At 36.2% G+C, this 576716-nt stretch overlaps 2 protein-coding genes and 1 non-coding gene across 3 annotated transcripts; all 3 read right to left on the reverse strand.

Moving 5' to 3' along the window:
- Positions 1-18917: 18917 nt before the first annotated feature.
- On the reverse strand, positions 18918-321849 carry Agmo (alkylglycerol monooxygenase). The gene is made up of 13 exons (XM_027419743.2): positions 321724-321849; positions 318488-318618; positions 308925-309076; positions 213693-213796; positions 200306-200401; positions 174759-174825; positions 171241-171306; positions 171069-171148; positions 167654-167788; positions 165932-166048; positions 158725-158807; positions 158130-158235; positions 18918-19215 (listed from the first exon to the last, which is right to left on the reverse strand). Exons 1-13 carry the CDS (start codon positions 321847-321849, stop codon positions 19141-19143), a joined length of 1338 nt encoding a protein of 445 aa, XP_027275544.1. The 3' UTR covers positions 18918-19140.
- Positions 321850-359772: 37923 nt separating this feature from the next.
- On the reverse strand, positions 359773-421896 carry Meox2 (mesenchyme homeobox 2). Its single transcript, XM_027419744.2, has 3 exons — positions 421383-421896; positions 372394-372566; positions 359773-359997 (listed from the first exon to the last, which is right to left on the reverse strand). Exons 1-3 carry the CDS (start codon positions 421894-421896, stop codon positions 359773-359775), a joined length of 912 nt encoding a protein of 303 aa, XP_027275545.1.
- A 96758-nt stretch (positions 421897-518654) lies between these two features.
- Positions 518655-518758, reverse strand: LOC113836236. The gene has a single exon (XR_003486224.1). It is a non-coding gene; the product is annotated as a U6 spliceosomal RNA (small nuclear RNA).
- Positions 518759-576716: the final 57958 nt, after the last annotated feature.

Genomic DNA, 576716 nt, shown 5'->3' on the forward strand with positions numbered 1-576716 from the left:
GGATTTCATAGTTCCTGCTTACTAAACTCAGAACACAAGCTAGGTGATCCCATGGAAGTAGTTTTACATATTGTAGTTCATATTGTTAAGCACATTTTAATCAGTCAGAAAACTGCAGCCTGTAGAAATATTTCCTGTGGAAGAAATATTCATTTAATCCTCCTAGTCCATAAATCTGAATAAATTTAAAACATCCTATAATTTGTATTAAAGAATTTAATTTTTTCAGGAACTATTTGCTCATTGGGAATAAAAGGAATTGAAAGAGTATATCTCTTTGGAAAAAAGAGGAAAGAATAATAGAGTCAAAGAAAGGGAGGAAAAAATGAAAGGAAGACAAGGAGAAGGGAGGCAAGGAGAGGAGGAGAAAAGAAAAAAATCTAAAGAAGGAAAGAAGTAGCATTGAGGAGAAAAGGATAGAAAGAGGGAGGGATGGAGACAAGGTAGGCAGGGTATTTAAATAAATTACTTCAGTAATTTATTTACTTATTATTAAGTAAATGCTTTCTTTATAAGCACATTTTCTGCTAATTTGAGGTTAGAATTCAAAGTAAACTGGAAATCTATTGTTAAAAACTTGCTCTAGGATATAATGGTCACTGTCTCTATAAGGATAAAATTCATATAATACATTTCCTTTGTATAGATATTAAAGTATTTTTATCTGCTGTGACCAGGCAAGGCATCATCTTTACTGTGATTATTCGGTGTTTCATTTCATTTATATATTAGTTTTAACTAATCTTACTAGCCCCTCCTTTAGAAAAATATAAGCTAACTGTATGATACATTTAAAAGTCTAAGGTAATTATTTTTGTGTGTAATTGTACTTGTGTGCATGACATAGTCATTAAACACATTGGATCTTGGTTTCACTTTAATTTTATTGTGTTTTACTGAGAAGCTACCTACAACTATTTCTCCTGTCGGTAAATGAATGAAACCACAGACTCCTGTGTATACTCAACATCTTCTACAGTGTGTACTTCGATCACCTAGTCTCTGTAGAAACTATATAAGCAATTCTTTAGTGAATGAGTTCAGTGAGGTGCAGTTTAGACCTGCTCACCAGTATCCTAAGGAAGCCTTATTCTTCATGAATGCCAGGAATGAGCTGTGAGGAATAAAGGAAAATGGTGTGCCTAGAATTTAATACAAGTAACTAGCTGTAAAGATACTTTGCCTTTTTTTTTAACATTGTAGACAAATCCCAGTTCACTAATGTTCTGAACCGAAGGTGAACAGTGCAAATGGCAATCTATAAAGCCTTTCTTTTCTATGAGAGTAAGGTTAACAGAATTTCATTACCCCAGTGTATAAGAGACTTATTAAATTGACCCAGAATCAAAATTAGTTGTGCAGGTCCCAAAAGTTCATGGTAGATTTTTTCTTTTTGTCCATACTTCCGAGTGTAGTTCAGGTCCATTTTGGTTTTGGAAATTCTGTGCACTTTATTTTAAATAGCCTCATCCATGAGCTGTGCTCTGTGCAGCAAGGCCAGACCCATGGTTCTATAGCCCACATGCATTTGACACATATATGAATACAACTCTCTACTCTCTAACTTTTGGAATTGGCTCCCTTTATTACAAAAGTCAACTCTAAGGCTGGTTATTGTTTCACTAATATTCTGCTGGTAAGATGCCACTGTGCAAAGCTTTCTTCATGAGTTCCAGAAAGCATTTGGCTCCAGACAACACAAAGGATCCTTGCAAGCATTTTTGGTCAGTTTTGATTGAATGCAGATTTGAGGATTGTTTTGCAAACCACATTATTCCTTCAAATGTTTCTTCAGTAGTAGCATATTACTTTCTAATGATAATCATTTGCATTTCCAGGGCCCCGTTGGTCCCTGATGTTTCATAATGCATTTACCCCCATCTTCATTGTGCTTCCTTCTGGGCTGACAAGAGGCTTGCAGCTCCTGGTCTTTCACATGGCCACCCTAACAAGTGGCTGCACAGGGAGACACTCATGTAAGCCACCCACTTAAAGCTTTTAAAAGTGTGACTTGCAAAGCACATTTCCCATACTCACAGAAGGAACAGATCCTAAAACAGGGCCTCAATTCTATTTCATTGCCATTATGATTGTCTTTAATATGCGTGCTAGGATTCTCATGCCTCTTATATAATGCAAAAGGTAAACTGAAGGTTAGGCAGTTCAGTTCGGTTCCAAACAGCGCCCAGTTTTTCTTTTCATTGTCTGCCGCATCCACCCCCTCATGCTTCCTCCAGTCCTCTTCTGGTGGTCCACCAAGCTCTCTGCAGATGTTTCTCCCACACAGTGGAAACATTCCCTAATGGATCTGGGCACTTCCCGGTTTTGCTCATAAGGGAAAAGGAAAAGTTGAAGACAAAGAATGAATATCTGGATTGGTCAAATTTCCTTTTGAGCCTTTTTAAAGTGTTGAAATAGAGAAGAAAAATTAATTTAGACCTATTCACCTTTCCCACACTGCTAGCTATGTAAGCCATTTGTAAAATGATTTTCTTTTTAAGTGTGGAAAGAGTAAATAAATAAATAAGTGAGCTAATGCAATCTTCCAGAAATTCAAGGTAGCAGTATCACATTAGATAAGTTTACATAACTGTATATACTTTTTTAACTTTTGAATAGATTATGATTGCTTCACTTACTTGAGAAATCAGAGTGTATATCATTTATTCTATGAAAAGCTTAAGTATTGGGTCTTAAACTGTCAAACATTTCTATAAGAATTTGATTTTTCCTGTTTGCACATTTTATTCTGAAAATATAGAACCTGCAACAGCTTCCCCTGATGTCTATCTCCTCTCTATAGAGCCCTCCGCTGCTTTCTTTCTTGACATTTGGATTTTAGGCAACATTTTAATTTTTAAATACTAAAATTTCTTTTGTCACAGTAGTTATAAAACTATTCTGTTTTTGGAAATTAATGTGTCAATATTTATGGTTAAAAATAAAGTTTATAAAAGTTAAAATTTCTTCATTTGTAGAAACTTCTGTTTTCCCAGTTTCTCTAGGGAGAAGGAAGGAAATTGGGGGAAGGAAGTTTGGGGAAGAACAAGAGATTCATATTGTTGTGTTCTGGGGATATGGCCTTTGTTTCTCTTCACTCTGTGAGTTTTACCTCTTATGAAGCAGGAGGGAAGATGTAGGGACATGTTTGTTGTGCACCTCTGATATCATACTGCCTCTGCCTTGTCTTGATCTGGCAATGGTTAAAGTTAAGGGCTTATTAGGTCTGCCCATGGTTCTCTCCATCCTCATCTGCAACACCTTCATTGCCAACATCTTCTGCTGATACCAAGTGTGGCCTCTCATAGTTCTGATTCCTGCTAAGGATGTTTTCAGTCCTCCTGAGTAAAGTTACTTCCTGGATGAAGCTAGTGGCCATATGGGTGGCAGATAGGACAATCAGAAGTCTTCTGAGAAAAACAAACTTCAATGAATGACAGATCATGACTGCACCAGGCTTGGAAAGGAAAAGGCCATCTGCTCTGCCTGTGGGCAGCTTCACATTACCCTGCTCCCTACAGAAATGTCATTATTTCAACTTCTATACTCTCACATCTACATAGACTTCTGTGAGAGTATTCAAGTATCTTAGTGCTCATTGTAGATCATTTCTGTCACTCATGGCTTCTACAATTTAGAATTAGCTGACAATTGCTATCTTAAAAGTCAGTCAATACTGAGATAGTTACCATTTTTCCTTGGGTTATGGACATAGTTTTGAGCAAAGAGAGCATTAATGTTTATTAATCTTCTTTCATTACATGAGATGTTGGGAAAATATTTCAAGAAAGCTATCAGTTTTTGATCTCAGAAAATCTTTATGAATAACACAGATCACATGCACACACAAAACACAAGTGAACTCAAATCATATTAGCTTTGCAACAGAAAAATAAAAAAAAAAGCAAAGAGGGAATTCTCCTTGGAAATTCTCTCTCTCTCTCTCTCTCTCTCTCTCTCTCTCTCTCTCTCTGTGTGTGTGTGTGTGTGTGTGTGTGTGTGTGTGTGTGTGTGTGTGTGTGTGTGTGTGTGTGTGTGTGTGTGTGTGAATTTTCAGTGAGAAAAAACATAACTTCATTTGTTTAAAATTTGTTGTCAGGGAACCAAATGAATAAACCATTTTCAAACCTGAAGATACTTTTCATATATATTGACAGCAGCAACCATTTGAAAATGACTTAGGAAAACAGCTTTTATTTTATGAAAATTTTAAAGCCTCTCTTCCATTAGAAAACTGGACAAAGTAAGTATGTCAACATCACTGTGGACGAATGCAAAGCAGTCAACAAATGTGCAGGGAGAACATACCCCCCCCATCAGCAGTAGTCCTGCACTTCCCTCTTTCCATTCCACCTAGAGCCTCTGGGGGATGCAGAAATGGGGTTATAAATTTCAATTATCACAGGTCTTCTTCCAGTGGGTACAGTTGGTGTCACTTCCTTTCCTGGTATGTATGGGTCCAGTGTTCTCTTCAGGTGAGTGCAATTGACTTTGATACTCTGATGGGTTTCAAGTTGGGTGCAGGCAGGTCTGAGGTACTTGATATCCAGGTCCAGTGAAGAGCACAGAGGTCCAGACCAGGATGATGAAACACATAGAAACAGCTGACCTGAACATCCAGGAACTCTTGCTCTCCAGTCTGATAGCTGGAATACTAGCATGGGACTGATCCAGACCCCAGGAACATGGGTTTCTGTGAGGAAACCTCAGAAATTTATTGGACCTCCTGTAGAAGCCCAGTATTTATCCCTAGCATGGGTGTGGACTTTGGGAGCCTATTCCATATAGAGGAATACTCCCTGAGCCAACACATATGGGAGTAGGCCCAGGCCCTATCCCAAAGGATACAAAAGACTCTGATGACACTCTATAGAAGGCCTCACCATCCAGGGGGAGCAGAAAAGATATGTGACAGATAAGGTTTTAGTTGGGGGGTGTAGGGGAGGATTGGTGGGAGAAGGGAACTGGGATTGTCATGTAAAACAATCCTGTTTCTAATTCAAATAAAAAAAAAGTTGGAAAAAAGACTGTGTAAATTAAGTGGATTCACTGGTAAAATAAAAACCACACTCTTTCAAAAAAAATAAATAAATTTCAATTATCAAGATGACCTAACTAAGTCCCCTTTTTATAGATGATCTTGGCCTCTTATATGTCCTAGGAGAGACAGTATCCATACCAAAATTTTCTTGTTGCATTTTTTATGCCAATAGGTTTTGTTTCTGAAAATATGTACACATACTTTCAGTAAAACATTGTTTACAACTCATATTTAATGGTAAAATAAAATTTGAATGTGTCCTGATATAGTAAGCAATTTCCTTTTGTGTCCCAAGACCTTCCCTGCTTCTACATGGTGCTACTTACAACCATATGGAGCAGATGACCTGAATTTCCTGAGTTGCTTGTGAAGTCTGTGTTCCCAAGCTTTGCAAAAACTACATATGAACTGGGTTGATGTTTATTCATTTGTAATAGCAGAGGAAATGCTCATTGAGGAATTTTCCTGAGCAATTTTACTCTACAAAAGAATAAAAATGCAATACAGCACTAGTAAGTAAAAACATGATGGCTCAAATGAGCATGTGGAAAGAAATGCAACAAACTTCAATAAAACACTTTTAATCTAACCATACTACACAGAACAGAGTAAAAGAAATGGAAACAACAAAATAAGATACACAGAACAACACAGGAAGGATGTCAAACATTAAATTAGAATGAGAGTGTTCAGGAGGTGTGGCTGTAGATGACAACTATTAAAGAGGAGGACTGGAGAGAACAAGAAGATCAAGTCAGGGGAGGAATATAGGAGAGCAAGAAAAGAGATATGATAATAGAGGGAGACGTTAGAGGTTTAAAGAGAAATCTGGCACTAGGGAAATGTCTAGAGATCTAGAAGGTTGACTTCAACTAACAATCTAAGCAATATCAGAGACACTACCTTAAAAGCCCCTCTCCCATAATGAGATTGACTACTACTTTATATGCCATCCTTGAGAGAGCCTTTATCCAGTGGCTGATGGAAGCAGAAGCAAACACCCACAGCTAAACACTGAACTGAACTCTGGAATCCAGTTGCAGAGAGGGAGGAGTGATGAACAAAGGGGTGAAGACCAGGCTGGAAAAATCCACAGAAACAGCTGACCTGAACAAGGGGTTACTCATAAACCCCAGACTGATAGCTGGGAAACCAGTATAGGAAGGTTCCAGACTCCCTGAATGAGGATGTCAGTTTGGAGGTCTGGTAAATATATGGGGTTTCTGGTAGTGGATAAGTATTTATCCCTAGTACACAAATGGACTTTGGGAGCTTTCTCCACATTGAGGTATATTCTCTCAGCCTAGACACACTGGGGAGGGTCTAGGCCCTGCTCCAAATGATATGACAGACTTTGAAGATCCCCTGTGGAGGACCTCGCCCTCCCTAGGGAGCAGAAAGGAGATTGGATGGGGCTCAGTGGGGGTCAGGGGAGAAAGGAAGGAGGGGAGGGAGAAGGAACTGGGGCTGATATGTAAAAGAAGCTTTTTTGAATTTAAAAACAAACAAACAAATAAATAAATAAATAAATAAATAAATAAATAAATAAATAAGAAAGGGATGCACAACTGAAAAGATTTGTGGTTTGTAAATAGTGCTTCGATAATGAATTGGAGAAAGGACATTAAAAATATTCGCTTTATAATTTTCTAATTCTCTTATCTTCTTTTCTAAGCTTGACCCCTTAACTGATAATAATGAGAAGTTATAAACTTCACTAATTTATTACTGATATAACAAATTATAGAAAGTGCTAGTGTGTGTGTGAGTGTGTGTGAGTGTGTGTGTGTGTGTGTGTGTGTGGTGTGTGTGTGTGTGTGTGTGTGTGTGTGTGTGTGTGTGTGTGTGTGTGTGTGTGTGCCCTCATTCCTATCTTGGTGGATGTGCTCCTGCATATGGATGTGCAGGCACAAGGAAGCTCAGTTCCTTCCTCAATCATGCTCCATGTCAATTTTTGAGACAAAGTTCTCAAAAAACCTAGAGCTTGCAAATTCAGCCAAACAGGATTGACTAGTGAGCTCCAAGAAACCTCTGTGGTCACTGAGTCCTCAGTGCTGTGGTCACAGACAGACACTGCTTGTAGTCCGTGGTGACATGGGTGTAGGGTAGAATCAAACTCAGGTATGCATGCTTGCATTACAAACTCTTTAGCAAATGAAACAGCTGACTAAATGCAATTTCTTTACATCATGAAAGCAATTGAGATGAACTGATCATTGCAAAGTCAGAAATGCAAACAGCCATGGACATGATTGGCTGGGGATCATTTTTTTTTTTTTTTGCCCTTTGAAGATCTGAAAACAGTGGACTATCATAATTTTATATGAAGGCACGCTGTCATTATTTACATTATTTTCTATGCTTTCAGTGTAAAGTATGTTCCTAACTTATCAGGAAAGTCTAAATACAGCCCTGCATTCATTTCCGTCAACCAAATGAAACTCATCTTGGAGAAAGTCAGTTATTTTCTGTATGTGTTTCAATTTCAATGATTTATTTGAGGATACCTTATTTGAAATAGGTTGAAAGTGACATCAGATGTTTTGTTGAAACTATTAAACAAAATTTGTGCTTTGTAGGAATATTGTTGTGGCAAATCAGGCAATTTTAGACCAGGCTCAATGGGGCATGGTGTTTTATTAAATATCTGGGGCTAATTGAGCCTGTTTCTTTCCAAGGCTCAAATTCATGTATTTTTTTTTTAGTGTAAATGATTCTACAGGGAACTATTGATTTAGACAGATATGAGAAACTGCTCTTCTTTTAAGAGAGAGATAAGGTCTCAGAAGCAACTGGTGTTTTGATGTTCCTCCAAACAGAGGAACACCAACTCAGTCAGACACCACTGTGTAACTTCATCACCAAATTACTCAAAACAGTCTTCAGTCACTTGTCTTATCATTAAGATATACAAAATCAATCTTTAAGCAAATAGAATGGATTACATAAAGTTGATCAATGTTGGAAAACATTGTGGTGTGTGTGTGTGTGTGTGTGTGTGTGTGTGTGTGTGTGTGTGTGTGTGAAGGTCAGAGGACAACTTTGGGGACAAAGTTACCATTTTTCAGTGTGGAATGTATGTTCAAACTCAGGTCATCAGGTAGGGCTTGCAGAGCAAATGCTTTTACACACTGAGGTATCTCATTAGATATAGATCAATTTTTGTCAGTTACTAAAGGTTGTAAAATATTTCTTATATTTATCAAATTGGTATCTCCGGAATATAAGTAAATCTAATCTACATCCACTTCTAGAACATCAAAATAGAAGGCCTGGTCAGTGATGGGGAGTGTGGAGGAATGCTAACATATAGAATGATCATCTAGACTGCTGATCAAACAGGAAAGTGCATTTATTTAACTAAAATCTATTGATTGCTTGTACAACAGTTGGCATAAAATTGTTTCCCAACTTGTTTTCCAAAAATAAAAATGTATAATCATATGTTTAAAACAAAATTAAGAAAACCTTCATGCTGATTGTACTAAATTATGGTCACACTTAAGATAGCTAGGGAATGGATAGAAGTTTGTGATATAAAGACTAGTCCAAATAGTCAGAGATTTTATGCCTGCTTCCATTTTGGGTCAGTTCAAGTATATTTAACAAATTTATCAAGTAGTTTGCTTTAACATCTTATTAGAGCTTCAATAAACCCAACTGCTAGAAATTTTTGGCCTTAAAGATGTTAGTTCCTTTTCAGTGTCTAGTGTAGAGTTATGTATTTAAATTATTATATAAAGAATTTGTTGGGATTTTAATGGGGATTGCATTGAATCTGCAGATTGAATTTGATAAGAGGGCCATTTTTACTATGTTAATCCTAATGATTTACAAGCGTGGGAAATATTTCAATCATTGTCTTACATCTTCTATAATTTCTTTCTTCAAAGACTTGAAGTTCTTGTCATACAGGGCTTTCCTGTGCTTGGTTAGAGTTACACCAAGATATTTTATTATTGATTCTCTGACTGCTTTCTCAGCCCATATATATATATATATATATATATATATATATATATATATATATCAAAGGATGTATTATCCAGTTGAATTTAAAACCCAAATCTTACGTTTGTTTTTTATTCAAATATGTTCAGTGTTTTCCTGTTTACATAGGGACAGATAGCTATTTCTATTATTTGTAATTTTTTGCCTTCAATATGAAAAAAATCAGTAGCCGCTTGAAGACCACAAAAATTTTGTCAGTGTTCACTCATGTTTGTGGAAGAATTTCCAATAGTCTCGATTAAGAACCAACATAGTGTATCAGACTCCAAATAAACATTCCACCACTGAGAGGGGAGATGCATTCTTGTATATAACTATTATTTAAACTATACATTGTTCAATACTGAATGCTTGCTTAGCATGTGCAAGGCTCTATTACAATCTCCAACAGCAAAATTTCTTTAATACCTCACACACTACTAAATGTGATGTCTGACAGAAAATATGCTGTTTCCTTGTTTAGTATCATTTTAACAAGTATGTCTCTAGATAACTTACTATTATGTGTGTGTGTAAGGTATTTTGGGTTATGAATATTATATATATAATATATATTATATATATATATATATATAGTATATCTGTATACTAATAATCATACATCTCAAAATGAATATATTGCTAGTTTCCTAATGTAGAAAAAGTATTGTTTTTCAACATTCTGTAATCATCAGATTTTGTATTCATCTCACCACCATCAAAAATGTCTGGTCTTCTCAATTAAACTTTTGATTGACACAGTAGTGTTAGATATTTGATGTGATAAAATCTTAAAAATGGCTCTGGTTCACTGGGGTCCTGTGGTCTTTGGAATTCTGATTTGGAGCTCGGACGTCCATTGTTAATGCTCCAATTTCTGTTTGTGCACTCAGAGTCTATGACGCTTAAATAAGTGAAACAAACCTAGATAGTATTTCAGCCTGAATACAATTCCATCCTGTGTGCATAAGCTCCTCAAGTTGCTTGTGCTAAATAATCTCCTATAGACATGATTGTCTTAAAGAAAACACAGACTCAAGCACACAAGATCTCTCTGACACTACATTCTGGACTGCTTATATAAAGGCTCAATACTTGATTGTGGAGATAGCTTAGCAATATATTGTTCTGAAACTTAATGTAGGGTTATTTTAATTCAAATGAATGTGCTTCTTGACTCATCCATTTCTTTCTATTTGCTGTGACCACAGATATGGCTAACCTCTCCTCATCCTGTGAATCACATTGATTGATATACATTCAATCAAGCTGCATATTTAACTTAACATTTTCATGGAAGATTTCAATACTTAGTTTACTCTCTGCATTTTTAATTTTAAGAAACTAACCAATGAAAACTGGCAGCTTGTTAATTTTTTAATCTTATAGACTGATTCAAATGCCATCAATGGTTCTTAAAGTGCCACTTGGCTGCCAGGTGTCATTGTTGAAATGCCCCTTAATAAATCCTACCTAGGACTAATTAGCCATGCTTAGACACTGATTGTCATGACATCTATTATTTTCCTTGTGAGCTGAACTTCATGCTAGGTTCTAATTCTAACTGGGAAGTGCAAGATGCATTTTGCCCAGACTAGATGCAAAATGAACAGAAACCATCATAATGAAAATCTTTTATAATTATATGTTATGTATGTGCGAAAGTTAGAAGATTCTTCACTGAATCTCTCACATTAATGAAAGAGAATATGCCAGAAACTGAAAATACTAAACAGAGTTTACAAAAGCTAAAGCAATATGTTCTAACATTTCTATCAATGACACTTAATTGAAATGAAGACTATAAACAGAAGCAGGTGCTATGGTCATATTTCTTGACCATGTGCCCTTCTCTACTCCATTGCTTGTCACTCTTCATCTTCCTGAAACTTCCGCTGCTATTAAACTTTCTGCATTAATTTCTTTTTAAAAGGTCATGTAAAATAATTCTATGTTAAAATGTGTGTGACATCTACATATTTATAAAGGTATTCAATGATGCCTTCCATAATTGCTTAATTACCATCACCTAATTATCGTAGTTAAGCTCTTTACTATACCAGCAGTACTGCTTTATACCATGGTATTATGGCTTAGAATATTTTTTTTCTGCCTTCCTGTCATACTGGGAATAGAATGTAGTACCTTGTACATTCTAAGAAGACAAGATCTCTCTGACACTACATTCTGGACTGCTTATATAAAGGCTCAATACTTGATTGTGGAGATAGCTTAGCAATATATTGTTCTGAAACTTAATGTAGGGTTATTTTAATTCAAATGAATGGTCTCATCATCCATTTACATTTCTAGAAAGATCTACATAAGGGATAGAGATGTGACTTAGTGATAGAGCACTTCCCTAGCATGATAGAGTCCCAGTATTTGACCCCTAGTGCTGATGTGGCTAAAAGAAAAAGGAAAGCACATATAATTATTGTGTAAAAATATAACTACTTTCTCTTGTGCAAGTATTAATAATATAAATATATGCTGTATCTAACTTTATGCTTATTGATAGTAAAATGCCAAAATATGTTAAAGGAATGTGCTTACAAACATGAATTCCAGATGTCAGCAGTAGTTGGAGAGGATGGGCTAAATGACATGATATCAATGGAATTTAAAGATACCTAACACAGAAGAAAGAACCAAGTTTTTCATTTTTTTTTGTTGTTTTTTTGAGACAGGGTTTCTCTGTGGCTTTGGAGGCTGTCCTGGAACTAGCTCTTGTAGACCAGGCTGGTCTCGAACTCACAGAGATCCGCCAGCCTCTGCCTCCTGAGTGCTGGGATTAAAGGCATGCGTCAACACCATCCAGCTTCCAAGTTATTCATTTTTATTTGTTTGTTTTAATCAATTATATTTTATAATTTCATTTTGTTTGCATTTTTATTGAAATTACTTTTTATATAATACATTCTTATTTTGGTTTCCCCTTTCCACAACCCCTTTATATCCTTCCCGCCTCCCACTGACCATGCTGTGCCTTCATTTCCTCTCCCTTTAGGAAAAAACCAAAAAGTATAAACAAATCAGAATAATTTTTAAAAGGTACGTACACACATATATTAAATCACAAATTCAGAAAACTTATAAAAAGCAAACTACTAATAAGACAAGAAAAATGCCCAAATAAAGCAATATGAGACAAAAAAATCTACAAATTACCATTGAGCTGATTTTGTGTTGGCCATCTACTTCTGAACATGGTTAAAATATTCAGGGAGACTCAACTGCAGAACACTAATTTGTTTAATTGCAAACAGATTCAAATTAGACATAAACTTCTTCCTTAAGGATGACAGAACATGTCTACTTCCCCTTCTCAGCAACAGGTCCCCATCTAACACAGACTTGTGCAGGTCCCATTAATACAGCCACAGTCTCTGTGAGGTCATGTGTGTGTCAATCTTACTGTATCTGGATGACACTATTTCCTTGGAAACATCCATCACCTCTGGGTCTTACAATCTTTCTCCTTCCTCTTTAGCATCACTTCCTGGGCCATGACAATAGTGCTTTGATGAAAACATCCCATTTATTATTGAGTTCTCCAAATCTCTGTCTCTCTGGATGTTGTCCAGATGTAGGTCTCTATGTTAGTTCCCATGTGCAACAAGAGGAAGCCTGTCTAGTGATGACTGATTAAGGCATTGCTCTATGGTGATAGCAGAATATTGATAGAAGTCATTTTATTTTTATGTTTCTTTAGCAGAAGCGTGGTACTTTGTTTTCTCCTAGGTCCATAGCCTATCTAGTGTGAGGTTTGGGGCCTTCTGAGAAGTATCAGACATGGGTTTCAGTTCATGGAGTAGGGCTTAAATACTGATAGAGAAGGGATGCTTACTATAACAATGGCATTTTGTTTTGAGAATAATTCTTTCTGATCATGTGTTTTGTGAGAAGAGAGGCTAAATTGCTATGCTGTTGAAAACAAAGAAGGACAGATTGAGATTTTAAAAATATATACTCTGATCATGGATACAATGTTGTCAGTTTCTTTCCTTGGAGGCAAGGTTAGTGATGTCTTTGCTTCCTTAGAGTTGATGAGAATCATGACATAAAAATTACTTTAAGATTCTGGAAGCCAAGGTGCTTTGTATGCTTTTCATCTTATATGTGGTTTTGAGAAAATGGGGAGTAGGAATGAAAAAAGCAGCTTGGATTCTGGGTATTGCCATTCTGCTTATTAGACTATATCACCTTAGATACAAATGCATACTGATGATACAGAATCCCTCTCAGTATTTCTACTGTAGATTCATCATTAAACAGTTAAACTATATGTTACATTAGATCCAGCAAGATTTTGAAAAATATAATGAATAGTAATATAACCTAGGAATGCCAATTGTAAAGAGGGCTCAGTCAGTTTAGTGACTAGTTGAACCTCTAAATGCAATTAGAGTCAAATATCTGAAATGAGATTAGGTGATATTTTACAAAGTATGATTATAAGTGAACTAATGCAAAGAAAATGAATGAAAAATTCTATCAATAAAAGACATACCAAGAAGAGAGGTGAACACTTTTTTTTTGCCTATGACAAGCTTATCAATAAAACTCGTACATCACTAATTGTCCAGCTTCTATTTTTGTGTCCACATGACAGAAGCAAGGATATTCTGGATAGAAGAGCCTCAATTAAGAAAATGTCTTCAGCATAAACTGTCATTGGTGTTTTGGATTTTAGCCATTCTGACAGGAGTAAGATGAGATCTCAGAGTTGTTGTGATTTGCATTTCCCTTATGGATAAGGATGTTGAGCACTTTCTTATGTGTCTTTCAGCCATTTAATATTCCTCTATTGAGAATTCTCTATTTAGTTCTGAACCCCACTTTTTATTGGATTATTTGGTGTTTTGGAAACTAGCTTCTTGAGTTCTTTGTAAATTTTGGAGATCAGCCCTCTGTCAGATGTGGGTTTGTTGAGAAAGGGGAACACTCCTCCACTGCTAGTGGGAGTGCCAACTACTACAGCCAGGTTGGAAATCAGTATGGCAATTCCTCAGGAAAATGGGAAAGAGTCTACCACAAGATCCAGCAATTCCACTCTTAGGCATATACCCAAAAGAAGCACATCCATACAACAAGGATATCTGTTCAACCATGTTCATAGCAGCATTGTTTGTAATAGCAAGAACCTGAAAGCAACCTAGGTGCCCCTCCACTAAACAATGAATAGAGAATATGTGGTATATTTACACAATGGGGTACTACTCAGGGAAAAAAATGGGTTCTTGAAATTTGCCATCAAATGGATGGAACTAGAAGAAACCATTCTGAGCGAGATAAACCAGTCACAAAAAGACAAACATGGTATGCACTCACTCATATATGTATTTTAGACATTGAGCAAAGGATTACCAGCCTACAATCCACACCACCAGAGAAGCTAGGAAACAAGGGGAACTCTAAGAGAGATACACATGGTCCCCTGGAGAAGGGAAAAGGACAAGATCTCCTGAGCAAATGGGAGCATGGGGGAGGGGAGAGGGACCTAGCAGAATGAGAAGGGGGAAGACGGGAGGTGAGGAGGACATGAGGGAGCAGGAAGGTTGAGTCAGGGGAAGACTAGAGGAGAACAAGATAAGAGATACCATCAGAGAGGGATCCAGTATAGGTTTAAAGAGAAATCAGGCACTAGGGAAATGTCTGGACAGCCAGAAGGATGACACCAACTAACAATATAAGCAACAGAGTAGAGGCTACCTTAAATGCCCTCCCCTGATAATTATATTGATGTCTAAATTATATGCCATCCTAGAGCCTTCATCCAGCAGCTGATGGAAGTAGAAGACATACACAACTAACCACTGAACTGAACAGGAATTCAGTTGCAGAGAGTGAGGAGTTTTTGGGAGTTCGGAGTCTCCGCCCTGTAAGCTTATGCTCTCTCTCTCAAGACGTATTAAAGCTTTACTGCAGAAGGATCCTGATTGTGTCCCCGCGCGTCGTTTTTGCTGGCGAGACGGTTAGCGCGGGATATCTGGTGCCGAAACCAAGAACGACACAGGACACTCGGATACTTCTGCAGTAAAGCTTTAATGCATCTTGAGAGAGAGAGAGCATCAGCTTACAGAGCGGAGACTCCGAACTCCCAAAAACCCCTCCCTTATATAGGCTGGCAACCGCCGCCTCAGACTGTTACTCTCTGACTGGCTGAAGCTCGTCGGACCATATGACATCAGCTGATCGGACCATATGACGTCATGGGAGGGGCGGAGACCAAGGGCTGGAAAGTTACAAAGTTACCTAGTGCGCATGCGCACTAGCTTGTAACGGCTCCTAACAAGGAGTGATGAACAAAGTTGTGAAAACCAGACTGGTGAAACTCACAGAACACCTGACCTGAACAAGGGGAAGCTCTTGATCCCCAGAGTGATAGCTGGGAAACCAGCATGGAACTGAGCCAGACCCCATGAATGTGGGTATCAGTGAGGAGGCTTAGGAAATCTATGGGGCCTCTTGTAGTAGATCAGTGCTTATCCCTTGCATAGGAATGGACTTTTGGAGCCCATTCCACTTAGAGGGATACTCCCTGAGCCTAGACACACAGGGGAGGGCCTAGGCCTTATCCCAAAGGTTATGACAGACTCTGAAGACACCCCCATGGAAGGACTCGCCCTCCCTGGGGAGCAGAAAGGGTATAGGATTGGTAGGGCATTAGTGGGGGCCAGGGAAGGAGGGGAGGGAGAGGGAACTGGGATTGACAGTTTCTTGTTTCTAATTTAAATAAAAATTTGAAAAAAGAAAATGTCTTCATCAGATTATCTGTGCAGACGATTCTGTGGCATTTTCTTGATTGATAATTGCTATAGTAAGCCATAGACCACTGTGAACAGTGTTACCACTTGGCAGCCTATGCTGTCTTATATAAGATACAGGCTAAATAAGTCCTGAGGAGAAAACCAGTGAGCAGCATTGTTCTATGATCTGCTTCAGCTCCAACCTTGCTTCTCTTCAATAATGGACTGTTACCTGGAAGAGTAATTTGAAATAAAACCTTTCTTCCCCAAGTTATTTCTGGTTATGGTATTTGTGACAGAAATAGAAACCTAATTAGACACCAATCTTACAAGGGTTAAAAACCCAGGACTCACATACCACCTAAACTACTACAGAATAATTCTCCTTCAAATATTTTTTTTAAAAAAATAGAAGCATCAAATTGAAAAGTAATAGCATAGTCTGCACTTGAAGTTCTGAATCTATAATCCTGGAGTTTTGCTCTGAATATCTTATAGCAGGAAATGGAGGAGTGTTAAAATCTTTGATGTTAGAATCTAGAGAATTAAAAAAAAATGGAATACCAACTGTGTCCCCTAATGGCCTTGGGTAGTGATTTACCTCCCCCAGAGTTCTGAAAAACAGTTTTGCAGTACCTGTTTCTGCAATAATTTACAAGTTCAAATAAATATCTCTAATAGAGTTCTGCACTATAAACAAATTCACATTTTGGCCCTATTGGTAAATAAGCAGGACTGAGTGTACACATGATTATTGTGAAGGCACTGCGAACCTCTCCATCACAAATAGGTAATTCACAAGCCCTATTTTTAGTGCTATTCTACTGAGGAAGAAAAGTGGGGACAATTAAAATCTTTCCAGTAAAGAGCCAGCATAAATTACATGGAATCATTCAAGATCAATTTACGATATTACTAAGAGCTGAATGATCTGTCATCATGAATTAGTGCTCGCCAGAGAAAATAGGACTGGAAAATTAGCAAGGTTGAAGGTGAGAAAATGTCCTGTCTCGTGCACAGAGGCCCTAGGTGCATCTCCTATCTGGGAAACTACATCCATATTCAAAGACTTGGAAATTTGTGACTTGAAAATTATCCAAGTTATAATGAAAAACATTAAGGTAGAAAAGAGAAAACAAATACATATGAGTTTGCTCAAGGAAACCTGAATTACACATGAGTTATTTTCATGATTAAACACATTTTAAACTACCCAAATATATTCATATACAGTCACGTATTCTCCCATCATAAAACTATTCTGATATGCTAAATAAATATTTGAGAATCAGTAAAGATTCTCTTTTCTTTCCATTTCTGAATGGTGTAACTTATAGTATAGAAATTCTTGGGAATATATAATATGAACCCCAAGGTGTTTCAGAGAGTGCTCACCTGTGCATGCAAAATTGATTTCATCTTTAGTAAGTAGTAAAGTTATATGCTTGCCAAGAAAAGTAATAAGTGACACACTGGAACACAAATGTCACACAATTTCAATTTTATGTGTAACCTAGAAATGATGAACAGAGAGCAGAATTGTGGCTATTAGGCTTCAATGTGGGTCTTTTAACAATGGGGAAATGATTGGCTTAAAACTGCAGTTGGACAAGAGGCGTGGACTCTGTGAAGTCCTGAGGTCTACTGAGAGCATGATAAATATGGTTGATAACAATATGCTATATTTTAAAAGTTGTGAGATAGTATACTTTAAGTGTTCTCAAAAAATGATGAATATGTGTGATATAACATGTTAATTGGTTTAATTTAGCCATGCCACTGTGAACATACTGTATTGTGTATCATAATTGTGTATGACTTTATTTATGAGCTAAATAAATTAATGGAAAAAAAGAAGGGACTTTGAGAGCCCATGCCACGTGAAGTTATGCTCTCATCCGGGACAAATGGGGGAGGGCCTAGGCCTGGCCCAGGATGATGTTGTGGAATTTGGGGAGCCCCCATGGAGGGCTCTACCCTCTATGGGGAGTGGAGGAGGGAAGGGGATGGTGGGGGATTGGGTGGGAGGGGGAGAGGGAGAAGGGATTTACATGTGAAATTATAATTTATAAAAATTAAATAAAAAATTAAATAAAAAAAGAATTTGGTGATACATAAAAGTTTCAAGCCAGCAGAGGGCTCCCTCCTGCAAGGTAGGTCTATACCTGTGAAGTCCAGCAATGCCTATTAATGAGGCACCAAAGTCGGATTTAATAATTGTTATTGACCTCAGAATTTGCTCAAATCCTGTGTGTAATTAAGAAGTATAAAAATTGAATGAAGCAAAGCCAAACCCACTTCTGACGCTTGAGATATAATTGTTAATATTTCCATCATGCAAAGTTAATTTTCTTCTGCTGTTGCAGCTTGAAAGGCAAATTGCTTCCGCTCTGCCCCATGAGTAGACACAGATTCCTACAGCCTACTCTCTGACAGCTCCTTAAAAATTGAGGCTAAACAACTATAGTCAGTCTTCTTAATTCAGTGATGCATGTTAGTGAAGAGTAATGAAAGTCATGATGAAGATTAGCATTTCTGACTTGGGCTGTTAAAATTGTCGCATAAATTGTCTGAAAAATATTGAAGGAAAGGAACAATTTTTATTTTTAAAGACTTTTTTCAATCTTTTTCTGAACTTCATTCTTATCTTTGTCAGTTCTTTCCAAATGGAACATATAACAGACTTGTAATATTTCAATAACCAGTATACATATACCACATTTGGTACTTCTGTTCAGACACTTTTATTAACATTATTATGACAATTGAAATAGCATGAATTATAAGGTACTCCTCAAGCTGTTGAAACAAGTTGGCCCAATATTTTACAAGTATGTATTATAAACTGACATGTTGAACAAACTAATTATTCCCAATTCTAATCATTTTCATCACATTGAATTATTTTTATGTATTTTGAGATAGATCATTTGTTTACAAAGGAAAATGCAAGCTCACATAGACTCCAATACATTTTAAAGACTACAGAGGTATATTTAAGTATAGTTCTAGCAAACGTTCAAGAAAAGTTGTCAAACCAAGCAAGACAAATGTAATTTTCCTTCTGTTAAATGTTTTCAGCCCACCCTTTCCTTTTTATAGTCATTACCACAGAGAAGAAAAGCAAATAGAGCCTCAATGTATATGAAATAACTTGGCTTTTAGTGAGACAAGACAGCATAATTCACTTTAATTTTGGCAGGAAAATGAATGTGAGAAGCATAGATAAATAAGTAATTTGAATTTTCATTATCTAAGTAGCTTCTGTAAGAAGTATGTAAGATAATGATCTTGATGTATCAGTAAAGTGTCATGGACAATGGACAGGAATGAGAGACCGCTTTATAGTGAGTAGGTTTATTTCCAAGAGCCAGTGGTGAGTCGTTTCATGCTTCTGAATCCCCAAAAAGCAATGCAAACAGAAAAGAAAATCTGAAAGAAAAAAAAAAAAAACAAACGTGAGTCCAAGCTTTTGTTCCACCGAGTTAAATTATTTTCCTGGAATAAAACAAATAATTTTACACAGTCAAATTTCCTAAACAAATTTTAGCAAGTAGCTCAATGATAGGATTCAGTTAACTTAACATAAAGCATACTATGTGAATATAAAAAGGAGAGAAAGAAGTTTATTTTTGTTGTTCTTACATATATATATATATATATATATTATATATATATATATATATATGCTATTATTTAAAGACATGGCACTATATAAACTAGATTCTGAACAAAATAGAACAAGTTTCTTCTACATTTATGAGTACCAAATGCTGGATGTTCTATGTAGATGATGTCATTTCTTCTATAGTTTAGGAGGCTTAGGAATAGGAGAAGTGAAAACATTGTTGAAGAATCATTTTCCTGTAAGGTATGCATTTTATCTAACAATAATGAAATCCAAAAAAAACTGTGACTAACTTGTCTTCTCTATATTTTTATCTCACTATGTACAAATATGCAGCTACAAAATTCTCCTTAAAGTTGGATATTTATAAATACACACACACACACACACACACACACACACATATATATATATATATATATATATATATATATATATATATACACTTTGGGGTAGTTTGAGTTTAATTTCTTGCTTTTGGATAACACTAGATACTCATAATAAATCAACAAAAATCAAACACATGGTATTATTGCTTTTTAGTGTATTTAGCAATAAGAAGCACATAGCAATTCCCAAATTCCCAGCAGGAATAATGGTTGTAGCATTTTCTGTTTGAATAATACAAATACTATGTCCCATAATTCATCTGCCTGTGCACAGGTTATGCGTTATGTGCTTTCAGGATTCTCCTATGTGAATGCTTCCCCTTGTTCTTTTCATTAAGCACTGGGGCTGTTTTCCTGATGATGAACATTAGATGATGATGAAATGGTAAAGTTATTGTAAAAAGTTTGTAATAAGCCAGATTGATTGTGATAACTATGTGGGTCTCCTACCTACAGCATGTCTCTCTATAAGTATGTATGAACTGTGTCAATTTCCTCTGCAAACTACAATAATGCTAGCAGTTACTTCTCCCCAGGAAGACATTTACTATTTCTGGAATATGCAAAGAAATATACAATGGAAAAAGACTTAAGCACTAAAATGTAAGCATAAGAGTATGCATAGGTGAGGTACTGGGGTAAAGCCAAAGACATCAACTGTCATCAGCCATTAAATTACCCCAAATACCTTTGATATCAGGATACAAAAAATTAAACAACAGCTTGTGAACAACAATAAAATATTAATCAAAACAGCTTTTCTGAACATTGGTGCTTAGATGTGATACATTGTTCAATTTTACTTAAACCTCCTGGTGGTTTCTACATGATCATTAGTCTGAATGACAGCTAGTCATGTAGGTTTGTTCCCCTTACTCTATACATTCCTTTCAGCCTATCACATCCACAAAATAAAAAAAATGAAAATAAAAACCAGTATTTATATTGAAGCCGAAGGAAAGAATAATATTAACATATTGGGTTGCCTCAGAAGTCAAGCACAATGTATTTAATGGCTGGTTTTCATTTTGTTTCTCTTGACTGTAACTCAAGAGAAATGACTTCATGAGATTTTTCACGGTGGTGCCAGGTAAAACAACACCAGGGCTGGAAGAAAATTATGAACACTACTATACTTCAGTAGCTAGTTCATTTGGCTTCTGAAGATGAGTTGATGTGGACAGTATAGCTGGGAATACAGTTCCCCAAGAGGATCAGACATTATGTCTATAATATCAGTAAATATTTTACTGTAATTCAGTATCTTTACCAAACAACTAGTACATGCTGTTAGAATCTGAAATAGATGTGTCAGTAAAGGATTTTGGTAGGTTTGAAAGTGATGTCTAAGATTGCAAGGATTTTCTACATGGATGTGGACTGTGGTGAGTAATTTCCATGAAACCTCAAAAAAATTGATACAAAATTTCATGTGTTATAATTCTTTTTTCCTAGTGCCCAAGTGTTAATGGTCCCCTTTAGACTTCATATACTTCTATCTAGCTCTTCAGTAATACTGAACACAGTTCAGTGAAAATGTTAAAAATTATAGGATATGACTTGGTTCTTTTTTTCTCTTATTTTTATGCATTGTATATATCAACCACAGTTCCCCTTCCCTCCCCTCCTCCTGCTCCCCCAACTCCCCCCACCCCACCCTCCATCAACTCCCCAGAAGGCCTCCCATGGGATCTCAACAAAGCCTAGCACATCAAGTTGAGGCAGGACCAAGGCCCTCCTCCTTGTATCAAGGGTGAAAAAAAACATTACACCATAGGTAATGGGTTCCATGAAGCCAGTGTATGCACTAGAGTTAGATCCTGGTCCCACTGCCAGGGGCCCCAAAATCAGACTGAGTCACACAATGTCACCCACATGTAGAGTCCATGAGCTCCCACATACTCAAGTCAGCTGTCTCTGTGGATTTCCCCATTGTGATCTTGATGCCACCTGTTTATATCATCCCTTCTCCTTCTCTTCAGTTGGACTCCTGGAGCTCAGCCCGCGATTGGCTGTGGATCTCTGCACCAAATGACTGGGCAAGTTTGCACTCCCACCAACAGTGGAGGTATGTTTCCCTTCCTTCACATCCTCTCTAACATAGCTGTCATCAGTATTTTAGATCTTAGCCATTCTGACAGGTATAAGATGGTATCTCAGAGTTGTTTTGATTTGCATTTCCCTGTTGACACAGGATGTTGAGCAATTGTTTAACTGTCAATCATCCATTTGAGAGAGTCTTCTGTTGTGAATTCTGTGTAGATCTCTACTCCATATTTTATTGGATTATTTGATAGTTACCACATACCAAAATTAAATCAAGTCCAGATAAGCAGTTTAAATAGACCTATACTCCCTACAATCAATAAAAGTCTGGAATCCCCAAACACCAAGGGTAGGATGATTTCTGCTCAGAACTCTACCAGGATTTCATAGAAGAACTAATACCAATACTCCACAAATCATTCCACACAGTAGAAACTGTTTAACAATAACCACACAAACAGAATTACAGACCAATCTCCCTCATGAACATTGATTCAAGAATACTCAATAAAATACTGGCAAACTGAATCCAAGAACACATCAAAAAGTCATCCATCATTATCAAATAGGCTTCATCCTCACCCAGAGACACAAGGATGACACAACATATGAAAACCCTTTCCTCCAGCCACCTGAGTTCTGCCGCCATGTTAGAGCCCGCAAATAACATACAGAGACTTATGTTAGATACAATGCTGCTGTCCAAATGACTAGGATTTCTCATTTTCTAGCTCTGCCCTAAGTATCAACCATAACCATTAATCTATATATTTTATAAGGACTTATAAAGGACACCACACATGTTCATCCTCTCTTCCTCTTGATCACATGGCAACTCTTCCTTACTACATTTCCCAGAATCCTCCTTCTCTCCTATTCCCTCCAATATTGCTTTGCCATTGGCCAACAGTGCTTTATTTATCAAGCAACAAGACAAACATAGACACAGAAGGACTTCCCCCATCAAAACAGAAAGAACATTGTCAAACATTTTTATGAGCCTACATTTATCCTCATATCCAAACCACACAAACAGAATTACAGACCAATCTCCCTCATGAACATTGATTCAACAATACTCAATAAAATACTGGCAAACTGAATCCAAGAACACATCAAAAAGTCATCCATCATTATCAAATAGGCTTCATCCTCACCCAGAGACACAAGGATGACACAACATATGAAAACCTGTCAATGTAACCAACTATATAAACAAACTGAAAGAAAAACACATGATCATCTCATTAGATGATGAAAGAGGCTTTGACAAGATTCAAAGCCATTCTTGGAGAGATCAGGGATTCAAAGAACTTACCTAAACATAATAATGCAAATATACAGCAAACCAACATCCAGTATGAAATTAAATGGAGAGAAATAAACAATTCTACTAAAATCTGGAGCAAGACAAGGCTGCCCACTCTCCATATCTATTCAATATAGTACTCAAAGTTGTATCTATAACTTTGTTCCTAATTCACCATGATGGGAAGCCTTTCTACCTTTGAAACCTGATCCTTTTGATTCATGTTGACCTCCTACTTAACAAAGTCCAAGTATTTCTTGTTTCCTCTGTTTCCTACCCACCACAAATGCAGTCAGCACCCTACAGAGGAAGCATCCTACAGAGGAACAGGGTTCACATTGTTAATTTTGTCTGTTTGGGTATCTATGGACTAACCTCGAAAGAGACAACAACCTATCAACTTTCAGGTTTCCTACAGTGATGCTTGGACTAGGGAAGCTCTTGGTGTCCTTACCAGACATGATGTCTGATTCGTACATGTCTTGGAAGAGTAATCTACTTTGTGGATGAAGCAGTAGGCACTCAAAATATGTTAATGTATGATCACTAAATCATCTCAAGAGTGTCAATAGCTGGGGTTAGGGTTTACATTTGCAGTGGTCACCAGAAAGCACCATTGTATGTACATCTCTGGAGGCAGCTGGATGAGATGAGCATCTCATCCAGAGATAAGTGAGGTTTTTTGTTTTATTTTATACGAGTAACAATCTGGATTTGCAGTTTTTAAATCCAATAATTTCTATGCTTTTAAGATGTTTTCACAATCAGCATTTTGAGGATGAAAATTAGAGTTCTTAAACATAATGAAATATATATTGACAAAGGGTCACAGATATGAGCTAAAATGACTACATCTTTCTAAAACTATGGGTGGCATTTCTTTGTTAGAACTATTAAAGTAGAGGAAAATGAATTATTATATTCTGAACATATGTGTATGGATATATTGTATTACTATATATAACATAATAAATTCAATTAGGTTACATGCATAATTTAATATGTAAAATTATTTAGCATACAATTCATATAACCACTTGATTATTGATATCGATTCTGTCAAAATTTTTCTCCTCTTCAATTTTGTTTGATTTTTCATTAAGCTATTCTTTTTGCATTTCCATAGTTATTGACATGAAATATGTCTCATTTGATAATAGCTCATTAACATATTACTCAATCCAATGCAACAAAGGAAGCTTCATTCTTCTTTAAGGGTAATGATAAAGTGAATGCATATTGTAGCATTTTTGCACTTATTCTTATATGTTTCTCTAATATTAAGATATGTTTCCAGATATATACAAAGTCAATACACCCTCATTCTATTGTAGGTCTGGCCAAGTCCCATGATTTTAACAGCTGGATGCAAAATATGAAACAGAGGAAGTTCATTCTCAGTGTCAAGCCCTCCCTGTGCTAACACATCATTAGCAGTCCTTGTCTTTAGGCTATTTCCTTGACTTCCCAGGGACTTCAACTCTAATGCCTGAACTTTGCCCTATACAGATGCTCTCTCTATTTCTTCCACCTCATTCTAGAAAGCTCATCATTTGGCAGGTGGCTAATCTGAGCACCTAATCCCTATTAAACACCAGTGGGAACTATTGCCCCCACCCAGTTAAATCTGTTACAGAGGCCTTGTTGAAAACGGCTCAAATATGAGCAAGCCAGGATTCTAACTTACTGGAGGGAGAATCATGCAAGCAGGGGTAATTTCGTGCAAATGACATGCCCTATGACTGCAAATCCCTAAATCACAAGCCAAGTGAGCTGACTTCTTATATGCCACTGTGCATATTAATCTTTCTGGCTTGGATACATGACCAGGGAATTCAAATAGACCTGATGCCCAAGAGAAGGAAACATCCCGTTGAATAGTGGGCCATTGCAATTACAGATGGTGAGCAGACTACCGTCTTTATAGAGGTGTTACAAAGACTTTTCATAACATTTAACTTTGATATAAATTTGCAGGTGAAACAGGTGCTTTAAAATTACTTGAAATATTCATAGAATAAAGAATGTCTATGGGGTAACTAGACTTTTGAGTTTGTTGGCTTTGAGTCTCAAAAGTTTGTTTGCAAAGATATTGAAATAAAAACACTTACTGTGCTGTATCTCATTTAATTTTCTGCCTACTGATAAAATCATAGAATGCTTTATATAGCCCTAAAGCACTAATAAGTGCCTTGACAGGCATATCAACTGCATAATGACAACTATTTATCCTACCTGAACAAGGAAAGAATCTTAATTATTGAAATATGAAATGACAATTTGTAAATTTTATTTTGCTTTTATTTTATTTTACTACAACAAAATGTATGTAATTCTGAAAGATTAAAGAAAATGTAGAATTCTGTAATAATTTTCTAGTACTATGATGAGCACATATATTCTGATACCTTATACACAAGACCTAAACAGAATATGATATTTTTGTGTAAAATTTCTTCCTTTTTCATCCAAGTATTAATAGGTATTATTTTAAAACATTAAAAGAACATTAAATATTACTTTCTAGGTTGGAGAGATGGCTCAGCACTTAAGAACACCGGTTGTCACACAGATTATCTGGTGGTCAGTTTTCAGCATCAATATGGCTACTCACAGTAACTTGTAATTATGATTCTAGAGGAACCAATGACCTCTTCTGACTTTCATGGGCACCACAGACACAAGTGGTGCAAATATATACATGCAGGCAAAAAACACACATACACATAAAATAAAAATCATCTACAAATTTTAAAAGACTGTTTCTCTGATGTCAATAAAGATTGGGGAAAAAAGCTGGTAACTGGCTATTGTAAGGAAAGCCAACTATTATGAACAAGAATTGCTTTATTGGTAGCATGAAAAGTATCTAAACTCTTTGAAATTATCTGGAGAAAATTAAGCTAACACTTTTAATTTCATGCTTTCAGGTTTTTCAAAATGGCTTTTGAGAGATGTAGAGATAAGGGCTCAAACAAATATTGAACTTGAATTGCTGTAAAGCACCACCATTTCCTATCAATGCAAGGGACAAAGAGTCAAACACAGAACAGGAGTGAACCCAGAAGGTCCTTAAAAATCAAAATATCAGAAATTGATGAGGGAGTGATAGGTTATATTTTCTTGTAGTTTTCCATGAATCTATTTCATAAGTGTCTGCTCAAAAGAATTTAAGAGATTATATTTTTGCCTATAGTGTAGTCTATAGATGGCCAAAATATTGACTCACACAGAAGACAGTAATCAAAGTACAGAGAAACTGTTTCCAGTTACTATAGTAATACTGAGACACTCATGTGTGTATTCCTAAATAATATTTCAAAATAAAAAAACTATATTTAATATGAGGTCTTAGCAAAATTTACCATTATTTACATTTAAAATGAACTTTTTGTACTACACACAAAAATGAATTAAAATTCTTGGCTTTGAAAAAGCAACAGGTTTCTACACATGTGTAAATGAGAATTGTTTGGAAAGAATAAATTTCAGTCCTTAAATATCTACTGATATTAGTTTTAAGTAAGAAAATCCAGTAAATACTAATGTCTAAATTAAATAAAATACAACTTTGGGATGATATTTATAGCATCAGAATTCATCTTTTTAAAGCTTTTAGCTGACTTATATAGAGTGAAAACTCAGATATTTTACTATTTCATACTAAGTTGGGGCAAAGGAAACAGAAAGTTGAAAAGGTATTAACTTGACTGACACAAGTGTCATATCACCTATGAAAATCAATTTAGCACTCACCTCATAATTTATTATCATGTGCAATCAAAATTCACTTCTCAAAGTCTAGACCATATGAGAATATATGCATCTCTTTCTACGCTATTTGTGAACCAGTCTGCAGTCTATCCAGTCCAGATTTAAATTATCACACAAACACTTGAGAATGACAAAATTTCTTGATAAGATTAGGAATGGATCACTTAGAGTTCTATGAGGCCTACCTAGATTTCAGAGAGTATGTATGAAGACAGTTGGCCTGAATTAGCTACTGTTCATGCAAACTCATCTGGTTGGAATTGTATAAACCATAATTAGCATAAAATGAAAATACATGTTACATTTCTCAAAAACATCTGTGGAGTTTTCTTCATTGAATTAAATGTTTGCATCAATTGTCTTTATTGATAGGGAACATTTTTAGGAATACTAACATTAACAAGCTTTGTTTTCAGAGTACAATAATCTGCTCAGACAATGGATAAAATTACTTTCCTATACGCAATGGTGATGCTCCAATATAGAATGTTTTTCTCTATAGACTCTAAACATTTTGGTACATTCTTAGTGTCCAAGCTTCCTTTATTTTTTGGTCTTTGTTTTTTTTTTTTTCTGTTTAGATGTCTCTTATTTGAAGTTGAAAGAGAAATTAAAGAAAATGCAGTCACTTGGCTGAGGAATATTGTAGGAAATAAGATCTTTTTATGAGCCGGGCATTGGTGGCACAATCCTTTAATGGCAGCACTCGGGAGGCAGAGGCAGGCAGATCTCTGAGAGTTCAAGGCCAGCCTGTTCTCCAGAGTGAGTTCGAGGATAGGCTCCAAAGCTACACAGAGAAACCCTGTCTCGAAAAAACCAAAAAAAAAACATCTTTTTATGAGATTCTTTATACTAGCCATCTCCTTGTACTTAACATTGATCATTGATCACCACACTCTTCTTTGCATCCATGTGAGAAGGAACAGAACAAAACAAAGATGTGACAAATTCATAACCATGATCAACTCGTAGCCTTTAAAAAGTTGGAAATAAAACCAGAGTATAAAAAATGAAAAGCTCTTGATGAATATTACCAGTTTAAGTCTGTGCTGAAACTTTTAGGGCATTAAAAATACTGATGTGTAAAATATTCTAAATACCTTGATATTATGACCTAACAGTGAATGAACTGTAACTGATCTATTTTTGTTCAGTGAATTCAAAATTTCAATATTACAATTTCAAATTTTATTGTATTACAGATGTGTATAGTAATGGTATCAAACCAAAGCCTTCATAAATACAAAGGGAACCCTACCCCTCAACTATACACCATAGCTACTCAAATTTCTTTTGTACTTCTCTATTTCTACATAAATGCTTTATTTATAGTTATAAATAAAAATCTCTTTGATTACCTTTGGCATAAAAGTCCCTGCCTCATATCCAGTGTGTTTGAAACTGAAACTTTTGAGTAAAATTTTGCTGGACACTAGTTCTTCCATGTCCTTAACAAATGAACTCTAGTGAATAGATGCATGACAACTCATCTAAGATTTAAAGTATCTTACATTTATAACTTATTTCCAACTGGTGAAATTATGACATTTCTACTCTTAAACAAAGCTGTGTTTCAATAAAATTTATAAAGAAAAATCAATCAGGCACGATCTTCTAATAAAATTCAATTTATATGATTAAGGAGTAGCAAGAGAACCCTCTCAGAAACTTATCATTGAGCAAGCTGATGTTCGGTGCATCCAGGAGCAAGAGCCAAGAATATCTGATGTGGCTAAAAATTTCAGCTTTTGTCCAATACTCCATCTGCAAGAACATGTGTTTACAAATGCAGAATGACATTCAACATTGCTTATCAAGACATTTAGTGTGTAACCAAAAATTCCTTTGTATTTGTATACTGCTTGGGAAATAATAACAAAAAGTCTCATAAGATATGTTCAATATTTTAGGAGAAAATGATGTGCTTACAAACATATTAGTGCTATATTGTGTTAAAAATAAGACAGTCTATCTTGAGAGCTTTTAAAAGAATCTTGCATATTGTTTTTGCTTGCGTCATTGGGATGATTAGATTCTCAGTAAATGTGAGCCTCCAGCATAGTCTAATAGCAAGCCAACAGCCCACATATGGTTCGCAGCTTGAGAGATTTCTTAGAGTTCTACCAGTGATGGGACTGCCCAAACAGTTTTCTGCGAATGTCCTCAGACATAAACTGCATCCTACTAAGCCAGTCGAGCCAGAACCAGACCCAAGGGTACACAGAACTGTGGCTGATGGCTAATAATGACAACTTCCTAAGGAAGCCACAGCTGCTTTCCTGAGAGACACTCCAGATGCCTGAACTTGCCCTTGCTTTCTATTTGGACTACTTGTTCTGGCAACAGTTCCAATAAAGAAAGAGGCAGGCAGCAGGCACCCAGCTGTTTTCAATAAGTTTGGCAATATAGGTCCTTATGGCATAGGCACTGCAGACCTCCAAAGTGAATATTTTAGCTTTGAAGTTTTAAACAAGGTATTATGCTATACCAAGGCACAAATATCCTCTGTTCCAAGTGATGATAATGGTAAGAACAACTCAACTATGAAAGCAAATATATTACTAAAGAATCTATCATGAGCTGAAGAAAAGATGCAGGATCTCTACAAATTGATGATACATTTGTGTGTGTGTGTGTGTGTGTGTGTGTGTGTGTGTGTGTGTGTGTGTGTTAATTTCAGGGTCAAAACACACATTTCAGATTTTTCTGAAAGGATCTTCAATAACATAATGAAATATCTGCATCAAACATCCTATAGTAATTAGACAATTCAACAGTAGAAATGTTTCTTGAAATATTCATTAACAATTGTAATACAAAGCAGTAAGCAAAATGGAGGTAATTCTGAGAAAAGTAAGCATGATAGAATGATAAATTATCAGAATAGAAAACTGATAATAGAATTATGAAATACAGGGGCCTGACTTGAAGGAAATGATAGATGAAGAATAGGAGCAAAACTAGTATGAAGTATGCCCTTACCTCATCTCTACTACATTGTCAACAAGAGATGGCAAGGCAAATGTATCTTTGAAAAACTGTTAAAAGCTTCAATATAGAGTCAATGTAAAATAAACTAATATTTTAAGTCTCAACTAATAAATCCTAGATTTCAAGCTTATTTTATTTAAATACTCATATTACTCCATTAATTCATTAACTATTTAGTGTTAAATGTGTAATACAAAGAAAAAAAACAGCATGGCATTTACTTCAATTATGAATGGATGTGCAAAATATTATGTGGACTCAAAACTCATTAGATAATATTTGTTTATCAGTAATCCCTCCACCAAATTCCATTCTGTTTCAGGCCTATTCCTGCTGACTTGGGTATGAAATAAGAGAAATATAGTCCTTAATTCCATAGAACTTAGAATTATCAGATTTTTGTGAACTTATCTCCTATAGCCATGAAGATGTTATGTGTACCTTTCTAAGTTTTAGTTAAAAGTTTATTCACAATATTACCATTAAATAAAAAAACATTTAAAATGTTTTGTTAAAATTTGCTAAATCATGGAATTATATCTTCTTTTGTACCTTTTTGAAAAATTAATTCTATCCTCCATAATTATTTTATAGGAGTTTATATGAGTAAGGAAATTTCTTTCTTGTTTTAGTAGGCAGAGAGTTGCCTATGCAAATCACAATTCAGTACCAGTGTTCCAACTTTGGGCACAGATAAATATTTGAATCACATTTTTCTGTTGAGTAAGATATTTAATGATACTATACTTTGGTGTCTACATCTGAAGACAAAAAATAATCACAGAAATGACTTGGAAATATTGATTGAAATTATGTGCAAGAAGAGTTATTGCAGTTTTAGTTGTGCATCTATTACAAACAAGATTTATTGGTTTCAGGCTATACTACAATGTTATCATTGCCATTGTTATATAACTGTTAACTTAGTCTTAACAGTTTCTTTAACTCTGTTCTGAAAATAGTAACAGATCATTTTCCATTGTTGATAACTTTATTTTGATTTTTATTTTATAATTCACCCATGGAGAAATATTTTTTGCATAGAGTAAGTATGTACAAATGCAAATTATAACATCCACTTCTTTCTTCTAAAAGGCGTCCCTCACTCATTGTCTTTGAAATCACAAGTAGGGAGTATAAAAAGGTTTAACAGCTCCAAAATTTGGGGTTCTAGAAAACCACTGCCTGAGAGCCCCGAAATCTGAGTCATTATTTTTGTCACAAAAATGTCTAAATCATTCCACTTTCTCACAAATAGACAAAGAGTTTGCTACCCAGTATGATAAAGTCAGAAAGTTCTCAGGATCATCCCCAGAAATAATTACATTTGCAAGAAAAAGAGTGCAGAGAAATAGTGTTGCCCAAATTATTGGCACAACAATGTTGCTGAATAAACAGAAAAGTCATGAAAAGAGCCTTGTATAAAGCATTTTGCACACATTTTGCAGAATGTAGAGACTAGAAAAGAAAAGTTATTGTTAAGTTCCCCCATCTCAGATGACAAGGTTTGTAATCTCCGTGGCCATAGTGGTCTCTGGCATTCAGTTGTCTGAAACTTAACAAAGTCATGGCACAATCAGGTCATCTTCAAATAATAATATAGTGGATATTCCAAAATGACTGGCAGTAATGTAATGACAGTGATTTTTGTGAGGACTCTGCAGAGGTACAGTGATGGGAATACAAAGGGAACTGCAGTGGTAAAGACTTTAAGGCTTTGCAGATGACAATTTCAAATGTAAACAGTTTGTTTATTCCTATAATTAAAAAATTACAATAAATATTCTTGCCTTGTTACAAAATGACAACCTACAAATCATCACTTAGCTTAGCTTTAATGTAGTCCAAAATTCATTATTGTTGCTTCGTTTTCTTTTTGTAGAGGGATTGAATTTGGGGAGAGGATAAATGGAGCCAGAGATGAGAGAGTGAGGCAGGGTTCTTAGGATTCCTAAAATAATTATGGTGTTTTAAAGATTAGTGGAAAATGTATGAAACATTTGCTGCAAGCTAAATTACACTTTAGGCCAACATGAACTTTCATAAAATATGTACGAGGTATAGATGCATCTAAAAGAGCTGTGAAAATGTAATGATGGTGCATCCTACAGATATTGAGACCATGCCCTTGACTTTGTACTAAGTGGACTAAGTAGAAATTAGTGGGATCTCCTAGTTCAGTCTATTATGCTAGCATGTAGAACAGAAGGAGTCCAGAAGTAAAACTACCTAGAAAGTCTTTTAGACAGTCCTTATATAATACAAATGGTTTTGTGAATACACTCCACCTACACTAATTTTCTTATACATATGAGTTGAAAACAATTGTGAGAGACTGAAGAAAGTCATGAAGGAAAATTGCTATGTAAAAGTCTGGAAATTCAAACAAATCCTACCTGAAGCAGGTAAGCTCCAGAGCATCAGAAGAAAGAAATATTCGTGATATGCTCTATCAGACTTCTAAGTCATGAGGTTCTTGGTATGTACTGGACTAGTATATATTTAATGTATTTAACTGTCTTATAAAGGTCAGCTAAGTAGGATCTACCTGAAAGTTAAATTCCAAATTCTGGGATTACATTAACTATACAGCAACATCACTCCCCTAATCTGCATATACAGAAAAATATTCAGCTTGGGTTATTTGACATAAAAATCTTTTTTGAGAATGGTATTTTAACTGCCCTTAGCTTTTGTATCTGTTGCTATTTCAAGCTGCATCTTCGACAGAAATCATACTATAAGACTCAAAGGAAGCCAAAGATTCATTGCAAACATTCAAATGAATGCAGTCAATATAAATTATCTCCCAACAAATGTGATATATCAAGAATCTCTGCTAAAAATATGGTTGGGCAATTATATTTAAACACTTTTTCTTTACCAAGTTATGATCCTCAGCAGTAAATCAGTCCACCACAGAATGCTTACTTCACCAGTTCTGCTTGTTAGGAAGCAAAAACCCTAGAGAACTTCACAGAACTCTGGAATGAGAAGAATGACCCTAAACAATTTCACATGTATGAATATTGATGAAATTTTAACATGATGGAATCAAGGAATAATCTATGTTCCAAACTGAAAAAAGAACCCACATTCAGAACTGTTCTTTGTCTTTCTCATTTTTTCCTTCTCCTTCTTTCATTTTTTCCCTTTGCTCTGGCCAAGTGAGTTACAACTTCCCAAATGACCCGAAGCCTCAGCCCATCTTGGGTTGCCGACCGGAATTCTCTCACATGGCTCTGGTGGCCAGGTCAGTTGGCATGATATTAGTACATTTAATTTTCAAAATACATACAGTTGGAACAGATGTATTTTTATAGGGATTACAAGATACAACTCAGGAATAAAGAGACCTGGGCAATGTTGGAATACAACACAGTTAGTGGTCAGTCTGTGAGACTAATGCCTGTTGATAATCATAGCTTGTCTTTGTGAAAAGAAGTTTATAATATAGTGCGCATAGTGTGCATAGCATTATGGAGTCTATCAAAGCTACCAAAAGTTGAAGCAGTACAGCAGCAGCTAGAGATCTTTATGTAAATTAACCCCACAACATGGAAAAGATTAACTTGAGGGTTTTAGGAATTTGGAACTCAGAATGCTGAGGATGTGGGTTTAATTGAAACACTGTATTATGACAATCAGTTTTTCTCTGGAGACAATTTTTAAAGGTGCATACAAATTCGTAATTGAGCATTGACATATTACATCATGGTGTTATGTCCTAAACAAGCCCTATCTGTTTTGTTCTACTTATTTCACCAAATAGCACTGGATATCCTTAGATTCCTCTAGAGCAAGCAGTCTGAATAAATGAGCAGCATAGTGAGGTGAGCCAGTAACTTCTCCAACGAAGCCTGGCCTCAATGGCTCACATGTACACAAAACTCTTCTCCTGGAAAAATGTTCCTGGGTTTTCAACATAAATCAGGGGCAGCACATAATACAATCATACTCTAGTGCATTTAAAAGCTGGAAAATGTTCTAACTAAGACATTGTTCCTTCCAGCAAACCTTCAGGCCAAATAGCAATCAGAAAGAATTCATGGCTTATGTTTAAATCCCTCTTGGTTAAGGCCTAGCAAGGGGTTTCCTGGCTTCCTGGGGAATTTCCAAAGGGGGTTAGGAAACAACACTTTCTCACCACCAGGAGTGCACACAATTTCCTTTTCTTTCCCTTTTGGTAAAACAGACATATCATAACATAGTAGTGATTGATAATAAATGTTAAAAAGCCTTGTTGTTCACTTTGTAACAATTGACTTAAATGTTTATGGTCAAGAACAACCACATCTTTTGAATGCAATCTCACGTGTGTCTACCCATAATTTTAGGATTAATAAGATTGAGGAATTTGAGGAATGGCTGGTGGTTACCTAAATGCAGAGGAAGAAACACCTTATAGGCAATTAAACATCTTGTTAAGAGCCTCACCAGGTATGTCCAAACCACAGCTTATATGCAGCCAAGAAGATATATAAATTAATCCCAACCAAAGTATGAAGAATTATCGGGGTATTCTGTGTGTGATTTTTAAAAGTATTTATTTTGCCTTTGGTAATTTGACTCCATAGCTGTGGAGCATAGACTCTGTAGTTGTTATCTCCTGTCCTAATGTCAACAGAAAATTCATACAAATTTTCTAAGCAAAAAAGTTAAACTAATTTATCTAGAAAATTATTTAATTCATTATGTAATTTGACCAAATAGAATTTTTACTGTTGTATATAATCTTAGGGCATCGAAATTTTTGTACTGACATATAAATATTAGTTTTTCAAAATCCCAAGTACCTTTTTTTGTGGTTTAGTCAAATCTTTCTGCTGTCTATCAAACTCACCATTTTGTCTAATATAAAATGTAAGGCAATAAATGGTTCAGATTACATATCAGAACTGAAGATGGAGATCAGTAGATGGACACATTTCAACTGACTATGCATTCTGTTCCTAAGTATGTACACCACAGTGTCAAGCCTGGAGATGAGTTGACACTTAAAACTAGGTGAGATTATAAATTTGAGGATGGCCAGAGAAAAATGGAAACACTAAGATCCTGCTGTGAAAAGGAGAAATCAATGTGTATGCATCCTTACGAAGTTTAACTGTCTTTATAATGTTTTAGCAATGGGAAATATATAGTTCCTCTTATCAGAGTAGGACTTACTGTAAAGTTATAAGATGCATGTAAAGAACTGTCCACCAACGTGAAACAAGAATGCCTCCAGGAGGAATGTAAAGCTAGAGCAGGAGTTTTGAGGTTGCAACTGAATTATATGTGGCTTTGCATCTGTGAGAGTAGGATAGCTGGAAATCTGCCTGTAAGTGGGCCAACAATCAAAATGAAAGAGGCTCTGACAGGGAAAATTGAAAAGAAAAATGTTTCAGCAAGCATATTCAACACTCTGAAATTAACATAAATTGAGTTTTTCACAAGGCTGATGGGGACCCAAGCGCTGGAAATGTAAGTGACACAGAGATGCTTTCATGGGCCAGTGAGAAGCCCAGGCATGTAACAATCTCAACTGAGCCTGGGCTCACAATGAAATATCAAATGCCTATATCATGTGTACCAGCATGATAATGCATGTGGGTACACACTTGTGTACGTGTGCACGTGCACACACACACACACACACACACACACACACACACGCACACGCACGAAGACATGCACATGCACGTGCCAATGCACAAGCATATACAAACACCTGAGAGACAGTGACAGATACAGAGAAAGAGACTCAGAGCGATAGGATATCACAGAGGAGATGGCAATACATTTAATGAGGAGAATTCTTATCAAAAATATTAAAAAGTGATGAGTTTGAAAAAGTAAGGTAAGATTTTTTAAAAAGCTCTTCATAAGATTTATATTTATTGCAAATTGTGTGTGTGTGTGTGTGTGTGTGTGTGTGTGTGTGTGTGTGTGTGTGTGTGAATGTCAGTGTAGGAACCATTAGAGCCATCCTGGATGGGTGCTAGGAACAAAAGTGTCATCCTTTTTAAGAGCATTAGAAGCTCCTAACTGAAAAAATTATTTCACCAATCCCAAATTATAAAAAGTTCTAAAGACAATTAAGCAATAATAGAATTAAGGAGAAACATACAGGAACTGTGAAAATAGTAGATAAATCTAAGAGAAAACCAAATAAAAATATCCCAAAGCAAAATGTACTTATTGAAATTAAAATGTAGTAAGCTGAGAAAAACAAATGCTTGTGATGAAAAAATCCCAAATCCACAAAGAGTAAAAGAAGAAAAATATGCAGCACAGATAGAGATATGGAAGACAAAGTGAGAAATACAATGTATACAACAAAGCTCAAGAAAGAATGAGAGGAAGAACAAGAGAAGGCATGAGAAGGGCCTGGTAGTGCCAATATCTCAAACATTAAGAGACAATACAGACAAGCTTCAATCAGCTACAAGGAATCCAAGGACAACTAAAAAAGTACAAGTTAGATGTCTCAATGAGACTGCAGAAGATTTAATGCAAGGAGCTAAATTAAAATGGAATCCAGGAAGCAAGGGACATATTATGTTAGAAAAAAATAAAAGCATATGTCTGATTGTTGATCAAATTATTTTTTCTTTTTTCCATTTAAATTAAAACACGCTTGTTTTACATGTCAATTCCAGTTCCCTCTCCCTTCCCTCCTCCCCTCCCCCCATTCCATTCCCTTTCTGCTCCCAATGGAGGGTGAGGCCTTCCATAGGAGATCTTAAAAGTCTGTCATATCATTTGGACCAGGGCCTAGACCCTATCCCATGTGTCTAGGCTGTGAGAATATCCTTGTATGGGAAGTGAGCTCTTAAAGTCCATTCTTGTACTAGGGTAAGTACTGATCTACTACCAGAGGCCCCATAGACTGCCCAAACCTCCAAACTGACATGCAAGTTCAGGGGCTCTGGAATAGTCCTATGCTTGTTTCCCAGCTATTATTCTAGGGTCCATGAGCTCCTCCTTGATTGCATGAACTGATATGTGGAACAATTCACATTGAATTCAGTTCTACACATCACATGGGCTTGAACAACTAATGCAAAGTTTTGAATGCAGTTACAATAATCAAGAGAGGGGCATAGAAGGAGAAAGAGGGGGAGGATTTGGAAAAGAAACTAAGAGATTAAGAGCTTTGTTTCAAGATTCACAATGGTTAGGTGATCCCGAGATTAGTCAGAATTAGAATAGCATGGCCTGTGGTGCTAGAATATTGCATTTAGACATGTGCTGGCACAGATAATGATTCACATGACTAGGTATTAATATTAAATATAATTTAATTCAGGGACAAGTCATTTACAGAAGAAACAGATGGATGCCACAGGTTCCCACTCTAAGAATCCCCACAGGCTGCTCTATTGTGATGCATCTGGAAGCAAGAGAAAGTGCTGAGGTCTGGGACCACAGATCTAGTCCTACCTCCCATCATGTCTGAGTCCGCACCTCTGACCACACCCAAACAGGCTTGTTCAGTGCTACAGGTGTGGGCATTGGTTATATCTAACTACATAGACTCATATGGAGTGTGTTCATAAGAAGCTCTTCCCCTGGTGTCTTGGTAATCTACTATTAGCTTTAGAAAGAAGCGAGATAGAATTTTGGCTATTTCTTGACTACAAAACCTATCTTGCCTGTTACACAATGCTCTTAATACACAGCTCTGTTCCCCTCCAACTCACTGACATTAGGAATCACTGTCTGCCTATGTGGGCTTCAGTGTTGTCAACTTTGGGAAACAACTTACCTTCTAAGTTCCTTTATATATTTAATCTCTGCTTGTTCTACATTTCCAGAGTTTTAGAATTTTATTTCTGTTATTGCATTTACTTAATATTTTCTCCTATAATGGCCCTGTGTTGCTTATAGATCTATTGAAAGAGATGGAATATATCACATTCATGATATCTCTAATTAAAATATTTAACATACTGTCTTATATTTATTGAAGGGAACAATGCCAGTACATGTCATTTTAGAGATAGTTAATTTTGATTAGATTTTCAAATTCTATCAATAGAACATAAATCAAATTTTAAAAAATATTTACAATAGGATAAGACTGAGACTAAAAAAACACAAGGCTACAAATGTCTATTGGTTGGCATCAACATATGCTAATAATATTATTATGTATAGTTTCAGTATTTATACCCACAATAAACTTAATTTTGGGTGTCAAGAGATATGTGCAGTAATAATGCAATAGTGTGCAATGGCATCAATGGCATCGTAACAGAGTGAAATCTGCAAAAACATTCACTATGTGTGAGAAACTAGAAAAGACAAATTTGAGATGACTGCTAAACCACACAATAAGAATGCTTGACCAGGAAGGTCATAATTTAGAGGTCACCCTGGGCTACACAACAAAACCTAATTTCATGCAAAACAAACAGAAACTGCACTGGATGCTGATGCTCCTAAATTAGAAGAGGGAGGCAAACTGTATAAACATCCTTCCTCTGAATATGTATGCTTCCTTGGTATCATGCCAATGAAAAATTCAGAAGAAACATTTGAGTCCTATTTGGCTCCTGGATATTGAGGACATGTGTATCAGATCAGAGTTACAGGGTGATTTCCGTGTATCTAATCCAGTCCCCCTGGCAGTCATGCCCAGTTTTCAATTGCTTGAGCCAGAACTGAATTCTTGTAAGTTATCTATCTAAACGAGAATCTGGCTGATAATACTGACTACTACAGAGGTACTTTCCATGAAATAACAACGTTACCTATTCTTAGTCACAGGACTGGAGGGAAAGTGATATGATTTAAATCACAAACCCTTGTTGTTTTCTATCCAAAATTCTTTACTTTCCTTGCCAACAGAAAATATTGTCCCCAATATAATGTCCCACCACCACCACCAAAAAAAATCTAGTATGGTGTTGGTTTTATAGTGGTGAGCTTAGATGTTTTCATTCTTGTTATAGTGTTCAGTCAGCTCCCTGGCCTTTGTTTGCCAGCTCAATGAAGGTGAGTTGGAAAATCCCTTGTGAAAAGAGAGGAAACAGATGAAAAATTTTGTTGCAAAACTATGCATCCATTAAAGTAAATTTAATCATTCCCCTCCTCTAGAGGGAAACTAAAAAGAAGAAACTGCTTACTTCTTTTCTGGGGTGCATTGTCTAGCAGGTGATGTCATATTACATCAGCATGCAGTTCAACTAATTTTATAGCATTCTTGTCAGATTCTCAATGTTGTATTTAGTGACATTTTCACTTTCAAAATATATTAAATTTAATATTAAAGGAAAACAGGTACTTGCAGAATTATCTTGTAATTAGTTACTTGGTTAGGAATGTAAAACTTCTAATTAATTTTCTTGATTTTCCATTATAATATTTTGATCTGAAATACTGTCAGTGGAGGAAAAAAAGAATATCCAAGATATGAATTGGTCACTCAACTACTTTTTATTGAAAAGTTTATTGAAAATCATTAGAAAGAAGAGTGTTCTGTTCTCAGACCATGTTCTGAGGTGATAACTTTTAGCAACTGTATGATATGGGTATATAGGGAAATAGAATTATGTGATTACTAATGAATTGACATGATCTTAATTAGGTTACAGACACCTGAAATGTAGCCTTAATTATTGATGTAATTAAAGAAGAATAAATATGGTGTGATGAACACTATATCTTTCACATGACAAATAAATTGTGTGTTCTCTGTATTTCTACAATGAGTAAATCTGAAGAGACACAAAATAATTGTTTTCAAATGTAAAAGTCCTTTGTCAGTATCATTTCTGGATTGGGTATAGGAATGCCCTTGGATATCAGAGTTTATGAAACTCATAACCCTTGCATAAAAAGGATGACATTTACATGCAACCCACTCATTTATTCTAGAACTTTAAATCAATTATGGGTCATATAGATTAAACAATAAAGTACAAAGCATATCTAAAAGTAGAAACAGCTGACCTGAATAAGGGGGAGCTCATGGAACAGAGACTGATAGCTGGGAAGCCAACATAGGACTGGTCAAGACCCCCTGAAAGTGGGTGTCAATGAGGAGGCTTCCGTAATGGGATCTCTGGTAGTGGATCAATATTTATCCCTAGAATACAAATAGACTTTTGGAGACCACTCCACATAGAGGGATACTCTCTAAGCCTAGACACATGGTGCGGCGGGGGGGGGGTTCTAGACCCTGCTCTAAATGACAGACTTTGAAGATCCCCCATGGAAGTTCTTACCCTCTCTGGGGAGCAGAAAGGGGATGGGATAGGGAGTTAGTGGGAAAGGGGGAGGAGGGGAGGAAAAGGGAGCTTGGACTGACATGTAAAACAAAATTGTTTCTAATTTAAATAAAAATTAGGAAAAATGTATTACACACTATTATTTAGGAAATGATGAGAAAAAGTATGCATATGTCAGAGTTAGATGTAATGGTTTTCTGAATATTTGGATCCTATGTTGGTTGAAACCTCAGAATTTACACATACAGATAGCTAACTTCATTTATATTTTAGAATGTATATGACTGTCTAAAATATTTCTGAACATGGGAATTCATGAGTGATTAGAAATGTATTCTTTAATATTTATTTGTAAATAAAAATAACTTTCTCTTACATGTTTATGGAAATATAACCACCTTTCTCTTACATGCTCACAGAAACTTAATAGTATGTGAGTATTTTAATTCTGCTCAAACAACTTCATTAAATATAGTATGCCAGCACTGCCTATGGCCTCTCAAAATATTAATTCCATGCACATGCAGATGCATCAGGGTGCATGTGTAACAAGTTTTTCAGTACTCGGGAAGCAATACTTACGTATATTTAATTTTCTATTTAAGGAAAAACCCATTCAAGATTTTTGAACACTGTTAAAATAGAACTGTAATATAGTAACTGCAAAAAAAATGTGTTCACATAAATTTTAAATGAGTGACCAAAAAGTACTTAAAGGCAAATGTTGAAATTCAGTTTTCAAAAGGACATATAGCATGTAAGGAAATTCAATGTAAATAGTACTGCCATTTCTTTTTTTGCCAGGGGTTCAAGAAAGGATTTCTCTGTGGCTTTGGAGGCTGTCATGGAACTCAATCTTGTAGACCAGGTGGTCTTGAACTCTCACAGATCCACCTGCCTCTGCCTCCCGAGTGCTGTTTAAGGCGTGAGCCATCACTGCCCAGCAGTACTGCCATTTCTAATTTGATCATTACTATTATTCAGTGTAATATGCAATATCTAGCAGAAGCTATCATATATAAATTTATTCAGTTATGAGATCAGTGATACAATCATATTATTCTTAAATACTTTACCTTTGAAAATATAACTTTTGTAAAGGAATATTCTCATATAGCTACAAGAATGACATTTTGTTTGTTAAAGATATTTTCAATGAGGTAACCAGACAAAGTTGGAGTTTGCTCAAAAGAGAATATGAAAAATGTACACACTTCTAGAATATTAAAACCAATGTCCAAAGAGAGGGAATACTTTGCCTTGGTCAGAAGCATGTATGTATGGCTAGAACAATTAATTTTCCACATCTATGTATAAGAATGATGTTACTGAATTCCTGGAGCTTGGCTTGGTGCTTGGTTGTGGATCGCTACATCTGATCCTTTCAATTACTAGATGAAAGCTCTATAGGACAGTCGGGGTTGCCAGTCTGATTACAGAAGGCCAGTTCATGCACTCTCTCCACTATTGCTAGGAGTCTTAGCTAGGGTCATCCTTGTGGATTCCTGGGGATTTTCCCTTGTACCAGGTTTCTCCCTAACACTATAGTGCCTTTGTCTATCATAATATCTCTTTCATTGCTCTCACAATCAAAGATAGAGGACAGAATATATGAGCAAAGGAGGTCAAGATCATGAAGGGAAATCTACAGAGAGCTGAACCAAGCTCCTGAGAAATCATGAACTATAGACCAACAGCTGTTAGGCCTCCATGGGACCAATTTAGTCCCTCTCCACGGAGAAGACAGTTGTGTAGCTTGGCAAATCTGAGGAGCCCCTATCAGTAGGACCAGGATCTATTCCTGGTGCATGAGCTAGCTTGTAGGAGCCCATTGCCTATAGTAGGATGTCATGCTCAGCCATAATGCAGTTTGAAGATCCTTGGTCCTGCCTCAAATTAATGTGGCAGGCTTTGTTGACTCCCCATGGGAGGCTTTATCCTTTGGGAGGAGTGGATGGATGTAGGATGTAGGGGAGGGGGTAGGATGAAAGGTGGGAGGGTGAACTATGGTTGGAATATAAAATAAATCAAAACAAACAAATAAATAAATAAAAAGAATAATGTTACATTGTTTTAGAGACATGCGATTTTGGGGTTTCAGATTAGTATACATAGAATTAAACACAATTAGTCTAGCAGATATTTCCCCTGTTATTTTCACAGAAGCATATTTTTTTCTTATAGCTTGACTAATACATTCTCGCATTCATTTAAAATGTTTTATATTGAAGATTACATGTTTTATCACAGTAATAGCATTTCTAGATTTGAATTACTTTTATCTATGAGATTAATTTATTCCTACCCTGTGTCAAGATAAATAATAGATATAAAAATATTTGATTTTATGTCACCAGCATCACTGAGAGATGATCAAATGCATCACTATCAAACGTGAATGGAGAATGAAATCACATAGAATATTATTTTCATTACCCTTTGATAGATTGTGGGGGCCCATAATAATCACTCCATTCCATTTCAACATAATATCAAAGTTCACACCTATTACTGCTCCTTCAAGGTCCAAGCAAACATATTGGGTGTAAGGTGTGACTATTGTATGTCTTACATTGACAACAGCATGTCTGACCTAAGAAGTGAATGCAACAGGATGTTTGGCCTAAGATATGATCACTTCATGTCCTACCTAAATAACAGAATACTTAACTCAAAATATAGTTACTTGATGTTTCTGGTGTTAAAGAGATAATTGCTGTTGGTTCTTTGTATATTGGTAAGGAAGTCATTTGCCTTCTCTCTCTCTTTTGATGGGGGTATAAAAAGACTTTGAACAATAAACATGATTATTATATCTCCTGTCTCTTTCCTATTCATTTCCTACTCTTTCCAAGTGCAGACCAGACAGATTAGCCAGTGGGACCAGAAAGAAGCCCCTAAACATGGGTTACTAAATAGATAACACTCATTGCATCAGATAGTTGTTTCTAAGTAATAAGAACAGACATACCTAAGTGAAACAGAGATGCTTCCTAAGAAATTCCTGTGAACATTGCTATTCTCAGATTTCTGAGGGAGTTCTATGAATTAGGTAAAGGAATAGACTATCTGCAGAGCCACCTGAGCTAGCAAATCCCTGGCTTTTGATAAGAGACTTAAGGAACAGAATGAATGATTGTGTGTCCCCTGTCTTAGCCTTTCCCACAGTCAAATTTTTAAAAGTTAAAGCCAAAGGAGGTCTGAGTATGCAATCTTAAGAAATGAAGTTAGTGCCCAGAAGCAAGAGCTTGCCTCTCTTTACCTCCTTCAGCTCTCAACAATCTAAAGTTACCTAACCCACTGTCTGACTCAAAGCATACTCTCAATATGTAATTTGTGAAAGAAAGAACGAATGAATAGGTCATCTCTACTTTGATTATGATGTGTGCTTTTTCACTGTGTATCCCACATGTGTGAATACAGCCAATATCTTGCTTTATTTAACTAAGTCCTGGTTATCCTCAGACCCCAAACAGCAATTGTATAATATGTATCAGATAAGATTTTCCAATACCTTATCATACCTGGTCTGGAAAATGTTTGAAAAGCAAAACTTTCAGGTCCATGTTACTCTTCCGGTTACTTCCTAACGTGCTTTTACTCTAATTATCAGAGTGGGTCCACTGGTAAGTTTACACTGAATATTAGCAGATGATTCACAGCAAGGAAACTGGCTTTGCTTTTGATACCAGTAACTATAAGATGATGAACCATGTCACACTTCTGGAACATGACCTTCATTTTTTTATATTAGTGTTAGAAAAAATCAGATTACTCATTGACCCACAACAAATCATGATGGCTCCTGATGGCACACTAAATAATTCCACAATATTAGTCTTCATGCAGTTTTAGGGGAGACACTTTGAGATATTGATCACCACAGATATAACTCACTTTGAAAGTCATCTTGTGAAGAATAGCATATCCATGAAAAATAACCTATCATAACTTCACCAGAGAAAAGAAAATACAGCATCCCTCATTGTATACATGTCAGAAAACTACCATGTAGTAGAGCAGAGGTGTGAATGCATAATAATAGGGGAAAGTATTAACACTGGAGTAATCACATGAAGAACTGGACAAATATAAATCCTTTCTTTATTTCCTAGGACCACCTTAGCTCTGTCCCATCAGGTTCTTCTAATGTGGGAAATAAATCGTGTTTCTTTCCACAGGAAATTAAAATCCACACTTTTCCAACAGACAACAATGTGTAGTCACTGGTAATCAAGAAATGCATTTTAAATCTATGTGTAGCTGCTTGAAACACATGTGGTCAAATCCTGAGTTGAAGACTTCCCAAATGTTGAGGAAAGACTTCCTGATGAGTTTGAATAGCTGCTATGTTCCTAAAGGAAAGGTGATTAAAAATAATTCAATAGAAGTGGAGGAAGGATTCTGGAAGAAGGCAAAACAATAGAAAGAGACATGATAATGAAGAGACAGGGGGAGATAGAAGAAAGGAGTTTGGAACAGCAGCACTGACAGGGTCAAATAAAATATTCAGGGAGTGAAAGCAGAAAGCTGGATTACTAAGTATGGTGCCCAGTCACCTACTGGAAATTCTTGTAGGATATAGAAGGACATGAAAATGAGTAGAAGAGGAGGACAGAGTCAAGATGACAAAGGAAAATAAGGGCACCAAGTGATATAAGTGATCAATTACAAATATCTGGCATTTATTCATATTTTGGCATGGTAATTACCTACCAAAGCTGAAATTACAGTATTCCTCTGTGATTCACCATAATAGACTTAGCCAGGTGCATTATCTGTGAACATTCACTTTTAGGAAAAAAATTAAGACAGTCATGGATCTGGATGCTCATTTAAGAAACATGAATAAGTGAAAGCCCTCCCAGTGATATTTATGCAGTGGTCCAATCAAAATTGCATAAATTACTGAATTCAGTTGCCAGGAGAAAGGGGTTAAATTTAATACTGCTAGACAGCTAAGCAGCTGCTTTTATGATTTAAAGAAACACAAGCTGAACCCTTGCTGTCAGCTCAGTGATATATGACTTGTTATGGGATGTTTCCAACCTTCACTTCCATATGGCCGCCTACACATTAGGTAATGCTCCCTGCCTCCAGTGCAACCAACTTTCCAGAGAACATCTGTGTCCCATTCCTGCCCTATTAGCTGCAACAATGCCTCCTGTGAGTACAAGTGATTCATAGGACAGCATCCTTCTCTTCAGGATCAAATTAGGAATCTCATTGATAATTTTATTATGTTTACACCAAAGATAATATATGTAAGCATGGTGCTAGTTCAGTCCATAAATTTTCTTCACATACTGTTGATAACCACAGACAATGCAGACAATACATTTAAAATTAATCTAATGGTTGAAGATTATATATATATATATATATAATATATATATATATAATATATGATAGACAGATAGAGATGTATGGAGGTAATATGTATGTATGTATGTGCCATTCCTAACTGGATGCATTTTTTGTCTTACTTTTTTCCTAGTGCTCTGTTTAGGAATATTTCTTCATCTACACATGCCCTTATCCCTACTAAAGTGACAGTCTTCTGAAAAGTGGGATCTTTTGCTAGGGGACAAATATCACTATTAACATCACACACAAAACAAAGCAACCTGTACCCTTTTAATATTTAAAATCTCAGAAATAGTAGTGCTTATTGGGTATTGAATATACAATTAAAGATACTTATTATTTGAAGTTTAAGGTATTTTGCTACCCAGTGGGTCAAGCCTCTCATCTTGTAATAAGGCATTTATTACACAAGAATCTGAAATGTGCTAGATAATATAGGAACATTTTCTGTTCACACTTGATACTTTGAGACTGGATATTCCACTGTCACTTTTACAATAACCAATAGTAATTATATGCAAACCGTATTCCTATTGTACTTCATTAAACCCTACTTAATATTTTAACCTGCAAAATTTGCAGAAGTCCAGCATGTGAAGTTGCTGAGTCTACTTAGGTACAAATGGACTTCATAACAATTTTACTCTCCCCATTAGAAAATCCTGATGATGAAGAAAAATAAAAAGGAGAAAGAGATTTGACAATCAAAGCAAATATGGAGCTGACCACCGAGTCTGAAGAATTACCTGTCAGGATGGGTTGGAAAAACAAAGTGTTCATTCTCACCTCTGTATAACAGAAAACAAAGCATTTGCACAATATTCTTGGGGTGGTATATTAAACTCATAATGAAATTCTTGAAGTTTATTGAAAAAATATGCTCTGGTAAAAATCTGTATGTAAATTTTCAAGCCTGAGTTGAGGCAATCACAAAGGCTTTACCTGCAAGTCTCACAGGCAAGTTACCTTCCTTACAGAGGATCTGGGATGCAGCCAACACGTGGCATGAAAGACAAGGTCTCCTCTTACCCCATGATGTGCAGGGCCCTTTAACATATTTAAATTGCTGATCTAGGCAGCTTCCTTCCTGAAGCTCATTTTCTGAGGTTTGGGCAGAAGAAACCTGTTCATAGTGCCAGCAAGGTGATCTTTGGAAACACTCCAGCTCTGACTCCACACCAATGCTGCTTACTCTGAGCTCTTTCTTTGCATCATGCCAAGCCAACCTTGTGTCTGTGATGATCTACTCTAGTCTTGACCAAAGAGATGTTGGAGGCAGGAAGTGAAGAGTAGAGCCTTAATCCCCAAATAATCCCATGCATGAGGCAGAGGCTGGTGAATTTTTATCAATAGGAAGCCTTTGTTGTTTACATAGTGAATTTCTGGACAGTCCAGCTACTGGAGACCCTGTCTCCAGTAAAACCAACAATAATAAAACAAATAATAACAGCAAAAGAGAAAAGAAGACATCTAAACTCCATCTTTCATTTGTTTAACATTCAAACCCCTAAATAAGATAATCATAATCGGGGTGATTCTGCTTCTCTATACCTGCATCAGTAATCCCAGTGATAAGTCAGTTTATACTCAGTTTGTCCTCAACATGCCTTACAAATCTGAGGCATAAATCATATTGACATCTGCTAGATCATGGGATTCCTTTAAACAAAGCCGATATCTTGCATTATGTTTTGAGGTAGCCCTTTGTTCAGAGAAAACTATCCTCTTAAATGACATAGCATATGCACAAGTTAGTGTCAGTTTTTGGTCAACATTTTTTTTCATAGTAAACATCACCAATCATTTGACAGGCATCTTCCATTAAGTCAAGCTCTTTCTAGTGGAGTTGGTCAGATTGGAATTTAGTTCTCTTAGGCATTCCTAAATAATCTGAAACAATGATGTCTCCTGCCTTGCAAGTTTAGGTGATTTTTTCCCATACCTATTTCTCCTCTTTATACCACACTTCATGCCATATGAAAGTGATTAGAAGCTATGTAACTTCTTGGCTCAAGTACAAGGTGATGAAGTGCCCAAAGAAGCACCAATCTCACAATCAAAAGCAATGCAGTGACATTCCAAATGATATTGCAGAAAATATAATATTTTAAAATATTCATTTTTATCATCTTATGCCCCCAGTGTCACATTTGTGATATAATGGCATCACCCACCGACCAATCTTTTTTCTAGTTTTCCTTTGTTGTTTTCTTTATTTGAGATTGAGTCTTATGTATCCACATCTGTCCTAGAACTTGCTATATAGACATGAGCTGTGCCTGTCCTTACCTAATGGGTGCTAAATTTAAATACAGCAATAAGTTCAGCGAAGCTGAGAGAGCATGAATGTTAATGGCTTTGTATTTTCTTTAATTTTAAAAAATTAACTGATTTCTTAAAACTTCTTCAGCCTGCAGAATGTCCACTTCTGTTTTCCTCAGCTATCCAATAGGTCTATTCAATGAACTCTCCCTTGCCAGATAATGAACTTTGGGGAGTATGCTGGCTATGTCTGGCTCTTATCTAGGTTCCATGGGAACTAACTCAGCTCTTAATGCTTCTATACCTGTCACTTAAGCAATTGGACCATTGCCTCCAAACCTTAAGATATAGTTTCTTAGCATACAGTCAAGCAAACATATAGCTGTGGCTGGCACCATAGATATATTCACTTACCCAATAATATATATATATATATATATATATATTATATATATATATATTATATATTCTTAATTTATATATAAATCCCCATACCCTCACCCTCACATCCTCCGAAGCCCCACTGACCCCTCTAACCCATCCCTACCCACTCTCCAAATACAGTGAGTCCTTCCATTGGGGATCATTAAAGTCTGTCACATCATTTGGGTCCAGGCCTAGGCCCTCTTTCGTGTATTTGGGCTGCAATAGTATCCCTCCATACAAAATGAGCTCCTAATTTCCATTTTTGCACTAGGGATAAAAACTGGCTCTACTATTAGAGGTCCCATAGACTTCCCAGGCCTCTTTGCTGTCACCCACATTTAGAGGGCTTGCTTCAGTCCAATGCTGGTTCCCCAGCTTTACAACTAGGGTCTTTGTGCTCTCATTAGGTCAGGTCAACTTTTTTCTGTGGTTTCTTCAGCACAGTTATGGCTCCTTTGTTCATCCCTCCTCCCTCTCTACAAGAAGGATTCCAGGACTATGGCTCAGTGTTTACTTGTGGGTACCTGAGGCTCTCACCTAGACTCTGTGAGTTGATCAATTCAAGAGTTCTGCAATATGCCCTGCTCTATAGTCTATGCACATTTGTAAAAGTGATCCTCAATCTATTGCAACTGCTTGTAAAATGTGCATTCTCTTTGAGTCTTTTCTAAAAGAAAATACCAAGATGGTACTCTATTCCTCAAAATTTTACAAAATTGCTGGACTCTGCAAATGTGGAAAGAATGTTTGTTCCTCACACAAACAGGGGGATAAATAACTAAAACAAAATTGACTTTCTTTGTCCTCGCCAGTGAGTAACCACCATAAATCAATCACCTTTGAATTTAGCAAGACTCCTTTATCTACATACACACTAGTGAGTATGTTTCATTTGGATTGTTACAATTAAATATCAACTTTGTAATTCACAGATAACTAGAACAAGTATTGGAGATGGGTGGTTTCTTTAGTGGAGCCTTGAGCAAAGTGAAGTTATTTTGTTTTGTTTTCCTAGAGACTAATTTAATCTTTTTCTTGGAACATAGGCCCAAAAGGGGAAATCGTGATTGGGATTACAATAATCACCAATACCATACACCACTCGGGACATGCAATTGGAATATCAGGAAACCACACCTACTGGCTTTTTGTCAATTTATGTGTCTTTTCTTAGAAGGAAATAATTCCCTTTGTAAAGCAGTTAAAACAACATTTTCATAGAGCAACTTAGTCAACAAGACAATAGTTGTGAGCATGGTAGATACAGTTTTTCCACTCATAGGTTCTGGATTTTAGCTACTGCTTCTGAAGCTATTTCTTGTTGTTGGAAACTCCACTCATAAAATCTCACCAACATGACAACCTAAACATGAGATGAATATGGGTAGAAACATGCCAGAGTGGATGGAGTGAGGCAAGACCAGGAGCTCTGGTGCTCCACAAAGAATTGCAGGTGCCTAAGCAATGCTGAAATCTGGAGAAATAGTTTTCCACAGGGAAGCACATAATCAAGCAATTATCTGATACCAGATGGTCAGCCCAGAAAGAACACATACAAGTAATATAACATTTACTGAGCAGGTTATACTTAGAATATATGTATCTATAACCATGTAAATAATGTAGAAAGAGGCCATGCATTTGAAAGACAGTAAGGAGGAGTCTACGTGAGGGTTCAGAGACAGGAACAAAAAAGGGAAACAATATTATAATTATACTGTGATCTCAAAAAATAATAAAAATGATTGGATTATTTTTAAAACACAGAAGGACTCTGGCTATTTTTTTTCTTATCAACACAGTGTCATTAAGCTTAAACCTCACTTGTAACTTAGAAATCCCTGAAGTCTAATTTGCTACCAATTCTGTCTGTACATATTCACACCAGACAGTGTCGAGACAACAAATTGTAGCTTCCAGAAGAAAAGGCTGAAATCCAGAACCTGTGGGTGGTAAATTATGCCTATGCTGGGTAGTCTTTCTTCTGCAGAGGGTCAGGCATGTCTCAGAGTCTTCAAAGACCTTACAACCAGAACAGATGAAAGCAACATGAGGGAAAAGGAGAAGCCTGGGGAAACTATCGTATTCACATTTCCCTCTGTTCTTTTCATTGTTAATAACCAAAAGTCTAGATAGTATTAGAGTCTAAGTACAGGTCTGTGCTAGTATCAATCTAATACTTACATGTGGTTTGTGCTATGGGGTTAAGTGCATCTCTCAAAGGGTATAATGATAGAGGATTGGCAGCAGTGTGATGAAGAGATTACAGAAACTTAAAGCAGGACATCTTCAGATCAGTAAATAGACGGCACTTGGAAGGGAATAAGGTGATTTTTGTGGATCCCTAAGTCAGGTTTTGAGAATGAACATTAAAAGATCCTGAGCCCAATGTCCAGTTCACTCTAGGTTCCTATTTTGCAATGTGATTTCTCTCTGCTGTGTGTGCTTTTATCTCCGTGATATATTGCAGATGACATTTTCACAGGAGGCCAGCTCATATCTATGCTATACTATCTATCTGATATAAATTGCTGTTAAACAAGCCTCTTAACTTTATAAAGTTAATAGCCTTTGACATATTATTGTATTCATGGAAAAATGGATACTATACAGTTCAACTAGACAAAGATTGTTCTTCCCTTTTATATCACAAAACATGTAGATTATTTCCACAAAATAACACAGAATTTAAGTTTTTTGTGAAATTAGAGTTCAAGACACCCAGACAAAAGCTAGGATGAGGATTCCCATAGCAGGTATAAAATATCTATCATTGCCTTTTAAATAAGTTAGACACATACACACGTATTTTTAAGAGACATATATACAGACAAACAGTATCATTGGTCCCCTTGGTTTAGCAAACCTAGACGGGCTTTGTTCCTGAACATAAACACTAGAATCCTGTCTAATTTCCCTTTCTTGTGGTATTCATTTGAAAATATGTAATTGTATTCTTTTACTTTGTCATTTTGAAGTAATTTCCTCTCCTTTGCTTTCCCAGGGACTTGAGAAACATGTTTATAAAGGTGGACCTTAAGAAAGTAGGGTGTTCCATGTCATAATGGCCTTGGGAAAGAAGCCTGGTGACCACTAGGGACAATTAGCAAACAGCAGTGTAGTCCCTTAGGGGAAACTGCCTTTTTAAAGACATCTCCCATGAACTCATTCCATGTTGAAATCTTTCTCCCATTGCTTCAGTCGAGCTGAGCTCTATTTGCTCTTTGCTACTAGTATTCTTGACCAATATTAATCATTTGAAAATTACTTGTTAATTTTAAAACAAATATCATGACCATTTCACCTCAACATTTCAACATACATACAAAAACACTTTCACATTAGTCTTTTTTACTCTTTCAGTTTTTAGTAAAATATTTTAATGTTAGAGATACATTATAAAATACAAAGACAAAAATGCTACTTAAATTGATATCTATAAAAATAAAGGAAATTTAAAGTTCTGTTTTTCAAAAATAGAAAGTAAAATTACGTAACTTGAAAAAAATGAATTTTTATTCTCTTACTCTGAATATGTAAACTTATTTATACAAAAGCCTTAGACATTTGTATGGTAATTAGACTTGAAATACAAAAATACAGGGCAAATATATCATAGAAAACTCTCCTTTAGCAATGTGTACCTTTATCACTGATAGTCTCCATTTGAAACAGTATGAATATGCATGTTTATTAATCTACATAATTACTTTTCTTTGAACTGCCTATGTATACCACATGGCCTAAGGTTTGTGGCATTCCTCCTCATTGGAGTCTGAGTACTGGGGTTGTGGGCATGTGGCATCATGCCTGATGCACAATCTCTTTTTGATGTGACTGTCATTACTTTCAATTTTCATATGAGGACTCAGTTACTCCAGAACCTCAGAGCCACACAGGTAATTAGCACATATCTGAGCCTTAAGTCCAGGAAGTGTGAATCTCTATCTACATGCTGAACATGTGTCTCCAAATAAAGTCTGTCAGAAGCTGTGGACACTGTTCAAATGGACATAACAACAACAGAATGTTTGACAGTCTCCCTGAGGAAGGGATGAAATGCAGAATTTGTTAAAAAATTAAAGGTTTTGTTTAAGTCAGGTCCTCAAAGTGACATCTATATTAGGAAAATTTAATGACAAGATAAAACTATCAACTATCTGTTTACAAATTCCATCTAAGACAGGTAATCTGGATGATTCTGTAATGGAATGTGAATCAATTTTCGTGGTCCAGAGTCTCCACAGATAAAATTCATGTTAAAGTTGACAACAGACTAAGGATGCCACTTACCTATTCACAGCATATAGGTGAGGTTAGGCATCTTCCATTATCCAGTTATGTATGGGGTTGTGTATGTTGGATTCTAAACTTGACTAGACTATGTAAAAATTGGATAATTTTTGCTTGTGTATTTAATCATTCATCTATTTTAATGTAATTTTTCCAAAAAAGCATGTTCTTGTTTTGTCATTTGTTGTTGTCCTAATTTATAGTGAAATAATAAATGTTGCCATTGACAGAAAGTTGAAAAAATGAAACAAAATTTCTCATAAGAGAACAAAGTGACAATAAAGGATGGTTTATTTATTTATTTAATTTTTTGAGACAGGGTTTCTCTGTGGCTTTGGGGGCTGTCCTGGAACTAGCTCTTGTAGACCAGGCTGGCCTCAAACTAACAGATATCTGCCTGCCTCTGCCACCTGAGTCCTGGGATTAAAGGCATGCACTATGACTGCCCAGCTTATTTTTTTGAAGGAAGGTTTAATTTAATAAACATCTATTTTTTGACATCTGCCTAACCATTTTCTTCACTATTTCTCCCAATGATTAATTTTTTGAGAGTTTCACACGTAAGCAGTATATTTACATTATTTTTATCCCTCTTCCTGCCTCTCTAACTCTTCCCATGTACCCCCACTCCCTCTCAGTTTCGTCTCTCTTATTCTTTAAACATTGTTTATACACAGACACACGCACACAGACACACACGCAGACACACACACATACACACACACACACCCTACTGACTTCCTTTAATGTTGTTCATACCTACATGTGCTTAAAAAAGTAACAAGGGATGTGACATTTATTTAAACATGCATTTTTATAAATAATGATATCCTTTTAATATAAATACATTCTATCCCTTATTACCTCAAAAAAATAAATCAATGTACTTATACTAAAGAAAATTTAAATGCAATTAAGCATCTGCATTTTATCTGCATTCTGTCTTTACTGGGCAGTTTTCACCTGGAAAGCATTAAGAGGTATAAAGGCTAATTAGACTAGTTATAACATATTTTTCTACCTCAGCTGCTTTGTAAAATGTGGCTGTTTTTAATGCGTGGTCCAGTGTAGCTTAATTTTGCTGTGTATCCAAGGATTACCAGAAACATCTGAGCCTCTTGCCTTTACTTCCAATGTGAAATTTCAGGAATATAATTCTGGTTTATACTTTTCAGATGACCTAACTGAGGCACTGTGTATGCTAGGTAAGTTTTGGAACAACTGGGCTATGTACACGGCCTGTGACTTGGCTATTATGACACATTTTTTCACTTTTGCTGATGCTCTTGGTTAAGCACTCAGAAGAAAACAGCAAAATATTTTATACTGAAGACTAACCTAATTTAACCTTTTAAATTTTCAAAAATCAAATAAAAGCAATTCTACGTGCAATATAAATATCATCTTTAATACTTATACCATATTCATAGTCTAAATGGCTTTTTAAAGATTTATTGATTTATTATGTATACAACCTTCTATCTGCATATTGCCTGCACACCAGAAGAGGGCATAGGATCTCATTTTAGATGGCTGTGAACCACCATGTGGTTAGTGGGAATTGAACTCAGGACCTCTGGAAGAGCAGCTAATTCTCTTAACCTGGAAGCTATCTCTCCAGCCTAATAATCTACTTTTCTAATAGATATACTGGCATTACATACTTTTAAATTTTAACTCAAATGATCATTTGCAAGGGATTTGTAAGATTAACGCTATTACAAAAAAAGCTACACAAAGACAGTCTGATGACATTTTAAGTAGACACAGGTACATGGCAAAATATTGTTAAGTCAAACCATCCATGTCATTTTTCACTAGGAAAGAAAATGGAGCAATTCCTTTAAGCTATCTGATCAGAAAGTATGGAAAACAGAATTTATAATATGTATTTCCATGTTTCCACATAGTGAACATGTTTTCATCCACTATGTCAGTTGGGCCTAGATTGATTACTATGTAGATTACATGGTGCAGTAAGGTGAACTCTCTTTCATGAATCAACCATTTCTCATTAGGAAAGGTAAATTCCTAGAAATGTGTGGTACTTTTGAATTGACTTTTCTTAAAATAGCAGAAAAAAATGAGAGGAGGATGTTCATAGGGTTTTATAGCCTAGACTAAAAGATTTTGAACTAAATCTGTATTGCCAGAGAACTGTTTGGCATTGGAGACTTTCAAGTGGTGTAATAGTTTCCAGTTATTGAACTCCATTTAAGATCAAAGGTGAGGCTTAATCAGTAATTTTCTTATTCTTCTTGGAAAAGCTATTTTAACAACATTGGATTATTTTATTTTGTGTATGTATGTGTTGTATATGTGTGTAAAGGATAATGTAGAACATGTAGTCGTGAGTACTCTCCTGTCACTATGTCTTTGATACCCTGGTATAATGTATTCATTTACTGTAAAAGTATTGTGATCAGCTGGACTCCTAGCCCTAACACCATGCCTTCCTATCATGATGGATAGTGTCTTCTTAAAATGTTCATTCAATTGATAGTTCTCAAAATCTCTTAGAGGTTGAATGTGGAATGTCTCCCATTGTGTCATATGATTGAATACTTGGTTTGCAGATGATTTGGAGGTAGTGTACAACATTCAGGAATTAGAGCCTGAGTAACACAAATGGGTTATGGGAACTGAGCCTTTTAGGGTTCTAAACAGGGCCTGCTTTTCATCTATCTCTCACTTTGTAGTCCGGTCATATATAATCTTCCACTACCAAGGGGCCAACACAGTCCACCTTAGCTATGATGAAATGTACTTTCTGAAACCCAAAAACCATATCAATCATTATTCCATTCACTTGTCTCATTCAGGTATCTCAGTCTTAGCAACTAGCAAAGTAAGTAATATAATTCCTAGATGAGCCATTGCTTTAGTTCTAGAGAATAAAGCAAAGAGTTAAATTGATCAGTGAGCAACTGAATCATAAACCACATCATATGAAAAAGTTAAGAGTATGTACAGTTAATCAATAAGAGGTTTTTCTAAGGATATAAACATTTAAACAATTACTACTTTCTCAATTATAGGCAAGGCCTTCTGGGAAAATATGACAAATATAAAGTAGACGTGAATAGCACTCATAAAATATTTATGTGATAATTATTTATCCACATTAGTACAGTGAAATGAAATAATTGATTGATCTAAAGGAAGTAAATGTTATTAACGAAGCATAATGTAGATGCTGCTACAAGTTTACCAACTATGTAAACTTAAAATATAGAACAGATTTTGACGAGAAAACCACTGGAGGGAGCATGGGCAGAAACAGCTGAGAAGAATTTCTTATGTAACTTTGAAAAGCTAGTCTTTATTTGGTACAAATAGTTGAATAGACATTAGGACAGAAAATGTCTTTAGTGCCGATGATGAGTAAATGTTAGTTCTCAAGTGATTTCATTTGAAGTGCTCCTCACTAGATCAAAATCATAAGGAAAATGAGCACTTGAAATTTAATCCTCACAAATTATCTTTTTAAGGATGAGCAGAAAGTGTTTATCAATACTGCTTTGATCTCTGAAGCAACTCCTACATCACTATCCTCTATCCCATCATCTAGGGCAATGGTTCTCAACCCATGTGTTAAACGACCCTTTCGTGGGAGTCGCATATCAGATATCCTGCATTCAGATACTTATATTAAGATTCAAAAAAGTAGCAAAATTGCAGTTATGAAGTGGAAATGAAGATGTTTTTGTGGTTGGGGTCATCACAACATGAGGAACCATATGAAAGGGTCACAGCATTAGGAAAGCTGAGAACCACTACTCTAAAGATAGAGAAGAGCATTTTTCCAAAACAGAATTCATCAAGTCTCATTACATAGAAATCTTATGAGCTTGACTTTTCCCCAGATCACAGAGCAGAAAGTTAAGTCAGACAAGAGCTACCTTCGTCTTGTTTTGGAACTTGGTGTAATCTCTGCTTTTCAGCTGTTGGACTGTGACATAGAGTCATAGACCGGGTCTATGCCATTTGACTCTAAACTGAGATGAGTGTAGAGACATAGCTGGAGACTTTCAGGGAGAGAAGTTACACTGTGCTCAAAACGTGCCAATCAAGCTTCAAAGTACATTTTAAGTAATTTAAGTAATAATATGAGATAATTTAGTTAATTAGTCAAATGAGAAGATGTTCAAAGCTCCAAGAAACATGGTCTGTATGTGTTTTTAAAGCATGCACATTTTTAAGTAAAAATAATCATCTTTTCTGCTAAATCCCCAGTTCATCCATGTTTGCCTTCTATTAACTTCTCTATTTACAGTTCTGACCACAGCTTGATGATTTCAGTCCCCACAAGAGAGTCCTCTTTCTTAGCTCTGATATTCTCTTTGTATGGAATACTTAGCTTCCAAATCTCTACCCATTAAATCAGAAATCAAACCAACTCTTTTGAATCTTTTGCAACTTTCTAAACTGAAAGTAATTGCCCTTCCTCTTTCTTTCTAAAACATTTTGCTTAGAAATGCCAACCAATCCTATATTAGAAGAGATAAGGAGTTCTGTAATAAGGGAAAGTAAGATACATATTTATTCAAATATTCATCAATACACAGATGGAGTGGTATAAAATACATAAAGTAAAAGGGATTAATATCTCCAATTGTCCATTTTCTATTAAGTTGAGTATTAGAATCAGGAAAATATCTGTTCTATAATATACTTAAAAATTTTTAAAGAATTTAATGCAAGGAGGGTACCTTAATTGAGAAAATGCTTCCCCAGGTACATTTTCTTAAATAGTGATTGGTGAAGGAGGACCCAGTCCATTGTGGATGGTGCCATCCCTGAGCTGTTGGCCCTGGGTTCTATAGGAAAGCAGGCTGATCAAGCCAGGCAAGGCAAGCCAGTAAGCAGCTCGACTCCATGACCTCAGCATCAGTTTTCAAGTTCCTGCCTTGTTTGAGGTTTTGTCCTGACTTCCTTTGGTAATGAACAGCAATATAAACATGTGTAAGCCAAATAACTCTTTCTTCCATGATTTCATATACATATTTCTGTGTATATATATATATATATATATATATATATATATATATATAGGTATATTCTTATAATATTTTAAGCAACTCAAAAACATTTCCATTATTTGAAGAAATTGTGAATGCAACAATGATTGAGGTCAAACCTTCTTTCTTAATAAGTCACCAAAGACACAATAAAGTTTACAGTTATTAAACTAGAGGTTCTCAGTCTGTGGGCCATGGCATCTTTAGCAAACCTCTTTTTCCAATATTTACATCGTGATTCATAATAGTTCCAACATTGCAGTTATGAAGTAGCAACAAAAACAACTCAATCATTTAGGATCACTACTATATGGGGAACTGTATTAATGGGTTACAATATTAATGATGTTAAAAACCACTGCAGTAAAGCAATGAAAACATAACAAATTTTAATTGGTTTATTTTAATAAAAATAATCATGTATTCTAATTCCAGACCATGCATATTTTAAAGAATGAAAACTTGAACAGAAAATTCACCATGAACTAACTCCAGAAACTAAAACTCATATATATATATATATATATATATATATATATATATATATATGATGATATTGTAGGACACATCCCACCAAGAATATTTTGCTTTGACTCCCATGTTAAAGGGACCTCCCATACAACTAGTTTTCTCTTTTACCAGATTGAGAATATCTCACAGTCTGTTGCTGTTTGTTTTTATATTTTTCTACCTTAATGTGTGGGAATCAAGACTATATCCTATCACAGTCCTGTTTGACAACGAGTAACTTTTAAAATAGAGCCTTCCCTACATGTTTGAATGAAAGAGAGCCTTGCTTTAGAGCCTTCTAAATTAGTCCTCAATTCCTAATTAGCTCAACAATGAATGAAATCATATTCAAGCTTCCATTTTTCTTTTGATTCTTCCTCAAATTTGCAAGAAGACAGTCAGTTAAAACAAATCACTACCATACCATATTATGGTGTGATGTGCACCATAAAAATCCCAAACCTAGAATCACAAACTCGTGAATCAGAAAGAAGGGTTTCATAAATATGTCTTGATCACCCAGAATTCTGATCATTTTCTATAGTAAAAGAAGAGAAAATACCACTATAATCACCTATAACAATTTAACCACTTTCATTTTCTAGCTAATTATGAATATTTTTAACTCTGAAGGTCAGGGCTAATTTCTCAGTATAGAAATAACCTGAATGCCATTTTTTCTTCCTAGGATTACACAAAATCCAGAGCTTAAAAGAATGATGGAGGAAGAGAAGGGAATCCCCAAAGCACTAAATAATAGCTCTGCATCATGTATATCATCATCCCTAGACAATCAGAAACTACATAAATGTTTCCATTGTTCATTTCCTTCATTGCACATACAATGAAACTGTCCACAATGATTAAGTGATGTCTTGCCACAGAAAAGAAAAGCATTTTCCTAGAATGCATCACTTCTTCATTTCTTTAAAAAAGTTTATTAAATGCTTCATCTGTTTCATCACAAACCTTCACTTACTAAAGATACAGAAATCATGCAGTAATTCAAACTGCATTTTTGTGGATTAAGTTTTATGCCAAAATGATTACATATTTCAGCAATAGATCTCCAAGGATTCTAGTTTTACAAAATAGCTTCCAGTGGTAAAATGGATAAGTATTTGCAAACTGAATAAGCTGCATTAGGTACTAAATAGACAGAGTACATTTTCTCTGTGATAATTTGTTAATTAAATGGCTCCCAGGATGATGTCTTAGATACTTACATTTTGGGAATACAAATTTGTTCAAATCTTGTACCACACACATTTTAATGAGGTAGATTTTTTAAATGCCAGTGAAGTTAATCAACAATAGTTAAAAGAAATTTAGATGTGCTTCAAAATTTATTATAATTTTCAGCAGAAGAGTCACTAAAGCTTTCAAGTTTATTTATAATATATTAACATGCAAATATATATATATATATACATGTATATATGTATACATATGAATGTATATGAGAGAAAATACAGTAGCTAGTTAGCTCTAAGGAACTTTCTCCTTACTCCCCAACACGCAAGTACTGGTGTTTCTAACATACAGAAACATAATGGCTTTTTATGTGGATATTGGTAAACTACAATTCGGTCCTGATGACTGTGCAGTAAACTTTACCCTTGAGCCACCTCTCCCCCAGCCCTTGTAAAAATTATAAAATAAAAAAGTCACATATCACCAATAAATGAAAATTGAAATAATCATTCTAGAAGAAAGTTTATGAAAATGATTCAAAAACACCTAAAAAATAAATAAGATGTGTATGCCATGGCTCAACACTAGTATGTTGTTAAATATATAGGCTAAAAAAAGAATATTTAACGTATGATGTCATTAATTAGAACACTGTACTTTACTGAACAAATTCATGAACAGTTTAGATGTTCAATAATTCAGATGAATGTACATTATAGTGTTTAATAGATATAACATTAATCAACACAATACATATAACTATATGTCTATAGTGACAAAATATTTTCAAGTTGAAATGATCAATTGAAAATGATGTGATAAGTATACTATTGCCATTTATTTAAAAAGCCTATACACAAATATAAAATATTTGAAGATCAAAGATCCCAGTGTTGCCTGCTATTGCAACTGCTGAAAAGAACTTTAGGTAAATTTTATTTTTCTTTTGGGTTTGTTGTTGTTGTTGTTGTTTTGCTTTTTGTTTTTTGGGAGTATTTTTTGGTTTTTCAAGATGAAGTTTCTCTGTATTATATTGGAGCCTGTCCTGGAATTCACTCTGTAGACCAGGCTGGCTTCTGTCTCCTGAGTGCTGGGATTTAAGGCATGTGCCACCAATGCCTGGCCTCTTTGTTACTTTTATACATGTAGTGAAAACAATTATCTTACAGTAAAATTATATTTTGAAAGTTGAGAATAACTAGAAAAATATTTCTGAATCTTTCTTTTTGAATAACCACTGTTTATTAAAATGCTTTGTTTATTTTAATTGTTCAATTTGCATTTTGGCCATATTAACCAGAATGTTTTTTTGTCTTATTTGACAGATGTTTGCAAAGGTTTGTTTCAAAGTATTGCAAAATGAATATGTAGAATAGATTAGGGATATGAGTGTTGACAAGGAATTTCAATTTGAATGGCAATTTTATTAGTTCCTCCACCACAAAGGCAGTATAGGTAGATGAGGAGAATGCTGGAGAAAGGATGCAGAGAAAACGCACCACAGTGTAACGCCATGTAGCCACTGAAGGAGTAACATTCTGAAGCATTACGGGTAAGCCACAGCCTCATGGCAATACATAATTTAATTAAAAATGTGTTAATAATTAAGACAGAGCTAACAAGTAAGAAGCCTGAGTCATTGGCCAAACAGTTTATAATTAATATAAGCCTCCATGTGTTTATTTGGGACTAAATAGCCATGAGACCAGGGAGAAGAGAAACTTCCATCATCAGCATATTGTCTTATAGTTATTTGTGAACCAAAATGGAGCATATAATTTGTAGAAGTTGTAGGTAAATATGAATGAACAGGTAGGCATTTTCATAATTCAGTTCTGTAGTGCTCATGAATCTTGAAATGAGTAAATTTTAGAGCTACTGAAGACTTTAAGTGACAGCTTAAAAATTCTGTCTCTATAAAGACAATGGCTGGAAAGTATTAGAATGGTCACTTGTTCTCCCTTTTCTTTTAGAACTTTCCATTTTTTGAGAACAGGAACACATCTGTATGATTCCTAGAGGGCTTAATATAACAGACAAGTGCTGACTAAATTGGAAAATTACTAATTGTTGAAAACTAATCTTTTCAATAGTAAAAAGAAATATTTAAAGGTGCTAATAACATTAGCATTAATAAAGACATTAAACAATGAAAGATTACAAAATTATAATTTGACCACCATTCCCTAGGCAAACCAAGAGTAGAAATGTTCTGCAAGAAAGAATTAATATTTAGCTGTGTTAAAAATATTCAGAGTCATTTTGTAAAGATCTACTAATGATCAAAAATTCATCAATTAGAAAGTTACTGCTGAATTCAATAACAATGCCAACAAAAAAATGATAAGTTGAATAAAGCAATGTGATTAGGATCAAGATTGATGACCCAGAAATAGACTATTCTAGAATGTAGTACTGGTAGAAGCAGAATAGCAAAAAAAAAAATAGAAAATAGAGGGCATGCTTTTTAATTCATGCATTCTTGTTTAGTATTAGAATATCTGTTGAAAGGCACAATTTTATTAGGAATATTTAATATTATGTCACTGTTTTCCTACTGGCCCTTATATTTTGTATAGAAAACAATGAGAATTTTAGTCAAGATAAAGGATAGTTTAAAAGATAATTTTGAAGCCTTATGTAGAAAGTAATCTTTAACTACACAGAACGTGAACGAGAAAGGCTTAGGGTATTGTAAGGAATGGATATTTATACAAAGAGTTACACAGCTAAGAAGGTAGCAGGATGTGAGAGATAAAATATATCTATTTTCCAACATTTCCTAAACCAATACTCATGTCTAGGAGGAGACAGGATCCTCCTTTCTCTCCAAACATTTTTCCCAGATGTGAAATCAGGAAGGAATTATGACCTAATATCATAGGCTTAATGATCCTAAAATGCAGCCTGAGAACTTTAGGCTTGCAAAATTTTCTCTTAGGAAAATGGCCAAAGGCAGATTTTAAATCTCATCTTAGAAAACAGCTTTTGATAAATCAGCTTTTACAAGGTTGCATCTGTCAGTATTTATTCAAGGCTAGTGGACACAAGATTATAACCCACTCATGGGTTTGTCCTCAATCTTTTAGTAATTGTCCTTGAAGTCTTGAACAATTTAATATAATTGTGCTGTTACCACAATTTGTAAAATTATTAACAAAGCCCAATATCCATATTTGTTGGCTGACCTAAAGTAATCTAGGTGGTCCCTGGAGAATAACATTCATGAAGTCTTATTAAAAACCATCATAATCTAATAATTTATTTGAATGATAAAGTAAGTTGTAAAAAGTCATGTATTCATTATCCCACTGTGGAAACATCCTTAAATCATTCAAAACGTATCTAGGCTTTCTTTTTTAGAGAAAGCAAACTCATATACATGGATGATTAATCAAAAAAGTATTAAAGTGTGTATAATTATGAAAATTAATGTTCTGTTTTATACCAGGGGGAACTAAAGTCCAGTAGTATTCAAGTATTGTTCAGCATGTCTGATGCTTTGGTAGTATATTCCAGTAAGTAGAAGACTCAGGAGGAAATGAGAATAAACAGATATCTCTCTCTCTCTCTCTCTCTCTCTCACTCTTTCTCTATCTCTCGGTCTTTCTCTCTCTCTCATGTGCATATGTGCACCTGTGCACAAGTTTCTCCCTCTTTCACGTAAAAACACTTACTCCCTCTGCACATACACATACACAAATACATACACATACAAGTGCAGAGATAACCATTTATAAATAATTGACATTACCATATGAATTAAAAGGTAAGTTCAAGCAGATGCAGCACAGGCATTTTGGTTATGTGCTAAATTAAATCTGAATATTCTATCATGAAATTGTTTCTGAGTATTTGTTAACACATATACTTTTGTATTTTCATCATATCTATATTGCTTTCATATATTAATGTTTGCCAACTCAATTAGAATATTAAGTTCTCCAAATGTTACCATTGTTCCTTTCTTAAATACATCCCATTGCTGTTTTCATTTGACATGTCCTTACTAAAGTTCATTCTTCTTTGCCCAAAGATGACATTCAGAAGTAGATGACTGGCAGAGCATAAACCAACTGAATTTTCTCACAGGGATTTGGCATTTTGAATTTGATCAGAGGCTATAAGTTTGTACCCAACAAGTTTAATTAGGAAAATAAAAGTTAGCCAGGGTTACTAAAACTAAAGGAATTTGGTGCAGGGGATCTTACAAGTGTGATGAAAAGGGCTGAGAATCAGATTTGGGGCAATCTTGCTGCAGAAGGTAGTCACTGTCCCTTGGAGGGAGGGTGGTCAACACTACTCAGGAGCAAAAAAAACAAGTCCTTTATTTAACAAAACTCAGGCAGATAATAATTACAATGTATACCCTAGCTACATTTTAGCCCCAACTAAACATTGAGTTTAATGTCCCATCCAACTTATACAATTTACAAATGATTCATGATAAGGGGCACAACATGTATGTAGAGCTGTATCAGATATTCTTCCCAGTGGACTTCTAATAACAGCCAAGTAGAATATAGCATTTGCATAGATGTCAGGAAATTGGGTCTCAGAGGTCAGGAAAAGAAGTGCTGGCTAGCACAGCTCTGCCTACAACTTTACGCATCATTGATGCAAATCACTAAGCATAATTGCAAGGTACATGGGTGCATGCTATTATGACATTAAGACTAATTCAAAATGTTTTATCCCTATAGTCTGTATTTCAGTCATTAACTCTCATATTATAATGAAATTTTCCAATCAAAGGCCTTATTTGGACATGCAGTATTTTTTTCCTTATAATGTTGATGTCTCTATCTTCAGGCTTTTTCAGAGAAATGTTACTAAGATCTTAATAGAAAGCATAGCTTTCTATTAAAGTTATGTGTTCTTTATCCCACTAAAGAAAGAGATTTAAGTCATTTCATTTCTGGCTTCATAGAAGAAGCCATCATGGTAGAAAGACTCAGTGGAAAGGAACTATGGGAAGACTTCAGCGAAGAAACAGGTCTTACTCCTATGTCTTCTGAGGAACTGAAAGTTGCTGACAACTGTGTAAGAGGAAACAGATTTCTTCCCATCAATCTTCAGATGACTGTTACTACTAACATTTCTGAGGACCAAGCAAACAATTTTTGGACTCTCGACTATTAAAACTGTCAAAAATAGTATATTATGGTATGTTGTCAGACATTTGATGATACTCTAAGGCAATGAGCAGATAACATATCTAAATAGTTCCTGTTAATAATGGGCTTAAATGACAGCTTGTGTTCAGAAGGAAGCTCATTTGAAGAAGAGGGTAGTGGGTCTACTGAAAACCCCAAGGGGGTATAGTGGAATATTCTATGGAAAGGAAGGAGTGTGCATCTGCCACAGAATGAACAGCCATGGAGTAATAGAAGGAGAAGACAGAGGTCATTCCAACCTATTAGACACATTACAGTCTTCCAAATTTGAGAAAACCAGAACAAGCATGTTTTGGGCAACGAAGGTACAACAATCTTAAAATAGCCCCATATGAAAAATAATGATGAAGATAAGCTGAAGGAAGTAAAAGTAGGACCTGACAGAAACGATCACAATCTCAGACAGAGAGTATGGTGGTTTAGAAGAGAATAAATAATGGTGTGAGGTAGGAAGTGGTTGGTTTTGGGTTGGATTCTGCAGATACATTCTAAGGGCCTTCCAGACAAACAGCATATAAATGCAAGACAGAGAATACTTGAAGTGACTACAACATTTTGAGTAGGTATAATGAGGTGTGAGGAAACTCCTAGTGAACAGGTTTTATATGTTGATTTTTTTCAGTGAGTGTAATGAAGACTGACTATATCAAAGGCAAGAGACACTTGAAACACACATTAGAGTTGATGGGCAAGTCTCATTAGTACAGTAGTGCCAGTATATCAGGGGTCAGCCTTCTGCTTTCTACAGCTGTGAACCTGGATTACTTTCTAAAATACTGAGACAAAAGGATAGCATAAACTAAGCTTACAAATACTTCAAAATTGAGGATAAGAAGAAAGTAGTAACAGCCTTAATAAAAGTTGAGGCCAAAGAGACAGAAAGGAATCAAGAATCTGGGACTGTCAAGTAAAAAAAAAAATATTCATAAAAATAGGACAGAATCCCCAGTGAAATACAGGTCAAGATAAAATAAATGGCAGTCACTGGTTCTGTTGAATCATTAATATATTCAGAAGAGTGGATACAAAACAACCAAGATATTCTGCTGAAACAGTTCATGGGTCATGGGATGAACTAAAGATTATTATTCATTGATGTTATTTATTTCCAGATGAAATAACCATATAGAAAAAGAGAGTGTGAAAAAGAGAGAATTTTAGGAATGTCATTATTATATAGACAAGAAGGGATGGTCTTTTATTCAGATCAAGGATCTCATAAGAATAAAGGAAGTTCATTTCTCAGAACAGAAGCAGAGTTGATATAAGTGGATATTGATATTTGTAGGTCATAGTTTAATCAAGGTTTATTCTTATTTAAAACATTATTTTATTTTACATACCAGCCCTAGTACCCCTCCCACTCCTTCTGCCACCATTGTCTGCCACCATTCATACCCCCTATCCACTCCTCATAGGTGGTAACACCTTCCTTGGGGTGTCAACTAAGTTTTGTATTCCAAATTGAGAGAGAACCAACACTTCCACGCTGCATCAAGGCTGATCAACATATCCCACCATGTTGAATGGACTCCAAAAGGCCAGTTTATACCCCAGGAATAGGTACTCTTGCCACTGCCAGGGCCCCACAACAGATCAAGAAACATAACTGTCACACACATTCAGTGGGTCTAGTTTGGTTCTCTGCAGGTTCCCCAGCTATCAATCCCTAGTCCTTGAGCTCAAATAGCTCAGGTCAGTTGTCTCTGTGGTTTTCCACATTGTGGTCTTGACTCGCCTTCTTCATATGATCCTTCCTTGCTCTCTTCAACTGAACTTCATGAGCTCAGCCCAGTACTTGGCTGTGGGTCACTGCATCTGCTTCCATGAGTCATTGGATATAGATTCTTATTTGTCTTTCTGGGTCTGAGTTAACTAACTGAGGATGTTTTATTCTAGTTCCAACAATTTGCCTACAAATTTCAAGATGTGTGACAACTTCTCAGAATATAGGAAAAAAATCTACTTCAAGACCCAGAAAAAACACTCTTAGACATATGATCAAAGGTTTTCAACCATATCATTTGCACAACTATGTTCATAACAGCATTATTTCTAATAGTCAGAAAGTGAAAGCAACCTAGATGCCCCTCAACCAATAATGAATAAAGAAAATGTGGTACATTTGTACAATGGAATATTACTCAGTGTTAAAAAACAAAGGATTTTTTTTCTTAATTGCTTGAATTTTTCCATTTAACAGTAAATACATCTATCAGCTAAAAATAAGTTAAAAAATAAGAATTTTCATAATGTAAAACAAAGCCTGGAATAATTGGGAACATAACAACAGACACCGAGGAAATACAGAGAATCATCAGGTCATACTCTGAAAACATGTACTTCACATAATTGGAAAATTTAAAGGAAATGGTCAGTTTTCTGGATAGGTATCACTTACCAAAATTAAATCAAGAACACATAAACCATTTAATAGACTGATAAATTTTAATGAAAAAGAAGACTCCCAACCAAAAAAAAAATGCCCAGGTCAGATGGTTTCAGTCCAGAATTCTAACAGAAATTAGAAGTAGAGCTAATACCAATACTCCTCAAATTGTTCCACACAATAAAGCAAAAGGGTTATTGCCAAACTCTTTTTATGAGGTTACAGTTACCTCAGTACCCAAACTACACAAAGATACAACTAGGAAAGAAAACTACAGACTAATCTCCCTCATGAACATTGATGCAAAAATTCTCACAAAAATACTGGGAGATCTCTAAGAATACATCAGGAAATTCAAACACCATGATCAAGTAGGCTTTATCCTAGAGATGTGGGGATGTTCCAATATATGAAAATCTGTCAATGTAATCCATCATATAAACAAACTGAAAAAAAAACCACAAGATTATCTCACTAGGTGCTGAAAAAGCCTTCGACAAAATTGAACACCTCTTCATGGTAAAGGTTTTGGAGATATCAGGGATAAGAGGAACATGCATAAACATAATAAAGGCAATATGAGCAAGCCAACAGCCAACATCAAACTAAATGGAGCGAAACTCAATGTGATTCTTCTAAAATCAGGAACAGGACAAGGATGTCCACTCTCTCCATACCTATTCAATTTTGTATTTGAAGTTCTAGTTAAATAAAAAACAGACAACAAAAGTATATCAAGGGGATACAAATTAGAAAAGAAGAAGTCAAACTTACAATATTTGGAGATGATAAGACAGTTTACATAAGTGACCCCTAAAACTCCACCCAGGAATTCCTACTGAGAAACATGACTCTTCATGATAGCCACAAACAACATAAAATATCTTGGCATTGCTTTCGTAAATACTCTATATCGTGCCAGGATGGAGTCTATGCTCTGCATCACCTTTGACACTTGTGCTTCTCTCTCACTCTAATCCTATCACATCATCCCCTCTCAGCTACATGCTGAGCACACTGAAGGATTTCAAGCCATGCCCAGCCTTCTACTTTTGACACACAAGATACTTCCTTTACCTACACCATATATCATTTCATAATTCTTTCATATACATTATTGGCAAGATCCCTTAATTCCTTGCTTTTAAAAAATTGCTAATATGTGAAAGTAACTCAAGTTTTCCTAATTCCAAAGACAGGTGACTGACCAACTCATCAACCTTAATGAAATCTGGCTACAACCATATGCATGTTTCCATTCATACCACTCCACATGGCTAATCTTAACTTTAGTAAGTAATTAATACATATTATGACCAACATGTTTTTGTTGCAAATATAATAAAAAAAAACAGCAAGCCAAGAATGGATTCTAGGTACGTAACATTTACCAATCTCTGAGGCACCACATATTTGTATTCTTCATTTAAAGAGAAATATTAGGGTTGATGATTTATCTCAAATGACAGACTGCGAAACCCTAAGTTCAATCTTAGCATGATATAAATAAGCTTGGTTACTGATACATGCAATCCCAGCACTAGCTCAATGGAGGCAGGAGGATCAGGAGTGCAAGGTCTCCCTGGGCTACACAGCCTTTTTGAGGCCATTCTGAGAACCATGTGAACTCTCACAAAACCCAAAATCTTTGTACTAGAAAACAACCATACTAAGAACTGCAAGTTTATTACATTCCATTCAAATTCAGAAAAAAATATGAAGAATTTTCTCAATGTAATACTAAAGAATCACTGTATTCAGAGAAAAAGTGCATTGATACAAGACAGAATAGGAAAAATGAACACTGTTTAAGTATCTGCTATCCAAGAGTTTCCCATAGAAACAATAAAGATTTACATAAATAAATAATTAATAGACTATCTGACTGTGTTCCTCAGGTTCTTCCATGAGAATCTCTTAATTTTTATTTCTAAGATTTCATGGTTTTAAAGCCCCTGAACATATAAATGAGTAACATTATATAAAGGGACCAGATTGTATTTAGGAATATACACATATATACATGTTTGCATGTCATCACAATTAATAACAAATGAAACCACAAATTTGAAAGAGAGAAAAAGGGAGTATATGTAAAGGTTAAGAGAGATAGAATGGGAGGGAGAAATAATATAATAATAATGTGACCTCAAAAATAAAAGAAAAAATAATTAAACAAATTACCTTTTAACCATATTTTTGTTTGGCTTGGTTTTAATATGAATTGTACTTTTAAAAGAATTCTTCAAACCACAATGTTATTAATTTTTGAAGTAAAAACAAATAAGAATCCAAACATACTATCAACATACTATTATTTCTTATGACATCAAATATGATAAATATGAGCTGGATGGTTAAGAATGATTTTATCCAGCATAGGATGCTTTTCTTTGGTGGACTATTGTATAATTCCCATGTAAGTGTATGGGTGGTTGTTTATTATGCATATGCTATAATAAATTATTGATAATATACAAAATAAAAGTTGGTTATAATAATGCACACATGCTAATCCCTCTATGATATTTTTGAAATGAATTAATAAATTTAAATTATATTAATTTCCTTGTTGAATATATAAATAACATAATTTTATAGTTGTCTAAGTCAACAGAGTCTTTAAAATTTTTGCCTAGAGAGTATAAAAGCAATTTCCTTAAGGCATACCAATCAATAAGCAATTCATTACAAGAAGAAGAACAGAGTTAAAGAATGTTATATTTTACTTATAAATGAAATTTACCTAAAATGTTATAATATTAAAGGTGATTAAAAGCAAAGGTGGAGGGGAGGGGAGGACAGAAGAAAGTATTCATTGGCTTCTCTATCTAAATGAAATCATATGCTTTCCCATTACACTGGAATACTCCTGTGTACAACTGTTGTGGGCAATGGGGATTACCACCCACTTAAAAATTCAAGCTGAAACATAAAGCTGCTGTTTAGCACCACACCCAGTCACATACCCCAAACAGATTTGTTTTATGGAGTCTTCCTTTGTAGTTAACCAAAACTGTATTTAAATAATCTGCTTAGCATAATGTGAAAACTCAGAATAATAAAGTAAAAACACATGATTCCCAGATCTTCAAGAGATTTGTAATATTCCCCACCAGATGATCATCTTACCACAGTCTCCCTGCACTATCCATACAAATTACTAGTACTGAGCTGCCTACTTAGTTTATAACTGGGTAAAGTTTGCAATATCATCATCAGATATAAACCAGCATGTTTCTGCTTTAGTATTTCTTCCAATTACAAAGTAGGAAACAAGAAATGAGCTTTTGAACTGTGTGCAGTGTGTAACACCAAAGAAGTTTTGTTTTTTTGTTTTTTTTTCTATTTAGCAGGTTTGGATTTTTAGGTTACTTCTCTTTGCCTCTCATCTCATCTCCTCTCATATGGCTATTCCCATCTTGTTTTTTTCTTTTGACTTTTGTACTTATTCATTGTGCTAGAGAGAGAGAGAGAGAGAGAGAGAGAGAGAGAGAGAGAGAGAGAGAGAGAGAGAGAGGATATCAGGAAGCTGAATGTAGTGACATGAGTCCTTAATCCCAGTGCTCAGAAGGCAGAAAGAGGTAGATCTTGATCAGTTATAGGCTGGCTTTGTCAATGTTGAGCTCCAGGCCTGCCAGAGCAACCCAAAGAAACAACCAAAAAAGAAAACCACAAAACAAAACAAATAAATAATAAAAGGTATTATAGGATTATATCCATTTTCCCAAAAGTGCATATAAAACACCCATTAGTGCAAAGAATCCTTATAATTGGTGTTTATTCTTTTAAAATAATAATTAAATGCTTCTGGGAATACTCAAAATATTCTTTATATTTATCTATCAATATCCAGGAAAAACAAAAAAAGTCATGCAGAAGGTTTCCTGAGACAATAGAGAATTACTGTATAAGGTACATCTGTATTGCAGATGTGGGACAGCAAGCAAGGTAGCAGATGACCACATTCAAACAGTAACTTAAAACTATTTGAAAACAGCATTGTGCTTCTTGTAATGATACATCACACTGACTCACCTGACCAAGTGCAATAAGGCTGATGATTAACAATGAAGTGTAATATTTGCCATTTCTGCTTGTACTTAAATTATACCTTTAATTAACCTTAAAGAGCCATTATTTTGAAAGAGTCCTTCTTGAGGTATTTGGAAATTAAAGCTTTACAATGCAGAAACCTGTCTTCTATTGGTGATCCATTTATCTATCGATCTGGGTTATTGGTACAGTTTCTATTTCTATTCATCCCACTATTTGTCATTTTCAGACTCTCTTCAAGTATCTCATTTTCGGAAAGGTATCCTAGAGATGTTTATAAAGCAGACACAAATTTTAATATAGAAGTTTTGCGTGCATTTTTATGAACACATTCTCGTCATTGATACAAAAGCAAAATTTACCTGTATGGGGAACATTTGTTTACAAAAAATTATAAAATTTCATACAAGCCAGTAAACAAGAGAAATTCAGATGAAAACAGAAAACATGTAGGGAAGTGAAGTATCTACTAATCCCACTAGTCCCAAGATAACTCAATCAGTAGGGAACATTCAAAAAATGTTAATTTTCTATTTAGTACATTAATATAACTCAACAATCATCATGACTTTCAGTAAAACTGCTACTTAGTAGTGGGCAGGATAAATGATAAAGGTACTTTCTTGGACTTCTGAGTGAAATTGTCCCACTGGAATATTTGCTTTGTTTCAGTGAATTTCATGAGTTAAGCTATGTCTCATCAAGAAAATAATTCTTTGGATACCAGACGAAATAGTGAAAAACTGGCAACTTTTATTTCTTTGATCTAGTCATTATTTTATTACTTGGAAAATACTTGTTTCTAGTTATTTCTCATCTTTTTCTTGGAGAAAGATACAATAGGTAATGAAAATGAAGCCTGTTTGCCACACTGAAATGTATTCCATACTTTGTTCAAAATATTTTTGAGAATCAAGGGAAAAGTGAGTCTCTAAGTATTAAATAGCATTAAATGCCAGGCAACAAAATGACCATATTTACTTGCTATAAACATTTCATTGAAAATGTCTCATATTTAATACAATAATTTGTTTATGTGGAGTACAATTATTCAGAGACAACTTTATAGTTTTTTCTTATAATACTACAGAACATTAGAGTCCATTGCAATGATGGCTTTGTTAATAGTTCCTTGTGGTAATCTATTCTCAAAGAAGAGGACATAGTGTTGGTAGTAAAAATTGGAAAATTAAAATGGGTGCACATTTTTATGCAAAGATTTTGACACTTAAAAGCCATGATTGCATTAATGGCAAAGAATAATGGAATAGAAATTTGAATTTTCATACTTTCTTCCACGGAATACTACAGCACTATATATTATAAGTATTTCCACCTCTAAGAAATATAACAAATTAACTTTTATGCAGTCTAATTAGTGCCAGAGACAGTGAAATATAATAAACTAAATTCAGTCCATTAAAATTTATTTTAATTTTTCATACCGTATCAAATACCCATGCCAATGCCATTTCACTTATTGACTGAATTATTAATATGGATGCCAAGCTAGGTCTGTATTTTCATAAAGAACTAACATGTTTTTTCTTCACAGAAACATAGATGTAATTATAGTTAGTGGTATTTTTACTTCTGGGTTTTAATTGACAACAAGAGACAAACAAATATACCTTTTCAATGGTCTGTTATTGTTTCTATATGACAAAATGACAAAAAATCATTCTAAGTTTGTAAAAGATCTATTTCCTTACATGTGTAATATAATATATATGGGGATGCTTTTTATATATCTTAAATAACTGATTAATAATTTGAGTCTGTTTTCTTTTAAAATCAAACTTCCTTCAGTCTTTTATGCCATTCCTGCTTCTTCTTCAATGCATTTAGTCAATAATATAAAGTTTAAATACCCTTTCTTATTAATGAAACAACTGGTGTCTACAAGCTATCATTAATATTTCAAAAATAGAGGATCTTGTGTCTATGCACTCTGTATAGTCCCTAAACTGTGAGATACTTGACTGGAAGTACCTAAAATTATACTAATTCAGTTATTCTTAAATAATAACAAGTATAATGATTATAAGAATAATAAATGTTATGATTTAAAGTAAGGTTAAAGACCAAAAAAACCATAGGAATAAAGTTATATTGAACTAAATGACTAAGAGCAAGATAACCTAATATTTCTACTGGTTTTATCAATAACTGTCTCCTTTTTGGATTCCAATCTGGCTCCTCTATTCCAATATTATATCTTCTTCAACAAAAAATGGAATGGCTTCTTGGCATATTAGCCTTGTTTTTGAATATAAGTAAGACTATAAACATTAGTTAGACCTATTGTCACAAACCTGTAACCCAAGCTACTTGGGTGGGAGAGGTGGGTGGCTGAGAAATGAGGATTATGAACTGAAGACCTGCCTGGGCTACAGATCAAGTACAACACCAGTGTGAGAAACTCAGCCAGATGCTATTTGAAAACAAAAATATTAAAGTGTTTGGGAAAATGTAGCTAAATTATTGAGTTCTTTTCTATCATGAAAGGGGCTGTAAGCTCAAGTCCAGTACCAGTAACTAAATAAGTAAATAATTAGCTCAGATTTCTATCTGGCTCTGCTATTCAGTTTATGTTCCAGACAGATCAGTCAAAGGCTAAGAATGTTAATGCTTCATTTTTAAAAATGAGATTTGTTTAATTAATTTGAGATGGGTGAGAACTTGTCATTAATATATAGACACCTAAGAATATTTACATGAAAATATCAGAATTTTTGCAGATAATTCCATGGACTTCTCAAGTTTCTAAGCCAATATCTATGAATCTGGTGAGTACATTAACTCAACTGAAGTAACTTCAGATAAGCTAGATTGGATTCATTATAGAAACTTATCAATTACAATTTGAGTAGAAAACAATGCCTCCCCAAGAACACCTAGATCATTAAATTAAATTATTGATATTTTGAGTCAAATAAGTACTTGTGTACCTATGGCAGATAACTTTGAGTTGCTGTGGAAATCTTGCCTCTTAAGACTGTTAAAAACTAGGTTTCTCATGGCCAGTCTCTAAGAGTATTTTTTTAAAAATTAAAAATCAATTTTGGCTATATTCATATTTTATACACAGAAATATAATGCCTCATTAAATATACCTGCTAAACTTTAAATTTTTTTTGTTCTATACTTTAACATTGATAGTGTAGAACTGCATAGTAATCAGCGTGACTTGATAACTTTTATGTGTTGAGCTATGGTTGTTCTTCTGGAGGTATTTATCATAAAAGACACAGAGAACTGGCATCCATGACAATTTTGTACATGTTTTGAAAATAATTTACATGTTAAAGGAATATAAGCATTTACCCTTAAGATTACAGATCTTTATACATCTTCTAATTTCATAAATATGTTGACATAAATTTTGATCTTTAGTTTCATTTTTACTATTTCTAGCATCATTTTTATAGTTCTTTAAACCAAACCATAAACTGTGTTGAAGTAAAAGATGATAAGAACTATATAGACCTTGAAGAAGAAAAGCAAACTCCTCCACATAGAGAAGAAAGAATGAATCCATCTTTATACACAGAAGAGTTTAAAAGAACTTTCTTAGGGCCTCCAACAGTTTTGGCAAGTATCACACAAGTCTCCTCCAAATTCTAAGACTGGGAGCTGTTCCAAAATTCTGGTAGTCACAGAGCATCTGAGTGTGTTGTTGTTCTACTACCTGACAGCTTTGGCTCTGTTTGCAGAATTTTTATTCATTCTTTGTTCCCTTTTTAGTGAAAATACTTTTTCCTCACATAATAAATATTGGTCACAGATTGACCTATCTTTACTTCTCCCAGTTACTCTCTACCTCCCCTCCCATTCAGATTCACCCCATTTCAATATCTCATTAGAAAACAAACAGATTCCTAAGAGATAATACTAAAATAAAATATGATCTAATAACATGACACAAAGATTGATGAATTAATATTGAAATAGGACAAAACAAACAAACAAAAAAATAAAAAATGAAGAGCCCAAGAGAAGGCACAAGAAGCAGACCCACTTGTTCACCCATTCAGAAACGCCATAAAAACACTAAATTGGAGGGCATAATATATATATAGAAAAGAGATATAGTATAAAAACACAATATAAACAAATATATAACATATAAACAACAAAAATAATCAGAAAAAACTTAAGAAATGAAAAGCCCCAATATGACATTATAAGACAAGGAATATCCAACGATGTCCTTGAGTTTATTTTCTGTTGGCCATCTAAATCTATGGATGTGTTCTACCCTTATGAGTAGTTTGATTCCCCAGTAAATTTTCATTTGCAAGTGGATATCAATTGGAGATTGCTTTGAGGTTTAGGGATGTGGGCTGTGGCTACTCTTTTCAGCTCTATGACACCATCTGGTGCAGAATCATGAAGGTTCTCTGACCCAGGTTCCAGAAAATCCCTGGTCTGGAGCCCCTACACAGACCAAGAATGGTTCTGCCCAAAGCCCCAACACAGTAAAAGAAACATGCTTTGAATTTGGAACCCTAGCCACCAAAAGAGACAACTTACCCCTAAGCCTAGAGCTAGGGAAAAACACCCAACTCTGAAACTAGCACCAAAAGAACATTCTTGGCCTCTATTTTAGGGACATGTAAAAGAAATTTGCCTAGGCCCTAGAATTGGAACCAGAAATGCAAAGAGAACCATAGAAAGAAATGTAGTTTGGTGCTGGGATCAGAGCCATCTCTGCCCCTGACTCAGACCTAGCCAATCCCTGAGCTATGAAAACTGACTTAGCCGGCTCAGCCTGCTAGGGATTCCACTAGACTGGGAATTCCTGTCACTTAATGGAGGCAGCCAATCACCATCCAGAGGACTTGGGATTCTCCTTGACCCAGGGCAACCAAGGAGCTCAGTCCAGGCTTGAGCCAATCACAAGTCTGCAGCCCTCCCACCTGCTTGACTACCATATAATCCCCCCTTTCTTTGCTGCTCCAGGTCTCTCATGCTCCACTCCTGTCACTGTTGCCTCTGATTGGGACCAACTGAGGAACCCAAGTTAACTTGTAAATAGAATGTTTGGTTTTGCATTGGAGTCAGTCTCATGGTGGTGATTCAGGTTTCCGATGTCTGATTTAAAAGATCTATGCATGCAACCTGAGTCTCTCAGTTCATACGTGAACCAATCTTGTGGCATATATCAATACAATATTCCATTTCTTTTAGATTTTTCATTTGGTGTAATGTTTTTTATTTTTATTGTTTTGTTTATTTATTTTTTTAGACAGGTTTTATCTGTGTGGTCCCGACTGTCCTATAACTCACTTTGCAGATCAGCTGGGCCTCTAACTCAGAGATCTGCCTGCCTCTGCCTTCCTTAGTGATGAGATTAAAGGCATATGCTATCACAGCCCAGAAGTACAGTTTTTTTTAAAGTATATCCCTATGAACCTCTGATTTTCCTTAGTTTATTATCTCATTGAAGTTTATCAAAGAACCAACTCTTTGTTTCAATTTAATTGATTTAAGCAATTAGTTTGATAACTTTTTGCCATCTACAACTTTTAGTGGTGATTTCTACTTTTGTTCTAGAGCTTTAGAAGTGCTATTAGCCTTCCAATATGAGATCTCTCCAGTTTCTTTATGTAGGCACTTAGTGTTATGAACTTGACTCTTAGAAAAGCATTCATTGTATATGATAGTTTGGGTATGTTGTGTATTCACTTTCGGTAAATTGTAGAAAGTTTTTGATTTCTTTTTAATTTCTGTATTTACAGGTTTTTCTTTTATGAAATTAGAAACAAACTTGTTATACATATCAAACCCAGTTCTCTCTCCCTCCCCTCCTCCCTTGCCCCCTACTGGCTCCATATCTCACCCCCTTTCAGCTCCCCAGAGAGGGTTAGGCCTTACATGGAGGATCTGCAAGTCTATAATACCATTTAGAGAAAGACATAGACCCTCCCCCATGTGTTTAGGTTGAGAGAGTATCCCTCTATGTGGAATGTGCTCCCAAAGTCAATTCTTGTACTAGGGATAAATACTGATCCATGAACAGAGGCCCCATAAATTAACAAGAACTCCAAATTGCCATCCATGTTCAGGGGATATGGAAAAGTCCTATGCTGGTTTCCCAGCTATCAGTCTCGGGTCCATGAGCTCCCCATTGTTCTGGGAGGCTATTTCTTTGGGTCTCTCCAGCCTGGGCTTGACCCCTATGCTCATCACTCCTTCCTCTCTTCAACTGGATTTCAGGAGTTCATCTCAGTGTTTAGCTGTAGGTGTATGATTCTGCTTCCACCAGCTACTGGATGAAAGCTCTAGGATGTCATATATGATAATCATCAATCTCATTATTAGGGAAGGGCATTTAAGGTAGCCTCTCCACTATTGCTTAGTTTGTTAATTTAAGTCATCCTTTGTAGACCTCTGGACATTTCCCCAGTGCCAGATTTCTATTTAAACCTATAATGGCTTCCTCTATTATGGTATCTCTTTTCTTGCTCTCCTCTATTCTTCCCCTGACTCAGTTTTCCTATTCCCCCATGTCCTCCTCACCCCTTCCTCTTTCCCCTTCTCTTTCTCATAATTTCCTCTCTCCTCCCCCATGCTCCCAATTATCCCAGGAGATCTTGTCCTTTTCCTCTTCTCCAGGGGACTATGTATATCTCCCTAAGGATCCTCCATGTTTCCTAGCTTCTCTGTCAGTGTGGATTATAGGGTGGTAATCCTTGCTCTATGTCTACAATATGTAGACATAGATGTATGAGTGAGTACATACCATGTTTGTCTTTTTTTTTGACTGGGTTACCTCAATCAGGATGGTTTTCTTCTAGCTGCATCCATTTGCCTGTGAATTTCAAGATTCCATTGTTTTTTCCTCTGAGTAGTACTCTATTTTGTAAATGTACCAAATTTTGTCCATCCATTCTTTGGTGAGTGGGAATCTAGGATGCTTCCATATACTGGCTACTACAAATAATGCCACTATGGACATAGTTGAACATATGCTCTTGTTGCATAAATGTGCATCCTTTGGGTATATGCCTAAGAGTGGAATTAGTGGATCTTGTGGTGAATTGATTGCCATTTTCTTGAGGAAACACCAAGTTGGCACTCCCTCCAGCAACTGAGGAGTGTTCCGCTTTTTTCACATCCTCTCCAATATAAACTGTCTTTGGTGTTTTTGATTTTAGCCATTCTGACAAGAGAAAGATGATATCTCAGAGGTGTTTTGATTTGCATTTCCCTGATGGCTAATCATGTTGAGCACTTCCTTATGTGTCTTTAAGCCATTTTAGATTCCTGTATTGAGAATTCTCTATTTAGTTCTGTACCCCACTTTTTAATTGGATTAGTTGGTATTTTGGTGACTAGCTTATTGAGTTCTTTGAATATTTTGGAAACCAGCCCTCTGTTAGATGTGTGGTGGTGGAATATCTTTTTCCATGCTGTGGGCTGGAGTTTTGTCTTGTTGACTATGTCCTTTGCCTTACAGAAGCTTCTCAGTTTCAGGAAGTCCCATTTATTAATCATTGATCTCAGTGCCTGTGCTACTGGTGTTATGTTCAGGAAGCAGTCTCTTGTACCAATTCATTTGAGGGTATGGACTCCTTTCTTTTCTAAGAGTTTCAGTGTAGCTGGATATATTTTGAGGTCTTTAATACATTTGGACTTAAGTTTTCTGCATGGTGATTGATATGGATCTATCTGCAGTCTTATACACACCAGCATCTAGTTATGGCAGCACTATTTGTTGAAGATACTTTCTTTTTTCCATTGTATAATTTTAGCTTCTTTGTCAAAAGTCAGGTGTTTCTAGGAGTGTGTGTTGTGTCCATATCACAGTTTTCAATTCGATTCCATTGGTCTACCTGTCTATTTTTATGCCAATACCAAGCTGTTTTCAGGACTATAGCTCTATATTAGTGCTTGAATTAGTGCTAGGGATGGTGATATCTCTGTAAGCTTCTTTATTGTACAGGATTATTTTGGCTATCCTGGATCTTTTGTTTTTCCCTCTGAATTTGAGTATTGTTCTTTCAATGTCTGTGAAGAATTGTGCTGGTGTTTTGATTGCATTGAATCTGGAGCTTGCTTTTGGCAAGATTGCCATCTTTACTATGTTGATCCTACCATCCAAGAACATGGGAGATCTTTCAATTTTCTGGTATCTTCTTTAATTTCTTTCTTTAAAGACTCAAAATTCTTATTATACAGGTCTTTCACTTTTCTGGTTAGCGTTACCTCAAGGTATTTTATGTTGTTTGTGGCAATTGTAAAGTATGAGGTTTCTGTGATTTCTTTCTGTATATAGTATGGATTCTAATTTTTTTTTAGTTAATCTTCTATCCTGCCCCTTAGCAGAAGATGTTTATCAGCTCTAAGATTTCCCAGGTAGAATTTCTCAGGTGACTTATATAAACTATTATATCATCTGGAAATAGTGGAAGATTGACTTTTTCTTTTACAATTTGTCTCCCCTTGATCTCCTTTTGTTGTCTTATTGCTGTAGCTTCAAGTACAATATTAAAGAGGTATGGAGAGAGTGGACAGCCTTGTCTTGTTCCTGATTTTAGAGAAAATACATTGAGTTTCTCTCCATTTAGTTTGATGTTAAAAGCATAGTGCTTTTATTATGTCTAGGTATGTTCCTGTTATCCCTGATCTCTCCAAGACCTTTATCATGCAGGGGTGTTGGATATTCCCAAAGGCTTTTTCAGCATCTAGAAGATGATCATGTAGTTTTTCTTTTTCAGTTTCTTTATATGGTGGATTACACTGATGGATTTTCATATGTTGAACCACCCCTGCATTCCTAGGATGAAGCTTACTTGATTATAGTGGATGATTTTTCTTATGTGTTTTGGATTCGATTTGCCAGTAATTTGTTGAGTATTTATCCATCAATGTTCATGAGGGATATTGGTCTGTAGTTCTCTTTTTTAGTTGTGTCTTTGTGTGGCTTGGGGACCAATTTTATTGAAGTCTCATAAAAAGAGTTGGGCCAATGTTTATTCTGTTTCTATTGTGTGGATTATTTGAGTGGATTTTGGTATTAGCTGTTCTTTGAATTTCTGGTAGAATTCTGCGCTGAAGCAATCTGTTTTGTTTTTCCTGTTTGGGAGACTTTTGATGACTGCTTATATTTCATTATGGGTTATAGGTTTATTTAAATTTTTATCTGTTCTTGATTTAATTTTAGTAATTGATATAATCCAGAAAATTGACCATTTCCTTTAAATTTTCAAATGTTGTGGAGTACGGGTTTTGAAAGTATGACCTCATGATTCTCTGGATTTCTTCAGTTTCCGTTGTTAGTCCCCCTTTTTATTTCTGATTTTGTTAATTTGCATGTTCACTCTCTGCCTTTTAGTAAGTTTGGATAAAGGTTTGTCTTTCTTGTTGATTTTCTCAAAGAAACAACACTTTGTTTCAGTGGTTCTTTGTATTGTTTTCCTAGATTCTACTTCATTGATTTTAGCCCTCAAATTCACATTTCCTAGCATCTAATCTTCTTGAGTGAGTTTTCTTCTTTTTGTTCTAGAGGTTTTCAGTTGTGCTGTTAATTCTCTAGAGTGACTCTTCTCCAGTCTCTTCATGTGGGCACTCAGTGCTATAAACTTTCCTATTAGCAATGTTTCAATATGTCCCATGAGTTTGGGTATGCTGTGTCTTCATTCTCGCACATTTATTTATTTATTTATTTATTTATTTATTTATTTATTTTTTCCTTATCCCAGAAATGGTGCAATTGTGTGTTTTACAATTTCCATGAGATTGTAGGTTTTCTTCAATTTTGTTGTTGTTGAATTCTAACTTTAAAGCATGTTGGTCTGATAAGATACTGGGGGTTATTTCTATTTTGTTTGTACCTGTTGATGTTTGCTATGTTACCAAGTATTTGGTTGATTTTAGAGAAGGTTCTATGTGGCACTTAGAAACAGGTATATTCTCTCATGTTTGGACGGAATGTTCTATAGATGTCTGTCAACCCCAATTGAGTCAAAACTTCTAGTAGTTGTTTTGTTTCTTTGTTAAGGTTCTCTCTGGTGGTCCAGTCTAGTGGTGAGAGTGGGGTGTTAAAGTCTCCCACTATCAGTGTGTGAGGTTTTATGAAAGATTTGTGTTTTAGTAATGATTCTTTTACGAATGTGGATGCCTTCGTATTTGGGGAATAGATGTTTAGAATTGCGACTTCATTTTGATGGATTTCTCCTGTGATGTATGTGAAATGAGGCCTTCCTCTCTTTTGATTGATTTTAGGTTAAATTCTAATTTGTTAGATACTAAGAATGCTACACTCGCTTGTTTCGTGGGTCCATTTGGTTAGAAAATCATGTCCCAACCATTAACTTTGAAGTGCCATCTGTCTGTGATGGGGAGGTGTGATTCTCATATCTAGCAGAAGGATGCATTCTGTCTTCATATCCATTCTGTTAGCCTGTGTCTTTTTATAGGCTACATAAGACCACTAATCTTGAGGGATATTAATGACCATTGATTGTTCATTCTTGACTGTGTTGGATTTGCTGTTGTTGATGGTATTGTGTGTGGATTTCCAGCCCTTTTTTTCTTTTGGCTGTTGGTAAAGTGGGATTATCTATTGCTTGTTTTTATAGGTATAGTTAACTTCCTTGAGTTGGAGTTTTTCTTCCAGAACTTTCTGTAGGGCTGGAGTAGTAGGTGTGTATTGTTTAAATCTTGTTTTGTCATGGAATATCTAGTTTTCTTCATCTATAGTGATTGAAAGCTTTGCTGAGTATAGTAGTCTTGGCTGGTAACCGTAGTCTCTTATGATTGGTAGAATATCTATCCAGGACCTTCTGGCTTTCAGAGTTTCCATGGAGAATTCAGGTGTAATTCTGATAGGTTTGTCCTGTATGTTACTTCGATATTTTCCTTTGCTTATCTTAACATTTTTTCTGTATTCTGTTTGTTTGGGGGTTTTGATTATTATGTGGAAAAGAGACTTTTTGTGGTCCACTCAATTTGGGTTTCTGTAAGCTTCTTGTACTTTTATTGGCATGTCTTTCTTTAGGTTGGGAAAGTTTTCTGCTATGATTTTGTTGAATATGTTTTTTGTACTTTTGTGATAGATATCTTCACCTTCTCCTATGCAATTTGTTCTTAGGTTTGGTCTTTTCAATTTGTCCCATATTTCCTAGATATTTTGTGTTAGGAATTTGTTGGACTTAAGATTTTCTTTTGGTGATGAATCTATTTCTCCTAGTTCATCTCCATTGCTTGTGATTCTCTCTTCCATCTCTTTTATTCTGTTGGTTGTGTATGAATCTATAGCTCATGATGACTTACCCAGCTGTTCTATGTCCAGCATTCCCTCAATTTTTGTTTACTTTATTATCTGTATTTCAGTTTTCAGGTCTTGAACTGTTTACTCAATCTGTTTTAATGTTTTTTCTTGGTTTTCCTTGCTTTCTTTAAGAGATTTGTTTATTTCTTGTATTTTTCTTTTGGTTAGTTTATTCTTTTATTTCTTTAAGGTATTTTCTCATGTCCTCTTTGAGGGCCTCTATCATTTTCATGAAGTTGTTTTTAACATCATTCTCTTCTGCTTCATCTGTGTTGTGATGTTCAGGTCTTGCTGGTGTAGAATCCCTAGACTTTGGCAGTGTCATAATGGTATAATGGTTTTTCTGTTGTTGAATGTGTTTTATATTGTGTTTTTCCAATCCCTTCCTGCAGTGAGTGCATATGGAGTTTCTTTATCTCCTGGTGAGTGTGAGTCCAAGGTTCTCTTTCCCTGTGTGCAAGCAGGTCCTATACTCTGATGGCTCTCCTCTTCCTGTGAGTGTAAGTGGGACTAATACTGGCAGACCCTGAATGGGCTCTTCCACAGGGATGGCTTCCCCTGTGTGTAGGCCTCAAGCCTCAGATGTCTCTGAGCAGGGTACCAGAAGGGAGCCAGAAACAGGCCCAAGCTTCTATTAACATGTTGTTCATTCAATAGAGAGTTATTAAGTTTTCATGAGTTTGTAATGTTTCTGTTGTTATTCATATCTGGTTTTTATCTGTGGTGGTCAATGTATAATTTCAATTTTCTCATATCTGTTGTGACTTGCTCTTTTGTTTGAGTATGTGGTTACTTTTGAAGAAACTTCCCTGTGGTGTTAAGTAAAATATGTAGTCTTTTATGTTTGGTTGAAATGTTCAATAACATCTATTAGGTCCATTTGGTTTGTAACATTATTGAGCTCCAGAATTTCTCTGCTTAGTTTTTATCTGAATGACTTGTCTATTGGCAAAAGCAGGCTATTAAATTTGCTCACTATTAGTGTGTGAAGGTCATTAATTGATTTCACCTGTAGTAGAGTTTCTTTTACATTCTTGACTACCCTTGTGTTAGGTGCATTCAATGTTAGGAATTGCAACCTTTTCTTGGTTTATTTTTCTTTGATGAGCATATACTGGGCTCCCCTATCTCTTCTGATTAGTTTTAGTTTTCTATTCATTTATCAGATATTTAAAAAGTTATATCAGCTTGCTACATAGGTCTATTTGCTTATATCTTTTATTCCATCCTTTTACTTGGAGATGATGGTATCCTTGACACTAAGTATCCTTGACACTAAGTATCCTTGACACTAAGTATCCTTGACATATCCAAGGTATGACAACATACCTTGACAAGGTATGTTGTTTCTTGGATGAAAGAGAAGAGTAGATCATATTTGTACATCCATTCTGATATATATATATATATATATATATATATATATATATATATATATATGGTCTGGATTTGCAGATGAATATTGCTTAAACTTGCTTTTATCATGGAGTGACTTATTTTTTTTCCATCTACTGTGACTGAGAGTTTTGCTGTTTATATAGTCTGGGCTAACATCTGTAGACTTTTAGAAACGATTGTTCAAGCCCTTCTGACTTTTAGAGTCTCCATTAAGAAGTCATGTGTTATTCTATTAGTTCCTCCTTCATAGGTTACTTGCTCCTATGCCCTTGAGGTTTTAAATGTTCTTTCTTTGTTCTGTTTGTTTAGTTCTTTGATTTTTTATGTTTCAAAGGGATTTTATTTTCTGCTCCTGTCTAGTCCATGTTCTGTATGCTTCTTATGCATTGATAGGCTATAATTTTCTTGAAAATATTTTCTGTGCCTTTGACTGGGTTTCTTCTTCCTCTGTGCTGCTTGTTATTATATTTGATCTTTTAATTGTGCCTCAGACTTCATGAATGTTTTCTGCCAGTATTATTTTTTTGCATTTAACATTTTCTTTGACCAAGGTATACATTTTTCTACCATGTCTTCGACACCTGAGATTCTCTCTTCCATCTCTTGTATTCTATGGTGAATCTTGCCTCTGTAGTTACTGTTCAAGTTCCTAAATTTTCATTTTCTTATTTCCTTATGTTTGAATTTTCTTTTTTGATTGTATTTCCACTTTAAGGTTTTGAACTGTTTTATTCATTTCCTTGTACTCTTTATGTTTTCATAGCTGACTGATTTAAAGATATTATTAATTTCCTCTTTAAGGACTTCTGTCATATTTTTAAAGACTATTTTAAGGTCTTTGTTTTGTGTTTTAGCTATGTTGAAATATTAGGAGCCGACTGTGGTAAGACTTCTTGGCTCCAATAGAGACATATTGCCCAGCCTGTTATTGATTCTGTTTTTATATTTCCATGTATGCATCTGAGTTTGGGAAGATTATACTTCTGTAATCAGGTGCTAATATTTGGTTTTGTCTTGGTTGGATGGATATTTTGTTCATTATTTTCTGTTGCCCTTTTTCATTCCTAGGAAATAGTTGTGGGTGTCAGTTTCCAGGTAGGAAACTCTATGAGAAATCTGACTGTTGTAACTGGGGATTCTGAATACAATTTGTTTCTAGGTATTGAAAGACGATCACAATGCAGCTTAATCTTTTGTTTTTAATGTGCAATGATTTCAGTCTCAAAATGTAAATGAGGCAGTCTATGCAGCTATGTGTCACAGACTTCTAATTTTTGAGGTACTCTTCAACCTCCAGAGTCTCAAAGAGCAATTCAAATACTCCAATATTGTGAGAAACTGAACATTTTCCTCTCACTACCACATGCCTCCTGGTGCTCTTTAATCTTATTTCCTCTATAGTTTCTTTTTGTTCTGAGACAGGGTTTCTCTGTGGCTTTGGAGGCTGTCCTGAAACTGGCTCTTGTAGACCAGGCTGGTCTTGAACTCACAGAGATCTGCCTGCCTCTGCCTCCCGAAGGCTGGGATTAAAGGCGTGCGCCACCAATGCCCGGCTTTCTCTATAGTTTCTTTTAGTTGGTGTTGACCCACTAGTTTCTTATTTATAAAACATTGTAATACATTGTAATACTCTGTATTGTATGTATAAATATATTACAAAATATTTAATAATGCACTATGCTTTGTGACTCCTTTAATATTTTATTTCAAAATGCAAAAGTACTTTTCATAATTTAAACCATGAAAATATTTGTTTCCGTATTTTGTCTGATGCCAACCAATGAGGAATTACAGTTGTTATTTTTAATAATATTTTAGGGCTGGAGGGATAGCTCAGCCATTAAGGGCTAGGCTCACAACCAAAATATTTTACTGTTAGGTATTTATCGAGTCACACAACAGCAACAAAAAAAATGCATGGACTTTACTTTTGATGGAATACTTAGAGCCTAAAGCATATAAGGTAATGTAGAAATGAATTATTCTTATTATCTGTGCTGGGCTTAAGGCAATAAATAGTTAGATATGACAATGTGACAAAGAATTTAAACTTCACAATTACCATAGGCCATTTTGTTTTAGAATTCTGTATAGATACTTTGAAAATATGGAAAAAGGAGAATCCATTCCTCATGTAAAATATATTGTTTTATAGAAGAAAATTAAATATTTCTTAGACATCTTAAGAGTATTGTACCATTGTATACAAGAACTACAATTGTGGAAACAATTAATATAAATATAACAATATAATTAAAAAATACAAGGCACTCTTTTGAGGAGCTATTTTCAGCACTGTTAATTCTTTTACTTGTTGATACTATTTTAAGTATCCCCTCTCTTTTACCTAACATTATCAATTCTAAAGAGAAATCCCATCTAACTCATTAGTGTCTTGCTAAATAGCCTTCCTTCAGGATCTTTAGCTCACTCTGGCAGCTCAAATACACATATAAATCATTGAGTTTTAACTTGTAAAAACACATAGGAGCTGGTTCAGGAGATTGAAGTAGATGGTGATGGAAGATAGTACATAGTCAAGGGGATAAAAAGAGGGACAGACAAGAATGAGGAACACCCTACTCAGAATGTTCCTTCCTTTCCATATTCTTATTATGCCTCTTGTGCCCCTATATTAGAGCCCTTTGTGTCCTTAATTCTCTGAGATGGTCTTTTGAGGTGAATACTTCTGTCTTTCTCAGATGATAGCTTTTGTGTAAATCTATTTCCCCTTCCCAAGAAGTAGTTTGTGAATGACTTTAATACTGGGCTGCATTCCAGGAACATGAGTAAGAGAGAAACTGTATTTCTGATAGTAAACATTTAAAAGCCTAAATATTAATCAGTAAGTGATACATTGGTGCCTCATACATTTATGTATACATATATATATATATATATATATATATATGTATGTATATATATACATATATATATATATCTTATATAAGTGATCATTAAATAAGTTGAGTTTTTCAGAATTACAAAGTTTTAGTAAGTAAGATTGTATAATCACCAACTTTAACCTCTCAATATCATAGGGACCATTTTATACGACACCTAAAAGGATTACAGTTCATTTTAGCTAATATCAGAGATGGAATTTCTCCCCAAGATGCATTTTTATATCCAATTCTCCTTATTACATAAGCTCTATCATTTATTTGAAATCATGTAAAGAGATTGGGAACATGGGGAGGATGATAGACAAGGTGGCTGATCTCACATGTCTAACAAATGAATTTTCTAGCATGTAGGCATGTGATAGTAACTTCTTCACAGCACCCTTGGTGGAGGACCAGGTCCTCTCACTGCCCCATTTGTATATTGTTACTCTAACTCTGTGTTCTTATTAAATGATAAATAGCATTTCCCTTTTCATTTCTTTGTTGATTCTTTTTGGGGGGTGAGTGGGGGGATTGGAGACAGGGTTTGCTGTGGCTTTGGAGGCTGTTTTAGAACTAGTTCTTGTAGACCATTCTGGTCTCGAACTCACACAGACCCACCTGCCTCTGCCTACCGAGTGCCTGGATAAAGGTGTGCACCTTTATTGATTTTTGTGATTTTTAGATAATACCTTAAGTTCTTCTTCAAAGAAGAAGCATAATAACAGGAATAGAACACACCATCAAAGTACATTGTTGATTTATACCTATGTTAGATACCCTATAAGTATGACTTCTGTATGAGTCCCCTCTATTGAAAAACAATGTGTAGGAATACTCAGAAATTCTTTTGAGAATTTGCAAGTTAGTAAACAGGAAGAATAAACAACTTATCACACAAACAAGTAACACATCTACAAATCCAGGTAAACTAAGACTTGTCATCAGGTCTAAAAGAGGCCCAAAATAGTGTTTCATTGTCTGAATCCCATTTTTACATTGCTATGGAGTTCCTAAAACTACACACCAACTGATTTTTCTCTCTATTGTTTCTTTAAGAGGATCTAGAATGAGTCACAATTTTTACAGAATATATTATCTCATTGGATTTATGTCTGATGGGAGTGAATAAGTCACAGATTTTACAGACTACATTATCTCATGTGATTCATGTCTAATGGGAGTCATGGGTATCTTCCTTTGGCTTATTACTCAGAGAGGGTCTGTGCTCACACATATACCTACACACACACTATCAGTAATTATTCACTATATAATTGCTGAACTAATCAGCATTGATCCAGGTTAACTTATCACATCTAGTCTATTTTAAGAACCCCTAGAATTATAACATTAAAGATCAGCCATACTGACACAGGGCTGTAAAGAATGTACAGCAATGAAAACAGAAAATATTTGTAATGTTTATAAGGAACAAGCATATATAAACCACTGGAGGTACTACATTTTACTAATGTAATTATTGGCATTATGGAACATAGTTTCCAATGGCCTTTTATCTCAAATCAAATATCTTAATAGAAATAGGGCTGTAACCAATACAGTGAGTTAAATTTCTACCATTGAATGATTTAGGAATGCACTTTAACCCTGCATTTCAAAGAAAAGTTTTACCTACTTCTTGATTTAAAGCAAGGTAAATTACAAACAAGTTAGGTTTGCATTTGTCCATGAAATCAAGGATAAGAAAATTCTGAGAAGAGACTATAACCACCCTATTTCCCTCCCCAGACACCTTTATTGTGTGAAGATGTCAAAAGTTTATAAATAATTATGAAAGTACTTATTTTAAGTACTTTTACAGAAACCTATTGTTATAAATGGAAATATAATATTCACTTTAAAAGGCTGACAGAGTAGTAAGGAAGTTAATGCCAGTGAATAAGCTTTGTCTAAAGAACAAATTATGTATATTAAACTATGAGGGAGGTGTTATGATTTGTTCCCTATTGTTTCTGGGTTGATGCTGATTGCTATGTTCAAAGAAAGTATTTCAGTCCATTGGTAAAAGAACATCCCTTGAAAGGCAATGCCTTCAGGATGGTAAGTTGTAGGGACCCCATAATTATGCTTTCTAGGGGCTGGCTACAAGTGTGGGAGGGTATGGTCAGCGTGACATAGGGAAGGTTGAGGGGCGCACACGTGGGCTATCCTTCTTCCATTTCATCTTTGGCTTGCTGTACTAACTCCTGCCCTTCCACCTGGCTAGGTTGCTCTATATGTAAGGCTTTTCCCTAATAAATACCCTTATATTTTTACCTGACTCCGTAATTTTCACTTGACTTGGTATTTTTCCACATTTGTAAGTCAACAAAATATGGAGATGTGTTTTAATGGAAGATTGGAGTGAATTCATTAAGTGAGGCATAAGAAGTTCTGTCTTTTGGAAAATTAATATTTAGATTTTAGCATATATACTATTAATTGTAAACATAGACTACAAAAATGTATAGACTATTGCTGACAAACAAAATGCTATTTAATTTCCTTACAATTTTATTAATGAGATAAACATGTAATTGGTTTAGTGGCTGCTACGTTTTGCTCAATCATCTAACCCTCTAGCTCTGCTTTCTCCCCTCTTCAGGACTTCTCTTTATACCAGTCAAATATTCACCAACGCTGATCTCTTTCAGTACCTCTTTCATGTCATTTTGTTTTTCTTTATTGTCCTATTCACTTTTTGAAATAGCATGCTCTATAGCCCCAACTGTCCTCAAGACAGGGACACAATCCTCCTGCTCCTGCTAGCATTATAGGCGTGCACCACTATGCCCAAACTCTTTTGACTTTTTCTATTATTAAACCTGTCAATTATTTCTGGTTATAGTCTATAGCATTTTATTGTGTTAAAATATAAATGCCTCACCGTTTTTTGTACTCTCTAATTCATCATCTTTCTTATTCCCATAGAATTATTTTTATTTTCCCAAATACATATACCATCTTTGACTTTATAACTTCCCTTGAAATGTCACCCAAGCCTCCCATTTCGAAATATTGGTTCACAGGTTATTTCATTTTGAAACTGATCTCTGGTACCTTTTTTATTGCAACCCAAAACGGTTAGGTTGTTTTTCAAATGACAATTTTTTAATTTACTTTAATTTATGGATACACAATGCCAATGTTTGCTTCTTGTGACTTACATTCCCAAATCATTATCCTAATACTTTGTGAATTGTCATATTTATACAGTAAACAGAAGACCATAGTACAGCATGACATGGGCTAGCAGCATAGCATAATATGTAATGTAATGTAATAAAACATAACATAAAACAAACAGTCTTTATATATTAGTAGGAATTGAGCCCTGGGCCTTGTGCATGCTATATTGGCATACTGACAGTCTTTACATTACATGTTTAATGAAAGTGAAAAGCCTGCCTGGAGAATCCAAGTCTGTTTGCTTCCTTTTGTATTGTCTTATGACAACTCTCAGGACACACTGATAAGGGAATGATAGGTATAGTTTTCCTTCAGTTCTTATTTCCAAAAAGATTCTGACTTTCATGTTATTTGATATTATGTGCTATTTGATCCACTGCGTTATATTGCTGAGCTCTGCCTCAACACCAAATCTAGTACAAAAGGCTGATGTTTTCTTCTCACAAGAACATCTATTAAGAACTTAATGCTGCCCCCAAAATTCCACAGATTAAAGGTGAAATATACCGGCAGGTCCTTCATTCTTTCAGACATGATCCTGATGGGGAGGTACCAGGGGATGATAAAGAAGATAGGAGAGAGAAAAGCTGAGGTTGGAAATTCTTGTACAACCCATGTCTTATTTCATTCAAGCATCTTGAGACGTGCAGTGCCTTATACACTATTTTCAGAAAGAAAATGGAACAGAGTGAGCACAATTTACCACACAAGGGGACAGAGTCATCAGGACACCAATCAGTGTTGAACAAGGAAGCACAGGGTATCTCAAAAGCATTACAGATCAAGCACACAGCAGCCTTCTTGGGAATGATAACTCTAGTCTCTTCAAGGGGAAATATCAAGTTCCTAAGAACCGAAAAATTTACTCCTTCAAGTCAAAGGTCCTGGACACAGACTGAATTTGCCAAATCAACTTCTGAGCAAGGTCAGAGAGCTAGGCCCCTTTGTTCTTTTATCATGGCCTCTCAACCAGCTCTCAACAAAAGGCACGTCTTCAACTTGCGTTTTTCCACTTATTTAACAAATGATAACACGTAAGGGAGAGAAGATATAGGTAAATAACAACATAAAGAAGGAAACTGGATTAATCTTTGAGTGATTGACTGTGAAAAATGGAATTTAGAAGGAAAACAGGCAGTTTTACTTATGCAGGATATTTGATCACACCGTGACACTCCAAGACTGTGTTAATAAAATTGACCTTGGATCAGGGTGTGGAGCCAGTGACTAGGAGATGGATAGAGACACACACAGGAAATAGTAGGGAGTGATGTAGAGATTTGTGGGATTTTTGGTCTGAGACAAAAATTTTGTTTTGGTGAAGAAACAGGCTAGCTGGGTTTTCACTAAAAAGAAAAAGGAAGGTCAGGTGGTCGTTCCTCTGCCACCTCTTTGATCTATCAAGTTTCCACCAAATTATCTGACTGCAGAGTCTTTTTTGATAATGGAGCAAGTTAGATAAAAATCAACATTTTACCTTGACAGAGAAGAATGGAGGAAATAGAGACAGAAGTAGCACAGGGTGATGATGAACATTCAAAAGCATGTTTAGTATTTGGGCTGAGCCATTGGAAGTCCTCAGTATTTGACACAGAGACACCATATAGGTAAATACAGAAATGTCAGAAAAAATATAAAAACAAACAACAACAACAAAAAACCCCAGCACATTACAGGCAACAAGGGAAAGGCTGAGTATAATGTTGCTAATGCTAATGTAGCCAAAGTTCATAAAAGGCAACATGGTTAGGTGTCTTCACCAGCAAAATCCAAACCAAATTGATGACTTCCCAGCATAGCAGCTATATAACATAAATTTATCGTATTGGTTTCATCATCTTCAGTGTTTTACACCAGTGGTTGTCATGAAAGTTACTTAACATTAACTGAGAAAAACTTGAAAATTTCCAAGAAAATATATTTACTATAGCTATATTAAAGTTTCTATGAGAAAATCAAAGAAAGAGTTTACAGGAGAAAGAAAACCTGATTTTTTTCTGATTAACATTATTGTCCTGTAACAGTCACACAGCATTTAAATATGAATAGTACAGAGCATGACCTCATCTGATGAATGGAAGAAGATGTTTTCTACCATTACATGGTAGAAACTTCTGGAGGAAATTAGAAAATCATAAAGGTGCAGATGACATTCTGTAACATAGCTCAGCTAAAAGAAAAAAAATACAGAAATTATGGGACTGAAGTCTGAAGCCAAAAAGCAGCAGACACTTTTCGTCGGTTACAGAACCATTTTCCAGTGATCTATCTCTACTTTAGATAATAATGTTGTGTTTTAACCAGTTGAATCTCTCTCTCTCTCTCTCTCTCTCTCTCTCTCTCTCTCTCTCTCTCTCTCTCTCTCTCAATTTCCCACTGGAAAACAGAGAATAATGGTTTCTTATGTTTGAGAAACTGTATATTTAAAATCTTTCCCATATTAATATTGTGTCAATGATTCCATGTGTTTGGCTGAAAGTGCCATTGATAATAATCTGAAAGTATATGGTGACTTTGTTCAAAAATAAAATATTTTGTAATATCTGAGCACCATGAGAAAAAATCAGACAAGCCGTTCTCAAATGCTGTGTACAATGGCATGAGTTGCTGTTTATGAATCATTTGTACAGAGCAATAAATAAGCAAATGTATAGAAATGCAATGACCTGGATGACCAATATTTAGCCACAGGATGACCCATGAAACTTACAAATTCCGAGAACTGTAATACAATGTCATGTAAAAACAGATAAATAAAGTCATATTCAACACATAAAGCCTAGATTGTACTAAAATTTTAGTAACACAGTTAACACTTTAACACGTTCTAACACTTTCCTAGAGAAATGAGCTCAGGGGTATTATAGAACTGTATAGGGCCATGAATGTCAGGATGGGAACCTACATAATTTCTCACATATCAAGAGGGAGTGAATGTTGGAGAACAAACTATAGACAGAATCCCTGACCTTTTTCTATAGTGGTGTGTTTAATTAAAGACTTTGCATGAACTTTGTTAAACTTATTATAGTTATATGTTTTCTGTGTAGCTATTATTTCGTCTTGTAATAGCTATTAAGATATAACCTAGATTAAGTTATCAAGTCAAATAATTCTATTTCACTCAGGATTTATTGATATATTATATGTTGTCTGTGGAATTAACAAAACTTCCTTGAAAAGAAATAGTTCATCTCAAGAGAAATGTGATTTTAATTTACAAGGTTATACATCAAAAATAAAAAAAGCTAGACAGTAACTGTTTTTGAAAGTCATGCTAGTTATGGAATTTTATAGGATATGAAAGCTCTGTAATAAAGTAGGTGTGGAGAGAAAGGGTGTAGCATATTTTTTTCCAGATTTCCTTGTTTCATGATGTATTATTTTGTTCCAATTCCAGGACTCAATAAAAAGAAACTTTGGAATGTAAAAGAGATTGGATATTTAAAAGTTATTTAAAAATTAAAATCTCTTGAAATGTCACTAAAATATAGAAATGAAAGTGAGCAGTATGAGTGTTCTCCTTAGACTGTTCTGCGGACCAAGGACTGTCTCCTGTATACTGACTGCTTCTAACAGGAGGTCTATCCCCACTCTCCCACTTCAGTGTAACCACCAGGAAGAGAAGCCTCTGTTGTGTGGTTTTCTCTACACATCTCCCACTAGCCCCTGAATGGTGTCTTGTGTTTAAGAGTATGCTATTAGACTATTGATACATGACCAATCAGCTAGGGTTGATCTTCAGAAAGATTAGATAGATAAATTCTATAGTTGTCACTCTCATATTAAAATAGGCAAATTATCCACATTTGTTTAGCTAGTACAATTCCCCCTTCCCCATGAAGTTGGTAGCATGAATTGTCCTAATCTGAGATCGTATTTATGAATCCTGGGCTAAGATTCAAAGAAAAGTAGAAGTTCAAGAAAAGTAAACAGTGTTGTCTACTGTCCATCACTTATATTTTGACAAGCAAGTATTTGAAAAAAAAAAGAATCTCATCATGATGACTTCCAAGTTCTTGCATTATCCTATAGGCTCTCCTCAGAGAAATCACAGAATCAGATTCTTCCTTGCCATTGAAGTAATGACAGATCTAGCCAATGGTATAAATACAAGATGCTCTGATAATGTGTAACTTTTTAAAAATGAATTCATCCTGAGGAATTTGCTGATGGAAGCAGAAGCAGAGATTCATAGCTAAGCACTGAGCCAAACTCCTGGAATCCAGTTGTAGAGAGGGAGGAGTGATGAACAAAGTCGTCAGGACCATGCTGGGGAAACCCACAGAAACAGATGACTTAAGCAAGTGGGAACTCGTGGACCCCAGACTGACATCTGGGAAACCTGCATAAGACAGAACTAGGCCCCAGAATTCAGGTGGGAGTTGAGGGGGCTTGGGCAGTTTATGTGGCCACTTCCATGGAACCAGTGTTTATCCTTAGAACATGAACTGGCTTTTCAGAGCCCATTCCCTATGGAGGAATACTCTCTAAACCTAGATACAGAAGGTAGGGCCTTGGTCCTGCCCCAAATGATGGGACAGACTTAGATGATCCCCATGTGAGGTCTCACCCTCTCTGAGGGGTGGATAGGGGTTGGAATGGAGATGGTCAGGGGAATGGGTGAATGGGAGGGGAAAGAAATGGGGATTGGTATATAAAATGAGATTGGATTTAATTTAAATAATTAATAAAATAATACAGATGAACAAATATGAAAGATCCCAAAAGATGAAAAGCCTCAGGGACAATCAGTGAAGAAGCAGCAGACACTAGCCATGCAGAAAATGCAGCTCAAAGGCAGAGTCACCAAACACTTACATCTCACAAATTAAGCTAAAGACAGCAACATGGAAACAGATAGAAATGTGCATAAGTAATGTTTCAAAATATTTTTAAAAGAAGAGCAAAACACCAAGAAAATTCAGAACTACACATTCAACTTAATGAGGATCCGTGCCCTGAAGTTGATCTAAATATCAGTATTTCAGTATTCTGTGCATCATCTTCTAAAAGCCTAACTTAAGATAGCTAGATAGATTAATGTCTAAGTTTGCATGCTTGGCATCAACCAAGGAAAAGAATAGAGAAAAATCAGAGAGTAGGAGAAGGGATTGTGAACATCTGGGGTGGTTGCTTTTCTGTGAACAGGAAAAAGGTCATATCCCACCCAATGAGAAGGAATGACCTTCTGAAAAATGTAAGTGATCTTGTTTGACCTGTGATACGAGCATGAAGGTGACCTCTGTTGCTGACCTGCAATGTGTGTTTCTTGTTAGAAAAAGTGAGAGAACTGTTTTCTGCCATAAAAGAATGTGAGGGACAGAAAGGTGCTGAAAAGCAGAGAAAGAGAGGAGAGAAGTAGAGAGTTTCTGGAAGCTGTGGAAAAATGGAATGTTGAATTGGCCATGCCCTGAAAATATTAGGTAGAAAAGCAATACAAGAAGAGTGTGAGCTCACTTCACCAGGCAGGCATACACAGAGAGTTCTGTAATAGTTATCTGTGATGATAATTATTGCTTTACCAACCTATTTATAGTTAAGTAACATTCAGCTGATTGAATAAGTCAATATAGATTTTTTTCTAACAGCTCAAAGTATTAGACTTCAAACTCTAGATTACTAATTATGTTAATTTGACTTTCAGTGTTTTAATAAACAAATGATAATATTAAGTGGATGCCCTTGCTCAAAGTTTGACAGGCTCCCTGAACACTTTCCAAAGTAAGTGGGCTTTCTTCGCCAATTAACTGAAAATTCCCTATAATACTGAATAAATGACAGAAAACTGTGCATGCCTTCACCTACAGTAACTCGTAACATTCATTTCATCTTTTAAAGGCTTGTTCATTATTTTTTTTTGCTTAGCTCCTTCTGTCTTCAGTTCCCTGTGGTCATCACAGAGACCTATTATTTGAGTTAAGACTCCACTCAGAGAACAGCTATGGAAGGGAAGAGTCCTGCTTCATACAGTTCATGCTCACAGGCAGAAACTGTGAATACATTTTCAAATCTACTGGCTAAGAAAAACTAAGTCATTGGAGTGTTTGATTTTGTTATTGGGAAACAGTCGTAACATCAGAGGGTTTGTAGTATCCATTTTCTTATGGAAACACAAGGGAGATTTACAGATGAAGTTTTTCCAGGTATTTGAGATTTTCAGGTTATTACATATTAAAAGTCTTATTTTTTTCAATTCTTGGTAATGTGTCAAATATTCTGATTATGTATTTCAAATGTCTATGCTTGAAAATTTACAGGACCATGACTTTTTATAGTGCCATGAAATCAAAAGACAAAATTGTTTTTAAGAAGCTGCCTTCACGAGTGGAGGCAACAGTTATTGGAGTTGTTTCAATAGAACTGGAAATTGATAGGCCTCCTCTGACCCTACTGCCCAAATATTCTCATAAAACATGAAGCACTGTTTTTTAATTGCACAAAACATTTAATAGAAGTAAAGCATAGCCCACGACTTAGTTAAGATTTCATAGGGAAGAACTGCAGATCACAATTTCTTCTTGCATACCTTCTCTCTGAGATTTCATCCTTCATGTTTTGCTTCTTTGCTTTCTGGTTGGTTGATTTGTTGTTTTGTTGGTTGTTTAGGTGGCAGGCTGGTTTTAAGGCAAGGTCTCACTATGTTGCCCTAGGTACCATAGGGCTGGCTATGCAGACCAGGGTTATTTCAAATTATCAGAGATCCACCTGCTTCTGCCTTCCAAGTGTTGGAAATAAAGGTGTGAACCACCATTCCGAGTGAGACACTTAGCAGCCAATAATTAAATTCCAATTTAATATTAAGAATGTGGAATGTTCTTGAAATACAACAATAAAATAAGTCGTAATGATGATTTAGTGACTTGAAGCTGCACCAGAGCCCACCCATCATATCTCAATGCTTTGTCTGCCATGTCTTTCCTTTTAACTTTCTTTTTTTGCTATCATGCTCCTCTCTGCAAGAAGGAAGACAGGGGTATACAGAAAGTAACCCTTTTGTAAACTCTGGTTTAAAAATATTCTAGGACAGGGAACAAAAATAATTATTTTAAATTATTTTAAAATAATTTAAAACATGGTTTGAAGATTATCTGAATATTCTTCAATATTTTATCTTTTGTTGGTATGTAAAATGAGTATTAACACTGTGAGCATTAGACTAAAATAATTTCTGTATGGGCACAGACTAAGTGTGCATGGCAAAACCATGCTGAGTCAATTCCTTTTCACCTGATAAATGAGTGATGGTCACTTTGTAAACATTGTGATTTTTAGGTATTTGTTTTGACTCATGTGGTTACCTAAAATAAATCTCAATTAGATTTCCAATTATACAATAAAGAAGTCACATCAAAACTACAAATGATACACACACTCCCACATGTACTTGATTGGGAACACACAATCTAGAATTATGAATGATGACCTACATTTGCTTTCAGACAATGTATTGTTGCTTTAAAGTACATCAGCAATTAAGTTTTCTACTGTGTCAGTATGAATAAAGTCACACAGAAGATTCTGAATTATTGTTAGATTTTAATACCTTCCTGTAGAAGAAATGTTTTAGGTATCAGGTATCATGGGTAAATTGCATTATAAGTAAGTGGATAGGTTAAAGGATGGCATCAAATTTTAAAGGTTGTTTTCATTTTCTAATTCAACATAATAATAAATTAAGTACCTTAGATTTCTAGAAATTCATGCATTATAAATATTTAAATATGGATAAAATAACCATTATGATAAAACAAGAAAAGCATGTTTTTTCTTCAAAGAAAGTTTAAAAGTGATTTCAGTACCACCTAAAAATATATTCTGAAATCCTATTGTAATTACCACTTCTACCTTGCTGTGTTGCTTTTTACATCATGTTGAACTGAGATCGATTCAAAACTTTTGATATAAACTGACATTGACTTCATAAAATATCAACTTTTGACAATTTTAGGAGCCTTTTCTTACTCAGTACCAATAAATGGGAGGGTTTTAAATTTCAATGGTTGAAAGGAAGTCAGACTTCAGTTATTTGAATCCAGGGTAACTTCATTCATGGATCAAAAAGGACCTCGTGGGGCTTGCAAAATCTTTATTATTTTCAAGCTGCATGAAATAGTTTGGTAGAATGCTGGGTAACAGGAAATATGTTCTGTGATCACCTGGGCTCTTCCAGCTGTGAGACAGTCACTCAGACTTAAAGTTTTTCCCAAGTTCTTTTTCCCTGCACCCCAAATTAACTTACAATATGACTGCATTTTTTAAATTACAAAATATAGAAATTTTCCTTAACTAGCTAAAAAGATTAATATGACTTATAATACTACTTAAGATTGTAAATTCTGCACATGGTTCAATTTTAATGATTCAATTATCACAATTGCATGTACTATTTTAAATTACACTAATTCTTATAGAGTTAAGAGCATGGATCTAAAGTAAGATTTTTACTTTACTATGCTAAGTAACCCACATTAGAAGTCTATAAATTAATTTATACATCAAGCATACAAAATATTATTAAACATGTTATGTTATTCATAACAAATTAAATGAACTCTTTATATAAAATATTTGACCATTTTTAAATTCCAAAGTAAAACTCACAGTGAATGTGGTAAGTTTTAAGATTAAAACTTGTGTCTGATGAAATTTTCTCCAAATAAAACAATGATGATATGATACTAAGAGATAATATATATTTTGAAAACTAATGCTTATGAATTTCTATTGTTGTTAATACAACAATTAATCCAGTAATGAGGAGTTTTCTATTTTATCCTATATTATTGTCAAGTCACCTGGCTTTTAACTGCCTTCTGAAAAATAAAGTCATAATTTATATTCCATCAAGACAGCATCCTGCAGGGCTTTAAAATGTGGAAATTCTTGTTTGACATGACTTGTCTTCAAGCCAAGCCCATTTATTTGGAAGAAACCTGAATTGCACATTTTATTACATGGGAAAAGTTAAAAAAAAAGACCTACACCTTCATTTCAAAGTACAATTCAAAATGTTTAATATAAAAATGCCAATAGTGACAATGATGGATTAAGAATGATTTTATTTAACTGGGCAGATCGATTTAAAGTCTAAAATAGTATGACTTTAACTGACTGCTTTAAAGCTAATGCGGAATCTCCGAAATAAATCACTAAAGTAAACTAGGCTTTTAAAATGACACCTATGAGTAAAAGATAATATAATTGCCATTCATAATTGTATCAAAGTGAAATACCCAGAAAATTCCCCAAAATGATGTTTTTTATAATACCTATAAACATATCTGCAAATATAAGCCTAACACCTCTATGTTCATTTATTTCCTGATCTCCTACCTTGTGACTGGGATTCAGATATCACAAGTGCAATTAACACACAAATGCCAGTCAATGAACTTAGTATCTATGCCTTCAAATTTATCAAAGATTATGATCTGACCAGTCCAGAAAATTAAGATACCAAACAAAACTTCTCCCTCCTTTGTCTCCTACCTTTGACCAATCAGTGGTGTGCTTTGGATTTTCACTCTCTTTTGTCAGTCTCAATTCTTTGTAAAGTCTAATCTTTCAATACAATCCAGCTTTATTCCCACTGCCATCATACCTAGCGTTTCATCCAATCTCAACTGGCTTGGTTATCTTTACTCACTTTTCCTCTTCAGCTCTCCAGCCATCACCATTAACTTCATGTTATATTTCTTAAAAGTGATAATATATCCATGTGAATTCTACATTTAAATAATTTTATTGTCCTCCTAGCTGCAAGAGGAACAAATTCTGTTTATCCTATGTGAACACCACTTGGAAATGTCACCCAGAACTCATCACACATGCACCACAACTTTAAACCATGCACAACTCTATCTAGGAATCACCACGAATTTGCTTATATATGTTTCTCCCATTTAAAATATGTTCCTGTCTACTTCTTCTGCTTACTTCATTCCAATACTTCCTTTGTAAGCCTTTGATTGTATCTCTCTTTGCAGGATTTTTCAAATGCAAGTCTGAAGGTTTCTCCTCTACTAGGATGGTATTATCTTACTATCTATCTGCATCATGGCAATTTCCAGGAATCATGAGAACTGCCCACTCACTTATTAATCTTTTTACTAGAAACTTCTTGTGAACAAAATCCATGATTTCAAATCCCCTTTCATCAAGAAATTCTGAATAATATCTCAAATTTTTAAGCAAGTGTGATCCAACCAACTCTTCAGTAAATAAAGTGCTTTGAATATTCACCTGTCATCCTTTTGTTATCATAGACTTTACAATAAAAAAAATAAGAACTAAGAAAATACACATCAGAGCATACAAAGGGCTTTACACTTAATTTTTATGGTTTGGAGATAAATTTTTACAGATGTTGGATGTTAATTCAAACACATTCAGTCAACATACAGTAAAATTGAGATTCCCTCTGAATTAAGTTTGACATTAAAAAAAGCACTGATATCTGCCAAGACAAATGAAGGAGGTTTCCTTCCTGTCACAACCTGAAAGCTCATTACTTCTTCCTATCAAGCAGCTTTGCAATTAATCTCCTTGAATTCAGTAATTCTCCTTGAATTCCCCAGGTAATGGGCAAAAATCAGTCCATAAAATGATTATATCAAACAAATTTATTTCTTCAGCAAAAGTAACCTAGAGCAGTTCTTTGCCAAATATTTCTTTAGAATACATGGTACATGGTAGAAAGAAAAATCCTACAAAAATGTCAATTGGAAAATGTCTTAATTTCTAATTTTTATTATACATATATATTAATTAAAATCAAATTATATAACTTTACTCTTCCCTTTCCTCCATAGGTATTGTTATTTTTCACAGTATGTTACAAACCTAAAATTTAAAACTGATGGAACCAAAAGAAAAAATGGAAAGAAAAAATACATACACACACACACACACACACACACACACACACACACACACATACACACACACGTAATTTGCAAACAGACTTGAAAAAATCAAGATGTGGATGGGAAGGTAGAAAGGAGGAAAGGTAAGCAAATAAATGTGGAAATCATACTTTTGTTTTAAAATATACTTCGGTTTCAAATATACTTTAGTAGACAGCAAGAAATTATCAAATTGAGTACAGAAACCAATAAAATAGGAACAAAGAGAACAATAAAAAAAATCAATGAAGCAAAGAATTGGTTCTTGGAAAAGAATCAACAAGACAATCAAACCCTAATCCAAACAAACTAAAAGAAAGAGAGAAAATATCAAAATTAATAAGTTCAGAAATGAAAAGAATGACGTAAAAACAGATACCAATGAAATCCAGAGAATCATAAGGACATGTTTTAGAAAATTGTCCTCTATCAAACTGGTAAATCTTAAAGAAATTATTAATTTTCTGAATAGGTATCTCTTACCAAAGTTAAATCAAGATGAGGAAAATAATTTAAATAGGTCTACAGCCTCTAGCAAAATAGATTATTAAAACTCTTTCAACCAGAAAAAGCTCATATCCAGAAGGCCTTTTCACAGAATTCTACCGGACTTTTAAAGAAGAATTAACACCAATACTCTTCAAATTATTCTACAAAATAGAAACAGAAGAAGATTTCCCAGATCATTTTTGAGGCCTTAGTTACCCTGCAACTCAAAACACTTAAAGACTCAAGAAAAAAAATAGATTTACAGACCAATTTCCCTTATAAACATAGATGCAGGAATACTCAATAAAATACTCGCAAACAAAATCCAAGAACACATCAAAAAGATAATTTGCCATGATTTGCTTTATCACAGAGATGCAGGGATGGTTGAACATTTGAAAATAAGTCAATGTAATCCATCATATAAATAAATTGAAAAGAAACAAAAGCATAAACAAAACAAAAACTCCACATGATCATCGCATGAGAAGCCCCCCCACAAAAACCATCTTTGCCAAATTAAATATTCCTTCATGATAAAATTCCTAGAGAGACTGGGTATTTTTTAACTAATTTTCTGCTGTTCTACTTTATCATAAAAAAAACTCAGGAGCCACATGCTGGAATGAAAACCTGCCAGCTCAGAGAGGCAGAGAAAACACCCAGCTCCTTCCTCCTCCATCATCATCCCAGGAAGAAAGCTTTTTTCTACACCTTCTCAAACAAAACTCCCCCACCTTGATGTCTCTCCCTTCTTCATCCTGTATGTATGTGTGTTTGTGTGTGTGTGTGTGTGTGTGTGTGTGTGTGTGTGTGTGTGTGTGTGTGCCCTACTGACTTCCTATTTCTCTCTGTTTTCTTTTCTGTCAGTTGGTTGCTTACTTGACTCTTATTCTAAGATTGATTTTATTTAATCCATTTTACAATATTTTGTTTACAAAATAGCTGTAAACAAGACTAACTCAAAAAATCAATAGCCTTCCACTATGAAATGAAAAATAGTCTGAGAAAGAAATGAAAAAATCAACACAATTTCACAATAGCCTCAACTCATATAAAAGATTTTAGAGTAACTCTAAGCAAGCAAGTGAAAGGCTTGTATGATATAAACTTCAAGTTTATATTGAAGAGAGAAATTGAAGAAGACATCAGAAGATGGAAAGGTCCATGCTCATGGATCAGGGGGACTAACATGGTAAAAATGGGCATCCTACAAAACCAACTTAGAAATTAGAAAAAAATCCCTTCACATTTACAACAAAATCTTTATTGGCCTTAAAAGTACAATTCTCAACTACATATGGGAAAACAAAAATCCCATGATATCTACAATAATCATGAATAATAAATAACGTTTGGATGTTCCACGATTCTTGATTTCAAGCTGTAATACAGAGCTATACTAATAAAAACCACATGGTATTGGCATAACAACAGACACAATGATCAATGGAATCAAACTGAAAGCCCAGACATAAACCCCCACACACAGGGACACTGGGTTTTTGATAAAGAAACAAGAAATACACACTGGAAAAGATCTTTAACAAATAGTGATGGTCAAATGGAATGTCTAAATGTGGAAGAATGCAAATAGTCCCATATTTATCACCCTGTGTAAAACTTAAGTCCAAGTGGATCATAGACCTCAAAATAAAACCAACACACTGAACCTGATAGAAGATAAAATGGGGGATATTATTGAATATATTGGTACAGAGATGTTCTTAGTTCAGGCTTCTGTAATGCTAAGTACACTGTCAACTGTACACAGCAACAATCTATAGAATGGGAAACTGTTTTGCCAATTCCACATCTACTGGAGAACTAATACCCAAAATAAATAAGGAACTCAAAAATCTCAATATTAAAAAACAAATAATCCTATTAAAAATGGGGAAACAGAGAATACTCATAAGAAGAGTCCCAAATGGCTGAGAAACCCATAAAGAAATGTACAACACTTACTTAGCCTAAGGGAATACAAATAAAAATAACTCTGAGATTCTATCTTGGGTTTGACAATAATGCAAATAACAAATCATGCTGAAAAATATATTCAGTAAGGGGAACACTCCCACATTGCTGGTGGAAGGGCAAACTTGTATAAACACTATGGAAATCAAAACGCTCTTTGGGAGGCAAGTACGGGACTAATCCAGCCCCCTGATCATGGATGCCAATGGGGAGGCCCATGCACTCCTGGGAGTCTCTGGAGGTGGACTGGAGTTTTGCCCTGGTGTGTGTGGGGGACTTTGAGAGCCCATCCCACTTGAAGGGATGCACTCTGTCTCTGAACACATGGGGAGGAACCTAGGCCCAGCACAGGAAGATTTGGTGGACTTGGTGGACCCCCGGTTGGGGGCCCTAACCTGCCTGGGGAGTGGTGGGTGGATGGGGTGGGGGATAGGTTGGAGGTGGGGGAGAAGGAATGGGGGTGAGGGGAGGGAGAGGGAGAGGGGAATTACATGTGAAACAAGCCTGTTCCCGGACTTGAATTAAGAAGAAGAAGAAGAAGAAGAAGAAGAAGAAGAAGAAGAAGAAGAAGAAGAAGAAGAAGAAGAAGAAGAAGAAGAAGAAGAAGAAGAAGAAGAAGAAGAAGAAGAAAAATTGAGAGTTCTCAGAAAACTGGAAATCAATGTATCTTAAGACACAGCTATACCAGTTTTGGTACCCAAGGGAAACTCCATCATTGCCAGGGACACTGGTTCAACCATGTTTGTTGTAGTATTACTAATATAAGCCAGAAACTGGAAAGAATCTATATGTCCATCAACAGAAAAAAAAAGTATTAAAAAATGTGATAAATTGACACAATGCTGTATTACTTGCCATTAAAAGAAAACTGACATCATGAAATTTGCAGAATTTGCTGATAAATTGAAGAAACTAGACAAAAATCACCCTAAGTGAGGTAATCCAGATCCAGAAAGCAGAGTTTTATTCACTTATAAGGGGATGCTAACCATTAAGTAAACGATAACCAAGTTGCAGTTCATAGACCCAGAGTGGATACATAAAGTGGAGGATTCTAGTGGGGAAAATGGGATCTCCCCTGGCAGGGAAAAATGAAATAGAATTTGCAGGGAGACTGGAGGAAGGTGGCATAGCAACAAATTGATCGGTTGTGGCTGTGGATAAAGAGACTTTTGGGAGAGACCTCTGGAATTGTGGGAACAATTGGGAGGGGTGTAGAAACAGTATAGTGGAAACCTAGTATAAAATATGCTAGAGCAATGGTGGCACAAATCGTGAGGGAGTAGCCAGCCAATGTCTGATTTGACTCAAGGCTCCCTCCAGAAGAAGAAACTAATATCCAACACTGCTTCAGTAACCAAGAACCAGAGATTAGATAGCCCAAAGACCTAGGGTAAAACCAAGCACCTCAATAAATAAATGAAATTATTCTTTATCATATTCTGGTATACTCATAGATCAGTGCCTCTTCCAGTCATCAGCAGAGCATCAGAGAGGCTGCCTCAGTCAGAAGATGGGAAGGGTTGCAGAAACCCACAGCCAGACATGTGGGGAACGTGTCTAAATTGGAAGTCTTCAAATCCTTCCCATCAAAGTTCAGGGAATCCTGAAGGAGAGGAGGTGTAAAAAGTGTAAGATCCAGAGCTAATTAAGGACACCAGGAGTACAAGCCTCTCAGAATCAACTGAGTAAGGTACATCTAAGCTCACAGAGCCTGATGAAGCAAGTAGGCTCCTATATGGGTCCATACCAGGTTCTCTGTGTATACATTATAGCTAGTAGCTTAGTATTTATATAGGACTCAACTGTGAGAACAAGTGGGTCTCTGACTCTGTTGTCTGCTCTTGGGACTCTTGTTCTTCTGTTGGATTGTCCAGTCTAACTTAGATATGGTAGCTTTTGCTTCATCTCATATTTTATTTTCTTATGTTTGGTAGTTATTCTTTACTAAAGAGAGACAGAAGGATGATGGGGAATATCCTTCTGTATATAAGGCAGGTAGCATATGCAGGGTGACCAGATGAAGAGAATGCTGGGGAGAGGAGGGAGAGAGGGGCTTCCAGAAAGAGATGCCATGTAGTGTCAGAAGGAGTAACATGCCGGGGCATTACTGGATAAACCAAGAGCACATGTGATACTTAGATTAATAGAGATAGGTTAATAATTGAGAGATCTAGCCATATAGAAGCCCTAGTCATTGACCAAACAGTTTATAAATTATTATAAGTCTCTGTGTGTTTATTTGGTGCTAATCAACTGTGGGACCTGATGGAACAGAAAAATTTCAACAAGAGAGTGGATCAGGAGAGGAAGGTAATGGGGAAGGAACTGAGAGGAGTGGATGCCTCAGCCGTTAAAACTAGGCTCACAACCAAAAGTATTAGAGGAGAAACTATAATTAGGATTTGCTATAATTAGGATTTGTTGTATGAGAAAATAATCCATTTTCAATGTAAGAAAAACATTTTAAAGAAATAAATAAAAATTGTTACCTACTAGAGAGAAAACTAGCTTCATAGTTAGTGGAAGTAAGAAGTATAAATTATCTTGATGTTGTCTTAACAGGCTGTCAAATTAAAACTGTATACAACTATATTACTTTAGCGTCAAAAAATCTTTGCAATAAAAAAAGCACCCTGTGCTGTCTGGAAGAAAAGATTCCCTCATCTTGCTGAGTCTCCAGATTCCAGTCCCAGGCTCTTTAGTGCTCACTGCCAGTCCTCTGGATTAGCAGCTGCCATAAGCAAACATACAGCCTTAAAGCTGAGGAACTTGGCCCACTTTGAATAGATCAAGTTTGGTTTTAATTTAGAGAATAATTTCATTTAGCAGTGTTATTTAAACAAATGTAACAGCTCTCATAAGCACTTAATGCCATGAATGATCAAAGCCACAGCTATTTAGCTTCTATTTGCTAAAAATGCCAAGATAATATTTTTAGCAAAAATTTCCATTCCATTCTTAGCTACAACCGTGGAGGAAGAGAGCCAGCAAGACAGAGAGAGAGAGAGAGAGAGAGAGAGAGAGAGAGAGAGAGAGAGAAATTTTCTATCACTTTGGCAGAACTAAGCATATTTGCTTACATCTTGGAAAAATTTGTCTTTTGCCTTCAAATTAACATATAAGTATTCAAATTATTCAATATAAGAATTCAAAGTATTCAAATTAACATATCAGTATTCAAAATACTGTTAAAAATTAATGAAATAAAGGTGCCCTTTATTTTCTTACTATCATATTAAGTTACATCATCTTATATTATAGGTTATGCATATTTACAATAGATCTTTAGCATACAGGAAATGTGGACATAGCATTGTCCTTATTATCATATTCTTAGCATTTGCATTCTTTGTAAAAGAAGATAGAATTTCAATTCTTAATTATTTTTTATTTAAATTAAGAAAATCTTATTTTACATACCAATCCCAGTTCCCTCTCTCTCCCATTGTTTCATCCCCCTGACCAATCCCCAACCCACCCACCTGTCCACTCCTCATGGAAAGTGAGGACTCTCATAGGGGATCATCAATGTCTGTCCCATCATTTGCGGTACGACCTGTGTATCCCATGCCCCCCTGTATCTAGGCGAGACAGTATCCCTCCATAGGGAATGGACTCCAAAATCCCATTCATGCACTAACAATAAATACTGGTTTCACTGACAGAGGCTCCATAGACGGCCCAGGGCCTGCAATTGACACTCACATTCAGGGGTCCTGAAACAGTCTTATTCTGGTTCCCTAGCTGTCAGTCTTGGGTCCAGGAGCTCTCACTTGCTTAGGTTTCTATAGGTTTCCCAACCATGGTGTTGACTCTTTGCTCATCACGCCTCCTTCTCTACCACCGGATTCCAGGAGTTCAGCTCAGTGCTTAGCAGTGAATCTCTGCTTCTGCTTCCATTAGCTACTGGATGAAGCTTCTATGATGACATTTAAGGTAGTCATCAATCTCATTATAGGGGAAGAGCATTTAAGGTAGCCTCTCTATGTTGAGATTCTTAATTGGGGTCATCCTTGTGGATATATGAGGATTTCCCTAGTGATAGATTTCCCGTGAAGCCTATAAGGCCTCCCTCTATTAAGGTATCTCTTTCCTTGTTGTCATTCTCTGTTCTTCCTGCAACTCGACCTTTCTGATCCCTCATGTTCTCCTCTCCCCTCTCCTTTCCTGCTCATCTTTCTCCCCCTGCATGTCTGTGCTCCCAATTTGCTCAGGAGATCTTGTCCCTTTCCCTTTCCCTTTCCATGTATATCTCTCTTAGGGTCCTCCTTGTTTCCTAGCTTGCCAGGATTGTGAATTGTAGGCTGATTATCTTTTGGTCTATGTCAAATATCCACTTATGTGTGAGTACATACCATGTTTGTCTTTCTGTGTCTGGGTTGCCTCACTCAGTATGGTTTCTTCTGGTTCATCCACTTGCTTGTGAATTTCAAGATTTCATTGTTTTTTTCACTGAGTAGTAATTCGTTGTGTAAATGTACCACATTTTTATTATCCATTCTTCAGTTGAGGGGTATCTAGATTGCTTCCAGGTTCTGGCTATTACAAATAATTCTTCTATGAATATAGTTGAACAGATGTCCTTGTGGTATGAATGTGCATCTTTGGACATATGCCTAGGAGTTTACTTACTGGATCTTGAGGTAGAGTGATTCCCATTTTCCTGAGAAACCACCATACTGATTTCCAAAGTGGCTACAAATTTTGCATTCCCACCAGCATTTGGGGAGTGTTCCCCTTTGTCTACAACATCTCCAGCATAAATTGTAATTGGTGTTTTTGATTTTAGCCATTCTGACAGGAGTAAGATGTTATCTCATAGTTGTTTTGCTTTGGATTTCACTGATGGCTAAGGATGTTGAATACTTTCTTAGGTGCCTTTCAGCCATTTGAGACTCTTCTATTGAGAATTCTCTATTTAGATATGTACTCCATTTTTTAATTGGATTATTTGGTGTTTTGGTGACTAACATCTTAAGTTCTTTATATATTTTGGAAATCAGCCATTTGTCAGATGTGGGGTTGGTGTAGATGTTTTCCCATTGTGCAGGCTGCTATTTTGTCTTGTTGACTGTGTCTTTTACCTTACAGAAGCTTTTCTGTTTCAGGAGGTCCCATTTATTAATTGTATATCTCAGTGTCTGTGCTACTTTTGTTACATTCTGGAAGTGGTCTCCTGTACCAATTCATTCAAGGATACTTCCTACTTTCTTGTCTGTGGGTTTCAGTGTGGCTGAATTTATGTTTACGTGATCTTTAGTAAGTCAAGATATGTTACTAACCCATCAACGCTGTTATGAATTATAAGCTTAACAGCTTAACAGGAGAGTATGAATTATTTTATAGTTGTGGTCTGTTATCTACAGTGGCTTTCACTGTTCTAAATTTAAAGTATTGACTCTCCTGTCTCCTTCTTTAACCTTTCCCAGTGTTGTGATTACAGGAAACACAGGCATTCTATGAAAATCCCTTTAGCTGATGAACACCTTATTCATCTACAAATTTAAATTCTACTTGACTTGTTATATAGAAAGTTCCACAAGTTCTAGTTCTTACAAGTTCTATTTATTAAAGAATGGTTATGCTTGGAGGCCATTATTCTGTCTTCCACAATATGCAAGACAACTGCTAATAAGAGCAAAACCAAAAATGGGTTTCTGGATTATTAAGTGCACTAAAGCCCTACCAAGAGGATAATAGAAAGAAAAATCCAAGAGAGAATGAAAAGTCATAAACTACAAAAACTACTTTAGGGAAAAGAGCGACTTTGATCTGGGATCCATTGACCTACCTTCCTTTTCAATTCTCTAACTGAGATGAAAGAGAAAATCCAAGAAAAATGATGCAGTGATTTATAGAAAGTCCTTTCATGGTGAATCTGATCTATATAATGATCTTATACAACCATTTATGTTTTTCTGCAGACAGTTACTTAGGCCCTGAACAACTCTGCAAGAAAAAATGTCACCAAGAAATTATACTTATAAGCCAGGCTTTGATCAGATTTGTCACCAGTCTGGCTATTTCTCAGGTGGTCTGAATCCTAGGTGGGCTAAATCTTCCAGATGCTGACCAACAGTATACAAACACCCTCTGGATGAAATCACTCTCATTCTATACTTTAAAGAATCACCATAACTTTTAAAAGTCAGTGGCAAACATAAAGTAAAAACTCTTCATGTTTACAGAAAAGTAGAACACTTTCTGACAGCAGAGATCAGATACTACAATGTGTAAGTTATCTGATGTTTTCAAAGATGATTCTGAATCATACTTAGGGAACTAAAACATACATTTCAGCGAACAAAATACTAGAAAGTAATATATGTTGAACTGAAAGAGCTTTGAGGAATAAAAGTTATAAAAACAAAAATATCTGGGAACAATTAGTTGAATTTGAGATCAGATTATGGTACCAGGCTAGACAATAAAGCAAAGGTATGCAAAGAGTTAACACAGCGATTAAAGAATAAGAGAGAGAGACTATACACATGGAGTCTTACTTTTGTCTGCTCCTAACAGTGCAGCCTCGTGAAAAGAATGAGCAAGTTTTATTAGCAGCTATGTCTGCATTGTTAATGTCCAAAGGATTTAAGGTTCCATAAAACAGTGAATTTGTTTCAGTACTGAAGGTGCTTAATAAACTGGAACAGAAGAGAGAAGAGATGGAGTGACATCATAGTAAATGAAACAATATCCACAAACAAAATGTATATTGTTCAGTAAGCACATAAAACCATTAAGAGAAATATTCAACACTTGTAAATGTCCATTTTATACTCCTAATACAACTAAACTTTTAAAAATGAAATGTCTTGTTACACTTTAAATAAAATTTCAACCCTCAAAATTTAAAGTGTATTCTCTTTATATTTACATTAATATAATTTTATTTATTTACTGGTATGTAGCCTGTGAAGCATTTCTTACTTTAGTTCTAAAATTGTATTACAATGTATCATAAAACATACACACAAGAATGAGTAAAGTGATAGATCCATTAGTTGGATAGGTTCTAGCTCTTCAAAGTCCTACCTCTACAATAACAAACACATTTCAATACCGATTTATGAGGTTATTAACTCACATGACAGAAGACACACAGAAGAGTTATAATTAAAGATATGAATGATAAGGTAAGAAAATAATTCTGAATTATCCAGGCTGATCTAATCTAACAAACTGAGTTCAAGAAAATGGGGAAATCTTTTTGGCTTAAGGAAGCAGAAGAAAAAAAATGGAATAAAATGGAAAAATGAGAACAATTTAAGAGTGGGAATGTTTTTTCTGTCCTATTGCTTACTTCTTAGCAGGGGGAAGCAAAGTACTATTTGGAGGGGGCCTTTGGGCAATAACAGCTGACAACCAGAAAAGAACCTTCAGTCCTACAACCACAGGGAAGAGTCTGCCAACAGCCTCAATGAACTTAAAGTCAACTTTTATTTTGCCTTTGTGAACCCTTGTATAGAGAAACCACTGAGCTGAGCCTAGAAAGTTAGTAAGTTTGTGATGATTTGTTATGTAGCTATGTAATACAAATGTATAGAGCAACTGGAGTACAGTGAAACCAGGGGTAGATGTTTATGCACACTTAACTCTGAGCTCTTTAGAATCCATGACAAATATAAAAGTATGACCTTGCCAGGCATTGGTAGAGCATGCCTTTAATCCCAGCACTTGGGAGCAAGAGGCAGGCTGATTTCTGTGAGTTTGAGGGTAGCCTGGTCTACAGAATGAGTTCCAGGAAAGCTCCAAAACAATATGAAGAAACCCTGTCTCAAAAAACAAAACAAAGAAGCAAACAATGATTTTGCCATATACCAGATATGAGTTATACAAATGAGTGAGTTATTCAATTGCATAAGAGCAAATGTAACCTGTCATTAGATTGGAAGAAACAATATATATATATATATATATATATATATATATATATATATCCATATCTGTAAACTGTTCTTCACAAGGCTTTATTATTTCCTTATTGTATACTAATTTTATTATCATTGATCATTTCAATAAATATCAAACAATTGTCCTCTCTGTTATCAGAAATTTCACTTATCTAGAGGAATAAGTGCTTTCCAATTCATCTTTCAGTAAGCATAACTTTTGAGACATAATACTAGGTATAACAGCACCAGGACAACCTGCAGTTACCAATGTCAGGCAGAGTTCAATTCCATTGAAGAAAACATATATCATTTTAATAGTAGCCAACAGAAATGTATATCCAACTTCATCTGTTACTATGCATCTTGGGAAGGGAGTGTCCAAAGAGAAAGCAACATATAAAACCAGTCAATCAATGCTTTTACTTCAACAGGGAAATGAATGAATGTGCAAGTTTAGCTCCAATGATGTACATAAGCCCACTGACATCTAGTCAGCTTTTCCACTTTCCTCTTCCCAGATCATTATTTCCCAGCCTACAATCACAACTCCTGATACAAGGCAGGCATTGATCTACTTCTACAGAAGAAGCATATCAAAGCTGGCCTATGAACTATTCAATATTTAAAACAGAAGCTGAGGAAGATACATAAGCAACTGATTCAGAGAAAACTTCTTATGTAAGCTGAGGCAAAGAAAGATTTAGTGGTTAATACTCAATGTCAAATTGTCTGGATTCTAAATACCTTCTGATATAAACCTATGGGCATATGTTATTGGTATGTTTCCAGGTAAGTTAATTGAGAGGGTAAGATTCACCCTAATGTTAAGTGTCATCATTTCATGGTAAAGACAGTAAGAAGGGAAAATAGAGAGGCAACTGGACATCAGCATACTTCTCTCTCTGATTCTTGATTGCAGGGTCAATGTAAAGAGGTTCTTGCTCTACATTCCTGCTTCCAGGCATTCTCCATCATAACACTAGATCAAACTATCAGTTAAAATGATTTATTTCCTCTGTAGATTGTTTTTGTCATGGAAATACAAAATGACTATTGCAAAAGGTATTCCCCCTCCTGTCAATATGATAGACACATGAAAATTTAGTTATGTAAATAAATGAAACTATCTTAATAAAGTAGGTACATTTTCATTACTAAGGTCTTTAGTAGGCTAGTGTGCATAGTAACCAAAGTCTAATGCTAGACAATGTAATTTTAAGGAAAAATTCCCAGAGAAAAAGCATAAAGTATGTTTCTGTGTAACTGAATAAACCAGCTCACCTATATTAACTATGTGATATGAAGTAACATAAAGTTAAATCATGTGAATATTTTAGAGTTTGTAGAAGACAGCATCTCTGTTTGATGAAGATATTCTAGGTGCCTGTCAATAAAACAAAATTGTCTTCTTGCATAATCATATTCACCTACTTGTTTCCCATTGATGGTAGAATGGACACAGGGAATGCATTAAGCACATCACAGTTGCCATGACCAAAGTACACGTATTTTAAGTGACTTTATATTTATATGTCAGTCTTCAAGTAAGTCTTCCTTGTGATTCCAACTCCTAAGTAGAGTCTAGACATTTAAGTTAATGAATCTGCTCATTAAGTCATACAAATCTGGGAACTATTCTAGCATATGGAAGTGTATAGTAATTTGAATATTCTTCCCTTAGCTTAAAATTATTTGGAGTAGGAACCACAGAGATATTCTATATGTAAGGAATGAATTTATGACCCAGAAAATTCAATTCCATATTCCCCATATAGCATAAAAGCTTATTTAACTATAGTCTTACAAATGACTTTTGTCTCCATGAAACCAGATGCTTATATTTAGTGTTGGAACATAAAAATAAATGCAGACTAGAATAAATCATAATAGAGTAATCCTGCTTTCTTTATTAAATCAGTAGTGGGGATAGGCAAAAGAAGTTCAGATTACTCTCACATTACTGGGTACAATATTACCTTGTAATAAGAGAAGGTTCTCAACCTATTGGTTTGTTTAAGCTTTTGTATCATTTTAAACACCTAATAAGTCTCCTTATAAGCTTGATTGCAATGAACATGAACACATTACTATTTACCTACTAATAATAAAACATCCCTTAAGAAGTTCATTCCTCTATTATTTTCCAAACCCAGAAGTTATTGAATACATGTATCTAGGATAGCAAGTATAAGGGAAATTGTCTTCAAATGTAGGCCACAGAAGTATTCAATGGATAGCAGAATCAGTCATTTCACTGGAAGTGATTTAGAAAGCTTTCTGCTCCTTTGTGAAATATAGAAATCACCATGTCCTGAAAAGATTAATTACGTGAATTCCATTGTAAATGAAAGTTGATCACTTTTCCAACTGAAGAGGAGGATTTCAGGTATAGTATTATTATTCAAAGTGATACTATTTAAAAACAAACCAGCAAGAAGACAATGTCTTAAGTGACCTTGAAATCAATTCTATGGTCAAGATAAGTTAACAATCATGAGACAATGAATTTAAAAGAAAATGTTCATATATTCACACATGAATCTTGACTTCATAAAAATGAAATTCAGAATATACTGACAAATTAAACTAATTCTTCATATCTTAAAAATGTATCTTATTAACATTATGTAAAGGGCATACTCCCGAATAAACTGAAGTAAATTTTAGCCACAGCATGGTTTAATCAAAATCTATTTAGATATTAGTGGCAGAATTACTTTCTATCCTAACTAAAACATGTTCATCGCCACTAGCTAGGAAATGAAAGCAAAGCTTATGTGCTTCAACTGCTGAATATAAATGGAAATCTACATATACACAATGGAATCCTACTCCAATGTAATGAAAAGTGAAATTTTCAGGTTTAGTTTGTGGAACTAGGTGTTATATTGACTGAGGTAACCCAGACCCAGAGAGGCAAATACCTCAAAATGTCTCTCATCAGTTGTCCATAGCACTGACTCTTTAGATGTGTGAGTCTAGAAACTGTAGAAACTGCAAAAACTAGGAAAGTAACAGAAAACTTTTGGAGATCCAGAAATGGAGGTCCAGAGAGGGAGACCTAGTTGTTCACAGGTTTTGTGAAGGGGTAACCGAGAAAACCATATATATGGTAGAGGGCTTTTCAGGGAAATGGGAAGGGTGGACAATACAGAGGGAAGAGAAGGGAAGGAGGAATAAAAACCACAAAGAAGTCAAGAGAATCATATTATTTTAGGTTTACCTAAAATTAATTATGTTAAAGTTATACCAGAGCAGTGATCTTAATTTCTTAGTTGTCATTCATGCATGTTCATATTGCAGCTTCATAATTGATAAAGAATAAAAAGGGAAATTACATATACACTCAGAAATTGTTCTAGATGAATGGCTTGATTATTTATAGAATTAAGCTGTTTCCTTTTTTATGAATATAGGAAAGTAAACTGAAATCCCTTATTAAATGAGCTGATATAGAACACACTTGTATTGTGTTTGCAATTAAATGTGTAGATACATACAAGCTTGCTATAAACCAGAAGTTGCCTATCTAAATTTTGCCATTTTCACCGTTTTAGCCATGGGCATCATGTTTAATCTCCATTGACTCAAATGGCATTAATTGCTATATTTGGGTTGTATAGCTTTTTTGCTTTAATTTTCAAAATAGTTGCAAGAATTGTAGGGTAGCTATGCTAGAAGACTCTATTACAAGTTACCAACTCACTCTGTTCTCACAATACACAGAAAAGGACAAACATCTATGGAATATTATATGAGAATTATTTTACAACTTCTTCCTAGTTGCTTTATAATTCTGAGTTTGTAATTCTAAAATCCATCTTTATTTTTCCTGGTTGAGTGGGTCCTAAAACACAAATGTTACTTGTGGAACCTCTTCCATTCTTCATCTAAATTACTCATATAAGTTTCTTTAAAAAATCGCTGTTCAAAGAAGAGATGACAGACTGTCCATGGGATGACTACATCTTGTGCTCTAAACAACACCCAGTCCCAAATGTACATTGCACCAAATTTTCAAACTGGGATGTTTCCTAAGAACAAGAATGAGAATCTGGTGGCAAACGTTTGGGAAGACAACATCATTTCCCAGCAAGTGGTGGCACATCCAAAACTAATAAAAACTAGAGGCCCTGATGATTTGATTTTGAGGGGAGAGAGGACAGAAGGCAATGGGAAGATATGTTAACAGTTAACATTCATGAAAAGGCTATTGACTCATAGATTTGTATTTTATAGTACAAGAGGGAAATATTTCTAAAAGAAACCATCACTGTTACACTGACAAGACATATACACAATAAGGATCTTTAGTAGATCATCTTTAGTAGAGAAAAAAGACAGGGATGCTGAGATGTTTTAATGATACTCCATCTCCACTATAACTTGAACTCCAGAAGATTTCACATATGCAAGTAGAGAGTAATCACTATTCCTCATAGACTAGTAGTAAATCACCTGTTCTTTTCTACTTTGACTTGACAACAGAACCACTTTTGAATGTTCTAGATGTTGAGGTGCCTTGTGGAAAATTAATGTTCTGTTTAACAATGTATTGTTTCTACTGTTTTTTCTGTATTAAAAATAAGTAAAAGATTATTACACAATCCCTATCTGCTTTTCTCCAATTTTCCATTGCTTAAGCTTGGTAGAATATACATAGATTTATGTGATACACACTGATAGGGTTGGGAAAGCACAGAGTGTAGAGGATCTTACCAAGGTCCATAGCTTCCAATTTGAACATATGAGACACTTAACCATTTCGTCTTAATGGAAATGGAGCTATTATTGAAATGCCTCTTAAATTGTCTGGGAGGATATTTCTAGGAAGGTTCATGTGAAGAGGGACCACCCATTTTGAATATGGACTCCACCATCCCAGTGATTGAAATATATATCATAATTAATACATAGGTAACTTGCTAGGAGAGGTCACTCAGTGGGTAATACCCTTGCCACACAAGCATGATGAGCTGACTTCAAATTTCCAGAACCACTGTAAAGACATGTGTGACTGTGCATGTCTGTAATCTCAGTGTTCCTCAGTGAGATGAGACACAGAATAAGGACCCCTGAAGGTTTATGGGCCAGATAGCCTGGCTCATGCAGCAGTGTACTGTACATAAGGGGTAAGGTAAGGAATGACACTAGATGTTGTCCTCTGATACCACATTTTGCCATGGTGCATTCATGCCTGCGTTGACATGAAGGAATACACATACACACTTTGTCCACACTGTGTACATGTTACAAACACATACAGATGAGAGAAATGGGCAGGGAGACACACAGGACAAATTTAGGCACAAATGTATTTAAAGAAACAGGTTCTAATAATGGAAATGTTCATAATCAACAGAATTTCCCGGACTTCCAGCATAGGCAATAAGCAAACATGTAAGTATAAAATGTTCTTGTTTTTCACAGTATAAATATATAAAGAAAAAGATGTTTTGTTTAATGAATAGCTTTCTCAAATAGATATAGACAACTCTAGGACATATTCCATTAATGAGAAACAAACTGATTTTGAGCATTTGATTTTGCTTATATAATGTATTTACTGTTTTGTTTTAATTTTCAATTCTCTGATATTGAAGAATCGGAAGAAAGCAGTTGTAGTTGTGAAAATAATTAGCATGGGGGAAATCATTGTCATTCTTTCCAGGGGGTAACAGGACAAAAAGGACAAGGAGAATGTATACAATGCAAGGTCTCCAAAATTAGAAATGAAGGGCATCTTTAAAATGTCAAACTTCTTATCGTGCTTCGTTTGTTTCCTTGAATCAATCTCCAACTTCATGGTGCACAAAATTGTTGAAGCATCCAGGTAGGCATGCAAAGCATTCTTAGGCTCCTTGAAGATAACAAATCTAGTGATGCTGTACCCCACAATGGTTGTGTCTCAGAATTTGCCAGAGTAATGGCTAAGTGATGTGAGAACCTCCAAACTTGAACAACTGTATAGTTGGTAACAAGGACAGAGAAAAAAATGACCCAGGGTGATTCATGATTATCCACTCTGCTTAAAACTGAGAGATTATCACAACAAATATGAGAAGCTGCAAGGATGTTTCTTTTTTTTTCCAACTTTTTTTATTTGAATTAGAAACAGGATTGTTTTACATGACAATCCGAGTTCCCTTCTCCCACCTGTCCTCCCCTACCCCCCCCAACTAAAACCTTATCTGTCACATATCTTTTCGGCTCCCCCTGGATGGTGAGGCCTCCCATAGGGTGTCATCAGAGTCTTTCGTATCCTTTGGATAAGGCCTAGGCCCACCCCCGTGTGTGTCTTGGCTCAGGGAGTATTCCTCTATATGGGTTTCTTTAAGTTAATGTAACAGCAGACAAGTGTCTGGAGAAGAAATATGTCTGTTAAGAGTTTAGGAACATTAAAACTCAAAGTTGTTACAGACATATGTATTTTAAAAATATTATTTCCCCAACATGGAATTTCATATTAAAGCTAAGTTTATATAATTATTTGTGTAACTAAAACCAGCTTCTCTGCATTATTATTATGATTAATTTATACTATGCCCTAACTATAGTGATGACACTTCGGGTATTAATATACAATTGTATTACTAAGCTATATAATTGGGAGTCTGGAATTACATTTTGTTTACTTATTGATTTATCTATTCATTGATTAATTTATTTATCTTGAAGCCAGAGTCTCCCTGTCTCCCTTGAAATGTTGATCTTACGCCTGTACCTCTTGAGTGCTGGGATTACAGGTGCATTCCATCAGACTCAGCCTGGAATTACTTATTAACCTTTTAACTTTTTCTATTATCTCCTAAAATTGCTGGCTCAAGGAGTCTTGTCTCTGCCCCCAGAGTGTGGGGGACATTTCACAACTTTGTCCTTACCTTTAAATCTTTAATGGGGTGTTAAAACTCTCTGTTCAAAATAAAATATGTTGCATTTGTCAGGGAGAAGCAAGCATCATGAATATGAATATAGCAAACTAAGACTGGGCAAAGCCAAGGATTCTGTCTGATACATTGTGTTTTTCAGTTCACTGCAGTCACTACCACCACTCCATATACACAATAAAAGTTTAAACCAGCTGGGCAAGCAGTAGAAGTGAGGTAGAATAAAACTGGCCAAGTAGCTGTGCTTTGGGGTGCTGAGGCAGGCCGTGTTTTCTCTGTATCATTTTTCTCTCTCTTCGCCTGGCACATTGAAGTTCTCTGAACTTTTTGGTTAATGGCCTGCCATCTTGGGTTAATCCTATATTTAATTCTATAGCTATTTCATAGAACGTTTCCATTGGCGTTTGGCTTTTTGATGTTTGAATGTCCTGTATTTTCCAATTTCTGTTGGGTTTTTGTTGTTGTTTTTTGTTTTCTTTTTTGTTCTTTTAATTTTTTTAAGATTGGATTTCTTTGGGTAGCCTATGATCTCACTCTGTAGACCAGGCTAGCCTCAAACTCAGAGGTCTACCTGCCTCTGTCTCCTGAGTCTATCATTACAGGTGTGAACCACCACAACCCAGCTCTGATCTCTCTTTCATTGGCTGGCTTTAACCCAGTATGAACAGAGGACACAATGTTTGACCTTCATCCTTCTCCTTGTTCCCTGATGCCAGGCGCTGTCCTCTAATGACACTTTGAATGCTACTTATAACACATTCTAAACAGCAGGAAACTTTAATTTAAAAATCATTTCCCTGATATAGAACAACCATAATTGTAAAATTTGAATTAAAATAACTATTAAATCTTACTCTACTTTTACCCCTTGAAAATATATGCTCAATATATAATAAAGCCTTCATGGAGATGATTAAGCAGATATTCAAATATATACATTTTAAAGTTTCAATGTTACTATTATCTGGAAGGTATAAGATACTAGAAGACTGCATTCATTATATCTAATAAACTTTTCAAAGATGTATTAATTACATAAATTACATATTATGTATATTAGCAATTACATTCATATTATGTGTAAAACTGTGTATGTATTTTGCATGTAAAAACCAATATGTAGTTTATATGTAGTAAGTGAATCAGTAACAGGCTTTGAGTAAGTTAGATGAAAATTCACCCTGTAAAGCTTATGACAATTATTCCTTAAGCTAGCCTTTCTTACAAAGTGCAACTGCAAGCCAGTCTACTAAACACTAAAACATTTCACACAGTACTTGAAATGGTACAGTTCAACAGGACGCTGGAAAATACTTAAATATATCTAAAAGCAAACAACAACAACAGCAACAAAATCCATTGAAATGAATAAACGAACAACCATTCCAAACTGTGGAAGAAGCCAGGAAGATGTGCAATGCAGAAAGCAGAGCCTAAAAGTGTAGGGCCCACTCTCCTTCCTCTGCATTTTTACTAGGCTATTCTTTTCCTCAGAGAGAGCTCTTTTTTTAAAACTATTTATCTGTTTGCTTGTTTGTTTGTTTCTTTGTTTGTGGGGAGTATGTGCCAAGACAAATGTGAAGGTAAGAGGATGGTCTGCCTGAGCTGGTTCTCTCCTTACACCATCTCACTCGGGACAAACTTCAGGTCATCAGAAGCATACTGACCCTCTGGACCACCTCACCATCTCCTACACAGTTAGTTTGTAATTCAAACTTCATATTATTCAGATGCTAATATGTTTTTCAGAAGTTACATTACTGTTTTTGAACAATTGAAATAGAAGTTAATTTTTAACATCTTAGCTTGATCATCCCACAAACTTCATGTCCCAGTGAAGAAAGAAAGAGAAAAAAAGACATCACAAGAATAAAAACTTTAATGGATGAATATCCATTGCAGTAATTAAAGCCAAATTCTGTAACTCAAGTGAAATAATATATAGTATTCATGGTGTAAACAAAAGTCAAATTGTGGACACGGTTTTTACTGTGGCAGTTCTTGTCTCACAAAGAAAATATGTAACTTAATGTATGGTGTCCTCCAGATACAAATTGTATTCGTAAGATAACAGAAGGGTTTGGGGAAAACACAAAGACCTACAGTCAATCTTCAACCACTAGATGGCACCCAGGCATCTATGGCAAACTCACCTTATGTGAATGGGCTTTGATGACACATAAAAACATTGCAAATTGAAAGGGAGGGCTGTATAGATACTTGCTAGACTGCCATATCTTAACAGAATGTAAATTACTTAAAATTAGGTGAAACCTGTTCCCAAGAAGGTCCTCTTTCCTGAACACAGATTCCCTTTCACACAAAAGCCACATTCCTCTTTTTTTTCCCCATGTTATCCTCATTCTACTTCTAAAGGGCCTCTCTACGCCATTCAGTATTTCCTTTTTAGTCATTACAGACTCCTTGCTCTTACTATTTGGTAAACATACTCACCATATGACCCATTCGTTATGGTGATGATGACATATAGTGACTACATGTGGATAAGGGGATTTTGCTGGAAAGTGTAGCCTTCTTTTCAACAGACAAAACCCTCTGGTATCCCTACAGGATCATAGACCTTCTACCATGCAAAAGTCTGAATTCAGAAAAGAATATTACATGCAGGTTTTTTTGTCCATTAAAATTCTGCAAAGTAAAGCAATCATAGAACAAAACTTCCCCAGCACAAAATAAACGTAGTGAGGGCTAAGAAAACAGAAATTTATTCTTCTGTGCAATCAGTAACTGAACTGGTCATGCCTCTGGGAGTTATCTTAGAAAGGATGAAAAACTAGAGATGAGATCAAGTTGACAGAGCTTTCATAAACAAATGGAGATTGCATATTTCCAAATACAAGGGGTTTTGCTATTGTAGTCTTAATATAAGTGTTTTAATTGTGTTGGTCAATACTGAGAGTTGATAACAGACATTATTTATAACTATGTAGATAGGGAGAAGAATCCGCATTGTTCCCTGAGAACACAGACCAGCCTTTGAATTTAAGAATGAAGGTAGTTATCTGCCTAGGATATGCATCAGAACTCTGTTCTGTGTTCTCATCTTGCCATGTGTGCTGGGACAATTATTTTTACATTTGTGAAACTTCCATTTTTTTCTCTTTAACATTTAGAATAATGGAGGACCTTTGAATCTTTGGTCAGCCACCTGACATACTACAACCTGAATAGAGAAAGATGAGTGGGGGGCGGGGTGGAATGGCTGGGTTTAGGTTGAGGCTCAGATCCATTTGTGGAGCACCATCCATGTATCACCCACTAATTAAGCCTGTACTGTACATTTATAAACAACTGTCCATTCAGATAGGCTGGCGTATAATGAGGATAGAGATTAGAGAATGGACTATTATACTTCATGCTACAGGAAACAAGTGACAGACTATGGGGAGATTTTCCTGGGGGGTTGCACACGGCAGGAAGCTGGTTCATTTGTATGAAAGTACGAGGAAACGATCTCCCACATATACAGAGTAAACAAAGGGAATAGGACTCTGTAGAAAAGGGGCATACAGGGATGAATTAGATAACAACCCAGGTCCGAAGAGTGCCCCAGAGAAGTTTATTGTCTAATGTGAGCACACAGAGACAGCCTTTGAAAATTTTAAGTGAGATAATTTACTCTTTATTTCATAATAACCAATTAAGTTTCCCTTTAAAAATACATTTTTTAATTTTGTCTTTCCCTGCACACATGTGTGTATGTGCATGTGTGTGTGTGTGTGTGTGTGTGTGTGTGTGTGTGTGTGTGTGTGTGTGTAGTGTGCACACAGATGAAAAAGCCAGATAAGTATATGCAGTGTCTTCATCTTTCAGTCTCCACCTTCTTGTATGGAGTGAGAACCTGCCACTGAGCAGGAAGCTTGCTCTATGGCCTAGGCTGGCTATTCAGAGAACTCTTGGGAGTTTTCTATTTGTTCCCCCAACAATGAAGTTCAGTCATGTATAACCATGGCTAACTTGTTAAATGGGTGTTCAGGATTTAAACTGTTGGTAAAAACAGATATTTTAAACTTAAAGAAAAATCTGGAAAGATGATAGTATTTTGTTTTGTTTTGTTTTGTTTTCTTTCTCCTCTGATAAATAGTGTCCCTGAAGTATACAAGTCTCAGGAACCTGATTGATGGGAAAAAAATGGCTCCTAGAATTAAAACAACAGAAAGAAAATGCAAGCATTTCTATGTGATCAGAGAGGAATGACTTAGAGGTTATTGGTACAGTGTTATGTAGTGAAATTTATTGAAGCTTTAGGTATCCTTTAATGACATACTACACATGATCTCCATATTGCTTTACTCCTTCATTATCATACTTAATACTATACTCGTCAGGTATGGTTGCCTCACTGAAAAGAAATAGAGGCATGATTAAGATCATACTTTAAGGAGTGACAGGCTGAGAATTCAGTCCTTTCTGTAAGAATTCTGGGAAGCCAAGGGACGTCAATACCATGTGCTCATCTTTCTTTGTCCAGTTACATACAGGGCAGACCTGCAGCTGTATCGAATTAACAGATATCAGCATGGTGTATCAGGTGAGAGGACTGAAAAATATACAATTCACAGAGATTTTGCTCAAATAAATTATGGTCAAGCAGAAGGAAAAAATAATTAACTGCTATTTAGCTCTGTCTTAGTTACCTGTTGCTATGACAAATATCTGAGTTAATACCAAAAGGAAGGCATAACAACACTGGGGAGGGAGGATTCACTTTGGCTCAGGATTTCAGTCAAAGTTAACTGGCTTTGGGACTGAGATAAGACAGAGTATCATAGACATAGCATGTGATAAAATCCCCTACCTCCCAGCAGATGAGCAGCAAGAAGACATATGTATGCAAGCACACAGGGGGCAAAGGCATATCCCCAGCAACTGCTTTCTCCAGTAAGTCTTGCCTCCTAATACTTTATGCAGCATGAAGTTGCATGTGGGCTAGCACATTGGTAAAGTCATTATCTTCATGATGCAGTGACCAATTGGATTGCATTGAGCAATCCAATTACTGGATAGTAAGGAGCCCTTAAACAGGCGCCTTTGTGAGAGGGACACTTTATAAATGCATATAATTTATGATACTACAGGTTATATCACAAGTTGGTATAGAATGATTTTGAATATTTTTGAGTTTACTATTTTTGAACATTGCATTATTCACTTTGGAGGGACCAAAGAAACCTGGATTATCTCAAAATGATTTAGAAGTAACCCAATGCAAATTTATTTTAACACTATGAAGGTAGAATCTTGAACATATAATTGTGTCCCTATCATGTGGAATCATTGTAAATATTAGATATCTTTATCTTTGCTGGATGAGGAAAATCTTGAACAACTTTCCTGTTTGCAATAATTAACTTTATGTCAGTTAAATCCCAACCCTATACTTACCCTGGCTGTTCCTATTTTAATGATTGTTTCATTATAAAAATAGAGATGATTACTTAATACAACGTAAGTGTGCAGAAAACAATATTTCACACATTATGTGTGTTGTCATTTCTACATCTGAGTTACTTGAATGTTTTGAGTATTTTATATAAACCATTCTCTTTCAAATTCTGACCTTTGTACTATTTGGGTATATATACAAGCCTTCTATTTCATTTGTTTAAAAGCTGCACAATATTTTTCCTGAGAAAATACACATCTGCAATATAGATCATTCTCCAGTGCAATTAACACAGGATTGTATTAATTTTAGTTGTTACTGCAGTAACTAGCATGGAAAGAATGTAAACAAGCAATGGGCCCTTAAAAGTGGTGGCCCCTAGTTCCTTAAATAATACATGTTCTTACTAAAAAAAAAAAAAAAAAATGAATGTGGCAAGGTTTACCAGAATATGTTATCAAAGTGAAAATACACTTAACTTTATATTAACAGAGGAAGACAATGAAAACATTATATTTCCAGATTCCCCTTCTCTTCCAGATGTTACAAATAAAACATCAATGTCTTATATTTTGACACTCTCCAAGCATGTGACAGTAACGGGGGAGTGTACTTTATGGTATGTTTTTAAATTTTTCCTTCTTAATTTGAGATCTCTCTGGCAATAGAAGCTCTTCATGGATGCAAGGAAAAGCTTATAGTCCAAACATATAACCAGAAAATTGAACTGCAATATACTTTACCCTAACATCCTGCACTAATATGCTGGTACAGCTGACAAAACTTAAAAAGCTTGGTGATATTTATTTCAGAGCACCACTTTGTAGTCTGAAATTGAAACTCATTCCAACAGGTGTCAAAACTCAACAACAATCCACTTTCAAAGTAAAATGCACATTACCCAGTGGAATTCTACAGAGAAGACAGCTCTACTGGTCTCCACTAAAGGGCTTCTTCTTCACCATTCACTAAGAAAAGTGCAGTTGACTGATGTACTAAATGAATTAAGAAAATTCACTTCTGACCTAACAAGCATTAGAGTTCACTTCCTAAATGAGAAATAAAATAAAACATGCCATCCTGTAACAAAAACAAACATCTCATGATGATGCTTTATCATGTTATCAAGGGACTTAGGGTCTTCATGGCTCCTTTGAACTTGGCAGTAAATTTCAATGTACTTGGCCTGTTGGTGTTAAATACAGCCCTGACAAGTGCTAATGTATACTTACTGCATTATTTGATACTGTGTATAGAGATGTACTAAAACAATAAAAATGTAAAAAGGACATTTTTGTTATTAGTTCAAACACATAGTGAAAGTGATGAAAGAAAGTCATCATTTTATAATGTGCCTGGTAAAGTATGAATTCTGTAGTATTAAAATAGCTTGCATTATTTTATAAGAACTTAGATACCCAAACAAAGCTTCTCATGTTGACTGCAAAAATATCTGAAAAATAATAAAATAATTTTTCTTGGTCATTGATTGTGCAGAATTTTCAAATTCCTATGGTACTTATTCCCAAAATGTTTTCTTCCAGTAATGTCAATATGTTAAGTGTTCAAATTGGGTTTAAATTTTTATTTTCCAATAGCAGATTGTTACTGAATACAAGTAAGCAAAATATGTGTGTAGGAAATAAACTACCAGATAAAGGAGTAAAATTCCTAAAAACCAAAGGGATTTTAATAAGCATTGTCTCCCCAGATAATACAAAAGTAAGGGCCACAAAAATTATACTTTCCTACTACTTTCCATCTGTAAAGAAGTATCAATCAAAGACATTCAAAACAATAAAGCAAAGGAGGTAAGGGCACAAAAGAAGGATGTGCACAGCAAATATGAAACTGTAAACATCATTTGAAAATGACACTGAAATACACAATTTTAAAACATTCTGAAGTCTTTAACAATTATAGGAAATGGTCGAAACCACTTACACATTGACTCATTTTTAAGCACTATCCGCATGTTCTCTTATTTATTTATAATCACCATAAAGTGTTTTCAAGTAGTCATATCTTTATAGCATTAAAAAATCATCACCTCATTCTATTCTCTTATGATTATCAAAGTGACTGAACCATGGGTCATTAGAAACTTAACAATCTGTTGCAACTTCAATGTCTTACTTTTCCCTCAGGGCAACGGATTATTCCTCCATCATAATATGTTAGTTAATACCAAAGGCTTTGCCCGACTTCAAAGGAGAGATATTAAAGGCTCACTTTCCACTACAAGGCAGGTGTATTTTTATTAGCTTTCTCTTTCAAAATTACTATGACTTCACCCACAGATATCCCGCCAACAACCATTATTGAAAGCCGTAATATAATTGCTAAGTTACGTTCAAAATCTGAAGCTAAAATACAATGTCACTTGAAGCTCTCAGTGACTGACTGAAACCAAGCGTTCCATCATTAAAACTGAATTAACAACACACAGTGCCACATTTTCCATGTACTACATTAGAAACAACAGAAGTGAAAAACCTACCTATAAATTAAAAGATTCTTCTATTTATTCAAATTTGTGAAAGTAAGAGATGCCATGCACCAGAATTAAATGTCTGTTTAGATTTAAGTAGGAAGAGATGCTAACTTTCTGCTGTAACTTTGAACAATTAGTGACAAAGGGAAACTCACCTTCCTATCACTTGGTGAGGCATTTTCTTCTCTAATTGTTTGATTTAGCAGAAATCAACAAATGCTAAGTGTTCCAGTTTTAAAACCAGTTTTATGATGAAGTGATGTTGGCTCAGGTTTCTAGTGGGTCCAGATTGGATTTCTTGTCTCTGATAGCATGGCATATGAAATCCATGCACTCAGATATTGTTCAAGTTCAGGAAGGTTGTTTTGGAAACACATCAAAATACAATAAGACATTCATTCATGTTGATCAAAGCATGTATTGGCTGCACATTCGTTCTACTCCCCATTTCTCCTAATTAGGTTCTACTCATTTTGTTATTTGGTGATCTAAGTGGAAATATTTTTTCTGTCATAGTGGTATGCAGAGCTATTATAATTACTTTTTTAGAAAGGTCGATGATTTTTTTATTTGGCTTCAGTGATTTTACGGTGCCTAGATTCCACCGGAAAATATTTAGTCACTAGCTTACTTGGACAGAAATCCATCACCTGGAATAGAAATCATGGTAAGTTCGCCAGCATCTTTGTGCAGACAGTCCTGGAAATATACACTAGGAGAAGTCTTTGCCAAATGACTTGTGTCTGGCCAGCACTACCTCTGAATATTCTCTGCATACCAGCTAATGTTAAGATTTATTATAACATATATATCTTGTGTATCTAGAATTTAAATAATACAGTAGCAACACATACTAGAAGCATTATCTATCTTCATTTGTGATTCTACTAGATAATCACAATATTATGATTTCTTACTAAAATGGAATAGTCATCTTTAAGTTATTTTAAGAATATCATGTTTAAAAGACATAAAATAATTCAAATTATTTCACAAACCTTTAGAGAAATTAGTATAATGTTTACATATGTACCAGAATGAGAAAATGCATAATAAATGAAATACATGGGAGAGTAGGGACCTTTTTAAAAATGTACAATTTTCTTCTTAAAGTTTTTCTCCACTATAGGAAGCTAAGTCAACTACTAGTCTCTCTACTTATTTCAAATGTTCATTGTATTCATTTGGAAAGTAAACAGTTAATAAACAAACAGATTCCATAGAGCATTCACACTTCCAATTCCATGATAGCAATTATGATAGCAAATGGAATTTATCATACTCATGCAGGGCTGGAAGGCTATGTTCTCACTGTAGATATATGTACACCCAGTTCTTTTCTTTATTTAGAAATTCTCAGTGCCAACTGAATCAAGACAGCCATGCTATTTTAAGGTTTATTTGTTTTCTTTAAATTTGGCGGACACTGTTCTTTCCTATAAAATCGGTTGACTCAATATGGAAAAAAAACATACACCATTAACTTTCAACATGTTATCCCTTAACTTGGAGTCCTCAGACCAGTCCTAATGATTCATGTAGGAAGATGGCTGGAACATAAAAATATTCATGGAATTGTATCCCAAGCTAATTACTTGGGGGATAACTCAATTTTCATTTAAACACATGACATTGACTGGATCAATGACATTGTTTGAATAACAGGACATTGGCTGTTACACAAACCAAGTATTTGTACTTTTCTTTGTGTCCTTTGGTACATGCATTAAGTCATTGAGTAAATTGTGTTACTTTCAATGTATGCATCATTTTTAAGTATTGTATTGTAACATATGATTTGAACAGAATTTATTTAATAATTGTTTATCTGATCCTACACATATTTCAACAAACTAAGATGCGCTAGATTTTATTTACATCTTAGACTGTAGAGCAATTCTTTTACAAACCATATAAACAAAGCCATTTGACACCTGGCTCTTTAAAGTTCACGAACTTCCTCATCTAAAAACATGTGTGGGTTTGTCAAACATTCCAGTGCCCTCCCTAAGGGGACTGAAACATATGTAGCTGTGTATATCATGGTGTCATATGCCAACAAGTTTCCTTAAAGAAAATTACTGTGTCCTTTTATTAGGGCAGCAAACTATCACATCTCTGAAACTGTGAGATACAAAACTAGAGCTTCTCAAGGAAGAAAGTTAGAGCGTGGACTTTCTGAATTTTGTATGAAACATGTTCACTCTTCCTAAATGCTTCCCACACAAAACAATATGGACTCAAATAATAATGCTGGAAGTACGCAAGAGAGGAGACATCAAGCCAAGAATTGCATTTCAATAGGGTAGATTTCATAAGCTATATAATTTAATCTCCATCAGGGTAGGCAAGGAGACAGACATCACAGAGGGTTGCAGGCATTAAGAGATGATTGCTCATAGAGCAGGCTGTGTCTGGTGGCTTAGAGCAGCTCATTGAGATACTCAATGAAATCCATGTTACTCAGCTACTCTTCTCAATCTCATGCAGGATCTTTCCAGCTGAGCCAAAGATCTTGGAAAAGGAGAGTAGTGGAAATACTGATGAAAGCCTCTACTACCTGCAACACATGTGCAGTGTTTCCCTGGAGAAGAGCTTTTATACTTCTGCAACGGGGGGGTAGGGTGGGGGGTGGGGTGGGGTGGGAGAGGCAATTACAACCTGCCTGCTCAGAAGCTTAATGCTTGACAGCCATAAGTTTGCAAAAAGCCAACAGCTGTAGCAGCAGGAGCAGCAGCAGCAACAGCCCTGAAGGGGCAAAATCTCTTTAACAGTCTTCCCCACCTGTCTGAGTGCAGCATGTCAGAGGCAGGAGTCATGCCAGCTGTTTCTCACATCTACCAGAGCGCCAACCCCTTTGACCATGGCCAGATAAATCAAGCCACCTGGATAACACCTTCCCAACTTTGAACTGCAAGAGGAAGCTTCTCTCTAGTGGATTCTAAGTCCCAGCAATTAACTGGAGGAGGCAATTCAAAACTTTAAGGCAGACATAGAGGATCTGGGCTTATAATTAAGCAGTGACTGGTTGTGTTGAATGGACTTTGTTGGGGGGGAAAGACAAATGGAAAAGACTGTTTTCAGTAGTGCCTTAGAAAATACTTTCATGTATATAGAGAAAGATTATTTTATTTTTGTTTTGTTACCATTTAGAGACAGTTTATGATGGCAAGTTCATATTTACATAGTGATCTTTATTACTGAGTTAGAACACATTTGTAATAAAATTAATCACTTTCAGCATACAACTCTGTGTCTTTTATATATGTACCATGTTTTGTAAGCACCTACTCTACCATTAAATAGACACTTCTATCTCAAAAATACAGAGATGCAGAGGCCTGGCTGGTGGGTGAGCTGCCGTTTCAGATCTGTAGAATGGTTCTCAGCTTTGTAAAGGATGCAATCACCTGGAGAGATTGTGTCTGTAGACTCTGAGTGTGGGAATGATCACATCATGACTGGTGAATTAGTTTTGGATCTCTGATAAAATATCAGAATGAATCAACTTAAACATAGAAAGAATTGGTTGCTTTTAGCCTGTGTTTTTAACATGCTCTGCCTACGGTTGACACATTCTGCTGCTTTTGAATGTATGGCAAAGTAGACCATCCAGCTGAAGGGCTGATGGAAGATCAGTTATTTACTATATGGAAGCCAGTAAGCAAAAGATTGGAGGAGACGGCAGTCCAGATATCCCTTTCAAGGGCATGCCTCCAGGATGAGACTTTCTTCTATTGGATCTCCCTCATAAATATGATACCATTTCCCAGTTTTATCACAACTTATGGAACAAGTCTTCAACACCTGAAATATTGGCAGATTTCAAATTCAATTCAATGCAACTGTAGTGGCCACTCTGAGAAGCTGAGGAGACTTCCCTCTTCAACAGACAGTACTTTGTCATAATGGCACATATCGCCTTGCATTGTCAAATGTCAGAATTGGCATACCCATGGACAAATTAATGGCAGTAAAGATAAGTGAATGGAATGTATTTCTTTTCACTGCTACATGATAATGCTTTCAAAAATCTAATAAAAGCCATTACTCCTTCGTTTCTTTGAATCATTAACTTGATCTGTTACTCTATATAGATATCAGTCCATTTCCACGTGAACAGCAGTACTCATCCACTTCTACTTAATATTCTACATAATGATGCTGTATGGCACACAAACCATGGTAACATCACTGGGTAGAGGAATGTTATGAAAATAAAAATATTTTATATTCATGCTTCAAGATATCCCCCAAAGATTTGATTCTGTGTATCTAATTACAAGCATCTATATTCTACAAAGCTATTCTCTACTGAAATCAACATAGTATTTTTTAATGTTTTTAATATCTCTACTACACTAGATGATCACAAAACTTTCGGGAGATATTAAAAACAACTAGCCTGCCAACCACACACACACTTTCATATTACTTTTTTATTTTTAAGGGAAGTTTCTTAGGCAAAAATTTCTTCAAAAGTTCTTTGCTTCAATACTCCTTAATTTGAACATGTTTATTTAATATCAATGTAGACTTTTTAAAAGCAGGTTTCATAAACAATTATGAATGAAAATACCAAGCAATTGCTACATACATAAATTACTCAGCTAAGGTAAGGGCCTAAATTTGTAGCCTTTAAGTTACAGGACACTAGAAAGAGACTATATCTAACAAGCACATGAATGGACACAAGTTTGATGAAAGAAAGCCCAATGACTGTTAAGACTTTAGATTTCTTTATATGTTTCAAGATTTTGGCAACTTCAAATGTCCAGCTAGTAGATAATGAAAGCCACAATTGGATAAACTAATAAAGCTTTTGCAGTATGACTTATAAGTACTATTCATTGTATATTATCTCACTAATGCATGCCAGCAATTATGTGATATCTTAATAGCTTAAATCAGTTTCTACTTATTTAATCATTAGTTATTTATTTATTCACTACTCTTTCCCTCTGAATGTTACCTAGAATTCAGTGTACAAATAAACAAATAAATGAACTTAAAATTAATTAAGGTTACTGCTGAAGTTATTTTATCTTTATGCACTTGTAGTTACGGCAGAAAAAACACCCCAAAGTATCTCCTGTCTGTCTAGGGTTATCAGTTTTTATGGATGTCTCACAAATGTATATCTCCAGTTACACTGCTATCATTTCCAGACCTACAGTAAAAAAAAAAAAAAAGCAATTGGCTACACGTGTCTGGATTTCAATGGAGATAACAGAACAAGGTTTATAAAACTTGCTGTCAACAGCATTTAGAAGACATTTAAAGTCACGGGGCTGGGAAAATTGTTTCCAATGAGTTAAGAGAGGATAACACAGGATTAAAACAAAGCCATGAAGCACTGTGAGGGTTGAAGGTTAGATAGCAAACTGACTGCAGTGGCTGAGAAGCAATAGTCAGAAAATAATAGAACCTGCTAAAGCTCATTGCTTTGGAGAATAACTAAAGGAGAAAGGAGAGCAAGATCAATGCTGTTTCTCTCTGATGCCTTCCAAACCTGTCTGCCTAAGTGTGGACAGGATCCAGATCCAAATGCTATCCAGCTTCAGTGCTGATGGCTTCCTCGTCATGTTCCCAGCCCCTCTAGCGTCCCTCTTCCTTGCCATCAAGCAGAGGTTGGTTTGACAGGGCAGGCAGCCTCACTGGATTATTCCTCAAGAAAATTTCTCAGAATTTTATTTGTTCTATGAACAAAAGATTTACATTTTAGCTTTTAAAAAGTAGAACATTTTTTCAGTATTTAGAAAAGAAATCTTCATTTGTTTTAGTCTGTTAATCAAGATAGACATGACATTTAATCTCTATATAAGAATGCAGCATGTTTATAAAATCATGGACTAAAAAGGGACCTGACTTCTCGTCTTATAAATGTCTGACCTTTGGTAAGATAATTACCTCTCCAGGTCCCAGTTTCCTCATTTAAGAAGTGTGCTTGACAGCAAGCACAAGCCTTTGCAAGTATGTGAAACCAGAATGGAATAAATGATATGTTCTTTCCTTTGGGTATTGATGAATACAAATGGAATTGGAGATGGGTTAATAACTGATAATTTATTAGGGGATATACTCACACAAGGGAACAAGTGACCAGGTTGGCACTCTGAGCAGGTCGGACCCAGAAAGCTTCCCAGTGCTGGCTCAGCCTAGAGAGAGACTGCATACTGGCTCCCCTAGCTCTTATACATCCTGCTACGTACCTGTGACACTGTACCTGTAATCAGGTTCTCCCCCTACATTTGGGTGCTTTAGATTTCTATATCTCATGTTCTGCATGTTATGTTTCCATATACTCACCTTAGAACCCAAACAGATATGATATCTAGCTAGCATGAAAGGCACCTCATACAACTGTGTTAATGTGTATCTTGCAACTCACTGTTGGAAATGATAAATTATATTTACTAATACCATACAGCAATATATGTTTGAATTAGTTACTTTTCAAAAACAGGCTACTCTTGTAGTTTCTGTGGTCATTGAAAAAAAGATAAGAGAAGAACAATTTATTTAGGTTTAAGTTTCAGAGGTCTCCACTCATCAGTCAGAGGAGGCAGTTAGGCCAGGGAAAAAAGCATCGAGTTGAGATATGACAAATTATATGATTTATAGTAGCCACTGTCATTTACTGAAAGAGTAAAGAACATATATATATATATATATATATATATATATATATATATATGTTTCCTGAGTTTAAGTTATTTTATACAATGATAATACAGCAATGGTATCTCTGGTCTTAAAACAGGACAAATAATTTCAGATCTAGATATTGTTAAGAGAGTAAAAATGAGAAAGTATTCTTCCATAGGGAATGGGCTCCAAACACCAGAGTCATGCACTAGAAATAAATACTGGTTTCACTGCCAGAGGCCCCATAGACTGCCCAGGTCCCTCAACCGGCACCCACATTCATGTTCCCAGGCTGTGAGCCTGGGGTCTGTGAGCTCCTACTTGTTCAGATCAGCTGTTTCTGTGGGTTTCCCAACATGATCTTGACCCCTTTGCTCATTGCTCTACCCTCTATACAACTGGATTCCAGGAGTTCAGCTCAGTGCTTAGCTATAAATCTCTGTTTCTGCTTCCATCAGCTACTTGATGAAGGCTCTATGATGGTATATAAGGTAGTCATCAATCTCATTATAGAAGGCCATTTAAGGTAGCCTCTCCTCTATTGCTTAGCTTCTTTGTTGAAGTCATCCTTGTGGATCCCTGTAAATATCCCTACTGCCAGGTTTCTCCTTAACCCCATAATGCCTGTCTATATCAAGATATCTCTTTCCTTGCTCTCCTTCTCTGTCTTCCCCCAATTCAAACTTCCTGACCTCTCATATTATCCTCCACTCTTCCCTTCTTCCCTACTCTTTCTCTGATTTTCCTGCCCCCTCCTCCCATGTTCCCAATTTACTCAGGAGATCTTGTACATTTCCATTTCTTAGGGTGTCCCTGTATGTCCCTCTTACTCTCCTCTTTGTTTACTAGATTCTCTGGGTTTGTGAATTGTAGGCTTGTTATCTTTGCTCTATGTCTAATATTTATATATGAGTGAGTACATACCATGTTTGTCTTTCTGTGTCTGGGTTACCTCACTCAGGAGGGTTTCTTCTTGTTCCACCCATTTGCCTGTAAATTTGGGTATATGTACCCCATTTTCTTTTTCCATTCTTCAGTTCAGGGGCATGTAGGTTACTTCCATGTTCTGGTTATTACAATTAATGCTGCTATGGGTTATTTGGTGTTTTGGTGTCTAGTTTCTTGATTTCTTTATATATTTTGGAAATCAGCCCTCTTTTCAGATGTGGGATTGGTGAAGATCTTTTCTCATTCTGTAGGCTACTGTTTTGTCTTGTTTCTGTGTCCTTTGACATACAGAAGCCTCTCAGTTTCAGGGGGTCCCATTTATTAATTGTTGATCTCAGTGTCTATGCTAATGGTGTTATATTTGTCTGAAATTTTAACTTCATTATTATTTCTATAGGTTTTATGTTCATATTTAAACATAGTTTTATGTTCATGAGATTGTGTTTTCTTGAGATGCAAAGAATGGATTATGAAAAATGAGACAAATTTTCTGAAATTCCTCAGATTCTGAATCTGTGCTTCCATCCTAGATTGAGTACTCTGTGAAGCTGCTTCTGTATCTTACTGCGATCACCCTTAAGTTGTCTGATGTGTCTTGGTCCTCTTTCCTTTCTCTGCTTGTTCCTTCTTTATAAAGCTACTTTGATTATGGTATTAAAAAGTACATTCAATAAAATATGCTTCAATCTTAAAACTCACCAATGGCATCCTGAATATGTTTCTCATCCATACACATTTTTTTCTGGATTAAATTTTGGTTAGCTTTTCTAATTTCATCCTTTGCCTGTCTTTTATTCTCACTTAATGCTATAGATAAATAACACCTGTCTCAATTCCTGACTCTGTTAGTTATTTTACCTCTTCCAATATTGAAATGAAGCTACATGGTTTGGATGCCTTCTCTCATGTCTTTATGTTGTGAAGAAATCATGGCAAACATGCTTACCACACAAATATCACCTTGGAAAGTTCATTACAATGGTTTGTTTATGCTCCCTTTGTGTTCTCATTCACAGAATGCTGTGCACCATTTTAACATAGCATTTTTAAACCCTATTACAATGACTACCTGATACTTAAAGATTGGTATGATGTCAAACTTTTTTCTCCTTACTCTCTTAATTGATTCCTGGTACTGATGTTATTATTCTCATCTTCATGAATAGTAACGTAGCAACTGTTTGAACTTACACTATTTAATTTTTACTATTTAACATTGCCATAAAAGCATGCATAAATGCTAAGTATTTACCTAGTAAGGCTAAGCTATTTACTAAAATATTCAATATAATACATTCAACAACTCCAAGGAGTCCCTTTCTTTTTCTCCAGAAGACTTAAAACTTAACAATATTCACAATATGGCAAATATTAAAGTCTGAACCCAAATTAGGTTTGTATGAATCCTGCCTTTCTGTTCATATACACTATGATAATGATTTCCTCACAAAACTAATAGTGAATAGGTATTCTTTGAGTCCATGAATGATGTGGATCTACATAGTCCAAATAAATGATATGCACATCATATATGGGTGCTTCAATAATAGTAAGATAACTAACTCTTCCTAAATGTTCTAGTATAATAATTCCTTTTAAACAAAGGGATAATCATTTAAGCATTTGATAATCCTAAATGATCATTTTGTTTCTAATAGAGAGAAAAATACCCTATTTCGAAAAACCAAAAAAAAGAAAGAAAAATATTGTTTTATGATAGGTTTGCATAAAAAGGTCTTACATTCAGATACATTTTAGAATCCAATGGAAGGATTCTTTGCCATACAAATGCTGTTCTGAAAACAGACACCTCAAACTGGATATACTGTATATTAGTTTTCAATCAACAATGTAAACAATATAATAGAAATATGGCATAGACTCTACATTAAGATAAACCAAACTACTTTTGCTAAGCCAGATGTAATCACTCAAATTCCCACTGGGAAAGAGGTAACCAACTATTTGGTCTAGGTTCCAAGTATTTTATTGAGTAAATAACTTTGTCTTTGTATACTCATTTTTCCCTAACACCTATTTCCAGCATTTAAACATTACAGTGTTTCAAGTATGCTGAGTTTAAGATTCAAATGTAAACAGGACTTGTTTTAATTTTCTGTCCTTAGGCTATTGAGTAAAACACATCACCCAAAAATAAGTAAATAAATAGAAATACATGGCGAACAAACTAGCAATTTAATAGTAGACATGATAACAATGTAAAAAGGTTATTCAACATTGAAATCTAAAATATGTTGACTGTATACAACATATGCTTTTAGAATTTTATTTTAGTGTTGATTTTTAGTCTGAAACCAGTCATCTGGTTTGAAACACACCTTCTTATCTTTTGAAAATCAGATCCGCTGATTTATACTGAGTGCTTCATGTTTAGCTGTACATATTTTAAGAATTTTATTTCTTGTGCATCCCTAGGAAAATTACTTGTAGATGTAAGGATTTGTGTGAAGTGAAGATGTCAATTGTTAAACAGCTCAGCTGATGAGAAAGCACAGGAGCAGGTAGTTCTCCCTGTATTTACACATCAGGTTTTAATTGGCTTCTTTAAACTATGACAGGAATTCTTCTCATTCATTTCCATGACTTAAAACCACAGGAGTGTATAATCTCAATTTCTATATTTTGCATTTTACATTAAAGTTATATGGCCTGAAAGAATTAAAACCCTGCCTAACGTAAGATTTCTCCAGTCATAACTCCTCTATAACTCATTGCTGACCTGAGAACGTATAGGCTCTCAGAGTGGACAGACCTGAGAATATTTTTAAGAAGCTACTCTCCAAAACACCAAACAATCCAAATAAAAAGTGGGGTACAGAACTAAATAGACAATTTTCAATAGAGGAATCTAAAAAGGCTGAAAGACACATAAGAAAGTGTTCAGCATCCTTAGCCATCAGGGAAATGCAAATCAAAACAACTCTGAGATACCATCTTACTCCTGTCAGAATGGCCAAAATCAAAAACACCAATGACAGTTCATGCTGGAGAGGATGGGGAGAAAGGGGAACACTTCTCCACTGATGGTGGGAGTGCCAACTTGTACAGCCACTTTGGAAATCAGTATGGTGACTCCTCAAGAAAATGGGAATCAGTCTACCACAAGATCCAGCAATTCCACTCCTAGGCATATACCCAAAACAAGCACATTCATACAATAAGGACATCTGTTCAACGATGTTCATAGCAGCACATTTTGTAATAGCCAGAAACTGGAAGCAGCCTAGATGCCCCTCAACTGAAGAATGGAAAGAGAAAATGTGATACATTTAGACAATGGAGTACTAATTAGTGGGAAAAAAATGGAATCTTGAAATTTGCAGGAAAACGGATGGAACTAGAAGAAACCATTCTGAGCTAAGTAACAATCGCAAAAAGACAAACATGGTATGTACTCACACATATATGGATTTTAGACATAGAGTAAAGGATTACCAGCCTACAATCCACACTGCCAAAGAAGCTTATAAACAAGGAGGACCCTAAGAGAAAGTCCCCTGGAGAAGGAGAAAGGCTCAAGATATGCTGAGCAATGTCAGAGCACGGGAAGATGGGGGAGGGAGCTAGGAGAATAAGAAGGGGAGAAGAGGAGGGATGCAGAGGACATGAGGGAGCAGAAAGATTGAGTCACGGGATGAATAGATGATAACAAAAATGGAAATATCATAATAGAGTGAGACATTTTTGGTTTACAGAAAATCTGGCACTAGGGAAATGTCTGGAGATCTACAAAGATGACACCAGCTAACAATGTAAGCAACAGAGGAGAGGCTACCTTAAATGCCCTACCCTGATAATGAGATTGATGACTAACTTATATGCCATCCTATAGCCTTCATCCAGCAGCTGGTGGAAGTAGAAGCAGACACCCACAACTGAACTGAACTGAAACCCAGATTCAGAGAAGGACCAGTGAAGAGCACAGGGGTCCAGACCAGACTGGTGAAACCCACAGAAACAGCTGAACTGAAACATTAGGGAACTCTTGCTCCCTAGAATGATAGCTAGAATACCAGCATGGGACTGATCCAGACACCAGGAACATGGGTTTCTGTGAGGAAATCTCGGAAATCAACGGGACCTCCTGTAGAAATTCAGTACTTATCCCTAGCATAGGTGAGGACTTTGGGAGTCCATTCCATATAGTGGAATACTCCCTAAGCCAACATACACAGGGGTGGGCCTAGGCCCTATCCCAAAGGATACAATAGACACCGATGACACTTTATGGAAGGCCTCATCATCCAGGGAAAGCAGAAAGGATATGTGATAGATAGGGTTTTAGTTGGGGGGATGGTTGTAGGGGAGGATGGGTGGGCGAAGGGAACTGGGATTGTCATGTAAATCAATCCTGTTTCTAATTCAAATAAAAAAGTTGAAAAAAGCATTTCATATCCAATACTATCTTATTTTACCTAATATTCTCTGATTTCACTAAAATTTTTTATAAATAGAAGACATTTTGTGGCCTTATAACATCACTAACACAACGAATTTATAATCTGTAGTCAAACATAAAAAGGCAATAACCAAAGAAACCTCATAAAACAATGGAATTTTCCAATAATTATTGTATCTTTCTTGTGCTTAAAAGGTTCACCTCATATATGACTATATATCCATATGAGTTTCTGCCCAGTCCGTATATTTCTTCTGTACTCTATAGCAAAATGAAAAACAGTAGTTCCCAGGGATCAACATTTGGAGAAAGAATAGCAAGACTGTTGATTTTGAAAAGAAAAATCAAATACATTTATGTTTCAAATTTTCAAGAAAATAGCATTCAGCCAGGTTTTTTAAAACCCTATAATCTAACATTTTTAGTTCATTCAATATTTAAAACAGAAAACTTAATTTTGTACAGATATTATGTACTTAAGGACTTTATTTGGCTTATGATTTCAGAGGCACATTTCTGCCTTTACCTTTGAGGGGTGAGTCGCTAAATCAGCCTACTGTCATCATAGCCTTGATGTAACCAGATTGGGCCTGTCTTTGCCTCAGAAGTAGTTACTTTATGCCTTTATGCTTGGAAAGTTATGTTCACATATGGGTGGAGGGGGAATGATGTACATATAATATATGAGAAGAGGTTCTAAAAATACATTAAAATTTAAATAAAAAAGAAATAAAGTTCCTGCATGTATTTTGAGCTCTAAAAATATTTTCTTGATGTAAATTGTTGTGGTCTATGTCTTTTCTCACTTTCAAATGTATCAGGATGGGTTGTACCAGTAACAGGGTTCATCTGAAGTAAAAGGAATGTAGAAACCCTTTTAATTTAATTCAAGCGGGGAAGCTTAGCTTAGTTTAACATTTTTTTTTTCCTCCCAAGTGCATCCTAATGAGCCACCTCTGCCTCCAAAAGACACCTGAACTTGCTCAGCTCTGTCCCTTCTGTGAAGAATCTTCTACAAACATACTGATAGGGAACAAAGTTCTAAGAAATGTGACTTAGACTATTCCTGGGCAGACAGAGGCAAGTTAAATTGAATTGACTGGCAGGACCAAAGCCAATGTTCAAGGAGTTGAAAGGGAGATATTTCCAGGAAAGAAAGAAAAATATATTGAGAATCAGGGCTAAGAGACTACTAACCCTGTCACTAGGTCTGTTCAGAGAGTATGCAAGAATGAGTATCTCAGTCCAATCTCCAGAATCATCTCCACCCCCTGAAAATATGGAACATCTTATGAGGGAATGCAATGTGAATAGAAACACAATAGGAAATGTTAGGCAAAATGAATCATTGTGAGAGTACCCTATGGATATATGGATAGACTGTTGTATATAGTCAAATGCCAATTTTTTAGGACTACTTTTTATTGGGGTTGGGTTAGAGATAAACAAAGGTAGATGTCACCTTTACAGGTTCTTTTGGAAGTAGTAAAAGAAACCTGAGATACAAGTGTCATTTAGGGTAAAAGAAAGATGTTAAAAGTAAATAGAAATAATAAGCAAAATTATAGATATATGCCTTTGGTTGCCATTCCTAAAGGCACATGAACAATAATTTACGTTTACTGCATGTGCTTTCTGCATGCTTATCTTTAACTCATGGCAATAAGATTCTCTCAAAGTTTTGCTACAAAATTTTGTTATTTAAACCAAAGAAATTTGCTTCAGTGTTCCACTATCTAATATTGTAGTATTCTCCCAATTGTAAATGTGTTCCAGCCTTGTTATCTATAATCTCAATCCTTTCCTCTGACTTGAGACCCCATGAGCTCTGTCATTGCCACTAAGGAAGCTTCCCAAAATGTGAGTTTAAAGCAAGAAAACTTGTTTTCCTTCATCTACTTTGATTTTTCAGTTATTTGGATTAACTTTCAAGGTAGCAAAAGACATGATTGTAGTAGATACACAAAGGCTAAATTTTCCAAAGATACAGGATCAATATCATTTCAGTTATATCTTTCATGTTCTCTTATACAGTAATATAGAAAATGACATAGCCAACTCCCCCACACACTGCTTTCTGAGGCTCTGGAATTATATTCTTCCCGAATTATATAAATGGGAAGCAAAACAACCTTGATCTTTTCAAAAGGCTGTTTAATTTATTTTGTTTTTGAGCTTATGATATAGTAACATTTCTCCCTAACCTTTCCTCTCTCCAAGCTGTCCCATATACCCCTCTCCAATCTCCTTCAAATTTATGACCGCTTTTTTCATTAATTATTTCATGAATATACATATAACATAGATGTTTCTAAACATACACTGTTAAGTCCATATATTGTTCCTTTTATATATATTTTCAGATCTCAGAGTTTGGCACTAGACAACTAATTTATCTGCCCTTCCGTGGATGCTGCTCTAATTACCAGCTTCACTCAATTGCCTACAGTTCCTTGTTTAGGGTTGAGGCTTAATGAACTTTTCCTCATCTAATTTGTCATGTCTTCTCATGTTGTCCTTTGTGCAGCTCAAGTTTGGTCTGTCATGTTAGTGCAACTTTATGGGTGCAATATTACTAATATTACTAGGAGACACAATCTCACCACAAATTCCCTGATCCTCTAGCTCTATAATCTTTCTCCCCCCTTCCCTCTTCTACAAAGTTACTTGAGCCTTCAGTGAAAGATAGTTTTGTAGATGTCTTCATCTTTGCAAGATCAAACCTGCTTGAAAAGAAAGAAACCAGGCATTGTGCTGGAAACCTAGTTAACTGCTAAGTGCTAGAGAACTCATGGTTGTTGGAGAAGAACCTCCAACCACTAATTTACTAAGCAGGCATATTCCCTGACACTCTATAAGAATTTCTCTTTTGTTTTTAATTTTGTTTTTTTGTCTTTTTTTTTTTGAGACAGGGTTTCTCTATGTAGCCCTGTAATTCACTTTGAAGACCAGGCTGACTTCAAACTCACAGAGGTCTGCCTGCTTCTGCACCCTGAATGCTGAGATTAAAGGCGTAGGCCACCATGCCCGGCTAAAATTGTTCTTTTTGTTTGTTTGTTGGTTTTCGAGACAGGGTTTCTCTATGTAGCTTTGGAGCCTATCATGGCACTTGCTTTGGAGACCAGGCTGGCCTCGAACTCACAGAGATCCGCCTGCCTCTGCCTCCCGAGTGCTGGGATTAAAGGCATGCACCACCAATGCCTGGCATAATATTGTTCTTATAACCACAAATAAGGATAACATTCACCCCTCATCAAGAAAATATGTTTCTTAAACAGAAGACCTTTATTCCTTTTTAATTATACATCTAGCAAGGAATCTTATATACAAAAATAGTATTAGAAAGTTCCTCATTTTCTTGATTTCATGGTTGTTGAAAGATAGAATTAAGGGGCTTTTCTATCTGCAGTAAATACTAATATCAGTGTATCTAGAATCTGAGTCCAGTTTTTTTTATATCTCAGAGTAACTTAAATATTGGTTTGTCAGAGATAAACAGGGAAAGATATATTAACTTATTGTGCTGTGTGTATATATCAGGTCCCCAACAATGAGTCACCAGTATTGGATCTTAATGTGAAATTCAACTTGCATAAGATGCAGCCACTATAAAAGACTCTGAAAATTGTATAGAACTATCAATATTAACTGTCTACAATTACCAATGCATTGAGATTCTGAAAAGTCTATAAAGAAGGACATACGGAAAAAATTTACCAGTGGAGTTGGGAGTTTCAATCAGCTACTCTACATCAGCAACTGCCTTTTTCTGAATTACACATCCAAAAGCTATTGGATAATATTGTTGCCTCAACTGCTGGAAGCTACCTCAGAACTGAGAGTCAGAAATAACAGATTTCTGGCCTTAGACTTTATAACCTCTCTTGCCATCCACCAATAGGCCTGCTATTAATAAGTTTTGGGGTTTCATACCAAATAGATTTTGTTCTAGATCTCAACCTCTTCAATAAATGATATATGGAATCTGTTTCAAGGAGTGGACAAGTTGGTCAAGATTTTCTTGCTGTAACTGTCTGAACAAGTAAATTCTAGAATAACTTTTAAGATTGCATGTATCTTTTTTCTCTTATCTATAGGAAGCTTGGCACATTGATGACATGATGAACATATGTGTATATTGAAAATCATAAAGGAAGCATTATTTTCGAAGAACCAACTTTGTTCTTATTGTTATCAGCATGTGCCACTTTACTCTGGAACTGGTTAGGCACAATGTGCCCTTTATCCTACTTTATCTCAGTGTGGCATGCTTCAGAAATTCATACAACTTCATTACCTACCAAACTTCTGTTTAGAAATCAAACTGATCGTGGGCAATTTCTGCACATACAGAGTGATGGGAGTTGTCCTTATTGGTTGATGAATAAAACACTGTGGCCAATGAGGGAAGATACGCAGGAGTAGGATGAGGAGAATTCTGGGAAAGTTAGGCAGAAAGGACTCACCAGCAGAGTTGCCATGGGGACCCGAAGTTCTCCAGTAAGCCAAGACCACGTAGAAATGCATAGATTAATAGAAATGGGTTAATAACTAAAGCAGAGCCAGTCAATAAGAAGCCTTAACCATTTGGCCAACAGTTTTATAGTTAATACAAATCCCTATGTGTTCATTTGGGGGGTCAAGGGTAGCAGGACCTGCCAGGCCAGAAAACTCCACAACAAAAGTTTTCAAAAGAAACTAAATGGAAACTTATCCCTGTAGTTTTAAAATAAGCAGATAGTACAAGAGGGGGCATAGTACTACACATCTCAATCACTATGTGGACAGAAATGCAGTAGTTTAAGGAGTCATCGCAGGTGATGGATGTTTTCGTTTATGGAGTTGGATAGACAGCTAGGCATTTAAGAGCACTTGGCAGAACTTGGGAATTCAGTTCCCAGCACCACATCAGATGGTTCACAACCTCCTGTAAGCCCAGCTCTAGGGGACCCAGTGTTCTAGTGTAGCTTCTGCAGATGTGAAGCAGACATACATATGGACATTGAGGCCCCCACAATATACAAATAGAAACATGTAATTTGTTTCCATCTTGACTATAAAAGGCGTATCAAGGAACTAAATATCTGCACTGAGTGGTGTGATTGGATTGCAAAGGGGGTAGATAACGTTTCTTGATATCTTCACTTGATAAAACTGTTTTCTTAGACAGTGTGAGAAATAAAATTAAACTTTTAGTAAGTATGTATCTCACATACCAGAGGAAAGGAAAGGCCATGATGGTTACCAAAGTTTAAATTAAATGTTATTGTATATGCATGTACGTATGTGTCTGCATGTATAACTATGAAGTATTAAAAGGAAATGTTCACTGCATATCAACAGCTCTTCACTATGATGTAGCAGCATATTAATTAAATAATGGGAAAGGCCCAAATCACATGTAAATTAACATCCACAAGTAAATAAAGTGTTCTGTTAATCAACATTATTTTAGAGAGTAGACTCTGATTCCCATTAATCTTGAATGTTTTCACTTGTCAAGTCATTACCATGGCTGAAGAGATAAATGCATCTCCCACTTTCGCTTCCAGCAAGCATACCCCTATTCAGCTGTCTAACCTTGGGGTACAACCTCTTGAGGAAAACGCAGATCCAGTACAGATCTTCACTATCCTCATTATGAATGAAATAAACATACAATTCTAATTTAACTTCACTTTCAAAGGCACACAAGATTGTCTCTCAACATGTCTTGCCTATTAAAAAAATTTTTATGATGGTAAATAAACCCTGGAAAATTCCTCCTCAGATTTTACCACCCGAAAATGCAGCTGTTGGCCGCCACTACCACGGCCTCACAGCTCTAAACTCACGTGCAAACCTCATCAAGGGCAGACATTTCTAATTGATTCCAGAAGGATTTCTTTTGCTTAGATCAGGGGGCAGAGGAAGAATAATGAGCAGCTTTTCAGAGGGAACTGGGGTTAGATTGTTGAGCAGAGAGGGGTGGGGGCTTTTAAAATCCTGGGCTTGGACTGAAATGCGTCGCAATTTTACGGTCCATTGGCCAGAGCATCTGGAATGAGGAATTCTGGCCTTGTGGTTAATGATGGTGCAACTAGTTTACAGACCATGGAGAGGGGAAACTAGCCTTTGCCATGTCTTCATAGAAACCAATGGATGTTCTGCTAAATATCCTGTGCCTTCTCCTTGTGGGAGGATTCCCTTCTGATCTCGGGTCTGGAACAAGAAATCCTGCCCATCATGAACCACACCTATTTTCATCATTTTAAAAGTACATAAAAAAGTGAACCACACATTAGAACATGCATGTGTTTAATTTCATGTGTGTTGACAACGCTTTCTATCACAAGTTTGCGTTTGCTTTATTTAAGGTCTTCTTGAGAATGTATGGAGAGTGTTGGATGCTCAGGTCATAAATCACAGCACAAAGCCAGGCACACTCAGGAGAGGAGGCATGCTATGAGGCTCTTTGTTATTTCAAATCAGGGACAGGTGATTATGTGGGAAAAGGTGTGTGGGAAGGCATTCCTTTTTCAATGCCAAGAAGAAAACCAGGAGTGATATGGAAATAATTTGTGTGGAGAAAATGATGTTTACTTTAAGCTGTGGTTAGGAATTCACCTTGCTGTCCTGACAGACTACACCCAAGAGAAGCCAGGTAGTAGCATGGCCAGGAAAAATGCAGAGATGTTAAGTCTGAAGGCTGGAAAGCACAGAGCTAGACTTCAGGCATGCCTCTCTATTTTTATCCAAACAATATAATTAATAGGGGTTGTATCCATTTGAGAAGTTACTCAAAATTCCAAAGTTTGTGATGTTAAACTAAATTCAACATGTTTGCCCTTGGCAGGGGATCGTTTCCTGTTTTCAAACAAAAGGAAAACAAAATGAAACAAAAAGACAAAATGAAATGAAACAACTAAATACTAAGCTAAAATAAAAATAAATACATTTAAGCTGATTTTAAAGTCTAAAACAGTGTGTTCCTAGATGCTAAAGTTTCCTTCTAACATCTGTAATCTGATCATAACAGTATTTTTATCAGAAATAGTAGATCTGTGCTAGTTAATATATATATTAATTATATATATTAGTCAATGTGGGAAAGTTTTAGGTAGTAAAATATCTTGGAACATAAGGTGCAAAAGCAATATTACTTAATGGATTCTAGTGCTGAGACATTTCAAAGAACAATGGTGGAGGAAGGGCTGGGCAGGTAAAAATACACATTATACCCCATTCTCCATCTAGAAGCCAAGATACTTCAGCTTACTATGTCTCAAAAGTCAGCTTCAAACTAGTTGTGGTCCTCCTGCCTCACACTTTCTAAATGCTAGGCTGATAGGCTTCTGGTTGTGTCTTACTAATGTACAGAAAGCTATCCTGCATGGCTATTTCCTTGACTGTGACATCAATGCTGGGAAATGCCACATGAAGCCTAATGTATCATGGGGCCATTTACAATTTACTATGTCAAAGCTAGTGTATTCTTCTTTTGTAAGCAGAGAAATACAATACTTCAGTGCAGTTTTATATTATTTATCTGGTGATTCCTTCATGGTTAGAAAGGGTGGCTACTAACACATGAAATAGCCAATGTTAATATAAATAGCTCCTAGAATCACGTTTGATGGATTATCCTCATCTGTGTCTTGGTCTGCTGTGTGCACTTGTGAACCTGCATATGGTGGTCTGATGTAGACATCAAGGCCTTCCTCTATGGCTGTCTACATTATTTTCTGAGATGGTCTCTTCATGGATTCAGGAGCTCTCTGGTTTGGCTGGATTTGTTGACCAAGAGCTTCAGGGATCCTCCTATTTCCGTTTCTCCAGCAATGGGTTATTAATGTGTACTAGCTTTCCTAGCTCTTAATGTGGGTAGTGGGATCTGAACTCAGGTCCTCATGTTCACATAGCTAGACTGTCAAACACTGAGACATCTTTCCAGCTCAAGGAAGATATTTTGAGTAAATGTAAGAAAGGTTTCATGTTATGATCACACAGAGAACTTCTTTAAACCAAAAACAAGATAACAAAACAGAAAATGGTGTAAAAGGCATGAAAATAACATAAAACAAAGCCTAATGCTAGACAGGAAATACAAAAACCAATAAACATGAATTACTGAGTTCCTCGGTACTAAGCAAAAATTATAATTATGAATAAGTAAGAGACCTTTAATATTCTAGATAGATAATGAGTAAAAAGTCAGAAAATTATAATTTGAGTGAGAAAATTTATGATGTAATAGTGTTGAATTTTACAAGTAATTTGGAAAACAATAATTCCATACCTACCTATGTAATCCAGGGAGATATTTATGAGCCAGAAAAACCTAAAAAGAAGCACTAGCATATATGTGTCTTGATATACACCCATGAGGAGATTTTTAATAATAAAGATGAATAAATTTCAGAATGATACATTTTAATAAATTATTTTCATTGGAATATAGGTCAAGAAACAACAAAAAATATGATAAAATTTTGTTGTTACCAAAATTTTTAAATAATAAGGGTTGGAACCTGGTTTAATCTCATTAGGCACAGGTGATTGAAGATCTCAAGCACAAGAAAAGGGATGAATTCATCAGGTTGTTCTCTGAACTCACTATGTGAATATGATGCTACAAATAATTTACTTACCTTATAAGATTACATCATTTTTCTGGACAGGGTATACACTATTTTATCTTCTAAAAATAATTTGATATTTATCAAATGCTACAAAAGTCTAAAATTGTAATAATATGTAAAGGAAAACATCAAGTAATTTGTTGTAATTGTTACTTACACATGTAAATTTTTCTCTAAAATAATATATTTATATGATATTCATTATTATGCATACATAATGATATTTTTAAAAGCTGAAGTTATAAATATATTGCATGTTGGCAAATTTCCTATACATTGCTGTATACAAGTCAGTTGTTCAAAGTTACTTAATAGCAGAGACATTTATATCTTTTTTTTAGCTATAACCATTTTATTCCCTTTTTCCATTTTTTTATTTAAATTAGAAACAAGATTGTTTTTACATGTCAATCCCAGTTCCTTCTCCCTCCCCCACTCCCCTGCCCCCCACTAACACCCTACCTATCCCATACCCTTTCTGCTCCCCAAAGACGGAGAGGCCTTCCATGGGGTGGGGGGGCTTCAGAGTCTGCCATATCCTTTGGAATAAGGCCTAGGCCCTTCCCTGTGTGTCTAGGCACAGGGAGTATCCTTCTATGTGGAATGGGGTTCCAAAATCCATTCCTATGTAAAATTTATAGTTACTAAAATATTTAAAGTCTGGATGATACCAAAATAAACAAGATACAACCGCATTCACTATGAATATTCATAAATAAAACAAGGCAGTGGTGGAGAGTCTACCTTTGATGCCCTTCCCTTGTAAAGAGATTGATGACTACCTTAATTGCCATTCATAGAGCCTTCACCCAGTAGCTAATAGAAGCAGAAAGAGGCATCCACAGCTAAACACTGAGCCATACTCCTGGAATCTAGTTTCAGAGAGGGAGGAGGAATGAACAAAGGAGCCAGGAAGGTGCTAGAGAAACCTGCAGAATCAGTGGACCTGCCCTAGTGAGAGCATGGAGACCAGCATTGGACCGAAACTGAATCCAAGACCTGTTAATGTGGGTGCCAGTTAGGAGGCCAGGACAGTCTATGGGACCTCTAACAGTGGAGCCATTTTTTTTCACTATGGAGGGATTCCACTGCAGCCCAGATAGGGGAAGGAGGGCCTGGGCCCTCCACCAAATGATGTCACAGACTTTGATGATCTCCCATGGAGAATGGGTCAAAGGGTCAAAGGGTCGGGGATGGGTTCATGGGAGGATGGGAGGGCAAGGAAAAGGGGGGATTGATATGTAAATAAGAGTGATTCCAAAATCAATTAAGAAATGAAAAAAAGGCAAAATGTGTATCCTGATGAAAGTTGGCTGCAACATCATTCTTACATGTATAATAAATAGACCTGAAGTTGTAATGATTTAAATTGGCTGGATGTAAACACACTAGTCTAACTTCAGCAACTATAGGTAGCCTTAATCATCATTGTGGTATGTTCCCACCCAGGTGACAAGTATGATGGAGGAGGTCCTTCTGTATGTATGTTTCTCTTATTGGTTGATGAATGAAACACTGATCAGCAAATAGCCAGACAGGAAGTATAGGTGAGGATATGAGAAGAGGAGAATTCTGGGGAAGGGAGGCAGCAAAGAGGGGCCTCAAAGAGACACCATGTGACTGCCAAAAGAGTAACAGGTCTGGGCATTCTCCGGTAAGCCAAGACCACATGAAAATACATTAGCAGTTATGGGTCAATAATTAAGAGAGAGCTAACCTGTAGAAGCCCTAGCCTTCAGCCAAGAGTTTAGTAATTAATATGTATCTGTGTGCTTATTTGGTGCTGAAGGGCAGCGGGACCTACAGGACAGAAACCTCAATCTTCACAAGTAGATTTTTTTTCATGCTCAAACTTTCATGTGTGTCTCTTTACAATTGATTCCATGGCCCTTCCAAACAACAAAAATCAGGGTTTCCATCACCCTTTGAATAATAAATATTTCCGTAGTGATTTCTTTGATGACAAAGAAACTCAGCTTCATAGAATGTTGAAGGTTCAGCTTTCATATGACCTGGCCCTGTAAACTGGACAGTGAGAAACCATGGTAAATAATAGTGTCCCCTAGGTTCCCCTTGGGCTCCCATTGTGCCCATTCTGTTAATCTGACCCTGTGATGTTAATGCAGTCTGGCAGAAATCTCAGTAGAAGCAGCAGAGCCACCTAAACAAGAGTATGTGGAAAATAATTCTTCATTTTGTTTGAGGCCATTAAGTTTTGGATTAGTTTGTTACATAGTAACAGCAGGATATGTCCAATTTTACTATATTAAGATATACAGAGGTAATAAAAATACTTTAAAAATGTATGAATGCATGAGACTGCTCACTGCTCAGGCTTCTGATAATGTGTATTTTTTTTCAAATACTTGGGTAACAAGAATTCTGAGGATGCATTCCTTCCAATGTAAAACAAATACATATTGAATTCAGTCTTCTATTTAGTTAAAAAATGCCATCAATATGTTCACCTCAGTTTTGTTGAGTGTCATTTAATGGCAGGTGCTGTCAGTACAAATTCAGTATTTACTAAATAAATGAATAGTGAACAGTTTTTCCTGCTGCTGTGAGGGTTGTCTTCCATTTCTTCACATATCATAAACACAGGGCAATATACATATTTTTGGTCAATATTTCATCAAAAGAACTAAAATTGTTGATCAAAACTATAATGACAAAAAAATTGATAAGAAAGTATGATGCTGAGATCTGAATCAGAAAACAAGTAGCTTGTTTCCTAAAGAGTGAATGAAATGAACAATAATGGTGGTGTGCATGGAGTTTCAGACAGAACAATTAATCAAGGGGCTAATTTTTTCCCTAAGGATTCTCTCTGTGAATATACAAATGATTTCTCATGCTTCACACCAAGTTCTTTCCCAAAATCCTTAGGAATTCTCGTGCTATTCTCACTAGCTCAGCAGGAACTTCCAAAGTCCCCAGCAAGTATTTATTTTGCACAATATATTCTGATCATAGTTTTCCCCAAGCTCCTCTCAGATCCTCCCCCACTTCATTGCCCATCCAAATCCCCACCCCTTCTTTCTGTCTCTCATTAGAATGACATGAAATTTTTAGGAACAAGATACAATCCTTGGAACTGCAGAGAGTAGCTACAGATAATGGACTACAGGGAACAGATAGACCTCATTAGGAAAGGGATATTAGGGCCTGAAATGGGAAAAAAACAGTGGGGATGGGATGGAGATAGGGGATTGTGGGAAGGAATACAGGAAGAAATATCTAGTTACATCTAGTTGAGTTGTTAGCCAAGAGGCCTTACGGAAAACCCCAAACTATCCAGGCTATTGCCAAGACTATATGTTGCCTTACACAAACTGACAACAAGGCCTCATTGTTGATCACCTACACAATATGTCATTGGGTATGGAGACATGGAGCTGGTAACTACATAGAATCATCTTCCTATTTTTTAGTGTCTTTGATACAGAAATTTACTCTGCTTGCTTTCAGAGAAACATAAACACCAAGCCTACCTTAAACCCTTAATTTAAAATATGTACTGCCTGCAAGATATACCAAGGAAATGGTGGCATAAAGATTGTAGGAGTAACCAACTAATAACTTATTTGACTTAAGGCCCAGTCCAGAAGATGCAACTCATACTAGACACTGTAAAAGCAGATCATGTTGGTCTAAGGAAGGAAGGAAGGAAGGAAGGAAGGAAGGAAGGAAGGAAAACTTAGAAAGAAAGGAAGAGAGAAATGTAGTGATAAAATGACTCCTAATGACTTTCTGCTATACTCAGATCACTGTCTTATTCAGCCATTATAGGAGAAGCTTCCTCCTGCCACAGATTCAGCAAATATAGGGACCTATAGCCATACATTATGCAGAAAGTGTCACTATTAGGAGGTGTGATTTGTTGGAGTGAGTAGGTCTAGCCTTGTAGGATGAAGTGTGTCACTCTGGGGAAGGGATTTAAGGTTTCCTATGCTCAGGATACTCTCTAGTCTTCATTTGGCTTCCTGTTGCCTGGAAGATGTAGGACTCACAGCTACTGTTTCCTGCACACTGCCATACTCCTGCCATAATGATAATGAACTGAATTTCTGTAACTGCAAGCAAGCCACTCCAATTAAATGTTTTTGCTTAATAAGAGTAATCATTTTTTGGTGTCTCTTCACGGCAACACCAACCCTAACTGAGACAATGACAAAAACATTTATGCCCAATGGCACATTTACATCAATGATATAGAAGCACTGAAAAACTAAGAGAAGAAAATTGTAAGAACAAGAGGACAAGGAGAGCTCCTTAAACATAGTTTCTTCTCACTGTGCTAGTTAATTATTTGTAAGTTTGGCACAACAGAGAAATTTGGGAAGAGGAACCTTAAATGAGACAGTACCTCCATCAGGCTTTGTGTAGGCAAGTTTATAGGATATTTTCTTGATTAGTGACTGATGTGAGTCACCACATCACACAGAAAGCCAGAGCCACCCCTGGTCAGATGTTCCTGAAAATAGGTCTAGCAAGCCATTTGGACAAGCCAGTAAGCAGCATTCCTGCACAGTCTCCACTTGAATTTCTGCCTTGAGTTCCTGCACTGACTTCCCTCAGAAATGGAGTGTGACCTGAGGGTTGTAAACTGAAATAAAACCTTCCATCTCCAAGTTGATTTTGATCTTTGTGTGTTACCACAGCAATGGAAATTAGAGTAGACAGGAAGTTGCACTCAGGACATCATAACAATATGTTCACTTAAACAAGAATTACATAATGTAACACCAATCATCATTCCAGCATTGAAGAGAGAATTTCACAAGGTTCCACCCTTAAATCATATGATACAGGCAATTAATGGATGCTTAGAGAGGGAGAATCAGCCTTATAATAGGTTATCTAATCCCAAATGGTCAACCTTAAACATATTTAAACATAAGTAATATTAAATATACTCAACAAGTTGCTTTATATATACACTTGAATACATACATATATATATAATGTATATGTAACAATAATAATAAGTGAAGTTGGGGTAGGAGCTGTGAGTGTAGCTGGAAGCATATTGATTTTAGAATGAAATAACTATTACCATGAAAACCTTTAGGGTCTGGAATTTGACTAACACAGTGAAGCAGCATAAGCAGATGAGTATTCAAAATAGAGAAGAGTCACAAGACTCTAAGCTGATGTTAACCAATATACGCAGCTCATTTATAAGAGAAAATGATTTAATGGCTTCCCAGGGGTTGAGCTTAACAATAGCGTCAAAGTAAAGCGATGAGCACGCTGTGTACTTGTAGCTAATTCATACCGAGTCATTCAACTTAAATTCAAACTAGATAGAATTACAAAGCCTTTTTACTAAATGTCTGTGCTGCTTTGGGGAGACAAAAAATAATTTCATTAAAATTTTAACAGGTTTCAAAACTTAAGTTCTAAGAGATAAAAATTTGAAGCACAATTTGAAATGTATAATTAATGATCATTGTTAGCTATCAATTGCCAACTCTCGATAGATGAATAAAAGACATAGAAAAAGTAAAGGTGACTTTAAGAAAATAAACATGGCTTCCAATGGATCCAGGGAATGATACTATTTGAAAACAGTTATGGTGTTTCAAAAGACCATTCTAGGCTCAGTCTCTCTCTCTCTCTCTCTCTCTCTCTCTCTCTCTCTCTCTCTCTCTCTCTGTCTGTCTTTCTGATGCAAATCAGTATACACAACTCAAATCTCCTTCCCCAGCACCTTCCTTGTCTTCACCATGCTCCCTACCATGGCAATGATGAACTAAACTTCTGACACTCTAACAAGCCCCAAGTTAAATGTTTTACTTTGTTAAGAGTTGCTTGGTCATGGTTTCTCTTCACAGCAATAGAACATTTTTTTTAAATACCCTTTAACCCATGAAAGCTTGCACAGAAACCTACTAAGTGAACTCTGATCAAAGAAGACTTGCACAATTTTAACAATTTGCAATTTAATGGCTTCATTTTAATAATAGTAATTTAGCAATAATATTATTATTAATGGTAACCAAAGAATACTTAAATGGATTCTAGGTCATTGTCTTTCAATGTCTTATTTTTATACATTACATGTATTAGTTTTTAATTTCTCTAATAAAATACCTGACGCTGGGCAACTTTGTATGAAGGTGTTTTCTTAACTCACAGTCTTAGATACTAAAAAACTCATTGCCAGCATCAATTCAACCTTTGTTATGACCTGATCAAAGATGACATTACAGTACTAGGAGCACATGTCAGATGGAGAAATCACATCCAACAAAGTGCCAAGAGACAGGCAAGGGGCCAGGGTTGTTATTTGATGACTATACTCTCACAAAACCTACCTGACCAGTCACAAGAGTGAACATTGTCTCCTGTAAGAAAATATACTGACCTTCATTAGGTCCCATATCTTAAAGTTTCACCACTTCCCAGTCTTACTACATTGACAACCAAACCAACAATGCATGCAAAATGCAATAAACACATCCTTTGCTGTGCATAGAGTTATGACACCATTTGGTAGCATTCACAGTCAATGTCCCCTTGAAGTACTGGCCAAGACAGGCAGGTGCATATTCTTGAAAGACTAGCTAAGCACCATGAACACTTATGCCATGATTCCTTCCTCTGTTCAATAAGTCAAATTTAGAATTAAATTATAAGAAATAATTTGCAATTAGAATACATTTTTGCTGTATTGTTTCTCAACAGAAACCCATGAGATATTTGAGTATTGCTCTAAATTAATGCAAGAAAAATTTTCTTTTTTCTTTTCTCTCTCTCTCTCTCTCTCTCTCTCTCTCTCTCTCTCTCTCTCTCTCTGTTGGTTTTTGAGACAGGTATTCTCTGTGTAGCTTTGAAGCCTATCCTGGCAATAGCTCTGGAGACCTGGCTGTCCTTGAACTCAAAGAGGTCTGCCTGCCTCTGCTTCCCGTGTGCTGGGATTAAAGGCGTGGGCCACCAACGCCCAGATTGTTTTTGCTTTTTTTGAGACAGGTTTCTTTGTGTCTCTCTGGCTGTCCTGGAACTAGCTCTGTACTAGACCAGGTTGTCCTCAAACTCACAAGGATCTGCCTCCCTCGTGCTAGGATTAAAGGCATGCATCACCATTGCCTCACTATAAAATTTTTCATAATTATCTTGAAAAATGGAGTAGAGTTACTTTAGTTTGTATCTTTATGGATTCTCTTATACTTTGCTATTTACATTCTAATAAGTGATTTTTCCCTTAATTTTCTGTGTTGCTACTTTGAAATTATTTTAAATTGTAGTGCAGGTTGGTTTGAAACTTGTAACCCATTTCAAAATATCCTCTAGTACCGACATGCCCCACACCCTATAAATTTATTATTACAAAAATGCATTGTTTACTTTATGCAGTGTTAGGACAAAATACCTGAGACAAAAGAAAAGTTCAGAAAGGAAGGGTTTGGAGCACACATAATGACTCAGATGCTAAGAGCCGATCCTTTCTAGTACTTGGCTTTGATTCCCACCATCTGCTTAGAGTGGCTGACAGTATCAGGTAGGTTCAGTCCTGAGCAATCCTAAGACCTCCTCTGGAATCTAAGCATATTTCTACGCATGTGGTGCTTCACATGCAACATTCAGGTACCATCAAAATACATATAGAAAATTTTTATATCATAAAAGAAAGGAAGGGTTAATTTTGGTTCACAGTTTGGAGGTAGTATCTATTCTGACAGTGCAAGCTTGATGGCAAGGGTGTGAGACAACTGGTAACATTGCATCCACGGTCAGGAAGCAAAGAGAGAGAAATGCTGACACTCAGCTCCCTTTCTCAGTTTGATTGACTCCACACAGCCAGTCTAGGAAACAATGTTTCCAACACTCAAAGGACACCTGTCTACTCTAATAAGCCCAATTTGGAAACTCCCTCAAAGATGTACCCAGATGGTGACTCTAAATCCCATCCAGCTGACAAAATTAGCCATAGCAAAAAGGATAAAAACACATTCTGGGTTGGTGTGAAAGTCAAATGGAAAACTTTGGTGAGTACATGTAGTTAGAACATACACCTCTTTTAAAACCCTTTTAAAGGTGAGTACCCTGGGCCTGAAGTCTCATGTGAGTAAGAGTGTCAGCCAAGGGACCTAGGATTTTAGTTGTACTTCATTTCTCTCTTTCCTATCCTAACATAAGGCTGTACTTGACTTGTGGCTCTTGAGGTAAAGCACCAATGAATTATTTCTGGGTTCTGTGTATTCATATAAGTAACTAAGCTTCCAACAACTATAATAACATTGAACATTTACTGAGCATTTACTAGCTATTAATTATTATGACAAACATCATATGTACTATTTTCTCATGTAATCATCAATATTTAGTAGATAATAACTATTACATCTTTCTTTAACAGGTGAGAATGATAAGGCCAAATATTTAAGTGACCAAATAACCATCCAATAATTCACGCTTAAGAGGAAGAGTAGAGGAGAAGAAATGGAGGAGCAGATATATTGAGTTGGGGGAAGAATAGAGGAGAGAGAGCAGGATGAGAGATACCATATCAGAGGGAGCCACTATAGGTCCGAGAAGAGATCTGGAACTTGGAAGATCTCCAGAGACCTATAAGGATGACACGATCTGACAGTCTGGGCAGTGGAGGAGAGGATGGCCTAGAAACCCTTCCCCTAGAATGAGATTGATGAATACTCTCTATGCTATTCTAGAGTCCTCATCCAGTGGCTGATGAGAGCAGAGACAGACATCCACAGAAATACACTGAGCTGAAATCTGGAACTCAGTTGAAGAGAGGGAGGAATGAAGAACGAAGGGGTCTGTACCTGGTTGGAGAAACCCACAGAAACAGTTGGCCTGAAAAAGGGAAAGCATATCGACCCCAGATGCTCTTTGGGAGGACAGTACAGGACTAATCCAGCCCCCTGATCATGGATGCCAATGGGGAGGCCCCTGCACTCCTGGGAGCCTCTGGAGGTGGACTGGCGTTTTGCCCTGGTGGGTGGGAGGGACTTCGAGAGCCCATCCCACTTGAAGGGATTCGCTCTGTCTCTGAACACATGGGGAGGGGCCTAGGCCCAGCACAGGAAGATTTGGTGGACTTGGTGGAGCCCTGGTTGGGGGCCCTACCCTGCCTGGGGAGTGGCGGGTGGATGGGGTGGGGGGTAGGTTGGAGGTGGGAGAGAAGTAATGGGGGTGGGGGGAGGGAGAGGGAGAGGGAAAGTACATGTGAAAATATTAATAATTTAATAAAAAAATGCAAAAAAAGAAGTTGTCAAGATAGGAATCAAATCCAAGCAATCAGACCTCAAATCTTAACCAGCAACTTCAGTGTCTTAACTAATAACTAAGCATATCATCACTGTAGCCCATCAGTCTCAAAGGGAGAACACAATGCTCTTTCCCTTACTATCCCATCTTAACCTCCAATAGAATGTGTTTTATAATCATATAACCCAATGTAAGAAACAATGCTTACATAAAGAACTATTTGCCTACAGAGCACTTAAAATTAGCTTCCACAATATACATGACAGTAGGTATACAAGAATGACTTTAATATTTCTTGCTGGATATATCCCTTATTTAGAATGTGAAAATTCTATCTCATTAATTTTAGGGTTTTCCCATCATATATGTCTGCATTTCAATGAGAAGGTTAATTTATGCTTCTAGATTATAATATGTATAAAACACTCTTACACAATATGTAAAAATGTGAGCTTCAATACCACTTAAATGTAAGGTGTGTATCTAAGGTTGTGCAAAGTGGATGAAGTTCTTAGTGAATGTGTGTTGGGTGACATGAAAGATGCCCTGTCAGAGACCCCCAGTGGCTCAGACTCATGGACATAATAAGGCCTTCCCTGGGTTAGGATCACAGTAATGGCAAAGCCTAGATTTTACAAGTATGTGATTTTACAAACAGCTGACCTTTTGCTAAAACCAGCATTTGCAGAAACTATCAACCCCAGCTGCCTTATCCAGGATGACGATGACCTGAACTTGTCTCCTACAAAGGACTCCCTAACTATATTAGCTAGCCTATTTTCTCCTCATTCATCTGCACACATTAAACCTTTCTCCTCTGTCAGCAATGGATAATAAATGTGCCAAGTTTCCAGGCTGGTGGTTTATCTCCATCAGAGTACATTATACACCTTACAAAAACTTTTCTGTGTGTCTCTCCTTTCTTTATTCACTTATTGCCACATTCAGGCCAAGTTCAAAGCTGTGCAGATTATGACACCCGATTTTGATAACCAAAATGTAATGCTTCACTATTGAAATTCATATTATTTAAAAATACAAAATATATTCTGAGGGCTCAAAAACTTTAGAGGTACTAAAGAAAATCAATTTTATAAGGAATTATCCTTTTCTGCCTTCTAGCCAAAGATTAAGCTTGCTTTTCCACAATAAACTATGAGTTATGCTCTCCTTTGTTTTCTCAAGTATATTAAAACACTCAATAAAATGCATTAACTCACATATTTGAAAGCTTGTACTGCCTGTGTTTATAGAGCTACAGACATCATAGTATTGTATACTTCACAACATTTATAATTTTGAGACTGATCCATATATATCCTAATTTGTTCCCTGGTTTTAGATTGTAGATACTGATGTTATGAGTGTGATGTAGTTGCTAAACAGTCACCTTTGAGTGTGATTAGATGGTTTTCGGTTTGGAACCATTACTAGTGATGATACCAAGAGTTCCATTACATATATGTAAATACATGCATGTGAACAAATCATCCCTATAGTATAAATTCACGTCCATGAAATGCTTGGTAAAAAGTGGGTATGTCTTTGGAATGGCAAACTACTTTCAAACAAACTTATCAAACTTAGAATCACTACAAAGTAGGTCTTTATATATTAGCTTATATGGTAGCTAATTTTGGTTTTCCACCTTTGGAAAGAGGGAGACCCAATTAAAGAAATACCACCATGTCTGTTAGGCAGTCTCCTAACTGATGTAAGAGGGCTTAGCTCCATGCGGGTTCTGGGAATTGTGATACATAAGAGAGGTAGCTGAGTAAATCTCAGGAAGAAACATCACTGCATGGCTTCTGATTTCTGCCTTAGGACTGCCTCAGCTCCTGCCCTAACTTCCCACAGTGGTGAACAGTTATCTAGAAACATAAAATGAACCAAACTCTTCTCCGCACAGTCACAACAACAGAAAACAAACTAATATTCTTTATCTTTAAGAAAAGGAATGTTAGCATTTATGGTTCCACTTAAATAAGCTTCCATGCTGCATATTCTCATAATATTGATACATTGTTCGGGAACAAAACTGAAAAACTTAAAAAAAAAACTCTAATAAACACAAGGCATGAGTAAAAGTTTTTAGCCATTTCCTGAGTGATAAAGCAATAGATACCCAAAATATTCTGAGGAATCTTTGGAAGAACAATCTTAATTACCAGATATCATATCAAAAACATATCATAAATTTCAACAATATCATTGACTCTTAATTTTCGTTTACATGTAATTATTTCTGTTATGGGTTATTTTCAAGTACTTCATATGCTTTCATTTTCAAAGCTTTCTTTAGAAGAATTAAATGGCAGTATTCGTCTTGTAAAGTCATAGTTACCACTAATTTTTTGAGGATCTACAATATACCCTGATTTTCTTCAAAATGCTCTGCAGTGTATTTTACCCAATCTCTATGATTTAATGATATCAACCAAAATTTTGAGATAAGAACACCATGGTACAGCAACATGAACTATCTGAAAGTTATAAAAATAATAGAAAAACCTTAACTACAAATACTGGTCACAAATTCAGTAGAGAGAAATCATCATTGAATGAGTGAATTAAATAGTTCAGCTACCTACACCAAATGTCTTACCTCAAATACAAATGATAAAGATGGAACAAGAGGCTTTAAGTGGCCAAATCTGAACAGGGTTAGGAACATCAGGCAACGGAATGTTTCTACAATAGCTGCCTTGGGTCTGAAATAACATGAATTAATATCTATTAGCTTTATGTAAGTATCCAGGTGTCCATGTGCTTATGATATAATTAACATAGCAATAACATTTAATTTTCATTTTCAGAAATGGTAAAGTGTTTTAACATAGTTGAATGGTATGTCTCTGAAGTACTTTGAAGGTAACCTTAAAATAAGAAACAAAATGTATCTATTAAGGAAAAACATTTTTGTCAACTTATTGTTTAATTAAAGCAGTGATAAGCCATGGGGAAACAAAAATAGACACCTAAAATACTAGGCATATAAAGTTCTCCTTAGTAGCCCAATGTCTTTTGATGGCTTAGGAGGAGAAAACTGATACAGTTAACTCATTTAAAACAATGGTATTCAACACTAAGGTTTTTTAAACTAAAATATTAATGTCTATTTTACATTGGTATTTTGTAGTAGGGTAGAAATTTCCACTTTTGAATGAAATAAAAAATAAGAAAAGAAATTCATGCCTTGCCTTTGATCTAGAAGGAAACCAATTGATGTCAAGGTCAGGATAATGAAGAAGACTCTCAGAAATAGAGTGACTTGAGATAGTGCCTGTCAAACAAACACAGAGATCAGTGGACCCTTTGGAGGGTGTATGAGGATGTAGCAGTGCCATGGAAATATCCTGCCCTTTTCAATACCCCATAAGTTATTCCCTGTACAAAGGTGGCGAATATGCAGGAATATTTGCTTTGTCTAGTCCCATGTAGTAACCTTATCAGACACTTCAGGAGGAAACAGGTAATTACATCATGACCCTCTGATAAAACTGTTATTTTTACTTTTCGTCTGTAAAATTTTGACTTTTGTAATTAGGTGAAGCATGGGAGTCCCCAAACATGGATAAGTAATTCCCATTTGAGAAATAAATATTACATTCTAGTACATATTTTCAACATGTACAACTCATCCTAGTTTGAAATCCAAATTTTCTTTATAAAGGATTGGGTTTGTCAGTATTTTATTGAGAATTACTGCATCTATGTTCCTAACAAAAATTAGTTTGTAATTCCCTTTCTTTGTGTCTGAGTCTTTATGTGGTTTGGCTTTCTAGGTAGCTATGGCTTTATAAAATGAATTGGACAATGTTCCTTCTGTTTCTATTTGAATAATTTGAGGAGTATTGACATTAATTCTTGTTTGAAATTTGGGTAGAACTCTGTTATAAAACTGTCTGGCCCTGGGCTTTTGTTGTTGTTGTGGTAGAAGAGTTTTAATGATGGTTTTTATTTCCCTAATGGTTGTAGAGTCATATAAATTGTTTATCTAATCTTGATTTAAAGTTGGTAGTGGAAACTATGGAGAAAATTGTTTATTTCTTTTAGATTTTCCAATTTACTTGAGTACATATTTTTAAAATTATGTTATGATTCTCTGTATTTCCTGGTGTCTGTTGTTATAGCCCCATTTCATTTCTGGTTTTTATTAATTTAAATATTTTCTTTTTATCTTTTAGTGACTTTGGAGTAGGATTGTCTATCTCATTGATTTTCTCAAAGGACAAACTCTTCCTTTCACTGAATTTCTTCATTATTCTCTTTGTGCTGTTTTATTGATTATAACACTCAAGTTGATATTTTCTTGATGTTTGTTCTTCTAGGGTATACTCATTTCTTTTTGTTCTAGAGGTTTTAGGTTTGCTATTAGTTTGCTAATATGAGATCTCTCCAATTTTTTAAATGGTTGCACAGCATTTATTTCTATGAACTCTCTTCTTAGCACTGCATTCATTTTGTTCCCTAGGTTTTGGAATGTTGTGCATTCATTTTCATTGAATTATCAAATGTGTTTCTTTCTTTATGTTGATCCATTTTTCAGTCATGAGAGTGCTGTTTAGCTTACATAAGTTTGCAAGCTTTCTGTTATTTGGAGACTGTTCAATGAGGTGCTAAGAAGAAGGTATATTCTTTTGTGGTTGAGTGGAATATTGTATAAATATCTGCTTAGTTCATTTGTTTATAATGTCAATTAGCTCCAACTTTTTGTCTGTTTAGTATTTTTGGTGACCTTCCTATTGGTGAGAGTGGGGTACTGAAGTCTTCCACTCTCAGTGTGTGAGGATCAATATGTGATTTAACTTATAGTAGTGTTTTTGTTTTAAAGTGGGTGCCCTTGTGTTTTGAAGGGGGATGTCCTTCTGTATGTATATATGTTTCTTTTATTGGTTGATAAATAAAACACTGACTGATCAGTGGCCAGGCAGGAAGTAGATATTGGGTTACAAGATAAGGAGGATTCTGGGGAGAGGAAGGATAGAGAAGCCAAGTGAGAGAGATGTCATGCTGCTGACGGAGTAAAATGCAGGATTACAGATAAGACACAGTTTTGTAGCAATGCACAGTTTAATAGAATTGGGTTAATAATTAAGAGAAATCTAGGCAAAAAGAGCCTGACTCATCAGACAAACAGTTTCTATTTAATAAAATCTCTGAGTGTTTATTTGGGGCAGATAGGCTGAGGGACCAGGCAGAATTTAGAAACTGTGTCTTCATTGTTTGAGTCATAAATGTTAAGAAATGAAATGTCATCTTCATGGAGTTTTCCTTTGATGAATATGCAGTGGCCTTCCCATCTCTTTTGATTAATTTTGGTTGGAAGCGTATTTTGTTAGATATTAAAATGAATAGAATACACCAGCTTGCTTCTTAGGTCCATTTGCTTGGAATATCTTTCTTCAAATTTTACCCTGATGTAATGACTATGTTTGATTTTGAAGTATGTTTCTTATATGCAGCAAAAGGATGGGTGAGTCCTGTTTTTTCCATTCTGTTAATCTGTGTATTTTTATTGAGAAATTAATGTCATTATTGTTGAAAGATATCATGAACCATAATTGTTATATTTTATTGTTGTTGTTGTTGGTGGTGGTGGTGGTGGTGATGATGGAGTGTGTGTGTGTGTGTGTGTGTGTGTGTGTGTGTGTGAGAGAGAGAGAGAGAGAGAGAGAGAGAGAGAGAGAGAGAGAGACAGAGAGACAGAGAGACAGAGAGACAGAGAGACAGAGAGACAGAGACAGATTATATGTATTTCCCTTCTTTTTGTTTTGTTAAAGTGAGATTATTTATTTCCCTCTGTTTTAGTGCATGTAATTAACCTCCTTGCTTTGTATTTTTCCTTCTAGCACCTTCTGTAGAGCTGGATTTGTAGACAGATATTTTTTAAGATTGACATTATCATGGAATATCTGAGTTCCTCCATTTATAGTGACTGAAACTATTGCTGGGTATAATAATCTGTGATGCATCTGTAGTCTCTTAGAGACTTCTGCACATCTGTCTCATATGTTGAACTGTCCCACCCTCGGGGTCATTCAGCAGGGACACTGAGGGAGTAAGAATGAAGGGGCAAGAGACTTGAGAGATGGAAACAAGACAGTATTCTGATCAAGTATTGTTTATTAGACACATCAGTAGGGCTTAAGTAGAGTGAAATTGTCAGTAGGGAGGAAGGCTATTGTCCCATAAGGCAGGATGTGTTGCAAGGAGATAAGTCTGTGGCTTGGGCTCTATCGACTGTAGACATGGACATGTGCTTTACAAGAAGATAATCAGGTGTGAAGACCCAGAAACTTAACTGGGTGTTAATTCCTAAAATAGTAGAAGAAGGTATAAGATGGTGTTTATTATGGTATCTTCATTCAGGGTCCTCTACAGGACCCCTTTATTTTTATAAAATATGTAAGAAGGCTATAGTTTAGGGCTGTCCTTGAGGGGACTCTGCCTATATTAGGTCAGTGGGATCAATGGGCTTATGAGTGTGCGATAGTCTTACCCGTTTTTGGACAATGCATGATGACCATTCCTGTCTTAGGGGGCTACCAGGGTCAGACACTCTCAGCCCTCCCTCTATCCAGCCCAGCTCACCAAGGAAAGAATGAACCGTATGATTTCACAAATACACAGTTCACAGTTGTCTCCCATTTTGGCCAAGTCGAGCCGATGTTAATGCACCTCTGTAGGCTGCATTTTGATAGCATCTACCTGATTCTTAATTAAATTCATCAATTTATTAAAGAGAAAATGTCTTAGCAATAGAAGAATTAATAAGCCGAACAAGAAGCCTAACAAGGGAAGAAGATAGGGCAGCAATCCACTCAAAGCACTTCAGACTGTTGGTAAAAAAGCTCTCTATGATATTTTTCAAGTTCCTCTTTATATTTCTTGATCGAATCTTGAACAATGCCCTGTTTATTGGTATAGAAGCAGCATTTTTCCTGTAAAGTCAAGCAAATGCATCCCTTGTCTGCAGTGAGTAAATGTGGATACCTTTGTATTTGGTATATAGATTTTCAGAATTGAGACTTCATCTTGACAGATATTTCCTATGACAACTATGAAATGACCTTCTTTATCTTCTTTGATTGATTTTAGTTTGAAGTCTAGTTTGTTAGATATTAGGATAGCTACATCAGCTTGTTTCTTACGTCCATTTAATTGGAAAATATTTGCCTAGTTGAGGAGTATTGCATGGATGTAGAAGGATGGATTCTGTCTTTATATCTTCTCTTTTAGCTTGTGTCTTATTATCAGTGAATTAAGATGATTGACATTAAGAGATATTAATGATTCCAAATTTTCTGAGAAATCACCATACTGACTTCCACAGTGGCTGTACAAGTTATCACTCCCACCAGAAATGGTGTAGTGCTCCCCTTTCTCCACATCCTTGTCAGCATAAACTGTCATTGATGTTTTTGTTCTTAGCCTTTCTGATTGGTGTCAGAGTATAGGTATCCTACAGTTGACCCTGCTGGGTTTCCATTCATTAAATATATTGAATGCATTTTCCTAGCATAATTTCACTGGCTAATTTGGAAATATGCAAATAAATGCTCTACTCAGTCTTGCATAGTCACACCTAAAGTTCTTTGTATGCCAGTATTTAAAGCTAAAGTGGCTGGTAGCCATCATGGCTCATGCAGAAGTCTGAGCACTAAGAGAATAGCTAAGAAAGTATGGCTCCTGATGGATGGAACACTGAGGAGGCAACGATCTTTGTGATGAAATATTATTTATGATTTATTAAAGCTTGCCTGAGGAATCAGAAATCAAAGCCTGCTTCAAGCTATAGAGATCAGGAGGGGGTGTTAAACCTCTTTAATACCAGGACTCACGAAATATGTGATGGATTTCTGAGTCCAAGAGCATCCTGGGATACCGGAGATTGAATCAGAGATAACACTTTAATCTCAAGATTCTAGAGGTATAAAAAGGAGAGGCATTTAGTCCGAGAATTATTCTCTAGACATGTTGAGTAGAACATAGCAGTCTGGGTGAATTTGAGGAGCAGTGAATTTGGGAGCAGTTTGAGGATTGCCCCTTTGGTCTGAGCATAGGCAGTTGTAAGAGCTAGTGGCTGGATGGTTTGCTTTTCTGAGCTTCAGCTTGGACGCCAGTATCTGTCTCTGTGTCTTTTATTTATCATGTTACCATCCCAAAGGTGTACTTATGTGAGTCAACAAGCTCACCTGGACAGGAATCTCTGTCATAAAGCCAATGAATTGTGTTCACCACATTCAAGAGCCCATTTCAAATAGAATTCTATATTCATAATTTAGTTTCTAAATTATGTCAACCCTATAGAACTGTTCTAGTGAAATACTCTATTGCTATATAAATATTTAATTATGTGGAGTTTAGATAATTGAGTTATTAACAATAACCAGCAGGACTAGCTCTCAACACGTTATTTATTTCAACTAATCATGTGATTTTCAGAAGTGTTTAAGATATCTTAGTTTCAAGCAGGGATCATGGGGGCTCACTGAGACTGAAGAGGCAATCATAGAGCATTGTATGTGGCTGTGGTAGGTCCACTACATATCTTTTGTGGATGTGTAGCTTGGTGTTCTTGTGGGACTCAATCATGGGAGCAGAGCCTACCTTTGACTCTTTTGACTCTTTTTGGGACCCTTTTCCTCCTACAGAGTTGCTTCATAAGGCATTAATATGAGGCTTTGTCCTTCCCTTTATTGTAACTTGTTATCCTGTGTTAGGCTTATATCCCTGGGAGACCTGCTTTTTTCTGAAGAGAAATAGAGGAGGGGATCTGGGGGAGACAAAAAATGGAGGTGCTGGAAAGAATGGAAGGAGGGCATACTCTGTTCATTGTTCAGGATGTAATATACAAAAATAATAAATAAAACATATTTAATAAGACATCTTAGTTTTGTGTAAATTTTATCTGTGCATACAAACATAAATTTTACTTAGTATTTTGAGTATATTAATTTTAACACTGATGATTTGATCTGCAGTTGTAATTCATGCTTTGTCCTGATTTTTCTTTTCCTTCTTGGATGATTTTGTGTTAGGTTTGTTAACTGTCAGTTTATAATTGTTGGAGTATCATATCCAGACTTAAATTTACATATTAGCTGGAGGTAACTAACATTTTTGTTAGGTACCTGACCTCTGATCTAAGACCAACTTACAATTTATTCTTAATTGGACTTTATCCAGACTAATGTTACTATAAGCTTCCATCCAGTCTCATTCAAGGACCAGATAGTTAAAATTCTCAAAAAAAAGATAACCCTGAAAATATATGTGCAAGTAACTTTAAATGGACTCAAGAGGGTATATTTCAGAATACATGTATATACATACATAAATGCATGCATACACACACATACAATAACAATTAATGAAAAAAAGTCATGAATTTGATATATAGTTTTGGAGGAAAGAAAGGGAATAGAAAATTATTGTGATTAAATTACAATATCAAAAATAAATCAAAAGAAAAACTTCTCAGGAATCCTTTTTTTCCTACATCCACAAAGCTAAGTGGAGGGCTCCAAATCTTCCTTTCAATACTTATTCTTTATTAGTGTTTTGACCTTGTTTTCTAGAAAATGTTTTAAATTTTAATTTGGAGTCAACCCATCTGTGTTATCTGACTGGGGCCAACCCACTGCCTTGTCTCATCAACCCATAAGCAACTGCAATTGCCATAGCCCCAAGTAAGCTACACCTACTTGGCTACTTCCTATAGTCTTTCTACTCTTAATTTAGTTTCCTTATGACTTTTATCCACCTTTTTATCTACCTGTTTTGGACTCTTATACCTTTATGAAAAATAAATGAGTCAATGAAACAAAGCAAATTTTAAAAATATTTAATCACTTTTACAGTTTGCAATCCATTTTTCCATGGTTCTTGTTACTTTTGTTTTCTTAAGAACACAGCCAGTATAAATAATACTCAATAGTAGAACATGTCCATTCCTCAACTATCTATACCTTAGTGAACTAATGTTTGTTTCCACATATTGGCTATTATGTACATCTTAGAGGGAAAATATAAAAGCTGTAAACCTTGTGATGAAAATTCTCTAAACTCAATCTATCATGTAATTGTCTAAATATATTAGGTATCTTGAAATTGATAGAAAATATGCTGTTCTAAACATGATTAACTTGAAGTTTCTTATTTCAATTACAAAAATATATGACACATAATTTCTTATTTACCACTTAGTTAAGAATTAGTTTGCTTACATTTAATAGTCTTGAGTAAATTAACCTGCCTTTTTAAAATGTGTGGTATTTCCCCAAAGTGAAAGGAATTATGAAGAAAAATAGGGCATCATCACAATGGTAGAATGTACTTTAATTAAAAAAAAAACTTGATGGATTATTTTTCACATACTATATTAAAATTAATTTTACCTACCTCTGTGCTGGCAAAGGTCTCTTCATAAAATATCAACATCACTGCAAACTGCAGTACGGTGTACATCTTTAATAGCTGGGATGCTGCTGATGACAAGGGGACTTCCTGTCCTGTGACCTAGGTAGACAAGAAAGACACTTTCCTTACTCTGTGTCGTGGCCCATTTCTTGGGCCAAAATTCACAATATGGGAAATGATCAATCACAGCAAAAAGAGTTTTTCATCTTTGCTCCAGAAGGACTCTGACATTCATTTCCTTGGCTAGAAAATTGTCTGAATATTAGGAAACTTGCTTCTTGATAGAGAATATTATGCATTCCAATTATGATTTAGTCTGCCTTAAGTAGAAACATAATAGGTGCTTCACATGTGTTATCAATGATTGCAATAGCCAAGAAGAATATAGTAGAATAAATTAGAACCTCTCATATCTGAAAATACGTCCAGCAACATATGAAGAAAATGAAGGCAGATGATTCTGGGCACATTATGATTCAACAACAATAGGTATTTTATTAAAGCAAATTAAATAAACTATTAAGATTTCCAGAAGTACTATGCTATACTTTTCTTTGAATAAAGTAGATGTAGGAAGTCATATAATTAAAGAGTATTCACAATGACTATTCTGTTAACAAAAAGTAAGAAAATAAAATCCTCCTTCCTAGGTGTTCTACAGCAGAAATAATCAAAATATTTGTCACTTCTATTATGATGACTAACAATAACTAATTATGGACATAAAATATATGTGGGAAATTTAAGATATTCAAAAACAATAAAATATTATTCAGAAAAAAATATTCTTTAAGACATCACATGATTTTTTATCTAAAATACCATATTGTAAATGAAGGTCAACTCTTCCTATTGTTTCTGTACTTGTATTTGTGACCTTTATTTGATAATGAAACATATTGTAAATAATGAAGCATTGAATAGAAATTGTATTTTTCTCCAAGAAGAGAATTTCAAATTTAAATTAATAATTTCTTGGTTTCATAAGCCAGATGTCAGTGACACATTTCTTCAATCCCAGCACTCAGGAGGCAGAGGCAGGCAGATCTCTGAGTTACAGACCAGCCTAGTCTACAGAGGGAGTTCCAGGACAGTCAAGCCTACACAGAAACATTCTTTCTCAAAAAACAAACAGCAGTAAAAAAAAAATAATTTCTTAGTTTTTGTTCTAAATTTCCATATTTCTTTTTCTTTTTTTCTTTTTCAATTTATCTATATACTTAAGATTTCTAAAAAAAAGATTTCTATTCTGATATTAAGTAAATTCAACCATGTTTGGTCAAAGTGATTTCAATGTCTTGGTGTAACTTTATAACTTTTGTTTAGGGAACTTCATTTTGTTACACATGAAATTAAGAATAGGCCTGATTTCTAAAGCTCTTTCAGCTCTCAAGTTTTGGTACTGTGTGTGGAAGCCAAATGCACCTTTGTAACTCACCAGATGAGACTCTTGGTTATGGGTTTGAAAGAATCTGAAAATAGTTTCAATTGCTCTACTTCCCAAATTATACTCCTTGTAATGAAGCAATGCCAACCGAGGCAATGCCTTTCTTAACCCACCTCCATGGCGTTATATCTTCATTAATCTATTTGTTTACATCTGCCTAAGGTAGCATCATTTTACAGTTTCACATGAAGACAGCACACATGTAGACTGGCTGCATATCTAGCCTCACTACTTCCTCTGCCATAAATTCTGCTTACCTCTGGAATTTCTTCACTCAGGCCAAGTCTTGGTTTACCTGGACCCCATCCTGGTCCTTTAAATAGGACAGAAAACTTATGAAAGAATCCAGGTGTGTCCCAGAATGTATTCCATATATGGAGCAAATGGTGAAACTTGGAAAAACAAAAGAATATATTCATATATATGTATATGCATATGTATATATATAGTTTATTTTAAGTATGACAAGCATAAAAGATAGTATTAAATATAGTTAATTATATGCATTATTATTTTGTCCAGTGTAATTTACATATTTTAAATGTTCATCATGCATGAAAAGACAGATAATATATTGAAATGTAATCACATTCTGTATTTTAATTAATTCTATATATCCTATATATCTTTAATGTGTTATAAACATCTTTGAAGTTAAATGAAATTATAATTTTAAAAAAGATTGCAATTGGTTACAAAAACATCAAAGTAGAGTAAAAAAGTTATGAGGCTGCATCAAATAAAATTACCTAACTTGTGTGAAAGCCATAACCTTGTTTATTGATTCCTTTTATAACATTTTACTAGATGGATATTACAGTGGAACATCGAGATATCCTAAGATTGCTACTCTATTCAAATATTTTTTTTTCAAGACAGGGTTTCTCTGTGTAGCTTTGGAGCCTATCCTGGCACTCACTCTGGAGACCAGGCTATACTCAAACTCACAGAGATCCACCTGCCCCCGCCTCCGGAGTGCTGGGATTAAAGGCATGAGCCACTAACACCAGGCTATTCAAATATTTTTCAAACAATGATTCATTGTGTTACTAATTTGATTAACAAAAGATATTCACAAACATTTCAGATTGTAGAGTTCCAAGTATTAAATAACTCATATTTTGTCTGTAAAAAAAAAAAGGAGACTTTTACAATAAGCGTTAGAACAGGAGTATATATTCTTTAAATAGCATTCATTTGACACACACAGAAGTTAAGAAAACATGCCCACATATAAGTGCTCAATAAATTTTAACTATAGGAAATTTCACACAAGTGCCCATAATGCACCACACGATTAAACATATTCATACCATTTGGGCATCAGCTTCAGAGTCTAACTGTGAGGTTTTTTTCTAAGTACAAAAATGCATTAAAAGAAAGAAAAGCTTTTGCTCTCAGAATTTGTCATCATGCTGGTATTTTAGCAGTCCCTGGATGAATTTAAATTGCTAGGTTTAGAAAAATGGATGTTGTAATTACTTGAAATATTCCAAAAGCAACCTGAGGTATTATAAGGCTTAATGGAGAAGTTTCTGAGGACAAGGTTAGTGTTAGTTGGAAGCTTGGGGGCATTTTCAATACTAGTAATACAAAACATTTATATGTTTAGAACTTCTAACACACATTAAAATACTAAATCATTTTGTTATTCTGCAAATGGACTTCAATTTATATCCACAAGTCTGGATACTACCCATGAACAACATATCATAATAGCTTAATGACATTTTTCCAATTTATTAGGTTTCTAATCCCCTGGAACTTTGGGTCTTCCAAAAGACAGCAGAGTGGTCTACCCCTAAAATTGGCAAACAAAATCCTGTGTCTAGCAGGGAAAATTCCAAGTTCTTTTGCTGGTAATAAAGCGTAGATAAGTCATTAGCTCTATGCTTGTGAAGTAACTGAAAATAAGAATCTTGTGTGTTATAAACTCATTACCATAAATTGCTTATCTGACATATCTGACTAAAATGAGCACATAGGGAAATAAACCTGAGGCCCACACATGACAACTACCATGCTGAAGAAAACATTTTAAATGTAGACATCTGGAGGGTAAATACATGAATCAAATGTTCAGTGGCTTAAAAATTGCTCATTCTCTCACATTGGCACTTAGTCAATTCCTATTCATTCATCTAACTATGTGTGGAGTGCTTACAGTATCCATTCCCTGATCTTTTCTCATGTATTAACCTTCTTACTTCCAAAAGTGTTATGCATTAATAATATTGACATCACTTATGATTTAGTAAATATAGTTCAGCAGTGCTGCTGAATAGAATCTGTACTTTCTGAAGATGGTCACATGAGTCATCCTGGCGTCGTGTTTTGAAAGTTCTGTGCTAGAGAAATGTTGGGTAGGGGACATTTACATTTCTCTGTATTTACTCACATTAAGGAAAAAATCTACCTGGAGTTAATTTTCTAAATTGGTGATAATTTCATAGAGCTGGTTGTAAAGATCTGAACATATTTATTATGTGTCTCCTGAGAGACACATCCTGTTATGAGTACATCTTGGGGTAGAGATGGAAAGAGAAGTGCCAAGTGGTAAAAAAGAAATATATGATACACACACACACACACACACACACACACACACACCAGCAATTTTTTTCAACTTTGGATACATTTAGCCATAACTAGTGTGTGAAGCCACAGTCAGCTAAGTAGGTTTAAATGAGTTAAGGGAGCCCGGGTCTTAGTTTGCTAGGGTAAATTTGCAGCTGACAATTGAATCTGGAATTATTTAAACTCTGAACCTATGTTTCCCATGGTAGAAAAAGGAAATAAAAGAATACTACTTCTTCATAAAGTACTGCTGACAGTGAATGAACTGTTTTGTGTTTGCAGGTATTTCCCATAGAAGAGACTTAACAGATGTCCATAATTTCTTTAGTATCAATGTTCTGTGCAGACTTAAGTAGGTTTGCAAAGCAGGCCTAACAGGATTTGCTACTTCCGGGACATTCCAGCCAACCCAGTGCACAAAACTGTCACTGCTGACTGTCACATATTTTAGAGCATTCTTATCTTTTCCTCATTTGTGATTCCTTAACCCCAGGAGCTTTTGTGGTATTCTGATGTTGACACATGGGAACTTTGCTGACATTCTTCATTTCTCTACTGCCAACCACTAAGGCCAGTGAACAAGCAATACCACATGTCTAACAGAAAATTGGTCTACTCCACCAAGTCTTAGCAGGAAAGGTAATATGTGGACCTCACTGATGGGTAATGCTCCTTGACACCCACTTCTAACACAAGAATGGCAAATGCCTCATGTTGAATTTCTAAACAGAGGTTGAGGGCTTGAAGCAAATATTTTTCTTACTGTGGGATCAGCCTTAATTACATGTTGCACCACTGTTGCTGAATACATGAATATATTTCAGGTCTATTCTGAGAAAGAACATGTTTTTCAAAGAGCCGCTTTTTTGCATTTGATATTAGACACATTTAAAAATTCTTATAATGAGTTTTAATAGATTGTGCCTATCTGAGTTAAGTATCACTTGACTGCTAAAAGTTATTTCAAATTCTTTTATATGTAAAACATTTTTTCATAGCAATGTAATGTGTTTCTACCTACAACAACCTTTTTCCTCTTAAACATAAGATTTGTGAAATTTTATGCACCCAGAAAGACAAGGATGAATGAATTACCTGAACTTTGAATGGCTCAAATGTATCAATGGGATGCGTTAGACCATATATAACCTGTTCGTTCTCTGCTTCAAATGTCCCTGGAAGATAAACATTATAATCTGATTGTTGATTTTCTATGATTTTCACAGCAGCTAATTTCAGTATTTTGATAGTTGTACATTTTACTTACCAAAAATTCTATCCCAAATAATAAGAGTGCCAGCATAGTTTTTGTCTATACAGTAACGATTTCTGCCTGTGAGACAAATATTAAAAGCAAGTTTTCAAATACATGAAAGTGGGCTTTTGAAACATTTATTTCTATTGTTTTTAAAACATACAAGAAATTCAAGCAATAAGGTGGTTCTTAAGATATATTCTTCCAACCCTGACACAAATAACCATAAGCAACTGAGGAAAATTGGGAGTGACAGAGGGGATCTTGCCCACAGAAGTCCACAACATCTGGTTGTTCAGTGCCAAACAGTCAACTTTGAAAACATACATACAAGTAACATTATAAAGACAGACAGGTCATATTAACGAATAGACATACACATATCATATATTGTAGAGAACCATGGAGTTGTCCTGGCCCAGCTGCCTTGAGAGGCATATGCCATAGGTTTTTCAGGTTAGAGTCCATGACTCCTAGAACACAATATGCCTTCCAGTGCCTGAGACAGTGATGCACCAGTCAGTGAAGCATTCAGGCTGCTTTGTGTTTCTCTGTATGTTTGCTTAGGAACTCAGGGAAGCATGGAAGCTTGAGAGTACAATTGGTGTTCTGTATTAATCTAGTGTAGCCTGTATGGCTTGCAAACTTCACTATATTCTGGCAACTACAACCGTATTGATCCTGGCAAATGCAATTATATTCTGTTTCTGATGAAGGCATAAAAGTCTGACTGCTCTCAAAGAAAGTGTCATTTGTAAGTGCCTATGCTTACTTACAGGGCCAAGGTCACCTCATATGGTCATGAGGAATTACACTAGGCTGGTTGGAAGGGCCACAACACAACTGAGGCTTATACATATAACATATGTCAAATATATATAGAAACAATAATAATTAGTGAAGAAAGAGATCATTAATCTGAAGGGGAATGGGAAGGAGTATATGGCAGGGTTTGAAGGGAGGAAAGGGAAGGGAGAAATGTAACTATAATATTAAAAATTTTTTAAATGTCAGATTTTATTTATAGTCTCATTTTAATTATTTTCTAGTTAACTTTATTAAAGAGATAAAGGTTTTATTAATTTATACACATTTCCAATGTTTTAGTTAAATGTCTAGGTATAGTCACATAAACGGCTTTGTAAAACTAATGAAAAATTGAACAATCACATTGTTTTCAGGAAAGTAAAAAGGAAGTGAGATGGAAATATATGTGTTTGGGGTTTCAGCAATGGTGCAGCTGTTAAGAGCATTGCTGTTCTTACCGAGGACTGAGTTTCAATCCACAGCACCATGGTGGCTCACGGCCATCGGCCAGTACAATTCCGGTTATATGATACCCTCTTCTGTCCTCTGAGGGGACTGTGTGCATGTCATATACAGGTACATATGCAGGCAAAGCATCCATGCACACAAAATTATAATAATAAAAATAGAGTTTTGGAAAGGAAATATCTGTCTTTGCTTTTATTTTGTTTTTGATGTTATTTTTAGTCTTGTTCTCTGCTGATGTTTCAGAAAGAAAATTAGAACAATATTTAGTATTTTAATAATTAAAAAGCATAATTAAAAATTAAATTAGCCTTGGAATTGCAACTTTTAGTTATATGTTAATTTTCTTGCTCCAAATAACAATTTAAACTTAATGTAAGTAACTGGCAACTTTTTAAAATGTGTTTTAAAACTTAAATAGCATAATACTATAAATGTTACCAAATCTGAAGGAAAAGAGTTTTAATGTACTAAACCATGTATCTGTATTCATGTACACACTTTCTGAGCATGGAAGCATGAGAATGGAGACGAAAGTTTGCATGATCTGAACATGTCTCTCTACTATTAAGAGCACATTGCTCCTAAAGGGATTGTTGGCAGTGGCTGAAGCCATGACTGTTCATAACAATCAGAGGAGGGTACAAACAAAGCAGGATTGATCAGAGACTCTGTTACGCACTCTACAATGCCCAGGGCAGCTTTCACCAAAGTCTTGGTCTTAAGTACGGGCTGCTGATGCTGACTAGGTCTGCCTGAGGTATGAGGAATTAGGAAGGTGAGGTAAAGAAGAAGAAATGAGTAGCTGTTTGTCTTTCAGTGTGGACTCCTCTTTCCTGATTTTTTGTTTGTTTGTTTGTTTATGTGAAGGAATCCACAAGAATCTTACACCCCGTGCTAACTGTTCCCAGGGGGGATGGAGTGCTGAATTTGAAGAGCTTGACCTATCCTCTCCCAATCTGCCATTGCCCCAGCCAGGGAGAAAGGGGCAGGTTCCCCTTGAGAAGACTCAGATGTAGTTTTAGTTGTCTAAAAGTGACTGGGAAGGCAGACGCTTCGGACAGCAAATGCACAGCATTCATCCCTTTGCCCCGTGCTCTTAGCATTATGCCCTGAGATGTATTCTTGCCAGTGTATAGGGAAGTAGCCTGGACAACCTCACCCTTACATGGGTCTCCATACATCAAGTGTCTATTATATATTCATTTACTCTGTAGCTTATACACATTCCAAATTTACTTTTATTTTCATATCATAAATAATGCACATTCTTAGTGGTTTCTGTGTTGCCCAGATAAAACACATTTTGCTTTTCACTACAATTGGTGCCTCTCTGCCTTAGGCACTAGCAACACAACATTGAATCTTCACATCAGGCCATTGCACATGTGCTGAATTAGGTAATGAACTTAACCAGAAGAAAATATTGGTTGTTAGGTTTTCTTTAAACCCAGTATGTATTTTTTAAGTATTTAGAAAAAGCTTGTTTCAATTTTGTGGTTGTTGCTGCTTGATTTTGTGATTGGCTTTTCCTGTTTTATTTCCTTTGGTATACATATTTAAAAAAATAAAAGTATCTTTCAAATCCTAATATCTTTCAAGACTAACATTTTCGGTATAGACATAGCAGATCCCCAGCACTGTGTCAGAGTTTCCTATAGAGAGCTCTTTCAAGATGTGAACATTCCTATCTAGTTGTTTGGTTCACTTCCTAGCTGTAACTAGTTAAGATGGGAAGCAGTTGAGAAAGATTACTTCCACTGGCCCGTGCCTTGAAGCCAAGGCGTCTCTGAATACAAAAAGGGAAAGAATACTTATTGATGGAATGTAGGATAATTGTACAAGGTATAATTTTACTAAGTAGCAGAGAAATGACACTGCATTTTTTCCTTTTTATTAGAAAGAAAATTATTATACATGTCAATCCCTGGTCCCTCTCCCTCTCCTCCTCCCCTGCCCCCCCCCAACTAACGCCCTACCTATCTCATACCCTTTCTGCTCCCCAGGGAGGGTGAGGCCTTCCAAAGGGGGTCTTCAACCTCTGTCATATTCTTTGGGATAGGGCCTAGGCCAACCCCTTTGTGTCTAGGCTAAGGGAGTATCCCTCCATGTGGGATGGGCTCCTAAAGCCCATTCCTATGATAGCGATAAGTACTGATGCATTACAAGAGGCCCCATAGATTTCCAAGGTCTCCTCACTGATATCCACATTCAGAGGGTCTGGTTTTTTAAAGAAACGAGGAAGGAAAAGGCCTTACCATGATGAACCCTGTGATGGCTAGGAGTGTTAAGAATCAGTTCCAAGGGACCAAGGCTTCTGATGACCTGTTTACAACAAAAGAGAGAACCACACACAGAGTTATTCCTGAATATTCTATGTATTGCACAAACACATGACACCTGAAACAGAGATGAGGTACTGAAAGCGTCAAACCTCTTTACAGTTCAGTGCCTATGTCTCTAAAATAAAAATAACAGTGATATAAAAACAATTTAAGCCTAAACTTCTAAATGGGACTGTGTCTTGCATTCACTGTGGTTGATGGGAAAAGCAGTCACTGTCAATCATGATATTGCTACAAAGTGGCAACATGTCAGTGGCACATGGGAAGAACAGGATGGTGGACTTCTGAGCCTGAACTGAATATGACACAACAACAAAATGTAACAGGGGATTATTTTAATACTAAATTGAGACAAACAACCATAAACATTATCTTGTAGGTAATGAGAGGTTTAGAAGATAAAAACCATTTTATTTAGAGTGCTAATGGCATTTGGTATGAAAATGTAACTTTAGCAAAGTGTAACTGATAAGATCTAGACTTTGCTTGAGAATATTTTAGCGATGAAAATAGAAAGAAAAATAGAATGATTGACAGAAATGAATCAAAATCTCTGAGTTTATTAGAAGCAACACACACAAATAGATGGCTCCTCCTGCTTTTATGAATTCTTGAGAAATGGAGGTAAAATTTACAGGAAAGAATTTATAGTCTATCAGTATATGTTTATTAAGCCAGTTGAAAGTATTAACAAATGCCCAATCTGAAAAATATTTCCATTTATTCATTTATTTTACTTTTAGCTGTGCATATTTGTGTAGGTTAGTCTGATTTGTGTCTAAGTGCCATGCCCAAAATGGTCAGAAGAGAGTGTTGGATTGCCTGGAGCTGTAATGACAGGAAGTTTTCAGCTACCAGACCAGGGTGTTGGGAACCAAATTCAAGTATCTGCATGTTAACCACAGGGCCAGATTTCTAGACATAGAAACATACTTCTTAATTAAAATTCTTCCTCCACTAGGATATGTTTTGCTTTATTTTATTAATAATCACAGATTTTCAGTTGTTCTGTAGATATAAGAAGCTGCGGTGGCCCACACTGTTCTCAACTTTCGGTTTTACATATCCTCCTGAAATTGAAGCTGTAACCTCATTGACCAATACCCTCCATCACATAGGCACCCACATGGTCTCCCTATTGTCCATTATTTACAGGCCTGAATATGGGAGTCCTTGCCTCCAATGATGCTATTAACTTAGGATTTCTCAGTTTCTGTCAGAAATGGACAAATGTTTGCATGCAAAAGAATGTGAATTTTTACATGTCATGCGCTAATTTTGATTTTTCTCAATTCCTCCATCCCTTTCCTTGTTTCTTCCCTCTCTCCTCTCTTCAGCCCTTTACTTTGCATGAGATTATTTGATGGGAAAGGTGTTTTATTGGGAGTTACAACAGTGCTGTTGCTGGGTGTGAATGGAGTTACAATGGTGTTGTTTTTGGGTATGAATGGACTTTCAATGGTGTTGTACTTGTGTATAAGTGGAGTTACAATGGGGATGTGCTTCAGTGTGAATTGACTTACAATTGTGCTGTCTTTGGGTGTGAACGAACTTACCATATTGGTGTCCTTGTGTGTGAATGAACTTAAGATTGTACTGTCCCTGGGTATAAATGGGGTGACCATATTGCTGTCATTGAGTAATAATGGAGTTACAATGGTGCAGGGCTTCAGTGTGAATGGACTTAGAAGGGTGCTATCCTTGGGTGTGAATGGAGTTACAATGATACTGTCCTTCAGTGTGAATTGACTTAAAATGATGCCGTCTTTGGGTAGAAATGGAGTTACAATGGTGCTGTCCTTGGGTGTTAATGGAGTTACAATGGACTGTTCTTGGTTGTGAATGTACTTACAAGGGTGCCTGTTTTGGTGTGAATGGAGTCACAATGGTGCTGTCCTTGGGTGTTAATGGAATCACAATGGTGCTGTCTTTGGGTGTGAATGGAATCACAATGGTGCTGTCCTTGAGTATGAATGGAGTTACAATGGTGCTGTGGTTGGGTGTGAATAGTGTTACAATGGTACTGTCCTTGTGCATAAATGGAATTACAATGGTATTGTTATTGGGTGTGAATAGAATTACAATAGTCAATTTTCAATGGGTCTGAAAACCCATCTGATTTTTACAGGTATGTTACTGAGAATTGACAGAAGCACTAGAGTCTAGCCCCTCCTCTTCTTCCCTTGTCATCTCCTTCCTGACCTCCTTCTTTTTATTATTCCTTCCTATTTTTCCTTTCTTCCATCTGTCCTACCTACCTGTCCATTTATATTTCTGTCTTTTTTATATTTTTCTGGCCTGGAGTGGGGCTTGGGTGTCCTATTAACCTATTGTCTGGTTATTTCTAGAAGAAATGTATTTTTTTAGAAGAAATGTATTTTAATCTTTGAATCCAACCTTGTTTCCCTATTAGAAGGAAGGAATTCTTGTACATTTTTTTAAAAATTAATTTTGGCACTTTTCATGTACCCTGTCTTTTATTTGTTAGAATATAGTCCTATGAAATAAAGAATTAAACTATTGTCTCACAAGTATAGTGTTAATCACTGGGTTTTATTACTTACAAAGAATTACTACATCAATGTCTACTGGTGGAAAACTGTGTGCACAGATTCCTGGTCATGGCAGAAGGATGAGAGAGTGGGCTCTTCAGCATTGAGAATGCTACAAACTGATGCTTTTTGTCTGCTTTTTTTTTTTTTCCTCTGGCAGAGAACCAGATGGGAAAGGAAAAAGCCATTTTATCCATTTGTCTCTCTGGTGCCTAACATTTGTTACAAAAACAAACAAGAAGAGGGTGGAGGGGACTGCACTAAGCGGCTTCTGCTGACCAGATGCTTTTCTGAGCTTTAGCCCTGGCATGTGTGCAACCGGATCCAAAGCCACCCGAATGAGTGACTTCAGATGACTGGAGTCTGGGCTGCACAGTGTATTTTTTTTTTTGTCAAGTTCTTTTCCTTAGAGAAACCTGCTCCTCTAGGCTGAAACATTGTGATATCAATACTGAAAGCTCCTTTTTTAATTTTTTAAGTAAAAGCTAAGTACAACACAGTCATCCACAGTTAAATTCCCTGCTGTTGTGCTTGTGAGTACCGTGAAGATGAGGGAGACCACCACTGGGCAGACGATTCATCACTCAGACAACCCGGTTAGAAGCTCCCATGTAAAAAGCCCTCTGATTCAAAGTCATGGAGAATTCATTAATATTTAATAAGAGCTGAGCGTAACGATTTAATTATCGCCCACTTTTGCAAATTCAGCCATTTAGCAATTCCACCACATCTAGCTGGGACTCACTTCCTAAAAACATGTTTGTGACTCTGGGAAAAAAATAGGACCTAGTCTACATTTTATAAAATGTTGTCTCAATTTATTAGATTTAAATGAGTTATCTGAAAACACAGAATGTTACAATGATAGGTGTTAAATATAGTGTAGATCAATATTCTATCATAAAAAACCATGAAAATGTGAAATTCTGGGGGCTAAATCACTACTCTAAATTTTAAAAGCTAAAGAAAAGCCTTGAGATCTTTCTAATTTCACTTGAAGAATGTTTCTATTTTCTATCTTATCTCTTTTAAACACATATAGAATGAATTTCCATCAAGTAAAATGAATTTCAGCCTATAAACTCTAATAGGAAGGGACATCTAATTTCTTGACTACATAGGACTGAAAATAATTCCACTTATTTATAAAGGATTCCACATCTGTAAAGGCTTTGGCATCACTTGTGCTTCCTAGGTCATTGAAGCAATGTGCTTGGTCTTGTAATATCTCGCTTTGTACTTTATGATCTGAGCAACATGGGTGCCCGGGAAAACCGTGGAAATGCTAGGAAACTCAGAAATACCTCGAAGTTTTGTTTAAAATTTTATTATTATTTTCTGGGGAAGAAATACTTTTTTATCTTAGGCTGAAAGGGAAATATAAATTTTCAAATTTTAATAACAGTGTTCCACACATAAGCAGAGATGACTACTGGTTACACTTATGCCCTTCCTATTTGTATTGTGTTGTTAGATTCCACATCATTAAAATGTGGGTGGGAATTTCTTTCCCAGACTTCAAAATAAAAAACTTAAACATTTTTGCTTAGTCTTGAAATCATTAATTCTTCTACCAAGACCATTGCATAGGTAATTTTCATTTGCAGCATAAGAAATTATAAATGTGTATTTAGCAAAAATTAAGATTTTTGTGATAGTGAATTCCATGATAAATTACAGGTCAGACTTTGTCCATCAGAAGTACTTTGGGTCATTTGCTCAGCTAGCCACAGGCTCCTTGCACTAGCAGTCACAGGATCCTTTCAGGCTCCTTGTTCTAACAGTTACAGGCCCCTTACTGCTCACTGCATAGTCCATATTAAGAGTGTTAGACAGTCTTGTATATAAACAAGTGAGCAAGACCCAGGAGATGTTGTCATTATCCCTGCATGGCATTTCCTTTTATTAAAAACATTTTAAGTTCTTAATTTCGCATTTGGAGTTCTGGAAACAAAGCACAAAACCACATACATGAGATGTTCACACCGACTGAGCTATTGTCATAGCATGTGTCATCAAAAATATAATGATGCCAAAGGAGAGACCCCATCCAAAGACCTCATAAGACCTGAGATAATCAGAATCCAAACTGCCTATAAGCTTTCCTGGGAGGGATTTCACCGTTCTTTCTTCTAACTTACCTTTAACCTACTTCTCTTCCATGCCTGTTGGACTCTAGCCCTTCTTGAATATCTGATACCTTCTTTACTCAAACCACTGATTTTTTCAAATGAGAATTTTGATCACCCTCCCCAAAATTTGGAAACATGTTGTGAAATAATTCTTGTGTCCCTTTGTTCTATGGCTAAATTACTTACATTAAATCCCTCATACTATATTCCTTACCCTTCTTGTTTCTTACAGCATATACAGAACTTCACAAACAACATGATTACTCAGCAAGATCGTATTTAGAAAATCAATGTTGCTTTCCATTCTCACATCCTTAGGCCTTCATAGGGATGATTTGCTTACCCTGGTGAAGTAATTTTTTGTTTTTTTTTTTTTTTTTCCTTTTTTATCACAACTCCAGGAAGAGCTGCTGACCTCCAGTGGATAGAGGGTTTAGTCATGATAGTCTAACTTTACATGGCAATGGGCAGGATAAAAATAAGTGAATGTGGAAATTCACTTATTAGCGCTGAGCTTGAATCTGCTGCCACATGAAGACAGATACCTCCTCCCCTGTGGGCCCTTTCAGGTCAAATGCCTTGGCCATTACAGTAATAGCCAAAATGAAGGTGAGGTGGAGCAATTTACAGAGCAATATAAGGCAGAGAATGGGCTAAGTAAGTTCAGATGGTCATTGGGAGGTGGACGCTTTTAATAAGTATTGAATTCTTAGAATACAGGTTTGAGACAAACACAGAAAAGTGAATTCCTATCTCATCTGGTAATTTGTAAGTAATTTCTAGAAAATCTTACATTCAACTTACCCTAGAGTCTCAATCAATATCTTCAAAGATTGACAAGCCTCCTATTTTGTCTAAGTGATCAGTCTGGAATGATTTTACTGTGACAAAATAAAATGCAAGTAAGTCCACTAATTAAATGCCTACCACTAGCTGATCATGTTTCCCATTTTCTGACTGTTGTTCATAACCTGAAAGACATTGCCTTTTCCAATTCAAACCAAAAAGTCACTTGGAGTAGGAACTTTGTTTAAAAAATTTCTATTCTTAATAATTGTCCTATTTTAAATTATTTCATAAGCAGGTAACTTATTCTGTTCTATATTGTTATGAATGATTTCCAAATATTCTTCAGAAATGATGACTGGATTCTATATTTGTTGTTCAGTAAGAAGTAAAAAAGTTGTTAACATGCACTGGACAGTGGTGCCATATACATTTAATCCCAGCACTTGGGAAGCCTAGGCAGGTGGATCTCTGTGAGTTCAAGGCTACTCTGGTCTACAAAGCGAGTAGTACAGACAGAGCTACACAGAGTGACACTGTCTGGAAAAACAAAGCAAAAGGCTATTAACATGCTGAAACTGGAAAGCATCACTTAGAACAAAAACATTCAGTTAATTTATTACAAATTAGTGTATTTGCATTAATCAGACATTTGCCTTTTCTTGCCTCAGCCCAGTGAGAAGATACAATATCATAATACTTTCTAAATATTAAAGCAAAAATGCATATTTCTACTTTGTTATCTCATTTTAGAAGAATACCATATAATATTCCCATCTTTCAGGTTTTATATCTGCAAATGGCTCTGAAAATACTAAAATATAGACTTGAAAATCCATAGGGATATTTATAATCACTTTTTAGAAAGAATTCATAAGCCTACGGCTAATTTTAAAGTTATTTCCAAAATGAGAGATGGTTTAAAATGATCTTCCTTCCAATGTGAGAAGAAAAACATCTAATTGGGGAAATGTGTTCTAAGATGCATGTGCTTTTGGAGAATTCTACTTATAAAACTGACTACGCAGCAATATGATGGATCCTGGGGAGCGACTGCCTTGAACACACAGACATCTCCATCACAGGAGCTATGCAGCACTCAGGTGGATACGGCTTAGTGTGGTGACATGGACTGTAACTGCTCAAGACTTACAGCATCATTCATGATTGATGAACCAGAGACCCAGATCACTGTGGGTCTCCTCGTTCCAATGCATCCAGTATGAGAGGAATACTATGACAGTCCCTTGTGCATTTATCATCTGTCATTTATCACCATTACATTTCTTTTGGCAAAGAAATATACACCTTAAGTGTAACTTTAAATGGAAAACTTTCTCAGGTAAAACAGTGGCAAGATTCCATGGAGCTCAAACAGCCAAACTAAATGAGCTAACAATTACAATGGAGTGAGGTTTTTCTTCCTAGCCAATTTAAAACCACTCTCTTCCCCTTGCTATTCACCATCTTCTTCATCTCTTTCCTTCCCCTTCCCTTTTGATTATTAATTATAGTCAGCAATCCATGCATGACTGATTAATCTATACATTTGTTCATATAAATGCATATAATATCTACAAATATTTTTATAATTGTATATATTACTTTATCATTTTGAAACATGAATGGTAATAAATATTTCTGTCACCTTTGAACACTGATATTTATTTCAATGTACTGATTGAAAATGTGACGAAAATGTTTTGAATGTACATGCTTATGTTTTATGTTTCCCTTTATTAAATGCATATCTCATGTATTAATATTAATTATATTCTCAAATACCAAATGATTACTACTTTGAGCACTAAGCTACCAGTAAGCACTTTCTATGCACACTATAATCAAACATTAAAAACTTATCAGAATCTTACATTTAAAGTGATTTTTATATTTAACTGAGCAAGACCTATCTTAGCATCCATGTATTTTATTTCTCGTAAGTTGCTAAGAAAATCACAGGATGTTAGAGATAAAATGAAATAAACCTATGTGGGAATTTCTCAAGTGAAGTTGGTTTACATGACTAACTTTCAGTAGAAAGTTAAAATTGTGAGAAAAATATTAACGAAATTTTAAAAACAATAAAATGTTTTCTCATTCTTTTGAGACTGATAAGAAATCGTTTATCTTTTTAAATGACTACTACATATTTGATTGATTTAAATTTACAATCATATGGAAGTAATAGTAGGTACAAGCATTATCGAGTAAGAAGTAAACTGAGTTCTTATCCAGATCTCAAGGTGAAAAAATTCGTAGTAAAGATGCATGTTCTAAAACAGCCACACTAATTGATTGAGAAGTTTTTGTTCACTGACTTCTTCATTGGCCAGGAGGCCATCAGCATACATGCTGTACTTCTTTCATATAGGGAGCTTGTTCTAAGATTTCTTGAGAGGGCACGGACTTGAAAAAAGGAAATTACAGTGTAGTATCTGGGAATTTAATGATTTATTTCAAATGAGAGACGACATAAAATGTTAAGGAACATTTTAGAAGTGTGCATTATTATCAGTAATATTTTAGCAATGCTTATTTAGAATTTTAGGAAAAAAAGCTGAAAAATTCTTTAACCACATACATCGACATATTGAAAAGACAGTTGTTTTGAACTGGCTGATTTTTAATTCTCATTGCTTCCTTTGTCAAGAACTTAATAGGTTTGAGCATTTGTCAAGAACTTAATAGGTTTGAGCATTTGTAGATTATTTTATGTTGCTGACACTCTGGTGAAGAAATGTAAAAACAAAACTTTAATTGCATCCTCCACTAGTTTTGCTACATTAATTCAAGACAACACACTCCAGTATTTAGACAGATGGTGGTGGCAGCCATATTAGCTCCAATCTCTCTACAGGGAAGCAGGAGAAAGCAGAGCTCCTAGGATATGTCCTGTCTGCCCACTTTTACACTTTGAAATCCTGGACAAATGCTGATTTATTTGTGGCCAGATGTTTTCCTATCTGATTCGGCAATTTCCTACACCAGAAGGCATGTAGTATGAAAGTAGCTGACTTTCTACACCAAGGAGTGAAAAAACAATATTTATAGTTTGGAAATAAAACAATCGTTAAGAATAAAGAAGGTTGTGATCATAAAGCTCTTCATAGGGAGTATATTTCTGATGGATCTGTAACATAGCACTAAAGACTTAAAGTCTTGGTTTGAACAAAGACCGGCGTTAGACAATGTTTATATAGTAAAGAAGTTTTAAAAGACTGGGTTTATAATAAATTTTCTGGGAGGCTGATTTTTGTCACTTTTGATTACAAGAGTCTTCTACAAGAAGACACAGTAAGCACAATGATTCCATTTATTTAATTTGTTCTAACTTACATTTTAAATAACTTTTTAAAGAAAAATAATGCAAGAAATTGCTAAACATGTTCCTTCAAGGAGAGATGGATTCCTAGTGATTTTGTTTTAATATTTATTTTCAAATGAAATATAACTACATTTTTTTTTCATTTCCTTTCCTCCCTCTAACTCCTCCAATGTACCCATCCCTACTTCTTTCTCTAACTTAAATTTGCAGATTCTTTTTCTTTACCATGACTTAATTGTAATACCTATTTATTACCAGGGGAAAACAGGAATCATTCATAAATATAACCACATTAACCCTATAAAAGTCCATTCTTAAGTAGCAACACCTTATAATATCCTTTTGCCAATTGGTGTATCCAGTGACAACATGAGGCTCAATGTTATAAATAATGTGATGCTAACCCTAAAAGTAAGTGCTTTAAATACTGATAAATTGAGTAGTCTATATGAGAAATCCACTCCAAGATCTAGAGAGATGGCTCAGCAGTGAAGTGCATCTCCTGCTCTTAGAGATCCAGGGTTCTGTTTCTAGCACCCACACAGCAGCTCACAACCATGTATAACTCCAGGTTCAGAAGTTCTGAGTACCTCTTCTGCTCTCTGCAGCTAATAGGCACATGCATGGTTCATATACTGACCTGCAGGTAAAACATTAAATATATATAATTTTAAAACTCCGAAAAGTCCTGTAATTATGGTGTATGCATTTGAGTATTCTAAAACTCCTTCTATTTTGACAGACTGAGTCATATGAGTCTCCAATTAGGCTTCCTTTCTCAAAAGTTAAATCTCCTTTCTGTTATTCATTATTAATATGTTTGTTTAAAATATTTATACATACAAATCTTCTATTTAAAGTCTAAGATTTCTTAGAGAGAGAGAGAGAGAGAGAGAGAGAGAGAGAGAGAGAGAGAGTTGGGATAATCTTTTTGTACACTGTGTGAAGATCTGTCTCTGTTTTATCTTATCTGCCTAAGACACCTTCTGACTGGGCTTAATAGAGAGCTGAACTGTAGGAGAAACTGCTGCCCAGCCTACCCTAGCTGCAGTTGCCCTATCCCAGGTGCCCAGGCCAACCTGCATGAGCATGCATGGCAGGAACTTCCTCCCTGAGCCAAGCCTACCTGTATACCTAGAGACTGCTGACAAAGAGACACATGACTGGAGACACCAATGAGAAAAGGACAATGCAGCAGAGTCAGCCACCTCAGCAAATAGGACTTTGGGAGGGGGTATAAAGGCAGGCCTAATTTCTATAATAAAGGAATTTGCAGCCAGCTCTGCTACTTTGAATCCGAGTGCCTAATTTGCTGTGCTGCAACTTCTCACACCCTCCCCCAAGGGGTGTCTAGCAGGTTCACCTGTAACACTGAATGGCCAACAGCTAGGCAGAGAGGATATGCATGATTTCCTGGCAGAAATAGGAACTATCAATAAAACCTGAGGCACAGAAGATTTGCCAGCTAGACAAAGAGAAAATTGGATACATTGTACTGAGGAGGGGTAATGAGCCACATGGCAGAGTGTAGATGATATAAATGGGTTAATTTAGGTTTTAAGAGCTAGTTGGGAAGAAACATAAGCGAAGACCAATTTTTCATACTTAATAAGAAGTCTCCATGTCATTTCTTTGGGAGCTGGTGTTCCAAAAAAAAAAAAAAAAAAAAAAAAAAAAAAAAAAGACTGACAACAAGAAAGACCAGACTTAAGTCAAATATAAATTTTCAATCAGTAGATTAGAACCTATGAGAACTAATATTAAATTTTTTACCCTGTCCATTCACATCGTTTTCCTTCCAAAGACAAGCCATCTTGCTAAACACCATCCTTTTTTCCTGGAACTCTTGGAAAGCCAAGAGTTCATTCTATATAGACAAGATTATAAAAAATCTACTGTAAATAATGCCTTTGCTCCTTTAACTGAAACTTGTTGGCTATTTTTGAGTTCCTCTCTGTCTACTATTTTATACAGAGACCTAACCAGATCATTATTTTGCTTACTGTGTAAGCTGCCAGATGAGTAATGGCCAAAAATTCATTTCACAAGACAGCTGCAGTTACTGTACATAAATCATAAGATACGAATATTCTTAGCTTTAAAAGAGATGCTGTTGCCTAACAGAGACTGATGAATATAAATTCTTTTCTTCTGAGAATTGTATATGTGCAATTAATATGTAAACGTGCTTTTATCAAACACCATGAACTGAATTCAATCCTGGAATTTGTAAGGCAGTAGAGACAACGAGCTCCTAAAAGTTTCCTTCAGACCAGCATGAGTACCGTGGTACATGTGTCCTCAGCCACTCCCACACAAACATAAATACATGTAAAACTTTGTCATTGTTGTTTGCTATCATGAGTTTCCTAGCCAGTGTGAGCCTCACTGCTGTCTTAACATGGATAAGAGAAGGAAGAGTTTGCAATTGTAGGAAAAAATAATATTGTTGTGTAACCAAAAACACAGTACAAATTAACATAAGGTGGAAAGAGTTAATGTCTATTTGGAAGGAAATCTCAAGTGTATAATGAATGTTTTAGAGGGAAAAGATGAACTAGTAACCATCAAATTAGAGTAACAGACATATCTTGAGGTAGGTTCTTGTAAACTGAGGCATGCAAAGACATAAAATCATGTACATAAACTTCAGGGGAAAATCAAAGTTTATATGAGGCTTTGAATCACAGCTCTACTGCTAACTAGCTGAAACCACATTAGGTTCCTGACCTACCAGGTCATTGTTTTTCTTAAAGAGGAAGTCTTCCAGATGAATAATGATCAAAAACTCATCTTGAAGAACAACTGTGGTTGTAAGACCCCTGGAAGCTCAGGCCTCCAGGATATCAGCCCAGGACTGCAGTCACCCCAATCACCAGGTGGAGTGGAAATTGTGATGCAAACTGCACGAGGCTTTATTATAGTTGTTTAATGAGCTAACACCATGTTAGCTCAGGTCTTTCATCCACCCACCATGGCAGATGGCTAGGAAAGACAGCTCGAAATGTCTGCATAGAGATCTTATAGGGTGGTGTAAGGGGAGTGTCTAGGGGTACACACAGGCTCAGGATTGGTGTGGCACCAGGCTTAGAGTGTTTGCCCTGTGTTGATTGGTCAACTGGTTGTTATGGCCCATAGGCCCTCCGAGGGTAGATGCTATGTTCTGTGTGCCATTGCTGTGTGTTTGTCTGTAAAGCACACCCAGAGCTGTAAAGCATAGCACCACCAGCTAACTTCTGATTGGTTCCTTGCCACAAGGCAGGCATCTGCCCTCCTAGTGACCAAGACAAGGTCAGGCAAGCATGTGTTAGGCTGTTATGGCTGCTGAAATGCGGATCTGGTCCATCCATTGCCCCATTTTTTTTTTTTTTTGAAATTCCAATCATGGAATTGCTGTCTCTCTCGTATCCCCATCAGGGAGTGAGAGATATTGGCATCCCCATGCAAGGGAGTCCCTTCTGACTTAACATTTCAACCAGGGAAAATGGGTAAGGTATTCATTCCCATGCTACTTCCTGCTGACTTTGGGACAAAGTTAGGGATCCAAGAATGCTGAAATGCTAGTCAAAAGTAAAAATGGGAATTTAGGCAATGGGGATTCCATCAGGAGCTTCTGGTTGGAAGACTCTGTTGCAGAGACAGAGGCTGTCCATATCAGCTGGACTGGTTCACATCCACAGCAAGTCCAGGGTTCGAAATCTACTTAGGAAGAGCCTGTAGTCAGCAACTGATATACTCAGATGTGTCTGCCAGAAGCAGAAACCTGTTTAAGACATGTTTAAACTGGGGACAGATGTTAAAACTTATTTACTGAAGCCCACGGTGCAGAAAAGGCAGATATCTGGATATCTGTTCAAACAGTAGGAACATATTTATAACTTTGAGTCCTATCAAAAATACAGATTTGGTCTAGAAGCGTGTACATTTTTCTTCTGTCCAGAGAGCCAGGTATGGATTGGACAGAGGTATCTTTGGCCTGATGAAAAGCCCTTTAAGTTTATACCTAGATGACAACCAAAATAAACTTAAAAACCTTGAGCTTGTGACTGAACAGTAAATAGGTAGTCATTACTTTATCAGCTAACATGCTGACTATCATCTTGTGGATCTAGCTGCTTGCTTAAACTTAATCATTTTTAAGCAAAGCCTGACAATGTAAAGTTCTTATTTTATAAAAGCTGCTAATCTATTATAACTATATACTATTACTTACATGTAACATACACTGTCTTCATGTCCAGTAGCAATGCTATATTGTGATGATGCCTATCTCATGGTGAAAAGACTGGTGATTTGCAAGAAGTAAAGAAAAACTCAAGACCATAGTCATAACCGCAAATGACCATTGGGAAATCTATAATGCTATGGAAACCAAAGAAAGTCACATAGTTTACATCATGTAAATGACATCATATATCTGTAATTTTTCTTTATTCAAGGGACCTAGGGCAAATCAAATAATACTGGTGAGAGAGAGAGAGAGAGATAGATAGTGATAAAATATATCTTAATGATATTCTGCTGTGCTTATAGGTCAGTGCCTTGTTCAACCATCATTGGAGAAACTTTATTCTGCATCAGATGGGAACACATATTAGAAAGCCACAGGCCCTGGCATTAACCCACACACCTGTGAACACCTGATTTTTGACAAACAATCCAAATTTATATGATGGAACAAAGAGAACATCTCCAACAAACGGTGCTGGCATAACTGGATGCTGGCATGTAGATGACTGGAGATAGACCCATGCCCATCGTCATGCACAAAACTTAAGTCAAAATGGATCAAAGACCTCAACATAAATCTAGCAACACTGAACCTATTAGAAGACAAGTGGGAAATACCCTTGAATTAATTGATACAGGAGACTGCTTCCTGAAAATTACACCAGTAGCAGAGACACAGAGATCAACAATTGATAAATGGGACCTCCTGAAACTGAGAAGCTTCTGTAAGGCAAAGGACACAGTCAACAAGAAAAAATGGCAGCTCACAGACTGGGAAAAGATATTAATCAATCCCACCTCTGACAGAGGGCTGATATCCAAAATATGCAAAGAACTCAAGAAGTTAGTCTCCAAAACACCAATTAATCCAATTAAAAAGTGGGGTACAGAACTAAATAGACAATTCTCAATAGAGGAATCTAAAATGACTGAAAGAAACAGAAGAAAGTGTTCAACATCCTTAGCCATCAGGGAAATGCAAATCAAAACAACTATGAGATACTATCTTACTCCTTTAGGAATGGCCAAAATCAAAAACACCAATGACAGTTTATGCTGGAGAAGAACACTTCTCCACTGCTGGTGGGAGTGCCAACTTGTACAGCCACTTTGGAAATCAGTATGGCAACTCCTCAAGAAAATGGCAACCAGTCTACCAAAAGATCCAGCAATTCCTCCCATTAGGCATATTCCCCAAAGAAACACATTCATACAACAAGGACACATATATGTTCAAAGATGTTCATAGAAGCACTATTTGTAATAGCAAAAAACTGGAAGCAGCCTAGATACCCCTCAACAGAAGAATGGATAGAGAAAATGTGGTACATTTACACAATGGAGTACTACTCAGAGGGGGGAAAAAAACAAACAAAAAAAAGAAAAAATACAATGGAATCTTGAAATTTTCAGGAAAATGGATGGATCTAGAAGAAACCATTCTGAGCGAAGTAACCCAATCACAAAAAGACAAACATGGTATAGGCAGATTTTAGACATAGAGTACAAGATTACCAGCCTATAATCCACACTGCCAGGGAAGCTAGTAAACAAGGAGGACCCAAAGAGAGACATACATGGTCCCCTGGAGAAAGGGAAAGGGTCAAGATATGCTGAGCAAAGTGGGAGAAAGGGAAGAGGGGGGAGAGAGCTAGGAGAATGAGAAGGGGGGAATAGGAGGGATGCAGAAGACATGAGGGAGCAGAAGTTTTGAGTCAGGGGAAGATTAGAAGATAACAAGAATGGAGATACCATAATAGAGGGAGAAATCAGGCACTAAGGATATGTCTGGGGATCTACAAAAATGACACCAGCTAACAATCTAAGCAATGGAGGAGAGGCTACCTTAAATGCCCTCCCCTGATAATGAGATTGATGACTGACTTATATAACACCCAATAGCCCTCATCTAGCAGTTGGTGGAAGTAGAAGCAGACACCCAAAACTAATCAGGGAACTGAACTGGAATCCAGATGCAGATGAGTGAAGAGCAAGGGGTCCAGACCAGGCTGGTGAAACCTATATAAACAGCTGACCTGAAACATCGGGGAACACTTGCTCCCCAGATTGATAGCTGGGATACCAGCATGAGACTAATCCAGACACCGGGAACATGGGTTTCAGTGAGGAAATCTCAGAAATCTACCGGACCTCCTGTAGAAGTTCAGTACTTATCCCTAGCATAGGTGTGTACTTTGGGAGCCCATTCCACATAGAGGAATAAGCCCTGAGCCAAGACACATGGGGATGGGCCTAGGGCCTATCCTAAAGGATACGATAGACTCTGATGACACCCTATGGAAGGCCTCACCATCCAACAGGAGCAGAATGGATATATGATATTTAAGGTTTTAGTTGGGGGGGGGGCAGGTGGTAGGGAGGATGGGAGGAAGAAGGGAACTGGATTGTCATGTAAAACAATTTTGTTTCTAATTCAAATTTAAAAATCTGGCAAAAATGAAAAAAAAATAAAAGTTTAGTAGATGCTAAAAAAACAATAATTGTGTTATATTTAAAAATAAAAGAAAGCCACAGGCCAATGCTATTGTATACAGAAAGAATCTGGAACACAGGGCTCTAAATGGAATGTCTCCATCATATCGTTCTCCTCAGATCTCAGGGAACCCTGAGAAAAATGAGCCAAAAAGGATGTAAGAGCCAGCGGGGATAGAGGAATCCAAGAAAACAAGGGCCTCTAAATTATCATTGGCAAGCTCATATGAGCTCACAGAGACAGCAGCAGCATGGACAGGGCTTGCAAGTGTTTCCACTAGGTCCTTGGTGCTAATATTGTGACTTCCAGGATTTATGGGATTACTGAGGATGCCATGGTGTGGGTCTCTCACTTTTGTGCCCTTTCTTGGGCTCTTTTCCTTTTGTTAGTCTGTCTTGTCCAACTTCTAAGTGATCATTTTTGTTTTATCTGATTATATTTTATTTTGTTGAATTAAAAAAATGAATGAATGAATAGATGAGTGAATGAATTCTTAGGCACTTGAGTAACGGTTACCAACAGAATGGTCATTTAAATCTGTTGGGAGAAAGGGAACCAGTGTTCTCCAAAGGACTAAACTGGGGTATATCAGCAACTCCAAAGCAAGTCTCATTTTCAGGAATAGATGACTAACATATTTGTGTAGTTTTATTTGGGTTAGTTTGGTGTTTTATTCTGTTTTGTTTCTTTTTGGGTTATGTATGTCATTTTCTACGTTTTGTGCATTTTCTTGTGTTGGGTTTTTGGTTGTTACTTGAAAAAACTTTAAATGTAAATGATTAGGGAGGAGAAAAGGGTCTATAAGGACTTGGGAAAGTGGAAGAATATGCTCAAAGCACATTTAAACTAAAAAACTTGTTTTTACATAATAACAAACACAAAAATATTAATAAAAACAAAACACTTAACTATCTAATGGTGTGTTTTTAACATTCATACTGTGAAATAAAGTTCTATTACACAGTTTAGCAAAATATTCCATAATTTTCCTCCATGTATCATCTCAAGGCAAATCAATGTTTGACTGTGAATGAAAAGTATTTGCTGAATAATTTATTGATTGAAATTTTCTTTCTCCCACACAAAGAACAAAGTACCTGCTCCAAAAGCTTGTGGTAAACACGTTTTTCCACAATTATGACTTTAAATTCACATTGCAAATATCTAATTTGTTTCAGGAAGTTAGTTGAGGGTGGGAAGAGAGGGGGACAACAATGCATATTTCCAGTGTGCTGGTGTCTTAATTACATAATAAGATTTGAAGAATACAATAATACTTCCATACTTGCATGAAAATGAAATATGATGAGGTGGGGAGAGAGATCAATCAACTCCTCTGTTGGTTGCATCCTTAAAAGCCAGGTGACCTCATCACCACCTCTGCTTCTCTCTCACAGTGTTTTGCCTGTGTAACATTTGTAACTACTTCTTTGTATCTTCTAGTGTATGCAGCAGCCTTGATTCTGTTATCTGGCCAGCTACAAACTCAGTCATTGTGGTTTCTGACTTATATAGTTCAATCCTGTAGCTATCTTATATTTTAGTCTATTGACAATTCCTCTTGGTGTCTAAGCTAATATAGTCCCAGAAGAAAACTTCTCATTGGCACCATCAGCAACAGTGGGACAGGGAGCAGAAACACCACTCTGTTACAGTTGTCTTAAAGGCTAACTTAGGCAAAGCTACTTCCTTCCAGTCTAGGCAATAGGCTATATGGCCTGGGTGGATGTCTAATATTCAGTTGGGCTGATCAGTCACCTAGCTAAGGGACCACCACTCAGGAGTGCAGAATATATATAAACTATAAACTCCTTAGATTCTTCTATTAATGACTGAGTAATTGTTAAGACTTCTTTACCTCTACTTGATTGGTGTGTGTGTGTGTGTGTGTGTGTGTGTGTGTGTGTGTGTGTGTGTGTGTGTGTGTGTGTGATAATGAATCCTTGGACCTTAGTAATGAACACATCTACCTACCTCAGATTTAAATTGACACATCATCTTAAGAAATACTTAGGAGACAGGAGGGATACTTATCCCTTTAATGAGATGGTGATGTACTTTTCTCCTTCCCAGAAACCCCCACCTCACCCCGTACAGTCCCTTACAGAGCCCCAGCCTTGCAACATTGTAAATCTGCCAGCTATTCTGGATTATACCAAAAAGCAAAGGTCTTCCTTTTCTTCTCTTTTCTAAACATATTTTCCTTAGCACTTGGGCCCTCTCATTCTTTCTATAAAGCCCGAACTCCCACCCATTTTGCCATCTGCTTATTTGTGTGCCATGTGCCTGCTTGCTAATCCCTATGCCTAAATAAAAATGTATAACTTTCTTCCTCATCTTCTGCTCTCTCCTCTGAGAAGCTGTAAAGATGTAGGGCTTGATTATCCTGGGTTTTTTAAAATTCTGATGAAATTTTCCTCAGGTTTTCTTCTCCACACCTTCTTAAATTTTTTTATTAGTAAGACTAAGAACTCAAAGAAAGGACCCAAAAGTCCCCATAAGAATTCTGTAGTAATGCCTGAAGCACCCTTCATAGAGACTATAGTGGTTTGAAAGAAAATGGCCCCTAAAGGAAATGGCACTATTAGGAGTTTGAAATAGGTGTGGTCTTGTTGGATGAAGTGTGTCACTGTGGGCTTTGAGGTCTCATATATGCTCAAGCCACGTCCATTGAGTCAGTTCACTTCCTGCTGCATGCAAGTGAAGTTGTAGGAAACGCTGCTACTTCTCCAGCATCATGTCTGCCTGCACTCCACCATGTTGCATAATGATGATAATGGACTAAATCCCTGAAAATGTAAGTCACCCCCACACGCAATTAATTTTTTTTTCCTTTATAAGAATTGCCATGTTGATGATATCTCTTTACAGCCATAAAAACCCTAAGGCAGAGACCTTTACTCAGATGTAGCCAGGATAATTGACATCACTCCAGAAAAGAACTTCAAAGCAAGCCATTATGAAGCAGAGGTGGGATTTATTAGGATGTGATTTTAACATAGATTTAGGTATGAGGTTAATGGAAAGAGAGGTACAGAGAAATGATAACTTGTTCATAAATTTAGACATAGGCTTCTCAGGAGGAAAAAAAGGAGAGTGTGAGCAGTGAGTTTAGGAACCTCTTGGGCAAACCTTTAGAACATTAATACAGGAATAGCACGAACCATGCAGCCCTGTTCTTGCCACTTCAGTCTTAGTGAGCCCATTTGAGCCCATTTAGTCTATACAGTGAACCCATTCTTCTGGTGTCCTTTATCCCCTGACTCCAACACTTTTTCCTGCCTCTCTCTTGTGGGGTTCCCAGAGCTCTAACAGCAGGTCCCTGGAAGAGACCTCCAATTTAGACTTTCTTTTAGCATAATGTTTAGCTGTGCATCTCTTCCTACCTGCTTCCAGAAGAAGCTTCCCATTTGGTTGCTGTTATCCATAGGTTCAGTGATGGGGGAACTCCTTCTGTTTGTCTTATTGGTTGGTAAATAAAGCACTATTGGCCAATAGGGAAGCAAGTTAGGCAGGACTAGGAGAGAAGTAGGGTTCTGGAAAATATAGGAAAGGGAAAGGGTGGCCATATGATCCCAGGAAGAGAGGACGCATAAGGCCAGTGTCTTCACTAAGATAAGTTTTTATAAAAATATGTAGATTAGTAGTTATGTTTGATAATTAAGACTGAGCTAGCAAATAAGAAAGCCTAGTCATTGGCCAGAAGCATTGTAACTAATATAAGACTCTGTGTGTAATTTGTGGGCCCTAAAGTGGCAGCAGAACCCAGGCAGCTTGCGGAAAGAGTTATGGTTACAGTTCAGTAATTTTCTCTGGGACAAAAGATCCCAGAACCTCTCCAGAGTTACCTTCCATACTCAACTCAAAGCTGACATGATAAAGAAACTTACTGGTACATACTAATTTAGAAAAGATAGCAAGCCTCTTCAGACAGAATTAAAATAATACTCAAAAGAAGTTTGAGTATATATAACAATAAATATATGAGAAAATAAACTTTTGGAGACATGTACCAGATTACTTGGTTTTGTTGATTTCCTTAAAAGAAAATTGGCATGTTAATTATACAATAAATATAATATTTGGATATTTACACTATGTGAATAATTAATGTACTTAGAAGCTATAAAGAAAATTATAATCAGAGTACTATGCCAGAATGCAAATTTGGGGGGATTACAACATATCATCCTTGTGCACTTCACCAAATTCAGCAAATAACAGTAATGTCCAAAAGGTCAGAAAGGATTTTAATCAAAATCTTCATTTGGAAGGATAAGAACTATGCACTTCAGCCTATCTTGCATTATTAACAAGAGCCTTAAATACACAGAGGAGAGGGGGTATAGGGGACAAAGGACATGCTTAGTTAAACATTAACAGTCTGCCTAATCATTCTATCAATCCTCATTTTGCAAGGTAGCCTCAGATAATCTTCATATTGTCCTGGGACAAGCTGCTTCCCATCAGATAATTGTCCTGCTGACCCCTGCTTGGAAGAAAGGATTCAATGTGCAGTGTCTGTCTGAGAAGCCTTTTTGTTTTCTAGAATCCAGAGTAAACTGTAGAACAAATGGAGAATTTCAAGCCTTTTCCCAAGGTTCTGGAAGGCAGCATTTAGGAGCCTGTGGTAAAAATGCTTTAGTACTCTTCCCTTTGTGCTTTCCATTTTGAAGAATGAGGTAGATTGAGTAGTACCAGTTTTTACAGACTTGGGGTTGTTTAATACAACTCTGTACAGAGGCAATCGGGAGTCTAATCTACAGTAAAGCGAGTACATACAAAACGAAAATGCCTTGCTTTTATTCTGATTTTAGTTTCCAGGCACACTTGAGGACTCCAGCTTTTTGAGCAAAAGCAGTTTCTAAGTGAGTCCTAAAGAATTATAATGCTATAAGTTCCCTACATAAATGATAAATGACATTTATGCTGCAAGAGCCAAAGTTAATCTGGAAGACCCACCTGAGTACCTGCCAGAGTAAAAGGTGACTTCCTGGAATGCTGGGAGTTGTGGTTCTTAGGAAATAAAAAGCCACATGATTTTACTTCCCTAAACAAGTTTGTTTGATGCATCTGCATTTGATATTCTTGATCACATGAAGGCAGGAGATATGTAGGCAGGATATACATCACGATGTATGTTTGTCCCTATTTGGACCTGATGGGAAGTGCAAAGATTTACAGTTTTTTTTTCTTTTTTTTTCTTTTTTTAGCCTTTGCAAAAGGTGATAGGTGGTCATCACCTGGGAATCCACAGGTGAACCTGGCCATAGATCTTTTTACCCGGCCAATATTTAATTAAAGATTGCTTTAAATTTTACTCACAATTGTGAAACTGGTTTTTCCCTCTTGAATATCAGGACATGGCTGGAGATTGTCTCCCAAGATAAGGGTAACTACTACTGTTTGTTTGTTTTCTACTCTTGAAGATGCCTGTAACCCCAGTTTTTAGGGTGTGAAACACATTCTCACCTTGAGAAGCACATTTGCACATATACTGTCCATGGAGACAAGCATGCATATACACATACTACATAAAAATAATTTTTATGTCACTACTAGAACAACTATCACTCAGCAGTTGCTTTGCTCTGTTTATTAAATCTGGATTTATTAATTTAATTTGATTTTGCTTATTGCATCAGTGGAGGATATCCAATAACTGGGGATCCAATACTCATCACTTCTTTTCAGGACAGGTAATAAGACCACCTAATGTATACAACTGTTGGAGTAAACATGTGTGTGCATAGAGCATTGGCTCCACTGATGGGGATCCATAAGTGGGTCTTCACCTAAACCACATACCATATGCCTAAGTGACAGAAATGTAAGGATATTGTTGACCTAAAGGTAAAAGTTGAAACTCTAAAAGTGTCAAAGGAAATCTGAGCAGAACATGTTTCATGGTTTGTGATAATAAAAGTGACTAAAGGAGAAAAATTAACAAAACAATACACACCACCTTAGCCAAGAAGTCAAGTAGAATTAACATTCTTCAGTGGTTTCAGTTTAATATTACAAAACTCATCAAACCATGACAACAATCTTCAATAGCACACCATTAAATTGATTGTGTATAGCATTCCTCTTCTCAAGCATGGTAGCAGATTATAATAAACCAGATTTATTCAGGTTATTACCACTGTGATGATACAGCTAAACCCAGTAATACTTAATACCTTAGAAATGGGCATGTATAGCTATGAAATTTAAAACTTGTATTTGAAAATGTTCTTGTGCTGTATTCATGCATTTACAGAAAAAGAACACACCAAGGTTGTGATGCCAACACCTGAGGTCAATAAGAATTAAACAAATCTTTAGACATTACAAACTCAGCAACAGCTGGGTATGGTGTGCACACCTCTAACCCAGAACTCTGGAGGCAGAGGCAGGTGGATTTCTGGGAGTTCCAGTCCAGCCTGGTTTACAAAGTGAGTTACATTGAAAGCTGTGTAAAGTGAAACCTTGTATTCCCTGAAAACAAAAAGAAAAAAGAAAAAGTAACAGAACAGACTGGCAAAGCAAGCAGAGGATTTTTGGAATATTCAGAAAGGAGATTGGATTAAGATACTCCTGTTTCTTGGCTAACAGAATTCACAGTTAAGCAATAACAAAAATCAAGCTTGATTCTGGATATATATATATATATATTATTATATATATATATATATATATATATTCTTTTTCATATTTTAATTTTCTTTTTATCCCTCCATTTTTTATTTGAATTAGAAACAAGGTTGTTTTACATGTCAATCCCAGTTCCCTCTCCCTACCCTCCTCTTCCCCCCCAACTAACACCCTACCTATCCCATACCCTTTCTGCCTCCCAGGGAGAGTGAGGCCTTCCATAGGGGGGGGTCTTCAGAGTCTGTCATATTCTTTGGGATAGGGCTTAGGCCCACCCCTGTGTGTCTAGGCTGCAGGAGTATCCCTCTAAGTAGGATGGGCTCACAAAGTCCATTCCTATGCTAGAGATAAGTACTGATCTACTACAAGTTGCCCCATAGATTTCTGAGGTCTCCTCACTGGCACCCACGTTCATGGGGTCTGGATCAGTCCCATGCTGGTTTCCCAGCTATCAGTCTGGGGAACAAGAGCTATCTCCCTTGTTCAGGTCAGCTGTTTCTGTGGGTTTCACCAGGCTGATCTGGACCACTTTGCTCATCACTCCTCCCTCTGTGCAACTAGATTTCAGTTCAGGTCAGTGTTTAGCTCTGAGTGTCTGATTCTACTTCCATCAGCTGCTGGATGAGGGCTATAGGATGGCATATAAGTTAGTCATCAATCTCATTATCAGGAGATGGCATTTAAGGTAGCCTCTCCTCTGTTGCTTAGATCGTTAGCTGGTGTCATCCTTGTAGATCTCCAGACATTTCCCTAGTGCCCGATTTCTCTTTACAACTATAATGGCTCCCTCTATTATGGTTTCTCTTATTTTGCTCTCCTCTACACTTTTTTTTCTTTCCTCACATCATTGGAGGTATTGTTTTGAAGGAAGTGAATTTTTCCCTTTCAGAAAAAACAGTGTCTCCTTAACCAGCTTCCCTCTTTTTTAAGAACTGGACTTCAAGGAAGGTAGAGAAGAAAACTTCTGTTTGTGAATGGACCAAGCCACCTGCCAACACTGGAGTGCCTGCAGTTCTCACAAGGTATCTTTGAATAGAGTCACGCTTTATGATGCTACATATTAGGGTGTGCAAGAAACTTGGGGGAATTTAGCAAGAAGTTTTTAAGTCTTAATATGCACACTTTGCTAGACAGAAACCAATAATGTAGTTTCTACCTCTAATATATGGTAACATTTAAGAACATTTAATGAGATTTATTGAAAGAGAGAGAGAGAGAGAGAGAGAGAGAGAGAGAGAGAGAGAGAGAGAGAGAGAGAGATTTCTGTGTATTTCCCTTGTGTCCAGGGCTCGGGTGGAAGTATGCTGACAACTTGCTTGAATAGGTTATCTTCTACAATGTAGGTCTTGGTAATCAACCCCAAATTGTCTGACTTGGGGATACAGACTACTACCTTAACTTTTAATTGACAGAGTAGAACAAGCACATTTTGAAAATATAGTCTCTTAACTTAAAACTCCTTGGAGTCTCGAGAGATATCTAAGTGATTACAAGTACTTATTATTCCTGCAGAGGACTGGCATTCAGTTCCCAGAAGCCAAATGATGGCAAACAACTGTCTGTAACTCCCTGGACACTTATTTTTACCACCACAGACACTTCATGCATGGTTAACATACATACATACATACATACATACATACATACATACATACATACATACACACATACATACATACACACACACACACACACACACACACATACACACACAGACACAATTAAATACATAAAAATTTAAATGCCAAAAATAACATTAAAATTCCCCCACCTGATGTCTATTCAATTTGTCTCTCTCCAGAAACCACCAATGTGATCAGCCTTTTTAGTTTTATCCTGAATCATTCTCTTACTTTTACATAAATGAAAATATGTTGTCTAAATTTCTAGGCTGTGGAAATTTTCAGAAATGGATTCACAGATTTTAAGGAAACTCAAACAATAAGTTTATTAAATGAAGACTTTGCTCTCATGCAAAGTCTGAGACAACTCTGCTTGCTTAAGTTCCTACAAACGAATGACATGCTGCATGTATGAAGGGCTCTAACATACTGCTATTCAATTGGACCTTTAAATAATCCACAGGCTTCTGGTCAGCATGTTTCTTCTGAGAAAGCACATGAACCTTGGCTCAAGGATCTCTTGGAGCATCTGTTCCTTACGCATCATCTTTCCATATCCTAACTAATACTGGACCTGACACAAGGCATGACCTCAGGCAGAGCCTCTGTAAAAATGCTACTCTCCTTTAACCCCTCCAAGTAAATCAACATGATACTTCCCTTTACTGATTTAAATAAATTTGGTCTTTGACCTCTAGAGTCAGAAATGGCCTCGACAACTCTTTCAGATGGCTGCAGTATGAGCTTGTTTGATGTATGTCAACTATCATAAAACAAATAGTATTTCATGACAGATCTTCAAATAATACACATATGTTCAAAGTCAGGGTAATGGTGTTTCTATCTGAAGCATGTCAGCTGTGTGAAATACTGCAGACAATGAGATGAAGCTATTCTATGCCAAGATTTGGTGTCTGGTGCAGCTGTGCCTGCTGATATGGTGCACTGCACTGCACCAGCTATCAATATGTTCACTGTTGGAACTTCAAAAGGCTACCAGTAAATGCAAATGCTTTAAAGATTCCCCCTGTGCATAAGGCAATTTTTCTGGCTCTATGGTATTTTTATATTTAACAGCAAAATGAAGACAAATCGTTTATAATCTAGATGGTTGCTTAATATTGTATCTGCAATCAGTCAAGACAAAAGATCTGAAATTTTCTGGAACTGGAAAGTTCTGTATTGCTTTCTAGAGAAAACAAATTATAACCTAACCGTATATTGAACAAGTTTAAACAAAAAAAACTCTCTAATAAAAATAAGATTGCTAAGAATATTTTCTTAATTTCTGTAAATGCTACACATTTTTCAAGTGATCTTCACATACACACTTCTATCTCTAAATTGAAATAGATTTCATCATCTCTTGTTTAGTAATGTTTAATGAACTGTAATGCAGCGTGATATTGTAGCAAACAATATTAAAAATGTTTTGGTACTTAATAGTTCAAAAATTATTTTATTTAATTGGGACCAACTGGCTTCATTGCATCTTATAAATTTTGCAATATATATTCAGAATAAAAGGAATAAAAATGAACAGATGTTTCTCTTTAAAAAAGGCAGACTTAAGATTTTTCTTACACTATAAATCAGCTCCTGGTACATTTCTAGGACATTGCTTGAGGCTGTTTTAGTATAAGAATTTTAGCACACACACAAACACACACTCACCCTTACCTCTGTGTGGATCCAAAATTGGTATAGGAGATTGAATTGAATATGAACAGCAAACACTGGAGGTGGTATGAAGAGGGCCAACGGAGAGTAGAAAACCTTATATAGAAAAAACAAAAAAAAACTCTACATCACGTTACAATCATGAGTCCTCAAGAGAAGCTTTGTTAATGTTCCTTTAGCAAATATAATTTTCCATGTTTTACTCTGCAATATTAATTTTTCACATAGTGATGGAGTTGCAAATACTAATCTTCTATTTGGAATTTAGTGTTTTATAATTAAAATATCACATGCTGTGTGTTATTTCCTTACTATGAAAATATTAGGTGTGTTTCCTGGAAGTAAAGTGGTGGCTTATAATGCCCAAGTACTTACTCTATCAAAGCACAATTTTAATGTACATGCCTTTGTACCTAGACCACTCCCAAATGCTCAGATATTGTCTGGCATTTTCCAATAATAAAATGCAATCATAATAAAAGAAAGTATGTGGCATAATGAAAGAGTAGAATGAGAATGTGGTTTCCATTTTAATGTTTATATGATTGATTAAAGGTAAAATATCTCTTAAATTTTTATCAAAGTTATTAAGGTAGGAAGTGTACTGTGAGCATAGTAGAAGCAGGTCTTAAGGAACCACATTTCCTAAGAGATGAAAATGTCCATGCCATGGAAAACCACCTTTCTGTTAAGCCACGGAACTGCTTAGAATTGACTAGTAAGTGTGATTTATCCCTATTAGCAGTTATATGTGATCAGAATAGTTTCCTTGAAAGAAAACTGAAGAAATAAATAGGTATCACAAGAATCTCACTTCTCCCTTATATTTCTGATCCTAAAATGCAGCATATTTTCAAAATATTTCTTCCAATAGCTACAATTTAATTGCTGAATTATTATAAAGCTTTTGTTCTCAATCAGACAGTAATATGAAAGATATTTAGTAATAGGTTTTCATGGGAAATTAGACACTTATATAAATTATTATTCATGTTTCTAAATTTAATTCACCTAAAATATAACTTTTCATCATTGCAAGCAGGATCAGTTTTATTATTTTCAATAGATAAAGAAGCAATAGGTCAAATTAGTAAACAGTAAGGAATACAGATTTCTTACTCAAGAACTCATGGTCTCACTATAGACTTAATTGTGAAGGCTAAAAAAAGTTTTACCCTTCCAGTTTCCTCAAATTAATAGTACAGAACAAAAGTTAGAAATCTAGCCATTCAATTAGTTGCAAATATTCTATAGTGTCATATGATGTGGATTACATGTGCTTTATAAATAAAGCATTGTTAAAAAAGGAAATAGGGAGCTCCCTGCACCCCAAATCTGCTAGCACCCCACTCTTCCATTCTGCCGACCCACTCAGGAACTAGTGAGGAGACTACCAGGAGAGTCAAGACCTTCCAGAGTTGTGGACATTGAATTCCTGGTCCCCAGACACCACTGGGTCACAAGAGGAGATAGAGAGACCCCGCCTGCACCCACTAAAAGAAGATATGGGGAGAAGACAGAATAAGATTTCATCCAACAACAGAAAGACCAATATGACATCACTAGAATCTAGGGACTCCACTCCAGCAAGATCTGAAAAGCCCAACACAGAGCATGAAGAAGAGATGGACCTCAAAAATTATCTCAGCAAGATGATAGAGACCTTTAAAGAGGAAACAAGAAAATCCCCTAAAGAAATAGAAGAAAAAGCAAACAAAAAATTAAACAAAATGGAGGAAAAGACAAACCAAAAAATTCAAGAAATAAATAAATTTCTTAAAGAATCTAAAGAAAGCTAAGAAAAAAACATCCAAACAAGTGAAGGAAGCTTTTGAAGCAGTTCAAAGCATGAAAGCTGAAATAGCCACAATAAAGAAAACATAGAATGAGACCATGCTGCAAATGGAAATGCTGGATAAACCATCAGGAACTAAAGATGTAAGCATAACCAATAGAATTCAAGAGATGAAAGAGAGAATCTCAACTACTGAAGACTTGCTAGAGGATATACATTCATCAACCAAAGAAAACCTCAAGTCCAACAAATCCCTAACACAAAATATCCAGGAAATATGGGACACCGTAAACAGACCAAACCTAAGAATAATAGGTGTAAAAGAAGGTGAAGAAACACTGCTCAAAGGTACAGAAAACATACTCAACAAAATCATAGAAGAAAACTTCCCCAACCTACAGAAGGATATGCCTATGAAAGTACAAGAAGCTTACAGGACACCAAACAGACTGGACCACAAAAAGAAGTCCCCCTGACACATAATAATCAACACACCAAATCTACAGAATAAACAGAAAATATTAAGAGCAGCAAAGGAAAAAGGCCAAGTAACATATAAAGGCAAACCAATCAGAATCACACCCGAATTCTCAATGGAAACTCTGAAAGCCAGAAGGTCTTGGATAGACACCCTACAAGCACTAAGGGAGCATGGATGTCAACCCAGACTACTGTACCCAGCAAAACTTTCAATCACTATAGATGGAGAAAACAAGATATTCCACGAAAAAAACAGATTTAAACAATACATATCCACAAATCCAGCACTACAGAAGGCTCTGGAAGGAAAACTCCAACCCAACGAACATAACTACACTCACAGAAACACTGGCAATAGATAATCTAATTTTACCAAACACAAAAAGAAACAGGAGGGCGAATTCCACACGCAATGACACCACCAACATTAAATCCAAAACAAAGAAGAACCAATGAACAATGGACATTAATATCCCTAAATGTCAATGGTCTTAACTTACCCATAAAAAGATAAAGGCTAACAGAATGGATACGAAGACAGAATCCATCCTTCTGCTGTTTACAAGAAACACACCTAAACTTCAAAGACAGGTGATACCTCAGAGTAAAAGGATGGGAAAAATTTTTCCAATCAAATGGGCTCAAGAAACAAGCTGGGGTAGCAATCCTAATCTCTAACAAATTAGACTTTAAACTGAAAGCAATCAAAAGAGATGAAGAAGGACATTTCATATTCATCACAGGAAAAGTCCATCAAGATGAAGTCTCAATCCTGAACATCTATGCCCCTAATACGAAAGCACCCACATTTGTAAAAGAAACATTACTAAAGCTAAAACAACAAATAAAACCACACACACTTATAGTAGGAGACTTCAACACCCCCCTTACACCACTGGACAGAACCACTAGACAGAAACTTAACAAAGAAACAAAGGATCTGACAGAAGTTATGACACAACTGGGTTTAACAGATATCTATAGAACATTCCATCCAAACACAAAAGAATATACCTTCTTCTCAGTGCCACATGGAACCTTCTCAAAAACTGGCCACATATTTGGCAGCAAAGCAAACCTCCACAGTTACAAAAGAATTGAAATAACCTCCTATATCTTATCAGACCACCATGCATTAAAGCTAGAATTCAACAGCAATACGAATTGCAGAAAACCTACATTAGCATGGAAAATGAAAAACACCCAATTGCACCATTCCTGGGTTGAAGAAGAAATAAAAAAAGAAATTAAAGGCTTCCTAGAAATTAATGAGAATGTAGACACAACATACCCGAACTTATGGGACACCCTGAAAGCAGTGCTAAGAGGGAAGTTCATAGCTCTAAGTGCCCACATGAAGAAACGGGAGGAGAGTCACATTAGAGAATTGACAGAACAACTGAAAGCTATAGAGCAAAAAGAAGCAAACACACCAAGGAGGAGTAGACGCCAGGAAATAATCAACCTGAGAGCCGAAATCAACAAAGTAGGAACTAGGAAAATAGTACAAAGAATCAATGAAACAAAGAGTTGGTTCTACCAGAAGATCAATAAGATAGACAAACCTCTAGCCAAACTAACCCAAAGGCATAGAGAGAGCATGCTAATTAACAAAATCAGAAATGAAAAGGGGGATATAACAACGGACACTGAGGAAATCCAGAGAATCTTTAGGTCATATTTGAAAACCTGTATTCCACAAAATTGGAAAATCTAAAGGAAATGAACAGCTTTCTGGATAAATACCACTTACCAAAATTAAATCAAGATCGGATAAACAGTTTAAATATACCTATAACCCCTAATGAGATAGAAGCAGTCATCAAAAGCCTCCCAACCAAAAAAAGCCCAGGGCCAGATGGCTTCACTGCAGAATTCTACCAGAAATTCAAACAAGAGGTAATTCTAGTACTCCTCAAATTGTTCTGCACAATAGAAGATAATGCCAAACTCTTTCTACTTCTATGAGGCTACAATCACTTTGATATCCAAGCCACACAAAGATATAACTAATAAAGAGAACTACAGACCAATATCCCTCATGAACATCGATGCTAAAATACTCAATAAAATATTGGCCAACCGAATCCAACAACATATCAGAAAAATCATCCACCATGATCAATTAGGCTTCATCCCAGGGATGCAAGGATGGTTCAACATACGAAAATCCATCAATGTAATCCACCACATAAACAAACTGAAAAAGAAAAACCACATGATCATCTCACTAGACGCTGAAAAAGCCTTTGACAAAATCCAACATCCCTTCATGATAAAGATCTTAGAGAGAACAGGAATAACAGGAACATATCTAAACATGATAAACACAATATACACCAAACTAATAGCCAACATCAAACTAAATGGAGAGAAACTCAAAGCGTTTCCTCTAAAATCAGGAACAAGACAAGACTGTCCACTCTCTCCATATCTCTTCAATATTGTACTTGAAGTTCTGGCTATAGCAATAAGACAAGAAAGGGGGATCAAAGGGATAGAAATTGGAAAGGATGAAGTCAAACTTTCACTATTTGCAGAAGACATGATAGTCTACATTAGTGACCCGAAAAACTCTACCAGGGAACTCCTATGGCTGATAAACACCTTCAGCAAGGTAGCAGGATACAAAATTAACTCAAAAAATCAGTAGCCCTATTATATACAGATGATAAATCCAATGAGAAAGAAATCAGGGAAACAACACCTTTCACAATATCCACAAGCAACATAAAATATCTTGGGGTAACACTAACCAAAAAAGTGAAAGACCTGTACAATAAGAACTTTGAGACTTTAAAGAAAGAAATTAAAGAAGATACCAGAAAATGGAAAGATCTCCCATGCTCTTGGATAGGTAGAATTAACATAGTAAAAATGGCAATCCTGCCAAAAGCAATCTACAGATTCAATGCAATCCCCATCAAAATCCCAACACAGTTTTTCACAGACATTGAAAGAAGAATACTCAACTTTATATGGAAAAATAAAAAGCCCAGGATAGCCAAAACAACTCTTTACAATAAAGGATCTTCTGGAGGCATCACTATCCCCGACTTCAAGCTCTACTATAGAGTCATAGTTCTGAATATAGCTTGGTATTGGCACAAAAATAGACAGATAGACCAATGGAATCGAATTGAGAATCCTGACATTGACCCACGCACCTATGAATACCTTATTTTTGACAAAGGTGCTAAATCTATACAATGGAAAAAAGATAGCATCTTCAACAAATGGTTCTGGTACAATTGGATTCCGACATGCAGAAAATTGCAGATAGATCCATACCTGTCACCATGCACAAAACTTAAGTGCAAATGGATCAAAGATCTCAGCATAAATCCAGCCACACTGAATCTTCTAGAAGAGAAAATGGGAATTACCCTTGAACAAATTGGCACAGGAGATCGCTTCCTGAACATTACACCAGTAGCACAGACACTGAGGTCTGCAATTAATAAATGGGATCTCCCGAAACTGAGAAGCTTCTGCAAGGCAAAGGAAACAGTCAGTAGGACAAAACGACCACCCACAGAATGGGAAAAGATCTTCACCGATCCCACATCTGACAGAGGACTGATTTCCAAAATATATAAGGAGCTCAAGAAGCTAGCCACCAAAACACCAAACAATGAAATTAAAAAGTGGGGTGCAGAACTAACTAGAGAATTCTCAACAGATAAATCTGAAATGGCTGAAAGACACTTAAGAAAGTGCTCAAAATCATTGGCCATCAGAGAAATGCAACTCAAAACAACTCTGAGATACCACCTCACGCCTGTCAGAATGGCTAAAATAAAAAATACCAATGACAATCTATGCTGGAGAGGATGCAGAGAAAAGGAACACTCTTCAATTGCTGGTGGGAGGGAGAACTTATAAGACCACTCTGGAAATCAGTATGGCGGTTGCTCAGAAAAATGGGAATCAGTCTACCTCAAGAATCCAGCCATTCCTATCTTGGGTATATACCCAAATAGTGCATGTTCATACAACAAGGACATATGTTCAACCATGTTCATAGCAGCATTGTTTGTAATAGCCAGAACCTGGAAGCAACCTAGATGCCCCTCAACTGAAGAATGGATTGAGAAAATGTGGTACATTTATACAATGGAGTACTACTCAGCAGAAAAAAGCAATGGAATCTTGAAATTCGCAGGCAAATGGATGGAACTAGAGGAAACCATCCTGAGTGAGGTAACCAGTCACAAAAAGACAAACATGGTATGTACTCACTGATATATGAATTTTAGACATAGAGCAAAGGATTACCAGCCTATAATGCTCCTCACCAAAGAAACTAGGAAACATGAAGGACTCTAAGGGATAAATGGTCCTCAGGAATGGAAGTGGCATGAACTCCTGAACTAATTGGGGGCATGAGGGAAAGGGGGGAAGGAGCTGCTACAATAAGAGCAATAGAAGAGGAGTAGAGGAGAGGAAATGGAGGGGCAGAAATATTGAGTTGGGGGAAGAATAGAGGAAAGAGAGCAGGATGAGAGATACCATATCAGAGGGAGCCACTATAGGTCAGAGAAGAGATCTGGAACCAGGGAGATCTCCAGAGACCTACAAGGATGGTACGATCTGACAATCCAGGCAGTGGTGGAGAGGATAACCTAAAAGCCCTTCCCCTAAAATGAGATTGATGTCTTCTCTTTATGCCATCCTAGAGCCCTCTAGGCACCAGTGGCTGATGGAAGCAGAGACAGACATACACAGATATACACTGAGCCAAAATCGGGAATTTAGTTGAAGAGAGTGAGGAATGAAGAAAGAAGGGGTCTGTACCAGGTTGGAGAAACCCACAGGAACAGTTGGCATGAACAAGGGAGAGCACATGGACCCCAGATGCTGTCTGGGAGGCCAGTACAAGACTGATCCAGACCCCTGAACATGGATGTCAATAAGGAGGCCTCTGCACTTCAGGGAGCCTCTGATGGTGCATTAGTATATCTCCCTGGTGCAAGAACGGACTTTGAGAGCCCATCCCATGTGAAGGATTACCCTCTGGCCCTGGACATATGGGGAAGGGCCCAGGACCAGCACAGGAAGATTTGGTGGACTTTGCAGAGCCCCCATTGAGGGCCCTACCCTGCCTGGGGAGTGGTGGGTGGATGGGGTAGGGGGTGGACAGGGGGTGGGGGAGGAGGATTGGGGATGAAGGGAGGGAGAGGGAGAAGGGACTTGAAACAAGTTTGTTCCCTAACTAGAACTAATAATTCAATTAAAAAAGAAATAAATATTCTAAATGCTCAGTAAATAACATTTTGTAGGGAACATCCCGAGGCACTGTGGAATCCACCTAGGAGGATCAGCCCATTCAAAATCTGCCAGCATCTTTAGTCCCTTCTCCACAAATGGGAGGAGGTAAATGTGGGACTGTTTCCAGTCTACCTTGCTGTGCCATGCTTGAGCCTCCTGAAGCTTGGGGCCTATGCACAGAAAAACCCATCCTGGCAGAACATCCCATTCAGAGTCTGCCAACATCTTGGTACTAGTCCCATCTCCACCCATGGGAAGAGGAGAGTCATTGGAGTATTGGACTTGCTTAGATCCAGAAGAAGAGAACAACAGATGCATAACTACCAGGAAAGGAAGAGATCCCACCTGCACCCACTAGAAGAAGGGTTGTGAAAACAACCATCTAAAAACAGAAAAATCAATATGACACCACCAGAGTTTACTGACTCTACACCAGCAAGACCTGAACATACCAATGCAGAAGAAGCAGAAGACAATGATCTTAAAAACAACGTCATGAAAATGATAGAGACCCTCAAAGGGGATATGAGAAAATCCCTTAAGAAATGGAAGTAAAAACAAACCATAAAATACCAGAAATCAATGAATCTCCTAAGGGAAGTCCAAAAAACCCAAAACAATTAAATAGATGAAGGAAATAGTTTATACAGTCTAAGACCTGAAAACTGAAATAGAGACAATAAAGTAAACACAAATTGAGGGAATGCTGGAAATAGAAAAGCAGGATAAGTAATCAGAAACTATAGATGCAGGCATAACCAACAGAATACAAGAAATGAAAGAAAGAATCTCAGGGACTGAACATACACTAGGATAAATAAATTCATTGACCAAAGAAGGTCATAAGTCCAACGAATTCCTAACACAAAACATCCAGGAAATATGAGACACCATGAAAAAGCTAAACCTAAGAATAATAGGTAAGAAGAAGACAAAGAAGCTCAGCTCAAGTTGCAGAAAACATATTCAACAAATCATAGAAGAAAAGTTTCGAAACCTAAAGAAAGACATGCCAATTAAAGTACAAGAAGTACAGAACACCAAATAAAGTGGACCAGAAAAAATGTTCCATCAGCACATAATAATAAAAAACCAAATAATACAGAATAAAGAAAAATATTAACAGCAGCTAGGGAAAAAGGCCAAGTAACATATAAAGGTAAAACTATCAGAATCACACCTGATAAATCGTCTATCATGATCAAGTAGGCTGCATCTCAGTGATGAAGGGATGGATCAACATACAAAAATCCATCAATATAATCCACCATATAAAAAACTGAAAAAGAAAAATGACATTATCAAATCACTGGATGTTGAAAAGCCTTTAACGAAATGCAACACCCCTTCATGACAAAGGTCTTGGAGAGATCAGGGATAACAGAAACAAACCTACACATAACAAAAGCATTATACAGCAAACCGGCAGCTAACATCAAACTAAATGGAGAGAAACTCAATGTGAGTCCTCTAAAATCAGGAACAAGACAAGGCTGTCCACTCTTTCCATATCTCTTCAATATTGTACTTGAAGTTCTGGCTATAGCAATAAGACAAGAAAAGGGGATCAATGGGATACAAATTGGAAAGGAGGAAGTCAAACTTTTACTATTTTCAGATGATAGGATAGTTTACAAAAGTCACCCAAAAAATTCTACCAGGAAACTCCTACAGCTGACAAACACCTACAGCAAAATGTCACGATACAACATTAACTCAAAAAAAAAAAAATCAGTAGCCCTACTATATACAGAGGATAAATGGGCTGAGAAAGAAATCAGAAAAACATCACCCCTATTCAATTGCCAAAAACAATATAAAATTCCTTGGTTAACACTCACCAAACAAGTGAAAGACCTGTATAACAAGAACTTTGAGTCTTTAAAGAAAGAAATTAAAGAAGACACCAGATAATAGAAAGATCTTCCATGCTCTTGGATAGGTAGCATCAACATAGTAAAAATGTCAATCTTGCCAAAAGCAAACTACAGATTCAATGCAATCCCCATCAAAATCCAGCACAATTCTTCACAGACATTGAAAGAACAATACTCAGCTTTATATGGTAAAACAAAAGACCCAGGATAATCAAAACAACCATGTACAATAGAGGAACTTCCAGAGACATCACCATCCCTGACTTCAAACAGTATTATAGAGGCATAGACCTGAAAACAGCTTGGTATTGGCACAAAAATAGGCAGGTAGGCCAATAAAATCATAGTGATAATCCTGATATGGACCCAAACACCTAAGAACACCTGATTTTTGACAAAGAAGCTAAAAGTATACAATGGAAAAAAGAAATCATCTTCAACAAATGGTGCTGGCATAACTGGATGCTCGCATGTAGACTACAGATAGATACATACCTATTACCATGCAAAAAATTTAAGTCCAAATGGATCAAAGACCTCCACATATATCCAGCCACACTGAACCTCTTAGAAGAGAAAGTGGTAAATACCCTTGAACAAATTGATACAGGAAACTTCTTCCTGCACATAACACCACTAGCACAGACACTGAGATCAACAATTAATAAATGGGACCTCCTGAAACTGAGAAGCTTCTGTAAGGCAAAGTATACAGTTAACAAGACAAAAAGGCAACCCACAGAATGGGAAAAGATATTCACCAATCCCACATCTGACAAAGGTCTAATCTCCAAAATTTACAGAAAACTCAAGAAGCTACTCTCCAAAACTCCAAATAATTCAATTAAAAAGTGGGGTATGGAATAAAATAGAGAATTCTCTATAGAGAAGTCCAAAATGGCTGATAGACACATAAAGTGCTCAACATCCTTAGCCATCAGGGAAATGAAAAGCAAAACAACTCTGAGATACCATTTTGCTTCTGTCAGAATGGCTAAAATCAAAAACACCAATGACATTTTATGCTGGAGAGGATGTGGAGAAATGGGAACACTTCTCCACTGCCAACTTGTACAGCCACTCAGGAAAATGGGAATCACTCTGCCACAAGATCTACCAATTCCACTGTTAGGCACATACCCAAAAGACACATATTCTTTCAATAAGGAAATCTGTTCAACTATGTTCATAACGGCATTATTTGCAACAGCCAGAAGCTGGAAGCAACCTAGTTACCCCTCAACTGAAGAATGGATAGAAAAACTGTGGTACATTTACACAATGGAGTACCACTGAGTGGAAAAAATAAACAAAAGGCAAATGAATGGACCTAGAAGAAACCATCCTGAGTGAGGTAATCTGTCACAGAAAGACAAACATGGTATGTACTCAGTCATATATGGATTTTAGATATGGATCAAGGAATTGGTAGCCTACTATCCCCACATCCAGAGAGGCTGGCAAACAGGGATTACCCTAAGAGAGACATGCATAGTATCCTGGAGAAGAGGATTGGGATAGGATCTCCTGAACTGATTGTGAACATGAGGGGAGGGGAGAGGTATCTGGGAGAAATAGAGGGGTGAAATGGAAGAGAGAGGAGGAAATTGGGGAGCAGGAAGTTTGAGTAGTGGGAGAATAGAGGAGAGCAGGCTGATCAATATAACAGAGGGAGCCATTATAGATTTGAGGAGAGACCTGGCACTATGGAGATCTAAAAGATCTAAAAGGATAACACCAACTTGCAATCTAAGCAATAATGGAGAGGCTTCCTTAAGAGCCCTTCCCGGATAATGAGATTGATGTATACCTTATATTCCATCCTAGAACCTTCATCCAGTGACTAATTAAAGCAGAGGCAGACACCCACAGCTACACTCTGAACTGAACTCCTTCATTCCAGTTCCAAAGCGGCAGGAGTGAAGAGCAAAGGGATCAAGGCAGATCGGGTGAAACCCACAGAAACAGCTGATCTGAACAAGGGGGAACTCATGGACCCCAGACTAATGGCTTGGAGGCCAGCATCATACTGATCCATACCCCCTGAATGTGGGTGTCAGTGAGGAGGCCTCAGCAATATATGGGACCTTTGGTAGTAGGCCAGTATTTATCCCTGGCGCATCAATGGACTTTGGCAACCTACTCCACATGCAGGGATGCTCAATCAGCCTGGACACATTTGGGGGGGCCTAGGCCCTTCCTTGGATGATATTACAGATTTTGGGGAACCTCAATGGAGGGCCTTACCCTCCCTGGGTAACAGAGGGGAGATGAGGTGGTCGTTGGTGGGGAGGGTGGGGAGGAAGGGAGGAAGAGGGAGCTGGGATTGACGTGGGAGGAAGGCTTTCTTCTAATTTAAATAAATTTAAAAAAAAAAAGAACTGGTTAGGAACAAGACTAAGCTAAGGCTGTGCCTTTACAATTAAAAAAAAAAGGTAAATTTGAGCAAAGAAACAGGAATAATGTGATGGAAAAATTTGGACACTGGTTGTTTTCTTTATCAAACCCCAAAACAAGAGCCTAGAAAACCATATAGTGCAATTATTCTCCAAGACCTTAATGGTAACACCACTCTGGAGGTACTGAGATACTGCTATTTAGCCTCTGGAACTCTGAAACAATATACTTGTGTTGTTGTTTTAAGCAACAGTTCATAGTATTTTGCTCCAGCAACCTGGATATGGAATATGTTAACCTAGGAGTCTCTGCTATGATACAGTTAAGGGAAGGATCTTTTAAGATATTCTAATTAACTGTATCATTACAGGCTTACAGGTCTTCTTTGCCAATTCTGCTATTTAGGTTAGTATCCAAACCGAATATTTTCTTTCAATTAAAAGGCATCTGGTTAAAATTTTAACTTTCCAGTTATCAGCTGTATAATAAACTTCATGAAACTTCAGTCTCTGGAAAACATTTGACATAAAATACTATGAACTTATTAACAAAGTTCAAATTATATGAAACTTAAGAATGATCATTAAAGGTGATGAAGACTTGCAATATAGATACAAAAATCAATTGTATAGGTGCCCGGTTAAATAAATTCATCTATACTCTCCTCTTCTACATACATGCATAGAAATATAGATGAATTCATCTATAGTCTCCTTTAGCATCTCTGATATATAAGAATAGTTAATCCCATCATTTTAGAATTAGAATTACTATACTTCCTATACATTACAGTTTCTATGAACATATCTCTTGTCCACAGAGTATGTAAATGGTATGAAATAACTACACAGAAATACATGAGCAAAACCAATCTCTAAAATAAGTTCAGGTAGTCCACAGGTTTAGATATTTCAAATGCAGAGTGTGGCATAGCAATGGAGAGGTTCCCCTTTGTCTAGGGCACCTCATGGCATATGTCAAAAGCATGCATGCTGTGATACTTAGTGATCACCTTTTCAAACCAAAGGCCAGAGGAAGCAGCTAAGGCCCAATAACTCCTCCATGGACGTATCTCCAACTGACATAAACAATAAAGGCTTTCAAGCCAGATCTCAAAAGTGACCAGTCTCCTAAATACTTGGCCTTAGGAGAACAAGTCTAGTAACATGTGAAGTTTCATAGTAATTTTTGGAGACTTTTGAAAAATGGAAGTTTTGTAATTAAAAAAAATATAATGCATGTAAAATATTTCTATCTGAATATATTAGAACTAAACCCCATTGTATATATGTCTTCCTTTTGGTTAAGATTATTTCTGAAAGATAATAATAATGGACAGGTACTTTCTTAGATTGCTGTATGTCTTGGGTATTTTCACACCAAACAAAATTTACATCTGGAAAGAATGTTTGTTTCTTACTTGTGTGGGCTTCCAAAGATAAAGGAGCCATTTGGAAGAAAAAGAAGTACCTAAAACACACCTTCCAATAATTTAACAGGAGAAAGCAGAAACACTTGAGATTTCAAAAACAAGTATTTTCACATTTATTCAATTTCCCCAACTTACCCAAGAACTATATGGCTGCAAAACAGACTGTCTCAGTGCTGTGCTTAAGTTATAGTCTTCAGAGCTGTGGTGTGCTTGGTGTGCAGCCCAAATAATATTAATCTCTGAAAAACACATGGTTTAAAACAAATTATGAGAATGAGAGGAGAGGAGCTTCAATTCAGGCATGTGCTTTGCTCTGATAAGAGCATATGGAAAGCCTGGAATATCTCAGAAAAGGGTAACCAACCAAATCATAATTAAAATGAGGTTCCTTGAAGCATTTTTTGGAACCACATAGTATACAAATAATAAGTAAATAGAAATTGAAGCATAACTAATAACACACACACTGTTTGTGACACAATTATATACCACCAATGAAATGACATGACATCCAAACTTTATGCTTTACTAGCATTTACAATATCACAAATCAAAAAAAGCTAATGTGTGGTATTGTAACAAAATAATAAATGGAGAGTGATGAGTTTTCAGTTTGTGATAACGTATTTCTAATTAAAGAGAAATTCTCCAATGGGAGAAATTGGTTTATAATGAAATATTATACCATATTATTTTCTGATGGCCTTTGAGATGTTTTAAAAGCTGTCTTTTGGAATAAGGAAACCATGCAATGTTTGATGCTGATCTTTACGATTATACTTTTATTCACATGCAAGTCATTGTACATGATTCTTCTCATAACTTACCAAGATGTCCACCAATTCACACAATGTTCTGACAGGGAATGTCATTCTGTATATGTTTTTATTATTGGTTGATGAATAAAACAGTTTGGCCTGTAGAGGCAGGAAGATAGGTGGGGCAAGGACAGGAGGAGAATTTTGGGAAAAGAAAGACAGAGAGAAGACCCACAAGGAGACTCCATGTAGTCAACCGAGGAGTAACAGGTCCAGGAATTCTCCAGTAAGCCAAGACCATGTGAAAATACATGGATTCATAGTTATGGGTTAAAGATTAAGACAAAGCTAGCCAATAAGAAGCCCTATCCATCGGCCAACAGTTTAATAATTAATGCTTCTGTGTGCTTATTGAGGGCTGGAGGATGACAGGACCTGGCTGGAAAAAACCTCCACCTACAATGTTCAAATTTTCTCAAAACATAGAAGCAAGTTGAGACTGTTTGTCACATCAAGAGGTACTGAAGTCACCCTCACAAGGCCTGCTGCCATTTCAAGCAGGAAAAGCATTTTCATTAACCATTGTCCAATAAATACTGAAATCATGATTATTGTTTTACTCATTTAATCACTTCTAGTAAACACACTGTCCCCAAGAAGTTTGAGAATTGTTTTGCACGAATGATCAGTAATTCATCACAAGGTCATTTAAAACTGCACAGACACAGTATTTGGAACCATTTGAAACTGGTTAGGGCCCCACATTCTAGCTTATTTATTACATACATAGCAACATAGAGGAGATTTGCAATGGCGATTTCTTTGTGTCTTCAAATGTGTGTGGTCTTTGTTTAAGATATAATAAATTTAACAAATTCCCTAAGTTTTGTAAACTGTTTACCAACTGAGCCCTTGAAATAATCTAAACACCATTTTCTCCTTAGGCAACTCAAGATGAACATTTTAGAATATGGTACTTATAATAACCCTTGATGAAAAATAGACATGTCCCTTTTGACTTTCCAATATTTGATTCCAAATATTGATCTTAACACAACCAGAATATGGGTTCAAAAAGTCTGGCCTTGCTTCCCTGTAATCTACACAGAAGTAATTGTGAAACAGAGTCCATGAAGGTGGAGGTTAAAGACCTGTGTCTGTAGTTGTTTTGAAAGCATCACTTCCCATCACAAACTGTGTAACAGGAGCTGAAGATCGATGAAACACAGCTGCATAAACAGCATGCAGTAACAAGATCCCACTGGCTCACCTATGTCCCTTTCCAGGGATGGAAAAGAATCAGAGAAATTGGATTTTTTGCATGGCCTATAGTTAGCTTTCTGGAAGTAAATTATTTTCAACCATGGTTACAAAAATATGTTTTTCAGAAAATGATTTCAATAATTCTTATGAGAATGGAATAAGGAAAAAATAATTTTTGTTTACCTTCCTTAATGCTTGATTTGGTAAATTGCTTGCTCTAATAAATGAAAGAAAATATTAAGGAAGAAAAAATGATATTATTTAGGAAAGTGGTTTTATATGGAAAGATTTAATAAAATTATACTTTCCATTCAATAGGTATATTATTTTCCTATAAGCAAATTGTAGACTTTATGCTCACATAACATTTTATTAGACTTTTGCAATGGCATAATTAGAAATAATTATGCTTATTTACAGTGCCAAAATGTACATTTGTATGAATATATTTGTTTAATATGTAGCCAAAATTTCTACTCATTTAGCTGAACTCTAATGTAATATGTGTGCTATATTACTGGCTTTGTTCATTTTAAACAATTTTAATAAATTCATAAATTTCAGATCATGCAGGGATACCTCGATAGTTCAGAGCACTTGCTGCTCTTTCAGAGGACCCAGGTTTCCTCATCACCCACACTGAGGCTCACGAGTGCTTGTTACTCTAGTTCCTGGGGATCTAATGTACTGTTCTGACCTCTTGGAGTACCTGCTTGAACATGGTGCAACACACACACACACACACACACACACACACACACACACACACACACACACCACGCAAGAAAGAACTCTTCATAAAATGCATACAATGCATTAAAACCTCTCATTTTTAATATACAATGCTTGGCAATCAAGTACAGCTTTATAATTACTATTGATAAAGATAAAATTCCCATTCTGTATTTTTCCATCCACCTTGATTATTGAGATAGACACATTCTAAAATGGCTCTTGACTCATATTATAAAATTAAGAAATTTGATAGCATGATGGAATGAACCTTTCTGGATCCTGAGAGAGAAGCCTTTCAGCATGTGTGTCTTGGCTGTCTACCGCCAGCAAGGCTCTGTTGATTCCAATCCATGGATGGTCATGCCTTTGGTGATCCTTCCTTTTAAATCAGTGGAGTTAAGTGACTCCTTTCTAGGAAAAAGGATTTTGGCCAAGGTGATGGATGGGATGTCACTTTGGTACTTAAAAAGAGTAGTTGTGTCTCAAGTACTCTTTCATATACTCACATCCCAGCCACGTGATTGGAACTCTGCTTTGCTGAGTTATATCTTAAAGATAATTGGGAGAAGCACTTCACTAACAAGCTAACAAGGGCTAAGCTTGTTACTGCATACACCAGCCAGCAATCATGCAAGGGTGTTTGGATGGAACATTGTGTTGTTGAGACCCTGGATATACTACAGACTACCTGCCATGAGTTGAACAGCTTAACAGCAAATAAACCCAATGAGCTTGGGCTGGTGTGGTTCATAATAGCCACAGGCTGATTTCTGTCTCTCTGAAATCATCTGACAATAGATTGTTATTAATTTAAGCCACTAATTATATATAGAAGTATATAATTAAGGTAGCCAGTGACTCACTGAGACTCTTAAGTTTTTCTGCTTCAAGGATGTCAGATAAATAGAACCCAGCAGTACTCGAATTATGAAGTTTGGATTTTTCATTCAACATAAAGTAATAGATAGACTGCCCCTCTTTCTATGTTTATAATTATTTGGTCTTTTTACTGCTGAGTTGTATTCATAAGTAAGAATACTTACTGTTTTATTTCGCTCATGTAGTTTTTCCATTTGAAATGCATATCAGTTATTTTCAGTGTGTAATGTAAATAAAGCTTCTGTCAAGATTTTCTATTTTCAAATGCATTATTTACCTTCATTAAACACAGGAATAGTCTTCATTATGATATTTTAATGTACATATGTAATGTGTTTGGATTATATTTGTCCATTACTCTCTCAGTATTTCTGCTAGAACTTGTGCTGATCATTTTTCTCTTTCTAACTAGTCCCCATTCTACTCTCATGTCAGTGAGTGTGTGTGTGTGTGTGTGTGTAAATCTTGTATGTATGTGGAAAGTCAGTGAAATATTATCCTGTGTCTTAGTTACTGTTCTATTGCTGTGATGACATGAGCCACCATGACCACAGCAACTCATAAAAGAAAGTATTAACTGGGTATTCTAGTTTCAGAGCTGATTCCTTGACCATCATGGTGAGTGTAGCATGGCAGTGGACAGGAAGACAGATAGGCAAAACTGTTTCTGGGGAAGTTAACAGAGAACTCACATTTTCTCTGCAAGTTGGAAGCAGAGAGAGAGAGAACAAGAATGGGCATGGCATAAAGCTGACTCCTCATGGCATGCCTTCTCCAAAATGGCAAACCTCCTAATCCTTCCCCCAAAAAGTTTTAACAACTAATGAACAAGATTTTAAGTATATGAAACTATGGGGAGCATTGTCACTCAAACTATTATTGCATGTTAACAACCTTTCAGAAATATTTAGTCTACTGTCCAGGGATGACCAAGGAGGAAAGATCTATGTATGGTGTGAGGTACATTCCCTGCCTAGAATCCTGGCATTTTAGATGTGAAGAGTGTGAACTGAATACTAGCAAGCTTGTATTAATCAATTGCTCTGTGTTCTTAATTTAGGTGTATTCTGTACTGTTCGCTCAAGCTTCTCCCATAGTGACTTGCCTGACTGGGTGGACTTGGAATTGTAACCCAAATGAACATTTCTCCTTTGACTTGCTTTGGTCAGGATACTTTATCATAGCAATAGGAAATTAAACTAAGACAAGCAGTATAGAAAGGTTTCGTTTTAAAAAGAAATGTTTCCACCTGTAGTAAATTAGTTGATTTAATCACCTATTCTTTAATTCTTTCTGTGTGTGCATGTCAAAGACCGAGAGAGTATTCTCTATGTGTGTTCTCTACATGTGGTATATGCTGATATTTGTGTGTATATATGTGTGTGTTGTTATGAGTGCATATATATGTATGTGCCGGTGGAAGTCAGAGGTTGACACCAATACAGAAAACCGATATGTTCTCTATGGGAGCCTTGGCTATATGAAACTTAAATTCTTTTTCATAAAGAAAAAAATCAAAAAATATACAAGATGTAACTTGTAGATTTTTTAGAAATCAAGCATTTACTGGTAGCAAGTTGTAAGGAAAAACAATTTAAACATTTCCACAAATGGAAAAAGATAATATAGGATTTTTATTCAGTTCTTGAATAAAAGTCCAAATATCTAAATTATATTGGCAATAATATCACCAATAATTACAGTATTTATTTGTGTTATATATGAAAATATTATGAATTTTTGCATTTTAGTGTTCTAAGCCAAGGGGTGATGGGACATATTGTAATTCAGGCACTTGGAAAGTGGAAGCAGAATTCCAAAACAAGTCAATGTTCATAAGAAGGTAAAGCTTGGCCAGGTGTTGGTGGTGCACGCCTTTAATCCCAGCACTTGGGAGGCAGAGGCAGGCGGATCTCTGTGAGTTCGTGGCCAGCCTTGTCTCCAGAGCAAGTGCCAGGGTAGGCTCTAAAGCTACACAGAGAAACTCTGTCTCAAAAAACCAAAAGAAGAAGAAGAAGAAGAAGAAGAAGAAGAAGAAGAAGAAGAAGAAGAAGAAGAAGAAGAAGAAGAAAAAGAAGAAAAAGGAAAAAGAAGGTAAAGCTTGGTCTGGGCTTCATGAAATGTAGTATCAATGAAACAAAAATTTCAAACAAAATAACAAATAATTAAATTTTATATTGAAAGTGCTTGATAAAGCTAAGAATTAAAACTATAGTGTAATAATATTTGTTGCCAGCAGACTTCTCTACCCTACAACAGCAGGACCTCAACATTCCAATGCAGCTAAGGCACAAGAAAACAATGTTAAAAATAGCCTTATGAAGATGACAGAGTTCCTTAAACAGTAAATGGAAAAAAATCCCTTAAGAAGGAGCTGCTACAATAAGAGCAAGAGAAGAGGAGAAGAGGAGAGGAAATGGAGGGGCAGAAACATTGAGTTGGGGGAAGAATAGAGGAAAGAGAGCAAGATGAGAGATACGATATCAGAGGGAGCCACTGTAGGCCCGAGAAGGGATCAGGAACCAGGGAGATCTCCAGAGACCTACAAGGATGACACGATCTGACAATCCAGGCAATGGTGGAGAGGATAACCTAAAAACCCTCCCCCTAAAATGAGATTGATGACTTCTCTTTATGCCATCCTAGAGCCCTCACCCAGTGGCTGATGGAAACAGAGACAGACATCCACAGATATACAATGAGCCGAAATCGGGAATTTAGATGCAGAGAGGGAGGAATGAAGAACAAAGGGGTCTGTACTAGGATGGAGAAACCCACAGGAACTGTTGGCCTGAACAAGGGAGAGCACATCGACCCCAGATGCTGTCCAGGAGGCCTGTACAAGACTGATCCAGACCCCTGAACATGAATGTCAATAAGGAGGCCTCTGTACTTCAGGGAGCCTCTGGTAGTGGATTAGTATTTTTTCCTGGTGCAAGAAGGGACTTTGAGAGCCCATCCCATACGAAGCGTTACACTCTGGCCCTGGACACATTGGGAAGGGCCCAGGATCAGCATAGGAAGACTTGGTGGACTTTGCAGAGCCCCCGTTGAGGGCCCTACCCTGCCTGGGGAGTGGTGGGTGGATGGGGTGGGGGGTGGGCTGGGGGTGGGGGAGGAAGTTTGGGGGTGAGGGGAGGGAGAGGGAGAAGGGACTTGAAATAAGCTTGTTCCCTAACTAGAACTAATAAAATAAAATAAAATTAAAAAAAAAAGAAAATGGAGTAAAAGACATCCAAAATGGAGGAAATAAATACATTTCTCAAGGGATGTCAAGAAAATCAAGAAAAAAAACATTAACAGACACAAAACTGTTAAAGACTTGAAAATGAAAATAGAAACAATAAAGAAAACACAAACTGAGGGAATTCTCGAGATGGAAATTCTGGATAAGAGAACAGGAACTACAGTTGTAGGCATCACAACAGAGTAGACATGATGAAAGAGAGAATTGCAGCTGTTGACAATACAATAGAGGAAATAGGTTCATTTATCAAAGAAAATATTAAACCTAAACAATTCCTAAAACAAAACATACAGAAAATTTGGACACCATGACAAGACCAAAACTAAGAATAATATGGATAGAAGGAAAAGAATCCCTCCTCAAAGTCACAGAAAATCAGAGAAGAAAATTTTCCTACCTAAGGGACATACCTCTACAGATACAAGAAGCTTACAAAACACAAAATAGACTGGGCCAGAAAAAAAATCCTCCCCTTGCCACATAATAATGAAAACACTAAACATACAATATAAAGAAAGAATATTAAGAGCTGCAAATGAAAATCCCAAGTAATATACTTTATTTGTATCAGAACACATATAAATACCTATCAGAATAACACCTTACTTCTCAATGAAGGCTCTAAAAGGCCCACATTTCCATACTGAGGAAGTATAGATACGCCATGTGCTGATAGCTACACCTTTGGGCTTAGTAGAAAAATAATGTGCTGTTCTCAGAGATTATTTTTAAAGCCAGACTATGCTTTACAGGTATCTGCATGCCTGCATACCCTTGGTAGAATTTTCAACCAGAATATCCTGGCCACTTAGTAACCAAGGTCATTGTAAAAGTCATTCCATTGTATAATTTATTATCAGGTTATTATAAGAATTAAATATAAATACTGTTATGAATGTGTCATTCCAATCAATTAACTCTCTTCTTTTTCTTAGCTGTGCCATTCCTCCTTTGTATCCCTCTGCTCACAATTATCCTGTGGTTTTATATTGACCAAGAGATTTCTGCCCATTCAGTATACAGCTATAGGGCTCCAGATAAGGAATTCTGATATTAATTTTGAAACTGAAGACAAAAATGCTCTTGCTGCCTTAAAAGAGAGTATGTTGTTGAAACTGAAACACCACTGAGTGATATGACCACTAGAATGTCAAGAAATGCAACAGTTTAGAAAAGAGACAATTTTGGTTAAATGGATTATTTGACTTCTCAAAATTTTGATAAATCAGCCCTCCATGTAGAAAGCAATTTTCTGTAAATGCTGGCAGAAATTGAAATAAATGATATCAGTACTACATTTCAAATAATTATGAATTAGATGAATTTTTATCTTTTCAAGGTCACCTATTCACTTAATAAAAAATCTCATGCATTTGGGTCTAGATCAAATTAGTAACATCAGTGTCCTAAGGTGGACTTCAGTATGGGGCAGTGGTTTTCTTGTTCACCAAAAGCATATTCCAAGGGATCACTGTGCTTTGCAAAGAAAGTAGGCATTTCTCCTACGTGGTAATGGTATGCATAAGAACTTGAACATGCTAAATTATGGAGCAGAATTTATGGAGAAGAAGTTTCATCCTGTGAACAGAGTAAACTAGGATTGGCAAGTGCTGCCATACACTCCTAAGCAGTATGCTTTACTGTGGTGAGGAACAATAAACTTCTACTACATTAAGCTTAGAAAAAATATTTATATAATTTATACCTTCAACTACAGAAGTCAAAAACAAATAACCTCAAAGTTTAAATGGTGTGTAACACGCAGAAGTAGCCATGTGAGTAAGGCAATAAAGGCCTATTAGGAAAAGACAGATAGCTAGAGAAGTAACAGAAAACCTAGGTAAAACTCGATTCCTGCTCAGTGAGCTTTCTAAGCAGATAAAGATTGCTTTGTGAGCAGCCACAAAACATATTGGTCTCTCTTTGCCACTAATAAGGACGTCTAACTGGTCTGACAATTTGTCTTTGTATATGGAAATTGGTTTTTAGTACTTTAGAGCAAATGACACTAGTTTTTTACATTAGAAATTTCAGTGTTACTGAATTTGCAGAGAGTAAGGCTGTATCCACCAAAGGAACCAGATTGAATCACACCTGAAAGTCTTAAACTGGGTATTTCAGTTTTCCTCTGTTGTACCCATTAAACACAAATGCATAGCTGGCTTAGAGGAAAGGTTATCAGTGGGGGTTAGGCCATGATACAATTGGAAAAAGAGTGTTGTGGGACTCTGTTCATTGAAATAGTTGTTCACAAAGATACTTCTATGATTATTCTATTAGGAGTGACTCATATTTCACTCCTACTAAACTCTCTGCCATTGTTACTACTTATCATTCAGACCCAGATACTTGGTGCTCCACTCTCACTTTCCTATAGGAATCTCCACCATCAGCCCCATCAGAAATATTCACTAAGAGACATCTGCATGCAGAGACTCATACTCAAACTCATTACAAAGGGTCAAAAGTTTCTTCACAGAGCTATTCTAGAAAGACAATAATGTGTTCAATATTTTTTAAATGTAAACTTGAAATAAAATAAGAAGAGCCACGTTTCATGGCACATAAATATAATATAAACATATGTAACTTCTTCTCATTCATATACGCACCATTCTCTGGCCTTTTGAACACCATAGTCCCTGCTATTGTCCCTTGTCTTTGTGCCACCTATTAACACATTTTTCATCTCTACTGTTTTCTTAAGGAAACTCCCTTTTAGTTCTCCCCAGCAAGAATGAGTAAGTAATCCTTAATATTCTTAAGCAAGCAAGACTCTAACTTTGCAAGTGCTCTTGTAGATTGAATCTACCAGTATTTTATGTTTGTGGATATGAATAAACTAAATTTGTCTAACTTTGTATGATTATATGAATACAAATATGGTTGTCTTTCTATAGTAGACTACATGTAGTACATGTTCTTCTTTATACATATATTTATTCATAAAATTGGTTCACCTGAGCCATCAGTACCCAGATCACAATATTTGATTTATTGTTATGTATACTTTCACTGACAAAATCAATTCTCTTCTTGATTTTTCTTGTTCTTGATGCTGATCCATTATCTTCTAAACCATAATTCCCTTGACCCTCCTTTTCATTAGCCTTTTATCTTAAACATCAGAGAAGGGCAGACGAATTACTTTCTCACCTCCCACTATCACTGGATATCATTGCTGATGCCATTTGCATCACCTCAAAGTCATTATCAGTTTTCTCTAGCCAAACTGAAGCCTGAATTTGAGATGTGATTCTATTTGAACTTCTCAAAACACTGGAGTCTGATTCTACTTTACATGGCTTTTCATTTGGCTTCAGCAGTACCACTTATTCCTGGTCATCTTCTTTTGCTCCAAATGTGCCACTTCAAATTCCTTCCTTTGTTCTAACCAACCCTCAAGAATCCAACCTTTATGTGTGATTGAAAAGTTTGAACATGATTTTAATATAGAAAATCAGGATGTAAAAAGAATAGCCATGGATGATGAGAAAAAATTCACAATGACATTTTTAAGAAGTGTATTCCCTATAATGGTGATGGAGACGTGACTGTATAGTGAAAATATTTAAAACACTGTAGAAAGAAATGATAGAGATATTTTGAAATGGTAATTCTCATTCATGTACTGCTATAATTTACATTAGAAAATTTTACACTAGAAAATTTAGGTATACTCCTAAAAGCACTATAAAAATTAGATGCAATCTGCAAAATCCAAATGCCATTCTTTATAGAAGTAGAAAAAATCTGAAAATACATTTGGTAATACAAAAGATTCTGGATAGCTAAAGCAAGCCAAAGAACACACAAAGAATTAGTAATCAGATAGCTAATTTCAAAATACACTATGAAGGGACAATGCTACTATTGGCACAGAACAGACATGTGGAAATAGAAGAGTGGCCTATTCCTAAACTTATGCAGCCATAATCACCTTTTTAAGTATAAAATATTTTTTATTTAAATTAAAAACAATCTTATTTTACATACCAATCCGAGTTCCTTCTCCCTCCTCTCCTCCCATGCCTCCCACAAACCCACCATCCCACCCCTCATCCACTGCCCAGGGAGGGTGAGACCTCCAATGGGTGATCATCAAAGGCTATCACATCATTTGGGGCAGGGTCTAGGTGCTGCCCCATGTATCTAGGATGAGAGAGTATCCCAATAGGGGAGAGGGAGGAAGGAAGGAGGGAGGGGTGGAAAAAATCACCTTGATTTTTTTAATTATTAAAAATTTGCATGGGTGATAAGATAGTCCTTCAACAAACAGGGACAATTGGTTATTGATGTGTAGAATAATAAAATTATATCCCTCTCAGCATATTAGAAAATCAACTCCAAATTAGTCAAAGATCTTAACATAAGTTCCAAAATTCTAAAACTGTTAAAAGGAAAACTGGAAAAAGTCTTTAAGATACAGGTATTAGCTAAAAGAGGTCTGCCATATGACCCAGTTATACCACTCCTTGGTATTTGCACAAAAGCCACCATGTCCATATATCTTTTATGCATGCACAGCATCTTTTGCTAGCTGTATTCAGAAACACTTTATGAAACCAGTGTAAGTACTTAGCAACAAAGGAATGGGTAAAGAAATGTTACGTGTGTATACAATGGAAAGTTTTCCCCATAAAGAAGAACAAAGTTATGCCAATCACACGAAAATAGTTTCAACTGGAGATAATCATGATGGTATTGAGCCAGTCTCAGGAAGACAAATATTATATATTGGTTTCTCATATACAGTGAGTAGACTTTCAATAGCGACATGAAACCATGTCTCTATGAGTTGAAAGTAGGAGAAAATTAAAGAAAGAAAGGGGGCTAATGGGAGGGGGGAACAGTGTGAGTAGATGTATGTGGAAGGAAATTTTCTCAACATAATATACATACTTGTATGAAAATGTAATTATTTTACATGATCAAAAGAGACTATGGTCACAGAAAACAACTAAAGTTTCCTAAAATATCCAAACTGGAAATAAAGAAATGGTTAGAATACACAGGTATGTCCATGTGTTTCTTATGTTGTGATCTGTATTTGTCTCCAAATCTAAAGAAGTGTCATGCCCCTCATGTGTCCCTTCCTTCCTCCTGACTTCTCCACCAGTATGTTGCATGATTCTACTAAGAACCAATCATCATCTTATCCTCTGCACACACATGTGCTTGCACACACACACACACACACACACACACACACACACACACACACACACACACACACATACGTGCACAGAATCAGTAGGAGAGCAATTATGGACATGGGTGTAACAGGAAAAATAAAAGCCCAGAGACAGATACTGGGATTCAAGCATCAAAGTGAAGATCAGAAAATCAAAGCAGCCAAGCCACTAGCTCTTACCCCTACCTTAGCCTAAGAGGACTGTCTTGTCCTCAACACAACTGCAAACTAAATCCCACATGGAATCCTTTGCTTTTTACTTTTATACCTCTCAAATCCTGGTATTAAAGGCATGGGAACCCAAGTACTGATATCTCCTTTGTGGGAGTGGTTTCTCTTTTAGACTGGATCAGTTTCGTGTAGATCAGAGTGGCCTTGAACTAACAGAGATACAACTGCCTGTCTCCTGAGTCCTGAGATTAAAGGTGTCTACCACCACCACCCAGCTTCCGTAGCTAACTAGTGTAACTGGCTTTACATTCTGATACTTCAGGTAATCTTTATTAAATCATAAATAATGTATCACTACACATGGGTATTTCCCCAAGAGTACCATTTTGCATTTAAAAATAATTTAAAACCAAGTGTTAGAAACATTATATTAAAATAATTAACATCAGAAACCTTTAGTTTAAAAGTGATAGTGCAGACACTCTAAAGACAGCTTTGTGCTTAAGATCACATTCTCCTCTTGCTGAGGACTTGAGTTCAGTTCCTAGCACCCATGTTGGGAAAATCACAACTGCCAGTAGCTCTATTTCCAAAGAATTTGAGGCCGTCTGCTGGTCTCTGTGGACATCTGCTCTCATATGTTTGTACACACATGCACACAGACACATAATTATAAATAATAAAAATATTTTAAAGTGATATTACATTAAATAAGAGCCAAAAGGTGTCGGGTATAGACAACTTTGATATATAATTATGTTAAATCTGTGTCTCACATAGAATAGTCTACTACCAGTGAGCTGTCTTTCTTTGTCATCAGAACTGCATAATACACAATATGGCTATGAGAATTGATAAATCTATTAGTATATAATATTATGACCTAGTATAAGCAGAAATAACAACTATACTAGTTTGTCCTGTGATTAATATTTTCCTCTCTGTGATAAATTTTATGAACCACTGTCAAATGAAGCGATTTTCTCTACTGAGTCCAGTTTTGATTCTGTGTACCATATAGAATAGAGAAACTAACCAAATTTACATTTTTTTCTGTTAGGCAAGATAACATGTGCATGTAAAACAGGAAATGTACACATTTCTACATGCAATTCACTTATTTCCAAACATTGTGTCACAAGGAATTAGACTGTAGTAAATACATCCATGATAAAAAAAAAAACTGTGTGTGTGTGTGTGTGTGTGTGTGTGTGTGTGTGTGTGTGTGTTTTCATGGCCAAATGGACTCAAAGTAATTTCAGTGCAAATTCCTGTTTAGTAACTTCCTACAAAAATACTTGGTGGCAATCTTCCTTCCTTTCTTCCTTTTGGTTGGATAATGCCCCATTTGTTCTTTTAGGAGTGTTCTTATTTTCATGTGTTCTGGGCTGTCTAAAGGAAAGATTGATGTATGGTGTCAGTGTTAGGAAGTGCAAACTGTTCAGACTCCCTACCCTCCATGTCCTCGCCCTCTTGCTCAGCAGGATATCACAGACTTCAGCAGCCAAAATTCAGAAGGGAAATTCTTTAATAGCAATAAGTGCTGCCAATGAAACCTTCCCCAAATGCTCAAAACTCTTAGTGGTTAGATGTTAAGGTACCAGATGGCAAGACTATTGGGAATACATTCATGTGTGAGCTGAATAGTGCTAGCCAATGCTAAAAGAGATTCAGGATTCAAAATTTCCTCTATCATTAAACTTTTCACCAGAATGTCATCCCCATGGTAGCCTGTGAAAGTCTGCATCTATTTAACTACACTCTGACCCTCTTCTTCCAGACATAAGAGCTTAGTGATCAATTGCATTAATAACAGCAATTGTCAGTGTGCATTATAGAAGTGATTTCCACAGCGTAACGTGTTCCAGCTATACCTTCACCCCTATTGAGAGTATAGTAATAAGAATGAACACTTAGCACTGCAAGGAAAATAGAAGGAATTTATATAGAATGACATAAAGCAGGTGTTTAGGAACCACTGATCTCCATAGTTAGGGAAAGTGCTATTGCAGAGTTTAACCATTTAGAGAGTTTGTGGTCATGGAGAAAACACATGCTATCTGCTTTGTTTTGCTCCTTTTTCTTTTCTTTTTTAAAAGGGAAGATAGCATGTAATTGAGGCTCGACTCCTACATTTGGTTAATATTTCTGTTTCTACCTACCAAGTGATAGAATGCCTACTCCTTTGAATGACTGATTACCATGCTTTCTATGAGTTAAGGAACTGCTTTTTTATGAAGAATAGTGTGATTGCATTCACAATATTGAAAAATTGTAGCACATGGATTTTCTTTTTTCTTTTAATTTCAGTGTAATACAAGATTACCCACTCATTGCTTCAGACTAAAAATGTAGAGAAAAGCAAAGCCAAATGAAATGAATGGGGTGGAAATTTGACTCATCACTTTCCTCTCACCTGTCCTATGTTATCTTGTGACCTAATCTTTTGACAGATCAAACATGGACTCTTATGAAGTGAATGTATATATGACCCAAAATTATTTCTAGGATCTCACCTTCTAATATAAAGGTATTGGGTGAGGAGCACTTTTGAGGAGTAGCCAGTGGAAAATAGAGAAATAATTATGTGATTAGGAAATGGTTTTAGTGACTTTATACAAAAAAAAAAAAAAAAAAAAAACAGAGCCCAGAGAAATCTTTCAGCCATTCTTCTATGTGTGACAGCATTGTCAGTGGTCCTGGCTCCACTTAGCTGATATTGAAATTTTGACAGCTTGATTTGGACTTCCCATGAAAACTTTCTACTTCACATTAAGGAAAGCATCAGTGTGTACAAATAGCACAAAAAGACAGATAGTTTACAAATTTCAAATAAAATATTCAAACATAAATATTCAAGTTGATTCTATCAAGAATTGAATGATTTTTCTAATGCTCTTGAATGTTTATTCTTCAGGTGTAAAGAGAACATGAAAATAGCCATCTGAAAATGTAAACAGTTACAGCTAGCAACTTGCACTTACTCCCATTTATAGTGAAGTATCAAAAAACAAAAGCATAGATTAATCATGAAGATTCCTCATAGGGTGATGCAGCTGAAGAGAACTAATATGTTCTTGCTCATGTTAAAAGTATTGATGTTCAAGATGGGGGATTAACAAACCTATGTATGTAATGAAAAATATTTACCTCGATTTGCCTTATTTAACACATCTACATATTGAGATTAACTCAACTGACAGCTTGTTAGTTTGGTTTTGAAATTTGAAAATCCATTTTGCTTACTATAATATTTTTCTGTGTACTATTAGGAACTGTTATTAATGAATAAAATTAAATCTACAAACTATAATCGATTTACTAATAGTCTATTTAGAAGAGAGAACATGAGATTCATTCACTTCTAACATCAAATAAACAAGAACTACTTAAATATTTTCTTAAAAGGCCCTTTCTAAAATTATAAAACAAATGAATTTCTGCTTAATCATTTTTTAAGTTGAAATTTCCAATTATTCTGTGAATAATCACAGAATTCTATTCTTTAAAACCTTGGAATTTCAACATACCATAAATACTCTTTACTTTGTCTTGTTAACCACATTCTTTTTATTTAAATTCTTTAATTACTACTCATAATTACATATCCATCCTCCCCATTCCCTTGCCCTCCAATCCTCCTATGTTATCCTCCATCCCCTCCCCAACCCATCCTCCAACTCCTCCCCAGGGATAGTAAGGCCCTCCACCAGGGACCTTCAAAGTCTGTCATATCATTTAGGGGGAGGGCCTAGGCCCTCCTTGCTGTATCTGGGCTGCAATAGTGTCCCTCTACAGGGAATGGGCTCCCAAAGTCCATTTGTGCTCTAGGGTTAAAGACTGGCTCCACTGTTAGAGGTCCCATAGACTGCCTTGGCCTCCTAGCTGGCATCCACATTCACAGGACTTGCTTGGTTCGGTTCAACAATGTTTCCCCAGCTTTATGACTAGAGTCTCCATGCTCTCACTAGGTCAGGTCAACTGTTTCTGCGGATTTCTGCAGCATCGTCTTGGTTCATTTGCTCATCCCTCCTCCCTTTCCACAACTGGGTTCCAGGAGTATGTATGGTTCAGTGCTTAGCTGTGGGTGCCTGCTTCTGCTTAGAACAGCTACAGGATGAAGGCTCTAGGAGTGGTATCCAAGTTAGACATCAACCTCATTATAGGGGAAGGGCATCAATGGCATCTTCTCCACCACTGTTTGGATTCTTAGTTGGGGTCTCCCCTATGGGTACCCTAACATTTCCCCTGTGCCAGACCTCTATCCATACCTCGACTGTCTCCCTCTATCAAGGCATCTCCTTTCTTGCTCTCCTCTATTCCTCCCCTGTCTCAGTCTTCTTGCTCTCCTCCCCTCTCCCCTTCTTCCCTTCCCATCTCCTTCCAGTCCACCCCCCTGTGTGCTTCCACTTTGTTCAGGGGTTCTTATCCTCCTAGCCTTCTTCTAGGGACTATGAAATCTTCTCTTGGGGGTCCTCCTTGTTTCCTAGCTCCTCTGGCAGTGTGGATTATAGACTGGTAATCCTTTGCTCTATTTCTAAAAATCATATAGGAGTGAGTACATACGATGTTTATCTTTTTATGACTGGATTACCTCACTTAGGATGGTTTCTTCTAGTTCCATCCATTTGCTTTCGAATTTCAAGATTTCATTGTTTTTTTTTTTTTTCTGCTGAGGAGTACTTCATTATTTTTTATTTTACTGTAAAACTATGCTGGTATTCTCTAACTTTAAAGAAACTATTTATTTACAATGTTTTAAGGAAAACCTAAATTATAGAACAATATTTATATGACTAATGATATGAATCTCAGTCTAGCTCAAATGCTATGCAATCCGAACACAAATAGTCCTATATACATATACATGTTGCATAGAGTATGTTTGTGACTATTGTGGATGGATATAGAATTTGGTTTATGGATATGTGTAGCAGCAAAGTGTTGCTCTAGCGATAAAATGGTATTAATATTAATAAGTTTCCTTAGATTGACTAAAAAGTATATTACCAGGTCTACAACTGCCTTTCACAGAATCAACCTTTGTGGTCAAGTCTTACTTTTATCTGAGAAATATGGCTAGAAATGAAAACTTAACAAGAAAAATAAATGAATAATTTTAGGTAATACTAAGTATGCAAAAATAAATTTATAATTTAAATAATAGAAACACTGTACACAAAAAATCATATACATATGTAATTGTGGCAATTCTCTTCCCTTCTCCTTTCTGTACTGCGATTACAAGAATAACCCACTGCACTCAGCCAGTAGAAGATATTCAAAACAAATATTCTCCAGAATTTTACTTGTTTCATATTCTTCATTAAAGCAAGGGATTATGTAGACATATGTATATATATATTTATATTTTCAGATTACCAATCTAAATTTGTTTTAAAATTATTTTTTCTTTTGTGATATTACCTTATAATTATAACATTCCCCCTTCCCAATGAAACATAATTAATTACAAAATTATTTTCATTTTATATTTTTTGTATTTATTTGTGTGTGTGTGTGTGTGTGTGTGTGTGTGTTTGTAGGTCTTTGTGTAAGTATGTGTGTGTGTGTGCTTGTGCACAGTTCATGGGTAGATATCAGAAGGAGGTTATATGTACCTTCTGCCATCTAAGATTCAACAAGAACATGCTATTTTGAATAAAAAAAAAGCAACTATGCGAGCTCTAATCTTCCTGAATTATAAGCTGCTGATTTCTACATAAAAATCTTGTTTCTTGTGACTTTTCTTGGGCTTCTTCTATTTGTTTGTTTTGTCTAATTCCAGTTCTTAGTTTGACTTTATCTTGTTATATTTTATGTTATTATTATCCATTATAAAGGTCTGTTTTCTGATGGTAGACAGAAAGGAGATATATGTGGATGGAAGAGGATGTGGGGAGTAACAGTAAGGCATAGTGAAACAAGAACTATGTAAGAATTTATCATGTGAGAATAACAACTATTTTCTATAAGAAGACTATTATTATAGTCCAAAACCACTGAGACGTTGTCTACTAACTAGTATAAAGAACAAGATCGAAATCCACATTATCTGTTTTATTGAGGCTTGGGACACTTTTCTTTAAAGTGTGGTTGATAAATTAAGATCAACATCTTTGGACATTATTTTTTCAATCTACTAAAAATAATCATTTGAGACTGGCAGGTGGCTAGTTGGTACCAAGCCTGCTGCCTGAGTTCAATCCCAGGTCCACATGGTAGAAGGAGAGGAGCAACTTCTGTAAGATACCCTCTGGGTGGTAAGGGAAAGTAGGGGAGGCCTGGCTCATGTGATTTCAGAGAGAAATCCCAACTGTCCCAAGAGTTGGACTGGAGGCCATCCATGTCATTCTGGTAAAGAAATGGCTGCATTCGGTCTATGTCCTGAGAATTTATGTGAGGTTAAATTTAAAGCTAGTAAATTAATTTGTTTGGTGGAGAAAAATTCAAGATTGGAAAGAATTCAAGCCAAGGTATGGTTACTACTTTCTGTACTTACTCAGGATTACTTCAAAAAAGCTGAGAATAGATATAAAACCTGAGAAGACTGATGAGAAGAGTAAGAAGAGCAAGGTTAAAGCAGTGGTCAGGAGGGAGTTTGAAAAAGAGGTTGCAATTTTTAAAGGGAACTCTATACTGAGACAGGAAGAGTTCCAAGAGACAAAAATCTCACCCACCAAAGACTCCAACTTGTGAAAAATGAAGATGTATTTAAAAGGAGAGTGTCTTAAATGAAAATGCAGCTGAAGATGTTCACTGCTCAGAAATCATCATCTAAGGAAATACCTGCCCAAGAAATATCAGAAGGCAAACAGAAACAGAAACAACCATTCTGTCAGCAGGGACAAATTCCATCCTGAGCCAGCAGCAAATCTTGGTAGTGCTATCCATATGAGAATGGTTTTAGAAGCATGCACAATGTATAACTGAGGGGTTATGAATTCTTTCTACACAGTTTCAGAGAGCACTAAGGCTAGAGAATGCTAGTCATGGTCATAGGCTCTGCAAGTAAGCTATTGCATGAAGCTCTGACAATAAGGCCTTATGGGTAGTGGACAATCTGGAATTTTTGATGACAGGGCTCTGGGATGTCTGTTCAGATAAGATACTGATATAAAGTGGAATCAACCCAAGAGAGAGAGAGAGAATACATCCTGCATAAGAAGCAGAGGTTTGAGTTGCAGAGCTATCTCGGCCCTTTGGTGCCCAGATGATTCTATAAGAGTCCCAGATGCCAAATCTTGAGTATTCCCTGAAGGGTATTGGTCTTGCATTGGTCTGAACTTTCCTTGAGATGTTTCATATTCCACCCTTTGGGAATAAAAGTGGTTACTCTTTGAAATCATATATTAAAACAAGGACATTTCTTTTAAACCGTACGTGGTCCACAGTTAAAACATTGCCTGAGTATCAGGACAAACTCTGCCCTCATTCTTTGAAACACTGTCAGAACTGTTAAAAACTATGAAGCCCTTTGAAATTTGTCTAAGTGCATTTCATCTTGAGATGGTCATAATCAGGTGGCACAAGTAGTGGATGATTATGTCTTAAAATGATGAGTTTCAATGTCAAGTTAATGAGTGAACTTTTGATGGTCTATATTGATTGACAGTATGATAAACTCTAGAAAAACCAAGGATATAAGACTATGGGCATGACTGTGAGGGACCATAAAGTGTAATTTATTTGAGGTGGGAAGAGCCACCTTAGTTCTGACTAGCACCTTTCAGTAAGACGGGGTCACGGTTTGAATAAAAAGGAGAAATTGATCTCAGCAAGAAGTTTCTTCAGCCCAGAGTTTTGTCACAGCAATGCAGTGAATCTCTGAAATTGCAGAATTGAAAGACGCTATTCTCCATTTGCTTCGATTTCTCCTTTCCATCTTCAACTTCCCTTCTTGTTTGTCCTTCCTTTCTTCCCATGGTCTTTCCCTCCTTCCTTCCATCCTCTTTATCCTTCCTTCTATCCTCTGTATCCTTCCCTTTCCTCTCCCTTGCCTTTCATTTCTTGTTTCAATAACCTCTTTGGACTCGGCTCCCTGTGTAACCTGTAAATTGCTGACCTTATATTCTTAAAGAAAATTTAATAAGATATTTTAATTTGTAAAAAAAAGGAAAATTAAAAATAATTACTCCTTAGTCTTTAATAAGAATTTTTTAACATTCATAATGCACGATATTTCAAGTACTTACTTTTACTTATAGTCTCTTTTTTAATATTTATTTTTATGTTACATATGTGACTGTTCATCTTTGTGCGTAAATCTATGTGAACCATGTGCATTCATGTGACTGTAGAAGGAAGAAGATACTAGAGTTCTTGAAAATGAAATTATGCAGGTGGTGGGAAACGATGCTGGAATTTACGCATGAGCAGCAAGTGTTCTTAACCACTGAGCTACCTCTCTGGTCCTTATTTATACTCTTAAGATCTGTTAGGATCATATTTTTCTTTATGAAAGGAAGTAGAATTTCTTTCAAAAGTTTATACAAGTGCATTACATAGATGGAACTTAGCACCCCTTTGCACAAATGTTTTTTGCTTAGGTATAGGCTAGATCCCATTTGGCATGATGCAATCAAGCTATTGCTTTTAGTAGCACTAGCTATATTCTATATGAGTATGTTAGGGTATATGCATGCATGTGTGTGTGTGTGTGTGTGTGTGTGTGTGTGTGTGTGGTTATTCTAAACAACTAGAAAATGGAGCACAAAATGGAAGAAAAAACTTTAATAGAAGAAGGAAGGGAGGAATGAATGAAGAACATGCAAAGAAGTGAGATAATAAAACACAATTAAATATTAACAAAATACTAAATACTGTGGAGTAGTTATTGATATGGTTATAGTGTCACTAAAATGAAATTTCTTAATTCTTAACTTTAATTTCAAATGCATATTAATATTTTGCTTAAGTTCATAGTATTCATACCTTAATATGTATCTAAAGTAAATATTGAGCTGTGTAATCTTTCTTTTTATGTAAATAGTACTATTAGAATGTTACTTATTTTTATTCTTTTATTCTCCAAGGTATTTAAAACTGGTGGTTCTAAAAGACCAGATATCTGGGGCCATTACTTCTTACATTTCCTTTCTTTATAAAACCACTATAATACATTCCTATGAGACTCAAGATCTGTGCTTATCTCCTTGTTCACTTCATTTCAGTATTTGAGATAGCTGGATACTGTCAAGATTTCACATAGGAACATAGAGCCAGAGGAAATGTTCAATTTACACAAGATATATGACCATCTGATAATAAATCTGCACTAACCCAAAAAGGAATCACTTTTCACATGGTCATGACATGTCTTCCAGGGGAGCCACAATTTGTGGTAAACTTAGTTGGTGTATACCTGCCATATGTAGATCACATGTTTACAGCAGCCTTTCACCTATTTAGCTGGAAAATTTCAGCTAACTGCTTTCTTGGTTGGAAAAATACTTAATAAGTTATCACCATCAAATTAGTTTGATTCAAAAAGTATTTTTTGTAATCCTCTGTTTGAATGCATTGTATTCAACTTACATGAAAGTTAAAACATATGGACAGAAGACCCATTATACAGAGTTAAAATAACAAGTGTTAGAAAATAATCAAACTTGTATCTAAAGGATCTTGGATCAAGCAATGGACTCTTCAAAATAATACAAAAGCTTAGGTAAAAGAAAAAGGAAACATATAAAACTTTCTCAAAACTGAAATCCTTAGTTTATAAAATGTCATTGTGAAGTATTAAAAATACATTTCACACAACAGAGCAAAATGTGCATTGTGAAGGACATATATACAACTGTATTCATACATTATTTTAGTCAGCATGATATCCTGAAAGAGCAGTGAGGAAAGTGGTTGTAGGCTTCAATGGAGTTTTAACAACATGACACGCAGTATTCAGACATTCTATAAAGAATTTCAATATACCATTGAAAAATCCAAGTTTCTATTCCCAGCCCATCAATTTCCCATTATAGAACCTGACATATTATTTACTTATTTATTACACATTTCAAATTCACTGTTTTCTGGAGTCTACCTCCCAGTGTTCATATAGCTGTGATCAATGCAAATGCTCCTTTCAGAGAACCATATTACTCATTAAGCAAACAAAGATTTGTATCCAAATTTCAGTGAAGAGTTAACCTGGGTTAAACTCAGGCTTCATAATTTTTTAAAACTTGATAAATTTTATACAAAATTACTATCAAAATTGTGTTTCTTATAATATATTGTGAAGGAACTTGTTGTGCATTTACCATTTTCTCTAGCAATATTTCCCCAGGTGAAGTATATAATTACTATTCATTGAAATCATGATCAATTATTTTTAAATATCCTGGAAATGTTGGGGGGTAATAGTAAGAATATTTATTTTGGTTGGTTAACACACTCAGTGAGTACCATTCGTACTTCTAAATGTATACACAATTTCTAGGATATCAGAAACTGATACATACTTATATGGTAAATAATGTCATTAGTATGTGGACTTCAACTCTCAAGCATGGCAATCATATTTTATTCAGAAGACAGAAGTCTGATTAACAAATTATACCTGCATGAAGTACTACTTTAGCCTCTTCTCAAGCTAGTGTGTCAGTGAGGCCTTTGTAATACTTCCATCTTATCATATACAGGAGCCTCTAATGATGACTTAAAGCTGTTGTTCCAGTCATAAGTTGAAGTTAAATGTAGGTTGAATAAATGAATAAATGAATAAATGAAAGTTATTCAGACACTGAAAGTGATGTCAAATACCTCTGTCGCTTTCTTTCTTACCTACTATAAAGCATCGCTTGATTTACCAAAATAGCTGCATATATTTTTTCCCACTTGTTAGCTTTTAACCACATGCTGGCACTCAAGAGCTCTATCTTCCCTTCAGTGAGTTAAGCCAAATACAACCATAGTCCAAAAAAGACATCCTGTCCCTCCTTTGACAGTCAGAGTCTCCTCTTGCAGTGCCAAAGAAAAACAAGGCAAATATTTGCAAAAAAAAAAAATGTCTTGAAGGAAAACAAAACAAAAAAGAAGAAAGAAAGGGAAAAAAATCCACAGCAAATAAGATCATGCTCGCTCAAGGGAAAGTGAGAGGAGAATATAAAAGATATTGGAATTTCAATTTGGGAAACAGTAATTCATAATATGCAGGGGTATTTTTAGACAGCACTGACAGTTTGCAAGAGGTTGGGAGTGGTGTGACTTGCTTTCATAGGAAAGGAATGGTCTTGCCTGGGGATTTCATTGGCAGATAGCACAGCTTAAAAATGCACAGGGAATGTCTTTCTTCTAGACTAGCAAGTATAATATTTTCTCTTCTCCTTTTATGATAGCAATCAGTTACATACAAGAGAAAGGATTTCTTGCTGTTCTCATTACTTCATCTCATGTTTGCTAGCCATTACATGCTCCACATAATAGCTTGGTTTTATGGTTCTCCATAGATTGCCTTCACATACCTTGCTATCTTTCCATTGTTTAAAAAAATGAATATCCAAAGGTATCTGTGAATTCCCTAAGAATTTTTAAAACTTCTAAATACCAGGGGCAAGTCTAAATCCAGAAGAAACTCACCTTTCCTATGACATGCTATTGCTGCTAATAAATAAGTTAGCACAACTTCACATTTTTCAAATTTTCAGTTTACACTTTGGTGATCTTTTTTTTTTTTTTACCGTATATCAGATTAAAGCGCACATTATCGATATTTGTAATTTGAAAGAGATAAGTATCAGCAATTTTACACGGTTCAGGCTTATATCTTAAGAATTTCTGTGAAGTATGTAATTATTCTCATACATAAATATCATGTTAATATGATATGACAAAAAACTACTGTTTGTTTTTTTTCTTTAGTTCTAACACTTAAAGCTATGCTGTCTTTACAATCCATGTTTTGACTGACATAATTAAGTCACTTCTCATTAAATTATCCAATGAACTATTCTGAATGAGATTATTTGCTTTTACTTTATCCTGGACAAGTCAGTTAAGTTGCTTTTAAAGGATTATTTTATGCAAAGGCAGTTTCAGGGATTCAGCGTAGAAAAGGTGTTTGTAGGCAGGACTTCCATAGTATTCTCAGATGACCAACAGGCCATTTTGCGAGCTGGAGCATACAGCAGAGTTTAGCATTCTCATTTCCTGTCCTCTCCCCAGGGGAAGCATAGATATCATAAAAGGTCCTGGAATGAACTTCTCTGAATCTCAGAATAATTTTTTTTTTTACTTCTTTTCCCAAGGAAAACTAATAGCATGATTTTCATTTATTAACATGTTTATTTCTAGTTCCTTCCTAGAAGCATTTTAAAATGTAGATTCCAAAAAGTACGATCCACTATGGAATTTTTCAGATAAATTCCAGAGTTCCTCATGTGCACTCCCACTCATCCCTGTCTCCCACCCTACCTGTAACTTCCTGATTTTATGTCTCCATACATATATCTCGCCACACATATCTCCCCACCCATCCTCAGTGTTTATTGTTCCTTATAATGGCTTCTCAGCTACTTTCAGAGTCTGCGTACCTTCTGTCACATACCCTTATTTACATATATGAAAACATAAATTATTAGAATATGCGTATGAGAAAGAATATGCATTTTTTATCTTTCTGAAGCCAGGTGGCCTCATTGAGTGTAATACTTTCAAGAACCATTCATTTGCTACACAGTTGATTTTTTGTTTTTGTTTGTTTGTTTGTTTGGTTGGTTGGTTGGTTGGTTGGTTGGTTTTTGGTTTTTCAAGACAGGGCTTCTCTGTATAGCTTTGGAGCTTATCCAATGCCCGGCTACAAATTTGAATTTTAATACTATATAGAATTCCATTGTGCACCTATGACATGTTTTTATACATTTGTTGATCAACATCTCAGCTGACCTTTATTTTATAAAATAAAAACATTTTCAGCCACATTAGAAACAACATACAGCACAATACATAAACTTAAGTAGTTTTACTCAGGTATTTTTTTTAAAAAATGTTATGTTTAAATAAAGTTATGTTTAACTGTGGCATATGTGTGACTCAGTTTAAATCAGGAGAGAAAAATGATCTTCTCTCAGGAGAGAAAGATTAATATACCCCAGCTAAATCATTAAGCTACATGAACAATGACTTTTTAGATGCAGATACCCTATTTTATATTCTGTCAAATGGGTAACATGCTTTCTAATACAAGTTTCTTAACCTATTTTAATTTATACCATCATTAATAGATAGGGCTTCTTATTTGCAATGCATTTATTTACTGACCAAATAATTATTCATTCATGAATAATACCTAGTGAATGCTTATTACAAATATAGTAAGTTCACTCAGCTTATTTATAGGTCTGGAGATGCCAATGGTGTATTTTAAAGCAGTTACTGGATCCATTTCACATGTTCTTCTGGTTTTGTTCTTATTGCCACAATGAAGATTGAACCCCACCCACATATATACTAGGAAAGTGTTCTACCAGTATATTACATCCTCAAAACAAACATGCATGCTTTTGTAATACAAACTATACTAATTGAGACATTAGACTTTCAACTCCAGTTAAAATGACATAAAAGAAAGGACAGAATAAATACAGATATTAATTTTAACATGCAAATAGAAAAGAAGATAGGACATATAAAAACAGAATTCTGGGTAAGTTATGACACTGAAAATTCCTTTGATTTCTGGATTAAATTGAAATAAATAACATAGATATTAATAAAATAAAAATAAATCATGATGGTTATATAAATTCCTTGCAGAATTACAGTCAGGAATGTTCTAATATTTCATGTATCAATATTTATTATAGGGTTACTGTGTGACTCACTCAGGTTTGAAGAAGACACTGCAACTGTGCATACTATTGAACCATGGATTGCTCAGTAAAAGGGGAGTCTCCAGTAGGAAGATGTGTCAACACGCAAAATGCCTTTATATAAATGTGTTTTTAGAAATTTCTGCCACCCAGTTAACTGTGTCTGCATTATAATTCTGGATAGTTTTTGTATTGATATTTTGTAGATTTTGTATTTGTATTGGAAATAATAAGAACTATTAGTATATTAGGAGGCAGAATTGTTTGAATGTTTACCTGGAAGTGGTAGAGATAAATCTATAGTAAATCTAAGTATTTTTATTTTTAGGATGTCTACACCCCTGTTTCTATAGTAGTTGAACCAACTACACTTCCACAAATACTGGAAAGGGTGTGACTTTCCTAACGCCCTTGTCATCATTTGCTCACCTGATAGTTATTCCTAATGAGATGAGATGGAGTATCAAATTAGTCTTATTTTGCATTTTATCCCACAATAGGAAAATGAAATTGTGAAACTTGCAGTAAACCTATAGGATGTGGAAAATATTTTAGTAAGGGAGGCATCTCAGGCTCAGTAAAGCAAATGCAACAAATGCTCACTCACAGACAGACCCTGGCTTTCAAAGTTTAAATGTATGTATTTAAGCAGAAATATGTTATGATAAATCTTTCCACCAAAAGCCACCCGAGCCCTACCGCTATGTGGGTGCTTTCTGCCAGACGCCCAAGTTAGGGCCCCAAATAATACACAGAGACTTCTAATAGGTACAAATGATGTTAGACCAAAAACTAGGATTTTTCATCTGTTTGCTCAGTCTTAATTATCATAAATCTATATATTTTATATGGCTTATTTAGGATGCCTTCCATTGGCATCCTCATCCCGGGATCACATGGTGACTCTGGAGGAAGAGAGAAGGAGCCCATTTCCTTCTTGCCCTGCTATGTCACTTGCTGAAGATCACCACTTCTTTACTACATTTCCCAGAATTCTCCTTGACTCCTAGTCCCAACTAACTTGCTGCCTCATTGGTCAAACAGTACTTTATTTATCATCCAATAAGAAAAACACATACACAGAAGCACTTCCCCCATCAGAAATACATATGGAGGAGACCAGAAACTTAGAAAGGGATGCATGGAACATAAAAATAGAGGCTTTGAAGTAGAGTCATAAGGAAGGAAACCAACCATGGGATATGATAGTGTAACAGTGATTCCTGGTGTGTAGGAGACATATAGAAAGTGTGGGAATTTGGGGTGAGGATGACTGGGAAATAATTACAGCTGGATTGAATGTATAGATTTTCATTTAAAAATTTCCTTCACACTATGCTTACATAGTATTTATATTACATTGAATATTAAAAATAAAATATTTACAAAACTAAATAAATGAATAGCCCATACTTGACTTTGTCCATGAAAAAAAATAGTCTTCATTGCCCCCATATTTTCAAGAAACACCTGCAAATAAAGTCTGTAGAGGGGTTACTAGCATTCATTCTGAACATTACAACTTTGTCTTTAACAACCCTTGACAGCAGCAACATCCATAATATGTAAGGACAGGCATAAAATGCTTTAGTAAATCACAGATGGGAATGGAGACCCTATTTTACTCAAGCTTTAACTTGTCAATATAGGAGTAGTGTGGTTTTACACACACACACACACACACACACACACACACACACACACACACACACATATATATATATATATATATATATATATATATATATATTTTCCTCCTGCAGAAATTCTAGCTGCTGATCACCCTAGAACAAAGGTGTCTCTTGGAATTTTGGGGTAACAATTCAGGCTTTTAGAATTCATTTTTCTTGCCAAGAAAAAGAAAATTAGAGTATTCTCAGCACCAGAAAAGCTCACATATTTGTGTATGCATTTACTTCAAAAAGCATGATTCAAATTCCCAGGACTCCTACAAAAAACAAAGATGATCTGTTACAATCATACTTGACAAAGAGTGAGAGATCCAGTATCATGATGGGTGAATATTACAATCACTGAAATAAATAAAATAAGACTTTTCTTTCACATGTGTATCACAAATGTTTCAAGGAATCCATAATACTTTCATAACCATTAAAACACTTAGAGAGTTAAGACTGAAAAATACTATGATGGATACAGATGAATCCTATTGCGAAAATGTAAAATATTACTAAAAATTAACACAAAAAATGGATGGTACTACAACTGTATTTTAGTTATAGAACCTATCAGAAATATAGTTTCTTTATAATTGCACCCTACTTCACTCAGTTATATATCCTATACCTTTTGAGACCAAGCAATTATCAACAGGGATATATTGTAAAAGCTTTGTAAAGGAAGATTATTATTCCCTAAATCATTATTTCTTTTATAAAACAGAGGGTTTCAATTTTGTGAAAATTCAGATATCTTTTTGTATGATTCTTTGATTAGATTTACGTCAAATTCGTTACTGTGCTGGAAAGTTCATTTTATTGTCACAGGCATTGATCTTTCTATAATGTAAGAAAATCTCTACCAATTAAAAATTTCATTAATATCCACACTAGACAAAGCATCAACTCAGATGGAACAATATTTATGACTCTGCAATTAGCATGACTATTGTACTCTGATGATGAAATTTATTTCAAACAGGTAGGCAATATGGCCCATACATTCTAAATTTGAATGCATTTTTGGTTCATTAACTCCAAAATGCCATATAACTAATAAAACTCTTTGTCACTACAAAAGTCTGATATATGATTTGTCAAAATGTCTTATATGAAAATTTAACATATCCAGTCAATATATCGAGACAAACATTGTTTTACAAATGAGTTCATGCAAAGTAGTGAGAGAAATAAAATCAATTAAGTAATTATTCCTGTCTCAGCTGAAAGAATCTTTTCCCTGCTTAAGGCAGGCTCCTGAGAGGGCAGGAGAACTCAGCAGGCTTAAACTGCATGATGTCATAAGCCATCAGCCTTTCTGAGCAAGACTGTTCACATAGAGCACTGCTATACATTTGATAGATTTGACTGTGGTGATATCTTGCTTGTACAAATAAAGCCTGTCTGAATGTAAGAGAATGGAGCTTGCCACTAGCTAACCATAGATTTCTGGAAATTCTGTACAGACTGACAGGAAGTGAGGTAGCTGGATGGAAACAGATTATAAGCAGGGATAAACAGAAACTTACTCTCCCTACTGCTTAGATGCTAAGTAGGTAATATGTGCCATGGCTTGCTTCTTCTCTATGATCACTCAACATTTCTCTCAATATCTCACTCTGGGTTTTTATTAGTTAGACCAATTAATTACTCCATTTACATTTTGGCACCCAATGTGGGGCCAAATATAATAGTCAAAATTTCTTAGTTAGATTTTCTAGATATACAAAAATATATTTCAAATGGATAGGTATTCTTCAAAATCATTCAAAGACCTACAGAATATGGAATTTAAAGTGGCCTATTATGTTTTTTTTTCATGAAAATGAGACACAACTGCTCCTGGCAAAATCAATTACATGAGAGAGGAAGATGGGCATTGAAGAAACTCACTATGGAGTTGGCCTTTGACATGACAAGATTTGCCATTTTAGCAAGAAACTGCTCTTTCCTGGAGTGTTTTACTATGTGCTATATAAACTGGACATGCAGAACCCACAGGAAACTGACTGCTAAACTTGCCAAAACAAAATAGATCAGTCCTTCAGGGTTCCTGTTTTATGAAAGTGTCTGACAGACATTCGGACACAGAGAATAATGACTGACAAACTGCCAATACAGGTGTGACAGTTTCAATATTCCTGCTTCACTGAGAAGTCTGACAGATACTCTAGGCTTATACTCTAAATATGGATGCTCCAAATGTTACAAGAACCTTGGGTGACTGTCCTGGCAGCATGATGTCTCTGTCAATTCTAGAGTTTATATATTGTCCTTCTGAGGTCTTTGATGGAGTGGAAGATAGAAAGTTATGGTTATGGTTTTCCTTAGTTATGATAAAAGATAAGTTACATATAAAACTATAGACTCACAAGATTTGGTACATGATAGAATATTTTCTTTAAATTTTGCCAATGTTAGTGGACTAAATATTGTTATTATAGTTCTTTCTTGATAACTGTTTTGTTATATATAATTTTACTATGCTACAGCTAAGACATTCTTTTTTATTTGGACAGAAAAGATGAGATGATGGGGATGTCCCTCTGTATGTTCTTAATATATGTTTCTCTTATTGATTAAATAATAAAACACTGATTGGCCAGTAGCCAGTCAGGAAGTATAGCTGAGGCTACAAGATGAGGAGAAGTCTGGGGAGAGAATCCACCAGAAAGATGCCATGAAGCTACCAGGAAGACAGGGTGTTGAGAATTCTCCAGTAAAGTATGAACATGTAGAAATACATAGATTAATAGTTATGGGTTAATAATTAAAAGAGAGATAGCTTGTAAGAAGCCTAAGCCACAGGCTAACAGTTTATAATTAATATATGCCTCTGTGTTTTTATTTGGGACTAAATGGTTATGGGACCAGAAATCAGTCTACACTGGACTGTCTAGAAGTTTGCATGCATGTGTGTGTGGACAGGATAAATATATGCAGAAGAGCACAGAGACAAGAGAGGGCATTAGATCAGCTGGAGCTGATTATAAGGGCCATGAGACTCTTGACATGGGTATTAGGAACAGAACTGGAGTACTCTGGAAGGGCAGTCAGTATTCTTATCTGTTCCACCTCTACAGCATTTACTTTTACTTTTTACTTTTAAGAGAATATATGACAAATGATTTTTGGTTGTGTTTTAGGTTACTACTAGATAGAGATTCAAGAAAAAAGTAAGACTGCTTCCTTTACCTCTTGTTGTTTTACTGTGTAAGCCAATGCACCTAGATAGCTATATGAGATGAGACAATACAGTAACCTTTTGGGAGAACACAGGGCAATATCAAAATATGTCCTGTTTTATGAAATAGTCATGTGATGAGATGTGTTTATGGTTTATGAAACCTTGCCTGAGGATTCAGAAAGCAAAGTCAGCCACATGCCATAGAATCTAGGCACACACCTTTAATCCCAGAAGCCAGAAGCTAAGAGGTGGTGGTACATGCCTTTAATCCTAGGACTCAGAGTTAGATGGATCTCTGTGAGTCCAAGGCCACCCAGATCTACACAAGATTGACCCAGATCTAAAGAGAACAGCTCACACAAAAATTATTTCAGCACCTAGGATTAAATGCCTTTAATCCCACCATTAGGGAGGTATACAAGACAGGAGCATGATCAGTATCAGGAATTCATTTTGTAGCCACATTGAGAATAGGAATGCCCCAGCCCTGTTAGAGGCAAGAGTTTTCTGGTAGCTTGGCTGCTTTGCTTCCCTGATCTTCAGCTTCAACCTTAATATCTGACTCTGGGACACATATTTTTTGTGTTACTCACCATGCATAAAGATATTCATTCTACCTTTAGGCAAAGCTACCTGGTCCCTTGCCACAGATGAAATAGTTATTTGGATATTAATTTTTTAAATATTAACCATAATCTAATGTTTAAATTATAGATTTTGGCTAACTTTTAGTCAAATTAGTCTTCAGTCTGTCTCCACTTATTAAAGAAAAGAAACTATCAGTTTATACACAAACCCAAGTGAAGGAGTTAGTTAGAAGGCAGGGGTAATTATTATGAGTGAATAGAAGTGTTAATGTCAAAGGAAGAATGACGGTTTTCAAACTTGTCCTGGAACTCTTGTGACCATTTTCAACATCTTGCTAAGGCAGAAGGAAGGCCTCTAAGCTGTGCCTGCCTAGAAAAATCTCTTCCCTAAGACAGAATTAAGGTGAGTACGTTGCCAGGACTTCGTAAACATGCAAGCACAGTTCAGTCTGTGGTGCCATGAGAAACTCTTAACTAGTGTCTTCCAACAATTCTTTGGTACCTGCCAAGGAGATTACTTCACATTTATACTAGTTTACTTCAGCACGATATACATAATTCTGGTCACATAAAGAAGATCTTGCTCACAAATCCTCCAGCCAATGCTAAAATGAATGGACATTGTTTGAGTTTACATATACACTGCCAGCCATAAATCCAGTCACACTGAATCTTCTAGAAGAGAAAATGGGAGATACCCTTGAACGAATAGGCACAGGAGACCGCTTCCTGAACATTACACCAGTAGCACAGACATTGAGATCTTCAATTAATAAATGAGACCTCCTGAAACTGAGAAGCTTCTGTAAGGCAAAGGACATAGTCAGTAAGACAAAAACGACAGCCCACAGAATGGGAAAAGATCTTCACCAACCCCACATCGGACAGAGGGCTGATTTCCAAAATATACAATGAACTCAAGAAGCTAGCCACCAAAACATCAAGCAATGAAATTAAAAAGTGGGGTGCAGAACTAAATATATAATTCTTAACAGAGGAATCTGAAATGGCTGAAAGACATTTAAGAAAGTGCTCAAAATTCTTGGCCATCAGAGAAATGCAACTCAAAACAACTCTGAGATACCACCTCACACCTGTCAGAATGGCTAAAATCAAAAATACCAATGACAATCTATGCTGGAGAGGATGTGGAGAAAAAGGAACACTCCTCCATTGCTGGTGGGAGTGCAAACTTGTAAGACCACTTTGGAAATCAGTATGGCAGTTGCTCAGAAAAGTGGGAATCAGTCTACCTCAAGAGCCAGCAATTTCTTTCTTGGGCATATACCAAAATAATGTACGTTCATACAATAAGGAGATATGTTCAACTATGTTCATAGCAGCATTGTTTGTAATAGCCAGAACCTGGAAGCAATCTAGATGCCCCTCAACTGAAGAATGGATAGAGAAAATGTGGTACATTTTTAAAATGGAGTACTACTCAGCAGAAAAAAACAATGGAATCTTGAAATTCACAGGCAAATGGTTGGAACTAGAAGAAACCATCCTGAGTGAGATAACCCAGACATAGAAAGACAAACATGGTATGTACTCACTCATATATGAATTTTAGACACAGAGCAAAGGATTACCAGCCTACAATCCTCTTTACCAAAGAAATTAGGAAACATGAAGTACTCTAGGGGATAAATGCATGGACCCCAAGAATGGGAAGGAGCAGGAACTCCTGAGTTATTTGGGAGCATGAGGGGAGGGGAGGGGGAGCTGCCAGAATGAGAGCAGGAGAAGAGGAGAGGAGAGGAGAGGAGGAAATGGAGGAGCAGAAATATTGAGTTGGGCGAAAAATAGAGGAGAGCAGGATGAGAGATAGCATATTAGAGGGAGCCATTATAGGTCTGAGGAGAGATCTGGCACTAGGGAGACTTCCATAGATCTACAGTTATGACATGAACTGACATTCCAGGCAATAGTGGAGAGGTTAACCTAAACACCCTTCCCCTAAAGAACCAAGGGGTCAGAACCAGGTTGGAGAAACCCACGGAAACAGCTAGCTGGCCTGAACAAGGGGGAACACATCCACCCCAGATGCTGTCTGGGAGGCCAGTACAGGACTGATCCGGACCCCTGAACATGGATGTCAGTGAGGAGGCCTCTGCACTTGAGGAGGCCGCTGGAATTGGGTTAGTATGTTTCGCTGGCGTAAGAAAAGACTTTGAGAGCCCATCCCACAAGGGATGCACTCTTGCCCTGCATACATGGGTAAGGTCCTAGGCCCAGCCCAGGATGATGTGGTGGACTTTGCGGAGCCCCCGTTGAGGGCCCTGGGGTGTGGAGTGTGGATGTGGAGGGCAGTAGTTGGGGTTGTGTAGGAGGGGTGAGGGGAGGGAGAGGGAGAAGGGATTGACATGTGAAACTAGCTTGTTCCTATTTTGAACTAATAAAAAAATAATTTAAAAAAAGAAGAGTAAGAACTATACACAAGTCCCAAATCAATAATGCAACTTCTTGATAGGTATTAGATAAAATCACTTTAATAGAAAAAATAACTCGATGCCCTGTAATTTGGTATGTATGTATACATATAAGTTAAAAGACCCACAAAACACTACTGAAAAATAGTAAAAGAATAACAGCAGTGTTCTATCTTCATAAGCACAGCATACATATCATTGGTAGTTTGACACATCACTAGGCTCACATTGCTTTATGACTTTTTCCCTCTATACCTACAAAAAGTAGTATAGGGAATGTTCTGCTTTTATGAAGAAATTTATTGAAGTTATATGATCCACAAAAGTCTTCAATTGTGTTTTGTAATAAAGTCACTTCATGCTCCCAATGTTGTCAACCGTAGTTATATCTACCAGTGTGAGCCACACTCTCCAAGACAAAGATATGGAATTATTGGACCACCTTATGCTACTCTGCTCTGATTTCATTTCTAAACTATATTGTTATATGGCCACACAAATTTGTTAGATCTCTATAATATTCAATTTTTTGATGGAAATTTGTCAACATCCCATCCCCTCATTAAATGATGACTCACTATATAGAACAAAAGCAAATGTGATCTATCTGGAAAATTGAAGGCTCTGAATGAGATTTACACAGCTGTCTAATAGGACATGCTGCACAAGAAAGACTTTCTGACTTCCTATCTTACAAATCTATGTAAAAGCCCACTGTGGCTGCAATTGCCTGTAACTCCAGCTCTGGGTCCAGAAACAGGTCAATACCATGGACTATCTGGCCCAATAGCCAAGTGAGAATTTTTAGCTCTGGGATCACAAAGACTCAAAAACAGTGATAGAAAAGGGTTCAGAAAGACACCTAAAATCAAACTCTCACATACACATGCACATACATAGGGAAGTGCATACTCCAAGAATAAAGGAAGATGATATAGCTGTTTACCACACAAACTTGACATATTAATTAATGTCCCATGAAAGAGAAGCAATTTTATATTAGACAAACACATATTAATATTCAAGATACTATAGTTTACAATATAAATTATCTTTCCCTTTAATCTAAAGAAGTAGGCTTGGTAACATGACATTTTTATCCTCTGATTTTTAGCAAAAATGTGCATCTTGACTACTGTGAAAAATTCATCATAAGATAGATTTATAGTTTCTGAAATACATATGGATAAAAATATTGATATTTTCATCTATTTAATCACTTCAAAACTTTGTTTTGAAACAACAAATGAGTTTGCAAGATTCCATTATAAGTAGGAAATACAACAATGGAAAAAAATAACCCAGCTTTCATTCACAGTTACAGCATTTTCAATTATCCTATTATCTATTCTTCAGGCACTAAGGGTGATAGTAATATAGCAGTGAAGAGAGAAAACTGGTCATACTTACTGAGTATATACATACATATATGTTTATATGTAATGGGTAGAACTCAAAGGAAAAATGTTTAATCAAATAGAAAACTGTCTTTTTTATTCTTAGGATCTATTTCCCAAGAATTGGGATGAAAAGGTGGGTGTAAGGCACAGCTCTATACAAGTGCTGGAAAGGCTTCTGAGAAGGCATATTTGCACTAAGACCATGTTGCATACACTACACATGGGAGCCCCAGCTGAGAGAAGAAGAGAGATCACTTTGCAAATGTAAATCTCTCTATAAGACAAGTGAGGGGCTTCTGAACCCAGCACAATCAGAGAAGGACATGGTATGAATACCATAGGATTATTTCCAAGCATAGCTACCCTGGCATGGCAGCTGATGTCACCATTGCCAGTGCCATTTTACAGTTATGGAAAGGCTAAGAAAGGTTGAAGGCCTCTCACAGAGTGTCATACATGAAAACAAAAAATGGAATTGTGCAAACTACCCAGGTTTGGGTCTCTATTCTGCCACTGTCACATTGAATTTTCTGCACTGCAGTTTCCTCTTTTTTTTTTTTTTTGGTGGACAAAAGACAGCACCCACAGTGAAATACACACACACACACACACACACACACACACACACACACACACACACACAGACGAATGATAAAGTCAGTTCCAGCAAATGCATCTGTCTGTGCTCCTGGTTTACGCTCATTAGTCTGTCCTTTAATATGGAACCAGTAGTTGATATTGTAGCAAGGAAGTGAAAAAGATCTCACTGGTCAGGAATGACTGAAAATAGGAAGAAAATAATAATTAGCAGTAGGACTTGATTTGATTCCTAAGTACTACAACAATAGCATCCTAAATATGGATTTTATACTCCCACAGTAATGCTACATTTTAAAATATGTAACAAAGAGTACAGAATATAAATCCTGTTCAATGGGATACTCTCAGAGATTCTACATGGAAAGTACAGTTATATATTCTTATATGCCTGAAATATGTTGAACTTACAGTGCCCTCTCTCATTGCACAGGGTCATGTGGAACATATTGAACAATGAATGGTTACATTTAGATTATTAAAGTACCAATTACAAGGGCTTGCAGAAAAGCTTGGCCAGACAAATGAAACTTAATTCATTGAAAAGACAGCTACGATGGCCACTACAGCATTTGGCCTGACAAGGTGATTAATGAATATTTTCTAATTTAGATATCAGAAATTCTTAATTAAGCTTGCTTCAGTTTACGAAATCATTATATTCATCCTTTCACAAAACACTGAGCCAAAAACCTTTTAAATACATACAAAAGGACTAAAACTTTGCAATGCTGCATGGAAATTTAATAATCGTAGGATTCCTAAAAATATTTACACCCCAACACTGTGTCTATAATGACTCTTCCAGACAAATAGAAAATCCAGAATTTTACACAGGCTATTTTCACCATATTAAATAACAAGTATCTGTATTTTTTAGGTATTATCTCTGAGACAGTTGTGTGATTTGTTAAATAAACATACATTTGAAATCATTAAGCTTTATTCATAATTCTATTCATAAGTGTTATAGTTTTAAGAAAATGTAAAGATGAAAATCTGTAGTTCTTTTATAAGAGTTTTATACATGCTTGCTTGGGGCAAAATAGTCCTTTTCAACCTATTATGTTCTTGAGATGCTGGGTATGGGATTTACCCCACCCATGACCCTTGAAGCTCACACCACCCTCCCATACAAACTCAACTTCCCCTTTGACCTCAGGAGACCCAGCAGTCTGTTTCTCATTTGTAACTCTTCCTTTACCAAACTTAACAGGATTTTCTAACAAATCTATTTCTTCTACCCACTGAAGGAACAAGATGGGAAATTTATTAAAGTCTGATCTGCTTCTGGAAAGCATACGGGATGAGCTAGAAAGGATAGTAAAGTTAAGTGTTGTATCCATTTACTAATCTAACGCAATTATAGTAAATTAAAAAATAGAGTGTCAGCTCTTACATCCTTTGTAAGTGTCATGTAAGTGGCAATGTTATGTGAGGATTTTTTTTTCTTAGTTTTGCCCTTAGTGATGATAGTAACAGACATTGGAAAGAAATGAGTGCATCAAGAAAATATTTCCTACATATTTCAAGAATTATTCATCTTATATCAGCAATTTCACCATAGGGAAATGAAGTAAAATCAATTGTATAATTGTATATACATGTATAATAAAAACCATGCATTTAATATACACATATGAATACACATGCATGTCTATTCACAAAAGCCATACATGTTTTTCCATTTTATACTTGGTGATAAGATGATTTAGAGAAGCACTTACTTTTAAAATTGATGTCAATTGCTGGTTAAATTTGATTTCCTTGTCAGATGGTGGTTTGAAAATATCTATGAGTTGGGAGAAAATATATATGGAGGATGATTTTGCTCTTCAAGCTTTTACAGCATTGTGAACTGAGGAATAAAATGTATTCAGAGTCTGCTCTGAGAAGCAAGTCAATACATATTTTCACTATGCATTTTTAAGAAATTAAGTGTCCCATGCATTTCTAGCAAATCAATGCTCTATTTTCCCCTCAATTTATTTGCATATAAACAAAAACATACTTTAAAAGTAAACTTCTCAGTTGAGATTGTTGGAAATGTTCCTTTGCATATTATGCAGTGTGGGTTTTTTAGCTTATCTGATAGATGACAACTGAATAAAATCATAATTTTGACTGAAATCTTACATCAAATTTACACTATCAACCGATGGATGTAGTGAGACAAATTTATATGCAAAGTAAGATTTCATTTAACTGTCAATTTTATTTTTGATACAAGAACTTTAAATTTATTGCTTATTATTTATTTGCAAATGTCTGTTTGGGGTTGAGTAGTACACATCTGTGCAGGTGCATGCAGAGAACAGAAGAGGGCATTAGGCCCCCTGGAGCTGGAGTTATGGATGGATGGATGTGATCTGCTTGGTGTAGGTGCTGTACACTGAACTTGGATCCTCACTCTTAACCACTGAGCTATTGAAATGAGACCTTTTAGGAGCTGTCTGTTAATAACCATTTTAAACTCTGTACTATGTTTATCAACAAATTTATTTGGAAACCTCATATGGAAATATAGATTTTATTATTGTTATTATTATTATTATTATTATTATTATTAATGCCCAAATCTAGCAGCACATATCTTTTCATGGTATAAGACATTTATATCATTATATAAGCTGCAGAATTTTAGGGAAGTTGGTTAAAAACTAATCCATCCCTAAAGCAAGGCATAATTCAGCACAAGCTTGTACATAAAATTAAACAATGACAAAATGAACAAATTACTTCTTTTAGTTTTCAGACTAACTAGCTAGGAATCATAATCCCACTAGTGTCAGCTGCATGGTGAGTCACTATGGAAACTTGCATGATCAATTGAGCCCATTATAGTTCAAGATGCGTGATGGGTTAATGTAAAACAGTAGAAAAAAAGGGGGTAGTACAAGACTGTCTGAGAACACTGACAAAAATTTGGGATTGACTAGAGATAACATATTGTACTACCACAAAGTGCCTATGAGATTAATAATGGAATACAAAATCTAATAATGGAGATAGAGGGGAAGGGAAGAAACAGGAACTCTCTTCCCAAAACAAGTGAATGTTAAAAGTCTTGGAGATAATGGGAAAGAACAATAAAATATACAGAATGCAAAGTAGAGGCTCCTATCTCAGGAGGTTGTGGTCAAGAAAAGACTTACTGATGCTTGTCATGCCTGAGTCACATCTGAAAAGGCATAAAATCCAGAGAAAGCCAAGGCATTGTATAATGCCATTCAAAAGCAACTGACTTAGGTAATAGGACCAAAGAACCAAGATGTGATGGAAATGACAATTTAGGGTAAAAAAAAAAAAGCAGAATGGGTTAATAACAGAGAAAATGCAGACAACATGGAGAAGAATTGAATTGGAGACTCAGTCATGAAGTGGAAAGTCGATCTTAAAAAAAAATATGGTGGCATGTTGAGAATAAACAAAATGATAATAGGAAAATACATGGTGGAGTCTAAATAGTCACACATAACCAGAAGAGATATCGAAGGTGTTGGAAATAAAATATTCATAGAACCAAGCTCAGGAGGAAGGAATGGCCAAGAGAGCGGGACATGCTATTAAATAAATAATCAGGTACTGTAATTTTAGTATTCTCTGTGCTATTGATGATAAGGACTTATGAATTTTTAAATACTATGAAACAATAGGTTAAATCTCTTCCTACAGTATCCAACTTTGAGAATTAATAACTAGAACCTTAAATTATAGATTCAAAATTAAATATCATTTTATAGTTTTATTAAGTCAAAGATGCAAAAACATCTAGAATATTCGGTCCTGTAACCTAAGTGGAGTTTCTCTCATAAAACTTTAGGCAATTTTAGAACAATTAAGGCCTTGGCTACATATTTCTTATTGTTAGTGTTTTTGAATTTTAACTCTGAAGGGGATCAATCTACAGAAACAAAATATTAATATGTCTATGTTTATACAGTTTAAAGGTAGAGTAATTCTAAAACATTAACTATTATATTATTTCTCAAAATACCCATAAACATAAATATTAGTTTCAAATGATTTCCTTTTTTGTAAGGGTGTGAATACTTAACACATTTGTTTCTCTATTGTGAGCTTATAAGTGTTTTCTGTATAGCAAACATATTTCTCATTTTAGACATGAACATTTTTCATAATAACCATAGTCTTCTGGGACAGTCAACTTTTTCTGAGTAAAAATTAACTGCTCATAGAGATGTCTTTGCTGTCTGGATTTAGTGATACATTGTTGTGCCAGCGCAGTTAAATGAGCACATTTTCCTAAGTGGTTATTTGTGCCTCTAGAATCCTGTGCACATAAATCAGGACTGTACACTATTGTCATCATTATCTTTTCCCCATTTCCTCCAGAATTGATTCATAATGACATCACATACTGGTACTGCCTCAAAACTCTACAAGATTGAGTTGACTTGGGAAGTACCATGGCCATTGAAAGACAGGTAGTGTTCAGAAATGCAGAACTATAAACTTAATATTTATTGGATGCATGGTGCATCCAGCCATCAGCAGGCACATTAGAACTACCAAGAATGTGAAACATACTGATATTGGTCTAAAGGAACTACTTATGAGCACCTTCCATTCGCTTCATTATAAGAATGATGTCATTGTCCAGGATGCTCCCTTCCACTTTAATTATCAGTGAATAATATCATGATTGCCATGGGTCAGCAATGCTTGGCAGGGCATGGAAGAGAGTCTGAATTCTTGAACATTGCTTAGTAGCTCAAATTGTAACCGAAGTTTACTCCAACAATAAAGCACCATTGTTTCATAGACAATCTTCAGTTTGTGATTAATGAGGTGATGGATGAGTAACATATGACTGTTTTCAGGTTCATTCCAGCATTTTTCTTAACATCAGCCTGAGCCAGAACTGTCAGTGCTTATGACACGATGACCAGATAAAGTTTCACCTGTGAGTGGGGCTCTTGACTACAATTTACATTTTCCAAAACATCCAAGAAGCACTGCTCTTATGTAAAGCCAATTTTTTTTCTTTTTGCTTCCTTGCAAAAGCTTAAAAACAAATGGGGTTGTAAATCTCCGAGGAGGAAAAATAGAAGTTTGCTTTGCACTCTTGGCTCTCTTAGAAGTAAATGCAGGCTGATTAACAGAATGACAGTGTTGCCCAGAGGCTGAACATGAAAAGGGGAAAACATGTAATATTAAGAAGAATTCCCCCAAAAGGGGGATGAGTCTGAGTGGCAGTCATTCAAAATCCTGAAATCTATGATCTTTAATGAATAACCTTCAAATGATGTATTGAGATCTATCAGCTCACCTCATGCTTTAAACTCCTTGAGGTTAACGACTATGTCTTGTCAAATCTAGAAGCCATACAGTACTTAATACTGAGTGTTGTGGGGGTCCTTGTCATCTGTCTTGGTGAGCTTAAGGCTCAGCAATAGTCAGCATCCCTATATTCTCATACTCTGATAGATTTTCTCATTAGTTCACCAAGAAAGGAAATTCAGAGTATATCTGAAATATGTATTTAAAATTATGAGTAGACACATACTTCCTAAAAGGAATGGTCTGCAGTTAAAATCAGTTGTACATAATTACCAAATTACTTTAAGCCATTTCTGCATATGTGAAGTGAAAACATAGCATTATACACAGGAGATCCTTTCCAGCACTCTGGAATGCTCTGGGATCACAGTATTTTAGAACGAAAAGAAACCCCAAATGTCAGAAAGATTCAATACTGGGATTATGTATAACAAAATAAAATGCATAGCTTGAGTGAGAAAGGTCACATTGTTCCATAAATTATAGAAAAAATACCACATCACACTTGATTTAATCATTATTTTTATGGGCCTGAAGAAATTTCTCAAACACCAATGCCAAGGCAAAAATAGAAGAAAGAGTTTATTTTGGGTTTAATGCTAATAGAGAGTTACCAGCCATAATTGTAGAAATAGCAGATGCTAGACATGGCAGCTGGAGCTGGGAGCTGAGACTTCATATCTCTAACTGCAAGCAGGAAAACTAACAGCAAATAGAGTGAGACTTTTGAAACCTCAAACTCTGTGGCCACTGATACACTTCTCCCATGATGGACACACCTCCAAACCCTTCCCAAAAATGTTCAACAACTGGAAACTGAGACTTATTGAGAATATCTCTCTCACTTAAACCATCAGAGCATACATGTGTGCACACATACAGACAAACAGGGTATATCAAGAATCTCTAAATAGTGTGGTGTTATGGCAAAGCAGGGGGAATGTGAGGTCCAGGTTGTCCAGGACAGGATGAGTCTCTGTCTTGAAAAGAAAATATTATGGTTCTTAACTCAAATTTATGTTTTATATTGTTTGATTTTTTAATCTTATTTGAGTTTTTCCTAGTGATAGACATACTTGTAGCCTAAAAGTTAGAAAGTTATTTAAAATTCATGATTTAAAAGAAAATTGAAGTAACAAACCCAGAAAAGGAAATAATTGAATGACATACATATCCTTGTGGAATATGAGCCACATATATGATCAACATGCCTAAAATGTCATAGTGCAGCACAATATTTTTATTTCTAAAGTTTTAAATAATAAAGTGACATCTACACATAATTGTTTTTCTAGATAAGATCTACACATATGTATCCTTTTAGTTCAGGTCTGAGAGGCTTAATGTTCAGCTCTAGTGTAAAAGTGATTTCAAACAATCAGACCAGAGAATGTAATAATTAGGTCAAATAAAATTGGAAGCATAGTGATGAAAACACTTCATGTGGTGGAGACACATACTGAAGTACAAATACAGTTTCACTTCCTGACCCTGTTGTAGTGTTGTAGATTAGCTTCCCAGTCAAGAATGCTTGATGGCAGAGAAAGTAGAATGCATGAAGGGAAGGCTATGGGGTCCAAGGTGACGTGTTCCAAAGAAAAAAAACTACAATTTCAAAGTTTGCATGAGGCCACATTAATCCACATATGGATTATATCATTCTTAAAATTTTGCTACAAATATTGAAGTATAACTTTGGTGAGAAAATCAGCCTCTGAAGATATTCTTTGCATGGGCTTCATGCATATTATATAAGAAATTTAGTTGGGCAGGATGTGCTTTAGGTGGAGGTAGGTCTTTTACCTTGTTTGTGAAATTAGTGTCGCTACAGCATTGTATATTCAATTATATTCATTTGAAAATGAGAAGAATGTTACAAATTCAGGTTGTGCATCTTTGTTCTTCCTTTCTCTTTCCATTTGGAAGGCTTTTCTCTTTAGCAGTGTGGTAGACTGAGGTTGTCGTGTTTGCTTCTTTCAGGCTCTGAGACTGCTCCAAAAGGCTATGCTGGACTTTGAGACATTTGAAATGAATTTCTAAATATTGTGAAAACTGAGACAGCATGTTGCATGTCAGATAGTTTAATTCAGACCTCTGGGGTTGTTTAACATTACTATTCTGCCAGTTTTATGCATGAAGGTAAAAAGACAGAGAGAGCAATCTGCTTTTGAACTGGCATTGAAGTTATAGCCTTCTGAGTCTAGTTACAAGTTCCTTCGATCAGTATCTACTTCTTACCAGAGAACACTGCTAAATTCTTCAGTGACTTGAAGGTGTATTTTTCTTCAAATCACATCAGTTGGACTTCATCAAAGTAAGTATTTAAGTATATACAAGAAAATTATTATTCTATCACTGATTACTCATTTAAAAATGCTTGTTTCTCAAACAAGTGTATTTTCAAAATGTTTCATTTGCCAAGTTCAGAAAATCATACCACTGAAGGGCAACAATGACAGCACATATAGCAAGGTATATAATTGAAGGACCTTTAGTGACCAGAAGGCTGAATAAAAAAACTGGAAGGGATACAGATTATGGATTGTTCCCAATAGATACCAACACATTGTTGCTTCAATCTATGGTTAAAATTGATATTTTGGATAAAATAGCATGAAAGCATCATATATTTACCAGGGGAAGTTTACAAACATAACTATCAAATTTGAAATAAAACTGAACTAGTTCATCAAGGCTTCCTAATACTTCTGGGAATATAGTATCCAAGATGCCATCAAACTCCAAATACATCATGGCCCCATATTCACTGAGCTGATAGTGCTAAGTCTATAATTTTCCATAATTCAAAGTTGCTACCATTAATTGTTTCAAGAAAATAGTTTTGGTGGTTTAAATGAAAGGTCCCTCATAAGCTCAGATATTTAAGTTCACACTCTTGGGGGAAGTCATGAGACCTTCCTGTGGTGTAGCCTCGCTGGAGGGAGTACATCACTTGGGATAGTCTTTGAGAATTTGCCACTTCCAATGCACCCTTTCTGCTTACTGTGTGGACAGACTTGTTACTTACCACCACACCTTCCACACCATGATAAATTCTCTGCCTGGAACCATGTGCAAAAGTGGACTTTCCTTCTATAAGTTGATTCTGGTCATGGTTTTAATCACAACAACAACAAAAAATAAGTAATGCAGCTATATTGCTTTCATATTTTCTACTCAAAAGTTATGCTTTGCTTCTAATTTTATATTTTTCCAAACCCTCCCCAGATCTTCCTGGGCCTGCTCCTCAAGTAGATTAGACCTGACCAGGCAGGAAGGCCCATGCTGAGTCTGGCCACACATCACCCTTGGCATGCTCTCTGTCCTCTGCTTGAATGAGAAGAATACCAGGAGAGGCCAGACCATCCAGAGTTGCAGACACTGAAGTCTTAGCCCACATACACTACCGGGAGACTAGAAAAGAAGGAGAAACCCAACCTGCACCCACTCGAAGAAGGGATGACGACAGTATAAGAACCACTCAACAACAGAAAGACCAATATGACACCACCAGAATCTAGGGACTCCACACTGGCAAGAACTGAAAAGCCTAACGCACAGGAAAAAGAGACAGATCACTAAAAACTGTCTTATGAAGATGATAGAGACCCAAATTACTTGTTGAAACATTATTTTCATATAAAAAACAATATACCATAAACAAAATTGTCAATATCAAATGGAATAACCATGGTTAATTTAACAGACCAGATTGAAATTAACTCTGGCTTAATTTGGTACCAGCCTGCAAACAATTTCAGTTGTAAGTGTGAGAGATTGGATCCTTTCATGGTTCTCTTGCTCAGATTAAAAATACACAACTTTTGGAGACATCTTTCATTCTCATGGTTCATCCAGTTATTTGTACATCTGGTTCCCTCATAAACATAGTTCTAGCTTTTTAAAAAATATTTAATTTCTGTATGACATATTTTGATCATAATCATTCCCCTATATCAAGTGCTCCCAGGAGCTACACACCTTTCTATCCACTCGACTTAGTATTTTTTCTTTATTTATTTATTTTTCTTTCAAAAACAAGGAAAGAAAACAGCAATAGCAACAACAAAGAAAACCAATAAAACAGAAAAAACAAAAAGCAAAATAAAACCACACACACACACACACACACACACACACACACACACACACATGCAGAGTGTGTTTTCTGCCAGCCAAGGACCCCTGGGCATGTTGTCTTCCCTGGAGTGTAGCTGATATATGCAGTGACACTCCATGGGAGAAAATGGATAGCTCTTGCTTTCATTTCAACAATATAAGCATAGAAAATTAAACAAAAAAAGGGCAATAATGATGATGATGACGATGATGATGATGATGATGATGATGAGAAAAGAAATCAAATGCAGGCACCTAATTCCTTCTGCAATTTGCGTTAGGGCCTAGAGAAAATTACTTAATCCCATTAGCCTTTAATTGCCTTGTTTCTAACATGAGGCAAATTTGGTAATCTCAAACAAGAGAGACCACATGGCTCATGTACCACTGAAAACACATTGAAATGCTTAGCTGCTTTTTTCCCTTCCAAGTGCACTCACTGTGGATCAGACCGTAAAATGATCACTGAAACAAATCAGCCAATATACTGTACAGAGAGCAGCTCAGCACACGCACAGAGTGTGCCTGTGCCTTTCTTGTCTGCTGACAGACATCAGGCCTTGTCACTACTACACTCAATGGGGTGCAAAATCCTGTGGAATTTGCTGAACTGAACAGGATACCACATACAATGATGGGAACCCCAGATACAAGCCAAGTCATGTTGTCATCAATGATAGAGTTCCTGTTCTCACTCCAGAGCCAGCCATAGAGTCTGTTTATTATATTCAAGGTAAGACTATTCCGATCAGGTCAGATCTTCAGCAATTATTTTGACTTGGTCAAGGCTTTCCTTTTTTATATTCAAGTTTGTGATTTTTCAATATAAATAATCCAGATCAGTCCCCATCCCTAGGAGTAGCTAGTCAACACAAAACAAACCCCATGGCTTTAAGTTTGTGGTTTTTTGTTTTCTTGCTTTCTTTCATTTGGGGATTTTTTTTTTGATCTAACTAGTTTTCATCTGTTTGTTTATATTTAGTGTGTGTTGAGAGACAAGAGAAAAAGACACCAAAAGAGAAAAAGAACATAAAGTTTAGGGCAGTGTAGAGGATCTGGGAAAAACATGGTCAAAATATTTTGTATGAAAAAGCAAGTAAAAGCGTATGAATAGTACACATGAATAAATAACCCAGATTTTTCCTAAATTTAATGACATAACTAGTAATCTGTCCCACTGTTCATCTCTGTAGGTACTAAGAACATAATTATATGTCATAACTTTTGTGACTTTTGTGGTAAACTAAGTCAATAACCACATTGTTGGTGATATTCTCAAAGCAGATGAAGAACAGTTTATGCACAATTTCCATTAGTATTTATGTAAGTAGTTATAGAGGACTTAGGTGCTGTTTAGAACTGAAAGCTAACAAAAGAATTTAATCAGTCTGAAAAGGAATGGTCATCCTCAAATAGCATAGGCTTTTATGTTTGAAATAACAAGAGACAGCAATGAATAAAGTACTATAGGTAAGACTTTAAAAGAGAGGCAGTCAATAAGAGCATGAGACAGAAACAGACCTGAGACACCCACAAGTGACAATGAAATCACCTAAAAATCATAGATTCCTAGAGCTGGGAAGACATGAGCTAGAAAACAAAGAAAAAGATACTTGACTGACTCTGAGATTAACACCTATAATGGCAGGGCAGGTACTAGGGTGTGCAAGCTTTCTTTCAATCCCACAGACACAGCTTCAGGACCTCTAAACATTTCCACAGAGCACAAATGGCTCAAATGTGAAGGAGGCCAGTGTCCTCATGGAGAGATATGCAAGGACAAGAAAGATACGGTCAGGCTACCCCTTGAAAGCATATTTTAGAAAGAGTCATTTAAATACATGGGTCTTCTTTCAAGTACAGTACTGTCTACCAAAGCCGAAGGCCTGCCGCATCTCTGAACTATCCTAATTGCTAGGATTATAAAGCTAAAGATTCATAAACCCTGTCCTTCAGCATTCCCTCTCTAAAAGGAGACAAGGGACAAATTGTTGGATGAACTTTGGGGAATAAATAATAAGATCTTAGTAAAAAGGCCGAGGAGTTTCAGTAAAAGCTAGATTATGAAGGATAACACCCTGCTGAGGTTTTAAATCATTTTGACAGGAAAGGCCAATAAATGACTTAAAGCAAAATGACAACATGAACAGTTTTGCTTTGAAAAAAAATGTTATGGCTTTTTAATGTCAATAGTGAGTAGACAATGAGATCAATAATTGCAAGGTGACTAAGTGAGAAGCACTTTGACGGCTCAAGAACACATTGAGCCTGAAATAAAAGGCATGAACTTGTCTGAGCCCACACTTGTTTACAAGACAGAAATATTAGTCTCAATCTGCATTTATAAAGTGATTAAAATACCTATGTGCAGTTAAGAATTAATCACGGTTACCAAGATTCTTTAGGTTATTTGCGAATGTATATTCTTTAAACAGCATATCATTAACCTGGATATATAAGAGAAGGTATTTTCTGAGTCAACATAATTGCTGAAGATTCCTGAATACAGATATATTCTATTAAAGGTATTGTCTACTTCAGGTTTCTTTGATTAACTGACATTAATAAACAGATGACTATAATTTTCTATGGTTTGGGATGCAATTGCAAGTGAGTGTCCTTCTGTGTTCATCCTGAAAGAATGGAAGAGAGCACTCTGAACACAAAAAGCAGAGGCAAATAATACAACTATGTCATGGAAGATATTCTAGCATTTGAACAACTATGCAACAACTAAACATCATAATGTCATATTCAGCATACAGGTGGCTCTTATGATTGTCCTAATTTTATCTGGCATTCTCCTTTCTGAATATGTAACAAATAAAATACTTCCCCAAATTACCTGGCATCTTTGTTTGAATGCAGAAAACATCATCATTGGTATTTTCCTCATCCTTCCATTTCACACTAATTTTATTGTTTGCATCTTTAAGTCTATTTTTTAAATGTCCGACATATTTTGTTTTTTTTTTTAAATAAAACAATTGGACAACGTATCAGATGTCATTACAGGAATCTTGTCCAATTGGTCGAAGCAGAAATCAAGCATCTTACAGAGTTCAAATGAAAGCCAGGAAATTCTCCCAGTGATAGTTTCATGGACATCACGGCACAGCTATATGACATGGGTATATGTTGCCACATCACAGAAATCTAGCTCTGAAGAAAGTTACAGCCATATTTTAGTTTTTGCCTGCTAACTCAAAGGAAATGATGTTATATACAAGAAAAAAGAAGCTGATGGTGGTGGCACACGCCTTTCATCCCAGCACACAGGAGGCAGAGGCAAGTGGATCTCTGTGAGTTTGAGACCACCGTGATCTTCAAGAGCCAGGTCCAGGACAGCCTCCAAAGCCACAGAGAATCCCTGCCTCAAAACAAAACAAAAACAAAGAAAGTAAAGAATAAAGAAAACACAGGAAAGAGTATGGCATACTTAGTCACAGTGAAAACAGCTGGTAGTTCTTAATGTTGCAATCCCATGTCATCCCCAGTTCCTAACAATGGGAAGGTCTGAAAAGGTATAGAATCTTCATCAGCAGGAAAGGCTTCTGAGAATGCTTTAAGGGTGACATAATTGTTGGGTGTTGCCATTCAGGCCCTGAAACTCTGGCAAAGCTACTAAGGCTTAGTCTGTAGAAGTGCTAGACAGCTCTGAAAATTCCAATCGTTTTTAAAAAATACACATTATTTATATCACAATAAAATATATAAAATAAAAATCTCAATCTATGAGCCAATAATACTTGCAATGTATATAAACAAAGAGGAAGTATATAGAAGAAATAAATGAATGTATATTAAAATAGGGAGACAGTCTATCAATAACTAATGAAGAGTAGCAGAAAAAATAGTTAGCAAGAATAGCAAAATTATGTCACTTACATTTTTCTGAAGTTTAGGGTGCAGCAACATAATGAAATTATGTTCTTTCTAGTGGTTCTGCTTTTTTAAGGGCTCAACAAAGTAACGTAAACCCAATTTAAGACAAGCCCAAACACCAAAATAGCAGAATAAGTTTTCTGAATACAGTGTGAGATATCTAGCAATTATAAATGAAAATTTAACTTGAAGACTCTTAGGTGTTTAGGAATTTAGCAATATACTTAAAAATAACAAATTGATCAAGGAAGTCTCAGTAGAGGTAGCATATTATAATAGTATGTTGACAAAGTTGTGCTTTTACAGTAATTTACAGTTTTAGGGAACATACTAGTAAAACAGAGTTCTGAAAATAATGCATTATAGAAAATACTATCAGATAAAACAGAGCTATTGCCAAGGTCTTTTCCTAAACAAAGGTATCTATTTATATATCCTCTAAAAATTATGCTACAAAAGCCCTATAGAAAACCCAAAATGAATAAAAAATACATCATCATGCATACTTAATTTAAGTACCCTCTTCCACACTTGGGAAAGGCATGAAGTAGTATGCACCATAAGAATATGTTTGCATTAAGTTCAGAAGTGCAGATTTAGTCTTCTGCATTCATATATAATTCTGGTCCCATCAAAGGATGATGACAGGTGGAGATGAGGAAAAAATCTTCTTACATACGAGGGAAGCTGTGTATGGTTTTTTGAACCATAGCTGCATACAGTATCCACATAATAATATGTATCCATTAAGTACTGCAACTTAATATTTGAAATATTAATGTCCCCAATAAAGATCATGCTAAGACTTAAATACTGTTCAAAGAGAACAAATGTTTTATCTTATCTCACAACAGAAATTTAGTTAAGGGGGTGCTGCAGAAGCATAGAAACTCAAGTGTCTTTAAGAAACTCTTCTGATAACACTGAAGAAAAGGTTACAAAAGTCTAAGAGATCCCTAAGTATGGCAAAGAAAAAATATAGAAACTCAGAGTGGAGAAAAGCCATGATGTCACATGTTGAAAACTGGAATGAAGGACCACTTTGTTAAAGTGGTGTTTTCTTGCCAGGTGTATGCAGGCATCAATGATCAAGAACTTCTAAAATTTGGTGGGGATAGAGAAGTAGATGAGATAGGGTAGGAGATCATATGATATGAGTTTGGGGAGATGGTGAGCTAACTATCTGCTTTAACTTTTAGTTAAGGGAAAATTAAAAATGTAAAAGAGGGATGCAGAAGAGTCAAGGCCAGTATTGTGAGCCCAGAGGATGGAAACCAAACTCATGAAATGAAAGGACTTCTATTTGCAGCACTGAGCTGTTTGAACCATCATCAATTTTATCTTGTTCAGACAAGGTCTCAGGGGTGGTTGGTGCTTTGTTGGCAGGGAACCCTGCTCAGTTTTAACAAATACACATTGTAAGTCACTCCAAAAGAATAGCAGATATTTCTCCCACTGTGGTGAGGGGTATGTGAGAAGTTGGAGCCTGATGGAGATTGATGGCAGCCTTGAAGGAAAATGTGGATGACAAATGACTAGCTTCACACTCAGCCTGTTGTCCTCTTGATCATTGCCAGGGTTACACTACTCCTTTTTTCTAGTCTTGGGACCATGGCAGAGTGATCACTGTTTACCAACAAGGCTCCTGTGTCAGTTAAACATACTTGTTTTCTTGTAAGACCTCTCCTTTCGAGGTTAGAAATACTTTCATATAGGTACAGGGGCATGACCTCAAGATTTTACTAAATGAAGTTCAATTCTACCTTATTAATCTTTACAGCTGTATTTTTTTTTGAGGTTGCATACTTTTTTCATCAGCAGCAATGAGTTCTGTATTTACAGGAAGACTGCTATCCCATGTTTACAGTAGATGAAACACAACAGTTCTTTTTGGTGTTTAAACTATTGTCCAAGCTCTCTGGTCTCCAGGGGGAGAATATCAACAGATATCTACAGACATTCAAGATACAATTTGGATTTAAAAGACAAAAATATTTTTCATAAGGTATGAAGTGGCTATGCCCTGGTTTTATAAAACATACTCCTTCTTGCTTAAATAAGCTAGTGATGATGTGATAATCTAGAAAGCTGAAATAAAGAGATTTTGCTTGACAGCTTAAAATATTCAAAGGACTCTTGAGTTTTTGGAAGCTATCATATATATATATATATATATATATATATAATATATATATATATATGTGTGTGTGTGTGTCTAAAACTTAAATGAAAAAATAAAAAATGAAAATGTAGACAGATTGACAAAATACAATAGTTAAAAAGAAATATTAACTTAATGAACCAAAAACTACATTACAAAAAGCAATAATTAAGCCTGGCATTGGTGCCACATGCATTTAATCCCAGCACTCAGGAAGCAGAGGCAGGCAGATCTCTGTGAGTTCGAGGCCAGCCTGGTCTCCAGACCAAGTGCCAGGATAGGCTCCAAAGCTACACAAAGAAACCCTGCCTCAAAAAACAAAAAAAAAGACAAAAAGAAAAAAATAATTGAAATACATTCTACATTATAATCATGGCTTTTATTGATATGACAAAATATTAATAATTTTACTTTAGATTTGTGGAAAAAGTAAATCTTCATATTTTACTTGTTTCTCTAGCAAAGTCCTGATAGCCTCAACCTAAGTATGTCCATCACAGTGAAAAAGATTGACAAATTTATTCTTCTTTGCCTAACATATTTTCCCCAATTTTCTAAATCACATGACACATGGAAATGACAGAAGAAATTTCTTCCTTTTTTTTTGGATTTCAATACAAGGTTTCTCTGGGTAGCCCTGCTGTCCTGAAACATGCTCTGTAGACCAGGCTGGCATGGATCCTCCTGCCTCTGCCTCCTAAGTGCTGAGATTAAAGGTGTGCACCAATACTACAGGCTTGACAAAGAATATCTGAGATCATTCCTATTGTTATTCTGTTTCCACAACAATCGCCAGGTATCTCCTGGAACACTCTATTTCTCTCAGTCTCTTTTAATGGGGTTATTAAATAACATTTTACTTCAGTAGATGAAGAAAAAATAAAGATAAATAAAACTTATTATATCTATCATCTCAAAATCTCTTCTAACTTATTATAAAGGTTTTTAAATAAACACATTCTATATTCTGACCAGAAAACAAAAGCAAGATGAAAACCATAATCAATAACAATAAATAATCAAAATTAAATGGAATATTATATGTGCAAAGAAAAACAATTATTGAAAACATAAATTATAGTAGGAGTATAAGATCAGTGACAGACTAGAACAATAATGAGAGGCAAAGATATGAACACGCGCATGAATATTGTACTCAAGCATTAGTATCATTCTATATTATCATGTTTAAATTGTGGGATAAAGAATATATTAAAGAATATTGGATGATGCATATGACATGGTAAGGAAATATCAATATTTCAATATCATCTGCTTAATAATTTCATTGTCTAATCAACTACACAGTGTTTCTTTTTATATGTTATATTCCCTCTGTGCAAATAAATTATCTATAATTTATATAGAAAATGCCTGATGGCTGAATACATAGATGATAGATGTTAACTCATTTTTAAAATAAGAAGAATCATCCTGGATTGTTGTCCAGCTTAATCTAGCAATTGCTTTTTGTTTGCAGAATTATGTCTGCCAGGACATGATAAGACCCCTTCAGTGTATTGATGGTTAGGACCTTGGTATATTGGGAGAGTGAGATAAAATTCAATCCACAAGACAGGAAGTACATGTCTTTTATTTTTAATTTGTTCCTTTCTCATATATTATATCCTAACCACAGTTTCCCCTCCCTCCTTTCCTTCTTGTTCCTCTCCCCATTTCTCACCTCTCCCCAGAACCACTCCTCCTCTCACTTTGTAACAGGCCAGGCCTCCCAGAGATATCAACCAAACATGGCATACCAAGTTATAATAAGCCTTGGGACATCCCTCACATTAAAGGTGGAAGAGGCAGACCAGTAGGAGGGAAACAGGTTCCAAACGCAGGCATAATTAGAGACAGGCCCACTCCTTATTTCATAATAGACATATATTTGGGCACTTAATGTGTAAATGTATGCTTAAAATTACAAACTGCACAAATGCACCACAGCCCTTGTCTTATGAAAAAGAACATCAACCAAGCATGCATTCGTGCAGTATTTTTAAACAGTTATTTCTTAATCCTCTTTTTTATTAGAAAGAAAATTATTTTACATGTCAATCCCAGGTCCCTCTCCCTCCCTTCCACCCCTGCTCCCCCCAAATAATGCGATACAAGGAACATATTTTAGCCAGCACTCTCAAAACCAGTTCACCTTGTGCTTTGACCAAACAAAAGTAGTGCATAATTTTGAAATATTCCACTCCTGGAAAACCTGCTTACCTTGTACATTAGCAAAGTTAGAATTCTAGTTTGTTATGCTAATGTGTTTTTAACAATATTCGATTTGCAATGAACATCTAGAGCTGGTAGTTTATTGCCAAACAAACAATGTGTTTATGCTTTTCTTTACTAAAAGGCAATGGAGTTTTATATATACTTTATTGTTTTTGCAATATTTAAAGACTATGTTAAGCTAATAATTTTGAAAAGGAACATTCTGACATTCTCTAATTAGTTATAACATATATCATATACCTTATTTCATCATTTATTTGACAAAGCTTGATAAATTACTTCTCCTTGATTAAGCTTCAAATGTTATTAAGAACCACAGCAGATTTCATTTTAGGCCACAAAGAACATAATAATGCCAAACATAAAATAAGAAATTATTAAATATTTCATGATCATTAGATTCAGTTCTCAAAAACTGTTCAGATTCACTTACTAATATGGGCAGAAGAAAAATATCTGTGACATGCCCTGTTAGTAATAGATATGAAAAGACATCTAATTCTGCCATTATATATATAACAAAGATAAACTGAACTAAGCTTCTCTTTACGTAAAAGATAAATGAAAAATGGCACCATTAAAAACTATATTCATTAAAATTTATGATTTCTATTCAAACACAGTCATTTGAAAGAGAAAGCAACAGAGCCAGCCTTGCTTTCAAAGGTTGGTAAATATACAGATATTTGCAAATTGGATCCCATGTCTTCAAATTATGATCTCTGATGCAGGAAAGATTCAGTCTTTAGTTTTTGCTGATGAGTTTTGAATTTAAGAGAGGCTCTTAAGCATATTCAGCATAAATAAGGGAAATATTACTTTCATAACATCCATAAAGTAACAATTAAGTAGTTAGTGCTTATTCTAAGGCATAGAATCAAGGAGAACCCTTTAAAGACAGGGAAGGAATGTGTAAATGGCTTCATGAAAATTTTTAACTGTGAATTTTTTTTGAATACAGAAGAAAAAGACTTAACACTGTTATTAGTAACAGTTGAAAGCAATCAGGAGCTGAGGCTGCGCCTAAGAGTCTTGGCTATTGTTATATTATTGCAGAGTCCCATAGGCAATCTTCACATGTACAGTACATCCTGCATCTTTTGATTCTTTTGTCTGCCCTCCAACCTGCTCAGCCAGAAACCTTCAGCCAACAGAGATTTATGGAGCTCCCACTAACAGGGTCAGCCCTGTTTTATCATCAGAGGGCTTCTTCATAAAAATAATAACATCCATCTACTGCTCTGTTGGGCCGATTCTCTTGGCGTCAACATTTTGTGTTTATCTTAACAACCAGTGCATAGTCAAAGCCCCCAGCTGAAACCCCATCAATTCAAGAAGGCACAGTAGCCCAGATTTCTGTGACTTGTCAAGCCGTGTCATCTAAGCTAATGGATAGGTCTTAGTGTTTTTACACTTGAAAAGATCAATAGAGTTTGCATATTGAGATAATAATGAGTTTTCAAAGAAGAGTTTACAACAGAACCCAAAACTGTTTTAATAGAAAATCATGAGTTAAGATGTTACAAATATATACATTTTAAAAGGCAAAAGTACATTTTAGAACTTACCATTCTCCAAAAATGTATGGATGTGAACTGAAATATTTAATTTAAGGAGATTTAGCAGCTTGTTACAAAAACAAACGTCTTCCATGGGTTACTTTTACACATTAGGGTTACACAGTAACAGACTCCTGAGTTACAATCATTACATAGTTTTTTCCAATAGGCAAAGAACACTCAATTTTAACATTTAGCATTTAGAATATTTCATAAATCAATTAAATGATTGTTCCTGAAAGTTTGATCATTTGTTTAAATCATTCACTTAGCTTTCTGGTAGTATAAATTTATAAGACTTTTACAAAATGTTTTGGGATTTCCTTTTGCAATGGAATGTTCACAAAAAATCCAAAGCAATGCTCAATATTTTATTGTAATTGCATAAAGTAGTTCTTTCACAAAGGTTGTTCTAAACAACCCTGTTCCCCTGTGCTGTGATGAGAGAGGCTTTTCATGGGTCTTTGGCCAAAAGATTTTTTTTTCTAGAGTTAATACTCCCACTCTTCTTCCTTAAGTGTCTTGGGATTTTTAACATCCGCAACACAGACAGGAACTTGGTTTTATGCCTCAAATGCCTCAAGAAAAGAATGGATCTTTTTTCATCTAATGATCTGCAGTGCAATTACTAATGAAAAAGTAATATTGTGTGCCATAAACTGCAATCTTCAAGGAACATTTTAGTAATAGACAATTCTAAATGCACAGAGCATAAGGAATTTGAATCAAGTAAGGAGGAAAATCAATGCGAGAAAATAAAAAGTACTCCCACTATTTCATATATAAAAGGTACTTAGGGGAATAAATGAAATGCCTATTGTCTGCCTTAGAATCTGTGCCTCTCAGAAACCCATGGTTTAAAGCAAACCGTGCTAAGTAATCAACTGTTACAAACTGCCAGGACAGTTAGTAATCACCTATATTGCAGAAGCTACTTACAAATACTAGATTCATGCAAGAATGAACATTTTAGTAACAATATCTCCAGCATCAGGATGTTAGGCTAAGCTAAAGCATGAAGGTGATTCTGTGTAACTTAGAGTCTATAAACATGAACACTCTAGCCTACCACACTTAGAAGTAAATGAGATTAAATTCAGACATTGCCTCATTCATTCCTCATTCTTTGAATTAAGAGAGATGTATTATAAACTTACTGTCTGTACAGTCCCTGAAGAAATAGTGACAATGGAGGATATATCCCAAAGAGACCTCGGAGGTGGGAAGAACAAAATGTGAACAAGTAAGCAGGTATCCAGGCTAATATATAAAAAGCTATTTAAATCATACCGGATGTTACACCACAGCAGTCCCTGACAGAGTCCTTGACTCTCAGTGATCTTAATATGCTTGCTGAACTTCTCTTACAATGATAATTATGCTATTTGTTCTCCATTAGGTATGAGACTGGAAATAATCGACTTTATTAAAGTTTCTCTCAGTAGACAATTAAATTAAGAAACAGTCCTGATTATGTGACAACACAAAGTTCATAATGTCCTGTGGGCTTCAACATATTAACTCATTCAATTCACTTCATCATACTAGTGGCAGATGATGAATGACTGTATCATACAGAAAGCTGAACAACACTGCCCCAGATGCAACCCCCAAAGGCAGCATGAGTTATCATATGGGACATTTTAAGGAAATGGTTTAACTGGCTGATGGAAAATTCACACTTTCGCATCTGTAAGGACCATGGAGCATATCAAACGAAATAGAGAAAACAGTGGAGATAATTGTTACCTGGGCCATTTTAAATTCTCCATGGACATACGCTACATAGGTCTTCAGAGAGGAAGTAAACTGCCACCTTACTGGCTATATGTGTGATGAAAGAGGTATTGAACTCAACTAATTTCAATTATTTTTTTCTATCTAACATGTTATGGATATTTTGATTGCAGTTTGACACTCCTGACACTGACAATAAAGTTAAACCTTGAATCAAGATTTAACTTGATTCAGAGAAAGCAGCTAGCTGACCCTAATTAAACAGAAAGAAGCCAGGAATTTGGATAGAGGAGGAGAGGGCGAGACTAGATTTTGGCCTTTTCATCATGAGGAAGAGACACATCTCTTGCAGTGTTTTCGACCTAACAGCAAAGTCAGCTGGTTGCTTCTTGGCTTCTCTGATCTAGGAAGATTTTACCCTCACATCTGACTTCTGAGTGATTGTTAAACAAAAAGATAGTGACTTAGTTTAAACTTACATATCTCTGCCTTGGGGCTGTGACACTGGAAGGCCCTTCAGGCTGTAACCTAAATGGCTGTTAGGGCTCTAACTGATAGGCTATGAAGCCACAGATGGTAATTAAAATATCAGTAGATACATTTGCAGCTGCTAAGCTGACAGAAAAACTACAATAATGTAGTTTCACCCACCATGAACATGTATAAGAGCAATGTTAACAGTGATATTAGGATCAATAGGTTATAAATGTAGATGGTTTCCAATATTCCAAAGTAATTTCCCAGAAATGTTTGCTTGATACTCATTGCAACTCTGTAAATACAGTAAAATGTATGTTTATTTGTAAAGTCGACTTATCTTTTGGATATAACACAGCTAAAAGTGATTATCAAAGCTGTTCAATTTTATATTTTAAATCCTACATCATATACAGAGATTTTTATTCTTGGTTGAATATAAGACTGTATTGTTCCACTTGGCTATGAAGATGAATTAATTAAAAATTATGACAAGACATTGCCATGTCTTTTTCATGCTCTATACAAAAAGTAATGATAACAAATTTTCACTAAACACGAAAAAGTTCTTCCCTTCAAGAGAACAATGGAGTTAAAGAAAAGAAAATAGTGGAATCAAATAGTGGGATTTCCAATTTTCGTCTTAAGGTTTCTCAAGGTGCTGTAGTTACACAAGACAGACGCCACTGAACTTATGAACTCAATGGCTTTTATTTTTATTTATTTGTTTTTATTTTATTTATTATTATTTCTCTGGTTGCTGTGACAAAGTACCTGACAAAGGAACATAAAGGGGAAGGTTTTGTGTTGGCTTCCATCTTAAAAGGCACCTGTGGCGGGATCATGGTGGAGATATTATGGCTGCCTAAGTATGAAACACTGGTTGTATTACATCCTCAGTCAGAATGTGGGAGGTAGACAGGAAGTGGGAGAAAAAGATAAAACTTCAGGGACTACCACCTCTTCTTTCAGAGCTCTTCTACTTCCTGTACATTCAAAATACACAAAACAGCTGCATTATCTAGGAAGCAGCCATTTATACACGGTTGTGGTTTCTTGTATGAAATTGCTCCTGATAGGCTCATATGTGTGCATGCTTTTTCCAACGTAGAATTGTTTGGAATGATTAGAAGGCATGACTTTGTTGGAGTAGGTGTGGACTATTGGAGGAGGTCTGTCAGTGGGAGTGGATTTGGGGGTTTCAAAAGCCCACACCAGGCCTAGTCTCTCTATCTCTCTGTGTCTCTGTCTCTGCCTCTCTCTCTCCCTGTGTGTCTCTTTCAGTCTCTCTGTCTCTGTCTTTCTTTCTGTCTCTGTGTCTCCGTCTCTGCCTCCCTCAACCTGTGAGTCTCTGTCTCTGTGTCTGTCTCTGTGTCTGTGTCTCTGTCTGTGTCTCTGTCTCTCTCTGGTCTCTGTCTCTGTCTCTGTCTCTCCTCTCTCTCTCTCTCTCTCTCTCTCTCTCTCTCTCTGTGTGTGTGTGTGTGTGTGTGTGTGTGTGTGTGTGTGTCTGTCTGTCTGTCTGTCTGTCTCTCTCTCTCTCTTTCTCTTTCTCCTTACCTACTGTGGAGCAGGATGTAGCTCTCAGCTACTTCTCCAGAACCAGAACCATGCTAGCCCATGTGCCACCATGTTTGCCATCATGATGATAAACTGAAGCTGTAAGGAAGCCCTGATAAATGTTTCCCTTTTTAATGATTAATTTAGTTATGGTGTTTCCTCACAGCAACAGAAAACTAAGACAGAGACATTTCATACACAAACTGCAGCATTATATAGTTGGTTCCCATAGATTCATAACTATCTCATAGTGAAAAAATAAAGGCATTTGACCTAAATTTAAAAGTCCCTAGAGTCTTTAAAGGTCCCCAAGCAATCTTTACATGTGCATACCATAGTCTCTCCTGGAACTCAATCTCAGTGGTAGGTACCTATTATTAAAAGGTTTCACATTTCCAATTTAGAGTAGCTTAGAGTAAATATTCTCATTCCAAATGGGACAAATGGAAGCTTAGAAAGAAAAGGGTAGACCAAAGAAACACTGCACCAAAGCAGAGAAAATGAAAAATCCTGTAGCTCCATATTTCACACCAGAAACTAGAGGTGGGATCATCTGGGTATCAGTGAATCTGTGGAAAATTCTCCAGTTCTACTGCAATATATACAGTTTCTCTCCTGGGTCAACTCCATTCTGTGGCTGCAGTTTTCCTCAGAGCTCCTCCTGTAGTCTTGGCATAAAATTCTGGAATCTATATATATTGCAACTCAGGCTCCATATTTCCAGTTTCAGGTATTGACCATTCAGAACCGCTTTGTTGAGAATCTGACTATATGGTACATTGTCTGTCATTAGAAAGGTTCCATGGTCCACTCACTCTTGCATCTTTTGTGCATGCAAACTAGTGCCAAGTGAATGGTGCTGCTAAGCTTTTCTGCCACCTGAAGATGAATTCTGGCCCCTTTCTATCACCAGTGTGCCTGGACCTTGGTAGCTGAATCTGGGAAAATACTTCAAAGAGAGTTGCCTTTAAACAATGGTCTCAGTTCAGACTCTCTTCATGTAAATGAATTGGTATTTCACAAGCTGCCTTTGATGGGTGATGTCTGTCCCTTTTTCCTTTTTGTTCTTGTGTAATTTGAGAGAAGAGGGACTCTATTTTATGGTTCCAATCAATTTCTTTAAAAATTACAGCTTCTTCCTCCAAACTCACTGCTTTTGCAACTTCAAAATTTTGAATGCTGTCTTAGTTAGGTTTCTTTTTCTGTGAAGAGACACAATGACCATAGCAAGTCTTATAAAGGAAAAACATTTAATGGGGGTGGCTTACATTTTCAGAGGTCCAGTCCATTATTGTCATGGTGTGGCATGGGGACATGCAGGCAAACCTAGAGAAGGAGCTGAGTTCCCTACACCTTCACTTTCAGGCAACAGGAAGTGGTCTGAGACAATGGGTGGTATCTTGAGCATATATTAGACCTCAAAGCCTACCTCCACAGTAATACACTTCCTTCAGCAAGACCACATCTTTGCCAACACGGCCATACCTTCTAACAGTATCACACCTTTTGGGGGTCATTTTCTTTCAAACCACCACATTCCACTCCCTGGCCCCTAAAGCTTGTAGGTCATATCATAATGCAAACATGCATTCAGTCCAACTTCAAAAGTTCCCATAGTCAACCACAGTCTCGACAATGTTTTAAAGTACAAAGTCTCTTCTGAGATTCATGCATTCTCTTAACTGTAATCCCTTGTAAAAATCCAAATCAGACAGCAGACCACATACTTCCAACACATAATGGTACAGGATATACACTGACATTCTAAAATATTGGACCAGGAACATAGTAAGGAAACACTGAATCAAAAATGATACTAAAAACTAGCTGGGCAAACTCCATATTCTTCATCTCCATGTCTAATGTCAAAGAACTCTTCAGATCTCCACCACCTTTCAGCTGTGTTGACTGCAACACAGTTCTTTCTCTTGGTCTGGTTCGACTCCCTGTTAGGAGCTTTCCTAGGCAGGTATCCGACAGCTATGGCATCTCCAAAATCTTGAGATCTCAAAGACAATCCAGGTTTTAACTTCACAGTTTCATGCAATAGTGTCTCTAGGCCTCCACAAAGGGACACCCCTGACAATGCCTTGCCTCAGCAGCTTGCCTTGGTGACAGAAGCAAATTCCTTAGCCCATTTCTCCCATCCTTCACTCTACAGCTGGAACCATGTGGCTGAATCTGCCAAGGTCTGCAGTTTGCTGTGGATGGAACATGATCCCCTAAAAATTACTTCTTCACCAGCTTTCTGTTTTCCATGGTTTCCTTTACTGCCTAAATTTGGTTGGTCTGAAACTTGCTCTGTGGATCAGACTATCCTCAAACTCAGAGATCCACCAGCCCCTGCCTTCCCAGTGCTGGAATTAAAGGTGTGTACCACCATAACTGGCTCTGAGCTTTTCTCTAACTTTTTTTCACAAAGATGGAAACTTAGCTGGCTGGGATCTTGTACTGAGGTCACCACTCCCTTTATTCCATTTCTTAACCTGTTTATCTCCTTCAAATCATGACTTAACTCCATTACACTTTCTGATGTTGTGCTGCCTTGAAATCATATTCCAAGCAAATAAATCTAGTAAATATTTTATAAGTTAAATATGTATTCACTCAACATTTTTCTGAAAGTTTTAAAAATAATTTTTATAAAATATATTTTGATCATATTTCCATTCCCACCACTCTTCTCAGACTCTCCCTCGGTGCCCACCCAACATCATGTTCTTTTTTTACCTGAAAAACTAACAAAGTAAAACAAAAAGAAACAGAAAAGCACATATAGAAAACCATGGAGTGTATTTGTATGAGCTAACTATGTCTGGGCATGGGGCCTATGCTGTATTGTGATTGATATACCCAGAGCTACTCCATTCAGGACAATGGATTATTCTTTTACAAGATGGTATCAATTGAAAACTACTTCTTTCCTAGGAATAAGACTTTGTGCCCATTTCCCCATTTCCATGCAGGGATTTTGCCTGTTGTGAACTTGTACAGGTCTTGTAAATGCCATCACAGTCTCTGTGAGTTCATACTATTGTTGTGTCTGAAAAATGCTGTTTCCTTGGAGTCATTCACTACTTCTGGCCCATACAAACTTTTTGCTTTCTCTTCTGTGTAGATTCCAGAGCCTTATTCAGCCTCACCTAGTTATTCATGACACAGTTGCAGCTGGATTACTGCCAGAATATAACATGAATGGACTCTGACTCAGTTCAAAAATAGAGTCCTTGTTCCCTTATGAAAACACATGAGTTGAGCCTCCATTGTCTAACTCTGGTCCTCCAAGTACCTACCAGATGTCCTATTAAGTTCCACTGACAACAATCAAAGCCTTCTGAATGCTTTAACTCTGACTTCTTTCATATTCTTTATGTAAGCCTGTTTCAAAATCCTAACAACATTATGATCAGGTTTAGAACAGAAGCTGTCTAATTACTGCTACAATTTTTTTGTGTTTGTTACTTAATGGAGGAAGAGTTTATTTGGGCGCACACACACACAAACACACACACACACACACACACACACACACACACACACACACACACACACACACACACACACACTTCCTGATGGCAGGGAAGGGGATGTCACAGAACAGGCAGCACCAGTAAGGAAGCATAGTAGACAGGAAGTGGGTTAAGCTATCAAACCTCAAATCCCATCCCTAGCCATCCACATCCTCTAGTAAGATTCTTTGTCTTAAAGGTTCCATGGCCTATCAACACAATGCCACCAACTGAAGTCTAAGTGTTCCAAACACAAGCGTCTATGGGGGCATTCCCCAGTTGCTCTTAGCAGCAAGCATCCATGTTCTCAACATTATATTACAGCCACTTCCTGCTGCAGCATTCTGTCCTCAGCAGCTGCTCTGAAATACATGTGATACATTCCAAGCAGGAACAGGAGAGAATATGTGTGCAATCTAATGTTGAGCCTCAAGAATGCATTTGACACCTGATACAGGCATACAGGCCATCAGGAATAATTGTGCTTAAAAATAAAATATTTTTTATTATATACTTATTGTTTTCCAGTTACTAAAATTGTTAGGACTAAGTCTTTTCAAGTTGTTCCAGATCGTCTAATAAACAGAACTAATGGATATGTCTTCTGTCAGAGGGTGCCCTTACATGCACTTACATGAGATGTAAGTGCACCAGCCACAAAGAGAGTCAGTGGTTTCTAATTGAGAATGGATACCTGGTGGTCTCAGGACACGATTTCTTTAGTTTCCTATATAAGGGATACTTTTATAAAACAAACTTTGACTACATAATTTCATATTTTCCACTAAGTACTGGATACAGAAATTGGGCAAAAACTATTTTAATAAAAATGCAATGCCCATATATTTAAAGTTTAAATAATTAAGACATATACATAGAGAAGAGGCCTTTCCCTCAGTCTACATGCTCTTGAATGGGTTTGAGCATACTTGTTTCTAACTTTTGTTGGTTCTATCTTGCTCAAAGTTTTACATTGGTAAATACTTCTTATCATTCCCTTCTTATTATCTCTTTAGTCAACCACCAGCTCCATAAGGGCATGGACCTTTAGCAGAAATTATCACTGCTTCACAAATAGCAGTAAATAGGCAATATGTAAAGCTGCATTAAGGGAAGGATGGAAGTCCAGAGAAAAGAAGGAAGGGGAGGAAGGAGGGAAAGTAAGGAAGTGAAGGAAAGAGGAAGAGAAAGGAAGGGACAGAAAGAAGAATGGATAGGAAGAAAGCAAGTGAAGGAGAAGGGAGAAGAAGGAAGGAAGGTGGAGAAGGAAGGGGAAGGAAAGGATGAAGGAAGAGAAGGATAAGAAGGAAAGAAAGAAGGGAAGGATGGGAGAGGGAAGGGGAAGAAGGGAAGAACTAGCAGGAAGCAAAGAAGGTAAGGAAGAGGAAAGAAAAGGTGGGAAGGAAGGGGAAGGAAGAAAGCAGGAAAGGAGGGGGATGGAAAAGTTCCGCAATTATATCCCTACCCTGCTGCTTCCCTCTCTGTCTTCCCCCGCCTGGTACTTTTACACCAGTTCCTCTGCTCTCTTCATTTTTGGCTTGCCCCGTTTCAGAGCTCTTCAATCTTCTTGCACTATGAAATGTTCTGGGAATCTTACAAGTGTTTGTTACCTAATGTACAATAAGCATTTTTCCAATCATTTTCATTAGAGACTAAATCTCTAAGAAGTGATTTTCCAAATTCCATGTATATAATTCTAAAATAATACATTAAGAAATTGCTAGATTATTCTAATAAAAGGTTTCTATTAGTCTGACTTGTTTGTGTTTTATATCATTTCAAATGTACTTAAATGTTGAAAAATATAGGGATAAATATTTAATTTTTATATTGACTGCACTTTTACTTTATTTTGTTTTTCTCCAATTGTTTTACTATTATCTCTATCTCTACATCTCTCTCTGTCTCTGTCTCTCTCTCTCTCTCTCTCTCTCTCTCTCACACACACACACCCACACACAGACAAACACATATATACACACATATCCCAATATCTTCTGCTCACTGCTCATATGATAACTTGGACATATCATGTCTTCTTAACCCCTAAACCCTTAGCATTTGTTCCCTAAACTGAAGCTATTGAGTTACCCAATTCCAGTAAAATTTTCAAAATTAGGATCTGATTTAGCAATCATTTATATATAATATGCTTTTCATATTTTCTCTTCAGCACTAAACTGGAGCTTCAACATGAGCACATTCTGTGGAGTTACATATCTTTTAGATCTGTCAAGGTATGCCGTGCCAAGTGGAAACTATTTGTCTCCTAATAGTATGGCTGAGACACAGAACAATAGGTTTCAGTAACTATCCTCGACCTCAATTGGTTTCATAGTGAAGGCCCATTAAGGAAAGGCATAAGGATTTCTGGATATTTGAGAACAGCTATTCACAGGCTATGGCATATGTTAAAACAGAATGCATTACCAGATCTAGTATATTACAGATGATTATATTCATGCTACAATTAAAGTAATTACTTCACTTTAAAATTAATGCATGCTAAATATGTTTAATGACTAAAATTAAAAAGAGCAATTATGGTATAAATTCATGAAATTATGTTGTAGTGTGTTTATACTAATTATCACTTGTCAGCTGGAATAGCTGAACACTTTGATGTCTGGCAAAGTTGCTTCTCCATATAGCAGTGATTCTCAGCCTATTGGTCATAACTCCTTTGAGGGTTGAATGACCCTTTCACTCTATCATATATCAGATATCCTGATATCAGATATTCACATTATGATTCATAACTGAAACAAAATTACAGTTATGAAATAACAATAAAATAATTGTATGGTTGGGGGTTATCACATCAGGAACTCTATTAAAGGGTCACAGCATTAGGGAGGTTGAGAACTACTGCCATATAGCAAAGGTGTTACTGACCCAAGGACCCATAGGAGAAATATACTATGTTTGAGTGCTTATGGCTTATGCACTTAAGAGAGAAGATGTCTTTATCCATGGAGTGATTATACAAACTTTTAGTATCAGAAAGCACACAATGCCTCAGAATCCTGTTTTGTAACACTTGCTAAGTCTAGGACCTAGGGAAATTTACTGTGTCAGTATTATCTGAAGTGTTACTTCAGGCTCACTTGTTTTAGCTTGTAACACTGGGGATAATGTGTTATCCTACAAACAAAAATAAACATGTCTGTCACTGGTGTGTTTGCTGATCCATCATCAGTTTACAGAGTTTTGCCTGATGACTTGATTTTTAAAATTCCATCTCCTTAAATCCCAGACCCCAGAGATACTAGTTGCTTCCTTAGAGTTAAAAATTTGCTCTCCTTTATTCAAATGCACTTAGAATTTGGCATGCTTCCAAGTAGTACCCTACCTCTTGATGTTGCTGCAGCAGTGTATTTCTGAGCTAACTCAATCCATGTGTTCTGATTCATTTATTCTCATGTCATCAAAATTTTTTGCATAGAATTGCATAGATGCCCAAATATCTTACCAGACTCATGCATACACCATTTCCCCTTAACAGAGAAGAGGATAGGGTTTATGAGCCCTACAAAGTGGTAAAAAAGTGGTTTTAATTTTAAATTCCTACAGCTCATGGCATCCCACATCCCTGTATTTAAGCAAGTCTGTTCGTGTACCCATAACAAAATATCACAGGTTTGAAGTTTTTAGACAGAATGCATTTATTTCATACTGCTCTACGAGTAAGCAGTCAAAAATCAGGGAGATGGCAGATCTACTTGATGATGAGACATTTTTCCTTGGCTTGTAGACCTTTCCTCATTCACTGTTTGGCTTTCTTTGATGGACTGGGATGTAGAAGAGACACCAGTACCTTTTTCTGACTTCTTTTTTATATAAGGGCACTAATGACATCAAAAGACTATGATTGCCAATTTTCTCTCAAAGATCACACCCAGATATCTCCTTACTGGAGATCACACATTTGTCATTTCAATTTTTATGGGGAGGCATAAAGATTTATAATATAATAAATAAAAATCATTGAAAGTACACTAAATAGGCTATATAATCGGATATGGCATTGCACAGTGTGGAAAGTTACAAACAGGATCTCCTGGCCATAGTCATGGGAAAACTTTAACTTCTGTTTGATCAGTTGGACTATCATTGTGAGTTGTAAAAACAGAAAAAAAGAAGCAAATGGCAAGGCAGAACTGAGATGTCCCTGATAAACTGGCCACTAACTTTGCAACTGAATAAATAGCTGCTTTTATACATCAGCCTAGAAGGGCATGTTCAAAAGAAGTTAATGTTTCACTTCAACAAAAAGACAAATCACTACATCAAATACCAATATTTCCTTCAGAGCAAAGGGCAGGGATGCTTAAGGTCTATTATGAAGGACATGGTTTCAGGGGTTGGAGAGATGCCACAGTGATTAAGAGTATTGGCTTCTCTTTCACAAGTCACAGCTCCTACATGTCAGCTTATAACCTTCTGTAAATCTAATCTAAGCAGATCCAAAACTCTCTTCTAACCACTGCTTATACCCTAGGCACACAGGTGGTACACATATGTGCATGCAGAAAAAAATACTCATGCTCATAAAATAGAAATAAATAAATTGAAAGACGTGGGTTCAGTAAGTCTGGGGTTATTTACATGTATGTAACCAACTATATACTTAGTCAACTTCACTGTGTTTTCATGTTGATTTGTGGCAATGGAAGCTATGGGAATCATTTGAGAATACTAAAATCCTTCCTACTTAAATGGCCACATGGAGCATGGGCAAAGAGATAGTTGATAAAATATAAATGATACAAAGTTAGTGGATAGAGGTGTTTGATGGTTATATGCCTATATACTGTGAAATTCTGTTAGCTTTATTTGACAGAATGAAAATATGTAAACTACCCTTTACCCATGCATTGTAAGCAATCCTGTCCACCACATTGGTTCATCAAATTTGTCTTTATTGGCATTGTGATTTTGGTCAGTTGTGAATTTTCTGTCTGGGTTGGCTAAATATTGGTACACATTTATCCTGGAATACTATTCAAACAGTAGCTGAAGCATGGAATGAGGTTAGAAAGTTTGGCTTCTATCACCCAATCCTCCTGTATAGATCACTTGTTTGTAGTCCTCTTAAAACCTGAGGCATTTCATTAAATCACGTTCTCCATAGCTGTGTATGTATTCCTCTGTCTCCAAACTTGTCTGTGTGATGTGCTATTCTCAGTCAACTCTCTCTATCTTGAAGCTTTGAAAATATCAAATGAGAAGTTGCTAAGATGCTCTTTAGAGGCAGTAAGGTAGGAGTGGCCTCAAAGTTAGAGGCCTAGAGTCTTAACATTAGTTATTTCTCTATTGGAATTATTTCTAGTTGTTTAGCTTTAAATTGTTTTTGAAATAATTTTACACATTTTATTCTGACTCCAATCCTATTAGTCCTATTAGCAGCTCAGAAAGAGTGAGGCAAAGAGGTCAGGTATCTTAAATGCATTCTGTGATACAGTTAAGTTTGAGACATGATAGATTCTAAGATCTTGAACTATAATGATATTTTTTAGATTATTCCCTAACCTAATTACCTCTTGTTTTCCATAATAATGATACCCTATTTTATAAATTGTTACTAATATCCAAAATGCTGCTGAGAAATATATTTTCAATGTTAAAGAATTATACATATTTCATTTAAATGTCATCAAGAAACATCTGCTGTCTTTATAAGTGAAATGTGACCCTAAAATCATGGCAGGAAAGCCTCCTTTTTGGAGGCTTTTTGGGCCTCCTTGCTTTGACAGCTCCAGTTGTGTGGGAAGGAATGCACACTTAGTCACAGTAAATCTCCAGCTCCCATAAGAACACAATTATTAGATTGTTTTAAAACTATTGATTTATCATGGAAAGGAAACACAAAGAGACAGAGTACATAAGAGAAACACAGACAAACTATGGGAACTGAAACAGTAATAATAATGCCTTAAACTCTCTTGACATGAGTTCCCAAGTTTTTCTGCCACTATTTTCTTAAGAACAAATGCAATCTTAACAGAAAATCAGCACAACCCTTCTGACGGAGCCCTGGTTTGTATGCAAAGGAAAAGACATGGAGTGCCTCTGCTTGGTGTTTCTCCTGCTTCTGCTGCTGTAACTTCCATAACGGGCCATGCCCTACAAATGGAGCCCAAAACATCTTTCCCTGAGGAAGGATGCTTCTGTCAAGTATTTTGACAAAGAAACTAGAAAACAGAGTAACACACTATCAAAACTGAATGGATTAAAAATTCAACACTGACAAATGTTTTGATTATACCTCTACAAATTTCTTACAGAGCAAAGCTTGGAAGTTGACATTTAAGGCTTTAGAAGCTATACTATGAGCATATTGAGAGACAAGAGCATTAACTGGGAGAAATATATATATATATATACATATATATATATATATATATATACATATATATATATATATATATATATATATATAGGCATCATTTTGAGTTAAATTAACATATACAAAAGCTTATATACTATTCATAAGGCCATCAAAATGTATAACACATTTACTATTACTGAAAAGAAATAAGCAAAACTTTTCAAAGGAAATATTTCAGATATGTTAGTATTCATTGGAAAAATTTTCATGAAAAACAAGTATGATGGTGGCCATATATTCCATGTATTCCATAAAAGAATAGCTTACAGAATGTCTCCTTTTTAAAAATTCTGATGTTTGATTCTGAAAACTGATGAATGACTTTTGGAGGCTGTTCTGTCTGTTTATACTGTTTACTTCATTTGTATACATGAAGTAAAGAATGACTTTCCATGCTTATGTTTCTACAGTTTGTTACAGATGAAAAATACTTTTGTTTGTATTCACAGAATAAAGGAGGTAAGAAGAATACAAACCATGTTTGTATAAGGTATTATAGCATCTCTCCAGTCAATTGCAAAATTAAACTCACTGATGCACTGACCAAATCAAAACAATGTGCTTTATTTTTCTCAAGAAAATCCCCAGCCCAAATAGCAATTTGGCTTCCTATTCCTTTGCTTAGAAAGTACATTTTCATTTACCACAAGTGTCTAACTTAATCAAAGATACAAACACAGAAAGGGTGTCTGGTTCTTGTTTCATTGTGTTTCAGAATGTAAATGAGAAGCAGTGAGAATGTACTTTCTGAAGACATCCATTGTATATATTCCCAGCAGTGTTTATGAATTTCAAACATTTTAGCTGTAGCTAGTATAAAAGAAATATTTTATTATTTAAATATGAAAGATGTCTGAAAAATAAAAAAAAAATATTTCATTCTTTAAAGGTTCAAGGTTGCACCAGTCAAAGTGTATAGAGTAGAAAATATGAGTGCATGGAGTCACAAAATTCCACCATTCCTATGCTTAAAAGTAAATAACACTTAAATCATAATCATTACTAAGTGACCACCCAGGAAGTGCTAGACAAAAGCTACATGATAACATAAATGTATCTTTCTTATTGGAGGTGAGTTTGAAATCACTGTTCATAAAGCTGTTACCACAGTACAACTTGTCTAAGAAAGAGTGAACATGACAATGACAACAGAGTTTTACAGTGTTTCTTAGGTCACCTCTTCATGTGTTTTCTCTTTATCATGTACAATTAAACATAGTTTTGATGAAAACTCTCACGCCTACATGTACATGAAAAATGTAAGCTATGTGACCACTAGTCTGATAAACCAGATATGCCACAACTCTTGACTCAAATAATCTAGAGTCTGTCCTCACCTGACAGGTTGGCAAACATTGAAGTTTAGTGATGTCATTTATTTTGGAGCATTACTAACAAAATGGCAGTCCTTGCTTAGCTGTGTATGGTACATCTGTCTTGTACTTTCTCTTCCCAAGGCTCAGAAATCATGGAGGAAGAGGAGAAAAAGTTTTCAAGAGCTAGAGGCAGAGGATGATGGCAATGAAATAGAATATTTTAGATACAACAAGACGATTGTTATACCATATACAAGACTTGTGAAAACTCAACCCAGACAAACTCAGCATGCAGGGAAGAGGTAATCATGAACCTTCATGCCTACCTTCCAAGTTTTTGGTAACTGATAGCTGATGAAAGGAATATTGAGTTTTCTTTAAGGATATGGCCACATGTTGGTTGACCATGCTCTCCAGTGTGTAGCTACACATACACAACAAATATAAGAGACAGATCTCTTAGAAGTAGTCTGAAAATGATTCCCAGTGTATATTCTTCATTGAAAAATCAAGATATTAAAGCATACCTCTCTTACAGAATTTTTGTAAAGTGGGAATTTGATTCCTTATAAGTTTGAACATATTTTATTGGAGAAAAGTCATTGGCTTTTAAAATAAACAGGAGCAAGGCTGTTCATGAAGACAAGGACAGACACACACACATATGAGTGTGCTAAGGATGATGAACTTTCTTACAGTTCTCACTTTGGTTTTAAATGTATCTGGGTGAGCAAGAAACAAAGTTAGAGTTTTTTTTAAGTCAATCCCTAGAAATCATGCATAAACCATTTGGAATTGAATCACATGTTATTCGAATACCAGTAAAGTCTTAATCTTGGTGATCTTATATAAATCGTTCTGAGTGTTTATCCTAAGTGGCGGATATTCAAATGACAAAACAAACAATTCATCTAAAATTTTCATAAGTGTTCTTGCTGTGTGAGTTTCTTAAAGTGAATACATAACCACACTGAAGCCACTAAGGACTCTGTGTCTCACTAGGACTGAAGAGACTCTTCAAATGCAGTCCTTGGAGTCAAATGTTTATTATTACAATGCTTATTTTATTTTGAAATGATTAGTGTGTCTATATAGTCTATATATGTGCTTATGTTTCTTATTTTTACATGATACTGTTTAACATGTCTGTACAGATAGCTATGTTACAGTAGTTAAAAGAAAATAAATCTTAATTAGCTTTATCAACTTACCAGATTTCTACATCAAAAAGGAAAGTGTTTTGTGATGATGTTCACCAATATGGACAATCGTAATCCCCTTATTTTGAAAATTTTATAAACTGAAGGTGTTTCTTCCACACCATTTCACATAAATGAAACCAATATTTCTGACAAAATAGCTGGCTCCTGGGTTCAGATCACAAATACATACTATGAAATAAGGCCACTTATGCCGGATGAAATTGAAAAGCTTATCAATCACTATTCTGGTCATATCTGGTAAAGATGTGTGAACTTGCATCAGTGAAATGGCTATGATATCTTTAAAACAGAAGGTATACTTAAGATATTCAATAAAATTGCATTTCAAAAGCTAAACACGCTCATAAATTATCTTGTATAAGATCAATTCTTTGTTGAAAGTTAATGCACAAATAGAACATCTAAACATTTGCTCCATTTTCTAGAAATAAGCTAGCAAGGTAATGATAAATTCTTTAATTAGTACATGCAGGCAAAATAACAGACTCAGAAAATTGTTGTTTTTTTAAGCTCAAAGGTAGCATGAATTAGGAACTATTTGCCACTTGGTGCTGCTATCTTTACACTGAGAGTAAACATATGCATTAGTAAAGCAGTGACCAACCTAATACCAAGCATGATACAATGCATACAAGTTGGTAGCACCAAATTGAAAGTATTTTTGTCCTCCCTGAATATGGTAGCTAGTTTTACATCAACTGAAGATAAGCTCAAGTCTTTTGGAAGGGAAACTTCAATTTGGAAAATACTCCCACCAGATTTCACTGTGGCAAAGAGTGCCACCCATTTTTTTTCTTTACATTAATGATTGCTATGAGAGGGCTCAATTCTGGGCAAGTGGTTTTGGGGGCATAAAAAAATAAATACACAAAAAAACAGGCTGAACAAGCCAGGGCAGCAGGCTAGTAAGCATCCTTTCTGCGTCCAGGTTTCTTCCCTGCTTGAGTTCCTGCTTTAACTTCCCTTGATGAAGATCAGTTACCTGAAGTGTAAGCTGAAATCAATAGGTTCCTCCGCAAGCTGCTTTTGTTACATTACTTCATCACATCAATAGAAATCCCAACTAAGACACTATTCCTCAAGATCCAGTTGGAACTTAGTCAGTTTGCTCAAAACAATTATAACTTCCATGAAATAGCATTATGAAAGAAAACAAAGATTAATGGTGTTGTGATAACTAAGTCAACCAAATGTGAACACAGACAGGTCTTCAACTGAATCATGAAGAAATGCTTTAACAGACAAATGGCTGAAAGATTTTAAAGATTTTTAAAAATGTTGTTTAGATTTAATTATAAATGATATATATGAATTATTATATATAATGTAATAAATATGTATATTATGACCATATATATATATATGGTCATAATAAATAAAAACATTTTGGCCTTGTTTTGATTCTACTTTGCAACTGTCAGTAAAAGTTTTGATGTGAGTGCAAAATAAAACGATAATTTGAAAGTAGATGGAATTTAGTTCTTGTTGTCTGCCACCCATGCATTACTTTTCTCTTTGTTGAGTCTCTCGTCCACTTAACCTCTTTGGGCATACATTTTTCCACCAACAATATGACAGATTCAAACTAAATGATAGCTTAATGGTCTATTGTCAACATTCTATAATCCTATGATTCAAGTTCATTTTTCTCTTCTCTTTAAAACAGCTTGATCATTTGCATTATTTCAGACTAAACTGCTACTATTTCTTTATCTCTAATTGTGCCTTCTGTTTCATCCAATTCACCTCACTCCACTCCAATCAGACACACACACACACACACACACACACACACACACACACACACACACACACTGAAAACCTGGAAGAGTACAAAGACAGAAGGGTAGGAAGTAATTTATAATCATATGAACTTCCCCTGTCACTTCAAAAAGAAAGAGAATTTATAATAAACAATGAACTTCTTAAAATTATCCAAGCAGTGGTGTTCACCACTCAAGGTCAGCTCCCGGGAGAGTCACTGAGGATTTTGAGGGTCTGCCTAACATTTACCCCCTGTGTTGCTTCTGCATACAGTTGACTCTTCTCTCCTGAATTCTGTAAAGGTTACTCCTGCATACTCCAGAGAAAATCTGTTAGGAACATAAGATAAACTGCAGAAAAAGACTTCAGCATGTCAGGTGAAGTGAAAAACAATGCCTTATGTAGGTATTGGGGAACTATATAGGGAAAATATGGAAGACAGATCAGGCAAATACATGTCATGAGACAGAGAAATGTCCTCTGTTTAAAGTTAATCAGTAATTGACACTGGATTTAATCTCTGAAGGCTTGTGTTCTATGGAAGCTTTAGCCTGTGTTAGGTTACTGACTGTGCTAATGGTACAAGGTTCACATTTAAGGGCAGAGAAAGTCAGTGATGATTTACATGCCGTTGATTAGTCTGCCAGTGCCAATGCATAAGGACTGTGACTGTCCATGTCATCATTGGAATTACATTTATACTTAGACTAACAAAACATGTCACAGCAAGTCTCATGGAGCATCTATAAGCCATTCTCTCCTCTCAACTTTTAAATTCATTCCCTTCATTTCTCAGTAAAGACAGTGAGCTAAGTGAGCTAAGAGTTTCAGGGCTGACATTAAGAACTGCTGTGAAGCCTCAAGTCACATAATAGTCACAGCCACATTAGTGAAGACATCTTCTAGACAAAACACAAGAGTGAAGAAGGTAAATTACTTTTGTATTTGGTTTTTTGAGACAGTCATGTTTCTCAAGCTGGTCTAAAGATCCCTATAAAGCTGAGGGTGACTGATTTCCCCACTTCTGTCTTTCAAGTGCTGGGGTTATGGGCGTTCATCCTCATACCATACAATTCAATTATAAATAAATATCTTTAATGATTATGTATCACAAGTATTATATTTGAATATCATTACAACCCACTTAAAATGACAATGGGGCTACTATTGTTTCTTTCTGCAATAGTTAAGAGGAAGTGAAACACATTTCCTGTTTCAATTTTTAAAAATCAGTGTTGATGAAAATATTACCTTTCCTTTATGAAAATTAGAACATACTTATTTCCATTTTTTCAATTGTGTAGACTGAATGTGTGGTTGAAAACTTGTCTTCATTTGTTCCTGAAGAGACTAGGGTAGTTATCCTCTCATGCAGGTTAAAGCCCTCTAGTCTTTTAAGTCAAAATTTATGCATGCCAGTAGATAGACTGAAGGCCTAATAGGGGACACACTTCTAAAGGCAATTCTGATTTTCTGAGTCAGCACGTGACAAACCTCAGTTTCAATAAAATCAATTCTAATGTAAGCACCATATTGTGTCCTTCTGTCTTCAACTGCATGCATCAGAATTTATAACTGGAATGTTTGCAAAGATAAATGAGAGGAGGGAAGTGAGTGACATTTCTCTCCTAAGTGCATTTGATATATACTGTTCCTGACCACTCTGATAGCTTCCACAGCACTTACTTTGTGCTAAGAAAGCAGGCTTTAATCTGTGAAGATGAATCTCAGCCTCAAAACCCCCACTGCTTTTAATGGGGGTGACATAACTCCATGCCACAATAGACTTAGGAACAGGACCCCTGAGTGTCCAATTATTTTAAGTGCTTTTCCTATTCCCTGTCACTCAGCTGATCACAGTGGATTTATGTGGCAGAAACACTGCTCTGCCACAAACTTCCAGAGGAATCATTCCATAAGTCAAATAAGTGGATGATGCCTTAAAAATTAAGTGTTTCCTCAACGTTTAAATAGATAACAGCACTTTCTAAAAACTGCATTTTTTTGATACAAGTTTATTACTTAGACAGGGTTTAAAAGAAAAAAAAAAGCCCTGGCAAGGAAATCTTTTCCTTTTCTAGTAAAATGAAAAAGAAGAGGAAGAAAGGGAGTCGGGGCTTAGAGAAACATCCTGTTCAGAGTCCCAGAAGAATATCTTGAATATGGGACTGGAGAAGTGATCATTTTCCAATATTGTCTAAATAAACCAGCAATGGTCAATGCAATATTCATCAACTTCAGAAAGGAGTATTGAAGATTTTGTGTTGTCTGTACTCATTCTGCCTCCTGACTCAAAGTGCTTTTCTAGAATTCTTTTCTGCTCCAAAATCTCAATTTTATAATCACTTCTAATTCCACAATTATTAGATATGAATTTAACCCAGTTCCCCAAGTTTCATCTAAAAACCCGGGTGTATCTAAAATCCCAATCAAATTACCTATTACTTACTGACTATATTTTTGTCATGTAGTCATGGGAGATTGCCTATTTAGAATGGGAAAAATAAAAGTAATTTGTTTTCTTGTTCATGCCAACACTCAAGATTTATGAGCAATAGAGGTATAATGAAGTTCTAGGAAGACATAGATCTGGTACCAACCTAGCATAATGCAAAGCCTATATATTCCTGCCTGGATGAAATGAGTAATCAGTGCACCAGTGTGCACCAGCATCTCCGTCTGCCCATTTCTGCAGCTAAAACTACTTAATTCCTGCCATGTTAGATCAAGAAGAAGATACTCACCCTAGATCTTCCTCACCCTTCATTCCAATTAGTTTCATATGGTATTAAAATAAATAAAAATATCATTAGACATTGAATTCGGCAAATACATTATAAGAATTATTATGTTTTATTTCGGAGGACAAAGGAAAATGAGAAGTATATGATAAATGTGACTGCTTCCATAACCATGAACTGATATATTTTCATATAGTTGTAAATTTGAAGCAACTTGGAGAATTTCTAATCTCTTCACAATGTTTGAAATTTTTTTCTTCTCTAAATTGTGAATATCACAGCCAATCTAGGAAGTCCAAATAGACTATATTTTTGTTTTTAAGTGAAAAGGTAAAACAAAAATTGCAATCAGATGAGCCATTTGATTATCTTTAAAGGTAATAGCTTCAACATGATCCAAAATTCAGTATTTTAAAGTGAAACATTCTCCTACATACTTGGAAAATTGCCCAAGTCTAGACTATCACAATGACAAACATAGACGGAGACAGGAAAATACAATTTTGGATCTTAAAGATAAAAACTGTTTAAGAAGATTATCCATTTATATTTGAACTATAATTTATTAGACTCCTATTAGCATTCAAATGTGAATTAACAAAATTTATGGGGAAACATACCTTGAGCTCAACAAACTGCATTTTTCTCAGAACATGCAGAGATGCAAAGATGTGACAGGAATTGAGTATGAACTGTGTTCCAGGAACTACATGTAAATGGTATCAATTGTCTGTCTTTTTGCAAGTAGAGACTTGCTGATCTTTTTGCTTTTCTTTTGTGTATTGATTTGTTCTTTACCAAGAAAAAACAGTAGTTAAATACTTGTCTGAGCTTCTGTTTCAGAGGAAGAAGCTGGATAAAACAGACACTGTATCAGCAGGGTCTCATCTTTCCTCTCTGACCATTTGGTGTTGACATTGCTATCATCAGCAGCACCCTTTGCATTCTGTTCTTTGATAGAGAACCATGTTTATTTATAAGAAGCTTGGCTTTCTCTCTGTTTTTGTTCTATGTGTTAATTTGTTATTTATTTTTATATTTGTTCTTCAATAAAAATGAAAGAAAACTAATCAAATAGTTCCTCTTGCAATAATTGTTTCCATGTACCTGAAAACCATATATTATCATGAACATTACCACAGAAAATAGGAATGAGTACATTAGATAAAAATGGAAGAAAAATAAAAACATAACTAGATCTCATAAAGGATGAAATACAAACACACAAACTCACATACATTCTAAAGACAACAAGATCTCCAGTGCCCTACAGCTGGGTGTGATCCTGCACACTGCACACCGTTTTGCTCAAAGTCAACAGAAAACAACTTCCCACCAAAGGAACAGCTAGGAATTATCATGGTTACATGCACTGAGTAATTAATTAGCTAAGTAAAATAAAATGAATTCCGTTTCTATTATATCTATTAAAATTGTGGTCAATAGCAAGAGAGGAGAGAGAAACAGACAGAGACAGAGAATTTAACATACACAAGGAAATGTGAACCAGGGATTTTATGGACAGCAAAACTGACTTCCAAGAAAAAAAGCAAGGATATTTCCTTATCACCATACAGGATGAATCCAGAAATTATGTTCTCAGTGTAATCAACTAGAAATCAAGATTTTGAAAGCTCAAAATGGGTTGACTATGGACTGGTCATCAGTGTTAATCTTGCAAATGGGAAGTGAGCACAAAAGCTGCCTCTCCTCAGGTGGAAAAAGTATACAAAACAAAACAAAACAAAAAAATACATCATTAATGAAGGGACTTGAGGAATCTGGTCCCATAAGTCAAATTTGAATCTTATCAAGTATGCAGATTCCACAAGAATTCATAAGAATGGCAGAGAGCAGAGAAGAATATCAAGCTATTCCACACGGTGGAGTCCATCAGTATAAAACAGAAGGCCATATGTGTGTAAAGGAGAGCAACAATTCCATCAATTTTTAAAAAGTACAAGAAACCAGGTGTTGATGGTATATATCTTTATTCTCAGCACTCACTTGGTAGGCAGAGGCAAGTGGATCTCTGTGAGTTTGAGTCCAGCCTGATCCATACAGCCATTTCCAGGACAGCCAGGACTGTTACACAGAGAAACCCTGTCTCGAAAAACCAATATATATATATATATATATATATATATATATATATATATAAAAATGGAATTGCATAAAAGATTATTTTGAGTGTATAATAACAATTGTAATTAAATAACTTTTTTTACGTTTGTATTAAACACAATTCAGAAAATGAAACTTATATGACAAGTAGAAATTAGAACACTAACAAGGTAGCTGATATTCAACAGCTATTAAACTTTTTTAATTCATCAGTTGGATCAATCATTAGCTATTACAGTAAACTATTTGCAGACTAAACAAACAACTTTTCAAATGTCTGGGCTTTGCTTCTCACTACCTAGATAGAAATAGATTTAGAATGGAAGTGGGGAACAGGCCATGGGGTGATAGCTGTTTGGATAGATGTTGACATCCAAACACCAATAACTGACAAAATAAATGCTTAAAATGGGATAATAAGGGAATTTTTTAAACAAGAGCAGAGAAAAAAGTCACCTGATTATGTTAAAATAACAATAGATATTTTCTAGATAGAAAATTATCAAAGTGACACAAAACAATGCAGACAAGCAGTGCCTCTGAAAAGTGACCAGAAGAGGGTACTTGAAATGAATTTTAACAATTTATAATGTTTGTGTAGAGACTGAAATTCATGTAAAGTCAAATAGCTAGCAAAGTCTGTGCAGACGTCAATCTTGGCAGAGCTGCTTTGTAATCCCTGTTCTGTCTGGGAGCAGTGAAAGCTTGATTTATACTCAGCTGCAAGAATCAAAAATCCAAGCTTTCAACTGTAGGGCAACTTCCTTCTTTCTTTGGAAGATTAGAAACTAGTATATGAGTGTGTGTGTGTGTGTGTGTGTGTGTGTGTGTGTGTGTGTGTGTGTGTGTGTGTGTGTGTGTGTTTCTTTGTTTTTCATAAACAATGAATCTATTGTAATGTATTTGGGGTAGTGTTTGCTCCTTGCAATAAATGTCCTCATTCATCTGCCTACCATGTTCTACCAGGAAGTAAGTGATAAACACATGCAGGAACCTAAGCAAGTGGACTGACTGGACAAAGAGATAAGAATTCAGTAACAAGCTGAACTCAGCTCAGTGCACAAGAGAGAGATGCACATGCCAACAATGTTACAAACAATGGTGCAAAGCACAGGACTCCACTAGTGCCTTTCCAGACACACAGCCACAGATTCCATGGGTTCTTGCCCTCATGATTTTTTTCGGACTGAGTTACTCTGATTTTTCTTCATTTTAATTTTTCAGAGAAAAAAATAAGTATTTTGGAAATTTCTCTTTGCTATATGAGTAATAAAATAATAAAATATACCTTAATATACTCCATTCACGTTAATAAAAAATAAATCTAAGTAGTGCATACTGAACAACTTAGCTTCTCACTTAAGAGCATTGACTACTCTTCCAGAGGATCTAGGTTTGATTCCCAGTACCCACATGGCAGCTCACAACTGTCTGTAACTACTTTTCCAGGGAATTTGGTATCCTCTCTCTCTGTGTGTCTGTCTCTGTCTCTCTCTGTCTCTCTCTGTCTCTCTCTGTCTCTCTCTGTCTCTCTCTGTCTCTCTCTGTCTCTGTCTCTGTCTCTCTCTCTGTCTCTCTCTCTCTCTCTCTCTCTCTCTCTCTCTCTCTCTCACACACACACACACACACACAGGCAAAACACCAATGCATATAAAATAAAAATAAATAAATCTTTTTAAAGGTATTTAAAAGCAACTTAGCTCCTTTTAAAGATATTTTAAACAAAAAGCTTAGTCAGCTGCTAAATATTATATGACAATGGCTTTTGCATGAACTTCAGAAGTTCTGTGTTTACCTACCATTTATAATGATAGAATGCAAACATGTCTAGCACAAATTACTTGTTTAAAAGTATTATTACTGTTGTTCTTGTTTAGATGTTTTGAATACCTCACATTTTCAGTAATGTTTCAATGAATGGTTTGTTGAGTCTGTGGACTCAGTTTAAAGGCAGAGAGAAGGCAGGGGAGGCTGGAGGAAAAACAGGGGAGATGAGGGGGTAGAGGGGAGAGGAAGACCTCATGCCATTTGTTACAACATGGTTCAAAGAGAAAGAATTATTTCTAAATTAAATAAACCAAAGCAGAAATAGAAAATGTAGTATATTCTGTGATTCCTAGAGGTTGTAGAATGACAAAAATGGGGAGATCCACAAGGATGGAGGTAAATGTGTCTGTGCTGTAGACCTAGCATAGAATCTCCTGACCATAGGTAAAAGAATCATTTATTGACTTGGAATTTGCAAAGAGAGAAGACCTCTAATGTTCTCACTGCCCAGAAAGCAACTTTGTGAGGTAATGAATAGATTTAGTAGCTTGACTGTGATAACCATGTCACAAAATATATTGATTGAATAATGTGTGCTCTACATTTTGAAAAAATAAGGTTTTATTGGCTGAACATCACAAGATTCAGTTTTCTTTTAATTAATATAAACATAGAGCAAATGCACATGAACACATACAGAACAGAAAAAGTTTGGACACAGCTTACTTTGATTTGTAGTTTTAAAAGCTATGCCAAGATGAATTTCTGTACATTTAAAACATAGGGAAGAGGGGGAAAGAAGAAAAGGACAGGGAAGAGGGAGTCAGAGAAAGACAGGAAGACAAAGGAGGAGGAGGGTTTTGAAATGAAGATGCTTTGAAGCAGTTCAGCCACTCACACAAATGCTGAAGATTCAGGATGACTTAGTTAATGCTCTTTAAATTTATCAACTACTTGAGTTGTCTTCCAAAGAAAAGCTCTGAGCCTTGGCTTAAATCACAGAAGAGGCATGTAGTTTCCTTTTCAATGGAGGAGTATAGATTACAAGTGTAAGTATACACAATGCAGCTAGCATTGAGGGGTTGTCAAATATCAACACTTAGTAAAGTGTTCCCTTCTTACTAGTTCAGGGTCCTACCTAAATGGATTTTCATGGTGTTTAGATTTTTGAATAATGTTACAATACATACCAGGGAGATGGATATATTAGAATATAAACCAGGGAGAGGAATGCTTAGAGAACCTACGGTGCTCAACATATGCCACAACATCTGTGAGATCATTTTTGATTTCCATTCTTCCCCCTGTTTTCCATTCTTTCATACCCACCCCTACACTGTGCTGTGAATTGGTCTTTTCATGTACTTTATTCTTTTCTAATTTTTTTACTCAGTTGTACAATGACTTTAATTTTAATTTTTTTTATTTCCAGAAATCCTATTTTTCCATTCCATTTTTTTTCTTGGTTTTTTTGAGACAGGGTTTCTCTGTGGCTTTGGAGGCTGTCCTGGAATTAGTTCTTATAGACCAGGCTGGTCTCGAACTCACAGAGATCCACCTACCTCTGCCTCCCGAGTGCTGGTATTAAAGGCGTGCGCCACCAACGCCCGGCCCATTCCAAAATTTTAATGTTCTTTTAAATTATTTTTCTATCTAAATAAGATTTTTTCTTTAAATGAATTAAATGCCACCCTGTTTCTGCTATTTAGTTGTCCAGGTTATTCTTTTTGTTTGTTTGTTTTTTCTGGGTGTCGAACACAATTGCTTACTTCCTTGTGTACCAGATTTACTTTGATGTTTGTTCACAATTTCTATTGAAAACTGATTGAAACATCTATGACCACAGCCAAAATATGTCTAAAATGGAGTCCCCGAATCATGCTTGCTTTTTCTTCATTGTTAGGAAAGGCTCTGAAGTTGAGCTGGTATGATTCATAGGTCACATTAACCAATGAACACTATGTCTTTGTGGGTTTGGGAATAGTCATTATCTCCCTGCTCCATCCAAAGTACTAATTATTTCATATCTATAACCAAACATGTGATCAATACATTTAATCTGATAGCACCTGGAGAGAGCTATGATAATTTGCAAATAAAACTGAGATTAAGAGAAATTAAGTAATTGCTTAATTTTAAATGATGGATTCAGAATTTGAAATCTTGATTATCTAACTTCAATTTATCATTTGTTCCTCCCCATCTAAAAGGCTTAGAAAGGAAGCTAAGGACTTCAATGGGATTATATGATCCAGTGACAGTACATCCGTATCTTCATTGCAAGAACTATGATAATGTCATAAAGAAAAGAAAAATTTTGTATAAGTAATGCTAATATTATATTTTATATGGGTAACTAAATGGTCCCTTCAGTCCAACATCACTGACTGAATCCTTGTGACTTTTCCAGAGATTTATTATCCTTCTGGTGGATTGTACACCTTTTTTCCCTAAACTATGTCTTTGTTCAGCTCAGTTAAGGGAAGGATCTGTGAACAGTGTCACAGGCTTGTAATCCGAGAGTTTCATTGGCATAAATTTCAGACCAACCTAGGCTACATAGTCTGGGCTACAGAGTGAGAGTTGGCCTGCAAATAAAAATACAAATCTAAACAACAAAACTAACAAAAGAAGAAAGAAAGAAGTACAATTATGGTAAGACTAGGAGAGTTCCAGACAAGGGATTGTTCACCCAGCATTGGGTTATTTCTCTGCAGCTCCTTGATGTCTTCATTCCTTCTCCCATCTCCATTAGTGAGAGCACATAAACTGAGGTAGTCCTCCTTCTTATGGGCACACTTGCAGAAAACAATGAGTCACTGGTGTAACTTTGAAACCCTCTTTAAATATCTTTCCATCTGCTTATGCTTCTGGGACTTCAGGTATAGGGACAATATCTGAATTGAGATGGGCATAGGGACAATCCTTCATCCTCACCTAACTCTTTATTGAGTTTCACTGACAACTCTCTCATTATTAAAGACTTCCTACTAAATTCACTCTGAATCAACTTCCTATGACCAAGCCAAATATATTTTTACTTTGGCCATCGTGTTTCTCCCCAGGACTTTGTGAGCGTTAAGAAAATACAAAACCCAATGGTTCTTTTCTTCTCCCTAATGCAGTTGTAGACTGGAGCTCAGCCAAAGAAGTGTCAACTTCAAATCCCAAGGCTCTTTAAAATCCCAGGGATTAGGATGTGCTTTGTTGTCAGTTCCACAGAACAATGTTTTAGCTTCCAGAAAGCATGCAAGGCATAGTAACTAAGTAGAAAATAAGAGAATGTTCTGCTGCATACACCGTGAAATTCAGAACAATGACTCTATCTCAACCTGGAACATTCACTTATGATGCTTAATAACATTCTATGGCAAATTACTTGTGTGTGTGTGTGTGTGTGTGTGTGTGTGTGTGTGTGTGTGTGTGTGTTTTTACTTTTTATTTTTCATGGAGTCTTAGTATTTAGTCTCAAGTGGCCTGAGATCCTTATATTCTTGCCTCAGCCTCCTGACTACTGGAGTAACAAGTATGTAGGCAATGTCCAGCCTTTGTCTTGCTTTGCAGTTTAGAATTTTATCTTTATTCATCCTTAAGACAATTAACAAGTGTACTACTCTATAATGACATTATTCAGAACAACTTCTAAACATTGAAGACATGTGCTATTTTTCTATGAATTTCTGAAAATATCCAGCAAAGACCTTCAACGCTCTATGAAAAGCAGCCTGCATAACATAGAGTAGCATTGTTCCTGTTAAGGCTGAGCTCAGTTTCAGATAAATGATCAAATTACATAAAATTTCTAGTTACACTAAGAGAATAGCTTCAGCAACTATTTTACAACATGGGAAGTATAGTTAACAACAATATTGTATTTTGAAATTCAATGAGGTTTTACTGTTTCCACTACAATGATGTTAAGTTTGTATGCTTATTAAATCATATCACACATTGGATATACATTTCAAAATACCATATTATAGAAATAAATGTATATAAATAATACATTTTATATTAACTAAATATTTTTTTAAACTGAGAAAATCATTTTTATACTTTTTAAATAATAATAATAAATATTACGCATTTTAAGCTGCAGCAACAATATAAAATGTATCATTTATATACATTTATTTCTATAATATGGTATTTTGGAATTCCTGATTATAGATAATAAAGTTTATTGGAAATAATGCTATAGCAATACTAATTCATATATTAAAGACTATACAGGAAGATTTTCTATTTTTAATTTCTATTTAATTTAATTTAGTTTACAATCAACTTTGAAGTAATTTTATGAATACACTTATTTTTAATTCACTGTTATGTAGGATAAAAGAGATGAAAAATTGTCAATTACTTTGAAAAATCTTGTTAAGTCAGATTACAATTGATAGCTGAGTTCTGTGTTTACTATTTACAACTTCCTGGCTAAAGACACAGGTACTGTATGACATGTCTTTTTTTAAAGCATAACCCTACACATCTGTTGAGCACACATCTGGACATGTGGCCGGACTCATCATTTCCTTCTGTATATCCAGAAACTGTCAGCCATTTCAAAGGGGAGAACGGAAAAAGTTACATCCTTTTTCTGTCCAAGTTTTATAAACTTTTTTTTTTTTTTACCTTTGCCCCCAGGATATCATCAAATGTAAAAATAAGCAGTCTGAATTCTTTAGCTGCAGAGAAAGCCAGCAGGAGGCGGGGGGAGGGGGGGTTTGGCGGGTGTGGGCTGTAGGAATGTCAGCTTGCCCAGGGTGAGGGGGAGCCTTCTCAGGAAGGCTCAAACACAGGCCCTCTATGCAGCAAACATCGTTTTGTAAACAGAAAAGAAATACAATTTGAGTACAGAAAGTAGGTAGATTGAATCACAGAGACCTGCAGTTTCAAAGTAAAGATGTCACATTTCATAACATTTTCAACTCACTCAGAAAATGTAACTTCAAATAAACACCTAAAGTTATCTCAAAATAGATTATGTCAAATGATAGAAGCAAGAATTTGGAATATTATAATCATAAGGAGAATGAACCTTAGAACAACTGTCTTGTGAATTTTTAAATGCATCAAAATAAGAGTTACTAATGAATCCAAGAAAGCAACCCAGTGACACAGATTTATTTACATATATGGTTATGAGGAATAAGGAATCATTTAACATACATAATAGTGAATTAAATAATCTTGAATCATTTCAGATATATACAAATAAGAAAATACAATCAAAAGGAAATGAGTGGATTTAGCTACATAGGTGCTAGCTATCATCATGGAACAGAGCAGAGTTCGTGGAACATTTGAACAATTACTATTGTTTACGTGGATATGCTAAAACAGAATAGCAAAACTAAAAGGGAATACTAAACTTCTGTCATTATATATATGACATAAATTTCATATATGTATATGTATATGTATATATATATGACAGCCTTTTGCATACAAGTGACAGAAACATATTCAGTTGATATTTGTGGAAATATCAACTTCTGTTTGTTCCATCATTTTGGTACCTTCAGTATAATCAATTATATAAAACTAGATATTAAAATTATATACTTAAGCCGGGCAGTGGTGGCGCATGCCTTTAATCCCAGCACTTGGGAGACAGAGGCAGGTGGATCTCTGTGAGTTTGAGACAAGCCTGGTCTACAAGAGCTAGTTCTATGACAGCCGCCAGAGCCACAGACAAACCCTGTCTCGAATCCCCCCCAAAAAATTATATACTTAATAGAAGTGAAATAAGCCACACACTAAAATATATGATCATTTTGACATAAGATTGAATACTTTAGTGGTCTATTGATTTTTTTATTTTCTGTATTGGGGGGTCCTTGAACACATTTAGGTCTTCAACCTCTTTTCTAAAATACGGCCTTTCATTTATTCCATACACATTGAATTACATATAATTATATAAGCTATAATTATGTAAACTATATCACATACACACTCACATGTCAACTCCATGTCAGAACATCTGTGGACATTCTAATTTGCCGCATTTGTATCGCTTATGAACTTGTTTTGACAAAAATATTCACATCTGTCTAAGCAATTAGCCTCTCATACACTTTCAGGGAAACAAGACAAAGTAGAAAGTTAGGTAACACTGGGAAAGAGTAAATAAATCTATTAGACAAATAATTTTCTAAGACAGTAGTCCTGAGCTCTTTTGATATGACAGGTTAAAAAAATTAGAAAACCTGGGCAACGCCTGGCTCAAGGTTTCAGTGATAAAAGTCAATCCACCTACCTTGAGCACAGGAGTTCAATCCAGGGCCCACATAACTAAGTAGAAGACAGATTCCTGCATGTTGGACTTTGACATTCTCGTGATTACTGTAGTACGTACACATACACACACACACACACACACACACACACACACACACACACACACACACACACACATGCAATGCAATAAAAACTTTTTTGTAGTAAGATAACACAATCATCTTAAAGTCACAAAATGGCTTTTTAAAAACCCCATTGGGAGGGGCCTGGGGAGACGGCTGGCATGTGCTGCTCTTGTATAGTATCTGATTTTGGTTCCCAGACACACATGGTGGCTCACAAGGCCCTGGTATTCACATTCTTTAGGATCTGACTAACATTTCTCCCTCTGACTGTATCAGGTATGCAGCTGATACACATACCTACATGCAGACACTCATGCATAAACAGTATAAAAGTAAGTCTTAATATATAGAGTCCTATTGTTAAGTATGGATTTGATATAATTACATTACTTATAAAAATGTTGTTTTATAAGTTAAGGTAGTAAAAGAATAAGGTGACATTAGTTGATATATTAGATACAGATTTTTCTTTTTTTGAGAAAAGTCTTATTACTGGAAATTCCTTTTGTAGGTTCTGGGGATATAGTTACATTTTAATGAACTTTGAAGTTATTTAATTATACAAAGATCTATCATCTAAGATTTATTTATCACCCCATTATCTTTCTATGCTCTATCATCTATTTACCCAACATCTCTACTTGATATCAGCAAAATCTCAAGAAGCATATATTCATGTATCTTTTATCTATTTATAATTTTAGATATACATTATTGTGAAGTCTCCCAAAATTGCTAAAATGTTTCTTCCCCACCTGTCAAGAATTTCCAATAATTAGTTAGTATTACTTTTTATTTATAGTATAGTTTTGTTTATACAGGAAAATAACTGGCTAGTTTGCAATAGCAAAAATTATAACTAAGTCTGTATCCTACCTGTAGAAACCTCCATTAAGTGGTTCTGTTTATAGGCCATGGATTGCTATTCTAAAACTTTCAAAGTAATCATATAATGAAGCTGGTACATAAAACAATTAGCTAGTAAGTGTCATAGTCTAACTTTTATCTGACTACAGTCTGACTACAGGACTATGTAGAGGCTGCAGTCCTATTTTATCTATTCTGATTGCTATTTTAAAACTTTCAAAGTAATCATATAATGAAGCTGGTACATAAAACAATTAGCTAACAAGTGTCATAGTCTAACTTTTATCTGACTACAGTCTGACTATACAGGAGTATGTAGAGACTGCATTCCTATTTTGTCTATTCTAATATTGCTTAACTATAAATTGCCAAATAATTTTATGTTTTAGCTGAATCAATAAATTTTCATTTTATATTCTCCTAAAATACCTGGGAACTTAAATACATGTATCAACATTATCCAAATTATACCAGATAGATGTTGAAATAGTATAAGCTGCATTTGGAGATGATTTTAATATGTTTTATTAAGTCTAAGGAATTAAGTCGCCATGCCTCACAGGTCTGGGACCAGCAACCCAAGATTGATCAGAGAGCTGAGGTCTGTATTGTCAGGATTTTGTACATGAGCTTTGAGTGGTGAGGAAGTGCATTAATGCTGTTTCAGTTTGTTATCTTGTCAGAGATATTTTGATAGAAATCAGCACTTTGTTTTCTAAGATCAAAGACGAAAATGTATAACACTTAAAAATTGTAGTAGGAACTTAATAAAGTTAGTTAATTGTTAATATTTATAATGGTAACACATTTTCAATATGGAAAGATATGGATTGGTGCTGACAAATAATTAACATATTAACTGGATGAACTAGAACCTGTCTGGCATACTTTAGAATATTAAAGTGACAGGAGAACATCTTGTTGCCTACAATCATTTTTCTTACATTTCACATTTTTAAATTTATTTTTATTTATTTTTACTTATCATAAAATACTTGTAAATAAATAAATGATACGACATATGATTGAATAAGTTTTAACATGTTTGTTTATAGTGATTACCATTTACTGACAAGCATTGGGGAAGCATAGAATACATATTTCTCTAAATTCCTTATGGTGAGATTTTCTAGATTCCTAGATATACATTCTGAAATATCACAGTCATTAAAATATGTCAGATGTTTAATATCCAAGTCGCATGCATTGTTGCCCAAGGCACTCTTGATTCTGTTATGGGTATGCTTTATTTACATCAAGCTTAGCTTTATTTATATCCATTCTCACTAAGTATTCATTGATGTCTTTTCTTCACCAAATTGCATTTATTCTTTTTCTCAGTTTTCCTTTTGGCACTATTTTCTTCAAAAAGCAAACTGTGATAGCAAAAATCAATTTGATTTGCCTGCATAGCCATTTCTGTTTTATGTTAAAGTATATGCCTGCCCATATTATTTCATGTTTAAAAATTTTTAAATTTGAAATCTTTGCTGTTAAGATGATTGAGCCATTACTGACTCTGCACAAACTTTGTTGTCTTCTTCCTATTCACTTGGCTATATGCTGCCTGTGAAATTCTTTCTTTGAGAGAGTTCCTGTGTAACATCATTGCTGTGGTAGAGACCATCAAAGTCTGCCTAAGACTGGTTTCCCACAGTTGCTTCTATATTTCTCACAAAAATGCAAGTTCCCTATTAGTGAACTGGAGTACTTCTGGAGTAGGATCCCTATAGATTTAATACCACCTGCACATTGTCTGTGCCTCTCTGAGCTGCTGTTTGCCTGTGTTTCACTTGCAGTGTAAGGGTTATTACAGGGTATGATTCTTCTGCAGTGTGTCAAACAGCTAAAATCTTGGAGCTGGCATTTAAGATCAGTTTCTGAAATTTCTGTTTTCAGTATCTGAGAATGTGCAGAGGCAAAAGTATATAATCAATGAGTACAAATGCCACTGAATTTTTGAGGTTATATGTGAAATTAAAAGATACAATTTACCCGTTAGTGTGAGGGAACACCATATCTACTCTTCAACATCTTTTTCAAGCAATTTTCTTTGTTCTGGAAAAAACTTTTAAGCTCTATTTTAAAAAAGCATTTGAACAACATAATAATTAAGTTGAAAAGGAAGCAAAATAAAAAAACTCAGAAATCAGGCAAAATAAACAAATCCCAGTAGACACATCCCCTAAATTATTCAATATTTTTAAATAACTAATTTCTAAACACAAAGCATTTTAAGAAAAAAAGGTGAGTTTGAGAGAATAAAGAAAATTTTAAATTATATAATTTTCATTTGAAAAAAGACAATATATAAAGCCAACATTATAATTGTATCGACTACAGCTCACAACTATTGATCTGGAATGACATTGGTGTTATCTATCAGATAAATGCAAACCCAAAGGGTATTCTGGTAACAGATTTTGCTGCCCATGTGTCTATGATGAGATCAGAAAGATTCATTTTCCTATGGATATATTGAGTTAAAGACATAGATATTTAAGTAAAATAAAGTCTACTACATTAAAAAAAAGAAACTCAAATGTATGTACCATGTATTCACAAGTAATATAATTTCATGAAATTGTGTGTATTGTAGTTTGTAGCATAAATTTTAAATTCATGGCAAATTGATGTCATAAGTTTCAAATCCAGTAAGCCACACACCATATTTTCTCTAAGAAAAAATCTACAATTGTAATAATGTACCCTACCCCATTCTGTAATGTCTTATATCTTTTGAAAGTGAAGTCAGTGTGGTTGCAGACAATTTTTATAGATTGATAAGGAATGCTCCTTTTACGAGGTAACATTTGATCACACAATGAAATCTTTCTAAGAGTGTGAGCCCTAGGATTCTGGGGAAACCGAAGCACACACAGGAGAGGCAAAAGTGAAAAGGCCCTGAATCAGAAGGACATGTGACTAGGTCAATGACATGCATCATCATTTTACCTGAAGTCAACTAAAAGAATAAACCTTACAAGAGATATGGGACGTCTGAAGTGGGGTACTGATCAGTTCTAGAATTCACTGCATTCAATTACACTTTCCCTCTCATTTTAACTGATTGTTGTCACCTATATTCCATAGCAGAACAATCAAGTATATGTGGCATCAAGAAGTGACCTTTTAGCTCAACCTGTGTTGAGCTAAAATGAGAGTGAGATATGTGATCTTAATAGTTATGGGAAAAACTAATACATGAAAGAATAGATGCATCAGTGAAGTTTGTAACAGAAGGAAACCAGTTCTAAGTATAGGGGCTCATCCAACATAATGGATTAATATGCTACTGAGTTGTGAGAAAAACAATGAACCTTTCATCCCTTAAATTTATATGCTATAATTACAAGGAAAGTACTGAACACAGGAAATGTGTACTGAGGAGTGGGGCTCCTGTGGGGATTAACTGGTTTGAGGGGCAGTGTGAACCATGCACTAGAAAATCCCTGTTCTGGGCTGGAGAGATGGCTCAGAGATTAGGAGCACTGGCTGCTCTTCCAGAGGTCCTGAGTTCAATTCCCAGCAACCACATGGTGGCTCACAACCATCCGTTATGAGATCTGGTGCCCTCTTCTGGTGTGCAGATACACATGGAAGCAGAATGTTGTATACTTAATAAATAAATAAAATCTTTTTTTTAAAAAAAAATCCCTGTTCTTCTGTAAGCAGGGTTGAGTGTGCCATTCCAATGTGAATGTGGAAGACCAGAACACCAGGTGCAGTGGAAGCTCAGATAATGAGGTTTCAGAAGATAACAAAGACTCTGGAGAATTGGACTTACAGATTATCTGAATTGTACTTTGACTTCATTCTGCTTACGTTCTGAGAACTGACTGAGGCTGAAGTCACTAGTAATGGTTGACCCATTAGTCAGAGGACATCTCACGACAGAATAGCAGTCAGGCTCTACCATGGCTACTGCCTACTGCTCTCCTGTAAGTCTACAGTGAGAGAAATACATGAAACAAAGATATTTTAAGTTGTAAAGTCTGGCCAGAAAGGATTTGTAGTTTATAGATCCAGAAAGGGAAAGTTTGAAAAAGACCACAATTGTTAAAGAGATTAGTGTCTTACAGAGATAGGAAAAGCCCTGAGGACAAGATCTTGAAGCCTATGGACATGCAAATGCATGGACAAGGAGATAATGCAAAGTGGGAATGAATGCTGCTGACCGGGTTCCTTGCTCAGAAACAACACCCTGGGAAGCATTCCCTGGTTCAGCACACAAGGCCCAGGGCAGGTGTAGTCTGAGACCAGACTTCTCTGCAGAATTTTCTGTAAGATACACATTCATGTTACCATTACCCGCAGTAAGATATGATAAAGGACAGGCACCGTGGAAACTTTATTCTTCTTTTCTAAAGCAGCAAATACTAATCTGTAATACCTTTTGGTTTATTTTGAAACAGGGTCTCACTTTGTAAGCCAGGCTAGCCCAGAATTATTTATGTAGTCAGTGTTGTGCTGAAATCTGAACCCCCCAAATCACCAAGAGACACATTCCAATGCAAAAGCAAAAAAGTCTTTATTGTTTAACGAGCTAACCTCATTAGCTCCAGACCTTCATCCATTCATCGTGGTGGGTGCCTGGAGAAGGACCCAGAGAAGCTACAAGGTGGAGAATATTTTGGAGTGAGCAAGGCGAGAGTGTGTAGGGGTACACAGCAGTCTTAGGATTGGGGCACTTCGGGGGTTGGACAACCTGTCTTGTGTTAATTGATCAAATGGTTGTTATAGCCTACAGGCCCTCCCAAGGTGGTTGCTATGCTCTGCACATCACTGTTACACACTTGTCCATAAAGCACACACCCAGAGCCATAAATCATAGCACCACCAGCTAGCTTCTGATTGGTTCCTTGCCACGAGGATGATATCTGACCTCCTAGTGACTAGGGCAGGCCCAACAAGATCATGCAAGCACATGCTGAGTCTTTTTTGCAGCCTGTCAAAGCGGCTGAAGCAGGGGCCTGATCCTGCAACAGGAAAGGCTCTGAACACCTGGACATACTCCTGTCTCAGGCTTCCATGTGAAAGAGTAGGAGTTAGACTTCCCAGTGCACAGATATGGAGCTGGCCATGGCTGGGTAGGGCCATTTTCCTTCTTCCTCACCCTTCCTCACCCTTCTAACTTGAGACAAAAGCCTGGAGACTGAAAACAAGGGGTTTGTAGATAATTCTGCCAGCAGCAGGCCCCCTGCTGATAGGCTGACTCAAAGAGTTCAAGACCTGATCAGGACCTGTTACATAACAATTGGGGGTTAATCAAATTTACTCCCTTCAAACTGACCAACCCCAAATTAGGGGAGGAACAACACCCTTTTGAGGCTTTAATGTCCATATCTCAGAAGAGCATGGAGATTTTGGATTGCTGAATATTTTCTCTGTTTGGCATAGGGTCTTTTTCTCTGTGTGCCTTCTGCAAGTCTTCATTTCCTCATTCCAATAAACATCTCCAACTGCTCAGTATGTGGTGTTTGAGATTTCTCCACTGCTACCTAAAACACTGGATAATTTTCCTGTCTTTTAATTCTTTAACTGGTAGGAAAAAGAAAAAAGAACAAAAACGCAATCAAAACTCCCAGGCTGTATCGCTGGGATCACAGGGCTCCGGGCAGCACTCCACTGAAGTCTTTGTTCCCTTATCCTACCAGTGCAGTCAGGAGAGCTCACAGAGCACAAACATGGTCTGGTTACCTAATGGAGTCCAGAGTTTGCATTTAAGGGTTATTCCATTTTAACATTTTGAATTTCCTTCTAAAGCCATCAAAGAAATCTATAGAGGTGCTCGAGCAACATTCATTTTATCCTGGATGTCAATAATTAGTAATAATTGTGTTGTTATGTAGGGAAAAAATGTAAAGAACTGTATTTCCTCAAAATAAGTTTTCTGACACAGAGATTTCTTAAAAAATCAATGTTTTGAAAATAAATGTTTTTACCTAAAACAACACTGTCCTCAAAACAGAGGAAAATGCTGCCCACATGTGAGACAAGTGAATGGCAATCTAGCAAAGCAGAACACCAGCAGTGATTTCGCTTACTAAAGGAATAATTTTAGTGTTTATGACAACAAAATTCCCTTCTATAAGTTTTGTTTCTTCATATTTAACATGTTAATATACAGGGAATACATTATCATATTATCTTACTGAAAATAGTGAAAGGATACTAACTACACAAGTAGGAAAATCATAGCTTTTTCTTTTCTTTCTGTATTTTAAGATGACATTTAAATGTTGAAACATTTTTCAGTTAAAGTTGAGCTAAATAACTACTCAGTTTGGAATTACAAGTTTTCATATTGTAAGATTTTCTTACTGATATATATATATGTCAGTATATATATATATAATATTATATTATATATATTTCAAGATCCTTAACACTATTTTAATATTTTTATTACTATTTGTGTATGAACTTTAAAATCAACTATCACAATGATGGTTGACATGTTTAACTACATAATTTATTTTTTCCTACTAGCTTTCCATTATGAACCACACTTTTGAATTTGTGATTAGGTTTCAGGGCCTGAAGGTTTTGAATGTTTTTCCAGAATGCTTTCAATTCCTTTAATGCCTGCCTCTACCACTGGATTCAGTGTAAATTTTTCCAATAGAAAGCATACTTTCAAAGTGCCTTGATTCCACATTTTAATTAATTTTAAGAATTTTATCACTCTTAACTAAGGGTATTCACAAAAAACATATTTTAAATTTTTATATTTGGCAATATTTTGGGTTTTTCGTTCAGCTTCAAGGATTAATTTCAAAGATTTATCAAATAAGAACACTATACACACACACACACACACACACACACACACACACACACACACATATATATATATATATCTCAGTGGAATATTAGAAGGTTTCTGAAACTGAATGACTCAGTATTTTTACAGCAGTATTTATTACACAGAACATAAGGGAAATGTACTTATTCACCACTATGCTTCTTCTAAGAGGAAAACTAGTGCTTTGCAGTCAAATACAAACAGTTTACTACATTTTTATTCTTAACCATATGTGATTTGGGAGTATTCTCTTATATTTACAGTAAGTAAATTATGTCAGAATCTGACTAATTTTCAAAGATACTGGACATTACTTACAATATTTATTTTTTAACTTGTATATTTACTTCAGATTGTTCCAATTAATTAACATTCATACTTTGATTAAATGCATGAGTTTAAAATGCTAGTATATATATTATATATATATTATATATATACATATGTGGTATGTATATATATAGTTCAGTTTACACAAAACATGCAAACACACACATGGTTCAGTAGCCTTAAGCACGGCACTGAACTATGTTCTTCCTATTCCATCATCTTTGTTTAGAAAGAAAGTTTGGTCTACTGTATTGCTGCACATCACACAGTTATTCACCCTGATCTCATGTCTCATATTACCATTTCTCATCTACTTTTTTTATTATTCCAGGTTGTTCCTTTTTCTTCCTTCCTCTTCCTTCCTCTTCCTTCCCTCAGCCCAAATAGCCCCTGAAATCCTCAGTGGTGCACTTCACTTTTTTTTTAAATTGGCACCTTCCTGCACTAACTTAAGAACTTTGGCATGTCTTATTGCTCCCCTGAATCCACTTGCTCTGTTCTCCCACACAATCCTCAATGCTCACCCATCCCTACAAATAACAGACCCAACACTTTCCAACTTTTTCCATGTCTTTTTTTCCATAACAAAGCCTTTATTTGGACTATGCAGTTATGAATCCCTAATGCAAATTCAGTGAACCAGCACAGAGAAAAGACTTTGTATGAGATGAGGTTTTGTGAAGCTATGACAGTACTGAAGAGCAATATGGTCAGTGCTTAGCTGATTGCATTTTCATTTGTGATGTGGAAGCCCTGCCAAGAAAAAGAATCGTGCTGACTATGATGGCAGATGTTCCCTAGAATTTTATGCTGCTTTAGAACTCTCCAGAATGACCTGTGATGATTGGGATGTGAAGTTTGATATTATGCATAATTGCCTACAGTTTAACAATGGATAGAAACCATTGCATTGCTTTTTAAGCAATGCACAAGCTATCATTTTCTAAAGGTATTACAATTATCATAATGACGAAACTGTATCTGCAATAATTTTAATTTTAATGCCTGTAGATTGCATGTGCTGAAATTTCAAGTTAGTCTCCATTACCAATCTTTACATGCTACAAGATGTATTATTCTATTGATTTGCTTATTCATTCAATAATTATTTATGAAATGCCATTTACATACTAAACACATTTCATCATCATTGACAAAAATATATCATTTGTAACTTACCATGGGCCATGCGGTGGAACCAGTAATAGCCAAAGTCAACTCCTAAGAAAGTTAAATACCATGTCCACTGAGAATCCCAAGGCAAATCCAAAAGTCTGTAGTTCTCCCATATATAAATATAGCTGGTCACTTCAAGGCTCCTAAAGAACAGACTGGCAAATAAAATTCACAGAGATAGTTATAACATATTCTATATCCATGATCATGCTAATATAGTCTAAATTATATTCAGTATGGTTACATTCATATATAAAATGGCATCTGTCACCATTCCACTGTGCTTCTTCTTGCTTTGTCTGGTTTTCCTACACCAGCATGAACACTACCCCCTGATTGTTCTTTAATTTCCTAGAAATATGGGTACCAGTTATTTGCACTCTCCATTTCCAGAAATTTGGGAGACTTTTCTCTTTTTTGTGTCTCTTAAAACATTTTTTATGGAACATTTCATAATAATAAATCTTGCTAAACAGCACCTTAATTCCTGTTATTGTCATTTCTAAGTTTTAATGAAGAACACAGCAAGAATGGCTGACAACAGGAGACTGAAAGGTTGAAAATTATATGTGGAATGATTCCTAAGGAGCCTGAATGCTGCTTGCTGTCATTGAATACGATAATCCATAAATCTGTACTAGTCTGTACTAGTCTAAAGTGGCTCTTTCTACCTTCTTCTCTGTCCTCTCTTTTTATATCCATCTTGCTCAAATCCTACTTTTACTGTGAAGTTACACTTTAGGCACACATCTTGGATAAGACATATAAGAAACATTTGGTAGGACTTTCAGAATATTAGGAAATAATTTTCTGCCAGAAATGGGGTATATAAATCTACTCAAAATAAACAAGTTAAAACAACATAGAAACAGAGCTAGAGAGATGCTTTAGTTGTTAAGAACACTTCATTTTCATGCAGGGGACCTTAATTCAGTTGGCTTACAACCTCCTGTGATATTCCTGCTTGAGGGAATGTGAAACCCTCTTCTGGCCTCTGGAGGCACCACCCACACATTTACATTACAAGCACACACACACACACACACACACACACACACACACACACACACACACACCTGCGTGAATATAAAAATGTAAATGAAATACTTTCTAAAGTCTAAAATCTGTAGTTTTACCCATTTTATCAAGTCTCTATAAATTTTTGTTTCAAAACTTTCAAAACCATATTTACTTTAATTTTATACACTATATTTCATTTTGAATTATCTGTGATAAAACTTAAGATCACATTCAAGAAAATTATTCAACACTTAATAAATTTTGGCTATATTTACTTTTTATTCTATATTTGTTTGTAAAATATTAAAAGAGTTGATCATTCCAAATTATAAAGATGCAGTTATGAACAACTAGCAAATCTCTTGCTCAAAATTATGAAAAATATTTAAATTTTTTAGTTTGAGGTAAATTTAAAGAAGTATCAAAGATAATTTTATTATCAAAATCCCCTCCACTTTAACAGTATTTCTTTTGAAATGGAGTTTCCATGAATTAGAGTGTTATGGTATTAAAAAAATATGTTATGGTGTTATTTGCAGAACATGAATTTAAAGTTTACTCTTTTTTTCCCAACTTTTTTTATTTGAATTAGAAACAGGATTGTTTTACATGACAATCCCAGTTCCCTTCTCCCTCCTGTCCTCCCCCTACCACACCCCTAACTAAAACCCTACCTATCACATATCTTTTCTGCTCCCCCTGGATGGTGAGGCCTTCCATAGGGTGTCATCAGTGTCTATTGTATCCTTTGGGATAAGGCCTAGGCCCACCCCTGTGGTGTGTCTTGGCTCAGGGAGTATTCCTCTATATGGAATGGACTCCCAAAGTCCACACCTATGCTAGGGATAAGCACTGAACTTCTACAGGAGGTCCTGTAGATTTCTGAGGTTTCCTCACAGAAACCCATGTTCCTGGGGTCTGGATCAGTCCCATACTGGTATTCCAGCTATCAGTCTGGGGAGCAAGAGTTCCCCGATGTTCAGGTCAGCTGTTTCTGTGGGTTTCACCAGCCTGGTCTGGAACCCCGTGCTCTTCACTGCATCTGGGTTCCATTTCAGTTCTGTGATTAGTGTGGATGTCTGCTTCTACTTCTACCAGCTGCTGGATACTCACTCATATGCGGATTTTAGACATAGAGTAAGGATTACCAGCCTACAATCCACACTGCCAAAGAAGCTAATAAACAAGGAGGACCCTAAGAAAAACATACATGGTCCCCTGGAGAAGGGGAGAGGTTCCAGATCTGCTGAGCAAATTGGGAGCACGGGAAGAGGGGGAGGGAGCTAGGAGAATGAGAAGGGGAGAAGAAGAGAGATGCAGAGGACATGAGGGAGCAGAAAGTATGAGTCAGGGGAAGAATACACAATAACAAGAATGGAGATATCATAATAGAGGGAGATATTTTTGGTTTACAGAGAAATCAGGCACTAGGGAACTGTCTGGAGATCTACAAAGATGACACCAGCTAACTATCTCAGCAATGGAGGAGAGGCTACCTTAAATGCCCTCCCCTGATTATGAGATTGATGACTGATTTATATGCCATCCTATAGCCATCATCCAGCAGCTGGAGGAAGTAAAGTTTACTCTTTAACCATGCTATTGTTACAATTATGAATTCACATATTTAAAACCCTCTCATACCCTTTCACTATCTCACTATTAGTATTTAATATAGAGAGTAAAATACTAGAATAGTTCATTGTAATATTAATATAACCAACTCATAATATCCTTTGGTTGTCATTTTATAAAGGACAACAGTCAGCATATATTATTATTCAATTTCCAATTTGAGATAGCATGGCTGCAAGTTTTGTTCATGAGATTCAGTCTTTAGCCCAAAAGGATTCTCATCTTTTATTTTCATACCAATACCAATTTGAGGTATATTCTTGATTCATCTGAATCTCTAGCCTAAGTGAATGGCAGGTCTTCCATGGTTCCTATTCTTAGAGCAAAGTTGCTGCAGTCAGGGTCAGGAATTTGAACTGTGAAGACTCCTAGGGTTGCCTAGATGCCCAAGAATGGCTGGTTTGAGACGAATAGAAAAGTATTGCTGTATGTCAGTCTGGGATATTGAAAGATGAATATCCTCATTGGTAACAAAGGCCATAAGCCCTGGTATTTCAGAGGCATGGAGAATTGGAAGTGTCTAACCTAATTTTTAAACCTTTACCAAGGATATCCATCAAGAAAGGGTATAAAACAAGTTTTAATTTAAAGATACTCAGCGTGGAGGGTAACTTGCATGTTTAGACCAAGCTCCCTTTTAGGATGAAGCGCTGAACAAAGTATTTTTATGGTCCGAGTTATTAAGTTCTGTAACAGTGAGATTTTAACCATGGCACTGCTGCCACTTTGGGCCAGATGACTCTGTTAGGAAAGATGTCCTAGATCCTAACAAACTGTAGAAAACACCCTGCTGTCTCTTGAGATTCATCAGTGCCACTCCCCTCATCGTCTGTAACAACCAACTCTGTCTCCAGGAACTGCCAAATATTTCATGATGAGCCAATGTGTCACAAGTTGCTAACCACTGACTTAAAGAACTAGAAAGAAAAATTAAAGCAAAGAAATTCAACGGAAGTTTATCATAGGGAAGGATTGTTAGGCAAGCTTTGTTACAAGATATCAAATTAGATTTAACTACATATGTACCAGTCATTTGCTAACTCTATACTGGGAACTCTCTCAGTCTCAGGTTAAGCACGGGGTGCAAGGGCATATTGTTGAACATGGGCTATAATCATCTGACTCATAAGTCTACTATGTTCTTAAAGCTTTTGCTATCTTCTTAGTTGGAGACAAGTGAGACAAGATTAAGACAGTCTATACCTCAAAGAGACACTGTAAAACTTTTATTTGTGAAACCCAGAGAGCCCGCTGACTGAAATGAAGTGCTGCTCATTTCCTGTACGTGTGTCGGGTATTAAACAGACATCTATTCTATTACTCTGTCAAGGGGGTTATGAGGGCAGACACAAATCGAGATAAAATATGCTTAGTACACTGTGTCAGACCTTTCCCTTTTTCTCAATTTAGCAAGAGGCCAGACTTTCTTCAAGGTAAAGAGGACAGGGAAGTATGAGATTTTTGTTCCCTGCTTTCTCTCAGCAAGGGGAACATGATCTTGTTCCACTATACATGTGAAAGAACTCAGTGCCCACAACTAAAACAATTTGCTCAGGTCATACAGCTGGGAAATGATTATCAAATTCTGGAAAGCCCTTGATGGCAGGAAATAGCACCTACGTTTGCAAAATTGTTCCCACCAGATCCGGAATCATAAACCAGAGCTCCTTCCTTTTTCTGTTCCCAGTTCCTCCACCCTCATCCCCAAAGCCCTGGAGTATGACTCTGTGTTCTGGAATTTTAACCTGACCTCTCTAAACTCCCTTCACTGGGGAGAGAAATACATAACTTGAATGCATAGATGTAAGGCTCTCACTTAATCAATGATGGGAATGGTAAGAAACACAGGGTCTTACTTACACATACTCATCCTCTTCCACATGGAGTGTGGATGTGAAATCAAGGAAATGATCTCAATATCAGGAGACATTAGGACATGCTGTGCAGTGATCAGTCTGCAAAAAGGCTTTTGATTGTCCTCAGAAATGTTGACGAACTCAATCCACCTCAAAAAGTGACTTTTTCACATTAGGAATGTGTAATAAAATTTGGGCCAGGATAAAAAGGGTGAAGTAATACATACAGGTTTGTCTGGCAACTTCTACAAGTAAATTGCCCCATGGCGTCACACAAATACAAATAAAGGCACACACAAAGGCGTGCTCTCTCTCTCTCTCTCTCTCTCTCTCTCTCTCTCTCTCTCTCTCTCTCTCTCTCTGTCTCTCTCTCTCATACTTATTCTCTCTCATACTTAAAATATATTTGAGTGTTAGACTTAAATTTCTTTCTGAGAAATTGACTACATATTTATTTCAAAACCTCCCATAACTGACCTCAGATCTTGGACTGTCTGTCTGGAAAGCTTCTGCCACTTTTGCTCCATCTAGTGGAATATTGACTTTTCAATAATTCAGCAATAAGATAAATGATACAACTTCTACTTTCTATAAACAGTCACAACCTTTTCTTCCACTTCTTACTGAAAAATTGCATTACATTTATAACATAATTGTCTCATTTCTTAAAACAACCATTAAACTCTAAATACATTTGTTCCTTTCTTTACAATAAAATGTGCTACTGTATTGAAAGTATGGAAGTCCTGCCTGGGAACACATGAAGCTATATTTATTGCAGAAGGTAATGTCATCTAAGTAACAGATTTTTTTTATTCCCTAGCCCACCATAAGGACTTGAAATATTTTTAAAAGTTTAATTTTTTTCTTAATTTTTTTATGAACTGATTTTTTTCTTCCAGAATGAAAAATCCCATTGCAGGCATAGCCAGTAATTCTTTGTACTTATGGTTGAACATTACAGAACTACTGTCATAGTAAAAGCTGGTCATGACCTCTAAGAATTGAGTGGAGTGTCCTCAACTTATTTGAAAATTTACCTACTTAAATTATCCCTTGCACCTATTGCAATTTGATTTATAATATGTTTCAACAGAATAAATGAACCCCTAAAAACAAACATACTATAGATATTTATATCAGGAATAAAGCTTCTCTGGGGAGAATGCAGTTGAGGAAACAATAACTCAGGGAGGAAGTAACAAATCGAGGTCAGGATTACTAATGAAGGATTGATTGGAAATCAAGTTCTGCTTAAACAAGCAGGGGAGATACGATTATTTTTCACCCATTAAAGTGTAAGTTAGTAGTGCAGCATTTTGAAAATCATGCTTTGAAAAAGTAGATTTGACACACCTTTCATTCAATTGAGTTTAATTTTTATAGTTACATATGCCAATAATTGGCAGAAAATAATTTGTCTGTAAAATATATCTTGTTCCTTATGATCAATAGAAACATCTTTTTACTACTCCAGTCCTGAGTTCTGGTTAGGAGACTGAATATAACATTTCAAAAGAGCAAATAAATGAATGGCTCAGAATCTGTTGTGAGGCGGATGGACTTTTATTATGTATGAGGGCCCACCCAACAGGCTTGTAAACAAGATACATTGCTGTCTATAGTTAATATTTTCTCGTACATAAGAGAAAGGTGTGGCACATGACTTTCCTATAGATACAGTAAGCAAGCTATTACTTTTAAAGAGACTTAAAAGTATATGCAATCATAATATCAGGTTTGTCAAGTAAAATGTCTTCCTCAAAGTCTCCAGACAACACTTCCATTGCAAGAATGCAGAACTGGAAAGAGGCGCTTGCTATTTTCTCTATTTTGTTAGGAGCTATCTAACATCATTATTATCTGAAGCACAATTCTCCACTAGCATATTAACTAATGGTATAATATTGTTTTTCTTGCAATTACATACTTTAAGGATGTGGCAAGCCCCTGGTGCTAGTACTGAAAATGAACTGGATTCCTTGGAGAGGCAAGGAACCACGCCATGTTAATCTAACCCTCAGTTGCTAATGACTTGCACAGGGATCCATTTGAATGCTGCAGCTTCAACTGAAATACTAGTTGAAGTTAATGTCAGGTCGCTTTTCAATGTTTTCTTTTCCTTTCTTCTTTCTTTGTTTCTTTTTTCTTTCTCTTTCTTTCCTTCTTTCTTTGTTTTGTTGTTTTTTTCCCTAATTTCGGTGAAGAGACAGAGTTGAGCGAATCTCGAGAACCATGTTTCCTTTTCTGTTTATACTTTCATTTCAAAGTAGTAGTGAAATAAAAGAACATACATTTAAATATACTGTACAGTTTTTTTTTTACTGGGATTTTTCATATAATCTGAATTGAAAACTGAGAAACTTTTGAAAAATGTTTGTTTTGAATGGTGATTATTTTATAATTTAGTAGTTTTTTAAACCCACAAGAAAAAAAGACAAGCAGTTGTTATTGTAATTAAAATATAATTATTATATTTAAATTAAAATATAATAACACATATAGTTGCAGAAGATCACTATATAAGATTAAGTTAATAACGTTGTTGTACATTTCCTCAAAAAGAACCAGAATTAAAAACTTTTGGAAGATTTATCTTAAAGGGTCTTAAAAATAGTGAGTGAAGGAAGAGAAATTCACGTTGTATTTTTGTAGGGCTTTGCTTTACATACTGATTACTGCTGTGTTCTAAATTTCTCTATCTCTCTGTCTCTGTCTTTGTCTCTCTCTTTCTTTCTCTCCTTACCTCCCTCTCTGCTCTTCCCTTACAGTAACCCCCTTTCACTCCATACCTTCATTTCCATTCTATTTCCAAATAAATTGTGTGTGTGTGTGTGTGTGTGTGTGTGTGTGTGTGTACACACGCACACGCACGTGTGCATGCTCCTTTGCATGAGCTCACAAGAGAGACAGAGACAGAGAGACACACAGAAAGAGTACATGTATGTGTCTCTGCTTTTTGAGGAATGATTTTGTAAAAGGGTATATTTGGAATCTTGCTTCATTGTTCTAACTTAGTTATTGATGGGAGGAAATGCTGTACTGAGAAGTGTATGTGTCCAGGAGTTACATGTTAGAAGGGGACAATCTGACTTTACTTATAAGCAACATCAAACTTAAAAAAAGAAAAGCAATAATCAAGGATTAATTCAATGTGATGTCTTTCTAAACTCTTGAATAACAAAGCAATAAGTACAAAAATGTTCCTTTCCAAGTCAGTAAGGTACATGACCCACCTGTACAGACCGCTTCTCAGTTAATAAATGATTTTCACAGTGAAAAGAATAATTGATTTCCAAGAACATTTAGCACATTATGCTTTCAGAATGAGCTGCAGAAACCAACTGAATTTGCTTCAATAAAGAACAGCCTGGTCTACAAGAGCTAGTTCCAGGACAGCCTCCAAAGCCACAGAGAAACCCTATCTCGAAAAACCAAAAAAAAAAAAAAAAAAAAAAAAAAAAAAAAAAAAAAAAAAAAAAAGAAGAAGAAGAAGAAGAAATCTATATCTAAATCTATATCTGAGAGTATATATACATGGAAGGGGTGCGTGCTCATTTCTGAAGCATGAATCCACGTAATAAAGGAATTCATCAATAATTATAGTTTTTATTTAGGCAATATCAGACTTACTCATAGGAATAATCTTATGTTAATTCTGACAACAGTGTCTGACTACATCTTGTAGTTACTCAACTCGTTATTTTATGACTATAAACCTAATGACCCAATTTACTCAAATTTACACATTGATGTATACTTTTAAAATTTACTTTGTACTAAAACATATTATTAAATTATATTGCTATTGTACCTCCTCTCAGACATATTTCAGGTTTAATGTCATTTTTTTAAAATTCCACCTTCATTTCCCACTGTGTGGTTCCAAGACACATTCCACAGTGATAAGCTCAGACTATAACTGAAGCTCCACAATCATTAAGAGGAAGCAGTGGTAGGAGGTTATACAGAGCACACTCTTCCCCAGTTCAAAACTAAGCTCCCAGGGGACTTTTATTTTGGCCCTGGTTTCTTTGGTTAATTCATATACACAAAAAGTACCTCTTGTCCATCTTTTGGGTTTTCTTCCTGTGCCTCTGAATTCACTATAATGTAGACCATTTATTGATTGTTTGGCCTCTTATTTGTTCAGTTTTATCATTAGCATGAATGACACTACAAAGGAAATTATTTTAGAGCCCTTGTTATGTACCAGACATCACTCAAGGAGTATAAACTAAAACTGACATGAACAAGACTATTGATTTCAAGGTGCATGAAAGTTAAAGAGTGTTATCATAAAGAGAACAACCTTAAATCCTGGGATGATTGTGTGTTTGGAGTGAGCATAAGAGTCAGACCATGGAGCAGAGGTGACCAAATCAAGAGTCACCAACAGATGAGTTTTGCTGGTTATATCCATGCTTAAACCTGAAAAGGAAACTGGAAGAAGGCACATGGATGGCTTTCCAATCCCAACAAAGTGCCTCAGAGTTGTGTCATGACAAGATAAAGATGACAAAAGATAGAGAGACCAAAAGAGACAGAGAAACTAAAGCTTGTGTGTTTCAGGAATGACACTTTACTTCATGTCCTGGGAAATATGGGAGTACAAAAGGGCTTCCTCATGTTCCCTTGATTCATATATTTGGGTACCAGTGGAAAAGACTTGAATCAAAAGTAAGAAAGATTTGTCATCATTCACATAATCATGTAATATTCATTGAGAAACATCTGAGGCCTAGGGAGATATCTGTGGAAATGTGGTTAGAACAAAACATACTTTCCAACTAAAAACTCAAGGCAAGGTTTACAGTATGGCAGGGGAAGGAGTCACTTTGGGTAAAAACTATAAGATATGAGGGAAACAGTAATTAAGACTAGCAATGCTTAGGTGAAAAGTCAGTGCTAAAAGAAAAAAAATTGAAGAATAACAGATCCCAAGTTGTTTAGTGATTTATAGAAAAATATGTTAAGTGTCCACACGATTTCCCCTCTGCTTTATACTTGTAGAGTTGTGGATCTTCATTCATTGTTATAAACCACGTGACTCACCTTGGAAGCCGAGACACAACACCAGCTGACATGGATGTAAGAATATCATCGAGGCGACCAGGTGGCTTCCCCTTGAGAATCCAACTGATGACTAGTTCAAGCAGAATCAAGGATATGAAAAATGGAGTTGCCTAGAAAGGAGATTTCATGGAAGAGATGCTATTTTGTTCAATATGAAATCCTCCAAATTTTCTGATCCTCTGATAGCGTTGTGGGAGGGCTACACCAGCAAGAGATGGTCTACATTTATACAACATTTTCAAAGGAATGAGCAGGGAAATTTAGTTATTTTAGATATACACTAAAAACATGTTCAAAACATACCATGTAATTTTCAAATGAAATAAAAGCATAAAAACAACTGCCACTATTATGCCAGGAAAACAATTAAAATCAGGAAGGAGATGCTCCAAGTTCAAGAAAATACATTTAAAATTAGTCAAGCTTGTTAAGAGCATATCTTCTGTCCATAAGCAAGTTAGAGTCACTCTAAGGGAACTCCTTAAAAATACCCTCAGTTAGAGTTTTAAAAAATTAGAGTTTCTAGAACTACTTCTGATGATGACATGAAAGTAGTAGGAACAAAACACACATTTATCTGAAGCTTTGGAGGCTGTCCTGGAACTAGCAACTTGCTCTTGTAGACCAGGCTGATCTCGAACTCACAGAGATCCTCCTGCCTCTGCCTCTAGAGTGCTGGGATTAAAGGCGTGTGCCACCACTGCCCAGCACTAAATTCTTATGATTGTATCACCATCAAGGTTTCATACATTCAGTTTTGATTTTTGTGCTTTTGTAGAAATAAGTACTCAGCTATTTACCAATGCATATTGGACTGTCTGATATTGTAATCTATATATAATAATTCCTGAAGACAGGAATGGCACATTTTCCTTCACTGAACAAAAGTGGCACTATCAATTGTCAAAAGTAATATGGGCTTCACTCATTTGGAAAGTAATAATGAGTCTAAGGTTTTATAAACTGAACTCCATAGAACACATTCTGTGATGTCATGTTTTCCCTAATTCTGGTCTGAACTAGTAAGTGTTGTAGGAACAACTTTCATAGGGCGGGGAGCATCAGTGTTCAGGTTCTAATTCTGCATATTTCCACTTCCAGTCATAGCCAAGCAACAGAAGTGAAAAATGCCTCAAAGGCTCCACGCACCTACGAACACCTTATTTTTGACAAAGGTGCTAAATCCATACAATGGAAAAAAGATAGCATCTTCAACAAATGGTGCTGGCACAATTGGATTCGAACATGCAGAAAATTGCAGATAGATCCATACTTGTCACCATGCACGAAACTTAAGTGCAAATGGATCAAAGATCTCTCCATAAACCCAGCCACACTGAATCTTTTAGAAGAGAAAGTGGGAACAACCCTTGAACAAATTGGCACAGGAGAACGATTCCTGAACATCACGCCAGAAGCACAGACACTGAGGTCTGCAATTAATAAATGGGACCTCTTGAAACTGAGAAGCTTCTGTAAGGCAAAGGACACAGTCAGTAAGACAAAACGACCACCCACAGAATGGGAAAAAATCTTCACCAGCCCCACATCTGACAGAGGACTGATTTCCAAAATATACAAGGAGCTCAAGAAGCTAGCCACCAAAACACCATACAATGAAATTAAAAAGTGGGGTGCAGAACTAAACAGAGATTTTTCAACAGAGGAATCTGAAATGGCTGAAAGACACTTAAGAAAGTGCTCAAAATCCTTGGCCATCAGAGAAATGCAACTCAAAACAACTCTGAGATACCACCTCACACCTGTCAGAATGGCTAAAATCAAAAATACCAATGACAACCTATGCTGGAGAGGTTGTGGAGAAGAAGGAACACTCCTCCATTGCTGGTGGGAGTGTGAACTTGTAAGACCACTTTGGAAATCAGTATGGCGGTTGCTCAGAAAAATGGGAATCAATCTACCTCAAGATCCAGCCATTCCTCTCTTGGGTATATACCCAAATACTGCTTGTCCATACAACAAGGACATATGTTCAACCATGTTCATAGCAGCATTGTTTGTAATAGCCAGAACCTGGAAACAACCTAGATGCCCCTCAACTGAAGAATGGAAAGAGAAAATGTGGTACATTTATACAATGGAGTACTACTCAGCAGAAAAAAGCAATGGAATCTTGAAATTCGCAGGCAAATGGATGGAACTAGAAGAAACCATCCTGAGTGAGGTAACCCAATCACAAAAAGACAAACATGAGTCCTCATCCAGTGGCTGATGAGAGCAGAGACAGACATCCACAGAAATACACTGAGCTGAAATCTGGAACTCAGTTGAAGAGAGGGAGGAATGAAGAACGAAGGGGTCTGTACCTGGTTGGAGAAACCCACAGAACAGTTGGCCTGAAAAAGGGAAAGCATATCGACCCCAGATGCTCTTTGGGAGGACAGTACAGGACTAATCCAGCCCCCTGATCATGGATGCCAATGGGGAGGCCCCTGCACTCCTTGGAGCCTCTGGAGGTGGACTGGCGATTTTGTCCTGGTGGGTGGGAGGGACTTCGAGAGCCCATCCCACTTGAAGGGATTCGCTCTGTCTCTGAACACATGGGGAGGGGCCTAGGCCCAGCACAGGAAGATTTGGTGGACTTGGTGGAGCCCTGGTTGGGGGCCCTACCCTGCCTGGGGATGGGGTGGGGGGTAGGTTGGAGGTGGGGGAGAAGGAATGAGGGTGGGGGGAGGGAGAGGGAGAGGGAAAGTACATGTGAAAATATTAATAATTTAATAAAAAAAAAAGAAAAAAAATGGTTCAATTTCAAACTTAAGATGTTAGAATTATACTGGGCCAAGCTGTGTATCCTTCATTCTGTGGAAGTACTCTACCAAATTAAAGAGGAAATACCTTCCTGAAGGTGGTGGAGAAGGTAGAAATTTTAAAACAAAATTATTACAATGATTACTGATGTAGTAGTATAACTGCTTACTATTGCTTTCCAACAGTTAAATTTGTGTTGTCACCATACCCAGAAATACCTTGAATTTTTTTCTCATATTCTAGAGTGATGTATAAGGGGATTTACAGACAAAGATATAGATATTTATAATTCTCTTTAAGAAACATACTTTTGTTTCATGACTGTAAGAAATTGGAGTTTTATGAGGCTGCAATAATTTGAAGTAGGAAATTAAACAAAACCACAGGATATTTTGGGTTTACATTGCAAGAAAGGGGCAAAAGAACCTTTTTCAAGAGAGCCTCACCTTTTTAACGTAATCAGGCACCTCTTCGACAGTTTGGAAGGTAGATTCACTGGGCTTCATCATGTAAAACATCATTCGAACACCCTGGGAAACTGAAACATTGTCTTGGGATCCTGGGCTCTTCATTTCTGTCCCTGTCTGATTCCCAGCTGGAGATATTCGTGATTCCGATAAGCCAAATACTGAAGAAAGAAATGAAGCTGTGCAGCACAGAGCAAGTCTTGTCAAACAAAAGCAAGGCACAAAGCTCCACAGGGACTTCAGCCAACAGCAGAGTTTGTGTGCACAGGCACGGAACACTAGCAACAAGAGCAAGTTCAGAGTTCAGTGGCTGACTTCCCAGGAAGCAGAAATAAGGAAAGCAGGAAGACTCAGAGAAACAGGCACACAGTGTAGTTTGCCTATAGCTTAAGTAATTTGTCAACAACAAAAAGAAAAATAAATAAAGCACTTCCAATTGTGCCTGAGAAAATGAAAGGAGAAAAACAAACAAACCAGTTTTATAACACAGGTGAAAGTTCACTGTGATAAAGTGGTAGAAGTCCGAAAGTCAGATTGCAGGAGCAAAGTGATATTCCTCCTAAACTGCACAACTTGTTTGAATTTGTTGTTTCTTCACAGAATCCTGTCTTTGAAGCAACAGAGAGTGTGAGTAATTATTAGTTGATGTCCCTAAGATGCAGAGCCTGGCTTCTTACTGCTTATGTATTTCTAATCTCACTCACACGATGTTTTCAATGTTTTGCAAGCAAATTTAGAGCCACTAGGTTTCATTTCAAAGTAAACCCACAATATAATTGTTTGAAATGCAGATAATTCTCATTACAGATTAAAAAGAAAAAAAAACATAAAGGCATTCTCATGTAACAAAAGGGTTTTTATTTTTGACTCTTATGTGTTTATGAAATTACAAATGTGATACATGACAGGATGAAACTCCATGTAACTTAAGAATAAGCAAAGTATAAAATGGCTACAGCCCTCCATCTGTTAATGTAGACACTCTACAATTGACATCAAAGGGAAACCTCCCCTCTCGGTGGGAAGAGGGAAGAGCTGGCTACTCCCTGCTTCTCTTATCTTCTCTTCTCTTATTCTTACCCCAATATTTGACTCCTGTTTTCTTTGTTTTGTTTTTGTTTTTTGTTTTCTGTTTGTTGGTTTGTTTTTTCAAGGCAGGGTTTCTCTGTGTATCTTTGGAGCCTATCCTGGCACTCGTTCTGGAGACCAGGCTGGCCTCGAACTCACAGACATCCACCTGCCTCTGCCTCCCAAGTGCTGGGATTAAAGGCTTGCACCAGCAACGCACAGCTTGACTCCTGTTTCTTTCTTTCTTTTTTTTTTTTATGACGATGAAGATGAAGATTAACCAGATTAAAGATTTATCTAGTATCCAAATTTTGGGGCATGAATTCACAAGATAGCCACTTGCCCAAAGTTTGCAGTCACTGGCACACATTGCAGCTTCATGCGGGAGTCGCCATGTTGCCTACTGGCTTTTCCTTTTCTTGCCCAAGCCCTCTGAGCAAGTCTGGGGTTTTCCTGTTGCAGCCTCTCTAGAGCAGTCTCAACAATCTCCAAACTTCACAGGTGTTGGGGCTCCCAGTGTCACTGTATTTAGCACCTCCCCAGTAGCAGTCAGTTCTGTCTTTAGGAAGCTGTGTGCTCTCACTTCCCACCTGCTTTTGCACATTCCCCTGTGTCCACCTTTCAGACGGCTGGCTCTTTGGCTCCTTTTCCTTCTGGGTTTAGAGCTTCCACTGGACCCCCTCCTCAGGCTGCTGTCACACTAGGGTAGCTATCTCAACACCCTGATGGGGGATGTCCTTCTGTATGCTGTGAATATGTTTCTCTTATTGGTTGATGAATAAAGCTGTTTTGGCCAATGGACAGGCAGAATTTAGCCAGGCAGGAGATCCAAACAATGACACAGAGAGAACACTGGCAGATTCAGGGAGACTTGATGTAGCTACCAGGAAGATAGGACACCTGAGCATTCTGTGGTAATCCAAGACCACAAGGAGATACATGGATTCATAGAAATGGGTTAATAATTAAGAGAGAGGTAACCAATAGGAAGCCTGAGCAAAAGACCAAACAGTTTTATAATTAATATAAGCCTCTGTGTGTTTATTTGAGACTAAATGGCTGTGGAACTGGGTGGGACAGAAACTTCCATCAACAACACTCACTTGGGAAACCTCCACATACTCTCAGCTCACAACTATGTGTCAGCAGCAGCAGCTTTCCTCACCAAGATTGTGTACTGCCTGTGTTCTCTGCCCAGACATGCTACATAATGACAACCAGCCTTACACTTCACTCTCATTATCAGCAGACTTGGTGTGACAACTTGGAATTCTTAAAGGGGGAGATTTGTTTTAAACAAAAAAAAAAAAGAAAAGAGAGTTTCTTCCCATTTAAAAAAAATGGGAAATGATCTCCTTTGGGATAGGGCCTAGACCCACCCCCGTGTGTCTTGGCTCAGGGAGTTTTCCTCTATATGGACTGGGCTCCCAAAGTCCACACCTATGCTAGGGATAAATACTCAGCTTCTACAGGAGGTCCCATAGATTTCTGAAGTTTCCTCACAGAAACCCATGTTCCTGGGGTCTGGATCAGTCCCATGCTGGTATTCCAGCTATCAGACTGGGAAGCAAGAGTTCCCAGATGTTCAGGTCAGCTGTTTCTGTGTGTTTCAGGAGCCTGATCTGAACCTCTGTGCTCTTCACTGGTCCTTCTCTGCATCTGGGTTCCAGTTCAGATCGGTGATTAGTTATGGGTGTCTGTTTCTACTTCCACCAGCTGCTAGATGAAGGCATATAAATCAGTCATCAATTTCATAATCAGGGGAGGACATTTAAGGTAGCCTCTCCTCCTTTGCTGGTGTCATCTTTGTAGATCTCCAGACAGTTCCCTAGTGCCTGATTTCTCTGTAAACCAAAAATGTCTCCCTCTATTATGATATCTCCATTCTTGTTATCATCTATTCTTCCCTGACTCATACTTTCTGCTCCCTCATGTCCTCGGCATCCCTCTTCTTCTCCCCTTCTCATTCTCCTACTCCCTCCCCCCTCTTCCCGTGCTCCCAATTTGCTCAGCATATCTTGCACCTCTCCCCTTCTCCAGGGAACCATGTATGTCTCTCTTACGGACCTCCTTGTTTATTAACTTCTTTGGCAGTGTGGATTGTAGGCTGGTAATCCTTACTCTATGTCTAAAATCCATATATGAGTGAGTACATATCATGTTTGTCTTTTTGCGATTGGGTTACCTCGCTTAGAATGGTTTCTACTAGATCCATGCATTTTCCTGCAAATTTCAAGATTCCATTGTTATTTTCCGCTGAGTAATACTCCATTGTATAAATGTACCACATTTTCTCTATCCATTCTTCGGTTGAGGGGCATCTAGGCTGCTTCCAGTTTCTGGCTATTACAAATAGTGCTGCTATGAACATTGTTGAACATATGTCCTTGTTGTATGAATGTGCTTCTTTTGGGTATATGCCTAAGAGTGGAATTGCTGGGTGGGAGAAGGGAATTGGGATTGTCATGTAAAACAACCCTGTTTCTAATTCAAATAAAAAAAGTTGGGAAAAAATGGGAAATGAGATCATGATGGAGGGAGTATGTCTCTACATGAATCCATAATGGATGGTTTGAAAATGGAACAATTAAATGAGAGGATAATTAACTTAGCTTGAATTTATGTAATATCAATTATATCATTATTGGTTTAGTAATTCTTGTTTTATCCCTAAAATGTAGGTTGATGTCAGTACCAACCACAAAATTTACTGATAATATACAGGCTTTAGAAAAGGTTACTAAATAAAATAGTGCAATTTTGACTGATAAGTTACATGTTGCAGAAAAACTTATTCAAATAGATGATAGAGATATTCATACACAGAAGAATTTAAAGAAGAACCACTCTCACCATTACATTATGAAATTAAATAGGAACAGCCCAAGGTTATAAAGAAAAAACTCAAACTTCCTTTATCCTGTAACCATATTGAAATAATTTCCAAATGACAGGTATCCCCAGTGACATAGTAGAGCTCATGGGGATCCTGTGGAAATGTGGCTTTGAGGAGATTTAAGGAAGTGATAGTCTCATATGGTATGCATTAACCTTTTGTAAGGGAGATGTTAAATTCATAGGTGACTAGTAACAGAATTATCCCACAAGATTGGGAAAACTTGGTTACAGCACTATTGGAACCTGGTCCACAATTACAGTGGAAGACCTGGTAGAAAGATGAGACTAGGGACATTGAACAATGAAATAGGTCTAGGTGTATTGTAATGTCCTCAGACCAACTTCTCAGAGAGGGCAATTATGCTGATGTATGAAGATAGTCTATGTATATGAACACACCTTGACTCTAAGCCATATAGCAGCTTTGAATGATTGGGACAGAGTAGCAGCTTAGAATGGTTAGGACAGAGTTGAAGAATTCAGAAAGAGAACCAAGTCATTTATGAAAGTTATACAGGGCCCAAAAGAAATGTTCATCGATTAAAAAAAAAAGATTAACATAAGCTATAAGTAGAAGGATAGCAAATGGAGGAGTGGACTGGGAGTAGAATGGAAGGGAGGCAGTGAGGGTGGGGAGAGAAAGCTGTGGTTGAAATGTAAAATGAAATTTAAAAGAATAAATAACTTTAAAGAAAACAAGAATACCGAATCCAGAAGCGACACAAATAATAACCGAGTCTTTGTATTTAAAAATGCTAATTCACAATACAAAGGGGTAATTAGGCCTTTAAAGGCAAGATCAATACCCATAGAGGAATGGATGTGAGAAAAAGTTAATATTGAATCTCATAACCATGATGATGCTTGGATAATAGAGGTGATGTCCAGAGGCTTGAAGAAAAATCAAAATTGTCAGATGTTTTAACTTTTTCAAACAAGGTCACCTAAAAAGGGATTGCAGAGTATCCTAGAAACATTTTTTTTCTAGGAATAATACAGAAGGCCTTCTGTCATATGTAGAGGGTACAGCCAAGGCCCATATTGGATCAATGTATACAGATCAACAAGGGACACAAAAGGTAACCCTTTGCTATTGGGAAATACCTTGGAAGGCCTCATGCAGACTTGCATGTCAAATTTGTTTGAATAATTATCTGTCATCATGGGAGAAACTCCTCCCAAGAGCAATTAAAGGACCTAATGCCTATTGTAAAAAAAATTGTTCTAGAAAATAGAACAGCTTTAGAACATAAAACAAAAATTTAAGGAGAAGCCACAAAGCAAATTCTTTGACAAACTTCTACAAATGATCAAAGACCAAAGTTAAAAATACAAGTAAATGACATTGTAATTGAAATAATCACGGAACCCCAAATTGGCATCTTCAGAGGCAAATATTTTGCTTTTAGGGATTGGAACTTTATCTCTGATAAAACAAAGCACAAAATGGGTCAAATGTATAGGGCCAGAAGGACAGAGAGGAAAATTAAAGGTATATGTGGATAACATAGCAAAGAATTTACAAAGATGTAATTTATTACAGCAATGGAATACCAGAATAATATTCCTTCAATCCCAGAAACAAACCATAATATATTTTGGAGAAAAATAGTAAAAGGTATTATAAAGAATAGTCACCAACCATTCAGGTGTACATAAGCAGGGTACTACAGCTGATGATCTTTCACAGGTACCAATGGTTATCTGACAAGTCTGTATGGGAGGAACAATGACCTTTGACATGATAAAAATTATAGTCCTTAAAAGATATGGTATAGGAGTAGATAAATGTTCAACATATTGAAGAATTGACCAGTCCTTGGAATTATCCTATTTTATTATTAAAAAGAAATCTGAAAAATGGTTGATGTTAACAGATTTGAGTCAAAAATAAGGTGATTCAGCCAATGGGATGTCTACAGCTTTGAATTCCCCTGCCTTCTCTATTACCTAAAGGGTGATCTATTACAGTGCTTGATTCAAAAAACTGTTTCTTCATTATACCTTTACAAGAAAAAGACAGAGAAAAATTTGCCTTCATGGTGCCTACTTATAATAATTCTCAGCTTAGCAAAACATATCAGTGGAAAGTTCTCAGACAAAAATGTTAAACAGTTCCATCCTGTGCCAATATTTTTAACAACAGCCATTGGAAATAATTTTTAAATGTTTTCCTCAATCTATAATTTACCAGTATTAGATGATATCTTACTAGCCGATTTGAATGTACATATCTTAGTAAAAATGTCTGAAGAAGTAAAGAAAATTTTGCCTTGTTGGGGATCACAAATTGTTTCTGAAAAAATTCAAAGGGAGATTCTATTAATTACCTAGGATATAAGACAGGCTTACAAATTAAATCAACCACAGAAAGTACAAATCAGGAGAGATCAATTATAAACTTAACAATTTTCAAAAAATGCTTGGAGACATTAATTGGCTATGGCCCATAATTGGATTAGCAACTCAAGAACTAAGCAATTAATTTCAAACATTACAAAGTGGCAAGGATTCAAATAGTCCAAGAGAATTGTCATCTGAGGCTGACAGAGAGTTGTCTTTGGTAGAAAAGAAGTTACAGGTTGCACATGTGGATCATTTGGATTCAGCTTAATTGTATTCTAGTTGATTTACCTTTTATGCATTCTCATGCAGGAATTCTAATTTATAGAGAAGATAATATCTTAGAATGTGTATTTTTACCAAACAAAGAGAGTACAAAATTAAAGACCTATGTAGAAAAGGTTTCTAAGTTGACTATGAAAGGGAAATTAAGGCTTCATAATTTATCAGGAATAGATTCAACAGAAATTGTGCTAACTTTTATTAATGATGAAATTTCTTCATTTATGCACAGAAATGAACATTGGCGAAGAGGTCCCAGTAAGTTTTTTTTGGAGAGATTAGCAACAAGTATTCAAAAAGCAAGAGAATTCAGTTTATAGAGAGAAATAATTGGATCTTTACTCACACTGTATGGGGAACACAAATTTCTGGAGCCCCTACATTCTATACTGATGCATATAAATCAGGGAATTTAACTGTCATATCTCAAAGTCCTTGTGTTCAAAATTTGGAAGTATATGCAATGCTCATCATTATTAGATTTTCCAGAACTTCTTTACTGTCTCTCAATATGTTGAAGGGGTTGTTTTTACATATTTAAATTGCTGAAATCATTCCAGATGATTCAGAAATAACTTTGTTATCTGGTTATAGAAAAAAGCAGAAATAGAAATCATCTCTTGCATATAACACATATCAGATCCTATATAGATTCATTAGTCTTCTAGCATAAAATACTGATGAAATTAATAAACTACTAGTAAGAAATATGCTAGAAGAATTAAAATTTAATAACAAACAACATATTAGTAAGAAGGGTGTACGAAAGATTTTTCCATCACTTGACAACAAGCCAAATTATAAAGAAATGTCCTATTTGTTATTTTTATAACCAAAATCCACTACTAGCAGGAAGTAACCCAAAAGCAACTGAGAGAAGTTAAATTTGGAAAATGCATGTGCTTCATTTTCCTGCATTTGGAAAATTAAAATGTGCATACTCTACCATTGACACCTATTCAGGACTTGAATAGCAACTGCTTTGGGTTCTAAAAAGGCTAATTCTGTAATTACTCATTTATTAGAAGTCATGGTCACCATGGGAATACCTGTACAAATTTAGACTCACAATGCTCCTGCATATGTCTCTAGTGAAATGAAAAAGTCTATTTGCATATTAAAACATACAGCATATTATAGGTATACCATACAATCCTATAGGACAAGCAATTATAGAAAGATCTAATTGAATTCTTCTAAAAGATATGCTTAATAAACACAAAGGGTAATGAATATCTGCAGAGAGACATTGCACAATGCTTCATTGAGGAAACATTAGATAATAGAAAAGAACTGCTAAATTAAACCAGCCTGTATACATTTGTACCTAATATAAGTCTCTGTGCATTAATTGGGGCCGTAACTCAGTGGGCAGAACTCAGGCGGCTGGTGGAGACCACCCATGTGGTGGTAGGGCTTGGGCAGCTTTTGGCAGAAAGATTTATCATAACAGTGGTGTCTTTTCACAGTAATAAAAAATTGGACTAAGATGGACTTTATGTCAGCTGTGTTTCCAGAGGGATAGGAGTTAATATGACAGGGGAGCATGGTAGCAGGTAGCAGAGACATGGTGGCACACCCAAGAACTCACAGTTTGGACCACAAGCCTGAAGCAGATAGGGTGAAGTGGATATGGTACAAGGCTTTAATCTCAAATTCTGTCTCCAGTGCCATGCCATACTTTCTGCAGCAAGGCTGCATAACTTCAATATGCATCAATAGCACAACTAAGTAGGGGACAAGTATTAATTTAAACTTCAAGAGACCCTCCTGCCTCTGTCTCTTCAGTGTAAAATCTATTTTATGATATTGATATAAGCATTTGATGAGCAAAGAATAAAAAACAGACTTTTGAAACTAAAAATTATTAGCAGAGACTAACATAAGCATTAAATTGTGGTGCATAATCAACAAGAATATGCATTCTTCCTAGTTTTGTATTGACACAATAATATAAACTGAGCTTATTTTTAACTCCTACCAAAACTCTGAGTATGCTTTTTATAGTTCCTGCTACAAGTGTATATTACATTAGCAGCTTCTTGTTAAGACAACTATAAAAATCTCAAGAAATTTTGAATCAAATGAGATACAAAAGAAGATGACTTTTACAGAATTCATTGATTTCCAGGACTAATCACTAAATTTAAAAAATGTTTCAAAGGAAGGCAGAGGAAGCTGAATACTATGAACTCTGAAAATGGAGACGTTTGGATGAGTCCTGTCCACAGGGCTTATGAGTTCTTAAAATAGGAAGGTCTGTTTTCTAGATTTTACTGAGGCAACCCTGGCATAGAATCCTGCCTGCCTGGAAAAACTCCATTGTCCTGATGTACAAAGCAGAACCAAGGAACTGTCTCTTGGAGTGATGTGGCCACATAAAGACATACATGGCTCTGGTTTAGTTTTTTTTTTTTTCCCTCAATAAAAGTTTGTGCTTAAGGTAGCCTCTCTGTTGCTTAGATTGTTATTTGATGTGCCCTCTCCTGATAATGAGATTGATGACTGACTTATATGCCATCCTATAGCCATCATCCAGCAGTTGGTGGAAGTAGAAGCAGACACCCACAGCTAATCACTGAAGCGAACTGGAATCCAGTTGCAGAGGTGGAGGAGTGATGAGAAAAGGGATCCAGACCAGGCTGGTGAAACACACAGAAACAGCTGAGCTGAACAATGGGGAGCTCTTGGCCCCCAGACTGGGAAACCAGCATGGGACAGATCCAGCCCCCAGGAATGTGGGTGTCACTGAGGAGACATCAGAAATCCATGGGACCTCCTGTAGTAGATCAGTGCTTATCCCTAGTATAGGTGTGGAATTTGGGAGTCCATTCCACATAGAGGGATACTCCCTGAGCCAAGACACATGTGGGTAGGCTGAGGCCCTATCCCAAAGGATACAACAGACTCTGAAGACCCCATATGGAAGGCCTCAACATCCCTGGAGAGCAGAAAGGTTATGTGATAGGTAGGGTTTTAGTTGGGGGGGGGTTGTTGGAGAGGAGGGGAGGGAAAGGGAACTGGGATTGACATGTAAAACAAACTTGCTTCTAGTTCATATAAAGAAATGGAAAAAAAAAGTTTGTGCTTCCTTGAGTTGGTCCCCTACACGGAATTTTGCAATGGTTTGCATAACTATTGATTGAAAATGTATTGTTTGTTCATTCGCTTTTTTTTTTATAGTAAGGTATAACTCTCTGGGGTTTAGGAAGTCAGTAAAATGTACCTAAAACAACAATAAACAAAATTCTAAAATAGTTTTCTTCAATGTTGATATTAAAGGTCCTTGCCCAGGTCTTAACAAGAATAATGAAGTTTAAAAATTATGTGTCAAGTTATGCCACACTTTTCTCAGAATGAGAAACTCTTCTATGCATGCTTTTCATGATGGGTTGTTTGCTGTAAAGGTTATTATTAAGTGTAAGAAATATTGAACCTCCACATATGAACTGTAGCCATTTCTAACTTACGGTGGAAAAGTAAATTAAATGTCACCTTATTGACTCTAACAGTAACTTACAAAAATGTGTAAATAAAGATAAAAAAATGAGCCTCAGTCAAATGCAATGGCAGAACCAACAGAAGGACCTTGAACCAAGGAATAAAACTCTTGGGAAGGATCTAGAGGTATAGCATGAGCACATGTGCATTCATGAGGCTATGTGAGTTCATATGAAGTATGTGACTTAAAATCCTGGAGCAAGTTCTAGCTTCTGTCTTGTTAGAGCCAAGTTGGTATCATCTTTCAATGTAAGAGAAATTAGAAAATGCTTAAGAGAGTAAAATTATGAAGGAAAGATGAATAATAGTCTTTGGCAAGTGAACTCTGCGGAATTAGGCAGATTAAAAGCATATGTAAGGAGATAGATCTAGAAGTCTGCTAGGATGGGTTGAAGAGAGTCAAGAGTACAAACAGGGAAAGGATATGTAGGCTACATCAATAGTTTAAGGTGTGAAATATTCAGATACTAGTGACTGTGGAAAAAGGACAAGGAGCTATTAAAATGGAAGATTGAGTGTGTGTTAAGAGCATATTAAAATATTTAATTTTTGCAAAATTCCAGCTCTTTATTCTCCAAGAACAAGGTCACATTTGATGAGAAACTGAAATGATACATTTTGGAAGGTGATAAATTTCATATTAGAAATATTAAGGTTTAGTGATTAACAAAGGGGCCAAGACCAGGCTGGTGAAACCCACAGAAATAGCTGACCTGAACAATGGGGGGCTCATGGTCTCCAGACTGATGGCTGGGAAACTAGCATAGGACTGATCCAGACCCCATGAAAGTGAGTGTCAGTGAGGAGGACTCAGAAATCTATGGTGCCTCTTGTAGTAGATCAGTACTTATCCCTAGCATAGGATTGGATTTTGGGAGCCCACTCCACATAGAGGGATACTCCCTCAGCCTAGACACATGGAAGAGGGTCTAGCCCCTATCCCAAAGGATATGACAGATTCTGAAGATCCCTTATGGAAGGCTTCACCCTCCCTGGGGAGCAGAAAGTGTATGTGATAGGTAGGTTGAGGGAACTGTTGGGGAGGAGGGTAGGGAGAGGGAACTGGGATTGATATGTAAAACAAACTTGTTTCTAATTTAAATAAAAGAAATGGGAAAAAATGAAGATTTGAAGGCTGGAGATACCGTTCAGTGGTATAATTCTGACCTAATATATAAGGTGTAGTTTTATTCCTAGCCCTGAGCATAGAAATAAATTCTAAGTTTTGCAAGAAAAATAAATGAAAAATTGATTTTGTGGAAATCAGAAACTTAATATGACACATGATAATGATAATGATCAAACTGACCAAGTTATACAGGTGGGATAGGTCAGAAGGAAAAACTGTGAGGTAACAGGTGACCTTGATTAAGTAGGCTGAAGCATAGTGGATCCGGGAGGAATGGCCCAGAGACCAAAAACTTGATACAATTTAGCACGGTTTCAAAAAATGATGATTATTGTATTAAGTGTAGACACAGTTACAAAACTGTCAAAGAAACATGAGAGCCTTAGAAGGCCAGGGGATCAGCTACTGAAAGAACATTGGTAAATAAAAATGAGGACAATGGAAATCATCCTTAGCTGGTTTAGAGATTAGAGCCTGGCTCTGAATACCACATAACTACTGAAAAAACAAAAGCACTTAGTGGAGACTGTTATTAGTGCAAATATTGTTAACTAGGCATTTCTCTAGTTTATATCCACAGCCACTTTATTTATGCTGAGTAGTGAGTTATGAACTATCAGATATCCACCATAACTATAACACAAAGAGAGTTTCATAGCTTTAGCACAAAATAGTGGTTCTTCCCCTATTTGACCTTCCCTCCTTTCTTCACTGCTGGCAAGGGCATTTTACTACTGCTATTGTCTTGCAGTTTTGTCTGTTTTATTGTTGGAGTCACAATATGCACTCTTTAAGACTGGCTTGAGTTACCTATGAATATGAAATTGAAGTCCTCATGTTATTTTTTTCTTGATTTAATAGCTCATTCATTTTTTTAATATTGTGTAAGTCTCCATGGCATTACTGTGCCAAAGAATAGTTGCTAAAAATTCATATTTGGTTTAAAATAAAGTTGTCAAATGCCTAAGATAATGATCTTTCTGCCTTTTTAAAAGGCAGTTTAGTTTTCTAAGAAATGGTAAAATTAAAAAAAACTTCTATTATTTACTTCTTACCCACAGTTAATTAAAGTTGTTTCTTATTTCTGCTACATTTGAATATTACTTAATTAGAGTTTAATTATTCTAAGAGGGATTCAGTAGAATTTCATTGTTACTGTAATGATCAGTCCCTCAGTGGCAGATGAGGCCTAGAAAATTTCCATTTACTTATTTAAAATTTCTATTCTATGTCTTCTTTGGCCATGTCTCTGAAGGTTGTGTTCATATTCTCTGTCTATAATTCAAATTTAGCTATTAAATTTTATGAGTTATTTATAGACTTTGATGCAGTGTCAGTACTTGTTATTCAACCTGTCTCCAACCCCAGCCCTCTCCCACTCCCCTGATTCTCTACTGCTGCACATCTTTGAAATCAGCCTTTTAAAATTCCACCTGTGAATGAGACCAATCGCAAACCATGGTTTTGTGTTTGGCATATTTCGCCTGAATGAGTGTCTCCTAGACCCCTTTTCCTTTCAAAAGGACAACATTTCATTATTTTTCCATGATGTAAATATACCATATTTCTATGTATTCATTCACCAATAAACTCACTTTGTTGAGTATTTTAGTGAACATAAATATACTCCTTTAATTGAAACTATGGGTCTTTCTTTGAATTTTTTTCAGGGAAAAGTAAATAAGCATGAGAATGAAAAACTGGTGTACAAAATTACAGAAACTTTTTGAAACCAGACTTCAAAAGAAATTACAAAAACTATGACCAAGGATTCTGAAACCAAAACTTGATTTCAAGTTCCATTAAAAAGTCATAGCATTAAAATGCAATGCTGCTGGCACAAAAAAAACAGGCATGTACATCAGTAAAACAAAACAGAAAATTCAGATGTTTGAGTTGATGGAATTAAGGACACCCAATTCTTGAAAAATATGTCAAAAATACACACTAGAAAGAAGACTAGTACCTTCAATAAATGATGTGAAGAAAAAACAGGATATCTACACATACACAGGGAGGGATAAATAGCAATAAAGATCTTTTCAATTATTAAAGAAACCTGTACAAGCTACTTCACACACACACACAGACACACACACACACACACAGACACATACATACACACACACACACACACACACACACACACACACACACACACACACACACCTTAAATGGAGTTACTTTATAATAGGGTGACAATGCTCCAACCAGACACCATAAACTAACAAAAATGGCAGTACAGGGATTTAACTATCTCCTAAACTTGTCAACAAGTAAGCCCCAAAGATCCCACATATTAAAGGTTATTCACAATTCTCATGACCACCTACCAGAACTTGACAGTAATACCCTCTCACAAGACACCACACACTTGATAACAGAACAAGGAGAAATCAATTTTGTTGTAATCTAGAAGTGTCATCTTTCCTTACCAGCTGTTTGTAGTGGTGAAAAGGGTTATGCATGCTGATAGAGAAGAAAAGCAATCATCAGTTTTACCCACCTACAAACAAGGTGAGCTGCAATAATAACTGGTGAGGCAAGAAACATCCAACACAAAAAATAGTGGCACAAATGTCATTGGAGGAACCAACCAATTTCTGACTGAATTTAAAGCCACTTCACAAGAACCCATACCTGGCACCAATACATGAGCCAAGATCTTGGCTAGACAAATTATAGGCTCTATGGGAGAACCTACCACTATTATTCTACTCTAAGACATCCTATTAAACCAACATCTAGTGACTTATCCTTACACCTATTGGTTAGTGAATCTCTCAACGCATCAGAGAATCTCCCTTTTTCTTTTTTTTTCTTTTTCTTTTTCTTTTATTAATTCAAGTGAAACAAGCTTGTTTCACATGTAAGTCCCTTCTCCCTCTCCCTCCCCTCACCCCCATCCATCCTCCCCCAACCCCAAACTACCCTCACCCCATCCACACACCACTCCCCAGGCAGGGTAGGCCCCTCAACGGGGCTCTGCAAAGTCCACCAAATCTTCCTGTGCTGGGCCTGGGCCCTTCCCCATATGTCCAGGGCCAGAGTGTAACCCTTCATGTCAGATGGGCTCTCAAAGTCCCTTCTTACACCAGGGAAAAATACTAATCCACTACCAGAGGCTTCCTGGAGTGCAGAGGCCTCCTTATTGACATCCATGTTCAGGGGTCTGGATCAGTCTTGTACTGGCCTCCCAGACATCATCTGGGGTCGATATGCTCTCCCTTGTTCAGGCCAGCTGTTCCTGTGGGTTTCTCCAACCTGGTGCAGACTCCTTCAATCTTCTTTACTCCCTCTCTTCAACTAAATTCCAGATTTCAGCTCAGTGTATGTCTATGGATGTCTGTCTCTGCTTCCATCAGCTACTGGATGAGGGCTCTAGGATGGCATAAAGAGTAGTCATCACTCTCATTTTAGAGGAAGGGTTTTTGGGTTGTGCTCTCCACCATGGCCTGGATTGTCAGATTGTGTCATCCTTGTAGGTCTCTGGAGATCTCCCTAGTTCCAGATCTCTTCTCGGACCTATAATGGCTCCCTATAATATGGTATCTCTCATCCTACTCTCTCTCTCTTCTATTCTTCCCCAACTAAGTTTTTCTGCTCCTCCATTTCCTCTCCTCTACTCCTCTTCTCTTCCTCTTATTGTGGCAGCACCCTCTCCCCTACCCTCATGCTCGCAATTAACTCAGTAGTTCATGCCACTTCCCATTCCTGGGGTCCATTTATCCCTTAGAGCCCTTTATGTATCGTAGTTTCTTTGGTGAAGAGGATTATAGGCTGGCAATCCTTTGCAGAACTAAATAGAGAATTCTCAAATGAGAAATCTGAAATGGCTGAAAGACATTTAAGAAAGTGGTCAAAATCCTTAGCCATCAGAGAAATGCAACTCAAAACAACTCTGAGATAACACCTCACACCTGTCAGAATGGTTAAAATCAAAAATACCAAAGACAATCTCTGCTGGAAAGGATGTGGAGAAAAAGGAACGCTCCTCCATTGCTGGTGGGAGTGTGAACTTGTAAGACAACTCTGGAAATCAGTATGGTGGTTGCTCAGAAAAATGGGAATCAGTCTACCTCAAGATCCAGCCATTCCTCTCTTGGGTATATACCCAAATAATGCATGTTCATACAACAAAGACATATGTTCAACCATGTTCAGAGAAGCTCCCTTTTATAGTAGATATTGACTAACAATGAAACCAACAACAGGTCGATGAGCTCTCCCTTATTCATGTCAGCTGTTTCTGTGGATTTCCCCAGCCTGGTCTTGACTCCTTTGTTCATCAATCCTCCTTGTCTGCAACTGGATTCCCAGGTGTTCAGTTCAGTGTTTACCTGTGGATGTCTGCTTTTGTTTCCATCAGCTTCTGCATGAAGGCTCTAGGATGGCATATAAGGTAGTCATCAAGCTCATCATGGGAGAAGGGCATTTGAGGTAGCCTCTCCACTATTGCTTAGATATTTAGTTGGCATCATCCTTGTAGATCTCCAGACATTTCCCTAGTGCCAGATTTCTCTTTAAACGCATAATGGCTCAATCTATTATGGTATCTTTTATCTTGCTCTCCTCTATTATTCCCCTGACTCAACCTTTCTGCTCCCTCATATCCTCCTCTCTCCCCTTCTTCTCCCATTCCCTTTCTCCTAGCTTTGTCTCCCCTCCCCCAAAGCTCCCAAATTTGTTCAGGAGATCTTGTCCCTTTCTTCTTCTCTGGAGGACTATGTATTTCTCTCTTAGGGTCCTTCTAGTTTTCTAGCTTCTCTGGCAGTGTGGATTGTAGGCTGGTAATCCTTTGCTCTATATCTAAAATTCATATATGACTGGGTACATACCATGTTTTATTTTAAGAATATTGTTTAGAACTACCCTTGTTGGGTGGATAATGTTGCTCCCACAATTCATAATCTTTTAACCAAAATCTAAGTTCTAGTTAAAGGATGCCTCTCTGTTAGTTATAGGCCATTGAGACTCCAGGTTCTTCCAAAACAACACAAGGTGTTTCTACTGATCTTTGTCATTCCCCTGTACTAGACAATAAAACCTTATTCTGGTTTTCTTTCTGTTACTGTGATAAAAGGTCTCTGACAAAAAGCAACTTAGGGAAAGACTATATTTGTTTCACTCTATATATTATAGTTTATTATTGAGGGAAATATGGCTAGGAACTCAAGTGAAAAATTGAAGCAGCTACCTTGACAGAATAATGCTTGGTGGCTTGTTCACAGACAAAGCTTATACTCAGCTTTCTTATGCAATTCCAGACTATCTACCTAAGGATCATATGTCCACAGTGGGGTTGGCTTTCCTATATCAATCAACAACCAAGACAACAACCTATAGATGTGTCCACAGGTCATTAGATCTAGTAATTGCTTGTCCTGTATATTGTTATTACTCTCTTTTCAAGGAAGTTGTCTTCCTACTGCAAGAAATGTAATGAAGAACTCCACAGACATACCCAGAGGTTTAATTCTTAGGTGACAATAAGTACTGTCAAGCAATTAAGACTAACCATCAACTTGTTCTTCACCAAGTTGAGTAAGGCCCTCTTACTTGATATTCTCTCACATTTAAGATCTTATTGAAAGTTCCATAGGTAAGTATCTGTATTTAGGTTTGCATCATTTCAATGAACTAAATATAATCTTCAATGTAAAAACTTGTTTCTGTACAACTACATGATGTAACTTGAAGCTAGTCTATTCACTCATTTCTGGCATTCTGTACCCTTGATTTTAAACACAAGGTAGTTAATTCAAAATGATTATGCAATGGGCCAAATTAAACCACAGTTGAAATTGATCTTAAACAAGGGTATCTTCTTGCTACAGATGTTGAAAACCAAAGAGGTTTACTGAAAATATCAGAACAGTAGAAACTGGAGAGTACATAGCAACATTTTGTATTTTAACTCAACTTTTTCCTAACCTTAGCGACACTCTTCAAAGTAACATTCTAAATCTCTTATTTTGAGGGCACCAGAAAAATAAGATGAATTAAAGATAAAAATAATGCATTCACGAATCAGACAGAATAGTTATTGTGATATTAGGTTTGTGAATTTGAAGCTCTAAAACCATAAATTCTGATCCTGTCTTCATAGAAATGAAAATTTCAATCATTGTAGGGAGCCGTTCCTGCATTCTCCATTACAATGATGGTGCCTGCAGGCACCAAATGTAAATTATTTCACAGGCGCTGGGTAATTTCCATTCCTTTGATCTCTGCCTATCCCGTGGCTCATTTGGCCTGAGGAGCTGAAGCCATTCATAGGGTAACACGTCCCAGGCGGCCGCGGCCAGCCTTTATTAAGGAACGGGATTCTTGGGCCGGGGTCTCCGCTCTGGTAAGCTTATGCTCTCCCACTCTCAAGATGCATTAAAGCTTTCCTGCAGAAGGATCCGAGTGTCCTGTGTGTTGTTCTTACCGGCGAGAACATATAGCGCGCGGGACAAATCATAAAACTCATTTGAATGTTAATAATGTCATGACTAGTCCTAAGCACATTACATTGAAAAAGAAATTGTAGACCTAATGTGACACCACCAACCCACATTGAAAATCTCAAAGACCTCCCTGCAGAAGGTTGGTAGTCCAAGTCCCAGAATTCAAAAGAAAAAGTCTTGAGAGTCTGATTCCCAAGGACAACAGCAGCAAAAATAGTCAGTCCTGAATACATACATGTCTCATACACAGACTGAGCAAGTTGTTTTTATATGTTTAGGAGTGTGTGTGTGTGTGTGTGTGTGTGTGTGTGTGTGTTGTGCACAAGTAATTTAAAAGACCATTAATTTCAAAGGAAAAAAAGGAGAAGGAATGGGAGAGCTTCAAGGGAGGAAAGAGAGGGAGACGGTGATATAATTATAATATCAAAAGATAAAATAACTTAAAAAATTATGAGCTTCAAAAGAGCCATGAAGCATTCCCTTTCTGCTCTGCATAGTCCAATTGTCCGAGGCCCCTTGGATGGTTCCCCAGGTTTAACAGACAGGCCTTCCTCACTTATTCACAACCAGCATGACAATCTTCTCTGGAAATATTCTCACATGCACATCAATAGAGCCAGCTCTCCAGGAATCTTTCAATCTAGTCAAGCTGACATACAAGTTTAAGAATCCTAGAAACATCCTTACAGTGCCAATATTTGCAAAAACCACATTGTGAAACAGTCACAATGTCAGCTTGCAGATCAAATAAATTGTGTCCTATATATACAATAGCATATTAATTAACCATAAAGCTGATGAGACACTGGTGCATAGTGCAATAAAAATGGTCCCTTAAAATACTGTATTAATTGAATGAGGCCAGATACAGAAATCATCTACATGTGATTTCATCCACATGATGAAAAACAAGGAAATTCATAGGCACAGAAGCAAGAATGATTATCTCTAAGGTATAGTACAGTAAATAGAGAAGGAAAATATGTTCACAAATGCTTAGTATGTATCTGTATCTTTTCTTAAAAAATATAAGCAAAATAAAGAACAATTGAAAGTGCTTTGTTTTTCAAATAGACTAATATTGAACTTCAAATAGCCCATTCTCTTTAGAAATTTTTTGAAGATGTATTTGTTTTTATTTTATTTTAATTTTTGCCTAAACACACATTTATGTGTGTGCAGTTTGTGGCCTGCAGTATTCACAGAGGCCAGAAGATAAAGATGGAGCTTTGGAACTGGAGTTGAAAAGGGTTGTGAGTTACCACATGGGTACTGAGAACTGAACTAATCCTCTGCAAAAGCTCCAACTGCCTTAACCTCAGAGCGATCTTCCCAAACTCCCAAAACTCTTGATTTAACTAAGAGTTTTCTAAAAGAAACTTAAATTATTTGTGGAGTAAGATATAAAATTTACCAGTCATCCTATAGTAAACTGTGTCTTTATCAGAGTAGCAAGAGCAAAGACGAAATTCGATGAACCTATAGGATAATAACTGAACTATCAATTTTCAGCCATAAGGAGACCAGGCAGGTTAGGTTAGAGGCAGTCTAGTTTTAGGAGGACATCTTATGCATTTATCAGGATAGTAATGGTCTAGTTAAATAGGACATAATACAGAAAGTTCTAAGGAATTTGTATGGGATTTATTTAAGTTAGAGGATTTCTGTATTTTTCCATGTAAAGATGTGTCCCATAACAGGATGAGTGTTAGGACACACTACCTTTATATGTCTGGACCTGGCTTTAGATCTGCTGTCACAGGCAGCCTCTGTGAGCACGGTGTGAGTGCTTTACCACCTGTTAACATTCATATGAACCAGAGCTGTGGTGAAAGTCTAAAACATACAGCTGGCCACGGTGGATGTGAACTCTTCCAAGTTCACAGACAAGAACAATTCCAACAATAAAGTGGAAATGTCACTTTGCATATGTGAGGTAGAACTTCTAAACCTCATTTTTAAATTTTCAGTGTAATTTTCCAATTACACTAAAAACCTAAGGCTCCTGAAACATCACTGTTTGCTAGAAACATATGTCTATTAGCAAGAAACTTTAGAGAAAAAACATTGCTATCGCAATTCTAAGATTGATAAAATATTTCAGTAATACTTGAAAACTAAATTACTGGAGACAGTTTTCAGTTGTTTACAAGGTTTAGTTTAATTTTTAATTATTTCTATATGGAATGTAATATTGGATGCTTTTTAAGTCTCAGTATATTTATTTAATTATTTTCACCATATTTCAATCACTTTTATGAAAAAAGAATAATTATAAATTAGTTCTGGACCATATATGAAGTGATAGTAAATAAAAGTGATTAATTAGATTGCTTAGAATCTGATTATTTTTAGAAAAAATATAGTTTTTATCTACTTTATACAAAAATGCATTCCTTTTCTCATTAATGTACAGAAACTATACTAGAAATCAAACACAGTATCTGTTTTAACTAAAGAATAAACAACTTAAAGGCAAAATGATCTATTTTGCTTGAGGTTTTAGCCCTCTCAGGTCATTGATTTTGGTGTCACTGCTTCTGGACCATTGGGAAAATTTGTGACCAGGGTATGAAATCTGTGGCAGAGACTCCTCACACAACAGCAATTGGAAGCAGAGAGTTGTTGTGGAATGTCTTGGGGAACATGTAGAAACATACCCCCAGTAACACATCCATTCTCATAGGCCAATCTACTCAATTTTCTCCACCTCCAACAATAAGTGCCTTCTTCTGGGGACCAAGAATTTAAAACAAGATTCCCTGTGGGACATTTCATGTTGAAATTATAAAGGCATCTTAGATGAATAAACTTAAAGAATGAGTGAGAAGAACGGGAAGTTGAAAGTCTTTTCACTATGGGATTCCACAAGGGTTTTGGCAGAAGAGTCATGTGGCCAATGTCGATAATGAGTTTCTTTAATGAATCATAATCACTTTCAGAAAAGTGGTGAAAGATATTAAGAGCCAGTTCAGAATTCAGTTCTGTCACTTAGATTGCTTCTCCCACTGGAGGTCTGACTCTCCACAGCTCCCTCACACAACTATGCAAAGACCTTCTACAGGCAGCTTCTCCCAGAAGAGATGAAGGTCTGAGAGACTTCAACAGCTGTTGTATTTCAGACAACAATCTCCATAAGCATGGTGGGGGTTTTGTTGTTTGTTTCTTTATTGATTTATGCTTTGGTATCCTGACTAATTTGATCTAAAAGGAATGAGAAGGCTGAGAAACCATTCTTACAAGTCACACTCTGTTTTGGTTCTATCTCCCAAGGGCAGGAAGAGGCCTTTGACACTGCTGGTTTATCTGCTAGAAGTGCAGGCCCAATAAGGACATTTGCTCTAATCCTTTCCCTGAGGTAACATCTCTCCTCATGGCTTGATAACCGCATCACACAGCATTGTCCTCTTGGAGAATAATTGACATCCCAGTGTCTGTTGTGTGGTCTCAGCAGACTTTCTCCTGATTCCGTAGAAGGCCAATGACTCCAATGAGTCCCATCCTGTGAAATTAGTTAATATTCCCAAAATTTTCCCCTTTGCGCCTCTATGAAATAGGACAGGTCTATATAGGTTTCTGAATTACACTGATCCAGGGAATAGTCATACCCCTGTAAGATTCCTTTTCTTATACAATGCTTTTTTTCTTCTTTTTTTTACATCAGATTTATGCATTTTCTTCTATTTTCCTATTGTCAGTTCATTCCAGTGAACTTTCTCACAGAAGAATCAAAACTTCCTTTCACTCCCTATGCAGCAGGGAAGAAAAAAATAAAGCTTAATGAATTGCTAGCAGAATGTTCATGAGATGCACAAAAAGAAAAAAAAAGTGCTTGGAGCAGTCTCTAATGCAAGAGCAAATTTATAATCCATGTGCCATGTGGACTAAAAGAATACCACGCCAATATGTGAGGCTTTAATGAAGGACAGGAGATAACTGAGGTTGAGACATTAATACTTTATGCTAATTTAAGTAGAAAGAAGGTGAAATAATTTTCCTATAAAAATTCATTGACATGTTAGGCCTTTAGTTATAATGCATCATACCAAAAGAATCTTGATACAAAAATAATTTACATGATTAGTAGAAAATTTACTGATGTGAAATACACATATGACTGGATTTTGTGTTATATAGAGATGCCTAAAGCTGTGACGAAAAACATATGCATGAGAGTTTGCCATGAAAGAATGCTGTCTTGAAGCTGGTTGTAGTTGAGCACATCTGTAAACTTAGTGTTCTTACTGTGAGATGGGAAGGAGAGACAGTCAAGGGCCAGGAGTCTGTGGGCTAGCAACTGTGTTATACATAATGGCTCAGAAAAAACCATGCATATATAGGCACTAATCATACATATACAACATTTTTTTTCAAATTATCAATATGTGGACACAAAGTTATATACAAATGTTTTATGAAATGTTTGACTATAAAAGGGAAACACTCTTATGAAGCAATTTCTATAGAAGGAACATGTAAGTCTGGAAATATCTGACATTACAAAAATGAGATTTGTATGCACTTCATAAAAATAGCTAATAAGAAAGGTGAGCTATGATTCATTTCATAACCAGGTAGTAGGAATTTAAGCATGCTAGTGGTTAGAAAGAGAAGTTAAAAGAAAAAATATTTGTAAATGTGTGGATAAATAACTTCAAATCCAGCCTGGAGTTTCTTTACACTTTTTGGCTCAAAAATGGGGTCAGTTATTTTTTAAAAAGGAGGGGAGGGAAAGAGGCAAAGAAGGGAGAAAGGAAATGAAAAGTATAAATGGAAAATATATGGAATAAAATAGGGCCTTTTATTGTTAAGGATTTTGTATATCTAGTGAAACAAAAGTATGAATCGAATGAGTTGTGCTTTAGTGACTTCCTGAGCTCTCTATTAACACCATACCTTTTCTTTTCATGATTTCTCTACTTAAGGAAACAGGTGGGTGTTTCTCTCATAGACCCCCACTCACTCTTGGGAATACCTTGCTTAAAAGAGACAAGGAAGAAAATGAGAAGGAAAGGATGGGGGCAAAGGGAACAAAAGAAAATGGGAAATTTGTATCCGCATTTCCTGTTTCTCATTTTGAGGAGGAAAATGATTATTTGCAATAGATTTTTCTAAAGGCAAGAGTTAGAAACAGAAAAAAAATAGAGAGATTGTGAGTCAATGTCTACACCCTTCTCATTTCAACCTCTGTTTAGGCTACAGTATATGCTGTTGGTAATTTGTTATTGGAAAAATTGTTCTATTCCATATATGCCACACTGTCAAGGTCATGGAGGATTTGAACAGATACTGCCGTGTACAAACTCATGCATACACATTTTCACCAGGCTTCCTTTCCTAGGTCAATATGGAATGGAGTCAAGTCTAAAAGTCATAATATCTAATTCAAGGAACTGTTTGTGAGTTAAAAGATAAAGTTGCCCAGGCTGTGGTGGTGCCCACCTTTAATTCCAGCACTTAAGAGGCAGAGACAAACAAATCATTGTGAGTTCAAGGCCAGCATGGCCTACAGGTTAAGTTCCTGGGCAGCTAGTGCTACATGGGGAAACCTTCTTTGGAAAAACAAAACAAATCAAAACAAAAAGCAAAAAGCAAAGGAATAAAAGGATAAAATTATATAGATGTAAAACAGACTAAACAATAATGTTTATATACTCATATGTATATATATATATTTGTATGTGTGTGAGAGAGATTGATTTGTTACATATTAGTTGCAGAAAATTATTAAAATAAAGTCATCAAAATGAACAAAATAAATCAAAGGAAAATAAAATAATTGCAAGTCTTCATCACACAGTAAGGTAGGTCATTTTTTTCTAGTGATTTTAAATGTGGTTTAAAATTAAGTAAAAGGAAAATTCTAATAAGAAGGTTGAAGCACAGGTTCAACCACAAAGACACACTGGTTACAACTGTTAGGTTATACATATGTATTGTTTGCTTCAAACTAACTTTAAAGCATCTGAGGTCCCCCCCTGCCCCCACACCAAAAGAGATCTGAAATCTGTGGCCTTACCTGGACTAAGCCAGCACCTCAACATTCTGTTACTAATGTATTTAGCAATTACTCTGTTTTCATATTTTTTGTTTTGTTTTCATTTTATTTTTTCAGACTTTTTTATTTGAATTAGAAACAGGATTGTTTCACATGACAATCCCAGTTCCCTTCTCCCTCCCTTCCTCCCCTACAATGCCCCCATCTAAAACCTACCTATCACATATCCTTTCTGCTCCCCCCTGGATGGTGAGGCCCTCCATAGGGTGTCATCAGAGTCTATCATATCCTTTGGGATAGGGCCTAGGCCCACCCCTGTGTATCTTGGTTCAGGGAGTATTCCTCTAAATGGAATGGGCTCCCAAAGACCACACCTATGCTAGGGATAAGTACTGACTACTACAGGAGGTCCTGTAGATTTTCAAGGTTTCCTCAATGAAACCCATGATCCTGGGGTCTGGATCAGTCCCATGCTGGTATTCCAGCTATCAGTCTGGGGAGCAAGAGTTCCCCGATGTTCAGGTCAGGTGTTTCTGTGGCTTTCATCAGCCTGGTCTAGACCCCTTTACTCTACACTCGTCCTTCTCTGCATCTGGGTTCCAGGTCAGTTCAGTGATAAGTAGTGGGTGTCTGCTTCTACTTCCACCAGCTGCTGATGAGGGCTATCGGGTGGCATATAAGTCAGTCATCAATCTCATTATCTAGGGAGGGCATTTAAGGTAGATTGTTAGCTGGTGTCATCTTTGTAGATCTCCAGACATTTCCCTAGTGCCTGATTTCTCTGTAAACCAAAAATGTCTCCCTCTATTATGGTATCTCCATTCTTGTTATCATCTATTCTTCCTCTGACTCAAACTTTCTGCTCCCTCATGTCCTCTGCATCCCTCCTCTTCTCCCCTTCTCATTCTCCTACCTCCCTCACCCCTCTTCCCTTGCTCCCAATTTGCTCAGTGGAACTTGACCCTTTCCCCTTCTCCAGGAGACCATGTATGACTCTCTTTGTGTCCTCCTTGTTTAGTAGCTTCCCTGGCAGTGTGGATTATAGGCTGGTAAATCTTTTACTCTATGTCTAAAATCTGCTTATGAGTGAGGACATACCATGTTTGTCTTTTTGTGATTGGGTTACCTTGATCCATCCATTTTCCTGCAAATTTTAAGATTCCATTGTTGTTGTTGTTGTTTTCCCGCTGACTAGTACTCCATTTTGTAAATGTACCACAGTTTCTCTATCCATTCTTCAGTTGAGGGGCATCTAGGCTGCTTCCAATTTCAGTCTATTACAAATAATGCTGCTATGAACATAGTTGAACAGATGTACTTGTTGTATGAATGTGCTTCTTTTGGGTATATGCCTAAGAGTGGAATTGCTGGATAGTATCTTATATTTTGTCTCTCAATTAATTAGATGGAGAGGATCTACATTGTTGGTGTTGTACAGACACAAAGCCTTCATATCCACTTATGTGAATATGGATAATAGGAAACCAAAAGGGACAGAGGGTGAATTTGTCAATGGAACCTGACTGAATCCTTCCTTTTGATCAGTTATTTCCAGTTTAGATCATGTGATGTGAATAGAGATGATATTTCATTAGGAACTAGAAATAGGGAGACACTGAAGGGAATGTTTAATATGGACCTACTGATGACGATGAAGGTAAAGTATTTTTAAATTTTTATACTAAACCTATAGCTTTGAGGCAGTATTTAGGCATGGTATTACCTCCTTAAGTCCAGGAGAAGAACCATATTAAAAATCAGATTACATATTGTCTTTTCTAAAGCTACTCTGATATGTGAAAAAGCCTGCTCCTTTCAAGGAAGCCCCTGAATCATCCATTTATGTAGAAGTGTGGGTAAATTGTTTCTATTTTATATGGATTGAAAACCAGATCCTGGGGAATCTGATTTCTAAGAAGTCATTCTGACATTTTTTCTTTCCATGAGAAGATATAAAACATAAATTAATAACACAGTTAAATGATAAGTAAGTGAAGCAACATATATAACACACCATTAAGTTCCCTAGACAGATAACCATATAACATGATCTTGGTGGGAGAAAAGTCCTATGACATCATAGAAGTTGTCATCTATGTATGGGTATTGTGCATAATGCATCACAGGACGTCTGATAGAATTTTATGCTTTAAAGCCATGTTAGTTAAAAAATGCATTATAGGGTTTTGGTACAGAATAACTCACTATAAACATACATGATAGACTCAATTTGCTCTCAAAATTAAGTTGCTTCTTTTACAAGGGCACAGAGGATTGGAGACTCATAAGTAAGACAGGAAGCTATTGAAGAGAGTCATAAAAAATGTGATAAAGATACTGAAGTATAGCTTTTCAGGGTTGGTGTCTTCTGGAAAGAAATGTGGAAGGACTCAGTTTTCTTTAAGGAGCTGGCCACTGGGAGTTTGGCCATGATGCAATGAATATATGGGCAACACAAATTAGACTTGGTGTATTTTTTTTTTTGAGGGGAAGGGAAGACCTGGAAAGAATGGGAAGGGAGTGTGATTAGGGTACATACCTGTAATTTCCAAATTGTTAAAAAATATTATGCTAGGGAACAATGTAAAGATGCACTAAAATAATTTAAAATCCCATATTTCTAAGTGATATTACCAGACCATCTATTTAACATATTTACTCTGTGCAATTAGCATATTGCAACTTCTCCCCTGGAATTCATAGAAAACTTGCAGAATTTAAAGGGAATAAATTTCAAGATGCAAAGCAATGTTTGTAATCATAGGAAAACATTATAGCCAAATGCTACATATAGTCTAGTATGAAATAGGAAAACTGTTTTAGATGGCACACACAAACACATAAAGCTCTAGAATGCAAGTTTTCACTACTTAGATATATTCCTAGTCTATGGCATCCTATATTAACCTATATTATAGTCATTGATACACAGAGTGAGCTGGGCTTGCATGTTTAATTAAAATATTTTACACTATTTACTTATTATGCTGGTTTGGAAAATATCAGATTATCTTGGTGTGAGAAGCCTGTAGTGATGGGTGTCTAATGAGGTTTGTATTTTAATGAAATTATGCTTTGTTTTTATGAAATGAAGTGAGACATGAGCAAGAAACTGATTTTTCCTTTCTCTGTGCTGTTGTTTCTATCTGGTTTCTATGATGCTGTTTGGGCCTGATGTTGGAAGGGGATGAAGCTTGAAATCCATATAAAATGTGCTGAGACTAAGACTTTTCTTGTACTTAATTATGAATTACTAAGGGATATATTTTGAAGAAAACATGTTTTTATGGCTACAGAAAAAAAAGAACCAACCAAGTTGTTCTTTTTATAATTTCATCTACTTCATGACTGCCAAATAGCAATTCCACTTTAAGTGAGTTATTCATTTGACTCACAATTTTAGAACTCTAAGAGCCCTGTGACTTTGGGCTTGTATAGGTGCCACATACTGGTGAAGGAACACAGTGGAACAAACTGCCCACCTCAAACAGGAAGAAAGGCAGTGTGAGGACATAGTGTTAGTTTCATTTAAGGGTTTCCCCCAGCAGGTCTTCTTCTCAAAGAGCCCACTAACTCCCAGTAGTACCCGTTCAGGACCACACTTTTAACCCATGAGTATTTAGGGGACATCAATCATGCAAACTCTAGCAGTTACACACCTAGTAGTGGGATTCCTGGATTACAAGGTAAGTTTTAGTGTTTTGCAGAGGAGTATTGAAAGAGTTTAGTAAGAGGGCACAAAGTCATAGCTAGAAGGAGTAAGTTTCAATGATTTCTTGCCCAACAGGGAGATTGCAGTTAGCAGTTTGTGTCATTTATTTCAAAGTAGTTGAAGGAGAAGAAGGACATGATAAATATTTAATGTGGCAGGCATGATAATTCCACAAGCTTGATTATTCCAGATATGTTAGTTATCTTATTTTTGCACAAAATCAAAAGTGTATGGAAACATGAATTCCCAATGTGGAATAATCCATTTGTACACTGTGAAGATACATTGCTGTGATTGGGTTAATAAAGAAACTGACTGCCCAAAAGCTGAACAAAATAAGCTTAGGCAGGAGAACCAAACAGAAAGTGGTTGGTAAAAGAAGGCTGGAGTCTGAGGAGTAATGAGCAGAAGCAGCGAGAAGCAAGAGGAACAAGCCCTACTGAGAAAAAGTGCCACGTCAGGTGGCAAAGCATAGTTAAGAAATATAGATTAATTTAAATGTAAGAGTTAGGTACTAACAAGCCTGAGCTACTCAGCATTTATAATTAATATTAAGATTGAGTTGAAGGCTAGGGTGTAAAGATTTCACTAGACCCAAGATAAATGTTAAATGGGTATTTATTGGGGAACAATTACACAGATAATAACTTCAGGAACAGTTCTCTGCCCCTCCTATTGGATAGGCTGACTCAAGAGAAAGAGACCACACCTTATGCTTCCCTCTTTCTGCCTCTGTCCACCTGAAGCCACAATCAAATGGGTGTGGCCACCATTATAGGTTCATAGGCAAGATGCTGCTATACTGAGTGGTTATATGAGATAAGGCAGAAACTTCGGCCTGAATCTTCCTTTCATGGATTAACTCCATGTTAATTAAAATATAAGCCTTAAGAACAAAGAAGCATCTTGATTCAAGTTCCTAAGTTTAATATCACCAGACTTGTAATGAAAGAGTCACCTTTATGCTACCTTCTTGTAACCCCCCTCCACCTTGGCAACAATAGTTTTGGCTATGACCACATAGTATATAAATGTATAATTGTTTCCTATGTGTGATGGTTTGAAAGAAAATGGCTCCCACGGGGATTGGCACCATTAGTAGGTCTGGCCTTACTGAAGTAGGTGTGATCTTTTGGAGGACGTGTGTTATTGGAAGCAGGCTTTGAGGTCTCATATATGCTCAAGCACACCCAGTGATACATTTGATAGGCCTGACCATGCTTTTGTTTGGAGTAATATGGACTTTGGTACTTGGGGATCAGAAAGCAGTAGAATGATTTAAGCACTGCTTAGTGGGGCATCCTTGTAGGATGGATGATGGTGGTGCTGATAATGATTTGAAATGTCACACACTATCACAAGAGGTTTCAGAGAATTTTAGTATGTTGCCTAGAAATCTTTCTTGTATATTTTGGTGAAGGACGTGGCTGCCTTTTGCCCTTATCCAAAGGGTCTGACTAAGGCTAAAATGAAGATTTTTGGATTAATTCTGCTATCAGAAGAAATCGTAAAGCAGTCTAGCATAGACTCTATTGTGTGGTTATTAGTGGTAACTCTAATGAAGACATATAATGAAAAGGAGCAAGATGATTGAGGAAAAATATTCGAGGAGAAAAGAGCACCAGGAAGTGGAATGGAGCTTAGTCCTATATCCAAAGAGATAAACAAATTAAGAAGTGGAATAAAGGGAGTGGTGACCTCAGGGAAGATCTCACTCAGCTAAGTTTCCAACTTGGGGAAATGCATTAAAGAAAACTTTGGAGACCTTACTACACACCTGTGTCACTGACCATGCTCATTTGGGCGTGGTCACGGGTACATACATGAGTGTGTAGGACTAGATCTGAGGTCGAAGACCTCAGAGCTCTCTCTTGCTGCTGGCCCAGTAACAGGAACAGCCTGGGAGGATCAATGGAGCTGGAACTTGTGGCAGCCTCCTGCCCCTTGTGTAAGTGTAATCTCTCCAAATAAACTTCATTTAACCTGTACTGAGTCTAGTTAACCTTGATTTCCGTGTGATACAGGTGTGATGGTGTACTCCTTTAGTCCCAACATCGGGTAGGCAGAAGCTAGTGGATCTCTGAGTTTGAGGCTAGCCTGGTGTAAATATAAAGTCCAAGAACAGCCAAGCTAGGCAGTAAAGGAAAATAGAAAGCTATTGAAGATGTAACTAAACAAGGGGGGTCATGTTCCAGCCCCAGTAAGCAGCAGCACTTGGCAGCTTTGTCCATGTGATTTTGGCTTTAGAGTTAAGAATAGCAGAAATGGGTTATAGAACTTGTCTCCATGCCCAAGGAAAGTAAATGCGACCAGGCATATGTCGGGGTGTCCCCAAAGAGAGGCCTAGTAAGATGTGATGTTGAAGCCTGAATTGCCTTGAGGAACCGACGATGCTAGAGTTTCCAGAGTCATAAGATAACTGCCCCAGAGAGCTGCTAACATGGAGTATAACCAACACAAGGGAAAGAAGTGTGTTGCAGTAAACAAAGCTGAATGGAATTGGAGATGTGAAGATAATTTTGACACCTGTTATGAAGATGCAGAGTTTGTAGTTTGCCCACCTGGTTTTTCGGTCCTGCCATTTCCTTATTATGCTTTCTTTCTTACGTTTGGAATGGTAATATGTATCCTATGCCATTATATGTTGGTAGTATGTGATTTGGTTTTTGATTTTGGTTTTACAGGAGGGTTACAGTTAACACTTTGCATGAATCTCAGAAGAGACTATGAACTTTAGACTTTTAAATAAAATTGAGACTTTTATAGACTATGGGGACTTTTCAAGTTGTACTGAATGCAATTTTGCATTATGATATGGCTACATGCCTTTGGGAGCCAGGTAGTTGAATGTGGTGTTTTGAAAGGAAATGGCTCCCAGACTAACTGGTGCTAGTAGGGAGGTGTGGCCTTATTTGAGTAGGTGTGGTCTTGTTGTAGGAAGTGTGTCACTGTGGAGGTGGGCTTTGAGGTTTCATATATTCTCAAGCCGCACCCAGTGAGACATTTGACCTCCTGTCACCTGCAAGATGTAGTAGCACTTTTGGCTCCAGCACCAAGTCTGCCTTAATGCTGCCGTGTTCCACTACATGATAATAATGGACTGAACCTCTAAATCTAGAAGTGAGCCACTCTCAATTAAATGTTTTCTTCTTAAGAGTTACTGTGATCATGATGTCTCTTCACAGCAATAATAAACTCTAGTTAGCATATTATATATGTTAATAATGTTTTCTTTGAAATTGGGTTAGCAACTAAGAGAGATTCTGTCTTATATATTATTGTAAGGAAACATCTTATGGGAATAACAGAAACAAAATTAACAGATACAGACATGTTATGGCCCAGCTCTGCCACTTGTGACAAAAAAAAAGGAGATATCTCAACTGAGTAAGTTTCAGTGACCTAGTATTGAATCCCCAGTGAATACTGAAACTTAACTGAAGAACCTGTGCCGAGGGCTAAATGGCACAATGTATTGACTGAACTGTCAAAGGCTGCTACGTCATCACTGATAAGCAACAAGAAAAGGACGATTCGGAGGTAATAATGAAGTTTTTTATTCTAGGAGCAGCATCTAAACTCAAATCAAGAAGACTTACAAGAGTTCCAAATGTCAAAAGAAAGTAGACACTGTTGTCCTATATGGAGATAGCACCACTGAGTTATGAAATGAAAGTGGACACTGCTGTCCTGTATGGAGATGACACCACTGAGTTCTGAAATAACAGGCTCCTGTAATACCTTCAGAAAACTGATTTTGATTATTTTACAAAGTAATTTTTTATATGTGGGATTAAGGCATCAGATTTTTCAATGCACTGCTCCTTTCTCAACTTTTCAGGGGAAAATGATGTAATTGGAAAGTTATTTTAGCTCGGAAATGTAATAACTTTGATCTAACCTATATCCTTGATTCAAAGTGAAGCTTTCTTTTACTGTTGATGGTAAAGGGAGTTTGAGAATTTTACAGCTTTACTAAGCAGTGTGACCTTTGCAGTACCCAAAGACTGGAATGTTATGCTTAAATTCCATTTTATAATATGGCAAACCACTCTTTCTCAACACACCACAGCCATTTAGGCAATTGTAAGTTTGACACCTGATTTCACTTTAACAGCACCTGCTTGAAACATAATTATCAGTCCATTTTCATAAGGGACTTCCATGTTGCACAGATGGAGTCTTTCATACCAGACTACTAACAATGGATGTGGGACAACAGCCAAGCTGTCTGTAAGACATTCTGACAGCTTCAAAACAGGCATCTGAGCTGTAGGAAAGAATTTCCTTTTCCTCTGAACCATATATGAACATCTGTTAAAACCTGTTCCTAAACTTTTCTTCCTAGTTTTTTCTCTTCTGACATGGTATGAGTAAAAGTTTGAAATCCACACCCATCAATTTGATTTGCTTCATGATACCTACACATTACCCACCAGAAAAAAAAATGATTTGAAGACTCCATTTCAAATAAACCTTAGATTTACAGGTATCTTTCAGTAGAACAGCATAACATTTAAGTTATGCATATGTTCAAACATGACGATCAATTAATGTAAGCAATCAAGATTGGAGTGAACATGTATACTCATGCAAATAAGGCATTGCATATTTTCAAGAGATATATTTTGATTGATCATCACCCACCCTGGGGTTCTACATTTACAATATTGTTTACAGGCCATGATAAACCAGCATTTTAAGTCCTGAGTTTCCAATTCAGAGTTCTGAATGTAGACTACCAGGGATTTTTTCAAAAAGGTAGAGGCATACCTTGTTCCCATAAAGACAACATTCAATATGGGGAAGAAATAATTAAATACCTACATAATGGATGTAAAACAAAACTACTTACAAGGTCAGAATTTGATAAGTGGTGTTTTGTTAAGATGAGCAATGATTTCCTCCCTGAAGGGTTGAAAACCTAAAAACTGAGGAAATGCATCAGCATGTGTTTGATGGGTGATCACTGTGGGCAACCAGACCGGGGAACTCAATGCAACACCCAAAGAAGAGATGAATAGACTCAGTGGCCAAGGTCAAGAGGAAGCATTGGTGAGTTGGTTCTATCCAGAAGAGTTTGCAATTAATTAAATGTTGGGTATGTGGTCATACTACAGAAAAGATGCTGAGACGGGTTTTGGATTTATTGTGAGCATTGACAGCATTTGTGGAAAGCAGTGATATATACCACAATGTGTTTTTATGTGACGGAAAATGAAGGCTTCATTATGTATCACAACCATTATTTGGGGTTTTATATTTTAAAAATATTTTCAAAAATTTCTTATTATCTAGTCTGGTACATGTTTTGGAATGTTCCATTTGTCTATAGTGTTTTCTGGCTATTAATTACATATAACAGTGTAAGAAAGGAAAATAGAGAAGGCATCATTTCCCCATGTAAATTCCTTAAGTAGTTTGCAAAGTACATTTTAGGACACTGTATTCTGTTTTCCTGACCAAGGAACCACCTGGAACTCTCAATGCATTTTGAAAAAAGAGTAACAGTTTCATAAAGTTGGTTCTATAGGTAAATCTATGTTTTAATTACAGATGAAATTTCTCTAATTTTAAATACATTCATCAATTTTTTTTACGGACAATTGTTTTGTTTTACAATGTTAAATGAACAGTTATTTAGGCAGAATTACATGAAATCATAGCACTCAAATGCTTTTTCTTAAGGATATGTATTATTTTCATTTATGTGTATGTATGTTCATATATGTGCTTATATATAAAAGTATGTCCTGTTGCTCATGAATGCCAGAGGTTTTTGTTTCCATGGAGCTGGAGTTGAAGGAGGTTTTAAGCTAATCATCATGGGTACTGGGTCCTTGTAAGAGCAGGAAGTGCTCTTAACCACTAGCCATCCCTTGAAGCCTACTACTCAAATTCTCAAACTATCTATTAGACAGAAACATTTAGTTTGCACAAATAAAACATTTTATAACAGTCTAATAAGGTTTAATATAGATGTATAATATCAATAAAATAGTAACTAATTATACAGCTTAGCTAGAAAATGGAAAGCATAAGTGATGAGAGTCATGATTTTATCACAGTAGCTTGAAAATTTGGTGGTATAAAAGTAGTGAGAGTTGAACACTGAGGAAAATGCATTATGGAATATACTGGGCATTTATAACTGCAACTTTTTATGCAGTTCAAGAATGGGTTTGACTACTTCTTCCCAGCACTTAGGGAACTAAAGAAACAGAACCAGAATGAACAACAAGGACAACCACTCTAAGTAGCAAATCCTTCCCCAAGTGTTTCCAGGTAAAGGAATACAGTACACAAATCAAATAGACTGACAACCGAGAAGAACACCAAATAGAAACAGTGCATTTGTATGGGATGACTTAGAATGACTGTTAGTGAAATACTGACATAAATACATAAAGATGTTCCAGAAAATCTAAGCAATGTCATTTGGAAAATTTGTTTGATTAACTTTGCAATACCAAAATAATATGTATACATACACAAGCACGGTCATTCTTTCAGGAATGTAGCATATGTTTAAATTTGTGTTCAATCTTAAGATAAATACTTTAAAAACTAAAATGTTCATAAGGAACATATAATTGTCTAAATTTTTGTATTTGGCTTCCATTACAGCAATAGATTTTCATATACTGGAAAATTTTAAATAAATAATGGATTTTATTATAAAGACTTATATTTGTTCATGGCTGCTGCTTTATCTTTCTAAGGCATAAATAATGTTTTGTTAAAAATATAGTTTGATCTCACACTCTTCTTCACATTTGCTCCCACTGCAATCAAAGAAAGTTTACTACAAGGATCCTACCAAAGTATCTTTTTAGTTTTTTCAATCTATCACTCAGTTTTGTCTCAACTGTAGATGGATTTGCTTGTAGTACATAACAATTCTCTGTCAACTTTTTGTATTTTTTAGTCATAAACCTACCATATTAGACCATATAAATATGGGACCATAAAATATTGCCATACTCTAATGTTGGAAAATCCAAAGATAATTGAATTCTGCACTAAATAAAATGAAAGTCAAAGAAATCACTGAACTAGTATTAATAGCTCAGCCATAATAACATAATAAATGTTTGTCTTTAACATTTCATCAATTTAAGGTAAGGAATGATGTGTTTAAAAACTGTATCCACGAAGTTAAAAAAAACTCATAATAGATGATGTTTCAACTATTAGTATGTTAAAAAGAGAGGGTGAGAAAATATAAGCATCTCTAAGCCCTGTGATTACACTTTAACGAAAATATATATGCTTATCTCTGTGACGTACCTAAAAAGAGAAGAAATATTAAGGCTACCCTGAATGTAAGATTGCTGTAGATTACCTCACTCCCTTACCAAGATGTTGTATAACAATGACACTATGAAGTACTTGTGACAAAAAAAATTGATGTATTGAGCCATTCTAATTTTGGAACTATTTCTAAAACCCATTCTGAATAAAATAAATCACATTTCACCAAGGTTTTACTAAATACTTTGTAATGTACTAAAAATTTGCCTGGAGTTTTTTACTATGATTTGAAATTAGACTTGAATAAAACAAGGTCAGCTTTTTGAGGGAACGATCAGATATGCAAGAACATGTTTATTCTGGTATATATTTAAAGAATTTTAAAGCATTTTAACTGTCAAGGTATAATAATTATAAAAATGCATAATAACTATGGTTCTGAATCTAGCCTTTAAGGGCTGAACCATCAAAACAGAAAAATTTCAAAAACTAAGTAATACTCCATTGTATAAACATACCACGTTTTCCATTTTTCAGTTTATCCATTTTTCAGTTTGGGGCTTCTGGGTTGTTTTCAGGTTCTAGCTATTATGAATAATGCTGTTATGAACATAATAATGCAAGTGTACTTGTGGTATTATTGAGCATCCTTTGGGTATATTCCCAAGAATGGTATATCTGAGCCTTGAGGTAGATTAATACCTAATTTTCTGAAAACTGCCATATTGATTCCCAATGTGGTTGTAAAGTTTTCACTCCCACCAGCAATGGAGGATTGTTCCCTTCACTCCACATCCTCTCCAGCATTAGCTGCTACTTGTGTTTCGATCTTAGACATTCTAACAGGTGGAATCACAGAGTTGTTTTGATTTGCATTTCCCTGATGGCTAAGGATGTTGAACATTTCTTTAAGTGTTGCTCAGCCATTTGTTGCAGTGTTGACTGTGAACTTCTGTCTCCAATGGCTCATTTGAATCCATGACAACAAACTGTACTTTTGGTCAGCCACATGACCTTTCATACTTGTTTGCTTCTCTGGATTCAATGTTTCCTTTAAGGGCTGCTCCAATAAAGGTATAATCCATCTTGCACTTTCTTCATTTCATTTTTGAATGTCTAGTGCATAGAGAATCATTTCCCTTTATTTCCTTGTCCTAGTAAACTATAATTCTGATATAAAAGCTTTTGTTCATAACAAAATTCAGTGTGCTCTTTAGTCACTTCTAACAACAAACTTTAGTGAGCTCTTCATCAATGTTAATTCTGAAATGCTGATGTTTAATGAGATAAATATTTTGCACAAAGAAAAAATATGACACAAATAACATAGTTGTTCATTTTGCTCCCAGAATACTATCAGTATCACATTAAAGATAAGTTAAATTAAATTGGGTATATTTTTATTAGTGTAGCTATCTAAAGGAAATAAAATCAATCACACGATGGTGGTTTTGGGCAATTTTGACTGTTTTATAATAATTGAGAATGGGGCTGGGGGATACATTGGTAAATCCTTAACTATTCTGGGTGAAACAAACAGCAAACCAAAGACAAAGCAGTAAAGTGATAAATAGGACTTTGACACTAAATTTGCATTGAGTCATCTTCTATTACTTCCATCAGCAATATCTATTAGAACTTGGGGTTCTATTTAGCTTGTTTATTTCATATTTCATGCCAAAGTCTGGATAATATGAATGTAAAACATCTATTTGCGAGCTAGGCAGGTAGACAAATAATAGGGGATGCACGTAGCATGGATGTGTCTTTGGGTTTCACACTAAATACTGAGAAAATAAAAAATTATAAAATAAAACTATTGGACTAATGCATATGTTGGAATGCATTATTATTACTATTACTGTTGAAATCAACCATAGCCATTAAAATACATTACCTTTTCATTTACCAAACTCTCTAGTTTATTCATGGTCTTCGAAACTATTTGGTTACCTATGGATTATTTTTATGCCATGATAAACATTCAGAAATGATGGAACAACCATTTAGATTTATAAGGAAGCAAAAATTATGGAAAATTTAAGTATATCGTTTAAAAATCTATTAAAAATAGCTTGTTGCAGTGGTTCCATACTGTAATTCCAAAACCCAGGATGCTGAGTGAGGCAAAAATTTGTTGTGAGACCACAATAAAACTGGACTACCTAAAGAGTTCCAGACCAGCCTTGGTTACAGATAAATAGATAAGTCTATTCAAACAAATGAAGTCACAATAGGGAGACAATTATTATTTGAAGGGTCATTTATTCAACATTTTTTTACAAAATACAAAGGCTTGTTCTGCATGAATATAGAGCATATGAAAAATAATATATTTTTGCTGAGTCTAAATTTCAGACATACAGAATTTCTCATCTATTGTCTTGAAGAATTAATTTGATTTGGCACTTGGTTTGATATAAACAATGAGGCAGAAACCTTTTCCCTGTTCATTGAATCATATCCATAAGCACTAACCATTTAAAGATACAAAATCAGACATTTGGCACACAAGACTCTTTCTGCAAGGTAACTGATTTGCCTATGATCCTAAGGTTTTCCAAGCTATATGAGAAGAAGGCTTGAGGGGCTGGGTATGTTCTATAATGTGTCAGCAGCAGTTGATAGTAAATGCAACAGAAGATTTGTTTTGTCTGTGGTACAAGAATATGTCCTACCAGACTCTACTTCATTTTATCTATTGAACACAATTAAGCACATACTCATTGTCTCTGACTGACAAAGATGTATAAAAATACAAAAAGCTGGCCATGGTTTTAACGGGAAAGCCTATTTTCATTAGCTATATGAATGCATTTGCTAAAATTAGTGAAGACAGGAAAGTGATTTAGGGGTAGTATATACAGAGTTTGAATACATTTTCTATCCACTTGGTGATTTCAGGCACTGTGGCTGTTCAGGATGAACGATTTCATGGGTTAACTTAATAGCAGTTTAATTTTCAGTGCAAGCAAAAGCAAATACCTGCCCAATGTCACACACATGACCTAGTACAACTTAAAAGTTCCAACCATTTTTATGTTTAACATCTTCACTCTGGAGACATCTTGATTAAAACTTCATATCAAGTTTGCTCTTGGTAGCAATTTAAATTTCTGTGAACGCCAAAGCAAACACTCATCTCCCTCTCTGTCATATATAGAACAAATGTATTTGGAATACGTTAACCTTCTCCAATTTCACTGAGGAAGCATCTTCCATAAGAGGCACTTCGTGTAAACCTATCAATCATGAGAAACAAGACTGGAGATGCCTGCATTTAATTATATTAAACAACACTGCCACAGTCATCTGCCATGTAAACGATGTTTGGGTTAGGCTTGCCATCACAACGGTGCTTTCCTGAGAATGGAGCTGGTCTCTGTATACATCATAAGTGTGCATGCTCCGAGCTGTGGTCACTATCACGACTGTCATCATTTGCTAGTGAGTCCCCTGCCTGCTGGAGGGTGGCTGCACCAATCCCCGACAGCTCTGATGGGAGAAGTGTTCCCTTTTTCACATTCACCAGTTCCTTTTCCCGAGCTGCAGCTCCTTGCTGTCCTCCTTTGACCCGCTTCCACTTCATTCTCCTGTTCTGGAACCACACTTTCACCTGGAAGGAAAGGGAATAAATAAGTCAAAGAAGGTAATGAAACCTAGATCCCCAAGGGCCTGCACACAGATGTCATGATTACGGAAACCATTCAGCCTTGCACTGAATCAGGTTGCATGTGCATGAAAATCGAAAATGTTTAGACAGTCCCGACAGAATCTTCATTAATTCTAACAAATGAAAATAGATAGAAAGAGGTGGAGAAGCTTGTTTGCAAGCACTAGGCTGAAGTTTATGAATGAATGAACACATTATATTCATTATATTCATCTCTGCAATTTTGTTTACATATACGAATATATATCACGACCCTATGTTTCTCCATGCTCTGAAGTTCTTCTTTGACTTGGCCATAGAGTTCATGCTGGTTTATTTGGTGACAAATCTGTCCCTGAAAGGGTGCTATTCATTACAAATACCCTCTGACTTGTGATGGCAATAATCTCAGCAAACACATTCCCATCAACGGAAAAATTATAATTCACCTCACTAAAAGTCCAGATGCTTTTTGATTTTTAATTAATTTTCATTTAAATTGAAAACAGCCTTATTTTACATACCAACCTCAGTTCTTCCTCCTGTCTTCCCATTGCAACCCACCAACCTTCCATCAACTCTTCAGGGAGGATGAAGCCTCCCATGGGGGACCATAAAAGTCTGTCCTATCATTTGGGACAGGACGTAGGCCCTCCGCTGTATATCTAGGCTGAGAAAGTACCGCTCCATAGAGAATGGGCTCCCCCAAACCATTCATTCACTAGGCATAAATACTGGTTCCACTTCAAGAAGCCCCATAGACTGCCCCACACACACCCACGTTCGGGGACCTGCTTAGGTTCAGACTTGGGTTCATGAGTTCCCATTTGCTCAGGTCAGCTGTTTCTGTGGGTTTCCCCAGCATGGTCTTGACCCATTTTCTCATCACTCCTCCCTCTGTACAACTGGATTCCAGGAGTTCAGCTCAGTGCTTAGCAGTGAATCTTTGCTTCTGTTTCCATCAGTTCCTGGATGAAGGCTGCATTTAGTCATCAATCTCATTATAGGGAAAGGGCATTTAAGGTAGCCTCTCCACTATTCCTTAAATTCTTAGTTTGGGTCATCCTTCTGGATCCCTGGAGTTTTCCCTAGTGCCAGACATCCCATTAAGCCCATAATGGCTCCCTCTATTAAGGTATCTCTTTCCTTGCTGTCCTTCTCTGTTCTTCTCCCAACTTGGCCTTGCTGAATTCCACATCTGACAGAGGGCTATTCTACAAAATATACAAAGAAATCAAGAAACTAGCCACCAAAACACCAAATATTCCAATTAAAAATGGGATCCAGATCCAAATAGAGAATTATTAATAGAGGAATGTCAAATGCCCAAAAGGCACTTAAGAAATTGCTCAACATCCTTAGCCATCAGGAAAATGCAAATCAAAACAACTCTGAGATACCTGTCAGAGTCTGTCAGAATGGTTAAATCAAAAACTCCAAGGACAGTTTACCCTGGAGAAGATGTGGAGAAATGGGAACACTCTTCCATTGCTGGTCGGAATGCAAACTTGTACAGCCACATTGGAAATCGGAATGATTGTTTCTCAGGAATATGGGAATCAGTCTACCTCAAGATCCAGCAATTTCTCTCTTAGGCATATATACAAAGGATGCACATTCATATCACAAGGACATCTGTTCAACTATGTTCATAGCAGCATTATTTCTAATAGCCAGAATCTGGAATCAACTTAGATGCCCCTCAACCAAAGAATGGATAACAAAAATGTGGTGCATTTTCACAATGGAGTACTGCTTAGTGGAAAACAAAACAATACAATGAAATCTTGAAATGGATGGAACTAGAAGAAACCATCCTGAGTGAGGTTACCCAGACACAGAAAGACAAACATGGTATTTACTCACTCATAAGTGTGTATTAGACACAAAGCAAAAGATAACCAGCTTACAATCCACAACCCCAGAGAAGCTGGGAAACACAGAAGACCCTAAGAGAGACATACATGATCCCTGGAGAAGGGGAAAGGGACAAGATCTCCTGAGTAAATTGGGAACATGAGGGTGGGAGGACGGAGATAAGAAAAAGGAGGGAGAAGGGGAGGGAGAGGAGAACATGAGTGATCAGGAAGGCTTCTTATTTTATGGAATAATGCCACAATAAAGTTTGAATGAAGAAAAGTTTCAAGCCTACTTTTGTCAAGTTGGGGACTGTCTGTGGGCATAATTGCTGTGCACTTGCTCTCTCAGTGTTCTACAGGAAGCTGATTTTCCTTACTTGCCCCCTTTGTGCTCTTGCCTTTATTAACTTCTAATTTGTAAACACCATCTAACAGTGGATGCAAGATTCGGGCACAATAAAAGTTCTCAGCATTTACCCTGTGACTTCCCTGGGTGGACGATGACCCTTCATGGAAAGGCTGAAGCAAATGTGATGATGATTCTCAGTACAATGATAGAAAGCTCCCCTAGGTTAGTTTCCTCGTTGGCTCAGTCATGATTTCATGCTGATTAACATATTCACCAAGGTTTAGATTTGTTTGTATTATTTTTCCTAATAAATGACTACTGATTGTGCTTTTATTTTGCCTTTTAAAAAATAATCTTTGCTACAGTAAACTATCATGCTTATTATCCCTTTGCTTCTTTTGTTAGGTATTTTTTCCTCATTTGCATCCAATTACTTTATAGTTCTTTTGCATAAATAGACCATCCACTTCCCATGACTCCCTTTTTCCTGTGTTATAACTCATGGTAAGCATTATGACTTCACCAACTACCTACACCTTTGTCAAAAATATATTTCATATCTGACAGAAAAATACCTTACTCTTATTTATCAAAACTATTTTGAACATTTGTCACATTCTGAATTTATACTAATACACAGTGCTCAGGGGAAATCATGAGATGTGTGTTCAGCTTTCAAAGATGTTTGAATATTACACACTGAAGCTAGTGGCCTGTTTTCAAACATTTGCACAGTGAATTATTAGATATATCTTATCTCTAGACTTTCATTTGTGTCACTTTAAGTAACCATGGAAATCATCATATATCATATATTGTACATGCACATATTTATCTATTTAAGAATACAGAATCACGCCGGCCATTGGTGGCACATGCCTTTAATCCCAGCACTCGGGTGGCAGAGGTAGGCAGATCTCTGTGAGTTCGAGGCCAGCCTGGTCTCCAGAGTGAGTGCCAGGACAGGCTCCAAAGCTACACAGAGAAACCCTGTCTCAAAAAACCAAAAAAAAGTCACTGATAGATGTCCACATACTATTACAACTCACTAATCAAAAGGTAGACATTTGCCTTTTATTAGGTAGCTAAAAGGAATAGACAGCCTGACTAATATTATTTTATATTATTATTTATAATAATATTTACTAATATTATTTGTTCACTATTTTAATATATTTTCTGTTTTAGTAATATTATTTTAATATTATAGTAAGGATTTGAAACAAAAATTATGTGACAAGTAAAAGTCACATTATACAAAAGGGAAAAAAGGTACATGATGTAACCTTGGGACTCATTAGTTTCCAGGAGTACCTCCTTTTTTTTTCTCTTATACCCTTAGATCAATACATTTCTCAACCCTCATCAGGGAAATATCTGTGTGCAGTAAATAGTGATTAACTCCAAGACCCACAATAAGCCAAATGAAAGAAAATAATAAATTAAAGAATGCTACCCCTAAATGGAATAAATATCACGCCCCCCTTTTCACATGGTTCAGAGTCCCTTCCCAAAGAGTGGAGAGAAATCATTAAAGAGCCAGACATGGTGTGTGACTACAAGGAAACAGTGTTCTCCAAACACAGCAGGACAGTTACACAAATTAACTCAAAATGGTTTTGAAAGCATGCACAAGACCCATACAAGTCTAAGCCAGATCAAATACCAACATGAAAAGTGGAGCTGGGCATGAAATCCTAGCCTACTAGTGGAGCTATTGGCAATTGATAGATCTGAGAGAGGAAATTAATTTTCTCTAAGAGTGTGGCTCCTGATAAGTTAATTAGGCTCCAGTGGGAGGCCACATATATAATAATATTTGGACATGATAATTTTGGTTTGGGTTTTGTTTTTAAAAGGACTCAAAGTTGTGTGGGCGGTTCCAGAAAAGTGGATCTGAAAAAATAAGTGGGTGTAATCAAAACACATTATTTAAAATTCTCAAATAACTTTTTTTATTTTTAGAGGAGATTTGTAAAGTAATAAATTCATCACTGGATATAGGTGAAGCTTTGGTCATATAAGATAATGTGTACTTATTAGCTTCATATTTAAAAATTCCCTTAACTTTTTGCTGTTTTAGTTGTTGCCATTGATAGTTTCTGATAAGAGATACATCCTCTCAGTGGCAGAGGAAATGACATTGATTTCTATCTCTACTCATTTTCAGAGCCCACATGGCTGTGTTGCCACAGTTAATATAACAAATTAATTTTTTCTTCTTCTGTAAACTTATACTTTTGCTGTTTTGTGTATTCTTCCTATTTTCAGTTTTTGTTACCTAGAATAAATCCATAGCTTCTAAGAAATTATTTTGTCAACTGTTTTACAAAAATAAAATCTGATATTGAATAATTTAATCATGATATGACATTTATGAATTTATCTATACTTCATTTATTGGCTTCTTACTATATATTCTGGAAAATACTAGGAAAATGAGGACATTTGCATTTCCTTTTCTTCAAGCTAGCAGCTAAAAATAAAGCTCCAAATAAATCACTTAAGAATTCAAATAAGAATTAAATCATTTATTCTAAGAAATGGAGCAATGAGAGGACTGGTAGCTTTGATAAAATTAAAGCAATGTTGATCAAGCTTTATATTCTCCTAATAGTTCTGTAGGCAAAAGTACATTCAACAAACTCTTTATACAAGAAATAACTACTGCATGATAAAAGCTTGAAGTGGTAAGAGACAATATGTAAGTATCTAGGGGTGTTTGCTTTTAGGATATTTTATGAAATTTCTTTATTCTCCCATGGTTCACAAAATATTTAATATTTAAATTATCAGACGATCAAACAAAAATTTGTATTACTGTACTTAACCAATAATCACAAAAGAAAGTAACCAAGAGAATGTCTTATGATTTTTTCCAGAAACGAATTCTATAGTTTTATTTTTTGTTGCTTTGTTTATATTGAGACAAGGTCTAACTGGACATTGAGCCTGAAACTTACTATGTCACTTAAACTGACCTCAAATTCCTGATTGCCGTCCCCCACCTCTCAATACTGGGATTTCATTCATATACTACCAAGCCCAAAATTTAGAAATCATATTTTTTTTCTTTTCTATGAAGGTATTTTAAAAGAAGACCATTGCTTCACTGACAAAATACTGATCCCCAGTTCTTTACTTGACTTGTTAGTTCATCTACATGACAACTCTGCATGGAAAACAATTGTCCTCGGGATCCACAATATACCATAAGGAAACAAAATTAAATGTGAATCTGGATTGCTAGGTTGACAGATGAAATTTAAATATGATAATGTCATAAGTCATGCTTACATTGTACCAAAAATGCCTGGCTTTGGAGGAGACAAACAGAAATAAGACTAAATGTCAGTATCAAAACTGAAAATTCCAGTGACCTATATAGATGCCTTCAAACATCGTCCTGACATATCTGGAAACATTGCATCAAGTACTGTGCTCTCTGCCATTGCCTGTCAGGATGCAAAGGTGTGGGAGGGGGATCAAGATGCCTGCAAGGCTAAAGACTGAAGTCCTGTTTACCAGGCTGCTTCTCCCCTTTATTTTGGCACAGAGCTTAAGACCTTCTTCTGGCCGTGTAATTTTGGTTTTGAATCCTCTATTTTCTCTGTTAATGTCTTATGATTCATTCGTATTAAAGTGTCAGAAAAATATTCTGTTTCTCATATTTTCAAAAAACACAGAATTTAGCTCTTCTCAGTCACTGTCAAATAGCATAATGAATGAGAAAAAAAATCACTAGATAAGAAATGGAATGCCTAAGTGATTTTCATTTTGTGAACACAATTGCATCTTATGATATTTATGATATGATAATGAATATATATGTATGTGTATGAAATATATACATTATTTTTAGTAATGGATATATATGTAAATACATTACACAGTATATGCACATATATCATTATTTTTCAAAAAATTGGAACCAAGTATGTGTCAGAATAAATTTTATGGAGTTTAGATTTATTTTAACTGCACCTTTAAAAGGGTGCCAGATAGCAAACATTAAATAGTTACTCTACTCTGTGCTATACTTATTGGAATCCAACTCTACTGACCTATTTTATTAACACCAATATGCAGTGAAAAAGAGTTCCTCTTTATCTTATTTTTCCCATAAGACAAACTAGGCTCATCATTCAGTTAAGTGAAGCATATTCTCTGTCTAAAGTCATCTTTAAAATTAACTTAGTTAATTGCTTAAAAAGATCTAAACTACATTAGGCATTTTTCTTCTGGTGTGTTATAAAATTCCTGAATAGTAAGCAATCCTTAAAGACACTCTAAGCTGCTACGTGGTGCCATTTTACCCAAGCTCATGAAACCAGTTATAAAGATGGCTCCTCTTCTCTATATCTTGCCTAATTTCTATAACAATGTCAAACAAAAACTGGGAATGCAGCACTATCAGTATGTACTAAATATGATAAAGCCGCCTCTAATCATCATCTGGATAAAATCTAAACCCTTCATTTGTGAAATAAAGAAATTCATCACTTTGTAAGTTAAAAGCTATAGAATACTGACAATTTACTATGATCCAATCTATGTGAGCCTTCGCTATATGACAACATTAAGGGAAATAGCTCCTAACTTGTAAATACCCTTTAAAATACCACACTTGGCAACATTTACACTCAACAGTGCCATGGACATTCTTCTACTTCATTGGTTCTCAGTCTTCCTAATGCTGTGACCCTTAAATGTAGTTCAACATCTTGTGGTGACTGCTACCTCCTGCCCCCGCCAACCATGTTATTTTCGTTGCCACTTCATAGATATTCTACTGTTCTGAGTCACAATGTGAATATCTGTGTTTTCTGATGGTCTTAGGCTCCTCCTGTGAAAGGGTCTTTTGACCCCTAATGGGTAGTGCAATCCACAGGTTGAAAACCCCTGGTATAGTTGAAGTCAAATCATGTCTGGCCCTTAAAAACAGCTGGCATGCCATAGAAATCGTTGGTCATTCTTGTTCCTCTAAATGACTTAAATATTACTGGAATGAAAGGAAGGGCATTTTTCACTTACTAGCTATGCAGGTAGTCCTATATTAATTCAAATAGATCATTTATCTGATCATGAAAACAAATTACCAAATAGTTAAACTCATTAAGATTTATAGAAATACATCAGCAGAGGGACAATATCACATAAAAATGTGATGTAAAGGACTAAATACTGTATATTTATTGCAAAAGATAATTATCTCTTATATTAATAAAAAGAGTTGGGTGTTTTGAAAATACCTGACATTTGGCCATTTATTGATTTAGGAGTAACAAAGAAAATGCAACTCCTCTCACTTCCATTAACGGAGCCTGATCCAAGTAGGTGAGATTTTTCTGCTTTTCTTGGCAAAGGTGCCATACTTCAATGTGTTGATTCCAGCTTGTTTACAAGACTTCATAACTGAACTCCTGTTCAGCTCTGGGAAATGAGACTATCTCCTACTCCTATGTTTGCTAGCCTACACTCTAAAAAATGTCCCATTTTCTAGTCCTTTAAGTCATCCCTACTGCTGCTTTCTTCCTTCTTCCCACTACAAAAAAATAAAAGTCGGGCAGGAGATTTTTTCCACCCATACTGGACAGAGACAAAAGCCAGAATAAGTTTGTACAGCTTAACATACTTTTGACAGGGGGAATCTTTACATTGGCTTTATAAAATATCCCAGATATACCTGCCACTGTTGATTTTGAGGAGGATTCAAGGTTATGCCAGGAACTGCCAGCTATAAATTAGAAGCAGGAAGGTTACTAGATTTATTACTGCCCTACAAACTGGTATTACAAAATAGAAACACATCTTTGTTCTAGGGTCTCCATTCTCATGTAGTATAAAATAATTTTATGTCATAACTATTTGCCAAATAGAACCACTTTGCAGAGTAGACCCTTTCTTTCTTACAGAAGGAAACTGAAAGATAATTACAGAATCTCTATTCTACGGGTATTTAGAATCCCTTGATATTTCTTTATGGAAGAGACAAGTGTGTGCGTGTGTGTGTGTGTGTGTGTGTGTGTGTGTGTGTGTGTGCGCGCGCGCGCGCGCGCGCGTGCGTGCGTGCAACTCATTTAGGACATTTTATGACTGCTCCTCAGGTAGGATTTGTGAAAATAAGTTTTCTGAAGGATGTTTAAGAATTTAACATGTCTTACCTAAGAATGTCTAAAAGAATACCTAAATATTGTTGAAAATCATTTTAAAAACATCAATATGTCTTGCTATAACATGTTGCTCACAGACTGAACAATGACAAAATTACAGCAAAAGTATCCTCACTTACTCTACTGTACAAGCACACATTTTCTATGTGATATCAGAAAAAAGTCAACATTTAAGCAAAAAGAATATTCATATGGCTACATAGTAAGTTTTAGAAAATAGATAATTAGCCAGACATTGGTGGCACATGCCTTTAATCCCAGCGCTCGGGAGGCAGAGACAGGTGGATCTCTATGAGTTCGAGGCCAGCCTGGTCTCCAGAGCGAATGCCAGGATAAGCTCCAAAGCTACACAGAAAAACCCTGTCTCAAAAAATAAAAAAAAAGAAAGAAAGAAAATAGATAATTATGCTCAGACTCTAAATGATCAATTTTCACTTGCCTTTTTATAGTTAAGTAATTTTTTTGTATTTGACTATTAAAAGCTTTTATCAAACTGAAGAAAAATATTTAGATTTAAGAAATGTTATTAAATTAGGATAAATGTCAAGCATTATATGTTAGATTTAATATTTTAGCTACGATTTAAATTTTATTATTTTAAAATATGTAAAACCAATTCATACAGAAAGAAATCAAGAGAATGTGGAGATATAATTAAAACAAATACAGACACTGTACAATAACATGTTTTATAAGAATATAGGGTCAAGATGTGTATTGCATAGTGATGGATATTTGTGTTGTGGCCTGAGTGATTGTTCTTCCCCATTCTTATGTAGGAATCTTCTGCTGAAGATGATGATATTACAAGTGGGTCTCTGAAAAATTAAACAATAAAGGTAATGAATATCATTACAGTAGTAATGAATATCATTACAGAAGTAAATTGGAGAGCCAGCTAGCCTTTTAGCCACATAGAGCGAGAAGCTGAAGGTTGCCTACAGGAACACAGCCCCTCTGCAAAACAAGACCTGATCCTGGGCTTCCAATCGTATCACAGGGCAAGGAATAAATTTAGATTCTTTGGAAAATCTTCTAATTGTGTTTTGCTGTAGATGCACCAGTGAACTGAGAGAAACTCCCTTCCATTTTAAAGAACATGAATTTTAAAGGTATCTTATGAGTCTACAGCTATGACATTAAAAAGTCCACCCTCAAAAATTAACAACCAAAAATATTTCACTGGGAATGACTCCCCAACATTTTAGAGAAATGTGCCTTTAGATTCTCAAGAATAGGAAATGTGATTATTGAATCATGAAATGTTATTTTATGATGAATTCAGCACAATAAATTTATCACATGCAGTTAAAATAAAAATTTTAAATTTGCAATTCATGAAACTACTTGAACATAAATGCATAAGAATAAAGTTTACATTTGGTACAACTCAGGGCATTCTCCTGCTAATCTGTGGTTAAATTTGACAGCGTTTGCCATGGTTAACATGTGTTCAGTTTTCCCGTCCTGTGAACCACATCATGGACTCTCAGCTTATTTTGACAGGATTTTCTTTCTAGTACCCAGCTCAACAAGTATCTGTGCTACCAATGGATTTATCCAACAGGCCTGTGAATGAGGAGTCCCCACCATGCAGCTGTCTATATTGGGGACTAGAGAAATGGTTAAGAGCACTGACTGCTCTTCCAGAGGTGCTGAGTTCAATTCCCAGCCACATGGTGGCTCACAACCATCTATTATGAGATCTGGTGGCCTCTTCTGGTGTGCAGATATCCATGGAAGCAGAATATTGTATACATAATAAATAAATAAATAAATAAATAAATAAATAAAATCCTTAAAAAAGGAAAATGTTTTTATTTCCACTATGGTGAGTAAATCAGAAAGAGAAAACATATTTGCTTCTATTTGTGACTCAAACATATTTTTTGCTACTCTAAGAAAATAAACTTCTAAGTGGTCAATCCCAGATATTCCTTCATGGATTTTGCATCCTAAAATTGGCATTTATGACAGTGTACCTTAAGAGATTTAGCTTTGATTTAGTATGCATGTTCTAATGAACATATTACCCTTCCAGTTAACTTGCAAATGCCAGAAGATATTCTCAAAATGGGGAAGAAATTACACAGTCCCAAGTTTTCAATTATTTGAGAATACAAGTATCTCTCCAAGTTTTTTTGTTTTGTGTGATTTTTGTCTGTTTGATGGTTGTTTGTTTATTTTATTTTTCTGATTTTCTTATAAGACTATTGCTAGCTTACTTCAGCAATATTTATAATGACTCTTTACTTGACATTGAATTTGGCCAGATGGTTCAGTTTGAATGGGAACATTGGGATATATGGAGAACGATGATGGACCATCACCATATGAGCAGGCATAGCTCTTGTCTTTGCTCTTGGCTAGAGCTCAGTGCTCCATCAATCATTGTATAGATGGCAATTCAATTCCAGTTGCCAATTTTCTTCGCATTTCTAAAACATGGGGCTCTTTCCTGGAGTTCACTGTAATTTTTCCCCTTCTTTACTTCCCTGTTCCCAGATAAACATATTAAAATAGATGAGTGATCTGATGATGTAGACTTTAGTTCCTGCTTTCTGAAGTGCCAAATGCCACACATTCACAGAGGGAACTCCGTGTGTGATTCAGGGGAAGAAAATGTGGTACTGCAGAGCTTAGGAACTAGTCATAATATTTAATAAAATATAAACTGCCAATAAATGAAACCTCAAAAAAGTGTTCCTTTGTATATTTTCTCTAACCAGAAATATCCCACAGAAACTGAAATCTAAAAATTAGCAGAACGAAAAAAATATGACTTAAGAACTTGATAAAATCACTTGCTATCATAAAGTATGATAGTCATTTGTCATTTGTCCACACCATGTTGGTATTTCCCTCATTCCTATGGGACCCCTGGAGGGGGAATGAACAGTGAGAGAGGAAGTGAAGCTCTTGCCCTAATAGTGCCTGCTATAATTGCACTGTCCATAAAGATGTTTGCATTTGCCTTTTAGGAATGTTTTTTCTAACTAGCAAGACTGTTAACCATCTGAAGGCTGGATTGTCCTAAAGTAAATGTGAATTAATATAGGGCGTACTCCCTGAGTGCTAACAGAACAAATTACTTTCCATCCAAACACAACCAAATAAAAGAGTCTATAAAGCAATGGATTTAAATACATTATTTAGTTCTCATTATTGGACACATGAATCATTAACACTTTCAAAGCATTCTTTGAGCAGATAGCAGACTATTGAATTTCTAGAGTAAACACAATTTTGAAGTATTTTGATAATAGAGAACAAATATTTATCAGTGGTCTGTGTGTTCTTGCTGCCAATAATTACCCAGCCTTCTTGCTCCCATGCTACACCCTTGATCATTTCATAACACATAAGAATAAATGGAGAGAATATGAGTCATTTCTAGGTGAAAATATCTCCAGTAAGGGAACTGCCAATTCTTTTATAACCTCCTGTGGTTACCAACAGCACCACACGTTAAGATTCCACGGACCATGAGTGACTATTCAGAGTGCTGGATTTGTAGAACTCATGAAGAAAATAAGCCATTGATACTTCATTTTATTTTGTTTTATTTTGTGCTTTAGTTTTAAAAGTTAATGTTCTATTGCAATATGGAATGACCTATCCTGACCTGTAGAGACAACTAACCTTTTATTACACCAGATGAGGAGATCTTAAATATAAACACAGGAAATATTTCACCATTTACCCACATTATTTAAAACAAACCATGTTTTTAAAACAAACAGAGGAATATTACCATCGCAAAGCATTCCTTATTAAAACTCAGTAAACACACCTTTCACTCATATATCATTTTTTTAAGTTTTAATTTTTGCAGAACAAAAGTTTAATCATCGAATAGTACAGATTTCTAATTGGCATTTGAAAATTATAAATCTAGATAATTAAAAATGGTAAAAGAAGATTGCTAATATAAAAAATAGAAATATAAAATGTCATACAACTAAGATGCCCACTTTACCTGTCTTTCGGTGAGATCTAGATTCACCGCTATCTCATATCTTCTCAGTCTTGTCAAATAGTTATGATGAGCAAATTCTGCCTCCAGTTCTCTGATTTGTTCTTTGGTGAAAGCTGTCCTTTCCTTTCTAGGTTTGCTGTTCACTTCTGACTTATAATTTCCTTCCTGCGAATCTGGGGGGGGGGAAGTGCAAGAAGATGGGTGTTAACACAGTCATGCAAATGTATGCAAACATACCATTCACAATTATTGAATAGTTACTTCTCCAAGTACTTGGCTAGACAGAGGGTTAATGGTGAATTAATACAGTAAGACTGATCACATGTCCACAGGGTAAGATAGATTTTCCTTCTCTCTCTCTGATTTAATTGGGAATGTTCTTTATACATCTGTAAAATACAAACACAATTTTTAACTTCTAAAATGGTATTGTAACAATAAAGTAAACCAAATCCTCATCAGCAAACAACTGTAAAAATAAAATTTTTCTCTTGCTACATGTACATAAGGTCTAAGCATAAATGAATATGGAATCCTCAAAGAAGCAATAATTGCATATATGATTGTTTTACCAAACAAATAGGTTAGTGATTGGATATAAACTTCAAGCCCATGACGGTTTCTCAGGAAAACAAGAATCAATCTACGTCAAGATCCAGCAATTCCACCCTTATCCATATACTCAAAGGATGAATATTCATATAACAAAGACATCTGTTCAACTATGTTCATAGCAGCATTATTTGTAACAGCCAGAACCTGAAAGCAACCTAGATGCTCATCAATCAAAGAATGGATAAGGAAAATGTGGTATACATGCATAATGAGTACTATTCAGTGTAACAACAACAACAACAACAACAAAAACAATGAAATTTTGAAATTTGCAGAAAAATGGAGAAGAAACCATCCTGAGGGAGGTAACCCAGACACAGAAAGACAAACATGATACGTACTCATTCATAAGTGAGTATTAGACATACAGCAATGGATAACCAGCCTATAATCCACAACCCCAGAGAAGCTAGGAAACAAAGAGTACCCAAAGAGAGATATACATGGACCCTGAAAAAGAGAAAGGGACAAGATATCCTGAGTAAATTGGGAGCATGGTGGAGGAGGAGAAAGGTAGGAGAAAGAGGAGAGGAGAAGGTTAAGGGGAGAAGAACATGAGGGATCAGGAAGGTCAACATGGGGGAAGAACAGAGAAGGAGAGAAAGGAAAGAGATATCTTGATAGAGGGAGCCATTATGAGCTTAATGAGAAACCTGGCACTAGGGAAATTTCCACAAATCCACAAGGATGACTCCAACTAAGGCTCTAAGCAATAGTGGAGAGGCTTGTTACTCTTCAAGAGGACCTAACTTCCATTTCCAGCTTCCATATCAGATGGCTCACAACCATCTGTAACTCAAGCTCTAGGAGATCTGATATTCTTTTTGGCCTCTGTGGGCACTGTGTCCCACCTGTGCACACACATAGATATAAATAAAAATAAAATAAAACTTTCAAAACACTTAAAGCTCAGACAAAGGATATGCAAAGATACCCATGAAAAAGAGGTCAGTAAGACTGATATGCAATAAGTTTTAATTTCTTATTGTACATGCATGATAAACACAATCTGTACATACCAAATATCAACTACCCATATTGTAGCTTCAACACCATGTAAAATTACAGCAGTAATTTGGAACATAGTAAGCCATGTATCTATTCAGGAATTAATACAGCACAATGCATAATATTTTATTTACCTTTTAGTATCCCTGAGATATAGGCTTGAAGGTGTTTTCTATAAACTATAAAACAGATTATACACAATATAGAAAAGCTGATCTGCATTCATAAGGTAGATATGGATAGCAGCCACATCCAACTCCAGAAGCTATGTCACATTTATCCTCAGTGAAATACCAACAACATAAATATCATCTTTCAAGTCTTCTCCTGAGAATAATTGCTGGTTTCTACTTCTTGTTTACTAGGTATACATGATTTGTGATACCTATCCAGTGCAAGGAGATCTCCCATGAGCCCAGGCAAAATTGATGCAAGTATAATAATGACTAATTGAAATCTAAACATGGTATCTTAATTGTGCTTTAATTACAAAAATATAATAAGATACTTTTGAGAAATTATCTGTCCAGCCACAGTTGCTTTGTATGTAGTAGTGTTCGTTGATGCCAAGAAATAACAAATTCATTTTTTAGTGTTCTTTTCCTTCCTATAAACATAAAGGAAATCTAGCCAGCATAAGGAAGGCACTGCAAAATGGTAACCCATAAACAGGAGATTTTAAGGCAAACAATTTTGATTGAATCTTACCCAAATCTAAACTGGTCAGGAGGGTTTTTCTCACAAAACCAGCAATAGCAACAGTTTCTCACCAAGATCTTGGCACATTGGCTACTCCTTTATGTTAATGGGCCACATAGAAGGTTTCCTTGACTGGTCATCATTCAGGACCATATTTCCAAGCTGTCACTTACTTTCCATGTTGACTGGCATCCCCACCCTGCCTGGTGAAGGTCGGCTTTCCTATCCAGGTCAAAGAATGTTTTGTGAAATACAGTCCAATTACACCTTAGGATGCCATTGGAATTACTCGAGTTTATAATGGGTGGCAGCTCATAGGTAGGCATGCTTAGATGATGACAACATATCTGGATCAAAGTGAACCTAGAGTTCATCACACACTTGTTCTTAAGGTACATCACATGGGCAACATCCACACTGTTGCAGCACTGAGTTTTCTGGCATAGTGTGAATAAAATTTCCAAGTGGTCACTTTTTTTGTCCTATGGGTTGTTTTGGCAGATGCTAACTCAAGTAACAGCATGTAATATTCAGCTTCCAGTCCCTCTCAAGTCCATCCATGTTCACATGAATCAATATTTCTGCCAGCTTTCAACCATTCTCAATGAGATCTTAGCTTGTGGTTATTGGTAGGAAAACAATGGTTTGGAAGCTGACGGCAAAGCAGGAAGTTTTTCTCTGTGAGTTCAGTTTGAATGAGTCGTGGTTCATGTAGCTCAGTTTGAATGACTCACAGTTCACATTGTCCAGTAAGAAAGCATGAATGAACAAATTCACATTGAGAGAAATCCATTAATTGGTATTTATTTTTCTTTCTCTGACATCAATCTCCTCCAGCTTTGAAATATTCCAGAGTATTTCATAAATACACCACATACACAAAAAACATGTGATGGGCTTATACATGCAATCATTATGACAAGAAATATACAGCAGCATGTTTATATCACCAGTGACTGGATTTAAGTAAAAATCTGGCTATCATTCAGCGTTTCAATCCAAAAACAATTTACAAAATGACTGAATACCAATGAAAAGTTGCAAAGAAGAGAAGTCCATTGAATAAAATGAAGTAAGCTATGCACACTTATATTTTCAATAATCACAGAAGTTCTCATTGAGTTGAAGCTAACATAAAGAGCAGCTATGTGCTTCTTGGCGAGGAATGCCAACTGAGTTAGGTAACACCATGGCCCCTTTATCTACTGCACTTTCATGTAGTAACATATGATTCTACTGCCCTACTAATCCACAATGTTCCCAATCTTCATTTTTAAAAACTGCTTTCAGAACTGTATCTTTTGGGCTTGTATTTCCTATAATATTGAATTTAAATTATTTTTTATGCTTTTCAAAGTTACCACTTGCTAACTCTAAATCCCCGTACTATTATCACCTGGCTGCTTTTTCTTTGCTGGAAAATGGGTAAGAAGTTTGGATGAGGCTTTTGGCAAATTTCACATTTGTCTGCATATGTTTCACAGCTGTTTCAACTAAGGCAAAGCTCTGTCTTCTCCAGCCTCCCACATCCTCTGCCAAGTGGTGGTTTTGAGGGAGAAGTCTGGAAACTGCCTTCTTTTCTTCCCTATCACCATAAACACAACCTCAGCATTTCCACAACAGATCCCAGTGTAGAACATTACAACTGTCGTTTTTCATTTCAGATACTTTCATGTACTGGTGGGTGCACCTTAGCATTCTTGCTAAGAAAATGTTACAGGAAGTAATATTGCAGATTTGTTTCTAAACAATAAAAATTTAGTAAATGACACAGATTCAATAAATGAAGTATGTCTTAAACATTTGAAAAAACAAATTCCAAATTTGCATTATAAAAATCCACCCACCTAAGTCCTGACCCTTTATACATGCTGCTTTCCCTGGGCAGGCAATGGCTTGCGTTGGCACATCATTGCATTCCTGGCATATACTGGAAAGCACTATAATGCATTATTTATTCTTTCTTCCTCCTGTCTCCTTTGTAATTTTAAGATGATGACAGTTAAAGGAATTTTGACCAATTTGAATTAAGTAAGTATCCCATCATTCCATTTGCTTGCTTGATTTTTTGTGACTATCACTATATGGACTCATTTTTCTTTATTGTTTACTCTTAGTAAAATTCTTTAAATTTAAATAATGAGGCATTAGCAAGAATTCTAATTTAAATCATTGCCCATTACTACGTAATACTTTCTGATTGGAGGAAAACAAGTCAATGGTTCTTTTGCCATGGCAAAAACACAAAGTGAAATCCACAAAGAATTAGACACATTTACAAAATTTAACATTATGAGAAATATTGTTCATTCCAAATACACTGAATAAAAAGTACTTTAGTAAAACAACAACTAAATATTTCAGAAGACTAAAGACACAAAATATTTATGTAATTCTTTTACTGAAATTTGGCATAGATTTGAATATTGTTTCTTCTCATTACAGATTTTAAGTTACTTAATTCAAAATTCATACTAGCATACATTTTCTGGGTAATACATTATGGAAAATTGATAGCAGAGAGTGAGGCGTCCCAACTAAGAATCTAAGCACTACTGGAGAGGCTACCTTAAATATCCTTCCCCTATAATGACATTGATGACTACTTTAAATGCCATCAGACAGCCTTCATTCAGTAACTGATGGAAGAAGAAGCAGCGATTCACAGCTAAGCACTGAGCTGAATTCCTGGAATCCAGTTGTACAGAGGGAGGAGTGATGAGCAAAGGAGTTAAGACCATTCACAGAAACAGCTGACATAAGCAAGTGAGAGCTCACTGACTCCAAACTGACAGCTGGGGAGCCTACTTAAGACAGAACCAGGCCCCCTGAACGTGGGCGTCAGTTGGGGGACTTGGGCAGTCTATGGGGCCTCTGACAGGGGAACCAGTGTTTATCCCTCATGCACGAATGGGCTTTGGGAACCCATCCTTTATGCAGGAGTACTCTCTTAGCCTAGATGCAGGGGAGAGCCTAGGTCCTGCCTAAAATGATGTGACAGAGTTTGATGCTTATCTATTTTAAAGAAACATTGACAGATTTGGCCAGAGCATTCCCGGTTCTTCTCATGAATCCCATCCACATTCTATCCAGGTTTATGTCAGCCAGTTGATGGAGTCACATGGGTATTATTGCATCTTCTGTGATATGGGGACAGAGGAAAGCTGTTTGCATGAGTTAAGGACTGTGGGTAACTCAGCAGTGGTTAGAATATTGTGATATTTCTGATTTTCATCTCTCATCAGAGAGAAAAAAATTAGCTTTTTTATTTTGTATTAAGATTACACATGTACCTGAGGTGCAGTTCTAGAAATATTTGCCCCAATTCTTTTAGTAACATGGTAAATCCCTTGTATGTGTGGTAGACAGGCCAGAGTTGTTTTCATAACTACAATCAATTGATGTTCTCTTTGTGTAGCTTGTGGTTATTTCATGATTCTGAGCCCTTGTTTTGTCCAGTCATCATAGTGACTTTAGAATATAATTATGGGACTAATAACATTGAGCCTTCCAGTTTTCTTTATGTCTGCTTCTCTTCTTCTCTAGGTTATAGGAAATGAATCTTATGCATTTTCCTTATTGGTTTGCTTCTGTGGTATAGACAGGGTTCTGAAACTGCTAGATTTTCTTCCATGTGCTTTGTTTGTGGAGAATGTTTTGCCCTGATTGGTTTCTCTGAACTTCAGTTTCAAATCAAAGAAAGCATTGGTCATTACTTCTGTATAGTGGTTTTCAAAGAACTTTTACATAACTCACATAATCAAATGAAACACTGATATTTATGTATGATTTGTCTCTGTGATGGTATCTCAGATACAAAAGTACCAAATAATGTGTCAGTAATGTAAAGTTTAAACCTACAAGACTGAGGAGTATGATCAAAATACATCATATACTTATGAAAATGTCATAATGAAGCCCATTGTTTAATTAATATGTTAAAAATAAAAGAACAAATAAAGGAATAAATCACATAAAACTAGTATTTCTACAATCTCACTCCCATTGACATTTTGAGATAAAAAAATTATGGTGAGATTAAAGTCCACTGAAACAAAAACATTCAAAATAAGAGCTTGTTGACAGGCTGTCTTGGGCATTGCAGAGTGTTTCTAAGGAGATGTAATTACTACTCACTGTAACCTCAAGAAAACCTCTCCACTTATTGCAGCCAGGCAAATCACAAGATTTTCACTACAATAAGAACTTTATGGAAATAACAATTGTAATGCTAGTTTATCACAAATAGTGAATAGAACATACTCATATAAAATATTGTCCATTGATTAGGAATTATTTTAATTGGCTACAACTGGAAACCTTCTAATTGAGATATCTAAAAGGATTTCTAGGTATTGCTAATAGACACTAAGAAGAAAGTCACTCGGAGTTGTGAGTCACTTTGTTCAAGTAATATCTGAGGCAAAATATCAATGATTTGAGATTGTACGATGTTTTTTAGATATGACCAATACAGCTTATGAATGTAACTCAGGTGTATATAATATCAGTTTTATCATGTGATCATATCAGTTGTCCTATCAATGAGTGACAGTTTTTGCTGATAAAGTTACTCAAGAAGAGGTAATTGTGAAAGTTAACTTAAATAACCAGATAATAACTTAGGAGAATATAATCATCTAATAACTAGGGAGAAGTACTCATACTAGATACCAGAGAGGAAATTCTGTGTCACTTTCCTGGGCTATTCTTTCAGTGATGTAAGACTGTAAGTTGATTTAATATGTTTCAACCATAAGAAAAGGCACATGATAAATAGCCGTAAATCAATAAGAAATTAACAAGTTAACAAATACTGGCTGAATTAACAAATGATAATTTGATATGGAATTTATAAGATATCTCTTTATACATTCTGTGTTTCTAATGAGAAAATGTCCTTTGCATATGTGTTATGGCTTCTGGTTTTGTATTTTTATGGCATTTCTGCATGTGAAAACCTGTGTGTCTCAAAAGCTATGTGTGTTTCTTGTGCTTTTCTTTGGAGCTTTTTCTTCTGTTTGTTTGTTTTGTCTTATTCTGGTTTGTTTGCTGTTATTTTCTCTTAATTCATACTATATTGTATTTTGATGCCTGTTTGTATTCTGATGGGGGAAAGAATATGAATTTGTGTTGGTGAGGAAGAGGAGAGGATCTGAAAAGATTTGGGGGAGGGGAAAACATAATCATAACATATTGTATGTAAAAAAACTATTTTCAATAAAAAGATTGGAAGTGGGCCTTAAGGTATGACTGAAGTGCTCAGGAGATACCCTGGAATTGAGACACTCCTGTAGTCACACAGTAGTTTTCTATCTCTGGTGTCATTTGGTTTTAAAACAAACACAAACTCCTCATTAAGTAATGTTTTACCAACTGCTCATATTCACACAGATTGGGAAGTGGCACTATTAAACTATGATAATAAATATAGAAAATGTTCAAATAAACTCTCCATCATCCAAAATGCCAAATTTATAGATGTTAAAATTTAAGCTTTGCCTGTGATACATAGATGCTATTCATCCACTATTATCTTTGCCTTCAGTTCTAAAAGAATTTAAGAAATTTGTTCATCATTTGGAACAGGGCCTACATGTCAGAAGCATTTAATAGTCATGGGTAGTCAATAGTTATGATTAGTGAAGATCTAACAATGAATTAAAACTGTAGTGATTAAAAATGATACATTTGATAAGCTCAGAAGCTAAAAAGCATTTTTAAGGTTGAAAAATTCATTTTTAAATTAAAACAATGCAAACACCTGGGAAGTCTAGGGATCATGCAATGACTAATAGTGTTTAGTTTGCAAAATAGATGAGCCATAACAGGGTCTGTGTGCTTTTCCCAGCTAATCTGGAAGTGAATCTGGAGAGTGATCTGGGAATCTCAAGTGAAACCAGTGATGTGATACTTTACTGTATAGTGGGATTAGGGCATGAATTCTTGTTTCCTATGAATATTTTCAGGACATTTCATGACTCTAATCCAAATGTTATATACAAAAAACTGGAGAGTGTGTGTGTTTGTGTGTGTGTGTGTGTGTGTGTGTGTGTGTGTGTGTGTGTGTGTGTGTGTGTGTGTGTGATTTTTCTTTTGAAATTCTAGAGAAAACTATATAGATTTAGGAAGATATTAAGGTATGCAAAATGTTTGGCTAATTAATTTCTAATAAATCAAATGGAGAAATATTTATTACAGAACTTTTACAATCCCAAACCACAAACATGCAATTGTAAAAAATACTATTTGTATATAATTGTCTTCATAAGTATGAGTTGGGAGATAAATCACTTAGATATTTCTGACACTAAAATGATCCTAATTGAAAAATTCATAACCAAGGATTTGTATACTGATTTTCCTTGAAAGTGTTAGTACTAAAATAAAATTGTAGAAAACAATAAATTGTACATGGAATTAACAAGGTGAATGTTACTTTTAATCGGAAGCAACCTAAGGGTCCTCACCTTGGCAGGCAACATTATCTTTGTATGTCTGTTGCTGGTAGCATGGAATTCTCTGTGATCAGTTTCTCAAGCACAGCCCTAATAAAAAAAGAAGCCCATCTTTGGGAGACTCAGCTGCTCCATAATCAACCTCTGATGCTGTGTGTCAAATGGTTTGGCATTCCACAAATTTAAGTCTATTAAAATGACTAAGTATATTTGTTTTCTAAAAAATTAGTCAAGGGATACCACCCCTAAACAAGAAGCTATCTGCCATCAGACAAAGGGAAAATCATTTATCTCCAAAGAAATGTGACTCCTTATGTCAACCTCATTCCAGAGCAGGCCCTATGCTCAGAAAGATTTGCCAACACAAAATGCAGTCTTTGGTATTTTTGTGAAATTTTTGGTTCATTTTGCTCTGTTTTGGCATGTAGTGTGTGTGTGTGTGTGTGTGTGTGTGTGTGTGTGTTTATCTTATTGTTATTTTTTTTTGCTTTCTTGTTTTGATGTTCATTATTCTTGTGGATTTTGTTTGTTGATTTTTGTTTCATTTTCATTTTGTTGCTTACTGTTTTGTTTTCCAAGCATGCACGTGTGTGTGCATTCCCATGCATGCTGTGTGCCTGCATGCTGGTAGTGTGCATGCATGTCTGTGTGTGTTTGTATTTGTGTGGGTGGTATGTGTGTGAGAGAGAAGAGAAAGAGAGAGAGAATAAAGTCTGGTAGACACGGAGGTGTAGAGGATATGGAAAAGTTGCAGGAGGGGAATATATGATCAAATTATATTGTGTAAAATATTTAACAAAATAAAACTGAGAGCTGGGGGTATAGCTCAAAAACAGAATGTCTGTGCATTTTTAAGTACACAGGTTTGGTCCCCACTGCTATATATACAAGCTTGGATTTGTTTAAAATGTGGCTATTTAGGCTTCAAGGAGTACAGAATTTGAAAAGTAAATTTAAAAAAAATTCAAAATACAAAAATCAACAAGTTCACTTTGATGTGCATTTCTCAATAGTGGAATCTAAAATGGCTAAAAGAAACATGAGAAAGTGTTCATCATCCTTAGACATCAGGGAAATGCAAATTAAAACAACTCTGAGATACCATTTTACTCTTTTCAGAATGGCTAAAATAAAAAACACCAATGACAGTTTATGCTGGAGAGGATATAGAGAAAGGGAAACACTTCTCCACTGCTGGTGGGAGTACCAACTTGTACACCCACATTGGTAATCAGCATGGCGATTCCTCAGGAAAATGGGAATCAGTCTACCACAAGATCCAGCAATTCCACTCTTAGGCATATACCGAAAAGAAGAACATTCAGACAACAAGGACATCTGTTCGACGACGTTCGTAGCAGCATTATCTGTAATAGCCAGAACCTGCAAGCATCCTAGATCCCCCTCAACTGAAAAATGAATAGAGAAAAATGTGGTACATTTACACAATAGAGTACTACTCAGTGGAAAAAAGCAATGGAATCTTGAAATTTCAAAGGCAAATGCATGGAACTAGAAACCATTCTGAGCAAGGTAACCCAATCACAAAAAGACAAACAGGGTATGTACTCACTTATATATGGATTTTAGACATAGAGCAAAAGATTACCAGCCCACAATCCATACTGCAAGAGAAGCTAGGTAACAATGAGGACTCTAAGAAAGACATATATGGTCCCCTGGAGAAGGGGAAAGGAACAAGATCTCCTGAGCAAACTGGGAGCAGGGCGGGAGGGGAGAGGGAACTAGAAGAATAAGAAGGGGAGAATAGGAGGTGTGAGGAAGACATGAGGGAGCAGAAAGGTTGAGTGAGGGGAAGAATAGAAAACAAGAGAAGAGATACCATAATAGAGGGAGACATTTTAGGTTTAAAGACAAATCAGGCACTAGGGAAATGTCTGGAGAGCTACAAAGATAACACCAACTAACAATCAAAGCAACAGAGCTACCTTAAATGCCCTCCCCTGATAAAGAGATTGATGAATGACTTATATGCAATTCTATAGCCTCACCCAGCAGCTGGTAGAAGTAGACGCAGACATCCACAGCTTATCACCAAACTGAACTGGAATCCAGTTGCAGAGAAGGATGAGTGATGATCAAAGGAGTCCAGACCAGGCTGGTGAAACCCACAGAAACACCTGACCTGAACAATGAAGATTTCTTGATCTCCAGACTGATAGCTGGCAAACCAGAACTGGACTGTTCCAGACCCCAGGAACGTGGGTGTCAGTGAGGAGACGTCAGAAGTCCATGGGGCCTCCTGTAGTAGGTCAGTACTTATCCCTAGCATAGGTGTGGATTTCGGGAGCCCATTCCACATGGAGGGATACTCCCTGAGCCAAGATATATGGGGTGGGCCTAGGCCCTACCCCAAAGGATATGACAGACCCTGAAAACCCCCTATGTAATGCCTCACCCTTCCTGGGGAGCAGAAAGGTTATGTGATAGGTAGGGTTTTAGTTGGGGGTTTGGTATGGGAGGAGGGGAGGAAGATGCAACTGAGATTGACATGTAAAACAATCTTGTTTCTAATTCAAATAAAGAAATGGAAAAAAGAAACAAAAAAATAGTTTCTTACAAACTATGAAAGAATATATGTAGCTGAAGCAAAAAACAACTGTGCTGCCTTGGAATGTACAAACTAATAATAATTATTAGTAAAATTTGAGGAATTCTTTCTGCACAAAGTCTTACTACAGACCTCATGCTGGTCTTGACCTTGTTTGATGGGCTAAGATTACCTTGAAGTCTGTATCCCCTGCCTCAGCATCCTGAATGCTGGGATTGTAAAATTACACAACCATATCCAATCTATGCAAATGTTATCCTTATTTTCAACACCACTACCGCCACCCACTTGCTTATACCTAAAGTTGGGAAAAACTACAATTACATTTTCATAAGAAAAAAATCTTAAATGTGAAAATCTAAGAAGAGGGAAGAAATGATCTTTGAAAACTATTTTTGACCATAGCTTACCCCAGAAGCAAGTGTGTGAGAATAAAGAAGAGATAAATTTTCAATAGTCTTACAAATGATCAGTAGAAAACAACAAAGTTTTCTTTAGTTTAATATATGTCTCTGTGTGTTATTATAGAAGAAAAATGATATTGAAATCTCATAGACTAATTTTATTATCTCATTTCATAGGCAAAAGAGTGTAAGGATAATAATGAAGCTTTGGAGTTTCATGAAATAATATTTTGATAGAATATTTATGCCTAGAACAATGCATGCATGTTCCATGATAAAACTATTGGCTGCTGTACACATATAGTTTATTGTCTAATACAGTTTGAAATATAGAGATATAATAGCAATGAGTATTACATCACTGTGGCTCAAACAGGATGTTTGGTATGGAAACACCTTCATTGAACTTAACACCTGAGCCACTACATACAAAGGACATGTGGTTTCTGCTAAAATATACCTTTCTTACACACTCACATGTGCTAGTACAAAGCACATCTTAACGTAGTTTACCTTGTATGTGAATGTATCCTCTACTTATCTTCGCATAATTTCCAATGAATAGAAAAACACTTCTGGGCTAGGTGGTGGCACAGGCCTTTAATTCTAGCACCTGGGAGGCAAAGGCAGACTGATATCTGTGATTTCGAGGCCAGCCTATTCTACAAAGCTACACAGAGAAATCCTGTCTTGAAAAACAAAACAAAACAACAACAAAAAAACAGCAAAAAAACGGAAGAAAGAAAGAAGAAAAAACTGCTTTAATAAATATTTGTACAATATCACAGTGTTTAACCAAAATTATGATTATTATCAATATGGTATGAATTGCATATATTTGTTTCTAGAATTTACATATTTATGATGGATGAATGGTGTAGAGAAAAAAAGCAGACCTTTTGAAACCTATAGATTTCAGATGAAAATTCCCAGTTGATACTTGCTAACTGTGGGATCTTCTTAGTCTCTTAATTCACTTAAAATTAAGTTTCTCCATCAACAAAAACCACAAGTGGCCGATATAAAGAGAAAAATTGAGATATACATATAAAGTATATATATATATATATATATATATATATATATATATGATACATGGTATCCATTGAATGTTGTATGCCAATTACTAATAATATTAAGCTTAAATGTCTGTCTGTGAGCCTTAATTAACCAAAATTCTACTGTAACTTTTATTGGCTTTGTAAATGTTTTTTTGAATCACCGCTTATTTTATATCTACTGTTTAGTTAGTGACAAATGCCTCATTTGTCATTAAAATTGGAATTGATTTTGGAAAGGGTAACTTTATTTTCCAGCCTTTTTTACTACTGTGTATTTTTTTTAAAAAATGGCTGCTTTAATAAATTCCTTGCCAGTCAAAAAGGAGTTATTAAATTTGCTTTGAAATACTCAGTGGCTTTTGCAAGTAATATACTCTCAGATATTGCATAACGTTTTTATACTTTAGTATTAAAAAGTAGAGCCAAAAACCAAAACAAAACTTGTTTTAGTGTGAGTCTGTGTGGCATATTTTTATTTTAAAAGTAAATGAAATTAAAATGTAAAACTTTACTTTTGTGGAGTATATATGATGAATATGTATGTGTGCATGTAACTTAAACATTGAAATATACTGCTTCTAAAATGGAACTCATATTTGTTTAGTCAACTTCATTCTATTTCTCTGTCCAGATACATAAAACATACTAGATTTTCTGGTTATCATTTACTTATGCAATATTGGAATCACTTAAACATAACTGGAGATCATATTTGGTTATGTGCAGGTGAAGTAGCTGTGGTCTGACTTGTGTAATTTGGCATTTGTTCACCATAAGGAATTCCAAACTAGCCAGCTATGTCAGGACAAACAGCCCTCAGAATCTGAGTCAAACTATTTGCTCCTAGATCTCCATAACTATCCCCAGGAACCCAGCACTACATCTATTTCACAAGCCAAATCCTAGTACACAGAACTAGTGTTACAAATAATGAGTAACCAGCTAGGAATGAAAGAAAGTCAATAAGATAAATAATGTGTAAGGAGCTTCCTTAGGAAAGAATTAAACGACTAAACAGCTATTCATAGTGATATCTAGACTGATAAAAGTGTTCTCATTTACTAGTCATCTTTATTGCTCTGTTGACCGGATAATCAATTTTCAAAAAGCAGGTGAAATCACAGTGGCAGTTCTGATGTCATTGTGAAGAACAACCCTAAGAATTGCTACAAGAGGCAAAGCCAGTTTTAGAAATCTTTATGCAAGATATAGAATGCAATCACTCTAGGTTGTTGTAGTATCTGGTAATTAATTGCTCACATAAAAAATGTTGAAAAATGTTGTTCTTTTTAATATATACAATCAAAAATATTATTGTCAAGAAAAGAATCATCCTTTGATCTTCAAATATTAAAATCTCACACCAGGAAAAACAAAACAAAACAATAATTTCAACTGCCCATAGCTGCAAATATTTCTTTTTAAGCTAGATATTAAAATTATTTTTGCTTCAAGTATTTGTATGTTGGACTTATTTAAGAAGCTTATAGATTATTTTGAGGTATTGTAATCTCTGAATTTGTTGAGGACTATCAGCAAAGAAAGTTTCTCAAGGCATCTTTTGATAAATGTGTACCCTGTGTCAAACATGCAAGTGTTGTCCTCTACTAACTATCTTTTAAACTGTAAAAAACTAGAGATAATTATCATGAGATGACATTCAACCTTATCTTGAAGTGTGTGGTTTATAGCATGCATTGTAAGTATGTTCTGTGCATATGTGCTTGTAGTATGGCAGGAAGCCCCCATGTCTCCCAGCTCTGCAACTAGAATCAAAGGGATCTTCGATGAGTGGGGTGCTTACCATTAAATATTCAAACCTAAAATGTTTTATGTATAGCGCTCATACCAATACAACAAACAACAATACTTAACCTTAATTCCCCACTTTTGTCATGAAAGCAATCCAAACCAAAATGGCAGAAGAGTTGGCATTTAAAGGTCCTTTCTGCCAGAGGTTTGTTAGCCTGGGATTACTGGCTCTTTGCTTAACTTACAGTGTTTTTAAATGATATATTTCACTTTATTTTTCCCTTTTATATTTAAATTAGGATAAAGCTTCTTTTACATGTCAATCCCAGTTCTCTCTCCCTTCCCTCCTCCCCTGCCCCACACTGACTCCCTATCCCATTCCCTTTCTGCTCCCCAGGGAGGGTGAAGCCTTCCAAGGGAGATCTTCAAAGTCTGTCCTATCATTTGGAGCAGGTCCTAGACCCTCCCCTGTGTGTCTAGGCTGAGAGAGTATCCCTCTATGTGGATTGGATTCCCAAGGTAATTTATGAGCTTCCTTGAAAGTGCATATGAAACTTTATATTTGAAATATTTCAATATTATTTTGAGATTTTTAGAGAATATAATTGTTTTTCACTGCAAACCACAATTGATGTAGACTTTCCGTTATTTCTCTTATACACACAAACACACATACACACACTAAACACATCTGTTTTCTTCCACTCTGAAATACACCGTTTATCCATAGACTAAGTGCCTCTTTTGTAACACAGAAAATGCTTCCAACTTAAGTTTGATAAAGTATGTCAAAATTTATGGTTCTTGTCAGTTGATATGTTCTTTACCATGTATTAATTAAGCTCAAAGCAATGTTTTATTAAAATAGTATATATGAGTTTGTGGGTGCTTTTTCACAATGGAAAGGAAAAGGTTTGGAACACATAACGAACATTATAATGCAAATTTGTTGATATTTCCTGAATTATAGATTTAAAAATCAAACCAACAAAAAGTAATATCCAGAATACAAAAATTGTGGATGAGTTAATGGAACATTCATCCTTCCTTCCACTTTAAGTAATTCACAGTCTTACTCACATCTTCCAATAATGAATGAACTATTTTGATGATTTTGAAATATCATATCAACATGTATATTAATACGTAATTCATATACACATTATCCAAACATGAAATTTATTCACACTGAAGGCTGTACATTTTGAAAATCAATACTATGAATATAGGTATTACATTAAATCACAAATTAAGCTTAAACTTTACACAATATTGAAACCTAACTTGATTATTAAAATAATTTTTCTTTTAGATGTTTCAACAATTCAGTAAGAAATAAAAGTATTTTATTTTTAGACTAAAAGAACTGGTAAGTATTATACTGCAACAGTTTGAGTTTTCTGATGTAAGGCAATCACAGTACAGTTCTTACGAATTGGCTTACTGAAACATTGAACTTGGATGTTGGAAGAATACTCATTGTTCATTTACCCATATTGCCTCATGATCGCACCATCACAGTATCCATGTGATGTATATTCAAGTTCATGCCTCGTATATTAGCAAAAGATGCTCACAAACATATAGCTTAAGAATTATTCATGTAGATTTGCTCACCACCATGAATATTTTGCTTATATTATACAAGAGTCTACTTTAATGTTGTAATTTCTTTGCTGTGCCATTTACATGATTTTCTTTCCTAGGCAAGCTGATGTATTAGAATGGACATTCTGAAGGGGTATGATCTAGGCTTATAAATACCGGGAGAGTCAAAACTCAATGTTATGGCAAATCAAAGTCAAGCTTCTAGAATGTTCACTGGTGTGCCTACGGCAATGTCATGTGACTGAAACGCTGTTATTTGTGAAAGCCAACAAGGAATCATGAAAAGGCTTTTTTTTTATTACTCTCATCTACAAGGTAATTTCTCACTTTTAAAGATAGTTAATAAAACAATAAGTCCTTTAAAATGTGGTACACTGAAACAAATAGAGGTTTTTTTTTAAAAGAATAGTAAACATAACTCAGATCATTTTCCTATAAAGAAGTGGCTTCAGAAGTCTTTCATATTTTAAGTTTCTTAGTTTACAAGCCATGCTTGTGAGCACACATAAAACAAAAAATTAAATAACAGAAATGTAATATTGCCAAAAGAATTCATTTACCATCTCATTGAATAGGGAAACCTGGGCTTTAAAATGCTGAATATTAAGTTGTTAACCTTATGAGCCTAGAAACAATTCCATAGCAGTGAAACTAATCATTGATGGCATGCCTTTATTTTTATATTAAATACATACTTGTTGAAAAGTCAGAAAAGAAACAAGTCTTCAAGAGTTAAACAACTTTATTCCTCAGAGGTAGCAAAACATGATGTATTTACAACTATAACACAACTTCCTAAAAAGCAAAATTTTATTAAATACATTAAAATGATTTTAAAACATGAAGTATAGACATGAGAAAAAAGGAGTGCCTTTCTCTTTTAGAAATGCAGCCAATTGCACATAGAGAATTGTTTTTTTTTTTTTTTTTTTGCTCTAGCTAATGAAAAAACTAAGAAAACAAAACAAAAAGCAAGAATGATCTGCCCCAGTAGGTTAGTGAGGGACTGCATCTGGAAGCATTAGGATGGCTCTTTGAGAAGCTGTATAGCCACTGCTGGATACAGAGGAAAGGACAGTAGGCCAGAGGATAGGATCTGGGGCCTTTATTGTTGTCATTAAAGTCTTACATAAAACTGTCTCCACATTCCATAAAAATGCCATGGTGCTTCAGGAAAAATACAGACCTGAGACAATAGTTTATTTTGGCTGGATTTAAAGTTCCAGAACTGAAGAGTTACTGCCAGAAATAGGAACCAGCTTTGAGAAAATTTTCAGTGACCTAGGATGTAACAGAAGTGCTCCAACAGTCACACTCTGGTGCTTGGGGTCTGAATCAAGGGTTCTTTGTTATGGACCTTGTGGCATAATTAATCACTCACACGAAGTGAAGAGGCTTGGGCTTGGAGTCTAGTTACCCAGGGAATTCCCTCTTCCTCTGGCACCCACTTGCCAGAACAGCTATAAAATAGGAGAAGAAATGTTGCACTCTATAAATGATTAATCACGGCTGATTTACATGAAATTAAGTTGTTCAGAAGCTAAGATATCTTAGACCTGTGTTTCAAAGGCTCTCGTACAGCTCTCTGAAAACTACTCAACTTCCTTCTCTGTTTCGCTTACTTTCCCCTTCAAAATGTGGAGTTCTCCATAGGTTGTGCTTACTCTGAATTTTTGCACAATTTCCAAATCTTGCACAGGTCATAATTTTCAAGATTAATAGTACTCAACAAATATTCATTGAATACTTTTAAAGCAAGGTATCATGTTAATCCTCAGGAAACAACAATATAGAATTCACTTAGAAATGGAGTTTCTAAAAGTAGTGCTGCTGGGCAAAGTAAGAGACAAAAGTAAATACAATAATAGATTTAATAATCAAATAATGTATTTTTCTGGAAAGAAAAACAGATAATTAAAGCAGGAAAATATTTGCACAAATCAAAGATACATGAAGGATTTCATGGTGGCCAAGGCTGTAGATCACTTAGTAGAATGCTTCCCTACATGAATTAGGCTCTGGGTTTGAATCTCAGCAGCAAATAAATTAAGTATGGAAGTGCCTACCTGTAATCCCAGCACCTGGGAGCTAGAAGAAAGAGGATCAGAAGTTCAAAGCTAACCTCAGCTAAGTAGTGAGTTCAACACAAGTTTGGTTTATATGAGACCCTATCTAAAACAAGAAGTAAAAGCTTCATATTCCTCTATAGACTCTAACTGGATAAGTACAGTGCTTTTCCTGGCATTAAGAAATCTTCTCTTTGCAATAAAGACCATTTGAGAAAAGATCTTCACCAAACCCACATCTGACAGAGGATTGTTCTCCAAAATGTACAAAGAACTCAAGAAACTAGACAGACCCCAAAACACCAAATAATCCAATTAAAAATGGGATACATATCTAAATAGAGAATTCTGAATAGAGGAAACGCAAATGGCCAAAAGGCAATGAAGGAATTCTTCAGCATCCTTAGCCATCAGGGAAATGCAAATCAAAACAACTCTAAGGTAACATTTTACACATGTCAGAGTAGCTAAAATAAAAAACACTAATGAAATCTTATTCTGGAGAGGATGTGGAACAAAGGGAACAGTCTCCATTGTTGGTGGGAATGCAAGCTCGTATAGCCACTTTGGAAATCAGTTTGGCCGTTTCTCAGAAAATTGGGAATCAACCTACGTCAAGGTCCAGCAATACAACTCTTAAGCATATGCCCAAAAGACTCACACTCATATCACAATGAAATTTGTTCAACTATATTCATAGAAGGATTGTTTTTAATAGCCGGAACCTGGAAACAACATAGATGCCCCTCAATCAAAGAATGGATAAAGAAAATGTACATATACACACTGGAGTACTACTCAGCCAGAAAAAACAATGAAATCTTGAAATTCCAAGGCAAGTGAATGGAACTAGAGGACACCATCCTGAGTGAGGTAACCCAGACACAGAAAGACAAACATGGTATGTTCTTACTCATAAGTGGATGTTAGACATAGATCAAAGGATAACCAGCCTACAATCCACTACAGAGAAGCGAAGAAACCAGGAGGACCCACCTCTGCGAAGGGAAAGGGACAAGACCTCCTGAGAAAATTGGGAGCATGATGGGGAGGTGAGAAGTAGAAGAGTAGGGAGGGAGGAGGGGAACATGAGGGATCAGGAAGGTCAAATTGTGGGAAGGACAGAGAGGGAGATCAAGGAAAAAGATACCTTGATAGAGGGAGCCATTATGGCGTTAATGAAAAACTTGGCACTAGGGAAATTTCCAGGAATTCAAAAGGATGACTCCAACTAAAAATCTAAGCAGTGAAGTAGAGGGTACATAAAATTCCCTTCCCTTATAATCAGATTGATGACTACTTTAATTGCCATCATATACCCTTCATCCAGTAACTGATGGAAGCAGAAGAAGAGATCCATAGCCAAGCACTGGACCAAACCCCTGGAGTCTAGTTGTAGAGAGAGAGAGGAGTGATAATATAAGCAAAAGGGTCAAATCCACTCTGGAAAAATCACAGGAACAACTGACCTGAGAAGGTGTGAGGTCACTGACAGCTGGGGAACCTACATAAGACTGAGACAGAGCTAGGCCCCTTTAACGTGGGTGAGAATTGAGGTGCTTTGGCAGTCTATGAGACTACTAGCAGTGGAACAAGTATTTATCCCTAGTGCATGAACTGGATTTTTGGACCCCATTCCCTATGGAGAGTTACCTTATTCAGCCTAGATACAGGGGAAGGACCTTGGACCTGCCCCAAAGATGTGATAAACTTTGATAATTCCCCATGGGAGATCTCTCCCTCTCTGAGGAGTTGGATGGGGGTAGAATGGGGAGATGGTGGGGGAGTGGGAGGCTGAGAGGGAGAGGGAACTGGGATTGGTCTGTATAAAAAGATTGTTTTAGAAAGAAAACCACAAGGGTTAACATTGCCAAATTGTGGAACTGAGTCACAGCTCCTGCAGCTGAGCTCAGGGAACATTTGGAAAAGGTAGAAAAAAGGTTGTAAAAGATCAGGAATTTAGATGTAAGAATGTCTCCTAGAAATACCAGAGAAGCTATACCCATAAGTCTCACCAACATGGCTGCCTAAACAAGACCTGAGTAGGATAGGCACCAACAATATCATGAGTATGAAGTACAACTATGAATGATAACGGTCACACCATGAAGACAGGATAAGGTCATGTGATACCCTCAGTAAACTGCAGAATGAGGGGAGTGCTTAGGTGTTTCTAGATACTTTTTCATCACAGCATGGACATCATCCCAGGTGAGAGTTTAGAGACTGACCTAGGGAACAAAGGACATTGAGAGTATGTCAGACCTCTGTGATGCCAGAAAGCCCTCAAGAGCACTCAGCAGGCCTCCAGCAGATTTTGATATTCCTGGACCAATAAGACAGAGCTCTTCTCTCCTCACCACACTACAGAGACTAAATATAGAGCTGGATCTACATACCGTAACCTTGGGCAATTCTTTCTAATTTCTCAAAGTGGTTGTTAGGTCCAAACATTCACTTCAAAGGTTGTTGAAGTACAGCAGCTAGGTAAGAAAGGATGTCTCTATCCCTGCCTTTATCATCCCCCACCTGACATGCCCACTTGGAGGATTTTTCATTACTTACAAATCAGTAGGTGATGCATTCAATTCTTCCCCAAAATCATGTGAACCTTCTTTCCCAAGCTTCCAAAATCTATCCCAAGTTTCTCATTTTTAAGCTCAATAGTCTGTCCACCTTTTCCCTTTGATCAGAACCTATTAGTGTCAATTTTCCATGAAAGTTCTTTGAAATGATAAGAAAATAGGAGCCCATTACAGAATTTTTTTTGCTTATGTTATTGAAATACTTACTGAACCCAATTTATATCTTACCTTGCTTTCTTGGCACTGGCACTTGGTTTTTACCCTATCTTTAAAAAGTATTCTTCTTGTAGTTTGACAAACTTCCTGTATGCAAATGACACTGGTCTTTTCAACTGAATATTAAAACTTTGGATCTAATTGCATCTCCAGAAAGGAATTATTATTAATAAAATCTTTACTGATTGCTTCCTATGTGACATAAATCCTCACAGAGGATCATCTAGTCTATGGGTTCATCTAGTGCCTATGGTACTATGGTTGAATCAGGTGACTTATCCATACTCTCATAGGACACACTGAGACTTTGGCCCCTCTTCCTCTTTTTTTTTTCTTTTTCTTTTTTTTTTTTTTTTTTGGTTTTTTGAGACAGAGTTTCTCTGTGTAGCTTTGGAGCCTATCCTGGCACTCGCTCTGGAGACCAGGCTGACCTCCAACTCACAGAGATCCTCCTGCCTCTGCCTCCTGAGTGCTGGGATTAAAGGCCTGTGCCACCCACACCTGGCCTTAAGAGGTTTTTTGTTGTTGTTGTTTTTCCCTCTTCCTCTTTTTTATTTCAAAACTACCATAAGGTAATCATGACTCCTCGATCACTCACCTTCACCTTGATATTCTGCCCTCCCACATACACAAAGGCAACCAGGTCAAGCTATCCTGAAATGACAGCTCAGAACTCTAAAGCCAATACAAGCCTTTCTGCTTTATAAGTTACATATTTTATATACTTTGTCACGCTAATGGAAATCCAATGGAACACCACTTAAATTTATAATATCGCTGTTTATAAATGGAATTTGATAGCATTTTCCTCACTACTGCTGTAAAAATTTCTCAGAATTTCTCCTGTCTAAAGCATTTAGAGAGAATGTCATCTACATTTGTAACCATAGTAGTTCATGCAAGGAACGAATAACAGAAATTTAAAAAAAAAAATCATGTGGCTGTTCAAAAAAAATTGGTGGCAAACAGAATACTTTTATTCAACTCAATTAAAAATGATAACATCATTGCCATCTTCAATATAAACATAAGGAAACTTTGGTCACAACATAGATAAGTACACAGTAGGAAGTCACCAAGGACACAGAGGGACATTCCTTTTCATGACTGGGTAGCATTAAAAGCATAGAGGACTAATAGTTCCAACACAGAAGCAGGTAATTGGATAAGTGCTAAGAGAACACAGGAAATTAGCCCATAAAAAAGAAATGAAGAATGTTTTTCATCTGCTATTATAGAAAAATGTTTTGAGTGACACATTTATTAATGAAAGATTGCATGTCAGATATATGGTATGTACCTTAACCCCAGGAATGAGATGTGATAAAAGGTAAGAGGATGGAAAATGTGTGGACTAAATACTGAGACACTGGGAAGAAAGAAAGAAGAAAAGAAAGAAAGAAAGAAAGAAAGAAAGAGAGAGAGAGAGAGAGAGAGAGAAAGAAAGAAAGAAAGAAAGAAAGAAAGAAAGAAAGAAAGAAAGAAAGGATGAAAGAAAGAAAATTCTAAACAATGTAAAAGACAACACTTATGGCTCAGCCAACAAATGTGTCCTGGTCCATTAGTACATATTTTTATTAATTATTTGCTAATTCAATACATTAAATTTTGATCATATTAAACCCTTTTCCCCAAAACTTCCAAGAAACACCCCCAATTCCATATACTCCCATTTTGTGTCTTCACTTTTTGTGTGTCACATTTTAAAATCCATCCAGTCAGTGTAACTAATACTGGCTCTGTATCCTTGGGTGTGGCTATGCAATGGAGTGTTCCACCCACTAAGGATGATAGCCTAGTACAAGTTAACTCTCTTCCACCTCACAACTGCCAATCATGAATAGCTTCTCAGGTAGGGGTAGAGCTTCCTAACAGCCTCCCCACCCATACTGGGATTTCAGGATTTGGTGTATCTTGAGTTTCCACTGCTCTTATGTGTGCTGTCACTGTCATAACCTGTTGTGAGTTCCTATGTGCAGCTACCATGTTAAGTCTAGAGAACAATGTTTTGTTGTTGTAGTCAACCACCTCTGTGGCCCCTATAATATTCTTGTGCACTCTTCTATTACAATCTCTGAACGTTGGAAGGAGGGATTGTACTGTGTAGATTGCATTAGGGCTGAGCATTACACAGTCTCCTATTCTCTGTGTATTGATCAGGTGTGGTCCCCTTGTTATTCACCATCTGCTCCAAAAGGAAGTTTCTCTGATGATTTGAGAGATGCACTAATCTACGGGTGTAAAGATGAGTTGTTAGATGTCTATTTAATACTATCCATTTAGAAGAGCAACAGCAGTAGATTCTCTCCTAGAACCCATGTGAAGTCAAGCCACAAGTTCTTTGCTCCCATAACAATGGCAAACATGGGTTCTCCTATGTGGAACAGGCAGTAAATCCAATCAGAAGTTAGTGGTTACTACCACATTATTCATGTCATTCTGAATGCCACTAGTGAATTTATTGTGCGTGGCTAGTGATCATTGTAGCTTGCTGGGTTCACAGCCATGTAAAGACTGATGATTTCTTTTCTCCTCCAATATTGCTCATTGCCTCTTCCAGAAGTGTGAAATCTAGCCAGTAAAGATGAAGCTTATTTAAATTTACTGCACTATTTGATAACATGTTTGAGGATAATTATGGATGTTGTGACTTTTAAAAATCTGTGTTTTCATTTCTGCAAGACTCACTCATTATGCTTTTGTGTTCTATCATTAACTGCAGTGAGTTCCAGTCTCTAATATATAATGTGACACTTGAGTAAAAAAGAATTTTACCATTTAAAAGAAACTGCCAAGTGAACTTGCTATGACTACTATATAATAGGACATTTTTAGAATACTTTTTTAGAATTGTGTCACAAAGGGAAAACTATTGTTTAATTGCTCATGTATCCTGAACACTCTTGCTATATAATTTGCAACATTCTTAAAGTGTGGCATATAGAAGCATAGCCTATAAGTTGCAATGTTCTTGTAAACTCAATTTAAACAACCTTATTTTGTTCTCAGCCAGATAAGTACTTCCCATTTTTAAAGAGAGTCTCACCAGGAAATGGTACTTACATACTACATGTAGGGAAGCATTCAGTCATCCTTCACTAATACCAGCGCTAGGCCTTTTGGAAATAATCCTCACTAGTAGAGTGAGTTCCCTTCCTTCTCAGTGTTCTGGGACATGTGGCATGAAAGTGCCAGTTAATAGTATCAGATTCTGTTGATTTCTGAATACTGAATCATGTTGCAATCCTTAATTGTAAAGCATTATTCTCACATATTACTCAAGTCTAGTGTTTTATTTTTTTTCTCTTCCATAAAACTAAAGCTTTTTCTTCTAGGAAGACAATCCTATCTTCATAAAATGTTTTGGGAATAATTGTTTCTGCTATTTTTCTTGATATATTATATAGAACCACCCAAAACTTAAGTTCGGTCCACTTACGTTCGGAATTCCCAAGTAAAAATCTCTGAGTTTTGTTGATTTCTCATTTGGAATTTACAAAATCAGAAACTCAATTCTCTTAATAGATTGACAATTGCCCAATTCAATTTTTCATACTAGGCAACTTGTAGCACATGTGTTTTTAATAAAATTGATTGATTGTACCTGTTTCTGACATTTACCTTTGAGTAGTAGTCCACAGTATTTCTTTGTCTTTGTGCTGTCTGTAAGATATGTAGGCCTGATGCTTCCTGAGGATTTTGAAACTTCATTGTTTTCCACTGTTTTTGTAAAATACCCATTTTATCATCGAATACTAAATTTTTGTTTCAATGATGTTATCTATTGTTTTCCAGTTGTCAACTTTATTGATTTTTCTTTTAGCATCAATATCCATAACCTATTGGTTTATAGTACCCCTTTTTGCATATCCTCTCTAATTATTTTATCAAGATATCTTGTCAATTATTCAGGAAAAGTATTTTAAAACCCCTGTTGTAGTTATGCATCTGCCAATTTTCTTAAATCCTACCAGTTTGATTTGGCATTTTTGGAAGCTGCAGTTTGATTTAGTTACATTTTCTCAATGGTTTGATCTTTCATTATTATAGAAGTTTCTTTTTGTCTCTGGTAATATTTTTGCTCTGATATCACTGAAATACAACTGCATTTTCTTGCCTTTAAGTTGACATGTAAGAAAACAATCTTATTGAATAGAGAAGAAAAATGCAAAGAACACTGGGCTATGTAATAACAAGAGTTGAGTCTGCAACCTAAACCACTCAGCCATAGTACCTCCAACATCCTGAAGTCTATGTACCATTCATTCATGAATGTTTTCTGTCTTTATACTGTCAATTTGCACACCATTGTATTTAAAGTAAGTTCCTAGCATGCAGCAAGTAGCTGATCCATATTTCAACCAAATCTGCATATCTCTGTCAGTGGTAATACATTCAGTCCATTAACATGGTGTTCATACTGGTATTCTAGAGTGTAAGTGTAGTGTTTATTTTCTCTTTGTTTCCTCTTCTCACTTCTACTTTTGTCTTTATTATTTGAATACGTTGACATTTACTGAAAATCCATCATGCTTTTTTGTTACATCTACTATATCTCTCTGAGTAGCTACATCAAAGTGGTTGTGAATATTACTGTTAATAATAAATCACAGATGTCTTCATTCTCTCAGCATGAGCAAAGACAAAAAAGCTTATCATTGTTTTCATATCATTATGCCTCCAGTTTATATCATTGCCTTCACAAGTTCCTTTAAATATATCTGGAGTGTGTATAAACCATAATATTTGGGTTGTTTTTGCAAGAAAATTTACATATTTATCATAAGTTAAGGGGTTGATAGTAGGGTAAAATGAAATGAACTTGAAAATTTTGAAAGGGCAAATAAATTTATATCTGTGAAATACAAAAGAGTGTCTAATCTCTGTCCTAACAATGGAAACACTAGAAAGTAAGTAATTTTAAGTTAATGCCAAAAGTTCCAGTCAACTAGGGGCGAACCAGCATAAGACTGAACCAGGGCCCCAGAACATGGGTGTCAGTTATGGGGGCTAAGGCAGTCTACGGGGCCTCTGGCAGTGGAACCAGAATTTATCCCTATTCCACAAATGGGCTTTTGGAGCCCATTCTCTATGGAGGAATACTCTGTCAGCATAGATACAGGGGGAAGGGCATAGGTCCTGCCCCAAATGATGTGACAGACATTGGTGATCCCCCATGGGAGACCGAACCCTCTCTGATGAGTGGATGGGGGGTGGGATGGGGAGATGGTGGGGAGAATGGGAGGATGGGAGGGAGAGGGAACTGGGGTTGGTATTTAAACTAGGATTGTTTTTAATTGAAATGAAAATAAAAAAGTTCCAGTCACTATAAAAACTTCATTCTCTTCAAAATTATTCAGTTGCTTACTTCATGTTTTTTAACAAATGTTGCATAAAAATTATTTCACTATCATTGTCCTAAGTATAAGGAATGAAAAGCTCTATCACAGTGATCAAGCCTAGGAGATACTTGTCAATAAATCACTTTCATGTAAAATTACATTCAAAATGTCTAACAAGTCCCATGAACCCTTGAAAGGATAGGCAAGCACTTACCAGGTGAGATTCAGATGGCTTAGATTATGAAATGGCTCTGTGGCTGGGTATTAGAGGGTGAGCAGAACTTGTGAATATGCAGAAAAGTATTCCTGACAAGGAACTGAACTTGACAAGAACAAAATCTAGAAATTTGTAGGGTTCAGAATAATCTTTTAAAAGTCATATTCTTCTACAGTTAAAACTCAAAACATAATGAGAATGCAATTTGGGAAAAAGAAAAACAGCACCAGAAAAATGGCAAACAGGGAGTGAATATTCTGTAGCTCAGTGATCTAAGTCAGGGTAGGACGACAGGTGTGGACCCAAAGAACAAGGGTAGATCCTTATCCCAGCCATGCTTTATCCATGTTGCTCATCTTTTCCTGCCTTGATTGTTGTTCTAGTCTTCCTCTCTACTATTACTTCCCCCAAACAAATACTGATAACCGTTTGTCTCTAGTGCTATTGAGTGCATCATTGGGGTAAGAGAGAAAAATAATTCCCTAGCCTGATAATTCTAACATCTCACCATAAAAGTGCACACCCAACTTGAAGAGTGGTGAGTGTTCAATGAATGCTAAGGCATGCCATGGTCACATTCCACTTTTTAATAAGTAGAAAGGAAGCTTTGGAATAAACTGAAGAGATATGATGACAGGTGAATATCTGCATTTCTAAACTGCGTAGCACAAATATTAACCAGCTGTAAATACCATATAAAATTGACATACTTACATTAAGTTATTAAACTCTTTATAACCCTCACTTGAATTACTTCACATAGTACTCTCCATAGTACTCTCAGGATTCTAATTTTTTTGGAGTTGTGCTGATAACAGTTTGGGAGAAGTATATACAATATTCTTCACATTCCTTGATGGATTAATATATCTAAACATTTACAAATTAATTTGGTCAAATAGGTCTGTATTAAAGTATACCTTTAGCTTTCAGAAATTGCCCCTCTTTCATTTATTCTTTGGCATTTTCATATATGTTATATATACTACTATATACTATATATAGTACTATATTATATATACTACTATAACATTATATATGTGTGTGAGTGTGTGTGTGTGCCAAAACCATCCTTATTACAATGCTGTGACTCTCCTACTATCAGTGAGAGCCTTCATAGTCAATACATATACTCCTTCTATGTTTATGACCCACTGTTTAATTGCAGTTGCTTAGATAAATGTATGCAAAGTTATATTTATTGGATAGTGGGCATTATACCCATAGTTACAACACTAAAAAAAAAGATACTCCCTGCTCCATCGGGTCTCTTATGTCTTCCTTCCTTCCACTATTCACATGTTTTAAACTTAGGCAATGGTAGTCACTCAATAAATAGTTTATAAATTCTGGATGTTTGAAACAATGGGCAATGAATTAGTCATCCTGAAATATGAAAAGTCACCTAAAATTGGCCATCTTGAATTTGTTTTCTATTTATTACCAGGCAAACACACAACTTCATTTGGTTACAAAGAATACCTCTACTGTCCCGTTATTATCACAACTGTTCTGTAGCCACAAAAGGAGCTAATATTATAAGATTCAAGCCTATATTAAGTTTGACATCACTGCTGCCATTCTACACGATGAGATAACTGTCAAGTTCTCCAGGCAGTGGATAGTGAAGAGCTGGCATAAAGAAAAAAATCTGTTATTTTCAGAATATCTGTATAGTCTTCTAGCAAAGAATAAATATCTTTTACAGCACAAAGAGTTGAGAGAAAAATAAAATAATAAAAATAAATAAATAAAGTATGTTTCTTAATAGCTGAAGTATGTAAATGTCAGCCTGAGTGTCACTAGTCCTGGAATTAGTAAGAAGGCTGTGTGTCCAGCTTCCCCTTACCCAATCACTAAGGAAGGCTGGTGATGATCATTTCTGGTGTGGATTAAGGAACTTCAAATTAGAAAATAAAAACTGTTATGTCTATTTGCCTTCTGGTTAACATTTAAAGAAAATGTCAGTGGATGATGATTATGCAGGGAATTCTAAATTTAGCCTTTTTTAATGTCTGAAATGCAAGCTCTAATAACATAATATTAGAGATGTGTGTGAATTTTAGTGGTTTTCACTAATAACACTCTTTTTAGATGTGTGTTTTAGTGGTTTTCACGAATACTATTTTTCTAAACTAAAAGGAATTAAATATATAGACAAAGAAATTAAAAACAGGTTTTTTTTTCTTTTGGTTTTTTGAGACAGGGTTTCCCTGTGGCTTTGAAGACTGTCCTGGAACTAGCTCTTGTATACCAGGCTGGTCTCGAACTTACAGAGATCTGCCTGCCTCTGCCTCCCGAGTGCTGGGATTAAAGGCGTGCGCTGCCAATGCCCTGCTTAAAAACATTTTTTGTGGAATTTAAAGAGATAGCTCAGGAGTTAAGAGCAAGTACTGCTTTTCCAGATGATCCATGTTTGATTCTCAACTCTCAACTTCCCCACATATTGTTTTTTATGTTGCTTCATAACTGACTGTTAACACCAGCTGTAGAGACATCCATACTATAGATGTGCCTGTACACACACACACACACACACACACACACACACACACACACACACACACACACAGGCACAAAGACACACATGTACATACACACAAACACACACACATACACACAACTGAAAATAATTAAAGCAAATTTTCAAAATTCTTATTTTTAATAGTTCATGGATCAATATTCTATCATAACCCAAAATGGGAATGTCATCTGTTTTGTTCTCAAGGGAGATTATGGATACTACCAGATCAGAACCTTTGGGTGATATTAAATTTAAAATACAGGAACAAAGAAAGAATGGGAAAATTAAATATATATTGTAATTTCCAAGCAATGTAATTTTTCAAGGTGGAGAAATACATTAATCCCCTATAGGAATCAGCAGACTTCCAATTTCCATAGTGATATAACTCAGATTCTGATATTTTTGGCTTAGAACAATGGAGCAGACCTTCATTCCTTCAAAGTTTTTCCACTTTAATACCCACACTGTGCACTGACTGAGAGCACTCTGGGTGATTTATTTGTATTTCTTCCAGAGATTTATATAGAATGAAATCACCACAAAAGATTTACAACCAAATGCTTTGCACGTAAAAATTTAAAAGTTGAAATCCTTTAAACCAGTGAAGACTTCTGTAATAGAAAGAAATAACTCAACAAATAATGCATATTCCATGTTCTGGCTGCTAACTGTATGACATTATCAATATCCAAATAGCAGAAGTCCCAGAGTTCAAAGGCTCTGGACTGCCTTACCAGAAAACTGAGGAATATACACAATTCAATTTTCATGTATACTCATGTTGTGTTTATTTTCACACGTGTATTGCATCTACTAACCAAGTGGATAGGTAGAATGTTAACCTTCCTAGAATAAATGTCGAAACACTCACAAACTCTGAAAACCAATATAAGCATAAGAAGATTCAATACTTAAAAGTACACACTCATCTCATAACCAAATCTCTCATGTTAGTTAATACTAGAAATCGTAAATAAAATAAATTTATTTATTTACTTTATTTTCATGTTACTGATGATAAAACTAAGGGTCTTTTTCACGCTAAGAAAGTGTTCTAATACCTATCTATCTGTCTGTCTGTCCATCCATTTGTCCATCCATTCAGCTCTATCATCTGTATAGTGTGTGTGTGTGTGTGTGTGTGTGTGTGTGTGTGTGTGTGTGTGTACATGTGTATAAACTAACAATCTCAGGTATCATTCCTCAAGTGTTATCCATTTGTTTGTTTGTTTGTTTGAGACAAGTTCTCCCAATGGTCTAAAATTAGCCAAGAAGGCTAGGATGGATTGACAATGTGCCCTAAAATTTGCCTGTTTCTGACTGCAGTTCTGGGATTACAAACCCAGACCAAAATGGTCAGATTTATTTTTTTTAATGTGTGTTTAGAGAACAAAGCTCACGTCCTCATGGCAATCACCTTATTAAACAAGTTACTTTCCAGTCTAAGTCTTTGAAAAGAAACAGTTAGTATGCAAATTATTTGAAGTCTGAAACAATTGCATAGCATTAGCCATTGAAATAGAAGGACTAGCATTATGTGGAAGGAGAGCATCAAAGAAATGTGAGGATTAGGAACAAGCTGAGTGTCAGCGCCTAAGCTGCTGAGAGAAAATGGTTACTTCCTTCATTCTTTCAATACATCCACTTTGAAAAGCATATCAACTATTAAGATGAAAAACATTTTTGTTCAAATAAAAATTTTATTTATCAAGCACATTCATATTTTGATTTTTGCTATTGTGACAGAACAAATATAACCCACAGTTGATTGAGTTCAAAGAGGAAATTATTATGAAAGACAGAGTATAAGAGTTTTGCTCTGTTATTGACAAAAGTATGTTCCTTTTATTTTCTGTTTGAGAGTTTCATGCATGCATATAGTATATCCACCCTCCATTCCCTCCTCTCAATCTCCTCACTATCATGAATAACACCATTCCTTCCCAATGTCACAAATTTTAAGAATTTGTTTCCACTTAGTGTTTAAATTCCTGATCCCACCTATTGTTTCCAGTATGCATATGGGTGTAGAGGCATCGATTGAAACATGGGTTGCCTCTCAGAAGCCCTATACTAGAAGGTAAAACTTTCAAATTTAATTGGAAGAGCTGGCGAGATGGTTCATTCAACAAAGACACTGGGCACACACACACAAAAAAGTCAAGAGACTGAAGTCACTCACTGACACCCACAAGGAGGGCAAAGAGAGGAATCTATTCCTGAAAATCATCACCCGCCCTTCACACATGTGCTGTGGTATGGATGCCACTTTTCCGTCTTCCTTCCTGAGAAGACATGAGACTCATTTTGTCTTGATGTACATCTAACCTGGTGAATTACTGGATAGAATCCACAGACATTTTATTTAAAAGGATTATTTTTTTATTAAGATAAAACATAAATCTGGAATATCCTGAGAACAAAAAATACAAGCAAAGAACAGGAAGACCTCCTTAATCAGTGCTTGCCCCTGACTACTCAGTAATGAGGGGTTCTCATTCAAGTTCTCATATGAAGATCAATTAGCATTTGGATTAAAGAAAAATGTAAACAATGAGGCCAGCCTGGGCTACAGAAATAGTCCCAAACCACCTTGAGCTCTAAGCCCCACCTCAAAAAAACAATAAAATGAAAATATAAAGTAATTTAAAGCTGAAATTATCCCGTGGCCCATTCAATTATGGGCTGTAAACCCTATCCTGTACTTTTCTGAGTCCCCATTTCCCAAAAATCAAGCTTTCTTCTTAGAGCTTTCCCCCTGAGCATCCATCTTGGCTTGCTCATACACTTTTGGTGAATCAGGGTTTGAGGTTTGCTTGAATATATGACCTTATGCTGTCTGCTCCACTATGCATCAGGTGTGGAGATCCAACTATGCCTCCTCTTACATCTCATATCCACTTATAAAAAATTTTATTTTCAAGGTTGAAGCAAAAGTGACTTTTGTTTTCCTGGAAGTCTCCTGTTTCAAAGGGCTCAAAAGTGATTTGTTTATTTCAGAGGAAACGGAGACCATTTGGTGATGACAGATTTATTGGGTAAGTAGACATCATACAAAAGGGCTCTCCTTACAGCTCAAGCTTCCATCTAACCGCACTCTAAATGTTCAAGATAATGTGTGCTTTGGCAAATAAAACCCATTCAATTCAATGCAGTCACTTTTCTGAATGTGCACACTTTGTTTCCATATACCTGGAGAAAAGAAAACAGGTTACCCTGAATTATGACCAAAAATAAATAAATAAATAATGCAAAAAAAACAAAACAACATAAAACCTGGATGAACTGTGAATGACAAATATATTTTGGATATAATATAAAGGCACCAGAAACAAAACATGATGAATCATAAGGATTAATGTAGACTATCTGATATTACTAACAGCCCAGTGGAAACACCCCTTTATATTCTAAGTTATGAAGTGTTTTCACAAACATAAGTATTATATATTGCTCACTTGTCTTTGATGGTACATTTGTAACACTTTTCTTTAAAGACTAAGTGCAAATTCCTGAATATCTGAACACATTTAACTAAGAACACAATTTCACACATGAAGGACATGAAGATCTCATCAGTGAAACTCATCTGTTCCAGAATTAATTTAAAATAAAAGAAGCACTGTCAAACTGATGTTCATGTGTGTCTTCACATCAGTAGACTAGCAACTGAATCCTAGCAGTAAGTGTCTAGGACAACCCTTACTTTTGAAAGGAGTCAGGCTAATCATTACTAAAAGTAAAGGTTTAGCTGTTTGCTGTCTTCTTAAAGAAAAGAATATGACTTCAGAGACTGAATTATACAAGAGACAGTCATGGAATGGTCCCTAAGAAGAAGGACACCTGTATACATTGTTCTTAAGGCCCGCAGTCTGATCCTCAACTCTCTCATCCTTAAGGCAACATAAATAGCATTGATAGGTTTCAAAGTCCCTTCCAATTCCTTTATTTTAATATGCTGAAGAAAACCCACAGACTTTATACATAGAAGGAAAGCTGACTACCACTGAGCACTAGCCCTTTCCTAGGATAACTTTGAATTAAAATGTATTTTGTTTTTCTCAATGATTCCCGGAAAAGCCTTGGTGCAATATGCAAAGGAAGAATTAAGAACATTAACAAGTATACCCTAGAAACATTTTGTGCACATTTCCAGGATCTTAAATAATACTTACATTTGATCTTAACAGGACCCCTTATACTTTTCTCCATAGGCCAAGGCTTGTGAATTTTCATACATATGAATATATATTACTAAAATTCAAGAAAGGGTGAGAGCAATTGACATAGGCATAATCTGTTTTTGTGAAGCCTCCTCAGATTCTCTGGAGATTTTAAAGCCTTTAATGGGTTGTTTGTCACATCAGTGCAGTTCTTGTTTCTGTCTCAGTCTCCAGGAGTGTGAATTTGTTTATACACCTCAGTGTACCCTCAGCATTGTGACACAGGAGATATTCATACTGGAATCAGTGCCCTTAAGGAATGACAAGCCCATGGTAGCAGCTATTGCATAATTCCTGCCTGGGTGGCTGGGCTGAGGCAGGCTGTATTATGATCCTAATGAGCATCCCTTAAAATAACCTAGACAACTGAATCGAAAAGTATTCCAACTTTGCTCAACAGTACCACTGCACTTCCTAAAGTTAAAAGGTGATGCAAAATAAAGTAAATAGATTATAAAATATAAAATAATAAAGTTCAAAGTATCTGGAGAAATAGAGAAAAATGTGAGGAAATGTTTATGTCTGTCCATTGAATAACACAACTACTTTATGAGGAAATCCCTTAGTAACATTCTACTTGTGGCTGCTGTGTTGAGTCAACCCTCTGTAGCACATCTTTGGGATATAGTTAAATTATGCATCTACTTCATCCCAGCCTCGTTGGATCGCATATTTATATCTCCTATTGGTTTGGTTTGACTGTTTCATGTCCAGAATTTTCAATGCAAGTAATTCAATGTGGAAATTATCCATTTATGTTTGATGCAGGCAGGCACTTAAGTTACTTCATTCAATACTGCACTTTCCTGTAATTGATAGAGATGTTTCAAGACTGTGCTTCTAAAGGTATATCTTTTCTAAATTATAGTATCTTACCTCTACTTAATTGTGTCTATGAAGAAAGCAATAAGACATTTAAAATTGGGAATAAATTCAATGTATTAATGTAAAATAAATTATCACATCCACACATTTACTTGCTGAAAGCTACTAGTAACATGAGTAAAATCTCAACAAAAAAATGAACTCATAAATTTCAATCACTGTAAACCAGTAAAAATGTTTCCCCTATCCTTCTTCACTGCCAATAAAACTTTATTACAAATTATATTTGGTCTGGACTTACTCTCTTCCAAAAGAACCTTTATAAAGATGATTATCTGCCTTGAGACTATGTCTGTCTGGCCCTCTTTTCCTCTTTCTTCTCTCTCTGCCTATCAGTCTGTTTTTCTATCTCTTTCTTCCTCCCTCCTTCCCTCTCTCCCGTGTGTGTGTTTGTTTGTGTGTGTGTGTGTGTGTGTGTGTGTGTGTGTGTGTGTGTGTGTGTGTGTATGTTTACATGTGTATCTTGCTTTCTGTGTTCCTTAGAATATCCTGGCTGACTTTAGTCAACAACATTTTCTACTTTTTGTACTATGATGACTACTTTTAAGTCATAAATGTGCCTAACATGAATGTGCCCAGGGTTATCTTTCAAATGTCTAACATTAACAACACCTTATACCACAAATTGCTAGCAGTTCAATCCTCAGTTAATTCTCAATTATTCCCTATTAATAAATGCATTCACAGATGAGCAGCCTGCTTCCCACTGGCACAGAGCTCTATGGCTGATGCAGTTCATTGAGTAATGTGCGGCCACAGCCCAGATGCCTCACAGTATAGCTGTGGAATTCCCACACTTCATTCTTCCCTGCATTCCCTGCTTCCTCATGCCAAGATGAACAAGTTAATGTCTGTCTTTAAAGAAAAAAAATGAAAACTCTCTCTTCATTACTTCTGCTTTTCTTTAGCTACCTGACTTGCAATTTTGGAATTCAGACCAATGTTTATAAAAGATGGAATCTTTTGGGAGCCTTTATAAGTTAATAATGCTATGTCATTAATTGCCACTGTCTGATTTTATTAAGTTTTCATACTTTCTCCCTGGAAAATCTAGCTTAGTTCCTGGCATGCTCCCCACCCTTTCCCAGAAAAATGTTCTCCTCCCCATCCCTCTAGAGGCTTAAAAAATCTCCCTAGCTGACCTTACATTTTTAATATGATTTTATTATTTCATTCTCCACTTCCAAAATTTTGATTTTATAGTTATACCCATTGCTGTAATGTGTTTTTTTCATTTTGATAGTATATTTATAATTTAAAGATTTAATATCTCCCACTATGTGTTTATACTGATAACTGCCCATTTTATTTTTCTATATACATATATGTATGTATGTATATATACAAAAATATATATCTTTCAACTAATAAAAGTTTTAATAAGTATGCCAAAATATGTTTTATTTAAATCAATATTTGATTGACAAAATAAACATTTCTACAAAAGGCCTTTGGGAAAGTAGTGGGTATTTTGTTATATACATTACTGTCATATGTTTTTTATCTTTTTGTAGTATTTGAATTCTCATAATTTCCTTCATTGTGTAGAGGCTCACATTTCAAAGCCTCTTCACTAGGTAAATGTTGTTAGACTTTAGCTTTGTGACTGATGGAATCCTGCCCCTGCACTGTCCAGTTCATTAGTAAAAGCAACCACAGGTGGCAACTGAGTACTTGAGTCTGAATCTATCGTTTGAGTTTTGTTGTTGTTGTTGTTGCTTTACTTAAATTAAATTTAAGTAGCCACAGGTAGCCAGTAGCTACTCTACTACATAACATGTTGTTAGGGATAATTATATGCATACAGAATTATTTCTTGAAAATCTGTTATATTATATGGAAAACCATACAGCCTTCCATGTGCTGAAAGGAAAGTGTGCACAACTTTTCATTTTGCAGACAAGACTCTTGGGATAGGTGCTTCTCAATACTGGCCAAACATTACAACCACCTGGGAACATACACACACACACACACACACACACACACACACACACACACACACACACACTGCTATTATTTCTTTGATTATTATTTTATACAATGTATTTTGATCATATTCAAATCCACCCCTGCCCCTAAGTTTTCCAAGATCCAGTGTCTCCTCCCTATCCTGTCTGTTTTGCTTTCCCCCACCCTTCTTTTAGAGGAGGCATCTTGCAGCAAATGTCCTGGTCTTTCTGTTCCTTCTTCCATGATTTCTCTCTGCCTCAAATGTAGGGGTTTTTTGTAATTGTATTGTGTAGACAGGCAAGCCTATTAGTTATACTCTGCATTTTGATGAGGCACGGCTTTGGATACTGATCTCAGTCTCTTAAGAAAAGAAGCTTCTTTATCCCCATAAAGAAGAAGAGCAGCACTCCCTCACTTTATAAGTTTTACATTGAGAGTGCAATTAGAGACTCTATTGGCTTAGGAAACTGGCTACTCTCTCCTTTGAGTTTCATATGGTATTGTCTATGTTAACGGCACAAACATAAACTCCTTCCTAATGAGCAGACCTAAAACACAATCTGACAGCAGCTTGTTACTGATCACATGAGAGCATTTTTTAAAATTCCAGTGTCCTGATGAAACAACAAGCTGAGATTTGTCTGAAAACAATCGAACAATGTGATGCAAGAGAAGATGGTGTAAATGAAATTCCATATGTCTTGTGCTGATAAACATTCAAAAATAAGGATTATGAAAGTTCATTATTCCATTCCCTGTTCTTTTACTGCTGTGAATTCTAATAATCAATGTAACAAATGACACCTCTACTTTATCTTGAACGTGCTAGGAGGAAATCGATACTTACATAAAGTCTCTTATCACTGCACACTAACAACAGTACTGACAACTATTGGTGTGGCTAACATAGTGTTACAGGACCAAAGAGGTGGCTCAGAAGGCAATGTCAAATGCTGCCCTCCTTGACATCCTGAGTTTGATCCCTGAGATATGCACAGTAGAAGGAAGGAGCTGATTTCTACAAGTTGTTCTCTGATGTCCAGTCATGATGCATGTGTCCATCCACATACATTAAACAAGTAAAATAAATAAATGTAATTTTAAAAGATTCATGTCATACTAATAAAAAGGAAGTGTGAATATCTGATTGTCACCTTTCTTTATTAATTAAAGGAAATAATAAAATAACATTAGTATTGGTATCATGGATAACAGAATTTACAGAAAAACTAGTCAGGAAAGTATTGTATTATGCACTGAGTTTTACTTTTCTAGGGAAAAAAATCTGATTTGCATGACACAAATAGGCTTATTGTTTATTTTCTCTTCACTAAATTGTGACTCAGCCGAGAACCATGTTTGAGGTGACATATCAGTTATTTTCTTTGACACATAAGTACTGTATTTAAATGAATTATTTCTTCCTCCATCTCTCCCTATGGAACTTCTCCTTGCCTTGCCACTACCTCTCAAATCTGTGACCTCATTAACTATTATTGCTGCATATTTAAAATATAACCAATAATATAAACACAAGTATTTAGAATTATGTTCCAAAGACTGATTATATATTTCATATAAATGTATTTTATGTAAAAATCCTCTCCTATGCAAATGTGTGCAATAGATTTTAAATAAAATTTGATTGCACACAAAATTTAGTAGATACAAAGCCCAATTATATATCGTTGAAAGGCATTATCCATTTCTTTGTGTCCAGGCTTATAATTGAATACCTATATTGTAATTATAGAATAATTACAGGCTAATACAGAGTTTCAAGCAGAGGAAGAATAATAGAGTTAAAATATGACATATGCTATAGATGTTTACTAGATTTTCATAGGATATTTACTCCAAGAAATCTCTAGTAAATACCTAAATTAAACCCAGAAATAATAAAAGAAGGAAGGGAACAGATATAAAGACGTGGTGCATTTGGTCAATTTGTGTGTTTTGAAACACAGATCGAGCACTAATCACACAGCTGGTGTGAAAGATGAAGGCATTAGCTGAGATCATCACTCAGAAGTCACTTTTAATAAATAAGGCTTAAGTTTTAGAGGTGTAGCTAGATAGCAGAACACTTGATTACATGTGAGAGGCTTGCTTTTGATTACTAGCAACACACATACGCATACACACACACACACACACACACACACACACACACACACACACACGTGTGCAAATAAAAGTGAACATTTTGTGTTTTTTGAAATCAAGCTGTATTTAGACAAGAAATTAAAAGAACATCCATGGGAAAACTACTCCCATTTTTATATTAAATCTGTGTTTTAAGAGAATAGTGAGAATTAAAGAGTAAAGTAAGTGAAAGAGGTCAGTGTTGATTTAGCACAGAGGCTGTAAGGTTAACTAATGAAAAGAATAGATGAACTCTATATTGCAGTATGTCTGGGAAATGGGTGTGAACAAGACAGGAGGGGATCAAGGAAAACTTTTCCAGTTAGAATAAATAAAATGGTAAGTAGTGCTTTTGGAGAGTGTGGTTTATTCTCAAATCAATAGCTGTAGAAAGATAAAAGAGCAAAAGACTTGAGAGGGTACACAAAAAGACATTCACAGTATAGTAAAACACAGTTTTAAAAATTTACTTAAAATTTCAAAACATGAAATATGTTTTCAAATCCGAAATGGTTACACAAAATATGTGTATAAGGATCACACGGTTGTGATTTTGTTTGTGTAAGTGTCTATTATTTGCAATGGCCCACCTGTACACTATATGAGATGAAATAGAGCATACTGAGGTATATGGTGTGAGGTGTCAAAATCCCATACAATTCTGTACTTACTATAAGGAAATACATAACTATAAAATCAAGCAAAGACAGTTCACAGGTGTCTATATTAATAAAAATGGAGGATAAAAAGAAGGTAAGATATTTGTAAAATTCAGAGCAAATCTATTTTCACTTAAGGAGAGTGTGTCACCAAATTACATTCTGTTAACCTGACGGTGAAAAGTGTTTTTACTGGGAGACTAAGATCTTAAGGTTTGAGTTTGAGATTTTCCTTGTAAGGGCTCCAGGCTGAATTTGGATTCTGGAAATTACCTACTCATTACTAGGCCTAAGAGCAATTACTACTTAAGTTCCTGGGTACATTCAATTACCTAAAGAAACTCTTGCAGAGCTGTGCCATGACTCCAGTCGCTCTGTCACAATCCAGAGTTCAGTGATCTATTAGCAGTTTGTAAGGCACCACGGAAACTGAGGATTCAACCCATCTCTAGAATCAAGGTTGATGAAATGGTTGATGCAATTAGGTCTTCCTTGTGATTACTAAGTCATGCAGCATTTAGCAATTTTCTTTCTCTTTACACATTCTTCAGTAAGCATTTCAGAATGTCACTCTACAGGAATCACACAGTTGAGAATTTGAAAGATTTGAAAGAAATTAATTATTTGTTGAGATTTTAATCATATATTTTAAGATATGCAGATTTTCTGCTATTATTTATTCAAAACTTAGTGCTGAAGACCATCAACTATATGAATATAAAAATCCTATAAAGTATTTTTGAATATTCCACATTGAAAGGTGGATTTCAGAGATGAAAATAAACTAAATAAAGTAAATGTACCTCATGTTCATAACTTAAAATTTCAAGTTTGCTGTCCTGCGTGGTCTTCACCTGAACAGCATTTCTCAGAAATATAACTACAAGGAGACAGATGATCCATTTTCTTAATACAAAGAAACTATCCCCAAATAAAACTTGTGGGAATTTGGTGTGAGATGGGCTTGCTTTTTCTCCTGTTTGCCATTCATTAGCATTTAAATGGAGTAGCTAAAAACACAGAGCTACAAACCTGCAATAAAACACATAAGACAGCATAAAAATGCACTATCTATCCTCCCGACCAATAGAAAGTGGAAATTTCATTGCTCTGTAATGAGTGTGTGTGTGTGTGTGTGTGTGTGTGTGTGTGTGTGTGTGTGTGTATGTATGTGAGAGAGAGAGAGAGAGAGAGAGACAGAGACAGAGACAGAGACAGAGACAGAGACAGAGACAGAGACAGAGAGACAGAGAGACAGAGACAGAGAGACAGAGAGACAGAGACAGAGAGAGACAGAGACAGAAACAGAGAGACAAAGAGAGAGAGAGAGAGAGAGAGAGAGTCTGTGTATGCATCGGGGTTAAAACTTTATTCTTTGTTTTGTACAGTATTATATTGTTTATGGAAAAAGTTCTATGATGGAGAAGTAGCAAGAGATATCCAAGAATAGGAGGTAAGCAGTTGAGACTGCAGAATGAAAATTTCTTATGAAGCCTGGTTAAATCGGCCTTGTATTTCAGGAAGATTCCATTAAAGTTATTCTAGAGACAATGCAGATTTTTTTAATCAGTAGCAATCACCTTAATTGGCATTGTTTCTTATTTTGATGTCAATAGTAAATGAAAATAGATGCCATAACAGGTTATTTTCACAGGATAAAGACCCACAATAAAACTGGCCTTTTCCTAGATGATAACATAGCAAGTACTATTTACAGAGCTGGACATTGCTGAATTTACATGCTCCCTCAGCTCATTTCCAAGGAACCAGGGCACAGTGGATTTACATTTCTGCCAAGGCTAGGTGACATCGAGTAAGACAGGAGTCTGCTTTAGCTCCTTGAGTCTTCTCTCCTCACTTTTTTGTAACCTGAATGCCTTTAGGGTGGAACTGAGGCAGAAAGACTAAGAGAACAGAGGCTGTGAAAATTGGTGATGGGTTGTTACCTGACCACCCACATGAGATCCCAGCCTTTAGAGGAAGCCCAACCCTGAGCCCTACTGTGAAAGGATCCTGGCTTGTCAACTGAGGTTAGAGCAGGCTGTTGGGTCCTGATCATGGGCATCCTCTGGTGATTCTTTGTTTCCTGTTGCTTTCCTATTACATACCACTTATCACCAAATTATCAACAGCTTTCTCATTGGAGTGTGCCAGTGCCATCTTTTCTTGTATGCTATGCTGAGTAAGGACTAAGACAAGTCACTTATGATTTATTAACTGCTGGCTAAGTTTGCAAACACAGGAAGCAGCATTATCACTTCTTTATATTTCCCCAAACATGTATGCCTCCAAAAACAAGTTTGATAAAGCTCCACTTCCTAAAACCTAGCTGTCCTAGAAGAAAAAGTATCATAATTTTCTAAACTTTGCATGTGGATGTTCACAAAGTGGTAACTCTTGAAATGTGGGCAGCAGCAGGCTGCAGGCTTGGACCCTGAACTCTGGCTTTGCTGGCATTTCAGTCTGTCTCAATAGTTTACATCTACGTTCTGTCACGTTTAATACATCCAGACCTGTTTACATTTTCAATGAGAAAAAAACCTCTCATGTAAACACAGCTTATGGTTTGGGAGATTTTAATTGTTGAAGGCGGTAAACAGACTGAGAGCTTGTTTTAGTTTTGAAAAATATTAAATAGGGAAAGATACCACTTGATTTTAATATACTCTGTCACAAAACAGTTTCTAAGAGTTCTTGCAATATGAGGGTCATTTGCCAACTTACTGATGTTTTACAAAAATCATAGCAAAGTTTATTCATTTGATGCCTAGAGTTTTGGGTGGAACAAATCAATTTTCTTGAGGTTTATTTCTTAGCTACTAAAATGAATGTTTTGTGAAATATTCTTTGTATTCATTTGATAAATGACCCCACCCATTGTATAAGTTTCCATTCATTAAGAATACACCTCTGTGTAGTTTGCTGCTCTATAGGCAGCTAATTATCACACAAAGTTTCCTGTGCAGTCCAGACCGTTCAAGAAGCCGTTCTACAGTCACTGCGTACATTTTCCTCCTGCATTTACAAGTGACAACAACATTGCAGCAGTAAGTACATTTGGGTGTCATTTCTGGCAGACCTTTAAGGCTATGTTTTCAAAGGGTAAAATCTAGGCTTGTAAAACTCAACTGGCACCTGCCAACTTGAGTTGGACAGTCCTGTTTGCCTGTCTCCTCCAAACCAGTGAGATGACTTCATCTTAATTATTTTCCAGCCCTCAGTCATGTAAGATAGCTCTGATTTCCTCCTTCTTGTAGTACTATGGGAAGCTATTGAAGTGTGTAGAGAATAATGAGCTAGATAAAGAGAAAAACAAAAGACAACATACACTGCAGGGCATTTGGCAGGTCCAACTTCAGTGACTATCATTGATTACCAGCTACAGACTGCTAGGGTCTCCACACAGCGGTGCATGCAGCAAGCTTAATGTTTTACTGCATAGTGGAAACATTTAACATCTACAGCCTTTAAAGCAAAAACTTTAATCCAGATTTACTATTATCAAGAAACTTCATTTTGAATTTTGTCTTGCTATTACTATACATGCTTATCTAAAATATTGAGTATAAACTCTAATATTGCTTTAAATGGGGCTGCAAGATCTTACCTAAGTCAAGACCCTCCTTTTAACAACTGAGCTTTCTATTAAAATTTTCTACTAAAATAAAATCTATGATAATTGAACACTATAAATCTAAATACCACACAAAAATTAAACATCTCATATTCATAATTATAATTACTCAACCTACACAAGCTTTAATTAGCAAATTTATAGCATCTTAAAAATTTATTAAAAACAAAACTGTGACAGCAACAACTTTTTCATTTAAAGCTTTTATAAATGGCGTTTTAGAATATGAGTCTAGTAAACCTGTTATATTTTTCAACTGAAGTTAAAATTCCAAAGATTTAAATATTAAGCCACCACCATTTATAAATATCTTGGAATAATTAACTTATTAAGTAAATGATAAATTTTAAAAGTGATCTAACAATATTTGTCAAAAATAATTTATTAATCTTGTAGCATGTTTAGAGTAGAGAAATCAAAGGAATGATTTTTAGAGCTCTTTCCTTCACACTAATCTGTTGTTAAAATGTATAGCATCACCAAGAATTTTGCCTGGTCATTCTTGTTCACATGCAGGCATAAGAAAACAAAACACATGTAAAACATTTTTAGTAACCCTGCAAAAGAAACAAGGTAAAGTGTACAATTTATACAAGTGACGTACAAATTTATAAATGTATTAAAATGAAAATTATAATACATGGGAATTCATAAATAATGAGATAATTATACATAATTCATAAAAATATTCTTAATTATGGATTTAAATTGTTGAATGTAGAAGAAAATTAATAATCTATTTGATCAACCCCAAATGTATATGCTTACCACATAGTTTTTTATTAGTTTAATAATACGTAAAGGTTTTACATTACAATATTTTAAGTATAAAAACAGTGTCTGAGTTTTGAATATATGGATCAGTAGATACATTATGGATTGATTCTTAAGACTTACATACTTCAGTCGCCACAATCATTCAGTGAGTAAGGACGCTTGTAGTGCAAGCCTAGTGACCTGTGTTTAATCTCACATAAATTCAGGAGAGAATAGAGGACAAAGTTGTCCTCTGATCCCTACTTTCCCATTGTGACATGGGCTCCCTCTATACATCATGTTATATACAGCACAGCAATAATGAAGCAGGAAGTGTTTCTTAAAGACTTACATACTAAGCAGTACATTTTTTTTTAACAGCAAACAAATTTTTTATGTTTTTAGAATAAAAGTAAAACAGGAGGAATAAGAGTTATTCTGTCTACGATCAGGTAATGGCAGGGATGCACACTAAAGCCCGGAACCTTCGGGGCTATACACACAGAGGGAAATGTTCCACAATTATGTCCTCTGAGCCTCACTAATCACTGGTTTTAGTAATGATGGGTTTGCTTACAACTCTGTGCTGCAATGCCCTCACTTGAGGGCTTTAATTCAATACACTTACTCAAAGCAACATCCATGAGAATCGCATGACAATAATGAAAAAAAAAACTCAGAGCTTAGTCATCTTTATGTACTTTAAACATGAGTTTCAGTAACTCAAAACTATGACAGTGACTGAAATATACAAACAGTATGTGACATGGCATAAATAAGTTACATAAAAATAGCTCTTATTTATTTGGGTTTCAAACTTGAGGACTAACATTATGGTTTGTATTTTTTTCTCTTTTCTTAAAAATAGTTATAATCACTGGAAAAAATCCATAATACCACGTGCCCAAGGAAATGAAATTTAACTGGCTAGCTAAAAATTGACGCTTTTGGTGCTATGATTATAATCAACGAGGAATGTGGTTAGTGCTGATAATTTTGTTTTCCGTGATAAATTTGCTAAAAACATATTTGATTATTATAGAAAGTACCATGACAAATTGGGGAATGTGAAGGAAGTTGACAATTATTTGAACTATAAACAATATGAATGAGAGAGACATCAATTACAAATATTACCCCAGAAAATGTCAGTACATTCTTACACATAACTTATTTTCTAATAAATCAATGTTTCCACCCTTTCATTAAGCAGACAGATATTTGGAACTTGTACCGCAATGCTCAAAATTATACTTTCTCAAATTAGATATTTAAATTAAGAGAGGGAATACAGTCTAAATATAACTATATTTAGATTCTAGTAAATAAAATTACTTCTATCTGAAATTAAAAAGCTAAAAGTATGCCCATTCAGTTATTCATTCATAGACTGACATCTTTCAAGTGAACAAAGTTAGTTTCCATTTTGTATAGAATTTTCTTCCAAATTTCTCCAGGTATGACAAAAATGGCTCATTTTCTATTTAATTTTCACTCAAAATTAATTTATCAGAATGATTAAGCCTTATCAGAAATATAAGTTATACTCTCTAGCACCAAGATGAAGTTTTTCCAAATACTGAAGGAAAATGTGTAGGATGATACTTTTTTTCTTTTACTGCTTGAAATTTGCTTATGGGGTTATCAACATAATGGTTTTTACTGATGATTACTATAAAATAAATACGAATGTTCACATACATAATGTCAGGATTTAATGTAGGTGAAATATGCCACCATTTCTCTCATTGACTGCTCTCTTTTAAAATGAACAAAAAAAATAAATAAACGGATGTGCAGGGAACTGAAATCAATTCCAATTTTTACTTGAAACTTCCACTTCTCTGCTCACTTGCAAGCTTTAAACACTGGACTTAGAAGGAACTTCTGATCTGACATTGAGAGTTATTAACTAAGGCGACTCATGTAGGTCAATGATAACTACATTTGTTTTTTTAAAGTCAGGTCACCATTAAAGAATGGTCTCATCTAAAATTAACACTGTAGAAAGTTCCACGATGTCATTTTATATACTATAGTTTAGATATATTTAAACTGCTCTGAATTCCCCTAGACATCTGAGATCCTAAAGATTGTATTTTATTCTAAAGAAAATATGAAAAGTTATAATCCAGCAACACAGAAATGAATAACAGAGTTGTTTGTCTTCAGAAATCATGATTATTGGAATATCCAGGAAATATCACACTGTAATGGCAGAGTTAGGCAGAAGTAGCATTATTCTGAGGTTAGCTTGTAGTATGTATTAGATGCAGCAATTTTATTCTATATAGTCACACACAAGGACTCGCATTCTATTTTGTATTATAATAGAAATTTGTAAATTTTTAAAAAATCTAATATGATTCAAAACCTAGTAAAATCTACATACCCAAGTTATTCACTACCTTTTTTACAGGAGTATGGGTATAAAATTATTCCTTAAAATAAAAAGGGTAAGATTTTTAAATTAAATTGCACTGAATAGAGAATATGTACACATTAATGGTGTATATTAACTGCATAAAAGCTGGTTAGGTTAAGTGAACATGGCTAGTTTAACAAAATTGAGCAATTTATGCCTAGTACTATATTGCTTGGTATAATTAAAGCCAAGGAATTCACAGTATATATATTTTTTCTGAATCACCTGGTTTGTCCTGATTGTTTTAAGCACAGCTGTAAAGTTTTGAACTTTAAGAGTCCCTTTGAAGGTATGGCAGATGTTGGCTTTACTAACATTACTGGAAAGGCTAACTGGTGCAATGGTCCAAAAATGTTTAGCGCATGCAATGACAATGTCATAATTTTCTATTAAAATTGAATTGTACAGTTAATTGTTAATTAACTATAAAGGAAGGCTAAAGTCTATAAGTATTTTATTTTATATTGGTAAGCGTATGGGGTTTATATTAGTGTGCTTTCATACTTGTTTTCCAAACAGAAAAACTGGACAGTGTTATATATTGAAGTTGTTGCATTATTTACAATGGATAAAAATGTAAGGTTTATACACAATTTGGTTGTTTAGCACTATTTCCTAGTGTTTAAATTTCCATTAGAAATGAACTTAGTTATTAGCAACTGCACTCCTATTAGCAACAGGTATATGCAGACTTGATATCAATATTGCCATAATGTGAAGCAGTGTAAATACTCTCAACTGTAAATACACAGTGATTGTAATGCCTAAATATATGTTGTTGCTACTCTGATTGGTGTAATATTTACCTAATATAGTCCTAAATCTCAGAGTGTACAATATAATTTACCAGACATTTGTTAATTATGTTGAAATAATCGAGCTGGGCCTAATGAGGCTTATGCGTTGATAAAAGAACAGTATTATAACTATTTTCTATGTTACTTTATCCTCTAGTAAGTCAAAATGTTTACACAAGAGTATCAGATGACTTGATCTTCAGTTGAATGTTCACTGAAAAAGGCGATAGATGGCTTGGAGTTAAACTTACCTATGATCTAATCGATGTTAACTCAGAGATTGAACATATAGATTTTATTTTCAAAGTGTACCAAGACAACTGATGCTTGCCTGTGATGGCCTATCAATGGAAACATTCTTTCTACGTTGGTCCCCATGATAGTATCCTTGCTAATGATCATACTTCCCGTTCTTGTCAAGCGTTACTACACCCCCGGTTGACACAAATTTCTATTCTGTTTGCTTGTTTCTATGTTCTAAAATGAGATTCACAACATGAAAACAAGCTTCCCTTTGCTGTGTGGTTATTTTCCATCGGTAAATGTGATGGAAACGACTGTTAGTCAATTTTAAGTCGGTTTTTATGAAAATAACTTAAGGATGTAAATTTTTTAGTCCTACTCTCCATTTCTGCAACTAAAAATAACTGTGGCCCAACAAAAACTCCTTCGAGTGCATAAATAATCTTTAGGGCATTGATTCAGCTAAGAAGCTGGCCATGGTTTCCCCTTGCAGAAAGAAAAAGTGCTTCTGGCTCTTGCTGTGGTAGCTACCAACCTGCTGAGGCCATCCAAGCACTCCAGTTCATAAATGCCCAGCCTGGGGAACCCCAGTGCATTCTAACGTTTTCACTGGTATCTTTTCAATAGCTTAGAATTTCCTATGTAGTTAAAGATAACCACTGCAAATCAATGACAGTGCTGGTAAATTGCTTAGACACAGCTAATCATTGTGGAGCATTAAAAAGTCATCCCCGACCTAGGAAAATAAAAGTTCAACCATCAGGTTGGTAAGGGTCACCCCACAAGGAGGCCAAGAAAAGTTTCTGTCATTTTTCAACATGATTTAAAATACACAGCAGTTACTGCCATACACTGCAGAACACCTGGACTAAATTGCCTAACATGCTACATTCTTTTCCATTATTTCCAATGCCCAGATTCACATTTCCTAAATCTCCATAGACTAACACAAAAGATTAAATAGATGCAAACTTTTTTTTTTTTTAGTTAAGTGACATCTTCCAAAGTATGTACCCAGGTTGCCATGTTCCTTCAGAGCAAGATGCAATTAAAAAGGAGGAGGAGGAGGGGATGAAGAAGGAGAAGAAAAAGAGAAACATCTTAATAATGAGAACTATAGCTAAGGGCGTTATGTGCTGTCTAGAAACTCAGTTTCTCTGAACTGCCACAATGCACTTGCTACTGAACTTTCAGGCCCTGGAAACCACTGGGGAGAAACCTTTGCTTTAGCTGCTCAAGTAATCCACACTTTCGCTGTTCACTCTGCTGCATCTTCTCCCACCACTGTCCGAGCTGCTCTTGTGCTCTCCGGAGCATCTCAAAACTCTACTCAAACAAGGAAGGCTTTTACTTTCCACTTTCGAAGTTCAGGGATTTTTTTGTTTGTTTTGTTTTTGTTTGTTTTTTTCCCATAGGATAGCCTCACCTGAGTCTAATCAAGAATGACCTTTCTTCAAATCCTCATCCATTTATTTATTCACGATTTTTAGATGTATTTCTTGAATACTTCTAGATTTCTAGATAGTGCCTTTTTCGGCAAATAAGTTAAATGCTTTTTAAAATTATTACTATTTTAAGTAGAATGCTATTTACGGAACTCTGAAAGCGAAACGTTAAAAAAAGAAAAAAATAAAACTTTTCTTTCGAGTATTTTGTCAAATCCCAGTTAAAGTTCAAGATATTGAGCAATAGTCTAGAAATCCAGTTAAGGATGGGAAAACTCGAGCTGTTCAGAATTGGGAAATTGTAAGGGAAAAACCAAGAAGCGCATGCATGCACACAGGCATGAACGCCCAGCCGATGCAACATCCCAAGGCTCACACCCCTCCCAACTCGTGGATGGAGCGCCATGCTCCTTAACCGATTTCGCATACTGTCACTCGCTCTTTTTTCACCGCCGCTGGAAAACTAGTTTATGGTCTTGTAGGGCTTTGAAGGGGCTGGACGTAGATATATTAACCTCAGCGAAACACGTGCTCCCAAATTACAGGGCCGAAGCTGCAAGGACGAATTCGGCCAGGCCACTGAGACTGGAAGAGCTAGGTATTCCTTAGTTTGTCTGTGAGAACCTTCTCGCAAATCCCTGCCCCTTCCCAGCCCAGGGAACACTCTCCTTAGAGGTGCTCTGCCCGCACTCACCTGAGCTGTCGCTTTTCCTCTTGCTGCCACTTCTCTTTTCTACATCCGCGGGTGACAGCGCTTGGCGGCCATAGTCCCCTGGTGCGCACGCGGCCCCGGTCGGGGTGCTGGAACCCAGACTGGATGAGTTGGAACACAGGACCGGAGGGCTGTTCCCCAGCTCCGGAGGCCCTCCCGAGTCGGGCTGCAGGCACAGGCTGTGCCGAGCCGCGCTAGGCGGGGAGGACATCTGCGGGAGGTGCCAGTTGCTCTGCAGAGCCTGGTGCTGCTGCTGCTGGTGGTGGTGATGGTGGTGATGGTGGTGGTGGTGGTGCCCCCTGTGATGCTGGCTGGCAAACATGCTCTCCTCGTTGGGGTATCCCGCGATTATGCAAGACGAGGAAGATGTGGAGAGTTCGGGGTAGGACATGTGGTCAGATCTTCCATGGAGGGCCAGAGAAGACTGCGAGAAAGGGTGCAAGCCTTGTGCTGTGGCGTGCGGGCTGCGCAGGCAGCCAAAGAGGGGGTGTTCCATGGCATGCAAGTCTGGACTTCCAGGCAGAAGACTTCACGATGGTCCCAAAGGCCACCAAGCTCTGTGACTTTTCACTGGAAATCCTAGAACTCTTTTTTCCCCCCACACTCACACACTCCCTAAGAGTCGCGCCTTTGAGCAGAGCTGGCTAATCCCAGTCCAGAGCCTTAGCGGCCAGTCTCCTGCACATATAAACACTGGGACCTGGAGGAGCTTCCCTCGCAGCTGCTCAGATGTCAAATGTGGGAGAGGTGGAAGCCAAAAGAAGGTGGTCCCAGAGAACTGCTTTCACGGGGGGGAAATGGCTCAGAGAGGTTATAAATAGAGTGTAATGTGAGCTGGGGGCTGGCTTAGGAGCCCAGAGCTGACCACATGCAAACTCTCTCCAAAACTCCCGCTCACTCAGCGCCACCATGCTCTCTCATTTCCAGTTCCCAACTGCTGGCAGGACAGGAGCGGCTGCTCCACGCCCGCCCGGCCCTGGGAGCTTCCACGACAGCCAGTGGAGAGTCCAGAGCCTTAATAAGCAGGGCCACCTCGATCTGTCCCATAGGCTCCCAATGGCCAGGCGCGCACCCACTCTCAGTCTCGCTAAGCCAGCACCAAGTGTCCCGTCCCGAGTCTCTTTCAGCTCTTGGTGGGGGTAGGGGTGGGAGTCACCTGCAGGAGCTCCGGAACTGCTCCCTGACCTTGCGGACCAGGAGAACTTATGAGAATTCAAGAGAAGGGAAAAGGCTAGAGCAGTCTAGCTTTTCAAACTCCGATACTCGCAGTTCCCGCGCCCGGGAGCGCAACATGGTTTTCCCCTTTCAGTTGTCTGAGGATAGGTTGTTAAAGATAAAATAAAATAAAATAAAATAAAATAAAACTGATGCCAGGTTGGAAGTTTCAGGGCTGTGCCCCAATGATAGCATAAAGCTGTTCTAAGTGCGGAAAAGAAAGGTACCTGGTTGAGTGAGGGATGGAAAGCTTGAAGCAGAGATGGACTCAATTTCTGATGCCCTGGCATCACACAAGTGCTGCTCCAACTTGTGTCTCTTTCCTCCTTTTTCAGACCCTCCTCCCACCTCTCTTTACTAGTCCAGCTCGCTCAATTTCCTAACCATTAGCTCACCGAAAGTTTTCCTAGGTCAGTGATAATCTGAAGCAATGTCAAATGAAATGTGCTCCCAGTTTAACTCTTTAGGAGCCAATCGACAGCCCCCTCTAATCCTTCCGGACAAACATTGTCTTTTTCTGTCTGAGGTGCTCTTTTCACCCTTTCTGTTTCTCACCGCTTGTCTGTTGTAAGCAGACACCACACTGAACACTCTCCAGTTCTCTCTGCTAGGACTGTTCAGTTCCCCCAGTTTACAGTCTCCTCCTGGAAAAGAACTACACAACTTGCCACTGGTGGATTTTGGAGAGCTGGGGATAGGCTGGGTTTGACACAGCCACTAGCCTAGGGACTTTACTGTGGGTCCTGTCGTTTACCCACATTCTGAGTGTGCCACTATGGTTAACTGCGTATGTTTATTGTCTGAGTGACCAGAAGATGATGGCCAAGTCTTTGAAATTGCTAATGGGGTTAATGAGTACAGCAACCTGAACTAGACATCTGGTTTAAATTAGGGAAAGGTATTGATTAATTTTGGAGGGGGTGTCCCCAAGGCAGAACCCTTCCCTTGGCCTGTCCTGGTATTAGTCTGCTGCCCTTTATTTTAAGAGGTTCTCCAGAAGGCGACTTCCAAACAAACCTTCACATCCGTGTGAAAAGTAGAATTGTTTTTCACTTCTTAGAGATGCGGTGGAGTGGGGGTTGATCAGGAATTCGAAGATTTGTAAGCACTGCTTTCTTTAACGGAAATTGAGCCCTATTTTGAGGGAAATTAGTTTTGCAGACTTCGTTAGGGAAAAAAAAAAAAAAAAAAAAAAAAGGACCTAAAACTTTTGTTCACCAGCTGCTCAGCTTTTCAGTCTGAGGCTGAGCTGGAACCTGTAGCAAGTCTTTGACGGTAAGGTCCTTTGCCTGTAATTTGGGAACTAACCCTGAAAAGAGGCGCTGAGTGTTCTTGGGGTACATGGCTGCTAAGAGCTTTAGTTACTGGCAGGTTGGCATCCAGAACTTAGATCTTAAGGCTTTTTCTCCTGCCACTACCCACACCCTTGGCTTTTTAAGAATTAAAAAAAAAGTGGGTGGGAAGTGTATTCCTCCTATATGATCGGAATATATTTTGATTTTTCTCTCTTTATGGTTTCAATATGTGCTGTGAAATTAAATGTGGAAGTACAAAGTGCAATGACAAATTTCCTCCCTATACTCCCTCAGCATTTCAGTTGATCTTGGATCCTGAAAGCATTAAGGTTTTATTCAAACTGGAATTCTCGCAATTAGTCCAATAAACATAAAAAAATATCTGCAGGGTGTAAGGTCCCTCAACTAGAAGGGTTGTCAGAAAGGACTGAGAAAAACATACTTCATCTATATAGAGTGGCTGACAAAATCCATGGCTATCCTTTCCGTTTGTGTTGTACAAATCTAAAGCTAAACCATTAGGAAATGAACAGTTGCATTGCAGTAGGATGGTGCAGGCAAGAGTCACTAGCAAGAACAGTCATTTTTATCTCCTTAGAGGCTGGCATTCTGTGAGCCTGAGGGGTGGCTATGCGGGCTTTTTTCTCATTCACTACGTTATATGTTAAAAGCATATCGAGAAATTCCTCTACAACCTGCCTCAGTCAATTATCCTCTAGGAACCTGAGGACAGCAATCTGGGAAAGAAGAGTTAGAAAAAAAAGTTAGAAAAGGAAGGGATCCCCACCACAGCATGCACTTAAAGGGCACTCACACGAAGCTTCTTTGAAATTGAAGGTACAGAGCATCAAATACCCTGAGACAGAAGAAGTTCAGATCTCTAGTATAAAGCATAGTACAAGCAAGATGTCATGGGAAAGGACAGGGCGATTAAACTCAAAAGGAGCAAAGTTAAATGTGGCTACCAAAGTTTCATAATGTTTAAATACTAACACTTCCATACTTTCAAAACTTCCCCCTTTTAGAGTCTTTGTAATGATATAGAATTTTTAGTCTTATATTCTAAGTAATGATTATTTTTTAATGTAGGAAAATGATAACAGAAAAAACAACAACAGCAGTAGCTGTTTTAATATTCACACTTACACAATCCAGAGATTAACTTGACTTTCAATAACAAAGTGAATTATGAAAATTCTAATAATTAAAATATCTGTGACATTAGAGCTATACTATTTATCCTTCATAAGCATGTATTACAGGAAAAGAAAAAACCTGTTTTGTTAGCATGAATATCAAATAAAGGGTTTAATACAAGTAGTACATTACACAGTGTAGGAAAATGTTTAGCTCTTGTGGGGACTCATAACCATTTAAACATTTATTAGATTCTGCAAAGTTGTGCCTGACCAATGAGGTACAGCTCAATAATAAAGACAGTTTCTTTAGATAGGCCCATTCAATGTTTAAATTTTATTTTAAGATTCATGGTGACACAAAAGTTGTCATATATTTGAGGAATGGTGAGAGTTAACAATAAATCCAAAAACAAAATTCTTTGCATTGTGCCTGATACATATAATGTCTTAGGCTTGGATGATTAATTTGTGCATAGGGATTATCCCTGAAATTTATTTCACATAGAAATGCTATTTGTACTGCATTTCTCCAGATACATAATTATATAATTCAGTTAGTTGTTTTGAAAACACAGATTTAAAAAATACATTAAAATATGCTAAGCACTAATGGCAGTTTAAATGATGTTTTACATACTCCATTTCAATTAACTAATGAGTTACCTTTCTCTAGGCATTGTGCATTATAAAATGTAAGGAACAGATGTGCTGTAGTTGTGCTTTTTCCACAACTTTAAAATGTAAATGATTTTACTCTGTTATAATTGACACTTTTATAATAATAACAAGTTGTTATATTTTCACAAATAATAGAAAACAATTAAACCTTACATCTGAAGTGTTAGGCATTATCGAGCACATTCTGTTTTTCTAGTTTCTATCTTTTTTTATATTTAGATTCATGATTTCTTCAGAAACTGGTGGTTTTCCTCAATGCATATACCATAGTGTAAATAAAACTGTGGCAAATAAAAAGTACGGCTGTGACCAAATCCATGAGACATACATAAATACTTAAAAATATATGTATGTATCTGTGATATACTTAAGTATACATATGTATTTGAGACATGTAGTTAAAATATAATTACATATAAGACATATTTGAATATATACATATTTGAAAACTAAAACATTTGAAAGGGTAGTGTTTTAAAAGACACCATGAAATATAGATCATGATTAATAAAGTTAGCCTTAAAAGATTTTATTAGTACTTCAAATATATTTGGTCAGTGTCAGCTATGATTCTAGTCACTTTCCAACTTAACATATTTTATGAAATTGATGAGGCTTTCTGCCTTCATTTCTGGACACCATTAAAATTGGGAAGATTGTAACTGGCCCCTACATCTCAAAAGGCTCAAAACAGAACGTCTTTTGTATACTTGTTTTAAGAATAGGCTTGCTTGACAATTAACTTATAATGAAGAGAATGGGAAATAATTATATTTATCTATATTTCATCTCCATTTATCATCTATGCTATTTTGTCAACAAATGGAGATACTTAAAAATCTTAAAGTTAAAACGCCAACTTTCCATATATAAATATAAATTTATAGGGCCATTAGAGCAAGATAGTTCTAGAATAAAGTGCTATACATTGCACGGTATGTTATTTATCATTAACTAATAACTATTTTATTTTATGTACAATTTGGAAGAACAGAAATTTTTATTTTTCCTGCATAATAAAGGTAATGCTGTGCACCTTTAAATGTACTGAATTGATAACAAGTTCTTAAATCTCAGAAACAAAAGTTCTATTGAAACTTAAGACTGGAATTCCAGGTAAAACCTTAGTCCTGTTCTGAGCTTTCCATCTTTAAGAGTTTGGCATGACTAATGCAGTTTTGGCACCAGTGTAGGTTATTCTTCCGTGTTTTTGTTTTTATACTTCATCCATTTCTGGAACATTATATTCTTAAAGTCACTCTTCCATTTTGAGCATGGTTTACAATTCAAATCACTGAAACTTCTGCTTTAGCTATATTAATATAGTTTCCTTCAGATAGTTAATGCAAGAGACTCAATACCTCAAATCAACTGGTTTCCATAGATGCCATTATTTTTAATGTATAAGAATAATAAATGGTTGCATATTCATGCTCCAAATGAAATGGTAAGTAAAGGCCAAGTAACATGAATTCTTATGTAACAATTTCTAAAATTTTATAGTTAGTTCTTTGCTTGGTTAGGGCTTTAAAATAACTTCCACAATGATAGGAAGTATTTTGTTTGACTCCATTTTCAAATAAAAATTGTCTCCAACAAGAAGAAAAATGATAAAATGACCACTGAGCACTTCTGTGTAAGTTGGTCTGTAGAAGTTCAGTAGACACTGACAAGTAAGCAGAAGTTTGCTGAGCAGCTCACAAACTTGAGAGTGAAATAAACTTTAACCACACTAAGAATAGTTTTGTATTTAATATAACTATTATGTCATGAGCTATATATGATAATGATAAAATCCCTAAGTATGTCTCTTCATTAACTTGGATTAAAATTAATTAGCAAGTTTTATATATGATCACCTCTCTTTCACACACAGACACATATTTGATAGACATAACAATTATGACATTTTCCTATTCTGAGAATTTTTCAAATGATCACATGAGCACAGTGAGGAAGTTAAAGTCATAACCAGTGCTTAGTCATGCATAAGCTCTGGGAAGCCGGTACTGCCGAATGGTCACTCTCTGTCTTAGAAACCTTTGGATCAAACTTGTTGTAATCAAGTGTTTTTATTCAAAATTTAATTCATTTTTAAAAGATGAGTTGTTGCTTTGTTAGGATAATGGTATATGAAAAGGAATAAGCAGAATTTCAACAGGTGTCACTTTCTGAGTTAGCCCTCTGAAGCTTTCCTCATTCCCAAATAGTAAGCCTGCCTCAACAGTCACACAGGCTAAATAAGGAGCCCAGGAAAAGGCATTTCTCTAGAACAAAGGTTACCAGTCATTTTTAACCATAGGTATTAGAATCTGTAATCAAAATCAGGGTCTGTATGTGCTACCTAAAAGTGCATATATAATAAATGAAAACTCCTCAACACTTAGATGACAGAAGATCCCAGTGGTGCCCACTGTGCACATCTTTGCTCAGTGATCAAATCACATCAGTGAGATGCTTCAATTCTACAAGTACTGTTCTGAGTCAGCTCCAGTGTTCTATCCCAACTCCGTATGTGATTTGATCTGAGTTGAAAGCCAAGTGCTTTTTGAGACTAACATTATAACCAGCAAAGTATTTCACTCACAGTTGTGGTACTATATTAGATGATTTACATTCAGATTCCAGATCCAAGGACAACCAAAGGCCTGTAGGGCACTGCAAATTCCACAACTGTTTCATGTGTGATAATATGGAGATGCCCTTAGAAGTTTTAGGTCTTGCTTTTATTGTTAGCTATCATTTTCTTTCTTCAATAGCATTAAATGCTTACTGATACAGACACAGATGTGTTATGTACACACCCAAACTACAGTAGCAGTTTGTAAACCAGTATTATCTATCATATGTGACTGACATGATATGTAATGACACAGTGTTCTAGCTATTTCAGTTCAAAAATTTGCCAAATACTAATCTCAGGTGAATAAAACCCCATATAAGTCTCAGGTTGGAAGCAGGGACCAAGATTAACAAGTCTCTACATCTCCTTTACCATAGGAAGCACAACAAGAAAATTGCATTCTCAACTGACACTCTTCCATTCATTAATTCCATCTTTCTATCACCAATATTATTAATTTATTCCAGGGCTTCACTATCCCTTCTTGAAGTGCATGTAGTTTCATGATTCTCTCTTGCTTACAGCTTTCTTTCAGGGGTAAGACTAAGAATTTGTTTGGATATTAGCTCTATTACTTCTAATTTTACAGCTATATTCATTTCAATATGAATGAATATTATCACAAGGGAAACAAACAATGTTTTGAGTGTGCTTATAATGATATGCAGCATAAGTTCTATAAATGTTGAATAAATTTAGGTTACACCATGAGTTGCACTGTCAAATACAGCCTCATGTGGGGATTGAGCACTTGGAATTTAGCATTGTAAATGAAGACTTGCTGTAAGATCAAATAATCCCTAATTGCAAATTATCAATTAATAACCTTTTACACTAATGACATCGTAAAATGGTCATTAATGGATGCCATTAATTTTAGTTCATTAAAGCATAGCATCAAAATTAAATTACTTTCATTTAACTTTATTTGTGTAGTTACTGCCATGTTTCAAATGGCCTGTGTAGCTGAAATCATACTTTCCGCAGTTCTGAGCTAGAGAGTGAGAGTGGTCATTTAATTTTTACCTCACTTATTCCCTTCTTTGCAAATAGATACCGAATTACAAGCAGATCTGTCAAAATGATGTAAGAGCAGAAATCATTCTGTAAGTTGATCCTCTTTGACCCCGAGATTTGGAGCTTCCCAGTGTGGAGCCACACCTGGAAACCTGAGAGATCTCAGACAGGCTGCAGAAATTCCTAGAACAGAAAAGCATCCTTGTTGAAGTCATCCAGTTATCCCTCTGTGCATCAGATGCATCACTGTCAATTAACTGTTGATATGCTTGGAAGAGTTTGTTTGGCAGTGGCCCTGTGAAGGAAGGCCAGCCAGGTGTATTTTCAAAATGCTGTAGACAATGCTGTCATAGTCAGTTAAGTTCCACATCTTATTGCCTTAACAAATGCTTATATTTTTACTCTTCCAAATTCTAGTTGACTCTATGGGCAGCTATTGCAGATTAGTCTTCTCAGCAAGATTCTCTAAGATGCCACAGCAGGGAAAGAGGGAGACAGAGTGTCACATACCTGGACTCATACATTGTAATCTGAAGGGGATAAGTATCATTTCAGTTCACCATTCCACAGCCCAAACAATTTATGCATACTTGCAAATGGCCTGGAAAATATTTTGGAGTATATACTACCTGGTAAACTACAGATATCTCCTTAAAGCAGGCTTTGACCAACTTCTAATACATAAAGCTGACACAGTTAAAATACATTTCTTAGGCCTTCCTCCATCTTACAATTGTATTTTCTAGTGCAGTTGCCCATGCAATGTACTCAATAAACACACTCAACAGAGGATCAATTCAAAAGGCTTCTCCTTTAGCTACATTTTAGTGCCCTAGTAGCTTCTGAACTCATCAGTAACATCTGGCTACAATGACAGCTACAAAGACATTTTCACTTGTCCTAGCTTCAAGTTTTTTAGCTTCTTTGGGTTTCAGGAATAATTTAAACCTGGTTTCCTGCTCTAAAGTAGAGGCACATTTCTAACTTCCGTTGGAATCAAAATGTTTGCATCCTATATGTATGATGACATTTGGGTTTGTTGGGTATTTTGTCTACAATGTATCTACAATTGAGTTGTAACTCAATTTGTACTTATCACATGTTCAATATGATTCCAATAGTCAAATAGTATCATAGATTCTGTAATGGTTTATATCATGACCTGTGGAAATGCTTCCTGTGTAGAGTCTTTTCAATTACTGACACTGGATTATAGCCAAGCTAAATAAATTGTGTCTAGATTTCCTATCTAAAATAAAATTGCTTACTGGTAACATTTCAATTATATACTAATTATATAATATACATGTAATTCTGCTAGCATGTTGTATAATATATTATGTCAGAATATTAGTATGAAAGTAGTTATGATCATCATTATCATCAATCTACAGGTACAAATTCTGCACATAAAAAGAAGCTATATTCTGCCTAAAATAAGCCCTATAAGAAAATGCTTATGTGTATTGCATTGTATTTATTCATATTTATATTTCTTCCTTATACTGTATTATAGTTAACAATAGCATTTTAAGAAATCCTGTGTAACACATAGATAAAAACACTGAATGAAAAATGTATTATGCAAAATATTATTTCAATATTTTAAATAAAATGTTCATGTACTTATTTTACATATATTTGTGTGTCTAACTGTGACTGTGTGTGCACGTTTTTGTGCCTGTGTGTATGTTTGTGTGTGTAAGTCAGAGGGAAACACCTATTGTATTCCTCACTTTTATTTTATGAGACAAGGTCTCTCTCTCTCTCAACCTGGAGTTTATCAACCAAGCAGCCAGGTTAATCAACAAACCTGAGGACCTTCCTGTTTCTGGCTCCCAGAATTAGGAATACAAGTGCCTGCCATTGCATTAGACATTTATACCTTCTTGGTAGGGCTTGAACTCAGGTCCTCATGCTCACACTGCATGCTCTGGCAAACATAGCCTTCTCCCTTCCCCCAGTCCCAGGCTGAATATATCTTGAGTTCTCTAATTCTTTCAAAATAAGGTTGTAATTAAAATAAACAAGTAAAATTTAGAATTTATTATTCTAAATACATTAATATTCATATTGGAACATAATAAATATTCCAAGAAATATGAAAGTGAGAGGAAGAAACTAATAACCAATACTTTTCTTTAGTACTTTGGTATAAATTTATAATACTGTTAGATTTTTTTGATTTGTTTTGATGGATATAAACTTTGTTTTAGAAATAATGAACACCCTGCTAAACAACAATTTAGTAGAATAATGTCTGGGGAACTAACTCTGCCCTAGATCTAGTACAATGTGAAAATCCTAATTACAAGCAGTTAGGTGAATCAGAATGAAATAAAATACCCTTAAATTAAATAAGAATTTAAGAATTTAAATTCACAGTGTTGAAGAATTAACATCTACTAAAATAACCTGCATATATATGGTATGCTTTAATTTAATTGCTGAGTTAAGAATGGCTTCTTGGTAATTTACATGCAATTTTAAAAATAAAACACTATAAAGTTGGAATATGGAAAGCCTTACAAAGCAGTGACTACCCAATATTAATTAGCAGAGATGGCTTTCTTCAAAAGACTCTCTATAGGATCGAACTGTGTAAAGTGTAAGTGAGAAGCAGATTGTTATGGTGGGTGTAGGTGAAGAGTCCTGTATTTCTTGCTCTTTGGACTCTCTTCTCCCTGAGGGCTCAGTGTGGCTCCCACAAAGTAAAAAATGGATCTCAGATGCATGTTTTGGTGTAGACACACACACACACACACACACACACACACACACACACACACACACACACCATACTTGATATATAAGATTTACTCAAAGTGACAGAAATCTGAGTTTGTAACTGTCATCCCTGTCAGGGGTCACCTAAAGTCTTCCAGAATAGCTTTGGAAGTTTTAATAATAAATAAATGAATTTTATTATCAGGGGAATGCTAGTATGAGTTCTAAACATTTTAATGATATATAAGAAGAAGTAAAATGTGTCATTGGGATCCTATTCCCCTTGCTGGGATGTCTCGCCCAGCCTTGATGCAAGGGGAGGGACTTGGTCCTTTCTCAACTCAATATGCCATAATTTGTTAACTCCCATGAGAGGCCTGCCCCTTTTTGAAGAGAGACTGGGGAGTGGATTGGTGTGAGGCATAGATGGGAGGTGACAGAGGGTACACAAGGAGAGGAGTGATGGGAAACTGTGGTTGGCATATAAAATAAATTAATAAAATCAATGTAAAGGATAAAAACACTTTTAGTTTGAGTAGCTAGATCTTTCTCATGTTAAAAGGGGTTTGATCACATGCAGACATTGATCATATAGCTTTTATAATCTAGTAGCTAATTTACGTATACTTGTTTTCTTTGCTAAATGAATTGCATTAGAAAAAACAATTATTTTCCTTCCAAATAGTAGCAGATAATCTGAACTGTATTCTTGAGCTACCTGTAGTTTAGAATCAACCTGCACCAACTCGAAAGTGAAAGATTCAATTGTCAGGTAAAGCATATGGAGTATGTTCCACCCAAGCTTAGATGCTGTACCTGTTGTTTCATGGTGTCTGTATTACAATTCACGGTGTTGTCTAGGATATCTTGGACACATTTGCAACCAGTTTGAGCTTGAACTTGGTGGAAGGTCCTTAGTTCAAGTAGAGGTATATTTGGAGAGCATTGTGAGACACCAAGTTCATGATCCTGCCGTTTAAAGATTCTATCTCTTCCTCTCCCATGTTGCTTCCATGATGGGAGAGAGCCAAAAGGGCCCTTGCCAGAGCTCAGCTGATGTCAGTGTTATGCGCTTTGAACTTCCAAAATGTGAGCCATATAAACCACTTCTGTAGATAATTTTAGTCTGTTTCACCTGTTCTATCACACCAATATTAAATGAACTAATGCTGCCTGGGCATATAGACATCCACACCAACATAAAATGAACTAATGTTGCCTGGACACTCAGACATTCACACCAATACAAAATGAACTAACACTGCCTGGACACACAGACATTTAGAGTTCATAGACATGAGTGTTTTTTTTTTTATTTTCAAAGAAAGATTACTAATTATAAAGAAGTGTTCAGAGGCTAAAGAAAGATAAGTATAGCAGTGGGGTTCTTTGACCTTCCTTCATTTTCTGACATCCAGAAACAGTTGTCTGGTTAAATGCCATAATTGCTTTTTGGATATTCATTTCAAACGTCACCTATGTGTGAAGACCTTTGAGGACTGACAAGTTTCCTCAAGGAGTTCTTCCCAATCAGCATCCAACACGTGCCACAATTTCTTTTAGAGAGAAACTTCATTGATCAAGGCCAGAAATGAGAATGACATTTTCTCCATTATTTCTAGTAACTTATTTGTTGTAGAATATTATTTTAAAATATGTTTCATTTGTTTATGCTGAGGAACATTTGCTTAATGATGTAAAGATGTATTGCATTCTTTTATGTTGCATTTGTTTAACTCTATGATGCTGAAACACAGCTGTCTAAAACATCTGATTGGTTTAACAAGGAGCTGAATGGCCAGTTAGCTAGGCAGGAGAAAGGATAGGTGGGGATGGCAGGCAGAGAGAATTAAGAGGAGGATCTAGAAGAAGGAGAGGAGGACATCAGGGGCCAGCCACACAGCTAGCCAGAGAGTAAGAGTTAAAGTAAGATATACCAAATTAATAAAATGTAAAAGCCCAGAGGCAAAAGTTAGGCAGGATAATTTAAGTAAACAAAGCTGCCTAGAAACAAGACAAGCGGCCAGACATTTATAAGTAATACTAAGCCTCCATGTATGATTTATTTGGGAGCTGGGTGCTGACCCCCAAAGACTAAAGAGTCATAATAAAACAACAACACCTATTAACAAAATTTTTGTATGCTGTCCCCATAAATTTATGTTATTCTGACCTTAGAGATATTAGTTTTAGTGGCACAAATGTTTCCACCAGAAAATATAATTAGTCCTTCAAACAGGCAACCGTGACCACTAATTTATATTGAACTTCTCATGCCTTGAGTCAACAGACAAAGAAGTATGTTATGGTACTGGTTGGAATGATTTATTGGAATTATTGAATGAGAAATCAGACTACCCCATGTAAAAGTAAAAAAGAATATGTCCAAAATATAGGCGATTCCTTAGATTAACTCTTGATATTTCCATGCCTTTTGATCAAGGCAGCAGAAAATTAAGAGGAATATGTTCACAAATAGAGGGCTAAAGGAACACAGTCAAAAAACTGTGACCATTGATGTGCTTGTAGAAGGAAAATGGACTAGAGAATGGATGGTAGCTGTGAGCTAAAAGTACCAGATATAGAAATATGCACTGTAATTGTGACTAAGGAACATTTCCTCTTTGTGTAGTTATAAGTATGTTTTGTTATAAATAAGAAAGTCTCTACTCCCCTCTTTCATTCTCTTTTCAGGTAACTTAAATGTTTGGCTCTATATAATAGTTAACTAGTATTAATTGTGTAAGTATTTAATTTACTGACTATTAGAAGAATAAGCATCATGGAAATTTTTCTTTCTCAATAAAGAGAATTCATTTTTATGTTTTCTGTTTGTTTGTTTCTTGAAACAGGATCTCATGTATACAGGCTAGCCAACAATTCACTATGTGGTCCAAGTTGGCCCTGAACTCCTGATTTCCCTGTTTCTACAAGCTGAATGCCAAGATTACAGATGTCCATTACCCTGTACAGCCTATATTGTCAATTTAATGTATGATAGTTTTGTCACTTGGATTTATGGCTTTGGTACTTGGTTTTATTTGGGGGTTAAAATGGTTTAACAAGATGCATATGGCAAAAACAGATGGGCAGGTGACAGTGAGTATTTGGTATGCACTGAACTTGGCTGAGAAATCTACTGATGACTGACAAAACATTGTTTAGATGTACTTGTTGGGATTTTTCTGGATAAGATTAGAATTTGAATAAGTAGATTGAGTAAAAAGGATTGCCTGTGCCAATATGTTAGAATTTGTAATTTTGTAGACTTAATAGGAAGTATTTTATCACAAATATCCATGACTATTCCTTTTAAAACATATATGGTAATTATATAGCCTTAAAATAGTTGTTGTCAAGTGCCATAAAACAAAATAATGCTTTTATTCAAAATTTGAACTGAATGCATTAACTAAAATAAAACTCTTTTTCCAATTTTGAACAATAATGGCTACTTCATCAGAAAGACAATGTACATATAAATCATGTGTTCACTACTATGCTTAGTAGAAGTGAAAATTATCAAGTTGTCTTTGACAATATATATAGTGTGTGTGTGTGTGTGTGTGTGTGTGTGTGTGTGTGTGTGTGTGTGTGTGTGGTTTTAAAAGATGGCTTAGTGGGTAAAGGAGAAAGAGATGCTCTGAAAGTATTAGACCTCAGAGTTCCAGTGAATCCCTGGGCGTGGTAGTATAGGCACAGGATCTTCACACTGTGGGTAGAGACAGGAGGATCCCAAGGCAGTTCACTGCCCAGTTTAGAAAATTAGCGAGCTCAAGTGTCAGTGAACAAATGAATCTTAAAAAAAAATTAGAAAATGAGGAAGACAAAGACACCTGACATTAAATGTATGCCTCTGTGTGTTTGTAACATCAGCATTAAAGTGTGCAGATTACCACATTTGCCAACATATGGTCACACCAAGTCTCATCTAAACAAAATGACAAATGATTGTAATTACACATAGTTTCCTCTGGTTTAGCTTTTCCCATAAGATATTATAAATTTATTTCAGATATACAATTTGCATAAAGGTTACCAAAGCTTAGAATTACCTTTGTTAAAAATGATAATCATCACATAATTTGATAAAATAAACCATGATAAAATTTGAATGAAAAAAATGCTCAGTTCATTATAATGTTTTATAAATGTGGTCAAATACTTCTTTTGAGAAAACTGATGGCTTATTGAGCTGGCACATTGTACACACAGGAAGGAAGTAGGTAACAATAGAAGAGAAGGGAGAAAGAAAGGAAGAGAGAGAGGGATGCAGAGAGAGGGATACACAAAGGAGGAAGGAAAGTAGGGAAGCAGGCAGGGAGGGAGATTACTAACAGAGCTGTGGGGCTCTAAAGATAAAATAACTTCAAGAGTCCTCATAATATTATTTAGAGAGACTACTCTCTAGAGCAGGAAATATGTAAATTGTTAAATGATTATGTTTTAAAATTAAGAGCCAGTTATGTATGATACACAGCATTTACCCACAAAGGGGTTTTATTGTATTGGATAGACTTGGGGACATTGAAAAGGATCCATCTAGAGGGAAAGGTGATGAACATTAGATAAAACACAGCATTGGAACTGAAGGCTGCGTGCTTATATACCTTTTTATTTAAATCCTGCATTAGAAGTGAGAGTAAAAAGTTTACTTGTCAGGTACTACCTGGGATAGTGGTTATAGATGAGCTTTTCACTTTTTCTAAAGAGCAACGATGTGGAAACTTTCCTTCATAACTTGTGTAGGCCTAAACAGGGAGAAAAAAATTAACTGATAGACAATTAAGAAAGTGCTCAACAACCTTAGCCATAAGGGAAATGAAAATAAAAACAAGTCTGAGATACCATTTTACTCCAGTAAGAATGGCAAAAATAAAAAACAACAACTTCAGTGTGTGCTGGAGAGGATGTAGAAAAGGGGAACACTCCTCCAATCCTGGTAGAAGTAACAACTCGTACAGCTACTTTGGAAATCAATATGGAGGTTCCTCAGGAAAATGGAAATTAGTCTATCAGCAATTCCACTCTTAGGCATATACCCAAAAGAAGCACATTCAACTATGTTCATAGCAGTATTACTCATAATAGTCAGAAACTGGAAGCAATCTAGATGTTCCTCAACTGAAGAATGGATAGAGAAAATGTGGTACATTTACACAATGGAGTACTACTCAGTGGGAAAAAAAACAATAGAATCTTGAATTTCTCAGGCAAATGGATGGAACTAGAAGAAACCATTCTGATCAAGGTAACCCAGTCACATACACAAAAAAACATAGTATGTACTCACTCATATATGGATTTTATACATAGAGCAAAGCATAACCAGCCTACAATCCACACCACAAGAAAGACTAGAAAACAAGGAAGACTTTAAGAGAGACATACATGGGTAAAAGGACAAGCTCTCCTGAGCAAATTGAGAGCACGGGGGAGGAGAGAGGGAGTTAGGAGAAAGAGAAGGGGAGAAGAGGAGGGGAGAGGAGAATGTGAGGGAGCAGGAAGGTTGAGTCTGGGGAAAAATAGAGAGAAAGATAAGAGGCACCATAATAGAGGGAGCCATGATAGGTTTAAAAAGAAATCTGGCACTAGGTAAATGTCCAGAGATCTACTAGAATGACCCCAACTAAGAATCTAAGCAATAGTGGAGAGACTATGTTAAATGCCCTTCCCCTATAATGAGATTGATGACTATTGTATATGCCATCCTAGAGCCTTCATCCAGCAGCTGATGGAAGCAGAAGCCGACACCCACAGCTAAACACTGAACTGAACTTCTGGAATCCAGTTTCAAAGAGGAAGGAGTAATGAGCTCATGGAACCCAGACTGATAGCTGGGAAACCAGCAAAGGATGGACCCAGACCCCCTACACCTGGGTATCAGTTAGAAGGCCTGGACAATCTTTGGGGCCACTGGCAATGGATCAGTATTTATCTCTAATGGACAAATGGACTTTGGGAGCCCATTCCACATAGAGGGATACTCTCTCAGCCTAAACACACAGGGGAGAGCCTAGACCCACTCCAAGTGATGACAGACTTTGAAGATCCCCATGGAAGACCTCACCGTCTCTGGGCAGCAGAAAGGAGATGGGATAGGGAATTGGTGGGGAACAGGGAGGAGGGAGAGGGAACTGAGATTGACATGTAAAACAAGCTTGTTTCTAATTTAAAATTTAAAAAATATGAGGAAAAAAGAAAGTAAAGGAAGGCATGAGTACTTTGAATTTCTTGCCCAGGGCTTTTATCTTGTACTCTAGCAATTATAGGCATCTGGTCAACCTTTGTAAGAAGTCCATGTAAACTTGAAATTAGTGCATATTCTATGGTGTCTTTGTATATGTTCAACACATTTTCATTAAATCACATTTTTTTATACTGGATTCACAGTCCAATGCAGTATCAACTCCCCTGCAATCACCACTTTTCCAAATACAGTCACATTCTTACCATACTCATCACAATACAATAAATAAAAGTATTTCTTAAAAGGAGAGAGTGGACAGAATGTCATTTTAAGTCATGTATCACTTCTGTAGTAATTTCTAAGCATATTCTTAAAGTTGATGATGATCTAAATAGCGCTTTTATTTATGTTATGTATATAACATAAATAAAAGCGCTATTTAGATGATTTATTTATCACAAATAAACAAAATAGTACCTTCTCCCTTGGTACTGAAAATAAATTGACTGTAGATTTAGGCATAATTGGTAGTCAGGTGATACAATAATTCACACAGATTGTATGAACTCACATAAATGTTTATCTGACATAGTAGCACATTGTTTCTATGAACATGGAAAGAAAGCTTATCTCAAGCCTTATAGGAATTATATCTGCAAGTCTCTACAGAAAGAAAATAATATTCACATTTCAGAAAAAGAGTTCCACTCTAACTTAGTGCCATCTCCACAGACTTTCAGGGAACTCTGGGTCATTTTTTCACTTGATGGGAAAATGTCTCCCCTCATTGCATGGCACAGCTTACAGACACAGCAAGCTGAACCTTCCTCTGATTTCACTCTCTGTTTTTTCATGCTTTCTACATTCTCAAAGACTGAAGGGAACACTTACCTCTAAACATCTGCATATATTATCTAGTGTTCCTAAAGAAATACCTTCATATTAAGAAATATGCACTGCCAATTTCCTAAGAAAATTTTAGCTGGTGATTGTCCATGTTCCCATTCCCATCACTCTCAGAGGCAACAAAGTTATAATCATGCAATGTTTGGAATTGCAATTCACAAATTTCTGATGATGCTATTGATTTTATAGTTTGTTTTAAATTTGTTCTCCTCTCATATATTACATCCCCACCATATCTTCTCTTTCCTTCTCTTCTCCCAGACACAGCCTCTACTACCATCTCCCCAGATCCACTACTCCTCCATTTCTCTTCAGAAAAGGGCAAGTCTCCCAGGGATATTAGCTGAACACAGCATGACTAAACACAACAAGACTAAGCACAAACCCTCATATTAAGGCTGGGCTAGAAGGCAAACCTTTAGGAGGTAATGGTTTTGTCAAGGACAGACAAAAGAGTCAGAGACACCCCACACTCCCACTGTTTCTTGGATGTGAGCCTAGCCCTTAAGAACTGAGCCCTCTCTCCAACTTAATTTTCTATTTTCCCTTAAGGACTTGGGATATTTACATCAAATGTGTTTCTGTCAGGCTATTTTATTCTGTATGTCATATCTCCACAGTGAGCAACAGTTTAGGAAAACCAGGAGAAAATGACCCAAGAGCAGATGAGATTGCTTAGATATGAAAGTATTGCAACTGCCATTAAACTACTCCCATCAACTTGGGGAAGTTATTTCATCTTTTAGTGCCTCAGTGTATTATCTGTGAAGAGGACATAGTCCCTGAGTTGTTACAGATGTGACACCATCTAAAGCATATCAGGTCTGGCAAATGGGGTAGTGAGCACTGGAAGAGGGTTAATTCTCACTGGATTAGTCAATGTTCTATATCTCACAGGTCCTCAAACTGAAATCTACAATAAGCATCATTTGAATACATCTAACAAGCCATCTAAAATATTTGATGTGACTCATGATAGGATTAAGTGTGATGAACTGAAACAGCATGTTCTATGTACTACCTTATTAAACTTCAGTAGTCCTTTATTAGTATTTCTTGAATATATGGAAATGATATCATCATGTATATATTTTAATTGGCCTATAGGCATGTTCCCTCAGATAAGTAAACTTCAGTTTGAAACTTCCAGTTGTGAGATTATGTTAGACACACTGAATTTCAAACAAACCTATCATTCATAAATGTTTGTTTAATAAAACTTTGATGAAAAATACTAATTCCACTATGTATGTGTTGCTGAAATAATACAACATATAATTGTATGTGATATGAAAGGTGAAAAGTATGGAATATGAAGCTCTAGAAACTAATATATGAAAGGGAATTTCAGAGATCCACTGATGAACACAAAATCGGCAAATCATTAAATGAAAATATTCAGAGAAGGATAATTGCTACCTAAATAAAACTCATGAGAAATTTTGGTGGGATAAAATATAATGACTTTACATTTTATAACAGTTTAAATTTTATGTCCAGAATAATTTAAAAATGTCTGTAAGTTTATATCCAATAGATTTTAAATCATAAGCCCAATTTAGATTCCTGACAAATAATCAGTGTTTCACATTCTTTCTTAGACATAGGTGAATTATTCTAATGAATACTTTATTCTAGAATTTTCTATTTTCTTTTAGTTATAAAACACAATGAATTTTCAAGGCTTACCAAATCTAGCTTCTAAACATACATTGGCACTTTTTATTTCTCTTCCTAATAATCTTCACAATGATGGTGGATGTCCTTCTGTATTCTCTTGTGTATTCAAGAGGGCTGAACATCACCAGGCAAGCCAAGAGCATGTGGAGATACACAGATTATTAGAAATGGGTTAATAATTAACAGAGAGCTAGCCAATAAGAAGCCTGAGCCATCAGCCAAATAGTTTATAGTTAATATAAACCTTTGTATGTTTATTTGGAAATAAATAGCTGCAGGACCAGGCAGGACAAAAACTTCAGTCTACATCACAATCCAAATGATACCGACAAAATAATAGAAACTAAATTTGGTTTACTTCGTGCATATGCTTTTGCTATTGGGTTACTTGTATGTTGGACATTAGTCTTATTTTACTTTTGTTAACGTGATTACACATATTTTGGGGGTATGATGTAATGTATTACTACAGGTAGACAAATAGTAATCATCAAACTAAGGTAATTAGAATTTTCACAAATTTTAACACTTTCCATCTCCTTGTGAAAAAAGTCCCAATTCCCTCCTTTCAGTATTTTAAAGTATGCAATACATTGCTATCCTTCTGCTGTACTATCAGATAGACTAGAATTCTTCCTATGCAACTGCAACGCCCTACAAATTCAGAAACTTCTCATGTGAACAATGAATGGGAAAAGTGTATGTGTGTTCACATATGTGTATTCAAAATTATTCAAAATTGTTCCCAGGTCATGGAAAAATAAATTTTCTTCACCACTAGCTAGCTTTCAGAGCTTCAGAGTATTGTTCAGGCTGCTGGCAAAGGTGTCCACCCAATTATGAATCCTTGAAGTACAATGATGGCCTGACTAGCAAAATTTACCCATGAATACATGTAAGTTGTAGGGATGATGAACCACATTCTCAGTGGGTTTACGGTTCACTCCACAGGAGAAAATGCACACCCACTTCTGTAAATCTTGCCAAGAAATATTGACTGGAACATCATAGGTTACAGGAATAAACCTTCTACTGTTTTTATGCTAAATAGATATATCTGAATCTACGTTCATATGAGAGAGAGAGAGAGAGAGAGAGAGAGAGAGAGAGAGAGAGAGAGAGAGGAAGAAAGGGAGAGAGATGAAAGATTGCTTAATGGGTATAGCCCGTGGAAAGTTACCTGCCTGCCGTGGATGATCCCATACTCATGGCTATATGGACAACATAAATTGAATTTGGTGGGTAATGACAACCAGAAACAAAAAAGGCATGGGATTAATAAACTGATGGGGAAAGAGGTAAATGCATGAAAATATATTGTATGCATGTATCAAATCTCCTATTATTATATTAAAATCTTCTAGTCAGTCTGTGTGTAGTCAGTGAGGAGAGCCTCTCCCTTCTCACATATGACTATTTCCACACACATTCATTTTCCTTATCTGTTTGATTCTACACATGTGTTTGTTTTTCTCCTCCAATCATCTTTGTGCTCCCAAAGATATGACTTTCTGCTTTGGTAGGCCAAGTCCTAAGAGTACCTGACACGAATCAGTGCTCAAAAGTTATGATAAAAAGAAATGGGTGAGTGTGTAGCTCTGTTTCCACGTAACAGTTATCGGTCGAGTACAGTATTATGTGGGCTCCCTATGAGCTGCTCCACCAAGCAGAAATGCAGAATATGCTTTAGGAGAATCAGCATTCACTCTGGTGTTCAAAAATGAGCAATTAATATCAAACAAACTCTCTATAATCTCTAACCCTGAATTCAATACAGTCATCTAAAAATAATAATCCATTACCTTAGGAAATGAGATACAAATTATTTTAATGAATATTGTTTTAAAAGTTGATGTTTATAAGCATGTAAACTACAACTATAAAATACCTCCCCTTCTGCTTTCCTCTGTTCAAATAGTTAATATTTTCTTACTTTTACCTGGAGTACCAACAAAATACAACCAGTTGCACATTGGTTTAATACTCAAGGAAAGGCAGGTGTTCACTAAAGAGAAAATTAAAAGCAGCCTAAGTGCTGAAACTCCCTTTGAACCACAAGTTTAAGTTTTAATGGTTTTACAGCCTTTTCAAGCTGTCAATGGAAAAACGTGGCTTGACATTGAACACATACCAAATCAGTAGCATAACATTTTTATAATGTCTGATTGGTCATTGAAAAAATAGTTTAAAATTCAATCCATGTGATGGAAACACCACTCAGAAAAAGACCATTCATACTGCACCACTACAAGAAAATCAGCTGCAATAGTTCCCAGTTCTTCCAGCACATGAGAACTTTTAAAGACTTAAAGTGGAACGGTTCCTAGAATATTGCATGTTGAGAATTATTACCATAAATTTTACTACCATAAAATTTACCATTAGGAGAAGAAAAATACATAACATTATTTTTTAAACCTTTATGAGTTGTAATTTTTTATGTGTTAAAGGAAGATTTCAGATTTATTTATAGGAACTCTTTGGGACTGTCCATTCATAATTCCACTAGCTCATTCATTCATTAATTTAACATCAATAGGTTATATTGTTATATTATGTCTCCTGGTGAATAGAGGCTGCCTAGTCATCCATCCAACTGGCATTTATATTAGTCACAGATTTTGTATTTTCTTTGAAAGTCCGTGAAAGGGAATTTACAGTTAAAAAACTTCAGATAACTGAAAATAGAACCGGTGTTGTTCTACCATATATGCCTACCATATAAATGCATCTCTCAGGCCTCATCTGAGAAGTTTCTTTTTGCAGTAGAAAGTGATTAACCCAGAGACACACAACTGGCAAATGTGCAGAGGATCAGAGACTACAGAATTTCATCCTGAAGGGAATGTAAACACAGCATCCTTGACCTCAGGCTAATAGATCTGTCATTTTGGAAGAGGCTGTGAAAAACTTTTAACAGCCAGAGTTGGTAGATGACTATAAGAAAATATAAAAAAAGATGACTATTAAGAAAATGGTGTCCTCTAGACAGCAAGAGCAGTTGTATATTCGAACTCACAGCAGTTGGATTAGCATGAAAAAAAAAAAAAAAAAAAAAAAACTTGTGCAAGCCTAAGCCAGATCAAATCTCAGCATGGAAAGGCAATTGTTAAATGTGGGGAAAGGTAGACTCCTAGTTCTTATAAGTTGACTATGCTTTAGTGAAAGACCACATACCACATTCAAGATATTTTGGGCAGCATAAATTGGTCTGGGTTAGAAAAAAAAAAAACATGAAGTTGGGTAGGTAGAGAAGTGATCTGGATCTGGAAGGAGTTGGGGGAGGAGAAACAAAATCAAAATGCTTTGTGCAAGACTCAAAACTCTCAAAAGTAATTAATAACTGAAAATATAAAAATAATCCTCACTTCACGAACACACATGGGAACTGTATTTCTAGAATTACCTAAGTATTAATTTAACAAATTTACTAAAGTAAGCATGGAATTTGGGGGCATAGTTGGGGATTAAAATTATGGGAAAAAAGGGAAATAAAATAGTTTCAAAAATGTAAATTTGTCACATAAAAACCATTTTCAAGTTAGAATGTTTGTTTTTGCATATGTGTGCATACACACATATAAATATTGTTTTATGATGACATGTGCCAAAATTTTGGGTCATTCTCAGTAGCATGCAAACATTTTACTCTGAATATTTTCAGAAAATATCTAATGTACTTGAAAATAGAAGAAAACAGTCTTTTTAAGATAATAAGAGTGGAGGGATTCTATATATGTATTTACTCGATTGATATAGGTCCATTGAACTTAAATGTCACTAGGAATTATGTCTTCCTTCCAGCCTTGTGATTTAGAAAGTCTCTTCCTCTTTGGAAATGCTAGGGTTGGGGATTTCCAGCCCATCTCCTATTTCTTTTGATAGTGTTCTATCATCTTCATATAAATATCTGATGATTGCTAAAGTACCCCTCACATGCACATGGATACAAGTGCACACACACACACACACACACACACACACACACACACACACACACACACACACACGTAAATCTGCTCTACATTATTTTGTTTGTTCTCAGCCCTCATCACACATTTTGTTTGATCAGAACTGTCTCATCTGATTTTTCATCTAACCTCTGCATCTTGCTTTATTTCCATTCTGACCAATGGTAAGAAGGATAGTGCCAGAGAAAGGAAAGCAGGCAATTATTGTTTGCATTCTTTCCATGGAATGAAATGCAGGATAAATGCATTTGGTAGGAACAGGTAGAGCTAGAGGAAGGTTATCTTCCAACCAAAAACAATTGTTGGAGAAATACCAAAACAGTAGCTCCTCCTTGAAAACCACACTGTATATCTTCCCTGTTTCTTTCATACTCCTTGTTCAATATCATGGTTCCACAAGAACAAGAGTGTTCATATAATATTTATCTTTCACATATATGTGTGATTATATATATATGATACCACATATATATATATATGATACCACATATATCACATGTGATATCATATATATAATTCCAGATTCAATTTCTTGGTGCACAATACATAGGTTAAAGACAGGTCAGCATGTGAATACCACCTTCACTGGTAGTGCTGGTTTCACTTACTTACTCAACAGATATTGATTAAGAATTAAAAAGTGAAACATCCCAATTTGCAAGCAAGAAGGAATAACAGGAGAATAACTATATAAATGTTAAGGATGGAATTGACATAAGTATGTTGAAGTTCCTGTTTTATGTCAGAGAGAGGCTTCAAGTTCTCCTTCAGAAGATGCAAAAAAGATAACTGCTGTGAGGAATCGCATTTGATTTATTATGGCCTTCTCAGCTAGATGTATAGTGGCAAGTTTTCCTTATTTTTCACAAGATGCAAGTCATATCCTAATTATTAAAACAAATGAATTATTCTTTACCCTTTGAACACACACACACACACACACACACACACACACACACACACACACACACACACACACACCATCACAGTGGAACATGAATGGAGAACAATATTAATTTCAGCTATACATACAATGCATAGAGGAATATGTAGCTGAAAATAATATTGTATTCTAATCAATTTTGTAATGTTTTCTTTACACCCATTACAAATCTCTCTCTGTGGACATGTGTGAACATGTGGAGGCAAGAATATGACTTTGTCATAACCCTCTCTGTTAATTCTCTATTTTATTTGTGAGACACAGTATATCACTGAACCTGGAACCCACTTTGGTGAGCCGGCAAGTGAATCCCCAGGAAGTGCCTTCCCCTAGGATCTGCACTGAGGTAACAGGCTTGCTTTTGTTGCTCTGTGTTTACATGTATCCTGAGGGTTTGAACTCAAGTCCTTATGTTTGAACAACAAATATTTTACACACCGAGTCATCTCAACTGCTGCAAAGACATCTTAATTTGAATAAAACAGGATTGCTTTGGAAAACATTATAGAAGAAAAAATATATTGAGTCCAACCTCAGCTCTAGAAAAATGTTGAAATATTTTACTCTTAACCATGGTGTATGAAGAGAAGCATTCAATCCCTAATTGCTAGTCTATGTAGTTTTAATACCTGTTACATATTATTTAATTTTGAAATGCATCATTAATTTTAAAACACAACGTTTGAGTTTGATTTCAAAAGAAAATAATGGCCTGAACAAGGGAGAGCACATCGACCCCAGATGCTGTCCAGGAGGCCTGTACAAGACTGATCCAGACCCCTGAACATGGATGTCAATAAGGAGGCCTCTGCACTCCAGGGAGCCTCTGGTGGTGGATTAGTATTTTTCCCTGGTGCAAGAAGGGACTCTGAGAGCCCATCCCATATGAAGGGTTACACTCTGCTCCTGGACACATGGGGAAGGGCCCAGGACCAGCATAGGAAGACTTGGTGGACTTTGCCGAGCCCCCGTTGAGGGCCCTACCCTGCCTGGGGAGTGGTGGGTGGATGGGGTGGGGGTGGGCTGGGGTGGGGGAGGAAGTTTGGGGGTGAGGGGAGGGAGAGGGAGAAGGGACTTGAAATAAGCTTGTTCCCTAACTAGAACTAATAAAATAAATAAATAAAAATAAAAAATAAAAAAAGACAGAGTTAGCCAATATTGGCCAACAGTTTAATAAAAAAAAAGAAAATAATGGATTTAGCCAAAATTATATTCAGAGAATCAAGAAAATACACCACTTATGAGAAATCATAACCTGAATTTCTGTCTTCTTGTCAAATGCCAATCAATTAGTTTAATTTAAATTTAGAATGCTCAAATACATATTTTCTCCAAGAGGTCTTCAAATTTCTTTCAAAACCTTAAAATTGAAATATCATTGCACGTGCTTGCGTGCACACGTGCATGGGCATATGTGTGTGTGTGTGTGTGTGTGTGTGTGTGTGTGTGTGTATGTGTGTCTATGACCTTAAAACTGAAATACTGGAGTGTGTGTGTGTGTGTGTATGTGTGTGCATGTATGTCTGTGCGTGTATTCATGCACAAACGAACTTAAAATAACTTAGACTTCTGTTATTCCAAAACTTGGAACACAGTTTCTAAATGCATATGTATTGTGCAAATGCAAAAGAAAAGAAAAAGAAAGAAAGTGTAACAGGTTACTTAGCATTGTGGACTTCATTTATTTTTTTACAATGTCATCAATATTGCAAATAAACAAATATCACAATGAAAATATTTATGTGCATAAATACAGGAAGATATAGTTGAGGAAATATGGTAATGTGTAAGTAACCTTGACAAATTAAGCTTCCCTGAAATACTTCCTAGGTCTTATCCAGAAGCATAAGTAATTCACAGATCCCAGAACCAAATACAAATGAAGAACAGTTATTAATTGAGCCTTTTCTCCTTCTTTCCTAGCTACAGTATTGATCCTTCATCATGAAGCCCATTTTAAGCCACTTTCTCTCCCTCTCCATTGTGACATCACTTTTTTAATTTAAATATATATGCCATAATTTTATTATTTTTTTTCTTTTTTAAACTTTTTTATTTGAATTAGAAACAGGATTGTTTTACATGACAATCCCAGTTCTCTTCTCCCTCCCTTCCTCCCCTACAATGCCCCCCATCTAAAACCTACCTATCACATATCCTTTCTGCTCCCCCTGGATGGTGAGGCCTTCCATAGGGTGTCATCAGAGTGTATCGCATCCTTTGGGATAGGGCCTAGGTCCATGTCCGGGTGTGGACTTCATTTAAATCAGACCAAATATTTTTGCATAGTCAAAGAAACTAAGACTCTGGTCTCTTTCATTCCCAGTCACATGTGATGTCAGGAGTATATGTATTTGGAATCCCTATTCCCATGGATGTTGTATACTTGACATCAATCCCAGTGATAAATAGGAAATGGTACTTCACACCATACAATGTTACTCTCAACATAGCAGAGTTTAAAGATGGTACGTACAACTGAGTCCCACATCCATATACTGCAATGCAGTTTGAGCTTAAGGTAATAGTTCCAAATAAATGCAGCCTACATAACAAGAAAAAGACTCCAGTAATATACTAAATTTAAATTATGGACATACTTTTATGCTTCTTCCTTTTTACATTCATGGTTTTATATAAAATTATGACATTTTAGGTCTTCCAGAACTTCACTTTAAAATAAAGTCAAAATTTTAAATTACCCAGTTTTTATTACATATTGTACAATTTAATTATTCAAATTAGGAATGTGTTTTATGTACTCAGGATTCATACTGTCAGCATTGAAATATGTTGTGAGTTTTAAAGATAATCCATAAGATTAATCTGTCTTTAAGATTGTTGGTCATTTGCTTTTAGCATGGAAAATCAATCTTAAAATTAGATATTTCAAAAGTCTTCATGGAATGTCCATCTATACCATAAAAAAATGAATATTGTAAAGTGATCAAAATCACACAAGTGTGATTGTAATGTGAAATTTAGTCAGCAAAACATTTTGCTGATTTTCATATTTGTGCAATATTTAAGAGTACAAATTTTAAATTCTAAATATAAAGCAGTAGAGAGAAACACTTCCAGGTAATTAAATTTCATTTTTTAACAATGGAATGAATCAAGGGACAAAATTTTAAGAAGTATTTTATTATTGTTATTGCTAATCAAGACATGACCCTTAACATGTAGATGTGGAAACTCCCTTTTTTCCCAGTGGTCAGATGTTATGAATTTGTGTTGAGTTAACTGTAAAAATGGCTGACTCTCCCATTCTTCCACTAAGGAAACCGAACCTGAAAGATATATTTACTAGCTTTGTTCCTGCATCTTTCCCCCTCTGAGTTATCTACTTTTCTTCCATTCTTTAGATTCTATTTCTGAGAATTAGTATAATATTTACTAATATTTCATGCCAATGAATAAGACAATTATGATTGTGTCTTTTTTCATCTCCATCTGTCTGTCTGTCTTTCTATCTCCCTATCATCTGTCTATTTCTTGTTTTATTTCTTTTCTTTTTTGCAGTGTAATAGGAAGCTGCACTGCAGAAGAATGTAGCAAGGGTATAGACAAGAAGACTCATAGTTTCCCAAAGAACTACTGTTTGCAGGCTTGTAGAGTTCATTACAAGGACTCAAACATTACAGGGAGATAAAAACCAAAATAATGAATAAATTGGACAATATGCTTAAGTGTTGGAGAAGTGATTGTGTATCAGAAGCACCAGTAATGCAATATTGGCACAATATCTAACCCCAAAATGCTTCATAAAATTTAATTACATTTCTGATAATTAACTGGAGAATTAGTTCTCAGTATACATACTACAGAACAGCAGTCTTAACAAACTGAAAATATAGAAAGTTTTTCTACATTATGAGAGTTAGGTGACAGTGTCTGAGAACCCACGAACCATATCCTGACAGCACCACCTACCAGTTGTAGCTCAAACTGCAAAGAAAAATTAGTCTACAGCCATGCCTCTGCAAACCCCTAGTTTCTGAAGGCATATAATGTGTGGTTATATCCAACATGCAAAACATTTTCTTTGAAGGATAATTTTCTGTTATTTCTATGGCCTCATAGTGAGTGATTCACAAGTTTCCAGTAAACATGTGACATACTCCATGAGCCTTACATATGAAGTTATAGATGTAGGCTATACATATGCATACAGGGGCAAAAATACAGCCTTCTGAGCTTTTACATGACAATTCAAGTTACATCAAAAGCTATATATTATCCAGGAGAATATAGCATCATAGCTCTTCCGTGACTGTGTATTATTAAGTAAAGGTTGCCATGAGTTCTTGCATCACCTGCCTTCTCATGGTATCCTGAGGTTCAGTGACATCTATGTTCATGGTTCACCTTAGCATCAATTTGAAAATGTTACTCAAAAGCATAGATTAGTTTTTATTTTATTTTATGTAAAAAAATTAAACTCCTTATTTCTAAATATTTCTATCATGATCACAAATACGGTTTCTCCAGTCGCTCAACTTAAAGACAATGGGATGGAAAGAACTTTAAGATCAAATTTTTCTTGAAGTAGTACTTTAGTGAGAAGTCAGCTAAATTGCTCAAGCAAGGATGGGCGATAGGAAGTCTGTCCAAAAGTAACAGTTGATGGGGCTCCATGCTCACACACCCTTATTCTCGGCTTCCTCAACTATTCTTCTGACAGAAGAAGAAAATTATAGGAACATTTGGGAATGGGTGACTTTCAGAGCCCAAAATATGTCTTTTCTACTATGCTACTGGAAAACCAGAAGAAACTGTGCACTGGGAGGACCTACACTACACAACTGCAATCAACTAGAAAGCATGTGTCCCACACATAACCTTGGTGCTACCTTGCATTTCTAGATGGCTGGGTATTTAGGTCTTTGCAAGGATTCAAAAAAAATTTTAAAAGTACAAACAATAAAAAAGCATTATAAATACTGAGGATTTGACTAAAATTATCTTTTTCTTTTTTAACATAACTTCCACTACAGACAACAAATAACATGATGGGAAAAATATTTTGGGGACCATAAGGCTCTAGTTGTTCAACTTCCTCTGTAAGGGCTTTATGAAGAATTTTATGAGGTCACAAATAATATTCCCTTTTATTCTTCTTTGAGGAAAAAAGAATACTTTGTTTGTACATGTCCAGACCCCAGTAATACAAGGCCTTTCCTCTTTTGGAAAGGAAGCTTTTTATACTCTTGATTATTTCACAAATACATTCAATCTGGTACACAAATGGAAGCAATTAAAAGTACTAGTTTGAGTGAAGATCTGTCTGTATTTATCTTATTCAAAAGATGACATTACAGCATTGTTTGAATGGTGGTGTTTTAGTGCTGAAGACTCGGCACTTCACAGAAGGTTGGTGTCTACACTTGACGTGTGTAGTTTGTGCTACATAATTTTGTTCCATGCAAATTTTAAGGGTACACTATAAATGGATAATTAAAAATTCATAGAACTCTGTAGTAATCTACAAGTATCTTCAAATGTAGTGTTTCCATTCCCCTTTCTTGTTTATGGGTTTAGTCCTGACATTAGTGTAGTTTTATTGCTAGTAGTTAAAGGAAGACAAGGAAAATTTTCCCTTGAATTTTTTTGCGTGTTATTTTTTTCCTTTTTTAAAATTTAAATTAGAAACAAGTTTCTTTTACATGTCAATCCCAGTTCCCTCTCCCTCCCCTTCTCCCCTGACCCCCACAGATCCCTTATCCCATCCCCTTTCAGCTCCTCAGGGAGGGTAAGGCCTGCCATTGGGGATCTTCAAATTTAATTAAGTATATAACTCTTTGAAATTAGAATTATATTTCCCTGTGTAAATGGCATTTATTATAAACTTTAAAATTAGAAGTATTATTTTCCTCAGTTTATAAGTCAATATATTTACTCATCCTGACTCCTTAGAGTAGATTTTAATTTTTAGTTCCAGAGTGAAATTCAGTGCAGATTCCCAGTTTCTCACGTGGTCTATTGCTTTGCTGTTAAGCACTTCCCAAGCATTCTTTTCATCATTCTCTTATCTGTCCTTTGCATGGCTGTCAGGGTACTCTTTCTGCTCTCATTACCACACTGTCCACACATAAAATACACACACTGACGCATGACTGTGATTCCCTTTGGATGAAGCTTCTTCCCACATCTCAATTTCAAACCTGTATTTGACTCTTACTGGATAAGTAATTCACTTCTCTTTCAAAGACTTTTCTGACATTTTTTCCTCCTCTCCATTCCTATTCCATAATCTCTAAGCTTCACAATATTTTCATTCGTTTTCAAACACATACTAAAATAGTGCTCATCAAGAAAGGGTTGAATCCTTCTGTTCAACTCTCAACATTTTTAAAACATACTATAGTATACTCAGACTCTAAGAATTATATTGGTAAAGGTGTGTGTGATCCCTATAATCCTTGCACTGAAGATTATATATAATAATAGCAAATATAAGCTTAATGACTAGAGATGATTGAGTAAGCAGACAGACTTTGTGATGTTAGAACAATCATTTGGAGAAGTAGGTAGATGTGACACTTGTCTAAAGATGAGGAAAAAGTATTATGACTCTACAAATCATAATTACCACTGTGAATAAACATTGACAGATAGAAGATGTGACTACAAAGGCTGATTGATTGTTGTCAGGATCCATAAACATGACTCCTCTTCATCTTTACTTAAGGTCACAGAATTCAAAACTGTCCTTACTCTTCCAAGGTTAAAATCATTAAGACCAAATGTCTAAGGTGTGGCTATAGTAGGATGTTTGATCTTGGACTTGATTGTCTTATTGAAATAACAGCAGACTTGCCTCTGAGGTGTGGCTTCTCTTGACCCTCAAGACCAGATAATAGGAAATTGAGTCTAAGTTGTGGTTATCAAATGTTTCGGAGGATGAGTAAGGAAAGAAGTCGGTTTGTTCCTTATACATGATAAAGAAAGTCTTTTGCCATGCCCCCCTTCTGGTTAGGGTACTTAAGAATACTGAAGAATAAACTTGGGGTGTCCAGTATTCACTGGTTTGCCCTCCTGACTCTATCTTGTGCCTCTGTCTTTTTCTTAAAATCTTTACCTGATGTTTCTCAATCCACACTTCCCCTTTGAGGTACGAACAGGGCAAGTCTGCTGGATCTAACTGAAGCCCCACAAATACAGGTTATGACAGATTAGTGACACAATGTGGGGATACTACAGATGGCTACAACAGATTGATTGTTTTATCAGAAATTAATGATGTGAAGTTAGACTACAGTAATTATACAGCCCAATTACATTGAGCCATCTATAATCACCTTAGTTGTCATTTATTCACCTTTCTCTATATCTGATTTAACATATTTGTGGCAATTAAACTCAATATATATATAGTAGAGAGAGAGAGAGAGAGAGAGAGAGAGAGAGAGAGAGAGAGAGAGAGAGAGAGATATATAGGATAAGAAATAGGATGAGAATGCTGGCAGAAAACACCTGTGCCTTGTGGTTGAGATTTCCCCTGCTTTTCTGTTACCTGCCTATCATATATGTTCTGGACTTTAGTCCATGGGACTGTCACCACATCAGAACATGGTGTGGGGGGTTTAGTGAAAATGGCCACTATAGGTACATATACTTGAATACTTCATGTTCAGTTTGTCGAACTGCTTGGGGATGGTTTGGGAGGACATGAATCTGTTTTCCAGGACCATTGTTCCTCATATCTGACTCAGGAAAAACCCATCTTTTTGAACTTTTAGAACTGTTTCTTTTATCAACATTATTTGATATCCCCTTTCCCTCTATTTGCTGACAACAGTGTCTGAATAGTTTTTGGTATTAGCAACATTAATTTGTGACTAAGACTTTGCTATATGTAATGACTCACTAAGAACAACATGTTGTGCTTTTTTCTTAAATTGTAACAGGATGTGTTGTCCAGAAGAATGCTGCAGTCAGAATCGGGTGTTCTTCCCCTACTCTTGAAGTGGAGAGAGAAGCTTTGGAACTCTTCCCAGGAAGTGTTCTTAGTCCTCTTTCTCAGTGTTTGCTTGAAAATTTAGGATTTTTATGACTTCCTGTAATTTCTTTCTTTTTATTTTGAATCTATTTTCTATCTTAGAAAAACTCACCAAACTGGCTAGAAGATGTTTTCTTAATAAATGCTTCCTCTGTGGCCCACCCATATTTCTTAGATGAGGATCTGTATAGAAAATACAAGGTAACTGTGAAAAATGTGAAGGATTTTTGGGAAATATTTTTTCTGATGTAGTTAGAGGCAGCACTGAGACAAGGATAGACTGTAATGTCTCCTATCTGAAAAAAAACATGTCAGTAGAACTAGCAATTTCTACTCTTGAGTTTTTCAGGCTGAACACTAGGCATGCTGGCTTGTATTTGGTTTGTTCAAGAACTTTGTTGATTATTCTTAGGTCAGATGCCATTACATGTTCAAGTGTTTAACCAGTAACATTTCTGAAAAGTCTGCCATTCCCTAGTGTCAACTTAAAAAGAAGTAGCTGGTCAAAACACCCCTGAGAAATAACTGGGAGAAAGCATCTTCAAGGTTTTTCAATTGTCAATCTGATTTTATCTAAAAATCAATGTTCTGAATTCCTACTTAGATCTTGTAAATCCCCATTCTCCCCCAACTGGGATCTGAGAAACCCAGTAAGATAAGCTAATTACAAAAGAGAAAAGTATTTACTCTGATTCCTTTTCAATTCTTGACATTTTCCATTCACTAAATTTAACCCTTCCTTGGATTAAATGTATGATTTTTTCCAAGATTCTAGGTTGCTGTATATTGCTAATTAAAGAGTTAAATAGCTAGTATTAACACAGCAGAGGATTAGAAAAAATAAACAATGAGCTGTACTTGGCATGACAACAGAAGAACTAACAACACTCCAGTCTCTCAAGATGAGTTATTGTCATTTATGCAGAGACTGATGATTCTCATGAGACACTAATTCAGGTTTTGGTGGAAGTTCAGAGAAAGGAGATATTGGAAATGCTCCAGTGGAAACGCCAGGCTTTTATTCTTCCTTGTCAAAGACATTAGATTAGCATGTGAAATCAGCTACCTGAGCAACTGGTTTAAGGAATTTTTTATGTATGGCCCTTGCTAATTGGGCAATCATTTGACTGAACGCTATCTGGTTCACTGTTTGTAGAATTGGCAGTCTTACTTTTCCTATGACTCATGTTAACAATGCTGGACATATTTAGAAAGTTTTGGAAACTGACATCCTAGATATATAATGTGAAGGTTGCTTACTAAGGTCAACAGTAAGTTAAAAATTATACATAGCAATCTAGTTGCAAACAAAATGTACTGAATATTTGCCAAATAGCACACCTGTGATGCATAGCAGAGAGAAACCAACTATCTTATTGTTTATGGGAATCTTTGTCATTGTCCTATGAGTCAGTAGGACAAAAGTTCCCTTGTATTCATTAGATGTATTGATTGTATTTTCCCTAGTAACTGTTGAGTGATTAAAATTGTGATAGTCTTTTTTCTCAATTTTCATTTTATTGAAAATAGATGGTTTTCTCATACAATATATTCTAATTATAATTTCCCCTCCATCTATATATTTCATTTCCCTCTTCCATCTCCTCTCCCCTCTGGATTTACTCCCCTTTCTGTCTCTCAATAGAGAAGAACAGGCTTCTAAGAGATAACAAACAAACATGACAAAAATATAAGACAAAGCAAAAACCATCATATCAAAGCTGGTGGACAAGGCAACCCAACAGAAGGAAAAGAGTCTGAAAAGGAGGAACAAAAATCAGAGACACATCCATGCTTACACTGAGGAGTTCTATAAAAATACCAAGCTAAAAACTATAATATATATGCAAATGTGTTTTTGATATATAGTTTCTTGAATTGTTTATATATTTTGAATATTATTCCTCCACAGGATGAAGAGATGGTAAAAATCTTTTCCCATTCTTTAAGCTACCATGTTTCCAATTGATAGTGTTCTTTGCCTTACAGAAGATTTTCAGTTTCATGAGTTCCCATTCACTAATTGTTGATCTTAGTGCCTATGCTTGCTGGTGTTCTGTTCAGAAAGTCTTGTATGCCAATGAGGTCAAGTATATTCCACACTTTCTCCTCTATCATATTGAGTATATCTGATTTTATGTAGAGGTCTTTTATCCACTTGGACTTGAGTTTTATGTAGTATGGTTCTATTTGCATTCTTCTACATGCAGATGTCCAGTTTCAGCAGCACCATTTATTGAAGATGCCTTTGTACAGTGTGTATTTCTGGGTTCTTTATCAAAAATTGGGTATCCATAGGTGTGTGGGTTTATATCTGGATCTTCAATTTGATTCCATTAACCAATGTGCTTGTTTTTATACTAATACTGTGTAGCCTTTATTTATGTAATTTTACTACAACTTGAAATTAGGAATGGTGATATCGCTAGCATTTTTTTATTGTTTAGGATTGCTTTAGTTATCCTGGGTTTCTTGTGTTTTCATATGAAGCTGATAATTGTTCCTTCAAGGTCTGTGAAGAGTTGCACTGACATGGGTCTACAGATTGCTTTTGGTAGGATTTTTACTATGTTAACTCTACTGATCCATGAGCTTGGGAGATATTTCCATCTGCTGATATCTTCATCAATTTCCTTTTTCGAAGTCAATGTTTTCTTTTCATAAATATCTTTCACTTGCTTGGTTAGTTACCCCAAGATATTTTGTATTATTAAAGACTATTGTGAAGGGTATTGTTTTCCTGACTTCTTCTTAAATCCATTTGTCATTTATATATAGGAGGACCACTGACTTTTGTGAGTCAATTTTGTATCTAGCTACTTTTGCTGAAAGTGTTAATCAGCAAAACCAATGCTATTCTTAAGAGGAAAGAATGATAAAGTTCTCCAAAACAGTGATATTTTGGTGATCTTCATTTTAAATTACTTTTGGAAAAAGAATGCAAAGAAAGCACATAATTTTGATTGATAATATTACAAGGAAGGTTTTTTATCTAAAAGAAGAAACTGAAAAACTAAAGCAGCCTATATGACAGAAAAACTAAAGAAAGAAGACTCAAAATACATGTAAAGTATGTTTAATGTTAAATTGCTTGCTATTTCATACTACCACAGTGGCTAACTCTTGGGAAGAGTTAGGTAGGGCTTTGTAACTAAGGTTTAATTGCAGAAAGATTTTCCAGAAATATCTGTGAAACGATGATCATAAAAGATAGATAAGACCATGTTTGTTATGAAAATAAGACATGATTATGGGTTATACTATCAGTGATTATGGAAATTATTGAAAAGAAAAAACTAATTGCTAGTAATTCTGAATTTTGTGTCTTCTGAACTAAATTATTACTGGTGTCACCAGGAGCAAAGCAAACAAGCAAAGTGCTCATTTGGAACAGGTAAAAGGGGAAATTGATGGGGATGTCCTTTTATGATATTAATATGTGTTTCTCTTATAGGTGGGTGAGTAAAACTTTGAATGGCCAGTAGCCAGGCAGAAAGTATAGGTGGGGCTACCAGATGAGAATTCTGGAGAGAGGACACAGAGAGGAGCTTCCAGAGAGATGCCATGTAGCTTCCAGGAAGATAGGATACCTATGATAAGGGCATGTAGAGATACATACATTAATTACATTAATAGTTATGGGTCAATAATTAAGAGAGAGCCAACCAGTAAGAAACCTTAGCCATTGGCCAAGCAGTTTATAATTAATATAAGCCTTTGTGTGTGTTTATTTGTGGCTAAACGGTTATGCACCCAGGTAGGATAGAAACCCCATCTATAGGAAATAGTTACATTTATTGGCAGTAGTGTAGAACTGTGAGGAGAGATGTGAAGAAGATTTTCCTGTTCAGGGGGGATTGTCTTCTGTTTCATTCTCCAGGGCATTTCTAAGTGTACACTTCAGAATCTTGATATCAGTGACATCACCTCTTGTTTCCCTGCAGTCATTGTCTTGATCTTTAGGAGCTCATTGTCTCATCTGTTATTGGTGTTTCCACAGCTACCTGGTGCACGGTTTTGTGCACTGATGGATATACTTGTTATTCCCCCAAAATGATTCTAGGTTATACAGACCTGTGACTTCAGAGAGTACTAACAGAGAGGACTGTTAGTACTCTCTAGAACTTACTTTACACACACTTGGATTTCTGTTTATTGATGGTTATACAATTCTCATACAATTATGTTCTGATCACGTTACAGTGTGTCAGCTTACTAGCTATCCTTGGGTAACCCTGATAAAAAAGGAATATCATCCCAATTGGGTAGTGAATTTTCAAAGTTGCATCATTTCAAATAAAGCTAAGGATAGAAGTTTCATAGTCCAAACACAAACATTCTTTGATTATTTATATATTAGGAATGGGTTATCTATGTTGGCTAGATCAGATACATATACATAAATTTTTAGAATGGGATCCAGTACACCACTGTAGTTACTTTTTCATTTGTGTTCTTAAAAATTTGGAAACATGATTTAACCTATTTTATGGCAAAGAAAATTTAGGCTACTTGTGCACTAAATCATATCTAAACATACATAGATGTAGTGTGGTAGATTCATATTGCAAATTCAACAAAGTCTAGTTTTATAGCCTCCCATCAGAGAAACAGCTGATAACCAGGGATATTTTTTCTGATTTAAATATAATTATAGTCACACCTACATGCATCCTGATGTATTTCATACTTACTAATGTTTTTCTTTATTAAATTGGCACCATATACCAGTTTAGTCCTTTTAATCCACTTTAAATTACCAGATGTAGCTTTGTAGGCTAGAACTTTGTTTTAATAATGTTATTAAAATATTCTATATTAATTCCATTCATCATATTCTTTGCTAACATTGTAACTCCAATTGTTTGAGGCTCCCAAAATTCTGATTAAAGTATGTGATTGTTCATGATGAGGGGTGAGTGTGTGTGTGGGGGGGGTGGTGTTCTATGAGAATTTTCACTGCAGTGATTCAGAAACACAGACATACAAGTAGGATTATTGGGAAGAATAGACAATTAAAACTATGCACTTGTCTCCAGATTACTCTCCAAATCCATATCTGTTCACATCAAATACATATCAAGGTATTTTACATCATAACTGTGTGAGCACACTAGATTTTAGAATTTTTTTACTTTAATTAAATATCTAGGTAAAAAGTATAATGTTGCTTTATTAGATAATGAAATTGAATATTTTGTGAAGTTTTGTCTCTTTATATTTTTTACATTAACTTTTTCCTCGTTATCCCCTATTTATTTTTAGAGAGTATTTTTGTACCTTTTCCAATCCCCGAATTTTACTCAATATAAGGTACAAAAGCCTCTCTTCATTTTACTCTGAATATTTTGCAAATAATTAAACTTTTCCTTTATTGAGTAGTTTAAATTATATGTCTTAAATAACTGCACTTGGAATGTTCAAAAGTACATTAAAGCAACACATATCAACACTTTAAGCTGTATGTTAACTTTGTAGTGTCTGCTCTTAATCATTTCCGCATGTGAAAGGCAAGTCTTCAAGCTCTTACCAGACATAACTAAAGCATTTTCAATGAGTAAAAGAAATGAGACTACGCTTGCCAGAGTCCTGTGTTTTTATGTTTGCCAGTATGTTCTATTTTTAACATATACATTCAGGCATATTTTAGAGGGGCATGCATCAATAAACATATTGTATTATATAGAGAGGTTATAACGATATCCTAGTACTTAATTTCTAAGCAATGATCTCATTGTGTGGATATGTTTTAAGTGATAACACTTGAGGATGCTATAAAAAGAATCAGAATAGAGAAACTTACAGTTGAAAGAGATATTCAAGTAGCAAACCCACTAATAGAGTGGGAACCAGGAAAACTGATCTAATCAAGAAAAAAATTTCATTCATTTTATTCCTTTCTTCTCAGCTCAATATTTCAACAAAATCAATGGATGGAATCGAGAGTGCTCAAATACATACTTTAGTATTTTTTTCTCCTCTCAACCCTTCCTTTCCCCTGCAGTATCTCCTGTTTTGGCTTTCTTAGTGAGTGATGTTGATCAGGTAAAATTTTCTTTCACCATTTCAGGCTATATTGTGTCATGGAAAAGAGAATTCTATTAAAGCTTCAGAATTTATATGTCTTTGTTACCCATGAATCATAACAATGCACACATCCATTGTCTTCTGGGTACACTCATATAAAATATTCAAGGTAAAATGAGTCAGTGTGTCTAAGCAAATAAAATAATAGCTCATATTGAATGATTATTATAGTTTAAAGTCTCTTGGTAAAAAGAGACAAAGTTTCATCATGAAACTCATGTATATATTAGCAAATAGATTTTAATTGCTTTTAAAAAGATATAAGAGCAGCAATGTAGTCTACATAGTAGTCATTGTAGTCTCAGGTGTTAATACTGGTCTCAGCACAGCCACTACTGAAATCTATGTGATCTTGGAAAAATTGTTTAAGTGCTTAATTATGTTGTCATGGATTATTTCCTCCTGTCATCTGAAAGAATTAATGCGAAGGACACAAGACTAGAAGTAAAACTGTGCTGTGGTCTCTGTTCTCATCTCTACTAGACTAATAATCTAGGCCTAGGTTTACTTATCTGGGATAAACGGATTGGATGATGTAATCTGTAGAGTGTTGTTCATGTTTTAGGACAAAAAGTGCCCTTGTCCTCACACTGTATTTCACATTGAAGAGAAAGCAAGCTAAGCATTCCACTTCACTATTTATCTATTTATGTCAGACAGGGTCTCATGCATCTCAGACTCACCTCCAACTCACTAAGGAACCAAGGATGACATTAAATTCCTGATCCTCTTGACATCATCTTTTCACTGCTTTCAGTGGATAGATTTGAATAATAATGTCTACAGCTGTACATGAATGTAGGTGGGGATGTAAGTGTGCATCAAACCAGGCGATTCATCTTTTAATTTTAGAGTTCTGCAGCAAGACTATCATTTTGGTGTTGGATAAAAAATAATGTTGAAGGTTTTAAAGTTTCAAAAACAGTTTATTTACCAAAAGAGACCTCTTACATTGGATTTCAAACAATGATAGGAGTGTCTTAGAAAACATGGTCTTCATTGCAATTTATTTCCCATGGGCTATGGAGAAAAAAAAAAAAAACCTCTCCCAAAACTTGCATTTTTGAAAAAGGAGGAGCAGAGCTCTCATCTGTAGAAAACATCTGTAGGAATCTATGATTCTTTGCCAGAACCTTTGGAAACTAGTTCAATAATAGCACTGTATAACAAAATGTTGCTTTGTATCTCAGTGATAACTTTCTTTAGACAACAGTTCTAACTTATCTATAAACAGGTCTAAGAAACACAGGCTGTGTCTAGATTACCAAACAAAAAAGATACCCAAATGACAGGGAAGCCATGATGCTCTTTATGGAGCTGAAAGATTCAGTAATTGACATATTGGTTTATTCCACAGCTAATTTTCATGAGACTAACAGATACATTTATACTTTATGTTAGCATGTGCCATTTGAAGCACTCTCTAACAATGTTTTTCAAATACCTTTATGAATACCTTGCTGTAATTAGTGATGATAGCTTAAGAAAATGTAGACTAACTCGGGATTTACCCACACAAGAAGATAAAAATAAAGTCTTAAATTGGGTTTCTCGTGTGTGTGTGTGTGTGTGTGTGTGTGTGTGTGTGTGTGTGTGTGTGTGTGTGTATGTGTGTTTTGTTTTGAGCTAGAAACCACTTTTCATTCTAGATTCAAGTTCAGACAGAGGTGCTGAAAATGAAAGTGTTTTTTCAGTCCTTTGTTCATTTGTCTGTTCATTTAACAATGTCTTTTCAAAAGCTGATAGCTTTTATTTTGAGGAAGTTTAATTTATTTGAATATTTCTAGCAAAAGTTAAGAAATCTTTATAACTTATGATTATTACGATTTTCCCTTGTGTTCTTCCTACCAAACTGTGAGAATTTTTCACAGAAATCAATTGAGCAAAACTTGTAGATTGACTTTTAATAATCCTTCTAGTTCATTGATCTAAGTCTATAATAATACCCACTTTCTTGGAAATTCAACCAATATCTTCAATTTTAAAAGCAATCAGTGTGAAGGCCTCCAGTGAAGACATCACTGAATGATTTTGGTAATTGTTGTGTTAACAATGTTATAAATTCAGTGTATGATTTTTCATTACAGTCAGATCATGAGTTTACTCTAAGTGATCTATTTGATTTTCAACTCACAGAACTTGCACATCTTCTGTCAATTTTATCCATAAATCATTACAATATTACATATTGATATAAATTATATCTTACACATAATTTCTAATTAGGAATGCTAGTTTAGGAAATTTTGTCTGTTTAGTATTTTCTATGCATTCTGTAGGATTTTCTGTCATAAATTACTGAAAAATTCTTTTCAACCTAGTTGCACAGGCTGGAATCTCTAGCATAATGCTAAAAAGAAGCAATGAGATTTTTCTACTTTTCTTTGTTCTTACATTACAGGAAAAGCATTCTGTCTGTCTCCATGTCTAACATGGTCAGTTTCCATGTCTATCATGTTGATTTTACTTTTCCACAGGTTCTTTTTATGGTTACACAAATTGTGAGATATATACACTATCTGTGAGTATTATTTCAAGGGAGGGAAAGGAGGTTGAGGCAGTCACCAGATGTCTGGCAGGCTCCAAATCACAGTTCCCTAAGGCAGCTGTACTTATTTATGTATTATATAGGTGGCATATCTATAGCCCAAATGTTTATGTTAGTCGCCAATAACATTAAAAATTTGAATTTGAATAAAAAAGTTAGACTCCTTGGAGAGAAGAAACCATCTGCACCAGCAGTAAGCCAATGAGTGGTCTTACAGCTTGATGAACACCTCCTCTTAGTTTGTTTCAGGGATTTTGTGCTTCGAATTTTTTTTTTTAGTTTATTTTTTACTTAAATTAGAAACAAGCTTGTTTTACATGTCAATTCCAGTTCTCTCTGCTTCTTCCTCCCCTCCTCCCCGGTCCCCCACCAACTTCCTATCCCATCCCATTTCCTCTCCCTAGGGAGGATGAGGCCTTCCATGGGAGATCTTCAAAGTCCGTCATATCATTTGGAGCAGGGCCCAGACTCCCCTCCATGTGTCTAGGCTGAGAGAGTATCCCTCTGTGTGAAGTGGGCTCAAAAAGTCCATTTGTGTACTAGGGATAAATACTGATCCACTACCAGAGGCCCCATAGATTGCCCAGACCTCCTAACTGACATCCACATTCAGGGGGTCTAGAACAATCCTGTGCTGGTTTCACAGCTATCAGTCTGGGGTCCATGAGTTCCCCCTTGTTCAAATAAGCTGTTTCTGTGGTTGTCTCCAGCCTAGTCTTGACCCCTTTGCTCATCACCCTTCCCTCTCTGGAACTGGATTCCAAGTTACTCAAGATTTTTAGCAGAATATTTTACAGCACATTATCTTCAACTGTTCAGGTGACTTCTAGCAATAATTAATAATGAAAAGTACATTCACTTAAATCTTAACCAACTAAGAATACTTGAAGTTAAAATCCATTTAATCAATGTATTCATATTGGATTGGTTTTGCTGGTGCTTTAGTAGAAATGTTTACATTTATATTTCTAAATTTTCATATACAATCTTCCTTTCTCTTCCTTCTTTCCTTTCCCTTCTTTCTTTCCTTCCTCCCTCTTCCTGTATCTGTCTTCTCCTTTTCCTCCTCCACCTACCTCACCTCCTCCTTCCCGTTTTTCTTTGTGACTATCATTATAAATAGCCAAGATTGGCTTCATACTGGTAATCTATTGGGTAAGTTTCTAATTGCTTAATAATTGAGTCATAGTATTTGCATAAAATTTTCTAAGAAGCTTCTATAGAGTTTCTTGGGAAGTCATATAAAATTTGCCTCCTCATGCTAATATGTGAGGGTTGTAATTACTATCTCTGTCAACAATGTACTTTGTCATTCTAAATGATGCTAGAAAGGTGTTTCATTGTAGTTTTACTTGAAATTCAATAATCATTAATGAGTGTCCTTTCATATATTTGTTTTCTATAATTTTATAGCTACAGTCAGGAAATAAATAGATATAACACAGGACCTTAACAATATGTAATTATTCAAAAAGAAAACAGGAAAGGGAAATGGAACAAATAGCAAAAAATCATAGTAAGAGCATAATACTATCATTAATATCAATAATCTTCTTGTTCATAAATAGAGGAATCACCCAGGACATACTCAGATGATTACCAAGTTCCATCCATCACATGGAAATTAATACTCGAGTCTGAAGTGGTTGCTTAATGCTGAAAAGAAAGCCCTTGCTACTTTTCCAAGGACTGGAGTTTGATTTGCTTCACCCTTTTGTGGTGCCTAACACCTGCCTGTAACATTCACTACCGGGAATCCAATGCCATCTTGTAGCTTCTTGGACACCTAACTTATGTATATATACCCACAAAACAGACAAACACACATCCACACAATTTTCAAAAATGGTATTTTATAAAAGAAATATTTTAAATAAGAAAAATATAGGTTACAAGTATTTGCAATACTATGCAGCTAGGAACCACCACGATTAAATATCCTTTTACATAGTCAAAGCCTTTCCATGAGGGTAATTTTTTTCCATGAGGTTAATGATGTTCTCTTTTGGGTGACATTCAAGGAAGTCTGAACATCATTTTTTATTGTTACTTTAGGAATTTATGTACCTGCTACTTACGTATTATCAAAACTCCTGACTTCACTTACTGTTACCAATTTATCTCTATCGCATCTTGCTTTCCCATGTTGAGGTATGAAGTCTAAAGTGAAAATAGTTAGTCCCGAAAACATGCAGGACTAACTTTACACAGCCTAAACATGTTGTATTTATATATTTAAGAGTATATATTCACAGCCACTACATTTTTGCATATTATGCATTTTGCATTAATTGGAAATAAAACAGAAAACAAGCCATACATTTGAAAAAAAACAAAGAAGAATATATGGGAGGTGTTTTTAGAGAGAAAGAACAGAAGATGGAAATGATGGAATTATATAATAATCTCAAAAATAGAAAAAAACAATTAAGGATATGTCAATATCATCTCTAATAACAAATTACTGTTTCTTCACCCCCATATAAGTGACACACATCTTAAGTATCCCTTCTTCTTTATTACCATTTGTAATTAGTTCCCAGTTATCCCCAAATCCTTGTGAATTACAACACACATTTTCTCTACCCTCTCCTTTGGGTTTAGTATACAATATCTTGTGTGAACTATCTTGTCAGCTTAAGATTTCTAGCTAACAGAGAATCAAAAGTATTTGATTTACCTATCATGCATCTTCCATCTATCACATGTACTATGGGAGAAGCTAGAGGGGATGGGGATGAGAAAGGGCATGTTGACTGTATGCAAATGTACAACAGCAGATAGTGACTTTGTCTCTTTCCAGATCAATTGTTTTTCACTGTTCATCGTTTAAACTATATATTCTATTTCCCCCTCTCCTGTAGCAACTCCAAATCCCTCCTGTAGCCACAGGATTCGGACCGTCTATCTGTTATTTGAGGCAATACCATCCCTCTGTCACATTTAAATATATTACTGGTCAGTTTTTTTTTAATTTGGTACACTTTTATATAAAAGAAAGTATATTCTCCCTCTCTCCTCTCTCAATCTCTAACTCTCTCTGCCTCTCTCTGTTTATAGCTTTCCTTCCTCTCAAATCACTCTTCACATCAGTTCACACTTAAATAACTTTCCTTTTCTGCTTCTTCCTTCCCCTGGAGGGATGGGGTGGGTCAATGCTATAATAATTGAGAGATTGTATTTTTTAAAGTATTCTCTAGCATCTTTAATCTTCAAACTTTTTGCTGTGAATATTTTTTTAAACTAGAGTTTGAAAAACATGTTTTCATTTTTTGTTTCCTACTATTTCCTCTGCTAGTGCTATACAGGCACTTTATTACCTCATTGTGGAATGTGGAAGCTATTGTTTTCCTTTTGGAATTTGGGGACTCTGCCAAAACTGAAAAGAAAGCTTCCCATTTTAACTTCCTGTTACACATGAATGTATATTGCCAAAGATGGGATGTAATTGAAACTGACTATCAAAGTTGTGGTTTGTAGAACACAGGATTGCAAGAAGCATCACTTATACGTCTCTTGAATGAATAGCTGGACATAGTTAATGTATTTAATTTCTGTTTGCATTTATTTCAGATTCTGAGCTGACATCATAATAGAGTATGGATTGTGTAACATAACAAGGTTATGAGTAACTCTGAAAATGTCAAAATATTGGCAAGGCATCTTATTAACAAAATCTCCTTGAAAATTATCAAAATCCTAATGTAAAATTAGGTTCCTTTACAATATCCAAATAGTTTTATTTTATCTTGAAATTATTAGGGAGAGTTTACTGTTGAAAGCTCATAACACATTTGTATGATAAAGTCTTTAGACTATCTAGTAAAACTGGATAAAATATGTAGACATGTACTAGGAAAAAAATCTAACAAGCAAGGGACTTAACTTTATTTGTTTATTGCAATAGAGTGAGTCCATTGGGACTGAATATATGAGAATCTCACAATGGAAGCCTTTCCTTTAACTTTAAATAAATAAGAAAAGCAAGATTTGGGTAGGAGGATTATGCAGTTACAATTATTTTTGTAGATGAGGAAAGTTTGTCAGTCAACACAATTAGACATGCTTTTCTTGTATAATCAATAACATGAATAAGGTATTTCAGCTAGTTATTTGTGAACAAAAGAATAGGACTTCTGAGGTTTTCTATAAATTGGATTGTTCTAAATTATGCCAAAAATTCAGCTATAATATTTGGAATGTCAAAAGAAGTAGTTGATAGTTTTATTGCACTCAAAAGGCAAAGCGTATCTCTTTACATCAAGACATTTCCTAAGACCCAGTAGTGTGGGCAATTCTAAAAACAAATGTCTGTGGATGATGCTTGGTCACTTATCTTTGTGAAGAACATGAGTCTCAGTGAAGATCCACACCACCATGGTTATTTCCAGGAAGATAATGTTAGAAAGGTCAGCTAGGGAATGTTCTTCCTGTACTTCTTTGAAATTGATAGTGTGATTACTTTAATACATTTTCTTTTCAAGTAAGAGAATATTAACTTCTAATGTGACATGTTACAAACTTTAAAAATTTGAGTTATATCCTCATACCATAAACAACAACAAAATCTTTGAAAAACAAATATCAACACCTACCTCCACCATAGAGAAATAAAGTTATGACTGTCTAAACTATTGCCTTGAAAACAAAAGGAGCCAGAACACTGAGGACCACAACTAGAGTAAAAGCAGTCCAGCAGACAATAATCAGTACACATACTTAAATATTTATCGGTATTGATAGTTACCTATGGACTATCATCAGAGATCAAAACTTGCGGCACCCACCCTTTCAATAGCTTTCATATTGTTGCTAGAGCTTCCACCCTGCCTCCTGATGCAAATGACTACTGCAAGAGGAGAAAACTATATTATTGGATATGTGTACATATGATATATATGAAAAATACACATATAAATATTTATGTATATATATATATATATATATATATATATATATATATATATCACATATATATGTAAAAACACATATGGAAAAATGAGTTTGTTTAAAGCATTAACCAAAATAAGGGAGAAACTGTCAACCTGTCTTTACCATGTCCATCCCAGTATTATAACCCGTACAAAAGATGAGACAAAGGCCATGGAACATTCAGAAGCAGGCTATGGTTATTGGGAGATTGTTTATCCTGCCACCATCCTCTGGGCATGACCATGTTCCTGATGAGCATTGAGCTTCTGTGGTCATGCTCCCTAGGTTTCAAGATCTCAATTCCTTGGGTGCTTGCAACAGTGCATTCTGAAGGTTCCAGAGCTCTGCGTTCTGGAGCCCACTGTGTTCTCAGGAGGAAAATCAGAGGAAATCCTGCCATGCTTTTGCCAGATGGAGAGGAAAAGCCAAGCTTTGAAACATGCAGGGACTTTAGTGCTCCCTAACAAAGGCCTGTCCTCAAGGGAACCTGTTTCTCTAGTATTCAAACTAGTAGAGTTTTTCTCAGAAACTAAAAGATCTTAAGGATGGGAAATCCTCAGCCTTTCAAGTTTCTAGTGTCTTCTGAGAAAGAAAAGGTTGAAAAAGCACATACAAAGGTCACAGACAAGGGAACCACTTACTACTGTGTGAACCCTAGGATCATAAAGCTTTTTGCAAGGTCTAGTTAGAAGACTTTTGGTACAATTAAAAAGTACAAAGCTCAGGCTTAGACTGTCTAAAAGGAGTTCCCAAAACAATGACATTAAAGGAAAACTGTGCTCTGACACTTACAACCATGGGTAAGAATAAAAACAGCTCAGCATTTAGCCAAAACTATTAGTACACTTCACAGTAGTTTCTGATTCATTATACTTCCTTATACCCCAATCACATTTTGTTTAAAATAAAATCACATCACATATGGAAATAGAACATGAAGACACATAGTAAGAAAGAGCCTCAGACAGGAAGGATAGAGTGTAAAGGCTTTGTTATAAGACTGGATGTATAAAATAAGCATAATGGGTGTGTTAAATATATTAAGGGGACATATAGGAATAGTCAATACACAAAGAAAACATATTTAAAAAGATAATTTTAATGTTGGAATTTAAAAAATAACACTGTAACATAGATAAAGAATTCCTTGGATGGCCTGAACAGCATACTGAGCAGGGTAAAGAGAGAACCATCCATGGAAATTTTCAAAACTGAAAAACAAGAAGAGAGTGAAATGACAATATCCAGGGGCTCTTATAAAATGATATAAGGTATAACAAGTACAAAATGAGAATGTTGGAAAGAAACAGAAAAGAAAGAAAAGAGAGACAGACAGGAAAGAGGAAAGGAGAGAACACTCATACAGATTTCCTTATGGCTGTAGTAGTTTGTAGTATCACCATCAAGCAATAACATTCCTATTTCCCAGCATCCTTGACAGCATTGTTAGATTTCTAATTTCTGACTACAGTGAGCTGATATCTCAAAGAAGTTGTAATATGTATGTCTCTAATGGCTGAGAGCACAAGAAATAATACAGATAGAATCCTACAATATCAGTGACTATAGCTAAAACATAGAACAAGAACCTCAAGGCCCGAACCAAACTGAATACCAAGAATACATATGTTACATATGTAGCATTCTAACTACAGTATGCTGAAGAAGATAAAAACATTGGAAATGACTAGAAAAGGTTGAGCAGTGAAGACACAAAAGCAAAGCCCCTGGTACATGAATGAGATAAGCACTTCATAAGACTTCTTTCCCAAAACAATGTAAACAAGAAGGCAAATATTTTTGTATTAAAAGAAAAACTTTATATTCAGCACAATATAAGATGATAAAAATCAAGGATTTCATAAATGAAAACTGGGTGAATCTGTTGCTCCTAGACCTACCTTGAAAGAAATGTTACATTCTATTAAGAAAAGAAAATTTATTAAGGTCAGAAACTTGTGTATAAAGAAGGAACAGAAAAAGAGAATAAAATGAAGTTAAGAGCAAATATTTTACTATCTACCTATTTGTTTATGTATATTAATACAGTGTGTGTGTGTGTGTGTGTGTGTGTGTGTGTGTGTGTGTGTGTGTCACAGCATCTATATGGATGCCAGAGAACAATTTGTGGGAGCCCAGGATGTCATTATACTGCATGGGTTACTGGGATTAAATGCAAGTTGTCAGTTGTCAGGCTTGGTAGCAGGTACTTTAACCATGAACCATCTCACTGACATCAAATATTTTATTTTTGCCATTTGAATTGATTTGATAATAATGATTTTTACAAAATAACAATGGGATATATGTGTATTAATTATAGAATATGGCTAAGTGAAAGTAACACCACCAATATTAAAAGGAAGAGATGAATTGGCAGTGTTATTATTATAAGGTATTTATATTAAAATGAGGAAGTGAATTGGTATTTGAAAATGAAATTACTTTCTTTTCAACTGTATAGTAAAAATTCTGGGGAAAATATATGTTCTAAAATAATAAAGTGAGATATAAATATTATCAGGAAAGTACAGAAGGTAAGGTAAGGAGAAGGAAGAAAACAACAGGATGGAGGAAGTAAAAGGAGCTACAGAAACCTTGGGACAGAGATGTTATTCCACAAAAGTACTGCTATGAGCTGTTAGCTGTAGCTGATGAGACAGAATGGCTAAACAATACCTTTCACTATAGACTCAAGAAATATAAAATATTTCTAGGTAATTCTAACCAACCAAGTGAAAGATATGCATGCTAAAATGCCTGGAGACATGAAGAAAGAAATTGAAGAAGATATAAGAAGATGGAAAGATCTCCTATCCTCATATATTTGTAGGATTAATATAGTAAAAATGGCCATCCTATCGAACGTAATCTACAAGTTTAATGCAAACATAAAAGAACAATTTTCAGTGTTATATGGAAATAAACACACTCACACAATCAAATAACAGAATAGCAAAATGATCAATAATAATAATAATAATAATAATAATAATAATAATAATAATAATCTGCTAGAGGTTTCACTATCCCTGGCTTCAAATATCACTACAGAGCTATAGTAATAAAACCACATTTTATTTTCATTAAAACAGATGCAGTGATCAATGGAATCCAATGGAAGACCCAGACATAAATCCACAAATTTATGGACAACTGATTTTTATAAAGACATCATAAACAAACACTGGGAAAAAAGACAGGATCTTCAACATATAGTACTGGTCAAACTATATGCATAGAAAAATCCAAATAGATCCATATTTATCACTCTGTACAAATCTCAAGTCCAAATGGATCAAATGCTTCAAAATAAAGCAGATAACCTGAACCTGATAGAAGAGAAAGTGGGGGAAAGCCTGGAACTTATTGCCACAGGAAAAGAATTTCTGCAGAGACTTTTAGTGCAGGCAATATGACTACCAATTTAAATTTAAATATGTCACTTCATGTATTTGAGAAGCTTCTGAATGTGAAAGAACACCATCATTCTGACAACAGCAGCCTACAGAATGGGGAAAGATTTTTTACCAACTACACAAGAGATAAGGCTTAATGTCCAAAATAAAGAAAATTACTAAAAAAACCAAGATATCAGAAACTAAATAATCCAATTAAAAATGGGGTACTGATCTAAATAGAAAATTCTTTTTTTCTTTTTTTTATTTAAATTACAAAAGCTTCATATACATTCAATCTCAGTTCCCTCTTCCTCCAGTCTCTCCCTGCTCCCTAATGACCCCCTATACCTATACCTTTCTGCTCACTAGGCAGGGTGAGGCCTTCCATGGGGATCTTCAATGTCTGTCATATCACTTGGAGCAGGGCCTAGACCCTCCCGGTTGTGTCTAGGCTGAGGGAGTATCGCCCTATGTGGAGTGGATTCCCAAAGTTCATTCATGTATTAGGGATAAATAGTGATACACTACCAGAGGTCCCATAGATTAACTTGCCCTCCAAACTGACATCCTCATTCAGGGGGTCTGGAACAGTCCTGTGCTGGTCTCCCAGCAATCAGTCTGGGGTCCATGAGGAACCGTTTGTTCAGGTCAGTTGTTTCTGTGGGTTTCTCCAGCATGGTCTTGACCTCTTTGCTCATCACTCCTACCTCTCTGCAACTTGGTCCCTGGGTTCAGTTCAGTGTTTGGCTGTGAGTGTCTGATTCTGCTTCCATCAACTACTGGATGAAGGCTCTACGATGATATATATATATATATATATATATATATATATATATATATATATCAGTCATCAATCTCATTATCAGAGAAGGGCTTTTAAGGTAGCCTCTCCACTATTGCTTAGATTGTTAGTTGGGGTCAACCCTGTAGATCATTGGACATTTTCCTAGTGCCAGATTTCTCTTTAAATCTATAATGGCTCCCGCTATTATAGTTCTCTTTTCTTGCTGTCCTCTATTCTTCCCCTGACTCTATCTTCTTGCTCTCTCTTGTCCTCCTCTCCCCTCCTCTTCTCCCCTTCCATTTTTTCCAACTCCCTCTCCCCTCCCCCCATGCTCCCAATTAGTTTAGAAGATTTTAATCCTTTCCCCCTTTCCAGGGACCATGTATGTCTCTCTTAGATTCCACCTTGTTTCCTAGCTTGTCTGGCAGTGTGGATTGCAGGCTGCTACTTCTTTGCTCTAAGTCTAAAATCCATATATGAGTAAGTACATACCATTTTTGTCTTTTTGTGACTGGGTTCCTCTTTCTTTTAGTTCCACTGTGAATTTCAACATTCCTTTGTTTTTGTTTTTTCTGCTGAGTAGTACTCCATTGTTTAAATGTACCACATTTTCTCCATCCATTTTTTCAGTTGAGGGGCATCTAGGTTGCTTCCAGGGTTCTGGCTATTACAAATAATGCTGCTATGCACATGGTTGAAAAGATGTACTTGTTGTTTGAATGTGTTTCTTTTTGAATGGAATTGCTGGATCTTGTGATGGGCTGATATTTTAAAGACACTGTCTTAGTTAGAGATTCCATTGCTGTGAAGAGGTACCATGCCACTGAAACTCCTATAAAGGGAAACACTTAGTTGGAGTGGATTATAGTATCTGATGTTTAATGGAACATCATGACAAGACATGGCTGCATTCTGGTAGATATGGTGCCAGTAAAGGACTGAGACTTCTACATCTTGATCCACAGGGAACAGAAAGTGTACTGTGGTACTGGGTGTAGTTGAAGCACAGGAAACATGAACACCCACCCCAAAGTGACACACTTCCTTCTAGAGGGCCATACTTCCTTATATCACCACTACATATGGGGGCCATTTTCTTTCAATCCTACCAGAAACTGAACATTTATTCATTTATTTGTATTTGTAAAGAATGTGGGACTTTTAACCCTTAAGTTTTAATATAAGATCTTGGGGATGAATGAGAAAGGAAAGGCTGTAGCTTAATTGTGATGTGTATGTGTGTCAAGTTGATAAGTGGTTAATTGTGATTCATAGTTTTATGCAAACTTGATACAAGCTAAAGTAATCTGAAAGGATGGAACCATAATTAAGAGAATATATTTGTAATCTAAGGCTTTAGAACATTTTCTTATGTAGGCTTTTTTTTATTTAGTAATTGTTAAATGTGAGTCCAAACCATAGTGGAAGGTAATACCTATCCTGACTTGTTTCAATAATGAACAGTTATATGGAAGGATAAACCAAATAAACTGTATCCTCCACATTTTGCTTTGTTCATGCTTTGTACATCATATCAATAGTAAATAAGCAATAGCAATAGCAATGCCAACTAAGGCAGTGTGTATTTTTTTTAAGTGTGTATTGCTTTTAAGTCAACATAATTAACCTATAATCCATAGAACCACATAGAGTAAGGTACCAGAGGGCAAAATGATAGGTCACCCTAGAAAAATAAAATAGATAATTATAGATGCATGGGGGAACTGTAATGGAGGAATCAATTTGTTGGGGATGGTGCAGAAGGGGACTAGGGAGGGAATATGGGGAGAAACAGCTAAAATTAAGTATCATTTGCCTGACAGTGTGGAAATCTAATACAGTAAATGCTTCCAAAATATAGACATATATGAAGGCTATCTAAATGAAATTGTCAAAATAATGGGAAGACAGAGCCCCAACTGGCCAACTCCTGACACCAGATAAAGCTTCCAGTACTGGGACTGAGTTACATCTAATTCAATAGTTGGCCAAAGGTGTCCCAAGGGAATCCTCAAACAACCTAGACTGTTGCCAAGGCTATAGATTATTCTAAGTGAACTGAGAGCAAAGCCTAATTTCTGAAGACAATACCTACGCAACTCCATTAACATGAAGAAGTTGAGCTAGTACCGATAGAGAACCTTAACCCCTATGTTCAAGCCTCCTTTGTATAGGAAGCTACTCTACATACAAACAAAGGAGAAATGTAGCACACAGACAGCCACAAACCCTTTGATCGAAAGTGATGCCCTGACTGCATGATATGCTAGTGCAATGATGGCACAAAGCTTACGGGAATAAGGAAGCTATATCTGATTTGACTCAAGGCCCACTCCACTGCCTGGGTGACCACAAACCTAAGGCTAGATAGCCCAGGAAGCTAGGGTAAAAACAAATATTACTGGTCTAAAAATGAAAATAATACACTGATAAAATAACTCCTAATAATATTCTCCTATACTGATAGATCAGTGCTTTGCTCAGCCATCATCAGAGAAGCTTCCTATTGCAACATATGGGAAAAAGTACAGAGACACACAGCTGAACACTATGCAGACAATGAGAGACCATGGAACACTCATCCATAAATGGAATGTCTCCATAAAATCCCTCCCCTCAGAGCTCAAATAGCCCTGCAGAAGAGGAGGCAAAATGGGTTTAAGAGCTAGAGAGGATAAAGGCCAGAAAGAAAATAAAGCTTTCTTAATAACAGAACTGATGCACATATGAACTTACAGAGACTATGAAAGCATTCACAGGCCTGCATGTATCTGCATCAGATGAAGTATGAGTCCTAAGAAAAGTGAAGACAGGCTCCAAATTTAACCCAGAAGCTATCTCCAATTGATAATCACAAAGGAAAAATTTAGTGTTCTCCAAGAGAGTTCCAATAGGTATACAAACCACTCTTAAGGTGAGGTCTCATGCCCAGCAGAAGATGACCTACATAAACTCAATGGCATCTTTGCAAGTTCCTTGACTCTTAATATCACATCATACACACAGATACACACACACACACACACACACACACACACACACACACACACACACACACACACACACACACAAGATGCTATGGTAATGTGTTTCTTCCTCACAAAGCTTTACTTTCACAAGAATGGTTGATAGCTAGGTATAGTGCTTTGTTCCTGTGGTCTTAGATGCTTGAGGTGCTCAAATAGAATTATTTAAATAAAGAAGTTAGAGACTAGCCTGTGTATCATAATATATTACTTTACATGAAGAAGAAAACTTTATAAAATATTTAAAAGGGAACTTAGCATACAAGTCTGATTACTTATTTTCATCCCCAGAACCGATATGAAAGTGGAAGGAGAATACTAACTTCACAAAGTTGTCCTCTGCCTTTTTACTTGAAAACCTGTGAGTGCTCGTCTGTGTGTGTGTGTGTGTGTGTGTGTGTGTGTGTGTGTGTGTGTGTGTGTGTACACTCACAAATGCAGTTTGTCAATGAATTCAGGTCAAGACTCATCACTGCTCTGAACACTTTATGAGAAATGGCCACACCACTGAACCCATATTGTCATCCTATCATTTTACAATGCAATATGGCTGACAAGAAAAGAGAAACAATTTCCATTTAGTTGTTATTATTAACAAGGTCTTCAAAAATAATATTTGCTACCAAATTCTTAAGTGAAATACTATTATAACCTGGTAAAAATACTCGCTAAGGCCTAATGTAGTGAAATTAGACTCTATAATATGCATATTATAGAAGAATCATGCTATGAGGTATATTTATTTAATTAGTTATGTGTATCATAGGAACATAAAATGAAGTTTATTTAATAATCATAACAAATAAGCCTAATAACCACATTCTTAAAAGAAGAACAATATCTAATATTCTCTGACTTAGGATACCATAAGTAGATTCTGCCAATGGATATTCTTAGGACATTCTGAGGTATAGATTTTCATAAATACTGCATGCCTAACCTAACATTATATTACAAACCAGCAGCATGTGTTTAATATTATATATTGAGGAAATTCCAAGTTTATGTTAAACGTTTAAAGTAAACAAATGCTTAGAAACAGAAAATTCTTATAAACTGTCACTACCCAACTGTCACCTGTCAACATGCATATATTTTAGACATCATTTATTTTAAACTTTCCTTTTTTCATTGGAGTTTGAAATGAGCCTATTTCCCAGTAACAAATCTGGAAAAGTATGTGAATTGTTCTCTGAATGCTAATGCTGCTGGTGAGTGATTTTTCTGTGTTCATGAGGAAAGGACTGGATATTTTTTCACTGAGTTTACCCCGGAATCTGTGACTACTTTCTGTTTTAATAATATAATTTTAGTTTTCTCTTTGAAAATGTCACACACATATACAGTTTATTTTCATTACACTCACCACCCTACCAGCTCTTCCCAGATCCCTGTCCCTCTTCCAACTTTGTCTTCGTCTATTTCTAATTTTTTAAATTTTGAATATTTCATGCATCTACACAATGCAGTATGTTTATACACAGGAACACACAATTCTCCTTCTCCAACACTCCCCTATTTATCCAAACACAGTCCATTAGTCCTGCCTGTATGTTTGAGTGAGTCTAACGATCTGCTATAATATGGGAAACCTCTTACAGCTACATCATCGAAGAAAACATACTCTATAATTTTATTTCAAGTTAGCTTACTGGTTACTGGATTCCCATAAAGATCTCATACAATCCAGGTCTTAATTAGCTGACCTACTACTCCTTTTCCTCCATTCTCTCTTCCCTGCTTAACCCTTTAAACACCAAAATCCCCTTAGCGTTTTTCATTTTACTTCTGTTATATTATTTCTCCATTTTTAATCACCTGTTAGAAGGCTTCCATATGGCTTTTCATATCTTCTGTCTTTGGGTTAGTAATGCTCTTCACCCTGATTTAATAATATTCCCAAGGTCTCCCGTGGTTAAGGCTTTCTATTCCCATCATTCCGCCTACTTTGATCTTACTTATAATCTACTATTCCCCTTTCCCTTCCCAAACATCCTTTCTAGTTTCTGGGCATTTATTCACAGTCCTATATTAAGTCATTAGACAAAACATTTGAAGCTACAACATACATGAGAAAGAACGTAAAGCATTTGTCTTGCAGGGCCTCAGTTACCAAGCTGTAATGCTTTCCTGTTCTATCCATTCAAGCACAGATTTCACTTTTCAGAGATAAGTAGTATTCACTTTTCCATATGTACCATATTTTAAAATCTGTTGGTAGAAATCGATGCTGATTGTATTTCCTAACTATTGTGAAATGACTAGCAACAAATGTGGTCTGACTCTAATTGGTTATAAAATCCATTTGGTGTTTGCCCAGGAGTGCTATCGCAGGTTACTTGGCGTTTGATTTTTAGTTTTCTGAGAAACCTGCAATGCTGATTCTCAGTGACCTTCTTAGTTTCCACTACACCAACAGTGTTGAAGACTTTCCTTTTTACTACATCTGTACTAGCACTTTCTGTCATTTATATTCCTGTTGATGTCATTCTGAGTAGGGTTAGGTACAATATCAAAGTAGTCTTAATTTGTATCTCCCTGATGACACTTTTAAATTGTTTGCTACGCATCTGCCTTTCTTTTGAGAATTTTCTCTTTAGCTCCATAGACCGTTTTTAAAATTTGGTTACTAATTTTCTTAATGGTCTGTGTTTTAGATCTTTGTATATTTTAGATAGTAATCTTCTGTAGGATAGATACTTTTTTCCATTGTTCGGGTTGTCCATTTACTTATTTGTATTTATTTTAATGTCATAGGCTTTTGTTTTGTGTGGCTTCTTTTTCTCTACAGAAACTTTGCAGTTTTCTGTAACCTCATATATATTGATTGCTGCTCCCCTTTCCTATGCTATAGAAGTCTTACTCAGAAAGTCCTCTCCTGTGTCTGAGTCAAGCCTGCCTCCTAATATTTTCCCTGGCATTTTCTGGATATAAGTAAGGTATCATGGTGACCTGGTAACCCCTCACCTTCATCTAGAAAAACCAAAATTTCAAACTGTAAAACATATTAAAAAGCCTGTAGAACTGTACACTAATGATTTCATGTAAAAATACAAATGATTATCCAACTTAAAATAATACATAGTCTTAAAATATATGTGTATCTGACACAGTATTGATGAAAAAGTCAAGAATTCACATACAGTAGTCAGATATTGACATGCTTTGGTAAAAATAAATTTCTTTCTTTTTTAATTAATTTTTTATCTTATTTTGCATACCAATCCCAGTTCCCTCTCCCTCCAGTCCTACCACTCCCCTCACCATCTCCCCACCCAACCTCTCATCTACTCCTCAGACAGGGTAAAGCCTCCCACGGGGAATCATCAAAGTCTGTCACTTCAGTCATCATTTTGAATAAGAATATGTCAATCACATGGACTTACATGACTACAATAAATAGCATAGGTAACAGCAGCTGGTGAGGAAGTTGAAATACATGAAATACATGGGGTAAATTGTTGCTGCTATTTTGGACAAAAATTAGGTGGTTTTCAAATGGTTAAATGTAATATACCCAGGAATTAGATTCCTGGTTATCTACCAAAAAGATCTGAGAGCATGTTTCTTCCTGAAAAAAAAAATATGCTTTCAGGTCCATCACTCCATCTTATACAAATTCTGTAAAACTTCCAGTCAACCTGATAGAAAAAATGGAGCATGCTAATCCATGCAGTGAAATATTGTCCAGGATTTAAAATTATTCACATCTTCTATGTCATACAATAACCTGAAGTGCTATGCTCCATGAAAGAGACAAGACAAAGAAATGCCACACTTTGAAGATTATTTTTAATATGAACTGTCAAAACCAGGAAAATCATGAAAAGAAGTAAATTATTAGTTGACTAAACAGGAGATTGAATAGACATTATTTATATACAGGAGGAGTGATTCTTTTAGAAGGATAATCCTCAGTTCTAAATGTTGTTTTATGTTGATGTATATACCACCCAATAGTGTTATTATTATCAATAAGATGTAGCTATCAAATGGGTGAATCCATGCAATATGTAAAAATTAACCCAGTTACTAATTAAAACCATACAAAAGACTATAGTAAGCTAACTAGTCTCCCCAGACCAGTTAATCAAGGAACACATTGCTTTGTGGATTCCTGGCCAATGGCTTAGATTCCTGTAAGCAGTTCAACTGTTAGTAGTTTCTCATGCAAAGCATGGGCCCAGCAAGGGGATTCATTGAAAATTCCAAGAAAGACTCAGACACAATGAACAATCTTTGTCAAGGACTCACATGAGAAGAGGAAACTGTCTTCAGTGAAGACAGTTCCTACAATTGACAGAATTCATTTCAAGTGAATTCAGGAATATGATCTCTACGGGAAGACAAAGTGACAGGAAGAATTGTCGAAAAAGTTTGCTTAAAAAATGAGCAATGAACTATAGAAATAATCCCTGAAAGTAAATAAAAAACACCAATGAAAGTTTATGCTGGAGATCATGTGGAGAAAGGGGAACACTCCTCCACTGCTGGTGGGAGTGCCAACTCTTACAGCCACTTTGGAAACCAGTATGGTGATTCCTCAGGAAAATGGGAATCAGTCTACCAGAAGAACTAGCAATTCCACTCTTAGTTATGTACCCAAAAGAAGCACATTCATAAAACAAGGACATCTGTTCAACAATGTTCATCACAGCATTATTTGTAATAGCCAGAACCTGGAAACAACCTAGATGGCCCTCAACTGAAGAATGGATAGAGAAAATGTGGTACATTTACACAATATAGTACCACTCAGCGGGGGGGAAAAAAGCAACAGAATCTTGAAACCATTCTGAGAGAGGTAACCCAGTTACAAAAAGACAGGCATGGTATGTACTTACTCATATGTGCATTTTTAGACATACAGTAAAGGATTGTCAGCCTGCAGTCCACACTGCCAGAAAGGCTGGTTAACAAGGAAGACCCTAAGAGAAACATAAATGGTCCCCTGGAGAAGGAGAAAGGGACAAGATCTTCTGAGCAAATTGGGAGCATGGGGGAGGGGAAAGGGAACTAGGAGAATGAGAAGGGGTGAAGAAGGGTGAGGAAGACATACATGATGGGGCAGGGAGGTTGATTTGGTGGAAGAAGAGATCAATATAAGAGATAATATAATAAAGGGAGACATTATAGGTTGAAAAAGAAATCAGACACTAGGAAAATGCCTGGAGAGCTACAAAGATGACACCAATTAACAATATAAGTAACATATGAGAGGCTATCTTATATGCCATCTCCTGATAATGAGATTGATGACTACCTTATATGACATTCTAGAGCCTTCATCTAACAGCTGGTGGAAGTAGAAGCAGATACCCACATGTAAGCACTGAACTGAACTGGAATCCAGTTGCAGAAAAGGAGGAGTGATGAGCAAAGGATCCAGACCAGGCTGGTGAAACCCAAGGAAACAGCTATCCTGAACAAGGGAGAGCTCTTGATCCCCAGACTGAAACCTGGGAAACCACCATGGGACTGATCTAGAACCCCTAAATGTGAGTATCAGTGAGGAGACCTTGGAAATCTATGGGGCCTCTTGTAGTGGATCAGTACTTATCCCTAGCATAGGAATGGACTTTGGGAGCCCATCCCACATAGAGGGATACTCCCTGAGCCTAGACACAAGGGGGTTGGCCTAGGCCCTATCCCAAAGAATATGACAGACTTCTAAGACCCCCCTATGGAAAGCCTCACCCTCCCTGGGGAGAAGAAAGGGCATGGGATAGGTAAGGTGTTAGTGAGGGGCATGGGAGGAGGGGAAGGAGAGGGAACTAGGATTGACATGTAAAACAAGCTTGTTTCTAATTTAAATAAAAAATGGAGAGAAAAACAAAAAAGAAAAAATGAGTACAAAATAAAATGATATGCCACCTCCAGAAGAAGGGGGTGAATAGAGTAATAAGATATTTTGTCAGGGTATATGTCTATAATTAGTATATCTGATTACTAATTAGCATGGTGAATCTCTTAATGTGCCTAATTTGTCAGTTAAACTTTATCATATCTGAAGGTAGAGAAAAACTAGGTGTTTTTAGAGTTTGATGTTATTTGTAGCTTTGGGAATTCAGTGAAGACTTGGAATTTAGACACCACAGAGCATATGCTGATTTCTGGAAGTTTTCAGTTAAAGAGAGATTTGGCATCCAATCCAATCTGTGGCATCCAATATCCTCAAAGTACAGAATTACTAAAATCAGTCACCTATCTGTGAATTTACTAAGTAGTCTTCATTTCAAACCTATAGCAGTCAAGTCAGAAGAAGGCATGATATATTTGGGTAGAAGCTGAAGATATATACATGTCTTGTAAAAACACCCATTTTTCTGGTTAGATGTTGCTTAGTTGGTTGTTTTTTTTTTTTTTTTTTTTTTTTTTTTTTTTTTTTTTTTTTTTTTGAAAGAGTCTCAATGTTAAGCCACTCTACCCTGGAACTCTATTTGTAGATCCTGTTGTACTTGGATTCACTTGCTTCTTCTGCCTGTATGCTGGCATTAAAAACCTGCATTGCCACACCCGGCTTTGTTTTTTAAAAATAATCTCAAGAAAATATGGGGATAATTCCCACTGCCCAAATTTTTAGAGGCAGAAACTACAATAAAAATCTGGAAAATATAACTTAATAATGCTTTGGGTGAAATTATCAAGCATACACGAATTCCAATATGGGAAGTTCTCAGGTCTTTAAATTGTGGGTCTTCTAAAAACAGGTAATATTATTTCATATTGTCTCTTTTTAGTCTCAACTACTTTAAGATATAGGTAAAATGAAGATGCATTCTCTTTGTTTCAAGTTATCTTCAAATTCTAGCCTCCATTATGTCTGCATAGAGTAATGTGAGATAGTGTAAGCTAAGTCAGTAGTTATTTCACACACTAACTTCTGAGGAGTTAGTTCCTTGTTTCATTAATAATCATGGTTATCATTTAGTGAATGATTTCTTTGTGCCACACATTACAGGGATCAATTTAAGGGATTTAATCTCAATCAGTCTTTGTAACAACTTTACCAATAGTCCAGCATTCATCAGGTTCCTCAACACTGGAAGACAATGACATGACGACTACCTTCCTTTCTTTATTGGAATGCGACTTTGTATGTGTGCTTGTTCGTGGATGTGCACATGTGGACATTAGTGGGATATTTGCTGCACAAAACTCTTTTCCTTCCACCATGTAGGTCTTCAGGATCAAATTCAGGCCACCAATTTTGGTAGCAAGCCTCTTTACTTGCTGAGCCTTCTTACTAGCTCATGGGCTAAAATAAAATAAATATAAAAATGATATAATTTAATGAGCCATCAACTATTAGGTGGCATATTTAAATTCAGACCCAACTTTGGAACTAGGTACAAAAGTGTTAAATGAATTACAAAAAACTCCCAAGGAGTAGCAGAAGAATTCCTGGTATAAAATTCAGTCTATATAACATGCAAACTGTTAATTCTTAATGATACAGAGAGTGGTCTCATCTATCTGGCCTGAAGCCACTGCCATGACTTCTCACCTCAGACCTAGAACTGGGCAGTCACATGCAATACAACCACTCATTTTCTCTGCTAGAAGGTCAGGGAGCCAATGAGCCGAATTTGAACAACACAAAATTGATGATACTTTGATAAAAAATTAGCAAAGACAATTGATTTGCAGAGAAAAATATATTATCATTATAACACACTTTAGGATAACATCAATTCTCTAAAGATATACAGAAAAATCAGCCCAACCCAAAGGGTCAGAATGTAATGTTTAACAAAAACCGATTGCTAAAAAGTTGTCATCCCAAAGATATTCTGACGTGTGTGGTTGCTTAGCTGAAGCAGATGGAGTTAGTCATGCCATACTGGGACTTCTTTCACCTCCCCCTGAAATAATTAACCACAAGACTGTAAGTACATTTTTCATGTCAAATGAAAAGCCATGGACAGTGGCTTCAAAGAAATCTGAGGGCAGAACTGCAAGAGAGTGAGAAGACTGACTCCATGCACAAAAGACAAAATATCAACATTTCTTATATAACCACTGAACATGTGTCAGCACCCATGAGGTCACATTCAAATGGAAACAACAGAACTAAAATAGGTAGTGCACTAAATATTTGAGCAGAAGTAATGAAGTTGATCTTGTCAAATACCTCAAACCCTTGCAGAACATTGGGAATACCTTCAGAGTTTGGGCAGCTCTAAATTCAAACACTGAATGAAAGCACAATGAAATTGCTGGCAAACTAATGCCAAATATCAAGCCTTGAAAAGAAAAGCAAAGGCGTAATCACAAATTGACCAGATTAAACTTCTGTGTTTTATTCCTACTCTGCATTTTGCCTAATGTTCATAAGATTAAATCTCTCTCAGAGAGCAATTATGTTAATAGGATGGATGGAGTCTTTCAGTTATTTATTTATTTAGGCAGGTAATTGTTTTACAAACAGGAAGTCACTACATAGTGAAGGCTATCTTCAAACTTTCAAGTCTACTGTTTCTTCTTCTTGACTACTGAAAGGACAGGCATGCCCTTCATGTCAAGCCCATAAAGACATCTCTTACTTTCTTAGCAACGCTTACCAGGGTGTATAATCGAAATGTCGATTTTAGAACTTCCCCTGTAGACATACTAAATTTTCAGCAAAGGGACACAATGAGTTTACAATATTTGCTTTCATGTCTGTCATACTCTAGTTATGTGAGCCAAGAATGGTCACATGTTTGTATTAACCAGGCTAGTATTGATTACTATCAAATATGTGCATAATCCTGCCATAGAGAAATAATCTTGTAAATTATAATTATAATGTTGTAATCAATTTCTTCACATATAATGACTTCTACTACTACTATTACTAAAGTGGTAATAATATCTTTGAGGACCACTTGTTAGATCTATATTTTATTAACAGAGAAGCCAAATACAGAAAACTTAAGAGACTTCACTACTCTGACAACTATTAAGTGTCAGAGCAGAGACTGAAACTTGGCTATTTCACCTTTGGAGACTAGGCACTGAGTCCCTGTGCTACACTGAACTACAACATCTATACCAAATGACAGTTTTATTGAAACCTCTTGACTACAATGCATGCTGTACCCTCCCTATCAGATCCCACCAGAGAATTCTTCTGGGCTGTGATGGACTGTTCCACGAAGTAGTTCCTTTCACTCTTTCTCCAGAGTAATCTGAGTCAGCATTTATAAGAAGGTACTAAGTTATATGTACCCCTCATAGAATATAATTTCATTTTCTTCACAGCATATAGCAAGTTCCTGGGGAGGTGGAAGGTGCCATCTAGAAATTCAAAAGTACAGCATAGTATATGTTTTATAATATAAGAATGCTCAGAGAGGCTGTATCTACACCCTGCTCAATCTTGAGAATGCTTAAAATATATTTTTCTTTCCAACTTACAAAAATGTTCCAAGTCATGTTGAAAAGAATTACTAATGTTTATATTATCCATGGAAATTTAGTCATTCATAATTAAGAAAGGAAAAAAGTTCCATTAGTATTCTCCAAATCTGATTTTTCTTCTTATTTCTCTTGTCTTTATAAAAACCTATTTCAATTTTGTTCATCATGATTCTCTATGTAAACAACAAAAATCATTAAAAGATCATCTTAATGTTCTGACATTTATCAGACTTGTAACTGGTTCCTTAGTTGGTGAGTAATGATACAAAGAGTGGCAAACCAGAACAGCAACCTATCAGCCCTGATAGGCTCCTCATGCCTGTGTTCCAGGACTTATGCACAAGACAAAGCCCTACCATACCCAAGGATCCTCCTACTTGAATTCCAGAGAAAATGCACAAGACTCAGCCCCACCATATCCAAGACACCTCATGATTGTGTTCCAAGGCTGATGCACAAGACACAGCCTCACCATACCCAAGTCTCCTCCTGCTTGTGTTCCAGGGATAATACACAAGACTCAGCCACACCATATCCAAGACTCCTCATGCTTATGTTCCAGGGCTGATGTATAAGACATGCACCCCTTGGTGTTATTTCAGTGTTGCCAGCTTGGTCAGAACTAGACCCATGTTCTAGGTCAGTAACATGCTGTTCTCTTTCTTGTCACAATTTCCCAAATTAAAGCTATCACAATTGAAAATAAACCTTACAATTTATGGATTTATGGTTCTGCTATTCAAAACATTAATTCACCCTGATTTGTTTGTCTGACCTCAGCTTTCATTGTTTTTCTCACTTTTAATTTCTGAAAATATATAGTACTACTCTGTAGATGAAGTTTCTTTCCTGCCTAGTCCCAGTGCCCTTTAGCCCCAAATAAACGCACAGAGACTTATATTAGTTATAAACTGTTTGGCAAATGGCTCAGGCTTCTTATTGGCTAGCTCTCTCTTAATTATTAACCCATAACTAATAATTATGTATTTCTGTATAGCCTTATCTTACCAGAGAACTCCAAGCATGTTCTATCTTTCCAGTAGCTACATGTCATCTCCTCGACACTCCTGTCTGCATCCTCTCCCCCTACTTCTCCTACTCTGGTAGCCCCGCCTATACTTCCTGCCTGGCTACTGACCAAGCAGTGTTTTATTCATCAACCAATAAGAGAAACATATATACAGAAGAACAACCCCCATCAATACTCATGCCTCAGTCAGTTCTTCCTTGTTTCCTGTTTTCAATGTCTAACCATGTGGCCTTACAATAAGTGGTTCCAATCTTTCAATACCCTCCCCAACGTATGCTGCTGTACTCCAGTGCAAGATATATTTGTACACACACACACACACACACACACACACACACACACACACACACACACACACTGGGCCTCAAGCTCAGTGATCTGCCTGCCCCTCCCCCAGAAGTAATGGGCTTAAAGGCATAAACCAACATACATAGCCCTAATTCTTTCCTTTTACATTTTCCCTCATGTATAGGTCATTAAACAAATCAATTCCAGACAGTTACCATTAAAAATTTCATGTTGAAAATAAATAGAAGAAAAAAAGGGAAGCAAAAAGGAAGAAAGGTTAGCCCTGGAACCAAGGGAAAATTATCCAAAAGTAGTAAAGAAAATAAAGTACTGATTCAAGTCTTAGTTTTTTGAGTGTGGTTTATGTTAAAGTATAGCTTAGATGGCTAGTGATGACTTTCAGATCAACAGTTACTTATAATATGCACAATTGATAACCATGATAAGTATCAGAAGTGAATGCCAACATTATTTTAGTGTTAATGACAAATTCAGTCTGGAGAGGGAGGTAAAATACAGATGTTCATGTATTCCAAGCTCTTGTGACATTCCTGCTAGATTTTGAGAATGGATGGGCTAGTTAAGCCTGGGGTTTTTTCATTTGCTGTACAAGAGACAGTATTTTTTTGCTTGGAAAACAAGGAAGAATATTGCTTAAAAATATTACAGGATAGAGCCTAGGAATGATACTATAAGACAAAATGCAATCATAGAAAAGTGTTGATATTTTCAGTTAGCAAATGACTATATTAAGCTGGACTGGTGGCTCAGCAGTTAAGAATGCTTGCTGCTTTTCTTTTTTTTTTCTTCTTCTTTTTTTTTCAACTCTTTTTTTATTTGAATTAGAAACAGAATTGTTTTACATGACAATCACAATTCCCTTACCCCTCCTGTCCTCCCCTACCAACCCCGCCAACTAAAACCCTACCTATCACATATCCTTTCTCCTCCCCCTGGATGGTGAGGCCTTCCATAAGGTGTCGTCAGAGTCTATTGTATCCTTTGGAATAGGGCCTAGGCCCACACCCATGTGTCTTGGCTCAGGGAGTATTCCTCTGTATGGAATGGGCTCCCAAAGTCCACACCTATGCTAGGGATAAGTACTGAACTCCTACAGGAGGGCTCCATAGATTTCCGAGGTTTCCTCACAGAAACGCATGTTCCTGGGGTCTGGATCAGTCCCATGAAGGTATTCTAGCTGTCAGTCTGGGAAGCAAGAGTTCCCCAATGTTCAGGTCAGCTGTTTCTGTGGGTTTCACCAGCCTGGTCTGGACACTTTACTCTTTACCAGTCCTTCTCTGAATCTGGATTCAAGTTCAGTTCGGTGATTAGTTGTGGGTATCTGCTTCTACATCCACCAGCTGCTGGATGAAGGCTATAGGATGGCATATAAGTTAGTCATCAATCTCATTATCAGGGGAGGGCATTTCCTCTCCTCTGTTTTTTAGATTGTTAGCTTTGTAGGTCTCCAGACATTTCCCTAGTGCCTGATTTCTCTGTAAACCTAAAATCCCTCCCTCTATTATGGTATCTCCATTCTTGTTATCATCTATTCTTCCACTGACTCAACCTTTCTGCTCCCTCATGTCCTCTGAATCCCTCCTCTTCTCCCCTTCTCATTCTCCTAGCTCCCTCTCCCTCTTGCCATGCTCCCAATTTTCTCAGGAGATCTTGACCTTTTCCCTTCTCCAGGGGACCATGTATGTCTCTCTTAGGGTCTTCCTTGTTTATTAGCTTCTTTGGCCGTGTGGATTGTAGGCTGGTAATCCTTTCCTCTATGTCTAAAATCCGCATATGAATGAGTACATACCATGTTTGTCTTTTTGTGATTGGGTTACCTGGCTCAGAATGGTTTCTTCTAGTTCCATCCATTTTCCTGAAAATTTCAAGATTCCATTGTTTTTTTCTGCGAGTAGTACTCCATTTTGTAAACGTACCACATTTTCTCTATCCATTCTTCGGTTGAGGGGCATCTAGGCTGCTTCCAGTTTCTGGCTATTACAAATATTACTGCTATGAACATCGTTGAACAGATGTCCTTGTTGTATGAATGTGCTTCTTTTGGGTATATACCTAAGAGTGGAATTGCTGGATCTTGTGGTAGATTGAATCTCATTTTCTTGAGGAGTCGCTATACTGATTTCCAAAGTAGTTGTACAAGTTGGTACTCCTACCAGCAGAGGAGAAGTGTTCCCCTTTCTCCACATCTTCTCAGCATGAAATGTTATTGGTGTTTTAGATTTTGGCCATTCTGACAGGAGTAAGATGGTATCTCAGATTTGTTTTGAGTTAGGTTCCCAGCACCCATCCCTAGCTGATCACATCGCATTTAGCTCCAGGGCATCCAACACCTTCTTCCTCTGGCTTCCATACCAATGCACAGAATATACATACACATAAAATAAATTAAAATGTATAGCTTTGTAACATTATTTTATTTTTTCTTTTGACCACACATTTTATTAACACCTTTAGCATTTGTAAGCAACTAGAACTTACAAGTAGAATTATGGCAAGACCCACTCCTGCTCTGTTTCCACATTAGAAAATTGCAGGTCTCCAAAAGAAGATAACTAACTAGGACAAAGCAAGATGCAAAGAGCCAAGGCAAAAGTACTCATATTGAGGCTGGACAAAGCAACCCAGTAGGAGGAACAAGAATCCCAAGAGAAGGCAAAAAAGTCAGAGACACACCTATTTCCACTGTTAGGAGTCCCACAAAACCTCTAAGCCAATAGCAATAAGATATTGCCTGGAGCAGGGTGTAAGCTTCTATACCTACAGTGACTTTGTTGTATTCCTTGGCTGCCAACTGCCAGGATCCCTTTCAAATGCATACAACCTCTGTGCCAGCATTGCCCCCAGCACATCTGAAAGGCAGGACATGTTATAAGTCAAAGATTTTGTAGCTGGGTTAGTGCCAGGTTACTCCTTTTTTTGCATTTATTTATTTGTTGCATTTATTGTTGATTCTGAAAAGCAGGGAGGAGGGGAAAAGGTGAGGTTTTTCCTTTATATATGTAACAACTGTACTTATAATTTCACTACCATATTACTTAAAATCTTTACATTGTATCTGATTTTATGCTTTTCTTTTTTTTCCAACTTTTTTATTTGGATTAGAAACAGGATTGTTTTACATGACAATCCCAGTTCCCTTCTCCCACCCCTCCTCTCCTACCCCCCACAACTAAAACCTTATCTGTCACATATCTTTTCTGCTCCCCCTGGATGGTGAGGCCCTCCATAGGGTGTCATCAGAGTCTATCATATCCTTTGGGATAGGGCCTAGGCCCACCCCCGTGTGTCTTGGCTCAGGGAGTATCCCTATATATGGAATGGGCTCCCAAAGTCCACACCTATGCTAGGGATAAATACCGGGCTTCTACAGGAGGTCACATAGATTTCTGAGGTTTCCTCACAGAAATGCATGTTCCTGGGGGTGGATCAGTCCCATGCTGGTATTCCACAGAAACAGCTGACCTGAACATCCGGGAACTCTTGCTCCCCAGTCTGATATCTGGAATGTCAGGTTACTCTTTCTGAAGCCTGCAGAGTATCTTCCCCCACCAAAACAGATTAGAATGTAGGAATGAAGTCTCCTCATAGGCACCTGTTTGACCTCTCCACTTTCAATGAGCTATGTCGATGTTTTCCTGGGACTTGGGGTACTGCTGTGCTGTCAGTTTTCAGAGTGACCTTCTGTCCTAGCATCAGCCTTGATTGTGTAGGGGTCTTCATTGGACCCTCTCAGCTAACAACTCAATGGAGGGTAACACAGAATAGCCACTGGAAAGCCTGGCCTAGCTATGAAAGATGGCCAGCTCAGATTCTGGATCCTCCATTACTTGGATTTATCACTGAGACCACCCTTATAGATTCCAGGAAGTTTCCAATGCACTAGGTTTAGACACCACCACCAAATGTCCCCCAAATTATAGATGTCTCTCCCCCAATCTCTCTCTCTCTCTCTCTCTCTCTCTCTCTCTCTCTCTCTCTCTCTCTCTCTCTCTCTCCCCGCCACTTGGTCCTACTGCTTCCATCCCTGGCTGCTCCCAGTCCCCTGGTAGGATTTTGTTTCTATTTCCCCTTCCCAAGGAGATCCTTGCTTCCCCCATAGCCCTGATATTTAGCTAGTCTCTCTGAGTCTATAGGTTGTACCTTGGTTATCATATACTTAATACTATCCATTTGTAAGTGAATATGTAGCATATCTGAGTTTCTGTGTCTGGGTTACCTCAGTCATGATCATCATTTATAAGGCAGTCTTTAAAAGAAAAATGAAGAAGGGATACAGTATTTTTCCAGAACAGCAGAAACAAACTGTTTATTGGATTCTTGTATTTTTATTAAATGATGATGTTCATCAATATGCATTAAATTCAGAAATTCCAGAGACACAGGTATGATTCAAGGGAAAGCAGAATTTAACATACATGATATCAATAACTGTAGCATATTTACTTTCCTGATAACCAAACAAATGATAAGTATATACGTCTTTTGCCATTTTTAGCCAATTATTTTGAGTATAGTGCCCCAAAGGTAGTTTTTTAACCATTTGTATTTTAAATAAATGTGAAAGTATTTAATAGAGTTTTCTGTCACACAAAATATTTTCCTCACAAGATAAATATTATCTTTATATGTATATAAAAATCTAGTGTCACAGAAGTTTAGAAAAGTTTGCTTGTTTCACATGGATGGTAATTATGGTACTGGCAAAAGAAAAGCCATATATATGTGTTATAGTTTGAATTTTCCAATTCAAGACTGCCCCCAAATACTATGAAAATACTGTGGCATTTGGCTCACTCAGTGTTCTGGTCTATTTCACTCTTCCTCATGGCAAGCAAGGTAATAAAGTGGGGAACGATTAGAGCCAAAAAATTCATTGGAAATAATACAGATAAAATTTGGCTTGCAAATACCCAGTTTCAACCTTTCGATTTTTCATAAATTTTTTTGTGACAGACATGAGTTATTCTTCCTAGCCTTTTCCAGTCAGTAATTTGGAATCCTACCTGAAAAGGACTATTTTCCATGCACACCACATAAAGCTGTCCATCAGCCTCTTCCCGCGCTTAGGATTTATTCATCTTACCAACAGAAATTTTTGTCGGAAGCAAATCAGAAAGAGAGGGAAACTACAAATTGCAAAGAATTGACATGTCAACCAGTATGACTTCCTGATAAGATGATTACTTATTATCATTTATTTTATTCATTATATCTGACATCATTACAATAGCACCACTGTCCTTTTAATCAGAGTGAGAGCATTTTTGTTGTTGCTGTTGAACATTTAAAATGATGTTCATTTTTATATTTCTACATCCAGCATTTGAGGAAAAAATAAACAGAAATATGTTGGCTGTGTAGTTCTCCCAGGCCAGCCCAGGCCAAATCTTTCCTTGTGCTCTGCAGCTCTGACTCTCAATACAGACAGGGGCATGTCTATTAGTTAAAGGGGATTTTCCTCATCAGGGAAGTAAAAGGAGCCATTATCTGTTATTTGCTGGAGAACACAAACAGGAAAGCTATCCTAATGTGTACATCTGCCTTACCTAAAAACAGCCAGCAACCCAAGCCTCACTGTTATCTTCCTGCCTCAGATCGTCTTCTTCTCCCAACTCTCAACTCTCACCCAATCAATCAGCAAGTACACAATTAGTTCACAGTATGTGAAAGATTTTGTTCTCAAAGTGAGGTTTAAAATTGAATTAAACAATGTTAGCCACAAAGGTGATAGAAACGATATGACAACCTTTAAAAAGGAACATACATGGCACAGCAAATGTATGAAGCATGAAGGCATTTCCCATGGAATTACAGAATAGATTTAGGAAGGGAGTCGCTGAGTTTGGATGCTGTTGTATCTCTTTTTTTTTTTTTTTGCATTTTTTAATTTTTTTTATTGGTTCCCTGGAGTGCAGAGGCCTCCTTATTGACATCCATGTTCAGGGGTCTGGGTCAGTCTTGTACTGGCCTCCCAGACAGCATCTGGGGACGTTGTGCTCTCCCTTGTTCAGGCCAACTGTTCCTGTGGGTTTCTCCAACCTGGTACAGTCTCCTTCGATCTTCATTCCTCCCTCTCTTCAACTAAATTCCAGATTTCAGCTCAATGTATATCTGAGGATGTCTGTCTCTGCTTCCATCAGCCACTGGATGAGGGCTCTAGGATGGCAAAAAGAGTAGTCATCAATCTCATTTTAGGGGAAGGGCTTTTAGGTTATCCTCTCCACCATTGCCTGAATTGTCAGATCGTGTCATCCTTGTAGGTCTCTGGAGATCTCCCTAGTTCCAGATCTTTTCTTGGACATATAGTGGCTTCCTTACAGGATAAGTAAAAGTTCATAAGAGAATCCAGCCAAGGAAGAAGAACAGATTATGCAAAAACTATCAGAAATTGAGCACGTTATGATTTGCAATCAGTTCTGAGTCTCTGGCTGCATAGCACATGTTATTTAGCTTTTATTTAGAAAATTCTAAACTGAAACTATCGAGGATTTAGATTTAGAACAGTATTTTTCCTCTTAAAATTTTTGAAAATTTCATACATTCATATATAAAATTTTGAATAAAATCTAGCACCCATTTCCTCCCATCCAACTCCTGCCATGAAACCCATACCACTTTTTCTTCACAACTTCATGTACTATTTTAAAAAACCTACTTAATCCACTTAGCATTATTATGTGGAGTTTGTCAAATCAGATTGCACATTTTCCATTTCAAGATTCTTTGAAGGTTTTGTCAACCTGTGTTAGTTCACTCAAATCTGCATCTACAACATATATGTGTTAAGTAAGAATATGCCACAGATTGTTTCCAAGAAACCACATCCCCTCTGTGCTGGGAGGGAAGGGGCTGATTTTCAGAAGGGAATAAGTGAAGGAAAGACATTCAAATACAGATGTTGTCATGGATTATCTGTGGTCATAATTTAATTATAACAGTCTGTATAAGTACAAAATTAGGCACAAGATTCAGAGTAATAGAGGACTATTGTCACAGTATTTAAGGAGTGTCAAGAAAATGCTAGAAACTGATGTCATCCTTGGGATCTCCCAGAATTCTCAAGTATGACAATTTTTAGAGAATCGTTGAATGGAGGTGTTCAAACTAATTATACTCAGTGCATCAGCTTGTAACTATTGATTATCTCAACTACCATAGTTTCTGGATTGTATGTTTCTAGGCTTCCATGGGAAAAGAGGAGCAGGGAAATTATCATAGCCTTTTATTTTTATTGAAATTTTACTCTGTTTCTGAAATAAAATGTATCTTAATGTCATTGAAAATGTTTTGTCAATTTTTGGTTTTCTGTCAAAGTTAATTTTAATGATATCTTAAGTAAGCGTTCTGAAAAATATACTTTATACCTAGCTTCATAAACTTCACAAAAATAACCTTACAGCAAATTGTAAAACTTAATGTGACAGATATAGAAAATTTGTCAGTAATAAAATATTGTGGAATTATTTTTACTAAGAAAAGCTGTGTTACATTTGCTTATGCTACAGAATATTATTTTAACTGTGTTTATGCTCCATTTGTTTAATTATGTAAAGTTAAGTTGCATTTGTTTCATCTTGCATGCCTAAGGTACCTGATGGCTCTAATAAAGAGCTGAATGGTCAATAGCTAGTCAGGAGAGAGATAGGCATGACTGCAAGACACAGAGAAAAAATAGGAGAACAAATCTAGGTTTAAGAGGGAAGAACAAGAGAATTAGAGACACGTCCATATTGCGAAGCCAAGCAGACACCAGACAGGGAGAAACAATGAAAGTAAGATATACAGAAGTAAGAAAAGTAATAAACCTCAAGGCAAAACACACATAAAGAGAAACATGTTAATTTCAGTTAAAAAAGGCTAGCCAGAAAAATAACTAAGATAAGGCTGAGCATTAAAAACTATTAAGAAATCTCTGTGTCATGATTTGGGAATTGGCTGGACACCCAAAAGAAAAAGCCTGCTGCAAAAAATTGTTCTGAATATATACAACAATAAAATATAACTCAAAATCAAGCACATAATGAATCATAGTTGTTTCTGTCAGTCTTCCTGTGGTATATTACAGGAATTCACCACAGCTGTGGTTTTAAACATACAGTTGTGAACTTTCCAGTGTCTATGTCATCCCATCATACAACACAAAGGAAGACTACTTGAAATACTTTGGCTCAGACTTAAAAAATGGGATGATATAAATTGTTGTTTTTATTGTAAAAACAAAGTTTTTCCTGTCATTTACACATGATACTATGAAAAGCAGAGATTTAGTATTCCCCTATGCTCATTTCTTTGCATATATTAAATTATCTTGTATCTGGGTGGTCTTGTATTTGAATATTTGCTTCTAAAAAATCTGTTTCATTTGCTGACATTGACTTCATGCACACACAAATACACAAATTCAATGAAGTTTTTCTTAAGATAAGAATGGAATTTCCATCAATTTTTAAAATGGATTTAAATATATTTCTGCAAATTTTGACACATATACAAGTGAAGTACTTTTTCTGATCTCTGGTGTTTCTATAATGAAAATATAGATTGACCCCACAAAAGGTGAGATTTTCTTTTTTTTGCAGATATTTTTATTTGAATTAGAAACAGGATTGTTTTACATGACAATCCCCGTTCCCTTCTCCCTCCTGTCCTCCCCTACTACCCACCCCCAACTAAAACCCTACCTAGGACATATCTTTCTGCCCCCCCCTGGATGGTGAGGCCTTCCATAGGTGTCATCAGATTCTATCATATCCTTTGGGATAGTGCCTAGGCCCACCCCCCGTGTGTCTTGGCTCAGGGAGTATTCCTCTATATGGAATGGGCTCCCAAAGTCCACACCTATGCTAGGGATAAGTACTGAACTCCTACAGGAGGTCCCGTAGATTTCTGAGGTTTCCTCACTGAAACGCATGTTCCTGGGGGTGGATCAGTCCCATGCTGGTATCCTAGCTATCAGTCTCAGGAGCAAGAGTTCCCCGATGTTCAAGTCAGCTATTTCTGTGGGTTTCACCAGCCTGGTCTGGAACCCTTTGCTCTTCACTCGTCCTTCTCTGCATCTGGATTCCAGTTCAGTTCGGTGATTAGTTGTGGGTGTCTGCTTCTACTTCCACCAGCTGCTGGATGAGGGCTATCAGGAATATAAATTAATCATCAATCTCATTATCAGGGGAGAACATTTAAGGTAGCCTCTCCTCTGTTGCTTAGATTGTTAGCTGGTGTCATCTTTATAGATCTCCAGATTTCCCTAGTGCCTGATTTCTCTGTACACCAAAAATGTCTCCCTCTATGATGGTATCTACATTCTTGTTATCTTCTATTCTTCCCCTGAGGGTGAGATGTTCTTTGTCTTACAGTATCAAACATTCTTCCAAGATTTAACTCTTTACATAAAAATTACCCCATTATATGTATATCACTGAGCTGTGCTTTAAAATAAATTTCTTTTTGATTAACAATTAGTGAATAATTGTGGAACTTTTAGAATATTTATGTACATTAGGTAAAGTAAAAAATTTCATGAAAATAGGTTTGGTTACCAGTACAAAACTCTAAGAAGTCTTTCCTGCCCCATGCCAATAAATAATATGAAGAGACTTTTATAAAAAATATAAATTCTACCCCTTTCCCCTTTCACAAAATGGAACTCATGTATGGTACATGAGTTCCCTGGCTAGGTCTTAGATCCTAATGAATAAACTCTTACCCACTATTATTATTCTACTAAATGTTTGTCTGTGTACCCAGAAGTTAGTGCATCTCCCAGCCCTCAGTGAACAAGCAGGTTGTGGCTGTTAATACAGAGATTCACTATTGGTAAGCATACCAAGAATAGGTGTTGGTGGAGTGCTCACATTCACTCCTCAGAGGCTAATGGATCATCTTGGAATAGGAGTTGTGAATGATTGCTGGCAAGCAGTGTTTTCTGGACAGGAAAGGGTCATTGCACACATAAACTCAAAGAGGCCATAACTACATTCATGAGACCTGCACAATATCAAGCCAGCCAAAGTCCCAACATGGATCAGGTGATGATCAAGAAGTCTCACCTCTGAATGAGGAACTATTGGTAACTGATGGATGTTAAGAGAAGGATGCCACACCTAGTAGGCTGCCAGTTCCGGTGGGTATCCTACACCCATGCTCATGCTAATGTGGATTAGGTGGATGATGATACCAATTTTTTGCACTTTCTTGTCACTCCTAAATTGCTTTAACAATACTCCTCTGTCTACTCTGAATCTTGTGACTATTTTTGTACTTACAGAAACCCTTGTAGTTAAATTATGACCACAAAGATAACCCAGGACAACATCTGTATTTGAATATCCATCCTTCACTTATTCCCATCTGAAAAGCAGCCCCTTCCCTCCCAGCACACAGGGGATGTGGTTTCTTGAAATCAATCAGTGGCATATTCTTACTGAACACATGCATTTTGTAAATGTAGATGTGAGTGAACTAGCACAGGCTGACAAAACCTTCAAAGAATACTGAAATGGAAAATATACAGGGTGCTTTGACAAATTCCACATATTCCTGGGAATTTAGAGGGCTGTATCCACATCCAGGGTGCTAATCTTGTTCTCGTTACTTGAGCTGAGGCTCTGTGTAGGCAGGAAGTAAAGAAGAAAGTAGAGCTACAAAATGCCTGCCAATCTGTTAAGGCCTTGATCTAGTAGTATAAATTCAAACACAGACACATATAGATACATAATAATCAAGCGCTCAGAAGAGGGACTATGAAAGCCACATGAGGAAAATGAATCATCACACAAGGAAATGCCAATATGATTAATAGTTCACTTTCATCAGGAACCATGGAGACTGGAAAGCAGTGGAATGACATTTTCTAAGAAACAAAAGAAAAACACAATTAGGCAAAAAATGTCTAGTAACAAAATATCCTTTGAAAACAAATGAAAAACTAAAACATTCTCAGTTCCAAAACTAAGAAATGTTATCATTCTCTGACCTGCTACCAGAGCGAACACTCCACAGATGAAAGAGAAGGGGCTGTGTGAGTGCTTTCCTTTGTTAATCTTCTACACAATATTAAAGTAAAGGGCACACATAAGTAATTATAAAATATTCTTGGAAGAAGTACCACATCTGAAATTTTGATATTTAGGACAATAGTGGTGCACAGAGAGGAGATGGGTTGTATTGGAAGTGAGCATTTTTATTATGCATACATTATCCTAAGCTACATTGTGAATGATGCTAGTTTTCATATGTAGAACAACCTCTCAGAGAGGTAGTAAAATATTATACTAGAAATTAACTACTTAACATGAAATAAACAAGTCATAAAAATGGAGGAAAAATAACCAAAAATACAAGAAATCATTGGAAACATGAAATCAAATTAAACAATGAAAATATAAATACTAACACATTGATAGTTGATAGTTGATAATTTAACATTGATAATCATGTTGAATTTAACCACATTTGTCATTACAATGAAAAAATAGAACAACAGGAGAAATTTTCAAACTGGTCCAAGAAAATGTTTCCATAAGGCACATAGACTACATCCTGCAGATAATAATATGCCAGCAGTAAAATGAAGGGAAAGTTCACTCTACATAAACATGACCTTCATAGAGCTCAAGTGAACGTAAGATGTTTAAGCAAAAACTACAGTTTAAAACTGGAATCACTGATAAACACAGAATAAAACACATCAATGGAAGTCCAGTTTTCTTATGCTAAAACAATGATAAACATGTGCTTTTTAAAGGACAAAGACCTGTCTGGCAGTGGTAGTGTATGCCTTTAATTCCAGAAACAGGCAGGGGGTATCTGTGAGTTTGAGACCAGACTAGTTTCTAAAGCCATTTCCAGGCCAGAGAATCTCTGTCTTAAAAAAAAACAAACAAGCAAGCAAAAATGAACAAGGACCTCAGATACATGAAAAAAAGAATGATAAAACTGAAAAAAATAACTTAATCAACATTTACAAATTAATAACTTCTTCGAACATTTACAAAGACTGTAATATTCTTGGGAACAGGAAACATTAATATGAAGACCCTAAGCAGAGAGGAGACTTAAGCAATATTATAGAGGCTCCACTTCACAAAGAGCTGTTGAATCTCCCGTCCAACAGCAACACACTCCATAGAGTTCTCTAGTACATGTGAGCTGCTCTCCAGCATAAAATACTTTAAACAGTTTAAAAATTAGCCACACATTTAAAAAGAACACACCCACATGAAGAAAATGTGCATCACTGAGAACTTTTCTTTTGAATTCATAAATATGAGGATATTAACAAAACTCAACAGATGAAAGAGAAAATCCCAATATTGAAATATTTTGAGATTAATGAAAACAGAATCATAAATTCTGTTGTAAAGTTTATATAAAGTAGCATTATGGGCAAATTAACAGCTATAAAAATCCTACATTAATAAAGAACTTTATCTAAATTAATGTCTTATACTTCTATTAATGAGAATTTTAAAAAGATCAAATTCAGTCTATGACCACAGAGGAAATTAAAACTATTAGAGTGTAAATAAATGTTGTAGAAGATAAAGGATCAATGAAGAAATCAGTGAATCCAGAAGTTAATTAAAAATAATAAACAATATCAACAACTGTTTAACTGGATGACCAAGACAACAATGAAGACTATAATTATCAATTCAGCATGCGTGGGAGGAGGGGAGGGAAAAGAAGTTGGGACAACATGTGAAGCAAGCTTTTCTAATTGAAATAAAAAATTAATTACAAAAATAAAGTGCAAGCTACACACTGAAAAAAAAAACAAACACAGTCCTTTCTCAACTTAATATGCCAGGTTTTGTTGACTCTCCATGGGAGGCCTTACTCTTTCTGAGGAGTAGATGGAGGTGAGTTTGGAGGAGGTAGAGGGAGGGGTAGGAGGGGCAGGAGCAAGAACTGTGTTGGTATGTAAAAGGTATTAAAAATATAAAAATATAAAAAACATTTCAGCCAGGCGGTGGTGGCGCACGCCTTTAATCCAGCACTTGGGAGGCAGAGGCAGGCGGATTTATGTGAGTTCAAGAACAGCCTGGTCTACAACAGCTAGTTCCAGGACAGCCTCCAAAGCCACAGGGAAACCCTGTCTCGAAGAACCAAAAAAAAAAAAAAAAAAAGCAGTTCATATCATCATCATTTTACAACATTTTAAAAAGTTAAAAAAAAAGACAAAGATATTATAAGAATGCCACATGCTAACATCCTTTATCAAACAAAATCTCAGGTAACATAAAGGAGTCCCAGTGGTCAGGAGGCAGGAGAGGAAGAACAGCTGAAATTTTGAGGGCTCCAAGGTCCACATAGATTCAAGACCAGATGGGGCCACATGTTGAGGATGTCTCACAAAAGCAAAAGTGAACAACAACAAAAATCCTAAACCAATACAACAAACAGAACTCAGCAACAGCAAAAAAAAAAAAAAAAAAATGGTGGGGGGCGGCAGCATAACCAGTGGGATTTTTCCTGTGTGAAAGGATCATTTCATTTGTAAAAGTTTGTGCATCATATTAAAAGGATAAATCATTAAAAATACATGAATATCTCAACAGTTACAGGAAAACCATTTGATAAAGTGCACAACTTTTTAAAAGATTCAATTATTTCTTTTATGTATATGAGTACTCTGTCTACTTGTATGCCTTTATGCCATAAGAGAGTATCAGATCCCATTAGAGATGGCTGTTAGGCCCCATGTGTTTGTGAGGAAGAGGACTCAGGACCTCTGGAAGAGCAGCCAGTGCTCAAGCACTGAGCAACTTCTTCAGCCCCAACACAGCTTTCATATAAACATAAAGATAGAGACAAAAGGAACTTTTAACAATGTAACAAAATATTAATCTATAAAACGAACCACCTAAATGTAACATACGTAAGAGGAAAACACTAAATGTTTTCCTTCTTAAATGAAAAACAGCATGAAACTGTTTGCATGTATCACTTCTATTCAGAGCTGAACTAGAGTATTTCAAGACACAGTTGATACCACAGGAAAGAAAATACAAAGTATGTCTACTTTCAGATGTTATGACTATGAAGATTTAAAATTTTAAAAATATTTTATTCTTTCAAACACATTTGAAATTAATGGACAGTTTTAATAAGGTTCTAATACATACAAACAATACTTAAAAATCCATTATGTATAGAAACCCAAGAATTAGAATGAAAATAATTATATTTAGATATGTACATACAAACATTGCTGAAAAGCATTAACAGAATGAACTGAATCTTCAGTGTTACTGGAAGAATTCCCAAGTAACTGAAAATGAGTGTGTATCTGTGTGATGTTGCAAGGATGCCACAGTGCCTTAATTAATCGACCAAGTCAACCCAATTAGAAAACAAGTGAGTTGCTTCTCTTTTAAAATAACCTTAAAGCCGGATACTGAAAGCCGCATCTTGTTGGAGTAGGTACTTTTACATCTCTATGTCTGTCATTCATTGTCATCAACCTATATCATTGCCATGTTACAGAACAAAGCTCACAGTAGAGCTGCCTGTGATTCTTAGCCTTTTTATTTGCCTGTTTGCAAAATGATTTGCTTTCAGTACTAAGGCCTTTTTTGTCATGGTGAACTTTTTCTTTCTGAGCAAGCTCTCTGACTTTACTAAATTTTATACATACACTTTCCTTGCTATTTCTTTGTAGATTAGTCCAGGGTGTCTTCTACCCCAGAATAGACTTCAGACAAAAACTGCTTCATGTCAGGGCATTAAAGGTTTAAGATAAATATAATTTAAAAAACATTGCTAATCAGCATTATAACATGAATTAAATGAATATGCAATAAATGTTGATATATGGATAGCAAATTAACATATTTTAAAACAAATCTACACTCTTTAACTTCTTTGTGAGAATCAATGTGGTATGTCTCCATCTCAAGAGAAACATAAATGAGGTAGAACAAATATTTTTCATTCAGTTAACTGTGAATTTTCTTAATAGACCAAGAAAACCTGTGCTTCTGGCTTCCAGCTGTGTAGTTCCTGTCTGTAATTAAAAAATAAAAATAAAAGACTATTTTGTTCACAGTGGCCACATAAACATGGGATCCCCTCTGTAAGTCAGAGATTATCAGCGTCACACTGGAATTAGATCATGAAGGATTAGGGACTGATTCCCTACTGCTAATGGTATAATGTTTCTTGAACTCATAAAAGGCATTTACTGTGAAGCCAGTCCTTCAGAGACCTTGTGATCCACAGTTTTCCATGGTAACAGAGATGATCTTATAATTCACTAGCCTGGGCAGACCCCAGCCACGCACGTGCTTGAGAAAGAGAGCAGATGCTCACAGCATGCAAACAAATTCCAGTCCAAAGAAAAGGCATTACAAGTGCCTAAAATTACAACCGTTATCTCTACGGCAGGTGTTTCAAAACTGGAGTGGTCCCAATTTTTTTTTTTCTTTTTGGCTATTGTTTTCCTTCTACAAGAAGTTGAAAAGGATGTTAAAGATAAAGCAGGTGCTAAGATAAGATTCCTCACTAGGAATGACTCATAGCAGCCAATTGGACAATTTATATCTGTAAACACAGCAGGGTGGTGGCCAGGGTTGGCTACATAACGTCCCTCACATTCAAGTGAAACAAGTATTTTTTTAAACAATTTTGAAGTGAGAGAAAATCCAGCCATACTCATTTGCATTTCCATGAATCTCCTACAAGGTCATAAGAAACTCAGCAGCTGACTCTCCTATTACAGTGAGGTATGTATCTTGAATATGTAAAATGCTAACACATAATAAGACAGGTCTCTTCACATTTAAATTTAATGTGTCAGAATGAACTACTAGAACAGACTACAAATCCAAACCAATGAATCAGTAGCACAAGAGAGCAGGTGTAGAGTTCAAGACCATCAGTAACAAGGGCTTCAAGAGCTCCACCAAGGCATTTTATTTAGGCAGAAAATGGATTTGTAGATGATATCAAGGCAGAAGATGAGTGGCCCCTTTGCCATTCCCCTCTGCTGGAAATTATGGCAAGGAAACACAGCCCTTGTTAACCTGTGAACATTTTCACTCTCTTAGGTCATTGACTCTGGCTCAGGGGTCCAATTTTCCTTTCATTCATTAAGCACTTTGGGAAGTGGAAGTCTAAATGTGGAACAATCACATCCCCTTACAATCAGCTGCCTGTGTGCTGGGACCTTCATGTCTCACTGAGCTCTTGCAGTGACGCAAGTTTTTAACAATTGAAGGATATTAACTCAAAAACTTGTTTTCTAATTGGAGGAGCTCTAGGGATTTCACTAGATGAACTTGTATAAACTGGAAGCAAGTACATGTGCCTTTCTAATTATTCTGTTGGAATTAGGGGAGAAGGCAGTGCTAATGTCAGCTTGCACATGCCAGATATTATTTCAGCTTTAATGCTGAGAGTAACAATCTCAGTCAAAGTGAGTTAATTGAAGATCTGAGAAGGCATAATCTTCTTTTTTGTCACAAGATGCCAAATAATTTTGTATGTTTTTGTTAATCCATGGGATGGTTCCCTTAATTAGGGCAACTGAGAAGTAGTAGATCTACCCAACTGAGTGTTGAAAGTTTGCTAAGCCTTTTTCTGTTTCCTCTGACATAACACTCAACTGTAAGGTTTCAAACTCATATAATTTCATAGCAAGTATGACCAAAGTTCTGTCTTCCTATTTGCTAAGCAAGACATTTACAAAACCATGGTGTTAAGATCATCAGAGAACAATTTATCAAACTGTTCCAATTAGGCGCATCATGTACAAAAGAGCAAAGGTAATAAGTCAAGCAGGTCTTTTTTAGGAGCTATCACTCTGGTTGGAAGAGTGATAGACAAGGAAATCTCCATGCTCAGACATACCATTATCTATTTCCTTACAGGATTATGTTATATTTGTCAGGTAGAGGTGAGGTACATTGTGTGCAGTGTGGTGTGGTGTGTGTGTGTGTGTGTGTGTGTGTGTGTGTGTGTGTGTGTGGTGAGTGTGTGGTGTGGTGTGTGTGTGTGTGTGTGTGTGTGTGTGTGTGTGTGTGTGGTGTGTGTGTGTGTGTGTGTGTGTGTGTGTGTGTTGTGTGTGTGTGTGTGTGTGTGTGTGTGTGGTGTGTGTGTGTGTGGTGTGTGTGTGTGTGTGTGTGTGTGTGTGTGTGTGTGTGTGTGTGGTGTGTGTGTGTGTGTGTGTGTGTGTGTGTGTGTGTGTGTGTGTGTGTGTGTGTGTGTGTGTGTGTGTGTGTGTGTGTGTGTGTGTGTGTGTGTGTGTGTGTGTGTGTGTGTGTGTGTGTGTGTGTGTGTGTGTGTGTGTGTGTGTGTGTGTGTGTGTGTGTGTGTGTGTGTGTGTGTGTGTGTGTGTGTGTGTGGTGTGTGTGTGTGTGTGTGTGTGTGTGTGGTGTGTGTGTGTGTGTGTGTGTGTGTGTGTGTGTGTGTGTGTGTGTGTGGTGTGATGTGTGTGTGGTGTGTGTGTGTGTGTGTGTGTGTGGTGTGGTGTGGTGTGGTGTGTGTGTGTGTGTGTGTGTGTGTGTGTGTGTGTGTGTGTGTGTGTGTGTGTGTGTGTGTGTGTGTGTGTGTGTGTGTGTGTGTGTGTGTGTGTGTGTGTGTGTGTGGTGTGTGTGGTGTGTGTGTGTGTGTGGTGTGGTGTGTGTGTGGTGTGGTGTGTGTGTGTGTGTGTGTGTGTGTGTGTGTGTGTGTGTGTGTGTGTGTGTGTGTGTGTGTGTGTGTGTGTGTGTGTGTGTGGTGTGGTGTGTGTGTGTGTGTGTGTGATGTGTGTGTGTGTGTGTGTGTGTGTGTGTGTGTGTGTGTGTGTGTGTGTGTGTGTGTGTGTGTGTGTGTGTGTGTGTGTGTGTGTGTGTGTGTGTGTGTGTGTGTGTGTGTGTGTGTGTATGTGTGTGTGGTGTGGTGTGGTGTGGTGTGTGTGTGTGTGTGTGTGTGTGTGTGTGGTGTGGTGTGTGTGTGTGTGTGTGTGTGTTGTGTGTGTGATGTGTGTGTGTGTGGTGTGGTGTGGTGTGTGTGTGTGTGTGTGTGTGTGTGTGTGTGTGTGTGGTGTGTGTGTGTGTGTGTGTGTGTGTGTGTGGTGTGTGTGTGTGTGTGTGTGTGTGTGTGTGTGTGTGTGTGTGTGTGTGTGTGTGTGTGTGTGTGTGTGTGGTGTGTGTGTGTGTGTGTGTGTGTGTGTGTGTGTGTGTGTGTGTGTGTGGTGTGGTGTGGTGTGTTTCCACCCAGGCTGTAGCTTCCAGATCTACCCTTATGTCATACTGCTTGTTATGAACTCTAGCTTCAGTTCCACCTATATATACTCTCTCATGGACAAAAGCTTCCGTATCTTCTTCTATGTCCCAAGGCTATAGGTAATTCCACTAGATCCCTCGGAGTCTCCTATGGATTCAGGACCAGAGAGCTGTTGCAAATGACCAAGCTAACAAACATACCACAGTACTAGGCACACCACTGGTGATATGTGTTTGTGGCTTATCACTTTTCTGTGTCTTCCATCATCGATCTATATATTCAGTCTGGCCATGTCCAGAACAGCAAACACTGGTGTCAAAATGGGCCTTGGTCTGTAAAGACCCAAGGATCTGGTAAACCCTACATACTCAAGTACCATGATCACAGAGACAGACCAGCCAAGACTCAGGCTCATCCTTATGGACCCATGATATCTCTGATCTGCTATGCCAGAGTCAATGTGATACTCCTCTGTGAAATCAAGCTCTAAGCTCACCCACCCTTTGACCAGATAGTCATCTAAATAACTCAGCAGCAGCTTCCAGACAGGCCTATGTATGAATATCTATATGCTCATGTATTGAAGGTCAAACAAAGCAGTGTTCAAAAATGAGGAAAGTGATCAAGTTGTAATGCCTTTGCCTTCATCAATGGAGAAATTCACCGATCAATCCAGAATCTGAACCAGCTATTAGAAGGTTTGGAATTGTGAACACAGAGAATTTGTTGGAGGCAGTAGTTCTCAGATGTCTTTGACTGGTGTCTTGACCTGGCCCATTTCTCTCGTAGGTTCTTTGTTTAATTCCACAGGGTCTTTGCTATCACCATGAGAAGAAACTTTTCTTTCCCACATGCTGTCTTCAAAAACATTGTGCCTCTGTACCACCAAGGACACAGTGGAGCCAAGTAGCTGTGGACTGACTGCTCTGAGACTTTGAATCACAAAACTTTGCCCAAGTAGGGGTTGTTTTCTAAAGTATTTCTCAGTGTGAAGAATTTTAATACATTAAGCAATTTCATCTCCCTCAAACTGTAGCTGGGCATAGTGGTGCTTGCCTGTTAAGTCCATGCTGAAGGCATGAGTTCAAAGACAGTCTAGACTAAGTAGTGAGTCCCAGAGTATCTCTTTAACTGTCTAAATTTTTTTAAATAAACAAGTGAAGTAAAGCATGCAGCCCCACTTCCTAAGTTTGGTAAACATTGCTTCTTGTACTTGAGTCTGCTATGGAAAAGGTGCCTGACAAATCTGTGTTCTTTTATAAGTACTATGTGCATGTGTGTATATGTGTATTTCTTCCTCACAAGTTGTATGCATTCTACCTCATTTCAATTTGGAATTATTTGTTCACTCAGCTTATTATTTGATTGTATAGGGACTTACATTAAAGATATCAGTTGTCATTGGAGAACATTTTGATATAACTTATCATTGGATTTTCCTCTATATTTAATCATTCATTATTCTCTGCTCATTGTATTTGAGAACATTTGTTAAAATGTTATCAGGGGTGCTCTGGATTGCATATATTTGCAAAGGGAATTTTGGGGGATGAGCATGCCTGGATGAGATTTAATTATAGTGTGTTTTTTTAAATACAGTGACTTCTTATTTTTTAAAGAGTGACTATAACTCAGGATATTGTCCAAATTCTTCTTCTTCTTACCAAACTAATGCAAGAAGATGGGGTAGAGTGCAGCCTGCAGGCATTCCTCTGACATTTATGGTGAATTATCTCAACAGATTGCTGGGATATCTCTCAGGTACTTTGTTCCATTGTACACAGTAAGTCATCTTTTAGGCTTTTGTGTCAGCTAATGCTGCAGTCAGCCTTATTGTAAGTGCTTTATATTTTTGCAAAAATGTCTCTTAATTTTTAGTTTACCAATACAGACACTGTTATAGATGATCGGTTTAACATGATGTTCTCTGTAGACTCTGTGTGTGTCACACATGACAGGCACTGAAGGCACTTGCTTTCATTTTCTACTGTTGTTGAGATTAAATGTTTGTTTGACAATGGCTTTTGTTCTCTTTCAAGGAACATAGGAAATAAACCAAATATTTCATGAGCTTGGCATCTTCATTCATCCTCTTCATTGATTTTATCAGTTATGTCTTGTCATATATACACTAAAACTTGATATTAGAGTACTAGTTTTTAGAAGGAATCTCTAAAACTTCCTTTATCAGGAAAACAAAACTATTAATAAAACTCATATTTTGAACCTGACCTGTAGTCTCAGTGCTCTGAGATGGAGGTCGGAAGATCACAACTTCAGGCATACCTGGGTTACAGAGGAAAAAAAACCTCTCAAGAAAATACATTACTGCAAGAAATCATTTTGACTTTACCTCTTTTTCTTCCTCCCCCTCCTTTCCATCTTCCTTCTCCCCTCCTCTTCCAACTCCACTGCTTCTCCAGACCTCCTCCTCCCTTTCCTCTTCCTTTTCTCTTAGAAGATCATGTCATTCCACTGTTTCTAGGGGAACTTGGACTATATTGGTTCTTGGAAATGATGATGTTCTTTTGGATTTCTCTAAAATTAGAAAAAAGTCAAGGATACAAAAGTAAAAAGAAAGGAAAATGCTTTACAGTTTCTCATTATTTTCTGCCATTCAATGGCATATCAAACTGATATTTGAATTGATGGGTTTGATAGAATGTATTTTAGCTGTAGACACATTTTAGGGAACACCACCGAGGCCCTGCAGGAAATGAGAGGACTACTGCAGGACTTGAGATGTATTTCATATAGCCCTTCTTACTTCCCACTGTAGGTAAAAGGCCTTTAATAATCTTTCTTTTACTTAGTCTGACATTGCACAATGAATTGGTGAACTGAATTTCCACTTTTTATAATATGTTATTCTATTGTTCTTCACCCACTAACTAATCCATCTGGAATTGTATCTATCTAGTCACTTGCCAAATTGTCCTCCTACTTAAAGATGTTCTGACCTACCTCTGAGTTTTAATTTCCTCCTACTTGCCTCAAGCAAAGAGCTTAACCTCCTCCTTGCAGCTGTCAAACCCACCTTCTCCCATGAGAGAAAAGAACTGCATGATTCTTGATCCTCAACCAGCAATTCAGTAACATAAAAATGAATTTTCATTTCTCTCTGTCGAATCAAAAAGTCCTATTTTTAAATGGAAAACATTTCCTCTTTTAACCATTTCACCATTCATTCCATCAAATGCATGATATTATTTTATCTTAATCATTTTTATAATCCTTTCAGTAAATTATATATATATATATATATATATATAATTATATGTACATGTATATAACCATAAATATATACCATTCACATAATATCTTCAAAAGTCATCTCTGTGTTCTAATTAATGGGAAAGCACCATGCCCTAATGATCCTGAGTTATTTCTAAACACATTCTTGGGAATTTCTCAGACATAAGAGAATCATACAGCTTCATATTACTATACAATAAAGTAACTGACACAGGCTCCTTTGAATTCAAGAGAGGTTTGTTGATCTTACAGTGTGGAGTCTTAAAATACATAGCAAGAAGATGACATAGATGCTGATGAGATTTATATCATGAAAGATTATCTGTAATAAAATTTACTGCTGGGTCATATACATGTGACTCCTAAATGTGTTATTAATTTTTACATTACTATTTGCCTACTTTCTAAATTAGTATCTGAAAGCAAGCACTAATATTCTTCAAAATGAATGTGTATAGAAATTTATGGTGGAATGTCTTCACATGAGACCATTAGCTCCATTGTGAAATCCCTCTGTGTCTAGTAACACTTCCTGCTTTAAAATGTGTTTTTATAAGATATTAGGTTAGCCACAGCGTTTTTTTTAATGATAAATGGCTAGCACTTATAATTTTTATTTTTAAGGGCAATGATTTCATTGTCTTGTGACCTACTTTTGACAGTTACTTTTCCACAAGCAGAAGCAGAAATGTGTCAAGTGTATTACTTAGGATTTCATTCAGAGGTTGGATCACTGGTATAATTTTTGCTTTTATTATCATTTTTGCTTCTCTGATACATGACTATGAACAAGTAATGAGTCAATCTATGCTTCAATTGCCAAATGTGTGAAGTGGACAGAAGTCACAAAACTGGAGAGCCCTCTAGAGAAGCCACAAAGGTAATATGTGTGCTGTGCTAAGCAAGAGCAGGCACCAGTAAAACACAGTATAAATGGCATATGAACTCATGTCCATCCTGAAGGAATCCAGCTACTACCTGAAAAGGCAGAGACAACCTGTTATATTAAACAAATTCTTCTCTTTTTTCTTTTGGTTTTATGAGACAGGATTTCTCTGTGTAGCTTTGGAGCCTGACCTGGCACTTGCCCTGTAGACCAGGCTGCCCTCGAACTTGCAGAGATCTGCCTGCCTGTGGTGCGGAGGTGGCACATGCCTTTAAACCCAGCACTTGGGAGTCAGAGGCAGTCGGATCTCTGTGAGTTCAAGACCAGTCTGGTCTACAGGAGCTAGTTCCAGAACAGCCTCCAAAGCCACAGAGAAACCGTGTTTCCAAAAACCAAAACAAACAAACAAACAAAACTATTATTACATGAAGCAACATAACAGAATGCAAGTACCTAGATGGGTATATTTGATCCTAGTGTTTGTTTAACTCACGCTGCATCCTCTGTGAGCAAATTTCTCATTCGTCGTAGAAATGAAGATTGACTATTCTTGTTAACATTCCTGTGAGCAGATGTCTGAGCACATGGTTGCTGTTCAATAATCACTTATTGCAGGAGTTGAAAAATGAAGTTGAAAGCATAGATTTTCCTTGAAGTTTCAAAAGGGGATCTACTGTACTTAAGACCATGCTTTCATAACAAGACTGTATCTGTTTTCTTTTGATCACAAAACATTATACAATATCATCTAATAAAATAGGCCAATTATTTTATATATTTCAAAGATACAGAGTCCTTCTAATCACATATTTACTAATTTCAGAGACCATTTCTGGCTTGTACCAAGAAATCTTAGCCTCTGCTAACATAATGAGACCTGCTGCACTATAAAAACTGCATTAGCATCTTTTGTTACTTGAAAACAATTGATCTTGTAGTTTGGTTTTATGATTAAGGTTTCCAGGACCTTTGGGAAAAAAGATAACTGAGGGAATACATAAAACAAGAAAGCCTCCTGTTAAGGGGCTCTGGGGTGCCCTGGTCAATTAGCCCCTCTCAAGACAAGGCCTGGCCTGTTAAACTAGGAGACACATCTGTAAGAGAACTTTGTCTAGTTTCCGTCTCAGCTCTGTCTGAGCCAAGTTCTGACAAACACCATTTGTGCACTGGGGCATCTTTCCTTACAGTCTAGACATGCAATGCCCATTTATGTCTTCTTTGTTTTAGCTTCCCTCGTAAGAGGACTTGTGGTTCAGCTTCCTCCTTGGGATTCCTCTTCTATTGCTGTAGTTGTCTAAAGGAAATTCTTACTCATGTGAAGTAATAAGGAGTTGGACTTCTGCAGTAGATTTTTCCCCTAACTCCTAATGAATGTATTAGCCAAACATATTTTTAAATGTATTTTTATTCAAAGAGGTAATCTCAGGACTCTCTTAGGCATAGATACATACAACACTATAAATGATTTAATCATTGCACTAATATTTTTGGAGCAATGTGAAATTTGAATTGACAAATAGTTACACAATAGAGCCAATTTTACCTGACATGAAATGACTTAATTTTAAAGAAGAAAATGTGAAAGGAGCTGGGTGTTGGTGGCTCATGCCTTTAAGCCCAGTACTCAGGAGGCAGAGGCAGGTGGAACTCTGTGAGTTCGAGGCCAGCCTGGTCTCCGGAGCGAGTGCCAGGATAGGCTCCAAAGGTACACAGAGAAACCCTGTCTCAGAAAAACCAAAAATAAATAAATAAATAAATAAATAAGAAAAAAGTGAAAGGAAATACCATAGTGTTACAAAAAAAATTCAGGTACAACTTCTTTTTAAAAAATAATATTTCATTAATTTCTCTTGGAGGTGTGGCTTACCTTGGAGTGTGCTCAATACTTCAGATATCATACCATTAAATAAAACTGTCTTTCATTCTCCCAGCACTAATAAAATGCCAATACTTCCTCTGCTAGTAATGAAACTTGTGCCCACTTCCCCTCCTCTATGCCTCAGGTGCAACTTTTATTGTCGTCAATATTCCCAACTATTATGTTGTAAAGCAATACTAAAGAAGGCTACACTTGTTAGGGAAAATTCAACTCAAGGAAGTCTTTCCTTTGGTGGGCCTGTATGAGCATTTTTCATTAGGTGAAAACAATTTACAGAAGAAAGGATTAACACTGGCTCACAGTTTGAAGATACGGTCCATCTTCATGTTGAAGGCACTATAGCAGAATCAATTGTGATGCCAGAAAGAAGAGGTATCTGGTCACATTGTCTGAACAGTCAGGAAGCAAAGATAGATGGATACTGGTGCTAAACTAACTTTGCCTCATTCTATTCAGTTTGGGATTCTAGCTCACAGATGATGCCACACACTTCCAGGATACAAATTTTCCTCCTCAATTAAAACTCCTTGGAAAAACTACCATCGACAATTTTATTGATTAATATCGTAGGTGACTGTTATATCCAGCCAAATGGATAATTAATATTAACTACAAAAATTCTACCACTTTCCTACTTGCCACCTAAGCATATCATTTTAAAGCATAGTATTTATAGACTCATGGTCATCTTGTATTTTAGAATGTATCCAGTTATTTTCAGAAGTTTCCACAATTTTAACATTTTCAATATTGTTCAAATTTCTAGAATCCAAACTTTCTTATGTGATTCAGTAAAATGACTTAACTGTGAATGCCACATAACAGCAAAATCTACAAGTTACATCCTTTCAATATATGCACAGAATAAATGATCTCATTCCTAAGGTAGGGAATTGGGGGCATATCATAGAAAGATCTGGGCAAAAAAATACCAAATGTTAGCAGAGCAAACAACAAATTCTGAAGTTTCATGTACACTGTCTTTGGTTCATTAAGGAATCATCTGGGTTCAGTGGATTGTGTAGTCACTTTTTTCAGGTCTGCTATCTGCAGAATAAAGCAGCTTCTAGTAGCTCCAATTTATTTTTATCACTGCCCTAGGCAGTCATAGGCTTCATCTTCACAGTTTTGTATAATAGCCTGTGAGGTCTCATTATCAGGAATTTTATCCTGCCGCACATTGCCTAGCCTCAGGGACTTCTGCAACATTGGTGGAAACCTCATGGTATGTGTCATCTTTCCATCAGAATACCTTTCCTAGTTAGAACTGAGTTCATTGTTATTTGTTTGCTGTTTTGTGTATGTATGTGTGTTTATGTGTGTGTCTAGTGCAAGCATTTGGGTGTAGATTGAACCTTTAGGGTTCAGAGCAGAAATTTAGGTGTGCTCCTGTCAAGTCACTTTACTATCTTGAAACTCACTGAAACAGAAACTTTCCATTTGTTGATGAGGGCTATCTAGCAAGCTTTCAGTATCTGTTGCTATTGGTATGCAATATTGGGGTTATAACCACACACTGAAACACACACATTTTTACCCATGTTTTGCAGATGAGGTAAGCCCTTCATACTTGCAAAGCAAGTTCTTTTATACCCTGAACCACCGCACCAGGCCCAAGGTTGACCATGTGATCATTTTTTGTTTATTTGTTTTGTTTTATTTTTCAAGATAGGGTTTCTCTGGGTAGCCCTGGCTGGCTTGGAAATCTCTCTGTAGACCAGGCTGGTCTTATGAAAAGAGATGTGCCTGCTTCTGCCTCCTGAGAGCAGGGATTAAAAATGTGTACCACCATCACCCAGGTATATCTTTAACAATTACAGATACTTTGTCTTCATGGCTACCCCTATTTGCAATTCTAATTATTGAAGTTTAATTTTTACAACTGTCTCCTCTTTCACTAGACCTGCCTGAGAACAGTGGGTGTCCTAGATACTTTTGCTGTCCTAAAATTGCCTGAATTAGATGAATTTGTCCATTGCTTTAGAATTTGGTCTCACTCAAGTTCTCAAAAGATGGAGAGAATATACCCAGATTCTTTTTCAAATGGAATACAAATGACCTGTATCCCAGTTCCCAGTAGACCCCTTTCTCAGTCAGTCTATGTCAACTTATAAGCCATGACTCCATTCTGAATTTCTCTTGGAATTCCAGTCTTCTAAACTCCCATTGAAATGCCCAATTATGGTCTGTCTACAGCACCCCAAGGCTTCGATGGTACATAGTTCCAAACTCTTCCTTGTTCCTTCTAAAGTTCCAAAAGCCTAAGAACCACATGGCCAAGCATCACATCAGTAATCCTACTGTGGGTAGAAATTTCTGTATTAGTGATATATCTCATTGTTATACCTCCTACATGATCCTAAAAGTTAGTCACTTTAAAAGTGACAATTGTCCAACACAAGATCTCTTTATGTTTTCTACCTGGATAGTCAGGTACCCATTCCTGATAAGTGTGATTCTTCCAATTCTTCAAAGCAGCTGCATCTCAGCAATCTACTGAATGTGTGGTAACAAGTATATAGGTATTATCCAATCATTTGGTCAATTCCCATTTTTATTAGTTTCAGTATAAACAAATATGTAATCACTAATTGACATAAAAGGATAACTGACCAACAATTGAACTCTCCTGTGATTGGAAGACAAAGGAAAGACCATGAATCAGCCATTCATCTCATTTTTTTAGTAATTCCATAATATGTAAAAAACATTTGCAGATTACCAAGTATAATTAATTAGCCAATATTATTTAAGAACACATTTATTTATTGCTTACAATAGTTTGGATTTATTTTAACAGTGAATTCAAGAACTTTCTTTCCCTAAATCAATAACTTATATTCATATTATCTATATATTATTTATGTATATGTATATTACATGCAAATTATCTATGTTTATTATGTATAGTTGCCCATAATTTACATGTGTATATGCATTTATACACATATGATTTTTATATATGTATATGATTACATGTGTATATATAATTTTAAAACTGTTCTTAATAAAAATCTATGGCATTCATTTATATTGGAATTATCTTTTAGCTGATACTAGCATAGGAAATAGTTTCTTTCAACTTTTTTTTATTTGAATTAGAAACAGGATTGTTTTACATGACAATCCCAGTTCCCTTCTCCCTCCCGTCCTAACCTACCCCCCCCCCACAACTAAAACCCTACGTATCACATATCCTTTCTGCTCCCCCTAGATGGTGAGGCCTTCCATAGGGTGTCATCAGAGTCTATTGTATCCTTTGGGATAGGGCCTAGGCACACCCCTGTGTGTCTTGCCTCAAGGAGTATTGCAAATAATGCTGCAATGAACATGGTTGAACATATGTCTTTTTTATATGAATGTGCTTCTTTTGGGTATATGCCTAGGAGGAGAATTGCTGGATATTGTGGTAGAATCATTCCCATTTTCTTGAGGGGTCACCATACTGATTTCCAAAGTGACTGTACAAGTTGGTACTCCCACCAGCAGTGGAGGAGTGTTCCTCTTTCTCCGCATCCTCTCCAGCATAAACTGTCATTGGTATTTTTTATTTTAACCATTCTGACAGGAGTACGATGGTATCTCAGAGTTGTTTTGATTTGCATTTCCCTGATGACTAAGGATGTTGAACACTTTCTCATGTGTCTTTCAGTCATGTTAGATTCCTCTATTGAGAATTGTCTATTTAGTTCTGTACCCCAATTTTAATTGGATTGTTTGGTGTTTGGGGGACTAGCTTCTTGAGTTCTTTGTATATTTTGGAGATCAGCCCTCTGTCAGATGTGGGGTTGGTGAATATCTTTTCCCAGTCTGTTGGCTGGCGTTTTGTCTTTCTGACTGTCTCCTTTGCTTTACAGAATCTTCTCAGTTTCAGGAGGTCCAATTTATCAATTTTTGACATCAGTGTCTGTGCTACTGGTGTAATGTTTAGGAAGCAGTCTCCTGTACCAATTAATTCAAGGATAGGTAGGTCCCACTTTGTCTTCTAATAGGTTCAGTGTAGTTGGATTTATGTTGAGATCTTTGACCCATTTTGACTTAAGTTTTGTGCAAGGCAATAGGCTCGGGTCTAACTACAATCTTCTACATGTCTGCAACCAGTTATGCCAGCACCACTTGTTGAAGATGTTCTTTTTGTTTCATCATATAAATTTGGATTGTTTGTCAAAATCAGGTGTTCATAGGTGTGTGGGTTAATATCAGGGTTTTCAGTTTTATTCCATTGGTCTACCTGTCTATTTTTGTGCCAATACCAAGCTGTTTTCAGGACTATAACTCTGTAATACAGCTTGAAGTCAGAGATGGTGATGCCTCCAGAAGTTCCTTTATTGTAAAGGGATGTTTTGGCTATCTTGGGTCGTTTGTTTCTCCATATAAAGATGAGAATTGTTCTTTCAAGGTCTGTGAAGTATTGTGTTGGGATTTTGGTGAGGATTGCATTGAATCTGTAGATTGCTTTTGGCAAGATTGCCATTTGTACTATGTTGATCCTACCTATCCAAGTGCATGGGAGATCTTTCCATTTTTGGGTATTGATGGGGGAAGTACTTCTGTGTATGTTTATCTTGTTGATTGTTGAATAAAATACTGTTTGGCCAATGGCAACCAAGGACTAGGAGTCAAAGAGGATTCTGGGAAATGTAGTAGACAAATGATGATCCTGGCAGGAAGTGACATGGCAAGAAGAGTCATATCTAAGCGTGGAAACAAGAAGTATGCCTCTTTCCCCCTCTGCTTCTGCTCCAGCCGCACAATGTGATCCACCAGCAAGGATGGATAAGATAAATAACATATATAGATTTATGATAGTTAAGACTGAGCTAACAGATGAGAATCCTAGACATTGGCCAAGCAGCTTTGAACCTAATACAAGTTTCTGTGTATTCATTTGGGCCTAACTAGGGCTGGTAGCTGGCATAAAGTGCACACGTGGCGTGGGGCTCAGGCAGCTTTTGGCAGAAAGATTTAGCAAAACAGAAGGTATCTTCTTTAATTTCTTTCTTTAGAGACTCAAAATTCTTATGGTACGGGTCTTTCACATTTTTGGTGTTACCCCCCAGGTATTTTATGTTGTTTGTGGCAATTGTAATGGGTGATGTTTCTCTGATTTCTTTCGACACCAATATGTCATTGGTATATAATATATATATATATATATATATATATATATATATATGGCTACGGATTTTTTTGAGTTAATATTGTATCCTACCACTTTGCTGAAGGTGTTTATCAGCTGTAGGAGTTCCCTGGTAGAGTTTTTCAGTTCACTAATGTAGACTATCATATCATCTGCAAATAGTGAGAGTTTGACTTCTTCCTTTCCGAATTGTATTCCCTTGATCTCCTTTTGTTGTCTTATTGCTCTAGCTAGGACTTCAAGGACAATATTGAAGAGGTATGGAGATAGTGGACAGCCTTGTCTTGTCCCCGATTTTAGAGAAATTTGAACGAGTTTCTCTCCAATTGTTGGCTTTTGGCTTGCTGTATATTGCCTATATTATGTTGAGGGATGTTGCTGTTATCCCTGATTTCTCCAAGACCTTTATCATGAAGGGGTGTTGGATTTTGTCAAAGGCTTCTTAGGCATCTAGTGAGATAATCATGTTGTTTTTTCCTCAGTATTTTTATATGGTGGATTACATTGATGGATTTTCATATGTTGAACCATCCTTGCATCCCTGGGATGAAGCCTACTTGATCATGGTGGATGATTTCTCTGATATGACCTTGTATTCGATTTGCCAGGATTTTATTGAGAATTTTTGCATCAATGTTCATGAGGGATATTGGTCTGTAGTTCTCTTTCTTAGTTGTGTCTTTGTGTGGCTTGGGTATCAAGGTTATTGTAGCCTCATTAAACAAGTTTGACAACGACCCTTCTGCTTCTATTTTGTGGAACAACTTGAGGAGTATTGGTATTAGCACTTCTTTGAATTTCTGGTAGAATTCTGCAGTGAATCCATCTGGCCCCAGGCTTTTTTTGTTTGGGAGACTTTTGATGCCTGCTTCTATTTCCTTAGAGGTTATAGGTCTGTTTAAGTTGCTTATCTGTTCTTGATTCAATTTTGGTAAGTGATACCTGTCCAGAAAATTGTCCATTTCCTTTAAATTTTCAAATTTTGTAGAGTACAGGTTTTCAAAGTATGACCTGAAGTTTCTCTGGATTTCCTCAGTGTCCGTTGTTATGTCCCCCTTTTCATTTCTGATTTTGTTAATTTGCATGATCTCTCTCTGCCTTTTGGTAAGTTTGGATAACTGTCTATCTTGTTGATTTTCTTGAAGAACCAACTCTTTGTTAAATTGATTCTTTGAATTGTTTTCTTTGTTTCGATTTTATTGATTTCTAGCCTCAGCTTGATTATTTCCTGGCATCTGCTCCTGCGGGGTGAATTTGCTTCCATTTTTTCTAGAGCTTTCAGCTTTGATGTCAAATCTCTGGTGTGTCTATTCTCTAGTTTCTTCATGTGAGCACTTAGAGCTATGAGCTTTCCTCTTAGTAATGCTTTCAAAGTGTCCCATAAGTTTGGGTATGTTGTGTCAACATTTTCATTGAATTCTAGGAAGTCTTTAATTTCTTTCTTTATTTCTTCCTTGACCCAGGAATATTGCAAATGCATGTTGTTCAATTTCCATGAGTTGGTAGGTTTTTTGCACTTTGATTTGTTTTTGCTTTCTAACTTTAAAGCATGGTGGTCTGATGAGAAACAGGGGATTATTCCAATTTTTTTGTACCTGTTGAGGTTTGCTATGTTGCTGAGAATGTGGTCGATTTTTGAGAAGGTTCCATGTGATGCTGAAAAGAAGGTATATTCTTTTGTGTTTGGAAAGAAAGTTCTATAAATGTCTGTTAATCCCAATTGGGTCATAACTTCTGTTAATTCCTCTGTCTCTTTGTTAAGTTTCTGTCTGGTAGTCCTGTCCAGTGGTGAGAGTGTGGTGTTGAAGTCTCTCATTATAACGGTCTGAGGCCTTATTTGTGATTTGAGTTTTAATAATGTTTCTTTTACGAATGTTGGTGCCTTTGTATTTGGGGCATAGATGTTTAGAATTGAGACTTCTTCCTAATGGATTTTTCCTGTGATGAATATGAAATGACCTTCTTCATTTCTTTTGATTGATTTTAGTTTGAAGTCTATCTTGTTAGATACAAGGATAGCTATCCCAGCTTGTTTCTTGGGTCCATTTGATTGGAGTATCTTATCCCAACCCTTTACTCTAAGGTAATGTCTGTCTTTGAATTCGAGGTGTGTTTCTTGTATGCAGCAGAAGGATGGGTTCTGTCTTTATATCCAACCTGTTAGCCTGTGTCTTTTTATAGGCGAGTTAAGACCATTAATATTGAGGGAAATTAACTTCCATTCAGTGTTTATTCTTGTTTGTTTTTGGTTTGTTGTTGGTACTGGTATTGTATGTGGATTTACCCTGCCTTTTATTTTGTGTTCTTGTAGAGTGGGATTATCTGTTGCCTATGTTTATGTGAGTGTAGTTAATTTCCTTAGGTTGGAGCTTTCCTTCCACTACTTTCTGTAGAGCTGGATTAGTGGTTACATATTGTTAAAATTTGGTTTTGTCGTGGAATATCTTGTTTTCTCCATTTTTAGTGATTGAAAGCTTTGCTGGGTATAGTGGTCTGGGCTGGCATCCATGTTCTCTCAGAGTTGGTAGAATATCTATCCAGGTCCTTCTAGCTTAAGAGTTTCCATGGCGAATTCTGGTTTAATTCTGAGAGGTTTACCTTTATATGCTACTTGTCCTTTTCCCTTGATGCTCTTAATATTTTTTTTCTTTATTCTGTACGTTTGGTGTTTTAATTATTATGTGACGAGGGGACTTTCTTAGAGTGGTCCACTCTATTTGGCATTCTGTAGACTTCTTGTACTTTCATTGGCATGTCTTTCTTTAGGTTGAGAAAGTTTTTCTATGATTTTGTTGAATATGTTTTCTGCACCTTTGAGTTGGGTTTCTTCACCTTCTTCTATACCTATTATCCTTAGGTTTGGTCTTTTCAAGGTGTCCCAAATTTCCTGAATATTTTGTGTATGGTTTTGTTAGACTTCAGATTTTCTTTCTTGATGATTTTATTTCCTCTAGTTTGTCTTCAGCGTCTGAGATTCTGTCTTCCTTCTCTTGTATTCTATTGGTTATGCTTGCATCTGAGGTTCCTGATTGTTTACTCAGCTTTTCCACTTCCAGCATTCCCTCAGTTTGTGATTTCTTTATTCTCTCTAATTCAGTTTCCAGGTCCTGAACTGTTTCCTCCAGCTGTTTAATTGTATTTTCTTGGCTTTTTTGGCTTTCCTTGATTTCTTGCCTCTTTTTTTGTCTTTTCTTTCATTTCTCTGGAGGATTTTCTGATTTCCTCTCTTAGGTTCTCTATCATCTGCATGAAGTTGTTTTTAAGGTTGCTCTCTTCTGCTTCTTCTGTGATGGGATGTTTATAGGAAATATTTTTATATAATATAAGCTGATGCATATTGCTATGGATATTTATATTCTAATGTTTGATATTTTTGTCAAATTACATCATAAGGAAGAAAATAAACTTTTATATTTCAATTATTAAATAATAAGCAATCATATGAAACTTATACCAAAGTTATGAACTTCATTTTTTAGTATAGCAATGTTATTTGTCAAAAACATTATTAAAATAAAATCTTCCAATATTAAAATCACTTTTTATATGTTTGAATAAGGTATCCATTAATTTATGAATAAAATATTGAATTCAATACCTAATAAAGTATTCTCGATTTGCTCTTCCAAATCCTCTCATAATGATGAATTTTACTTTCATTGAAAATAGATTGTTTTCTATAACATATCCTGATTTCAGTTTCCCTCCTTCTGTGCCTCCCAGTTCTTTACCCTGTCCCCTCCTATATGGATCACACACTTCTGTCTCTCAATAAAAACAAATAGGTTTTCAAGGGAGAATAGTTTATATAACATATAGTAAGGTAAAACAAAAAACACAGCATAATGTGACAACACAAACAGAAGGGAAAGAATGCAAGAAAAAAGCACAAGAAACAAATATAAACAGAGACCCGTTTGTTCACACACTCAAAAATCCCATAAAAAGAATTCTACAATGAAGAGAGAGATGGAGAGAGAGAGAGAGGGAACATCTCATAAATTTAATTGTCATCCTTGCTCAGGGAGCATGCTATTCTCTGAATCACTTCAATTCTAGTAGATGTGCTGGCAAAGAGAGCACATCACTGGCTATTTGAAATCTCCAAGAAAATGTCTCTGTAGTTAGATCTTATGTCATTATAAACCTTTGAATATTCTACTTACTTAAAGAAATCCTTCTTTAACTATTCCTAGTATGAGGTTGACACTATTCTGCTAGAGGGATCTATAGAAAAGACAATTATATTGCCAGACTTCTTAACCACCTTAAGTGAGGCCCATGGCTACTTTGATTTTACAAATTTCACTAGGTAATAATTTCCCTGTCATCAGCATTAATGAAAATTCAGGAAATGTCAGACTTCAGTGAATATAAACTCTTATAGAAGAACATTTTATAAAAATCCAGGAAACATCCCAAGTGACAGATCAGCCTTTCTTTATACACATGGCAGGAATGCTGGAAAGCAAAGAATGAGGGAAAAACTGGATTTGAATTTTTTCTAGAGGTGTATTTTGATCTTCCAATGCCCCTGGACATGAGCCAATCTAATTAATTAACTAATCCTTCTCACATGTTCTATAAGAATGCTGTTTATGCTGGAACCCTTACATGAATCCACAATGCGGAAGAAGGATGGAAAGTGCAGACAGGAAGGAAGGGGGAAACCTGCCAAATTCTCCATCCACAGTGCTGTGAGTGTCCATCCATGAGCTTGCATCAGTCCCCTTCCAGAAGGTGTTGACCATTCTTTAGGGAACTGAAGTCTCAGTGTGTTATTTATTAATACACATGTTATTTACAACATGTGTAAAGGTGGTTGGAATGGCAAGTTAAAAAGTTATCTATAGCATTGAGAAAGGAAATATCTGGGCTGTGTAGATTGAATCCCCATCTTTGAGAAATGCCAAGTCTCTCTTAGCTATTGAGAGGACCATTCTTTTCTCTGATAACTAGCTTCGATGATAATTTGGATTATGTTGGAGAAAACACATATCTTTTGTAATATCTCTGTGTCACTGGAACCAAAGTGTGCCTTCAGGCAGACAAAGAAAATTCTGGATAGCACATTGGCTGAAGGAGTTAAAAGGAAGAGGTCTTTGCATGGGTCATCCACTGGGAGTCTGGACAATCCTTCCTGTCATTGCTAGATCCTGTAACATGGCAAGAAATTTCTATTCCATGACCTGTGGCTCTAAACAATGAGCTGGGTGGATATCACTTTCTCTTCCAGTTTTCATATTTTATTCAGAAATCCAGGCCCCAAATAAATAGACTGTGAATCATGGACATGGAAGGCTCCTCTCTGGGGGCACCCTGTCTTTCTTCACTAAGAAGTCATGGCTGTGTCAACTAAATATAAAAATAGATCTTTTAAAGTTCATTTCCTGCATATTTTTGTGATCCAAACTAGTTTTTGTTGCCTTTTGTGTTATCATTGCTCCCTCACATATACATTAAAATATAAGGTATATTCAGATTAAGCATGTAAATAAAGAGTCAATAAGCAAATAAGGAGTACAATATCCCAAAACTGGGTTTTAAAAGTTGTTTTAAAATATAGATTTCTGGAATAATTTTAAATAAAGAGTGTTCCATGTCTGTGGGTTCAAATGGGAAAAAAATTGAAGAACTGGACAAAGTGTATTAAGGCAAATGATTTGAAAACAACTGAACCCCAACTAAAAAGCATCCAAGGAAGGCAGTTCTTGAATGTCTACCCTCAAGTCCAAGAGAAGCTATCTCTGGGGGTTTTCTGGAGAAAAGAAATATGATTACAGCATTTTCCTGGCCCAAAAGCCTAGCCAAAAGGAAGTGAAGAGAACCCAGCCACAGGCCAAATCTCATGCTCCAGTGGATGGACTGCCAGAACATCCTACACACCGGACAAGGGCGGTGAAGCCAGGACTACCCACGTTCCCATTCCTTCTAAAGACTGGAACCTCAGGGGTACTTGATTTATGTGGAACAACTGGTTTGCCCAGATGCATTAAAATGAAAATCTTTCCAATGCTTTCACCTGGGATCCTGGAAAATAGGAGTGGGAGAAGCAGATTAAATTGCTCCTCCAGAGTCCATTAGGACAACTGGAAAAGAGCCTAAGTTTCAGATGACAACTGCCAATGGCTATTGAGCACTAACTGTTTGCTACACTGCATAATTTTCTTTATAAAATTACTTTAGAGCCTCAAAATTCTTATAACATAAACATCATTATTTTACTTAGTTTTATGGGTTATGAAGTCCGACTTAGGTAGTTAACTAAGCAATTAACATGCTGTAAATATGCAACAAAGAGCTGGAAAATGATAGCGACCAAATTTAAACACAGATTGCCCCTACTTAGAACTAATTTTTTAAATTGATATGTTTTTTTTATTTTACTATCTTATTGTTATTCAGTTGTTGTTTTTGATACAAGGTTTCCCAAATGCCAGGCTGGCTACAAGTTCACTATGTAGCTGAGGATGACCTGAAATATCCAAATACTGTACGCACTTTCAGAGTTCTGGAATTATAGTCATGGGTCACCATGGTTTTATGCATGACCAGGGATTGATAATCAAGCACTCTCTCAACTGAGCACCCTGAATTCTTAACAAATTAGGGGGTTGGATGAGTTTGCTATTATATGTAGGTAATTGTGAATTAGTAAATGTACTTAATATATTGTGTATGTGTCTATCTTTATTAATTAATACTATGAACAAAGGATGCCAAATACTATAACTCACCTGCAGCATAGGGACTCAAGGCCTATTCACATACCACGTTTATTCAGACTCTAAAACCTGGAATTTTCATGAAGTTCCCACTTCCTTATCAACTGTTATTTATCATGAAGAAATAAAAATAAAGATTTAAACTTGGGTGATCCTAATATATTATTTGTTGTGATAGTGCTATATATAATCACATTCTTTTTTAATACACTTCTCAGTTCAGTACTTAAAATAAAATACACATGCAATAAATATTTTTTTAAATAATGAGTTAGGCAGTATTTTTCTCATTTTACAGATGTGACAACTGACACTCAGAAAAAATTTCGAAAGACCGCAAGACCTCATATAGGAATCAAATTTAGTTTTTCTAACTTTAAAACCCATACATTTGGTACAATATCAAAAGCCACAAAATTACAAAATCATGTTGTTATAGAAATAAATAAAGTCAGTTGAAAGGGAATAACTCTTAGGGCAGATCTTAAATAATGAGCAAAACCTATCCCAGAACAAGAATTGATTTTATGTGGGGATGTGGTAGCTTATAGAGGAAAATGTTCCTGGCCACTGCCTCTGCATTTGTTTATACTGAGGCAACACGTATCTTTAACAGCACACTTTGAGAGAGAGGTGAGTCTCAAATGGACACCATGCTCCTGTGTTCTCTGTCCACACTTGATGCATATGTCACCTTTAGCCCATTCTGCATACATTTACCAATTGGGAAGATGACTTCTGTATTAAGTAGTATACACCATATAGATGTAGGATTCACATGCCACAAGTTCAGGCATTCATAAGACCTTAGTCACACATGCATTCCTCCACATGAAGGGAAATTAACTAAGCCAATTTAATCAAATTCAAGTAACAAGTTCTCCAAGCAAATGAGTGTGCCTTGGAGTGAACTCTTCTTTTTCTCTGTCCTTTGATCTTGACAGCAGTTTTCAGATGCAGATGAAATAGTAGTCTAAAAAAAAAGGGAGCAACTTAGGGAATTTCAGAAAAATGATTGACATTTTGCACACAATTTTCTTTGTCCCCAAAGCATTTTCCTACCCAGGGATATGATGGAACTCTTAAACTGTGGTAAGAAATTAAAAAGCTAAGTGAGGTCTGGGGACTCTCATGGTGCTAAGAAGAGAAAAAAAGTTCATCCATCTCAAATAATAATCAGCCTGTGCATCCAAAATAGAGAAAGAGGACATGAAAGGATAACCCACATGTCTCCCAATCATTCCAGCAGTACTTCTGGCCAGCATCATGTTTTTGTTTTGTTTTGGTTTGGTTTGGTTTGGTTTGGTTTGGTTTGGTTTGGTTTTTGGTTTTTCAAGACAGGGTTTCTCTGTGTAGCTTTGGAGCCTATCCTGGCACTCGCTCTGGAGACCAGGCTGGCCTCGAACTCACAGAGATCCACCTGCCTCTGCCTCCCGAGTGCTGGGATTAAAGGCGTGTGCCACCAACGCCCGGCCAGCATCATGTTCTTAAAAGATTGGTTCAGTATATATAAGGACATTGCCAGCCAATAAATATGTGGTGTCTACAAGGAGCTCCTCATAGCCCTGGAATCTCAATCCTATTTGACTTTCAAGCCTTCCTTCTTCTCTAGGTTGGTGTCTATGCATGAGTTCTCAAGGAAACTCACCTTAATCAATTTATTTTTATTTTAAAATAATCTTATTTTACATACCAATCCCAGTTCCCTCTCCCTCCTTTCCCCCCACTCCCCTACCATCTCACAGCCCTACCTGCAATCTACGCCTCAGAGAGAGTGAGACCTCCCATGGAGAATCATCAAAGTCTGTCATATCATTTGGAGCAGGACCAAAGCCTTCCCCCCTTGTATCTAGGCTGAGCCAAGCATCCCTCAATAGGGAATGGCTTCCAAAAAGCCAGTTCATGCACTAGGAATAATTACTGGTTCTTGTTACAAAACTATAACAGGATACATAATAGGAATAAGATTGGCATTTTATTGTGGAAGAGTACTTCCACTGAAAACCCACATTAGTCTTGGCAACCTTTCTGAGACCCTACTGGAACCCTGATAGAAGGCGAGTGCCTCCTTCCCAGTTCTTTTATCACATCCCTTCTGTGTACCTGTCAACACACCCAAATTCATGGTGAGCGTTACAGGTACATGGGATTACTCCCTATGAATCCCCTTTTAGTCTAAAAACAAAGATTTAGACTTGAAACAAAACTAAATTGTGTAAAAAATAAAGGCTGAGCATAAGTAATAGCATATATACATAGAAGATGATGGTTAATTCTTAAAATTACCTACACCCATTAGATGCTGGGAAGAACTTCCTAAGGTTGTTCTGCCCTCTCCAGTTGTTTTCCCAGTAACCATCACTGAGAAACTAGCAACAAAAAAACACCCAAATGGCTACATTTCATATAGATGGGAGCCAGTTGATACGGAAGGACCTTAAATTTTTAAAGAAGCTATTGTCTCTTATGGATGACATAACTGTTATGAAAGACAATTGTTAAACTCATGGGCAAGTTCAAATAGGGTCATTCCTGAGGATTGGAATCAATTAATATTAGCTGTACTAGAAAATTTATCTCAAATACAGCTCAGCGCTTTCTGGTGGGAGGAAGAGAAAGCTCTTGACCTTCAGGACTTATAGAAAAGTTACAAAGCTCCTCAAGATAACATTCTTGGTAAGGGTCCTTATGCTGTCCCAGAGGTTCAAGCTGCATATGCTAAAAACAAAGACCTTGTACTTATGCAATACAACAGCCTTGAATGTTTGGGATAAGATACATGAACCAGGAGAGAGAATAGTATCCTATACCAAAGTGGTACAGGGACCAAGAGAACAGTTCACTGAATTTTTACAAAGATTGTCCAGGGCAGTAGAGTTACAAGTAACAAATTCAGAGTCTAGAAAAATACTCATAGAATCTCTAGCTTATGACAATGTGAATCCACAATGCAGAAGGGTGTTTTGACCTTTAAAAATCATAGCAGAAGCACTAGATGAATGGTTTCTGCATATAGCTAGAAATGCATGGATCCAGAACTAGACTGTATTCTGGTTATGTTACCATCTAGAGAATACCCCTCAGGGATTCTGATGCAAAGGGGAGATACCATATTAAAATGGATATTTCTGCCACATAAACAGAATAATAAAATAAAGACATATATAGAAAAGATCTCTGATTTGATTTTAAAAGGCAAATTAAGACTTCATCAACTTACTGGAAGGTACCTAGCAGAAATTATAGTATCTTTAACTAATGAGAAAATTTCCTCCTTATGGAAGGATAATGAATATTGGCAGAGGAACTTTTTGGGAACTATTAGTGACAATTATCCCAAAACTGAGAGAATTAAATTCATAAAGAATACAATTTGGATCCTTCCAAATATTTTAAGAAAAACACCTATACCTAGAGTCCCTACATTCTACACTGATATAAAAATATCAGGTAAAGCAGGATATAAATCAGGAGACATAAGTAAAGTAGTTAAAAGCCCTTATAACTTGGTACAAAAGGCAGAATTGTACACCATTCTTATGTTACATATGAATTTTACAGAGCCCCTCAATACAGTTACTGACTCTCAATGTGAAAAGAGAGTCGTTTTACACATTGAGATCACTGAATTCACTCCTGATGATAGGGAATTAGCTTCATTGTTTATACAATTATAAGAAACAATCAGGAATAGGATATATATTACTCAAAATTACATAAAAATTACCATCTAAATAGCAAAGGTTTAAAAAAGGACTTCTCCATCACTTGGCAACAAGCTAAGGAGATAGTAAGAAACTGCCCTAGCTGTTCATTCTATAATTAAGTTCCATTACCAGCAGGCAGTAATCCCAAGGGTACATATAGAAATGAAATTTGGCAAATGGATGTGTTTTGCTTTCCAGAATTTGGAAATTTAAAGAATGTAGACCATAGTATAGACACATTATCAGGGTTTCAATGGGCCGCTGCTCTTAGCTCTGAAAAGGCCGATTCTGTTATAACACACCTATTAGAGGTAATGGCTATTGTGGGTGTACCTGCACAAATATAAACTGACAATGCTTCAGCATATGTCTCCATTAAACTGGAACAATTTTTCAAAATTATAACATAAAGAATGTAACTGGTATACCACATAATCCCACTTCTGACACCAGCTGTCATGGAAATATAACAGGATACATAATAAGAATAAGATTGATATTTTATTGTGGAAGAGTACTTACACGGAAAACCCAGGTTAGTCTCGGCAATCTTTCAAGCCCCTACTGGAACCCTGAAAGAAGGCAAGAGCCACCTTCCCAGTTCTTTTATCCCATCCTTTCTGCATACCTGTGACCATGCCCAAATGGGTGTGGTCAGTGCTATATGTATGTGGGATTACTCCCTATAGTTTCCAATGTCAACGGCCCCATAAACTGTCCTTAATTTTTAAAAACTGTAGCTAAAATGTCCCAACTTATGCTTATAATATAAACAGATGTGTGTGGGGGGAAAACAAAGAAAAAATGAGACCACATTCCATTGTAACACTTATGTTTTGTAAATTGTGATCCCCACAAATATTGTATATACAGAATTCAGGAACAAGCTAAAATTAAGCTAGATATGGATGGAAGGATTTTCTCTGTGTGTGCTACATTTGTGAAAGTAAAATAAGAAAACTCAATCTTCTTAGAGGAAGATATCCTAAGACACCATCGGGTATTCTTGATACTGTTCAAAATTCAACAAAAGCTTGCAGATATTAGCAGATTAAATACAATTTTATATAAAATGCAAAAAATATAAAAAGAATAACCATGGATCAGTTGCGCATGGTAGCATACACATTTATTTTAGGAAATAGGAAGAAGGACAGGTGGATCTCTATGAGCTCAAGGCCAGCATGGTCCACATAGGGGGTTCAGGCCAGGCAGATATACACAGTGAGACAGTCTCAAAAACAAAACCAAACAAATGAATAGTCAAGAAAAAAAAAACACATTTTTGAATACATACAGTTAAATTTCAGCATGCTTATAAAGCCACTACAATAAAAATAGTGATATTATAAATGAATGAAAAACCTAATTTGATGGATGCAACATAAATAGACACAAATATGATTTATAGCAAAAGTATTAAGCCATTTGTTTGTCAATTAGCTTGATTTGATGAACAGTGAAATCAATGTTTCCATTTTTCATATACCCAATTGTAACTATTGGTTATATGGCAATAAGGCAAATAATACATAATGGAAAGGATGGTGTTTTCAGGAACACATACTAAGTCAACTGAGTTATCTGTGGAAAAAAAAGAAGCAATTCATCCTCATGAGTGGAAGTCAGCCCGAAGGAAGAGCAGCACTAAAGAACAAAAGATAAAATGGAAAGCCACAGAAGACAAAAGGCCAGTCATGCCCCATTTGATAGAAAATATTTATGTGACTCTTCCCATAAATTATTCACCAACATCATAAAATAAAATTCAGAAAGAAAGGGATTGATAAACCGAAGTATTAAAAGTTAAGAATTTTTGTTGATTTGAGGCCACCATGAAAACAGTGAAAAAGGAAGCCATGGGTTTGAAAGGACATTGTCAATAATTTACTTAGTGAAAGACATGATACAGAGTGCCTGTGAAGGAACAAGGAAAGGGTAACAGATTTTATTTTACTGGTCACACTTCAATCTGAAACTTAGAAAAAGTGAGTTCCAAAAGATGATAAATATACCTGCTTCTCAAATTTCTAGTAATTGGGAACTGAATTAAAACCACAAAGAAACAAGTATGAGGGACCACCAGAACCTAATCACAGAACCTCAATGTAAGTGGTAAGAAGTACTGCTTTTCTCTCATATAATACATCCAGACCACATTCCCCTCTCCCCCACTTCTCCCAGTTATCACTCCCCCTCCCGTCTCTCCCAGATTACTCATTCTCTGATTCACTTCAGAACAAAGCAAGCCTCCCAGAGATATCAACCAACATGGCATGACAAGATGTAATAAGACAAGGCAGAAACCCTCATATCATGACAGGACATGGCAACCCAATAGGAGGAAAAGTGTCCCTAGAGCATGCAGAAAAAAAAGTCAGAGACACTTTCCCATTAGGAGTCCCACAAGAACACCAAGCTAACAAACATAATATATATATATAATATATATATATATATATATATATATATGCAGAGAACCTAGTGTGTACCTATGGTTGTCACTTCAGTTGATTCTGTGGGCCGTCTTTTCCATGGTGTCCTCAATCCTTGTGGCTCACACAATTTTTCTACTCCATCTTCTGCAGGGGTCCCAAAAACTCTGTGTAATGTTTAACTGTGAGTCTCTGAATCTGCTCTCATCAGTTGCTGGATGAAGCTTCTCTGATGATGATTGGTCTAGGTTCCAATCTATGAGTATAGCAGAATATTATTAGGATATTCTATTTCATTGAACATTTTTCATTTACTTGTGTGTTTGTATAGCCAGTTATGCTTGGTTTTATCTTAGGTCTTTGGGCTATCTAGTCTCTGTTTCCTAGCCATCCAAGCAGTGTCAGGCATGGGCTCCTTCTCCTGACATGGACCTCAAGTTGAACCATTCATTGTTTGTCCACCAACACAAATTCTGTACCATTACCCTAGAACATCTTGTAGGCAGGGCAAATTATAGGTCAAATGTTTTGTGGCCTTGTTGATGTCCCACTCCTACCACTAGAAGCCTTGCCTGATTACAGAAGATAGCCAGTTCAGACTTGGTTTCCAGCATTATTGGGAGTCTTTGCTAGGGTCACCCTGATATAGGTTCCAGAGAATTTCCACTTCAATAGATTTCCACATCACCCCCCAATTCACACAACCTGAGCCATCTTCCTCAGTACTCTATCCCTCCATCCTTCCCCCATGCCTGATCCTTCCAGTTTCCATCCCCATCTACCCCCTGTTTACTCACAAAATCTATACTATGTCCCCTTCCTAAAGAGAGTCATGCATTCAATTTGTAATGTTGCATAATCTAGAAGCAAGCAAATCTACTTCATAAATGAGAAGCACACTAATCACTTAGATGTTCAGAAGTAATCAGTTCTGACTTCATTTAACTCCCTTGTATACTATTTTTCCATCTCATTAGTTACATGATTATGCTTCCTCAAAAAATTTACATTAGGTTGTACATTGCTGATACTTTATGTAAATTCCATTTTGATTAGAATGTAAGAATTCACCTATAAGAATTATTGTACATTTTATTTCATACACAGTTAATTCATCCTTTTTGAAGTTTCTACTACTACTTATACAAATAGAGTTTCATAAACTCATGTTTCAGTTCAATCAGCAGCTCAGTTCCCTCTCCCTACCATTTTCCCATGCACCCCACCGAACCCCAAATGTGGAGCCCAGGCTGGCCTCGAACCTGTGAACCTCCTGCCTCTGCCTCCTTCAGCAAATCCTACTGGCATGTGCCACCACAACTGTCTCTCTTCTATTTCTTGATTCTTATCAGCAATAGGAACCTAAGCTAAATAAGATGAACTCTATTTCTGCATATGTAAACCTTTCATTCCATTGTCACTCCACTCCTACTCTTGCCACTCCCTTCTTCTTCACCTCTGACTCTCATTATTCCCGGAAGAAATTTCTGACAGCTACCTGAATTAAGTACACAACTCTCTGCTTAGATTTGTTTCTAACTTTCTTCTTATATCTTGCGACTTGCAAAAACAGTTCTTTTTTCCTGTTGGTTATAAAATTCCATCCTGAAATTCCTACATTTTATATTTTATGTCTTCTGTTTCTCTCTGTTGAAGACCATAGGAAATCTTATTTATTCTCCAAAACATGTCCTACTTAAACTAGCCCTATTTGATATGTTTTCTATGTTTTCTATTTTTCTATTTTCTATATTTCTATATTTCTATATTCCTATTTCTATGTTTTCCATATTTCAAACATTTGATCTTCCTGAGACTATTTTTATCCTATAATCTTAACATATTTAAGAAGAATTATGGATTTGTATTTCACAACACTAATTTGGCATGTTATGTCTTCAATCAAACAAGTCTGTGGGAGTATATAATTCATCTATATGAATGCCAAGCACAATTCTGCCGGGGAGGCTTCTGAAGATATTTGTTACTTCCTCACAAATTGAGGTCTAGTACATTTTACTAAGAAGAATGTTTCTGTTATCTCATGGATTGATTTTTCCTGACAGTGTAAGAGAAACAGGTCGCTGCAGTGCTGGAAGCTAATGCCACTAATTCCCTTCACTCCAACCCTGTAATAACATTGCTGTGCTGAAAATCCTTATTCACAGCGTGCCTATCATTCTATGACCTAAGGCATGCCTGGTTCTGGTTCTGATGTCATCTAGGAACATAACACACTTCACTTCCTTCACCTCTTTCTCAGCCTTTAGCATCTTAGGAATGTTCTTCCCAGAGATCTTTGCAGTGTCTGCTTCTTCACACCTTTTAAGTAATTCTTCAAATATCACTCCTACACAGAAATCACCATTTATTTTATCACTCCTTATCAGCTCCCAATTAAACTCCTATTCCCAAAGGCAGGGTGCTCATGTTCCTTATTTTTGGTATATCTCCAAGCCTAACTCATATAAGATGTTTAATAAACACTATTTGAATAAGCACCTGAAAGAATGAAACTCGGAGTGAACAATACTGATTAAAGAAACACTCTCAATTGCGATCATAGACCCAGAGTCAGGCAATACTGAAGTTCTGAGGAACAGAATGATATACTAACCATGAAATGACATGGCAGATCCTCACCAAGCACAGAGGAAAACACTTATAATTCTAAAAATTGAGATGATGAGGGAGGGGGATGGAGAGTTCTGGGACAGCCTGGGCTACTCACTGAGTTCCAAAACATCATGGGCTATAATTTAATATGCTGTCTTATATTTTTGAGCAAAAAGGACATGTCTTAAAAGCATGGTGTATAATTAATTACAATAGGATGGATTTGAGTTTGCAGGCAAATTATTTTTATAAAATGTTACAATATGAACTCTAAAACTTTTTAACTCAGCCTGAGTTGAATACTAAGCCAGGCAATAAACAAAGAAGAAAATTTGTTATTTATCTATGTCTACTCTTATTATGAAAAATAGTGCATCTGGGGGCCAGATGACTTCAGAGACCCATTACAGACAATAACTCCTTAATTCCTTTAATGTAGGTGGAGACAGCTATCATTATTGCATTTAGCAGACTTTAATAGTTGAGGCAGTAAAAGCCAGTGCATTGTCTGATGTTTCAGCATTAATTTTGATGTGTCATGCTGAATTTCAGTATGTAGCTGTATATAAGTCCCTGAATCTGTTACACAATTTGCCATATAACTTATATAGAAATCTAAATTTCATTATTGAGAAGTGTCACTGTCAGAGTGGGCACTCTCCATTTCTCTTGTATGAGTATTCAATTATAGGAAGCCAGAAAGACATTGAATACAGTACTGCATCATACAGGATCTGCCCCTATTCCCTCCTTCAAACTCTGCTGCTAAGGCATTGGTTCAGACTCAAGAACAGACTAATGTCTGAGGATAGTGAATTCAGGCCCAAGGTAGAATCTTTATCATGGTTCAGTGTGTGATAAACAGATAAAGTAGAATGTGATGGTGAAGCTGCAATGAAGAGCAACTCCATGATTCCTGAAGAAAGGTGGGCACATTTCTAAGTGAATGAATGCATGCATGCATAGAGATATAATATTAAGAATCATTTTACCTTGTTTATAGTTCATAGCATTATAAATTTCCTTTTACTTATTTCTAAATTGCATATATTCTAAACCATTCCATTCATAGAAATTCAAACCCACCTCCTCCAACCAGTTATAGCCTCTCAGTTGTTAAAGAAAAACACAATTGATGTTAAAACAGAAAATAGAAGCAGTTTTTACCATTGGCCCACCACAGTTTGGCTCCATTCTTGCAGTCTCTGCTCTTGTGAGAGTGAAGCCAGACCACACACTGAGGGTGAATAATACCACTCCAAATAGAAGAAACACTAATGGAAAAAGCCAAGTGGGTTTCCAAGTAGGGGTGGAAGACAGGACAGCACCCTCTCAGCACTGCTCTCACAAGGCTATACTCTGAGTCCAAGGCCTCAAGAGGCAATCATTATTGTGTCCCTCTGTGTGTTTGAGGAACAGGAAACATCTCTTTAGCAGCTTGTTGCTCTGGAGTCCTACAGCCTGAGTGAATATGGGCTTTTAGAGCCCTTTTGCCCAGTCCTCACTATGTCTGTGAATTGAAATTGTCATTATCAAAATAAAAATAAGAACTTATAAGACAGTATCTGCCTTTTTTTTTAACTACTACTCAATGATGAAAGAGAAATCTCTTTGATTCTTTTGTCTTGGTCCCAAAGTTTCCTAATTCATTAACATTTAAATGTGTATTGAAAACTCATAGCAAAGCCACAAGTGGAGGTGGAGGAGGGAAAATAAGTAATAAAAACTCAGAAAAAAAAAGTTTTGGACACTTTTGGCAATGTTCCCCGTCTTGTTTCTTTCCTGGGTACTTAGGACACAGATGAGACCAGAAGAAAACACCGTCTTTGCAAAAGACAGATTACAATTAAACACACACACACACACACACACACACACACACACACACACACACACACACACACACACAGAGGCAGGATTAAATTCTTGCTAGTGCTACAAGAGAAGACATATTAATATTTGGATGCATACAATGCATGGATTCTTGAAGAGTTTTCTGAAGCCGTATGACAGAGATGACATATACCATGGGCAAATAAATCTCTAAATGTCAGGAAGTTTGTCTGAGAAAGCAGAGAGCAGTTCCCCACACTATAGCTCCACCAGATCTGAAGAGGCCAAGGTCATTTGGCCAGACATATATGTTTCCATGGCTCTTTTACAAATATTACGCAAGCTCCTGAAAATCTGAACCCAGTTTGACATTTAAGGAGTCCTGTGGGGCAGAGAGCAAATAGGAACTTGGGAGAAGTTTTAAATCTAGTCGGCAGAAATAAATGAGCAAGAATAGAGGACAGAAACTGCAGGGAAGAAAACCTATTTTTAAGTGGCAAGTCGAGAAACAAAAGATATACAAAGTACCTCATTTTATAAAAGGCTCTACAAAGATTAAATGTAATTATTCCCATCTTATTAATGTAGAAACTGAGACTCCCAAAAGTTAAGAAATGTACTGACTGTGAGAAATCCAGGCCACAAATATTCTCAGAGTGTCATGTAGGATTTTATATGTAAGATCTACACCTGCCCACCACATTTTTTTATATAGAAAAATCATCTTTTCTGGAGAAATAGTATTTGATTTTAGAGTGTACAAAATGTATCATTAGAAATTCTTTCCCTAATCTGTTTTTTTTTTTTTAAAGCATCCAGAAATCCTAGTCTGATTTGTGGTACCTGAAAAAAAATAAACAAAGGTTTGCCTTGATACTGTGGCCATGGTGACATCTTTTGCCTGTGTTCAGTCTTTTCTCTTGAGAGCACATTGTGCTGCCTCCTCCCAGACATAGTCCACATTCTGAGTGGAGACCTGCTGTTCTCCAGTCAGACTATGCTTGGTCAGAGAGGCAAACAATGCAATCAAGTCAGCTATCTCTACAAAAGTCCCTTTGTCATCATCTTTATCACATATACACAACTTAACTACATAGGAATGATATAATATATAAATATAAATTTTGAGAGGAAAGCAGGGGGGAAAACTCTCTGAAATACACAGCTCTTGCTGTGTTTGGCTGACAGAATATCCTGTGGCTTTGGTATGCCCTTCTCTTATGACTTAGCATATTGAGTATCAGTTTTTGTGCTTACCTTTATCTATCTATCTATCTATCTATCTATCTATCTATCTATCTATCTATCTATCTTTGTTTGTTTGTTTGTTTGAGTCAGGGTTTCTCTGTGTAGCTTTGGAGCCTATCCTGACACTCACTCTGTAGACCAGTCTGTCTTCAAACTCACAGAGACACTCTGCCTCCCGAGCGCTGGGATTAAAGGCATGTGTCACCACTGCCCGGTCCTTATCTTAAATTTTTAATTATGTTGATTTGCATATTTATTATATATTCTAAATACAAAATATGTATCATATTATAGAAAATGTTTTCAGTTTGTGGCTTGCTTTTTCATTTTTAAGTAACATTTTTTTTTTTTTGGTTTATTGAGACAGGGTTTCTCTGTGTAGCTTTGGAGCCTATCCTATCATCGATCTGGAGACCAGGCTGGTCTCGAACTCACAGAGATCTGCCTGCCTCTGCCTCCCAAGTGCTGGGATTAAGGGCATGGGCCACCAATACCCAGCTTTTAAGTAACATCTTATCTAAAGGGTTTTTTTTATAATTTGATAAGTCTCATGTGAATTTTTAGATTATACAGTTCTTATCTTTTATAGGAGTATTGACTTTTGTTTCTATATTTTATGTTTAATTTTTTAAAAATTTTATTTTTAATCATGCATGAGTGTGTGTATGGGTGAATGATATGAGTATGTATGTGCTTGTGTGGGGGTGTGTGTGAGAGAGTTAAATGAGTGTGTGTGTGTGTGTGTGTGTGAGTGTGTGTGGGTGTGTGTGCATATCATGTTTGTAGGTGAATGTGGAGGTAAGAAGATGACATCAGGTTCTCTGGAACTGGAGTTACAAATAGTTTTATGTGGCTCAGTGTTGATGCTGGGAAATGAATTCAGGCCCTCTGAAAGATCAGCAGAAGTTTTAACCACTGAATCAACTCTCCAGGCCCTTCTATGTTTACTTATTCAAGCCATGTAGTTTTAGCTGTCAAATTATGTTCCTAATCTTTTTGTGTGAGATCGCTCAGGTTTTTGTTTTTTTTTTTTCACGTACACATATTCAGTTGCTCTGTTTTATGTTGTAGATGTCTATATTTCACCCCATTCTTATATCTTTGACAAAATCAATTGTTTAGATGTGCATAGATATATTTCTAGACAGCTTGTCATACTTTATAAAGTTTTATTCTATTATACATATTCTACCTATACAATCTCGGTACCATTATCAAGATTTTATTAGATTATTAATTAATTTTTTATATAGAAACAATCTTACTTTACATATCAACTCCTTATTCCCTCTCCCTCCCATGCCCCCATCTGACCCTGACAACCCTCCAAAGATAGTGAGGCCTTCCATGGGGGGGGGCTCATCAAAGACTGTCACATCATTTGGGGGAGGACCTAGGCCCCCCTCCATGTGTCTGGGCTGAAATAGTGTCCCTCCAGAGGGTCTAGGCTTCCAAAATCCATTTGTGCACTAGGGATAAATACTGGTTCCAATGTTAGAGGTTCCATATACTGCCCAGGCCTCCTAACTGGCACCCACATTCAGAGGGTTTGGTTCAGTCAGTTTCTCCACCACGGTCTTGAATCCTTTACTCAACCCTCCTCCCTCAGCTACCTGATAAAGGTTCTAGGATGGCAAATAAGGTAGTCATCAATCTCCTTAACAAGGAAGGTCATTTAAGTTAGCCTCTTAAATATTGCTTAGAATGTTGCTTGTTGTTAAACTTGTAGATCTCTGGACATTACCCTAGTGTCAGAATTCTCTTTAAACCTATAATAGATCCTTCCATTATGTTATCTCTTTTCTTGCTCTCCTCTATTCTTCACCTTACTAAAACTTCCTGCTGTTTCATGTCCTCCACTACCTTCTTCCCTCCTCTTCTCTTTCTTCTAGGTCCTTCTCCCCTCCCCCAGGCTTCCAATTAGCTCAGGAGATCTTGTCCCTTTCTCCTCCTGGGGACAATGTATATCCCTCTTAGGATCATCCTTGTTTCCTAGCTTATGGGGTGGTGTGGATTGTAGGCTGGTTTTCCTTCACTCTATGTCTAATATCCATATATGAGTGAGTACATACCATGTTTGTCTTTTTGTGACTGGGATACCGCTCTCAATATGGTTTCCAGTTCCATCAACTTTCCTTCAAATTTAAAGATTTTTTTTCTTTTTTCTGCTGACTAGTACTCCATTGTGTAAATGTGCCACATTTTCTTTATCCATTCTTCAGTTGAGTGGTATTTCGGTTGCTTCCAGGTACTGGATATTACAAATAATGTCACTGTGAACATGGTTGAACAGGTGGCTTTGTATGAATGTGCTTCTTTTGGGTATATGCCTAAGAGTGGAATTGATGAATCTTGTGGTAGACTGATTCCGATTTTCCTGAGGAAGTGCCATACTGATTTCTGAAATGGCTGTACAAGTTGGCACTCCCACCATCAGTGGAGGATTGTTCTCCTTTCTCCACATCCTCTCCAGCATAAGCTGTCATTGGTGGTTTTGATTTTAGCCATTCGGACAGGAGTAAGACAGTATCTCAGAGTTGTTTTGCTTTTCATTTCCCTGATGGTCAAGGATGTTGATCACTTTCTTATGTGTCTTTCACCCATTTTAGATTCCTCCATTGAAAATTCTCTACTTAGTTCTGTGCACCACTTTTTAATTCGCTTAGTTGGTGTTTTCGTGATTAGCTTCTTGAGTTCTTTGTATATTTTTGAAATCGGTCCTCTATCAGATGTGGGCATGGTGAATATCTTTTCCCATACTGTGGGTTGCAGTTTTGTCTTGTTGACTGTGTCCTTTGCCTTACAAAAGCTTCTCTGTCTCAGGAGGTCCAATTTATTAATTGATTATCTCAGTGTCCGTGTTATTGGTGTTATCTTCAGGAAGTGGTCTCCTGTACCAATTTGTTCAAGGATACCACCTACTGTCTCTTCTTAGAGGTTCAGTGTGACTGGATTTATGTTGAGGTCTTTTATCCATTTGGACTTAGGTATTGTGCATGACAATAGATATGGATCTCTCTACAATCTTCTACATGTCAACATGCAGTTATGCCAGCACCATTTGTTGAAGATGCTATCTTTTTTCCATTGTATAACTTTAGCTTCTTTGTCAAAAATTAGGTGTTCATAGGTGTGTGAGTTAATATCAGGGTTTTCAATTTAATTTTTGGTCTACTTGTCTATTTTTGTGCCAATACCAAGCTGTTTTCAGAACTATAGCTCTATAATAGTGCTTGAAGTCAGGAATGCTGATGCCCCTGGAAGTTCCTTTATTGCACAGGGTTGTTTTGGCTATCCTGTGTCTTGTTTTTTCCATGTAAAGTTGAGAATTGTTCTTTCAAGGTCTATGAAGAATTGTGCTGGTATTTTGATGGGGATTGCATTGAATCTGTAGATTGCTTTTGGCAAGATTGCCATTTTTACTATGTTGATCCTACCTATCCAAGAACATGGTAAATCTTTCCATTTTCTGGTATCTTCTTTAATTTTTTTAAGGACTCAAAGTTCTTGTGATTGAGATATTTTACTTGTTTGGTTTGCATTATCCCAAGGTATTTTATGTTGTCCTGGCAATTGTAAAGGTTGATATTTCTCTGATTTCATTCTCAGCAACTTTATTTTCTGTATAACACAGGGATACTGATTTTTTGATTTAATGTTGTATCATGACACTTTGCTGAAGGTGTTTATCAGCTGTAGGAGTTCCCTGGTAAAGTTTTTCGGGTCACTTATATAAACTATCATATTGTCTACAAATAGTGAAAGTTTGACTTGCTCATTTCCTATTTTATCTCCTTGATCTCCTTTTGTTGTCTAATTGTTATAGCTAGAATTTCAAGTATAATATTGAAGAGGTATGGAGAGAGTAGATAGATTTGTCTTGTTCCTGATTTTAGGGGAATCACCTTGGGTTTCTGCCTATTTAGTTTGATGTTGGCTGTTGGTTTATTGCTTTTATTATATTTAGGTACTGCAAGACCTCCAGAAAGCTCAGGCCTCCAGGGTCTCAGCCCAGGACCTTGGTCACCCCCATCACCAGGCAGATTTGAAAGCTTGATGCAAACAGCATGAGGCTTTATTGTTTAAAGAGCTAACCCCATGTTAGCTCAGGTCTTTCACCCACCTGCCATGGCAGATGGCTAGCAAAGACAGCTGGAACCAGCTGCATAGAGATCTTGTAGGGCAGCATAAGGGGAGTGTCTAGGGGTACGTACAGGCTCAGGATTGGTGTGCCTCCAGGCTTGGAGGGCTTGCCCTGTGTTGATTGGCCAATTGGTTGTTATGGCCCTTAGGCCCTCCCAGGGTGGTTGCTATGCTCTGTATATCATTGCTGTGCACTTGTCTGTAAAGCATACCCAGAGCCGTAAAGCAAAGCCCCACCAGCTAACTTCTGATTGGTTCCTTGCCACAAGGCAGGCATCTGACCTCTTAGTGACCAAGGCAAGGTCATGGTGAGCATGTGTTACTGTCATGGCTGCCAAAATGGGGAGCTGGTCCCTTCAGTATGTTCCTTTTCTCGTGGCCCAGCATGTCTCAGTCCCAAGCCATGTGGTGGCCATGAGGTTCAGCCTGAGTGGGGGAGTGTGGACTTGGAAAGACCTAGCAACCCAATGGTGATAAAGACCAACCACAGGCATCTTGTCATCTTTAGAGAGCTCTCAGTTCCATGCTGCAAAACTGGAGTCTCTTCTTTATTTGGCATCTTCCTGTTTGTTTTCTAAATAAGCTTCTATGGCCAGGAGGCCATTTCTGTCTCCTCTACGTGACCCCTCTGCCAGGTCACCCCTCACTCTGTGTCCTCCTTTGTTACTTAAGCACCTAACCCTCCACCCAGGTGCAGGCCTATTCAAATGCTTAGTCCTGTAGAGATGCAAACTAGGGGACATTTTCCACTGAAGCCATGTCATTCAATAGCAAGTAAGTTAGCATCAGCTATTCAATGCCGACTGGAGTTCCTGGTTACTGGAACCGCTGGAAATTTCTTAATGGAATTTTCCTCGCTCCCGACAGTTCCTGTTATTCCTGATCTCTCCAAGACCTTTTTCATGAAGGGGTATTAGATTTTATCAAAGGCATTTTGAGTATCTAGTGAAGTGATCATGTGATTTTTCTTTCTCAGTTTGTTTATATGGTGGGTTATATTGATGGACTTCTGTATGTTGAACCATCCCTTCGTTCCTGGGATTAAGCCTTGATCATGTTGGATGATGTTTCTGATGTGTTCATGGATTCAATTTGCCAATTTTTTATTGATTATTTTCATCCATGTTTATGAGGGATATTGGTGTGTAGTTCTCTTTTTTAGTTGTGTCTTTGTGTGGCTTGGGTACCAAGTTTATTGAAGCCTTGTAAAAAGAGTTTGGCAATGAACCTTCTGTTTCTATTTGTGGAACATTTTGAGGAGAATTGGTATTATCTGTTCTTTGAATTTCTGGTAGAATTCTGCACTGAAGCCTTTTGGTCGTGTTTTTTTTTTGGGGGAGGTAGGCAGATTTTTGATCACTGCATCTATTTCATTAGGGGTTATAGCTCTGTATAAATTGCTTATCTCTTCTTGATTTAATTTTGGTATGTGCTATCTCTCCAGAAATTGTCCATTTCCTTTAGATTTTCAAATTTTGAGGATTACAGGTTTTCAAAGTATGACCTGATGATTCTTTGAGCTTCCTCAGTGTATGTTTATATGCCCCCCTTTTCATTTCTGATTTCGTTAATTTGCCTGTTCATTCTCTGCCATTTGGTAAATTTGGATAAAGTTTTGTCTATCTTGTTGGTTTTCTTGAAGAACCAAGTCTTCATTACATTGATTCTTGTTATTGTTTTCCTAGTTTCTACTTCATTGATTTCATGCCTCAATTTCATTATTTCCTGGTGTCTACTCCTCAAGTATGAGTTTGCTTCTTTTTGTTCTAGAGCTTTCAGTTGTGCTGTTAATTCTCTAGTGTGACTATTCTTCATGTGGGCTCTTTGTGCTATGAACATTCCTCTTAGCACTCCTTTCAAAGTGTCTCATAAGTTTGGGTATGTTGTGTCTTCATTCTCATTGATTTCTAAGAAGTCTTTAATTTCTTTTTTATTTCTACCTTGACCCAGGAATTGTGCAGTTGCACATTATTCAGTTTCCATTAGTTTGGAGGTCGTGTGCAATTTGTGTGGTTGAATTCTGACTTTAAAGCATGGTGGTCCGATATGATTAGGGGATTATTCCGATTTATTTTTTCATTGTTGAGGTTTGCTATGTTGTCAAGTATGTGTTTGATTATAGAGAAGGTTCCATGTGGCTCTGAGAAGAAGTTATATTCTTTTTTGTTAGAATGGAATGTTTTATAGATGTCTGTTAAACCCAATTGAGTCACAACTTCTGTTAATTCCTTTGTTTCTTGTTAAGTTTCTGTCTAGTTGTCCTGTCTAGTGGTGAGAGTAAGGTAGTGAAAGTGAGGTGTTGAAGTCTCCCACTGTAAGTATGTGAGGTTTTATGTGTGATTTGAGCTTTACTAACATTTCCTTTATGAATGTGGATGCATTTGTATTGGGGGCATAGGTATTCAGAATTGAGATTCATCTTGATGTACTTTTCCTGTGGTGAATATTAAATGATCTTCTTTATCTCTTTTGGTTCATTTTAGTTTGAAGTCTAATTTGTTAGATATTCGGATTGCTACACCAGCTTGTTTCTTGGGTCCATTTGATAGGAAAGTCTTTTCCCAACCCTTTATTCTGGGGTAATGTCTGTCTTTGAAGTTGAGGTATGTTTCTTGTAAACAGCAGAAGCATGGCATGGATTCTGTCTTCACATCTGTTCTGTAAGCCTGTGGCAAGTTTAGGCCATTGATATTAAGGGATACTAATGACCATTATTTTGGATTTTTTGTTGGTGGTGGTATTGTGTGTGGATCCCCACCCTTTTTTCTTTTGGTGTTTGTAAAGTGGGATTCTCTATTGCCTATGTTTGTGTTAGTGTAGTTAACATACTTATGTTGGTGTTTTCCTTCCAGTGCATTCTATAGGACTGGATTTGTGGATATTTATTATTTAAATCTGTTCTTGTCATGGAATATTTCATGTTCTCCATCCAGTGGGTGAAAGCTTTACTGGATATAGTGAAGGAACCTGCTTCCCTTTTGGCAGCCATAATAGCTGAACACGTGCTAGCCATAAACCTGCCTTGGTCACTTAGAGGTCAGATGCCTGTCTCGTGACAAGGAACCTTAGTCACTTAGAGGTCAGATGCCTGTCTTGTGACAAGGAAGCAATCAGAAGTTAGCTGGTGGCGCTATGCTTTACGACCCTGGGTGTGCTTTATGGACAAGCACACGACAATGACGTAGAGAGCATAGCAACCACCCTGGGAGGGCCTATGGGCCATAACAACCAGTTGACCAATCAACACAGGGCAAGCCCTCCAAGCCTGGAAGCACACCAATCGTGAGCCTGTGCGTAAGCCTGTGCGTACCCCTAGACACTCCCCTTACGCTGCCCTATAAGATCTTTTGGGAGACCCTAGGAGCCGTCTTTTCTAGCTGTCCGCCATGGCAGATGGGTGAAAGACCCGAGCTAACATAGGGTTAGCTCGTTAAATTACAATAAAGCCTCGTGCAGTTTGCAGCAAGCTCTCGAATCCGCCTGGTGATTGGGGTGACCGCGAACCTGGCCTGAGACCCCGGATACTTGAGTTTTCGGGGGTCTAACAATAGTAGTCTGGGCTGGCATCCATGGTCCCTTAGAGTTTACAGAACATCTATCCTGGACCTTCTGGCTTTAAGATTTTCCATTGAGAAGTTGGGTGTAATTCTGATAGGTTTGCCTTTATATGTCACTTGGCCCTTTTCCTTTGTTGCTCTTAATATTTTTTCTTTATTCTGTAAATTTTGTGCTTTGGTTGTTATTTGGAAGGGGACTTTTTGTGGTCCAGTCTATTTGGTGTTCTTTAAGCTTCTTGACTTTCATGGCCTGTCCTTTAAGGTGGGAAAGTTTTCTTCTATGATTTTGCTGAATGTTTTCTGTACCATTGAGCTGTATTTCTTCCCCTACTTCTATACCTATTATTCATAGTTTTGGCCTTTTCATGATGTCCCATATTTCCTGGATCTTTTATGTTAAGGATATTATGGTTTTAAGATTTTCTTTTGTTGATGACCCTATTTCCTCTAGTGAGTCTTTGAACACCTGAGATTCTCTCTTTCATCTCTTATAGACCATTGGTTATACTTACATCTGTAGTTCTTGTTCATTTACCCAACTTTTCTATCTCCAGAATTCCCTTATTAGGTGTTTTCTTTATTGTTTCTATTTCAGTTTTCAAGCCTTGAACTGTTTGAATTGTTTCCTTGACTTGTTTGGTTGTTTTTCCTTTGCTTTCCTTGATTTCTTTAAGAGATTTGCTTATTCCTTGAATTTTTTGGTGTGTCTTTCCCTCCATTTCCTGTAACTTTTTGTTTGTTTGTTTTTCTTTAAGGAACTTTCTCATTTCCTTTTTGAGGGTCTCTATCATCTTCATAAAGTTGTTTTTAGGGTCCTCTTCTGCTTCATCTGAGTTGGAATGTTCAGTGCTTGCTGATGTAGAGTTGCTAGATTCTGGTGGTGTCATACTGGTCTTTCTGTTGTTGAGTGTGTTCTTATACCATTGTCTTCCCATTCCTTCTTCTAGTGGGTGAAGGGGGATCTCTTACTCTCCTCTCTTCTCCTGATGAGTATAGTTGGGCCAAGACTTCAATGGCAGCAACTCTGGATGGTCTGTCCTCTCCTGGTGTTCTCCTCAATCAGAGGGTGTAGGGGCACCAAGACTGAAATGTGGGCATGATCCAGATTGTCCAGCCAGCATGACCTGGTTTGTTACACCATGAGCAGACCTAGGAAACTCCAAGGAGGGAATGGGGGGAGCTGCGTCTGAGCAGGACCCACACTTACCTCAATCATAGGGTTTAGGGGGCTAAGACTGCAATGTGGGCAGACTCCAGATGGTCCAGCCTGGCAGGGCAGTTTTACTATATGCCAAGCAGACCCAGAAGACACTTGTTTCTATATGTGGTGTAGCTCAAAATATCTGGGGCCAGGGCAGGGGGTGCTGAGTGTCAAAGTAAATCAACAACATTGACTAGAGAGATTACTCCATTTTCAGATGTCCAGAGATCAGTTTCTAGCATCCATATGATGCAACTTAAAGCTATCTTTAACTCCAGTGACAGGTGATCTGGTGCTCTCTTATGGCCTCCTCAGATACCTAACTCACCTCTTCGCACCTCTCAAGAAGTCCTCCCTCTCATTCTCACCCTTCTCTGACTGCGATTATTAATTTAAATCCTGAGTTTTATTCAACTTTTACTTATTTTTAAAATGAACATATTCTATCTTTTGAATACACATACACATTGTATAATCAGCTTGTATATTTATAAACAAAACTTCTTTCTCAATAGCTTCATCTACCTCTTGTCACCAAAATATTCTATTATTTTGAGATGTGATTTTTTTAGCTAGTCTGTGCTAGTTATATAGTGGATTTGAATGTTGCATTTTCATACTTGTATATAATGTACTTTAATTACAATCAAAGCCCCATTATCCTCTCTAGTCATCCCTGCCCCATTTCTCTGTTCCTGTTCTCTTCTTAAATGGTCCTCTTTTGTTTTAATATCCATTTTTGTTAATCCATATTCTACCTCTGGGAAGAAACATGATATTTAATTTTGGGACTTTGGATTATTTAATTTAACATGAGAATTTCCAATTTCATCAAATTTCTCATAAATGACAAAACTCTATTGTTTTTATCGAGGAATAATATCACATTGTGTATATATTCCTCACCAAATGTATACATTCATCCATTTATGAACACCTAGAATAATATCATATAGTGTACATAATCCTCATCCAGTGTATACATTCATCCATTATGATTCTATAATGTAGCTATCCTAAGTAGTGCTTCTAAAAGCTTGTACAAATGTGTATAAAATATTCTATAAAAGAGAAAAGGAGGGGATCATCTAAACTCATTTAATGTGATAGGAAAGGACACACAATGCAACTAAGCTATGATCCAATTTCCTAAATGAACATAGACACAAAATTCTTTAGTAAACTCCTTTCAACAAAATTCACCAATACATAGAAAAGATCATTGTTAAATTGTTTCCTCACAGGGTGCAAGAACAGTTTGATACCTACAAAAGAATAAACACAATAGAACACACACCCTTTCTCAATGGATACCAAAATAGCCTTTAACAAAACATGAAATTCTCAATGAGAAAAGCCTTGATTTAACTAGGAAAATAAGGTCAGACTTTAATGTAAAGAAGATAGTAATATGTAAATAACATCTATAGCCAACATTTTAGGAGATAGGGAAAAATAACATCGTGTCTTTAAAATCAAAAATGTGACAAAGGTGACTCTTCTTCTTTGCAATTAGTGTTTGCTTCAAGTGTAAAGGGTTACATATAGGAAAGGTTAAGTCAAATTATGCATGCTTGCAGATAATACTACTTAAAAGTTCCTATAAATGTTTTCAAACAAGGCACACACTTCCAGCAAAGTGACACAAACAGCAGCTTTTCCTACAGGTATGCTGAGAAATAAGAGCAATTCCATTACAATAGCTTCAAGTAAAATGAAATGAAATACCCAGAAATATTTAACTAAGAAAGTCAAAGCAAATAATCCAGGAAGTCAGGAATCAGACAGCCTGGTCATCATTTTTTATTAGCTGGAAATGAATGAGTATGTAGTAAATATTATTTGATGAGTATTTGCCTTTTCTGCATAACTCACAACCTTCAGCTTCCTGCATGTGTAATCTGTCATATATATGAATTTATATGATTAATTTATAAAAGAAGTTACATGTATTCTTATATAAAGGTTTATCAATTTTCTTAAATTATAGGAAATATTGAACATTCTGAAAAACAGTCCTTGTTAGAAATATATTCTGAGAATATTGTTTCCAATCTGTCTTGGCTTTTCATTTTTAATTGTGGCTTTTGAAGAAAATAAGTTTCAAGTTAAACCTGAATATAATATTCAGGTATAGTAAAAAGTAGAAAAACACAGAGGAATTTTCCTGAGAAGTGTGACATTGGTGTCTTCATGTCCTCTGGTGTCTTAGTCTTCCTATATATCAAAATCGAACAGACTGAAAATGAAATTATTAAAACAATCCCATTCATGATACCCACATACAAGAAACAGAACCTGGGGAATCAAGCTAACCAAGAAAACTAAACAGAGCATGGGATGTCTTCTAGTGTCAAATATGTTAAGATACTGGAGAAAGACTTTAAAGAAGACAGTAGAAAACATCCCAAACTGATGAATTCTAGAAATTAATATTTCTCAAACTTGAATCCTACAAAAAGCTACACCAATCACAATAAAACAGTAGTATTAATGACATATAAAAATCAAAAATTTATATGGAGGCACAAAAGGAATCCTGAAAAATAAATAATGCAATGAGGGGTATTGTCATACCTCATTGCAAATTACATTAAAGAATCAAAGAAATAAAACACTGCCTGATACTGGCATAAAACAGGCATACAGGTCAAAAGAATATAACTGAAGAACCAGATAAAAGTCTATGTAATTACAGTTACTTGATTTTTGTCAAAGATGCCAAACATATATACTAGAAAAAAGACTGTATATTCAACAAAAGTGCTGTACACTTTGTGTTGTTGGATTTCAGCATGCAGAATCATGATACTAGATCCTTTTCTCTCACAGTGCACAAAACTCAACACCAAATGGATTAAACCCCTTCATAAGACCTGCTGCACAGAAAATACCAGAGGAAAAAAAATAAAGCATATGCTTCAACTTAGGGACGTGGGTAAGGACCTTCTGAATAAGATTCTGGTAGCACAGGAATAACAATCAACTGACAAGGTATCAGGAAAGTAATAATCTCCATGCATCAAAAGAAAGTGTGAGTGTAAGAAAAGACAGCCCACAGAATGGGAGGAAACTTTCCCAGCTGCTCATCGGATAAGGATGAAGCATGTCTTCTTAAAATAATAAAGTTAATAATAACGATGATGATAACGATAAGTAATTAACAACAATAATATAATGTTTTATTTCTAAAACATACATGAGAAATTAGTTCCATACTACAATTATTGAATTAGGTAGTTGACTCTTAGAAAAGAACTGCACATGGCAGTTGAGTGTCTTGGTGGATATTTGCTCTGTCTTTCAGGATATCCATATCCATGCTTAATTTGGAAACTCTTTATATACCCTTTGGAGTCACAGCTCCCAGGCAAACAATTGGAAGAATATACTACTAGGTACTCTATTTTTACACTTATTTACATACACCCTCATGTGAACATATGCACTCCATCTAAACTGTTCTATGCTCTTGGCATTGTAAAATACAGAATGAATCCTACTTCCTTTAATTGACAATTTATTTGGAAATACAATATTATACACACAAATTGCATGCAAATATAAACTGTTTTTAAGGATGAGTCATTTTGATTCTCCTCAAGATGACATAAGTAGCAAAGCAAAAGTGAAGTTCAACAAAGCCTGATATAGGAATTTCTGTCATGAATTTCACTAATGTTATCATCTAACTGGAAATATAAATAGCATGTCTCAAATATCTTTGTAAATGGAAGCTACTTGGGGAGTAAGTATTATCTATTGGTCTGTATAAAAGGGGAGGAAAATTTATCCTTGAAGGATTGGGGAGGATTTTTCTCAGTAAAAGCAAACAGTCAGATAGGCTATGCAATAGCATAAAGAAGTTGAATGTGTTTAAAGTACATTGAAGACTTGGAAACAAAATTAATGAGGGATCAATTTAGAAAGTAGAGAAGGTTGACAAGTTGCTGTGAAGCAGGGAAAGAAAAAAATAACCTCATAACAATGGTTCCATTCTTACAGATTAGGAGTCACTGATAGGTTTTAAACAGGGGACAGAGTAAAATTCATATTTTTAGGAGGAATTACCTTGTAGTAGCCTGCAGTGTAGTTCAAAAGTGGTTTGACAAGACTACCTATGTAGGTTGTTGTAATAATCCAGATGTGAGGTTACAAGGAAATAGACTATAATGTTAGCTGTGGGGATATTAAGGAAAAGACAAATGCCAGAGACAGTCTGAAGAAGGAAATCACAGACTACAGTAAATATTTCATGTGAGAAATGGTGTAATACAAAGCTAACTCAGGTTACACTGAGCCTCACAAACTTAGGGCCCTGTACATAATAGCTCACTCACAGAATATTATGACCCAGAGAATATAAAAATTTGAAGAATATTAGTAGTGAAATAAAGCATTTTATCTCTTGCTGCAGCACTGGAATTAGAACATTAATCTAAAAACCCAGGAATCTAAAGTATTGAATGCATAAATTATGAACACCACTTTTCAAACGGTATTGTTAGGGGTTTGTTATATTAGGTCACAGCAGGCTTGGTTTGTCTCCACTGTTTTGTCTTAAAATGAGAGTATAAATTGATGGTTAGTAAGATTTTGGACTTCTTTGGAATTGGTTTCCATCAAGAAATAAAGAGGCGATAAACAATTTGAATTCAGACACTCACCAGAGAGGAGACTTATTGAGATGGTTCCTGCTGGTGCCTATTATCACCAAATACACACACAGAAGAGTAGTTGGTCTCTCATATCAAGGTCAGAGCCTGAGAAGAGCATTGAGAAAAGATCATTGAATATGTAGCTGAGGGTTACTATTATGCAGGATAAAGTGCATTTTATAGCACTTGCTCACCCTCTTTCTGGCTCTTGTTCTCTCTTGCTCACTCACCTGTTGTTATTATTTTGCTCTCTGACTCTCTCTTCTACACTCTACACTCTGTTCTTTGACTACAAACACACAGAATGTGAATTGGCTTTTTCTTGGAGTATTGTCTATGTGAGCAAGAAGCAGGATACCTCTACATTACTCTCTTAGTGGTTTATAGGGGAACACATAGGTCAACTGCTATCCCAAAAAAATGTACAGAATTACAAAGTCCTCACTGATCCAATGAAGGACTTCATTAAAGTCTGTTTGGGAGAACACAGAGAAAACAATGTTTTAAGGCTTATTTAGTATATTCTTAAGATTTTACAAAGGAATTTGAGCCCTTGTCTTCCTTTTTTATCTTAGTATGATTGTGTGTGTGTGTGTGTGTGTGTGTGTGTGTGTCTGTGTCTGTGTGTGTGTGTCTGTGTGTGTGTGTGTGTGTCTCTGTGTGTGTGTGTGTGTGTCTCTGTGTGTGTGTGTGTGTGTGTGTGTGTGTGTGTGTGTGTGTGTGTGTGTACAGTTATTCACAGCATGTGGAGGTCTGAGGACAACTTTCCCAAGTGACTTCTCTCCTGGGTTCTGGAGACTGGGCTTACATTGCCAGGTGTACACAGTAGGCACTTTTGCCTGGAAAGCCCCTCACTGGCCTGATCCCTAAACTTTAATGTTGTATATTTTAGATAAGACCAATAAGTGTATATTTTAAGACCATCAAAGATTTTTAAGATGTTCAAAGTAAGCACCCCAGTGTAGACTCACCAGTTGGTTGTCTTTTACATTATGATGCCACTACTGATCTTGCTCTCTATCCAGCAATGTTTGTCTGTCATCATCTAACACCACCAGATGATAACTTGGCTCTCTATCCTTGTAATGCATTTACTAAGGCATTTAGTTATTCCAGAATGTAACAGAAAGATATATTCGTTTTCATATTTTGAAAGCCCTGAAAAATCCACGGTAACTAAGAATGTTACCTAGCACCCATCATAAAAATAACAAGGAACAAAGGTACTAATGAGACAAAATTCACCAAGAAAGCATATTTATAGATAGTCATATGAACTATGATCTTCATTCTGTAACACTTATATATACTGATATGATCACTATATATGTACAAGTTCTTGTCCTTGCCATTGCTTTCTACCATGATTTTTTGCACAATGAATTTATATGGGAAGTGTTGTCTGAACAATAATGTCAGAACAGAATGAAAAAAATGTTCATTGAGGATGGAAATGTAAGAATTATTATTAATACCTGATATGTTTATGCTCATTCATACCCATGTCCATCTTGACCTAGCTACTATAATTAGACTTACTATAATAGATCAAAATCCAATTGTCTCATGTATGAGCAATTTTTTAGTCATTCAAAGGTTTATTACTGAATCCAAATAAACCCAAAATTCCTAAATGCTTATTTAGAACCACACATTATAATATAAGCTCTTAAGAGACATCAACAGATATTAGGCAGGGTAGAATATTCTAAGATATTACTACAATATCAGGATGCATTTTGAATCACAATACTTGAAGGAGAAAACAGAAGGATACTATAGCCATCCAAGAAATGGTTGATGAAAGCACAGTTTAGCAAAGTTATTCCTGGGATGGTGTAGGGAGTTCAGAATAAGCAAATACTTCAGTTCTAAACAATTAGGAGTGTTAGGTGATTGGTGGGTGTGGAAGAGGGAAATAATAGGTCCTAGAGTTTGTTAAGTTTCTAAAACAGTGATGCAAGCAATAGAGGTTGTGCACATGCAGAGAAGTCAGTGGAAAAATAAACTTGGCATTGGTTTAATTAGTTATCAATGAGAAGGACAAGTGGGGTTTGCAGGACACAGCTGTTATGAAATTGTGCTATTTCTTATGACAAGAGTTAGGCTTACTATCTCTGTGTCTCTCTTTCTCTCTCTCTCTCTCTCTCTCTCTCTCTCTCTCTCTCTCTCACACACACACACACACACACACACACACACACACACACACCTACCCCTCATGAAATTAATCCACCAGAAAAAAAACAGAGATCAGGAAAAAGCATGCACAGATAAAAAGTTGGGGTATTTAAAAATGTAGAGTTTCAGTAGATGAAATAAAGTATTCATAAATGAAATGGATAGGAATAGGGCTGTAAAGGATCAAATCCTAAAAGTCATTTCAGAACTGCCTATTCAAAAACAAGTTTAAAAATTTCCAGTGAGATAGGAAAGAAGACAACATTACCATTCATGTGAATGATTTATATTGAATTGTTTGGTTTAGGAAATTCAACAATTAGACGTTAATGGTAAGTGAGTAAGGTTGGTCATTTTTTTGAACTACTTAAATGAAATGTAAACAATAAAAACATACAGTGTAATATTAGCAGATTCTATATAAAAGATAAATAAATCAAATCATAGTTACTTTTAAGAGAGGGGATTTGGTGACTTCCACCTTCATCACTATGTGACTAAAACATGTTGAATAATATCTCTATGAGAATAATTTGCCATATCATAAGTCTAGAGAGATTATTCTCAATTTTAAATATTGCATTGAGAAATTCATTAACTAAATACAAACATCAGGTTATTATAGTAATGAGATGTATTGGTTTTGAAACAGAACTGGAGTTTGTGAGGACAATTTAATTGGAGGTTGTAAGCACTGACATGCTTTAATAGAGTGACACTGTGGAAGAGAATTAGACATACCCAAGTAAACATATGGGCTTCTTAAGGGACAGTAGCCAATGTGAAGTTCTCTTGACATAATATCATCCAAAATTAAACTGTTGGGTTTTTATAATAATAGAAAACAATGCATTGAAGAGACAGTAAGGTAAAGAATTGGACTAATAGCATGCCTCATGGATTTTGCTGGCATTAGATAAATAATAGACCAATCACATCTATCCTTTCTCCATCAGCATATAGATCCAGGAACACTCTAAAGAGCTATCCAGAAGCCAGCAACTCAAGCAAATGTTGAGCTCATGTTCTATAACTTCAGCATTTCCCAAAGCAAGTTGACCTAATAATCTATATTTGGTTGTGCTTTTCATTCCCAGATGTTGAAAACAGCTTCTTTGCTGGCAAGAAGTCCTTGTGGATGCATTTTCCCTGAGCCTTAAATAGCATGCTTTAGGGAATTGCTATTACCCAAGACATATAAAGATTAATAAGGATTTACAAATGAATAGCCCCACCAATTCCTTTAATGGATATGCATCCAAATTGTCTCCTTCATTGATTTTATGACTGTTGTTTAATGTCACATTCCAAAGATATAACTCTCTTAAGTTTGTGCCCACAGGGTTTCAGACAAAACACAGGCCTAAGGCTACATGTCTTATTTTTTGGCACAAGTAACCTTGCATAAGTATATGTGAGACCTTGGAGGGCCTTCCTGCATGACACTAAAGTTTTCTGTTTTTTTAATGACATCTGAATTTTATCTATGTTTTTCTGGCTTTCATTGGAAATGTTTGTTTTATTCAACCTGAGAGAATTGAATTCTAGACAAGGACCATAATGAGTTTTCTAACTCAAACTGGGTAACAAGAGGTGGCCTGTCACAATTTTCCTTTTGTTGTACTTTTAAAAGAATAGCAAATAAGTATCCTCAAGAGCAGTTCCCACTTCTGTTTTAAGTTTGCCCATCAAATCATTAAACATTCTGGGTTTTGTCAACAGCCTAGTAAACATCCAGCAAAAGAGGCAAAATAAGACTGTTTATTTAACATTCTTCTTCTCCAACTGCTGATTAGGATAAATAGTTTAGATAAAATTTCTGTCTGATCCAACAATCACAAAAATCATTTAGCAATTGGTAAAGTTAGTTTAGATTAAGTTAGAAATGTTTTAAGTGGAAAAATTTGCACACTTTGACAGTATTTAAATCTCCATTCATCTTGATAAAGCAGTGTCAAAGATGCATAATCACTGGAGTAGACCATTGGAATCAGAAAGGACTTGTAGACAACACCTTCTGGAACAGAATATAGGCTGAAACTCCAACACAGACCTTCATTTTAGCTCCCTAAAAATTCTGGTGTTTAGAAGACTAGTTCAAGCATTACCTTTCCAGACTTGTGGTGATTTTGTGTTTACTTTTCTTCTTATCACTAGAGAGTATAGTCTTATTGTTATTTATAATAAACAAGAATTCTTTAGTTGGATATAATATTAGCTTTAACAGTAGAAAGTATCATTTTTACATATATGTAAAAAATAAAAGAAAATATCTATTGCAATATTAAACAAATCTATAACAGAATGAACCATTGAATATATAAAATCACTACCAATGTTATGGACTATTATTCAAATTTCAACAGTTTAATTGTTGTTCAGCAATCATAACCAAGACTTCATCATAAATCCAACAGTCTACAAAGGTTTAACATATCCTCTTCCTGACCATACCATCAACCCTCATCCTCTTTTGTTCAGTGTTCCATGTAAACTGTAGAGGACACACAGAGTGCACACACTTTCTATTCTTTCATGTATTTCCTAAGAAAATGGTATTTTTCCTTCTTCAAGGCTGAATATAAGACTACTGTTCCTTCAACAATAACTTCAAATGATACCATGAATTGTTATTTCATTTGAAATCATGATTGATAGTGAAACTCTTATCCACCCAACAAATTCATTGAGGTCTTTGTAATCACTCATGATTATTCTAAGGAAAATTACTAGCAAAACTCCTTGTTAAAAATCATATATATTATTAAATGTTTTGATTTTTCAACATTTTTCTACAATAGTAGTATATATTGATATTCTTCATGAGCTATATCAAATTGCCTACTTTAGTAGAAATAAACATTATTTTGGCTACAAAAATAACTAGTATTATCTGTGCAGTTACTATTCATATTTATAATTTATTTTATTATTCACACATTAATTTCCTTAATATTGACCAAGTTATTTGTCAGTTCTATCTTTCAATTAAATTTATTTGTAGTTTTCCTGTTTTCTATTAATTTCTCTAAGTCCACTTTTATTTTTTAATTTTAATTTTATATGAGTACTATATTTACATACTTCCCTTCCCCCCTAACTCTTCCTATGCTTGCAAATTCCTCTCAAATTCCAGACCTCTTCTAATGTAACTATTCTTATGTTTATGGACTGGTGGAGTCCATTTGATGTTCCTTGTATGTGTTTATGTTTAGGATTGACCAATTGGAATTTGGTGACCTGCCATGGGCTCATGCCTTGAGAAGACTGAGTCTCCCTCTCTCAGGAGTCATTGGTGACTCCTGTTATGGACTCCCTCAAATAACACAAAGAGATTAATATTATTTTACAATGCTGCTGGCCAATCACTAGGATTTCTTATTTGCTAGCTCTGCCTTAAGTATCAACCATAACTATTAATCTATATATCTTATAAAGACTTATCAAGGATGCCAGTGGCATGTGTCCTCCCTTCCCCAGGATCACAAGGCGACTACCCTCTTTACTACATTTCCCAGAATCCTCCTTCTCTCCTAGTCCCACCTAACTTGCTTCCCTATTGGCCAACAGTGCTTTATTTTTCAACCAATAAGACAAACATATACACAGAATAACCTCCCCCATCATCTCTTCATTTCTGTCTAAATAAAAAGAAGGGTTTTAACATTAACATAGTAAAATATATACCGAACCAGTTATCAAGTAAGAACTACAGTTACAATATTTAGTTCATTAACATTTAGCAATATTTTAAAGAAAATATTCTATCATCTATTCTATCTTTGTTAGTCTAAAGTCTTATATGTAGCTTATCTTTGATAATAACTAAAGAAATCTATAACCATAACTATCTGTCCTCAACTCCATCAAAGACCACACAGAAGGATAATATATAAAATCTAGATCTGACAGAGACATCTCAATTCCTGGACAGTCAACCAAAGTTCCTCTGTTATGTTGGGGCACCCATCTTCATCCTATAGGCTACAGTGTGCCTGGCAGACTTCTCCATGGAGCAGGAAATTTTAAACTGTCCACCTGCATAGGCAGTTTGTCAGTGACTTTTCTCTATGTTCTGTAGAATGCCCATCAGACTCTTCCATGAATCAGGAACCCTTCAGAACTGCCTTGATTTGCAAGTTCAGCAGTCACTTTCCAGTGGGTCATGCATGTCCAGTTTATCAGCAACAAACAGTCCAAGCAAGAGCAGTTTATTGCCCAAAAGACTAATCTTGCCATGTTGAAAACAAACTCCATAATGAGTTTCTTTGATGCTCATCCTCCTTTCTGATATAATTGGTGTGCCAGGAGCAGTTGTGTCTCATTGTCATGAAAAACCCTAAACCATTTAAATGCTATGTATTCTTTAGGTCTTTGAAAGATTTGAAGAATATCTATCCATCTCAAATACTTCTCTGTATATCTAGAAAACCTAACTACCCTAACTGTAGATTTTGACTATTATATCTGACTATATACAATCAGTCTTTAATTATGCATTACATTTTAAAAGAGCTGATAAAAATAATATCTAAACAAGAAGAGAAATATATATATCACAAAATTGACCTTCAAGTTGTATCAATAAATGAAAATCCATAACAATACAAAGTATTCATTTCTATATCCTATTCCCCCTTTTTGCATTAAAAAGAGATTGACTGTGATTATTACCAATCATAACCAACACCATTTAAATGAAAATAAGCATTTACAAACAATATTTGGGAATTTTGGTGCCATTCATTAAAAACTGCTTCCTGCTGGTTGAGGGTGATGTCCATACCATGGTAATCATGATAAAACACAGAAACTTTGCCAGGTCCTTGTTTTGTATTCTGCAAGGCTGTATCATCTCGCCTGCTTTAGATGTTGGATCAACTGGGACAATGTTTCAGAGGGTCTTACTTCATCAAACCATATTAGTCTGGAAGGAATCCATAGCTTTATATTTTTTTGTGGAAATATAAGCAAAAACTCTTTTCCCAAGTAACCTGTCCTTATTTTTAAATTTAGAAGTCAAGGCATTTTTAAAATATGTAAGTTGGATTAATATACCAGCACTTATAATCAAATGTCTTTTAGCAGCTGTAGTTCTTCTTTGGCCTTCAAACAATTTAAAGACAACAATATAACATATAGTATCCAGATTCTCTGAGTAATTTTTATCTTTACCTGGCTTTTTATTTAGTATTTCTTTACTTCCTTTTTTTTCTTTTTTCCTGAGACAGGGTTTCTCTGTGGAAATCTACCTATCTCTGCTTCTAGAGTATTGGGTTTAAAGGCTTGTGCCACCACTGCCTGGCTACTCTTTCTTTTTTTCAATTACTTTATCCTGTTTCTTTTCTCTCACAAGCCTATCTGTGTGTTTTTAAACACATTGTAAACCATTAGAGGTTTTACTTTTTCCTTCTGAATCTGTCTTTCCTGTATATCTTTATCTTTTTCTGGCCATGAGCCTTTTATCTCCTAAACAAGATTGCTTAAACTAAAGTCATGGCTGTTTTAGCCGATGTTTTTCCAAGATGAGTGTATTTACTGCCAGCACCAAGAACTGTGATCACTGCCTGGGTCTATGCTGCCATCAAGGAGCATGCTGCCGGTAAAAGATGTGGTACCTGCCACTGCCAGATGTTCATACACACCATTCAATTGTTATCAGGACCTCTTAAAAGACCCTGTCTTTTTTTTTACAGTTATGCTGAGTCAGGAAACCTCACTTCAGGGAGCTGCTCGAGTCTCTGCTTGTCTCTAGCAAAACAGAGACCACCCAAGAAAATGCTGCTACCAAGGAGTCATGGTTGTCTCTGTTATTTTGCTTCTAAAATCCTTTTTTAAGCTCTGTAAAGTTTTTATGTGGAAGTTTGTAAAACATGCGGGCGCCATTTTTAGCTATAACTCTTTCAGCCAGCTGCCTGAGTTCTGCTGCCACGTTAGGGATCCCAAGTAACACACAGAGATTAATATCAGTTACAATGCTGCTGGCCAATGACTAGGATTTCTTATATGCTATGTCTGTCTTAAGTATTAACCATAACCATTAATCTATATATTTTATAAAGACTTATCGAGGATGCCAGCGGCATGTGTCCACTCTTCTCCAGGATCACATGGCAACTCCTCTTTACTACATTTCCCAGAATTCTCCTTCTCTTCTAGTCCCTCCTAACTTGCTTCCCTATTGGCCAACAATGCTTTATTTATCAACCAATAAGACAAACATATACACAGAAGGAACTTCCCAATCACCAGAGCTTTACTTTTTGTGAAATTTCATAGGAGAAATATAACTTCTTCAAATGTTTTGTTAAAGTTATTTTGTGGTTGGAGAGATGGCCAAACAATTAGGTGACCTCGTTGCTCTTACAGGACATTTGAATTAAATTCCTATAGCCCATGCAAGTGGTTCACAACTGCTATCCTTCTGAGAAACTAATTCCTTCTTCTAGTCTCCTTGGGTACATACACACACATGGCAGATGCACACATTCCCATGTGTGCATACACACAAATAATAAATGAGACAGAAAAAATAAATCTTTAAATGATGTATAAATGATTTTAATTCTGCCACACTCTGTTCTCAGGGTTTTATTAGTGCTGATATTTGTTTACTTTCCTGAATTGTACAATTTTGGTCTCCTGCCCTTTCCTATTTTGAATATGTCTTTTTTGGAATTTCTTCTCAGCAGTTGGCAACTTTGCTTCCTTTTGTAATGATTTTTAGAATTACATTTTAGTTACTAAATGCATTAACAGAAAAATATTTACTTAGTGTTTCTTAATAAAGGTAACCATGCTTACATTTCTCCATTGTGTTAACACTAATCAGTTATGAGTGCCATGGCAAATACTCTCTGGGTAAAGTTCTTGAGATCAATGTTGGGTAATTTAAGTAACATAGTTTTAAGACATATTTGAGATAGAGCCTAATGAAGTCCTCATATACATATCATCCAGATCCAATTAGGCTTTGTCACAACGGAGTCATCTCTCCTTTTTTATTAGAGTAATTTTAGTCAAAGCTACTAAATACCAGTGCCAATAATGAACAAAATCTATGTAATATCTTTTAAAAACTAATAACTCTGTATATTCACTTAACTTTGCTTCCTAGTAAAAGATGCACTTTCTTAATAATTTTACTTTACATGTGCAATAATATAAAATATTTTTAAATATGTTATTTGACAATCTCTAGAGTTAATTCCTAGTCTCGATTCCACATTTACATGTACTCCAGAGCATTACACTTTTTGTAATCGTGTATAACGCTTGCATTATCTTCTAGTTGGTTGCCTGTGTTAAGATTAAGCTGGATATCTCCTTCCTAGCTACCAAGTGTCAGAAACTACTTTAAGAGGACAATGAACACAAGCTATGTGCTTTGCATGGAAAACATACAGCGAAAGAAGTTCTACTGATACTCTGGGTGAAGAGTAGTGTGGTCTGAATCAGTGGTGGGAATGACAAACAAGGCTGTCCCAAGATGTAAGGTGACTTGACCAACAGCAGAGTGTGCCTGTTATCAAATAAGGGGAATTTCTTATAGACTAAGGAGAACTGGAAATATTAATGCAAATCTGTTCACAGATGCATTGTGGATCCCATTATGAGGGTTCTCAATTTGGTAATTATAAAATCAGTTAGAGAAGTACATTCCTGAATGGATACATATTACTATGCTCCATTTGTTGGGGCTCAAAAGATTGAAGATGATGTCCACCAATATATTGTCAGAATGCCCTTAAAAAAGAAGGACTAAACCTTAAACCAAAGCACCCAAGATCCAGCTTCTTATTATTTGACATATCTTGACATAAAAAAATGTATTGCTCTGAAGGAACAAGGCACTAAGAAAAATAATGAGTAGACTGGATAATGTGCTAAACTGTGGCCTAGAGAATAAAGAATGATAAAAGCAACCAGAAAAAGATTGCCAAGAAGAGGTTGTCCTCACTGACAGCTTCTACTTTTAAGTATAAGTTCTGTCAAAGAATTAGTTTTTAAGAGTAACAAATAGGTGTCCCAGAGTCAACCCCAGTTCATGCCTTCCAGGAGGTCATGTAAGCTACCCATGAACCTTCCCCATTCTCTCTGTTAACAACAACCTAATCCTCAGAGTTGTTACTATCACTATAACAAACACAATGTGCAACTTCTATTTCCTTCTGCCCATGCCTCCTGTGGATCCTTCTGACCATCTCCCCCTCATCTCCCATTTTTGTAGTATCCAACACCAGCAAGCATTCCATATTGAACTTAACAGATGAATGGGCCAGTTAATCAGGCAACACATAGCCAACATGCTCTTGGAAAATCCAGAGAAGAAACAGAATATAAAGAACCAAACTGACATCCAACAAAGACAAAAACAGAAATTAGCAACTAGTCCTATAATCACCTGAAACTCAGTTGCCTTGGCACCAGTATAAGAACATGATTAGAAGAGCTATGGCAATATGAGTCTAGTTATCTTACCACAGCAGACCATGAGTATTCCAGAATAACAAAAGAACAACAACAACAACAAAAGACCTTAAAGCCAAATATATGAAGACAATATATGTCCTTAAATAGGACATGAGTAAATAACATAAGAAATCCAGGAAAATACAAGTGAACAATGGAAGGAAATAAATAAATTCCTAAAGACAGTCAAGAGTATAAAAATCAACTAATTGAAGGAAACAAATAAAATTGTTCAAGACCTAAAAATAGAAGGAGAAGCAATGAAGAAAGCACATAAACTGAGTGAATCCTGGACAAATTTAATAATGCAAACAACTACATAATCAAGCTTCACCAATAGAATACAAGAGATTGGAAAGAGAATTTCAGGTATTGAAGATATAACAAAAAGATACATATGAAACTCAAAGAAAATATTAAATCTAAAATATCTCTGGCATAAAATATCCAGGAAATCTGGGATATTATGAAAGAACAATACCTATAAATAATAGGAATAGATGAGGAAGAAGAAAAATATTAGTTCAAAGGTCCAGAAAATATTTTCACCAAAACAATCAAAGAAAAATTTTCTAAACTGATCATTATAATACTCAACAGAGAACAAAGAATATTATATTAGGAAGGTTAAAAGACAATATAACATATACAGGCAGACTTATTAGAATTAAACCTGATTATTTTTCTACTCATTGGAGAACCTAAAAGGCAGAGGAGTCTGGGAAGGTATGCTTCAGACTATAAGAAAATACATATGCCAGACAAGACTATTATACACAGCAAAAGGTTCAGTTGCCATAGGGGGAGAAATTAAGATGCTCATAATAAAGTCAAACGTAAAAATATTTATTAAGGTTCAGTGCCACTGCTCAGAGTCATCTGACACCAGCGATCTGCTCCCCAGATCTGAACTCTGCAGTGGAACCAGACACACTGAGGCCCCAGTGGCAGCTCTGCCTCCATCCGCCAGCCCAGGTAGGCCAGTGGCTATTTCTGGTTCCTATTCATCATTACTGCTTGGGGTCATCTGGCACGGGCCATCTAAAATGGCTGAAAGACACATAAGAAAGTGTTCAACAGTCTTAGCCATCAGGGAAATGCAAATCAAAATAACTCTAAGATACCATCTTACTCATGCTTGAATGGCTAAAATCAGACACACAAATGACAGTTTATGCTGGAGAGGATGTGGAGAAAGGGGAACACTTCTCCACTGCTGGTGGGAGTGCCAACTTGTACAGCCACTTTGGAAATCAATATGGTGACTCCTCATGAAAATGGGAATGAGTCTACCACAAGATCCAGCAATTCCACTCCTAGGCATATACCCAAAAGAAGCACATTCATACAACAAGGACATCTGTTCAGTGATGTTCATAGCAGCAATATTTGTAATAGCCAGAAATTGGAAGCAGCCTAGCTGCCCCTCAACCAAAGAATGGATAGAGAAAATGTGGTACATTTATACAATAGAGTACTATTCAGCAGAAAAAAAAAATGGAATCTTGAAATTTGCAGAAAATGGATGGAACTAGAAGAAACCATTCTGAGTGAGGTAACCCAATCACAAAAAGACAAACATGATATGTATTCACTCATATGTGGTTTTCAGATATAGAGTAAAGGATTACCAGCCTGCAATCCACACTGACAGAGAAACTAGTAAACAAGGAGAACCCTAAAAGAGACAAACATTGTCCCCTGAGAAGGGGAAAGGATCACGATACCCTGAGCAAATTGAGAGCATGGGAAGAGGTGGGAGGGAGCTATGAGAATGAGAAGGGAAGAAGAGGAAGGATGCAGAGGTCATGAGGGAGCAGAAAGGTTGAGTCAGGTGAAGAATAGAAGAAAGGGTAGGGTTTTAGATGGGGGAGTTGGTAGGGGAGCAAGGGAGGGAGAAGGGAACTGTAAATCAATCTTGTTTCAAATTCAAATTTAAAAAATGATAAAAAAGAAAATATGTTATCAAGGAAAAAATATTTATTAATAATATCAGCCCAACACAAGGTGATAAAAGGAAAATTCCATTCTCCTAGGGAGAATGAGAAGGGGAGAAAAGGAGGGGTGAGGAGGACATGATGGGACAGGGAGGTTGAGTTGGGGGAAGGACAAAAGAGAGCAAGATAAGAGATAATATAATAGAGGGAGACATTATAAGTTTAAAGAGAAATTAGGCACTAGGGAAATGTCTTGAGAACTACAAAGATTGCACCAACTAACAATCTAAGCAACAGAGGAGAGGCTACCTTAAATGCCCTTTCCTGATAATGAGATTTATGACTAACTTATATGCCATCGAATAGCCCTCATCCAGCAGCTGGTGGTAGTAGAAGCAGGCACTAAAGCTAAACCTTGAACTGAACTGAAATCCAGATGTAGAGAAGGAGGACTGTTGAGCAAAGGAGTCCAGAACCCCTGAATGTGGCTGTCAGTGAGGAGACCTTGGAAATCTATGGGGCCTCTTGTAGTGGATCAGTACTAGCATAGGAATAGATTTTAGGAGCCTGTCCCACATGGAGGGATACTCCCTTGAGCCTAGACACAAGGGCCTAGGCCCTATCCCAAAGTATATGACACACTTTGAAGACCCCCTATGGAAGGCCTCACCTTCCTGGGGAGCAGAAAGGGTATGGGATGGGAAGGGCTATTGTTGGGGGGGCAGGGGAGGGAAAGAGGTAGAGGGATCTGGGATTAACATGTAAAGTAATTTTCTTGCTAATAAAAAAAAAGAAACACACACAAAAAAAGAAAGAAAAATTCCAACCTAAGTAGGTTAAGTTCACCCAAGATAATACAGAAAATATTTTTGTTTGTGAGCCTAGCATTTAACAGCTGAGCCAACATAAATATCTTGATGTAACACTAACCAAAAATGAGAAAGACCTTTATAGTAAGAACTTTGAGTCTTTAAAGAAAGAAATTAAAGAATATACCAGAAAATGGAAAGATCTCCCATGTTCTTGGATAGGTAGGATCAACATAGTAAAAATGGCAATCTTGCCAAAAGCAATCTACAGATTCAAAGCAATTTCCATCAAAATCCCAACACAATTCTTCACAGACCTTGAAAGAACAGTACTCAACTTCATATGGAAAACCAAAAAACCCAGGAAACTTCCAGAGGCATCACCATCCCTGACTTCTAGTTCTATTGTAGAGTCATAGTCCAGAAAACAGCTTTGTATTGGCACAAAATACCCAGGTTGACCAATGGAATCAAATTGAAAACCTGATATTAAGCCACACACCTATGAACACCTTATTTTTGACAAAGAAGATAAAGTTATACAATGGAAAAAGGAAAGCATCTTCAACAAATGGTGTTGGCATAAATGGATTTGGACATGTAGAAGATTGAAGATATATCCATATCTATCTCCATGCACAAAACTTAAGTCCAAATCGATCAAAGACCTCAACATAAATTCAGCCACACTGAACCTCCTAGAAGAGAAGGTAGGTGGTACCCTCAAACAAATTGGTACAGGAGAACCATTTCTGAACATAACACCAGTAGCACCAACATTGAGATCGACAATTAATAAATGGGACCTCCTGAAACTGAGAAGCTTCTGTAAGGCAAAGGAAACAGTCAGCAAGACAAAATGCCAGCCCACAGAATGGGAAAAGATATTCACCAACCCCACATCTGACAGAGGGCTGATCACCAAAATATACAATGAACTCAAGAAGCTAAAATACCAAATCATGCAATTAAAAAGTGGAGTGCAGAACTAAATAGAGAATGCTCAACAGAGGAATCTAAAATGGGTTAAAGACACTTGAGAAAGTGCTCAATATCCTTAGCCATCAGGGAAATGCAAAAAAATACCATCTTACTCCTATCAGAATTACTAAAATCAATAACACCAATTACAGTCTATGCTGGAGGGGATTTGGATTAAGAGGAACACTCCTCCATTGCTGGTGGGAGTGCAAACTTGTACAACTACTTTGGAAATCAGTATGGCAGTTTCACAGGAAATGGGAATCAATCTACCACAAGATCCAGCAATTCCTTTCTTGGGCATATACCCAAAGAATGCATATTCATACAATAAGGACATATGTTCAACTATGTTCATAGGAGCATTATTTGTAATAGCCAGAACCTGGAAGCAACCTACATGCCCCTCAACTGAAGAATGGATAGGGAAAATGTGGTATATTTACACAATGGAGTAATGCTCAAAAGAAAAAAATAAAAACAATGGAATCTTGAAATTTGCAGGCAAATGGATGGAACCAGAAGAAATCATCCTGAATGTGGTAACCCAATCACAGAAAGATAAACATGGAATGTACTCACTCATATATGATTTTTTGATATAAAGAAATGAATACCAGTCTATAATCCACACTGCCAGAGGAGCTAGGAAACAAGGAGGTCCCCAAGAGAAGATTGCATAGTCCTTCAAAGAAGGGGAGGGGGACAAGAACCCTTGAACAAAATGGGAGCATGGGGCAGTGGTGGAGAGTAAGGAGATGGAAAATGAAGAAGGGGAGCAGGGAGGAAAACAAGAGGACAGACAGGGGAGGAATAGAGGACAGCAAGAAAGTCTCAACAGATACGATAAAATTGAAATAACCCCCTGCAATCTATCAGACCACCATGGATTAAAGCTGTATATCTGCAACATAAATAACACAAAGCCTACCAAATGAATAATTTTCTCCTAAGTGAAAACTGGGTCAAGAGATAAAGAAAGAAAAAAATTAAAGACTCTCTAGAATTAAATGAAAATAAATGTACAACATACCCACATTTATGGGGCATAGTGAAGTACTGATAAGATGACAGTTCATAGTACTAACTGACTATGTAAAAAAAAACACTGAAAAAAATCTCACATCAGAACTACTGGAAGCTCTAGAACAAAAAGAAGTGCACACACCCAAGAGGAGTGGATGGCAAGAAATAATCAAACTGAGGTCTGAAATCAATAAAATAGAAACAAGCAGAATACAATGAATCAATAAATGAGAGAATTGTTCTTTCAGAAAATTAACAAGATAGATAAACCCTTATCCAAATTAACTAAAAGATGCAGAGACAATATCCAAATTAACAAAATCAGAAACAAAAAGGGAGATATAACAAAAGACACCTAGGAGACAACCCAGATAATAATAAGCAATGATAAGAACCTGTCCTCAAATTGGAAAATCAAAAAAGGATAATTTTCCAATAGATACCACTTAACAAATTAAATCAAGATCTGATAAACAATTTAATTAGATCTATAATCCCTAGTGAACTAGAATCAGTCATTAAAATTATCCAACCAAAAAAAGTCCAGGACCATATGGTTTTAATGAAGACTTCTACAAGATTTTCAAAGAAAAGTTAATACCAATATTCCTCAAATTATTTCACAAAATAGAATCAGAAGCAACATTTCCCAATTCACTTTATTAGACTAGACTACAGTTGCCCATGATACTGAAGCTACATAAAGGCTCAAAGAGAAAGAGGATTACAGACTTATAACTATACATGTAAAAACAGTCAGTAAAATTCTTTCAAACCAAAGCCAAGAACACATTAAAAAGTGCATTGACCATAATCAAGTAGGCTTCATCCCAGAGATGCAGGGATGGTTCAATGTATGAAAATCAGTAAATGTAATCCACCATTTAAATATGCTGGAAAAATTTCATCTCATTAGATGCCAGAAAAGCCTTTGGCAAAGTCTAATACCCCTTTCTGATAAAAAGTTCTGGAGAGATTATGGATACAAGGATGAAGGACATACCTATACATAATAGAGCCAATTTACAGCAAGCATATAGCCAACCAACAACAAATTAATGGAGAGAAACACAAGGCAATTCTATTATAAGCAGGAACAAGATAGGATTGCTCACTCTTTCCATTCTATTAAATACGATATTTGAGGTTTTAGCTAGAGCAATAAGACAAGTGAAGGAGATCAAGGGGAGACAAATTGGAAAGGATGAAGTAAGGATCATAATTACAGATGATATGATACTATATAAAAGTGACCTTAAAAATTTCATCAAGGAACTCATAGAGCTAATAAACACACTGATCAAAGTGGTTGTATACAAGATTAACTAAAATAAATAAATAACCTACCTATATGCAAATGACAAGTTATCTGAGGAAGAAATCGGGGAAACAAAACACTTCTCAATAGCTTGAACTACTATAAAATATCTTTGGGTAATTCTAGCCAGGAAAGTGAAATACTTGTATGATAAAGACTTCAAGTCTCTGAAGAAAGAAATTGAATAAAATAACAGAAGATGGAAAGATTTTCTGTGACCTTGAGTCAGTAGGATTAATATGGTAAAAATGGCCATCCTATCAGAAGCTGCAGATGTTGAAAGAACAATACCCAACTTCATATGGAAAACCAAGAAACCCAAGGTGGCAAAACCTTCCTGAAAGAACGGCTAGAGTTACAATCCCTAGTTTCAAGTTGTACTACAGAGACATAGTAATAAAAACCACATTGTATTGGCATAAAGCCAGACAAGTTGATCAATAGAATCAAATAGAAGACCTAACCATAAGTCCACATACCTTACGGTTATGGTTATGATTTTTGATAAAGAAGATAGAAATTCACACTGGAAAAAAATGAGCATCTTCAACATATTGTGTTGGCCAAACTGACTGTCTACACATAGAAGAATGCAAATAGGCCCATACTTATTACCCTGCTCAAAACTCAAGTTGAAGTGGATCAAAGCCCACCAATTAAAACCAGATACAATGAATCTCATAGAAAAGAATGTGCAAAACAACCTTGAACACATTGGCACAAGAAACAACTTTCTGAACAGTACACGAAGCACAGACACTAAGATCAATAATTAATAAATAGAATCTCATGAAATTGCAAATATTCTGTAAGACAAAGGACGACTTCAGTCAAAGCGGCAGCCTACAGAATGGAAAAAGATTTTTCATCTCCGCATCCAATAGAAGTCTAAAACTGAAAACATAAAGAACTCAAGAGCCTAAATATTAAAAAAACAAATAATGCAATTATGAAATTGGAATAAAGATCCAAACAGAGAATTATCAATAAAGGAATCTCAAGCAGCTTTGAAACACTTAAAGCAATGTTCAATATCCTTAACCATCAGGGAAATGTAAATAAAAATTGCATTGGGATTCCATCTTCCACTGCCAAAATGGCTAAGATCATTGACACAAGTGACAGCTCATGTTGAGAGGATTTGGAGAAAGCGAACAAACTTGTGAGGCAAACTTGGAAATCAATACCGTAGTTACTCATAAAATCGGGAATCAATGTATGCAATGTATGTCAAGACCCAGCTATTCCATTCTTAGGCATATACTCAAAGGAAATTCCATCATATCACAAAAACACTTGTTCAATTATGTTCATGGTGGCTTTATAGCCAGAAAATGGAAAAAACTAGTCCCTCAACTACAGAATGCATAAATAAATTGTGATGCATTTACACATTGGAGTATTACTTAGTGGTTTTGAAAAAGTGACATCATGAAATTTTCAGGTAAATGGATGCATCTAGAAAAATATCACCCTGAAGATGTTCTCTTTGTTCCATCGTACAGATTTGGATTGTTTGTCAAAAATTAGGTGTTCATAGGTGTGTGGGGTAATATCAGGGTTTTCAATTCTATTCCATTGGTCTACCTGTCTATTTTTGTGCCAATACCAAGCTGTTTCAGGACAGCTCTGTAATAGAGCTTGAAGTCAGGGATGGTGATGCCTCCAGAAGTTCCTTTATTGTACAGGGATGTTTTGGCTATCCTGGGTCTTTTGTTTCTCCATATAAAGATGAGAATTGTTCTTTCAAGGTCTGTGAAGAATTGTGTTGGGATTTTGATGGGGATTGCATTGAATCTATAGATTGCTTTTGGCAAGATTTTCATTTTTACTATGTTGATCCTACCTATCCAATAGCATGGAAGATCTTTCGATTTTCTGGTATCTTCTTTAATTTCTTTCTTTAGAGATTGAAAATTCTTATGGTACAGGTCTTTCACATTTTTGGTTAGTGTTACCCCCAGGTACTTTATGTTGTTTGTGACAATTGTAAAGGGTGACGTTTCTCTGATTTCTTTCTCCACCAATGTGTCATCGGTGTATAGGAGGGCTATGGATTTTTTTGAGTTAATCTTGTATCCTGCCACTTTGCTGAAAGTGTTTATCAGCTGTAGGAGTTCCCTGGTAGAGTTTTTTTGGTCGCTAATGTAGACTATCAGATGGTCTGCAAATGGTGAGAGTGTGACTTCTTCCTTTCTGATTTGTATTCCCTTGATCTTCTTTTGTTGTCTTATTGCTCTAGCTAGGACTTTAAGGACAATATTGAAGAGGTATGAAGAGAGTGGACAGCCTTGTCTTGTCCCCGATTTTAGAGGAATAGAGTTTCTCTCCATTTAATTTGATGTTGGCTGTTGGCTTGCTGCATATTGCTTTTATTATGTTGAGGGATGTTCCTGTTATCCCTGATTTCTCCAAGACCTTTATCATGAAGTGGTGTTGGATTTTTGTCAAAGGCTTTTTTTGGCATCTAGTGAGATGATCTAAGTGACACACTGGAAGACAAATGTCACACAATTTCAATTTTATGTGTAACCTAGAAATGATGAATTTATTGGAACAGAGAGCAGAATTGTGGCTATTAGGCTTCAATGTGGGTCTTTTAACAATGGGGAAACCATTGGTTTAATGATATAAAACTGCAGTTGGACAAGAGGCATGGACTCTGTGAAGTCTTGAGGTCTACTGAGAGCATGATAAATATGGTTGATAACAAAAAAAGAAAAATATCACCCTGAATGAGGTAACCCAGACCCAGAACGACAAATATGTAATCACTTGTAAGTGTATAGTACTTGTTGAATAAGTAATAATAAACTGTAACCCACAGATTCAGTGAGGTTAGGTAAAGAGGGGAGCTACAGGGGGAAGCTTGGATATTCTTGGCAAGAGGAAATAGAATAGCTTTTATGGGAAGACTGAGGATGATTGCAGACAAGAACTGGAGGGATCAGGTGGGGAGAACAATGGCATGACAGCTGGAATTTGGGGACATTTGGATGGTGGTATGGAAACCTAGTACAATGGAAACTTCCTGGAATCTGTGAGGGTGACCCTAGTGAGGATTCCTAATAATGGAAGATATGGAGTCTGAACTGGCCAGGCAAGGCTTCCAGTGTTGGGACTGGGATACATCCAGTTGAACTTTTGTTCAAAGAGGTCCCATAGAGATCTATAAACAACCCAAATTGATGGTAGGACTGAAGGTCACCCTCTGAAACCCGAAACTGGGCCCACATTGCTGAGGATAGCTTCCACTAGGCACATTCAAAGTAGAGAACTTCAGTCAGATATTATATGGAAAGAGTCTAAACTGTAGACCTCCATTGGGTCCTTCCTTTTAAACCTGGAGAACCCCAAGACAAAAGGGAAGGAAAGACTGTAGGAGTCAGAGGGGATGGAGGACACCAGAGGCCCAAGGCTCACTGAATCAACTAAGCAGCAGGACTCAGATGAGCTCACAGAGTTTGAAGTATCAAATATGGAGCCTGCATTGGTCTGCACCATGTACTCTGAGTATATGTGATGGCAGTTAACTTGTTTTTTTTTAGTGAAATTCCTAACAGTAGAATTTGGTGTGTCTTTTCCTCTTTTGCATGATTTGGGATTCTTTTTATTATATTGGATTGCCTTGTCCAGCCTTGATAGGAGGGCTTTCACCTTGTCTTATGTTGTCCTGTTGAGCTGTTGTCTCTTGGAGACCTGCTCATTTCTGAAGAGGAAAGGAAGCAGGAGTCAATCTCGTGGAAAAGTGGTAGTCTTTCCAATGGGAAAAATAAAATACCTCTTGTTCTATCCAGACAGCTGAGAATTAGAAGTGACTAACAGCCTGGTGCTCTGTATTATCTGTTGGGCCTGGTCATGTCAAGCTCCCACAACCAGGACCTGAAGTAGCTAGTAATCTAAATGATGCTGATAGTCAGAGGCTCCCCAGGCTCCTACAACCAGGACCCCAGGTACCTAATAACCCAAATCACCTTTATGCTGTCTGTATGACTGAGACCAGGACAGACCTTTAGGCCTTAAGCAAGTATAGGTAGTGTGTCTCTAGAATCTATCTTCATGGAGGAAATGACATGTAACCTGAGTTGAGTTTCAATGTAACTATGCTTCTTTGTGTACCAGGGATTGTATTACACCGGGAAACTGGGAAACTGTTTTGTTTCAAAATTGTTCTGAGATTAAATACATTAGGAATGAACCTCCTGTTATTAGACTCCCTGAAGTCTTATCTAACAAATTCAATTTTCACAGAGTTTTCATTCTCATCTATTTGTGTGGTTCACTTCCCTGTATGACACCTGCAGGGACCCCTTCAAGAGAAGAATCTATTTGTAATTTTAAAAAGTTCACAAAAAAGAAATGTTAGAATCTAGGAAAAGAAAAAGTATTTTAACATAGGCTGACAGTATTTCAAATTATGTCATTGTTCATTTCTCTAAGGAAATCAGAAATTACAATTATTAGTTACAAAAAGTCCATTTTACATGTTTCTTTTTTCTTTCTTTCTTTTTTTTTTTTTTTTTTTTTTTTTTGGTTTTCTGAGACAGGTTTTCTCCATGGCTTTGGAGTCAGTCCTGGAACTAGCTCTTGTATACCAGCTTGTATACTCACAGAGATCCGCCTGCCTCTGCCTCCCGAGTGCTGGGATTAAAGGCCTGCGCCACCACCACCCAGCCCATTTTACATGTTTCTGTGTAAATGGTTTCTATGCTTTGAACATGTGTATTCTCTCAATGTTTCACTACTGCAGTAACATTAAGAATTGGAGCCCAATGACTGAGGAGTTACTGAGGGCATCTCACATGGGAATATGATTAAAGTCTTTCTAAAGGAGTCACTGCATAGCATCCAGGCCCTTTTTGCCTCTTTGTTTTTGACCATGTCCTTTAGAGAACACAGATGGAAGATGTCATCTTGATGCACAGGCAGCTGTCACAAGACAGCAAACCTGCTGACACCTCTCTTAGACCTTCCAGAACCCATAACTGTGAGGAAATGAATGTCTATTATCTAAAAAAATGAAGGTCAGTAAGAAAGGATTGCTTTCTCAATTTTATGTCCCCAGACAGCCTTCAGGTGACCAGCAGAAAACATATTTTGAGTCTTCAGGTTTCATCTCTGACATTATGTTGACATTATGTCAACAGATGGAATACCAGCAACAGACATGAAAAATGGATGCCAAATGAGGCACATATATGTAGCAGAGTGATGCCCTACCCAGGTGGCCATCTTCCCTCTCCAGAACACTTAGCATGGCTCACTCCACACTTGACTATACAGTAGTGTTATTTACATGGTCTTCAGTAATTGGTGGATGTCAGTGGGTTCCTTGTTCTCTGAATAGGGAACTTTAGTGTGCTCTCTCCTCTGTCTATCCTGGCAGCCAGTTGGCATGGCTGATTATCTGTTTCTATCAATCAAATCTCTTCATAACCTTTGGAATAGAAATAGATGATAATGGTATGTCAGCAAAAAAAAATGTTATCATTGATTGAGAAAATAACTAGGGAAATTAAAATTTGGTTATATTTTTTAAATTTTTTATTAGTTCAAATTAGGAACAAGCTTGTTTCACATGCCAATCCCTTCTCCCTCTCCCTCTCCCTCCCCTCACTCTCACCCCTCCTATCCCACCCTGACCTATTCCCCACCCCATCCACCCTCCACTCACCAGGCAGGGTAGGGCCCTCAACAGAGGCTCTGCAAAGTCCACCACATCATCCTGGGCTGGGCCTGGGCCCTTCCCCATGTGTTCAGGGCAAGAGTGGGATGGGCTCTCAAAGTCCCTTTTTACACCAGGGAAAAATATTAATCCACTACCAGGGGCCACCTGGAGTACAGAGGCCTCCTCATTGACATCCATCTTTAGGGGTCTGGATCAGTCCTGTCCTGGCATCCCAGACAGCATCTGGGGTCAATGTGCTTTGCCTTGTTCAGGCCAGCTGTTTCTGTGGGTTTCTCCAACCTGATATGGACCCCTTAGATCTTCATTCCTCCCTCTCTTCAACTAAGTTCCAGAGTTCAGTTATAGCTGTGGGTATCTGCCTCTGCTTCCATCAGCCACTGGATGAGGGCTCTAGGATGGCATAAAAAGTAGTCATCAATCCCATTTTGGGGGAAGGGTGTTTAGGTTATCCTCTCCACCATTGTCTGGATTGTCAGTCCATAAGTTGGGGGAAGAATGGAGGAGAGAGAGCAGGATAAGAGATACCATATAAGAGAGAGCCATTACAGGTCTGAGGAGAGATCTGGCACTAGGGAAATTTCCGGAGACCTACAAGGATGACACGAACTGACACAATACAGATTTTGTGATATTTTAAAAATAACTTCAAAAGTTATCATCTAAACTAGGGATCCATTTATCTTCGGAACATAGTAAAAACCTAAAGAAAGGTCAAAAGATTTCTGCAGTCATTTCAGATGAGACTTCATAGTAAACAAACCTTAAACAAATGTGACCAAAGATGAAGGGGATGGAACAAGGATGATATTTTCCTAACAAAGCATCATGAAGTACATTCAAACAAAAATGACTGAATTATAATTGACCAAATCACAATTATAGAAAATATTATTACATAAATTCTTTCATAGGTTTTAAATATGTACCATGTCCATATCTAAGGTTAACGTTACCTATATGTCTACATTTTACATTTGTTCTACTCATTACCCACTTACCAGAAGATACACAAGATAACCTTGAAATAATTGAGTGAACCAGCTCCATTTTAAATGAACATCATCTTTTTATTTCAATGATGTTGTATTTGATTGTTAAATTAATTAATCCATCTATTCGAATCAACAATTATTTACTGAACTAATTACCTCCTTCCAACACTTTAAGCAATTTCTCTGACTTATTAATTTCATTATATCAAATTCTATACACTCAAGGTTTTAGACACATCCTTGACATTTTCCTTTCACTCACCTCTTACAAGCAATCCATTCTTAATCTTTTCAGTATGCTTCCTAAACATCACAAGATGTTGAAAAAAATCAGCAGCAGTACTCTGCTCCATTGGATTTAAATAGCCCTGCATAGCACTGAATAACAACGCCTTAGGGAGTTTGCCACTGCCACACCATCTTGTGGTAGTATGTGCCATTCACAAACGGACAAACATTGTGTTTTATCATTTCTTGGGGATTATTTATTGACTAGAAGCAGCAACAATTTCAAATGCAGGCATATGTTTTACATCTTGCATTAGTGGTGGACAAGTGTTTATTTAGATATGGAAGAGTTGTCAGAATGCTCTTTAGTAACTAAATATATCATGTCCCTGAACACCCCTACATTAAGAATAGAAACAAGTCCAAGCTTTGCTGAAGTGGTCTTTCTAGGTTGGAAAATAAGAAGAGACTGGTGATTGTGGGTTGCTGAGCAGCCTGACTCCAGAATAACATTTCTAGTCCATTCTAGACCAGCAGTGTTTATCCGGGTGCCAGTTTGACTGGGTGAATAGTAAAACCTGCCATGTTTACCATCTTTACTAAGAGCAAATGATTGCACTATTAGTTATTACTTTGTATGGAAGGGACACCTTAGACTCATCTTAGACAATCAACCTAGTGGGGGCTACTATGGCTCTAGAATCCTTCTGTGTATGCTTTGTTCATTACAGACTAATTCCCTGGTCCTATGATTTTGTGGCAGAGACCCATTAATATTTCCAAACTCTCATGAGCTTTTGCCCCTTTTTGTGGAAGCTCCACTCTTTACAATAATAGCTACAGTCCTACCCTAATCATTCTTTCATCATATTTGTCCTTAAATCTGTTTTAAAAAGAAAATATTTGTATTAATTCTTTGAAAAAGAAAAAAAACAAGAGTAAAAAATAAATGCCCAGAACTTTAATCGCTGAAAAAAGCAAATAGATATGTATATAAGTGTGTTCTGATATTCTCTAATCTACTGTTCTACTTGAGTCATCTTTACTAGAAAGGATCCTTCCTAAGTACTGTGTATCTGATATCAGTCTCTTCATCTCTCCTATAAATAGATTTGGTCAGGTCACACAATTTTGTCACTCATCTAAAACATTTCCAGCAGTTAAAATGCTTGAGGGATAGACTAAAAATACTGTAATATATAATGCAAAATTAGCAATAGTGTGAATTTAAAGTGGGCTTTTCAGTTCCAGTTTAAAAATCTCCATACACTTCTCATTGATGTTGTTCATCTTTTTTCCCAAAAAGCCATCTTTCATTATTCATGTGCACTTCCTTCACACCATGTAATTGACATGGAATGCTGGAAACAGGACAGTTTTTGTTCATTATTTTATTCTCAGGGCAAGATTTGTGTACTTGTTTTCTGTTAAGCTATCTAAAACCATCTTGCTTACATAACACATTTTTTCTTTTATCTTTTTAGATAACACATTTTCTTTTGTTGTTCAAGTTTGTGATTGCTTATATGACATTGACTATTTTGTGGGACTCTTTCAGTGGGATATTGCCACACCCCTTGACTTAAAGAGGACTGTATAAACTGGAAGCAAATACTTACAGCCTTTGTGTTACATTTTACACCCAATACTGTATTCTCAGTGGCACTCAAACAGTTTTTAACTGAATAAGTAAACAGAAACAACATAACTAAGAATCTAGAAATTGGTTTGCATTTTAAGACTGAATAGATTCTTTAAAATATTATGTAAGTTGCTAGTTGAAATTAGGCTTAATGAATGACTTTTTAAATTAAGATGTTAGAAATAATTTTAAAGAAACATTATTTTTGAATGTCCTTCAATGTCTTGTTTCTAGGGAGACAAGATAATTGCTTTTGCATAGAGGTTTAATGTCACAATGAGGTGAGGTGAGCAGAGTTCATGACCCATATAATGCCTGAAATGTGTCTCCCCTGGTCAGGGTTCTATTTTCTAATTTAGCTCATGTTTACACTTAACATGATAGAAATAGTAGTGTCCATTAATGATTCTTCAGGAGTTGTATGTACAAAAACTTTTTCTGTTTTTGAATTTATTTATTTATTTTACATCCAGACTACAGTTCCCCCCAAGTCCCTCCTCCCAGACCCCTTTCTGTTCTCGCCCCCCCAATCTACTCCTCTGTTTCTGTTCAGGAAAGGGCAGGTCTCACAATGCATATCAAGTTGCAGAGAGCAGGATGAGAGATACCATATCAGAGGGAGCCACTATAGGTCCGAGAAGAGATCTGGAACTAGGAAGATCTCCAGAGACCTATAAGGATGACACGATCTGACAGTCTGGGCAGTGGAGGAGAAGTTGGCCTAGAAACCCTTCCCCTAGAATGAGATTGATGAATACTCTCTATGCTATTCTAGAGTCCTCATCCAGTGGCTGATGAGAGCAGAGACAGACATCCACAGAAATACACTGAGCTGAAATCTGGAACTCAGTTGAAGAGAGGGAGGAATGAAGAACGAAGGGGTCTGTACCTGGTTGGAGAAACCCACAGAAACAGTTGGCCTGAAAAAGGGAAAGCATATCGACCCCAGATGCTCTTTGGGAGGACAGTACAGGACTAATCCAGCCCCCTGATCATGGATGCCAATGGGGAGGCCCCTGCACTCCTTGGAGCCTCTGGAGATGGACTGGCATTTTGCCCTGGTGGGTGGGAGGGACTTCGAGAGCCCATCCCACTTGAAGGGATTCGCTCTGTCTCTGAACACATGGGGAGGGGCCTAGGCCCAGCACAGGAAGATTTGGTGGACTTGGTGGAGCCCTGGTTGGGGTCCCTACCCTGCCTGGGGAGTGGCGGGTGGATGGGGTGGGGGGTAGGTTGGAGGTGGGGGAGAAGGAATGGGGGTGGGGGAGGGAGAGGGAGAGGGAAAGTACATGTGAAAATATTAATAATTTAATAAAAAAAAATTTGAAAAAAAAAAAAAAGAATAAGGAACTCCCCATGATTTAAGGCTGGGCAACACAACCAACTATGAGAAATAGGTTTCCAAAACCCAGTGAAAGAGTCTGTGGCAGCCCCTACCCTCACTATTAGGAATCCCATATGTCTAGATCAAATCTTTAGTAGATCACAAAATTACCCAACTTAGTGTGATTGTTCATAATGTATAAATGTGAAAATTCATACCTTGTAACTTGATGAAGTGAGTTTGATTAATAGAGCTTCTCCATGTAGCCCAGGCTGTCCTCTACCTGGAGATTCTCCTGCCTTGCTCTACCCAGTGCAGGTATGATAAACATGTATCACCATGTCAGGCTTTGGACTCCATTCCTATTCATGTCTGTTCAGAGAATTTCAGATCTCCTGACTATAGAACAATTTCCAGACTTCAGTGAAGCTAATGAGAGTCCCTTGTTTTTCTTGAGATATGGGAAATAGGCAAAATTAGGAAAAGAAATACATTTACTCCAGAGAATTACAAAATTCTATTTGCTACACTTTTCTAGCAATGTTATTTAGAATATCTTAAGTATTTTTCATGATTTAAAAAAAAAATCTAATGATCCCCTTTGAGACCTATGCTATACAATTTGATTTTTAAAGAACCAGTGCTGTGTGATACAGATGAGTTTCCAATCATGCAGAAGTGAAAAGCCCGGTGACTTTTTTTTTTTTTAAAGAACTTCTCCATGGGTTGTTTACTGTGATGACACAGCTTACATGTTTCACAACACAGCTATAGGGAACTTTTTTTTCTGCTAGGCCCATGGCAACATACATATTTGATATCCATCTAGATGGAACTAGAGACATAGTTCAGCTACCACGCCTAAACACTGCTTCGATGGGCATAAGGGAAGAAGCTTCACTACTTGTTTCTCACTCATTGTCTCTGCTGAGCAGCCCCCATCCTTTGTTCCAACCATAGGTTCCAGATAATATCATGGTACACATTCAGCAAATAAAGTACTATAAGTTTTCAGGTAAAATTTTAGCTAAAAGTCTTGACTACATGTCTTCATGTCAGCTCTTCCTTGCCGTGACATCAGTCTCGTCAATGTTTATGTTTTCCCAGTGCTGGGTGTCCAGTAACATTCTCATGGTCCAAGGCAGGCTCCTTCTGCACTGCATCAATACCCTCTGTCTCACTTCCCTTCATTCAGGTACTCTTGACCTGGCACTACAAGTGCCTGTAGGAAAAACGGGGAAAAGCTCCTTCCACTGTGTCTACATCTTCTCTATTCCTCCCCACACCCAACTATCCCCCATCACATCTAAATGGCAGCCAAATGCCTACTGTCTTAAGTGGAAAAAACAAACAAATAAATGAACAAAAAAATCCTCTAAATTTTAATTTTTTCCATTAACATTTTAAAAACACAACTTAAAATTGTTGTATGTGATCCATAGATAATGATGAGCTTATGCTGCAGAAATGTGCAAATTGTCTCATTTTCATACTTAGAATTTTGATATAGTATGCACATTTAATTAATATATGAAATTATCATCCTAGCATATACATACACATATTGAGAGGTATGGAAGTTTGACAAGACAGGATAGCTGTGGGAAAATGACTAGGGTTGAGACGTGAGGTATATGTGCAGATCTCAGCCCCAGTTCTATATCAGAGGCTGATGACAATTATAAATACAGAATCCAGGTTGAGAATTTTGGAGGTGGGTGGGGTGAACATGAATAAGTATGTCAACTTTTTTTCTGGCTAGATAGATGTTTCTATTCTTCTTGCCAAAGCCATGCTGTGTGTATGAAAAATGAACTCCCTGTTCCTGGGACTGTGACAGGCATCAGGAAGCAGCAGAAACACTTGGGAGCCAATGCTTGGAAACCAAGACCAACTCTTAGAAGAAAGCTTCAGGATTTGGAGTTAATACTGTGTATAAAAATCATCCTTCTGGGATTTTATATCAAGTCATTTGAAAATTCTGAACCTGAGGTTTGGAAATAAACATTATGAAAATGCAAGTCACATATCCTTGAATACTCATCTGGATCAAGTCTTGTTATGTTGTCATAAAGCCAATTACAAAATCACACAGGATGTGTTTTTTGCTTCCTTAATGCAAAGGGAAGTGCCGCAGCCTTCCTTTGTGAGACTCTTCCTAAATCTTACCTTACTGAAATGGAATGTGTCTTTACAAATACCAAACAGAAATGAGTACGTGCATGGGATGTAGAAATGAGGAAGGATGTAAACAAACATTGACCTGTCCAACATTAGGAATATATAGATAATCAATAATAAATTACAGTGTCTTCCTCTTTACAAAATGGTTAGTGTGCCTGTCTTTTAGAAAACAATTGTAAGATGGAGATGGGCTACATCTGTTTGGGCACAAAGATCACTATGAGCTGTGCATATCAGCTGATTCCTCTGACTGAAGTTTCTGAGAACTAAAGGTCAGATCCGGATCTCCTGTTTTCATTGATTCTTATAGAGATACATGTCTTAATGTATGTAAGTCTCTCTCCAATGTCATATAAAGTAGAGTTTAAGGATATGGGCCTCTGGAGTTAAAATCTTTCAGCTACTGTAGTATAATATTAGAAGTAACTTAGAAAACATCATGCTTGCAATAGTATAGAATAACTTAGAAACTTAGAAAAATGACTTTGAATATTTTCTCATAAGGAAATATTAAAAACTTGAATAGATATGTCTAACCTGATTTAAGCATTTCATAAACTACAAGTGTATCAAAATATCATGTGGTATCTTAATATACCCTAATGCCATGTTATTGCTTAAACAACAAATCTAATTTAAATAAAAGAACCAAAACATTAGACTAAAGAATAATTGTTAATGTCATCAGCACCCTGATGTGTGAGATGTTTGTGAATTCATAACAATGTCTCTACAATTTTCTACAAGAATAAACCATTATATACAAATGAAATATGTTACAATAAAAATGAACCCGTGCTCCAGTGTCCTCATAGTTTTCTTTCAAACCTTTATGAATTAATATGTAAACAATTTTTAGTCCTCGGTAACTGTGAAAATGCACTGTTAGCTGTTAGAAACCCTAATAGATACTTGAGATTATGCTTGGAAAGGAAGAGATTTTGAGAGAGAGAAAAACTCATTTGCTAAGCACCTAATCAAGATGTAGAAAGGACCAGTTCTAGGATCCTTGCATCCTTATAATTAAAAAACAGTGTAGTAAATATCTTAACACAGAATCTTCTAGGTTCAGTAGGAGAGTTTATCTGTCTCTCTCTCCAACCTGAAACCAATTACAAAGAAGATCCTGCTGTGT

Source organism: Cricetulus griseus, chromosome 5 (assembly GCF_003668045.3).
Source record: "Cricetulus griseus strain 17A/GY chromosome 5, alternate assembly CriGri-PICRH-1.0, whole genome shotgun sequence".
Lineage (NCBI taxonomy): Eukaryota > Metazoa > Chordata > Mammalia > Rodentia > Cricetidae > Cricetulus > Cricetulus griseus.

What these genes read in the sequence shown, in the direction of transcription:
- Meox2 (XM_027419744.2), bottom strand. Translation starts at nt 421,896, where the DNA reads ATGGAACACCCCCTCTTTGGCTGCCTGCGCAGCCCGCACGCCACAGCA. An exon ending in GAGGAAAAGCGACAGCTCAG is followed by an intron (nt 372,567 to 421,382) that starts GTGAGTGCGGGC and finishes CCCCCCCCCCAG; the next exon opens with ATTCGCAGGAAGGAAATTAT. An exon ending in TAGATCTCACCGAAAGACAG is followed by an intron (nt 359,998 to 372,393) that starts GTAAAGTGGGCA and finishes CTTTCCTTCCAG; the next exon opens with GTGAAAGTGTGGTTCCAGAA.
- Agmo (XM_027419743.2), bottom strand. Translation starts at nt 321,849, where the DNA reads ATGAAGAGCCCAGGATCCCAAGACAATGTTTCAGTTTCCCAGGGTGTT. An exon ending in GTTGTGTCTCGGCTTCCAAG is followed by an intron (nt 309,077 to 318,487) that starts GTGAGTCACGTG and finishes TTTATTTGCCAG; the next exon opens with TCTGTTCTTTAGGAGCCTTG. An exon ending in TATTTGGGATAGAATTTTTG is followed by an intron (nt 171,149 to 171,240) that starts GTAAGTAAAATG and finishes TTTATCTTCCAG; the next exon opens with GGACATTTGAAGCAGAGAAC.